Genomic DNA, 487,350 nt, shown 5'->3' with positions numbered 1-487,350 from the left:
CCTGGGTGTACAGAACCCCTCATCAGCGTTGCACCTCATTTCTGCTATAACATCCTGAGGGAACCACTGGACTTTGTATCTGTAGGAGAAGGGGAAGAGAACAGTGATGGCATTTCCTGTCCCTTTCCAGAAAAAGATGCCATGCCAGAGCAACATTCCAGCAGACTTCTAAGGTCAGTATCACCCCATGTTACAGATGAAGCTCAGAGAGCCTCAGCAGCTCATGCGCCCCAAGTCTCAGAGAGATGGGGCAGAGCAAGGATTGAAACCCAAGCCACTCTGGCCAGAGGACCCACATGCTTTCTTCAACTCAGCATGCCACCTCGCCATGACTGCTGGGTCACCACCAATCATCACGACCACTGTGTTTCCACCACTTACCCACACTGCCGGGTCACCACCACTCACCATGTCAGCCGGTCATCACTCCCCACTACTGCCTACCGGTCACTACTGCTTTATAATCACGTTGACAGCCGCTGGTAGATTTCGGTCATCAGTATTTTCTAGGTAATTGATACATTAGGTGTTCAGTTGCAAGACATATGCAATTTCCACTGGATATTTTCTGGAGGATCTGACAGATCTAGACTCAACTCTAGAACCTTCCAAGATATGACATAACCATATAGAAGGCTGAGCCTCCTGGATGTTGGGAATGCTGTGTCCTTATCCTCCAGGTTTCCCTACAGATAAATCCATTTGTCTACAAAGTCGAGGAGGCAGGCAGGGGACCTTCACACAGAACCTTTCAGGTTGGGGTAAGGAGCCTGGACGTCAGTCTAAGACAGAGTTTTGCACAGGAGGGGTGATATGATCCAGACTTCCAAGAAAGGAAGCTTAGCGACAGCAGCCCAGAGTCCACCGCAGTGGCTCTGGCAAGAGAGGGTGGGCGCCTTGGACTTGGGTGGTGCTGGTAAGAAGGAAAGAAACGGATACACTCAGAAATCATTTCAGAGGCACAGGCAAACCAGACTTAATGAAGAGCTGGATGTGAGGCGTGAGGGTGAAGAGAAGAACCAAAGCCGACTCACAGGATTTTGTCTGGAAAAACTTGAAAAGCCAAGACAAGACAGGAAAGAGTGAGATAAAATCAGATTTGGGGAAATCTTGTGCTTTGCTTGAGATAAATCTGAATTAGAGATGCCTGTTAAAATCAAAGTAGAGAAGGCCATGCATATATGTGTGTATGGGCTCTGAACGGATACAGAAATTCAGGAGTCAGGAGCTCAGAGATAGCACTTAAAATAGCGCGAGTGGATGAGATCACCAAAGAGGCAGTGCGCAAAGAGAAGAAAAGTGAGGTGGGAAATGAACTCTGGACGCCACGGGACTTAGAGAAGAGGCAACAGCTGTGGCCATGAAGGCTGAGAAGGAGCAGGACGAAAGCAAAGAGTGTGTGGTGTTCTGGAAGCAGAGAGAAAAAAGGGCATCTGGAAGGAGGACTGTCAGTTGTGTCAAATAAGATGAAGGCAGACCTGCCCACTGAATTTGGTAGCAATAAACCACAGCACATCGCCATATAAATGGTTACATCTAAGCTACCGAACAGAATATTATTTATTCTCCATATTATGTAATAAGTACATACTATGTGCCAGATAGTCTTTCAGGGCAGTGGGGTATAGAGATTCATAAGACCTGCTCTCTGCTCTCAAGGAGTTAACAGTAATGAGGAAGAAAGAGGCAATAACCAGTATTTTCATTGCTTTGTTATCCCAGTGATCTTGCAACAGTCTGGTACATCGGTTTGTGCCATTTTGCCATTTTACCAATAAGGAAAGCGAAGCAGAGGGAGGTCAAGATATGCCTCAGATATTCGATGACAAAGCCAAGGCTTGACTCTAACATCAGACTTCCAAACGGGAATTCCCAAACATGATTGGGAAATGGCCAAGGACCAGGCATCTCAGCACTAGGAGGACCACTCATCTGAAATACAGATGCACTTAGGGTAAGCCTGATGCTTTCTTGTCCAGGTAGCGCAGACTCAGATCAAGTGCCCACAGCCACCCACCCAAGACTCTCAGATAAAAAGGTCTATACCTACATGATAAAAGTACCAAAATAATTCAGTGGGGGACAGAAAGTTCTTTTCTTTTTTTTTTTTCTTTTCAATAAATATTTCTGTGGCGCCTCGGTGGCTCAGTTGATTAAGTGTCTGCTCAGGTCATGATCCCCAGGGTCCTGGGATGGAGCACAGTCAGCTCCCTGCTCAGCGGGGAGTCTGTGTCTCCCTCTCCCTCTCCCTCTGCCCCTCCCCCACCTCATGCTCTCTCTCTCTCTCTCTCTCTCTGTCACTTGCACTCTCTCTCAAGTAAATAAGTAAAATCTTTTAAAAAATGTTTCTGAAGCAACTAGATATCATATGGGAAAAAAATTCCTGACGACTACCTCACACCACACACTAAAATTAATTCAAGTTGGATCATAAACCTAAGTGTAAAAACTAAAACTTTATAGTTCAGTTTCTAGAAGAAAACGTGAGAATGTCTTTGTGATGTTGGGGGTGGGCAAAGAATTCTCAGGTCACAAAAAAGGCAGAGTAACCATGAAATTTAAAAAGAGGTAAATGTGAGGGGGCACCTGGCTGGCTCAGTCGGTACAGCATATGACACTTGATCTCAGGGTCTTGAGTTCAAGCCCCACAATTGGGTATAGAGATTACTTATAAAAAATATTTTAAAACCAAGAAAATATACAAAATATTTTGGGGCGCCTGGGTGGCTAAGTTGGTTAGGCATCTGCCTTCAGCTCAGGTCATAGTCCCAGGGTCCTGGGACCCCTGGGCACTGGGCTCCCTGTTCGGCGGGGGGTCTGCTTCTCCCTCTCCAGATCCCTGTGCTTGTTTCCCTCTCTCTCTGTCAGATAAATAAAATCTTAAAAAAATAAATAAAAAAGAGGTAAATGCGACTTCTGTTTATTAAAAGGCATCATTACAGAAGAGCAAAGGCCCATTAAAAACTGGGAGAACCTCTTCACTATACATTTAGCTGACTGACAACTCAAATCCAGAATGTATAAATTTCTTCACTTAACCACCAGTGGTCTTGATTGTATGCCCCTATATCACGCTCTTCCAGCTTTGGGAAAGGCCCTTCTGCTTGAGGAGGGTGCCCCTGACTGGTGGAGAGATGATGTTCCCTCAGCCATGTTGATCCCAAGAAGATGAGGACTTTGGGAACAAAGATTTTTGAAAAATTCAAGCCAGTTCATAGGTTCGCTTTTCTTTGCAAGTGGCAGCCAGGAGAAGAACCAGAGGTTCTGTGGTTCAGGACTCCAGACTTGCCCTGACATTTTTTTGCCAGGATTCTCCAGAGACACAGGACCAATAATTGTGTGTGTGTGTGTGTGTGTGTGTGTGTGTGTGTGTGTGCAGGTGCGTGCGTGCATGTGCGCATGTGAAGAGACTTATTTTGAGGAATTGGCTCACGTGCTTACGGAGGCTGGTAGGGTGGGTTGGCATCTCCTGGCTGGAGATCCAGGAAGAAGGCAAGCAGTCCACTGGCAGAATTCCTTCTTGTTCCAGGCAGATGTGTCTTTTGTTCTATTCAGACCTTTAACTGATGGGATAAGGGCCACCTACATTATGGAGGGCAATCTGCAATACTCAAATTCCACCCACGAAAATGTAAATATTATCTAAAAATGCCCTTACAGAAACATCCAGAATAAGGTTGGAGCAGATATTAGGTACTGTGGCCCAACCAAGTTGACACAAAACTAACCATTGCCCCAAGTGTGCTACTGAACTCTACCTACCTAGGGGAGACATGATCAGAGACTGACGGATTCTCACAGAGTTTGGATGCAGCTATGACAAGCCCACAACATTACTCCCAGGCAGCAAATGGGTCGGAAGTTGAGGCAGGAAATAGGAAAGCTGGTTTTCAGCTTTATGAGATGTGCTCCTGTTGGTGGAAGGTTGTGTGCCTCCGGTGGACTGAGGGAAAGACTGATTGATTCAGGGACATAAAATCAAGACAACTGGATAGCCTCGTGAGGCTCTCAGAAGAAAGAATCTAAAAGCATAAGGGAGACAAAATTAGGTTTACCTGATGGCCACTGTGTCTGAGTAGAAACTGGTGGATGAATGAAGACAGTGTAACAAAGGCAGCCCACACAGGAGGAACCCAAAGATATGATTAAGTGCTGTTCAGGCACAGATTGACCAAAACCAGGGGCTACTGGAGAAAAACAAAAAATTAGCATGACATAAGATTAAAAATGTCAAAAAATCCCACAGTGGTCTGCCTTTCCTCGTGGGATTATAAAGAATTGTAGCAGAACACCAGCCAAAAATGGCAAAAGAAAGACAGGCTGCAAAGAAAACTCAGGAAGCCCAGCCCACTGAAGAGGGAACTTTGGGGTCCAATGCATACTTGGTGATGTGCCAGTCTATGGACCCTCTTGTGGACCCCTAACCTTCCCTATCTGCACATATGCATGTAATATAGATTAGGTAAGTGAGGGTAGGAGATCTTTGCCCAAATTCCGTTATCTTACACTGTATCCCAGAATTCCTGTTGGTTTTGTAGGAAATATAACTACTGTAATGGATCTAAAAAATGCACAAATGGAATTCCGTATCTGAAAATTGTTCTAATTAACTTTTGATTTTTTGCCCAGTTAAAGACTTAATTTTTTGTAATGTCAGGTCTTGTTTAAACTTGTTTAAACAAGTTTCTTCTCATAATAGAAATTTGTCTTCAGTTTTGATACCTAATTGCTTTGAGGATTTTAATACCGAATTTTGTTTCTTTGTTTCTTTCTTTTTTTTAAGGCGGGGGGGGGGGCAGTGGGAGAGAGAGAATCTTAAGCAGGCTCCATCCCCAGCATGGAGCCAGATGTGGGACTCCATGCAGGGCTCGATCTTACAACCCTGAGATCACGACCCTGAGAGCACAACCTGAGCCTAAGCCAAGAGTTGGACGCTTAACTAACTAGTGACTCAGGTGCCCTGGAATTTTGTTTCTTATCTTTTGTCTGATATAATTTGAAAAATTATGGTTTTAATGCAGATAATCTGGAAGGGACAAAAGTATAATTCCTAGCAATTTTCATATTGATGCCAGTAGAAAAGTAATAAACCATGCCAACTTATTTTGGCAAAAACATTTTTTTAATGGACAGGTACCTCACAAAAGAGGATAACTAAATGGCCAATAAGCCCACAGAAATGTTCTCGAACCATTATTCATTAGGGAAATGTAAGTTAAAACCACAAAAGAAGTAACACCCATGCAAATGGCTAAAGACAGACCATACCAAGTGTTGACAGAGATGTAGACCAAGGGGAATTCTCACTCCTGGTAGTAATGCAAAATGGTACAGTAACACTGGAAACGTTTTTGGCATTTTCTTGTAAAATTAAACATTCACCTCCTGAGTCATGCAGCAACTCCACTCCTAGGTGTTTATCAAAGATGAGTGACTGCAAATGTCCACCAAAATGTTCCTAGGTCTTGTTTGCGATAGCTAAAAACAATACACAACCCACCTATCTATCCAAAGTCTACTGAGTTGTGCTAAAGCTGTTGTGCTAAAGCTGTTCAGTGGAAAACTACTCAGCACTGAAAAACAACAAACTAGTGATCATGCAAACTTGGATAATCTCAAAAACATGACACTGGGTGAAAAAAAACTGGACACAGAAAGTCTGAACACTGTATGCTTCCATTTTTATAAACCTCGAGAACTAGGATGATAGAAATCAGATAGTGGTCCCTTCTGGTGGTGGGTGATGGACATGCTCCAGATCTTGATCTTGACGCTGGTGGTCGTGGAAAGCGGGTAAAACATAAGTAAGCATGTACATTTTACTGCATGTAATTTACATCTCAAGTTTAGTAAATGCTGAAGGAAATAAGTGGGGGGCGGGGAGCTATGCTTGTTTCCACATTCGAACATATGTCAGAAGGGATCTCTGCTGGAGGATGGATTGAGGCTCTAGCAGCCTGGGGGGTCTAGAGCTGGCTTAGAGCCAAAGTTTGGCTGGTCTTTTCTTTAGCCAAGGAATCAGGGCCTCTCTCCACTTGACAGAGCAGCCTAGCCCCAGCAAGTGATGACGGGTTCTCTGTACAAAGTGCTGGAAGCCTGCCCCTCCCTTTGGTGTGGCCACCTCCTTGGCTAGCCTCCACAAGTCTCAGAAATCATTGACAGCACCTAACCAAAGCCCACAGGACTCTCCATGCCTGGCCACAATTAGATGACACCGGTGTGACCTCTCAAGGGGGAGGTAGGCTTGCTTTGAGGTTCTGTGCGTGGAACCAGAACCACCTGCCCCTGCAGGTCTCCCCAGGCAGAACCAGAGCCAGGGGTTAGCGGCAATGGGACAATTCTTACTTATTGGGCTACTCTGGGCTGGGCCTCAAATCTAGTTTTCTTTCTCATGTGTTGGTGCTTCTCACCCCAGGGCAAGTCAGGATTCTTACTCCAAGGGGCAGATATCTGAGCCAGACAGGCGATGAATGACTCTAGGCTCTGCTACAACCCCTGGGCTCAGGGTTTCTGGACAGAACGTGTGCGACACTCAGTCCAGACATGAAGGTAAAAGAGCTGTAGCGGAAATCCCAAAGAAGGCAATTAAAATGTGTTAACCAAAACAGGAAACACTGGTGAGGTAAATGAGAGTGTATTTATCTTCAGCTGTGTGATTTTATCAATACTTTTATTGTTTGAAAAGTCATATTTTATTTTACTTTATTATTTTTTACATAATGTAAACACTGTTAGTTTAAATTTTAAGAATCAACCTCTGGGCAATGCTCAGAAGTCCCTTCTTTTACTGAGATATAATTGACATATAACACTATATTAGTTTCAGGTGTACAACATAATGATTCGATATTTGTACACATTATGAAATGATCACAAGAAAAAAATTTTGTAACTATGGTGTCACAAATTTTATTATTAATTTATTTTGAGAGGCAGGGAGGAGCAGAGAGAGCGGGAGAGAGAGAATCTTAAAGCAGGTTCCACGTCCATCAGAGGACCCCAAACACCAGGCTCTATCTCAGGACCCTGAGATCATGACTTGAGCGGAAGTCAAGAGCTGGATGCTCAACAGACTGAGCCACCCAGGAGCCCCTATGTTTTTTAAGATTTTATTTATTTATTTATTTGCTTGTTTGAGAGAGAGAGAGCGGGAAGGGGTAGAGGGGAAGGGAGGTAGAATCTGAAGCGGACCCTCCGCTGAACAGGAAGCCCACTTCTTCCCCTGCCTGCCACTCCCCCTGTTTGTGCTCGCTCTCTCTCTGACAAATAAATAAGTCTTAAAAAAAAAAAAAAAGTTATTTTCAAAACACCCAGACTTCACTTCTCACTTTTTCTAAATTCTTGTGTTCCTTCTCTATGGGCCTTTGGGGCAAGATTGAAACAAAACACAAACAAGATCAAAATAAAGCACACACACTTTGTAGCAATGTTGGAGCATCAGGTTCTTTGCTAGAGGCAAAAAAGGGATTTTTTACTTATAAGAGATGCTGTTTCCTGAAGGAGGGAGATCATCAGGCCCTGGCACCGGTTTACTCAAAAAGAATTAGGAAGGAATATCCTTTGTCTGTGGTGACAAAATATCTCCCACCACGAGCAAACTCGCAGCAGCAGTACCCAGTGGGACAGGCTGTCACAGCGGGCCACTTCTCCGGATCCAAGAGGATTCTTGGGCACATACTTGGTGCTTCCATGGTGAACTGATGGAATGTGAGAATTAGGAACTTGCAAAGAACAAGTATAGTAGCCAGTAATCATCATCATCGTGACCACTTTTTTTTTTTTTTGGTCCCAAGAAATGTGGGGACAAAATTAAAGGATTTTGATTTCATTCATCCAGTCTCTTGTGGATAAAGCTTCCATGTGTCCTTATATCAGGAAGGCTCTGTGGAGGGGCCTGGTTAATATGCTGTAGTTTCCCATTCTGTGGAGTAACACGCAGCCATGACAAATAACGCTGTAGAAGAACACTTAAGGACATGGAAACTTGTTCACAATAGAATGCTGAGTGGAAAAGAAGGCCATTTTCTAGCGTGCACACTGCAATGATCCCATTTTCCACATCTACCTATCCAACTTCTTTATCTCCATAGGTGCATACACACATACCTACCTTTAAAGGATGTGCACCAAAATGTCAACAGTGGCTATCTGAGTGTTTTAGTTCCTCCTCCTTGTTTATATTATTTGCTAGGGTCTTTTTTTTTAAAGATTTTATTTATTTATTTGAGATAGAGTCGGGGGGGAGGGAAAGGAGAGAGCCCAAGCAGGGGGAGTGGCAGGCAGAGGGAGAAGCAGGCTCCCCGCTACGGAGGGAGCCAGATGCGGGGCCCACATGATCCACAGGGATCATGACCTGAGCCGAAAGCAAACGCTTTACCGACTGAGCCACCCAGGTGCACCTATTTTCTAGGTTTTGTATAAGATGTGTGTGAATTCTTATAAGATTAAAAAAAAAAAAAAGCTAGCAAGACACTGAAGGAGCTGAGAACCCCAGGGGAGTAAACTGGTGGGTACGTCTATACCACTATGATTTGAAGTCCCAGCTTTGGGCAGGTAGCCCACAAGCAGAACCACTTGCTTGCTCCCCTGACTATCCCAAGTACAGACATGAGAGCGAGACCCTTCCTACTGGCTCTAATGATTCACCTCAGTTACTGAGAATATTCTTGATATTTTCACATCCGTATTTTCTCATTTCACTTTCTGGAAAGAAAGCATGGCCGAGTATTCAGAACCAGACACCAGCATGAGCAGTCCACTCAGGCTAGGAGATGAAGGAAACCCCAGCTTGCATCCAGGCAAGATCGACCCTGAACAGGCTACTCCTTTGGTGGCCCTGCAAACAGACATCTTTCCCATCATTTGCAGGGGTTGCGACTTGCCGTTGTTTTGGGGGTGGCCCAGATAGTGGCCTTCCAGCGACTGGGCACTGGACCACGGGTAGGGCTGATATGGCACCCTTCATATCATATAGCCCTGGGGCAGAGGCCAGCCCACCTTTCCCCTCAGCTCTGCCGGCCTTCCATTTACCCAGGAAGGGCGGCCAGTACCAGAGAGAGAGAAGGGCCTGGAGATCCAGGGGACTGGGTGGGGTGGAGGGGGCGGGAGGGATGTCGCGCAAGCAAGCCTTCACCTTATCACCTGCACAGGGGGCTTTCGGAGAAGCCTCTGCTGTGCAAGCCTGCACCAATTAAAGGTGTGCATGGAACCTGCCCAAATGTCCAGCCCCTACTGTTAAGTGAGTCACACAGTTGCCAGAGTACAGACAAACAGGAAAAAGCTCACTAGAAGACGACTTCCTCAGGGTGGGGATTGGGGTTTGTTTTGTTCGCCGCTGTCTCTCCAGGGCCTAGAACACTGCCTGGCACAGAATGGGCATCCAATACATAAAACCATCACTGCGTGCATGAATGAATGGAACTTGCTAGTAATCAAAGAAATGTCCACTACAGTAGTAACATGGCATTATTTTGTATATTAAGCTGCCCAAAAAATAACGCATGAAAAATACACAATCCTGGTGAAATTTTATGAGATCTGCCATGTATCTGGTATTAATGGCAATATGTAGTAATATAACTCTTGTGGAAAACAATTTGGTAATAGAGTCATTTAAAAGTTCCTACTCAGTAATTCTAGTCCTATACATTCATGTGAAACAAATAAAGGAAAGGAAAACACTGCCTGTGTACAATATTCCTTAAAATGTAGCTTATAATAGCAAAGAGATGGAGGTAATCGAGTAGCGAGCAATAGGGATGGTCAAATAACTTGTGGTTATTGAGGTTTGGATCGTAGTGTAGCAAAGTGATAATTAAAAAAAGCAGGATGTGAAAGTGTCCACATACAATGAGTGCAATCATAAAATATATTTTGGGGAAAAGCCTGGAAGGATGGAAAGTTTATGGATCTTTATTCCCCCCTCTCAATTTTGTCCTGAAAACCTTTTTAACCAAAAAGAGCTTAACCAGGGGCGCCTGGGTGGCTCAGCCGGTTAAACGGCTCAGGTCAAGATCACAGGGTCCTAGGATCGAGCCCCGCATCAGGCTCCCTGCTCAGCGAGAGCCTGCTTCTCCCTTTCCCTCTGCCTGCCTCTCTGCCTACGTGTGCTCTCTATCTCTCTGTCAAATAAATAAATAAAAAATCTTAAAAAAAAAAAAAAAGGAGCTTTACCAAGTAAGACCTGTTTCCATGACACCATTCACCAGTAAGCGTGTATATGGCAGCTGGCCCAAGGCACTCACCCACTTAGACTGTTCCCAAGGGAGTGGGATTGGTCCCTCATCACCACGCCCTCCCCGCTCAGGTGGGTCCCCATCCCAGTCTCTGGGTAGTACGCCACTGGACAGCAGAGCCATGCAAGTTTTAAGGCACAGTTTGCCATGGGGTCATTCATCCTTGAGTATCAAACAAGTGTAGCTGTGGGAACATTATTTAGTATCGTCTGATCACAGATTGGAAAATGTTTACCAGAAATAACTCTTTGGGTGGTGGGAAAGTGGGCATTGAGTTACACTTTCTCATGGTGGTTAAATAAGCATTCTGGTTGCTTTTTTATGGTAAAACCATGCATGCATCAAGGCACATTTCTCTTCCTACGGCAGGAGGGCAGTATCCAGTTCATTTGCAAGGGGTATTAGGTGATTAAAATCTAAGAAGGGGGTCCATCCTGTGAAGAACCCTCGGATTCTTGCTGATTCAGCACTAGGTGGTAGCCCTTACTCTCACTGCACCCAGGAATCACTCGGAGAGCTTTAAAAATCATCGATCCCTGGCTCCCTCTTCCAGAGAATCTTTTTTTTTTTAAAGATTTTATTTATCTATTTGAGAGAGAGAGAACGAGAGATAGAGAGCATGAGAGGGAAGAGGGTCAGAGGGAGAAGCAGACTCCCTGCTGAGCGGGGAGCCCGATGTGGGACTCGATTCCGGGACTCCAGGATCATGACCTGAGCCGAAGGCAGTCGCTTAACCAACTGAGCCACCCAGGCGCCCCCTCTTCCAGAGAATCTGATTACAGCGGTTTGGTGAACAGTCCAGGGCACTAGAAATTTTAAAAGCTGACAAGCCTAGACACAGCCAGGGTTGACGTCCACTGTTTTGCGGTCTCAGCGGCCGAGATCTATGCTGAACATATTCGGATTGGGTCCACGATGGGGCACGTTCTCCGTGCAAAGATGAGCAAGAATCCGCGTGACGCTTTGCAAGGTTCCGCTGTTCTGCTCTTAGCTGTCACAGGAAGCAGGGCACAGGGTCAGGAGGCCCAAGGGGTTATGGCTTACTGAGCCAACAGGCGGGGTGCAAAGTGTCACCCTACCACCTACTAGCTCTGCAAACTTGGGCAAGTCGCTCGCCCCACCGGGCCTCCATTTCCCCATCTGAGAATGGGATGCTGTCGTCATGCCAGCCTCACAGAGTTCTTTAGGATGTGATGAGTCAGTGCGGGCAGACGCAGACAACTCAGGAAACGGGAATGCAGTTGTTCTCCGAGGTCGTCTGGCCATGTGGAAGAGTACTGTTACCGTTTGCATTCCCGCAGAGCTGGGCCTCCCTTCTGACCACCCTTCCTGGACTGGAGAGAGACCTGCATAACTGCCCCTTATCTATTAAGTGAATTAGAAGCCTGGTGAATTAGTGGGTCTGTAATTTGCAGAATATAGGAAATGGAAAAAACAGGCAGGGGGAGACGTTGATGTGAAACTCTCCCGAGATCTCCACCTTCAGAGTTAACACAAATGTATTTAGCAAGACTCGCAGCCCATGCTCAGAAGAGAACCCGACCGGTTCAAGAGCAAACAGAGCTCATTCCCGGTGCGGAGGGGCAGAGTCGGTACGATTTCCTGGGACCGGTCCAAGGAGAGAGCTCCAGACTCCACACAATGTAGGGAAATTGTCAGGGGGCCAGGAAGCTGGCCTCAAGTATATTCCTGCATGTCTTAATGACGATTTAGATGTTCTTAAATCCTGACATTGGAAAAAACTCATGAAGATCTGACAGCAGGGAGTGAGGAGCCAGAACTGCAGCGAGCTTCTTGCTGTCCCTCGGGGTCCTGACATTCACCTCTCCAGTGAGTCATTCCAGGGAAAAGGAATCACTTTTCCTTTGGTCATTTAAACTGAAGAGCAAAGAAGTAAACATGTTACATTTTAGGAAACGCATGATGGTCGCTGGCCACATGGAGGCTAATTTCTTCCTTTGTTCCTGGAGCTGGGCTGACGCTTCTTAGCTGACAAAATTAACCAGAGAATCACATCCCTCTCTCTGGTTTGGCCTAGAAGGGGTCTGGCCTCTGCCATGGTAAGTGTGGCTGACAAGCACTGGATGAGGCTTCTCGCTTCCTGGTTCAGCCATGGAAGTGGCTATAGGTCAAGGCCACACCAAGGGGACTGCAGTGGGCAGCCCACCCTGCCTTGGCATCCAGCCTCCCTGCCTTTGCTGTGGCCAGGATACTGCAAGCAATCGCTAGGTTGTGTTGGGTTCTGACTTGTGTTTTAAAATGAAACAAAACAAAACAAAACAAAACAAAATCTGCTTTTTTTTTTTTTTTAAGTGTGTGTGTAGTAACCATAGAAACCTTCTTTTGCATTCACTAGTGTTTTGGAAAAAAATCCCTCCTGTGTGTCTATCTGGCTTATGTTGTCTCCATAGAATTGTGGGCTCCCAGGGGAAGGGATCTGTGTCTTAGGGAGAGAGGGAGAGAGGCCCCAGACTTGCCTCTGCAGGCAAGGCCAAGGCTCTGGCTTCATGATCCCGGGGAACCCACAGGAGGTAGCCAAAAATAAAGACACCCCATCCCCCCACCTTGCTTTGGAGGATGTTTTGAAAGCTGAGGTTCTGGTGTAGTAACTCATTTCATCCTTGTCACAACACTCTGGTCTCACTACCGTCATTAGCTCCATTTTACAGATGAAGAAATGATGCACAGGGCAGCTGACGACATGCCGAGGTGCCGCAGCTACTAAGAGGGCCGGAATCGGGATGTAAATCTAGCTGTGGGGCATCGGAGCCACAGGGGCAGCCACTCTGCCAGGCCGTGCAGGGGGGTCCCCGGGCGTTCCCAAGCCTGGCTGGCCCAGCAGTCCCCCGGAGATTAGACACGTAGATGTCCATCCCTTTCTCTCCCCCTACACACACGTGCCTGCTGAATCAGGTTCGTGGGGGAATTTGAGTTCCAGAAGTCTGCATTTTCATTCTCTAGGTGATTTAGTGTGGTAGGACCACAGAAAAACCAGATGACGGTTTCTGTGTGGACCTGCCTGGTCTCCCTTCTGGACACAGACAAGTTCCTGAAAAGACATGGGGATAAAGCATTTGTGGCCTGAGACACAAAGCCTAAAGATGACCATCTTCACTGGCTCTGTGGAGCTCGCTCCAGCAGCTGCGTCCAAGGCCAGAGCTCTCCAACCAGACATCTTGGTCTCGAAGGACTTTGCTCTTCCTTTCAACACCCTTGTATCGAGCCTCTCCTCCGGGACAGGCCGGCCAGCCTGGTCCCTGCTCCACCTGGGGAGGAGGCCGCTCTTTGGCTGAGTGAGGAGCTCCTGGCACGGCGCCCAGCACGTGGGACCGGGGGCGAAGCAGCCCCACTGCGGACGCGGAGAACACCCGGGACCAGTCCGTGACCCAGCTGAGCCAGGCTCCACTCCTGCGCAAAGGGCAGATGATGGTCATAGTAATGCCTGCCTACTTTACAAGGTGGTAGGGAGACTGGCACGTTTGTCATCAACGTTAGACACTCTCCATGTGCTGTTTTGCCAACATGCTTTCATTTCGGCCATTCAGTGGTCCCGGAGGCTAGAGATGATCATGCCCACTTTATGGAGAAGGAGGCTAAGGAGCAAATGCAGACCTGAGATCACACCTGAGTCTGCAGACCGCAGAGCATTTTCACTGTGCTGTTCCAGATGGAAGGGTAAAGATGAGGAACACGATGGTGACAGTACGGGGGCCACCCGTGGGACCCAAGGCAGGGGACACAGGCCTTGTGGACTCTGGGTTGAACACCCTGAGGCCTGGTGGGAGGGGGAAGTCAGTGCAGGGTGTGCACAGTCTTTACTTTGAGCCGTCAGTGCCTTCAATGAATGAGGAAGAGAGGAGACAAGGTTAAAAGGACTCTCCCCACTTGCCACACGCACACACGCTTTGTTAGGATGTGATTTGTGTGTGTGATCTGATAATGGGGTCAAGAAGCTGCCCTGGCCACAGACTCTGCCTACCTACCCTCTGCCCGGCTCCCCCCGCCTCCAAGGCTGGGCATGGGGCTGCTTACTTGGAGCCCCAGAGCCGCCTTGAACCCTTCCCCTCCTCTGCTCATAAGCTAAGGCTTCATCTCATCTGCCCCAACAGCAAAGCCTGTCTGGGAATGTTCTGGTGGCTCCGGCAAGCCTGCTTTCTCCCTTTCCTGGTCTGTTCCTGTCTCGGTCTCTCCCTTTTCTGCCTTCCTTCCTTCTTTGCCCCGTCTCTCCTTGTCTCTGTTTTGGAAGGCGTTCTCAGAGGACACACGCACATCCTCGAGGTCTTGATTTCTTGTCCCCTGTCCCTTTCCCTGCATGCTTTTTGTTAGGTTCTTGACTCCTGGGGTTTTCTTTTTCTTTTTTTTTTAAGATTTTATTTATTTATTGACAGAGAGAGAGAGAGAGAGCGAGAAACAGAGCACAAGCAGGGGGAGCTGCAGGCAGAGGGAGAGGGAGAAGCAGGCTTCCCGCCGAGCAGGGAGCCCGACGCGGGGCTCGATCCCAGGACCCAGGAATCACGACCTGAGCCGAAGGCAGACGCTTACCCACGGAGCCCCCCCGCCCCCCGGCGCCCACTCCTGGTGTTTTCATCCTGTGTGTGTGGCATGGGGAGGAGAAGAGCACAGGGCATAGTAGAAAGACGAGGCCGTGGGTGACCACTTTGCTAAATGGAGGTGACAATGATGACCAACATGGGAGAAAAGAGGTCTCAGTCTGACTGTCTGCAGGTCCCTTCCTGCAAAGCTCGTCTGGCTGTGTGGGGCAAGGGAGGGGATCTAAGGCTGGACTGCTACCCCGGCTATACAGTCAGTGGGGAGGGAGCACCCCGTGGCTACAGGGAAGGTCAAGACCAATGTCCTTCTGCCGCTTCTGCTCAAGAAATTCTGGAGTTGGGGACTTGTGTGTGTTTGTGTATTCAGGGGAGCCGGAGTTGCTGAATTTTTTTCTGGATTTATCTGAAGACTTGTACAAAAAATACCAGTCTGGCTAATCCCTTTTCAGCCCCCAAGAGCCTGAGGCCATTTAGAACCTCCTCCTAGAGGTCAGCGCTAGGGCGTTATGGCCAAAGGGCCCTGACTGCTCGTTCTAGGCCTCTGCGTGGACCCCTACCCCTGACACACAACACGCGCAGTGCTGGGTGGTGTCTAGCTGCATAGGCCCCCTGTGCTCGTCTCATCTGATATCCTAATGAGGGAGGTCAACGCTTTCAGGGACAAGGGTAGGCCCTGAGGGTGACCCAAGAGCTACCAGGACAAGGGCAGAACTCTCAAGGTGGGCTCTCCCCTTTACAAACTCTGCAGGGACAAATCAGGATGAGCAAGGAGGTTCTGCTCACCATGACAGAGCTCCAGTATTCCCTTGCTACAACAGGCCTGGCTCATTCTTTCCCCCATTCTGGAAAGGACATCCAGGAAGACCTATGTCAGGTGCAATGGTTCAGCGGTCCGGGGAAGGAGCCAGCTTTTGCCGGGCCTTCGCCTTGAACCTAATCCAGGCCTCAGTGCCATTGAAGTCACGAGAAGCCCAGCCCGGAGCCGGCAGAAACTTCCTGTGGCCAGGACTGACTGCTGAATTTGCATGCCCCCCTTTAAGAGCCACAGAAGCAGAGGAGATGTGAGGGGGTCTGCGAGGGAAGGAAACATCACTGACAGAAGGTGCCTAGAGGGAGGGGCTGGTGGTCACAGCAAGCCATGAGCCACGGTCTCACACAGTGTCACTGACGATCCGCGTTCTACAGATGTGAAAACTGAAGCCTGGGGAGGCGACTCACCCAATCACCCAGTTAAGAAAGGACAGGATGGAACCTGTGTCTGACCCCTCGTGCTCATCCTCCACACCACACATGCCTGGCGTGTGGCAGGTGCTTAATGCACACGGTCGGCAAATATGAATGCATGAACAGACGGACGGGTGAAAGAACTGACCAACTGCCCGTTCTCGAAGTGGGCCTTGAGGGATGCCTGGGCTACAGGGGCAGAGAGGACCAATAAGTGCATTCCAGGCTGGGCAGATGAGATGAGCACGTGGGGCTGTGCCAGGCTGGGGGAAGAGAGCTGGCTGGAGCCAGCAGGTGGGTGATGCCTCAGTGGGGTCTCGGGAGGGGCCCTCCCCCAGCCAACCTCCCAGGTCGTGGCTTCACTGTGCTCGCTGGGGAGGAAATGGGTCCGTTCAGGGTGGGGGGGGGGGATGCTCATGCTCACCTAGTACCTTTCCCCTGAAATTAAACCCTTGGCCAAGTGGCCAAGGGAGGCTCACACTTATGGAAGAAGCTAAGAACGGGGACGACTACCTAGCCAAAAGTTTGGGGGCACTGGCTGTCAGCACCGTCCCCACCATCAGCACCTCCTTCATCACTGCCATTGTCTCTGGCGTCATGGTCATCACCATGCCACCACGAAATTCAGTGGTGAAGACTTTGGCCCGGGAAGCTTACTGGGTCTCTAGCCCAGTGCCATCACGCACTAACCGGATGAGCTTGGGCACATTTTACAATCTGTCTACGCCTCACGTTCCTCATATATAAAATGGGATAATTTTAAAAGGTCATACCTATGAAGTTCTTAGCATCCTGTTTGGCGCATGGTGTCAGGATAAGTTAGCTATTGTTATCACTGTTACTATTTTTATCATAATGAGCCTACCAAGTGGAGATGTTGTGGGTCATTACCATAGCACCTGATTTACAGAGTGGGAATGAGACTGACTCCTCCCCACTTTTCAGGCGAAGAAAAGGTTAAGACCTAAGAAGCAAACACGCTTGTCCAGCCAGCCCAGCTCTGGAGCCTGGGCAGCCAGCGGGTGGGAAGCAATGTTCTGCCCCTCCCTGTGTGCCTGTCTCTTTCATTCCTCCCCTCGGGCAGAGACCCCCAGCCTTTCCCTCTGGGTGCAGGCTCAGCTGAAATGTACTCCAAACTGTCCATTAAAACACACGGCCACTTTATGGTTTGTTCGTTTGCTCCTAAAGACGTAAAACGCAAGCTTATCAAACAAAAGTCACACTTCGCCATGCCACCTTGAGTGGTAACATTATTTGTGCCCTCCGGCCCCCACAAAGAACACTGAGTTCCCACTGGAGCTGGTGACGTGCTCCAAAGATAGACCTTTGGCACCCCTCACCCCTTCAGCCATGGGCCCAGTCACAAGGCAGGCGAGGTGGGGGCCAGACAGGTGGGGAAGAGCCCAGAGATCCTGTCTACCAGCGGGGCACCTTGGGTAAGTTTTTAAACTTCTCTGAGTGTTAATATCCTCATTTGTACAATGAACTTAATGACAGGAGCGTCCTCACTGGCTTGTGACAAGAAGTAATCAAATGATATGTCCAAGCACTTAACCCCATGCCTGGCCTCTGAGAAGGGCTCAGCATACTGTAGCCAATAGAGAGAAGTTGTTGTATTGTCTTCTGGGCGTTCAAACCGCACCTTGGATATGGCACAAGCTGGAACTGGCCCAGGTTCTAGGCAGACCAGGCTGGAGTCCCGGGATGGGGTCAGGGTGGAGCAGAGGCAGGGCTGTGGGCACTCGTCGCTAAGAGGGCTTCTGGTGCCGGAGGCAATCTGGCTGAAGCTCTCAACCGAGCCTCTGGCAGAGTTTTGGATAGAAAAGTGTGAGAGCTGACCTCCCTTAGAGCTATGCTTTTTGTCACAGACTGCACCAGAAGCCCTCTTAGCGGGGAGGGAGATTCTTTGCTGGGTCTGGAGGTGGGGCACGGGCCCACGCAGCAGCTCTGCCCCAGGCTTAGGCTGGGCACTTCGGGGAAGAGAAAGTGTAAGGTAAGATACAGCCCCTGACCTTTTGGAACTTCTGATGGGGGGTGGTGGCCATGAGGTTCGTTCCCCATGTTTCCCTTACTCCTGCTTCTGAGCACACCACAGGGTCACTTTCTTCTCTCTGCACCTCTCCTCGCCCCCGGGTCGGTGTGGCCATGTGATCGCGTCAGCCTATCAAATGGGAGGAGTGACAGGCGGCACCTCCAGACGGATGCTCGGAAGAGCTGATGCCACACTCCCTTCCTCCCACCGTAACGACGGCAGGTGGTCGAGGCTCCAACAGCCCGTGTCTTCGAATGAAGAAGCTGGGGAGCACAGCCTCCCACACCCCACGGTGGGCTTGCTGGTGTGAAATCTCAACCCTCTGCAGGTGCATGCCCACCACTCAGTGTGAGGTCGCTGAGTGCTGGGGTTGACTTGTTACGGCAGTACAAGCAAACTCATCCCGAGAAGCTAGTGAGACAAAGCCAGTGCGTGGGAGCAAAGCAGAATCCTGAGCAACAGGTGGGAGGCCCAGGCTTGAGCAACTAAGGGTGCTCAGAAAGGGCTGGACAAGGGCCCCTGGAGGGGGCTTGGGGCTGGACCTTAAAGGCTTAGCGGGATCTGAAGGATGCTAAGGAATGACCCAGACATGGAAGGCGCCTGGGAGGTGGCTGCAGGTGGGAGTGGGGAGAGGACTAATAGAACAGGGGGATTACCAGGCAGCATACGGGGCTGACGTGCAGACTGAGACCATGAATTTAAAGCAAGGCAGCCAGCCCCACTGTGTGCTTGCCTCTAACACCAGTCAACTGCTCTGGGGCAGGCACGGAGAAGAGAGATGGGAGGGCTCCTCCCAGGCTGGGATTTGGCCAAGGGGCTGTGACAAAAGAGAGAAAGGTAGAGTTGCTGAGGGAATTTACACTGGGGCATGGAGGATGAGCCAAGGAGCAGAGCCTGGACAAGGAGGAGAGGCAAGCCGGGAGGAGGCCTGGGGTAGCCCATGGGGGCTCAGTGCAAATTCCCAATGAAGCCGAGGAATGGGCAGCGGGGGGAGCTTGAGTTGCAGGGCTGGGAGGATGGGGAGAGGTGCTGGGAATCCAGATTTGAGGGCGAGAGGAACGAGGGTTCCAGGTGTGACTGCAGGAATGGGCCTCCGCGGAGACCCGCACTGGCCACCAGGGGAGGGAGGGGCATAGTCCATCTGACTGGATGTGGATGTCAGCGAGGATGATGACAGAAGGGGGGTAAAGTGAAGGCTCTGGCTAGGAGGGGGTGCAGCCATGTGTGAGCTCTGAGAGCCAGGCAGGGCCACCTGGGCTTCTCATCACTGCCCAGATTCTGGCCCTTTCTAGATGAGTGATCCGAAGACTTATTTCCCCTCTCAATGCTTTGGTATCACTTGGAAAAATGGGAACAATAATTTGTACCTGCCTCTTGGGGCTACTACGAAGACTGAAGATCAGACAAAGCACCTAAAACAGTGCCGGGGCACATTAATTGCCAATAAGTGTCAAATATTACCCCTCATAGTAGGTTGAACTGTAGCCCCCCTCCCCACGATAAGACTCTAACCACACCCCCTACCCCCCCCGCCCCAGGCCAAGCCCGTAAATGTGATCTTATTTGGGAAGAGGGGTTTTGCAGATATAGTTAAGTCAAGGATCTTGACATGAGACAATCCTGGATTATTCAGGAGGGCCCTAAATCCAAAGACAAGTGCCCTGTAGGAGACAGCCCTGGTAGGAGACAGACAAGGAGAGAGACTCCCGGAGGAGGAGGCCGCATGAAGACAGAGGCAGGGAGGCCGCCACAAGCCAAGGGGCGCCTGGAACGCCCGAGGCTGGAAGAGGCAAGCAAGCATTCTCCCCCGGAGCATTCTGAGGGAGCACGGCCTTGCGGACACCTTGATTTTGGATTTCTGGCCTCTAAAACTGTGAATGAGTAAATTTCTGTTGTTTTATGCCACCGAGTTTTTTAGTAAGTTGTTATGGCGGCCCTAGAAAACTAATACATTCCTGATGTATCTGGGCCTCAATAATCCTTACCTTTGGAGACTGACATGGGCATTGAAGAAGAAAGTGCATGAAAATTTCAGGGACAGTGAAGATGACCAATAAATACTGGGTTGTCCCTCCAGAGCAGCCCCCAACCTCATAGGTAGCAGTGTTAGGGAAGGAGAGGGTGGTGCGTCACCAGACACTTGTGAGGACAATGTGACTTGACTGAGGAGGCTTCCCGACATCTGCTGACCACAGGCTGGGCTCGGGGCCACGCAGGTCCGAAGAAGCCGGGCACCGACCACAGTGAGGACAGAGGCCAGCCCATAGGGGCAAGACTAGGTGGCTCCGTGCTGTCTGATTAATCAACACAGGTCAGTGTCCCGTCAGTTTCAAATACTGACACCCCCCCACCCCCGAGAACTTGAGTCTATGCTGAGCAGATTTGGGGTCACATTTTCTTCCCTCTCTGAGTCATAGGCAATGGGACTCCTCCTTTAACCTCACATTGGGCAAGGCTTGCTTCCATTTTGGATATTTTCAATTGGAGATCACGCAGGCTTATGGAAAATAACTTTTAGTTACAGAAAACATGAAAAAGAAGGTTCTTGGCATTTGGGAACTCTGGTAAAGCATTCTGTCTCTCCGAAACTGGAGTTTTATTTGATGTTTCTTGGAAAGAAAGCATTTGACTTACTTTATAGTCTTTCAGTTCTTCAAAGGGTTCAGAATCAGACACACAAAAAAGCATAAATAATCCAAAAAAATGTTGTACTCTATCTTGTGAATGCTATTTCCTTCCTTTTCATAAGGTGTATTTATGAACTCTGAAAAGTGATTTCAGGGAAAAAAACTGCAATCTTAGTCCAGTTTTATGACAATGGAAGTGTTTTGTTCCTGCCTTGTGGATGGTTTTTAAGGCAGTGTGGTATTATTTACACAAGTGACATGCTCGACTCCCTGAGGCCAAAGTCCTTCAGATTTTACATCTGCCTCCTTGGGTGTTGATGATGCTTTCAGAAAAGGAGATTTGCAGTCCGGGAATGTGTTCAGTTAATCCAAACAGGGCTCTTTCCCTGTTTCAGACTCCAGCTGTTAAGACTTTACCTGTGGCCCGCCCACCCTCCTTCCTCCCCTCCTCCCCCTTCCCCCCTCCTCCCTTCCTCCTGTTTCCCTCCTCCCTGGGTCCATGTGTAATCAATTGGTCACACTGGCCACACACTGGATTTCAGCCAGGGGGAGAGGCAGGGGGGCAAGCGTGTCTTTTCCATCTCAGCCTGTCTGTCTGTCCGTCTGCCTGTCTGTCTAAACTTTCATGGCCCCGCTAGGCAGGTCAGTCCCATGGGTTGGACCCCAGTAGAGGCAACAGTCCTGTGACCCACGAGGGCGGCCAACAGCCCAGTCCCTTTGATGCTCTGAGAACAGCTCCCAGAGGCCTCTTTGCAGACGGCCATCAGATAAAAGAGGCAGTGCCCCAGGGCTGCCCCGGCCATCTGGTGGGCAAGTATTTTAAGCCTGATTTCTTCTGGAAGGAAGTTCTGGGAAACCTCTGCCCTGGTACTCCACATCTGTGCACAGTCGAAGTCCACACGTGACTGGGTCCCACAAAGGGAAGCTCTCAGGGGTCTGGAGGGAGATGGGGGAACCTCTCCCATTCCCCCTCCAATTTTGTACTCCCTGAACTTGTCCAAGGTGCTAGGGTAGCCATGTGCTTTCCCTGAAAAAAGACCAACATCATCCACAGATGTTCCTTGAGCACCTACTACGTGCCAATGCTGGCATGTAAGGAACGGGGCCCACACAGTCCTTGCTCTCACGGAGCACAGAGCCCAGACCCTGCCCATCACTGGACCACCAGAGATTAGGGCCTGAGTCCCACTCTGCTGTCCTACAGCACCCCAAGTTCTAACACACACCAGAGTGCCGGCTCCAGGAGTGTGTGCAAAGCTTCACTGCCCAGAGACTAGAATGGAAGGTGAGACTGAATGGGGCCACTGGGGAGGGCCACAGCGGGAAGGGGACATGTGAGCAGAGACCTGCAGCTGCTGAAGATGCCAACCAGCCCTGAGCCAGCCCTGTGGCTCTCGGGGAGGAGCACGGGGGAAAGAGGCACAGCAAGACCGTGATGTGGGAGTGAGTACTCCCGGGGGGATTCTGGGAAATGGCCCATATTGTTGGGATTGATTTCCTCAAATGTCATTTTCTTCTGATTACTGAAGAGTTGAGACAGCAACCTAAGCGCCCATGCCGACAGCATTGTGAGAGGCTGACTTCTAGGTGTCATCAGGCCTTTGTCCTCCAGGGGACTTTTTTCTTTTTTTTTTTTTTTTTAAAGATTTTATTTATTTATTTGACAGAGAGACACAGCGAGAGAGGGAACACAAGCAGGGGGAGTGGGAGAGGGAGAAGCAGGCTTCCCGCGGAGCAGGGAGCCTGATGCGGGGCTCGATCCCAGGACCCTGGGATCATGACCTGAGCCGAAGACAGACGCTTAACGACTGAGCCACCCAGGCGCCCCTCCAGGGGACTTTATCTATCAGCATCCTGCCAGCACCAGGGCTCTGGGCAGCAGCTTTTAAAGGAAAGAGTTTGGAGGAAGCTTAGTGGCCCTGGGCCCCGAGCAGGCGCCGTGTGGAGGGAGGAAGGGGCCACCACAAAGTAAAAGGGCACCTCCCCCCATCCCACTCTGCCAAGAACCATTTTGCCAAAGTTTGGACCTGCCTCTTAGGAAAGAAGTGTGTAATCTGAATAGGCCACTGTTCCCACGACTGTTTTTTAAAAGGCAAAAAGCACAAATCGTGGTCTAGTAGCCAAGAACAGACTCGGGCTTTCATGAAAGATGATGTAGCACAGAACCCTAATTGGACATTTCACTGTCCACCCATGCGCCCCTGGGTCGTGCGGCGAGCCCCTACTGGGTGCCGGGCACTATGTTAGATCCTGCTGAACCTAATGGATGCTGCCTTGACCCTTACAATCTGGAAAGCAGAGAGATGCACTTTCAAATGGAATTATTAAAATCCCTGAGCAGGGACGAGAGAGCATCTACCTGGGAGCCAACGGAAGTCCAGCCCCAGAGCTCGGTGACTGGGTGCCTGAGTCAGGCTGAGTCACCTGGGAGCTTTGCTAGCCTGAACCCTCCCCAGACCAGGTGGGTGGCAGGAGTCCTGCTCTGGGAAGGACTGGGAGGAGTCAAGGCTGGGTCCATCGGGGCTCACACAGAGGCAGTTTGTGAGTGGGCTGACCCAGCATCCTCGCATAGGACTGAGCAAGTGCAAGGTGACCTTCCCCCTGAAGAGCTTGTTTTCCAACTGGGGGCCATGTGGGTTGTGATCTCTTCCCCAACACAAGTGACTGTGTGCCCCATCTAAGTATCCATGCCTGAATGCTTGCTCTCAGGGCCTGCTGTGTGTCCTTGCTTTTCAGGGGACCAGGAGCTTTTCCCCTGATTCTGGGATCCCTCAGATGCCATGCCCAGCGGAGCTGTGAAGGCCAGGATCAAGCACAATACAATACCATTCGTTACCTGTTCTACATGCTGATTCCGATCCACCTCTTACCCCATCCTCCACACACACACACACACACACACACACACACACACACAGCCCAGCCAGCCACCCCTTCTCCTGTCTCTGACCTTGCTGAGCCCTTTGGATTTGCCCTACCTGATCAACTGCACTCTCCCCAGGCCCAGAGCCCCAGCAAAACCTTGCAGTGGCCTTGGCCCTGGGTCCTCCACAGCCCATGCTGTCTGTCCTCCCACTCACCCCGAATTTGGCAGGAAGCACGAATACCAGTGCCAGCGAAATCTGACAGGGGGAACCAGAAATGAGGATTGAACATTTGGCAGCTACAACAAAAATTTAAACAAACAGAAGGTACCTTACTGAGTGTTGTCCTTCAGAACATTCTTCCGGGGGGTGATGCGCTTGATCCCGAGACGCTGTCCTGGGCCACACGGTTTCTGGAGTCATCCGTGGGAGCCCTGAGTCAACTGATTCAGTAGCAACCAAGCCCTGCCACACACTGGAGGGAAAAATACAACACTCGAATCCCACTGCAGTTTGGGAGACGTGGACCCTGGATGTGGGTTATTTTGTAAGAGCCTCACGTCAGCCGGGGTTGAGCCTCGGCACCCCCACTTCTGCTGCAGGGTCTGGCCCATACTCAAGAGGCGTTTCCTATAGGTCTCGAGGATGGCATTGACCATCCTGCATTCCTCCTGATTAAAGACCCCATTTCCTCAGATTGTGTTTTGCAAGTTTTAAAAATGTTTCATTAAAGCAAATGCTTAAATACCGACGCTGCCGCCTTTCTTCAGTCAGCAGTGGTTATAGTCCAAGTGGCTGGGATTCCTTTCTAAAGCCCCAACATTTTCCCTTTAAAATGAATCGATAACACTTTGTTTCTGGATCAGCCCCGACTTGAGTTGGCGGCTCAACAAAACAGAACTCTTCATTAGCCCTTCTTCCACCCCAGCTCCCCGCACACCTACTCCTCCTCCCAGACTCCATTTCCCGTCCCTGGAAGTGCCCCCCCCCCCCCCCCCCCCCCCCCCCCCGTCCCCCAAGTCCTGGCCCAAGCCCTCCCTCAGGACGCTTGAGTCTCTTTGTTCTGTCTCCCTCCACACCGGGAGGCCCCGGCTCCCCTCCCTCCCAAGCGCCTTTCCCTCAGTCCAGGTCCCCGGCCTCCTGGGAGGCCTTCTGTCCCCTGGGTCTAACACTTCTGCTCACTGCCCACCACCCAGGCACCGCAGAGGGGTCTTACATCTTTAACTTCTTTCTTTGACATAAACTCGGACTTATAAAGAGGTTGCAAAATAGTATAAACAATTTCCTTACAGCCCTCACCCGGACTCCCTGGATGCTAACGTTTTGCCACATTTGCCTTCTCCTTCCCCTTTGGCCCCAAGATATAATGCACATATGCACATTATAGGTTTTTCTGAATGTCTGAGAGTAAACTGCAGACATGCAGTGCCCCTCACCCCTAATTACTTCAGTGTGTCTCCTAAGAACAAGGCCATCCTCTTAAACCACCCTAGTTCAATGATCAAAATCAGGAAATTAGCCTTGATGCAATATTGTTATCTAATCTACATATTTTATTCAGATTTTACTACTTGTCACAATCATGTCCTTAAGATTTTTTTTTAAGAGAGAGAGAAAGAGCGAGTGGCAGGGAGGGGTAGAGGGAGAGAAAGAGAGAGAGTGTGCACGTGGGGGTGGGGGAGGGGCAGAGGAGATTCTCTCCCTCTCCAGCAGACTCCCTGCTGAGCGAGGACCCTGACACAGGGTTCGACGCCAGGACCCTGAGCTCATGACCTGAGCCAAAATCAAGAGTCAGACACTTAACCGATGGAGCCAGGCCCCACCCCCAAATCATGTCCTTTATAGTAAACGGAAATCCCAGATCACATATGACAGTCTGTCCTCACGTTCTCTTCAGTCTCCCTTAGTCTAGAGTTCAGAGGAATCTTCCCCAAATTATTTATATCAGCTTATGTTGGTTCTGCAACAAAAGACCTCCACTGCCCTGTGGAATGAGATGGAGCCCAGTCTCTTGGGCCCGGCCCACCTGGCCCTGCGGCCCAGCCCATCGTCCCCAGTGCCTCCCTACGACACTAGTTCCTGGTAGCAGCCTCACCGGCCTCTGTACCATGCCGGCCTTTCTGTCTCTGGTCTCTCAGTCTGCAACCGCTCTGAGCTTGTGGATGGCTGCTTCTTGCTCTAGCCACACCACCAGACCTGCCCCACCACACTTGGCCCTGTGATCTTCACCTTTCATTGTCTGTTCCTTTGTTCATCCGCTTATCTTTTGTCCCTCACCCCCACTGAGGATAAGCCCATGGGGGCAGGGGGCTCAGCAGTCTGCTTCTGGCTGAGTCCTGAGCACTTGGAAAAAACTGGGCCTGGTACATAACGGATGTTCAATAAACATTTGGTGGATGAGGGATTTGGATTAAAGACAAGAAAATCTTTTCACCTATACTCACACGGGTTAGAGATTTTATAGAAAATGAATGAAGAAGAAAGAAATGTTTTTTTCTCAGACAGCTTTTGGAAATGTCAGCCAATGACCTAGGAAGCTTTGGTGACACGGCCCTCTTCTTCCAACGGTCCAGACATCAAGATAACAGAATGGATTTACTTTTTAAAAGAATGTGCCAGATTGTCTACATCCAGGGCTTTCTGTGACAGGCTTCTCAGCAGAAATAAGTGACACATATCGACATGAAGGTCATGGCTGAGTAACATGGGGAAGAGTTTCTGACCAACCCACAGGCTGCCTGGAACCCACTCAAATAGCAAAGGGGGCTCCCTTTCCTGTTGGAAGGGCCTTGAGAGGCCCCAAACGACCTTGGAGGACCCCAGCCAGATCTCCCACCTCTCCTCAGGCCTCTACGGAAAAAGCCCCCAGCCTGGGGCCCGCAGAGTGAGCGGACAGGTCAGGGGCGAGCCTGGGCCTCGGGCAGGCAGGACCGGACTGCTCGCACTTACAACTGGACACTTCTGCACCTTCACCAGGGAGTGGACTCCTCAGCTCTAGACACGTGTCCGTCAAGGGATCTGTACACGTCACTGTATGTACTTGTCCCCCCATAAAATTTTTTTCCAAAAGAGAAAAGAAAATTGGGGCAGCTTTGGCTCTCTGAAAGAGCAGCAGCTTTTGGAGATGGCCTGCCTGAGTCCCCAGGGAGCCCAGTCCTGACTGCTACAATGCAGTTTTCATTGGAGAAAGGGGTAGACGACCTGAACCCCAAACTCTGCCCTGGCCTGGAGCCCAGGGGTGTGCACCAGGATGAGACAAGCAAAAGGAACATTTGTATCCAGCCGGGGCTCTGGGCTCAGACACAGTGCAGAGTCCCAGGGCTGCCTGGTAGATGAGGCAGCATATGGAAGGCTGGGGAGGCTCTGGGTTCAGAGCACCCTCCTAGCTCAGGTCTGGGAAGAAACGTTCAAGGGCTAGATGAGAATGGAAGTGAGCACATTCTGTTCCTAACGGATGCACAACAGGCCCTCCCTGACTGACCTCACTCTACATTCCTAGGCGGGAGACCACATTCACAGGGTCCATGACCCCTCTGCTCCATCACCCCAGACTGGGATGCCACCACTAACATGACCTGACCTGGGGACAAATGCCTGGAGGCTGCTGTGCTGGAGTGAGTGGGGGCTGCAGGTGGACAGAAGGGACCACAGCTTCTGTCAGACTGAGGTCACACCTTATAGAGCCACGGGCAGCAGTCAGGAGGCTCAGAAAATACCCAGAACTCTTGGGACAACCCACATGTCCACAGGAGGCCATCAGGCGAGGTCACGGAGAGCTGCAGGACAGGGGCCTCTATGGGGTGCGCCGTTGGTAAAGCTGAAATGCCCTGGGGCCAGAGATGCAAGTGAGCCCTGGGGCCCACAGCACCCACCCCCTCCTGTCCCTACAAGGTGGCTTGGACCAGGCCACAGAGCGTCACAAGTTCCCAGAATGCCTGGAACTGTTTTCTGAGGCAAGGCAGCCAGCCTCACCGGCATCCCATCTGAGGCAGACCCCGCCTGGTCTCAGCCTCCTGCTGAGACCCTCCTAGGACCTGAAAGGAGGAAGGGGAGTAGTCCTACGTGGTCGGGCAGAGTCCCTGCTGTGACGATGAGCTCGGTGACCCTGGGCAAGTAGCTTAAATGCTTTGTGACTCAGTTTCCCTATCTGGACACTTGGGGTAATACGGACAGTTTCTTCAAAGGGCTATTTGAGATGATGAGATACTCTGAACAGGACCTCATACATATGTGCCCAGTGGTTGGCTGTCACCATGGGTGTCATTACGGGGGGCTCTGGGGCCAGGTGGGAGGTGGGGGAGACACGGGTGGAGCCGCACATCCCCCCACATCACCTCTCCAAGCTCCTGAAACAGCTCGCTCCCTGGGATTTCAGCACAGAATTTCATCGGAGTCTTTCTGCTTCCTGCCCGTGAGACCTGGAGCAACACAGCTCCCTAGCATGTCCTAGTCTTAAGCAATTTTTAAAAAAAAAAATATTTTATTTATTTATTTGGCAGAGAGAGACACAGCGAGAGAGGGAACACAAGCAGGGGGAGTGGGAGAGGGAGAAGCAGGCTTCCTGCTGAGCAGGGAGCCCGATGCGGGGCTCGATCCCAGGACCCTGGGATCATGACCTGAGCCGAAGGCAGATGCTTAACAAGACTGAGCCACCCAGGCGCCCCTAGTCTTAAGCATTTTTATAGTTTCATTTGCACTATTTGCACACTTGCATTTGGTAGGGTCTTATTACATACTTGGATTGAATGAATGTTTTAGGAAAACCATTACTTAAATTACTAAGAGAGAAATGAGGTTGTATAAACTCTCTGATGTCCTTCTGGGCCAGAAAGCCAACAACGGAACATGACATCTTTAGGGTGTATCTTAAGAGTGGCCGTCCAAGTTCGATCTTGTTTCGTTAGCAGATAGGGGCTTATTGTAGAGCTGATTCTCCCCAAATCTGCTTTAAGGAGACAAAGGGGAGCGGTTGTGATGATTTTCCCTTGCTGAGTCCCTTTTGGTAACACAGTTATATGGCAGAACATTCTAGAAACAAGGGCTTTCAACATTCTAATGTATCTTCTTGGTAATGACTTCTTCTAAGGACTCAGGGCTTGTCTCAGAAAACAAGAGTGTTCAGGAAAGGAGACCCCCATGGTAGAAATGAGGAAAGTTGGAGAATTCTTGCCTTGTCATTTTCCATCTTCTCACACATCCTATTTGGTCTTGCCCTAGTGGAGAATTTTAACAAGCAGCTTGTCACCTCTCACTTTCTGAATTTGTTTTCTTCAGAGAGAACTCCTTACCACCTTTTTATTCAGCCCCTTCCTGACAGGTAGGAACGAGTCAGCGCTCATGGCTGCTGCCAGCAACGCAAAGCAACTCTGGTTAACTCAGCACACAGCGAACTTAGTGGAGGGGTGGGCGCCAGGCTCACAGAACACACAGGAAGCTGGAAGACCGGGCACTGGCATGCTGGTGGCCGGGCAGCAGAGCACCACGGCCAGGGAACGCGAACACAGCCCCCCTCAGCCTCAAGGATGCTGCCCTCCCAACAACCCCTCTTTTTGCCTCGCTTGCTCCAGATTCAAAGCGTGTTGCATTGGCCAAGCTTAGGACACGGGTCTGCCCTCAGTGGTGCCAGGGGCAGGGAGAGAAAGGGAAATTGCGGTGGAGGTGAAGAAAGCGAGGATAAGTGGGTTGGACGCTGGATAATCCCTGTCTCTCCCATAACGAAAAGCTACCAAGAAATGTGCAGGATACATGGAAGAAAAATCAAGTGTACTGAAAGCGTCAAACAGCAAGCCTCGTAGAGGGATACAGATAGTACCCACCTTGAAAAACATCTTGGAAAAATGACAGTGCTCCCCTAAATGAATATGTGGTCCCCATCATCCCAAACAAGATCCCCACAGAACTTTTCAAGCTTAAACAGATTCTAAAATGCACATTTAAGACAACATGCCAAGGGGCGCCTGAGTGGCTCAGTCGTGAAGTGTCTGCCTTCGGCTCAGGTCGTGATCCCAGGCTCCTGGGTTCGAGCCCCGCATCGGGCTCCCTGCTCGGCGGGAAGCCCGCTTCTCCCTCTCCCACTCCCCCTGCTTGTGTTCTCTCTCTCGCTGTCTCTCTGTCAAATACATAAATAAAATCTTTAAAAAAAAAAAAAAAGACAACATGCTGAGTGTCCGGACAATATTGAAAAGTAAGGATAAGAAATTTAAAACATAAAACTGGAGTACACAAACTGGTGAAGGGGATGAAGAGGCTCAAGCTTCCAGCTGTGAACTAGACAAAGCCATACAGATGAACAGCACAGCAAAGGGAATATACTCGTGCTGTGGTGACTTTGTACGGTGACAGACGGTGGCCGCACTTCCTGTAGTGAGCATCTTGTAACGTTGATAATTTCAAATCACTCTCGTTGCACACTTAAACTAGTATTGTGTCAACTATACCTCAATTAAGAAAAACTATAGTAATCGGGATAATGTAGATTAAACAAGATCATCAATGGAAAAGAAAAGAACTGAGAAACAGAACCACCTATATGAGAATTGGTGGATGTCAAATAGCCATTTCAGGCTGGTGGAGAAAAGAGGAGTCTTAGCTGTCTGGGAGGAGGGTCGGGGTGGGGGAATAAAGGTAGATTCATACAGCATATCATTAAAAAAAATAAATCCAGAAGATTAAAAATAAAAAAAACCTGTAGAGTTATATGAATAAAATGTAGTATTTTTGAAACTTTAGCAGAGGGAAGGTCTTTCAAGATACAAACTACAGAGGCCTAGAAGTAGGGTGAAATCTAACTTCTAAAGTGGTAACAACTACATCAAGTGCATCTCAGGCAGTAAAAAAACACGCGCTGGAATAGAACATACGTTCACAAAAAGATGTGAAGAAGGATATTCACAGCAGCTTCATTCCTCCTGGCCCCAAACCTGGTAAGAGCTCAGGTGTTCACGAACAAGGCAACGGACCACGTGTCATCTGGTCATACAGTAGAATAATACCTGACTTCATAAAAAGGAAGTTACTGATTATAACCTGGGTCTCAAAAACATTAAGCTGAGCAAAAAAGAAACCAGACACACACACAAAAAACCACGTTATCTGCCTGATTCTATTCAAACTATCCACAAGAACTAATTTACAGTGGGAAAAAAATGAGAACCGAGGTCACCCCTGGGGGTGGGATGGAAGGGATTGCCTGGGAAGCAGCATGAGAGAACTTTCTAGGATGATGGCGATGTTCCTCATCTTGATAGCAGTTTGAGTGACAGCTTTATCCTTGGTCAAAATATAGCAAATGCACACTTAACATTTGTGTTTTATTGTGTGTACATTTTATCTCAAAAGAGAAAATTTATTTAAAAAAAACCAACTCTAAATAATCTGTGTGCTGAAGTATTTAGGGATGAGTACCAAGGACTATGGTTTACTCTGGAATGCACTGAAAAGTAAGATGGATTAGTGGATGTATGTGTGACGTTAAAAAAAGAATAGCAAATTGCACGACGTAGAATCTAGGGGGTGGGTGTATTGATTCTCTGTACAATTCTTTCAACTTATCTGTGTGTTTAAAAATCTTGATACTACAATGTTAGGGGAAAATAGCAACAGACTAAAGGAAAGATATTTCAGATACATTAAGAGATGTTTTACTCGTGCTTTATAGAGCTCATCATCAGCAGAAAAAAATGAAAAACCCCATTGACTGTAAGTAAAGCCCTTGATAAAAAAGGCACATGCCAACAGTATCTGAAAAGATCATGCTATTTGTCAATAGAAAAATCTGAATTCGACTAACAATACTACTCCTCCCCCCTCCAGGCTGATACCAACGTGGGAACACTTGGCGGAGAGCGTTCTCACCTGCTGCCAGGTGAGTGCAGCCAGGTTGGCGACATCTCCCAACTCTGCTGAAGGGGATACCCCACCTCCTGGTACCACCACCACCACCACCACCACCACCACGCAACCCTCCCTCTTGCTGGCGAGGAGCGGCCAGGCAGCCCTGAAGACCCAGAAATGCCAGAAGCGGGACGCCAGGCAGCAAGCAGCCTATCTGTGTGCACTTGATGCAGAGGTCAGAATGAAGTGGTCACAATGGTAAGATCTAAGACCTGCTGCTAAGTCAGAATCACATGCGAATTACGGCATTTGTAGAAAAAGCAAAACCAACGTAATGTAAATAAACACACAGAGCAACGGAAAGGATCTGGAAAAATTTGAACTCTTGTGTTGGTGTGGACGTAGGACCGGGGACGGGAGCCGAACAAGCTGGGTTTGAAATAAATGAGATCTGAAATAAATGTAGACACACACATATCTATAGTGATGAGACCGTATCTGTGTAACGCTCGCCTCATTAAAATGAAAAACACGAACACATCACCAGCTTAAAACAAAGCTCGGCCCGTCTCACGTTCCCAGCATTTATTTCAGAGAACTGATTATAGAATGGCTTGCTCTGGATTTTATAGCCTAGACCCCGCAAACCAAGTTTTCATTTCTCTGTCAACCCTTAGACCAGTTCCCCGCCGCCCCCCCCCCACCCCCGCCAGGCAGCACAGCATCCCCAACACTCAGGGAGCCCTTACCAGGCAGCTGGATCTGTTCACACACAGGGCTCCAGACACTTGGCGATCCACTTGGCCCTGCGGATAAGTCCTTTCTACCACAGTCAAACCAGACTCCCCATCTTTTGTTTTTCCTTCCTTCCAACTAGGAGACAGGATGGGATGGCAGGGACTCTGCCCCATCATGAATCAATACAGAGCTGGCTCCATTACCCCCCGCCCCCCAACCTCCCCAAGTGCTGAGTCATATCGGATTATGTGGGCAGAAAACTGTGCAGAAGGTCCTGTCAGCCACTTCAAAACTTTTAAGAGTGGTTTGCTTTTAAGTATGCTACACAGAGTCGTCTTCAAGCGAGAACTCCTAAAATCTACACGTAGGTAATGCGTCCTGTGACTGATAAAGGGCAGAGGTGTGGGTGTGTATATGTTCATATCTAACCAGCTGTTTCTCCACCACCGCTCTGTGAAACAAATCAAACAGCTCACCAAAACTAGTTGAAAGTTTTATTTATATAAACTTCATTAAGAACATAAAAGATTAAGTTTCTTAAAAAAAAAAATCTGCAGTTATTTACAGCAGTATTGCACAAGTAAAGTGGCAATTACCCTGTCAAAATTCATCAGTGCAAAACACAAGTAAGCCAGGGAAATCGCAATACAAATGCTACATACGCTGGGTCCTAGGAAACAAGTTAGTGACGGTCCGTATACAGACAGATCAGTGCTATTTATAAATGTGTACCTGATGAGTTCTGATACAGTAACTAGTGGTCACAGAACCTGCACATACAACTTCGGAGAGCTTCTAAAGTCTGATTCCCAAATAAAAGTAGTCAAGTTACCTAGCTGGGAGCTTGAGGATGCTTCTTGAATACAATGCCATTGGGAGCAGGAGTCCCCTCTGCTGGTTTAGCGTCACGTGTGGACCCATCCCTGCACCCACGTGAGCGGGAAGTGGACCACACAGGCACCAGGCTAAATCAGCAGGGATGCCAGAACCACCACCTGACATGGGGCCACTAGGAGGTCTCTAAAGCTTCTGCGAGCTTTCACATCTTAACATCCAGTCGAGTGGGACCCCCAACCTCTCTCGAAGCCAACAGAGAAGCAGAAGGAAGACAACCTGAAGCAGGCTGATCAAAGGTAGGGACCAAAGGGCTCAGGGCTGGGGGTGGGGGTCTGTACAATTAGCTCCTGAAGACCATTAAGTCCACACCTCAAAGCACAGGACACAGCGGGTGGGGGATAATTCAACTACTCACCAGTTGCCAAAAAGTGGCATGAGGTGGTGTTCCTGACGTCCCTCTCAAGGCAGGAGCAACCTGGCTTACCTGTCCCTTCCTCTTGCCCTGAACAACTCCTGGCAGCACCCCCAAAAAGGGGCCCATTTTTATTTCTCTCAACACTGAATTGTCAGGGATACATTTTCAATGGAAAAATCTGTCCCAACTGCCAATAATACATTAAAATAAAATAAAATTTAAAAAGATATGGCCTGGCCTTCATAGAATTTGCTTCCACGAGAAGCTGGCTATTTCTTGTAGAATTTTGTGGCCGGCCACATTTATGGTCTCTCACTGATGGCTCAACACAGACTTCGTCATCAGGATAGCGAACCCCAAGAACTTAAACCCACGTGACCAGAACTACCAGGAACCAAAGCTGGAGGGCCAGCCTAGGGAAGAGCGTGGGGCTCACAGTCACCACCTCAGACTTAAAGCAATGAATGGTACAGCATGGGGCGGGGAGCACGGAGGTCAACACTTTTCAGAACATAAGACATTAAATAAGCAGGAAATAAATATACAATATTTCTACAAGTTACAGCATTATGAAACAGTAGGACACATTACACAGAAAAAGAATCTACAATATGTACAATCCTCAATTCTGAAAAAGTTTAGTAAAAACAGTGATCTTTACTCATTTATGCTGTACAAAATTTTACAAGAAAGGTAAAGGAAACACAATTGCACACAGACATTTGGCTCAGTTGGTAAGTAAAATGTGACCTCCTAATCTAATAAATAGTCAAAATATATACAATATCAAGACAGGGAAACAGGAGAAAGTTATTCTCTACGGTGTACACTCTTTTTAATCAGAGGGGAGTTTTGCCTGGTTCCTCCACAACCCCGAGAGCAGTTCTTGGCAAACTCACTTCTGGGCAGGAGTACAGGTAACTGGAAGAATTGCTCATGGGATTCTTTTGCATGTGTTTATTGCATTTCTATGATAAGTCACAGGACACTTTCTACAAACCTCATGGGAGAAGAGGTGGTCAAGGCACAAAACCCGCATTCAGTTTCCAAAAAGGGATCTAGTCTTTTTTTTTTTTTTCCTACAAAAAGTAAAAGAAATACACACTAAAAAGTCAAGGTCTACCACAGTAGGCATACCTTCCGCAGGGAGGCATCGTGATAAACAGATACATACAGTACAGAGACATCCAGTCATCTCTCTTCAGTCCTGGTGCAACATCCTGCTCCTTAATACTACAAATTCATAGAATCTCTAATTTCCTCACAAGCTGCTTCCGCGGCCAGCCTGGACACCAGGCAGCCACTGAGCCAGAGGTACGCCAGCACAGAGCCCTCGGGCACCGCTCCCAGGGAGCCGCAGTATTGAAGAAACAGAGTAAAGTGCTCCAGTCAGAGAGACTGGCACTGAGTACGGAGATCCTGGGAGGGGAGGGGGGAGGCGCCCAGAACCAAATACGTCTTTGGTGTGTGTGTGTGTGTGTGTCCAGCAGGTCCACCACTGCCTTACAACCGTGTGGACTTCATGACCCTACAGAGGGGTTCGAGACACGTCAGGAACACAAGCTGACAACATAGCTTTAAAAATATTCAAGACCCCAACAAGATTTTGGGGTAAAAGAAAATCCTAAGAAAGGAAGAATATTTGGAATCAAATATCTCTACCTAAAGGAAAATGCGTATATGCTGTAGATATATATATATATATATATATATTTATATAGAATTATCAAGATACAAATGAATGGATTTCCCCACTTGATTTAATCACGTGAAAACACTGGTCCTCTGTGGGCCCAAAGCAAAACAAGAGTTGTTGGCACTGCTGACTCGTTTGAAAAGTCACGTTTATCTTTTAAAAAGCTATTTAATAATCTGAGGTTTCAAAATCTGTAAGAGTTATAAGGTTCACGAAATGATCTCTACTTCTCTTCTTTCACTGCTTCCTGATCTCTCTTGGGTCTCTCCAAACTGTTTAACTCCCTTTGAAATGTCAGACCAACTCATGGGCCCTCCATTTGCTGCACCCCTCCCAGGCAGGTGTGGAGAAAGAAAAGAGCGCGCCCAACAGAGGTGGATGCACCAAGGGTGGTCCAACAACACCCACGTGTCCCGAGAGTAAGGGAACAAGACAGACCTTTGTCCGAAGGCTGAGAGGCCACTTCAGATTCGGGCTCCAATGCAGTATTTTTACGGCACGGCTGAAGGCAGATTATCCTTCCTTTCAAAGTGGATTTGGGGGGGGGGTGGGAACCAAGTGTCAGGCATCAAAGGCCAGGTGAACCTGGAGTTGGACGAAAAGCCTCGATGCCCAGGAAACCCCTGCCTAAAGCCCCGCCCACGGCTCGTGCCAATTCCCACGAGGACTGGAGCTCCGACACCTGCAGCCCAACGGGCTCAGCTGCGAGGGGACATGTTCCCCACCTGCGGCCCCTGCTGACAGTGTACCTGTGACCGTGGGAGAGTCTGCAACCAGAGAAGCCCACAGCACCGAGGGGCACAGTACCTGTCTGTGCTGTGACTGGTAGTCCTTCTTCAGAACACTTGTAAATGACAAGCCCATCAAAACCAGTGAAAACCAACATCATGCACATCCCAGTGAGGAAGCTACTGACAGACAAGACCAACTGGGCCACGGATGCCACAGGCAGATCCTGACTCATGTTCTGACCCAATTCCCTTTCATCATGAGAATACATGGACCAAATCTGTGCATCGGCCTCCAGACAGACCAGAGGAGCATCACAAAAGGAGACAAGGAAAAATACACAAAAAGAGTTTTAAAATTTTGCCACAGATGCAACTGAATTTAAGGAGGTAAGTATTTACAAAACGGGAGTGGCATATCAATACAGGCTGATGACAGACCTTCTGCCCCTTTAATCAGTTTCGTTTCATAAAACTTTTTTGGTATTAATAATAATGATTAAAAAAAAAGCATGTCAAAGAGCCAATGGCAGGGAAGGGAGGGGGCTATCTCATACCTCTCCCGTTTAAAAATTCTGTACAGTAATCTAAAAATAAACTAAGGCAGCTTTATCAATTAGCTGGCTCAGTTTCCACTGCAGAGTTTACACATAATCCTCTGAGAGTAGACAATAGGTTCTTAAAATTTTAGTACAAAAATCATTCACGAGTTGGTTAAAAAGTTTCCATTTCCTTTTTGAAAAACCTGTTCTTATTAAAGAAGGTGGAAAAAAACCCACACCACGTGTAAACACCATTCTTGCATAAAATCCTGCTCCAAAGAACCATGATTTGTACATTTTTTTTTTTTTAAAGAATCCTCCCTCATTTACATTCACAACAAACTTCCATTGGAAATTCTGCCATGTGGTGAACAGAAAGGTCAAGTCCACGTGCAGTGCGGCGTCCTCAGGAACGCGTCAGCCAGCCTCCCCGCACGCCCTCTCGGGGAAAGAACCGCGGGCTGCATAGCAATGGCACCTCTTACACCGTGGTGCTGGGGCCTGTTGGTTTTAACAAGCGAAATGTCTGCACCCATCTGGCTCCGCAAGGAACCCGTCGTCACTGCAATCTCCACACCAGGCGGACGATGTAACGTAACAGTCGTAAGATAATCATTTGGGGGTGGGCTTCGGCTGCTTGGTAATTATTCAAAAAGACCTGAAACAACAATAGGAAAGCTTCTTAGTTTCTCAGCCCTCGTGTTATTTTTGGGTGGGGGATGCCTATATTTAAGGGAACCACTAATCCCATTTTCACAGCTACAAAGGGCACCCCTTTACGAGGGCTGCACCTTCCGAGCATGGGTCCGTCCCCTGAGACTGTGAGGCTGAAGTCCTTCCTACCTCCCCCACAGAGGGAGACGTCGCCACATAAGGAGCAGCATGCCAAATGATCCGCGTCTTTACAGAAACCAAAAGGATGCTTGGAACCGCAAAGACAATCCCTGAATCTCAGTTTGCCCCTCTAAAAAACACATGTATTCTCTCTACGGGCCATGTCATTATTGGCCAGAACTGCCTCGATCAGGGGATGCTTCAGCCTGTGTGCAGGTGTGGAGGAAAGCCAACCCCCAGGTCACTGGAGTTGGCGTCCCGTGGGAAGAGGTAAGGGTAGAGGGGACACAAGAAAGATGTGAAGGAACTGTCTCACTACCCAGGTTATTAACATTCAAATACATGGACTCCCCCGAGGGTGAATTTCTGGTAGCTGTAGTTTACTTGAGAAACCAGTGATTTGGGGTAATTTGTCCTAAGAAGCTAAATCCAGGGGTGCACAGATGCACCACCGCGCCTCTGGCTGCTGGTGGGCAGCTCCGCTATATAAACATGGGTGGCTCAGCACCGACTCTATGGTCACACACACAGGCGGAGTCAACCCCCATCCTCCCACCCCACGTGGGGAGTATAGAGCAGTGAAAAATTTTTAAAAAGGCCTCTTTGCTAGTGACCACCATGTTCGTGACAAGCGGAGAAACTGTTCACAAGGCAATTGCTACATTAAAGGTCTCAGAGGTCCTCAGGTCTTCCGGAGGGCCCACCTGTGAGTTCTCATCCATTCTGCAGGTAAGTGCGGGGTATAAATTCAGAGCAGCCAAAGGCGGCAAAGGAACACACCTGCCTCTACGCCAGGAGCTACAACCCATCTCACAGTTCAGGTCTGCAACCTACCCTCATTAAGGTTGTTTCCTTAATGAGTCATCTATGCCCGAGACCAGCTCTGCTGTTCGGGGCTCTCCACGAACCCCCTTCTCAATCGGGCAGGTGAGACTTCCAACACAGCATGGTGGAACCACGGGCCACGAGTGGGGCTGGGAACTGGCGTCCCCCGTCACACACAAACACTGCCCGCAGACACCAGCTGGGAGCGGAGCCCCTGCTTGTGACTGTTTACACGAGCTCGCAAGCACTTGTCTGACAGGACGGGATTGTGATAAGGCCCGGGCATTTCCCGTTCTCCTTCCATAACCAGACTGGAGGAAATCGGCTTTCTGTAAGCGATTCCTGTACAGGCGCTCCGTAACCACAGTCTGTGATTTTTATCTGTTTTACACACAAGATTGCTTTGTTTTGATTTAACTTTCAAAATTACTTTGCTTTTTCTGTGTGAGAATAATTTAGGGGAAGGTTAATTTTAGTTGAGACTAATATTAATAGGTTGAAAGAGGCTTATTCAAAATAAAACCACGACTTACTAAAATGAAGAAAGCGCACGCAGGGCTAAGAAATCACTTCAAGGTGGGAAATCTCATGTCAGCCAGGTGTCACTACCAGCCTCAGTACGACCAGAGAATGTGGTCAAAGTGACACCAGTAAGGGGACAGGTCCCAACTGCTTCCAGACCTGGCAGCATCTGAGAGGAGACATCTCTGCCCAACCCTTTGAGGACATTGGGTGGACGGCGGTAGCTGTGACACTGAAGAGTCTCATCATGAGACGAATCTTTCCAAGTTTTTTAGGGTTCTGCCTGCATCTCAAACGTAAAGGATGTGGGGGTGTTCGAAGGAAGCCGGGGAGGGGGTGGGGGCCATGCAGGAAATTTTGGCAAAAGGAACACACCCGATCCCTGACAAATGAGAAGACGCTACTACTCAAGAAGGACAATGGGATCCCTGCCCTCTCAGGCAGCGCGCATGACAACATGGCACACGCTTTTAAGCCAGCGAGAAACTGCTTTTGGACAACATTCAATGGAGGAAGCCATTACGACTGAACTCCAAGGCCACGCCAGTCCCGAAAACCCTTGACCACTGGCACAGCTCAGCAGGTGCGGCCCATGGCTCAGAAAGAGCTGGAGGATGGGCAGACTCGCTGCCCTCTAGCACCTGCAGCCGTACCCGTCAGCTCGCTCATGGGAGCATGCGGTAGGTGCCCGATGACGCCAGTGTGGGGCAGGTGGTACAAGGGTGCTGGTCGGTGAGGACTGCCGGCTGGCCTCCAGCCATCAGTGCTGAGCACACATCAGCACAGCCAGCCGCAGATCTCAGTCTGCCCTCTGGCACTGTGAACACACACAGTTCTGCTGTTTAACCCCCCGTCTAATGTACTCTGTCACTGCAGCCCTAGCAAACGAATATACCAGTTCACGCTTAAATGAACATTCTTGGTCCTTCCCTTTTTAAAGAAACAACACTTCTTAGATCAGACTTGTGTAATGCTGTTTTAATCTAACTCATAAAAGTACTTTAGGAAAATACATTAATGGGATGCACTTGGGTAAAGGAGTTTTTAAAAAGAAAAACTGAATATGCTACTAAGTACAAACAATTCATGCATTAAGGTGATCTCTTTTGCTCTCTCTCACACACACACAATCACAAGTGCTTGAAGTGTAGGACCCCATCCTGTTGGGTCTTTTTATCTCCATGGTCTAGCAGGAACAATATTCTTTGGGGTTACTGACTTTTATGGCCATCCCATGTGTCCAGAAGATGACTCCTTCAACATTCAGCTTTGTGTCTCCCTCCAGGAACCAACTCTGACAGTCCATGCTCCTGTCTGGGTCAGGGGCTCCTGCAGCCCCCAGGCCTGCTTGCACGGGACAGGGGGTGTGCTGGGGCCTGACTCTGAAGGCCGTGTCTGCACCCACTAGGCCCAGTGGGCAATACCTGTGTCTTCAGCAGCAAGTGCAGAACAGTGACGCATGGCCCAGCCCAAGGGCTACCCGTGGGTGCTACCAACAGTGAGAGCGGTCTGGAAGAAAGCCACTGCCACTGCCCTGCCTCTGGAATCAGGAGTCAAGTTCCCACTTTGCAGGTAAAGAACACCTACATGTTCCAATAAAACGGGAGGCCTGTGCCAAAGTGGAGTCAAGATGCGGAGGGGGCCTTCCTGTCGAAAGAAAAGTGCAACAGCATCTCTATGAACCTTACACTCTGGTGACGAAGAGCCATACAAACGAACAGGGTAAGAGGACAACAGCAATGCACAGGTAAATAAAATGGCAGGGAGGGCAGCGCTTGCCAGAGAGGCAGTGGGGCCCCGGGAGAGCCAGGGCAGGAAGGCGCAGAGCTGGGACAGGCTTCCCTGGTGGAGACTCAGGTACTCTTCCTGAAGATCTGAAAAATGTCCCTGGAGACTGTGTCAAGCGCATTCCGCAGGGAATCCCCAAATAGAGGACATGGGCTCAAGCTGGGTGGCAGCTAGGGATGGGGCTGTGCCAAAGGAACGCCCTTGAGCAGGGTCCGGGCAGACTTACCAGGAGCTGGGCCACTCTGAGCCACCATGGCCCTGAAACACAGGACTCGGGCTGGGGCTGGGGCTACCTCCGTCCGCAGCAGCCAAGAGGAGGGAGGATGACTGGATACAACACCATCCACCACAGTGGCGTCTGCACAAGCACCACCTTCAACTTACACTTGAGATGACCAACCAAGTATCGGAACTTAATTACTATTTTCATGCAAAAATAATCAGAGCAAGACATCCTCTCTTGCCCAAACCAGGGAAGCGGGTATGCAGATACAAGAAAGACCCCGACCCAAGGCTGCCCGGAGAAATGGTCAGAGTAACCACTGCACGCAGCTCTGGATCCAGCTCCACTCTCCTGTGGGCAGAGACGAGCCCAGCCCACCCAAGATACACCAGGCCTTTGGACTTTGTGCGCCCTAGCCCGGGGTCCGCAAGAGTCCCTCACCGCCACCACTCAACAAAATGACGTGCCAGACTCCTTTCCAGTCTTCACAACAATGCTGTGGGCCAGTATTGCTCTCTTCCACATTTCACAGATGAGGGGACAGACCAAGCTCATGGACTCAAAATCAAGTCAACTCAGACTTCAGCACAGGGTAGAACACACAAGCTCACCAATCCACGCTCCAAAGGCTGGGCTGAACCCCACTGGGCCGAAGGACTCAGAAAGTACAACACATATACATTCCCATTACTCAAGGGAGCTTAACCATAGAAACACACAGATGGGCACAGTGCAAAAAACACAAAAGTTAAGAGAGATCAGAAATGACATCAAGAAAGAGAGACTTACCCTGGGAACCTGAGATCTAATGCCAAAGAGCCAGAGTTTAGCTAAGAGTTTTCTGGCAGTCAAAGTAACACGGGAAACATGGCCCGATCTTCACCATTATATCCGAGAGCTCAACAGCAAATTCTAAGAGACAAACGAAAAAGCAAGGAATACCGATAGAACTCTGAGACACACAGCAATTTTTAAGCTAATTTCAACACTGAATATCTAAGAGGTCTTAAATTTTTTTTCTCCCTTTTTAAAGGGATGTATCTTTGACTGGTAACATGTTAAAAGAAATGGAATTCTGGACTGTGAGACTCAGACAGGGAACGTCTGCTCCAGATCGGCATGGTGCCTGCTTCCCTAGGGGCTGTCGCGGCATCTTCCGGGAACAGGGCTGGGTGTTGTTGCCATAATCCAAGGTGACCAGGGTGGGGGGCAGGGAGCAGAGAGTGGCCCCAGCGATCCTGATGGAAGACCACCTCTACCCATTCATAACCCCCGTCAATCTAAATAGTATTTTTCATGACAAGTGACAGAGATCAGAGAGGAAAAGGGCCTGCCTGTGTGGAGCATCTTTGGGAAGATGTGGGGGTCTCTCCACCTTGGCCCAGATTTTAGAGCACCTGCCTTCAGGTGCCAGGCCGCTGCTGCAGTGCCGCCCAACTTCACTTTCTGCTCATCACCACGGCCGTGGGGGCATTTGCATAGCTTGTGCCTAACTCGCTAGGATGTCAACACAGCTGTGGAAAGGGTGCCAGGAGCCCCTCCCCCGGATGTGGTGCTCCTGCTCGCGGGGCAGGGGTGAGCTTCCCCGGCACCGGCCGAGCCACCGGGGCTGTGGCTGACCTGCCCAGGCCGTGCAGTCACAGGAAAATCCCATTTGCACGAATCCAACTCTCCTTCGTTTTTGATGCATCATTTCAAATAAAACTATTATAGTGCAGGCTTTCTGTAGAGCAAACAACCTCTTCCTTGGTTGACTTCCAGTCAGGCCTGGTGTGCCTGGGTTTTCTTCCTGCAGGGTGGGACACCCCTCTACCGGGCAGATCTCTAACTCACTCGTCAGCCCTCAGACCCCGACCGTCGCCTGGGAAGTGTGGCGCTGCACGGTGACCACCCACAGAGAAGCCAGAGATGGTTCTTACAGCTCCCGGGTGGGTTGGGGCGCGGGGCCTCCGTCAGACAAAATATAAGCCTCAGAGCAAGAACACGCCGTTCTGAAATGCCCCAGCCTCAGAGAAATGCTGATGAGATGTAATGCACTGTAACCACAACCCGAACCTCTCTGCTCTGGTTCAGCTGGGAGAAGTTTAGCGAAGGATGGTGAGAGACGCCTGCAGACTCGCCTCATGCGCATCTTCATTTCCTCCTCCAGAGATTAAAAAACCCCAGTCAGACCTCTCTGAAGTCCCCCTCCGGGCACCTGCACCTCTGAATGGTTCTATGTGAGTGGCCCGGGTCCCCCCGCTGTGAGGCAGGCGTGCAGGTGTACCCACCTGCCACAGACGGATGGAGCATCGGCCCCAGGCAGCGTGCACGAACACCATCCAGGCCGATGCCCACCCAGCCATTTAAACACACCCCAGCGCCCCAGCCTCCTGTTTGTGTACACCCAGACACAGCACGCATCAGTAGGGCCCAACACAAGCAGGGTACTGAAAGACAAGTGAACCAAGTTAGCAGCATCTCTCTAAACTCCAAAGACCAACTGAGAAATGTTTCAATTATAGTTCAGAGACACCAGAACGATGGGCAAGCGATGACAGCAATTTCTAGCCCTGTTCCTGAATGTTTCCCTGTGACCTTCGCCACATCCCTAGGAGACGGAGAGAAAATGGGGCTCCTAGAGGACATAATGGATGGACTCAGGATTCAAGGCCTCACCCCAAAGTTTTCACACCTGTCCACAAGCCCTGCTTTCCTGTAAGATCATACTTTATCCCCAAGTCATGGAAAACCCTCGTTCAGAAAACCTGCCGTCCACAGTTGCCATTGGGATAAGCTGAACCATGTGCTGTCTCGAAGGTCTCAGGGAAAAACACAAAGGGCTGAAGCCACAGGAAGGATGACTCTTGGATCACACAGGCTCCAGGGACTCCGTGATGGGGGGTGTCGGAAGGCTCTTAAAACCACAACACTGAACTACCTCCCTTCAGCTCCAAGGAAAGCACTCACTGAATCTTCAAACTGGATCACAGATCAATGACGGGCACTAATTCATTTAAGCTACTCACAAATGTTTTTGCTATGAAAACTGTCATTCTATCAAGTCATGGGCAACTCACCATCTCATGAGCTAGGTCTAGTTTTAATGTGATATTTCCTATGCATATTTTCCACTATTCTTTGCTCAGACTGTAAAACAAAGTGGCTCACTTATTAAGCTTCTATGTTCATTTAATGAGGGCCTCAAAAGAATGTTGTCGGAGAACATGTATCTCTGGGTTTATGTTCAGGTTATGCTATTTCCAAACAAGCTACCTACCGATTAGATCTCTCCCTTGTACATTCTCTACAGAAGAATATCATTTATAAAACCAGGAATCAAACAGCACAGGGAATTCACGTCGTAGGAAGGACAGCAGAGGGAGACTTCAAGTTCATTATGAAAATGCAAATGGGTGACACTTCCACTAAACTTTTGTTTCCATCTAAACCGGTCTGTGAGCCACCTACCTCTCCCTCTCTACTTTGTCTGGTTTGGTGCTAAACTTCCCTTGGCCCGCAGTTCAGTCTACTCATGCCTACACATGCCTGGGACAGAAGAAGTAGGGAGCAGGCAGTGTAAACAAAAGATACACTGTTTCTTGGGATCAAAACAATGAAAAGGTTTTCATTCACTTCTTGGCCCATCTAGAGGGTCTGACGTAGCTTCACGTGCTACTGTTCATCCAGGCCACAGCCAGGACATCCCTAAGTCACTGTCAACCAAGAGCAGTCTAGCTGTGCACAGAGCAAACTGTGTAACCTGACTACAAGGCCCAGGGGAGGCCACCAAAGGTAAACGATCGCAGCCTTGGTAATGGGGTGGGGGTGGGGGGAGCAGATGTGGGGTAGAGGATGGGTCTAATTACCCTAAGAGCACATGTTCTGATGTTCTGAAGGGCCCAGCACATGCTCCACAGACGTGGTCTGCACCCTTGGCCCATGGCTAAGAATCCTATCCAAGTGGACACCACCCCCTGAGAACAGGCGGTTAAGCACACAGTGCTCCAGGCCCCACCATTCAGCTACACGCAAGCCACTCAACCTCTTCATAAAACAGAGATCTAACTTCTCTGAGAAATCTTCTTCCCTACAAGCCCACTGACCTCCATGCTCCCCAGCCTTCCCCGAGAGCCCAGGCATAGGGGGCTGGAAGGGTCAGGGCTGCGTGTGGGTGTAGGCCATTCAGCAACGGATGCCTTCCAGGGGCTCCAGCACCCCCACGGGCCCTTGGGTTTTTTCTTGTGCCACGTTCTAGATGTGCCTGCACGACCGAGGCCCTTTAATGCTTAATGACAGGTGAAAATGGCACCAGGGGGCTGCCACTGGCCAGATCTGTGACAATCTGAGGATCAAAATAAGTACTCAGAGTAATGCAGAGTAAACCTGTTGAAATTAAACAGGGACCCATGAATTTAGGCTGATGAATGGGATAAACATATATAATGGGAAAAGGAAGTTCTTCATCCTCTACACACACTTCTTTTCCATTTCAGATGGAAACATGCTGACTTTATAGAGTGGAAGGAGCCACCTTTGACCAGAGTCAACATCACCAACAACAGGACAAATGGCCTCCACGTGCCTCCCGAAGCAATGGATGGGAGAGGATACAATGTTGCCCCTGTCATATTCCTGCCCAGAACACAAAACTGTAATCACATCCCGAGGAGACATCAGACAAATCCAATTCAGGGAGAGGGAGACTCTATTAAGTGTCCTGAACCTTCAAAAATGTCAGGGTCACAAAGACGGAGGAATGGTTCCAAATTAATGGCATCAAAGCAATAAGACAACTAAATTTAACGCATGACTCTAAACTGGATCCTGGGCCAGAAAAAAACTTCTGTTTTGTGTTTTTTTTTTTTGGCTACTATAAAGGACATTTTTGGCACAACTGGTAAAGTTTGGATGAAGTCCACAGATTACAAAACAGTACTGTCACACTGCTAATTTCCTGATTTTGAGAATTACACTGCGGTTACATAAGTGAATATTCTTATTCTTAGGAAATACACATTGATGTATTTGAGGGTGAAAGAATATCACACCTGTCATTTATTCCCACAGAGCTCAGAAAACAGTATGTGCACAGATACAAAAGAGGGAGAACATTAAAGCGAATGTGGCGACACGCGAACAGTGGGGAACTCGGGTGGCAGACAGAAGAGGGTTTTCTGTACCATTCTTGCAACTCTTAGATGGAAGTCTGACATTATTTCAAAACAAAAAGTTACAAAAATACGCCAGAGACTTGGAGCGGTCAGACTTACCAGACAGAGGGGGACACGGGTCACTCTGCCCTGGCGGGGTCGTTTGGGGGGCAAGTACACGGAGTCACAAAAGAAAAAGGGGGAACATGCACTGGGACTTTGCGCTCACCTGTGCCTCTCTCACCTCCTCCTTCAAGGGCTCAGACTCCACAGCTCCGTTTCATATGCTTCCCCACTGCCCTTAAGTGGACTGAACACATGACAACTATACGACACCTTCCTCTATTGCTCTAACTGAAAAAATGGGAAAATATCCTGTCAGGCTTCGCAAGGCTCATGGCAGTAAAAGACCAACACTTTAGAAAAGCTACTGTAATAGTATTAAGCAAATAAAGACACTCAATATTTACAATGCTGAAATCCATTATAAAGCAACCATTATAAAGCAAGGCGGGGGCTGTACACTGCTCAACAAGAAGTAACCCCCCCCCCCCCCCCACCGTGAAGACAGCAGGTGATCTGAATGCCTGACTTTCTGCTACGGCCTCCCATTTCCTCCCCAGATTTCTACCCCCAATAAATGGACCACCAGTGACACTGCAGACTCGGGATTATTTTTAACCAACAATATCAAGACAGGTGTCTGTAGCTTTAGGGGTCACTGTGTCACTATCCAGAGTCTGGTGTTTTGAACGGGTTATTTGCATAAAATCTGGAGAATGTATTTGCCTTCATTATAGAAAAATCAGGTTATAACCTAGAGCCTGGCCCTACACCTCCCCCAATATCCCCTGCCTACTTAGGAAGCTAGAGTCCCTTAAATAATTAGTGACTGCATTTTCACATTGGTTCATTTTTTTTTAAAGAGATGCAAAATAAGATTTACAACCAGAAAATAGTGTGATCCTGCGATGAAATTAACTTACATTTATTTTACCAAAAGCACTGTGAACAAACAGGTTGCATCTCATTTGAACAGACAGATATGGCCATCTCCAATATCCTCTTAAACACTGAACTGTGAAATAACACTGGGAGAAGAGGAGGAGAGGAAGGATATAATCTACTAGACACTGTTCTCTCACCTCCCACGGACAGGCAAGGCAATGGAAACAACCCCACACCTCCCACGGACAGGCAAGGCAATGGAAACAACCCCACACCTCCCATGGACAGGCAAGGCAATGGAAACAACCCCACAGCTTGTGTCCCATCTGCACGTGACCAGAACTGCCCACCTCTTCAGCCTATGCTATGCACCAACCCCCACGACACACCTGGCCCATGTCTTATCGCTGATCACACAGGCCACCATGGAGGTGCATCAACCAGGTCCATCTGGGCAGACCCAGGGCGGAACCTTATAGAGTCACCGATAGCCTGTGTAAGTTTAAAGAGAAGCTCATACATAATATCCTTACAAGACATCTAGCTCTGTGGCCAAAGTCTTAGTCCCTCAGAGTGGAGCTGTGTGGGCTCTTGGTGTCCAGAGCTTCTGGACTCTGAAGGCACCAGGGCCCAACAGCCTCCTCTCTTGGGCGGCCCCATCCACGTCAGATCTGGCCCAAGGACATCTAGGAGCCCCTTCAAGATGGAGAAAGAGGCAGGCCCCGCACGCTGGTCAGTTCGCTGCTTAGGCTCATTGTGAGAGGCCACTCTGCCATCTTTTCCTGCTGAATTATGGACATGTCCCCCAGAATCAGCCTACCCTCCTCAGTCAGAATCAGCCTCCCTACCCCAGCATGAGGTCGTCATGAATGCACTGGGGCCCTGCTTCTGACCAGTGCCTCCTGGTCCACCAAGAGGGGTCAAAGTCCAGTCACACACAGGAACACCAAAATCCCTTCAGGGAAACCAAGGCAAAGCAGCTGGGGGGGGTAGGGGGAGAGTAACTGTAGTGGCAAATTATGAAACAATCAACCTTGCAAAAACAATTACCATTTCAGAGCTAGGTTGGAAACGAATTTATACACCGTAAACGGCAGATGTAGGATGCTGGATATTCTTGGCAGCTAAAGACGGCCACATAAGAAATTCCTAAACCCATTCATCAATGTGACAGTTCTCATTTAATAACAGAATCATACTACAGCACATTTCCCATCAAACACACACACCCCCATAGGAAGGTATGAAGAGGATCCAATGTGAGTTTTCAGAGCATCCCTGGCTCCCTTACAGAGACCCTATACTGAAGGAATAAATGAAAGACCCTCTGCAAATGGGAGGATGTCTCCATGTGTGTCTAAAAAAAGCCTGAAAGGCATTGCATGGACAGGAAAACAAGAAGGACTCAAAGCAATAACAGGTAACATCCACTTACTGAGCAAGAGCTAGCTAAAAAAGAGACCAACATTTAAAGCAGGACACAAACACTGGGGTATTCTAAGCATGACCTCTCCTTTCAGAAGGAAAAAAAAAAGGTTCCAAAAAAAAAAATCTTGAAGGGATATTTAGACGAAGCTGTAACGTTCAGAAAAAAAGGAGCCAGAAGACCAGTAACATAGTAAGAAAGAATGACAGTAACAATTACAGCTTTTTCTACAAAATAAGATGTGTCTTCTTTTTGGATAAATCAACAGAAATTGCCTCATACTTGGTTGTTCGGAAAAATGTAAACAAGCCAAAAGTACGTTCTATCACATCTTTGTTAGTGTACCCTTTACAGGAAGTACTCACATACGCTCATACCAGCCCTAATTCCCAGAGTTAAAGCCTACACGTTTTGGAAGTCTTCCGTGGGCAAAAGGTGTCCAAATGGTAATGGCTATTGCCAATGGGCAAAACCAACAAAATACACCGTGTCTACAGAAGACATAGGGTTGGTTTGTTTTTTTTTTAAATCAACAGCACACCTTAAAATGTAAGTGGCAATCAATTCAGGGTATAAAATTTTTATGCCCCAGATCCCAGACTCCTGGTTAATGGCCTCCTGACAGCATTCAAGGACAGCACCACGGACAGAAGGGGGTGGCTCCCCTGCTCTGCCCGTCAAACATTACAGGACTACTGCCGGCATTGCGCCCCTTGGCTGAGTGAGGATGGAAATTTTAATAGGTCTTTACCTTTGACCCCAACTGCCCAAAAGGAATGCAGAAACCCTCTACATGGATTGAAAATTACGTTACTATTTATGTGGGAATATGTCAAAGCAGGTCCATAACCCCTTTCTTAGCATGGATGTCCCTTTGCCACCTTGTACGATATTCTATGTAATTACCGTGACTTAAATTCATCCATAAAACATTTTTAAATGGAAAATGGGAAAGGAGAAACAATGGTGGGTTCACACATAGGTAATACCTCGCATTTCCATTATTACTAGTCACCTTAAAAAAAAAAAATTGTGGGGAGGGGGAGGGTGTGAGGAGAAGGGGTAAATAAAACATCATTACCCTCCTTGGGTAATATGCATTAAATTCGTCTCCAATACGCCGCAACTCTTGCGCAATCCATATCTCCGGGCGTATATCTGCAGGTACAGCCTGAGACTGCCTCATGGAAGCTGCATCAGAACAAACAGAACAAAAATCACATTGTTTTCCATAGATCATTTAGCACGTTCTAGAAGCAAGCCCATCTCACACACTCTGTTTTGTTCTTGGAATCTCCCTAACTTCAGGACTGTCCTACCTCAATTTGGTTAAAGAGTGACGGATAAAGAACTGAGTTTTTCAAAACTGGAGACTCAGAATTGCAAAACTTAAAAACGTCCTGGCCAATTAATTACATGCTCCCATTTCAAAATAAATTAACACAAAAGTGGTACAATAAAGATGACCAAAAGAAAAAAAATTTCATACTTGAAACACAGAACATAAAAATTCAAGTTGTCAGTAAAGTAACTACTCTGATCTTAACACAAGGTAGAATTCCTAGGGAAATTTCAAACGTCACACAGGAATTGGAGATGAAGTGGTTGTCCTATCTAATGCTACCGAATAAGGGAAAACCTGAGAATCAGCAGGCGACCTGAATGAGCTCGTTTCTATGGGAGCAGGTGCAGTGACACCGTCATTTACAAGTGCTACCCGGTGGCCAAGTTAAGGCATACCTGTGTGTTTTGTCTCCGTATTAACGCGGCCCATAAAGGTGGATTGGATTCAAGTCTGCAAACCCCACATGGGGAGAGAAAATGTTTTGGGTGAAGGAACAAAGGCATTTTTGAAAGAAGAAAGAAGAGGGAGGTGTGCCTTTCCATTAAGCTGTCACTAACATTCACACCCAGTCCACTCATCTGTTTGTTGCTGAAACCATTTAAAAGCCTTGTGAAGGGGAGCAAAACTGGGAGTTGTCAACAAAAGATCCCAAAAGGCACCAGGAAGGTGGCATTCTCCACACTCAGGAGAAAATGGTTTGGCATTGTGGGCACGGGAAAAGAGAGGAGCTTCTTGGGCTTGTGACTTGTTAACCTACTGTTAAGCATGGGGACACTGTACTCACAATTAGACACATGTGCTATGTTCTGACCACAGCAAAATATTTTAAAAACCGGTAACGATCAGATTTCGCAATACTATGCATATGGCTTTCTGTTTTGTATTTCTGCAAAAATATTTTGTATGTGGGGTTTCTGAATTTTATCGTTGTAAGTTGATTCGCAGCTCTATAAAAGCACTTAAAAGCGCACTCTGAAAAAAAAATAAACTGAGTTTTTACCAAGTCTTCTCAAAACTCTTGTCCCATCTTCTTTGCCCCCCAACCCCCACCCACAGGAATGCAACAATGATCCCACACAAGGAGGGAGTGCCCAAGAGAGGGTGGGCACTGAGTGTGTGTGTGTACATGCGTGCACATGTATGTGCAAAGAATGCACATGGATGCTCTCCAGAATTATCTGTGCTCTGGGAGTAAGCCAAGGGAGGATTCCTAAAGGAAGCCCTAGGGGAGAACGTGAAGGCTGACCACAGAGAAACTTCTAGGATAAGCCAGGCACGTCCCCTGAATAAACCCCCAAACACATAGAAATTACTTTGGCTGTATCTTTGCCACACAAATAGTTTTTATCATTACTCTGTAAAAGCCTATTAAAATTAAATTTTAAATGGCTAAAACCGGCAGGAAACAAAATTTCAGGGTAGATGTGATGCCAGGTGGTGATATAATAGTTCACTTCCTTCTTTTGGGTTTGCAGCGCTTTAAAGATTTAGTCTGTCAGAGGTACCCAATCATTACTATTCTTTTTATACTATCAGCAATCAAGTGGTTTTTTATCCCCCTAACTTCAGAAGCTGTTAAAAAAGTCAACTCATCCCTGAGAGAAAGGAAAGCTCTTTTCTTAGAATGCCTACTACACCTCAGAGCTTGAAGGTTTGGTGCGAGTCATTTCTTACCATCCTGCTAACCGGCCCCGCAGGGACACAGCTGCCCCATCCACAGGTGACCAGACTAGCAAGCAGGACACTGTGTGGCCACCTCAGAGCTGCCACACACCCTTTCTGGGCTTCATTCAGAGCCCCCACTTGTTTCTCACTCTACAAGGCTCTCTTGAAGAGTAATCTGCTCTCAGGGGCACCTGGCTGGCTCAGTGGGGGGAGCATGCGACTCTTGATCTTGGGGTTGTGAGTTCAAGCCCCAGGTTGTGCATACAATTTACTTAAAAATAAAATTTAAATTAAAAAAAGGGTAATCAGGGGCACCTGGGTTGTTCAGTCGGTTAAGCGTCTGCCTTCGGCTCGAGCCCCGCATCGGGCTCCCTGCTCCTCAGGAAGCCTGCTTTTCCCTCTCCTACTCCCCCTGCTTGGGTTCCCTCTCCCACTGTGTCTTTCTCTGTCAAATAAATAAATAAAATCTTTAAAAAAAGGGTAATCTGCTTTCAATCCTAGAGTCAGAAATGAAAAAAATACCAATTATCCAAAAAAAAATGTGTGAAATATAGACTGTGTGTCTTAAAAAGACGGCAGACAGGTTAAAAACAACCGGCAAGTTACCCAGTGTTTAATCAATCAAGACATTCACTAATATACCCAACGAATACGAATGCCCATGTGCCAGGCACTGTTCTAGGAGGTGCTCTGGGTACAGCAACCAAACAGGCCAAGCCCTGCTCCTGTGGAGTTTCCATCCTTGTGGGTTAAATTTCAACATTTAAATGTTAAGTTTTTCTGGACACGACACTACCTGTTTACACAGGTAAACTTTTTACCTGTTATAACACGAAACAAAAATAACTCCCCCAGTTAATTTCCCCCAACTTGGAGATGAAGCCTACTGCATTCTACTTAACACACTTACTTTACTTACTATGCGTGTGGTTTAGAGGTTTCTGCCTGGCTTATGCTTGGGCTGGTAACCATCAAAGGAGTCAGTCTGTGTCAGAAGTTGGCTTATCATCCAACTAGCACCTAGTGAACATGTCAACCTAGCCAGCAGCTAAGAAGGAAATATGGACCCTTGGTGGCCAAACCCAACCTGTTCTTCTTAGAGATAAATGCTCTGCTGTAATTTAGTGAAGGAGGCAAAGGAGGTAAGTAAAGATTTCTTTTCTAGGCAAGAACAGCTCGGTAGCTTAAATAAACATACAGACACAGACATATTCCCAGAGTATGTGGCAGTAAGACACAGGTGGGAGGAGTGTCTGTGGGAGGCCCGGGAGGCCGCCTGCTCACAGGTTTCCCAGGCAGTTCTGGTGCAGATGCTCCACAGACCAGACCCCGAGAACACCGAGCAACAGGCGAGAAACCTTTGGGGATGTCCTGGAGTTTTAAGTAACCAAAGATAACAGATGAGACCCGGCTAAGCAGACACTGACCGGTCAGAACAACAGTTTAGAGCTCTCTAAATGTACTGAGGTGTATTTTTGTTTAAGTTGACTCAGAGAGTAACAACACAATATAATCCAGTAATAACAATAGAAATTAACTTTCGCCAAGGAGACTGATCTGCCTGGACTACTCTTATATAGCATGTGTCACCATTTGGCTTCTGAAGAAACTGGGGCTTTTTGTTCTTGTTCCTTAAATCTGTAAAGCTAAAATGAATGACCATCATTCATCCTACAGTAACACCTACCTAACATGTCCACAGAATAGACAATTATAAAGTAAGCTTATTTAAGACAAAAGTTCTTTTTTGAATATTTTAAAAGGCATCCTATTCCTGTATTTTAAAAGGGTACTACTCTTAATCTCAGTACAGTGAGTTTTTCAACATAAATTTCAAAGATTACTTCTGAAGTGACAAAAATATCTTCTCGCTTGGGGGTGGGGGAAGCTTTTCTTAACTTCATCACTAATTTAATCTTAGTGACTGCCCTATTTGGCTTCATGTCCCATGAGAACCCACCAAAACAATGGGGTCTGGCTGACCCTAGAGAATGAGTCTGTCAGCCCCATGGCAGTGCTGGTCAAAGCTCAGATTCATATGCTTAATTCTGTGCCACTGTTACCCAGAGCGTGAACCACCACAACGGTGAAGGGTTCCACAGACTGGTCTCTAATGCTGCACCTGAAGCAGGTGGGGCTCAGGAACAGGGAATACTCAACACACTGGTCTACCCTCACTCTCATAATTCTACCCATATACTGACCCGACTACACCCATTATGATAACATAGTCCACCTATCGAAAATATAATTTACATTTACATTTCTAGTAAGTATCAAGCACAAATATTTTACTTTCCATCTGCAATATGCTTCACAACCGTAAATGTGGAGACCTGATCAATAAAATGGGTCTCTATTTGAAACAAAAACTCTTATTACTAGTCAAAAAGATAAAAATTTTAACTTATAAGGCAATTTTACATGCACATAAAAAATTCCTGCAAGGGAAAATTCTGGGGAGGTGTCTTTTTTCCCATAAAAAAATGTAGTTTCCGCATTTAAGAAAATCATGTCACTCCATAAGCCTGACGCTAACACTTAGGGGAAAAAAAGCAGAATAAAATATACACTGATCTAAATGTAAAGCCACCCCACAGCAGTAACCTAAAGCCCACGGAAGGCCAGCTCCACTCCTGCAAGCACCAGACTGGGTTGGGGGAACCTGCTAGGTCCAGACTGTCTAACCAAAGCCACTAATCAAAAATAATACAACTGTGTCAGACACAGGCAATTCTGTCAAAAGTGTGAAATGTTAGCTGAATTTTCACCAAAGCTCGTAGAAACAATCTTTTGAGATCCAGAATTTCCTGGTGCCAATATCTCCTACAGAAAAAATACTTAGGTCTAATTAATTCATTTTTCCATACCAGGGTGGGGGAGGGGGAGGGATGGAAAGGAGGACATTTTTTAACGTCAAAGAACTTTGAGTTACGCAAAGACGTGTGGTATTTAATTAACAGACTGTTCTGGTTCCGCTACAGAACATTTTCCAACCCATATGGTAATTTCAAATCTCAGAAGCTTAGCAATTGAAAAAATTAATGTCGTGGTTGTGGCTGATAGTGAAATCAGGCTGGGGCTTTCAGAAAGGGCTTTCTGTAGCACCGTCAGCTAGGGTGGGAAAATGGAAAAAAAAAAAAGCAAAAACAACAACAAAAAAAACCCCTCGAGATTGTCAATTCACAGCTCAACATCAGCCTAACCAAACCTTCTGATTTCTCCTGAACGCCCACCTGCCCTCACCCCACTGTTACCAACAGCAGGTGTTAAAGGAATGGAGGTCCCATCACAACACCACTGCCACTGTTTCTACACCCAGCTGTCCTGCTCTGGGAGGGCGTGTATGTGCGCCGGGGGCACCGTGTCCTACACGCGGGCTCACACGACTGTGGTCTCATGCCAAACGACAGGACTGGGGCAGCTCTCACTTGTGAGGGGCGGCCACTCTTTTAGTTCCCTGCACGTACATCCCCACTGGCATTTCAAGTGCGGAACCAGACACCAAATTAAAATTCATGGAAATACGTCACACTACTCTGTTTTCAGATGTTCAGTAATCCACAAATACTTAGGCAGAATCAAGATGAGATTTTAAAGTAGTCGGCATGAATTAAGCTCTGAGTATGTATTCAACTCAGAGCTGAGAAAGGATTTTTCAGTCTCCGAACAGCTATGGAATGTATGACTTTGAAGACATGATCGTTTTTATTTTCAACACACAACGGATCATACTTAGACAAGCGCACATTTTGCCTGACACTTACCAGGGACTGTGGGGGCCCTTCCTCTCAACATCTCAGGGTCGTCCATCTTTATTCTCCGAGAAGAGTCTAATTTAACCAAAAACCATAAGGACCCTCTAAAGGACCATTTCCCTGTCGGCTCTGAAACCAGTGCCAAACCACTTCCAAAAGAGTATTCCAAAAATGTTCAGATGAAGCACTGCCTTTAAAAGTGACCACTCTTAAGCGCAACATTCATTTGGGAAAATAAAAATTCTGGGCTGTCTATTCAACCCAATAGTCTCCTTATTTAAGAGAGTATCTTCAGAAATATCTTTTATCAAGTCACAGCTATATACAAGCTTACAAGAGGAAAAAGGACACAGCCAGCCGGCCTGCTATGGGTTCCTTAGCAAATCCACCTGAGTGATCAGGCCCACGTGCCCCAGGATTCCCAGTTAGCCATGGGGGAAAGAGCAACTGCCACTCTCGTAAGTTTCACCGCAGAAAATGCCATCAGAATCACCTTCAGAAACTCCAATGATTCTCGGAAATAAAGTGAGCCAGACCCAATTTCGCCACGTGCACACCCCACCCCAGTCTGTTTCTCCCTTGCATCATTTTATTTGTTAATCAATCTTTTATCAATTGCACTGAGCCCCTGTAGGATCATGAGAGCAATTAGAAATAAAACACCTTGATCGCAGTACTGGTACTCAGAAAGTTCCTCCATCTGTTTTCCCCTGGTACACGGCGGTGTCAAGCCTGGGCGGCTACGCGAATTCAAGACTGTACTTTATAAACAGCTGCTAGGAGACAGCACCACCACAAATAATGAAGTTCAGGAGAGGAAGCCAGTGTTTTATACTTACTCCTTTCAGTGCGTGTTGTCCATGCTTTTATGTGGCCTTGAGTAAGAAAGTCAAAACAAGCTGCTTTGATCCACTTCCAGGCTGACCATTTGGAAACTGCCAGTAAACCATGGCTGTGAAGCTGGACAGAAATCTGGAAACCAGCATGCATCATCTTTCCCCTTCCACCATTACGCTTCTCACAATGAAATTTGAATCTAAGGCATTAAGACAAATGTGCTATGATGCCTCTTCACTCACTGACTGTTCAACACCAGAAGACCTAGTTCCCCATTTCACCTGAGCTGTCCCCCACACACATGTTCACATCTTTACTAGAAGCCAGTGACAGGCCGGCAGCAAACCCAGACCGAGTTTCTAGGTCTCTGTCCAAGGACATACCTGCTAGCGCCCACTCACAGCAGAAGTCCAGCATCTTAGGCAGGTGGCCTGCTTTTTCCTGAGGCAGGGTGGTCCTCACTGAAGGGCATTAGATGCTACAAAGTGCTTCCTCATAGGAAATGGAAATGTCCCCCCTTCCAAGCCCCACCTCAATCCTGCTTCTGTCCCCTGGGCCTATAAAGACAATCTACAGTCCCTCGCCATCATTACCCCTCTTTTAATTTTTCTTTTTCTTTTGTTAAGTAGGCTCCACGTTCGGCATGGAACCCAACGTGGGACCCAAATGCACAACCCTGATATCAAGACTTTGAGCTGAGGTCAAGAGTCGGATGCTTAACCAACTGAGCCACCCAGGCTCCCCTCACCACTCCTTTCAATTAAGGAAGCTGCCACCACCACACACCCCAAACCTGGTCCTGACCCAGCTCCTTCCATGTGCCTTTTCTGGTGAGCAGTGGGAAGACCCACCATCACCACCCTGGTCCCCCTTGGTGTGCTCCTGGAGTGTGTTGCTCTGAAGAGTGCGTGGTGGTCTGTACTAGGTCTGACAGGGGCACGACACGGGATGCTACTTCTGCTCTTTGCTCTCCCACTGACCCTAGCCACACCAAGTCACTGAGACAGCTGCAGCTCTATTTCTATAGTCTTAAATTCCTTTCACAGGATCACAGGGGATTTGGCTGTGCCATCTTATTTCAAAAAACAAATAAAAATAACCCCAGAACTAAGTACAGTCAAGCGAAGAGCAACTCTGAGCTTGCTTTAAGACAGGGACATATACCCTAAACCCCTTCCGCTGACAACTTGCTATGCAGTTTATTCCACCATTTACCCCATCACAACTATAAAGAAAAAAAGTGCTTTTTAGAGGTCTTCTAAAAGTAAATATACAACTCCATACATTAATTCACTTAAGGCCATTCCTTAAGAATAAAGTGTTAAAAAATCTGAAGTTACTACCTTTCAGTAACTTATATGTTATACCTAGCTAGAAATCTGATCTTGGGGAGGAAGTGAAAATTTAAACCACAAATATAAAAGTGGTGGACTGCGCTCACGCTTTCCCCTGGAAAAAAAAAAAAAAGGAAAGAAAAATTCCTGACTACAGAGTAAGTGTGGCTTCCTTTATGAAATGGAACACCAGCAGCAGGAAACAGGTGACAAAAATCTCTTCTAATTCCCATTAAGACCTTAAGATTACTGTATTTCATCTCAGTGATAGTGAAGACCAAGACTTGGGGCAAAAACAGTCTTGAGAAGCTACATCTTAAGCAGTTTTTCTTTCCTTTTTTATTATTTTTATAAAGACTTTTATTTATTTGACAGAGAGAAAGAGCCCAAGCAGGGGGAGCGGCAGGCAGAGGGAGAAGGAGAAGCAGGCTCCCCCCAGAGCAAGGAGCCCTGGGATCATGACCTGAACAGAAGGCAGATGCTTAACTAACTGAGCCACCCAGGTGCCCCTTAAGCAGTTTCTAAAACATGCAAAAGTCTATCAATTTTATTTCCACAGTTGGAATTTATAATGGCCATCCACCATATGAAGCACTAACCTGTTAACACAGATGTATGGGCAGTGGTAACTCACGAGAAGTCTGAGGCGCACTGAAAGCTTCTCCCTTACAACGAATTCATGAAAGGCAGCTGCCTCTTTTTAAAGCACATCATAGGAGAAGACGGACAAACTTGACACCTCAATTCTAGACACTCTTTGGTGTAATCACAAAGAGGTAATCGTTGTGCTTGCACATTTAATGGTTTACATATCTGTCCTTAAAACATCTGTCTGTCACAGTCGGGTTGCGTGACTCCTCCCTAGAAATCTCGCAAAGCTTGTGCGACTTGACTGAGGACAAGCACATTAAGGCTGCAAGCGGGTGTCCCACCTCTAAGGGACACAGGCAAACACATGCCCCACAGCCTTTTGCAGGAAACAGTGATAAATAGAAATGTAAGAATTAAATGTTGCATATACAATAAGGATACTGGAAAGCTCAATCTAGTGGCACACTGGAGTAGTATGGTATGTGGTCAATGAGAAACATGGGTTGAGCCTCAAATTCCTTCATCCACTGACCAGCCTGTACTAACGTTCAAGACACTACATAACCTTTGCATGACTCAGCAATTGCAGGGGAGAAGGCCCAGGCATTGCCTGTTAACCACACAAATATTAGGTAGGTAACTGTGCCACATTCTTCCACACGGAAGCTAGAGTCACCGCTGCTACAAGTCCAAGCGTAAGTTGTGTGGAATTCTGTCCTTAAAGACCATCAGGTCTGGTGCTTTTGAAGGTCATTTATCTGTTCTGGTTCACACATGCTTCTTCCTCCCCCACAGTACATATCACCCCTCCAGGGTAGACAGACATGGCTGCTGGCCCAGCTCTGATGCCTCATGGGTTCATAAACTGGGCAAAATGGTTTGGCTACCCCTGTACTTAGAAAGCCTCTGTGCAATACAGATTCAACTGGGGCTGCTGTAATTCGGCACAAGCCCCACCCCCACCCCACCCCCACCCCGGCCCCTCCAGTCCTCTGACCACTGCTGATGGCTACAACACCCTTCTGTATCAGGAGAGGACATTCGTGCCTCACCAGGTTGAGAGACAAGCCCCAGGGGCTGTAATGGGTCAGTGGAGGGATCAAGACTGGACTGGGTTACTTTCTGTAACTTTCCACGCCCATATTTCATGACATACTATCAGTAAAAAGGACTACAGAGAAAACACAGTTCTAAGCTTCAAATAAGCACAGTGGGAAAATTCAAGTGAAAAAAGGAGTTGTGGGTATTCATAAGCTGCATTAAATATTACTTGAATTCTCATTAAATCTACAAATATTTGGGCTCCTGCCATTATGCACTAAACTGTTTTCTTAAGTTGGTAAGTTGTTTTGACCACTGTAGTAGAAGTTATGCTCAGGTATTAGTCAATATTGGGATCTAGATGTAAATATATACTAACATAGCATATATCCAGAATTCATTTCTAGACTACTTTGTGTTAAAAAATTTCTCAAGAGGGGCGCCTGGTGACTCAGTCGGTTGAGCGTCTGACCCTTGGTTTTGGCTCAGGTCACAGTCTCGGGTCTCCCACTCAGTGGGGAGTCGGCTTCAGATTGTCTCTCTCGCTCCCCACCTGCCGCTCTCCCCGCTCGCTCTCTTTCAAATAAAATCTTAAAAAAACCCGAAAAAACCCTTCTCAAGAGATGAAAAAAACGGAAAAAAACCCACAAGAAATCTATCAGTCTTCCAACACACTATTCCATAGAAAAGTAACTCTCTCAATAAACTAAGGTTGAGCAGCTCACCTCACCTCATACACCTTCACAGACACACATTTGTAAGTAACAAGTAGGTCCTTTTTGCTTAAGCCATTTTCTTTTACAAAGTCTCAAATTACTCACTGAATCTATAAACTGGTTATATCAAAACATGTCAGTAAATGGAATAGGAAGAACGCTCTGGTTCAGGATTTAGGAATGTGACATATTTTAGGGGGAGGAAAGTTCCCAGAGCAACTCATATAGTTAAGAATCATCATGTTGAATCTGTTTGAATCTGAACACATACCCTTCTTAGACTGAAATGACTGATTCTTTTTTTATTTTTTTTTACAAAATTTTAGCTTTAAAACCATTTTCACTCCTAAAGAAGGTCATGAAATGATTGATTCTATTTTTTTTTTTAAACAAAATTTTAGCTTTAAAACCACCTTCACTCCTAAAGAAGGTCAGCAAAGCCCAAATTAAAGCATCAGTGCCAAAGGCCTGAGTTCCCACTTCCAACACCAGATGTACCCTCAACCCGTTTCCAAATCCCGGAGTTCTGCTTCTCAAGGGGACATAACACCCCAGCTCTCAGGGCTGCCGGCACAATCCATGCAGTCAGCTGGCCTGCGTCCTCTTTGAGCGCAGATGCTGGAGAAGGGGAGACACACTCAGGCTGTAACTCAAGCACAGACCCCCATCTTCACTCAGGCCCGTGGGTACACACAGCCTAGGCAGACAGGATACGAGCCGAGAATGGCCCGTCAGCAGGACCGTCAGGGGCTGCTTCTCTCCATCACTGGCTGAGCCGTAACTACTCACAAACCACAGGGATCTTCTCCAGGGCAGAGAACAGAGGAAATACAAAGGGAATTTGGGTTTCTCAGAGCACACTGCGGATACCAACTCATTCTAATAAATACTGAAAACCACAAAGGGATGGGCTCTTACAAATGGGGCTTAACCTTGTCCACCAGGGAAATGCTGTTTGTTCTATTGGCATCGGTGACCTCATAGCACGTGAAGAAAAAGTTCCCAAGCATTCATGATTCACTCGTTCAGAAATAAAATCCCAAATTTAACAGATGGCTAAAGGAGCATAAATTCCTTCAAAGGGAAAAAAAAAGCCATTTTAAAATTCTTCATTCTATTCAGGCAAGGAATATTTCTTTTTTTTTTAAGATTTATTTATTTATTTGAGAGAGAGAATGAGATAGAGAGAGAAAACATGAGAGGGGGGAGGGTCAGAGGGAGAAGCAGACTCCCTGCTGAACAGGGAGCCCGATGGCGGGACTCGATCCTGGGACTCCAGCATCATGACCTGAGCCGAAGGCAGTCGCTCAACCAACGGAGCCACTCAGGTGCGGAATATTTCTAATGTTAAACCAAAAAAGCGAAATACCTCATTTCAAAAAGGGCTGCTTAATATTTGACCACAGGAAAAAGTAGTTTAGCCTGTGACTGATGTCTCAAGACCATTCTTTCTCCAAATACACACGCTGAACTATAGTCAAGTTTCTGCCAAATGCAATGGGCCATCTCTCACAGGTGTCCCCGACACAGACCCAGCTCAGACACAGTGTGGTTTCCAGATGTCTCTCCATGGTCTAAAGACTTGCCAATGAAGCCAAGGTTCTTTTTAGGGTGATGTTGATGTGCAGGTTCACGGGCAGGTGAAGGGTGATTCAGACCTCCCCTCCCCACCCCCACCAGGCCAATTTCTAGAAAAGATCTCTTTTGCTTGTTTGTTCTGGGCCCTGGGGGAGTTAGAATTATAGGAGCATTTCCAGATGAATTCACTTCCCTGTGAGTTTCCTATACTCCTGAAACAGCTCCTTTATACTTACTGACATGTCATGGCTATAACAGGTTGTTGAGGAGCAAGGAGAGATTAGCCACTGAGTTCCCACCAGATGCTTTTTTTTTTTTTTAATTTTATTTATTTATTTGAAAGAGAGAGCATCAGCAGAGAGAGAGGGGGGCAGAGGGAGAGGGAGAAGCAGACTCCCCGCTGAGCAAGGAGACTGATGCAGGGTTTGATCCCAGGACCCTGACATCATGACCTGAACTGAAGGCAGACGCTTAACTGACTGAGCCACCCAGGTGCCCCTCACCAGCTGCTTTCTTACGTGGAAGCTCCCACAACCCAGAGGTGGGCACTTCTGTCTTCATTTGACAGATGAGAAAACAAACTCAGACAGACTAGCAGGTCTGCTCAGGCCACTCGGTGGGTCTGCAGCACAGCTGGGATTCCACGTAGATCCTGTCCCAGACCTACGCACAGTCCTGCAGGGAACACAGCAGCAGTCCACCGGTGCCAAAACAATCTGTAACCCCACTGGATGGAGACGTTTCACAATAAAACACTCACTTCGCTAAATAAAAATCAAACCCCAGAAGAATATATTAGGGGGCTAATGTCTATCTGGAAATACTTCTGGTGGTGGGTTGTGAGCTTGATCTTCCGGATGAAATCTTTTTTTTTTTTTGAAGATTTTTTTTTATTTATTTGAGAGAAAGAGCACGAGTGCGGGGGAGGAGGACGAGCAGGAGAGAGAGAAGCAGACGCCCCGCTGAGCGGGGAGCCCAACACGGGGCTCCATCCCAGGACCCCGGGATCATGACCTGAGCCGAAGGCAGACGCTTAACGACTGAGCCACCCAGGTGCCCCTTCTGGATGAACTCTTTACCAACATAAGGGGCATGACACTTCATACTGAATCATACAAATAAGATGTACATGTCACAGTGACAAGCTGCTGGGCATGCCAAAAATGATTAAAATTAAAAGAAAATTTGACATATGTACTATATATTAGATTTAGTCTATTATAAATGCTAGTTATGATTTTGCAAACACAAAAAGGCACATGGATAAGACTACTTGAAACTTGAATGCAAAATTTTGCTTTTAACGTTTTGATATAAATTCCTTCTAATCTTTCTGTTACACTTAAACTTTTTGTAAACTTCTTGAACACCAATGTTTTTGCCTCCCATAAACTCATACGCTGAGCCTACTCTCCAGTGTGATGGTATCAGGAGATGGGGCCCTTAGGAGGCGATTAGAGCACCAGCGTGGAGCCTTCATGAACGGGATCAGTGCCTTTGTTAAGAGGTCTCTCTCCATCACGTGAGGACACAGTGAGAAGACAGTGGTGTGTAAGTTTAGGAAGAGGGTCCTTCCCAGAACCTGGACATGCTCAGGACCCTAATCTCAGACTTCCAGCTTCCAGAAGTATGAGGTCGATGTTTCTTGGTTAAGTCACCCAGTCTGTGGTATTTCTGTTATAGCAGCAAAAACAGACTAAGACAGTAAGATGTCATCAACAATTTTATAAACTTTTCTAACATAACTGTATGCCAGCAGCATCTTCCATGCCATTATTCTTCCTAACGTCATTAAGAAGACCGCACCACAGTCTGTCAAAAGGACGTGTAACAATTTAAGAGATTTTTCCCATACCATTAGGACAGTCAACAGTTTTTTTTGGCTGGGATAATGCCAGGATGACCCCCCCACCGCCCCCCCCCACGTTTCTCCCAGCATTTCCTGCAGAAGAAAGGAATGGCAGGCCCTCTGCTCTGTGCTTGCAGAGCAGGGTCTGAGGGTTAGTGGGTGGTGTGGTGCTTAGAGCCTGGAACATGGCATAGGGCCGAGTCCACAAGGTCTTATAGGACAGGCATTTGGTTTGTGTCAACAGGACCTCCACAGAGAAGGAAAGCAATCTTGGATCACATGCCACAGCACAGGTCCCAGCCACTGACCAAGCAGAACCACCAGAGGACACTGACCAGATGAGAAAGAAGCTAGACGTTCTATCACATGAGGAGTATGTTGAGAGACTGAGGCTGCCCCCACAAAGGAGGAATGAAGACCAGTGAAATTGTGGTGTGGGAGGTGGCGGCTGGGGCAGGGAGAGGGGGTGGTCCATGGGGAGTCCCCCCACCCCCAACACAGGCGGGACAACTACAGACCAGGGGCATGAGGAGATCTGGGCACTGAGCAAGTGCTCCAATTCCTTGGTGTAAAAGGAGGTCAGGAGGGAAGGTATCAGACTGCCTTGCATTCAGTTCTATGCACATCTTCAAATCTAACACCACAAATACCCTGACATATAAAATGCCACAAACCAATGCACGATGAATCTCTTTTTCTGCCTCAGTCCAATCATGCAGGACTACGGGGCTTATTTTCTCTAATAAGTTCCCCTATGGCATGTGGAATCTGATTCGAGTCACCCCTATGGTTTTCAGGCAGGACATGGGAGAGAAGCAGGGTGGACATCCCACGGGCTCACCACCAGGGTCACACACAAGGCAGTTTCGACAAGAGACACTGCAGTTATCATCTGAAAACAGTGGCTAGGAGTACTGCTAAATCTCTTCCCAATGTTAAAAGTCTATTATTCCACAGAGTAAAAACAGCGGGTGAAAGAGGTGGTGGCTAAAATTCTAAGCAGTACTTTGTAGTCAGAGCCAATCAACACCCACCATAAATATTTAGTTAAAAGAAGACACAGACTTCTAATCCCACCAAGGTGAGGTCAACCCCAACCCCACCCAGGTCCAGCCCTGTGCTACTAAAAACCCCAGAGAGAGCACAACAAACAAGAAAATGCTGACAGGGGAAAGAAGAGGTGCGCTGCTTGGGGACCCCGGGACTTGAGGAATGACATGGCCGAGAGGTGCCCTGCTTCCTCATTACTTTGCACACCTCCTGGACAGGGCCCTGCGGAGTTTTCCAACTGTGTGGGTCTCCACCACCCATGGAGAGAAAGCACTCCCAGGAAAGCCTGTTCTCCCAGCGAAAGCACTGGGGAAAGGTGGCCTCACAACAGATTCCCTTTTTGGCAGTACCTGCCCTGACCCAGGTGAACACCACACGCTGCAGTTTCAGTGTGGCCGGGCCAGAAGTTGGTTTTCCACCCATCCCCAGCTCGGCGGGTGGTGCTGGTGCTGGGGTTCCACCACGGGGCTGTGGCAGCAGGATAAGGGGGAGCTCATCTGCCAGCTTGTCCCTGGCAGAAGCAGGCAGAGCCAATCCCACTGCCCTGCCAGAACAGTGCTAGAGGAATCACGTGTGTCTCATCCCCTGCCCAGTGGAAGCAGATGATGCTGATCCCCCTCTCCCTTCCAGGGTAGCATTAGTGGGGCCCAAGCAGCAAGCTGACCATTCAACCTCACTCAGCAGCAAGAAGGTGGTACAAAGCGGGGCTTGCTGCCACTTCATACACACGTATGCCCATACCCTCTATCAGCAGGCCCAGCAACAGGCTGGGCCCCCGCCCCCCACCAAGCATCGGGGAGCAATGAGACAGAACAAGTCAAAGCCAGTTAGCACACCACTTCCCCCACCCCTGGTTGGGGGAAGGCCCAGTGGGGAGCTGAGCCTGCACACCCACCTGGCAGCAATAAGACTGAGCAAGGTGGCAGGAGACAGGGCTAGTGGTCTGTAGGTTTTCCCCACCCCAGCCTCCTGTGTCTGCAGGACCCAGGGGGTCACTGAGCCTCCACCCCCACCTGGCATCAAGGAGAATGATTAGGAACTCATACCCAGCATCATGAGGGTAACAGGGTGGTGGGAGGCAGGGCTGGTATTCCACCTCTCACCCGCACGCTGGTGTAAATGCAAGGAGCCAAGAGGAGCTGAGCTTTAGCTTCCAGCTTGCAGAAGCAAGGCTGTGAGTCAGCCCTCCACCACTTCCCCCTTCCAGGTGTCAGCAGGGGCTGGGGGGAACCAAGCATGCACCCCCCAAATGAACTCAATGAAGCCATGCAATTTGGTGCCTCATTTTTGCTGGAAAGTATCAGCAAGGCCAAGGAGGGATCTGAACTTCTGACTCACTGAGAAGAAGCAAACAAAAATTTGAGAATTGAAAAGTTGTGAGTTATACCTCATAAGGGGGGAAAAAGAAAACCTCACTGGCTGGGCTCAATAATCAGAGTGGGAATGACAGACGACAGAATCCGTGGACATATGGCTAGATCCACAGAATTTACTCAGTCCAAACAGAATATAGGATGAAAACTGAACAGAGTCTTAGGGATCTGTGAGACCACAACAAAAAGACATTCTAGTCATCAGAGTCCCAGAAGAGAGGAGGGACTGAGAAAATAGTCAAAGACATAATGGCTGAAAACTTCCCAAACCTGGCACAAAACATAAAACCACAGATTTAAGAAGCTGAGTGAACCTCACAAAGGAGAAACCCAAAGAAATCCAAGACTCATCATATAAAAAACAAAGAAAAAAACCTTGGAAGGCACCAGGCAGAAATGACACAACACTCATAGGGGAACAACACTTGAAAGATGACAAACTTCTCATCTGGAGGAATGAAGGCCAGAAGGACGTGACAGGTCTTTTGAGTCCAGGAAAAAAACAAAACAAACAAATAACTATCAGCTGTGAATTCTATATCCACTGAAAATATCCTTTTGGAACGAAGGGAAAACAAAGACATTCTCAAACACAGGAACTAAGGCTTGTTGCTAGCAGGCCTATCATTTAGAAATGACTAAAGGAAGTCCTCTGAACACAAAGGAAATAATAACAGAAGGCTTAGAACCACAACAGAAAGGAAAGAATATTGAAATGGGGAAAAGAGAGGAGGAAATATAATAAACTCACCTATTTCTCATAAGCTTCTTAAATTATATTTGATGCATGAAGCAAAAAATATGACACCATCAGATATGGTGCTCAATGTATATAGAGGAAATGTTTAAGACAATTATATTTGAAAAGTGGGGCAGGTAAAGGGACCTAAAGGGATGTAAGGTGTCTACACTGCGGCTGAAATAAAAAAATCTTGATACCATCAATGCCAATAGATCATAACAAGTTATGTCTGTATATTGTAATACTTAGGCAACCACTAAGGAAATTGTTCTAAACAATGTATATTTAAAAACACCACAGGGGCACCTGGCTGTCTGTGGAGCATAGGACTCTACTCTTGATTTTGGGGTTGTGAGTTCGAGCCCCAAGATGCGTGCAGAGTTTCCTTAAAAAAAAAAAAAAAATTAAAATCTTAAAAAAAAAAATGCTACAAATAAATCAAGATGGAATCCTAAAAAATGTTCAAATAACCCACAGTAAGGTTTAAACAAAGAAACCCAGAAACAGGGGAAACAGAGACAATATAAGAGCAGACTTAAGCCTTAACACAGTAACAATTATCTTAAATATAAATGATCTAAATATACCATTTAGAAGACCGATTTGATGGAGTGGATAAAACAGTATTATTTGAAGATATGCTATATACCAAAACTTACCTCAAATACAACATTATTAGGTTTGAAGTAAATGAGTGGAAAAAGATATACCATGTAAAGACATACATTATTATTTTTTTACAAAAAGCAGGAGTGGCTATATTGACATCACATAAAGTAGACTCTAGAGCAATGATAAAAGGATCAACCCAACAGGAAGACATTAACAATTCAAAATGTATAAACACCAAACAACTGTGCCTCAAAAATACATGAAGTAAAATCTGACAGATTTGAAAGAGGAGAAATAGACTGAGCCATCATTATAGTTGGGGACTTCAACACCATTTGTCTAAGCAATTGACAGAACTACCAGAGAGAAAATCAGCAAGGATATAGGAGAACTAGATAACATAATCAACCAATAAGATCTAATCGACACATATACAACGACCACTCCACCCAACAGCGGAATACAGATATTTTTCAACACTTGTGGATCATTTACCAAAACAGACCTCAACAAATTTCAAAGGAAATAAAAACACATGAAAGGCAATGAAAATGAAAACAAAATATACCTAGACATATAGGATGTAGTTAAAGCAGTCACTAGGGAAGGGAAATTTATGGCACTAAATGCTTAAAGTAGGAGAGAGGAAAGGTCTCAAAACATTACTCCAAGTTCCTACCTCAATAAAGTAGAAAAGACAAAATAAACACAAAGCAAACTAAAGAAAAGAAATAATAAACAATAAAACTGAAAACAGGAAAATAGAGAAAAATGAATGAAACAAAATGCTGATTTTAAAAAATGAAACCAATAAACCTCCAGAAAGGCTGATAAGGATAAAAAATAAGAAAAATCATCAATATCTAGAATGAAATGGGCTATCATAACAGATCCTGCACCCACTTAAAAAGACAAAAAGGAAACAATATAAATACTTTATACACTCATTATTCAACAATTTAGAAGCAATGGACCAACTGCTTGTGGTTGAAAATCACAAACTACTAAAATTCAACCAAGATGAAAGAGACAACCTGAATAGTCCTACAAAAACTGTATTTGTAATTTAAACTTCCCCCACCCCCTCCAAAGAAAGAAATCGGTCTACATGGTCTCATTAGAGAATTCTACCAAGCATTTAAAGAATTAATACCAATTTTACACAATCTCTTCTGGAAAAGGAAGGAGGCTAGACCATCTCCCAACTCCCTGTTAAGGCCCTGATCAAAACCAGAACTGTCTAAAAAGAAAACAGATAAATAGCTCTCATGAACTTAGGCACAAATACCCTCAATAAAATATTAGCAAATTCAATCCAGGAATGTATGAAATGAACTACACCCTGACCAAGTAGGACTTATCCCAGGCATGCAAGACAGATTAACACTGAAAAATCAATGTAACTCACCATATCAACATATTAAAATAAGTAAATCGTACATTTACATATATAAAGTGACACAGAATAAACATTTTATTTATTTATTTTTAAAGATTTTATTTCTTTATTTGAGAGAGAAAATGAGAGAGAGAGAAAGCACATGGGGGGGAGGGTCAGAGGGAGAAGGAGACTCCCTGCTGAGCAGGGAGCCTGATGCGGGACTCGATCCAGGGACTCCGGGATCATGACCTGAGCCGAAGGCAGTCGCTTAACCAACTGAGCCACCCAGGCACCCAGAATAAACATTTTATAAAATCCAACACCTATTCCATTCATGATAAAAACTGTCAGCAAGGATGTCTGCTCTCACCACTCTCATTCAACCTAACACTAGAAATTCTAGCCAGTGTAACAGGGCAAGAAAAAGAAAATGCACAGAGATCAGAAAGGAAGAAATAAAACTTCCTATATGCAGATAACATGTCTTTATAGAACTCCCAAGACATTTACAAAAAACTTCGTTAACTACTGAGTTCAGCAAGGCTCCAGGATACAAGAACACACACACATGAACTGCATGTCTATATACTAAAAATGAATGTGTGGAAAATAAATTTAAAAATATAGCATTAATAATTGCTCCCAAGTGAATTAAGTCTAACAAAACACATACAAGATCTGTACACTGAAAATTACAAAAAAATACTTGAAGAGACATATCTGTTTATGGACTGGAAGACTCAACTTAGTAAAGGTGCAAATTCTCCCCGAAATTGATCTAAAAGTTTAACACAATTCCTCTGGAAACCCCAGCAGGGTTTTTGTAGGCACAGACAAGCTTCTTCTAAAATATAGATGAAAAGGCACGGGACCCAGGTTAAAACAATTTTGGAAAAAAAATTAAGAAATAAAGTCTGAGGAATCACTGTATCCATTTCTATGGCCCAGTATGCAACTACAGTAATGAAGGCAGTGTGGTTTTGGCAGAGGGACAGATACATAGTTCAACAGAACACAAACGAGAATGCAGAAATAGATCCACAAAAACATGCTGATTTTTAACAAAGGTGCAAACACAATTATAGTTGACCCTTGGATAATAAGGTCCACTTATAGGTGGTTTTTTTTCAATAAATACAGTAGAACGCTGTAAATGTATTTCCTCTGCCTTAAGATTTTCTCAACAACCTTTTCTTTCCTCCAGTTTATTATAAAAATCCAGTATACAATCCATATAACACACAAAATATGCGTTCATCAACAGTTTGTATTATTTGTTAAGGCTTCCAGTCAACAGCAGGCCATCAGTAGCCTAACAGTAGCTAAGCTTTGGGGGAGTCAAAAGTTATGCATGGATTTTCCACACACAGCGCCCCTCACCTCATGTTGTTCGAGAGCTAAAAGTAGGTGGAAAAGAATAACAATTTCCATAAATGGTGCAGGAGCAATTGGGTACCTATACTCAAAAAGAACAGACTTTGAGCTATACCTCACACCTTACACACAAATTAACTCAACATGAATCACAGATCCAAATGTAAAATGTGAAACTATAAAACTTTTAGCAAAAAAAAAAAAAAAAAAGCAAAAATCTTGGGACTTAAGGCTTGGTAAAGAGTTCTTAGATGACACCAAAAACATGATCCATAAAAGGAAAAGCTGATTAACTGGCCTTCACTAAAATTTAAAACTTTTGCTCTATGAAAAGGATGAAAAGACAAGCTACAGAGTGGGAGAAAATATTTGCAAATCACCTATCTGACTTGAGTCTAGAATGTGTGAAAGCTCTCAAAAAGAGTGAAAGAGTCAAAAACCCAATCAATCAATTGGAAAATGAGCAAAAGACAGAAAACAGCCACTTCACGGAGAAGGGTATACACATGCAAATGAACACATGAAAATATATTCACCACCATTAGCCGGGAGGGAAATGCAGATGAAAACTACAATGAGGCGTGTGTCAGAACAACTAAAAACAAATAGTGATGACACCAAATGCTGGCTAAGACTTAGAAAAACCGGGCCCCCTCATACATTGTAGATGAGAACATAAAATGGTACAGCCATTCTGGCAAACAGCACTTAAAAAACTAAACTACCGTATGATCCAACAACTGCGCTTCTGGGAATGAAATCTCACATAAACACAAAAACCTGCACGGGACTGTTCACGGCAGCAGTTTGTTGCCGTGGTGTGGCCTCATGGCCCGTCACTGGGTGAGGAGGCTTGGACCAGGAGGCCTGTACCCTCGTTCTTCAACTGGCAGCTGCCAGAAGACGTGCCAGGGGATGCCGTATGACAAGCCATGTGTGCTAGCTAGCCCTCCCCAAGTGTCTGCGGTGCCAGGCCCCCACCAGAGGTTGCCAACAACCCCAATGTCCTTCGACGGGTCAATCCACTGTGGTACATCATACTGTGGAAGGCTACTCAGCAATAAAAACCAAGCAATAACTGACATACACAACACCATGGGTGGATCTCCATGGAATTATGCTGGGCAAAAAAGCCAAACAACCTCTAGGGTCACATATGATGGAAGTGCAGATATGCACTACAGATGAGTGGTTGTCAGGGGGTGGGGGCAGAAGGGAGGGAGCTGTGGCTACAAAAAGGTAGCATGCAGGATCCCTGGGATGGAACTGTTCGGTATCTTGACTGTAATGGTGATCACACACATCTCCACATGTGATAAACAGCATAGTAGTAAATTACACTCATGCAAACACCACGTGGAGTACATGTGGGACTGGTGAAATGTGAATAAGGTAGCTGGATTTTATCACTGTCACTTCCAGGTTGTGATATTGTACTATTACACAAGATGCTGCCATTGGGGGAAACTGTGTAAAGGGCATATAGGATCTCTGTATCTTTCTTTTTTTTTTTAAGATTTTATTCTTAAATAATCTCTACACCCAATGTGGGCCTCGAACTCACAACCCCAAGACCAAGAGCTGTAAGTTCTTCCAACTGATGTGGGCCTCGAACTCACAACCCCAAGACCAAGAGCTGTAAGTTCTTCCAACTGATGTGGGCCTCGAACTCACAACCCCAAGACCAAGAGCTGTAAGTTCTTCCAACTGAGCCAGCCAGGCACCCCAGGATCTCTGCATTATTTCTTTCAACTGCATGTGAATCTATAATTATCTCAAAATAAAAACATATAAAATTTAAAACGGTCTACACAGCTATCAGTTACTAAATTTTGTTTGGAACCAGTAAAAAAGAAAAAAAAAACTTTCACTTTTCTCACTTTCTATCCCCACTCAGGACCTATAAAGTGGATTTGCTTCTCTTGGTGTCCAAACTAGTGAGCCTGTGGCTAGAAGCCAGAACTGGGTCTTAGTAAAGACTACCATCAGGTTCCCAGGCAGCCTTGAGATGCCTGAAGAACCAAACCACTCCACCTTCAACTTTTTCAAAGCCCACACGTACCATGGAGTTTTAAAAAAGTAAACCAAAACTGATATTTATATTTGCCTAAAGAACGTAGCTATCAACAAAGCTCATTTAAGACCTTAAACTTACAAGATTAAGACCTAAACTTAAGACCTAAACTTACAAGATTAGGTTAATTATCTTCACTGTAAAGTCAACAGAAGCAATCAAAGGAGGAAGTTCCATGGAAATGGTGTGCTTTGAGTGGGAAGAATAAGGTCTGGCTCGCTAAAACGCCACTGTATGTTCTAGCTCCCCCATCTGCAAAGCAGCCCCTCCATATAGAAACAATGTCAGCCACAGATCTGATCTGACCTTTTTCTAGAAGGAACACTTTAAAAAAAGTAAAGCGGTGCCTGGGTGGCTCAGTCATTAAGCATCCGCCTTCGGCTCAGGTCATGATCCCGGGGTCCTGGGATCAAGCCCCACATCGGGCTCCCTGCTCAGCGGGAAGCCTGCTTCTCCCTCTCCCGCTCCCCCTGCTTGTGTTCCCTCTCTCGCTGTGTCTCTCTCTGTCAAATAAATAAATAAAATCTTTAAAAAAATAAAAAAGGAAAAAAAAACAGGTAACATGAATATAAAAAATGTTTTATTTAATAGCCAATAAGCATATGAAAAGATACTCAACATCACTCATCATCAGGGAAACAAAAATCAAAACTACAATGAGAGATTAATTCACACGGATGATTACTATCAAAGGAGAAGAAAATGTTGGTAAGGATGTGGAGAAATTGGAACCCTTGTACACTGTTAGTGGGAATATAAATTGGTGCAACCACTAGGGAAAACAGTATGGAGGTTCCTCAGAAAATTAAAAATAGAACTACCCTATGATCCCGTCATTCCCCGACTACATATATATTCAAAAGAAATACATGAAAAAATAATGAAAGTGTGATTTTGAGGAAATGTTTGCACATATCTGAAAGAAATGAAAGTATAATCTATGAGATGTTTGCACACTCATAGCTAAGAGATGGAAGAACCCAAGTGTCCACTGACGGATGAATGAATTAAAAAAGTGTGTTACATAAATACGGCGGAATATTATTCAACTCTAAGAAGGAAGGAAAGGCTAATAATGAGAAGGATGAACCCTGACATTATGCTAAGTGAAAAAAACAGTCACGAAAAGATAAATACTGTCTAATTCCACTTATATGAGATATCTAGAACTGTCAAAATCATAGACTCAGATAAAATGAAGGTTGCCAGGAGCTGGGAGGAGGGGAAATGGGGAGCTGACATTTAATGGGTATAATGTTTCCGTTCTGGAAGACGAAAAGTTCTGGGAGTGGGGTGCACAACTCTGTGAATATGCTTTAACACTACCGAAGCGTACACTTAGAAATGGTTAAGATGGTTAAATTTTAGGAATTTTTTTTTACGGCAATAAAAAAAATGTTTTTTATTTAACCCAATATATTCAAAATATCTCCACATATCATTAATATGAAAACGATACATTTTACATTCTTTTTTATGTACTAAGTCTTCAAACTTCCGTGTGAGCAGACACTAAAAAGCACACCTCCATCTGGACTGGTTGCATCTTCAGTGCTCAGCACTTACCTGTGGCATCCCTACTGGGCTCGTGCTGAGCTAGACCTCACCTGTCACTCCCATGTGACAAACCTTAGAGTTAGATCCAAATAACTAAAAATATTTGGGGGGGTGGGGTAGCACAGAGGGTCTTTCTCTTGCCACCAGACCTTTTTTGAAATCTTATTTGTCCTCGGTTGGCTCTATGAAAGACTGATGGGCAAGACGCGAAACTCTGACCTTCTGAGCGTCTCCTCTTTGTCAGACCCTCATTAGGAGGGTCTAAGACACCGTGCCTCTCCTCAGAGGGCTCACAATCTAACAGGTGGGTCAGACAATTACCAGCCCCAAGAGGCGTACGCCAAGATGTGGGGAAATACAAAGAACACAACTCCTACCTAGGAACTCTTACGTTCCAGGGGACAAATACAGTTTAAGTCATTTGACATGTGGAAGTTGTTAATTAACTAGCTTTCACCCTGTTCACAACACTCACCAGCACATTCTGACCTTTCTCAACTTATTTCCAACTGCAATAACTACACCTTCAAAGTATGAGTTTGTGCAGAATTCAGTACAATTTGTATTAAAAACACATATGGCATAAGCACACTCACCAGAAAAGGCACTCAGAAACCTACACCTCTGTCAGTGATTTTTGACCAGAAGAATCGGTTATTCACTAAGAGAGCAAAGGTCAAGTTAATCCACCCAGGGTACAAGGAGACTAAAATGTGGTTCGTAAAAGTGAAAAAAACAAAAAACAAAACCGATGTTTCTCATGGAAAAATATAATATTGTTTGGACATATCCAGAAAAATAAGGGATATGGAGGAAAATATGAAGGCATTTCTAGTATAAACATCTACTTAACATACATCCCAAACAAGAATTTACTTTCTCGTTAAACAAAGATGCAAGAACAGAACTGCAAGATCCACTGCTTTCTATCCCAACTCACTGAGCAGAAACTATTTTGTGAGTGAAGGAGCAGAAGCCCCAGGCGAAGGAGCACCTCTTTATAACCTCCCATTTGTGTTGCCCTGGCTAAAACCAATCAGACTTCTTTGTGAAAAATATATTTTGCAATAAATTATCAAAAGTCTCACTGAAGATCTTAATGGATATGGTTGAGTAAGGAACACTGAACAGGACTAGAAAGAGAAAAGAACCAAAATTTATCAACTCAGCATATTTCAGTGGTCTTTAGGCATGGAACTATTAGAAGAATAACCAGGAAAAAAAGTTACAAACTACAAAGGTTGTCAATTTTATTCTACAGTTTAATAAAACTCATATCTGACTAAGTCTTCTCCAGTCCCCCATTCATCCCCCACCCCAATAAGCAAATCTCCCCAGAACTTAATAGTGAAAACTTACCTTGGTGCACTAATTTCAGATAAACTCCTTACACCTTATCATTTAATCCTATGCATTAAAGTCTCAGTTATCATGCCCATCTACTATAAAGTTACACCTCGGGATCCATGACTTGACTTCACAGGTATAAACATAACTTTGCTTAATAATTTAGATTGTGATCTCTAAAGCTTTACATCTGTCATCTTGAGTAACGGTGCTTACCTTATAATAAGCTCGCTAAACAGTATGTCACCATACATACCAAAACACACACACACACACACACACACACAAACTAGGTCACCCACTATTCTTGAGTAACAAGAAAAGAGAAACTGTTTCTGTGCATTAAGCCACCACCTGTAGAGGTAGATTCATAGGTCTGCAGGAAAAAACTATAAGGCTTCCAAAGGATCCTTAAAATACATAGGTTTTTAAAAATAAACACCATAAAGCCCTATTCCCTCACTGAGTAAGCAAGAATGCTATAGGTTCATATACTCAGAGTACTTACAATGGGCAGAAAAACATCTGCAAGCACCAACTTCTAAGGTTTAAATGAATTCAGGAGGGTAGTAATAGCTAAAGTAATAGTAGCAATAAAACCTCAAGCTCCTTTCCCTAAGGAGGGATCCCAATAAAGTCTATCTCAGTTTTTAGGAGAAGACACCTTGCCAACATGCATAGCAACTGGTGTTTCTGCCATCCCTCCTTGCTATTTCCCAGGTTTGCCCAACCTGACAAGTGACCAATCCTCTGAGGTCCTAACTCTGTAACATGGGGACAGACCCACAACTCTATGAAGGTTGAGACAGAGCCCCACGGTACCTGCAAATACAAGATTTGTCATTGTGTTCCAACAGTCAAGTGTCTAGTCTGAGGACTCCGTTTTAGTTAGCCTTTGGCAAAAGTGTGATCTACATTGTAAGGGAATCTATACTGGATCCTTAAGGAATAATGCTGCCAACTTATTTATACCTCATTAATGCAGGAAGGAAGGGCTTATCTGTCCAAATGGTAAGATTCTGGTGAATCCTGACCAATACTTTCCAATGGGGGGCAAGAGTGATCTGAATGAACACAACAACACAGACGTATTCCCTTACCAAGGACACCAGAACTGAACATGCTCAAAGTCACATGCTAGGGGCTCAAGGGTCAAATCTTAGCAAGCAGATGTTTTTATATGGCTTGCACAGTGCTTTCAAAGTTCTAAATTAATTGTCAGTGTCAAAACATCTTTGATGCCGGGATCTTTGGCACCAAAATCTGCACTCTTGGGTTATCTTGCACTGTACCATAGGAAAACCTACCACTCTGAGACCACACAGCCACAGATGGGGGGGGGGGGGCAGTCCTAATGCAGAAAGTGCAAATGCTCCCGAATCTGCCACAGTCCCCACCAGGTCAGCTCCCTCACTTTCCTGCCAGATTTTCCTGGTTCAGACCCTAAAACGGTCTTTGATCCCTGAAACAGATACCCACAATCTAATCTTATTAGTACCATATCCAAAACCTCTGAGCAAACAAAAAATCAGCCCAAAGAGGAATCTGAGTAGAAAACAACCCATTTTTCTGGTTCTCCATTGGTACTGCCTTGATGAACCAGATCACTTTCTAAAAATATCATTTTTGAAAACGATTAACTTGTCTCATCTTTCTTCACACATCTGGTTATGTTTTTAAGCTATCTGCTGTATTTGACTAAGTCCCCTTCAAGCACAGTATCATTGATAAGTAAGTCTTAGTGGTTAGAACAACACATACACTTTAATGAAGGCAGGCAGCAAGGATTCCAGCTTCACTGCTCAACAGGCCTATACTAGGTACATTTTATTGCTGCCACTAAACTTGGTAATGTAAAAAAAAATAATGTTGGTTTGATGTCTCATGTGACACATCCTCCATTCCCATGAAAATATGGACTACATCAGTAAAAGGATTCTAAAAGGGAGTTTAGTTTAAACGCTACACACAGCCTTTAAACAGATATTCAAACAACCACACATTAACTACCTCTTACCCAGGCATTGCTTACCCATTGCACTGAGGTAATGGTTGAAGGCCTGGCAAGGAGGACTTGGGGTTTGTGTTGATTTGTCACAACTCATGGGTGCCGGGCTCCTGTCTGTGTCAAAAGAGAAATACCCACTGGAGGATCGAGACAGCAGGGAGGATCTTCTCACAAAGATGAAAAGCGGGGATCTGGTAGCAAAAGGGCCGGGGCTGGCTGGTGGGGCCAGCGGGCCCTGAGGGCTGCCTTGGGGGCAGCGGTCCCCTTCGCCTTCAGGATTACCTTGCTGCTCTGTCTGTAGAGAGGTAGGGGCCCCAGGCCTGAGCTGAGGAGGCCTCTCAGCAGGCTGCAATTGTCCACCTTCTCTGTCACACTCAGAACTTACATCTGAAGGTTGCTTTGCCATTTGGTCTTTTTTTCTGCAAGTAAAATAAAAACTAAGATTATCTTCAGCAAAATAACAATTACAACAAATAACTAAATTTTGCCAACTTTCGCTGATTTCTTCACGATTTTTAGACTACCAAATACTTTAACATTAAGTCGTTAGTTCATATATTTCTCTATCTTTCAAATAAGAATAAAAACACACCTCAAATAACAAAGGCACCTCTATCTTTGCGTGGAGGGGAGGAGGTGAAGGGGTGGGACTAAACTTCCTGCCACCAAACAAAACACAATCACAACGTCAATGTGAGACCGGCGCTGTAACACACACACACACACAAAGTTTTTAGGAGCAGCGTCTTGTGTTAAGTCTATTCCCATGTGCTCTTTGCTCAGAGCCGACTTGAAGAAGTCGGAAACTCCCAGCGGGCTCTGATTTCCCGGGATCAGATACGGCGCTGGAGCACAGGAGCGGGCGCAGATGCAGCGATTGCAGGCGGCTGGCCGCGTTCCCCACTCCGGCCCCATTGTTCTGCCGAAAGTGCTGAGGGCAGCAAGTCTGGGGAAGGTTTGGCAAGGGCCGTCGGTCGTAGTAAGTGCGTCACAATAGAGTTTGTAACTTGGAGCGCGGCTCGGCCGGGCTCGGGCGCTCCCCGCCCGCGGTCCCTCCCGCTCCCAGCCCGCGCGCCCCTCCTTCCGCAGGGGTTAGCGCGCCGCACCGAACCCGGCAGAACTTCGGAATGCACCCACACTGTGAGGTGCACACCTCCAAATGGGGGGTCTCCCCAAAGCCGTCCCCAGGCGCCCCCTGCAAAGTCCCCAAGTAACTCCACACGCTAGGCGAAACCGGGGCGCGCGGCTCCTTCACCCCACTGACCCTCCCCTGTGAAGGCAATCAGGCCGAAACTCACGTCCGCCCCTTCCCTTCCGATCGTCGCGTCCCGGCCCGGGCCCCGCGGCGTCCCGCGCGCGTCCTTCGCCGACCTGGAGACCCCTGACCGTCAGCACCAAGGAAGCGCGGGAGACAAAGCCCAGGACTCCCGTTCAGAGACCCGGGGGCAGCGCAGAGCCGGCCTCTGGCCGCCCGCCCGCCGCCGCGCTCCGCCGGGCAGCCGAGGGCTCCGCGCGCCGCGCCTCTGGCCCGCGCTGCCCCGGCCGCCGCCGCCGGGAACATCCTCCGCCTCCTCCCGCTCCTCCCCTCGCGCACTGCGCCCGCCGCCGCCGCCGGCACCGCCGACCTCCCCGCGCCGCTGGCGCCGGGTGCCCGCGCTCCCAATTGGCCCTCGCGCGGTCGCTCCGCGCCACAGCCAATAGCCGCCGCCGGCGGGGGCGGCGCCTACGGGTCAGGCAGCCAAAGGCGAGGCGATTGTTGACAAACTCGCCTCCGAAGGCGGCCCCGGCCGCGACCGCGGCGGGAGTCTCGCGGACCCGAGCTGCCCCGGCTCCCCCAGCCCGCCCCGCCTCTGTGTCCGCCGGACGCCGCGCGAGCCTCGGCGGCTCCCACCGCCCCAAGTGGCTGGTCACCTCGAGACAAAGCAGGAGTCTCGCTGTCTCTGCACCCGCAGGGCCGTCCTCCGACCCCAGTCCGGGTGGGCTGAAGACCCAAAGGCCGTCCCTTCCCTTAGCTGTAGCACCCACCTTCCTCCACAAATTCCTCCTTTTTTCTCCCCGTACGCAGCGGACACGCTCCAAATCTAAGCGGCCACCCCTGGCCACGGGCACGCACAACTGCGCGCACCCGTGACCACCGCAGACAACCAACACATCTACACGCCTGTCCCCCGCGGCCGACGGGTCTTCCATTACTAGCACGAACACCGAGTAACAGGTCCCCGAGGGCACCGCACCGCCCGCCAGCACCGAGAGGGAGTCGGGGTGCCCAAGTCTCTACGACAGCCCGGCCCCACGGATGGTGCATGTTCTCCTTCCCGAGGCTCGTCCACCGCGTGTCCCCGGCAGTCGGAGGAGGCCCTCGGACTCTGGCTGTCTATGGATCGTGCTGCTGGTATCGTCTGCAGCGTACCCGCAGCTCGGGCAGGCACCCGCAGCCCGAGAGAGCGAACGCAGCAGCTGCCCTAAAACCTCGGCCTGAATGGGTACAAGGAAAACGAGTCTCGTCAAATAACCACCGCAGTTCCGCAAATCCTCCGCAACGGGCCCGAGCACCCGAGAAAAGCCAAGCCGCCAGACTAGCTTGTACCGCGCGGCCGCTACTTGGGGGTCTCCGGGACAGGGCGCCGAGACCTGCCGGCCGGCCGCGCAGCCCAGTATCGTGAAGCCGGGCCGCAGCTCCCGGGACAGCGCGGAGAGCACGCGTTGCCTTTCCCAGCTGACCCTGAGAAGCTTCTCCACTCCTTCGCGCGGAATCCCGGGCCGAACCGCACGTCGCCAAGTGCCGTTAGCCTTTGCACGGACGACCCCTCACCAAACTGGACTTGCGCGAGGGAGGGAACCCGACCCGCCTGATCGCTGCCTCCCGCCCAGCGACAAGTGGGACGGGTACGTGCATCTCTTGCCTGCACGTGCTCGGGAAGGGAACAGGAGGTGGAGCCGAGATTGCTCCGGCGCTTGTCTTCCGTCGGCACCCGGCCCGCTCCCGGGGATTCGGAGGTATTTACCTTGCGTTTCTCAGTCCGAGAGTCAGAGTCAGACATTGGGGGGACCAGGGCCAGGGAAAGGGCGCCGAGGGGGTGGCGGCGGGAGCGGGGCGAAGCGAGCAGCCCGCGGCGATGCTGGCCGCAGTTGGGCTGGGGCGCGCAGGGTGACTGTGAGAGTCCGGTGGCAGTGGTGGCGGCGGCGACGCAAGACGGAGCGGTTTCACAAGACCACGACCTGGAGGCTGCGCGGAGCGAAGTGAAACCTGCACAGCCCTGCAGCTCAACTCAGACTGGCGGCCCAGGGCCCTCACCCAATCACCGCGAGCTCCGCCCCCTCTAAGTCCCGCCCCGGCGCGCGGGCAAGCACGCCCCGCCCTGCCGCGGCGTAGCCGCAGCCGCTGGCGCTCTCAGGCTCGAACAGGTAAAGGCGGGGGTGGCCCGGCCGGGTTCCCCCGCGCGCGCCGCGGGCCCTGCCCCAGCTGAGCGTGTTGACTGGAGTGACTAGTGCTGCTGGTGGCTTGTGCGCACCCACTCCTCTCCCCCCGCCCCAAAGTGTACCCTTGCCTCTCCCCCATCCAGCAGGGGCCACTGCATGCGCTTGGAACAGAGGGGGCGCTCCGGGCACACTGAACCAGGCCGAGCGGCCGCCGCCTGCGGAAAGCCTCAGGAGGCGCCCCTGAGCCCTTGATCGGCTTCGGGAATTTCTCAGCCGCTCTGGGACAGGCGTGGGGACTGGGTTGATCCTCAAGAACGCCTGGGTCCAAGGTTGGGCAGCGAGTGTCGGAGCTCTCCTCTCTCCCAGATTCTGGGGTACTGGGTGAGCCCCCGATGTGCAGGGCTGCTCATCCTCTTCCTCCGCCCTCGCCTCACGCGGTAGTTTTAGGCGCCCTCCTCATGCCACCTGGCAGGGGCACCTAGCTTTTCTGCCGCGCCGAGCCTCCGGTAGGAGGCAGAGCCCTTAGTGGGGAGAGTGGAGAAAAAGGCAAGAAGTGGATCCCCGGAGGCGTCTGTTCCGCAGCCCCGGTACGAGGCAGGAAGGGATTGCGTGCGGAGCAGGTAAAATAAGGAAATGAAAAAAGAACTCGAAAAAAAAAAAAAAGACCCAAAGGAATCTCGGCCTTCAGGTGGGAGAGAAGATGATACCTCCGCTGGGTCGGGATCCTAGATATTGGTTAGGCTTTCAGAGAACCATCCGCGAGGCGCTCTGAGGCCAGTGAAGGCGCGCGCGCGCAGGGGAGTGGTGTGGGGAGCGAAGTACGCCCCCCACTCCTCCCTGCGCGCCCCCACCCCCTTTCTCCTTGGTGCCCGCGGCCTCACTCCCACTCCTGCTCCGGGGACTGGTACTCCTCTGGGTCCGCATCCTCATGTGTTCTAATGTGGGTCCTAAGTCCCCACCCTTACCCCCTTCTGCGCTCCCCTGGCTAGGAGACAGCCGGGGCCAGGGAGTGGGGGCAAGGTCGGTCGGGAGATGGAACATCCTGTCACGGGGGAGAGCTGGTTAGATGGAATAAAGAAACCCAAGTTAAGGATCCCCTAAAGTCCCTCCCTCCCAGGAACCAAGAAGGAAGGGTCCTCAGTTGCAGAGGAGCAAATCAGCGAGGCGTTGTTCCGCTCTTGGCCACCTCGGTCAGTGTTTTATGCTGCATAAGCAGGTATGGAACGTCGGGAAGACAGCACAGCCCCTGGTTAAACAATTCTCAGCGCATCCTCTGGCGAGTCCTGAGCGAAGTGTAGGAGGCCAGGGGTTCCTGGGGCGACTCAAGGACGGACGCCGGGTTCTGCCCCGGGATTTCGTTGCAGGAGGGAAAGGACAAGGGCGTGGACGCGGCGAAGTGCACGCTGAGACTGGATGTCTACCCTGACGGTGTCTCGGAGCGGTTGCCCTCGACCTTAGGTGGGCACGGGCGAACTCTAAGCTTTAGCTGCCCGGCCTAGCACCCGGCGGGAAAACAACAGAACGGCACCGGCTGGGAGCCCCAAACCCGCCCAAGTGCTCCGAGCTCTCCGTGGGGTTGGGCGATGCAGACAGGGACAGGAAAAGAACCACGCAGAAGAAAACCCTAGTGGTTGTCATCTGGTCTTGTACAGCTCCGCCGCCCCCGCGTCGTCTGCTTTAGCGACCCTGTGAACACTTTAAAAAACAAAGGCGTCAGGGAGAGCAACCGGTTAAGCACTCTTATTTTGGGGCACAAGGAGGAGGTCGGCTCGGAGTCAGGCAACCCAAGCGGTGCTGGGGAGCTTTCGCAGAGCTCTCCGCGGCGGGTGACCTCTAGCCCTTCCCGCCCTCTCCCGCAGGGTCCGGAGGTCCTCTGGGCCCCATACTGGGCCACAGCCCAGAAAAGGGACAGTGTGAAAAGGGCGGTTGGGCGTTAGGTCTCCGGTCCTGGATGTCGCCCTCACGGACTCGAGAACTGTGCTCACTCCTGCCTCTGCCACGAGATGTGGAGCGGGAGTAAGGAGGATGGCTGGGGCTGAGAGAAAGGTGCAAAACTGAAGTGGGGCAATCGGGATCTGAGAAATGGGATGGGAAATCTACGGCCCTCGCCTGGGACCACAGGCGTTGCCTGCGTGGTCTCTCCGAGTTCCGAAATCAACTTACTGCAGTGTGCTGCCCTAGCCCGCCTTCCCATCAATTAATGTCTTTATTAAACTTTGTTATCTATGCTCTTCTAAAGAACAGATTACAATTTCATATGGTAAAAGTATTTTCCGCACCTTGTCTTACGGTCCGGAAGCCGCCTGCCTGGGAGGACAACCCGGAGTTCGCGCTCTGCCGAGAGCAAAACTCCAGGCGCACACTCCCCTTTCCCAGTCTGTGCGTTTCCTCTAACACCCCAAGGGGTTCTGATTCACTGGAGAAGCATCGCTTGAACTGAAACTTTGCCCGCGAGTGTTTGATTTTTATGCTTTGATTTTTTTTTTTTTTCCACGCAGCACCAATGCTTTTTCCAAAATCACTGTAAATCTGAGTCATCGCTGACCGCGGGAGACCTTTGGTGGCACCCGTGTGTGGGGCGCGTTCGCAGGGGAGTCCAGTGTCTAGGGAGATCCAGCGCGGAAGCTGGGAAAGGTTGCTGCCGGCAGGCGGGGTTACATAATAAAGCCCCGTGTTCCGGGCTGCCGCCTGGCTCCCTTTCCCAACAGCCCATCCCGCGTCTCGCCAGCCTCAGTGAGAACCCTGCCTGCTCTGCGACCCAAATCCCCGAGGGCCGAGGCCCAGCGCATGCCAGGCCGGCCTTGGCCCCAGTTCCAGGCGTCAGAGAAGCTGGTGTCGTGGCAGCTGCGAGCGAGCCACCACCCTTCGCACCACGCCCGCTATAACTTGGCTTCCAGCTTGGGCGGCTGAAAGCGCGCCCCTTCTCGGGGCTCGGGTTGCAGCGGTTCTGGGTAGAAGGCCCAGGCGGCCTGCGCGTTGGTGATTCCTGCGATTGGTGCGTGGAGGGAGGTGTGTGGAATGTTAAAGGCAGAGATCACCTTCAGGGCATCATCCTTCACCGAGTCGCACAAATCCAGCAACTGCAAAACAACACAAAGTGACAGGTCAGATGCTGGCTCACTTACAGCGTGGGGCGTCATTGGCTTTGCGCCAACTCCCAAGCACCCCACAGGTAGCCACTGGGGAAACTAGTTTCCCTTTGGATTTCCTGGGACCCAGGTGGGTGGAGGCCGTTGGTCTTGAATAACCTTCACATACCTTATCATCTTAGAAATGCCTAAACCTGTGACACCTGTCTGGCAGAAGCCCGTTTCTTCCAAACAGGGTTGGGTCCGGCTCCAAATTAGATGGAAATCTCAAGACCGAGGACTGTGAGAATTTATCAACATTCCCCTTACCGGCCCTGCCCTCCCCTCTCCAGTCCCCATCATTTTCCGCCTCTTCACCTCTGGAGTGCCTGGGGTGCCACCCTCTGGCGTGCAGAGGTAACTGAACAGGAAGAGCATCAGACAGGTGAACCAGTGGAGACATGCCCCAGTTCTCCCCAGACTAGCGCCTTCCCACCTCTGGCAGCAGGCCATGGTTCCTGAAATGCACGCACAGTGGGACTGGGGATACTGAGACCAAGCACTGGCATCTCTGTGCACCTTTCACTTACAGGGAATCAACCTGCAGTTAAAGAGAACACCAAGGAACCCGGCAGATACCCTCCTGTGTTTTGATAACCATTGGAGGGCACAGATAAGACATCTCAGCAGAAGGGTGGGGGAGACATAAGCTAGTGATTTTGGAGAAGGTGCGTTGGGTGTATTTGAATTTCATTTTCCGTGGTTTAGATGCCCATGCATTTTTTTTTACTCCCAGAGGAAAAAAAAAAAGCTACCAAAAATAATAGATTGTTTTTTCTAAAACTCAACAAGGACAAGACAGAGGGACTGCTTTCCTTTCCCATAACCAGCTGCACACTATTTTTCAAGTTTTCAGCCAGCCATAAATTTCTTTCACTCACTAAATCACAGCCCCCAGGTTTTCATGGTTTATTTTTATGGTCTTAAAAACATCACTTAACAACAGCCCCACCTTTGCTGCCCTCACGGTGGTGGTCATTACTGAGCTACACTAAAGCTGTAAAGAGCACAGTTCCTTTAAAGTAGACCAAAATGCCATTTCAGGTATTCAGAGACGATGGGGGGTCCCCAAAACAGGGGCTGGTGTAGGGTAGGGGAAGAGCATGATTTTTAATAGTCTAACAACACATCTTCCTTTAAATGTGCTCTATTACATCAGTAATTTCTAATGAAAACCTTCATTCTTTACACACTGTGGTTAAGCGTCATAAAATCAGTAGTGAAAAGACTTTGATCATATTTGCAAGGTGCACTATGATGAACTTTCACTGACCAAGATTTCAAAGTTTGTAATTAATACTCGACAAGTCCCTGACTAATCTGTCAACTCTCAAGGTCTTTAACTACACACTTCAAAACCATGAGATGGTGTACAAGTCCTTAAAGCTTCTACATATTGTCATTTCATTATTCAAGATAACTTTCCCTTTAGGTTTGCATCATGAAACTCAACCAATTTTTGTCATATATTCAACAATGGCGGAGATTCAGTTATTTGAATAAGCGTTATGTGGAAGAGAATGTGGGTTTGGTCTGTCCAAACACAGAACAAGCACCCAGAGATAGAAATTGCAGGAGGCAGAGTTCTGTTCAATATTTTTACAACTTGACAAATAAGCATAAAGTAGATTTTTAAAAAAGGATCCAATGGCAGAAGAAGAAGAGGATTTCCTTTCTCGTAAGTGTTCAGGGAGTGACCCTTTCCCATGACACTCTAAAGAGGAATGCTGCATGGAAGGGGAAAGCCATGCGTTGACTGCGAAGATTTGTAATCTTAAAATTCTGACGCTGTCTCAAATACTCTGTGCTTACTCCATTTGTGACAGGCTGCAGCAGGCCGATTAGTGTCCAGGTCCAAGGATCATGCATCACTCCTTATATGTAACAAGTTTGACTCTGATTCCAGGTGTTCTCTCACCTCTGCCTGTGAGGATGATCATTATTATTACTGTCTTTCACTTACAAAGTGCAGTACATACTGGATTCCTATCCTATGGTACAGATTGTGCTGGGCATGGGAGATTTAGTGATGCACACTGTGGACATAGGCCTCCTGTATCAAGGAGATGATGTTAAGAATTTTAAAGACTTTACAAACAGGATCCTCTTAATACAAAATAAACTTAGGTAGCTATCATAGAATTTATTATCATGTATACAGTAATTTTTCTTTTTTAACCAGGGAGCCCCATAGGATGAAGCAAAGCACAGGCAGACCTCAGAGATATTGCAGGTTCAGTTCCAGACCATGACTATGAAGCAAATATCGCAATAAAATGAGTCAAAGGAACTTTTTGGTTTCCCAATGCCTCCAAAAGTTATGTTTACACTACAGTGTAGTCTGTTGAGTGTGTGTTGGCATTATGTCTCAAAAGCAATGTACATACATTAATTAAAAAATAGTTTGTTGATAAAAAATGTTAACCATCATCTGAGCTTTCAGCTAGTCATACTCACTGATCACAGATCACCATAACAAATATAATAATGAAAAAGTTTGAAATATTACGAGAATTACCAAAATGTGACACAAAGTGAGAAAATGCTGTTGGAAAAATGGCATCGATAGATTTGCTTAACACTGGGTTGTCACAAACCTTCAATTTGTAAAAAATGCATTATCTAGGAAGCACAATAAAACAACGTATGGCTGTACTATTAAATTTTAGTTTTATTACCAAACATATACCCACATAATATAAGCACAAAAACGGTGCATATTGTAGCCTCCCCCTCACCCCCCACCCCCGCCCCATTTTGCCAGTATGTGACCCAACTGTGCTGGACAAAGCATCCCAAGCCCACCCATCTCAACAAAGAAAACTCATCAGCTTTGGAGGATACACCAATGAATAGGTGCCCTTTAAAAATAAAAGAGCATGAACAAAGTTACACATTCTTACAGAAAAATTTTATTATAGAAAAATTTTAAAGGACAGACGCAAAGCATTGGCAGTATTGCTCTAAAAATAATAAGGACATAAGATCCACTAGAACTATCCAGGGAGTGGGATTTGAGAATGTCTACTTGGAAGAAAGTGGACGCACTCAACACTCAAGGGACAGTGGGTGGACAGGTTAGTATGTGGATTTTCCGGGGTAAATTTATAACATCAATTTGGCTTCCCCGCCCCCACCTAGTTACAGCAGGTTCTCTCTCTCTTTTTTTCTCTCTTTATCATCCCAGCATTATCCTTATTTCAGTGGGGAGACTAGGATGGTCTAGAATGGGCAGTACCTAAGCTTTACAGCCTTCTAAACAAAACCTGCTTTTCCTTGTGTTGGTGTTAAGTATTCAATAGATGCCCCAGGTGTGAGGTGTCCAGTGAACTTGCAGCCACACCCCAGTATTCCTAAGACCCTGTGCAGAAGGTTTTCCTGACTCTTCCCATGTTCCCCACCTCTGTTCCCAGCACCAGGGGACCTCCTGCTGTTCTCTGGGTCAAATCCCTTACCCCAACTTGACATGTCTCTCAATTAGCCCCTTTCTTGCTTGGGCATTGCGATGAGTCTTTTTCTCCATCCCTTGAATCTGGGCTGCCTTGTGACTTGTCTTGACCAATACAATGTGGAGAAGGTGACACTGTGTAAATTCCAGAGCTTAGGTCTCAAGAAGCCTTGCCATGCCGGTTCTTGCTTCCTGGAACCTTGGGACCACTTGCTGTGTGGGTCTGGCCTGCTGGAGGATGCCCAAGGCCATGTAGAGAAGGACCACATGGTCAGCAGCCAGGCTCACTCTCAGATATGTGAGTAAGGCCATGTAGGACCCCCGAGTCCTTTTGAACTCGAATGGCTGCAACCACAGGAGTGATCCTACCAAGGACTAGCCAGCGAATGGCCCAGATTGCCTACCCACAGAATTGCAAGATATACACAATTGCTTTTTTATGCCACTAAGTTTTAGGGTGATATGTTACATGGCAATAGGTAACTAAAACAGTTTAATTTAAAATTGAATTTAAAATTCAAATTGCGGTTCACGAGGTCATCTTCAGCTATACTTCTACCCTCTTAATTATCTGAGGACAATTCTACAATTACACAATTAAAGCGGTTAACAGGTGTGGCTCACTGATAGGCTTTACTGAAGGAATTTCAGTTGTAGAAGAGTAGTTTATTATAAAGCCAATGACTGTCCAGTTGGTGGGGTATCTGGGAGAGAATTTCAATGGCAGGCTGGAAGTCTCACTGCAATCCACCACCCACCCCACTTTCCTAATCTGGTTTAGAAGGCAAATCACCAGGACTTGCCTTATAACTACCTGCCCTGCCTTCATCATCTCTACAGGGGGCTTTAGCTTCCAATAAAAATACTCAGTAACATCAAAGTGTCAAGGATGGGGGGGAAAGGCAGAAAATATTTGCAACTGGGGATTCCAAGTCTTGTAAATGTTTAGGTTCTCCTGCACCATTAGAAGAGAGAAACAGGGGCGCCTGGGTGGCTCAGATGGTTACATGTCTGCCTTCGGCTCAGGTCATGATCCCAGGGTCCTGGGATCAAGTCCCGCATCGGGCTCCTTGCTCAGCAGGGAGTCTGCTTCTCCCTCTCCCTCTGCCTCTCCCCCTGCTTGTGCTCTCTCTGTCTCTCTCGCAAATGAATAAATAAAATCTTAAAAAAAAAAAAAAAGAGAAACAGATGGGTCCTGGTCAGACCTAACCAGAGTCAGCTGGTGCGATGGAATGGACTGGCACATATCTATCACTTTACTTCGTGGGACTGTAGTGTTTCCCTGCTCCCAGAGATTTCTCAAATAAGGAAGTCCGACAGGGGTTCATCTCCAAGGCATGGAGTCTGTCTACTATAAAGTGTGGGTTAGAGGTCTGACCTCAAAATAGTTGGGAGGATGCAGTGAGGTAATTATGTGAAGGCCACACTGTAAACTGCAAAAGGCAGCAAAATAGAGTTGTTGGCTCTTGATCCCCCAAATACCATCATTAGGGCCTTTAAAGGCTTCCAAGAAATTCATATCCAGTAAGTTTCAACGTAAATCTGTCCCTTTACACAGAAACTTGGAGACTGAGTGTAATGGTATATGGAATCCAGCCATGTACACAGACACATGACTTACCACATCTATCCAAATGGATTTCTCTCTCTCTCTTTTTTAAAAGATTTTATTTATTTATTTGACAGAGAGAGACACAGTGAGAGAAGGAACACAAGTGGGGAGAGTGGGAGAGGGAGAAGCAGGCCTCCTGCTGAGCAGGGAGCCCAATGCTGTGGGGCTTGATCCCAGGACCCAGGGACCATGACCTGAGCCTAAGGCAGACGCCCAATGACTGAGCCACCCAGGTGCCCCATGGATTTCTCTTTTTATTCTAGGATGCCTACAGTGTTTCTTCTTTAAAACATATGTAAAGAGTTTCCTTCTTAAAGAAGGTATACATCAACACATATGCCTTTCCTCAGTTAGTGGGTGGGCTCCACTTGTGATGTGATGGCAGCCTAGAAATGACAAGCTAGGGAATAGGTACAAAGATGTTTCTTATTGTATGATTTGGCCCCTTTTATAGATCTGAAACCTTTTATAATGATTGTATATGTGTGTGCGCATGTGCATGTGAATGAAATCATATCACAACATGTTGCTGCATTTCAGTTGAATACCACCTTCTCTAGAAGGTTATTGAAAGTGTGAAATAAAATAAGTATCGGCGTCCATCCCTCAGGCATATGCTAACATTTCTCATCAAGGGGAAGGCTGATTTATCTTTGTTGTCTGTCTTTATCCTCCATGGAAAACTCATGCACAATCCTCTACTCTGTTTTTATACTAAAAATCTGGTGTGAGAACCCTTTTCAGTCTTGTTCTGTAGCCCCCAGATTCAGACCCTCACCAGGTTCTTTAAATTTTTGCCTCACATGATTACCTTCCTCGAGTATTGTTTTGATCTGATTATTTTTCTTCTGAAAGGCCCAGAATCACTTCCACTTGCTTCTCAGGTTAAAGTAAAATTATTGATTATGAACTTGAGTCTTTTAACAGTTTTTGATTTACTGTGTTCCCCCAACTAGTTTCATCACCTACAACCCAAGCAATCTGCCCCTTCTACTTGGGCCAACCAAATTTATCTTGCTTTCCACTTGACACTCTTCATGACCTTTAACTGAATCACCACATTTGCCATTCTCCGTTACTTGACACACGATAACTTAATTAGGCCTCTTTCAAGCTTTCTGTTCTTGGATACAGATTGACTTCCTGAGTACAGCCATCATGAAATAGTTGCTGTGTTAGCTGAAGGAACATGAACATGCCATTTAACTTTGCCCCAAGTCACATATCTCATAACTGATACAACCAGGGTTTTAATCCAGAGCTTTCTGCTTCCACAGCCCCATCTACCCATTTTGTCTCCATCTCCTCCCCTCCCCCCGCCACATTTCCCCACAGTTTCCATCCCTGGAGGGTACAGGGTGTTGCAATGAGGAAATGCCTCTGCTCCGGTCCAAACGTGTGACCCCTGATGTTCTTCCTAAGTCACAATTGATATTCCATATGTGCCGAGTGTGGGGAACATGGGTCTGGCCAGCCACACTAGCTCACATTCCCCAAGAGGACTAGGGCTGCCATGGGCAGCCCAGGGGGCCTCTAAGATCTTGCCACTAGAGGGAGTTCCTGAGGACGTTGGCTTTGGAGCCAGCTGCCATCATGCAAAAGGGCCAGTCTGATGATCTGGATGCTCTTCCTGACAAGCATAAGCCTCCAAGTCTCCAGAAACTATGCCTGGGCCAGTGAGGCTCAGATATAGGGGTATTCGAGAAACAACAGATTCTCTTCCTGTGGAGGGAGGGTCACTTGCTCTACAGATTCTTCTTCAGGAAGTTGGATGAACTCTGCTGAGCTAGGTCTTCAGGCCCTCCCTGCTCCCCTGGTCCATACCTCAAGTCACCAAACACAATTCAAATCCCTTCAGAAGAGCAACATGTTGACTGTCAAATAATGGTCAATGAAAACCACCACAATCAAGAAATTTAATCTTCAGCTACTACAGACTTCCAACCTCACCAGATTCAGAGGCCATAGTTTTACTTCTCTCCTATCCATTCACCTTTCCTAAAGAATCGCCAACCTCTGTAGACAAAGGGTCAGAGTGGTAGGTCTGTATCAGCTAATCTGCCACCTTAGCCCCAAATGCCTGGCTCGGGGTAAATGTAAAGAAAAACATACCTGAAACACTCACATGGGGGCATAATTGTACACTATGTGCTATGATTCGAGCTGTCTCGATTTACACAACCACCACTGGAAAGGGAAGCTCTGCCCTTGTACTGACCACTCACATCTCAAGGCAGTCAGACCTTAGTTTATTGGGCCTCCTGGTTTAAAATGGTTTTCTCATGGTTTTCTCCACAGCCAAGTTCCATTAGCAAGAAATGAAATTCTGTGGGTCTATTAAATAATCAGGACTCCAGCTTCCTCTTTTCTCTGAATAAATATAAATCATATTTTATTTGATTAGTTCTTCATTTTATGCTAAAATATTTAGCATAATCTGAAATGTTAGAATAGAGAAATTGCCATCCTTACCAAACAAAAACAAAACACTTCATTTTGCCTAACCAAAGAGTTCATTTTGAGGAGAGACAAATTAACCTCCAAAATGTTCTTCCTATTACAATGTTTTTCAACCAAAGAGTGCACAATCCTGTTATTTCCTAAATATTACTGACAATGCCCATTTCGGTAAAGGAGTAGGACTTTGAACCCTAATGTCATGACTTCCAAACCATGATACCTTTCTTATTTTTAAAATGTAAGGGTTAAGTGAGTTTGGCACAAAGCGAGTATTTACAAATATTATTATCATTAACAAAGAAATCTGTTCTTTAGTTAGTAAGAAAAACAATTTCTTTACAACTCTGGCATTTTCCATTATGAAGTCTGCTTAATCATCATTACCTAAAAGAAGAATGCTGAGACAGAGACATCAACTTTAACCACTTAATAAGAACTTCTGACATTTATTCATAGTGGTACTGATTCATAAGAGGAAAAGTTTTAAAAGAAGAAAAGTGCATATAGCTTTCCCTTTAGAATACAGGAAACCATATAAAAGTATTGGCAATGGAATTAAAGTAACCACAGTGCCGCTCTTGGTAGCATTTTCTACAAAGACATTTACATGAAACTAGAAAGAATATTAAATTAGGTGGTTATAATAAACCTTCACTATTAGCTTCACACCTTTTCATACAAAAGAATACGGTATTTTGATCAACTGATAGTTCAACCTTGTAAATACAGATCGAAAGAAATGTGAGCATACCCAAAAAGGAATCATTTTCAGTCCAAAATTTTTTTCAAGAAGCAGAAGCCCGACAAACTGCCACAACTAAATGTACAGTAAGAATCCAAGTTATTATGGAGAAATTCTGTGGCAGTCAGTTCTGGAATAATTTTGAATTTGATGGACCCAAACAATTTCAAAATACTTTGGAAGGACTTCTAGTTAGGATGGAGAAAGATTTAAGAGAACTTTGCTCCCACAGTAACAATCAGAAGTTGAACCCAATGGAGAATCAAAGACATCTGTAGTCTAACATCCTCCCAGCTCAACTGCTGACAGGACAAAGAAGGCACTATAGGGGTGGGGGGTTGGGCTAGGCACAATGACCTTGGTCTAATTAAAGCAGCCCCTGTTCAACTTGACTCTTTGTGGAATCTTAATAAAAGATATAGGTTGAAAAGAAAGAAGTAAAGCTTTTTATTCTTAGATGTCATGATTGACTACTTAGAAAATCTCAGGGAAACTACAAATAAAATACTTGAACTATTAGGTGAGTTAGTGAGCTTACATACACAAGACAGTGTACAAAAATTGTGTCTGTACTAAACATGGAACATACATATAGAAATTAAATTTAAAATGTTTCCTTTGCAATAGCTTTAAAAAATTAAAAAACACTTTGTGATAAATTTAATGAAATCTGTTTAAGAACTCTATTACTGAAAATTACAAAACACTGCTGGAAGGAATTAAATAAATGAAGAGATATACCATGTTCATGGATTATTAAAATGTCAATTCTCCCCAAACTGATATATAGATTTAATGCAATGATAATTAAAATCCTAGCTGCCCCTTTTTTAATCCCATGAAATTCACAAGCAAATTCTAAAATATGTATGGAAATACACAGCTTTCAGAATAATAAAAACAGTTTCGCAAAGGGATAAAAAATCTGGAGGCCTTACATTTTCTGGTATAAAATTTACTATAATAATCATGACAGAATTAGCAAAATAGGAGACAGGTACATTAGTGTAATAGAACAGAGAGCCCAGAAACAGACCCACACTTATATGGTCAATTTTTTCTTAATAAAGAAGCCAAAATATTTCCATGGATAAAGGATGATCTTTTTAACAAATGTTGCTTGAACACCTGGATAACTATATAAAAAGAAATGAACCTCAACCCCTACCTCTTACTATACTCAGAAATTTATTTGAGATAGGACAGACTGAAATGTAAAGGTAAAAATCATATATCTTCTAGAAGAAAGCATGAGAGAATATCTTTGCAACCTTGGGTTAGGCAAAGTTTCTTAGACAAGGCCCAAGGACACTAACAAAAAATTTTAAGTTGATAATTTTTTTTCATCAAACTTAAAACCTTCAGCTTCTTAAAAGATACTATTAAGAAAATGAAGGGGCGGCTGGGTTGCTCGGTTGATTAAGCATCTGCCTTTGGCTCAGGTCATGATCCTGGGGTCCTGGGATTGCCTGCATCAGTCTCCCTGCTCAGTGGGGAGTCTGCTACTCCCTCCCCCTCTGCCCCCCAACTCATGCTCTCTCGCTCTCTTTCAAATAAATAAAATCTTTTTAAAAAAAGAAAATGAATAGGCACAGACTGGGGAAAATCCAAGCACCTATATGCAGAATGTGCAAGTCTTATAACTCAATATTTAAAGCAACAATAATAGCACACAGTTGAAAAGTGGGCAAAAGACTAAGATATAGGAATAACCAATAAGCAACTTAAAAGGGTGCCCAACACCATTAAATACCAGGGAAATGAAAATTAATACACAATGAGATACTACTATGCATCCACTAGAAGAGATAAAATTTAAAAGGCTGACAACACCAAATGTTGGTGAGGATATGGAACAATGCGATCCTTTTATGTTGCTGGCAGGGATATAAAATGCTACAACTGGGGCACCTGGGTGGCTCAGTCAGTTAAACCTCTGACTCTTGATTTCAGCTCAGGTCATGATCTCAGGGTTGTGAGATGAGCCCCACATCGGGGGCTCCATGCTCAGCAGGGAGTCTGCTTGAGATTTTCTCTCTCTCTCCCTCACCCCTCACCCCGACATGCATGCACTCTCTCTGAAATGAATAAATAAATCTTTACAAAAATGATATGACCACTTTTAGGGGCGCCTGAGTGGCTCGGTCGTTAAGCGTTTGCCCTCGGCTCAAGTCATGATCCCAGGGTCCTGGGATCGAGCCCCACATCGGGCTCCCTGCTCCGTGGGAAGCCTGCTTCTCCCTCTCCCATTACCCCCCTGCTTGTGTTCCTTCTCTCGCTGTGTCTCTCTCTGTCAAATAAATAAATGAAATCTTAAAAAAAAAAAAAAGTTTAAAAAAATGATATGACCACTTTTAGAGAAGTTTATGGTAGTTTCTTAGTTAAATAAATGTCTTCCATACCACTCATTAATTGTACTTCTAAGTATTTACCAAAAGAAATGAAAAATATGTCAAAAAAAACTTGTACAAAAATGATCCTGACAGTTTTATTTACAATAACACTGATCCATGATATTATAAATGTCTATAAACAGGAGAATAAACAATTTTTTAGCACAAGTTTTTCTAATGAAAGAAAAAAAACTAAAAGTAAGTCTTAAAGTCTTCAGTTATTTTTTTCTTCCCACAGTGCATATAAATAAGACATCATACCTTAATACCCATGGAATGATGCAGCTGAGGTCAACTGGAAGTAACAAGGTCAATTCCTTGAGATTGACATAGCAGAGGCCTAGAGAGATCAATATTTGGGAAGGAGAAGGGGTTGGGAGAGTTGTCTACAGTGAAATACCACTCAGAAAAAAAAAAGGAAAGAATGAACTACTGAACATCTCACAAACATCATACTGAACAAAAGGAGAGTCTATCTGTTTCCATTCCTATGAAGCTCTAGAGCAGGCAAACTGAGCTGTAGTGACAAAGTCAGAACCCTGGGGGGCAAAGGAAAGAGATCGATGGAAACAGGGCTGAGGGAAGTTTCTTGGGTGATGGGGTATACATTGTGCGATCTACCATTTGATTTGTCAAAACTCACTGAACTAAGTGAACTAAGTACCACTAAGATTTGTGTACTTCAGTATATGTAAAGTAGACCTCAATTTTTTTAAATTAAGAGAAAAGGAAAGGGAACAATATGGGGAGAACCAACATATAATTGCCCACATTTGTGTGTGTGTGTCAAGTAAGTAGTAGTGTGTATCACACTATTTTATTTAAATGGTAATATTCAGCACCTAAAGAGTAGGATGAACCTAACATTTTTAATGAAAAATTATTTTTCATTAGAAAAACTCAATATATTTTATTTTCCTCATTTTGCCATAAATAGGTTAACTCTTTTCCTGGGAAAATTCCTTGCTTGGGCTTATAGGAATCAGGATTGTATGGTTCTCAGTCCAGCAAAGACTGGAAAGGATCCTCCAGATAAGTCAAGTATTGTCACTGGATGAAACAGTTGCGGGCAGACTCTTCAGCATGAGAACAGAGGGACTGGGGATGGTTCAAGTGAAAAAAGACTCAACAAATTGAAGATCCAGGGAGGCCACCAATCTGAGTTCAAATGAACTTGGGAAGCTCTCCAGAAAGCATTCTATCAGATACCATTTTTTCCTTCTCAAAAATCAGTCAAAGCTCACTTCCAGGAGGATGGATACACCTTTCCCTATTCTCTCACTAAACACAACTGAAAACCCTGGACATTATATATATAACAAGCCTAAGAAGACTGTGAAAGGTGAGGAGAAGACAGACTGTTTAGGGACACTGGGAGTTGAGGAATGACAGTGGTGAATTCTCTGTGTTTCCTTTTTACCTCATGTATCCCACACTCAGAGCTAAAGAAGCTAGCAACCCAAGAACATCAACAGATGCAGACAAGAATCCCAACAAAAGCATGCGCTCTCCAGGCAAAAAAGGGGCAGCCGAGCAAGACAGAAAATTTTGAGACAATGACCACCCTTCTCTAGCCAAAGACCACCTTTCTCTACACAGAAAACCTGTAGCTCCACCACCCATGTCTCTCAAGGCTGACTGTCTGAGTTTAGTCCTCCAGTCTTCTTGCCAGGCTAATGAGGTATCTGCCATCATGTCAGTGGACACCACATGGGGAACCTGGACCTGGCAGTAGAGATGCACTCCTTCCTCTTCCAGATGGAGCACTGTAGAGGAGGTCTAGTGAGAGGAAGGACTTAACCATCACATGGTGATAGCAAAGACACTACCAGTGTTAATGGAGGCCATGTGGGGAGCAGCAATGAGGCTCTCCCACTCCTCACCACCAGCAAGGAGTCAGTGGAGGCCTAGTTGGCAACTGAAACTTCTGTCCTCACCCAGCAGGAACAAGGAGCTCCCCTTGGATCAGCAGAGGTTGAATGGAGAATTGACTTCTGACCCTGCAGAGCAGTATTGAGGTGGTGTACTCCTTTTCTTCCACTGGAGCACTGGATTGAAAACAGAAGGCTTAAATAAAATCCAAAGTTTCATAATTTAATACCTCAAATATTTAGGTTTCAATAAGAAATCAACTGAAGAAAAAGACAATCAATAGGTGCCAGCACTGAGATAAGAGAAATGCCAGAATTATCCAACAAAGATTTTAAAGCAAACATCATAAAAATGCTTCAACAAGCAGTTATGACCATACTTGAAACAAATGAAAAAAAAAATAGAAAATCTCAGCAAAGAAATAGGAAATATAAAAAACCAAATAGAAATGTGAGGACTGAAAAATACAATGACCAACATAAAAGCCCAGTGGATAGTCTCAACAACAGAATGTAAGAAACAGAGGAAAGAATTGGTAAATTGGAAAACAGAACAATAGAAATTACTGACTCTGAACAATGGAGAGAAAATAGACTGAAGGGAAAAAAACAACAAAAAACAGAGGCTCAGGGACCTGTGTGATTAGAACAAAAGATCGAACTTAAGTGTCATTAGAGTTCTAGAAGGAGAAGAGAAAGAGGGCAGAACTAAAAAGCACTTGATGAAATGACCAAAAAACCCTATTTTGGCCAAAGGACACAAACCAACCAATTCAAAAAGCTGAGCAAACCTCACCCAGGATAAACTCAAAGGAATCCACACATGGCACATCATAGATGAACTTTTGAAAACTAAAGACCCACCCCTCCAAAAAATCTTGAAAGCAGAGAGAAATAACACACTTTACTTATAAGGGAAAAAAACAACTTGAATAACAATGGATTTTCATTATAAACCATGGAAGCCAAAAATGCTTTCGGGTGCTGAAAGAAAATAACCCTCATCCCAGAATCCTATATCCAGTGAAATACTGTCCCTACTTTCGGATAACATGTTTGTCTATGTCGAAAATTCCAAGGGGGAGCACCTTTCGGTTAAGTGTCCAACGACTCTTTGTTTCAGCTCAGGTCATGAGATCGAACCCCATGTCAGGCTCTGTGCTCTGCACAGAGTCTGCTTGAGATTCTCTCTCCCTCTCCTGTCCCTCCCATTCGCGCGCTCTCTCTCTAAAATAAATGAATAAATCTTTTAAAAAAAGAGAAATTTCCAGGGAATTTGCAAGAACTCCTAGAATTAATAAGTAAGTTCAGCAGGATTGTAGGATATAAGATCAATGGATAAAAATCAATCATTTTTCCACATACTAGTGATGGACATGTAGATACTTAAAATCAAAAATGCAGTACCATTTACAAATATGCCCAACTGATTCTAGTTAAAGGTTTTAAAGCAAGTCAGTGGAGGAAATATAACCTTTCAACAAACTGTTCCTGGAGCAATTGGACATTTTGGCCAAAAAAGTGAATCTCAACCTAAAAGTCTTCTACCTTATACATAAATTAACTCAAAATGGATCATGGACTGATATGTAAAATTTAGAAGTAAAAAACATTTAGAAAAAACCTATAGTATAAGGTCTTCAGGACCTAGGGATGGGTGAAAAGTTCTGAGACGTGGCATCAAAAGTACAAAAGGAAAACTGATAAACTGGATTTCATCAAAATTAAGAACTTTTACTCTGGAAAAAGGCCATGTTAAGAAGATGGAAGGACAAGCCAGGCGGAAATATTTACAAGCTATGTATCTGACAAAGGACTAGTATCTAGAATATATAAAGAACTTTAAAAACTCAACAGTTAAAAAAAAACCCAAACAATCCAATTAGAACATGGGCAAAAGATGCCACAGCAGACATTTCAACAAGGAGGATATACAAATGGCACATATGTACATGAAATAGTGCTCAACATCATTATCCATGAGGGAAATGTAATTTAAAACCACAGTTAAATGTTACTGCATACCTATCAGAGCAGCTAAAATAGAAAATAGTGACACCACCAAATGCCGGTGAGGACATGAAGAAACGCCTACATTGCTGGTGGGAATGTTAAATGTTACAGCCTCTTTGAAAAAAACAGTTTTGGCAATTTCTTTAAAAAAAAAAATCAAGATGTACCCACCATTTGACCCAGCAAACGCATTCTTGGATATTTACGCTAGAGAAATTAAAATATATATTCATACCAAAACCTATACACGAATGTTTATAACAGCTTTATTCCTAATAGTCAAAACTGGAAGAAGACCAGATATCTTTCAATGAGTGAATGCTTTAACAACCTGTGCTACATTCACTCCATGGAGTACTACTTTGCAATAAAAAGAAACAGACCACTGACACATGCAACAACTTGGATGGATTTCTAGGAAATGATGCTGGGTGGAAAAAGCCAGTCCCGAAAGGTTGCGTATTATGTGATCCCACTTACACAACATCTTGGATGACAAAATTATAGAAATGGAGAACAGATTCATGTTTGCTAAGGATTATAAGGGAGGCAAGGGAAGGAAGAGGGCGTGGCTATAAAATAGCCACCGGAGGAACTTCTGTGGTGATGAAAAAGCTTGGTATATTTACTTTATCTATGTCAAAATCCTGGTGTGATATTGTAATATGGTTCTGCGGCTGATACCATTGGAGGAAACTAGGTAAAAGGATAGGAAATCTCTCTGTATTATTTCCTACAAGTGCATGTGGATCTGATTCTCTCAAAATAAAAAGCTTAGTTACCCTCCCCGACCATAGCATAAATTTCAGATTAAGTTTTTTTTTTTTTTTTAGATTTTATTTTTTTATTTGACAGAGAGAGACAAAGGAACACAAGCAGGGGGAGTGGGAGACGGAGAAGCAGGCTTCCCGCGGAGCAGGGACCCTGATGGGGGCTGGATCCCAGGACCCTGGGATCACGACCTGAGCAGAAGGCAGACGCTTAACGACTGAGCCACCCAGGTGCCCTCAGATTAGGTTTTAACAAAAGGTTTTATATAAGCACAACAGAAGATTCTTTTTATTCTTTTTGGTTGGAGCATAATGTACACACTGAGATACAAATAATAAGTGTGTTCTAGCTTGCTAAATTATCACAAAATGAACATACTCATGTAACCATCATCCAGATCAAGAAATAGATCACCTGTATCCCAAAAGACCCTGCAAAAAGTCACACACTTGAGCTGGATATTTTTCTTACATTGTCTCAGCAATAGCCAATTTGGTTATAGAATTAATGCCTGGTAGTTCTGTGATGTAAATGCCCAGCTATCCAGGGAAGGAGCGTACAGAAGAATATTGGTTTTTATAGACCCACAGGTTCTCACAAGTGAGTCCTATCCATTGTCTGTGCTTTAAAATGGGGGCCACCCCATTACTGTCTTTGTATAGTTACTAAGTACCAAGTGCTCTGAGTCCCCCAGAAGACAGAATAAGTAGAGAAGGCCACAGCAGTATCTAGCCTCTAAAATCAAAGGAAAAAGTAACTTAGCATCAGAAAAAAGAAAAGCAACTAAAAACACATTTTATTTTGTAAAAAATATTCATTTCTAGCTGGAATATTAATTTCTACCAAAATGGATATAGTAGGGATCATTCCTGTTTTAAGTTCAGTAATTCATTTAAATTTTATTATTATGGAATCATAATAAAACCCACCTTGTGCTTAGCTGCGATGGGGTCTACCCTAATCTGTTTAGACACAGCTGAATTCCATCTCCTGAAAGGTCTTTTTGGTGTAACACAGGTACTCTTAGGAACAAATTTCACCAGCGGGAAATTCTTGCTGTGCATCCTGGGGTTAGGGGATGAACCCAGAGACTTTCATGGAGGATGCCCCAGTTACCCAGCATTTCAAGAATCACCCCAAGGAGCCCAGGATAATGCAGCTGCCAGAAGAACTCAGAGGCTGGAGCTCAGGAAAACAAGTTGCTCTCTCCTGTGGTTCTAACAAGTTATCCTTGAATGAAGGAAATGGAATTATCCCGGTGCATTCTCCAGGTACACAAAGCTGTACTGGGGCAAAGCATGGGGGTTGACCAGGTGGTTGCCATGCGGAAACCAGGATGGCAGGAGTGGTGACCTCAGGGTCCCTGGCCAAACAGAAGAAATCAAATCCCTCTTATATTTTCTTAATCTCAGTTGAGTGGCCTACATTTATAGGTTCAACAACATATTTTATGCTGCTGAAGAACAGGTTTGGCCGGGGTTAAAGGGGAGGGGGAAGGGAAAAGAGGTTTCCCACTTTCTTAGTGGCGCTCTGTTGGTATTGCTATTTTTCTTCTCTCTCTGAGTCTCTCCTTCTTGGGTTTGGAAAGAGAAGGTGGACCAGGATGCATTCATATTCTAGTTGGTCCCTGCTGTCTTCTGGAGGTGAACCAGGGGGTCCTACAGAAGTGAAAGGAAGTTAAAAACAGTTCTGGGGATACTTTCAAATCTCTGAAGACTTTAAAATTGGACTCAGTTGCATTCCCTGAATGACCACTCCATTGTGCTATCATTTCATAATACCCCAGCTTCTTGACCGAAGCCACCAAACAGAAGATGTCCCTCCCCACCCTGATGGAATGGGCGCTTAGGGTTACACTCCACACTAGCTTCTCCACTCAGCCTAAAGGACACAAGCAAGTGTCATAACTTCATCATTTGCTTGTAGCCAAGTCAGATGGGCCTTGCTGGGTGGGTGGGACAGGGATGAGGGAAACAGATTCCTTCTCAAATTCCTTAAAAAGAAAAGCAAGAGTCTGTGGGTAGTAAATGAGGCCAAGGAACTGAGAAACCCAACCTCTCTTTCCTGGTCCAAGTGTGTTTTTAACATCCTGGGCCTAAAACCCCAGTTCACATGGCATTTGACTCTGGTATCCGAGCATCTCTTAAGTTGCCTTGATGCAGGTGGTTTGGCAAAAGGGAAACAGAAGAATGGGGTATCTGAGTGTCCGTTAAAAAGAAACCTTTACCAGAAGCAGCATGGAAAGCAGCCCTGCTGCATCGGTAGGAGGTGAAGGGCAAGGGGACTCTTTCTAAGCCTCACAGGTACAGGTATGATGTACGTGTCCTTGAAGTTGAGATCTGAGGAGGAAGGCTAACATCCCAACACCAACTTTCCATCTTGGAACTCCTCCCTAAATTTTCTTCCTGTTTTGTGTCTTCTACCCCAAGCCTTTTGGCCATAAGGCAATGACTGAATTTATATTCTACAGTTAGTTCAAAATGGCAAATAAGCATGATCCATCTTCTAAATTCAAAGGAGCCAAGTAGTGTCTTCGCTTTTGGGGTCCGGTGTCTGCCACACTTCTGCACATTCTTACTCCAAGCCACATTTCCTAAGAATAAGTTAATGTGTATGTGTAGGTGGTACATCTGCAGTACTTGAATGACCCATCGATCCATGGACTTGAACGTTCTTCCCCCTTGATGATTCAACCACTTGATTGGCTAAACTGAAACTAAAACCCAAACCTTAGTGGTCGTTATAGACTTGAGCAGATACAGCCTAAGAGGTCACTTGGCATCAACAGTCTCTCCATGGCTTCCTTGCTGCCACTGGGTCCCTGAGCAGCTCTCCCTCAGGGAGAGAAAGGAGAGTTCCTTTCAGTGGAGCACACAAAGGCTCCTAGGGGCTGGGATCTTAGTCCTTCTCCTCTGTTCCTGTGTTCGCTTGCTGGCAAGGGTATAGGAGAGGACTGAGACTTGTCCTGGTGAGCCTGGCCTTCACCCTAGCACATCAGTGGGCACATCACAATGAAAACAGTCTTAAAGGCATGGGGCAATTACTCAGAGGGAACAAGGTGCCAGGCATCTGTTGCTCCAGCAGAAACTGTGCGCTTAGGAAGAAACTGACAGGTCATGACTCAAATAGGACATTAAGGCAACGTTTGGGTGTAATATGATCAAATCCTGGCGGGGGAGGGGTGTCAAGATTGCTTTGACATGGTCATGATTAGTATTTATTTTCTCTCTTCCCGAATGAATTTTTGGTTTTTAACATTGTTACTCTTACAGGCAATCTCCCACAGCCTCTGGAAGGTGCAAAGTGTGGCCCTCCTTACCTCTGAGTTGGGTTATGCAGTCCTCCCTGACCTCCCTGCAGATCCTTTATAATATGCTTTCTCACGTGGTTCCATTATTTGGGTTTGGGGCAGGAAATAGAACCTGATTCAACATTTTGCTAAGTATTATTTTCACCACACTGAATAGGGTCTTTTTTGATCTGCAACCCACAGCTGGGCTGTGGTTCTCTCAACACACATAAAGTTCAAAGCTTCCCCCTATGTTCATTTCTTGGCATGAGCTGACCACGTCTACATGTAGTTGCTTCTCCTTTGTATGTCGCCGAGAGTCACTGTTCCAGTGCTGGTGGGCATTAACAGAGCAGTTCAGCTGTGCCCAGGAGTTCAGGGAGCAAACACTTCAATGAAAAAAATGAGGCTACTCTATCTAAAACTGAAATTTACTTTAAGGGCTGACATAAGAAGTAGAAGACTCAAAGCCATTTGCAAAAGAATGTATTATTTTAAGAAGCTGAAATTTTTGTTTTGTCTTGTCTTCTTTTTTAAGCAAAATATGGTTGGTTTTAAGGAAGATATACAATTATTGACTTAGATTATTTTGAAAGGCTTGCCTTCTTAAAATGAGCCTTGGCTGATTGTTACTCCTTAATGCTGATAATTATTTGAAGCAAAATAAACACAAACATCTAGGTTAATGAAGAATGAAACAAGATAATGCCTGGACACTAAATTTTCCAAGAACAAAGCACACAATTACGCAATTGTTCTATACATACCCCCGGCAAAAGTACCTAATGAAAAGGGAACAGAAATCTTTTACTCAGGGGCCTTGTTACAATGGAGCCCTGGGGGCACTGCCATGAGACTGCCTTTGAGCCAAGGCCCTACCTACTTTGAGGGCCTAAAGGTGGAGCCGACTCATCTGACAATTCAGGCCTGGGAACCTGAGAACAGCAGTGTCCTAGAATCCAAAAGTCTCACCTTTACCACTCCTTAAACCAGCAGCAAATCGGCCTTAGACTCCCAATCCATAAAGTGGATTAACAGCTATTCACACTAAGGGGTGCTAGTGGGGATTACACAGGATAATGAATGTGGATGAGCTCTGTCAACAATCAAGTTCCAGACAAAAGAGAGGAGCTAGTTATCATAGCTAGGAAGGGCTGTAGGGGAGAGATTTGAGTTTAAAAAGAAAACAAACCCCAACCCAACCCCCTCTCCTGTGGGCTTCAGTTGGACAATGGGGAAATTGTGCTGCCTTTACAATATGTGGATGGATTTTACTCCGTCTGGGACACCAGGCAGGCCTCTGTGAAGCTTTTGAACTCAGGTCTTGTACTGTTCCATGCAGACAAGCAGGATGATGCTTCATCCACCTCCATTTGGAGTTGGGAGTTCCGGTTTCTACGCTCAGCTAGAATCTTGGGCAGTCGTTTAGCTTTTCGGTTTCTTAGTTTTACTCATTTGTTGAGTGGGGACTGTACCAGCCTTACTTACCTGGAAGATCTTTATGAGAATGAAATTAAATTTTGTTCTCTTTTAGCATAAATATATGCATTGCTAATTATAATTAGCCTAGAGTTTTAGCGTAACTCCTGGTGTTCTGAAGTTTTATTATTTACAATCAAGCCCAGGCTGATTGCTACTCCCTGATGTGTTTTTTTCTTAATAAACTTTTTATTTTGGAATACTTCTAGATTTAAGGAAAAGTTCCAAAGATGACACACAGAGTTCCCATACGTCCTTCACCCAGTTTCTTCTAATTCTTCTCTTAACACCTAATATAACTATGGTCCATTGTAAAAACTAAGAAGTCAATATTGGTACATTAATATTAACATACTATAGATTTATTCGGATTTCACCAGTTTTTCTAGCAATGTCCTTTTTCTCTTCCAGGACTCAATCCCGGACACCACACTGCTTTTAGTCATCATGTCTCCTTAATCTCCTCTGGTCTGTGTTGGTTTCTTAGTTTTTCCCTGTCTTTCATGTACTGGCAGTTTGAGGAGGACATCGCAGGTCTTATATAGACCGTCCCTCCATCTGGTTCAGTCTGACTTTTTTTTCCCCTGATGATTGGATTGGGGTTATGGATTTGGGGAAGAGTGAACTGCTCTTCTCACCATACAATATTACAAGTGCATGTCGTCAGCACAACTTATTACTGGTGATATTCTCCCTATGCACTTGGTTAAGGTGGGATCTACCAGACTGTTCCACTGTAAAGTGACTGTTTTCCCTTTCAATGCTCTGTTCTTTAAAATAAAAGAAAATCACCGAGTCCAACCCACACGGGAAGGGAAGGGGGAAGGGGCAAGAATCTACATACATTAGTAAGAAAGATTGGTCTCTTTTGCCCCATTTATGGATCTGTTTAATCATTTATTTATATCATTATGGACCTCTGTTTAATTATTTTACACTTGAGGTTATAATCCAATGCCATGTTATTTATTTTGTTGCTCAAATTGTTCCAGCTTTGGCCATTAGGAGCTCTTTCAGTTAGCTCCTTCCAGTGTCCCTTTGGCATAACCCCACAATCGTGGGGTATTTCGTTTTTGTTTTTGTTTGGAGCACTTTCTCACTTCCTAGCACTGAAAGATGCTCCAGGCTCGTCTTATATATTCATTGCCCCGGTCCTAGAATCAACCATTTCTCCAAGGACTCTGCTTCCTTTTAATGGAAAATGGTATTAGAAACCAAGAACTGGACACTGGGTGTACTTGTTGTTACTAGCTAATGCTGATTTTTATCCAAATAAAATAAATGAAAATGTTTAGAGTCAGAGAAATATGGGTTTTCACTAGCTGTGTTACTTTGGGCAAGTTACTTTGCCATGTTGGGTTTCCATTTCCTCATCTATGTGTAAGGATAATGAAAATGACATACAAGGCTGTTGTGGAGTCAAGTGGTATAACACTGAAGGAACTTCCTGTTTCTGATACTCAAGAGCTAGATTTTGCCCCCTAACCGTTCTGCTGAAAACAACCAAAATTCTTAGAGAAAATATAGGAATCCTCTTCAAAGTATAAATGATCTGGCAAAATAATAATGGCAAAAATTATGGGAAAGTAGGAACCAAAGAAACTAAACAAGTAAGAAAGTTGCATTTACCCTGAAGGCATTTGCTATTTCCAGCAATTTTGAATTTTCACTTGATAGCCTCATGGTGGCTGGGGTGGCAGTAGGGGTGATGATAGTCAAAACCAGGGCCAGCACTAGGCAAGAAACTTAATAGAGACCCTTGCTATAATAAGCTGGGTACCAAACAGTTATAACCTTGGGGGAGGGTGAAGGAATTACTGTTCTTATTTGAACTCTCTGAGTCTTACAGGAAACCTCAAGTCTTGAGTTTGGTTTAAGTTGGGTCTTAAACTGAGAGCACCTTCAGATGCTTTATAAGGGGAAGAAGGTGCCTTCAATTTGGCCTTCATGTAAATCTCACAAAACATTTTTTTCAAAAACAATGACCAGCACATATTAAAAGATAACTATACACAAAGCAGAAAGAATAGACAAAAGGAAATAGAATGCTAAAGTCTTAAGATACTGGGATTATTAGCTATAGACTATAAAATAACTATGCTTCAATGCATAAAGAAATCAAAGACAAAATTGAATATATCTTTAGGGGATAAGAAACTAAAAAGTTATACAGATGATATAAAACAGAAACCAAAAAAATATTTTTTAAGATAAAAATCCTAACAAACAGGATCAAAAATTTAGGGGATGAATTAACCAGCCCATTAGATGCACCTAAAGAAAGAAAGAATCAGTAAACTTGAAGTTATCATGTGAAAGCATCTAGATCAGTTTCAGTAATATCAATCATTCCCTGTCCCCTTTTCACCCTTACACAAGCCCACTCCTGTTAAGCACCTCTAAATGGCCAAGGGTCCCAGACATTTTAGTGAAAAGAAGCTGCTAATAACATTTCTGAAACCTTGAAATCCCTGCAAGGCGTGCGGCAGAAGCATTTGTACCAGCTGCACCACACTCTTCCCTCTGGGAATACTGGGAAAGCCCAGAGGAGGCGTGAGTGCTCACGGTCGGCAGCACTGAGATCTGCACAAGAAGGCCTTGAGATGTCCTATAGGTCCCAGCAACCCACCTCTAGCCCCACAGATAGTTTGTTCCAAAATGTCTGGCTGCTCCCTGCTTTTCTCCCAGGCTGCTAGGAGTGTCTAGGAAATGAAAAGTGCAAAGTGTGTTGCACTAATAGAATACAAAAGCACTTCAATGTTATATGTGAAAGTTGGTGTCTTTTACTCAACATTCTTTTGATGGATTTTTTATCTCATCTACGTCACTGAAATACTTAATCACGTGGATTTAAAATCTTCCTTCATGTAGCTCTTTTTTTTTAATTAAAAGTATTCTTTTTTCCTCTCCCCAAAGTGGGCATTTTCTTTGTGGAACGTAGACAGTGTCCAAAGATAGCTGCCATCAATTTTTCCTTCCCTATATGTGCATGTTGCTTCTCATAAGGAGAGGTGAAGTCTCTTCTCTTGCCCAAATCTATCCTGGCTTTGGGGCTCCCTTGGGCCAACAGAATGCGGCTGAAGTAACACTGTGTTAACAGTGGGCTGAGCCTTGAGATGACTGACATCTTCCACTTCCCCTCTGGAAGCCGGTCATGATATAAAACAGTCAGCCCTCCTGACACTACTGTGTTTTGAGGAAGCCCACATCCGGCCAATCCAAAGGAGACAATTGCCCAGCAGCCCCCAGATGATCCTGCCACCCCAGCTGAGGTTACCACCATGAGAGTGAAGAACCCAGCAGACACCTCAGGCAGCAGGAAAACCATCCAGCTGAGCCCCATTCAGATTCAGAATTGTGAGAAATAATAACTAGATGTTCTAAGCCACTAAGTTTTGGGGTCACTTGTTACATGGCAACAGATGACTGAAACATCTTTGCATATGCTTTTCTTCATAATAATTGTTCTCCTGAAAAGGAAAAAGACTCTTCAAGGTTCTTCAGTGTCCACCTCAGTCTGGCTCCTGCAGATTTCTCCAGGCTTTCACTTGAGATGTCAGCCAAACTGGTCTTCTTGCTGTTTCTTAACATGTCTGTCCCAAGTACTCCCATTTGTATGATTTTACTCACTTCACCAACCCTGTCTGAAGCCTCACCTGCATTACCCCCTCTTCAGTCATACCACCACTTGGTTGGAATTTTCCACTCCTGAAGGTCTAGTACAAGAATGACATTTGCTCCTAAGTGATTTCTGTCCTCTGAACTCTGGAATTATTCCTTGGAAAGTCTCTGTTCCCTTGTGTTTTTATTTGCATTTTAAAGTCAGTTTTGTGTCCTCATGTATAATAAGCTCCTTTGAATGCAGAGACTGAGCATATACCTGTTTATGTTTTAGCATCTAATGGAGGCCCTAGAAGACAGGCCCCTCAGAAAACACTCAGAAAGCGTGTTTTATAGATGATTATGCTGTTTTATACATTTTTTTTTCTTTCGAGCAGCATTTTGGTGGCGATTCATTGGCTCTATCTTCATTTTCAGGTGTTCTGCCGCTTTCACATTGAATTTCCATCGCTACTTCTGACATAAAAATACCACAGGTCTTTTTTTCTGAATATGAAGAATGAGTTAATAGATTTTGGTAAGAAGTAGAAAAATGAAAATCACTTAATACATTTCTTTTTTGCCAAGACAAAGAAAATGCTTTTGATTCCCTCTGCTTTTCATGTCAGAAAGTTCATACACAGTGAATCACTTCCTTGTCACTTAAACTCAAGTGTAATATGATCATGGTAGGCAATGAAAACATGTATATGAAGTCCCAAAGGCATAAAAATCCATGAGTGGAAACCGATAAAAGATTGACAGCTGTTTTCTAAGAAAGCAAAGAGCTGACAGCTGATGTACAAAGGGTTTCTTCTGCACACCAGGGACCCTTACCTGACTCCTAATCCTCGTGCTGGCCATGGGAGTCAAAAATTTATGTTCTAGATACCAGGCTCGCTCCTGGAACACCAGCTTGGTTCCATATAACAGACAAAACTAAGGCATGGGGGAAGAGGAGAGAAATGAACAAACAGTAATATATTAGAAAAGGCAAAGTCTAAGGAGGAGGAAGAGAAATAGCGTAATATTACATTTCATTAAATCATAAAAGTTAATACTGTCTCAATGTAAATGGTCACATTTTGGATGTGCAGTATGTTTTATTTTTAAAAACTATTCTATAGAACATGTAAAGCATATATAAAAGTAGAAAGAATAGCATCGCGAACTGCCATGTGACCATTCCCCCAATTAAACAAATATTAACTCATGGTCAATCTTGCTTCATCTGCAACCTCACCCAGTTCCCCCTCATCCCAGGTTATTTAGAAGCAAAGTCCATATAAAGTATATTTTAAAACATGAATGTAGTATTTTTGTTTGCTTTCCTTCTCAATTCATGAAAGAATATTCTAAATGTACATTCTGAACATCATCTTGGTATTTTCCATTGAGCCCGATTTCATTAAACTTTCATAAAAATAGCATTCCTCATTTACATTTATTTCAACATGTTTTTCCTGTTATACCCCTGAAACCTACCCACAGAACTTCTTCATGACATCAGTGGCATCAAGCAATAATAAATGAGTTTTCCTGTATCAAGCAGCACTTTTTAATTAACTATTTATTTACTTTTTAATATCCAATCATTTTTAAATCATACAAAAGCAGAGAGAAGAGTAGAATGTACTTCCACGTCTCCATCACCCAGCTGGAGCAGCTATCACTTCATGGCCGATCTTGCTTTATCTCTCCCCCCACCCCTTTCTGGATTATTGTGAAGCAGAGTTCAGTTATACCATCTCATAAGGTTTCACTGTTTATTTCTAAAAGATAATGACTCTTCGGAAGTAAGATTACATAAAGTCCACCCAAGTGACAACAACAAAACCCTCAATTCAGAGTCAAATGGAAATGGTCTGCATTGTCAGAAGACAATATGTTTTCTATGGCTCATGAGACTCAGAAATCACACAGTTTGAAGTCATGTAGACTATATAGGCTCTTCCTTCTTTTCCTGAGGTTCTGGGACATCCTTGAATTAGCATCATTATGGACAGCCTCAACTATTCAGTCTTCCCAGAAAGGGTCACATGCTTTGTAGCTTGTCTATGAGAGATATTTAAGATTAATTATGGCTCTTTTATGACCTCGCTAATGTTCTGCTGGCTAGTGAAAGCTTCCTTTGGCCCTTTTATATAACGGCAGTAAAGATGTTAGCTGACCCTGCAGACATAGTGAGAGCAACTGAAAAATACTGTCAGACATCCTGATAACATGAATTCTTACAAAAATAATAAATTGTATTGCTTACATGGCTAAACCGCCTCACAAGTCTCTAGGTGAACTTCCTATCAACTACAAAAGTACCTATTGTGGATTCCTAGGTATAGGAAGTTAATTTGCATCACTTCTGGGTCTACAAACCTATAAGGTCAGTGATAAGAAATCCAGAACCACAGAATGTAAGTATTTTTTGAAATAATTTAACTCATCTTCTCACTCAATCCAGAATCCTGTGTCAGCCAAGGTACAACCAAGAAACAGATGACATATTCACATTAGGATGATTCAACAAGAGCTTAATAAACTATTTTCATAAAGGGGTGGGCAAGTTGTAGGAGAGCCACAAGGGATAGTGCAGTATCCTAGAGCTAGTATATCTGGAACTGCTACCAGCTCTAGGTTTCAAGGGAGGAGGGCAGGGAGTGGCTACCAGATCCTAGAAGAGAGAGCTGTATACATAGAGACATCTTAAGAGGAGCTGCAACCTTCAGCCTAGGAACACAGAAATCCCAAGGTGACCCCACAGGGAGGCAGGCAGGGGGCACCTTATCCACACCTTATTCTCCTCGCCTCTCCAATCTCTAACTGAGGCTTCCAGTTTTCAGAAGCTAACCAGATCCAGAGGTCAAGGATCCCACTGATGCAAGTTATGCAAGTCCACTTCCTGGACCTAGAGCAGGTTGGAGAAGGGTGGAGTGAAGAGCGGGAGAGGCAAGTAGAGGATATCTGGCACAAATCCCTTCTCTAACACCCCTGACAGATGGTGGTCCAGCCTCTAGACTACTCCTGTCCGACTCCGGCCCAAGCCCACTTGGTCCCACAGAGATCCTAACCAGCCCCTGACTGCTGACACCATTGCCAAGCTCTGTTCCAGACTGCTGGCTTTAACCAGTCTCACACCATGTTTCCTGATTATGTCTGCTCCTCCCTTTTGTTGACTCCTGAGTTGTCCTCCTGTTGTCAGTTTGTGGCTCTTGTGATCTGATGCTCAGGGACACTTTCCTGACTTTGAACTTCTGCTTTTCTCCTTCAACACAGTTCAGACTCTCCTTAAACAACTTTCTTTACCTGTCCTGGTAAACACGGTCTTGGTTCTCAGTGGCTACCGGAACACCACATCTAGGTCCAGATACCATTAGCCCAGCCTCAGACCCTCAAACAGAACCTGAATGTCTTTCCTTTGTCTTTGTGTTCCAGAGACAGGAGCTCAAGGCATTAAGGGGCATCTGGCTCTCAAAGAAGTCTCATTGTTGGAAGAGCCATGGCATATCGAGCCACTTCTCTCTGTAGAGTAATGAATTTATGGATTGTTCAGTCTGTAGGAAAATGATCTGGTCCTGCTCATCTCCGTATGCTTAAGGTCTGGTAAAGGAGCTGACATGCTGCAAGAAACTAGCTGAAACACAATTTCCTATAACGCATAGCTATTAACCCCGTAACTTTGGCTGCCTAAGGAACAAAACAGGAGTCTATGAAAACATCCAGATAACAGCCCTTAACAAATTTAAAGATCAGTTTCACATCTCTGCTTAGTCTTTCTTCAAAATGACCAACCTTCACAGATCCTCATCTCCCAGTTACCACACGGTCTCCAGCCCTCGTGCCCTGGGGGCCTCTTCTGGATGCTAATTCTGTCTCTCAAGGTGTCTCTCAGAAAACTGAGCAGAGTACCCAAATGTTCTCTCATTACTGTAGCGTCGGCAGCACCACCACTATCCTGGACTGGGATTCTACACTTTTAAATGCAAGTTAAGATGGAATTTACTTTCATGACAGCCACATAACATTTTTTGAATAAATGAAAGCATATCATACATATTTGGTTTAACATCAAATGTTTGTTCACTTGACACTCCCAACTAAGTCTTTTTGCCCATGAGCTATTTTCAACCAACACACACATTCATATAAACATCCCTAAAGAGATGATTTAAAATTCGTTCTTTTTTTTAAAGATTTTATTTATTTATGAGAGAAAGAGTGCACTAGCTGGGGGGAAGGGGAGAGGGGGAGGAAGAAGGAGGCTCCCTGCTGTACGGAGCCTCACAACAGGGCTCCATCCCAGCACCCTGGGATCATGACCTGAGCCGAAGGCAGATACTTAACCTACTGAGCCACCCAGGCACCCAAAATTTGTTCTTTTAAAAAATAAAGTTCTTTGCTTCCCTATTATTATTATTTTTTAAGATTTTATTTATTTATTTGACATAGAGAGACACAACGAGAGAGGGAACACAAGCAGGGGGAGTGGGAGAGGGAGAAGCAGGCTTCCCACGGATCAGGGAGCCCGACGCGGGGCTTGATCCCAGGACCCTGGGATCATGACCTGAGCTGAAGGCAGACGCTTAACGACTGAGCCACCCAGGCACGCCGATTCCTTATTATTTTAAAGTACCATCTTGTTGATATGACCTGTCTCGCATCCCCAAAGTCTCTATGAATCTTGACTCAATCACCTGATATGCTTGTGTCATTTACAAATTTGTAAAATCCCATCTATATCTTTATGCAATAGAAGCCAGCTGATAGGTCTAAGTCTTCTGATTCAAGTGTCTGAGAATCTATTTAATGCCATGTCCTCTAACTCATATTTCTTTCTTTTTTTTTTTTCTAACTCATATTTCTCTGGCTTGTCCATAAGGATATCCTGAGACTCTGGCAAAGTGTTGGCCAAAATCAAGATACACCAATTTCCCCAGATTTTCTCTTCTAGTAACCTGATTAAGAAAGGAAATGAGATTTGTTTAGCAAGGCTTAACCATAGTGAACAGAGAGTCTCCTAGTGACTGTCTCTTTTCCAATTGCTCATAAGCTATTCTGAATACTCTTTTCTAGAATTTTAACTTAGATTTATATCAATATTAAATTCTATAGTTTCCCAAATCTATTTTCCCCCCATTTTTAAAAAATGTGCACATTTGCTCATTTCTGATTTTTTGACATCTCTCTTTTGACCTTCTTGGTTTTCAAAAGGACAACTACATGTCCTTCACAATTCAGGCAGAAAATGGGAACATTATAGGGCATGAGTTTTGCTTTCTTTTTGCCATCTCTTAGCACCAAAGCTTTCTTCCCCAACCAGAAGCCTATTTCTTCAAACTCTGAATGTAGCTAAAAATGGCCTTTTAAATCTTCATCAGATTATTTGTCAAACCTCATGTTATGCTGGGTTTCGGCCATCCTGACATTTATTAAATGCTATCCTTTTGTATTTATCCTCGGACAAGCCTCTCTTTCCCATTACCCCTCTCCTCATTGCTTATATGTAGCTACCTTAGACCTGTGCACAAGGAGCACATCCATGCTCTTAGCCTGGTTTCTTAAAATGTGTCCCAAATCACAATCTTTTGTCTGTACCCACTGTATTGTCAGAATAATAGTCTGCTGCAGGCTAACAAAAACCCTGGACACCAAAGCTTGGGTACCATGGTTGGCAATGCTTTGCACGTGATGTCACATTGCCACATTGTTACATTGTGGGGGAGAATTAAGTGTTGTTTATAGGGACTCCAGAAAAAGAAAACAACTAGAAGCCTTGTTGGGTTTTTCCTGGACTACACCCCCTGTACCTTTTCCCTCTGCTGATTTTAATCTGTATCCTTTTGTGATGTATATACAGACTTTATATATTTGGGTCCTATGAATCCTTCTAGCAAATCATCAAACCTGAAGGTGGTCTTGGGGAGCCCTGACATAGGCCCCATTTTACATATGAAGACACAGAGGCTCAAGAAAGTTGAATTATAGAGCTAGGGTTGGAATTAAGTTTTTCAGGATTCAAAGATATTTTTCGATCAACCATAGCACCTCTACTTTCCATTAAAAAGCCAAAACAGACAACTCTTTTAAAAAAATAGAGGCCGTAGATTCTATTTTGGGCAAGATGAAGTAAAAGACTCACCCAGTCTCTCCCACTGAATGTAACCATTACTCCGGGACAGAGTAAATGCAAAAGCTATTTGAGAAATCTAAAAAATAAACAGTAGCACAAAGATTGGGGAAGACGACCAGAATTCAAAGTACCACCAAACGGGTGGTTATTTTCATTTTTTCCCCCTGGTCCTCAAGCTGCTTATTCCTGGAGGCATATGTAGCAGACTAGGACAATTAAGTCCCAGATTTCTGGCTGGAGGATGAAAAAAAGGTAGCTCCAGGGAACCAGAAAGTATCAAGGAGATTATGGAGAAAAAGGGCTTGGGAAAGTAACCTCATAAAGTTGCTTCTAAACTGGGTCCAGCCCCCAGTGTGCATATGTGAATCTAATGCCAGTTACCTTACATAATAGGTTGAGAATTGAACCAGTATGTAGATGAGAATGTGGGTGCCAGGCCGGCACTGCCAGTGCCTGTGTGGGACAGAACAGAAGAGGACTGCAAAGGCTATGGAGACTCTGTCGACACCGGCACCGGAGTGACCCGCAGTGAACAACCAGGTACACAGGCTGCTAATGCAAACATATTAACGTCCTTCACAGCGAATGGCAAATTATACACAAAATCTAGATAAGAAATAACAGCAATTCTACACAGTCTTTCCCAGAAAATAGGAGAGAAGAAAACCCTCCCCGACTCATTTTATGAGGCCAGCATGACTATGATATCAACACCAAACAAAGACAGTACAGGAAAGAAAGAACTAGAGACAAATATTTCTCGCGGACATAGGTGTAAAAATCCCCCACAAAATGTTAATGAATTGAAATCCAGCAATATATACAAAGAATAATGTACCACGACCAAGTGGGCTTTATCCTGGGAATGCAAGGCTGGATCTAAAATGAATCATCATGGCGATGACCCTTTTGAATCTGACACCAAGAGCAAAGGAAACAAAAGCAAAAGTAAATAAGTGAGACTACATCAAACCAAAAAGCTTCTGCACAGCAAAGGAAACATCAACAAAATGAAAAGGCAACCTACCAAATGGGAAAAAATATTTGCAAATCATATATCTGGTAAGGGGTTAAGATCCAATATATATAAAGAACTCATACAGCTCAATAACAAGCCCCCCAAGCCAAAAACCAAAAACAAACCCAAATGATCAAATTAAAGGATCTAAATACACATTTTTTTCCAAAGAAGACATATAGATGGCCAACAGGCACAGGAAAAGATATTTAACATCACCAATCATCAGGGAAATGCAAATCAAAAATACAATGAAATTTCGCCTTGTACCTAGTACAATGGCTATTATCAAAGAGACAAGAGATAACAAATGCTGGTGAGAACATGGAGAAAGAAAATCCTTGTGCACTGTTGGTGGGAATGTAAATTGGCACAGCCACTCTAAAAAACACTGTGGAGGGTCCTCAAAAAAATTAAAAATAGAATTACCATAGGATCCAGCGATTCCTCTTCTGAGTATTTGTCATAAAACTTGAAAACATTAACTTGAAAAGATATTTTTACCCTATAAATGTTCCCTGCAGTGTTACTCACAATAGCTTAAGATATGGAAACAACCTAAGTGTCCACCAACCAATGAATGCATAAAGAAAATGTGGAATATACAGTCAACCTTGAACAATGTAGGGGGTCAGAGGCACTAACCTGCTGTGGAGCCCAAAATCCACATATAAGTTTTTTTCAATTTTTTAATTTAAATTCAATTTAATCAGCATGTAGTGTAATATTAGTTTCAGAGGTAAAATTTAGTGATTCATCAGTTGCATATAACACCCAGTGCTCATTACATCACCTGCCCTCCTTAATGCCCGTCACCCAGTTACCCCACCCTCCCACCTCCCTCCCCTCCAGCAACCCTCAGTTTGTTTCCTAGAGTTAGGAGTCTCTTATGGTTTGTCTCCTTCTCTGATTTCATTTTACTTTTCCTTCCCTTTCCCTATATTCATCTGTTTTGTTTCTAAATTCCACATATGAGTGAAATCATATGGTGTTCGTCTTTTTCTGACTGACTTATTTTGCTTAACATAATACCCTCTAGTTCTATCCACATCATTGCAAATGACAAGATTTCATATTTTTTGATGGCTGAGTAATATTCCATTATAAATATATATATGCATGTGTAATATATATATTATATATATATATAATATATACCACATCTTCTTTATCCATTCATCTACTGATGGACATCTGGGCTCTTTCCATAGTTTGGCTACTGTGGAAATTGCTGCCATAAACAGTGGGGTTCAGGTGTCCCTTCGGATCACTACATTTGTATCTTTGGGGTAAATACCTAGTTAGTGCAATTGTTGGGTCATAGGGGAGCTCTATTTTCAACTTTTTGAGGAACCTCCATACTGTTTTCCAGAGTGGCTGCACCAGCTTGCATTCCCACCAATAGTGTAAGAGGGTTCCCCTTTCTCCACATCCTCACCAACATCTGTCCTTTCCTGACTTGTTAATTTTAGCCATTCTGACTGGTGTGAGGTGGTATCTCATTGAGGTTTTGATTTGGATTTCCCTGATGCCGAGTGATGTTGAGCACTTTTTCATGTGTCTGTTGGCCACTTGGATGTCTTTGCAGAAATGTCTGTTCATGTCTTCTGCCCATTTCTTGAGTGGATTATTTGTTCTTTGGGTGTTGAGTTGGTAAGTTCTTTATAGATTTTGAATATTAGCCCTTTATCTGATGCATCATTTGCAAATATCTTCTCCCATTCTATCTTCCCAAATATCACCTCGGATTCACTTCTCTGCACGTCCTACCTTCCAGTAAGTGGTCTTTTTTCTGTTCAGAGAGTTGCTGCTATTCTTTTCTTCGATCTCCTTTGAGTTAGTAGGTGTTCAGAATGGTTTGATACCTATCTAGCTGAATTCCTGGGACCAGACGAAATTTAGGTCTCCTACTCCTCTGCCATCTTGCTACTCCCCCTCATTGGGGTTTTAATTTATATTTCCCTGATGCTGAATGATATTGAATATTTTTTCATGTGTCTGTTGGCCATTTGATGGCTTCTTTGGATAAATGTCTGTTCATGTCTTCTGCCCAATTCTTGACTGGATTATTTGTTCTTTGGGTGTTGAGTTGGATAAGTTCTTTACAGATTTTGGATACTAGCCCTTTCTCTGATATGTCATTTGCAAATATCTTCTCCCATTCTGTAGGTTGCTGTGCAAAAGCTTTTTATCTTGATGAAGTCCCAGTAGTTCATTTTCCGAGTAGTTCATTTTTGCCTTTGTTTCCCTTGCCTTTGGACACATGTCTAGCAAAAAGTTGCTGTGGCCGAGGTCAAAGAGGTTGCTGCCTGTGTTCTCCTCAAGGAAAAAATCCACATATAACTTTTGACTCCCCCAAAACTTAACTACTAATAGTCTACTGTTTACTGGAAGCCTTACTAATAACCTAAGGAGTCCATGAACACTTTTTGTGTGTATTATAGGTATCATATACTGTATTACAATAAAATAAGCTAGAGGAAGGAGAATTCTATTAAGAAAATCAGAAGGAAGAAAAGACATATTCACGGTACTGTACTGTAGAAAAAATCTGTGTATAAGTGCACCCACACAGTTCAAACGCATGTTGTTCAAGGGTCAACTGTATATACAATGGGATATTATTCAACCATAAAAAAAAGGAGAATGAAATTTTGTCATTTGCAACAGCATGGATGGACCTTGAGGGCATCATGCTAAGTGAAATAAGTCAGACAGATAAAGACAAATACAATATAATCTCATTTATATATGTGGAATCTAAAAACAAAAAACAAACCAAGCTCATAGACAAAGAGAACAGATTGGTGGTTGCTAGAGGTTGGGGATAAGGGGTGGTTAAAATGGGTGAACTGAGTCAAAAGGTACAAAGTTCCAGTTATAAAATGAATAAGTCATGGGAATGTAATGTACAGCTTGACAACTGCAGTTAATAATACTATAGAGTATATCTGAAAGGTGTTAAGGGAATAGATCTTAAAATTTCTCATCACAGGAAAAAAATTCTATAACTATGAATTTTGACAGATATTAAGTAAACTTAATGTGGCGATCATTTTGCAATATATACAAATATCAAATCATTATATGTCCACCTGAAGCTAATATAATGTTGCGTGTCCATTATGCCTTAATAAAAAGATTAAATTAAAAGTAAAAGGGGCAGGGCGCCTGGGTGGCTCAGTTGTTAAGCGTCTGCCTTCGGCTCAGGTCATGATCCCAGAGTCCTGGGATGGAGCCCCACATCGGGCTCCCTGCTCCGCGGGAAGCCTGCTTCTCCCTCTCCCACTCCACCTGCTTGTGTTCCCTCTCTCACCGTGTCTCTCTCTGTCAAATAAATAAATAAAATCTTGAAAAAAAAAAGTAAAAGGGGCAAAGAACCAAAAATGTGATAGAAAAATGAGAAAAAGATGTGAACAGAAAATTCAAAAAAATAAAATATTGTCTTCAAATATATAAAGAGTATTCAAACCACTTATAATTAGAGAAATAACAATGCTGAGATACTATCATTTATCTGATGTGCAAAAGTTATATATATATTATATATAAATATTAAATTCTCTCAGTGAGACTATGGGGAAACAAAACTCTCATATATAGCTAATGGGAATGTATATTGGTAGAACTCATCTGCAGGAAAATTTGGTAATACTTAACAAAACTATATATGTACTTACTGTTCAGTCCAGAAATCCCTAGAAATATACACTAAAGATATACCTTCAACAGTAAGAATACATATAAGATTATTCATTGTAATTGTAGCATTATTTCTAATTGAAAAATATTGGAAACAATTAAATACTTGTATATATTGTAGAATATACTGTAGAATACTTGTAGAAAAGTGATTGGGTAAAACATGGCACATCCAAACAATGGAGTACTACGTAACTGGAAAAAAGAATAAGGAAGATCTGTATGGACCAATATGGAGTGATTTGTAGGGCATATTTTTAAATAAAACAAATTTACAAAAGAAACTTTAATGTACTATCTTTCATATAATAAATAAATCACTGTAATTCATCATATTAGCAACCTAAAAACATAAAAAAATCCACTTGATCATGTTGGTTGAAGCAGAAAAAGAATTTGACAAAATTCAACATCCACTCAAGATAAAAAAAATCATTTAAAAAGATTTTATTAATTTATTTGAGAGAGAGAGAGAAAGAGTGCACGCAAGCAGGGGGGAGGGGCAGAGGGAGAAGCAGATTTCCCGCCGAGCAGGGAGCCCGATATGGGACTCCATCCCAGGCCCCGGGATCATGACCCAAGCTGAAGGCAGACGCCCAGGGGACTGAGCCACCCAGGCACCCTCAAGATTAAAATTCTTACGAAACTAGGAATAGAAGTGAAATTTCTTAACTTGATTAAGAACAGCTATGCCACACACACACACAGACACACACATGCCAAAAAAACAAAACAACAACAACAAAAAACTCTACAGTTAATATCCTACTTAATGGCAAAAAACTAAATTCTTTTTGCTTAAGATCCACAAGGCACAGATGTCTGTTTTCATCACTCTTATTCACCGGTACACTGAAAGTTTTAGTCCACGTAGTAAGGCAAAACAAAAAAACCCCCCAAACAACAACAAACAAACCAAAAGGCATACAAATTAGAAAGGAAAATATGCAAATTGGAAAGGAAAAAATAAAACTTTCCCTGTTTGCTTGCAAACATAGAAAACCTATAAGAAATCTACAAAAAAAAAAAATCCAAAATCTCTAGAATTAATAGTGAGCTTGCAAGATCACAGGATATAAGGTCAATACAAAAAATATCAATTGTACTCCTAGATATTAGAAATGTACTGTTAGAAACTGAAATTTAAAACAATATTTCTTTGGGGTGCCTGGGTGGCTCAGTCGGTTAAGCATCCGACTCTTGATTTTGGCTCAGGTCATGATCTCAGGGTCGTGGGATGGAGCCCTGTGTCAGGCTCCATGTTCAGTGGGGAGTCTGCTAGAGGATCTTCTCCCTCTCCCTCTGTCCTCTCTCTGTCTCCCACTCAAATAAATAAATCTTTTTTAAAAAAACAATATATCCCTTGTAATAGCTCACCCCAAAATTAAATACTTAGGCATAAATCTACAAAAACATGTACATTATCTTTATGCTGAAAACTATAAATGCCGATGGAAGAGCTAATAAAATAGATTAGAAGAGTTAAATAGTACATTTGTCAATTCTCCCCGTATTAATTCATAGATTTAATGTAACTCTAATCAAATTCAGAGAATTTTTTTGTAGATATAGACAAACTAATTCTAAAAATTTATATGGAAAGGGAAAGAAACTAGAATGACTAAAACAATTTGAAAAGGAAGAATTAAGTTGGAGGAACCACCCTATTTGACTTTAAGACTTATTATAAAGTTACGGTATTCAAGATAGTATGGTATTGTCAAGGGATAGACACATAGATCAATGGAACAAAATAGAGAACCCTGAAATAGACCTATGCAAATATGCCTGAATGATTCTTGATAAAGATACAAAAATAATTAATGGAAGAAAAATTAGTCTCTCAACCAATGGTGAAGAAACAATCGGATATCAATGGTCAAAAGATAAACAAACCTGACCTAAGCCTCACACCTGTTCACAAATTAGTTCAAAGTGAATCATCGATCTAAATGTAAAGTATAAAAATCTAAAACTTTTAGGAAAAAATATAGGAGAAACCTTCCATGACCTGGGGTTAAACATTCTTAGTTCTTAGATAGAACAATAAAAGCACAATCTATCAAAGACTATTTGAGGGCGCCTGGGTGGCTCAGATGGTTAAGCGTCTGCCTTCAGCTCGGGTCATGATCCCGGGGTCCTGGGATCGAGTCCCGCATCGGGCTCCCTGCTCCTTGGGAGCCTGCTTCTCCCTCTGCCTCTCTCTCTCTCTGTCTCTCATTAATAAATAAATAAAATCTTAAAAAAAAAAAAAGACTATTTGATAAAATTGGATTTCATCAAAACCAAAAACTTGCTTTGCAAAGGGCACTGTTATGGGGATGAAAATGCATGCTACAGACTTGGAGAAAATATTTGCAAATCACACATCTAAGAAAGAATTTGTATCCATAATTTATAAAGAACTCTCAAAACTCAACAGCAGGAAAACAAATCATCCAGTTTAAAAATGGGCAAAAGATTTGAACAGACTTTACTAAAGAGGATATACAGATGGCAAAAAAAAGGCATGTGAAAAATTTCAATATCATTAGCTATTAGAGAGACAGAAATTAAAACCATGATGAGTTATTCCTACATTCCTATTGGAATGGCAAAAACAAAAAAAAAATACTGATAATATCACATGTTGGTGAAGATACTGAGCAACCAAATCTCTCATACACTGGGGATGTGAAGTTTCTTATAAAGTTAAACAGACATTTACTACATGACCCAATACACTAATTCCTAGGTATTTACCCTAGAGCAGTGGTTCTCAACTGTGGATGATTTTTGTCCCCCCAAGGGACATCTGGCAATGTGTGCAGACATTCTGGTTGTCATAACCTGGGGATATCTACTGACATCTAGTGAGTAGAGGCCAGAGATCTTGCTAAACATCCTACAATGCGCAGGGCAGCCCCCTACAACAAAGAAGTATCTGGCCCAAAATGTTAATAGTGCCAAATTTGAGAAACTGCCCTAGAGAAAGAAAACTTATGTTTATATAATATAATAACCTGTATGTGAACATTTATAGCAACCCTACTCAGAGTCATCAAAACTGGAAACAGCCCAGATGTCCTTCACTGGGTAAAGGGATAAACAAACGGTGGTACATCCATTCAATGGAAACTACTCAGCAATGAAAAGGTATAACTGTTGATGTATGCAACAACTTGGCTGAATCTCAAAGATGACATGCTCAGTAAAGGAAGTCAATATCAAAAGATTACATATTGTATGATCCTATTTATATAACATTCTCCAGAGACAAAACTACAGCGATGGACAATGGCACGTTGGTTGCTAGGAGTTATCAGAAGAAGGAAAGGATGATTATAAAGCCAGTCTATTAGGGATTGTAGGATGGGCAAATTGTTCTGTATCCTGATTGTGGCAGCACTTCCTTAATTCTATATGTGTGTTAAAATGCACAGAACTACACACCTCTAAGCAAGGCCATTTTGCTGTATTGAAATATATCAACTTCCTATGTCCAGGCTCCTCCCTCTTCATTGTGGCAAACTCCAAACTGAAATAGCTATATTTTCTAAGGGTTCCCTGTCCTGAAACCTTGTCCAAGGATCCCTCCTTGATTTCCTCCACTGAAAGTTACCTCTTCCCTTCTTGGGTTCTCACAGAGGTATGTGTTCCCCTCTGTTACACATTCTGCTTATTGGTGTAAGTATTTGCCCATGTGATTTTCTCCCTGCCCACAAGGTGATCAGGAAGGCAGGAGCTGTGGTTCATGGCATATTGAAATTTCTGCAGCACCTAGCGCAGCATCAGGGCTCAGTATGCATTTGTGGAACTGAAGAGTTCAGAGTGCCTTCGTTCCCAGGAGCATAAGCCCACTGGGACCAAGAGCAGCAAGAAGGGTGGTTGCCTGCGATTTATGACAAGTAGGCAGCCTATATCCATGGCCTGAGCTGCATAATAAGCAAGAAGATGAAGCAAAAGGACTAACTTGGACCTGTAGTGTCAGAGAAGATAAACAAAGCTTATTAATTCATGGTAATACCAGCATGATATCAGAACAGTTTCCCCCAGCAACAACCCAGTTCTCTCACTGTGATGAAGTGCTCTGCCTTCTGCCTCAGACTTTAGCCACTTGGGATCTGCATTATGGCCTTGTAGAATTGATGGGCAGTGGCACCATCTCTTGGTTTAAGGAATTTCTGCCAGCATTAGCAAAAAGCATTGGCTTTGCAATTCCTAAGGGCATTCCCTGCAATAGGAAAGTGATTAAAAATTGGACCAGTCTGGAACAATGCCTATCTCTAATCCTTATGATGCACCAGCCCAGCCTCCTCCAAGCCATCAGCTCCAGGCATGAGCTCATCAGCTTCCAAAGGAGAGGAAGTCTTATTTATATTTAACTGGAAAACAAGAAGCAACTTTAGTGTCTTTTTCTTTGATCACCCATGGAAGTTGTTCAAGATCAAAGTTTCTTTTCCTTCTAAACTGCCTGGAGATGTTAATTAAAAAAAATTTTTTTTAATCCAATCTGCTCAATATTTCTTGTGTCTTAAATGCTCCTCTTCTTAAGAAAGTTGGCAGGCAGTAGCAGCTGAATCATTCTGGTAGCTCAGAATGCTCTGGAAGAAAGAGGGTTGAGGATGAAGGTGATCTTTTCTTTCTGAATTTTTGGATCTTTGGACACAGAGGAGCCTGGGATGGCCTGTTCTTCACCACTACATTCTGTGGCAGGGGAACAAGTTTCTTTCCATGAGAGATGAGAATCACAGTAAAGTGATGGTGGGCCATAGGCTGGTGTCATGGTGGATCAAACACAGAGGGTGTGGTAGAAGGGAGGGACAAGCCAGAGACAGCCAGACCCAAGACACATCCTATTTTATGCCTCATTAGAAAAGTCTAGACATAGCTATGTCCTGGCGTCCTCAAACACTGGGAAACAGAAGAGTGCAGAAAATCATCTGCAGGAAGCAAGAACTTGACAAGCCAAAAAGGAGACAGAGGGAAAGCTCTGGAGAAGGTAACCTTGAGATATCTTTTCAGCAGCATGCTGAATACCACCGTTGGAAACAGGGGAGACCAGAGCTCTGGCGCTTCTGTACCTGGGGGTAGACTGATAAAATACTTTTTCTTCTACTGGGGGTCTTACAGCTGGCTGCAGAATTCAAGCTATCCTGTGATTGCCATACTCTGGCAAACCTACTCCCTCTCCCCTGTGATGTTGTGATGTACTGGCCTTACCATGTTCAGTGGGAGTGGGAAAATTCAGAAAGCAAAGCTTTGCAGGCAGAGATGAGGCTATTCCCTCTGGGGCTCCTTACACAATCCACTATTTAAACTGGCTCAGAACCATACCAAACCCCTACTTTATGCAGACAGGTTAAGCAACTTGTAGAAAAGCCTTCAGCCAGGCTCTTCTCTTCTGACTTGTTTTAACCCGTAATTGATCCTAACTTCTTGCTACTCCCAATTCCCTGTCTGTCCTTGGCTTTGCAACTGTCACCACCATCCATCTTCAAATTTTTTTTCATCTTATGAAACTAGAACTCTGTACCCAATAAGTAACTGCTCATTCCTGTGCCCCCATGGTCCCTGGCAACAACCCTTCTACTTCCTCTAAGGTCTCTATGAATTTGACTGCTCTGGTTACCTCATGTAAGTGGACTCATGCAATATATGCCCTTTGTGACTGGCTTATTTCACTTAGCATAATGTCTTCAAGGTTCATCCACACTGCACCATGTGTCAGAATTTCCTTCCCTTTCTAGGCTGAATAATATTCCATTGTACGTGTGTGCCACATTTTGTTTATCCATCCATATGCTGATGGACACTTGGGTTGCTTCCACCTGGCTCCTGTGAATAGTGCTGCTCTGAACATGAGTGTACAGATAACTGTTCGAGTCACCCCTTTCCATTCTTTTGGGTGTATGCCCAGAAGTGGAATCACTGGATCACACAGTAATTCTATTTTTAATTTTTTTAAAAAGGTTTTATTTATTTGAGAGAGTGAGCGAGAGAGGACAAGCAGGGGGAGCAGCAGGCAGAGGGAGAAGCAGGGTCCCTGCTGAGCAGGGAGCCCGATGTGGGGCTGGATTCCAGGACCCTGGGATCATGACCTGAGCTGAAGGGAGATGCTTAACTGACTGAGCCACACAGGTACCCTATTTTTAATTTTTTAAGGAATTGCCACACTGTTTACCATAATGATTATATCATTTTACATTCCCACCAACAGTGTACCAGTATTCCAGTTTCTCCACATCCTGGCTAACACGTGTTATTTCAATTTTTTTATAACAGCCATCCTAATGAGTGTGAAGTGGTATCCCATTGTAATTTTGATTTATATTTCCCTAATGATTAGTGATGTTGAGCATCTTTTCAGGTACTTTTTGGCCATTGGGAGATCTTCTTTGGAGAGATGTTTATTCGAGTTCTTTGAACATTTTTGAACCAGGTTTTTTTTGTTGTTTATTTTTTTAATGATTTATTTATTTGAGAGAGAGAGGGAGAGAGGGAGAGAGCATGAGCAAGAGGAGGGGCAGAGAGAGAGAGAAGCAGACTCCTCACTGAGCATGGAGCCTGATGCGGGGCTCAATGTGGGGCTTGATCGCATGACAGCTGAGATCACGACCTGAGCCAAAATCAAGAGTCAGATGCTTAACCAACTGAGCCATCCAGGTTCCCCAAATGTAGTTTAAATGCAACAATTAAAGACAGAGATCAGCAGAGTGGATTAAAAACATGAACCAACTTTATGCTATCTATGGAATCATACGGATTGATAGAAAGTAAAAGGTTGGAAATACACACACACACACACACACACACACACACACACACACACACACAGAGAGAGAGAGAGAGAGATCACAGTTTCATAGTCTAGTGGTACAAGGTTTAAGTGTTTATTTCTCTTTATCCTCCTCTGTTTACAATATAATTGTTGTAGATATTTTTTTCTGTATGCATTTAGAATCACATGAGAGAGTGTTACTATCTTTGCCTCAATTGTTAAACATAATTTAGAAAACTCAAAAGAAGGAAAGTAGTTTGAATTTACCATTTTTGATTACTGTATTGTTCCTTCCTTCCTGATGTTCCATGATTCTTTCTTTTATTGCTTCTTTTCTGTTTATAGAACCTCTTTTTTAAAAAAGTTTTATTTATCTGGGGTGCCTGGGTGGCTCAGTCATTAAGCGTCTGCCTTCAGCTCAGGTCATGATCCCAGGTCCTGATCTCCTCCTTCCTCATGATCGAGCCCCACATCAGGCTCCCTGTTTGGTGGAAAGCCTGCTTCTCTCTCTCCCACTCCCCCTGCTTGTGTTCCATCTCTTGCTGTCTCTCTCTCTGTCAGATAAATAAATAAATAAATAAATAAATAAATAAATAAATAAATAAATAATCTTTTTAAAAAAGTTTTATTTATTTAAGTAATCTCTACACCCAACGTGGGGCTTGAACTTATGACCTCGAGATCAAGAGTTACATGCTCTTCCAACTGAGCCAGCCAGGCACCCCCTACAGAACTTCTTTTAACCATTCCTTGAGTGTAGGTGTCCTGGTGACAAATCCTGTGGTTTTTCTTGATCTAAGAATATCTTGATCTTCCCTTAATTTCTGAAGAATATTTTCACCGGATATAGGGCTTTTGGGTTGAGGGGTTTTCCCCCCCAAACACCTGAAAATGTGTTACTTCTTTCGGGCACCATGGTTTCTGATGAGAAATCTGCTGTCATTTGAATTGATTTTCCCCTGTAGAAAAGGTGTTATTTCCTTCTCATTGCTTTCAAATTTTTTTGTCTTTAGTTTCAAAATTTTTTTGTCTTTAGTTTTCAGAATTTTAATTATGATGTGTCTTGGTGTGGATTTCTTTTGGTTATGCTGTTTGTCATTCAGTTTCTTGACTGTGTAGGTTTTGTCTTTTGCCAAATTTGGGAAATTTTCAGCTATTTTTCCTTTGACTACTTCTCCAGCCTTGCCATCTTTCTCCTCTCCTTCTGAGACTCCAATGACACAAATGTTAAATCTTTTGTTATAGTCCCAAAGGCCCCTGATGCTCTCTTCCCCCCTCTTCCTCCACCTCTTCCTCCTCCTCCTTCTTCTTCTATGTCCACTTTGTTGTTTAGATTCAGTTAGTTTCTCTCTCTCTCTCTCTTTTTTTTAATTTTATTATGTTATGTTAGTCACCATACAAATACATCATTAGTTTTTGATGTGGTGATCCACGTTCCATTGTTTTCATATAACACCCAGTGCTCCATGCAGTACGTGACCTCCTTAATACCCATCACCGGGCTAACCCATCCCCCCTCCCCCCTCCCCTCTAAAACTCTGTTTCTCAGAGTCCAGATGAACCTCATGGTTCATCTCCCCCTCCGATTTCCCTCCCTTCATTTTTCCCTTCCTTCTCCTAATGTCCTCCACGCTATTCCTTATGTTCCACAAATAACTGAAACCATATGATAATTGACTTTCTCTGCTGGACTTATTTCACTTAGCGTAATCTCCTCCAGTCCCATCCATGTTGATGTAAAAGTTGGGTATTCATCCTTTCTGATGGCTGAGTGATATTCCATTGTATATATGGACCACATCTGCTTTATCCATTCATCTACTGAAGGGCATCTCGGCTCTTTCCACAGTTTGGCTATTGCAGACATTGCTGCTATGAACACTGGGGTGCATATGGCCCTTCTTTTCACTACATCTGTGTCTTTGGGGTAAATACCCAGGAGTGCAATTGCTGGGTCATAGGGTAGCTCTATTTTCAACTTTTTGAGGAAACTCCATACCATTTTCCAGAGTGGCTGCAGCAGCTTGCATTCCCACCAACAGTGTAAGAGGGTTCCCCTTTCTCCACAACCTCTCCAACATTTGCTGTTTCTTTCCCTGTCCAATTTTGCCATTCTAACTGGCATAAGGTGGTATCTCAATGTGGTTTTGATTTGAATTTCCCTGATGGCTAATGATGATGAACATTTTTTCATGTGTCTGTTAGTCATTTGTATGTCGTCTTTGGAGAAGTGTCTGTTTATGTCTTCTGCCCCATTTTTTTGACTTGATTATTTGTTTTTTTGGGGTGTTGAGTTTGAGAAGTTCTTTATAGATCTTGGATACCAGCCCTTTATCTGTAGTATCATTTGCAAATATCTTCTCCCATTCTGTGGGTTGCCTCTTTGTTTTGTTAACTGTTTCCTTTGCTATGCAGAAGCTTTTTATCTTGATGAAATCCCAAACGTTCATTTTTGCTTTTGTTTCACTAGCTTTTGGAGATGTATCTTGAAAGAAGTTGTTGTCGCCGATGTCAAAGAGGTTACTGCCTATGTTCTCCTCCAGGATTTTGATGGATTCCTGTCTCACATTGAGGTCTTTCATCCATTTTGGGTTTATCTTTGTGTATGGTGTTAGAGAATGGTCGAGTTTCATTCTTCTGCATGTGGCTGTCCAATTTCCCCATTTACAATAGCACCAAAAACCATAAGACACCTCGGAATAAACCTAACCAAAGAGGTAAAGGATCTATACTCTAGGAACTACAGAACACTCATGAAAGAAATTGAAGAAGACACAAAAAGATGGAAAAATATTCCATGCTCATGGGTCGGAAGAATAAACATTGTTAAAATGTCTATGCTACCCAGAGCAATCTATACCTTCAATGCCATCCTGATCAAAATTCCAAAGACATTTTTCAAAGTGCTGGAACAAACAATCCTAAAATTTGTATGGAATCAGAAAAGACCCTGAATCGCCAAGGAAATGTTGAAAAAGAAAAACAAAGCTGGGGGCATCACGTTGCCCGATTTCAAGCTATATTACAAAGCTGTGATCACCAAGACAGCATGGTACTGGCACAAAAACAGACATATAGACCAATGGAACAGAATAGAGAACCCAGATATGGACCCTCAACTCTACAGTCAAATAATCTTTGACAAAGCAGGAAAAAACATGTAATGGAAAAAAGTCTCTTCAATAAATGGTGCTGGGAAAATTGGACAGCCACATACAGAAGTTTCTCTCTTTTTAAAAGATTTTATTGCAAGTAATCTCTACAACCAATGTGGGGCTCGAACCCATAACCCCAAGATCAAGGGTCACATGCTCCACTGACTGAGCCAGCCAGGTGCCCCTAGATTCAGTTAATTTCTATTGTTCTAGAATAATGTCTTTACTCTGTTCCCTCCATCCTACTGTTGAGACCATCTATTGAGATATTTGTTTCAGTTATTGTATTTTCCAGTTCTAATATTTCCATTTGGTTGTTTATATTTTCTATTTCTTTGCTGAGATTATTTGATGAGACTTTCTATTGTTTTATTTATTTAAGCATGTTTGTAATTACTTTGAAACATTTGTATAATGTCGGTTTTAAAATCTTTTTCAGATCATTTAAACATTACTCTCTTATCAGTGATTGCCTTTTTTTCATTCAGTTTGAGATCCTCCTGGTTCTTGGTATTATGAGTGATTTTTTACTGAAACCTGACCATTTGGGGTATTATGTTATGAGACTCTGGATCTTATTTAAACCTCATTTTAGTGAACTTTCTGTGATATTGCCCCCTCAGTGGAAGGGAGGCATGTACTGCAGCCACTGTTAACAGCCAAGTGGGGGAAGTGTCCCTTGTTACTGCTGGGTAGAGGTGGGTAGCTCCCCTCTAGGCCTCCTTGGATAACCACCTTGGCTGGGAGGATAGGAGTCCCTCATTTCTACTCTCTACATGACCTCCACTGATACCACTGGTATCATTACCACTGGGTGGTGGTGAAAAGTCCTGAATTTCCACTTGGCCTTCTCTGACACCACCATACCAGGAAGGGGGAGGGGTGATCTGTTACTACACGATGAGGAAGTCCAGGCTCCCTGTGTGTTTCCCAAAGACGCTGCAGTGGGGTAGGGGTGCGATCTCCTTATTGCCAAGTGGAGATGAAACTCCTAGTTCCCTACTAGGTCTCCTCTGACACAATCCCAGTGGTGAGGTCACATTTCCTCTTTATGGTCTAGTGAGCAGGGAAATCTACATTTCCCATAAGGCTTTTCCCAGCATGGATGAAGGTGGTCCCATTGATTTTTCTGTAGGTATGGCTGGATTAGAGCAATTATTGTCTACAAGTTTTCTGTCTTGCCAGGCTGGCCCTTTTCTGGTCCTTTAGCTTTTGGCTAGGGTAAGCTTTTTTTTGGGGGGGGTCTGTTCTTGTTAGCCCTTTCCAGGTTTCTAGCTTCTTCAGCTCCAAATATAGGATATATGAGGCCTAGAGAAAATCCATGGGACTCGCACCACATCATTCCTGAGGTCCCTAGCTGGTCTGCTTTCAGTTTTCTCATGCTAGTTTTATAACTAATATCCAGTGTTTTTAGTTGAAATTATCAGAAAGAATAGGGATGAGTCTGTCTGCTTCGTCTTCCTGGAAGCAGAAGTCTGCATGTCTGCACATGTCACACAGCTGAGACTCTCATCCAAACTGAGAGTCCTTCACTTTTAACAATAGGTTTGTTCACCTCATTTATATAATTGGTCCTAATCCTGACATTCAGGGTTATGTTTTCTGTGAAAGCACTTTCACAAATAACATATCCATCAAGCTATCATCAATAGGCTATTCCTAGTTGTCCTTCCCATCAGGCAAGGCTTTCAAGAACACATCAAGTTGCTTCATCCCCTCCTTTTCTTTTTACACTCCTGGAAGAGACGAAGGTGGAAAGATATTCTTAAAGGCGAACACATTCCATATGGAGAACTTGAGAAGAAGCAGCAATTGGCTGACGGGTGCCTTCATGCTGGCTATTTTCCTGGCATTTTTTTCCAAAACTAAGTTCCTTTTTCCTTCCGCCCTTTCTCCTTCGGGAGTTGATCTAACCAAATTTTTCTTTCCTCCCCATCTCAAAGTTGATATCCACAGTGTGTGTGTGTGTGTGTGTGTGTGTGTGTGAGAGAGAGAGAGAGAGAGAGAGAGAGAGAGTAGACTTAAGAACATTGTAAAATTAACCAAAACCAGAGTGGCTAACATTTAGAAAGGGTAAGAGGGAGAGTTGAGAAGGTGCAGGGAGCAGAAATCTTTAAGTCTCCAAACATTTCCGTTTTTAGTCAGGCTGCACACATGGTCGGCCGCAAGCAGGGGAGCTGGCTGAGTGGGAGAGCTGAGCTTTGCCACCTTCAACAGAGCTGTCCGGCGTGACGCCCACATAACTTTAGTGCTAATGTCTCCTTCACTGTAGGCTGGGAAATCTGTCATCCCCCGCAGCCGCTCCGTAATTCTGTTAACGTATGTAGCCAGCATTCCTATCACTGAAAACCCCGATGGAATTTCTCCATATTCTGGGTAAGTCACTCAAGAAAAGTCTCCTGGGCACTTCAGCGTCTTGACCTCTTTATTCAAACAGTAAAATAACAAGTTTGGGCTGGGCCCTGTTCTCTCCTCTCACTTTAGGCCCCTGGGGCCAAATTTTGCTCTCATTTTCCCACAGACAGCTTTTACCAAATCCTTCCATTTCTCTTATTTGTCTCAAGTGATTTCCTCTTCTGCCCTCCACCCTGTCGTCTAGAACAGCCTGGAATGAAATCTGCCCCCCAGAGCTGTGCAGGGAAGAAATGGAGGGGAGAGTGTTTGGGGAGGGACCCACCTCCACACGTCCTGGGCCAGACTCACAGGGCCAGAAATTCCCAGAGGGTTGTGTTCTCCATTCTCAGGAAAGTCACTGCTTTTCTGAACGCTGGGATGTCTGCTCTCCAGCTGGTTCCTCACTTAGATATTTATTTAGATGCTTGACAAAGAAGTATCAAGGGGGCAGAGCAGGTGTAATGTTCTCACAAACTGCTGCCATCCATCCGTGTGATCGTATGATCCTCTTAGGTGATCAGGCACATGTAATGCTTGCACCTGATGACATTAGCCTAGAAAAGCACCGGTCCATTTAGCCCAATAGGAGAGCTTTGTATGAGTGTGAGTGCTGAGCTTTGCCACATTCCTCAGACTCTCAGATAGCAGAGCAGGTTCTTTTACTGTACGACAGGGAATCCCTCTGCCTTTTTCCTCCTAATTTCCCAACACCCATCTCATGCTCATAGAGCGATTATTAACTGAGGATGGCTTCTGCTGCATTCCCTCTCAGAGACGCCTCACTCTGACATTAGCCTTTGGAAGTGAGGGAAGTCTTCCAAGCCAAAATAAGGAATATTGAATGGTGTAATTCCAAGATAGCTATGGCATAATGAGGAAACACGCACAGCACAGAAAGAATGGAAGCTTCTGGCTACCCCTCCCCTGGAGAAGCAGCTCTCTGGGCCCCCTACTTTGGCAGCCAGCTCTCAAGGCACGCATCAGTGCACCTGAAACACTCTATAAATGGAAAGCTCAGAACACAACTCACATTGACCCCACCAGTAAGCACAGTGGAACCCACACAGTTGGTTAAATTTAATTTCCTGCAGAGCCACAGAGACTTAGCTCAAATGCTACCTCCTCTGAAGTCTTCTTGAAGCCCATGTTGAGTTGGGCACCCCAGCTGAGTGCTCCATTAGCAACCTAAATTTCCTCCATCTCAGTGCTTAGACCACCCCGACATGCTTGCTTTTTGGGGTGTAAGAACTACCTGTCACACCCTACTAGTCAAGCAGCTACCTGAGGATGAGGGCCAGATCTTACTGATACGAGCATCCCCAGTGCCTAGTATGGCGACTGGCACAAAACAGGCTGTCATAAATGTTTACGAAGAAGGATTGTGACAGGCATCTGCAGAGAATCACCAAAATAACCCTTCTGTTGACTTACGGTAAAGCCTGAGATGCTCTCATTAGGTATTTGTTCCTTTGAGTTAAAAAATTAGTCCTGTGCACCGAAGATCCCTTTCCACAATTTCATGGGGTGGGATAACCGTCCCTGAGATTGTGGGGGGTGGGTTTGAGAGGAGCACTGCAGTACCTTAGCACAGACTTGGAACTCGTGGTGAGAGGACCGAGACCGAAGGTGGGGCGAGGCATTCCAGGACATCAGTTGTATTAGAGGTATGCGCATGAGAGAAAACCAGTTACTGCCAGAAGCCTGGGTCTGGAACTTGATTTCTACGGCACTAGTGGTTCTGTTATCCTTATTAAATATAAAAAAAAAATAGAAATATATTTTTTCAAGTGAGCCAGGTACCAGAAAAACATAACCTGGCACATAATAGGCTCTTGTGGAACACCTTATCTTAGAAACATCATCAGCCACATGCTCACGTCTGCCCATGAGGCGCTGTCTCGCAAGGAACAGAGAGGGGGCAGGAAATGAACAGGGGATATGGACCGAATTTCGACACCGGAGACCACTGCCACCCGTCACAGTCTGTGCTCAAGGAATTCCAACAGGGCTTGACTCGATTCACCCTGGACTGGGTTCAAAAATGCAGTCAAGCCCCAGATGAGAGCCCTTTTCCTTCTGTGTGGGAGGCCTGCTCCCATGACCAGGCCCAGATGACTGAGCAGTGGCTGTGGGCATGTGTGGTGCACACACAGGATGTTTGCTCCCGCTCGTTGCTCAGGGGCCCAGGCCACTCTCAAAGGCAAGGTCCTGTGAGAAGGTCCATGGGTATTAAAAAGGCCCCCTGCAGCAAGGAGGACATCAGAGTCCTCCTTGCACTTGATGGGAGGTGCTTATAATTAACTCTTGGCTGCTAGGTCTGCTGCTTAAACTAGCTACCACCTACACATGTTGAGAAAAGGAAGAAAGAGCAGTTAGAATGCAGGAAAAAGGGAAAAACCCCACCTCGCCCACTTGACAGGCTCAAACTGCCGCTGCCAGCCGCCTGTGAGGCAGGGACAGTCCCCTGCAAAGCCCTGCTTAGATACTGGGGTTGCCGTGGCAAGCACCCCATCAGGGCTGGAGGTGCAGAACACTTCCCTACCGTGCAGAAGCGCACCCAGAGCCCCTGCAAGGATGTGTTGGCCATTCCTGAAACTGAATGGCTCAGTGTCTGCCCCTTGGGCCGAGCAACATGGAGGGCAGTGGGTAGAGTAAGGAGGGGACTATAGGAGAAGTGAAGCAGAAAGAATCTTTGTGACAATGACAACTTCAGAACTCTAGATAACCAGCCTGCTGGGTGTTTCTAAACCTTCTGAGGGGAGGTGAGTCAGTGGAGCGGTCATGTGGAAAATCCCCTTTCTCCTCAATGCACGGCCATTCCCATGCTAAGGTAAGCCCTCATCCCACCAGGCCGGGATCCCAGCAGGCTAGGAGAAAACACCCATTTCTGAGAAGGAGCTGTATTTGTGTAAACTGGGAGGACTGACGGGTTGGGTCATGTCGTTCACTTGACAACTTATGGTTTCAAGAAGGACTCAAGTGTGTCCAATTTGCTAGCACCTCATTAGACAGAGAAAGGGCCCGATCCGGCCAGACCACAGTGCTGTGGGGACATGAGGGAGGGAGGGAGGCTCGGCATCCCTCCGTCCACATCTGCCCAGTCTCCCCTGTGCGCTTTGGGGCAGCATTCATACTTGGAAGCTTCCGGCAGCATTCCCGCCAGCCCAGCACACCTCGGGCCCGTGGAGCCTTCCTGGGGCACCGTTCTCGGCAGGTTTTCTTGACCTCGGCCTCAGCACCTGGCAACTGTGCCCACCAACTCCGATGGGCCCGTGCACGTACCAGCCGGGCAGCCAGCAGCTACGACAACTGCTCTGCTTGTGTCCTCAGACCAAGGGATCGCCCGCCGTGCCACGGGCAGTCTGCCCCCTCGGCCAGCACTCCACCGAGGATGGGCTGGGGCACTCATGGCTGCTGGCGCAGGAGTCCTACCGAAGGTCTGCAATTTGGGGAGCCAAGATTCAAGATGTGCTTTTTATTTTCACGCAGGCAGCTCAGTTCTTGTGACTGTTTTCTGCAGTAGATGTGGTCTGATATCGGACCACACCTACAGAAAGGGCCACCTTGAACTTCACATGGTACCTCCTAGCTAGAGCGCTGAGGCAGAGAGGCTGAGCCAGGCTGCAGTGTGAGGAATGTTTCAGGCACTCGCTCAGCATCACCGGAGTGGGGAAGGCTGATTCTACTGCCTTGCTCCAGTTATAACAGCCAAAGCTCCTTCAATGAGCTCTTGTCTCCTGATCTGGGGGAGGAGCATTTCCCGGGAAATGGCCACTTTCCCCTGAACATCCTTCCTGCTTTTCCAAGGGAAGCAGGGGAGGCACAGCAGGTGATCACCTCAGGAAGTTTTTGTCCCAGTGAGGATCTTCGCTAGGGCTGTTGTCTCCTACCAAAATTGGAAATGACTGCTGCCAGGTGTGTAAGAAACTCCCTGGAGGACAGAATGAGGAAGTGTGATCATTTATGTTTGATTTAGAAAACGAAGGTCCAAGTGCAGATTGGCAGCAAGAGGTCTGTCTTCTTGCCAATTTCCATCACTGAAAGGAGAGCACGATTTTTAAGATGTGACAGTTGTGGGGGGAGTGGGGACAAGGAGCATCTGGACCAACTCTGAGAGCGAAGCCTTATGAGGCAAGCTTAAGCCCTTTGACTGAGGGAGTGATTTTTGGATTTGATCCAAAAACAGGCTAACCAAATGCCCTGGTTTGCCTGGGATAGTCATGGTCTCTGCCAGCCACCCAAGTTGAATTTTCAGTGGTGCCCCCTTTCACTTTAAAAAAAGTCCAGATTTGGCTGGTAAGTTCTATGATCACCCTATGCCAAAGGAGAGAGAGAGAGAGAGAGAGAGAGAGAGAGCGAGCGAGCTATGGCTGGAAATGAATCCAGAAGAGTGACAAGTAGGATGGGGGATTCTAAGAAAGTTGATTTTGCTGAGCCTGAAGGAAAGAGGCAGGCAGTTGAGGCCAGTCCATTCTCAAGTGTGTTCAGAGACATAGGCTTGTTGGCCATGTCCAGGCATAGATTTGAAGAGTGGATGCTGGAAGGGTCTCTGGCAGGTCATCGAATTCATTTCCTCTTTCACCACAAGAGGACACTGGGCTAAAAGAGATAGAAGTGACCTGCCCAAGATCACACCTGGGTCCCAGTAGCGTGGGGACCAGCCTCGCGCCCGGAGGGTCAGGCCTAGGTGCTCTGTTCTGGAAGAGAGGGAAAGGGATGGCTCTGAAAGATGCCGTGGGGGATTAATCCCGTACTGCGTGTAACATGGCCGCCTCAGAGCCGGGGGAATCGCAGGCTGTGCCTCAGAGCTGAGGCTGAGGAGGGAGGACGAAGATGCGAGAGGTTCAGACCTGCTGGGTGTGGGGCTAGAGTTGAGGGGTAACTGGGCTCTCCAGGGCAGTGACTGCAGGGGACCGAAGAGACTAATTGGCCAGCAGAATTAAGAATGAATGAAGAAACAGGTATGTATGGACACGAATGGGGTCACATAAGTACTTTATAGAATTGAAATCTTTTCTTTGGTTCAAATTTTAGCAAAATCGTACAAAAAGGCAAACCCTAGTGACCGCTGTCTTATCCCTTGGCCCCTCTTTCCTAGCCCCTCGACAGGGCTGCAGTGGTGGGAAAAGTCTAAGTCAGGAACAGTCTTGACCTCTACTTGGTAGGTGAGGAAACTGAGTCATGAAGAAGCCAGCTCCCTTCCATCTCATGGTGCTCTTAACAAACGGGGTGTGATTAGGGACAAGCCACAAGAGCGATTCTACCAGACAAGCCACAAGAGCGATTTTGTGGTTTCACTGCAGTTTGACCTCCCATGCAGCTCTGGTGTGGTGGAGGGGGTGAGGTGGTAGACTTTTCTGTGAATCTACTCATCTGGATGGAGGTCCCAGGAAGAAGCCCAGCTTGAGGCTCCAGAGACCTGGCTTTCTGGTCCCAGTTCTGCTGTCTGCTAACTAGCGGTGTGAGGGTGGGGAGTCACTTCTCCTCTCTCCCCTACTCTTCCTGGTTGTCAGATGAAGACTCTCACTTCTGCCACCTCCAAAGTCTCAAACCCTGGCTCTGTTTTTCCAGAGATATCTGACCTTGGCTCAACCAGTATCTGACCTTGGTTTAGCTACATGTTCAACTCTTGCATCTTCTTGTGGTCTATGTAGAGAGCACACTTGCTGATCTGGATGGAATAACTGTCCCTAGGTCTCAGTTATCTCTGACAGGTACAGGCACAACATCACTGCATGCAAATATCATTCACAAAAACCCCAGCATATTTGGTTCGGAGCTATAGGTTTTGCCTCCAACAACTTGTCACCCAACGAAGTTGAATTAAATATTGAAGTTTGTTGCAGATCATCTTCAAAGTGAATAGCTGAGCCCAGTAAACATATAGTAGACTGTAAGCTGGTTGTAATCAAAATGATCTCCTGTCACCCTGAGCAAGTTCTCCCACATAACATCTACAAAAATCCTGCACACCATTGTCACACCCACGTAGTGCTCTCTGATATGTGACATTAGAAACCTCAATCCCCTGAAAAAAAAATCATAAAATAGTTTCAGTATATATGAACTGAGCACACATTTTGTTCAGTGAAACTTCTTTGATGATGCCTGTTCAAAAACCTGCAAATATTGAGAAAACACCCACAGACTCGTCCTCGGCCGCCCTGGTACATTTTGCAGAAACCAACAGGGAAGACAGAAAAGACTGGATGTCCCTGGAGATCATGCACATTCCAGGACACCTCAGGCTATCTTAACCTTCCTCTGCCACCAGCACCTGCTAGTTTCTGAGCCAATGTCCCAGAGAAGCCAGGCTGGGGCAGTAGGGGGGTGAGCAGGACATGCACATTCCAGGACACCTCAGGCTATCTTAACCTTCCTCTGCCACCAGCACCTGAGCCAATGTTCCAGAGAAGCCAGGCTGGGGCAGTAGGAGGGTGAGCAGGAAGGTGAGAAACTGAGAGGAGGAGCACGATTTTGGTGGCGACTCTTTCCACCCGCCAATTGCTAGAGACGTATAGAAGCTCAGAGTCACTGAGGCATCCCACGTCCCCAGCAGTACCAAGCAGCACACAGGAGTGTGTTCGGCACACAGAAGCAACACTAGACGGAATAGGAAGGAAGGGCTGAGAGGCTCTGTGCTCTTGTCACCTTAGTGACCGGGGGTCAAGAGGTGAGTGTCTGGGACCCAAGAGCCGCTTCAAGGCCACGGAAATACAGCCTGTACCTGGGAGGAAAGGTCCCTGGGGAATAGATGTCAGGTCAGGAGACCGAGGACTAACTGTGAAAAACCTCAAAATACCGAGAAAAGCTTGTGTGCATGACTTGATGGCGTTCAAAGTCGTTGTAGCATACCCAGGACTCTGGTGGAGCACGTCTCCCAGACAAATCCATCATTTGGTATCAGCACTTCTTTATTATAAAATTAACATCACTGAAAGCTTCGAAAAAAATAAGACAAACCAAAAATATCACACCTTAGGCAAATGAGTTGGAAATCCCTTATAGTGACGCCCTATTTTTTCCACCCATCTCTAAAGTTGGAGGACACCTGGTATGGTGTTTAGGTAAGAGGTGCAGCTCCTGGACCACACGGTTTCCTGACGGTACAGAATTGAAATGACGTCATGGAAATGCATACATCTCAAGGTCACTCTAAGTATGGTTTCTAGGTGAAAACATGAGTCTTAGTCATTGGTGGAAAGGTGGTTGTGTGCCTTTGTGACCTGCTGGTCTCCATCGCTCTCTGCCTTCAAAGGCAAAGTTTTCATTAAATTCATTCAGGCTCCCGGCCAAGTTTTCCCACACTTTGGGCTCACCTGGAGGTACAACCTAAATGTAGGTTATACCACACTTGTGCTCCTTTGTCATTCGCAAGGAAATAAAACAACTGCTACCCAGAAAGAGCGAAGTTTGTCTTCCGCTCAAGGGCAAGGAATCTATGACATAAGATGCCTACTCCAGCGGTTAATCTGAACAGTCTCATTTGTGTAGCGTTCCCCACGGTGACGAAAGCGAGGATGTGGCAGACACAGAACGTATGGAATCCTTTGTCTTAATTAAAAAGTACAGTGAGAGTCATGGAATTTGGCCAAGCCTCATAAATCTGCTCAAAGAATCAAGATTCTGTCAGATAAGCTTAAATAGAACCAACGGGGCCCTCTGGAGAATTAAATAGATTCCCTGCTAGTAGCTGACACCCACTCTCCTGTCACTTTGCTGCACCCCACGGACGGCGGCTGTGCTCATTAACCAGCAACCCTCCTACCCGCCGATGACAAGTATATCCCCGCGGAGCACAGAACTCAGGGATGATAAATTTACTCCTGCTTGTAAAAATGAAACTCTCCTCAGGGCAATAAAAGTGCTGCGAGCCTTTAAGGAAATCAGTACTTTGTCTGATAACCTACCTTCATGAACAAAGACTGGTCCTCTTGGCCAGGACAGCTCCTCACTGCCAGGCAGAACTGCTCTAACGTAACTGGAAGGGAAGAAACAGGAAAGGTGAATGAGCTCCCTTCCGCCCCCGAGCTCCTCTGGGATGGAGAGGAACACGGTAGTTATAACAGAAACAGGGGGCATGCTACTCCCCGTCTTTCTCTGGTGATGGGATAGATAGAGCTCCCCCTGCCCCCGGAGTGGGTGACTTCTGCCCCACCGTGAGCTGGGATGACAACCTCAGAGCACAGGGTCATGCCCATTAACAGAACTCCATTTTAAACCTCCGGGAGGTCCTGCGTTCTGCCACCAATGACCAGCTGGTCCCCCAAAGACCACACCAATCCCTGTTTCATGTGATCTCCATTTAGAGAACCACCTGCCTTTGTAAATTTGGCTGTGGTAGATTTTCTGTCTCAGTCTTCTGTCGTGATGCCCATGGATTTAAGGCCTCTCTTGGTGTGAACATGATAATGGCCCCCAGTGTTGACTCAAGCAGATCCCCCAAACTCCCCTACGTATTTCAAGTCATGTTTCCCCAACCATCCTTCTCCAACAGAATGGCAGAGACAAACTCAGGAAAGCTTACAAAAACAAAAAACAAAAACCTTTGAACGATCCATTTAAGTAGGCCATGAAAGCTCTAGGAATATTAAGTTAGACAATTTACAGAAACCACATTCCCTTTCTCTGTCATGGTGGCCTGGCTCCCATCAAAAGCCCACTTGTGTGGGCACCCCCTTTTTATTTTGGTCAAACAAAATACCAAACCACACACTGCCTTCCCTGCACACTGTTTTGACTATATTATTTCACTTTTAAAAATGCTCCCATGAGTCCCCACCACCCTCAGATTTAAATCTACTCGTTCTGACAGGCATTAAGGGTTTAATTTAGTCAACCGTCTAGATGACCCTATTATTTCTAGACTCAAAGCAGTGTTCACTCTCTACCTGCCATAACCTTTCACCACCATCTGCTGGGCACAGTCCCACCGCTTGCCTTGAAGCAGAGCAAAGCCCACCCCTCCACCGGAACCTTGCAGGCCTGCCATCCAACCATTCAAAGTCACTGACCACCTCTGGGGTCCAGCCCAACCTCCACAGAGTCCACAAAAGTGGGCAGAGCTACACCCAGCCTCATGACTGAGGGAAGGCCTCATTCCATTGTTCTGACCCCAAGGATGTCTGGATGTCATGTTTACAAAGACAGATATTTTGAAGAGAATTATATCACCAAGAACACATGTTCATCAAGCGTTGTCTGGGTAAGTTTTGTGTGTTGTGTTCAATGTTACCTAATTACCTAACCTAATGTTAGGTAATTACCTAACCTAATGTTACCTAAACACAAATCTTTAGACAGTTTCTATCTATGACTAAATTACTCTATGCAGTTTTAATGGTTATCAATTGCATCTTGTGCTGATGATTTTTTCCACATCTAAATGTTTGCTCTGATCCAGTCAAAATGTGCTCAGAAACAAGAGAGGGATCAGTGTTGCCTGCTTTACATATATATGCCCGCCCAGTCATCAACGGGCTAAAACGAATAGTAATTTACATAGAATCATAAATTATTTTAAACAATCAAAAAATTTTAAAAGAGTGAAGAGTTGAAATACAATACTTTCCCCATAAAAGGAGCTCAACAGAAACTCAGCTCGAGATAAGAACCCGGGCTAGGCTGAGTTCATACGAATGTTTTTGCTCTCACCGATTCAAAACACACCCCCTCCATGGAAGACTCTGGAAACAACAACCTCTCTCCCTGAACATTGTCATCGTAAAACACATGTTTCAGTGTGACAAAATATTGAACTCTATTGTCTGAGGATGAATCAAGAATAATCTACAAATTCAGGTGCTAGGTTTTCTTTAGACAACCTTTTTTGAAGGTGGCTATTTCATTGGTAAAGGTTTATGCTGTGACTTGGAATCTTCCTGAGTACAGGCCATTGGAATCTAAACACTTGCTACTTGCTGCCTTGGGGGGCTCCTGGATTCTCGCCCTCACCTCTCCTCCTCTGTGGTGACCCCAGAGCCATACCTCCAACTGTCTATGGCTGGACTCCACTGTGACACTCACTTGTTCACAAGACGTGGCAACCAGCCAGGACAGCTGTTTCTTTGAACCAGTGGACTTCCATGCCCCGCCAACCCTTCCCTGAATTTTCCCATTTCTGTGGTACTGTCATCCAGCAGCCAGTAGACCCAGATCTCTGATTCTTCCTTCCCGTCACTGAGCCTCCTGACGCTTCTTGCACAATGTCTACATGATGCACCCCTTTCCCACGGCCCAGCTGCCACTTTGACACTGCATAATGCTTCTGCCTCGTTCCCCAACCTGGATGCCCCGCCCTCCCTCTCCTGGCCCTGTGCCCACTGCTGCCCCCACAGGAACACTCGCACTGCCAGGGCTCTGCCTGCACCTCCTCCCCTCTGCGTCTCAGGCCCTCTTCCCCGGTGCAACCCCCTCCCCTTGCCAGCTCCTCACTATCACTAATCCACAGCTGGGTTCCTGGCCACACGATCCGCTCTGTCTTCTTCCTATCTGCTCAAACCCTACCCTTCTGGGCCCAGCCAGTCAAGGCAGAGTCAGACAGACCTCACTCATGGTCTTTACCACCACTCCCAGCCACGTGTCCTTGGATGAACCACATGCTCTCCCTGAGCCTCAGTTTCCTAAAGTCACCTCTGGAGGTGTTGTGAAGGCGAATGGAGAGGCCGGAGGCCAAGGCACAGTGTCCGGCACGGCATTGGCCCCCCCACTCTGCACGCTGGAGAAGCCTTCTCTTTCCCCATCACACGGACTTCTTCCCGGCTTCATACCTTGATGGGACACATTACACACTGGCTTCTTCTCTTTAAATTGTTTTTTGGCTGATAGGTGCACACGCTGCCTTGTCTGAGGAATAAGCCTCCAGAGACAGCCTTGTGACTTTTCCCGAACTCTGGTCTATCCCTGTCTTGTCCAACATGCCCAAAGTCACCACCCAGTTTTGTGGAACTGGACTGAAGGGCCCTGTGGGAACACAGGGCCCCACAGACGGAGCTTCCCCCTAACTGGCTGGCTCGAGTTCATGAGGCCAGCACCTGTCGCCCCATCTACACAAGCAACAAAAGCCAACCTTGACAACAGGGCACCAACAGAAGCAGAGCACACGGATTGCTCAGTTGTTTTCCCCTCGCCTTAGATGTCAGTGTGACATAGCTCTCGTGCCAACAGCGAGCTTACCACTCACCTCATCCCACTCTGATTTCTACCAAATCCCCAAAGAGAGAGGGTAGAGACACGACCAGCTCCTCTCCGCCAGGTCTGTGTGGCCACTGCACCTGGGCTACCTAACTCACTGACAAGGCCTGCTGAGAAGCATCTCAACAAGGTTCACATTTCATTCTCCTCCCGCTCCCCTCCCCGACTTTTAAGTAAGAAAAAAAAAAAAAAACCCTCTAAAAATGAAAGCATCTGTGGTATCTACCTTCCTCTACCCCTGCTGCTGATTCAACGGGGGCTGACTGCCTGATGAGAATAAGGCCGGCAGCCAAACTCAAGGCTCATGGCCGCGGTGCGAGTCTCCTTCAAAGACTCTGGGTGAAATGTTTTGGATTCCACGTCGATTGTTTTAACTGCTCTTCAGTGTCCCCAGTGCAGTTCCAGCAGGGGGATGCAAAGGCTCCCACAGTCAAGTCAAGTCACACTGTCCCATAGGACAGTCAAGTTCCCTTGGTTCAACCCTTCCACTCAGTGTGACCGAGAGATCGGCCTGACAATAGCGGGAGAACAACAGATTTTGAGATAACAAGTCACTTTGAGGTGGGGGCGGGGAGAGCCGAGAAAAAGTGACCCGGTTGAAGTAAGAAAATGAAGTAAGTTAGAAATTGAAGTAAGGAAATGAAGTAAGAAAATGGTAGTTTGGGAGACAAAACTTACAGGCTAGCATGAAATACTTCTGTCTCCCCTTGTGAATATGGGCTGCCATGGGTTCGTAGGTGAGGTCCAACAGCCTCACCCATGCAGCCATTTCTGGAAAGGTAGACAGGACTTTGCAACACGGGAGATCCCTAAAACAAGGAAATGGTTGTACCTAGAATATCTTTCATTATGACATGTTGATGCAAATAAGGGGGGAAAGTAAGACAAACCAAATGTACAATAGCATTAAACTTATGTTTCTTTTTGAACTATGGCTGTAAGATTGAGGAACTCCTGCTAAGTTAACAGACACAAGTGACCTTAAAGATAACATCAGGGGCTGTATTGCTCAGAAATCCTGTCTCGGAATATTCTTTCAGCTTCTCTCTCAATCCCCATGACAGGGTCCTGGAGAACTGGGATCCTGCCCCAGGTGCCAAGCTTTAAGGAGCCTTGCTCGGCCATCCCTCTGGCTGCAGCCTTCCCCATGGGGCAATGGGGGAGTAACTGCCTGGAGTCCACACCCCACTTCTCCAGGTACCCAGGATCCTGGGTTTATAGCTTGAGTCTCTTCCTTGGGACTGTGTGTGTGTGTGTATCCCTAGACTCATGCGGTGGCCAAGGGGCAGCTGTTGGCAGGGTTGGACAAAGACCTTGTGCTTCTAGACTGGAGGATCCACAGAGTGTGGGATGGATCTGGGGGTGGGAATAGTCAGGGATCTGCAGGGCGGATGCTTCTCCCCATGCTGCTGAGTTCACAGAACTTCCCAGAGTGTGAGAATTGTAAATAGGAGCCTGGCCTTCTGGATGAATGAAGCTACATTTGTTCAGGCAGGAGGACAGAGTATATTTTCTTCAACACTTTGTCAGCTTGTTTTATACACTTCCCCTGGGCCCCACACAGAGCAGGGCAGGCCTGGAGAACAAAGACCTGATACTAAAACACAGGCTCACCCAAACCTCTTCAAAGCCAGGTGCTTCCATCTATCTCTGGAAAGAGGACACCGGTCCCAGCTGCATCTCTCATCTGGCAGGAGAAGGTTTCACAATGAAGAGAAGGAAACCAGTCTCTTCTTAGGGGCCGCAGAAATGTGGAGGCTGACATCTACCCCTAAACAGAAGGTTCCGCCTGGAGGAGTGTGACAGTGGAGGACCCTGGGGCCTGGGCATGGTGCTCTGGGAGCAGTGTCCTCCCTTGCTGAAGCTTCCCAGGCCCCAGGGGCAGCGGGTCCCACATCTCCAGCTCAGGTCTGCCTCTCCCTGGGAGCCTTGAGGGTCAGGCACCCACCCCCAAGGCTCCCGGTCAGGGGTGCTGCCCTTGCTCTGTGGCACAATGTGGAGCACGCTGGTGGCTGTCCCTCAGCCCTCTCCTCTCACGTATGTGTGACAGTCTGCTCTCAGCTCACTTTGTAGAACTATCACTCCAGACCTCTGAAGTCCCCCACCCACCTATTCATCACAACATAACAGGGAAATGTTGAAAGAGAGAGAGAGAAAAAAGAGCTTCATCTTTGCAGAAAGAACTCTACCTTTGTTTTCAGAATCAACACGGAGAGTGAGCAGGGGCTTTTAACTTCTTGGCAACTAGCAGTTGGGGCAGATCTGGCCTCTTGCCCATTGAGATGTGGTGAAGGGGCGTGGAGCTGGCCCGCAGGGGACTTCCATGCCAGGCAAGGTGCCACGGCTCACTGCCTGGTCCCCTAGCCTGTTCCAGTTCACATGATCCATTCCAGAGAGTAGGTAGAACATGGCCCGTGCCCCCCGCCCCTGGCTCCATGCCCATGTCTGGGAACACGACAGGAGCTCAAAGGGCCCAAGCTCTTCTCCAGGCAGACCAGTTCTGCTTCTCTGTAACTGAGTCTCTGCCTGAGTACTGGGACCGCAGCACCTCCAAAGGGACAACCTTTGGATAGAGAGGGGGACCTCTGCTTCTCCAGTGCAAAGTCTCCTTTCAACCCCCTCGGCCACCCCCTCACTGAAGGTCTTGGTCCTCTCGCTTGCTGGCCACACTCCCATATTTTGTTCTTCATCCTCTGCTCATGCCCACCCTGGGTCTCTTTCCCCAGTGTATCCCAGCCAGAGAAGTTTTCCTCAAGGGAGCTTGGGTGTGAGGGTCACTCTCCAGCTCAGTCCCTTAATTGGCCTCCTACTGTCTACCCAGCAAAGGCCAAGCGCTGTCACGCAGCATTCAGCACACCCCACGACCCTCTTCAGCCCACTTTTGCAGTATTCAATTGCAATATTCAATTTTGTTTCCTGGCCTCTCCCCCGAACACTTCCCTTCTGGCAGAATAGGGGCCTTGCCATTCCCTGAACAAGACCTTCACTTTGTCACCTTCATGTTTGTCCACACTGTAGCCTCCTCCCGGAATGCACTGCCACACTTCCAACATGGGGATCCCGTTCACCCTTCAAGACCCAGTACTGAGGGAACTTCTGGAAGCCATCTCAGAGTGCTGTGATGTCTGCAAGCTCCCTGTACCTCTCATGGGCTCGCCACATTCCACACGGCAGGGCACACGTACTCATACCTTATTCCTCCCCTACACTGAGAAGGGTCATAGATCATCCCAGCCCAAAGTCTTGCAAATAGGAGGTCCTGAAAACTTTGTAAGCAAATAAACTGCCAAGTGTTTCCCCTGCCCCTACTCCTTTGAAATCGGTAGGAGTTGTGCCCACAGGCAACATGTTCGTCTGGCCGGGCCCTGGATGGGGACAGCAGCGGGTCCTCCCTGCCCTCTTGGAATCCTTGACCGTAGTCTGAGCCGTGGGAGTGACATGTGGATAACTGGCTGCCAAGTGCTAGATGTGGGCACTTCTTGCGGGGAGCAGGGGCGGGCTGTGGGGTGGCGGCGGGGGGGGGGGGGGCAGACCCTGTCTGCAGCATGTGGGCCTCGGGAAGAAAGTGCTCCGCTCTCTCCATGCCGGTGACATCACACACCCAACTGATCTTCCTTCTCGGGGCTCTTCTCTGTGAAGCTGGTTTCAAAGGAGAGCCAGCTGTGGCCTCTGGCTCAGGTCAGGCCCACAGTCACCAGAGGGAGCAAGCACACTGGTCACTAACTTCCCAGATAGAGTCCTTTCACCCTGAGTGGGGCGGCAAGTGTGGCCATTCGACCAGCAAGACATGAAGGCTCAGCTTGTCTGGACTCCCCTCTCTGGAACCTGCAGTCTTCCTATGTGTGGGGAGGCCACTCACCCTCAGGTGGGTGGGGCACTCTCTTGCTCATTCAGTGTCGCCCTCAGCTCACCATGGGCACCAGTGGTGACCACCATGGCCATATCTCCTCCCTGGCAGAGAGCCTTCCCCATGGGACTGCGCCTCCCACCTGCAGACCCCTGGTTGGAAAGACAACTCCGACAGTGACACTCAGCAGGAAGGTCACCCCACCCCCCCCACAGCACTGATCCATGAAGAGAGGAGGAGTTGACAAGTTTTGGAAAACGAAGAGCTGTGGACTCCAGATATAGCATTTAAATCAGGAAGATAATGGACATGACAGCCGTGAGCAATCGCCTAGGGTGCGGGGTCAACCCGGATGTTCTATTTTGAAGGGTTTGCCTCTCAATTTAACATAATGCTATGCTCAGGACTTGGGTATCTCTATGTCCTCAGGCCTCTCTGCCATTCCCCATCATGGTGGCTTACTCACAGGCCCCAGGTGCCCCCATGCTGCACACGTCCAGGCTGGATTTGGTCCTGCTCTCTCTACCTTGGTGCCAGAACCAGCCCAGCCCACCCCATATCACCCTTAGCGCTTCCTCCCACCTCAGCCTTCACCTCCCATGATTCTCAAGGTCCCATAGATTCCTGTAATGTCTCCAGAATGGCCTCCCCCCACCCCCAGTCCTGCCACCACCGCTTCCCAGCTTGTATCCTCACAGATGCGTGCCGGACAGCCTGGCCTGGCCTCCCCGGATCACAATTCACCTCCACATCACAGCCGCACACGCTTCCTACACCCCCAATCTGGTCATGCCTTCCCCTGTTCCAGATCTTTCCCAGAGCCTTGCTGACTGTGGAGGTGGACAGTGAAAGCTCCCAGACAAGGCCCACAAAGGCCTGTGGGATCCTGACGCCTGTTCCCTACGAGAGCCCTGCCCTTCAGACACACCATACCACAAGTGCTTTCTCAAATCATCCATGAATTTCACGCTACCCATTCTGCTCTTCCTTCTGCTTATAATGCCCTTTCCACCTTTGTAATATAGGTAAATCTTACCCAACCTTGCTGGCTGCCTCGCCGGGCACTTAATGGGGAGCCGCGTGAACCCCATCCTTAAGCCTCTCCCAAGTTCTCCCAGAGCATCTGGTCTATGGAAACTGTCATGCAGCTTTGACTAATGCTCCTTGAGAGCAGGGGCTATTCCTTACTGGATCTTTCATCCCCAGAACTTAACACAGTTCCCAGCCCACTTCAACACATGCTTGTTGGATGAGGTTGGGTGAATAAGGGAGTGAAGGAAGAGTGTTCTACAACCGAACTGTTTCTGAAAGACAACTGAGTAGATGCTGGACTCAGGTGGGGCAGGACCAGATTTTAAACGCTTGTTCTCCATGAGGCGATCAGAGTTTGAGAGAGGGAGCAAGCTTCAGCTTCCATGGGACATCCCACCATTTTCTCCCACAATCCGATGCAATACCTCGATCCTATCCCTTAGGACTGACACAGTCTTCGTGTTTCTTGCAAGAACGACCAAAGCAAACTGAAGTCAAGTGCTCACAGCTGTAATTGGTCCTGCACAGCTGGGACTTGAGGCACCTCTGGTGCAGAGATCAGAACCCGAGTGTCTCCTTAATCAATTGCTGACAAAAGCTTTTTGTGGCAATTATCAGAAAAACTCAACCACCCGTCCATGGCCCAGAATGGGTTTGCATAAAATTTAATTTGTCTTAAACTTCTCAGGAATGAAGAACTATCAAATGTGCACAAGAGCAGGAACTCTAATGTTCACTGCATCCAGAACCTGCATTACTTATTAAGAAATGGCTATTTCTAACACTATAAAAAGTCATTTTTTTTCTGCCATGTTATGTTTTTGTGACTAGCTTACTTTCTGGTTCATGTACTTGGACCCCGAGATCACAGCAATAGGAGGTTAGACACCATCTCTACCACACGAGCTTTTTGCTACATTCTCGGGCACAGAATACTTTTCCCCTATAATTATAGAAATCTGTGGGAATTTCTTTATTTTCCAGGCTTCGATTAAGAGAGAATTTCCAAGGGCTTTTTCAGTGGAAAAAAAAAAATCACAGTAAACAGCTTCCTCCATCTCTACTTACCCTGATGTTAAATAAATTTCCCCTGTTTTCAATACCCATTTTGGTACAGCAAATCAGGGGAACTACATGTTAGTAAAGGAAGGGGATGAAAACCTTCTTGTGAGTTATCTTGTGGTCACTTTCCTATCTAACACTCTAGACCACTTTAAGTGCATATTAAAACTTGTTATTTGATTATATCTCAGAGGATCGAATGATGCTTTTTTTTTTTTTTCTTTTCGGTTCTCACATTACTGAGTAAAAGCCATCATTTTCAAGTCCGTAGAGCATTATGTTTTCTCTGCAAATAAAATCCCATAACTCTCAAGCAAAGAGAGAGGTATATTCATAAAGAGGAGACACGGCCCTATTTTTCCTCCTGACATTTGGGATCTAAGATAGGTTAAAAATGATGCTTTTATCTCTGGTGATTTATCAAACTCCAGATTTCATAAAAGATAAACAGATGCCCTAAAGAAAGGATACATCATCTTAATGTTTCATTGTGACACTTTCGGTATCTGAAAAGCATGTATATTAAAGATCTCCCCTCCAAAAACTCAATAGTTCCTATGATTTACAGAGTCATTTCTTGTTTTTAAAACACACTGAAGTGAGAACAGGCCAGGAGACACCTTAAAAAAAATGGTCACATTTGAAACATACAGATTATTTATAGACAAAAAAACTGAGAGCTGAAAGAAAATCTGGTTATCAACAGACAGTTGCTTTTTCTATGTTTTTTCTGAGTTCATTTTGGTTTTTGTGTGGGTGGCTCATGTGAACTCAAAGGTTATTTGCTAAATGTTTTGTGAGATTAGAACATGTTGTCCTTTAAAATCTTGTTGCAAATATGTTTAGCTTTAGAATATGGGATATGGGATCATGTTTTTAAAATAGAAAATCATACCTAGACTTGTTATGACAAGACAAGAGTTTCTATGCTCCTATTTTTAATTCACAATTTAGAAGGTATTATTCTTAATCATATTCCTAGCGGGAAAACTCACAGTACAGAGTTCAGCAGTAAAAAAAAAAAAAAAAAAAAAAAATTGTTTCTTTTTTACTTTTGTGTTGCTTTCACCTGCCAGCTTGGGTACTGATTAATCTCATTTTGAAACTACTTAGGTGCCAGGAGCTGTAAAATCAGTGTGGACTGCAGATCAGATCTTTGTAGTACAAATATAAGGTACGTTTTTCAATCACACAATGGGGAATAAAGGAGAACCCCCCAAGTTTGTGGGGGCTTCTTTTTTCTGCCTCTTTAGCAATACTGAGCAACCAGGTTCAGATCCAACCAGCACTTATGGGCCCCACAAGGTGGGCAGATGGCAGCAGTCAGCTGGGATTTGAATCCTCCTTCTGCTGTGTGACACTGGGCAACTTACTTAATCTCTGTGCTTAGCTTCCTCAGGTGGAAATTGGATAGACAGTGGCCCCTTCCTCACTGCCTTGGTGGGGATTAAAGGATGCTCCCTCCCCCACTTTTTGCACAGGGCTTGATACACTGAGTCTTCCCTAGGTGTTAGCTGCCCTCATGATTATAGGGCCCTAGTGCTTCCTCACGTCATTTTTCATTTCATCCTCACAGAACACCTGTGAGATGGAAAACATAAGACGCACTATTCGGAGACAAACGCGGTGAAGAGTAGTGAAAACCAGTACAGGCCGACTTTAATGTAGGAAAGTGTGTGTTCAATAAATACACAAAGACAAATCTCCAAAAGTTCAAGAAGGCTGTAACTCCCAGCCTCTGGTGTTTATCTGTAGGAAGGAAAGCCCTTGGAACATTGGTAGTGGGAGGGTTTCCCTCAAAATCTGATGCCTAGAAAGCTTTTCTGAGCAAAGCTTTAGGGTTAGCCAGCCTGAGGGTGAAGCCCTTGGTTGGATGCGATCCTAGGCAATTGGTTCCTCCGCTGAGCCTGTTTCTCAACGGGCTTTGTGAGCTTGTGGAGACTGAAGACATGACAAGGGTCTGGCCCAAGGGAAACCCTCCACAGATGGAGGCTGCAGTGATCATTACAGTCGGCCGAGATACTGGGGCTCTAGGGATAAGTGACATTTTCTTAGCATCTGGGTCAAGGACCACAGCTAAATTTTGTTCTTAACGGTCTCCACAGAGCAGATATCATGCAGGAGTTAGACTTTGCTTTTTCCACTTGTCCCCTTCTTCCCAGCGCAACAGAACACTCGGGTCATTTGTCACAAAACTTTCATACACTGCCACCTCCTTCAAAGAGTGAGTTGGCAGAGTCCTCTCAAGACAGTTTTCTTAGTGACACACTCCCAGTGGGGTGATTGGGGCCTCAGGGGCCCAGAGGCCAATGTGATGGCATTTCTTGGGGAACAGTACTTGGGGTCTTTGGGTTGGGCTGACCCAATCTGCAAGTTTACCCATGTGGCCACAGGGAGAAGGCGAGGCTCTGGGGCAGAAACCCCAGCATTATGATGACAGGAGCAACCTTCCTGATGCTGGAGAAGGGCTCTTCTGTAGACTCACGCCTGGAAAGCCTGGGAGCCACACTCTGTCTCACCCACTTGCCCAGAAGGGGAAAGGCTAGGAAGGTGGTACAACGTTGGGCGTTCTGCACTGTAGAACTTTCTCTTCCTGTGTCCATTTGCTCATGAAGCGATGCTGCATGCTCTGCCAAGGGTTGGCATGCAACAATGCTTCAAGGTCAGTCAAATTTCTTCTTCTTTTCTTTTTTTAAGAGCCACCATCTGCATTAGCCCAAGGTACCCCTATGCTCCTACTTAAAATGGTCTCCATTTCTTCAGGTGTCTCCCTCAGCAGGAGCCTCCACTCTCATCTCTGTCCCTTGGAACAATCTTGTGTTGCCACAGGGAAGGCGAGTCCACCTCTTGGCATTCCAGACGGCCCCTCGCTGCTATCCCAGACTTCAGGCTTTAGGGACCCAGCAACTCCTGCAGAGGACTGGAACAGTCGCATGGGCTCTCCCAGGTGTCTTGCACTCTGAAATGGGGACCCTCAACTCCCCGCTGCACATTTTGCTCTCAGGAACAAATGGGTCTGAGGTTCAGCCATGTGACCAGGACAGAGGTAACAAAGCTGGAAATGGTCTCTCTTCCCCCTTGGGAAATCCAAGATGCTGCTGCAAATCATGCCTGTCCATTCTTGGCTCTCTAGACCCCCTGCCCTGCTTCTACCACCCACATAGTTAACGGGTGCTAGACAGAGAGGGAGGTCAGCATCAGGGGCAGCAGTACCCAGAGCTCCTCCCTCCCACCCCAGACCACCTGTCAGGGCATGCTGGGACTGCTTCTAAATATCGTCTCACCCAGCAGAGGGTTCCCATGGGAAAAGAAGGCACACAGGTTGTCCCAGCCAACACAATATCTGTGGTACCTATCCTCCTTCCCCGCTTGCCAGACCTCCACCTCCAGCAACGACAGCAAAACACACTGAAGAAATCTGTATTCAAATAAGGTGTGTTGACTTTCGACTTCACTTCCACCCCAGAGGGCAGGCTTGCTCTTCAAGTGCAGAGGATTTAGAGTCTTGGGGCACTTCTGTAGTGGAGTGTAAGGGGGTGGTGATGAGAACCTAAATTCACACGAGACTCCTGGATGAAGTTATGGCATTTTATTTTTCTGAGTTTGAATAGCGAAATGCACATTCATCGAAGTGGTAAGTATATTCCCAAAGTTCCCTGGAAGATGAATGCTAAAGCTAAAACAAAATCGAGGTGAATGTAGTTTGTTTAAAGAATAGCCCCATTAACAATGGGGGCGAAAAACGCTGATCCCATGAAGGATACTGGAGCAAGTACTCACGGATAAAATACGGAAAGAGTGCTGTAATAACACGTATGATCACATTTTTATTAACAAAGAAAGTCTTGTTTGGAAACAAATCGTCCCTGAGAGGAGTCCGAAATTAATCCTCTGATAGGCAGAAAACCACACTACTTATATATTCTAATCATAATTACAATGTGCTCTTAAAGCGAACATTCTAGATTATTAGTCACTTTATTAAGAACCAGAGAAGGGACTTCTGCTGCATAATGAGAGCACCTTACAAGCTCAGAGGAGGGAAAAACCAAGAGACAGTTCTGCATGGAGCTGGAGAATGGTGGATGTAATTTATTTAATAAAAGTGCTTAGTTTCTCTTTTTTATTTAGGAATTGGCACACCCTTAGGGGTTCAGACAGCACTGTGCTTCTGAGCTGCTCTTTCTAGGGCAAGATAAAAATGTGGATCACAGAAAAATAACAATTTATCATTGTAATGGTTACATCCCACTTCAGAAACCACTAGAGACTGCTTAACATTTTTATTTCAAACATGGTTTTCCCGAGTCTTCAGGTGACAACGGATACTGATGCCAAAAAGCTTTTTGTCCATTTTTTCCTAATAAAAATGGCTAGATTCTGAGTTCATTTTCATCTGGGGTGACATTAAGGTCTGCGCTTTTGCAGACTGAGCCTTCCCTTCCCTCCTTTGTGCTCTTTGAAAGTCTCCAAAGGCAACATCTGGGCCCAGTCACCGAAGACAGATGGGCTCCTTCTACTTCTTCTCCCATCCCCTGGGGACCTCTGGTAGCGGCACAGCATGCTATTTAAATGTAATGATACGCTGACGGGATTGTCCCTGCGCAGTGCGTGCTTGGCGCACTCCTACCATGAGAACCCATTTTGTATCTGTTCAAACCTCCTCATTATGGACGGCTTTCTCTATCTCAAAACATTCCTGGGATTTCTAGGTGCTGTCATTGAACTAATTCTTCTTATTTTTTCTTCTGTGACTTTCTACAGCCAAATTGTCTTCCTCTGACCCTGAAGGGGGCCAATTTCCTGAAAATAATCACTTTTGCTGCTGTGGTTATTAACGGGTAAAAGGTAGGGAATCCGTTCGGATTTCTTCTGTGCTGTGGCAATATTAAATCTTTGATGTTTCCTGCCCATGTTAAGACTTCCTACACTGGAACCTAACTTGCTTAATCGTTCTCTTGTTCTTATGCTTTAAGAAACAAGGATCTAAATGTTCCACTGGGTAGTGGGAACTAAGGACTTTGTAGAGTAGTAATTAACAGTAATAAAAAAAAATTTTTTTTTTTTAGTAATAAAAAATTTTTATTGAACCCTAACTATGGATCAGATGCTAAGGTAAGGGCTTTCAAGTATATTCTCAATAGCCCCATGAGGTAAATATCACATTATCTCCATTTTATAAACAAAGATGAGATGAAAGCTTAGAGAGCTTAATTCACTCACAGTCACATAGCAGATAGAGGTAAACAAAGCCTCTGCATTCAGTTAACAAGACTCTGGAGCCGGAGTTCTCACCCCTCACACTAAACTTAATTATGCTCTCGACAGATGGGACGAGTGGTTCAAGGCGTAATAGTCAGTGTTTCCAAGGCAAAGGCGTGTGAGTTCAGGGATTCTTGGATGCCCCCCTTCAAATTTACTCCCATCTCCTAACGTTTAGAAATGTTTCACCTGGAGTCCACATGGTTCCTGCTCGTATCCTGGGAAGGGTAGTATCTGGGGTCAGTACACAGACGAGCAAGGGGAGGAGCCCAGGTGCTGGGGCCACAGACAGCCCTAAGAGTAGAGCCATAGATGTCTACACACAGTGAAGAAGAAGGCCTGGGACGTAACTGCCTTCAGTACAGGTGCCTCGTGTGCTGCTTTATATCCCAGGTAAGTTTTAGCCTGATCAACAAACCTGAAAAAAATACCCTACCAACAGAAGAGGGGTAGGGGTGGTTTGCAAAAATTTCTCAGGGGATGAGGTTGGTGCTGAGCACATCAAGAGAGTCCAGGAAGCAGAGAGCCTTTGGGCTCCAGGACCCAGCCTCTGTGGCAGGCAGGCCAGCATGGATGCTCCTCCAAGAGCTGTCCAAACAGTCCAACCTTTTGCAACGTTCTGACTATCCCTGAATTCCACGTGGAGAGTTCCCCACAGGATGGAGCGTGTACGAATGATTCAGCAGTTGGGTTTTCATTCGTGATGAATAAACTGGCATTTTGGTTTATATAGCTGTCACCTTTGAGTTTGATTAAGGTGAGTCAGTTCCCCTGAGCCTCATATACTGTGGGTGTGCAGGCAAATTAAAATTTCTGGATCCACAGATGAGGGAACTCAATCCTGTGCCTTAATGACCTGTGGGGAGAGAATCTTTTGCCCTCCCTCAGCCCCTCTCAGCCCCACGCTGTGCTCCTGCATTCCCTCCCCAGGGACAAGGGGGAAATCAATCCAAATCTAGGGTGCTAATGAGGCCGTGGTTATGACGGAATGTGGTCACTGTGTAAAAAGGCTGCTCCCTGGGTGTGGTGTCCTCAGGCCCCATGAGGAACCCATGCTCTGGGCATATTCACTTGTGCATTCTCATTCCTCTCCATACTCTTGAGCCCTGTGTCATGGAGCTCACCAAGGTCCCAAGCGCTGGATTGCGCCTTAGGGGAGAGGAGAGGCCAGACCAGTCTATTCACCCCAATCTGGCTCTTGTCAGCCTGCAGGGAGGGGCCTGGGCAGCCCCACCGTGACTAATAACGTGGCGCTCTGCTCTTCTGGTACTGCCTGGTTGGGGAGGGAGGGTGGTGGCCATGCTGTGAGGCCGGGTGGGATGCAGGCACTCCTGGGTTGCTGGCTTGACTCTTAACAGAACCCATCCAGGAATTCCACCTCACGAGATGGTGCCTGAGGACACACCAGGACTGGGAGCCGGGCCCCGGAGCTGTGGTGGTGACCAAACCTGACCCTGCCTTCCCAGGGCCAGCCTTGAACTTGGCGGGACGGAAAACCCCACGCGACAAACAAACACAGTGAGAGCCTTTTTAAGACTCCCCCTCCCCCCCGGGGTAAGAGTATATGATGAATGAACGAATGATTCTTGAGGCTACACAAAATTCTCAAGAATCAACTGCCGTATCTTGATGGATCGCACTCTGTTTTCAAAGTTTCATTTTATTTTCTGTGATTGGGGTTTGTTGGGATCAAAATGGACACTCAACAGTTTCTCAGTGCCGGCGCTCCTGACATCGAGGCAGGGTAACTCTCTGCTGGGGGTGTTGTCCACGGCCTGTGGGGTGTTTAGCAGTGTTCCTGGCCTATACCCACTAGCAACCCCTGCTCGGTTGTGGCAACAAAAAATGTCTCCAGACGTCGCTAAATGTTCCCAGGAGGGCACAATCGCCTCTGGTTGAGAGGCACCACTTTAAAAGGCTGAACTGGGTTCTCGCTAATTCGAGGATTAGGTGGAAGTACTGAGTTGCGGTACTTGAAATTCTGCAGGCAGTGATCCTATTAAAGCACCCTCCCTTTAGCTGTGCGTGCACCCTCCGGTTTGTTTACGTGGGAATGGCAGTCCCTGTTGGGCAGAGGGCCACAGCTGAGGGGCCCGCCATTTGCCAGCTGGCTTCTCTCGAGCCAGTGCTGTTGGCAACTGTCAGGTTGTGTTGGATGCACTGTTCCCAGAGTTTAGCGTTGGGTTTTGTGGGTGTCATTTGGTCAGTGTTCCTGATAAGTTGGAGGTTAAGTTATTTGGGGGCCTTACATTCAACACGAGGGCTGGTGTGGGGACTGTCCTTTGCAGTCTTATTCCCAGGTACCTTGCAGCCCCCCAGAGCAGCCCAGTTATAAAAATATTCAACAAGAGCCAACTCACCTCTGTGGATGTGTGCCAGAGACAGGGAGGCAACATGATGAAGACACGAGTTCCAGGCACTGAAAAAGTCCTCTTTCTTGGTCATCACCTGTCAAATGGACAGAATAGAAATAACCACCGATGATCTTCTCAGAGAACAGAGCTTAGAAACAAGGTAGATGGCAAATGTGCACATTTTTAGTACCACCTTAAGCCTGGGTAACTTGCAAGGCTGGCCTCCATGATGCACGGGAGTTATTTGTTGATGAAGAAATGCCATCAGTGTACTGTGAGTCCAGTTTCTGTGTTTGTAGGCACTCCTCACACAGAGCAAACGTGGGCACTGCTGGCCACCGACTCTGGAGATGGAACAGGTGTCCAGGACACAATGTGAAGGGGAGAGCGCAAGCATTGATAAAGCGACACTGTGCTAATTGGGTCGCTCGCTGCCTGAGGAATTGTGAATAACAGAACGAACTGCGTAAGTCTAATCTGCAGCAAAACGAACCTGCCTTGCCTCCCACCTTCCTTTTGTTGTAGGCAGGTACTTCCATTCATTCTCAAGTTGTTTCTGGAATGCCCGTTAGATCTCCAGAATTGGCATTTGGCCGTGGCCAGGTGTGATGTGTGTGAGGGGATCCCAGGAGCGTGGAAACTGCGTACACAGCACCTCCACATCATCCATCTACGTGACGGTCCCTTTAGCCGGTATCCCCTACGGAAGGTGGTCTTACAATCACTCCAACCAAGGGAGTTGTTTTGCTTTGTTTCTTTGCTTTTTTTGTTTGTTTGTTTGTTTTGTTTGTTGTTGTTGTTTTTTAGTTGGCGAGGAGTGAGGAAATAGAACTAGAAGAAGATAAGAATGAAGAAAATACACAAAGAGAAAGATGCCGCATCACGAAGCTGGCAGTTAGTCATTTACGTGGAGCTAAGAGCAGATTCTTATCTGACCAGAGAAGAGTGTTAAATTTGTCACTTCTGACTTTTCTTTGTTTCTTCTTGCCTTTTCTTTTTTTTTTGTCTCGAAAACCTAACAGTTTGATATTTAAATTTTTAGCCTTTGTCTTTGCTCAAAGAAACGACACTCAAATAGAAAGTCAGACTCTATGCATCTGCTTCCCATTTGTTTTAAACTCACACGCCGAGCCCTGTGGTTGGAAGGTAACCTGCCCCCTGCAGCTCCACAGTTCCTGTAGGGCCTGGAGGACTTGCTTTGTCAAAACCCTCCTATAACAGAATGCTTTGTGCTCCAGTGGAAAACCAGCACTGCAGAAAGCCTCTACCCATGTATAATTTAGCATGATTACCTGGGGCAGCAGGCAGAGTTTGGAGGATCATGTCACGCGAGACTTGGAGTCCCCACCTAATGGGGGCGTCTTATGACAGTCAAGGGAGAGGATAATGTTTGTCTCGCTCCCTGAATCAGTATCTCTTGGTACTGTTGTCAAAATGACAGCTGAAAAGGTGTGAGAGAGAATGCAACTCTCAAGGAACGGGCTAGAGCACATCTCTGGCAGAGGTGAGGACAAGAGCTGGCCAAATACTCCTGTCCCCAGACACTACCCATCACACTGCAGACGAAAACGCCGGGCAGTCCGTGCTGGGGCCTGGTGGACAGGCTCTCCTAAACATGTGTTGGCCGTCCCTTCCCTACCCACCCCTGGCTGTATGGGAAGGAGAGAGGAAGGGTAAAATAGTGTGCAGATGTGTCCAAACAGAGCTGAGGGCATGCACATTTTTTAAAAAAACTAAACATACACACTTAAGTCTTCACTGGCCTGATTTAGAGAAAACCAGAAACAAAAAATTGGCTGGACAATGTAGACCCTGTGTGAAGAAGGGACTTCAGATGAGAAAACACTGCAGAAGGCCCTTTACAAAACTTGCTATGACTGTACCCTCAAAAAGTACAAGGCAAAAAATAAAAAAAGCAAGTTCAAGTTAAGGGGAAAGGCCCCTTGAAGGCCTGCCAGCCTGCTCCTAAGTGCTTTTCCTTATATGTCAACATCACAGTGCTGCAGCAGGACCCACTTGAGCAGGTTCAGAGTGACCTCGTTCCTGCTGGCAAGTGTCCCCTCACACCCCACATCAGACAGGAAGGCTGGCATGACTTACCCCCGACTGAAGGATGGCACCCAGGACTTGGAACATGTCGATAGAAAGGCAGATGCCCAGGAAAGTGACAGACTGACTGAGATGCCTCTGTCCCCTTGAATTAGAGTTTACTGGCAAGAAATAATAGGCTGAAGCCAATTGGGGGCTGCACAGTGGTCCACACGTCCAGGTGGGGCAGCCCAGGAACAGTGTGTGGGGTCCATTCCAGCCCACTGTCAAGTGGTCAAAACAAGCAGATCAGAAGGTCAAACCCTGATTCAGCCTTTAAGTGTGGACTCAGTGTGAACTCTAGGGTGTCACTGCCCACAGCTGTAATCCAGCTGATAGTTGCCTATGCAATGCACAAGATTTTTAAATGTATTTATTTATTGCACCAATAACATGCAAAACAACAAAAATCAAGTATCTAACCCTCTCTCCTTACAAAACCTTAATAGGAGGTTTCTGGAGAGTGGATTTTTTCTTTTTTTTTAATGAATGTCTGTTCTTTACCTCAAGCAGTAAACCTGCTACTGAAAACTTGTATGTAACTTAGCCTTATGTAAACTAAAGCCTTCTTAAAATGCACCAGACAACAGATGCTGTTTTAAGCTCTTAATTGCATTTGCTCATTGAGTCTTCAGAAGCCCCGGAGGTAGGAATTACTGACATCTTTTGATACCTTCATTTTGCAGGTGGAAAACTGACACAGGTTGAGGAATTTGCCCAGGGTTGCAGAGCTGGATTGGGACTAGGCACCCAGGCTTCTGAGCCCATGTTTCTAACCACAGGCTACACTGCCTCCCAATGGACTAATGGGGAGTTGGTTCCCTGGCAACACCTGTCCCTCCCAAATACAGTTCATAAAGATGCACTGTCACACATGGTCATGTGTAATGTGAACCATATTCCACATTTAAAACCTCTAATGGAAATAAATGCTTACTTCCTAATAAATCATCACACAGTTAAGACAGGGCTGAACTCGTAAAGAAACCCCTGCTGGCCTCCCTTTTGATGGATGCCTATGTCCATTCTCCCTTCTTCTTTTCTAGAAAAACCCCTAAAAGATTTGGGCAGCAATATATCCAGTTAAAAATACTTATCTCCCTACAGAGGATTTACCAAAAAACCTCAGCTAACATCACACTTAATAGTAAAGACTGAGCGCTTTCCCCGTAGGATTGGGAAGACAAGAATGTCTGTCATCACTTCTACTCAATGTTGTATTGCAGATTCCAGCCAGGATAATAAGGCAAGAAAAAGAAATTAAAGGTTTAGAGATTGGAAAGGAATAAGTAAAACTGTCTTCATCCAGAAAGACCCGATTTTCTATGTAAAAAAATCCTAAGAAATGTATCATAAAGCTACTAAAACTAATTAGCAAATTAAGCAGCAAAGTCACAAGATGCAAGATTTTGAAAAAAAAAAACCAACTGAATTTCTATATTCTAGCAATGAACAATTGGTACTTGAAATAAAAAAATCATTGCAACAGCATCAAACATATGAAATGCTCACAGATACATTTTACACAGCACATGAGCTATCTGTACACGGAAAGGAAAAAACATTGCAGAAAGAAATTGAAAAGGAACACACAAATGGAGAGCTATACTGTGCTCAGGGGCCAGAAAACTCTACATTGCTAAGATGTCACTTCTCAGTGATCTATGGAACCAGCACAATGCCAAGCAAAATCCCAGCAGACTTTTCTGTGCATAGAATTTGACAAGCTGATTGTAAACCTTATATGGAAATACAGAGGACCTAGGATAATCAAAACCATTTTGAGAAAAAAAACAAGTTGGAGGATTACACGAACTGATTTCAAGACTTAGTATAAAGCTAGAGTAAATGCAACAGTATGGTATTGGAATAAGAATAGAAATATAGATGAATGGAGAAAAAAGAGTCCAGAAAGCCATACAGGCATGGTCAACTGATTTTCGACCAAGGTACCAAGGTAATTGAATGGGGATAAAAAGTCTTTTCAACAGCGCCAGAACAACTAAACATCCTCCTACAAAAGCAAACAAACAAATAAATGAACCTCAACCCTTACTTCACACCACATTAAAAAGTTAACTTGAGGGCGCCTGGGTGGCTCAGTTGGTTAAGAGACTGCCTTCGGCTCAGGTCATGATCCTGGAGTCCCGGGATCGAGTCCCACATCGGGCTTCCTGCTCAGCAGGGAGTCTGCTTCTCCCTCTGACCCTCTTCCCTCTCGTGCTCTCTATCTCTCATTCTCTCTCTCTCTCAGATAAATAAATAAAATCTAAGAAAAAAAAAGTTAACTTGAATTCGAGCACAAACCTAAATGGAAGACTTAAATCTAAAATAAAATTCAAAGGAAACCATGGGAGAACATCTTAGTGACACTGGCACAGGCAAAGATTTTGTGAGATAAGACACAAAAAGGTTGAATTTCATCAAAATTAAAATTCCACTCTTTAAAGAACTTAAGGAAATGAAAAGACAACTAATGGATTAGGAGAAAATATTTGAAAAATCATGTATGTAATAAGGATGTCTATACAGAATTTACAAAGACAGCTTACAACTCAATAGTAAGAAAACAAAACATACTTTCACAAATGGGCAAAAATTTTGAACAGACACTTCACCGAAGCAGATAAATGAATGGCAAATAAACACGTGAAATAGATTTGAGAAATGCTAATTAACACCACAATGAGAAACCACAACACATCCACCAGCATGGCCAACAGGAGTAAGACTGGCAATACTAAGTATTGGTGAGGATGCGGGGACTCATTGCGGGGACTCAACTAGAACTCATTGCCGGTGGGAATGGCAAAATGGCAAAACGATACAGCCACTTTGGAAGACAATCTGGTGGTTTCTTATAAATAAACATATACGTACCATAGAATGCAGCCATTCCACTCCTAGATATTTACACAAGATAAATAAAAATACATGCCCATGCAAAGATTTGTATGAGAATGTTCATAGAAGCTTCATTTATAACAGCCCAACTGGAATCAATCCATATGTCCACCAATTGGTTAATGGATAAACAAATTATAGTATAGCCATACACAGTAATACTCTTGCACAATAAAAAGGAACAAATTATTCATACACCCAACAATTTAGACAGATCTCAAATGCAAAAGACTATATACTGTGCTATTCCATTTATATTAAATCATAAAAAAAGGCAATCTTATTTGAGAAGAAAAATCTGTGTTTTCCAGGAGTCAGAGCAAGGGGGGGGTTGATTACAAAGGAGCAGGAAGGAACTTTTTGGGTGATGGAAATGTTCTATGTCTAGACTATATGCACTTTCCAAAACTCATTAACTGTACACTTAAAATTGCTCAATTTTAACATATGTTAATTATATATATAAAATAAAAGTTGATTTTTTAAAAATGCTCACCTCCCTAGGCTCCCTTATAGCTAAAGTTAGATGTGTAGCCCCCATGGCCAAGGTGAGTGGGCAGAAGTCTACTGGGCGGTGCTTCTGTAAGAGCTACTGTTTTCCTAATAAAAAAAAATACAGCCTGAGCTAGCACGTGCCTTTTTTTCTTTGTCCTCTTCCCATTTCTTTGCTTGGAACTTACTTATCTTGTGAGCATAGGAACAGGTAATGTCACACTAAGGAGTTATATTAAGGTTGCTGTAGCACATGACCACAGTCCTGGTGAGGTCACACAACAGAAGTGTATACTCTCATATTTCTAGAGGCTGGAAGTCAGAATCAAGGTGTTGGCAGGGCCACACTCCTTCCAAAGGCTGCTTTGCCTCTTCAGGGGCATCCTCACAGAGCTAAAGCCAGACCAGGAAGGGCTGCTCCTCATCTGCTCAGCCCACATCTCTGCCTTGTTGCTCCTCTTACTTGACATTCTGTCTTGCCTTTCATGAGTGGGATAGGAAGGTGGGGGGTTCTTTATATATTTTTTGCCTTCTTATATTTATGTCTTCCTTTTCTTTCTTTCTTCCTTTCTTTTTCTTTCCTTTTTTTTTGAGAGAGAGAGTGGGGGTGGGGAGGAGCAGACAGAAAGAGAGTCTCAAGCAGTCTCCACACCCAGCACGGAGCCCAACATGGGGCTTAATCTCACAACCCTGAGATCATGACCTGAGCTGAAACCAAGAGTTGATGCTTAACCAACTGAGCCACCCAGGTGCCCCTTTATGTCTTTCTTTTTAAAAAACCTTTGTACAGTTCCCTCTCTCTCAAGTTCTTTCTGCCTCTGTTTTGAGACTTACTCAACCACTTTTTCACCCTTTTCTATTTTTAATTTTTCTGTATTTTTCTGCTGTTCTATATTTTTTCTATTTTTCTACATTTTTTTTTCTAGGTTTTCCCTGCCCTTTTGTATTTTTCCCTTCTGTGTTTCGGTCTCCCCCCGCTCCCCCCCGCCGGCCCCCATACTGTTCTGTCTTTTCTTCTGGGCGAAATCCACTGCTTCCCCTTTCACTCCTGTCTTGGGTGTTCCGCACACCAAATTAATTCTACCTTTTCTCTTTAGACTTTCCTCCTGATTTACCTTGGTTTCCTCTGACTGGCTTTGGGAAGGGGACCCCTCTCCTCCCCACCACAGCCATTCTTCCTGAATTCTGTCTTCTCCAAAAGGCCCCAGCCTCGTCCTGCGTCGATGGCCGGGGGTTGACCAGTTCTGTACTAGTGCCTCACAGAAAGTCTGGGTCCAACGGCTGGCAGCTCATTGGTGGCTTTGTGAACTGGGAGTATGAGATTCTCTGCACCTCGGCCCTTTGAACCTGCACTGCAATTCCAGGACAGCCAGAGAAACACATCTAGTTCAATGTCCTCCTACATCCCGGGAGAAAGGACACAGCAGGATACCTTTATATCTACTGTTCCAGCTTGTTTCCTATGAGAAGGAAAGGTAAATATGCTCAAAATGCCCCAGAGAGGGTTGTGTCCTGGGAGCCGAAGGGGAAGGGCCAGCTGTGGGGTTCATGTCTGGTCTCAGAGCCTGGGTCAGTGGCCATCTATCTACCACCCCCATCCCCAGACACTTGCCCATCCCAACTGTGGACCAGGCTCCACTGCATGAGAATCTCCCCTTCTCTTAGAAGGTGGCAGGTGGCAGGACTACAGGGGTGGGGATGGATGGAACAGCCCTTGTTTGGGGAGATAAGCCCTTGGGGTGAAAGGCTGGGATTCACATGTTTTCCTAGAGAAACACAACATAAGAATGATGAATGGCATGATAGAAGAAAGGGGTCCAACAACTAAGGCTTCCTGATCACATCCACATGTCCCACAGCGCTTGTCTCTGTACTAAGAAAGACATTCTTTTTTTTTTTTTAAGATTTTATTTATTTATTTGACAGAGAGACACAGCGAGAGAGGGAACACAAGCAGGGGGAGTGGGAGAGGGAGAAGCAGGCTTCCCGCGGAGCAGGGAGCCCAATGTGGGACTTGATCCCAGGACCCTGGGATCATGACCTGAGCCGAAGGCAGCCGCCTAACGACTGAGCCACCCAGGTGCCCCAAGAAGGACATTCTGATTATATAGTAAGTCCCAGAAAAGTCCAGTAACGGTCCCTAGATCACCCACCGGAACACAGATGGATGAGGTTCCAAAGAGTACAACCTGTCAAAGGAACTCCTGCTGGACCTTGTCGTCCCCAGTCCCCAACAGAGCTTGTTCAGCACAGCTGTATTAGCAAAGACATCACCCCACGTGGCCCTCGTTGTTTACACAGGGGCTTCCCCTATAGACAGCCTGCTCTCCTTCCCCAGTGGTGCCGGGCGCGGGTTCTCAATCAACATGCATTCCAAGACATATGTGCATGCATGTGTAGGCATGCGCGCATCTGCGCACATGTGCACACGCACACACACCCCACGGCTCCTCTCTACCTTGAACTACGTCCAGTCCCAGGACACACTCCCTCTCTTGTTTCAGATATTTTCACGTGCAGTTCTCTGCACCTGACCTCTGCCCTACCAGACTGCCTCCTCCTGGTTCAAGAAGCCTCCCGACAGCTCCCCCTCTCGCGTGTGGTCGGGGGCCCCACCAGGCAACACAACCATCCGTGGAAGCCTTCCCACACTGCAGTGTATGCGCTGCGCTGACCAGGGCAGGACTGTGACCAGCCCAACATCCAGCACAGCGGTCAGGGCCAATGACCACAAAAAGGAGCCCCTTCACACAGATGGGTGGTCGGGGTAGACATGTACACGAGGGGAGGGACTGGAGAAAAACTGGCTTCAGAGGGCAGAGAAATCGCAAGAGGGAATTCAGTAGAGCGGGATCTATGCAAAAACAGGACACGAGGCTCCTGGTCTGCCTCTCCCTGCACCACAGTTATGGTGTCTGTCAGATCTTTTGGGGGCTCCCCTCCTCTCACCTGCAAAGTCCTCCAAGCTCTGGTGTTGGGCCTGGCAATATGAACAGACCCCAAAGATGGAGCCCATTCCTAGCAAAGACCTGACTGTTTTTGTTACACACGCACGAGTTTCAGGAGTGGGGGGCCACACATGTTTGATCTGACCGGTTGCTAAATCTTTTCCCCGCTAAGGCTTAACTGAAATTGTCAGAACATGAAATCAATAGGATCTTGGCAAAGGGCTCCTATAATTGAATATATTACTTCCTAATTTCTCCTCCTTTTTCCTTTTTGTGTTAAATTAAGAGTCTGCTTCTCATTACTTAGACTTTCAGAATAGAAAATGATTGTTGGATGGTACATTCTCTTTGGTCATTTAGCATACATTTGAACTCTATGCTCCTGAAATCGATCTTGATAATTTCTAACAACAGATACGTACATAAACAAATGTTTGATACCTTCTCCCTTTCTTAACCACTTCCTCATTTTAAAAGTCTCTTCCTAACAATTCTGGTGGATGGAGGAATAGAAGGGGAGAATCAGGAGGCCTTAAATAGATTTTACAGGCACCAAAGCATGCATTTGGAGTACGATCAGCTGGAAAGATCTTGTTTCAATAATACGATCTTCACGTTTAGCCAAAGACTGTGTTATAGAACCTGACTGCCCTTAGTGACTGCTTAAAGCTGACAGAAGGCAGAACAATGTACATTTAATATGTGAAAGACATTAGGCCTCAAGATCTTTGTTTCCTGAATCTCTGTAGCAGCTCAGCTAGTGCTTCACCAGGAGACAGCTAGAGGAGGCATTCTTGGGGCTGCGAGTAAAACGCCAAGGGTACAGCACACAGAAAGCCCACCCTATGGGGGATTTGGAGAGCACAGAACCCACTGCAGCTTGGAACTCCTTAGAGCTCCATGTTTCCTTCTCCAGGAATGGCAGCCAATCCTCCCGGTGCATAAGCTGGAGCCCTGGGACCACCCTCGACCCCAACTTTGGCTTTCTCCCCCATCCAACTATCCCAAGTTTCACTGACCACCCTTCATGCTCACTGTCACCATCCCATAGCTCAGGCTGTGTCTTAACTCCTCTGGGATGATGGTTACTGTGGCCTTCTAAAGGGTCACCCTCATAATACTGACTCTAGAATGATCTTCCTGACACCAATATGCTCAGGCCACAGTCCTGTCACTTGTAGGGAGGGTAGAGGGTTCTCAGGCCTGCAAGTGGGGACATAAGGCTCACTGCAGTGAGGGCCTACCAGCCATCACAGTCACTCTCTCGCTAGCTTCTCTAGCCCAGGACCCGGGATGTGGACTGGCTTTAGGCTCAGCCTGAATATGCCAGTTGCTCACTCACATCCCACGCCTTGCCTGGAAGGTTCTACCCACCTCTGCCTGGGGATGGTGTGAAATGGCATGCTCTGCTATTTACCAGGCAAGACTCAGCGCACGGATGCTCAGTTCTGTGGGCCACCCTTCCCCACAGAATGGGGTAGCCCCCCCTCTGCTCCAGACCCCTCTTGATGCACTTCCCCTTGACCCATGTTCCTGCCACCTCCCTTCACAGGCTGAGTCCATGGAGGACAGCCATTGTGCCTTGGTCGTCTCTACAGTCCCAGACTCGCAGAGTGATTGGTGTACTAGGTCACTGGGGAGCAACATCTTTTAAACAAGGAAATAATCAGTAAAAATAAACATCTTTACAGGTCTTCTCTCTTTTCTTTTTCCTAATTGTTTATTTAAATATATATCTGAAGTTCCAACGAAGCATTTTTATTTCACTGTCAGTAAGAGGCTTTTATTTTTGGCTAACCTTTTAGGAATCTTGAAATAGCACACTTTCCCGAATGTGGAGACCACCTCTGTGTGAGCCTCTGTGGTTTGGGAGGGATAGGGATTTGAGGTACTTGTGAGAAAGAGGGGAATTAACACTGGAAATTAACAAAAAATAACAATAACAACAAAACAGCCTATTCCAACAGCCTGGGGTGCTGGCAAGCAGGGAAGAAAGGGCAACAGGTCACCAAGAGCTGCCACATGAAATTATAGGTCAATACCTGACTGTACATTCCCACCACCAAGCCACTAAGCTGGCAGGTGGATGGGCTGGACTTAGCACTCTCAGTGGAAAGGCCAGACTGGGAGATGTTAAGTCCTTTATAGGACGTATCTGACTCTTTCCTTTAATTATTAGAATACCACATGAAATGGTGTCCTAATGTCATACACCACCTCTGTGCTTTATCCCTAGTGCCTCAGCTTGATGGAGGCCCCTGTGGTCTGACAACTTTACCATTTCCCCTTTCTGGCAATCAGGTTGTTGGCTGTATGGCAAAGCACTAGGCTTTAGGCTACCATTCATTACAGTAGGAACTTAAAGAATGTCCTTGATCCCAGATTACCATGGGGGTCTGCCTACTGGCCTTGTGGAAAGGCAGAATGAAATAGAATAATAGGTTCATTCTTCTTGACCACAATACTACAGTCTCCAGCAGCACTGAGCCTCTGGATAAGTCTACCCCCTAATCACAGAGAACCACAAGAAACTTGTTCAAGCCCAAAGCTAACATCATACTCAACAGTGGAAGGTTGAAAGCTTTTCTTCTAAGGTCAGGAACAAGGCAAGGTACCAACTCTTACCACTCCTACTGAACATAATACTAGCAGTCCTAGCCAGAACAATTAGTCAAGAAAAAGAAATGAAAGGCATCTAAATTAGAAAAGAAGAAGCAAAATTACCTCTATTTGCAGATGATATGATCTCATATACAGAAAATCCTAAAGATCCCACCAAAAAAACATTAGAATAAATGAATTCAGTAAAGTTGCAGGTTACAAAATCAAACTGATACAGAAATCAGTCATGTCTCTATACTAACAACAAAATATCTGAAAAATAAATACACACAATCCCATTTACGATAGCATCAAAAAACAATAAAATACTTAGGAATAAATTTAACCAAGGAGGTGAAGGATCTGTACACCTAAAACTAAAAGACACTGATGGAAGAAATTGAAGACACAAATAAATGGAGAGAAGGATAGCTCATATGTCCATGGATCAGAAGAATTAATATTGTTTACATGCCCCAAAACCCAGAGCCATTTAGATTCAATGCAATGCCTATCAAAATTCTAATGGCATTTGCCCCAGAAAATAGAAAAAAAAAAATCCTAAAATTCATGTGGAACCACAAAGACCCTAAATAGTCAAAGCAATCCTGAGAAAGAATGAATCTAAAGATAATCACACTTCCTGATTTCAAACAAAGCCATAGTAATCCAAACAGCATGGTATTGGCATAAAAAAGGATGTGTAGACCAATGGAACAGAATTAAGAGACTGGAAAACACCGCCCCCCCGCATATACAGTCAACTAATATTTGACCAGAGAACCAAAAATATTCAGTTGGGAAAGGATACTTTCTTCAATAACTGGTGCTGGAAAAACTGGATAACCACATGCAGAAGAATGAAGTTGGACCCCTATCTTACACAAGTCACAAAATTAACTCAAAATGGATTAAAGACTCAAATATAAGACATGAAAACATAAAACTCCTAGAAGAAGACATAAGGAAAATCTCCTTGACATTGGTCTTGGTAATGATTTTTTGGATATGACATAAAAGCACAGGCAACAAAAACAAAAATAAACAAGTGAAACTACATTAAATTAAGAAGTCTCCGCACAGAAAAAAAAAAAAAAACCCAACAATATGAACAGGCGATCTATGGAATGGGAAAAAATATTTGCAAAACTTAATAGTAAAAAAAAAAATCCTGCCTGTTTAAAAAACAGGCAGAGAACCTGAATAGACATTTTCCCAAAGAAGACAGACCAATGGGCAACAGACACATGAAAAGATGTTCAGCATCACTAAGCATCAGGGAAAATGCAAATCAAAACCACAATGAGAATTGCCTTGCACCTGTCAGAATGGCTAGAATCAAAAAGACAAGAGATAATAAGTGTTGGCAAGCAAAAGGAATCATTGTGCACTATTGGTGGGAATGTAAATTGGTGCAGCCACTATGGAAAACAGTATGGAGGGTCTTCAAAAACTTAAAAATGGAACTACCATATCATCCAGCAATCCCACTTCTGGGATGTATCTGAAAGTAATGAAATCACTATCTGTACTCCTATGCTCACTGCAGTATTATTCACACTAGCCAAGACATGGAAGCAACATAAGTGTGTGTCTATGGAGGAATGGATAAAGTTGTGTATATATAAACAACGGAAAATTATTCAGCCATGGAAAAGAAGGAAATCCGGCCATTTGTAACAACATGGTTGGACCTTGTGGGCTAAGTAAAATAAGTCAGACATAGAAAGACAAATACTATACAAACTTATTTTTATGTGGAATATAAAAAAGCTGAACTCAGAGAAATAGAGTAGATGGTGGCTGCCAGGCGTTGGAGTGGAGGAAATGGGGGAAGATGGTCACAGCGTACCAACTTGCAATTATAAGATGAATAAGTTCTGGAGATCTAATGTACAGCATGGTGACAACAATTAACAATACTATATGACATGTTTAAAAGCTGCTAAAGGACTGGATCTTAAATGTCTCATATTCCCCGCCCCCTGAAAAAATCTACTCGTATAAGGCAGTATGTGTGTTAATTAACACTATTATAGTAATCATTTCACAATATTTATGTGTATCAAATCATCACATTGTGCACCTTAAATTTACACGATGTTTACAAAGCTAGGAAAAAAACCAGTATAGACAAAATTGAAGAAATTGCTGTTCAGTATTCAACCACTTACACCAAGTTCAATTCACTAGTAATCAGTGTGCCATAAACGAGAAAAATGTCATTTCCACGCTATGTTCTTCAAACATGAGCCCAGAGTTTGGCACATGTCCCCATAGACGTGACTTTCTCTGAACCTAAGTTCCGTCTTGTCTCTTTGTCCTGTCTGGATGACTTGCCTCCCTGTTCATGACTGGGCCTTCCATCTTAGCCAGGGCCCTGTTTCCTGTGGTCCAGCTTCCCAGACATCAAGATCCCTAAATAGAAGGTTCAGAACCTCTGAGGTGTATCTGCCTGCCCTCAGAGCCAGCTCTCAACAGCTCACCTCTTGTCAGACTCCTGTGATCCTGGCCACTGGCCTAGATCAAAACCCATCATCTGTCACAATGCTCTCCAGATTCCATGCTGCTAGTTGGCCTGGGCACCTACCCTTGTGTTTTGGCATGATACTGAAAGGTGTCTAGCACAAAACTGACACTTGGTAATTGTTATTGTAATTAGCCGTTTCTTCTTTCCCTCAATTAGTATACCAAGATTCAGCGGCTGAGGCCTCCTGTTGGAAGCTGCTAAGTTTCCAGCTTCATATATGAAAAGATGATGAAGTGCCTGTAACATAAACAGCCTGTCTAAATGCTGGGAGGCACTGTTTAAGTTCTATCTCTAAAAGTTTTAATTGAGGTATAAAATGCATAGAGTCAGATGTATCACATGCATAAATCTTAAGTGTATGGCTTGATGATTTCTAACATGTGTATACACCCATAAAACCACCTGGACAAAAATATAGAAATTTCCCCCTTTATACTCCCTCCCAGTCAATACCATACTCTCCCAGTCTGTGATCCTCATAACACCATCAACTAATTTTGCCCCTTCTTAAATGAATGTCATATGTATACAGTCGTATTATTAACTCCTTCGTGTCAGGCTTCTTTCACTAAACATAACATCTATAAATTCACTTATGTTGTCGCATGTTAATGGTGGTTTTTCCATTTTTTTGCTGAGTATAATTTCATTGTATGACTATATCATAACTGGTTTATCCAATTCTCATGTTGATGAACATCTGGGTTGTTTCCAGTTTGAGGTTGTTATTGATAAAGCTGCTGTAAACACTGTTGTACAAATATTTTTGTGAGCATTTTTTCATCTCTTTTGGGTATATACCTAGGGAAGGAATTGCTGGTCATTGGCTAGGTGTGTATTTTAACCTTATAAGGGAATGCCAAACTTTCTGTCACTGCCCTTTTATACTACCAACAGCAATGCACTTTCTCTTCGCTCCACACTGTCACCAGGATCGAATGTCATCATTCGGCTCTAGTTCAATCCATTTCAGTGGGTGCACCGTGGTATTTCACTGTGGTTTTAATTTCTGTTTCCCTGATGACTAATATGGTTAAGCAAGGTTTCATGGGCTCATTACCATTCTTTTATCTTCTTTTGTGAAGTGTCTTTTCAAGTCTTCTGTGCAAATTTTTTTCGGATTGTGTCTTTTTATTATTGAGTTGTAGTTCTTTATGCATTCTGCATAAAAGTCTTTTTTTTTTAAGATTTTATTTATTCATTTGAGATTGAGAGAGAGAGAGAGAGAGAGAAATCACGAGCAGAGGGAGAGGCTGGAGATCATGACCTGAGCTGAAGGCAGACGCTTAACCGACTGAACCACCTAGGCGCCCCTGGGTAAAAGTCTTCTGTCAGATACATGTATTGCAAATACAAAATTGCAAATAATTTCTCCAAGGTTATTAAGGTTTGCCTTTTTGTTTTCTTACAAATTTTTAATTAAAAAAATCCAATCAATTAATATTTAATTTTATTAATTAATTAATATTTAACTAATAGTCAGTGCTTCTTACCTCCTTACCTCCTTTCTAAGAAATCTTGGTTTACTCTAATTCCACAGAAATATCCTCTTATGTTTTTCCCTTTTGCAAGTTTTATAGTTTGCACTTCCACTTGGAGTCTATTATCAATCTCTAATTAATTTTTGTGCATTACACAGGGAGTAAGTCAAGGCTCATTTCTCCCCCACTCAGATATCTAGTTTCCATTCAGAAATATAGTTTTCTGTACAATTTGTTGAAGATTATGTTTTCATCATTTAATTTCCTTTGTACCCTTGTCAAAAATCAAATGAACATATATGTGTGGGTCGATTTCTGGACTCTCCAGTGTTCCATTGATCTGTTTGTTCATCCTAACACCAATCTCATCCTGTCTGGATTACTGGAGCACTACCAGAAGCTTTGAAATCAGGTCATGCAAGGCCTCCACATTTCTTCAACTTTCTCATAGTCGTTTTGGTTATTTTAGGCCATTTGTATTTTCATACAAATTGTCACATCAGCTTGTGAGTTTCTACAAAAGTTCCTGCTGAGATGTTTGACTGAGGTGATGTTAAATCTACAGACCAATTTCAGGAGAATGCACATCATTGCAATATTGAGTTTTTCCATGAACAAACATGATATACTTCTGGATTTATTTAGGCTTTCTTTAATTACCTTCTGCTGCAATGTTTCTAGTTTTCAAGATACAGATCTTGCATTGCTTGAATTTTACTTGTTAAATGTAGTCCTAAGAATTCATGTTTTTTTTTTTTAAAGATTTTTTATTTATTCGAGACCCAGAGATACAGAGAGAGAGAGAGAGAGCATGAGCAGGGAGAGAGGCAGAGGAAGAGGGAGAAGCAGGCTCCCCGCCGAGCCAGGAGCCCAATGTGGGGCTTGATCCCAGGACCCCAGGATCACGACCTGAGCCGAAGGCAGACGCCTAACCATCTGAGCCACCCAGACGCCCCAGAATTCATGTTTTTTAAATGATATTGTATATTCCATTTTTACCTTTTGTTTTACAATTGTTTATTGATGGTATATAAAAATGATATTTATTTTGCATATTGAGTTATATCCTGTAACCGCATATCGATTTATTAGTTCTGGTAGGATTTTGGGTTTTTCTCTTTTTTTGTAAATTCTCTCATATTTTCTATGTAAACAATTATTTCATCTGCAAATTAAGATAGACTTACTTCTTCCTTTATAATCTTTATGTCATTTATTTATTTTCCCTGCCTTGTTGCACAGCTAGAATATCCAGTGTAATGTCAAACAGAAGTGGTAAAAGTGAACATTCTTGCCTTGTTCTCTATCTTAAGGAGGAAAATGTGCAATATTTCTCCATTAGATATGATGGCAACTATAGGCTTACTACAAATATGCTCTTTCAAAAGAAGAAACCACCTTCTATTCCTAGTTTGCTAAGACTTTTTAAGCATGAACTCATGTTGAATATTGCCAAAATTCTTTTCTGTGCTATATAATCATGCAATATTTCTCCTTCATTTTGTCAATATTGCAATTTTCACTGACAAACATATTTGAATGTTAAATCAACCTTGCATTCCTGGAATAAATACCACTTAGTGATGTATTTTCCTTTTTTATATATTTCTGGATTTCATCATTAATATTTTATTATACATTTCTACCTATATTCATGAAGTATATTGATTTGTAAAGTTTTTTGTAATGTATTCATTAGTTCTTGGTATCATCAGTCACATGGTTTTTGGGAAGAGTTTTGTGTAAGACTGGTATTTTTTTATCTTAAACTCTGACAGGATTCAACAGAAGAACCATCTGGACCTGTAGCTCTCTTTGTGGAATGTTTCCATTACAAATTAAATTCATTTAATAGATATTTTTAGATCTTCCATTTTTTGCTTGCTTTTGAAAGTTGTATTTTTCCAGGAATTTGTTTTAAGTTCTTGAATTTATTTGCATAAAATTGTTCATAATATTCCCTTTTTTGTATTTTTAACATCTGGCTTGTATGTTGCAACGTCTCTTCTTTCATTCTTAATATTGTTAGTGCTTTATCTCTTTTTCTCTTGATCAATCTTGCTAGGGATTAATCAATTTTATCAATCATTTTAAAGAAGACGCTTTCAGACTTCTTGATTTTCTCTATAGTTTGTTTTCTACTATGTTAATGTCTTCCTAATCTTTATTGTTACCTTTATTCCACTTATTTTGCTCTTCTTTTTCTAACTTCTTAAGGTAGAAGTTTACTTCATTTACTTAAAATCTTTTTTACTTTCTAAGATAAGCAATTCAAGTTATAAATTTCCCTGTAAGGAAATTTCACTATATCCTACAAAATTTGATATGTTGTGTTTTCATTATAATTTGTTTGAAATATTTTCCACTTCCCATAGTGATTCTTTCTTTGATTCACAGATTATTTAGAAATGTGTTCCTTAATATTCATATATTTGGGAGATTTTCCAGATATCTTTTTGTTATTGATCTCTAATTTAATGCCATTGTTGATAGAAAAAACATTCTGTATTATTTCAATCTTTTAAAAAACTTATTGACCAAGGGGCGCCTGGGTGGCTCAGTAGGTTAAGCAACCGACTCTTGGTTTTGGCTTAGGTCATGATCTCATGGTCGTGGGACTGGGCACCATTGGGCTCCTCACTCAGCAAGGAGTCTGCTTCCCCTTTCCCTCTCCCTCTGCCTCCCTCCCCCATGCATGCACTCCCTCTCTCTCTCAAATAAATAAATAAATAAATATATTGAAGAAATTATTAACTGATTTTATTGAGAACTGTCTTATGAATAGCACTGTAGTCTCTGGGTCTAGTTTTCATTAAATGTCTATAAATGCTAAATAGTTCAGATTGGATGATAGTGTTGTTCATATTTTTGTAGCCATACTGAATTTCTGTCTACTTGTCTCATCAATTACTGGATTTGTCTGCTCCTCCTTTGAGTTGTCAATTTCTGCTTCAAGTATTTTAAATGTTTGTTATGGTGCATATCTATTTCAGGCTATTCTCTCACTCTCTCTTTTTTTTTTTTTTAGAGAGAGAGAGAGCGAGAGCAGGGTGGCAGGGCACAGGGAGAGGAAGAGAGAGAGAGGGAGAGAGACAGTCTTAAGCAGGCTCTACACCCAGCATGGAGCCCAATGCAGCTCAATCTCACAACCCTGAGATCATGAGCTGAGCTGAAACCAAGAACTGGACATGTAACCAGCTGAGCCACCCAAGTGCCCTGTTCTCTCTTCTTGATGAAGTGACCTTTAAAACGTCATGAAATAACCTTCTTTATCCTTAGTAATATTGTCATAAGTTTGCTTTATCTGATATTAATATAGGCTCTCTTATGTTCTAACTGCATTCTCTATCTTTTCTTATCTGTCTTTACCTTTAAAGTGTATAAATGGAACTTGCTTATTTTTAACCCTCTGTGACAATGTTTGCCTTTTAATTGGAATGTTCAGTCCATTTACATGTAATGTAATTATTGATAGTGTTGGGCAAAAGTCTATTTACAGACTATCTCCTTAGGTCTTTAATTTTTGTTCCTCCTTCTATGACTTCTGGATTAACTAAAGAGTTTTCTTTTTGTCTCAGTCTATCTTCTCTATTACAATATACATTATTTACTTATAATAGTCTGCCTTTAATAACACTTCATGTATAATATAAGAACCTTATAATAATATAATTCCATGTACACTACTTCTCATCTTTTGTGTTATTGTGGCCATAAAAAAATATATGGCATATACTTTTATATACTTTATAAACTCTAAATAATTATAATTATTTTTGCTTTAAACAGCCAATTGAATTATAAAAAGTTTAAGAAAAGAAGGAAAAGTGTCATTAATACTTACCTATACTTTTGTTAAAAAAAGATTTATTCGAGGAGAGATAGAGCATGGGCTGGGGGAGGGACAGAGGGAGAGGGAGAGAGAATCTCAAGCAGGCTCCATGCTGAGTGTGGAGCCTGATATGGGACTCCATCTCATGACCCAGAGATCATGACCTGAGCCGAAATCAAGAATCAGATGCTTAACTGACTGAGCCACCCAGGCACCCCTATTCTGTTCACTCTTTAATACATTCATTATGTTTTCAAAAACGCTTTTCTTCTAATTTCAACATCTAGGTCATTTTAAGAGCCTTTTTCTATTGACTGGCTTTTCTCTTGATTATGCATTACATGTTCCTATTTCTTCACATGCCTGATAACATTTTATTGTATATTGGACACTGCGAAGAATACTCACTCTGGATCCTGTTATCTTCCTCTAAAGAGTGTTGAGTTTTTTTCCCAGTTAAATCACAAGCAGATAAACTTGAATTTGTGGAGGCTGTTTCATGCTTTGTCAGGAAGAATCTTCTTGGTTTTGCCTTTAGTTTGTTTTAATTTTACCTTTAGTCCTTGCGCAAATCCCTTTTCCTGGGACATAGTCTTATACATAAGGGATGGCTCTGTTCGGGCTTCAGTGGAAAGCCATTGACTTTACCCTTCTAACTTGGCAGGATTCAAACTACAAATTCTGCTTCCTATGTAGTAGGCAATAGTTGAATTTTCTGCTCGGCTCTTTAAGCCTTCCAGATTAAAAATCCCTGGACCTCTTTGGGGTCTTGTCCATCCATGCATATTTCATATATGAGTTATTGATTTGAGTAATGTTCATACACATATTGTGAAGTCTCTCTCTCTGTTGTTCCCTCTTCTTTTTTTTTTTTAATTTTTCTCTTTGACTTTCAGTCTTTCTGACAGTCCCAAACTCCATCTGCTGGACTCCTCATGACATTAAGATTGAGGTTTCCATGTGATCACTTCCCTTTTAGCCTAAATGCAGGGAATGACTTTCTAACTGTCAGTTAAAATCCAGAGGCAATAACAGCAAATATTACTACATTTAACTATACAAAAGTTAAAAAAAAAAATTTTGCATAGCAAAAATCACCATGAGCAAAGTCAAAAGAACAGGTGACAAACTGAGAAAAAAGTTTTGCAATATGACAAAGAGCTAAGATCCTTAATATAGAAAGTGTTCTTAAAAATGGAAGGACAAAATACCAAAAGCCCTATGGATAAATGGAAAAATGATATGAATAGACAATACATGAGAAATATGTTAAAATGTCCCCAGACTCATGAAAAACTGTTCAAAGTCACTTACAGTTAGAGAAAAGTTAGACCAACACAGAGATACCATTTCTCATCTATCAAATTGGAAAAAAAAAGTATGAGAATGTGTTCTGTTGATGAGGCTGTGCATAAACAAACATTGCTGGTGGGGTGGGGATGCAAACTGGTACAACTCTTCTGAAGCAGAATTTGACAATGCCCAACCACACTACATATGCATTTACTTTGGACCCAGCAGTCAAATTTCAAGAAATCAGCCCTGAAGATACACATTAAGCAATACTAAAATTTATATGCATAAGTTTATTCACGTAGCATTATTTCTAGTTGAAAATTATTGAGAGGAAGATAAATGCCCATGTATTAGAGAGGGGTTAAGTAGGCTATGGCACATCCACAGTGCATTATTCTGTTGCTATTTAAAAATATGTTATACACAACTAATGAATCATTGAACACTACAACAAAAACTTATGATGTACTATATGTTGGCTAACTGAACATAAGAAAAATTTTTAAAAATGAGATAGATCTCTATGAAGTCATATAGAGTAATTCCAAAAACATACTACTGTTAAGTGGGGAAAAAAGTGCAGAGGAGTGTCTATGGCATGCTATCCTTCATGTAACAGAGAAAGCAATATAAGAAAATACACATGTTCTTGCTTATTTGGATGAGAGAAATAAAGGAAAGATAAGCCAAAAACTAAATTTAAAAAAAGGACACCTATAGGAGGTGTATAGAGGGGAAAAAAGGAAGAAAAAGAAATGGGGATGAATATACCTTTCTAAAAGCTTTAAGTCCTAGAAACTTAGTAGTGTTTTACATAGCCAAACCACGAATGGACAAAAATCAACCAGTATGTAGGGAGATCTCAAAGTAGAAACAAATAGGAAGAAATAAACTTATGTTACTAATAAATAACATAATCTCACTAAAGTTTGTAGAAAAGGAACCAAAATAAAAGTAACTTTAGAAATACTATTTTGATTAAATATTATAAGCTAAAAGAAGAATATTCTAGTTAGTAAATGTGTTTTTCACAGAGGTATGGGTTAGCAATTCTGAAACTACTTACTATGTATACCAGGGAAGATCAAATAAGTAAACACATACTAAACAATGGAAGCCATGTTTCTCACTTTCTCAGAGAAAGAAGTTACAAATAGGAAAGAGGGAAGGCTAGAATGAAACTTGTGGTCTCGGATTGGAATCAGGGCTAATAGTATAACCTCGTGGTTTCTAATATACACACATACAGGTCTGTGTGAGAATGTGGGAGTTAGTAAACATACATTTATTTCCTAGCTTAGAACAGCTAGAGGTAGTGACACCCCAGCAATAATTAGCACACCCAGCAACCCGATATTGGTTTTTAAACACCATTTTCCCATAAACGGAAGCAGGACTTCTTGGGAAAATGATTGTAGGTCTGGCAGGGAAAATACAAGATATGATATATTTTGTGGTACCAGAAAATAAGGAAGTGCTTACCCAAAAAAAAAAAAAGAATAGAGACATATCAAAGGGACATAGAGGGTAACCTGAAGGAGCTCTCAATGGGCCAAAACTGGAACAATTTGAGCAAGAAAATAAATAATGATAGTATTGGATTGTAGCCCAAACATAGACTAAATATCTGTGAGTCCACACTGATACAAATAATAATTAATTGAATAAATAAGTAGTTGCAGGAGAAGAGACAGCTCTTGGTTCTAATTAACTAATGTAATTGAGATGAGGGAAATCCCCACTTAGGCAAACACCGTAGTTTTAATTGTTTCCAGGAAGATTCATAAATGGATACTAAAAATAGTGGGTAAAAGCTTGAGGAAAAACAGGATATTTGCATCATCAAATATCAGTCTAATCTTTGGTCTTGGTGACTGTGTTACCATGAAGAAAGCACTAACCTTCTTCATCCTCAGACTGCCTCTCTGTAAACGAGTGGGTTTGACTTGTTCACCCTGAGGAACCCTCCCGGCTTTCACATTCCAAAGGAAATGGCTGCACCCCCCATGTAGTACTCAGGAATACTATTTCCTTTTCCTTTCTTTTCTCTTCACTTCCCCTTCCTGCTTTCTTTTCCATTCCCTCCCTATAATAGGTTTCCATAGGAAGAGAATTTCTTTCTATGAGAGAAAGGTGGAGAAAGTCAGAAGAGAGGGGAAAAGAGAAAATGCAGCTGGGTTGCTACAGGGTGGAGAAGAAAGTAAGAGAGGAAAACATCACAGAACATAAACATTTCCTATGACCAGCAACAACAGAGGGAAGCACCAAGCTAAGGATTGGGAGCATTGTACACCTGGGAAGCAGGAACAGTCAGCCTCAGATCTTCCTGCCTGTCCACTCTGGTGTCTCTCCAGACCAACATCCAGCCCTGCCTCAGCCACCATGTATAGCTTACTGTGAAGCAGCAGTTACCATTTCCCTTTCTCTGGAGTTGCAGGACTTTAAGCCTTATCTCTCACTGAGAAATGGGAACATGTTCCCCACAAGAGGAATTTCAGGCACCAGTCAGCAGAAAGAGAGCCACACTTTTGCAAAGGTGGCCTTTGCATAGGCAGCACCCATATTCCAAAAATACAAAGGCCCCTCCATCAGATTGTCCTGGTCTTTTGATCATTTTCCCCAACCCAACTTGACCACAGGAGTAAGAAGATGCATCAATATCGATGCAAAGTATGGACTCAGGAAATTTGGTTTCTAATCCTGTTTCCTATCTTTGATGCTCTGTCTCTGGAACAAAGCTCTTGGCATTTGTGTGCCATGAGATCTTTAGTAAAACATCTGCTATTCAGGCCACTGTGTTGGCTTGTAGAAATGTAACAAACACAACCCAGCTGCTGTTACTCTCTGTTCCTGTCTCCACCCTCAACCTCTCAGAGAAGTACAAGCAAAGCAGCACCAGAGTTTTTCCTCTCTCTAGATTTGTGGACAATGGCATTTCCAAGACCCTCTCTGGATCTACCAGCTATCCAATGACCAAAGCTCTTGAAGATCCTGGCTGATGGAGATTATGACAGCCTCATCTCCAGCATGTGGCATGTGTGGGCCATCCAATAACCAACTCAGCTCTCATTTTTCACAGACAAGGACTCAGAGAAGCTTTCAAAACCCAACCTGGTGACCTGAGCAAAGATGCTATCAGTCTAAAATTATAACAAACAAAAGAGCTGGCATCATCTGTTAGAAAGTACTAACAGAAGTACTCTGTTACAGAAGTACTCTGGCTTTATGATGTTTTAAAGATCTAAATTCAGAGCTTTAAAGCCACACACACACACACACACACACACACACAGAGTCAGGTGGAACCCTGACCACAACAATAAAAACCGTAGACAGCTTTCTAGACAGAAAGTTCTAGAAAGTTACATCTCTGATAACCTTATTTCCAGCCTCCACCAATTCTTCTCCATCCAAATCTCAAATTCTGAATAAGAAAAAATAACTTTGTGTAGTTGTTTCCAAGTTAGTTTACTGCCCCTAGATTTTGAGGATGATTCATAATGTTCATTTGCAAACCACTTCCCTTTTCCTTTCGACTCAGCCTTGCAGTGCGGTATAGGGCACCATGAATCAGATTTTTAAAATTACTCTTCCCCAGGTGATTCTTATATACCCCGAAGTGGGGGATCCACTAGCATGGTGAAAGAAGGTTACGGGTGCTAAGAGATAGGACATGAATCAGCCCCCAGTTAACTAGGACTATCATCCCATCTGGATTCTCATCCTTTTACCCGCCCAATTTTTCTTATGCACATTTGGAAATAAACAATCATTTGTTAAACATATTGACTACTGAGGGTTTATATTTCCTCCATAGATTTTTCTCTATACAATGACAGAAGTCCTTAATGGGATATTCTCAAAAAAAGCCATGGTTTATTGGTTTATTTTTTCTTCCTACTAATGGGAAAATGATGCAGCAATCCTGATGAGCAAGATTTGCAGCATGATTTTGGAAAATTAGAGAAGTGGGCCTTCAAGGGAAGCTGTGGGGTTGGTCTCCCTCCATGGTCACCAACACACTGAAGGATATTTCCTTGTAGTATTGGATTGTAGCCCATTTCCAGTTTAATTCTGGGTACACGAAAGAGGGAAAAGCATTATCAGACAATAGTGCAGGCTTACTCTTTCGTGAGGACTAGTGGTCTTGACCCTCCAGCTCTGAATGTGAACTACTAGTCCTGTAACACTTGTGCTCCAGGGTAGGAGGCAGATGGGCTTTCTAATGTGAGGAGAAGGGTTGGCCAAGTAACTCTAAAATAAAGTGTGCATTTCAAGAAAATTAAAGAGCATTACTGAAAAATTAAGAAGAAAAGCAGATTTCTGAAGCTCACTCATGTTTTTACCCCTTTAAAAGATTCTGAACTGAATCACATGGTTATTTTTACAAGATCCTGGCATCCTAGATGAAATCACTCACCTTTGGACATGTCCAAAGACTACTGTCCAGGCTCCATGTGGATCAGATGTTCAAATTGCTGAACAGATCGTTCAATATAGGTAGGCATAAACCAACATACAGCTATCTGAATAAACAGCTGAGTCAAAAATACAAACCAAGATTTATAAGTCAATATTCTTTCCTCTAAACTTGTAGGTTTTCTCATAACTTAGCACTTAACTTATTTTATTTTGCCTTGGACTAAAACTAGTGGACTTATCCCAAGGCAGACACATATCTTAATAATCTTTTTGGTCTTTACATGCCTAAGCCCTAGAAAACAGTTCTGCTCAATGAATATTTAAATTGGCCATTAAAATGATTACATTAATGATAGTAACTAAGAAAATTAACATGAGTGCAAGGTTTATCATTTTTCAAAAATTCTTCTTCTTTTATTTTTTTTTTTACATATTCTACCTTATTCCATCCTTGCAACAAGTTTGTATTATGCCACTCTTATCTCAAATATATAGATACAGAAGCAGAGGCCTCAGAAGCAGTAAAATATATTTGTCTGATTCTAAAACCTTTGTAGTTCTTCACCACACCACACGCCTAATTTTTTTGTGTGTTCAGAAAACACACGTATGTGTGCAAAGGTTTTCTTTTCTCAAAATTAGAAAATCAATACTAGTGAGCAATTTGTTCCCTTGTAGAGAACAATTATAAGCAAAAAAAAAAAAGTTCTGAAAATTTAGTAAGTACCAGAAAGCATTTAATATCATGCCAATAATGGAATAGAAAGTAGGTATTTTACAGTGGACCCCTATTTTTCTAATGTCAGTAAAATAAAAAAAAATAATAAATAAAAAGAAGATGCCAGACTCCCAAATCCTGAAGATAAAAAAGTTAGAAAGTTGGAGAAATAAAGTGTTATAAAAATGAGTGTAGAGAAATGTGGGCCTGGGAAAATACAATCTGGTTCAACATTTGTAGAGAACAATGTGGCAGTATGTAAAGTCTAAAAACTGCACGCTGTCAAGAATGTTCCTTGTGGCACTGTCTATAATAACTGAAAAACAAGAAGCATCAGAATATTGCACAATCATGCTCTTATTGACACAGAAAGAATGTTTTGTATTATTAAATGGAAATATTGATTAAAGACATTAAAATTTCCCTTTGTATCTTGTTCCAAAAAATGTGTCTATCAATACCAAAACTATTCAACAACTTTTGCTTTCAGATGCTATATTAGTTATCTATTGCTGTGCAACAAATTATCTCCAAATTTAGCATCTTAAAACAAATAACTTTTGTTATCTGACATGGTTTCTGAGGGTTGGGAATCTGGGCATGTCTTGATTGGGTGTTTCTGGCTCAGGATCTCAAGTCAAGTTGTTGACTGCCCTAGTCTCTGGTATCTCTGAAGACTAGAATAGGGCTGGAGGAGACGCTTCCATGCTCATTTACATAGCTTTTGGCAAGACGGTTCGGTTCTTTGCCACATGGGCCGCTCATGACATGGCTTCCCGCAGAGTGAGGGAGAGACAGAGAGACAGAAATTAAGATAGAAGCCACAGTGTCTTCAAAATGCAATCCCAGAAAAGACATACCATTACTTCTGCTGTAACCTATTCGTTACACCAACCAGCCCTGGCACAATGTGTAAGGATGTGACTAGCAGGAGGCAGGGATCCTTGAAGGCGAGCTTGGATTCTATCACAGCCTATCCTTACCCCTTTCCAAGGTCCACAGAAATCTCATCCCATTACTGCAGTGATTCCAATTCCAGAATCCCATCATCTAAGTCTAGGCTGGGTGCAGATTAGGTTCCCCAGATGTCATTCCTTAAGTATAGTTCCTTTTGATTTGAAGGCTTTTAAGGGGACAAATTATCTGTCCCCTACATGACCAACATACAATAGTGGGATAAGACTGGATAACCATTATACATATTCTTGCTCAAAAGGGAAGAAAATGGGAGTAATAAAGGGGTCAGTGATCCATAGAAATTCTGAAATCCAGCAAAGCAAGTGTCAAAAGAAAATTTTTTTTTATTAAGATGCAGTCCTACCCATGTCCAGGAGTTTTTATTCTCCATGGCCCTTGGCTCCACCCTCTGGGCTTGTGGTTCTTCCCTCTGAGGCATCTTTCCATTATCATGAAAGGTCCATATGTTTGTGACTAAGTCATTTTCTCAGCCTGCTCCCAGTTTGTAGAAGCTTGGTGGTTCAAGGTTCTATTCATTGTATGCTGTCTCTGTGCCTTTCAGCATAAGCTAAAAAATGTGGCTCATATAATTCTCTTAGAAACTTTATACATCTTCTGTGAATCTTTTGGTGGGTTCAGCCCATTAGACAAAAAAGTCCACATCCACAAATCTCTTTGAGATGGGCCTTTGGGGTATAGAGAAGGCTAGAGGTGCCCTTAAGCATCCTAGAAGCCCCACAGTTTGATTGAAAAGATCTGTGAGGCATACCCTTAATCTCTTCAGAGGGTCTTTTGCCTGACTGAAGCCTCATCTTTGATCTTTCTCAGCTCTTAAAGGATTTTACTCACATCTTTAGACCATGCATTCTTGACAGTGCTCTGGTATCTTTGCTCTGAAGTCATTTTCTATGGTTCTTTTGGGTAGGATTATGTCTTCCAAAAAGATATATTGCAGCTCTAATCCCCAGTATCTGTGAATGCCACCTTATTTGGAAACAGGGTCTTTGCATGTGTAATCAAGTTAAGACGAGGTCATACTGGAGTAGGGTGAGCCTTAGTCCAGTATGATTGGTTTCCTCATAGGAAGAAGAGAAGACAGAGACACACAGACTGAAGAATGCCTTGTGGTGACAGAAGCAGAGATTGGAGTGATGGGGAGACAAGCCAAGGGACGCCAGTTGCCAAGAGCCACCACTGTGGTACTTTGTTACAGCAGCCGCAAGCAATGGATACAGTTACCATACGGAGAACTTGGGAATCTTCAAAACCACAGCAAGTCTCAGTTCCTCCATGCTAAACACTGTTTCCTTCAGCTTCTCTCTGTCTTTTGGCATTTTACTGTAAGCAGCCATAAGCAAGCAGGCACTTTCAACACTTTCAGTTGATGAGGTACATTTTCTACTTTCCATGTAACTGCAGGCAAGAGTGTTGCTAAAGTTCTGCCCCTACATAGCTAGAATCTCCCTCCAGTTTCCAATAATTACTCAAGTCCTGCAAGTCCTCACCCACAGCTTTAGCAAAGCTCCGAAGTCTTCTATGAACAATTTCTTCAAGGCATTTCAGGCTTCCGCTAAAATTCTTCTCAAAGCTCACCACCTATTTCCAAGGCCACACCCACATTTTGAGTTTTTGTTACATCATCACCTAGCTTGAGGTGCCCAGATCTGTGTTAGGTATCTATTACTGTGTAAACACGTTGCCCCCAGATTTAACAGATTAAAGCCAAACACTCATTTTTCACACAGTTTCTGACAGTCAGGAACGCAGAAGCTGCTTAGCAGGGTAGTTGGGGTTCAGCGTAGCTCCAGGCTGCAAGTCGGCAAGCGACCCACTGCCCGGGCTTTGCAATCTCGGAGGCTCTGACCCCAGATGATGGGTACACTTTGAAGCTCACTCATGTGGTTGTTTGTAGGAGGCTTCAGTTCCTTACTTCAGGGGCCTCTCCATAGGGCATGCTTATGACAAGGTTTCCCACACGATGGGTAATCCAAGAGAGAGCGAAAGAGTGAGCAACATGGAAGTCACCATGTTTTTTTAATCATCTCATCTCAGAGAGGACATGTTATCACTTCCGCTGTATGTCGCACAGACCAATTCTGGTACAATATGGGAAAGGACTTCACAATAGCAGGAGGTAAAGATTCCTGAGGGCTATGTTGGAAGCTGGCTACCACGGATATCTGTTATTTGGCACACGGAAGTTCACAGTTATGGTGTCATCAATTTGGCTGTGTACTGTTTCATACTTTTGAATTTTTTTTTAAAGATCAATATCACTAACTGTTATGAGGTGAATTGTGTGTACTCCAAGATTCATACTTGAAAGTCCCAATCTCCTGCAACTCAGATTGTAATCATATTCGGAGATAAAGTCTTTAAAGAGGAGACTAAATTAACACGAGGCCATTAGGGTGGGGCCCTAATCCAGTCTGAATGGTATCCTTAGAAGAGGAAGAGACACCAGGCAGGGCATGCACAGAGGGAGAACCATGTGAAAAGACATCAAGAGGGCAGACATTTGCAAGCCATGGAGAAAACCTCAGAGGAGACCAACCCTGTTGACACCTTGGTCTCGGACTTGTAGCCTCTAGAACTATGAGGAAATAAATTCTTATCATTTAAGCCCACCAATCTGTGGTATTTTGTTATGGCAGCCCAAGCAGACTAATACACCAATCCTCTGAAAGATATCTGAAAATATCTTACTATTGCCCAATCCGTGTTTTTTTAAAAAATCATTTTTGTTCTTTTCTTTTTTTAAGATTTTTTAATTTATTTATTTGACAGATAGAGAGAGGGAACACAAGCAGGGGGAGTGGGGGAGGGAGAAGCAGGCTTCCCGCAGAGCAAGGGAGCCCGATGCGGAGCTCGAACCCACAACCCTGGGATCATGACCTGAGCCAAAGGCAGACGCTTAACGACTGAGCCACCCAAGCACCCCTAAAAAAGTCATTTTTGTTCTGATGTATATAACTATATATCAATATATACACAATTAGATTTTTTCTATATAAAACGCATACGACTAGATTTGTTTCTAAACTAAGAGTCTATGATTTCATTAGGAGAACTGAAACTTTACTTTATAGCCCATTTTAAATCTAATGCTCTACATTTTAGAGGTGGAAGCTGGAGGGATTTCTGTCTCTCTAAGATGGAAATGTAGCAGAAGACACCTCTCCATGGTTTATTGTGGATTGAAGTTAGGGATCATATTGTAATGGAAAAGTTGTTTCCAAGGAATTACCAGATTAGTGCAGTTGAAGACCAAATTGTTAATCTCTTAGGGCCGGGGGAGGGGACTTGTACTTAGCCAGATTCGACAAGAGTCCAAGGGGATGTCATAATGGGCAGGACACAGATTTTGGGTAGCAATCCTAAAGAAATTCTCAAACCAAGAAGCCCTCTTAAAACAGCCCCCCAGCCATGAGGTAGGCATATCTAAAGAAGCAGCACTGGAGAATCTTTGAGGCCTCTGAGAACATGCTTTCTGATTTGTTCCTCGCTCTGCCCCTGATTACACAAACTTCTGGTAACTTATTTATCTCTGCTGTGTCTTCTCCAGCGATTTGGATAACAGGCATCCTGTGTTTGGTAATCTTGTTAACTTTTAGTGTAATGAAATGCATTTTAACCTAACTTTCTTTAATGATCAGTCAGGACAAAACAATGTCTTTTGCCCACCCTGCAATTAAAGTAAGAAACTGAGCATGTTTTTACTCTAGCTTCTATCTTACCTTAAAATATATTATAAACCCAATCTATTATAAAACCAATGAGTCAAGTTTTTTTAATTCATCTTTTTCCCAAAAAGCATTTATAATATTTTTTTTTTATTTTTTAAAGATTTATTTATTTATCTGAGAGAGAGAGAATGAGTGGGGGGAAGGACAGAGGCAGAGGGAGAGAGAATCTCAAGCAGACTCTCCATTGAGCTCAGAGTCTGACACTGGACTAGATCTCACGGTCCTGAGATCATGACCTGAGTCGAAATCAAGAGTCAGATGCTTAACCCAATGAGCCACGCAGGTGCCCCTGAACTTTGTAACCATTTTTTAAAAACACATACTTACTGGTTGGATTTAGGGGGACCACAGATCCTTTTATACCTTGACTTCCTTATGTTTGAGTTAATAATTTTGATTTTTTTAAAATGTCTTATATTTTTAAATTTTGAATAATTTTTAAGAAAGGCCAAATGAGTAAAATTGATCCTGATTCTTAGGTATCTGAAAATATCATTCCACCACCTACACTCATGAATTAAATTTGGCTTGGAATAGTATGCTTAGATCATGAAATTTCCCCTTTAGAGAAGGAGATATTACTCCATTTGGAGTTGGTGAATAAAGACAGGTTAGCCTTATTTTTTCCCCTTTATTGGTAAACTATTCTTTTGTGTCTGGGTGCTTATATGATAATCTCTTTATGCTAGATTTGCAGGCTATATCCAAGTATGGATATTTTTTTCTATCAACATTTTGATTTTTTTATACTAAGGAAAATATTTTTCTATTATGTCTGCGATTTTTATTTCTGCTCCTCTTGTTCCAGCATTTTCAGGAATATTTATTACACATAGGTTGGATTTCTGCTATTTTCACTCTGTGTCTATAATCATCTCTTGCCATTTCATCTTTATCCTTTTCTTCCACAGTCTAGGAAAGCTAGTTCACAGACTACATTTTATCCATTGTTAATTCTGCTCACTAGTGCATCTCTAGCATCTTTGCCTGTGATTACACCCTTCTCTTATTTTGACTGGCTCCATGTTTGACAAGGGCAGGTAGCTCAGAGTGACTAAACCCACTAGGATGTGCCCCCGGTGTCTGGCAGGTCCTCACCTCACATCTATACCTGGAGGATGGACTGATTGGTACAACCCTGGCCCAGCCTCCAGGTACTCATCAGTCTGGCCTCTGTCCCACCAGCATGGACCTTGACCACTTTCTGCTCCCAGAGCATTTCCTAAGAGAATACCCATCCTCATGTGCTATATCCATCCTCTCCCCTTCTACTCGCTCTGTGGTTGTACTAGGAGGAGTAATCTTAGAGTCAGTATAACAGAGATGAATTAAAGGAGGGGAGTTGCATGGGGCCCAATTCTGGCCCCCTTGGAACCTAATTCCCATCCAGAAGGGGAGCAGTGGTCTGCTTTCATGTTACAATAGCCCTGAACCCCTGAGCCTGGACAGAGAGTGGGCTAAGTAAAACCTTCTCTCAGAGTCTTTTTGTCTATTCATTCTGGGATTAGAAAATGAAACACTGCCGAGGTGGGGGATGTTTCCCCACACCAGCCCCACTGGCACTTGGTAAACTTCCTTCTAGATTTCTATCAATGTTAATATAAGGTTTTATGTTTTTGCAGAGTGTCATGGGTGTTTTAATAGGAAAGAGAGTACATCTCAGGCTAATCGAATGGTTATTTTTTGTATATGCCTGATGTACCTTTTCCCCCCAAAGAACAATGTATTCATTATACACATAGACAATGATTTTTCAGTTCCAATAAGGGCTAAAAATTACTCCACTCATCAACTCCCATGGCAGCCCAATGATGGCTTGCGGGCAGAATTCTAAACGACAATACAAAGGGTTAAACAGTAGCATCAGGCCTGCAAAGCAACCAGGACTGTCTTGTCATACAAATGCCCTGTAGGAACTCTAACCATTTCCAGAAGCTTGTAATTACCCTGACTCATCCTCTACTACATTTAGCAGATCGTTCACCTGCAAGAATATGCCTTAAACACATGTCAAAAAGAAAAAACACAATGTATCTTTACCTTATAATAAATTCTGGCCACCAAACTCCGCTGAAGAACCCTTTCACGAAAATTCACTGCTTTCAACAGAAAGGCAAGATTATCGACTGTGTCCACATTAAACGCCAGGAAGCTGGAGGAAAAACACAGTGACCATTATTATTATTTTGTCTTCACCAAAGAATTCCATGTGAAAAAAACAGACAGGGCCTGTTCTGTCAAAAAGAATTTTCTTCCAATAGAAAAGCAGTGTAAGTACAATTCAGCCCTTCACATCTCTCACTCGCTATATTCATGCTTCTTTCAGGATTTTTCTGATGAATGCTTGGCTTGAATTGATCCTATGTGGTTGTCCTTGTGGTATAAAGATAACTTGGGTTTCCTGCTTTTTTCATTTCCTATTGTATTATAGGTAGTTATTCAATATTTCATAGTTTTTCTTCATTAAGATCTATATAATTTCCATCCACTGGGTTTGTAATAATTTTCTCAACCATTGTTCGGCATTTGTTATAATAATGATTACAAATGAATATTAGTAACTAAATACATCCATCACAAAGTATTTGTCAATGAATATTATTTCTTAAATACATAATGTATCAGGACCTGTGCTTATTACTGCTGTGCATTATTCAACAATCTCAGTAATTCTATGATGCAGATACCGTAATTATTCAATGTATAGTTTGGGAAACTGGGGCTCAGCAAGTTTCAGCAACCTGCTCAAGGTCACATGGGCAGAACACGCTCAGGCTCAGGTTTTGTCTTAGGGGACACCTGTATTTAAGGGAAAAGGAGCCCCAGAGGGCAATGAGAGGGCTGTGGGCAAGCGCAGGGTAGAGTGTTCTGCAGAGAAAATGACTCTCTTCAGCAGGCAGTACATTCCATCTTCCCCATCTGGCAATGAGGAAACTGAGGCATAGGGAAGTTAAGAGACTTAGGCACAAAGAGACTCAAAACACCTGAGTCTCCCTTAAAACCCTATGGGTTTTTCAATATATGGCTCTGTCTTTTGTGCTAATTTTGCACGCCTCCCACCTACCCTGCCCCATGAAACTTCCATTTAGATAGACAGCAAAGGGGTTAATTTACACTTTGGGTTTCCCATAGCTTAGCCACCCCTTTGCCCTCCCCTTGCCCCATATCCTTGGGAAGTAAGTTATCATAAGACCCAAATAACTTAGATGCTCATTAATTAAAATTAAACCCACAAGTAGCAGTTGTTGCTCAATCAGAAGCCACAAGAGAAACATTAAGAAGCAATTGACACCACGCTTTTGAAAATGCCAAGCACTGAATTAATAATTGCCCTCCATGTACAGGAAAGATAGGAGGTCATTTACATACTAAGTACCAGGAAATTTAAATTATATCTGTATTTATTCTGAACCTTTAGAAGGTTGAATTTCTGTCCTAGTCTATTTAACACAAAGTGTAAAGAACTGTCATATTTTATTGAAAAGTATGTTTCAGTCATTCCAGAGACTGTTACTAGGAAGCCTGGAGACTGTGAATTTTTTTATTAGAAACTATCTTTTTTGGAATGTTTACTGTAGAATACTGTCCACCTGAGGTTGTGAACTTCGTGTGCTACACGAATTGGATCTCATCCACCCACCCTATCATGAGTCACATGCCAAGCATGGCCACATCACGTAGTTTTAGTAACTCACCCAGCATAGAAGACTGTGCAGATTCTGTTAAAAGTAGGAATATCGCTAAAGGCAACCTCTTTGTATGTTACAAGAAGGTCAAAATGACTCTAAATTTAAATTCAAATGCACATCATTAGTCATCAAAGAAATGTGAATGAAAACCACAGTGAGGCAGTATTATATACCCACCAAAATGACTAAAATTAAATATACTGACATCATCAAATGTTGAAAGGATACAGAGCAACCAGAATTCTCGTACTTGTGGATGAGGTGTAGAATGGCAAAACCACTTTGGAAAAAGTTCTCATAGTTTCTCATAAAGCTAAAAAAAAACCAAATACCCTATGACCCAACAATTCTACTCCAACTATTCACCTTAGGGAAATAAAAACATATATTCACAAAAAGGCTTGCATATGAATATTCACAGTAGATCTACTTGGAAGAGTGAAACATTGAAAACATTCCAAGTGTCTCTCCATCAATAAGAAAATGGAAAGCAAATCCTAGTATATCCATAAAATAGACTACTACTCAGCAATAAAAAGGAACACGCTAACTACACACGACAACATGAATGAATCTCAGAAAGCATTATGCCATGTTAATAAGCCAGCTACAAAACAGTACATACGTACAGTTCCACTTATATAACATTCTAAAACAGGAAAGACTAATCTGTGGTAGAAAAGTATCAGATTAGTGACTGCATCTGGGGTGGTGGTCACAGGAACTGACTGAAAAGGGACATAATAGAACTTTCTGGAGTGATGCTGATGACCTATAAATTAACAAGAGTTTCGGTTATACATGTGCACACACTTGTTAAAATTCAGTGAATGCACACTTAAGAGTTATGCATCTCATTGTATGTAAATTCTACATAAGAAGAAAAAACATATAGCCAAATTTTGAACTCTAGTTAATGATGTTCGTGCTGAATTATTTAGAAAGTATGCTGATGTCCGCTGTTTACTTTGAAATGCATCAGAGAAAAAAAGATGAATTGATGGGTGTGTTAAGGAATTGATGCATGAATATATATGGGATGTAACAAGCACAGTAACAGGTTAATAGTAGAATCTAGATGGTGGGTGTTTAAATATTCACTAAAATTCCTTTAATTTTGCTCAATACTGGAAAATGTTCGTAATATACTATGGCAAAACATTCAAGTATAATGCAGAATCTTCACTTTCCTCAACTCCCACAGTCTCCTAAGGATCCGTGGAGTGATGAGAGCAGCCAGAGCTCCAGTGGCAGCCCCGTGGTTGAGGGGGAGAGCAGCACTCATCAGGGCAAGAAAGGACAAGATAGATGGAGCTGTTTGCAGAACCAGGCACAGCCCCGCTCAGAGCCAAGCCCTGCCTCCCTCCCCTAGTCTCTTGAAGACTTCTCAGTACCATCACCAATTCCTCCCATAGTCCACATGAAGGGGTAGTTTCTGGGTGTCTACACAAATGACAGCCTACTTGGAGGCATTTCAGGGCACCAGGAAGTTCTCAGCCCATCTTTCTTCATGCCCCCACTTGCTCATGGGACCTTCTCTCATGAGTGGTCGGTATGACTGCCATCCGACAGCTCTACTTGACTATAAGCTCCATAGGCCTGTGAGCCCACAGTCACTACTGTGTCGCCAGTGCCTAGAGAAGTGCCCCATACACTGGAAACACGTTGGATGAAAAGGTTTTTCTCAATATACATAAAAATCACAGCAAGGTTTTGGGACTTAAGTAGATAAACACAGACAGACTGAATCAGTAAAACCTGGATGTGTGGGGGAGAGATGTGTACTGTTTCGGAGTTTAATAACAGACAAAAAAAAAAATGGACTGGAACTTTCCAAATATTTACAATTGGAATACTGCCTTTGGCACATCTCAAGTCTACCCTGGAAAATTTGCTAGGAATATAGATTTGCATATGGGTGAGGGGTTTTGCTTTCAAAATGATGGAAGCAAGCCCTGCTCTGCTATCTGGAAAAGAAATGAAAGGGCAGATGATTTGCTGCCAATTTGGGAACAAGTTTCCTGAATGGATGGAACTGATTCTGATGGGAATTGTACTGTTCTTTCAACTCCTTATATGTTGGAAATTTTTCAAACTAATAAATTGGGGGAAAGCTAACAGTACTACACAATGCGCGTTCAGAGCTAGACAGATTGAAAAGATGTACTGACTTTGTAGAGCATGCAAGGACAAATTGAGACATCACAACTAATAGAGACCTAATTGAAACAGTCCTAGAAGATGGGAGTTGATGTTTTCGAGCTTTAAGATAGATGGTGGTTGGGGGCGCTTGGTGGCTCAGTCAGGTAAGCGTCTGACTCTTGATTTTGGCTCAGGTCCTGATCTCAGGGTTGTGAGATCGAGCCCCACATCAGGCTACATGCTGGGCATGGAGCCTGCTAAGATTCTCTCTCTCTCCCTCTGCCCCTCCCTGCCACTAAAAAAAAAAAAAAAAAAAAAAGATAGACTACAGTCTGAATAAACAGGAACCTGGGCAGTAGTAAAAAAAGAAAAAAAAGAAAAAAGGACTACAGATTTCCTAATTTTATTTTATGCCAACAGATATGAAAAGTCCCACACACTATTATTTATTGTGTTTCCCATGTTTTTAATCAAGATTGTAAGATGACATTGTCTAATATTTCCTTGGAAATTAGTTCAACACATTTTGCTTATGGAGACAAATAATCCGCCTCCAAATAAAAATAACAATTTAAAAAATACACAAAAGTTTAAAAGCCACAATAAACCCCTTAAAAATAGAATAAAGGAAACAACATATTTATGATCATAAATCAATGAAGTAAAAAACAAAGAGAAGATCAACAAAGAGGAAAGCTGCTTGTTTAAAAAAACAAACAAAAAAACAGACAAATATCCAGTAAGATTAAGCAATAATAAAGAAGAGAAAAAGTGTAAGAAATAAATTTAGGAATGACAAACGGGACATAACTACAGATCTAGCAGCAGTTTAAAAGATAATCAGAGCATAGTATGAAAAACCTTATACCAATAAATTCAAATCCAAATAATCAATTCCTAGAAAATATTATTCATGAAAACTGACACAAGAAGAGAAAGCCTAAATGGTCTTAGAACAATTAAACTACAGTTGACTCCTGAACATTGCGGGGGGGGCTGACTCCTGTGCAAGAAAAAATCTGCATATAACTTTTGACTTCCCCAAAATTCAACTACAAATAGCCTACTCTTGACTGGAAGCTTTATCAATAACAAAAACAGTCAACACATATTTTGTATGTTGTATGTATTATATATTGTATTCTTATAGTAGCGTAAACTACAGAAAAGAACGTGTTATTAAGAAAATCATAAGGGAGAGAAAATACATTTACAGTATTGTACTGGGTTTACTGAAGGGAGTCCATATGTAAGTGGCCCTGTGCTGTTTAAACCCGTGTTGTTCAAGGGTCAAGTGCAATTGAATCAGTAGTTTAAATATTCCCCCAGGCCCAGATAGTTTTCAGATAACTTATCAAATTCTCCCACAAAATAAGAAACTACTCCCAAAATATCTTTGTGAAACCAGTAAAACTTGATATAAATTGAAATCAGGGAACTACAAGAAAGGAAAACAGTAGGCCAATAAGTAAACAAAAACCCTAAAAACAACACTAGCAAGCCAAACTCAGGAAAACAGAAAAATGACAACACAGCATAGCAAAATTGAATGCTTCCCAAGCATGCAAGAGTAGTTTAACATTAAGAGATTTACGAGGGTTATTTATCACATGAACAAACTACAGAAGAAATATAACATTTCAATAGAAGCAAAAAATCATTTGCAGGAAAATTCATCACCTAGTAATGACAAAAATATGTTTAAAATAACAAGTGGAGCTTCTTTAGGAAGTTAACATGTGTCTATCAAAAACTTCAACAAACATCATTCTTTCTTTCTTTTTGCAAACATCATTCTTAGTAGTGAAATGTTAAGCTAATTCTTTTTAAAACCAGGAATAAGACCAAAGAATACCTTCTACATGAAAAAGAATAAAAGGGAATAGCAAGTGGAAAGAAAGAAATAAAAAGTCATCATTTGCAGATGGTATGATTGTGTATGGAAAAAAGAATCTATACACACAGAAGAAATTATTTTTTATGGTGAGGTTTATATACAAAAGTGAACGATATAATAAATGGGCAACAACAAAAACATAATTTTTTAAAAGTATTCCTTTTACAACAACAAAATCATAAAGTACCTAGAAATAAATCTATCAAAGGATATATTATGTATAGACAAAATTCTAGATTTCTAGAAAACATTTAGATTAAAATCCTTGACACAAGCATCAGTTTTATATATATGTATATATGTCAATTTTTCTGCAAATCTATAGATTTGATACACTTTCAAAGAAAATTACAATTTTTAAATATTGTGGTAAAATATATATAACATAAAATCTACCATTTTAACCATTTTTAAGAGTACAGTTCAATGGCATTAAGCACATTCATACTGTTGTACCACCATCACCACCATCCATCTCCAGAACGTTTTCATCTTCCCAACCTGAAATGCTGTCCCCACTAAATAATAACACTCCCTTCTCTCCTCCTCCCACCCCCGGGTAACCATTTTCTACTTCCTGTCTCTTTGAATTTGACTACCCTACATACCTCAATAAAACCACAGTCATAGAATATTTTCCTTTTGTGTCGGCAGGGTTTTTTTTTTTTAAGAAACTTAACAAACTGATTCCAAAACTTATATGGAAGTGCAAAGGACCCAGAATAGCCAACACAACTCTGAATTACATTTTAGATATAATATAATATAATAATTATAAACCTAGTGTAATTGCAACAGTGTATTGTTGGATTAGGATACACAAACTGGGTAGGAACAAAGTAACCCCGAAATAGAAATTAATGTGAGTGCCAGGGCAGGCACTGCAGATCACTAGTAAAGGACAGTCTATTCAGTAAATGGTGCTGGAACAGCTGACAATCCCTAGGGAGAAAAAAAAATGAAATTTGATCCCTTCCTCACACTACAGACAAAAATTTCTAATGGATTCAAGAACTAAATGTGAGAGGTGAAACTCTCAAACTTCAAAAAAAATATTTTTATATATAAAGTATATATATATAATACATATATTTTATATATTTATCTTGTAGACAAGATAGAGTAAGTGTGGAGTATAAAAGATTGTAAATTCCACTATAATTTAAGAATTTATGTTAAAAGGCACCATAAAGAAAATATAAGACAAGGCACAGACTTGTAGAAGGTAGGTTGTAACATCTGTAACAACAAAGGATAGGAAAAAAAAAAAGATCAGTACTAATAAAAAAAAAGAAAAAGAAAAATTGGCACAACCCATGGACAGGCATTTCAAATGAGAGGAAATATAAGTGGCAAATAAACTTGTGAAAGCATTTTCAACTTTAACAGTAATAAGGCAAATGCAATTTAAAGTCACAGTGAGAGATCTTTATACATACGTATATACACATACAGTACTGAAAAAATTAAGACTGATAAAACCACGTGTTGGTGAGGATGCCGGTTCCACAGGACACACGCTGCTGGTGAAGGTATAAATTTGTACAGTGACTTCGAAAGATAATTTGTTACTATCTAGTGAAGTTGAACGTTGGCGTACCCCACGACACAGCAATCTCACTCCTAGGTAATATATACAACAGCAACACACTGCAAATCACTAATGGGTCATAAAATCAGTTTAAAGGATTGAGATCAGTGTTTTTGAAAAAAACAACAATTGAAAATTATCACAGACCATCACGAGTAATAGGCTAAGCATTGTTTCGTGAGATGTTTGCTCCAGTGGTGTCTGCTAGGTGTGTGTGGAGGCGGGGGCTCTATGGATGTGTGGGCGTCAGTGGTTGATGTAAAATTTATTTCTTATTCTGAGTCACAGCAACTAAATTTGAAGGCCCTGTAGAAACTCTTAGACATATTCCCCAGAGAATGTCCAAGATTTTCCATAAGAGATTTGTGCCAAATATCAAAAACACAACCCAAATGTCCACTGATATTGGAGATTAGAATGGGTAAGTAAATTGGGGCATATACACACGATGAAATATTATAAACAAAGAGAACTGTTCTTCATCTACACATACCACAACTCAGATGAATCTTAGAAACAAAATAGAGTGACAACAGGAAGCATACCACATACATTACCCCTTATTTATCAAGCCTAAAGACAATACTAAAAAATCAATAAAAACAAGCACAAGCATGGATCCTGAAGCCAAACCACCTGGGATCAAATCCTAGCTCTGTGGCTCACTAGTGCATAACCTTGGGCAAAATACTTAACCTTTATGCCTCAGTCTCATCTGTGAAATGGAAATAATAACCTACCTCATGGGGCTTTGGGAATGAAAATCTCTAGTGTTTGGAATATGAACACACAATAAAGAAGGAACAGGAGTAGAATAAGAACAGAATTAGCAATGTTCTGGTTCTCCAGTTGGGGGGGTGGGGGCATGATCGCCGATGCTACATAATTCATGTACTTTTTGTGTATATGGAATATTTAAAATTTCAACAAGAGTGAGTTGTGCCATGACAAGGCTCCATGCGCTCAGGCCCAGTAGTAAGACACTGAGGGCCAAGGGTGGTGCCAGCCTAAGCAATGACGTACCTGGTTCTCAGCTTGTCACTCCCAGACTCAGCACAGTTTCGGAGCCAGCTGAAAAGTGGCTTCTCTTTATGCTCTTTGGTGTATTGAGCCAGCAGTTCCCGCACCACAACCTGTGCAGACAGTTTATCATTTGTCATTCCTTTGTCAAGAATGTAAAAAAGTGTTAGAGTGTCTTGAAATGCTGTAGCCAGATAAGGTCCAGTTGCTTCTAGCAAAGTCCTTGGAAGGAATCAAATATCCTTCCGGAGGCCTCTGCCATGGCAAATGTGTGGTGCTTCCACTACCACTGTCAATCCCTCCCCCATGGCCAACTTGACTAACCAGCTAACTACTTACTGCTTGCTCTCTCCCACCTGAGACATCAGCCTCTAAGGCCAGTCCTGGGACCCAGTATTCTAGCTGACACTTCAAATAAAACCTATTTGCCTTCCCTGAACCAGATAGATGGATGGTCTGTTTTCTTTTTTGCTTCTAATATTCTATGGTTGATAACGCCTTTGGGGAACAGTATTAAATTGTATACATACAACAAGCTCCATCAATCCTCTCGTCGGCAGCTTTAAAGTTATAATTTGGTCCTAAATCTGCATGCTTTTCTGGTTTGGTTTAAAGAAGATGTGCATGTCTAGCCTGCTACACACAGAGGCCCAGTTGACAGTTGGCAGGAAGTGCTAGCCATGTCTGTGAGACCACCTTGGACCAACCTGCCTCCCAAGCCTCTAGCTGACCGCCATGGTGCGAGTGGGCCCAGGCTTGGGTGGCAGAGGGATGACCCCCTATGAGCTCAGCCCAAACTGCTGACCCGCACAACCATGAGCTAACAATTGTGTGTTGTTTTAAGTTACTCCATTTTGGGGTGGTTTGTTACATAGTAATAAATAGTTGATTCAGTCACATACAAAACTAACTTTAGAATATTTCCTTCTTTGTTTCAGATACATTGATGTTTTTATAGAGATTATATAAAATGTTATATATACTTTCAATCAACAGTATATCATAAATGACATTTTTGGCTCACATTGCTGTCTCTCATTCTAGTTATCTGTTTAATGGCTGTATAATATTTTTGTTTAGAACCATCATAGCTAATGAGACATTCCCATTCACTTAGATATTTAGCTTGTTTCCAATTTTATACTGTCATTAATTACTTTGATATCAATATATTCAAACAGCATTCATTGTCCCCCCCCTTTTTTTTTTGGTTATTACCTAAGAATAAATCTCATGAACCCAACTGATGCAAAGATCCTTATAAAGGGCCACCCTGCCTCTAAGAGGGATCCTGGAAACTTGTCAAGGCATATTTGCCTAGGGGGACTTTATTGGCAGTGCTGGGAAGAGCCAGTCACACAATGCATGGGACAGTCTCAATCTGCAGAGGACTGTGCCACATCCAGTTTCCTGCCCAAATCCACGTACTCAAACCCATATAGCCAACTGATAGCCCAGAGCCTAACTCAGTTACACCAAAGTTTTAAGGTTCTTCCCATCCAAGCCTATGGAAGGCTTAAGCTCCCCTGCCCCCTAAAGTTAGAGAAGGCCATAGGACTTGCTTTAGACCAGTGACATGCAAGCTGGTGTGATGTTCCCAGTTATGACAGGTTCCTAACCAGGGGCTGCAGTCTGCTGGAGGTTGCCATGGTAATCCCACGCAGGCATTGTCCTCTATATTGTTATGTTTATTATAAATTCCTTTTGTTTCTTTGAAGTATTGTCTTGAATTCTTGAAATTATTAAGTTATATTATCCATGATTTCATTTCAGGATAGTAAAGGTGGTATTACAAAATATTTTTTATAAAAAAGAGGGCATTAGGTCTAATATGTTTAAGAATCACAGTACAGGGGCGCCTTGGTGGCTCAGTCGGTTAAGCATCTGACTCTCGATTTCTGCTCAGGTCATGATCTCGGGGCTGTGGGATCGAGCCCCGCATTGGTCTCTGCGCTCAGCATGGAGCCTGCTTCTCCCTCTCCTTCTGCCTCTCCCCTCCTCGGTTCTCTCTCTCTCAAATAAATAAATAAAATCTTAAAAAAAAAAGAATGACAGTACAGTATCATGGGTCAAAGGATGTGAATATTTTTAAGCCTGCTGCTATATGAAATAAGTGTAAAAATCAAAACACTCCCAGCAATGGGGGGAGATTAACTAATTTTAACTAGAATTAAAATTAAAATTATATAGCATCAAGTTTCACTGACACATCACTAGGATTAAGATTTACACTGTTTTTGCGAATCCATTACATTTATGATGGTTTTAACTCCATCTCCCTCTTGTTACAAGAGCAACATCATTCCAAGCATTAAAAATTCCTTTCTCTGATTTCCACCCTTCCATATCTTTACCTTTCTCTATATTTCTCCATAGCATTTATTGCTGCCTGATGATCTAGAGCAAAGCAACTTGTCTCCTGGTTTGTCTTTCTACTGTCCAGAAGGTAAGCTCCCAGAGGTCACAGTTTGCTCATCCTTACACCATCACACAATGGACAACACAGAGTTGAGAGCGGAGGAGTCTTTCTTGAATGAATGAACGAATAAATAAATAAATCCCCTTCCTGTTTTCAATTTTTTATCCAATCTCTTCAATTCCTTGATAATTCCTTTAGCTTTTGTCACTACTTCCACCTTTCTGATTTAAGCGACTTAAATCAGAAAAAAAAATTCACTCTAACTAGAATTAAAATTAGAATGATGTAATAATCCAGTTCAGGCATTAAACTTAAGAGAAAAGACAGACAAATGGGGCTCTGGCAGATTAGTCATTTTGGATCTTTGCTCCCTTTTCTTTCCTTTTTGTTCCTTGCTCTTGGCATCTTTCCTCCTTTTCTAGGTCATAAGACAAGAAAATATCATTTTAAAAGTGAGTTTATTTCCTGCTGTTGACACTCCCTTGGTAAAAGATTAAATGATTGAAGCTATCAGCTGCCATGGGGTTTGGGCATTACAATCTCTAAACCCAATACGTTATTTGATAAATGACCAGAGAGAGGCAAAGAGATCAGTCACAATCTTGACTGGGCATGCGACAAAAATGTGCTTGTTTTCACTCACAGATGTGCTCCTAAATACATTCTAATATGCTATTGTGTGTGTGTGTGTGTGTGTGTGTGTACATATACATATATCAATTTTTTAACTTGCTATTTTAAAATAATTATAGACTCACAAAAAGTTGAAAACCTAAAATAGTACAGAGAGGTTTTATCTAGTCATCACCCAGCTTCCCCCCAGAGTGATATCTTACACAGCAATAGTGATTACCCAAATCAGGAAATTCAATACAATTTTACTTGTAGTAGAGGTTTCATTATTTGAAAATGAACCCAGTAGTAGATCATTTTGTAAAGTGAAAGAAATATTATCTTTTTGCAATGCAAGTGATTACATTCTTATTTAAGTCTGGTGTTTTGAATACTCACACAAGATTTTCTTAAGACAACTTGTGATCTTATTTCTCTCTAAGTGACTGTTTTTGTGGTCGTGTTGTTTCTGTGGTTATTTACAGAGTTCTCTGGTTCTAAATAAGAATACTCTTTATTTTCTTCTATATACTTGATTAATCCCCAGTGCACCTGCTCAGGAGCCCCTTTCTTAAGGGAACTCTAGGGGCTGGGTAGTCAGAACAGCCATGTGCTTGCCTTTTAAAAAAGATCCCATCTGTAGGAGGAATCACGCTAATCTGCAGCCAACATTTGGAAACTATGAGCCTAAGCAATTGTGCAGAATGACATCATAAACATGCATTTATAATGAATATCATATGCATCAGGCAACACTGATTATATAACATCAATGAAAGTTACTTTTTTTTTTAGGTCAAATGGCTTTTTTTTTTTAAGATTTTATTTATTCATTTGAGACACAGAGATACAGAGAGAGAAAGTATGAGCAGGGAGAGAGGCAGAGGGAGAAGCAGGCTCCTCGCTGAGCCAGGAGCCCGATATAGGGCTCGATCCCATGACCCTGGGATCATGACCTGAGCCGAAGGCAGACGTTTAACCATCTGAGCCACCCAGGCGCCCCCAAATGGCTTTTTAAGGCACCTATGAAGCAACTAGCATTTCTACATACTAAGTATTTCACTGATTTATGCCAGGTACAGTGAAACTTGGATGAAAAAGTCTAACAAGTAGTATCTGCTGCCAAGACAGAAATATTGAGAGCCAATTAGAATAGAAAACACGGTGTCTACGGAAAAGCCACCAGACATCATCCATTATGTAATAAGGATGAGCCAGGAAGTGGGGCTGCACTCAGGCTTGCACCACGTAGGGTAATGGGGCCACTCAAAGTGGCAGTACTTATGGCACTGGGGCCCAAATCATGCCCTAGGCATGACCGGCTATGCCATTTGGAGACCAGTGCTAAGTGAAAATGCAGGGCCCCTTGCTCAAAAATTAGGAAGAATTTCAAGATGCTGAGAGCAGAGTGTTAAACCCCAGCACAGGCCCTTCTGAGTGTGAGGTCCCATATGACTGTCCGGGTTTCCCCCCATGAGGCTGGACCTAGCCCTCGGGGTCTCAGTAGGACTGCCGACACAAACGTCACCGCATGTCCCATGTTTCTATTACATCGACATCTGGCAACCCTAGGCTCCTGATGGCAGCTCAGGTGTCACTCAGGGTATGAGACTGAAGAAAAAGCCAAGCGGACGTGATTCTCTAAGCCCTTAATTATTTTCCTCTGTTAGGTGCTGGACATCCCATCAAGGTGAGATTTCTTTGAGGGGAACCTTTAAAAATTCCCTGGATAGAAGAAAAAGAAGAAAGGTAGGAAGGGAGGGAGGGAGGGAGGGAAGGACAGGAGAGGTGAGGAGAAGCGAGGAAGAGCTCTTTTAACACAGAAACCCACGTGTACAATGCTCTGAGCAACTGTTGGGCCTTAAACATGGATTTGAACTTCATACTTTAGGAGGATGGACGGATCCAAAGCAGTGATGTAAGCCCAGCAAAAATTCATGCATTGCTCAGTAGAACTTAGGAGTGGTCAGTTTTTCGGTTTGATTTTTTGTTGTTGTTAAATCTGGATCAAATTTAACTTATTTTCCCCATGTCTCCTCCCAGTAGGAAATAAAATACAACCCTGTGGTTTCCTTCCTTCATGCCACCCACATTTATGGAGCGCGCACCGTGTGCAAGGCACCTACTGCCTATATTGAGTATAGCGGGGATTACAGAGATGACTAAGAATTATCTGTCCCTCAAGTGGCACAGATAAGCTTCATCCACTCGTTCACTCATGTGTTCAATACCTAATAGTAACAACCGCTATTTTTTTTTGAGCACCTACTAAGGCTAACGGTCTGTTCCAAACTCTACGTGGAATGACTAATTGAATCCTCCTGACAACTTTGGGTTGTTAGCAGAATCATCCCGTTGCCCAGAAAAGGCAACTAAGGCCTAGAGAGGTTAGGCAAGTTGCCAGGCTCACAACTGCTAGGAAGTGGTGGAGCTAGGACTTAAGCCCAGAGCCCATGCTGTTAATAATTGCACACCTGCACTGCACCCCCTGTGTGCCAGGCTCTGTGCTGGGCACTGGGGGTACCGAGAGAATGCAAGAAGCCAGTGTGCTGGGGAGACAGTCAGCAGGACGGAATAATGGGATGAGGGTGACAGAGGGTAAATGCAGAGTTCACTGTGTGCAGCGTGCGGCAGCGCAGGGAGGGGCACCGGCAGCCAAGCCCCTCACACTTGAGGACAGTTCTGCCGCTGAGAAGGAACTAGGGAGGGGAGACAAGGGCTTTCACCCTGCAGGCACAAGCATGGAGAAGCATGGGCGCCTGGAGTGTGCAGCTGGCAGGGGCTGGCTGCGGAGAGCCTCGGCTGCCAGCCCTAGGAGCTGACTCCGTGCCCAGGGGCGTGGGGAACCTAGTGGCAGGCCAGAGCCGCAGACCTGGAGGCTGAAGTGAAGTAGCAGGAGGCTGCCTGATGAGCCATCCCTGCTGTCGGAATTCCTGACCCACAGAACCCATGAGCGCCTTGAAGTGCTTGTGGTTTTATGCCACTGAGTTTGGAAGCCCGGCTAGTGTGTTAAGCAGCAACAGACAGCAGGACAGGAAATTCTTCCGGTCGCCACTGACCCTTTATCCACTTCTTCCATTCTCTACCTCTCTTTTTTATCCCCTCCCCTGCCTGTCTTCCTCCTTCTCCCACCCCGCCCCTTCTCTCCTTCCATATCTGCTCACTGATTTGCCTTTAGAAGTATCTTTAAGCCACGAGGCCAGACGGCATTCCATGCACCTGGACCCCATTAAATCAGGCAGCTCTTGCCATGTACTGGCTCTCACCCTGAGCTGCCGGGGCCCTGGGCCGCACCCGGGCTCTCCCACCTGGGCCTTGCTCTCCTTCCATAGATTCAACTCAATCTTCTGCTCTGGCGCTGGACAGAGCCTTCCCGCTTTCTGCTTCCACCCTGATCTAGACTCTGCTTGTGGAAGCACTGCCCATAGCTACAAGGAAAGCCCTTTGCCTGGCCCAGCCCAAACCAGGCCCCTTGCATCACAGGCACCCCACAAAGCCTTTACTGAGCATCTATTATGTGCCCTGCACTGTCCTAGCAACAAGTTAACATTACTGAGTTTTTCATCATATGTGCCAATAACCACAGTTAACGCTTTGCCTGTGTTCTCTCATTTAATCCTTATAACATCCCTATAGCGTCTGGGTTATCACCCCCACTTTTAAAATGTGGAAAGGGGGACTCCAAGAGACAAGGAACTTGTCTCTATTTCATGCTATATAAATAAGCTCTATATAAATATGGACTCTATTAAAGAAACCCTGTAAATAAAATGATGGACACATTGACCATGGAATTTGTAACCAAATGGAGAATAAGCAACAACAGGACACAGCCTTGAGTGAGCCCCTCCTGTGCGCCGAGCGCTTGATGGGAGTAATTACAAGAGTCTTACAAGGTGCGGATGATGCCTGGGGTGCAGGTGGGGGCTCAGAGAGGCTAGACCAAGTGTTTTACAATCAGTGTGGGCAAACCTGGCCTCTGTGGCCTCTACCCGGGCCTCCAAGGAGGCCTTCTTCCAGAGCCCCCTCCTTTGCAGGTTCTGTAGTGACAGATCAGATGGGGGGACTTCCTGCAGCTAGAGGTCAGCCTCAAACCTTGAAGCCTGGCAGGCAAACTCTCAGGAATGCGCTGGACTGCAGGAAGGGAACTCTTAAAGCTTTCCCGCTCTCCTCATTCCTCCCCGGGGATGGGTACAACCTCATCCATCGGCTTCTGGGGCCATGTTTGCTAGAGCAGAAGCTTTCAAAGGAGGTAAGCAGGCGAGGGCTAGGAAGTCTGCACCTCCCAAGTGCCAGGCTCTGTGGCTCAGCGTACCCCACAGACATGCTTTCTTTGACCTCCCCTTGCCCGCCCTTTCACATTAAGAACAAATGATGTGTTTCCTCTTCTCTTGAAAAATTGGAATTTCTGGAAAGCCTGAACCCATGTTCCCTTGAGGCAACAGTCAGTGGGAAGTAAGCAGCAGCAGCCCCCTAGAAAGGGCCGGGGCCCACGTCTGCCCCAGTGCTCTGAGATTTCAGGGGCCTGCTGCAGTTACATGGGTCTCTTCCTGGCCCTGAAGACCCTTGATCTCGTAACCCGCACTGTGGGCCTCATCAAGGGTGCTAAGGATCACCATGCAGCTGCTGTAAGGAGCCTGGGAGTGGGCCCCTGACCGCCCCCCTGCCCTTTCCCATTTCCTGACCTCATCAATCAGCCCCCTGTGGCCAGCCCAGTTCTCCTTGAGTGGTGGAGCCCAGCTCAGGAGCATACCTACCTTGCAGGACAGGTGCTACTGGTCAGCTCTCTGCAACTTGCTGCCATTGGCCCCCACACAGTCTTTGCTTTCTGGCCCACACCTTCTCTCACTAAAGAGGTGGAAAATGCCCAGTGCTCACCCCCAGCTCCCATGCAGCTAGGGCACTGGCAAACTGCACGGTCTTGGCCAATGGGATCTCAGAGGAATTCAGCTGAGGGCTTCTGGGCAAGGTTTCTGGAATGCCCTCTAAGACGCAGATGAGACCACCCCAGAACCATTCCAATGTCAGTGGAGTTGAATGCTGGAAAGAGGCTTGGGCCTTAAGGGCAGACAGGCCACGGAGCCAGCTCTGGGGTTACCACGGAGGATGACACAAGTTCTTATGGTTTAGGCCATATTGGTGGATATTGTGTTACATGCAGCCAACTGTGTCCTGACTGCTAACCCCATTGGCAGCTGGGTCCAAGTTGAACTCCCCGACTCTAGCTTGTCCACCTTCCCCAGTGCAGAGCTGCTGCTATTGTCCCAGGTCTTCTCAGCCCCATCCCCCAACCCTTGCCTTCCAACAGCTCTCCCTCCCCCTCTCCACGTGCTCCTCCCTGCCCCTTACAGCAAGTTTCCCTGCACACGCACACGCACACGCACACGCACACGCACACATGTCCAGCCTCTCCTGAAGCCCACCCCCTAACAACAACAAAATGTCCAGTGGAGTTGGTCGGAATAGATATTACTGGTATACTTATTTTCTTTTATTCAAAAGGGAAAGTAACTGAAGTTTTACCTCTGCGACTAAATAAATAAATACTAATGAGGAGAATGTTAAGAAAGGAAATCCTATGGTGTTTTCTATCTTGAGTAAGGCACAAACCCTTTCGGAAGGAAAACAAAAATTCTCCTTAACCCTCAATGTTGACTTAAGTTGTTTCAAATCATGTTACTTGAACATGTTCAAACATTTAACTAGATACAAACACCTTATGTTTGTGGCTCTCGTTCAATTATAAATTATGAAATTAAATACAAGCAAAACTATAAAACTAATGAGAATCACATCAACAGTCCTAAGAACATGTGGCAGACTGTTCTGCAGCATGAACTTGGCCCTCCCCGGCCATGTGGGCTCCTCTGGATGGGTTATGCCCATGCCTCTGAGACCCTTCCCCTTCCAATCTCTGCCTATGAAATCCTCCTTCAGCAGCACATCATAGTGCCCCTTGGCCTTCACTTGGCACAACACATTGTTTTAGTCATAGAAAACCTACATTTGTTCTTTTTCATGGGTTCCTGGTGACCAAGGTGGTATTATTTGGTGCCAAAGGGCTTGTAAATTTAAAGACAAAGGCTGGAATCCCACGGCAGTCTCTGGTTTTATGGTTGTTATTCAGACACTCTACATAACTCACTTAGACTATTTCTGTTTAGATTATCATCAAAATTAAAACAAATAATTAACACATTCTTGTAAAGAACTCATAGATCCCAACTTGAAAAACAATGCCAAAACCAGTCTCGCTGTAGAGAGAATGAAGTCATTTTGGGGAGCAGAGAAATAAAGATAAACAAGTGGGCCAGCTTCAGAAAGCTCCCTCTCTCCAAAATCTCACACATGGGGTCCTTGCGGAGAGCTTTCAATATTTAGATGCTAAAACATCTGGTTTTGAAAAACATCTGGTGCCAGCTTCGTGTATTGGTCATTGGATTTAGAAATAGAAAAATAGAATGCCTGTTCGAATTACTTTGCTTAGCTTTTCTAAGAGTGCATCACCCGAAAGTCCCTCCAAGTTTCCCCAAATGATCACATTTTGTAAATGCTTCATGTCAGTTCTATTCCCTAAGCAGAACTACAAGCTGTCCTCCTCACTCCATTTCAATGCCACCACCCTGGCCTGGACACCACCACCTTCCTTGAGGGTGAGACTGGGTCCCAAGCCCACTCTTGGCTGCTCTACCCATGGCCTTCACAGCCTTCACTAGGCCAGCCTCTGCATGCCTCTCTGGTCTCATTTCGCACACCTCCCCTTAGTTCTTGTTGCCATCATTGGAGGTGATTCTGGGTGTAACTCCCCATCTGTAGGTCTTAGGGAAGATTCCTTGAACCATTTGCCCCTGATTCTGCTGGGTAAAGCAAGCCCTCAGCTTATCCCTTTGTTCTCTCTCTCTCTAAAAGCCCTCAGATTAGGAAGGCAGCTGCTCCTTCAGGTAAACAGACGTATCATCCACAGCCCCATCACCTCTGTACCAGCTGTTCCTCTTGCCATCCAGATCTCAGGCACTTTAGAACTGATGTTCCATGGCCCTGAGATTGGGTTTGACCCAAACTTCACCTTTGATTTTAGGGATATCTGTACTTTTCTCCTTCTGCCATATCAACATCTTCATCTGCTGCTCAACTATAGCCAGAAGTCTGGGGCCCCAGAATGTTCTTTCTGGTTTACTGTGTGGGTCCTTCCAGGAGCAGGGGGAGTCCAGGTTTAGCAGCCTGAGGTCCTGTCCTCACCTAACATCGTACTGGTCCCAAGGCCCCATTCTAGCCCTTGAGGTTCTGCTCATCTGGGAGAAGAATGTGGAATTCTCCTCAGTGGTAGGAGTGGGGAGAACGCTAAGGCTGGAGGGTGAGGGGTGTGTTTGTGTGCGCACGTGCGCGCGCGCGTGTGCGTGTGTGTGTGTGAGAGAGAGATACACTGGTCTTTGTTCTCTCTTTCAGAGAGGACTTCCTTTCTTTGTTACTCTTCCTTCCTTCTCTTTCTTCACTTTCATATTTAAAGGAGGAATTTTTAAGAAAATTGTTTTTAAATATACCTGATTTTTAAAATTCAAGCCATACTAAATGGTCTTAAATAAAAAGTAAAAGTCTCTTGCCCAATGCCTTTCTTCTAAGACCTCACTCCATAAATAACCATTTTTAAGTGGGTTTTGTTCTGCTAGAAGAAGAGGCTTCCAAGCGTCAAGTTGAAACAGATTCTCCTGTCGTGTTTTGGTTTGCTTCATATCTGGAGCATGCTTTTCTTGAGTGGTTTTGTTTTTCCTAAAGTCTTAATGGACATCCCCCCCCCTTGTTTCAAGAAGAAACATATGCCTTTTCCATCACATCACTAAGATCTTCCTGCTTTTTAATCATTCTATTTGTTGAACCCAAACCATTTCCTTCTGAAGCCATTCTTTTAATCCCTCCGACTTCCTGTTCTAACTGGGACTAATTGTGTTCCAGGCTCGCCACACCACTATTATCCAGGTATTTCTTTATACATACTCCCTCCCTCCTGGATTAGCTCCAGAAAGCATACATGTCTTTCTAATTCTTAATTCTCTTTATGCTTTTCTGCAGTTCATCTACAAGTAATGTTTTTCAGAAAGTGCATGGCAGGTAAATTTATTGAGCAATTCAATATCTGTAGGTCTTTATTTTGCCTCATATTTCATCAATAATTTGGCTAGCTATGAAATTTTACATTCAGGATAACTTTATTCTGAATTCTAAAGGCATTGTTCCATTTTATTCTAGACGCTTGCCACTCAAAATGTGGTGTACAGACCAGAAGCCTCAGTATCACCTAGGCGCTTGCTGGAAATGCAGAACCCCAGAGCCACCCAGAATCTGAATATGAACAGGATCTCCAGGGATGTGTGGGTGTGTCAAACTTGAGAAGTGTTGTTCTAGCCTTCGGCACTCCTGCTTAAAGGGCTGAGTCAATCTTATCTCTTTTCTTGGCAAGTAATCTGATTTTTCAGTCTAAGGTTTGGGGACCCTCTTTTGGTCCTTACCCAGCGATATAAAATTCTCCAGGCTGTTTTTAGGCTGTGACCCTTTCCAGTGGGTCCTGCCAATTTCAAAACCTGTTCCTCTCTTCAGATCTGGGAAATTTTCTTCTTTTCTTTCTCTATTTTGTCTGCCTATCTGTATTTTCTGTTTTCTTTTTCAGGAATGTCATTGATTTCCTCGATTGCTCATCCATATCTTTTATTTCCTCTTTATTTCCCTTCACTTGGTTTTCCTGATCTTCATTCTGAAAAAGTTTTCTCAAATTTATCCTTCAGCAAAATTTTAAAATTTTGCAAACGTTTGATTTTAATTTACTATGTTTCTCTGCACTATAGTTTACTATGGTTTAATGCTCATTTTCATAGCAGGCTGTTCTTGTTTTATAGATGCGAATGTTGTCACAATCTCGAAGGATACTAATTAGTTTTCATTTCTCTGTTTTGTTTCTTTAGGTGCCAGCAGTTGTTTGTTCATCTTGCTCCTTCATTTTCATGTTGTTGATTTTCCTTAAATGTCTGATCATCCTCCTTAGAAAATATTATGGAATTATTGTTCATTTGCTTAGGTATGATGACGGTATTGTGCTCAGTAAGAAACTGTCTTTATTTTAGAAAATGAATGCTGAAGTTTTTACAGATGTCTGCAATTTACTTTCACATGGTTACACATGCATGTGTGTGTGCACGTGCACACACACACACACACACACACACACACACACACACTAAGAAAGAGGACATTTAGGGACACCTGGGTGGCTCAGTCAGTTAAGCAGCTGACTCTTGATTTCTACTCAGGATGTGATCTCAGCATTAAGATTCTCTTAATTCGCTTAAGATTCTCTCTCTCTCTCTCCCCCACTCTGCCTCCTGCCCCCCACCCCCACTGTCCCCCTGGCATGCGTGCTCTCTCTCTCTCTCTAAAAAAGAAGAAAAAGAAAGAAAGAAAGAAAGAAAGAAAGAAAGAAAGAAAGAAAGAAAGAAAGAAAGAGAGAGAAAGAAAGAAAGAAAGAAAGAGAGAGAGAAAGAAAGAAAGAAAGAAAGAAAGAGAAGAAAGAAAGAAAGAAAGAAAGAAGAAAGAAAGAAAGAAAAAGAAAGAAAGAAAGAAAGAAAGAAAGAAAGAAAGAAAGAAAGAAAGAAAGAAAGAAAGAAAGAAAGAAAGAAAGAAAGAAAGAAAGAAAGAAAGAAAGAAAGAAAGAAAGAGTGGACATTTAAATATAGCAAAGTATTAACACTTGGAAGTGGAGGATCTACCCAAGTGGAGAATATAATCCAAGTGTTATTGTACTAGTCTTCCCATTTTTCTCTTGAAATATCTACTTGAAATTTTTCTAAGTAAAAGTTGGAAATAATAAGAAAAACAAAATAAAAATATCTGAATATCCTTGGGAAAATACCCCTGGGGGCCTAAAATCTCTAAGGAATCGGCTTTCTTCTAGGAAACCAGATACTTACATGGTCTTTAAGCAAGTTAGACCACAGGTCATTTGCATTTTTGCATATTTGCTTTGCTTGCAGAATAATGAACAATATATGCAAAGCCTCTGACTGTAACCTTTAGGAAATGTGCCAGAGTAAATTAGGAAGGCACCTGTCCTGCTGTATCTCTAACGAAGCAAAGAAAGTTATAATGGGATTTCATGGGTGTGGGTCATAATTGGATTTGGTGGAGGATGTAATTAAATTTCACCAAGGGCCCACAACCTCTGCCCCAGGAAAATAATGAAAGGGTCAGAGGACCTTTCATCTTGCTTGAAGGGAAATATATAAAGCCTGCAGAAACTCTATAGTGCATGCCTACTCTTTCCCCATCTCCTCAATCATGGGACAGCAGCCCCACCACTTTCAAGATCCCTAGAGTCTCACCTTGGGGCAGTGGGTTGAAAGCACTGTAGATAACACTGGAATACTATGAAACTCACTGACCAGTTTCTGCTGTCCCCTAGACGCCTACATTTTCTATCTCTACCTCAAGAAATAGAATCAAAGCAAAATCCAGCCCAGAGAAAGGTAGCCTCCCCAGTATGGGCAGATTTCAATGCTCAAGTGGAAGGCCAGGTTGACCAGTGCAGGCAGCCAGAGCCATCTTTCCCATCATTGTGTGATGCCAGGTAGCCTGAAAGCTCTGGGTACAAAATAGGATGTGTCAACTGATAGGTTACCTGTAGGATGTGTCAGCTGGTGGCAAGCAGGCTGGCTGACCCCCTCCCCAGCACAAAGCTAATGTGCTTAGAGGTCTTGGTCTCTTGCCCAAGAAGACCAAGCCCTCCCTCGGCAGGCTATCAAGTGTCCTTTTCCAGAGCAGTTTCCAGGGTTGTGGCAGATGCTACTAGTGCAGGCAAGGGTTCTGATGTGGGAGCCCAGCCATCCTGCTGCTAGGCAGGGCTTTACAGAAATGCCTGGCTCTCTGCCCCAATCCCTCTCCTGCTCTCAATCCCACTGTGACTCAGCGTCTTTTCAGAGATACCCCAAAGTAACAACTCTCACCTCCAGCCCTCTCCACTTGGGTTGACCCATCTGCTTTCCATTCTCCAGAAAGAGGTCAAGTTCCTTGGTCCTCTGATGGCCCCTCTCCCACTGCAGGTGCCCCTGCAGATCTGTTCCCTTGTATTCTTTCTTCCAGGTATTTCAGTGGGATTTGAAGAGGGAGGAGCAGTAATGTGGGTGTTCATGTCATCACCCTCCTGAACCAGAAGTCCTTCCTTTGGTTTCCAGTCCTCCAATTTATGCTGTAGTGTCTAAATATCTTCTTCTTTCTTCCTAATTCTGGATGCTTTTGGATCACTTCCCCACCCACCACACCTTTAATCTTCCCTCTTCCAAGCAATGAAATCAGGAAGGGCATCTGCCTAATCTTATGGCACCACTGCAGAAAAGAGTTAGCAACAGCAGGCCAGAGGTTGCTATTCTTGGAAAAGCCTGCTTGCAAAGATGGCCCTTGGCTGGCATCTGGGAACGTGGATTTGGGGAGAGTTCCCACCATTTCCTGACTGATAAGTATGGCTCACTGTGCCTAAACTGTTTGTGCAAATGATATGGTTTATGCTGACCACCTGTTTTCCTTCTGAAAGTCTGGAATTTTGAGGTACACTAAGTAGAGGGTATCTACATGACCAGCCCCCAATGAAAACTTACATAGAGTGTCCAGTGAACTTCCCTGCTAAACAATATTTCATGTAAACTGTCAATTATTGCTGGAAGAGTTAAGTATGTCCTTTGTAACTCCAGTGGGAGAGGAGTCTTAGAAACTCATGTCTGGTTTCCTTCAGACTTTGCCCCATGTGCCTTTTACCTTTGCTGATTTTGCGTTTTATCCTTTTTCTACAATAAATCCTAACCATGAGTATGACTACATGCTGGGTCTTGTGAGTCCTTCTAGAGAACTGTCAAACCTGAGGGTCATCTGGGGACTCCTGACAACTTACAAAATAAGTGTTTCCACCTGAGAATAAACTTCAATCATGGCTTGAGGCAGTATTTTTCTGGTACATGTCTGAAAGATGTCTTTCTGGAAAATTGGCCAAAGAAGGTCATTACCATCTGGTTTTAAGGTCGTTGGTTATCTCCTTTCTAGCAGACTTAGCCATTCCTGGCTTCCTTCCTCAGCCTGGGCCTTGAAGTCCTTCCATGGGTTCTTACTGCAAGGATGCTCTGCCTCTTTGTGCTGGTACACATCCTCCTGAGCAGGCAGCTCAGCCTCCCACTTGCCCAGCATCCCTGCCTTACTGCCCCACCATGGTCCACAGTCCCTCCCTCTCATTGCCCATGCTCCCATTTATATGCAAACAGCAAGTAGTCCCTATCTCTCCCTATGCTTCCATTTTCATTCATAGTTAGAAACTGTGACCATCCCCTAAGTAAATCAAACAATTTCTCCATGGTTCCCACAAGCTAGAGCTTGCAATTAAAGCACTGAATCATAATTTCAGACTCAGATGATGCCAAACCACATGCTAAGGTTTAAAACATACTCCCAGAAGAGAAAGGTGTTGAAAAATCTCACACTCTTGGATCACCAGCTGAGATAGAGAATGTGAATTAGTGCAATGTCTGATTACTGAATATTCTTTTTTTAAATAAAAGATTTATTTATTAGAGAGAGAGGGCAGGAGCAGGAGGGGCAGAGGAAGAAGGAGAGAGAATCTCAAGCAGACTCCACACCAAGTGTGGAGCCCAACGTGGGGCTCAGTCTCGGGACCCCAAGATCATGACCTGAGCTGAAACCAAGAGTCAGATGCTTAACCAACTGTGCCATCAGGTGCCCCTCTGATTACTGAATATTCTTAAGGAGAGGTTTTTTTAAAGCAACATTTAGGTAGGAGGGAGACAAAAGAGTAGGCAACTGTTGATCTAGCCCAAATTAAACGGCTATTCTTAAATAATTCCCCCTAAATTATTTACTTAACTATAGATATCTCTAAAAGCTAAGATAATAAGGGGGCAGGGGAGAGCTTCCATTAAGTACCATCTAACAATTTAGTTTTCAGTGGACTAAACTTGTAACTGAATAGCATTCCAAAAATGTCTGCATTACTCTTTAAGTTAGCCAATTTTTCATGATAAAATTTTTTTCATTATAAAAATTCATTTCAATATGAAATCTTTTCAAACATCCAGAGCCTTTACAACATAAAGATAACTATCTCCAATATTTTGATATATTTCTTTTTTAAAATATTTCTTTTTAAACTTATTCAAGCAAAGGTTTCTGGGTTGTTGTTTTTTTTACTTTTTATTTTTATGTAATTGTAAGAATCCAGATGTAAGAAATGATTCAGAGAGACCCCATGTACCCTCTACCATAACATTTTCCCAAACACTGCACTGTTTACAGTTCAATATCACAACCAGAAAAAATGATGCTGGTACAATCCACAGAGCTCACGCAGTTTTTGCTAGTTTTACATGCAGGTGTGTGTGTGTGTGTGTGTGTGTGTGTGTGTGTGCGTGCGCACGCACATGTGTGTAGTTCCATGCAGTTTTATCACATGTGTACATCTATGTGACCACCACCACAAGCAAGACATAGAACAGTTCCATCCGAAGAATCCCTCATGCTACCTTTGTATAATCACAGCCAGTTCTCTCTTTTCCCACCCTCACTCCTGGTGACGCTGACCTCATCTCCAGTGCCATGATTTTGTCATTTCTAGAATGTTATATAAATGCGATCATACAGTATGGGACCTTTTAAGATTGGTTTCCCTCACTCAGCATCCAAGTTGTTGAGAGTCTCAACAGGTGTTTTTGTTTTACTACTGAATATGGTATGGACATATCAGTCAGGCCATCCAGTCACCCAGGGAAGGACATTTGGGTTGTTTCCAGTTTGGGGTTGTGACAAATACACTGACTCTGAACATCCACGTGCAGGTTTTTGTGTAAACAAACGTTTCCATTTCTCTGAGAGTAAATGTCCAAGAGTATAATTGCTGGGTTTTGTGGTAAGCACGCATTTAGTTTGTTAAAGAAACTGCATACTTTTTTCTAGAGTGGCTGTAACATTTTATATAGCCACTAGTAATGTATGAGTGATCCAGTTTCTCTGCTTTCTTTGGCATAATAAAAAATATTATTACTATTTTTTTAATTTTAGCATTTTGGTAGGTTTACAGTGGTATTTCAATGTGGTTTAAATTTGCAGTTCCCAAACGGCTAAGGATGTTGCATATCTTTTCATGTTCACATTTGCCATTGGCATATCCTCTTCAGTAAAATGTCTGTTCGGCCTGTCTTTTGCCTATTTCATAATTGGATTGTTTTTTACTGTTGAGTTTTGAGGATTCTTTATATCTTCTGAACCCAAGGATTTTGTCAGATACGTGGTTTGCAATTATTTTCTCCCAGTCTTTAGCTTGCCTTTTCATCTCCCTCCAGAGTCTTTCACAAAGAAGAAGGTTTTAATTTTGATAAAGTCTAGTTTTCAATTTTTCCTTTTATGAATTGTGCTTTTGAAGTCAAATCTAAGAATTTTTTCTGGTCTGAGCTCTCAAAGACTTTCTCTTAAAGTTTTTTGTAAAAGTTTTTATAATTTTATGTTCTATGTTTAAGTAGTTAATTTTGAGTTAGAACTTCTATGAGGTATGAAACTTAGGTCGGGGTTCATTTTTTGAAGACCCCCTCATGCTATTTTCTATATTGGCTGTACCAATTTACAATCCCACCAACAGTGCACAAGGGTTCCCTTTTCTCTGTATCCTTGCTAATACTTTTTATCTTTTGGTTTTGTTTTGTTTTTATAAAAGCCATCCTAACAGGTGTGAGGTGATATCTCATTGTGGTTTTCATCTGCATTTCCCTGGTGATTAGTAACATTAAGCACCTTTTCATATACCTGTTGACCGTTTTCAGGCCTTCTTTAGAAAACTATCTATTCAGGTCTTTTGTTCATTTTTAAATTGGGCTTTCTCTTTTGCCACTGAGTTGTATAATTTCCTTATATATTTTGTATATTAACCCATTATCAGATAAATGGTTTGCAAATATTCCCTCCCGTCCCATACATTGCCTTTTCATTTTGTTTATTGTTTCTTTTTGAGAAGAAGCCTTTTAGTTTAATGTAGTTCTACTTCTTTACTTTCAGTTTTGTTGCTTGTGTTTGGGTATCATATCCAAAAAAAAACTGTTGCCAAGACCAATGTCTAGGAACTTTTTCCCTGTTTTCTTCTGGAAGTTTTACAGTTTCAGGTCTTATGTTTAAGTATTTAATCCATTTCAAGGTAATTTCTGTGAGTGGCATAAGATAGGGGTCCAATTTCATTCTTTTGCATGTCAACATCCAGTTTTTCCAGCACCACGGATAGAAGAGATTATCCTTTCCCCACTGAGTATTCTTAACTCCTTTGCCAAATATTACTTGACTGCACATGCATGGATTTATTTCTGGGCTCTTGATTCTGTTCCATTGGTCCATATGTCCTTCTTTATGCCAGTACCACCAATACCACACTGTTTGGATTATTATAACTTTGTAATATAGTCTGAAACCAGAAAGTGTGATGCCTCCAGCTTTGTTCTTCCTCAGGATTTCTTTGGTTATTCAGGGTCCTTTGTGGTTCCATACAAATTTTAGGACTCTTTTTTCTCTCTGTGATAAATGCCATTGGAATTTTGATAGGAATTACATTGAATCTATAGATGGCTTTGGGTAGTATGAACATTTTAACAATATTAATTCTTCCAATCTATGAACATAGATTTTTTTTATTTGTTGTGCTTTCTTCAATTTCTTTCATCAAAATCATACAGTTATCAGTGTTCAGATCTTTCACCTCCTTGGTTATATTTATTTCTAGGTATTTTATTGTCTTTGGTGCTGTTATAAATGAGATTGCTTTATTTCCTTTTCAGATATTTTGTTGTTAGTATACAGAAATGCAACTGGATTTTGTATGTTGACTTTGTATCTTGTAACTTTACTAAATTTATTTATTGGTTCTAGCAATTTTTGGTGGGATTCTTTAGAATTTCTTTTTTCTTTTTTAAATATTTTATTTATTTATTTGAGAGAGAGAGAGCACATGAGAGGAGGGAGGGTCAGAGGGAGAAGCAGACTCCCTGCTGAGCAGGGAGCCCGATGCGGACTCGATCCTGGAACTCCAGGATCATGACCTGAGCCGAAGGCAGTCCCTTAACCAACTGAGCCACCCAGGCGCCCTAGAATTTCTATATACAAGATCACATCATCTGCAAACAGAAACAATGTTATTTCTTCCTATCCAATCTAGATGCCAAATTTCTCTGGCAAGGACTTCTAGCACTATGTAGAGTAAGAGTAGTGACAGTGGGCACCCTGTCTTGTTCCTGATCTTAGAGGAAAAGCTTTCAACCTTTCACTATTGGGTATGTTATTGGTTTCTAGCTTCATACAATTGTGGTTGGAAAAGATAAATGGTAGGATTTCGATCTTCTGAACTGTGCAAAGATTTTTTTGTGTGACTTAACACAATCTATCCTGGAGAATGTTCCATGTGCATATGAAAAGAATGCGCATTCTGCTATTATTGGATGGAACGTTCTGTATGTCTGTTACGTCCGTCTGGTCCAAAGTATAGGTCAAGTCTAAAGTTTCCCTATTGCTTTTCTGTCTGGATGATCTATCCGTTATTGAAAGTGAGATATTAAAGTCGCCTACAGTTATTGCACTATTTCTCCCTTCAGATCTATTAGTATTTGCTTAATATACTTAGGTACTCCAATGTTGGGTACATTATATTTACAATTGTTATAACCTTTTAATGAATTGACCCATTTATCATTATATAATGACCTTCTTTGTCTCTTGTTAGATTTTCTGACTTAAATTCTATTTTGTCTGATGGAAGTGTAGCTACCCCTGCTCCCTTGTGGTTTCCATTTGCACGGAGTATCTTTTCCATCCCTTCATTGTGAGCCTGTATGTGTCCTTAAAGTTGAAGTCAGTCTCTTACATACAGCATATAGTTGGGTATTGTTTTTTATTTATTTCATTCAGCCACTTTTTACCTTTTGACTGGAGAATTTAATCCATTTACATTTAAATAATTATTTACTTACATGTAAGGACTTATTCACACCATTGTACTGTTTTCTGGCTGTTTTGTGGTTCCCTTGTTCCTTTTTTTCCTCTCTTGCCATCTTCCTTTGTGATTTGATGATTTTCTATAGAGATACACTTTGATTCTCTTCTCCTTACCTTTTGTGTCTACTATCGTTTTTTGCTTTGTAATTATCCTGAGGCTTACATAGAATATTGTATAGACATAAGTCTATTTTGAGCTTATAACAACTTCCATCACATAGAAAAATCCTACCTTTTTACTCCTCCCTATTTTGTTTTTGATGTCATAATTTACACCTTTTTACATCGTATATCCCTTAACAAATTATTATAGTTATAGTAATTTTTAAAAATTTGTCCTTTAACCTTTATACTAGGGTTGAATGTTAAACATATCACCATATTCCAGTATTAGAATATTCTGAATCTGGCTATACGCTGACTTTTACTATTGTGTTTTATGTTTTCATGTTACTAATTGGTGTCCTTTCATTTCAGCTTGAAGAACTCCTTTCATCACTTCTTGCAAAGCAGGTCTAGTGGTGATGAACTCCCTCAGCTTTTGTTGCTTGAGAAAGTCTATAACTCTCCATTTTTGGAGAACAACTTTTCCAGGTTAAATATTTTTGTTTAGCAGTTTTTAGAAATTCCTTCAGCATTTGAATGTATCATCTCATTCTCTCCTGGCCTGTACAGTTTCTGCTGAGAAATCCACTGATAGCCTTATGGAGGTTCTCCTGTACTTGAGGAATTTTTTTCTCTTGCTGTTTTTAAAATTCTTTGTCTTTTATTTTAGACTGTTTTGTTATAATGTACATTGAAGAAGATCTTTTTGAGTTGAAAAGAAAGCCTTGGAGGACTTACGAGCTTCATGAATTTGGATATCCAAATCTCTCCCCAGAGTCAGGACATTCTCAACCATTATTTCTTTAATAAACTTTCCAACCCTTTCTCCCTCTCTTCTCCTTCTGAGATTCCAATATGCATAGATTGCTTTTCTTAATGGTGTTCCATAGTTCATGAAGGCTTTCTTCACTCTTTTTCCTTCTTTTTTTTTTCTTTGTTGTCCTCTGACTGGATAATTCCAAATGACCTTCACAAATTCATTTTCTGCTCGATCAGGTCTGCTATTGATGTTCTCTATTGCATCTTTCATTTCACTCAATGTACTCCTCAACTTCATAATTCCTATTTGATTCTTTTTTTTAAGATTTTATTTATTTGAGAGAGAGAGAAATAGCAAGAGAGAGAGCACGAACAGTGGGGAGAGGGAGAAGCAGGCTCCCCACTGAGCAGGGAGTCCGATGTGGGGCTTGATCCCAGGACCCTGGGATCATGACTGGAGCCAAAGGCAAACGCCCAACTGACTGAGTCACCCAGGCACCCTTATTTGATTCTTTTTAATGATTTCTATTTCTTTGTGAAAGTTCTCATTCTTTTCATGTATTGCTTTCCTGCTTTTATTGGATTATCTTTCTGTGTTTCTTGTAGCTCCCTGAGCTTCCTTAAAACAACTATTTTGAATTGTTTATTGGGAAAATTGCAGATCTCCATTTCTTTGGGATCAGTTACTAGAAAATCATTATTTCCCTTTGGTGGTGTCATGTCCCCTTCATTTCTCATGTTCTGTGAAGTCTGGCATTGCTGTCTTCACATTTGAAGAAGCAGTCACCTCCTCTAGTCTTTACTGACTGGCTTCGGGAGAGAAATGCCTTCCATCAGCCCTGTATGAATTCTGAGGCTTTCTCAGACCTTCAGTGGATACACATGTTCCACAATTCTTATTCCCTCTTAGGGAATAGTTCTTAAGATTGTATAACTTCTTTTGATCCTGCAAAACCAGGATCAGTGCTTGCAGCTTCTTGTTTACTTCCCCTAGGGTGGTACTGAATGCTCAAGTTTGTACGCTTTCTTCCAATCCCACAGAGGCGGGTTGGCTTTCTTTATGTGCTCATGAGCTGTCTGCGAAGGCTAGCTCTCGCTGCCCTTGGGAGTGTATACTGATAACCGCTCATGGAGTAGTGACGTGTGTGACTGAGGCATAGAGAGTATTGTGGGTGCCTGTGGACCAACATGGAGGATGTGTAGGTGAGGTGTCCCCAGGCGCTCATAAGTGGGTTTCCTGAAGGAGTCTGCAAAGCAGGTAGCAGGATCCATGTCCAATCACTGTCTTCTGAGAGCCCTGGCTGCTATTCTCCCAGCTGCTCTGTACACTTCATGTCATGCAACACACCTCAGAAATCTGAGTGAGAGGAGAAAGAAATGGGCCTCTTGGGCAGTGTCCCACACAGCTGGGGAAGCTGGGTGCTCACTCACATGCTCTCACTTTCTCCTGTGGGAGAAATCACATGCCAAAAGATCTCTCTTGTCACTGAGCTGTGCTGTCTTGAGGGAGGGCTGACATGCGTAAAGTGAAACTGTTCCTTTTACCCTCTTCAATGCATCCAATCTCATTATTTTTTGCTCCAACAGTGTGCTGGAACTTCACGGGACTCCTGGACCTACATAAAGGCACTGTCATCCTTGGGTGATTATCAGAATTGGCATTCTTTGGGCATAAGATGGCAGAAAACTCCTATTTCACCATTTTGATGATGTCTTAGAAGAAGCTTGTCTGTGTCTACAGAAAACTTTGTTGTGATTTTGATGGAAATTTTATTAAATCTATAGAACAGTTTGGGCAGAATTGACATTTTCCTACACAGAGTCATCCAATTGATGAATATAGTATGTCTCTCCATTTATCTAGGATTTTTTTGATTTCTTTCAAGCATTTTGTAATTTTCAGCAAATAGATCCTATGCATGTCTATTGGATTTACACTTAAGTATGTCATTTTCTTTGGAACAATTGTAATTGATATTGTGTATTTAATTTCGGTTTTCACATTTGTTATTAGTATACAGAAATGAGATCAATTTTTGTGTGTTGATCTTATATCCTGCAGTCTTATTGAACTCAGTTCTAGGAGTTTTGGGGTAGACTCCATGGATTTTTCTATGTAGATAACCACATAATGTGCAAACAAAGAAAATTTTTATTTCTTCCCTTATAATATCTATGTCTTTTATTTCTTTTTCTTGCCTTATTGCACTGATATAACTTCCAGCTCTATGTTGAATAACAGTAGTGCCAGTGGACATCCTTGACTTGATCCTGCTTTTAGGAGGAAAGCATTCCGCATTTTACCAGTAAGCATGATGTTAGTTATATTTTTTGTAGGTACTTTTTACCAAGTTGAAGATTTTACATCAACATTTTGTCAAAAGCTTTAACTGTGTAAACCAATATGATTATATGATTTTTTTTCTCCTGTAGTCTGATGATATGATGGACTATATCAACTGATTTTTGAATGCTGAAGCAGTTTTGCATATCAGGAATAAATACCATTTGGCTATGGTGTATAATTCATTTTATACACTGTCAGATTCCATTTGTTAGTATGTTGTTGAAGATTCTTATGTCTAAATTTACGAGAGTTATTGATATGTAGTTTTCCCTTTTTTGTAGTGTCTACTTTTGGTATCAGAGCAATACAAACTATATAAAATGAATTAGGGGCATCTGGGTGGCTCAGTTGGTTAAACATTCAACTCTTGATTTCAGCTCAAGTCATGATCTCAGGATCATGAGATCAAGTCCCACATCGGGCTCCATGCTGGGCATGGAGCCTGCTTAAGATTCTCTCTCTCCCTCTGTCCCTCCACCCACTCATGCACTCTCTCTCTCTAAAAAAAATTAAAATTAAAATAAAAAAATGAGTTGGGAAGTGTTCCCTTCTCTCCTATTTTCTGGAAGAGATTGCATAAAGTTCTTCCTTAAGTGTCTGACAGAATTCTCCAATGAAACCTTTGCCTGGAGATTTCTTTGGGGGAAGCATTTTATTATTATTAAAAATTCAATTTCTGTGAGATGATAGGACTATTCAGGTTGACTATTCAAGTTGGTTAGATTTGAGTATTTGTGGTTTTGAGGAATTGGTCAATTTGACTAAGTCATCAAATTTATTAATGTAAAGTTATTTTCCAGTGTTCCTTCATCGTTCCTACAAGATAACTAGTGATATACCCATTTTCATTCCTAATATTGGTTATTTGAGTCTTCTTGTTTTTTTATCATACCTCCTGGATTAGTCTAGTTGATGACCCCCATTCCAATTGTGGAGGTAGGGGTTCAACTCTTCACTGGATCCTGCTGACACTGGGGTGAAAAGATTTAAGCATACTGGTGATTTGTTGTACCTTATATCACTTCAAAGGGTCTTGTTGCTGCTGAGGACAGGTATAGGCTTAGCTTACCAATGGGCCCTGCTGACATTACCCTGATGTAAAAATCTAAGCTCCACTTGCTGCCACTAGGCAGGGGATAGAATATCAGTTCCCCGCTTGGCCCCACCAATAGCACCAGGTTGAGTAATGGGAATGTTACCACCTGCTACCTGCTTCTGACTACTTCCATGGATCAGAAGTCAGGTGAAAGATCAGTTCCTGCCAGGTCCTGCTGAAACTGGTGTGTGTGTGTGTGTGTGTGTGTGTGTGTGTGTGTGTGTGTGTGCGTGTGTTCAGTTTTTCCATTTTGTTTGATTGATGGAGAGAGAGAGTATTGCTAGAAAGGTTTTTATGTTATTAGGCCACCATTTTCCCTGTGTTTTGGCTAGGGAGAACAGGCTTTTCTTGGAGTTTGTCTGTACCTATTAGAGAATCAGGGCATACATATATGCCCTTTTCCAGGATTTATGGAAGGCAATAAGGAAACCCAGACAGCTTACTGCCTTTTCCTTCCTCCAGTTCCAAGGTCCCTAGACAGCCTGACTTCTTTTTCTCCCTTTCAGAGTCTTCCTATGCTCGTTTGTTGTGTTACGTCCAGAGTGTTCAGTTATTAAGAGGGAGGACCTGGGAGGAATAGGGTCGTTCCATCTTAGCAGAACCACAAGTCCCTGTTTTTCTTCTGTAAAAACACCAAATTGTGACCCCATTGTATATACAATTTTATTTCATTTTTACTTACCATATCATAAGTTTTTAATTTCTGTAATGAACTCTTTGTAAGTACAATTTAAAAAGCTATACAATTCCCCACTGAGTGGCCAGAACATGATTTACATAATCATTTTCCTATTGTTGAAAATTTAGATTCCAACATTATTGCTATCATAAATAATGTACTAATGAAAACGTTTGTGCCCTAAAGTTTTTCCATATTTAGGATTATTACCTTAGATAGTCCCAGAAGTGGAATCACACAGCCTAATAGCAACATGGAAGACTGCCTCTTTTGTTCTCACCAACACTGGGACTTCAATATGCTCTTAAACTTGAGCCAATTTGATGGAGAAAACAGTAGTGTAGTATGCCCTCACGTGCATGTCTCTGATCACCAGGGAGGTTGATCAATTGCCCTCCTATTATAACCTGCCTTTTCATGTCTTTTGCCTGTTCATCTTCTGGGTCCTCAAGTATTCTTTTGGAATGGCCTTCCCAATAGAAGAATCTGATTAAATAGATATAAGAAGACGTTTTCTTCAACCAAAAAAGATATAGGTCAATGTCAAAGATCGGCTAGGAGAGAAAGAATTTAATCCCCTGTTCCACTACTGCAAAAATCAAGTGCTTAACAGGAAAACACCTGTCAATGAAATGAAGACATCAGATGAAGATAAAATATATGAAACACTTCAGATTTCTGGATAACTCTTGATCTTGAAAAGTATGCCATTTAAGAAGAATAAACATTTCCTGAATTTTACCTGCAGCATAACAACATTGTCACCTTCAAAAGTCACAAACACATCTGTGTCGCATTTTAGGCCTGAGATTCGGTTTTCCATCATGTAACCCTATTGCAGAAAAAAGAAAAAAAAAATATTTCAAATTTGCAATTCTACCATTATAGAGGACTGATATTTTCTTTGAAATTAAACAAAACTACAGAAAATGGAAAAGAATAAAATAACTATAGTTTTCCTGCCCAGAATAACCATTCTAAGAATTTTGAACCATCACACTTGCTTTTGATCCATAAATATTATTGTGGTTTTGCCTTCATTATTAGTAAAAACATTTAAAACAGTCATGTCACACTTTTCCCAAAATATTTCAACAAATTGTGCTGATTTTTTTTCTCCCAAATCTTATGAATTCTAACAAATGTCAAGAAATTAGTGATTATGCCCTAAAATATGCAGGAGAATGATGCCTCCCCCACCCCAGCTCTTTCAAAATTAGCAAATATACCTGGTTCTTGGGACACAACATAAAATCCTAAATTGCCACTCTGCATGTTAATATCATTATATACTTTGTATCATAAATCCACACTCCAGTTTCCAGCTAGTTTTTTTGTTTCTTTTTTTTTCACTTCCTGAAATCCTTATTTAAATGGCAGTAGCCTGCTGCTCATTTTCAAAGTGTTGACAGTATTTCTGCACACAAACTGGGAGAAGCAGCTGCTCAAGAGAAAGTCGATCAGCCCCAGGCAAAATGTGGAGCAGCAAAGTTTGCTTTTGTTTGGCCTCGGGCCCTTCCCCTTCTGAAGGCCCCAGCGCTGTATTTCTTCCAGTTCGTTGCTCTCCCCATTAAATTCCCAGAATCTTTCCCACTCTCAGAATCTGCTTCCACAAATCACTCCTGCCTAAGTAAGTTATATCAGAGGTGACTGTCATGCTCATTCCCCCAGGAGTATTTGCAGTTAGCACCACAGCTCTGAAGAGGGAATGACAAGATTTAACCGCCCCCCCGCCCCCCACCCCGCTCAGATTTTCAAGCCACACAGAGCCTCACAGAAGGGTGCTCCCATGCGCAGCCAGACACTCCAATTTCAAGGTACCTTAATGCCTTAGGGGACTGCCTTTATTTCTGAAAATGGCCACTTGAGTCAGAGAAGCCAGCACTTCCGGGGACCTGAGCATCAGTGCTTCCTGGCCCAAGAGCCTTCCTCTGATGCCCCTACCTTCCCTCCCCGCCACCCAGATCAGCATGGCGGCAGTCTGGGCAGCCAAACTGCCCAGTGTTCTCATCTTCAGGAATGCTTCATTACTTTTGTAAATGTAAATAGGTTGTATGTATGGAAAAATAAATCAGTAACATTTCCAACCTCCCCCAACCCTGCCCCATAACCACAGGGTTAAACCCGCCCCACAGGCAGACCACGTGAAATTAGGTTCTGACTGAATGTGACCAGGCCCTAGAGCGTTTCCCCACCGCAAGGCCATAGCTGACTCATTTTCATCATCATTGTGCTACCACTGATCGAGTACCCACAAGCCAGACTCTGGACTGGGTGCTTTACCCAAACCTCACTTGTTAATCCACGTAATCCTCTTCATTCTTACAACTGCCATGTGAGGTAGGCATCACCCCATCTTACAGATGAGGAAAGGGAGGCTTGAGAGCTATGTTGGAATGTTCCTGAATCATCAAGTTCTGGTGTGGAAAAGATTAACACTCCAGATACCACCTCAGTGTTGGGAAGAAGCATTCATACTCAAGGGGCATAGCTGCTCAAAATAAGGATTTTGAAGAAACAAAATACTTTTTCTTTCAGCATTTTGCTCTGGTCTCCCCCAGTTGGGGTAGGAGTGTCAGGTTCTTTGTTGTTCTCTGAGGCTTCTGAATTTGTTCACACTCTGCCCCGGGGGGAAACCAGGCCGCCAGGGCTTTAAAATGACCTGGGAGATAATCTACTCAAAACACTGCAAAATCAGCAAATGAATAACAACAGTCTCTCAAAAAATGGGCAAGAAAGTTCTGTGAACATAAAGATTCTCTATCTTATGTTAGCTCTTCCAATGCAATGTAATTTATTTCTCTTCTAGACGGCGAAACTCAACTTTGAACCCTCCTTCATGTTTGAAAATCGAGTAAAACCACATAATTGCTTTCCCGATGATTCCAGACTCTTCAGGGCCCAGACCCAGCTGAGGTACAAGGCTCACAGCCCTTGCAGAGCTTGCAGACAGCTGAAAACGAAACAGCCAAGAGAAAACCCAAAGCCAACCACGTGCAAGGCACGGCTGTGGCCAGCCCGTTGCTTCCAATCTCCTGAAACTACCAAGGGCATAGTTATGATCTAATTTCCTTAGAATAGGCCAGAGAGGCCCATCTTCATAAAAATCTAAATCTTTGAAATATCTGGGGTGACCCGTTGAGAAACTAACAAGGTTCAACAAGTCCTAGGTATCTGTGTTCTGTGTGAATGTGCTCACAAGTTTAGAGAAAGACACACAACATAGAGAGTTACTGAATGCAGACCTGCAGCCATCTTCTTGAGGGACTTAAATTATAAATTCAGATCCCTGAATTCTTTGGTGGACGAATGATTATAAACACTGTGTGTGTGTGTGTGTGTGTGTGTGTGTGTGTGTGTGTGTGTGTGAGAGAGAGAGAGAGAGAGAGAGAGAGATTTTCTAATTAAAAATGAACTTGGATTTTTTAATTAATTACTAAAAGCAATACATAAGCAAAGCATTATTTTTAAAAAATGAGAACACCGAGAAAAACCAACAGAAAAAAAATAAAGTCATCTGTAATCTCATGATGTGGGAGATAAAAGGGTGCCTGGGAAAGAAAGATGCCAAGAAAAAGGCTTGGAATAGGAGCTGAGATTGGGAGGACAGAGGTAAGTGTTTGGAGGAGGAAAGTGGGGAGGGACTGGGAAACCAGAAGGGCAGATCTGGGGAAAGGGAGCCATGGAGTGTTCTGGAGGGAGGAGGGACATGTCTGAACATGTTGCTGTTAGAGAAGACTGAGGAGTGAGTCAGGTGTGAGGAAAGCCAGAACCAGGTGAGCAAGACAGGAAAGTAAGAGTGCTGGATTTGGGGAAAGAGGAAATACGTTAACCTCATAGGCACCCACAGCACCCGTGGGTGGCAAGCTGAGGGGCAGTCCTGAGCTCTGCAGCCCGAGACACTTTCCATATCAGGTCACAACCCAGCATTTGTTACCTTCCCAAGGCTTTATAAACCAGCACTACAGGATGTGCCAAGAAAAGAGACAGTCATGGTCATTACTGAGGACCAATTCTATGTTATGTGTTACATCCGATATTTCATTTCCACCCTTCACAACATCTCAGCACCCCTGTTTGGGGATGAGAAAGTTGAGGGTCACTGAGGTTTCCTTACTCTGCTCCTTGCCCACTCGCCTGGGGTTTTGCAATGCTCTTCCCCCTGTCTGGAGCAATGCCCCCCCTCATTTCTGTCTCTGGTCCGAAGTTCCCACTGCAGGGAGGCCATCCTTGGTCCTTATGTCTAAAATAGCTGCCCCACCTGCCACCCTCTCTCTCCATCTCTTTACCTCAGTTTATTTTTTTATAGCATTTCCAGGTATCTTTCTAAGCAGAGGACACTGGTGCGCAGACACACAAAGAAGGAAGACCACGTAAAGACACAGGGAGGAGAAGACGATCATCCACAAACCAAACAGAGAAGCCTCAGAAGAAACCGACCCTGCCAACACCCTGATGTTGGACTTTTGGCCTCCAGAACTGTGAGAAAATAAATTTCTGGTTTTTAAGGCCCTCAGTCGGAGGTACTTTGTTATGGCAGTCTGAGCAGACTAATACAGGGCACGGGTGTGCGGGTGCACACATACACGGAGATAAATCAATGTGAACTGCTTCTCTAACATGAGTAACTCCTCTGGGGTCTAGGGAAATCCTTCTCTAAGCCATTATTACAAAGTGCTCAACAGCACCTTGGGAAATGAAATGGTAGTCCCATAAGTTTTCTTTTTTCCACATTGGACTCCTAAGGATGGACATTTGCTTATACATTTTTGGTTGGGGTAGGGGAGCAGATGAGAAAAAAGAGGGACGTGAGGGAAGAAGCAGGTTTCATCCCCCCAAAAGTGAATAATATTTTCCATTAGCTTATTTCACTCTAAATTAAAAAAAGAAATGTAGAATAGACAGAGGGAACTCTAAACTCCACGCTCCCAAAGCCAACCAAATCCTCAGGGGGTGATGCAGCCCAGAGTCTGGTCTCCGTGAAGAAAGAGCACACTGGGTAGATGTGTTACTCTATCTCTGCCTTCTGGGTTACATCGAGTCTCTTAGCAAGTAATTGTGAATGTCATTAAGGTTGTGTCCCATTTCAGTAAGAGCCCCATGAAACATATTTTATGATTCAAGCTTTGTACACTGAAAGTTTAATATTTTCCTGCTGTTTTTAACATCTCTGAATTTTTTTTTACTATATGATTACATTTAATAAATGGATCAGAACAAATTAGAAACAGGCTTTCTTCCCTCCTTTTAAGCAAATTGAGGGTAAATTTTGTTAATTTGAAGAAGAAGAAACAGACAAAATCAATCTTATCTTAAATTTGTCAGGGGAGGGTCAATGGGAAATACAGACACTGACCCACCAAACAGGAGGGACTGTGTCTTAGAATCGTGTTAATTTATACCTATGTATCTCCACCACCCCAAATGGGGCAGAGCCTGACATGTGTGAGATTCACTGCACCCTTTCCTGAGACAGCCATGGTCTGAGTGGAATCTTCTGACAGCCAGAGTTCAAGGCCCAGCAGATGATGGATGTTCCTATGGAAGTGATGACAAGTTGTCCTGCCTTGCCCTGTTTGTTTTGAGGTGACCCTGCATTGTCAGGGCTTATGAACTGGGGAGAGTGGGTGGGAGGAAATTCATTTGTGGGTCCTGTCACCAAATGTATAATGAGAGTCTCATGCCACAGGCGCTATGCTATGCACAGCAACCATAGACACAGTCCTGTCCTCAGGAGAGAGATAGGTGTTGGTCAGGTAAACAAATAAAATAGGTAATTAAAAAATCTGTGGTAAGTGCCAGAAAGGAGAAGATCTGGGTTCCATGGGAAAAAAATAAAAGAAAGACCTCTTCTAACCTAGATGCCAACGAATGTTTACAGAGGGCTTGTTTAACTTGGAACCTTAAAGAAGAGAAGTCAGCCAAGCCAGCAATGGGAGAAAGCTTGCTCCTGGTGAGAGAACAGCATGTGCAAACACCCTGAGGCCATGAAGGAGCACAGAATGTTCGTGGAGTGGGAAGAAGGCTCTGCTGGATGGAAGTGGTAAGTTGGGGGAGAGTGGCCCAAAGATAAGGTGGAAGAGGTAGACAGGGTTCCAGTGACTCAGGAGCCATTTGGGGATTCATTTTAGGTTAGTTTAGGTGCAAACTCATAAAATAATTTTGAGCTTTGGAGTAAGATGTGATTTTAAAAGATGACTATAGTGTTGAGTGAGCACAGCCCAGAGCAGGCAAGAGAGAATTTGGACAACTTGGTGGTGGAGGCATGGCAGCATGGAGGTAGAGGGAGAAGGGTTCAGAGGGTTGAGTATGTGCATGAGAAGGAGGAAGCCTGGGCCACATGAACGGTATGTGTGGTGTGGTGGCTACTGAGTTGGAGAATCCTGGAGCAGGAGGATGTTTGAGGGAAAGATCAAACATTCATATCTGTCAATGTCAGGTGTGAGAGAGTCTGTGAGCTATCCAAGAATACTGGTCAAAATGAAAGTTAGACATGAGATTCTGGACATGTGAAAAGATGTCTGGGATGAAGATGTAAATTAGAAAGCCCTCACCATACAGGTGGTATTTAAAACCTCAGGAAAAGACAGAATCATCAAGAGTGTGAATACACAGAGAAGAGAAGACTTAGGCTCACATTCTGGAAAATGCCAACATTCAGAGGCACATAGAGGCATACAGGCAGAGGAGACTAAGAAGACAAAGAAGCAGGAGAGTATGGTGTCCTGAAAGCTGAGAGAGAGTGTGTCCAGGAGGAAGAGATCTGCTGTGAAAAATGCTGCTGAGTGCTCAGGCAGGTGAGGACTGAGGAGTCCTTTGGACTGAGCCACAGGGAATCAACAGCAACTGGACTAAAACTGTTTAGGTAGCATGGAGCCAGGGGAAGCCAGATTTGTCTCTGGCAATATGGCAGACTAGAGATTCTTTTTAAAAACTCTCCAGTAAGGGGAACCTGGGTGGCTAAATCGGTTAAAAGTCTGACTCTTAGTTTTGGCTCAGGTCATGATCTCAGGGTCTTGAGATTGAGCCCCATGTGGGGCTCCGTGCTTAGCACAGAGTCTGCTTGTCCCTCTCCCTCTGCCCCTTCCCCTGCTCTCTCTTTCTCTCTCTCTCTCTCTCAAATAAATAAATAAATAAAATCTTCTTCTAAAAAAAAAACCTCTCCAGTAGAAATCAAAAAAATATGTTCATAAAATATTTTTTTAAAAATCATTTTGAATACGTAGTTAAGCTAATAAAGAGAAGTACCCACGGGCTGAACACAATGAGAGAGCATGGACTCCAAAAGGGTAGCTGGTGTTGAAGCCAGAGAAGAGGTTATATAAAGATGCCTAACAAACATGGTATCCTAGAAAACAACGCCTACCAGGGGTCAAGTAAGAAAACACCACCCCTCACCCAAGAACATAACGAGGAAGTTGGCTAGTCTCAGCTCTGGCTGTGGGTGGAGGGGGGAAACACCTTTCCTTAGAGTTTTCAACTATGCCTGCATTTAGGTGGCTCTGGGGCCAGAATCCATATTTCCTATGAGGCTCTCAGAGCCCCAAACAGAGGAGCCAGTATAAAGTGGATTGTTTAAAGCTGGGATCTTCAGGCAGCTGGCAGAGGTAAATGCAGATCCTTGCTGGCGTGGAAGAACTACCAAGATAAAAGTTCCAAATATCATGGGCTCGATTTATTTTTTTAAATATTTTATTTATTTATTTGACAGAGAGAGACATAGCGAGAGAGGGAACACAAGCAGGGGGAGTGGGAGAGGGAGAAGCAGGCTTCCCGCGGAGCAGGGAGCCCGATGCGGGGCTCGATCCCAGAATCCCGGGATCATGACCTGAGCCGAAGGCAGACGCTTAACGATTGAGCCACCCAGGCGCCCTTCATGGGCTCAATTTAAAAAAACCCACAAATCACAAGGAAAAATAAAGAGCAATCAGAAGAGATAGACAACAACAGAATCAGACCTGCAAAGGTAGCACATACTCATATTACCCTAAAATACCTACAAGTAGATAAAATCAAGAACATGGAGAAACAGTATACAAAATAACAACGGCCTAAAATTTTCCAAAATGATCAAGTGATACAAACCCACATATTGGGCAAACTCAAATAACCCCAAATAGGAAAAACATAAAAACAAATTAATACTTAGGCACATTATAGTAAAACCATAGATTACCAAAAAATAAAATATCTTAAAAGAAGCAGAGACTCCCCCCCCAATAGATTACCATGAAAAATTACAATTAGACAGACAGTTGATTCCTCAGCAACAACGGAATCCAGAATAATAATAACTTCAAAGTACTGAGAAAAATAGCTGTCAATCATGAATTCTATACTTAACGGTACTTCATCTTTTAAGACTGAGAATAAAATAAAGACATATTCAGACAAATAAAACTTAGGTTTCCCACCATAGACCCACAGTAAGTGGCATTCTGACAAAGGTACTCCAGGAATAAACAACGGCTAAAGAGATGCCCGAAGGAATTGTAAGCAAAGATACTGGTAGAAGGAGTTCTAAAGAAAGAGTAGAAGTAGAACTTTAGAACTTTAGAACTTTCTAAAGAAAGTTTGGAAGTAGTTCTAAAGAAACCCTGGTTCCATATAATAATAAATACAATGGCTAATTGGTAGAGTTAAAGAAGACAGTACTGAAGTAATGGACACAATAGCACAGAGGGTGGGAGCTGGTGGTCAGGGAATGCAATCTAAACCCTGTGTTGTTTGAAGAAAGGAAAGATGATAATTAACTTTAGACTTCGTATGGTTAAATGTGCATATTAAAACTGCTAGAGTGGGGACACCTGAGTGGCTCAGTCGGTTAAGCAACTGACTCTTGATTTCAGCTCAGGTCATGATCTCAGGGTCGTGGGATTGAACCTACCATCAACAAAGGGAGATTTTAGCCCACTCAGTAATTGAGAGATCAGACACACCAAAACCTCAGTAAGAAGAGGGAATATTTGAATAATGCCATTAATAAAGCTTGCTCTATTGGTTACATTTAAAACCCTGAGTTACTGAACGCACATTCCCTTGAAGCACACATGGAAACTGTCTGTGTTTCCATGTGTGCTTCAAGGGAAGTAGGCCGTAACCAATTTCAAAGAATCTGTATCCCACTGGCCATTTTCTCTGACTACAATGGAATTAAGTGGAAAAATCAATATAATAATAATTATTATTATAACAACAAAACAATGAGAACAGTTACTAAAAAGAAGGCAGTATTAATGCACAGTGGTTATACCATGTAGCCAAACCAGCTGGGTTTAAATCTTGGCTCTGCCAATTCAGGAGCTGTGTAATTTGGGGCAAATTGCTTAAATTCTTAGTCCCTCATTCTTCACATACATAATATTGAGGTTATAATAGTCCTACTTTGTGGGGTTGTTGTGAGGATTATATAAGTTAATCAATTTAAATGTGAAGTCTCGGGCTTGACATATAGAAAGAATTCATCAAAGGTTAGATTGTTGTTGTTGTTGTTTTTTATAAACACTTGACATTAGGAAATCTAAAAACATAATTCAATTCATGGGTCAAATAATTCACGACGGAAATTAAAATATACTTTGAATTGATAAATAGAAAATCTTATTTATCAAATTATGGTTGATACAGCCAAAACAGTATTTATTTTTTTAACATTTACTTTTTTTTTAAAGATTTTTATTTATTTATTTGACAGACAGAGACACAGCAAGAGAGGGAATACAAGTAGGGGGAGTGGGAGAGGGAGAAGCAGGCTCCCTGCTCAGCAGGGAGCCCAATGACGCGGGGCTCGATACCAGGTCCCTGGGATCATGACCTGAGCCGAAGGCAGATGCTTAGTGACTGAGCCACCCAGATGCCCCTAAAGCAGTATTTAAAAAGAAATGTTACAACTTAAATATTTATAATAGAAAAGGAGAAACTGTAAAAATTAATGAGATAATATCCAAGCTAAGGTATTAGAAGAACAGCAGGAAAATAAACCCAAGAAAAGTAGAATAAAATGAATAATAAAGATAAAAATCAATTAAATAGAAAATCCAGATACAATCTGGACAGGATCAACAGAACCAAAATTTATTATTTGAAAAAAATACAAAAATAGAGGACAAGATAAGGAGATGGAAAAAAGAAAGAATATTAGGAATGGCAAAGGAAGCATAACTATAGATACAGCAGGGATTGAAAAGATAAAAATTATGAACTTATGCCAATAAATTTTAAAACTAAGAATAAATGGAAAAATTGCTGGAAAAATATAAATGATGAAAACAGACTCAAGAGGAAGAGAAAACCCGAGTAACTGTAACCACTAAAGAAAGAGAATCAATCATTTAAAATGTTCCCAGAAATAAACCATGGACCCTATACAGCTTTACAGGTATTTGTACCAAATATTCAAGGAACAGATAATTTAATTTTACACAAACTCTTTGAGAAAATAGAAAACATGGAGCACCCCCTCCCAAAACCATGTAATGAAACTAGTATAACTTTGATATCCAAATTGGACAGGGGCAGTGCTAGAAAGGAAAAATACAGGCCAACCTCACTTGTTATTATAGATGGAAAAGTCCTAAATGAATCTTAGCAGACAGAACCGACAGTGTATTAAACACACACACACACACACACACACACACACACACACACACACACACACACCATGACTAAGTTTATATCCCCAAACTCAAGATTTGTTAAACATTAGAAAATCTATTAATGTAAATCCACTACATTAACAGGTTAAAAGGAGGAAAGGGTACAATTATCTCAATAAAATAAATACACATAATTCCCTAAAAGTCAAATCTATTCATAATGTTAAAACCAATAAAAAAATAAACATACACACACAAAAGTCTCTTTAGGAACTAAGAGTAAAAGAAACCTTCTTTGACATGACAAAGAATATCTGCAACTATAAACAACTCTATGCCAACAAACTGGACATAGAAAAGAAATGGAAAAATTCTTAGAAACATACAAGTTACTAAGACTGAATCAGGAAGAAATAGAAAATCTGAATAGATCAATTACTAGTAAGGAGATTGAGTCAGTAATCAAAAATCTCCCAATGAAAAAAAACCCAGGAACAGATGGTTTCACTGGTGAATTTTACCAAACATTTGGAGAATTAACAACAACCCTTCTTAAATTCTTCCAAACATATCAAAGAGAAGGGAACACTCCTAAATTCATTTTATGAAGCTAGTATTATTGATACCAAAACCAGAAAAAGGACATTACTAGAAAAGAAAACTGCAGGCCAACAGCCTAATGAATATGAATCCAAAATTTCTCAATAAAATACTAGCAAACTGAATTCAGCAGCACATTAAAAGGATCATTCACCATGATCAAGTGGGATTTATTCCTGGGATGCAAGGATGGTTCAACATATGCAAATCAATCAGTATAATATATCACATTAATAGAATAAAAGAATCATATGATCATTTCATTAGATGCAGAAAAATCATTTGACAAAATTCAACATTCATTCACGATAAAACTCAACAAATTAACCATAAAAGGAACATATCTTAACATAATAAAGGCCATATATGACAAGCCAATAACTAACATCATACTCAGTGTATGATAAAAGGATAAAAGCTTTTTCTCTAAGACTAGGAACAAGACAGTGTGCCCACCCTCATCACTCCTATTCAACATAGTACTAGAAGTCCTAGATAGAGCAATCAGGCAAGAAAAAGAAATAAAAAGTATCAGAATTGGAACGGGAGAAGTAAAATTATCTCTATTTGCAGACAACAACATTTATATATAGAAAATCCTAAATATTCAACCAAAAAAAAAAAACAACTGTTAGATCTAATCAATGAATTCAGTAAAGTTGTAGGATACAAAATTAACATACAAAAATCAGTAACGTTTCTATATACCAACAACCAAATTTCTAAACAAAGAAGTAAAATAAGACCCAGCAATTGCACTACTGGGTATTTACCCTAAAGATACAGATGTAGTGAAAAGAAGGGGCAGCTGCACCCCAATGTTCATAGCAGCAATATCCATAATAGTCAAACTGTGGCAGGAGCCAAGATGTCCTTCAATAGATGAATGGATAAAGAAGATGTGGTTCATATATACAATGGAATATTACTCGGCCATCAGAAAGGATGAATATTTCCACTCACATTGACATGGATGGAATTGGAGGGTATTATGCTAAATGAAATAAGTCAATAAGAGAAAGATAATTATCATATGGTCTCACTCATATGTGGAACATAGGAAATAATGCAGAGGATCATAGGGGAAGGGGGGGAAACGGGGAAGAAATCAGAGAGGGAGACAAACAATGAGAGACTTTTTTTAAATTTCATTTTATTATGTTATGTTAATCACCATACATTACATCATTAGTTTTTCATGTAGTGTTCTATGATTCATTGTTTGCGTATAACACCGAGTGCTCCATTCAATATGTGCCCTCTTTAATACCCATCACCAGGCTAACCCATCCCCCCACCCCCTCCCCTCTAGAACCCTCAGTTTGTTTCTCAGAGTCCATAGTCTCACCATGAGAGACTCTTGACTCTGGGAAACAAACTGAGAGTTTTGGAAAGGGAGGAGGGTGAGGGGATGGGGTAACTGGGTGATGGGCATTAAGGAGGGTATGTGATGTGATGAGCACTGGATGTTATATGCAACTAATGAATCACTGAATACTACATCAAAAACTAATGATGTACTATATGTTGGCTAATTGAATTTAAATAAAAATAAATAAAATCAATCACATTTACAACAGCACCAGAAATAATATAATACTTAGGAATAAATTTAACTAAGGCAGTAAAGGTTCTCCATACTGAAACTGTAAGATACTGATGAAAGAAATCAAAGAAGACACAAATAGGAGTAAAAAATAAGCCTTTCTTGAACTCTCTGAGTTGTGACTTGGGTTCTGTGGAAATAGTCTTATTCTGCCCTGAAACCTGAAAAGTTTCCTGGTAGTTAATTTCTAATATGTTTGAACCACAAACTTCCTTATTGGTGGACCTCTGATTTTTAATAAAAGTCTATAATTCAAGTAAAAAAAAGAAAGAAAGAAAACACAAATAAATAAAATGGTATCCCATGTTCATGGATTGGAAGAATTAATATTGTTAAAAAATGTCAATACTACCAAAATCCATCTATAGATTCAACACAATCTCTACCAAGCTTCCAATGGTATTTTTTACAAAAGTAGGAAAAGAACTCCTTTTATTTTATTTTATTTTTTTTAAGATTTTATTTATTTATTTGACAGAGAGAGACACAGCGAGAGAGGGAACAGAAGCAGGGGGAGTGGGAGAGGGAGAAGCAGGCTTCCCACGGATCAGGGAGCCCGATGTGGGACTCGATCCCAGGACCCTAGGATCATGACCTGAGCCGAAGGCAGACGCTTAACGACTGAGCCACCCAGGTGCCCCAAGAACTCCTTTTATATAGAACAACAAAAGACCCCAAATAACCAAAGAAACCATGAGGAAGAAGAACAAAGCAAGAGGTATCACACATCCTGATTTCAAGCTGTACTATAAAGTTATAGTCATCAAAACAGTATGGTACTGGTATAAAAACATATAAATAGACCAATAGAACAGACATAAACTCAAATATATACAGTCAACTAATAACTGACAAGAGAGCAAAGAATACTCAATGGAGAAAACATAGTCTTTTCCATAAATGGTACTGGGATAATTGGATATTCATATGTAAGGAATGAAACTGGACCTACCACTCGTACACCACTCACAAAAATTCACTCAAAGTGAATTAAAGACTTAAATGTAAGACCACAGACCATGATGTTTCTAGAAGAAAACACAGAACAAAGCTCCATGACATGGGTCTTGGTAAGGATTTTTTGGATATGACACCAAAGCACAAGCAACAAAATAAAAAATAAAGGGAGACTACATCAAACTAAAAAGATTCTGTGCCATAAAAGAAATCACCAACAAAATGAAAAGACAACTTATGGAATGGGAAAAGAATATTTGCAAACCATTTATCTGATAAGAGGCTAATATCTGACATATAAAAGATAAAAGAACTTATATAACTCAACAGCAAACAAACAACAAATAACCCAATTAAAAATGGGCAAAAGACTTGAATAGGCATTTCACCAAAGAAGATATACAAAAGACCAACAAGTAAATGAAAAGTGCTCAACATCACTAGTCATTAGAGAAATGTGAGTTAAAATCACAATGAGATATCATCACCTCATGCCAGTTAGGATGGCCATCACCAAAAAGACAAGAGATAACAAATGCCAGTGTGGATGGAGAGAAAAGAGCTGTGCACTCTTGGTGGTATTATAAACTGGTACTGCCACTATGGAAAACAGTATGGAGGAGGCTCAAAAAATTAAAAATAAAACTACCACATGATCCAGCAATTCCACTTCTGGGAATATATCCAAAGGTAATGATAACACTAACTTGAAAAGATATCTGCACCCCCATGTTCATAGCAGCATTATTTACAATAGCCAAGCTATGAAAACAGTCAATGAATGGATGAATGGGTAAAGAAGTTGTATACACACACGCACACACATACCCATACACAGAGGAATATTATTCGGCCATAAAAAACAAGGAAGTTCTACCATTTGCAGCAACATGAATGGACCTTGAAGGCATTATGCTAAGTGAAATAAGTCAGACAGAGAAAGACAAATACTGTATGATCTCAATTATACATGGAATCTTAAAACAAAAACAAAAACAAAAACAAAAACCTCACAGAAAAAGAGGTGAGACTTGGCCTTAGCAGAGGCAGGGAGGGAGGGAGAATTGAAGGAAAGTTGTCAAAAGGTACAAACTTCCAGGTATAAAATAAATTAGTACTGAGGATGTGATATAAAACATGACAACTACAGGTAACACTGTTATATGATATACAGGAAAGAAGTTAAGAGTATAAAATCCTAAGAATTCTCATTACAAGGAGAAATTTCTTTCCTTTACTATTTTCTTCTTTCTTTTCTTTTCATTGTATCTACATGAGAAGATGGACATTAGCTGAACCTATTGTGGTACTCATTTCACAATATATGTAAATCAAACCATCGGGCTATATGCCTTAAATGTATACAGTGATGTATGTCAATTATTCCTCAGTAAAACTGGGGAAAAAAGAATATCTGCAACATACCCATACCAAATAACATCCTTAATGGTGAAACAGTAAGCACATGCCCTTTAAAGTCAAGGATAGAATTTAGGTGCTTGTTATCAATCACTTCTTTCAACCACAGCACTGGAGGTACTTGCTACTTCAATAATATGACAATGAAATAAATATAAATAATTGTAAAAGAAGAAACAAGCCATCACTTGTCACCAGCGATATGACTGTCTACACTGAAAATGCAAAAGAACTACAAACAGATTATTAGAATTATTATGGCAGTTCAACAAGTTTGCTGGATATAAGATCAACATAAAAAGTTGAGCTCCATATCTATGCACCAGCCTGAAAGGATTAGTTATAAAATATTTTAAAAGCTATCATATATACTATAATAGATATCTGCTCCATGTCTGTCTCACCACCAATACTAGTGAAGCATCGGGAGGCATGTTCATGATATGCAACACCATTCCTGAACCAAAAATGACTGAGTTGGGAAGTACTACAACTCAGACTGAGCCAGGGATTTAGCGCTAGATTTATGAGAGACCATCTCAGAGTAGAGCTGGAATGGAGATGCTATGAACTTGATAGCCAAAGGGCAGCTACAATTAGTGCAGAGGAACAAGGAGAATGAGCAGACACTCAGCAAAGGCTGAGACTATGGGACCCAAGAGAAGTTCCTGCCCCCACTCCAGACCCCTTCCCAGTTCCTGGTCCTCAGATTCCAGAGCACATCTCATCTCTCAGCTCTCTCTCTCTCTCTTTCTCTAAGTCTGTATTCTCCTTTCTCGATTGAGCAACTCTGAAATGAGTCTCTCTAACTGGAATCCAAAAGGATTTTAATTAAAATGATCACAACATCAGAAAGTCAACCGTGAAGCTTCATTTTTCCCCCTCATTTTCTTGATGTGATGGGCAAATATCCTTCTGGAGTGTTCTGAACCATCTCAAGGGAGGGTAAAGTAACAATACAGTACATTCAAAAATTGGCACATTGGCCTAGGATCGATGCCAGCTTTATCCATTATCCTCTCATATGTCTGAATGTTATCCATTTCATATAAAATTTGTAATCACCTTCTTTATGACCTTAAGAAATTTGGGCTGAGATCTTCAAAGGAATGTTGCCAATAAAATGGATTGTCCTTGGGTCATTTTAGTAATCTCTCTTTTCTTTATCAGTGATGAGGGTCAGTTTTACTGCCTGCTACTCTCCCATTCTAATTTACCTGACAAGATAAGACCTACTAACATAAGACACTCACAAATATGACATGTGGATTTTCTCACGGGGAGATGATTTTTTCCAGTGACCACAGGTTGACAGCAAAACACAGAGGTTTGTTTTAAAATCATGGATTATGTTAAATGAAGGGGGTAAGCATAGAACATTGATTAACGTGGAACCCAGGGGCCAGAAACAAAGTTATCATCTCCCACCCCCAGAAAAGTAAGGTCCTGAATTAGCGGTAAGGGCCTTGGATTTGGGAGACTTGAATCAGAACCTGCCTCCACCTTCTACTAGCTCTGGAGAAACAGCATCTCATCTCTGGCCTTAGTTCTTCAATCCATGGGTAAACCGTAAGGATAATAATTCTTGCTTATAGGACTGTTGGAGGATTACAGGTGTTAACACCTATATAGGCCCTGGCATTCTACCTAGCAGGGACTCAGAATGTCAGGGAGTCAAAAACAGAAAAAAGAGAGCTGATTTCTCTAATCTTGAGCAAGGTTCTTTCAAAGTTGAGAAATAATTTATCATCATAAAGTATTTTTACTATGCTGTTTTTCTAAATCCCTACAATCAAACTGGTTGTTGTCTGCATAATGACCAGAAAGTGACAGCAGAAATGAGGAGAAACCTAGGATTTAATCCAGAGTTCCAAAATGCTGAGATTCTTCTTGAAGGCCCTAACTCTGTCCAGAGAAAGGGTCCTCTGATCAATGAAATGGAAATGGAAGAAGTTGATCAGAAACCCACTGATGTTCTAGAAAAATCAGGTCATGGCTGAGCAAAGAGTCTGGCTGAAGAAGGTGTCATAGCAGCCACAGAGAGTTTCCTTCTACTGGGGTCAGCACTTGGATCCCAGCTAGTCCCCTCCTAGGAGGTCTGTCAGATCCTGGGACCCCTTCTGAGTATGGGCCATACCTGAACCTCTTCCAGGTACTTGGCATTACCCAGCAATGTTACCCAGTTACCTGGCATTAGGGTGAAGCTCAACTCACCCCTACCCTGCCCACACGTGCAACACTAGCCAGCTGGATCCATGACCTCCATACCTAGAACCCTCCACCAGAATTGCTAGCTCCACATAACCCAGGCACCAGCCGGGATTTTTCTTGGCTCTGTCTCTTCTTAAGAAATTGGATGGGGAGTAAAATGGTCTCTGCCATATTAGATCCAAGTCAGGCTGACCTACTTATCTGTTTTGAGAGATATACATCCAGGGGATTGCTGTGAAAAGCCGGGCAGTTAAAGAAATACTATCTATCTTATTCCAGGGAATAGTAAATCTGCAGCATCCAGGACAGAGGGGTAACCCTCAAATGACTATCCTCCTTGCACCAGCCTGCCTGCCTGCACAGAGCCCACTTTTCTGAGAGGACTTCATGTTCCACCAGAGTTTTGATTCTTCCTTGGGCCTGGAGCGGGGCCCACTGCGCTCTTGGATTTTTCAGTCAGGTTTTTCTAGTTCTTCTGCCTCTCCTTCGGTCACCAGCACTCTTAGCTGCTTGCATGCGGAGTCCCGCTATCCTTACTATTCTGCAGCAGCACCTCAGGACACCGGGAACCATGTGTGAGAGTCAACAAGCATGACCAGGCTCCAGAGGAAGCTGGCCAGGCTCCTTCAGGAATGAGTAAGGGCTTGAGCTTCAGCACGCGGACCTCACGTCATCTCTTTGGGATTCCCAGAGCTCTGTTTTGCTTATTTCAGGCCTTGGCTCTGTTCCAAGAAATGGTCAATGCCAGATAAATGAGGTCGTGTTGAATCTCCCTGAGGAGTTAGTCTTGGGATTAAGTCTACTAAATAACCGAGGGGCTCCACAACACACCACTTTTTTTTTTTTAAATTTACAAACACTTGTAATTGTTTTAGTGCTCTCTTATGCAATCTTTAAAATATAATGACTCAGTCATGGCCCAGCTGGATGACATCTCCAAACAGCAAACAGCAGCTCTGTGTCTAACATGAAAGGAATGGTCAGTGTGTGTTGGCTGATAACCTTATCATCAGGCTGGGTCGTAGATCTCTTCTGAGACTTTCGCTTGCTCCAATTTTGTACGGAAATTTCTTTATTCTGCTTCAGCCAGTTCTGCTCTTCCATGCAGGATTCTGAAACAGAATGGAGCTGCCACGGGCTGAGATGAGCAGGCTCTTACAGAGGGGCCCTGATGGAGGAGAGCCTAAAATCCTGCTGTGGAGACCAACCCTCAGGGCCCTGTAAGCCCAGGAGTGGTATCTCCCAGTGTTGGTATCAAGGGGGACAACATAAAGAACACAGCTCCTGGCCATGGGCATCCAGGTACAGGGAATGCGCAAGGGCCAAAGGATACTCTAACAGGTCCCTGTGAAGAATGTGGTTGTACAGGGTCAACAGCTAGGGCTCCTGTTAAGTTCTACTCCAGTGGCAGGATCAGCAGGAACCATGCAGCCTGTCTAGGCCCCAAGCCTGTTTTTGCAGACCCTGATGATTTGGAGTCAGATCTGCTGAGAATGTGACTTGCTTCTACTCTTCAAGGCTGTACACTGAGGAGCTCTAACCAGGGAGCTCCCACATGAGTCTAATGGGTCATGGGGGTTGAGGTGAAAGAGTTGGATCTTTCAATGTAATCACATCCAGGAAAAAAGAACAGGACATTCTAGTATTTACTGAGTGCCTCTCATGGCGAGGCTTTAAAAGATAAGAAAATTGAGGCTCCCGGTGGTAAGATCCAGGGTCACAGAGCCCTGACCAGGAGGTCTCACCCCTTCGGTGATGAATGCTCTCCCCCCACCTCTCATACTGCCCCTTTTCATGACACAGCCCCATAAGATGATTCTGTGATCCGGGGTTCTGCTTCCCTCTTCCTCTCTCAGACAACTGTAGGAAATTCAATCTCAGTCTGCTTGGATATGGAGAAAATAGACAACGTAGAAGTACAGTTAAATGGCAACAGTCCTAAGAACTTGGTTGGCTCCATCAATTTTTAAAGAAAGAAGATGGAAGCAAAGAGAAGCAGCCGAGGCCCGAGTCATGTGACTACCCAGAGCCCGCAGAATTCAGCTCCCAGCATTCCCACATGGGCAGGTGAAGGGTTTTCATCATGTCCAAATGAGGCCAGTTGGATTCTCCACTTACATACTGAGATTAAAAGCCAAAATGCAGAACATGTGTGAGCATGAAGCCCTCGCCGTTGGGAACGGTGCCCGGCTGCACGCCAAGAATGGGCTTTGCTTTCCCAGCTCCTGTCCCAGCTCCTCCCTGACTTACCAAAGAAGCTCAGGGTTAGAAATGTAACTACATCCCACCTTACTTCCCTCAGCCCTACAATAAAGGGCAAGAGCCAGGAATCACGTCAGAGGGGTCTGAGAGGAAAAGGGTCTGGTCCTGCCTGTCAACCTCCCCCATTATGGGAGGATCCAGTTTAATACTAACTTCTGAGCACCTCAGCAAGACTCGTCTACACGCTCAGGAACAGGAGAGACCCGGCCAAGGTCACACAGCTGCAAAGTGGCATGTTGGATTCAGACTGTGCTCATCCCATCAACATGAACCCTGCTATTTTCTGGAGCATAGGGAACACTTGGTTTGCATATGGCACAGTGGTTTGGTGCATGGCCTCTGGAGACAGATTCTCTGCGTTTAAAGCCTGGCTCTGCCACTTTTTAGCCCCTTAACCTTGGGCCAGCTATTTAATCTCTTTCTGGCCTCAGTTTCCTCCTTTGAAAAGGAAGTCTGATAACAGTACTCATCTAACTTGGAGTTAGCTAAGTTACTATATGTAAAGCACTTAAAAAGGTGCCTACATTTATAGAAAATCCTTTATGACTGTTAACTAAAACAAATAAAAAGCAAAGAGACCCCGCAGCCCCTGGATCCTGGGCCCCTGCATATGCTATGTCGGACATGGGAAGAGACTGCCTTTCTTAGGCATGAAGAATCCGTTGGAAAGGCAGGTCTGAAGTCCCAGAGGCACTAAGCCCCCCCGGAGTTCAGACCTCATCTTTGGTTAAGTGTGGGCCTCGTAACATCAGGAGGCTTGTTAAACTGAAGTAGGACCTGTGTGCGAATGCAGGGTGCACTGGGGTCCCACTCACCCAGTGCTCTCTGTTCATTCCACACAGTGAAGGTGAGCTTCATCTCCTTGGAGAGCCTCCCAGACACCTCAGTGTGATTTCCCACTCCTCCTCGGGGCATAGCTTCACCATGTCAGCATGGACTCTGGGGTCAGATGACCAACTGCTCTGAACCCCCGTTTCCTCATCTGCAAAGTGGGGATAACCAAAGTAGCTAAAGTTGTTATTAACCTGCTTACCGTTAATCTGCTAAGGTTGTTATTAGGCTGAGGATTATTATATCCTCTCGAATTGGCCCCCTTGTCATTATGAGATGGACTTATTTATCCCGGGCAATATTCTTGGCTCTGAAATCTGCTTTGTCTGATAGTAATAGTCACTCCAGCTTTCTTCTGATTAGTGTGAGCATGGCATATCTCTTTCCATCCTTTTACTTTTAGCCTCTTTGAGTCTTTATATTCGAAGTGTGTTTCTTGTATGCATGTAGTTGGGTCTTGCTTTTTTTCCAACCTGGCAATCTCTGATTTTAATTGGGGTATTTGCATTTAAAGCATTTATGAACATGGTTTGGTTTATATCTACCATATGGCTATTTGTTTTTTATTTGAACAATCTCTTCATTCTCCGCTACTTCTTCTTCTCCTGCTTTCTTTCGGATTAACTTAGTATTGCTGAATTCCATGTTACCTCCTACGCTGGCTTATAACTCCTTGTTGTATTATTTTAGTGGTAGCTTTAGGGTTTATAGTATAAATCTTCAACTTCCCACAGTCTACTTTCAGGTGATATTATACCACGTCAGGTGTAGCATAAGAACCTTACAAAAGTACACTTCCTTTTCTCCCCTTCTGGTCTTTATGTGATTATTGTCATACATTTTATTTTTATACATGTTATAAAACTCACTCTACATTGCTATTATTTTTGTTGAGAGTCAATTACGTATTTTTTTAAAGATTTATTTATTTATTTGAGAGAGAGAGAGTGTGTGTGCATGAGCAGGAGTGGGGGGAGGGCCAGAGGGACAGGGAGAGACTCTCAAGTAGACACCCCTCTAAGCACAGAGCTCAACTTGGGGCTCCATTTCACAACACTGAGATCATGACCTGAGCAGAAATCGAGAGTTGGACACTAACTGACCGAGTGGCCCAGGCACACCTCAGTTAACTTTTAAAGAAATTTAAATACTAAGAAAAATCTTATATATTGAGAAAGTTATGGAGCACCTGGGTGGCTCAGTTGGTTAAGCAACTGACTCTTGATTTGGGCTCAGGTCATGATCTCAGGATCATGAGATCGAGCCCCAAGTCAGGCTCCCCACTCAGTGTGGGGTCTGCTTGAAATTCTCTCTCTCCCTCTGTCCCGCCCCCCTGCTGTGCTCTCCCTCTCTCTCTAAAATAAATAAATAAAATCTTTAAAAAAAAAAACTATTTTTGGTGCTTTTCATTGTTTTGTGCAGATCCATATTTCTATCTGATATCATTTTCCCTCTGTGTGAAGAGTTTCCTTTAATATTTCTTACAGTGAAAGTCTGCTGGTGATGAAACCTTTCAACTTTGGCAAGTCCAAACACGTCTTTGTTATCACCTTTTTTTTTTTGAAACATAATTTTTCAGAGTATAGAATTTTCTCTTGATTTTTTTCCTTTAATACTTTTTAAAATGTTGCTCCACTTCTCGTTTTAATTTTTTTTTTTCCCAAAGAGAAATGTGCTGTCATCCTTAACTTTGTTCTTTCATACATAACGTTTCTTTTATCCTCAGGCTGAGTCTTAAAGTATTCCAGACTGGCTTGTGGGAAAAGGCACTCTTCCCAGGCCCATGTGAGGACCACATACTGTTCCCTCCACTCCTTCCAGGGGATTCTCTCCCTCACACACATGCAACAGTCAGTGCTCAGCTGGATGTTTGAAGGGGGCCACTGCAGATGCCTGAGCTCTCTCTCTGACCAACCAGTTCTCTTCTGTCTCCTACGCTACCCTGTGGATTCCAGGTGCGTTGGTCTCCCTCGACTCTCAGCGTCATGTCTTCAAATCAGGGAGTTCACCGGGCTCTGCCTCAGTTGCCCCTCCTAAGGCATGGTGTGGAAACTCTCGAGGTAGTAAACTGGGACAAATGTAAGGCTCATTTAATTAATTTAATTAATTTAATTAATTTCCTCACTCTCACTGCCTGATGTCCAGTGTCTTGCTATTTTAGTCAGGAGGGTAAATTCATGTAACTTCAACCTGGTCAGAGTGGGAGTCCCCGAATGTTCATTTCACTGAACTCTTAGGGCCACCCCATTCCATGCACAATGTATGGTGTCCGCCCTCGCATTATCCGGCCCTCAGGTCAGGGAGCATGTACCTTGCACACTGCTCCACACACAGACAGAACTTAGAAACACTGAACAATGACCCTTCATCAGCAGTCACTAAGGCAATGATGTGCTTGCACAAACATGAATTATGTTAAGTTCCAACCAGTATTGTTCACTTGATGATCTAATTTTGGAAAAAAAAGTTTGTATGAGATCTCATTTACCCCAGGCTTTATGCACAAAAAGTGACAGACCATGCTTCTTTTAGCACTATGTTCTTTTAGCAACCAAATGTCACTCTTGCGACATTCAACCCATCACCCAAAGAAAGCAACAATCGAGGAAGCTTCTGTAGCAAGAGCCAACCTAGGACTTTCTCATGGTTTCCTGACACACAGTGATAATATTATTAAAATAGACAACCAACTGCTATGGAAACATTCAATGTGGAGAGAAAGAACCTCAGAATCCAAAGGTTTGCCCAGAACAGTTTAAGAGCAACAACGCTGGGATGCTGAATTCTTGCCTAGACCAAACGCTGGAGGCTGCTGTGTCTTGAATCTTCCTCTCCGGCCCGAGATAAGCTAAGCAGACAGGAAGAACTGATCACTTTTGTTAAGTGTCAATGCCTGCAAGACATTTAGCAGCCTTTCTCCCTTTCCCATTTTCAAATACACAGTCTTAAATCCCAAAGAGCCAAATTAGTAACATTCCAGTGAAACTAAATTATCAGAGATAATGAATGCACAGGGCAACAATTCAATCAACCAATCTGTCTATCCACCATCCTATTTGCCATCAGTCCATCTGTCCACCATCCCGTCTGCCCATCAGGTCATCTGGGAGGGTATGAAAGCCCAGGGGCAGGAGACCACTGGCCATGTCAGCCCATGAAATGAATCAAAGGGCATGAGCCAAGGGAGGAAGATGAGAGGACCACAGGTGGTTTTGAGCACACCCTCGGGTTGAGTCATCTGTCAGAAGCCACAATATCTGCATCGGCTCAGCACCCCCAACAGAACCCCAACCCTCCCCTATGTGGGCTACCTCTGCCTGAGGGGTCACTTCCGGTCTTACCTCCCACCAGCTAACCTAAACTTTCTTGTTCGACCCCAGAATCCCTGAGTTCTGTTCCTAACTGCTGCCAGCAAACTCCTGTTCCAAGAGATAACCGCCTTCCTGGAGCTACAGGTGGAAACCAGCCACGTGGCAGGAGCCTCCCACCTTGCCAGTGCACTAAGGAAAGTCATGATGAGCCACAGCACCTGGCTGCCTCAGAGGAGCTCAGCTCCTGGCCCAGCTGTACCCCAGTGCTAGCTGTTACTTTGTTCTGCATTCTCTTTCCTTCCATGTGGACTCCCACACAACATCCACAGGAGCAAAGCAGGCATGTCCACCACTATCACCCCCACCATCGTCACGGACACAGAGTGCACACCTTACTAGGCCTCCCTGTATCATGGGTACATCTTTACTTAGCCACCTACTTTCAGGTGATATTATACCTGAGAAATGATCACAGGTGAGAAATGATCACACTGGCTTTCACAGGAGGCCCTCGTGCATATTGTTCACGTTGGAGAAACTCTAGGGCTGTGCCTATTGTGAAGGCCCAGCCCTTCCTCATTCTTTGCCCTTCATCCCTCACTCCTCACCCCTCCATAGGCCCTAGCTCTGATACAGAGAGGCAGGGCAGACTTTCTGGAAACTTCCCCTTCCCCTTTTATTTTCTACCACTGCCCTAACTTGCCCTTGACCCCTTCGCACTGAGGCTAAAACTTGTCATCCTCCCCTGCAGGTTCAGGGCTGCTGTTTATAGGACAATATTCAGCCAAGTTCAGGATCAAACTCAGGCCAAAACCCCAACAGGGGCTCCTTCTTCCCTCCTTCCTCCAGGAAACGTCTTTTGGAGGCTCCAGCAGTGCCTGCATCCAGCCCACATGCCAATGAAGCAGTGTAGTCCCGGGGGGTCACCAATGCAGGGCTGTCATCTGGGGATGAACCCCAGTTGCCACCACAGCTGATCCCCATAGCCCTGCCATGCTATTGCATCACAGATCCACAACCCCACACCCCACCCGCTATGCTGTCACAGACCCCACGTGGGTTCCCCTTCTAACCAGCTCCGAGCCCCCGTAAGGATGCAGAGACTCTCCAAATCCTGTTTTCTGTATCTTGCAGGGGCCTCTGCTCTCAGGTTGTGGGGGAATTGGGCACAGATTCCAGCTCTTCTCAGAGTCCCCCTCAACTCTCCAGTGACTCAAAGTCAGATTTCTCACACCTTGTGCCCCTCACTGCACAATCCAGTCTGAGGTCCAGTGCTGGGGACACACTGAGCAGTCTCCAAATGCTTGGCACATCCCTGTCTGCCTTCTTCCTGGGGCTGGACACCCCTGGGGTCATTTCCTGCATTCTTCCCAAGGGATTCAAACATTGGAGAAGTGCTTTCATCATCTGACCCTCATACTGTCCTTACCCATACTGTCAACAACAGCCACCACCAAGTTTAATGACATTTACTGCAGGTCTCCACGGGCCAGGCCATGGGGGCTAGCATTTTACAAACATAGTGGTCCCCATCAGTCCTCGCAGCATGGTAGGAGGCAGACGCACGGATCGCAAGGCTAGGTGATGCACCCAGGGTTATGAAGACAACGGGTTTCTGCCTGAAGCTGATGCCCTGCTCGCGGGCACAGAGTGCTGGCCTCGCACTAGCTACAGCAGGGGGACCTGGGGGGCTGGCGCCTCTGGGGCCTGTGGGGCTCACCATGCCTCCTGTGCACTCGCGGCAGTCCTGCAGGCAGCTGACGTTCTCCCAGGTACTGTAGGCCTTCAGCCCCGCCACCAGCGCCTGCAGCGGGCGACTGTCCACAAGCTCCTTCCCACGGAAGATGTCCTCATCCAGAAGGACCCCGGCATACCTGCGAGAGGAGCGCAGACGTGTGAGGGATGCAGCAGTGCCCCCACCCCCACCCCCAGGAACCATGGCGCAGGCGCGTCTGAGACAAGCCCAGGGTGACACCTGCTCCTTCCTCAGATGCTACCAAAGTCTCCATGTGCCCTTCAGAACTGTCACCCTGCACCCTGCCGCCGTGAGGCTCCACCACGCCATCTGCCCCTTAGAAAACTTCTCCCTTGCTTTCCGTCCAGGCTTACTTTTCTGCCAGCCCCTCAGAGGCCCTATTGCTCACGTTGGCATCTGTCTTCAAACAGCCCTTGACCCGACAAAAAATGGGCACTCAGTGTAACTCCCTCCCTGCTGTCGTCTACCATATAAGATCATATTCCAAACTATTTCCCTCTTCCCTTTGCACAAAAATGTTTTACATGTCTCTTATATATCTTTTTAATTTTTCGGATTCTACTTCCGTTGAAAGTGTGCTAGGCAGAATAGTGGCCCCCAAAGATGACCAGGTCCTCATCCCTGAAACCTGAGAATATGTTACCCCACATGACAGAGGGGATTTTTTTCAGATGTGATTAAATCTAGGATCTTGCAATTGAGAGATTACCCTGGATCATCCGGGAGCCCAAATGTAATCACAAGGGTCCCTGTAAGTGTGAGGGAGTCAGGAGAAGGAGATGGGACAATAAAGTAGTCAGGGAGATGCAGCATGAGACTCAACCAGCCATTGCTGGCTTTGAAATGGATGAAGGAGCCACAAGCCAAGTAATGAGGGAGCCTCCAGAAGCTAGAAAATGCAAGGAGTCAATTCTCCCCTAGAGCTTCCAAAAGGAATGCAGCCCTGCTGACACTGATTTTTCATCATTGAGACCTATTTTGGACTTCTGATCTCCAGAACTGTAAGATAACAAATTTGTGTTATTTTAAGCCACCAAGTTTGTGGCAATTACTTATAGCACCAATAGAAATGTATACAGATAGGAATTAACTTCTTCCTTCAAAGTGGTAAGATTCACCATTTTCCTTCATCTCTCAGCCACCTATGACCACGACTACTATGCAGCACAATGTCTATGGGCCTCCCTCCATCTGCATGCACACCCCCTCAGTTCTGGTTTTCTTCTTTGCCATGTTTCAAAATACTATAATGGAAGGTACAGGTTTCCCTCTCTCTGCCTTCTGAACAATTTCTTATAGAGCTTGTTTTTAAAGTCTCTTAAAATGAGTTATCATTTATAACAACTGCTGGGGATAAAAGCTTTAGTGAACTCTTTCTCACTATGCTCTACCAAATTCCAGGACTGGCCTCTGATCAAGGGTGGTAAACACACTGAGCTGGGTACTTTCCTCTAAGCACCTCAAACTCATGGAAAGTACCATGAAGTATGGCCTTTCTGGTCTTCTCAACTGAAGCTTCAGACTCTGGAGATTGATAAGAGTAGTGGCAGTTAGAGGTGTTGATTCATTGACTGTTCTCTATCAATTGAGTGCCATCTATTGAGATGATTATATGATGTTTCTCCTTTATAATGTTAATATGACAAATCATATAGATTGATTTTCAAACATTACACAAGCCTAACATTCCTGGGATAAACACCACTTGATCACTGTATAGAGTAAAATACACTGTATGTGATCTACTAACATTTTGTTCACAAGGGATAGTGGTCTCATAATGTCTTTCCCTGGTTTTTGGTGTCAAGGTAATGCTCCTAAAATGAATTAGGAAGTTTTCCCTTCTTCATTTATGAGAAAGTTTGTGTAAGGTTAGTATGTTTTCTTTTCTTAAGTATTTGGTATATTTCACCAGCAATGTCATTAGATTTTCCAGTTCTTTTTCAGTCACTTTTGGTAACATGTCTTTCATGAAATTTTCTATTTCATATATATTGTAAAATATATTGGCATTACGTTGACATTATATCAATAATAATAACCATAGTATTTAATTTTATCCTTTCAATCCATTTGAAAGGATACTGTAGGATCCTGCTGTAGGATCTGTAGTGATGTCCTCTCATTTATTCCAGATGCTGATCATTTGTGTGTCTTTTTTCTTAATTAATCTAGCTGAAGGTTTATCAATTTTATCTATTTTTTGAAGGAAAAAATAATTTTTGGCTTAATTATGTTTATTTTTTGGCTATTTCTTATTTCAGTGATTTCTGCTTTCATTTTTATTATTCTTTCTTCTTGATTTGAATTTGATTTGTTCCTTGTTCCACCTGAGACTAATGTAACACTGTATGTTAATTATACTTAAATAAAATAAATAAAATAAGAAAAGAAAATAATGTGCATTCTGCTGTTGTTGGATAGAATATTCTATAAATTTTTTAAGTCAAGTTCATTAGTAATGTTCATATCTTTTATATCATTATTGTTTATTATATCAATTACTACTTATTAAAATGGAAATTTACACCGTTGATTTTCTACTTTTCTCCTTTTCTAATGTAAGTATTTTATTTTTTCCTCTAAGAACTGGTTTAGCTGTACACCACAAATTCTGATATGTTGTTTCATTTTCATTTTGTTCAATGTTCATATCTTTTATATCATTACTGTTTATTATATCAATTCTTATATCCATTACTAGCTTCTTAAAATGGAAATTTACACCATTGATTTTCTACTTTTCTCCTTTTCTAATATAAGTATTTTAATTTTTCCTCTAAGAACTGGTTTAGCTGTACACCACAAATTCTGATATGTTGTTTCATTTTCATTTTGTTCAAAATATTTTCTAATTTCCCTTGAGACTTCCCCTTTGACCTACAAATTATGTGTGTTGTCTAGTTTCCTAATATATGGTATTATCCCAGATGTTTTTGTTATTAATTTCTAATTTCATTCTAATCAGAAAACATACTTTGTATGATTTCAATCCTTTAAATTTACATGGTCTGTCTTGATAAATGTTCTATGTGCACTTGAAAGGAACAGGTATTTTTCCAAAAAAGGCATACAGAAGGCTAACAAACAGATGAGAGGACACTCAGCATCAAAAATCATCAGGAAAATGCAAATCACAACCACAATGAGATATCACTATACACCTGTCATTATGGCTAAAATAAAAAAACATAAGAAATAGCAAGTGTTGGCAAGGACGGGGAGAAAAAGGAACTCTTGTGCAATGTTTGTGAGAATGCAAATTCGTGCAACCACTGTGGAAAACAGTATGGCAGCCCCTCAAAAAATAAAAATAGGAATACCATATGATGCAATAATTCCACTACTGGGCATTTATCCAAAGAAAATGAAAACACTAATTCAAAAAGATATATGCACCCCTGAGTTTACTGCAGCATTATTTACAATAGCCAAGATATGGAAGCAACAAAGGCATCCATCAATAGATGAATGGATAAAGAAGATGTAGTGTATATATATAAAATGGAATATTATTCAGCCGTAAAAAGAATGAAATCTCACCATTTGCAAGAAGATGGATGGACCCAGAGGGTTTAATGCTTAGTAAACTGTTGTCAGAGAAAGATATATCCCATATGATTTCATTCATATGTAGAATTTAAGAAGTAAAACAAGTGAACAAAGAAAAAAAAGACAAAAAAAAAAAAAAAACAGACTCTTAACTATAGAAAACAATCTGGTGGTTACCAAAGGGGAGATGGCTGGGGGGATGAATAAAATAGGTAAAGGGGATTAAGAGTATGCTTATCTTGATGAGCACTGAGAAATGTATAGAATTGTTGAATCATACATATATTGTACACCTGAGACTAATATAACACTGTATGTTAATTATACTTAAATAAAATAAGAAAAGAATGTGCATTCTGCTGTTGTTGGGATATTCTATAAATTTCTTTTTTTCCTTTTTTCTTTAATTTTTTATTGTTATGTTAATCACGATACATTACATCATTAGTTTTCGATGTAGTGTTCCATGATTCGTTGTTTGTGTACAACACCCAGTGCTCCATGTGGAACGTGCCCTCTTTAATACCCATCACCAGGCTAACCCATCCCCCCACTCCCCTCCCCTATAAATTTCTTTTAAGTCAAGTTCATTAGTAATGTTCATATCTTTTATATCATTACTGTTTATTATATCAATTACTACTTATTATATCAATTACTCAAAGAGAATGACTGATGTTCGCAACTATAATTTTGGATTTGTTAATTTCTCCTTTCAATACTTTCCATTTTTGCTTCATGTATTTTGAGGCCATTTTGTGAGACCATGAACATTTAGATTGTTATGTCTTTCTGATGAGTAGACTGCTTTGTCGTTATGAAATGTTCCTCTTTATCTCTGTTGATATTCTTTTTTCTGAAGTCTACTTTATCTAATATTAACATATCCACTCAAGCTCTCTTATGGTTAGTGTTCGCAGGTGTAAAGGTTTTATTCTCACACTTTTAATCTATTTGTCTTTATATTTTAGGTGGGTTTCTTATAGCAAGCATCTAGTTCAGTCTTGATTTTTTTATCATGTCTGACAATCAGCTAATTAAATAGGAGTGTTTAAAGCATTTACACCTAATGTAATTATCAACATGATTGAGTTTGAAACTATTATCTTGCAGTTTTCCTCTCTATTTATCCCATATGTTCTTTGTTCTCTTTTCCTTCTGCTCCTGTCTTCTTTTGATCAATTGCTTAGGTTTTAGTATTCCACTGTTAGAGTTTTAGCTATGTTACTTTTATGTTTTCTAGTGATTTTTATGGTCTAAAATATGCATCTTTAACCTAACATGTTCTTCCTTCAAATAATGTTATACCACTTCTCAGATAATCAAAGAACCTTACAATAATACAACAATACACTTCCATTTCATTCTCCCATCCACGGTGCTACTGTTGAAATTATTTAATATCTATCTACCTATCTATCTATATCTTCTACATATGTTATAAAATTCATTGTTATTTTTGCTTTAAATAAACAATTTATCTTTTTACCTTATCAACATTATTGAAGATAATTTATTTTACAACAGACTGCATTCATTCAAAGCATGCCATTTAACGAATTTTGACAACTGTACATACCCATGAGAATAATATTAGAATCCAGCTACAGAACCTTTCCAATACCTTCCAAAAAATGTCTCATGCCTTTTTACAGTCGATCCCTTCCTTGATTGATCCTCATCTCCAGTCAACCACTAACCCACTGTTTGTTACTAGAGATTAGTTTACATTTTATGTAAATAAGATTATACAGTATGTTATGTCTTGCTTCTCTCCATCAGCACATTGTTTTGAAGATTCATCCATACTGTAGCATGTATTAGTAGCAGTTCCTTTTTACTGCTGACTAGAATTCCATTCTATGCAACGCATATATTACACTTCATTTTTGCATTCACTGTTGATGAACATTTTGCTTGTTTCCAGTTTAGGGCTATTACAAAGAAAACACTATGGAAATTCATGTAAAAATCTTAGAGGAGACATATGTCTTTATTTTCCTTCAGTAAATATGTAGGAGGGAAGTGACTGGGTCATACGGTAGATATATTTTTAACTTTTTAAGAAACTGCCAGTTTTCCGAAGTGGTTATGCAATTTTACATTCCTACCCGCAGTGTAGGAGAGTTCTAGTTGTTCCCACGTCTGCCAATAATTGGTCTTTTTAACATTAGTCAATCTATTGGATATGTAATCGTGTCTCTTCATGGTTTGAATTTGCATTTCCCTGATAACTAGCATCTTTTCATGTATGCCTTGGCTGATCATTCATATATTTTCTTTTGTCAAGTGTCCACCCGAATCTTTTGTGCATATTCTATTGGCTTGCTCAGCTAATTTTTAGTTGAATTGTATTTTCAGTGTTACTGCATATTCTAGATAATATCCCAGTGTCAGATATATGTATTGCAAACGTTTCCTCCCATTCTGTGGCTTGCCTTTTCATTTCCTTAATGACAAAATCAATTTTGGCTCAAGGTATTTATTTACCTGTTTCCATCCATAGGATAATCTTGCAATGTCTGAATATCCTTGTTTCCTTAATGAAACCCAAACATGCAAAAGTTGTTGCACTGGGCCTCATTCTATAGCAAATAGGCAAGTCTGCTATCAAACCTCATAAATGAAACCATTGAGTTGGGACAAATGGAAAAACAGGGAAACCATCATTTGTTTAACTGGCACTTAGATGAAGAAAAACTGAATTGTATTGAGCAACTACTACAAGCAAAGAGCTTCTGCATTTATCATCTAATTTCATCCTTATGACAACCCCATGAAATAGGAAATCATATCCCCACTTTACAGGTGGGGAAACAGAGGTCCAGGTGAGATTACACACCTAAGTCAAGGTCTCCCAGAGCAGGACAGAGCTAGGATTCAAACCCAGGACTCTCTAGTCCTAAACATCATGTCCTTTTCATGACAAATAATGTGCCAGTGCCCTGAGAAAGTTTATAGCATTCTCAATCTATGCTATGGTACCATTACCCATGTCCTGGACTGCGACTGCCATACAATGATTCTCAGAGAATCTCAGAGCTGACCATTTAAAAAAATGTATATATGACTCCCTGCTGACACACAGCCCTAGACCTTGTCTAGGGTAGAAATGGGTGAGAAATAAGAAATAAATTGGCTTTAAGAAAAGAAAGACTCATGAGACTTTCTCCTAGCAGAGGTCTGGTGAGATTTCTTTGCAATGCTGGCCTGTGATTTTACTTAAAACTCACAGGACATGGGCCCTGCTGAGGGAGAGCCTCCCTCTGCCAGACAGAGAGGGGTCCCCAGTGACTCTTATTCTTTATCATACCCCACGTCTCCTTGCAAAGAGGAACTGAGAAGCCTTCTGTATGCAGGGTATGTTAAAGTCCAGAAGGTACATATCTTAGGAAAATCTGATATAAGAAACTCAAAGTGACCCAGAAGATAAATTAAGATTTCAGGATTCTGTGGAAAAATTATTCATTTCTAAATATGTTTATTTTATAGGCAATGCCTCTAGAAATGTGAGGTATTTGTTTACAGGTTGCATCCACTTGAATTATTAGAACCCACCCTCAGGGTAAGATTCAGGAGAAATGCAGATAGAGTATCTCTAAAACTGTTAAGTCAGTGAGAGGGCAGGATTCAATTTACAAAATTCTGCTTTACATAAAAACAGCAAGTAAGACTTTTGGGCAATAAGATTTCAGGATTATATTAAAAACACAGTTCAATGCACAAATGCTGGTGTTCATTTGCTAAGGAACATCTTAATTCCTTACCCATCCTGAACTCCATTCTTTGACAGGGACAGGACTTTGGTGAGTTTTTGAAGCCATGAAGTGTCATTCTGTCCATTCATTTATTCCATAAATATCAATGAAATCTTACTTTGTGCCAGGCGCAGTTCTAGGTGCTATGGAAACATCACTTAAAAAACAAAGAGAAGGGCGCCTGGGTGGCTCAGTTGTTTAAGCGACTGCCTTCGGCTCGGGTCATGATCCTGGAGTCCCGGGATCGAGTCCCACATCGGGCTCCCTGCTCAGCGGGGAGTCTGCTTCTCCCTCTGACCCTCTTCCCTTTCGTGCTCTCTATCTCTCATTCTCTCTCTCTCAAATAAATAAATAAAATCTTTAAAAAAAACAAAACAAAACAAAAAAAAACTTGGTGAGTTGTCTTGCAGTGTTAAAGAAGTTACTAAAGACACTCCTACCAAAGACACAGATGTAGTGAAAAGAAGGGCCATATGCACCCCAGTGTTCATAGCAGCAATGTCCGCAATAGCCAAACTGTGCAAAGAGCTGAGATGCCCTTCAACAGATGAATGGATAAAGCAGATGTGGTCCATAGATACAATGGAATATTACTCAGCCATCAGAGAGGATGAATACCCAACTTTTACATCAACATGGGTGGGAGTGGAGGAGATGATGCTAAGTGAAATTGGCTTTCTTAAAGCCAATTTATTTCTCTGCACGCAGAGAAAGTCAATTACCATATGGTTTCACTTATTCGTGGAACATAAGGAACAGCATGGAGGACATTAGGAGAAGGAAGGGAGAAATGGGGGGGAAATCGGAGGGAGAGATGAACCATGAGAGACTGTGGACTCGGAGAAACAAACAGGGTTTTAGAGGGGAAGGGAGAGGGGGGACTGGTTAGCCCGGTGATGGGTATTAAGGAGGGCACGTACTGCATGGAGCACTGGGTATTATATGAAAACAATGAAGCATGGATCACCAAACTAATGATGTATTGCATGGTGATTAACATAACATAATAAAATAAAATTAAAAAAAAGAAGTTATTAAGGACAGTGTGTGATACATGATAAGCAATTGGATATGTGTTAGTTATTGTTGAAATTTCATTCTTAAAGATGTTGGGTAAAAAGAGATTGCCAGAGACAATGACTAAATCCAACTGAAAGCTAACAGTGACGGTGCTATGGCCCCTCCTGGCCCAGAACCCAGCCTGGGCTGCCTCAGCTACCCATTTGACCTGGAATAAATAAGAGGCAAGGCAGACCCAAAATATTCCTTTTGGCTGGTACACTTAAAATACTGACATTAAAAAGCTAGGAAGTTCATTTTTGTAGCAAATTCCACTAAATGATTCCCACGAGAGGTATCAGCTACCAACTACCCTGACCAGCTAGCTCTTGGACGAACTCCTTCACATCATGGAACTTCTGCTTCAGGGACCAACAGAAAGTTTGGAAGCAAAGCTCCAAGCAACGTCATGGCCAAGTGCGATGTAATGACACAAGACAATTTCATTCGGGTCAGTTGAAGCAACCCGTGCAGAGAGCCAGGCACTCTTAGATGTGGAGATGCCAAATTAAGGATCCACAATTTCTATGCACAAAGAATTCACAACCATAATCCAAGGGTAACAGTACAATGATAAGAGGGGCCTGGCTGCAGCAAGAAGCTTATCAGGGAGCTCCTTATTCTAGGAGAGACTCAGAGAAGGTATCTTGGAGGAGATGACATCCTGAACTAGATCTCAAAAGATGACTAGGAGCTGTCAGGGGAAGGAAGACAAAGATGTGAGAGATGCATGTGGAGACAAGGTGGGGAGGCTGCTTGTGAGGAAAGCCGAAGTAGGGCAGGGGCTGAGTACAGAGCTCAACATGGAGACGAGAAGACACAGAGGTGGAGTGGAGGTTGTCAGGGGCCAGGCAGAAGAAGGTGATCCAAGGCCGCGGAGGGAGCTTAAGTTTACCCAGTACAGAAGACGCTGGGAGGCCCTGGGAGGGTCCCAGCAGTCAAGTGGGAGTTCAGATTCTATTTAAGTGTGGTTGCTTGTGGAGGATGGGTTTGATGAGGACCTGCCCCTGTGAGGGGCCGGGCGCATGAAGGGGAGCTGGGTAGGGCCCAGGTGAGGCACGAAGGAGGGAGGGCCTTGAGTAATCTCCACGCAGGAGACAAACTTTCCAGAATGTAGTAATTGGTGGGGTGGGGGTAGGACAATTGAGTCCCCGGGGTGATGGCAAGCAACAACAACCAACACTTACTGAGCACTAATGGCCACAACAGGAGGCGTTCTACCATCACAGTCAATGGATAAGAACATAGAGGGCATGACCCGGGCAGTGCAGGATACACGTCCAGCAAGACCCACATGCCAAGTGCCCACCGGGATGCCCCTGAGCCAGGAAGTATGCAGGGCACCATCGGCACTCAGCAGTGGGAAGCAGGTCTTGGATATCCCGGGCCCCAGGGGAAGAGGTTAACAAGAAACCGAAGGGTGGCACCCATGGCCAAAGGCAGAAAACAGGAATCCTACCCAGTCACAGGCGCCACTCAGGCAGGACTGTTGGCTGCTGAGCCCTCAGGGCCTGGAAGGTGCTTGACACAATGGTCATGTAATAAAGGGAGGAGGAGACGTGTCTGCCAACTCTGGGGGGGGGGGGGTGGGCAGGGAGAAAAGTCCTGGTAGGCTCCTCAGGAGCCCATCATTTTTCTCAGAGGCTTTCACCACGCCAGCCCTTACTTCATCAGTCAGTCCCACTGCCCAGGAGCTGAGCCGCCGGTGGGGAGAAGGGTCCCATCCCTTCCTGGACTGAACAAGCCCCAAAAGACATCAAGTTTCCTTCCCTCCTTGTTAAAGGCAAGACAATGTGAGTGATGCAGAGTGGGGTTGGTTGGGCTCACTATAGGGGCTAGCAGGTCCTCCCTGTCTCCAGGCCTACGGAGGCAATTGGGAAGAAAGGGGATAAAGACGAGGGTGAGTAGCCTGCCGACCTGCTACTGCCAAGCCCCAGAGAAGGCACTGCATGCCCCATGTGGTAGGGACCATGTCTGACTCCAGCACTAGCCTAGTGAGCAGGGCCACCAGATTTGACAAACAGAAACAGAGGATACCCGTTTAAATATGAATTTCAGATAAACAGTGCATAATTTCTAGTTTAAGTATTGGGATATACTTAGACTAAAAAATTGTCCATTGGGCATCTAAAATTCAAACTTGAGCGACTGTATTTTACCTGGTAAACCTACTAGCAAGGTACCCTGTAGTTACTGAATACATAAACACATGTGCCCTGGAAGAAGCCATCCCACCTCATTTCTATTACCTGCTTTTAACCATGAAGCAAAGTCTAACTATTCATGTTTTATCACATTAGAAGGGAGGAAAGGCAGGGCCAGCCGACCTAGCTGGTGGTCTGTTTTTCTTGCTCACCTAACTCCAGACCCATACACTTAAAGTCTAGACTACTCTTATGAGTATTTCTCTGTGCTTGAGGAGGACCCAGCACATTGAATAAACATCTACTTCATCAAAGTTGAGGTTACCCAGACCCTGACCCTTGAAGCCAGTTGATTGGCAGCACTATGCCCTTGGGAATTTGGAGGTGGGGCCTAGAAGCAAGGTCTGATAACCTTTTTAAAAAAATGGGTGTGAAGTGGGGAGAGGTATACTTAGTATAAGATTTTGCCACATTACAACCAGGTTCATTGAACTATTTCCTCACAAGTCAGCGAAGGGGCAACTGGGGCTATAAACTAGAGAGAAACAGGGAAGCCAGAATATGTCACAGAAAACACCGGCTTCTCTCTGGGCTTGTTTTAAGACACAGAAAACCTCTTCCCCCCGATGAAGTGTTTCTTCCAGAAGATTCCAGTAACCAGGTTTTCAGTGGGTCAACCCCCTGCTGCAATGGGGGATAGAGAAAGAAACAAAGAGGGAGGAGCAACAGAACCACAATGGGGACCCTGAGCAAGGCCAGAAACCACGGAGGGTGCAAAGGCAGTGAAGGTCAGGAAAATCTGGAAGGTCCTAGGGTCAATTAGATTGACAGCTTGATGAGGCGCGGACCTGACCCTGTCCTGTTCAGTACTGTGTTACCCCTGCATGGCACATGGTAAGGATTCTGTGATTTTTTTTTTTTTTTTAGGATTCCGTGACTGTTTATTAATTAATTTCCATTAATCACCTTTCATTTCTCCCCTTGAAACCTTAGGCTAGAATTGTGACTTCTCTATTTCTCTGATGTTGGCATTTGGAGGGTATCTCCCTAAAATCAAGAGAAACTTTAATGTTTACTAATAGTAGCAATATTGCACTTATAAAATCAAGGTAAATTAAGCTTAAATCAAACTAAAAACTAAAGAGAGCTGAAGAAAAAGGAAACATGCTGTATATATCACACTTCTGTCATACATAAAGATGCATTGTGTATATATATAAACTTATAAATGTAGAAAATAGGGTAACTCTTTGTTATGTGGTCTATTAACTTCCTGTGTCATGGATTGTGAATAGTGGACAAAGAAGTCAATGTGTAGATACTCTTGCCTCTTTGTAATAGTTACAAATAAACCATTGGGCAAAAAATTCAAAGAAGAGTTTTATTTTCCTTTGCCATGCAAGTGAAAAATTATCAGGTTTTGTATCAGGTTATTTTGATCCACTTTAAGTCTTCGTAATAATATAATATTACTGCCTTTTACCTGTTAGTGAAGTTTACTTCCAGGTCACACTAAGAAGCTTCCCAAAAAGCTCCTGTGATTCTCAGCTCTGTTCAGTAGAATCACCTAAGTAGCTTAAATACACATACTCCAGATTCTTGGGAAAAAGAAACACAGGTAAAAGCTGACAAGAGATAAAATGAAATACTAAAAAAATACTCAATAACCCCCCTCAAAAGAAAGAATTATAGTCTTACAAGTTCACATTATCTATAAAGTGGTATAATGCCAATTCAAGGTGGGTACTGGCAAGATAATGATGCATATTACAATACTTACAGTATTCACTAGGAAAAAGAAAGAGGAAATGAAAAACCGAGAAAAGACAGAACAGAGCAAGTAACAAAATGGTAGACTTATTAGGAATTACAGTAAATAAAAATGAGCTTAACATTCCAAATTAAAAGATTATCAAATTGGATAAAAAGCAGGACCTCACCATATGTTATTTATAAACATCTCACAATGGCACATGTAGGTTGATATAATGACAGATCGGTTAAAATAAAAGGGTGGGAAAAGATAGACCATGAAAACACTAGGCATTAGAAAACTGGTAGGGTTATAACAATATAGCAAAGAAAGTAGACTTCAAGACAAAAAAAATTACCAGAAACAAAGAGAAACATTTAATGAATATAACAGGCTAAATTCCTCTAGAAGACATAATAACCCAAAATCTGAAGGTGTTAAATAACAAAGCTTAAAAATACACAAAACAAAGTTAGCAGAAATTTTTTAATACTACATTTTTATTTTATAAAGAAAGGTTTTAGACCAATGAGCTAGAAGCTAGAAAAAGAAAGCAAATTAATCCCCAACTAGACAGAACTGAGAAAATAATAAAGACAAGAAATTAAATCAATAACAGAAAATGGACAAAAATGTAAGAAAAGCATTCAAGACAAAAGTATATTATTTGAAAAGATTAACAAAACTGATAAACGTCTAGAAAAATTGACCCCTAAAAAAAGCCAAAAACTATATTAGGAATAAAAAGGGTCATCACTACAGCTCCTACAGATACTAATATTATAATAAGGAAATATTATTAACAACTTAGATACATTTTTACAAATTAGAGGAAAAGGACAAATTCCTGGAAAAACACAAATTAGCAAAACTGACAGAGAAGAACTTGGTAATCTTAAGATTCATATTTGTTAAGGAAGTTAACAGAGTAATCAAAAATCTTCCTATTAAAAAAAAAAGGTCCAGATGGCTTCTTAGTAAATACTACCAAATCTAAGAAATAATACCAATCTTGTAAAAACTCCTTGAGAAAACATAGGAGAAGGGACCACTTTCCTAGTCACATTATGAAGACAGTTATAACCTTTATACCAAAACCTAATAAGGACATCTCAAAGGAAAGAAAATTATATTCTTCACAAGTACAAACACAAAAATCCTTATACAAACATTACGAATTTGTATCCAATAATATAAAAATATTATAATACATTATGACCAAGGATTTAAAAGAATGCAAATCAGCCTCAGCATTTGAAAAGTAATCAATGTAACTCATTTCATTAATAGAATGAAGAAATCTCACATGATCAGCTAAATAGAGGGAAAAATTAAGTCAAAATCCAACATCCATGATAAAAATATTCAGCCAACTAGGAGTAGAAGGGAACTTCCTTGGCCTAGTAAAAGGCACCCACAGGGCACCTGGGTGGCTCAATCGTTAAGCGTCTGCCTTCGGCTCAGGTCATGATCCCAGAGTCCTGGGATCGAGCCCCGCGTCAGGTTCCCTGGACCACAGGGAGCCTGCTTCTCCCTCTCCCACTCCCCCTGCTTGTGTTCCCTCTCTCGCTGTGTCTCTCTCTGTCAAAAAATAAATAAAAAAATCTTTAAAAAAAAGGCACCCACAAAAATCCTACAGTGAATTTTCACACTTAATGGGGATATACTGAATGCTTATCCTCTAAAATCTGGAACAAAATAAGGATGTTCACTCTCACCATCGCTATTCAATATTGTAACGGAGGTCTTAGTCCAACAAGACAAAAAAAAGAATTTTTAAAAAGCATAAATATTGGCAAGGAAGAAGTAAAACTCTCTTCATGTACATGTGATGTGATTATATATAGAGAAAATATACTAGATCTAATAAGTGAATTTATGAGACTATAGGAGGTCAATATAAAAGATTCGATTACATTTTTATATGACGTTAAGAAACAATTGGTAATTAAATTTTAAAAAGCAATTCCATTTGAATAAATTTAGTAAAAAATGTGAAAGATCCCTACACTGTAAACTATAAAATATGTGAAGAAAAATTAAATTCCTGTATAAATAGAGAGATAAACCATCTTCCTGGATTTGAAAGACCCAGCACTGCCAAATTGCTTAATAGATTCCATGCAATCACAAATACAATCAGGCTTTTTGTTTAAAAAAAACAAACAAACCTGATAAGCAGGTCCAAAATTTTATATGGAAATGCAAAGTGCCCAGACAAGTTAAAACAGCCAAGACAATTTTGAATAAGAGCAGACTTGATGACTCATACAACCTGATTTTTTGGTAACAGTTTTGAGATACTTAAAATATCTCAGTTTATCGAGTAACCAGAACTCTCATGCATTGCTCAAATGAGTATAAAATGGTACTACCTCTCTGAAAAATGGCAGTTTCTATAAAGTTAGACATACACACACACCCAGTTACCCAGCAAGTCCTCTCTAGGTATTTACCCTAAGAAAAATGACAGACTTGTACAAGAATATTCACTGTGTCTTTTTCACTGCAGCCAAAAGACCAGACACAACCCAAATGTTCAGCCCTGGGAGAATGGATTAAAAAATTGTGGTTAATTCAATGTTACTACTCAGCACTAAAAATTAACAAAGTATCAACAACATTGAGGAACAGTAAGACATTATGTTGAATGAAATGAAGTGGACAAAAAATACATACTGTGTGTTCCCATTTACATGAATTTTAAGAATTGACCAAAGTAAGCTATGGGGCTAGAACTCACAAAGGTAGTTGTCCCTGCTGTGGCGGTGAGGTGAAGGCCAACTGCAAAGATGGAAATGTTTTATATTTGGTTTGAGTGTTCGTTACACAAGGGTATATGCTTGTCATTGAACTATACCCTAAAATCTGTACATTTTACCATATGCTAATTCAATCTCAAAAAGCATTCAAAAATATTTTAAGTAAGAGGTTGGATATGAGTGATTCACATTTTCTTCTGGGTGGCTTAGATAGATTGATCTTTGTGTTACCTGAAGCTCAGTCTGCAGGATTTGCTGTTTGAGAACCCTGGAATCCCAGGCTTGAGTGCAGAGGTGCGCCCAACCAAGCCCCTCCCAGCCAGGCCAGCGTAGCCAGGCAGCCCCACAAGCCAGCAGCACACCAGACTGGCAGGGCCTCCCTGATTACCTTCCTTATATCAACCCTGACACCAGCTTAGCCATCGGTGCAGTAAATTTCAGACATATGCCAATTCTAAATTACTCAGAAATTAATACCCTATGAAGCAGGATTGCATAGGGAGGAAAGAACACAGGATAAGCGTCCAAAGTTTGGAGTTATATTCCCAATGCATCTATTCCCAGGCCCTGTGATCTTAGGCAAATCCCCAATTTTCTGATCGTTAGAAGATGGGATGACACACAACTGCCCAGGCAACTTCCCCAGGCTTTGAGGAAGAATAGCTGAGAGGCATAGATGGAAGCCTGCTATAAAATGCAAAGCTCCATGTGAATTTATAGTACTATTGCCGCTATTTTATTCAATAGCCTGACTCCTACCTCCCTCCCTACACATGTATACACCGTGACCTATTTTTGAAAACTTTAAATTAAAACCTTTGTCAGGGATGCCTGGGTGGCTCAGTCGTTAAGCGTCTGCCTTCGGCTCAGGTCATGATCTCAGTGTCCTGGGATCGAGCCCCGCATCGGGCTCCCTGCTCAGCGGGAAGCCTGCTTCTCCCTCTCCCACTCCCCCTGCTTATGTTCCCTCTCTCGCTGTGTCTCTCTCTGTCAAATAAATAAATAAAATCTTTAAAACCTTTGTCAGAGGTAGAGAAATTTTAACAGCCAAGTCTGTTTCTTTCAGAAACTGTGGAGAAATCCTGGTTCAAGGCTTCTCAAATTCTCTGTGGGTCCCATCTACCTGGATATAGATTCGGACATCACTTTTAACCTGAGCATCAGATTTTTTTTAAATTTTATTTATTTATTTATTTGAGAGAAAGAGAGCACATGAAAGGGGGGAGGGTCAGAGGGAGAAACAGACTCCCTGCTGAGGAGGGAGCCCGCTGTGCGGGACTTGATCCCGGGACTCCAGGATCATGACCTGAGCCGAAGGCAGTCGCTTAACCAACTGAGCCACCCAGGCACCCCATGAGCATCAGATTTTAACTACAGACCCTTTCCTGCTCCCAGTTCGAAGACAAAGCCCCTGCCTGCTTCTCTCCTCGCTCCTTATTAATGCCAAGCAGGACCTCACATTCCTCTTTAGAAAGCAAACCCTGAGAGCCAACTCACCTGCTGGCGAAGGTCAAGGCCAAAGCTGTGGCCAGGTGAGGCATCAGCCGAAGGGTCTGTGTTTGGTGCTCAATGATCTTGACTTCTTCCTTGGCTTTAGGCCCAAACTGCCTCCGGCTAGAGAGAATTAAGCAGACACAATTTTTACCAAAATTCAATAGGCAACTTTGTTTCCTGAGTTAAACATGTCAAGCAGCCATTTGCCTTTCAAATGCTTCAGGATACAGAATGCCTGAGTCTCCTAAAATGTGGTTAAGATAATTAGATATCAAAAGTTTCTTAGGACAGTCCAACAAAAAGCTTTTCAGCTCTTCTGGAAATTAATCTTCCCACCATGGAATATTTTTAAAGCAGCCTATCTATTTAATTAACACACAGAGTAATTTTTACTCCTTAACATTTACATGGCATTTTATGTTCCAAGTGCCCCATGATCATTAATTATTCAGCTTTTAAGTTTGTGACATAATTAATAGGACAGGAGCAATATCCTAGGACATATTTCAAAAGGACATTCTCAACAAGGAGGCAACGCTAACCCCGGTGCTCCTGTCAGATTCACAGGCAGGTCATTACTTTCAGCCCACCTAAATCCCCCCTGCAGTTCCGCACAGAAAGGTGTTCACATCCTGCCTTAAATCCTGTGCTTTAGGAACAGCGGCTGCATTTCGCTCTGAGGCAATGGTACCGGGGCGAATGGAGGCCTTCCTCAGAGCGGTTCATGAAGTGGCTGGGATTATCCCCACAGGCAACACCCATGGACTAATCTCCCGGAGTCCCTTGGCAGCAGACTGCAAAGGGCTGGGCCTGTCGAAAGTCACCCCCTCCCCAACCCTGTGAGGCTCCACAGTGCTGGGCTTGGCAGCCTCCTATCTTTGAACGTCTCTGACCTTCATACTGATTTTTGAAAGAAGGTCTCACACACACATGCCTGTAAACACACACACACACAGGTGCATGCACATACGGGTACACACGGTACTGTTATCCAACAGGCAGAGCAGGCTCGTGCTCCAGGCACCAGTGAAGTGAGGACATCTATCTATCCCTCACAAGGAGAGATGGGAAACAGCAATGCTTAAGAATGTTTATATTTGATAGACTTTCTTAAACATAACTTGATGCCTTAATATTGTCTTTATTTGTTCTTAAAAGAAGGACACCGTGATCTTCTTAGTGCATACAATGTCTAGAATTCATAGTCCCTGTTGTGTGGGTGGGAGGGGGTGAAGACACGCATGACCAGAGGCACACCCACGGGCGGCTGCTTTCGAGCTTTGTGAGCGCAGGCTTGTCGTCTATGCGCACAGACTTCCCCAGGCACAGTCTAACCACCCCGCAGTTGGTTGTTCCAAGTGCCCCGTGATCATTAATTATTCAGCTTTTAAGTCTGTGACATAATTAATAGGACGGGAGCAATATCCCAGGACATATTTCAAAAGGACATTCTCAACAAGGAGGCAACGCTAACCCTGGTGCTCCTGTCGGATTCACAGGCAGGTCATTGCTTTCAGCCCACCTAAATCCCCCCTGCAGTTCCGCACAGAAAGGTGTCCACATCCTGCCTGAGGATCGCTCCCCAGCTTGGCCCTCGGTCCGTCCCAGCGTTCTCCAACGCCAGTGGGGCACGGCGCCCAATGAGGCCCGACAGCCTGTAGGGAAACCTCTCAGCTTCTGCTGCAGCACTGCGAAACCAGTGAGAAAACACAGATCCAACAATGGCATCATCCCGACGTCAGGTCATTTAAAATTCCATTTGTCAGCACTCTCTTAACTTCTATTTGTGAATGTTATGATTATCCTGTAGCTTTCTCTATGCTCGCTGTGGCTAAAATTTTGTGTACTGAAGGGGTTCACTGCCACACGAGACTCACTCCTCTGGAAGACATATACACACCTGCTCTGTGTCAGCACCCGTTTAGCCTCTGGGTGCCCACCAGGGTCAAGGAGGCCAAGGCCCAGCTATTGAGCTCACAACCCTGGACAGAGAGAGAACTAGACCAGGTGACATGGCAGGAAAGCCCTGCATGTACCGCCCCCACTCACCCCACTCTGTCAATCACCAGTATTTCCTAATGTGCTCCTAGAAGGAACTTCACCCACACAGCACCAGGTATGGCCTCACCATACCTGATCACAACACCTTTTAGTTTTGGTTTTGCTATAAAGTAATTACAATAGCAATACTGCTTTAGACAGCATCCCATCAAATTTTCTGTTTTTATGTGTGAAGTGTTTTGCCTTGGCCCCATACACAGCATGAATGAATGAATGAATGAATTTTCCCAATGAGGAAATGTAGATGAAGCACAACAGAGTGGCTCACTTAAGACCTCAGGGAAAGTCTTCGGACGCCAGATCTGACCCCTGACCTGGTGTGCCTCAGTTTCCCAATCAGGCACACCTTCTAACTGTCCCATTTCCTTTTTGACCCTCACGGTTCAATTAGGATGACAGGTGCAGAGCAGAAAGAGGCCACCAGGAGTCCATGTGGCAGGGCTCAGGCCTTTTCTTGTGCTGTTAGGGAGGAAGGAGTTTTGCTAGTGAGTTGCTGCAGACTTATCAGGCAATTTCACAAAACTCGGGAGATTACACAAGACTCTGAATTTCCAGCTTTTCTTGAAAACTAGGAAGATCAGGGTGCCTGGGTGGCTCAGTTGGTTAAGCGACTGCCTTCGGCTCAGGTCATGATCCTGGAGTCCCGGGATCGAGTCCCACATTGTGCTCCCTGCTCGGCGGGGAGTCTGCTTCTCCCTCTGACCCTCTTCCCTCTCGTGCTCTCTATCTCTCATTCTCTCTCTCTCGAATAAATAAATAAAATCTTAAAAAAAAAAAGAAAACTAGGAAGATCTGACAATTCTGGACCCCATTCCCACGATCTGATCCGCTGGAGCTCAGAAGCTGCTGACTCTTCCGTTTGGGGCACGGCTGTTCCCCAGGGTCCCCAGAGCCCTTTCTGCTTGCTGACATTACCTGCAGGCCTGGGAGGCACTCAGTCTTCAACCCCTGCCACAGGGGATTTCTTTTTTTCATCCACAATAAATTTACATCAGCATCCTAACCTGTTAATTAAGTTCTGGGATTATGATATACGGCCAGGTACAGGCATTCTCTATGAGTCTATGAATTCATCAACAGAACTAGAGAGCAAAAACAGAACAGCTCTGGCCAGCTCATACAGCATGAAATCCAAATGCTTCAGCTTGGCATTCAAGAGCCTACTTTGGCCTTACTTGAGTGCCCCAACTGTTTTTCCTGCTAAGCCCCTTCAGACATTTCCCGTCCCGGGCCTCTGTCCAGGCAAGGCACTCAGCCAACCTCACTTGGCTGCCACACATCATATGTTTGGTGGCTTAGCCAAATGTCCTCTCCTCCCATTGACACTTTCTCCCATTCGTGCCATGCCCCTTCAAAAACCAAACCAAACCAATCAAAGCAGGAAGCAACTTCTCAGAATGCCCTGAGCATTCCACCTGTTATTCCTCCCCCATGGGAGTACTTCTACCTTTCATGCTGGTGTCATGTGCAACCTGTATTGACCATGTTTTGATGCGTTGCTTCTGGGGCCTTCTTTACTGACCCTTGAGGGACTGGCCCTCCCAAGGCTAGCCAATGCCTACAGAGAGCAAAGGACTACTCTGCCCATCCATCTTTCACATGCAAACTCACCAATCCAGAGCCCACATCCCCAACCACCTTTTACCTTTTACTCTGGGCCATTATCCCCCAGGACTAGGTACCAGACAACAAGGGACAGCCCTTATGCTTCAGAACCTTCTGAAATTATTCAAACTAGCCAATCCTAAACCTGCTTAGCCTGCTTGCCCTTCCTTTCCTATCCTTTCTCACAGAAACCACAATAAAGGCTCTTGTCCATGTTTCCCCCTTGCTCCTGGCTCTTAACCATCCCTGGTGCTTCCCCCTATGGCCTTGCATGGCATGGCACAGCCCCTCCTCTTGGGAACTGTAACAAGCTATCTTTTCAATGGTGGTCATCCCCTGATCTGTTGGCCTCACCATACCTGAACAATATTAAAACCTACTAGGCCAGCCTATTCTGTCTTGATGTGCCCCAGCTTGGCCGGGTGTGTGTACTCAGGAAAGAGAAGGCAAGATGACAGATGGAATGTCCCGCTATCTCCCAGCAGTTCCAACCCAACTTCTCCACCCACCCACCCTTCCATGTCTCCTTTGAATGTTTACTTAGAGATGTCCCAATAAAAGGCCAATGGTCAGACACTGGAGTGCTGAGTGGGAGCAAGCAGGCAGTTAGGACAGGGATGGAAGAAGCAAAAAAGATGAGGGATCCACCTCGCCCTTATGCCCACCAGCCCACCCCACTGCTGGTTTGTTTTGTTTTGTTGTTTTTTGTTTTTGTTTTTGTTTTTGTGCCAGGAACTAGAAGAAATGAGTGCACAGAAGGCACACAGCACCAGCCACCTTACCTCCCTCTCTCTGGCCCAAGACAGTGACAGTCCCCAAAGCTTTGAGCTGAGGTTTCCCTCTGGCTCCTCACCCATCAGATGTGTTCTTTGGCTTCCCTAGGGCAAAAGTGATACTAAAGTCTAGTGACCCTTCTCTTGCCCAGAGATGCAGCCAGAGGTCATCCCTGTGACTGCCACTATCAGCCTCCAAACAGGCAGCCTGGCTCCAACAGAGACAGCAGAGAGAGGGGGCCTCAAGTCCCTGTGCTCTGAGAGGGCATGGCCAGTGCAGGTACCCTGCCCTGCCGCTGTGTGGTCACCCTCCTGTTTACGCTCTCAGACGCAGCAATGGCACTGAGGGTTGTGATGGTCCAGGCCCGACTTCCGGTTGCCAGCGTCCTGGCAGACTGCCCTGAACACAGCTCACAGGGCTATAATCCCTGCAGCTGGCCAGCAATTACTGCCTGCCAGACCTTTTTACTGCTCCAGTTTATGATCTGTATGGGCACAATATTCTTCCTGTCCTTTTCCACCGCTAGGTTACTATTTTTCTTTAAAAGCACACGTAAAGGCTGTATTTTTCTCTGTAATCATAATTTTTATTTCAGTGCCGAAAAAGCCTCAAAGTCACTGAGCTCAAATTTTTCATGCTCTTTAAAAAACAAAAAGTGATGCATGTGCACACAGCAACATCCATGTGAAAATAAAGCCGCAGCTCAGGGAATGCTGTGAATGATGCCATTTAAAATTATAGATTTGAAAAGCTATTTCTGGATTCCAGCAACTCATAAGGAATAGAGGAAACATCTATTTTGGGTTGTTTTATTTCATTCCCACTCAATTTTGAACACGGCTGCTTAAAGCAACATTCATGGAAAGTGACACGGCTATTAATCACCAATGCAGCTACTGCGCACGCAGCCTCTGGGGGAGGCCATGCTGCCTGCCTTCCCATCTCCCTCTGGTCTCTTCTCCCAAAGGAGGCCAGTGACCTACTAAAAAGATAATTGCTTCACATGTTTCCTGCTCTGCAGCATCATTGCCTCAGTCCACTCTGAATGACATCCAGTCAAATTGGAAGAAGGAGGGGAGATCTGTGGCTGGGCCTCGCCCTTGACCCTGAGACTTCTTGGTAGAAGCTGGTTCACAGGCATCCCTGCTGCCAGAAGGAGGAAGGACAAAACCTTCCTCCTTCACTGTCAAAGTGCTGACCTCTGCAGACAAAAGCTGAGCAAATTCCTGGGCCCAGGCCACACTCCCTGTGGCCACCTTTCCTCATTAATCTCGGCCCCAGACAGGCTTCAAGGGAGCCTGTGAATGCCCCACAGATGGACCACTGCACCCCATTCCCACTGGTCCCCAACAGAGACCCTCCAACCACTCAGAGAGCCCACAGCCCATCGATCCCTGTTTTTCCCCTTCTCTGAGATGCTCCTGGACATAGAAACCCACAGGGAAACTATGTTACAAAGCAGGATTTTTTTTAAATTTTATTGTTTTGTTAATCACCATACATTACATCATTAGTTCTTGATGTAGTGTTCCATGATTCATTGTTTGTGCATAACACGCAGTGCTCCACGCAGAATGTGCCCTCTTTGATACCCATCACCAGGCTAACCCATCCCCCCACCCTCCTCCCCTCTAGAACCCTCAGTTTGTTTTTCAGAGTCCATTGTCTCTAATGGTTCGTCTCCCCCTCCGACTTACTCCCCTTCATTCTTCCCCTCCTGCTATCTTCTTCTTTTTTTTTTCTTAACATATATTGCATTATTTGCTTCAGAAGTACAGATCTGTGATTCAACAGTCTTGTTCAATTCACAGCGCTCGCCATAGCACATACCCTCCCCGATGTCTATCACCCAGCCACCCCATCCCTCCCACCCCCCACCACTCCACCAACCCTCAGTTTGTTTCCTGAGATTAAGAATTCCTCATATCAGTGAGGTCATATGATACATGTCTTTCTCTGATTGACTTATTTCACTCAGCATAACACCCTCCAGTTCCATCCACGTCGTTGCAAATGGCAAGATCTCATTCCTTTTGATGGCCGCATAATATTCCATTGTGTATATATACCACCTCTTCTTTATCCATTCATCTGTCGATGGACATCTTGGCTCTTTCCACAGTTTGGCTATTGTGGACATTGCAAAGCAGGATATTTTAATGCCACAGGTTAGACCCAGCAGATTTGGTTCAGCTGTCCAGCCAACATGTAAAAACCTGGTTTCTTATTATCAAGTAATGTCAACAAACACCCTGACACCAAGCCTCCCCACACCCAATCCCAACCAACCCCACCCTGGGGTCAAGCTTGGGATTATGAAAGGGGCCTGGCTGCACATAACTCTTGTTATTTTTTTTTTTTAAACTGAGCATTTAGTTTGTCCTTGGGTTCTGACAAAGCAATCCTGCATTAAAACATCAGGCTCCTTTTTTTTTCTTTCTCGAAGGTTAACCAAATCAAAACTCCAGGAATATAAAGTCCTTCCCCAACAGAAAACCTGTGGGTCTAAAGTCATGGCCTGTGCCAAGCAGGGACTAACATTCGGCTACCCAGACTGCAAATACTGTCCACCTTGTAAATTAGCACTGGAAGAGTAGTGCCAAATGGAGCAGGCTGCAGAACCATAAGGGATTAGGATCAGGCCATTCCTCCCACCAGTGGATGGATGACCCCAGTGGAGACACCAGAAACCTTTCAGATAAGAGACAACACAAGGCAGAGTAAACCTGCAGTGTGGTCCCCATTATTTCCATTGAGTGGGCCACTTCTGGCCAACATTATAATCTTGGATTATAACCATTATACCCTGACCATGAAGGTCCAATAGACAGCCAGGCCTGGGTCACTCTGAATCTGAAGATTGGCCCATTCCAGGTTCTTCCATGAGGGTTCAATGACACAGACAAGAGTGGCTCTGACCGAACACACAGAAGTTCAAACTCCTTCATAATAAACACCAATGAACCTGGCTGCCTCTCACTGAACTTGTTCTTAACCTCTTCTGGTGCCTCATGCTTGCCATCCTGGGACCAAGTCAACATCACATCACCCCAGGCATCACAGGAGGGGAGGCAGGAGATAGTGGTTAAAACCCAGGCTTTGGATCAGACAAACTTGGTTTGCATACAGACTCTGACACCAGCTATGTTAACCTGAGCAAGTTACACAAACTCGTTGAGCCCATAAAATGAGGCTGACAATGATGGTAAGGACTAAGTGAGATATTGCCCACATGTGTTTAGTACCATGCCTGACACATAGGAGGTCTTCAAGGCTTAGCAGGTGTCATCATCACAGTCACTACCATTATCCCAAGAAGGTAATTACCTTCTCCTCTGCTCATCCTTGTTCTAGAAAAGTCATTTTAATATTTCCCCCAAAAAGCATTCTGTTTCCTTTAACCCAAACAAAGCAACAATGTATTCTGCATCCTTAAAACTGTTGTTAAAAAAAAAAAAAAAGTTATGGGGTGAAAAGTCTCTTCCACCCAACCTTAAAGATAATGAAATTGCTGACAGTAGAGAAAATAAGCTGCTTACTGATGTGTTAGAAAAATTGTGTGTGTATGTATATTTGTGTGTGTGTGTGCTTTGGAAAGCATATGAAGCTTTCTAAAAGCACCTGCCACTTTTATGTACCCAAGAACACCAGCCAATTTTCTTCTTCCTGAATTCCAGGGAAGGAAAACAAGGTGGACAAAATAAAACCAGAGAAGCTGGGGTGGGCAGAGCCTTCCAGCACATCAGGTTGCCATAGAAGCAGCAGGTTCTTTCCAGAGTCAATCAGCCTACCCTACAGAGGAATGTGAATGTTATTCAGATGGTTCCCACACAAGGGAAATTAGTTTACTTTTCAGAATAACAGCCTCAGTAATATCTATGAGTGACATGGTGGTTAATGTTAGTCATCAGAACTGTGATTCCTTGAGATTGTTCTTTAAAAAAAAAATCATATCCTAATGAATGCAAAACAAAATTACAATGGTGGGAGATGTGGAGCCATAAATTATAGCTGAGACTGCCTGGGGTGGGCTAATAATTTCACTGTTGAATTATTTTCATATTTTAAAAAATTATATATAGAGAAAGTTTTCCAACATCAGCACCACTGCAGAGATACTGCAGAAGCCTCCAGAACTTCAGCTATTAGATTGAGGAAGCAAAAGGGCCAACCACTTTGGGAGCCAGCCTCCTCTCCACTATATGGCAGGTGCAGGGTTATGTACACCCTGCCTGCCCCAACAGCCATCCAGAGCCTGCTGTCATCCTGCAGAGAGCAAACCAGGCCACCACGTATGTGCAGTGAAAGCTAAGGATTCTTGTATCTATATTCTGAGGAATATTGTTCTATAGTTTCCTTTTATTATATTGTCTTAGTTTGGTTTTAGGATTGGGATATGACTGATTTCATAAAATGAATTGGAAAGCGTTTCTTCCTCTTCCATTTTCTAGAAGAGTTGTATAGAATTATTATTCATTCTTCTTTAGATGTTTGGTAGGATTCAATAAAATCATCTGGCTCGGAGATTTTTTTAGGAGCTTTAAAATTACTAATTCAGTTTCCTAAATAATTATAGGGTTATTCAATTTGTCTTAAATATTGGGTAAAATGTGGCATTTCATGTTTTTTTGAAGCATTGATCCCTTTTATCGAAGTTTCCACATTTATGTTTACAAAGCTGTTCCTAGTATTCCCTTATTACCCTTTTGATGTTTTCAATGTCTATAGTAATATCCCATTTCATTCCTAATATTAGTAATTTGTGCTTTCTATCTTATTTTTTTGACAGTCTTGCTAGAGGTTTGTTAATTTTATTGATCTTTTCAAAGAACCAGCTCTTTGCTTCATTGATATTCTCTATTTTTCCATCTTCAATTTCATTGATTTCTGCTCTTAACTTTATTATTTCATTCCTTCTTCCTTTCAGTTTATTTTGTTCTTTCTAGGTTAAAAGGAGTGCTTACATATTAATTTGAGGTGGAGCTGAGATATTCTTTGAGACTTTTCTAATGTATGCATTTAGTGCTATAGCTTTCCCTCCCAGAACTGCTTTAGCTGTGTCACACAAATTTTGATATATTGCATTTTCATTTCTATCTGGTTCAGTGTATTTTTAAAAATTGTGCTTGAGAGTTCCTCTTTTTACTACAGTTATTTAGAAGTGTGCTGTTTCGTTTGCAAGTTTTAGACGTCTTTCCTGTTATCTTTCTGTTACAGATTTCTATTTTGAATACACTGTGGTCAGAAAACACACTCTGTATGACTTCAATGTTGAAAAATTTGTTGCAGTTTCTTTTATGGTACATCTTATATGATCTATCTTGGTAATGTTAGGCACTTGAAATGAATATGTACTCTGCTTTTGTTTGGTGAAGTGTTTTATAATGTTGATGTTTATATGTTTATAAATGTCCTATTGGTTGATAGCATTGTTGAGTTTTTCTATATCTTTGCTGATGTTCTGTCTAGTTGTCACATGAATTGTTGAAAGAAGGATGTTGAAATCTCCCACTATAATTGTGGATTGGTCTACTTCTCCTTCCAGTTCTATCAGTTTTTACTTCTTGTATTTTTCAGCCTGTTGTGTTTTACATGCACATTTAGGATTGCTATATCTTTTTGATGAATTGACTCTTTTTATCATTATTAAATGTCCTTCCTTGTCTTTGACAATATTAAATGTCCTTTTATCTTTGATAACTTTCTTTGATCTGAAGTCTACTTTATATGAAATTAATAAAGCCACTCCTGCTTTTCTTTGGTTAATCTTTGCATAATGTATCTTTTTTCATTCTTTCACATTCAATGTGCATATATGATTGTATTTGAAGTGAGTTTCTTACAGATGACATAGAGTTTATTCATATTTTAAAATCTACTTTGCCAAGTTCTGTTTTTTAGACTTACTTAAACCATTTACATTTAATGTAATTATTAATGTATTAAGGCTTAAGTCTGACTTTTTGTTGTTTTGTTCCCTCTGTTTTTCATTTCTGTTTTATTTTTCTTTCTTTTCTTTAGATTACTTAAACATTTTTTATTTTTTTTAAGATTTTATTTATTTATTCATGAGAGACAGACAGAGAGAGAGTGAGAGAGAGAGGCTGAGGGAGAAGCAGTCTCCCAAGGAGCAGGGAGCCTGATGCAGTACTCAATCCCAGGACCCTGGGATCATGACCTGAGCCGAAGGCAGACACTTAACCATCTGAGCCACCCAGGCGCCCTACTTAAACATTTTTTAAAAATCATTCTTGAGTTATCTATCTGTACAGTTGTTGTTTTTGTTTCCTGATCGGGTAATTTCCATTGCTTTATCTTCCAGTTCACCAATTCTTTGCCCTTCCCTTCTGCTGTTAAGACCAACAGCTGGGTTTTTTACTTAGGTTATTATATTTTTCTGTTCTAAAATTTCCACTTGGTTCTTCTTTATATCTTTTATTTCTTTGCTTAGACTCTCTATTTCTTTGTCAAGACTTTCTTTTTTTCCATATTTCAAGTGTGCTTGTAATTGCTGTTTGAAGCATTTTTATGATGGCTTCTTTAAAACATTTTTCAGGTTATTCTAACACCTTTGTCTTCTCAGTGTTGTCATCTATTTATTACCTTTTGTCATTCAGTTTGAGATCTTCATGATTCTTGGTATGACAAGCAATTTTTTAATGGAAGGTACATTACACTTTCATGTTATATTGCAAGACTCTGGGTCTTATTTAAACCTTCCGAATTTCTCTGACACTACTGTGGCAGGAAAGACTCATTATTTACAAGTGGAGGTAGAAGTCTAGATTCCCCAGATGGCCTCCACTGACACCCAAGTGATGGGGTGAGCTCTTCTTGTTGTATAGGGGTGGGAGTTCTAGCTTCCCATGTAGTCTCCACTGACATGGCTATGGGTGGGGTGCCATTATTGGTAAGTAGTAGTGAAAGTTCTAACTTTCTACTCAGGCTCCTCTAACATCACTACAGCAAGAGGTGGAAAGAGGGTAAAGGTAGATGTCCAGGCTCTCCACATGGTCTCTATTGACAACACAGGGATGGCACCTGTTTCCTTCCTTTGAAATTCCCAGCTCCCTGCTGGCCTTCTCTGATACACCATGGTGGCAGAGTTGGTGCAACTCTAGGCCCCCCACTTAGCCCTTTTGGCATGTGTGGGGTGGGACCACAGTTCTTTCAGCGATGTTTGACAAGTAGAACAGTATTGTCTAAAAGTTTTAGCTTGTTAAATGTCCTTTTTTGGTCCTTTGGCTAAAGAACACAGACTTAGCTGGGCCTTTTATTTTTCTTTTGTTTGTTTGTTCTCATTGGTGTTACTGGGTTTTCAGCTTTCTCAGCATGCAGTCTGGGATATATGAGGCAAAAAAGAACAAGGGAACTCCCCACTGTGTCATTTCTCAGGTCTCAAGATCCTAGTTGGTCTGCTTTCTTGTCTCCACCTTTCCAGGTCTTTGTATGTTTGTTTTATATATAATGTCCAGGCTTTTCAGTTGTCCTTAGTGGGAAGATTAGAGAAAAGTACATCTACTCTATCTACCAAGAAATGTAAAGTCCTATTGTAAGTTTCTAAACATGACATATTTAGATTTGAAATTCAGTTAAAAGTATAGTAATTGACTGGTAACACTAGATTTATTTAGCTTCCATATACATAAAAAAGACAGAAACAGAGAGTGAAAGAAGATCATCATAGATGTTAATATATAAATGTCATGTTTCCTCCAATAAAAAATCTCTCAAAGATGTACTGCTAATTTGATAATAATCTATCTATAAATAAGGAAATACTACATGGTTAATGTGTGTTAAAGTGTAGATATATTAATGTCATAAAAAAAAATACAATGGACACTGACAGCAGAGGAATGTGGCTCCTGCTCGGGGACAGTCTACGCACTGAAAGAAGAGGAGGCTAGCAAGCCCTGGCAGGAATTAGGAGAAGACGTGTGGGAGTGATCGCAGGAGTGCTGAAATGGGTGTGCAAAATATAAGGCTGGACAAGGAGAGCATTTGTTGGCGTAGGAGGCCCCTCCTGTGACTCAGCATCAACACCTGCAGCCACCCTACTATGTCACTGGGATAGCTCCTTGCAGCTTGCGTATGATGATGGCCTACAATAAACCAGACGGGGACGCCGAAGCTGCTTGGCATAATATTAAGGAGGACATGAGAAGATTCACGGAGGTTCAAAGTTGTACAGAGGTCGGCAGCAAGGCTGATCCATTGGGGCACCTAGAAGTGAAAGCAGGAGAGAAGAACACAGAAAGACAAGGGGTATTTAACTCACGTATCTACTACCTGCTTAACCTGCCTGGCCTGCCATCCCCCTTGCTTCTTCCCTCACTCCTCTTTCCTGCCGAAGCTTCCTCTTGTGGCTAGTCCCCAGTCCGCTGCATGGCATCTGCCCTTCACCAGTCTTCAGAAGTTTTCTCAGATTCCTGGAAGTTGCTGGATGCTGCTTCCATTTCCAGTATGAAAAATGGCCTCATCTATGCTTGTGACACATGCAACACTGTCCACCAAGGTTTGGCCCTCCTGACAATGTCCAGAGATGGGAGACCCAGTGACTTAAGGAGTTTTAATGAGTTTTAGGTTAAAGAACATGGCCAGAATCCTTTCCATGCTAGCATTTTAAAATCTCTGTACTTGTGAAAGCGTCAAGTCCATTACATGGACAATGCTTGGCAACGTCAGAATAACAGTGCAGTTCTAATCTTTTAAAGGTAAAAACTCCAGCCTCTGGAAAACTGCTGTAATGTGATGAAAACAAAACAACATAACACACTGGGTTCAAGTTCATACTCTGAGTGACCTTGTACAAGGCACTTCCCTTTCAGTTTCCTTGTCTAGCATTAGAACTAACAGAACTTACTCCACACTACTTTTGTGGCTATTTAGTGAGATTATGTAAAAATTATATAACTTACTCTTGGTAAATTGTTGCATATATATAAGGATGAGTACATGGGAGTTTTGGCATACAAAAAATAACATACTATGCCTTGAGTAAAATAATGAAGAATAGAATCATATCTTAAAAGTGATCTATTTTAAATGACCATCCATATTTAATATAGCATGCCTCCACATGGGCACGTAAACTCAAAACACATGCATACAGCTCCGTGTCACCTAGATGACTTTAAAGGGAAACAATGTCAACTCCTTTTTTACTTTAAGAAAGCAAAAAATGAACAAGTCTCCAAAAGAAGAGTGAAATACGTGGTTGGTTTCTGAATAGGGAGAAGCAAACTCATCACAACTTACATGACTTGTCCTCGCAGCCAGCCAACTTCTAAGAGCCACTGTCCCGTATACCCCGCCCTGGGGGCTCCAAGCAGTGAGACGAACACAAAGGGCAGAGAGCACCAACTGTCACCACAGACCTCACTTTTTTCCTTCATGGTCTCCAGAGAGCACCTCATAAAACATTTCCTACTACAGAATGTCAAGCCCTGGGCTCCAGGGAAAAGAGGAGACACTGCATTTCTTGGAAGTCCGTGTCCCGTGTAAGATAGTTTCCACTTCTTCACCCAAGCAAATTGTTACGGCTGAAAATGTTTCAAGCACAGGCTTTTACCTAATCTGTGTATTGGGGGTGGAGAGCAATGGTGCCAACTAAAAGAACCTATTATTGGGTATACATCAATATTCCTGATAGAAAATAAATTTCAGCTTTTACTATACTAAAAGAAAAAAAATAAAAAATAAAATGAACAGGTATGTGTGCTGCAATCAAGGGATATCTCCAACACATATTAATATATTTGATTAGTAATATATGGAGAGTTCTATATCCTGATTTCCTGTTTACTTAATATTTCACTGTATGCCACTTTTCATCTTATTAAATATCCTTGAAGTCACAATCTTTTTTTAAATTTTTTAAAAAGATTTTATTTATTTATTTAACACAGAGAGAGCGAGAGAGCAAGCACAAGCAGGGGGAATGGCAGGCAGGGAAGAAGCAGGCTCCCTGCTGAGCAAGGAGCCCGATGTGGGACTTGATCCCAGGACCCTGGGATCATGACCTGAGCCGAAGGCAGCCGCTTAACCAACTGAGTCACCCAGGCACCCCTTGAAGTCACTATCTTAATGATTATTTCCTTAGGTCAACCTTTTAAAAAAAATAGTACTGGATTGAAAAATGTGAACCTTTTTTAAAGTTCCTGTAACATATCACCAACTCATTTTCCAGAAGGCTTGTACGAATTATTATTCCTTCTCCCAGTGTATAAACTTGCCCATCTTATACATTTCTTCCAGATCTGGGTATTGTCCTTTCAAAGTCTTTGCTAATTTAACAAAGTAAAAAAAAATTATCTCATTTTAATTGCCTTTCTTCTTTTTTTTAAATTTTTTATTGTTATGTTAATCACCATACATTACATCATTAGTTCTTGATGTAACTTGCCTTTCTTTGATTACTAATGATTTAATTAGTTTGTTTACATATTTATTGGCTGTAGTTAGGTCTTCTTCAAATAGTTATAGATGATGTACCCATTTATATACTTTGATATTAGTATTTTTCTTATTTATTTATAGAGGCTTTTTATATATTAAAGAAATTAAACCACTGTCCATCGTATTTATTTAGCTATTTTTCTACTGTGTCATGTTTTTAACTCTGCTTCTGAAACATGTACATCTCTAAATTTTTATATAATCAACTTAGCACTTTTGCTTTGTTTTTTGTTGTTGTTGTTTTTGTATTTGGAAGGTTTTTTTAAACTACACAAATGAATGAGTCACCTTTTCCCTTCATCTATGCTATTTTGTGGTTTATTTCAACATTAGAAATAATCAGAGGTGAGAGATGTAGGTCTACCCCAGTGGGATACAGGAATAAATCTACCAACATAGTTAACTGTAGCAAGTGCCACTAGGTTGACCCAAGAAGGATCTATGAAGGTGAACTAACTCTTGTTCATATATGCTTAAAATAGCCATTTCCTGGTCCCAGACAATTCCCTTGATCTTCCTTCTTCCAACTGACTTGGCAGACAAGTCCTTGCTTTAACCTCTCTCCCACTTCATTCTCTAATCTGCCAGGAAATTAATGTGAGGCCTGAGCCTCTCTAAACACAATGTTTTCTAGGCATCCTTTTTCATCTTTGATTCTAAAATTGAAATAATAAGTAAAAACAAACTTTGCTTTTCTGTTGGCAACAAAATATGTGCCTTCAAGGAATAGTTATTTAAGAGCAAAAAATCTCTTTGAGTGGGTCTATATTGTAATAACCACCACCATCACCCCCAGCAAAACCTAAATAGTTCATCCTCCATCTAACAATTTCTATCTGCCCAGTTCCTGGGCCTCATTTATGTCCAGAATCTAGATGTTAGGTGTAGGATGAACACATGGGTCATCAAGGCCTAGAACATAGCAATGAAAAGTCCTCTCAGCTGGTGTTTTCCAAAGAACCTACCATTGGTTTGCTGCCTTTAGCCACAGATAGATCTGTGTGACACCAATTACATCTGCAGGTTCCCAAGACTTCATTTCAGGACACTCTTTCTTTACCACCCAGGTTTCTCTACCACACTTTGCCCAGAAATGTCTGTCTAATCTGTTACTTGGCTCCAATCCTCTCCTGGACATTCCCAAAGGGCAGTGCCGTCATCCAGGTCATGACAAGCTTATCTCATTTCTTTGTACTGATATATCCTTGCACATAATTGAAATTAAAAAGAAGATAACCTGACAGTTGTTTTCTTTACAAAAAACATTTCCAAAATTAACAATTTATTATGGCTGTGACAAAAATAATTCATCTGCTTTGCAGGGAAACTGCCTGGAAATAAGCTTTCACAAGGTCATTTGAGTTTTTATGTATGATCTTAAGATACTGGAAATTATCCAAATCATGGGATGCCAAAGAATGCAATACAAGGTGATGGCTGGGGTGAATGTGTTTCAAAGAGGTTCAGGGAGGCTAGTGGAGGCTGGACAACAGAGATCCTGCCAGAAGTCAAGAGGTCAGGGTTCTTGTACCACTTCTTTCAGGACTGAACCTGAGATAACAGCAGACTTCTAAACTTTGCTCAAAAAGGAAACCCAGTTTTCATCCCTAGCTGGACTCCACTACTTTTGCTGACCTGCATATAATGGTACTGATATACAAACGCTTTTCGTTTAGTTCATAAAAATCATTTTTTTATTCATTTTAAAGATTTTATTTATTTATTTATTTGACAGAGAGATAGAGCCAGAGAGCACAAGTGGGGGGAATGGCAGAGGGAGAGGGAGAAACAGACTCCCTGCTGAGTAGGGAGCCCCTTGTGGGGCTCCATCCCAGGACCCTGGGATCATGACCTGAGCCGAAGGCAGACACTTAACCATCTGAGCCACCCAGGCATCCCTGTAAAAATCATTTCCAAAACAACATTTAAAGTCTCTGGAAATTATCCGAAGGGTATTAAGCATATGGAGAAACATCTATTCAAGAATATCTAAACTTAAATCTCTTGTGAGCCACAACCCACTCACATCCACCTCATCCCCCACCCCCTAATAGCTCAATGTGATGGAAGCTGTACTCTGGGCAGGAGCAGCCAAGAAGATGGGAAACTCTCTCCCCCTAGCTTGCAGTACAGTTATGACTTCATGCAGACCAGTGGCATCTCTTATTCCCTTCACCCCTCTACCTCCAGCTTCATATTACAGAAGCTCTACTCCAGACAGGTACAGCCAAGAAGACTGGGGTTCCCTTCACCCACTCAGCCCCCATTCACAGGGCAGAAGCTCTACTCCAGACACAGCTGGTCAAGAATACTGGATCCTAAACACCCTTGTCCCAGCTACTTCTAGAGTGGAGGTCTCATGCCAAGAAGGATAAACTGAGAAAATGAGGGGCTACCACCTTTGTCCAGAGTCCAGAGTCCTGCTTGCAGGGGTGTCACTTTGGGGAAAGCAAGTCATTGTCCCACCCTGAGCTCTGATGCAGTGGTACAGAGCTTCTGACCAGAAAGAGAAGCAGGTCATAAGAACAGAGAACTCTGCAGCTCTGCCTGAGGAGTCTAACTTTATTTGGAACAAAGCATGGAGAAGATCATGCCTATGAGTGTTATTTAAAATAATGGAGATCTTGGAGGTGAGAAATTAAGAGTTGCTATTAGTTCTATAATTCTTTTAGCAACAAACTAAAAGATGATAAGCTCGGCAAGACGGTAGATCAGCCAGAAAGTTAACAGAAAGAATCAGGGAAAAGGATAGCTAAGAAGGATCCTCTGTGGTTAGTGCAGCCTCAAAGACTGGTAACACTCTGTCTCAGTTTATCCTTCTGTGATATAAAATATGTCCCAGGGCATTCTTGAAAGCGATATAGCAATCAGCTAGTGGTTAACTGGGGCTAATAATTGGTATAATATCTATAAAGACAGATCATCCAAAATCTTATGGGGGAGATGATGAAAGGAAACAGTTAAACAGAGCTCAGCTAAAGCCCCAGTCATCCAAGGCATTCAGGGAGACGGTCACATGCTCAAGGCTGCACCCTCTCGGAAGTGACATCAGAGACCACACACTGCAGGAGAATAGATTTCACTAAAATAGTCCAGCCAAGTCACTAAACAAATGAATAAACAAACAACAACAAACCCTAGGAGGGGGGATCAATATTCAGAGTTGCTACAATATTTATGTAATATATCAGTTTTCAAAAAAAATTACAAAACATGCAAAGAAACAAGTAAGTGTGATTCATACACAGGAAAGAAGCAGGCAATAAAAATTGCCTTTGAGGCAACCAGATATTGAATTTAGTAAACAAAGAATTCAAAGCAGTTGTTATAAGTATGTTAAAAAAAAAAACTAAGGGAAATAATGTTTAAAAAGTCAAAGAGAAGTATGATGAGAATGTTTAATCAAACAGAGAATATCAGTAAAAAAGAAACAAATGGAAATTCTGTAGTTGAAAAATAAATAATTGAAATGAAAGTGTTCACCAGAGAAGCTCAACAGTGGAAGAAAGAATCAGTAAGTTTGAATATAAATCAGTAGAGATTATGCAATCAGAAAAACAGAGAAAAGAATGAAGAAAAGTAAACAGAGCACGGAATAATGAGAGAAGCCATTAAGTATACCAGCATACACATAATAGGAGTACCAAAAGGAAAGGAAGGAGGAAGGAGCAGAAAAAATATTTGAAGAAATAATGGCAAAAAACTTAACCAAATCTGATAAAAAAGATAATCTGTACATCCAAGAAGCTCAATGAATTTAGGTAGGATAGATCAAAGAGATCCACACCCAGACACATAGTAAACATTTTGAAACCAAAGATGAAGAAAAATCTTAACAAAGCAGGAGAAAAAATGCCTCATCACATACAAGGGACTACCACTGAGATTAACAGCTGACCTTTCATCAGAAACAGGGGAGGCCCAGAGGCAGTTTATAGTGCTAGGAAAAAAAAAAATCAAAATAGACTCTTATATCCCGCAAAACTATCTTTCAGAAATTAAAGTGAAATACAGACATTCCCAAATAAGCAAAAGCTTAGAATCAATTGTTAGCAGACTCACCTTACAAAAAATACTAAAGGAAGTTCTCCAGTGTGAAAGCAAGTTCCACCAGAAAGTAATTTAAATCCACATACCAAAAAACAAGGAGGTCCAGTAAAGGTAATTATGTAGGCAACTATATATTCAATTGAATATTTCTTCTCCTTTCATCATTGAACTGATTTTGAAAATCATTTGAATATAAACAAACAAACAAAAAACAGAAATCAGACCTGTAAATACAGAGGACAAACCAATAGTTGCCAGAAGGAAGGTGAGTTAAGGGGAGATAGGCAAAATGGGTTAAGGGGAGTAGGAAATAGAGGTTTCCAGTTATGGAATGAATAAGTCATAGGAATAAAGGCTATAGCATAGGGAATATAGTCGATAATATCGTAATAGCGTTGTGTGGTGACAGATCGTAGATACACTTGTGGTGAGCATAGCAAAATGTTATAATAGAGATGTTGAATCACAGTGTTGTACACCTGAAACTAATGTCACATTATATATCAATTATACTCAAATAAAAAATAAATTTTAAAAATCGAAATATGAATAAAAAAATAAAGCCTGAACCCTGAACAAAAACTAAGTACAAAAAAAAAATTTTTAATAGAACATTAAGAATATAATTGTAATATGAGGCCTATAACATATAGAAATGTAATATGTTTGACAATAACTGCACAAAAATGTAGGTGGGAACAAAGTTGTATCGGAGTAAAGAAATGACACCAACAAGGACTTAAAATCCACATTAATGGTAATTAAGAAGGTTAATATAACAAACTCTACAAATGTATACTTGCTCTCATTCCTTCCCTTACTTCAATAAAAGAAATAAAATAATATAAAATAACTGTAACAATGTATTGTTGAGTTTGTAACATCTATAGATGTAACATATATAAGAATAGAACAAAAAGGGAAGAAAGAAATAGAGCTATATAGAATAAAGTTTCTATATCTCACTGGAAGTAAGTTAGTATAAGTCAAAAGTAGATTCCAGGAAGTTAACATGTACATCATAAGCTCTAGAACAACCACTAAGAAAATAACACAAAAAATATACTATTAAAAATAATTGAAGGCTTCAAAGTGTTACACTAAAATATGTCCACTTAATGCAAAAGAAGGCAGTAAGAGAGGAACAGAATAAAACATAGAAAACAAAAAGCAAATGGCAAATGTAAATCCAACTTCATCAATAACATTAAATTTAAATGGATTAGGCATCCAATAGAAAGGCAGAAATTATCATACTAGATTTTAAAAAAACAAGAGTTAACAAATATACTCTCTATAAGAGACACTTTAGATTCAAAGACAAAGTTGTTTTTTTGCTTTTTGGGTTTTTTTGTTTGTTGGTTTTGTTTTTTGTTTTTTGCAAATGACATATCAGATAAAGGGCTAGTATCCAAGATCTATAAAGAACTTATCCAACTCAACAACCAAAAAAAAAATAAGCCAGTCAAGAAATGGGAAGAAGACATGAACAGACATTTCTCCAAAGAAGACATACAAATGTCCAACAGAAACAGGAAAAAATGCTCAACATTACTCAGCATCAGGGAGATACAAATCAAAACCACAATGATATTACTCAGCCATCAGAAAGGATGAATACCCACCATTTGCATCAACATGGATGGAACTGGAGGGGATTATGCTAAGTGAGTCAAGCAGAGAAAGATAATTATCATATAGTTTCACTCATATGTGGAACATAAGGAATAGTGCAGAGGACAACAGGGGAAGGGAGGGAAAACTGAACAGGAAGAGATCAGAGAGGGAGACAAACCATGAGAGACTCTGGACTCCAGGAAACAAACTGAGGGTTACAGAGGGGAGTGGGGTTGGAGGATGCGGTAACCAGGTGATGGGTATTAAGGAGGGCACGTGTTGTGATGAGCACTGGGTGTTATATGCAACTGATGAATCGTTGAACACTACATCAAAAACTAATGATGTACTATATGCTGGCTAACTGAACATAATAAAAAAATAAATTAATAAAAAAAAAACACAGTGAGATACCACCTCACACCAGTCAGAAGGGCTAAAATTAACAAGTCAGTAAACAACAAATGTTGGCAAGGATGTGGAGATAGGGGAACCCTCTTACGCTCTTGGTGGGAATGCAAGCTGGTACAGCCACTCTGAAAAACAGTATGGAGGTTCCTCAAGAAGTTAAAAACAGAGCTACCCTTTGACCCAGCAATTGCACTACTAGGTATTTACCCCAAAGATACAAATGTAATGATACAAAGGGGCACCTGCACCCCAATGTTTATAGCAGCAATGTCCACAATAGCCAAACTATGGAAAGAGCCCAGATGTCCACTGACAGATGAATGGATAAAGAAGATGTGGTATATATATATACAGTGGAATATTACTCAGCCATCAGAAAGAATGAATACTTAAACATTTACATTGACATGGATGGAACTGGAGAGTATTATGCTGAGTGAAATAAGTCGATCAGAGAAAGACAATTATCATATGGTTTCACTCATATGTGGAATATAAGAAACAGTGCAGAGGATCATAGGGGAAGGGATGGGAAACTGAATGGGAAGAAATCAGAGGGAAACAAACCATGAGAGACTCTTTAACTCTAGGAAACAAACAGAGGGTTGCTGGAGGGGAGGTGGGTGGGGGATGAGGTAATTGGCTGATAGGCATTAAAGAGGGCACGTGATGTGATGAGCCCTGGGTGTTATATGCAACTGATGAATTACTGAACTCTACATCTGAAACTAATGATATACTAATATGTCAGCTAATTGAATTTAAATAAAAAAAAACAAAGACAAACAAGTTTGAAGTAAAAAAAACAGAAAAAGATATACCATGCAAGCAGCAACCATAAGAGCTGAAGTGCATATACTAATATCAGAAAATAGACTTAAAAACAAAAATGTTACTAGGGACAAAGAGGAACATTTTATAATTGTCCTTTAGGTATCCAGATTGGAAAGGAAGATGTCAAACGACCTCTGTTTGCAGATGTTATTATTTTCTATCTAGAAAATCCTAAGGAATCTAATAAACTCAGCAATGTTGCAGGATACAAGATTAATATACAAAAATTAATTCTATTTCTATACACTAACAATGAATAATCCAAAATGAAATTTAAAAAACAACTGCACTTATAGTAGCATCAAAGAGAATAAAATACTTAGGAAAAAATTTAACAAAAGAAGTGTAAGACTCATACAGTGAAAACTATAAAATATTATGGAAAGAAATTAAAGAACCAAATAAATGAAAAGACATTCCATGTTCATGGGTTGGAATATTTAATATCATTAAGGTAGCAATACTCCTCAAACTGATCTACATATTCAGTGAAATGCCCATCAGAATCCAAGCTACCTTCCCGCCCACCCCCCCAGAAATTGACATTATGCTTCTAAAATTCACATGGAAATAGAAGGGACCCATAGGAGCCAAAACAATGCTGAAAAAGAAGAATAATGTTGTGGGACTCACATTTCCCATATGAAAACTACTGCATAGTTACAGTAATCGAGACAGTAGGGTACTGGCAAAGGATAGACATATAGATCAATTGAATAGAATTGAGAGTCAATAAAAACTTGTTTAAAGTTAAAAAAAGAATTGAGAGCCAAAAAATAAATCCTTACATTTGTGTCCATTGAGTTTTTGACAAGCATGCCAAGACAAATCAGCAGTAAAAGAATGGTCTTTCAACAAATAGTATTGGGACAACTGGATACCCACATGCAAAAGAATGGAGTTGGAGTCCTACTGGACACCATACACAAAAATCAATTCAAAATGAATCATAGACTTAAACCTAAAAGCTAGAATGATAACACTCTTAGAAGAAAGCACAGAAGTGACTCTTTATGATCTTGGTTAAGACAACAGTCTCTTAGATATGATACTAAAAGCAAAAGCAACAAAAGAAAATACAGATAAGCTGGACTTCATCAAAAAACTTTGTGCTTCAAAGGATAGCATCAAGAAAGTGAAAAGACAACCTACAGAATGGGAGAAAATATTTTCAAATCATATATCTGATACAGGAATTTATCCGGCATCCATAAAGAACTCTTGAAACTCACTAGTAAAAATATCAGTAATGCTATTTTTAAAATCAGTAAAGGATCTGTATAGACATTTCTCCAAATAAGATACACACATGGCCAATAATCACTTAGAAAACAGATTAATATCATTAGTCATTAGAGAAACAAATCAAAAACCCTGATCAGATATCACTTCGTACCCACTAATGGCTATAATGAAAAAGACAGATGATAACAAGTGTTAGCGAGGATGTGGAGAAGTGGGAACTCTCATACGCTGCTGATAAGAATGTACAATTGTGTAGTCACTTTGGGAAATAGTCTGATAGTCCCTCAAAATGTTAAACCTATAGTTACCATATGATCCAGTTATTCCACTCCTGGGTAGAGAAATGAAAACATAAATCCACACAAAAATTTGTGTGTGACTGTTGATAGAAGCATTATTCACAATAGCCAAGAAGCAGAAGCAGCTCAATGTCCATCAGAATTGATAAATGGATAAATAAAATATTGTATATCCACACAAGGGAATATTATTTGGAATATAAAAAGGAATGAAGTTCTGATATGTACTGTGACACATATAAATCTGAAAAACATTATGCCAGGGAAATGACATCATTCACAAAAAAACATATATTGTATTATTTCATTAGTATGAATGGCCAGAATAGGCAAATATGTAAGAGACAGAAAGTAGACTAGTTCTCGCCTAAGGTTGAGAGTAAGAGTAACTGGAAATGACTGCTAATGGGCACAGGGTTTCTTTTGACAAAAATTTTGTAAAATTAGATTGCAGTGATAGATGCACAACTCTGTGAATTGAATTGTATACTTTAAATGGGCAACCCCATTTAAGATTTTATTTTTTTATTGGTCAGAGAGAGAGAGAGAACACAAGCAGAAGGAGTGGCAGGCAGAGGGAGAAGCAGGCTCCCCGCTGAGCAAGGAACCCAATGTGGAACTCGATCCCAGAACCCTGGGATCATGACCTGGGCCAAAGGCAGACTTAACTGACTGAGCCCCCCAGGTGTCCCGAGGGCAACCCCATTTAAAAATGACTGAATTCTATACTTTAAATGGGCAAATTTTATATGTGAATTGTATCTCAATAAAGCTGTTTTATGGGGTGCTGCACTGGCTCAGTTGCAAGAGCATATTCTCTGGATCTTGGGGTCATGAGTTCAGGCCCCATGTTGGGTGTAGAGATTACTAAAAAGATAATAATAATTAATAAAAATATAAAATAAAATAAAGCTGTTTAAAAAAAATAACAGGGGGTCCTGGGTGGTGCAGTGGGTTAAGTGTCCGACTCTTGGTTCTGGCTCAGGTCGTGATCTCGGGGTCATGAGATTGAGTCCCGCAACGGACTCCATGCTCAGCACAGAGTCTGCTTGAGATTCTTTCTCCCTCTCCCGGCTCACTTGTGCTCTCTCTCTCTCTCTCTAAAATAAATAAATACATCTTAAAAAAAAAAAAAGCAGTTGGAGCAGTTATTTTTACTTCATCATGAGCTCTTAATTTCCAATCCTACACAATCAGAAGCTTGCTGCTACTGACAAGGCACCGTCTGCATCTCATCAGACACATAAAGACGCCCGTGAGGCAGTTTACACAGCCATGTGGTAATGCACAAAGTACTTGGAGATCCTATAGAATTGAGCGCAAAAGAGCCTTTCAAATGTTCCCAGGTGCTCATTTTGATGATAAAATAGAAGGCTTCTGAAAGGTAAGACAAAACCCACTCCAGGAACACTCCACGCAGAAGGTACTCTAAATTTAGCTGTCATATTAAGCTAATTTGTTGAACAAAAGCTACTGGGCTGGCGTCTTTGGCTTTTACTGCAATTCTCTTTAGACAGACAGGTTTGGTCTCCTAACTATGAATTTCCTTTTGCTCGTACATTATTCATAAGTTTTAAATGGCACCTTCTGTCACAGTTTTCCCCCAGACACTGAAAACTTCCTTCAAGTTCTATTATAATTTGAATCTGCAATTTCCTTCTCATAAGCAAACCACTAAAATAACTGAAGTTGCAATGAGATCGTTCCTCTTCCTCCCTGTCCTGCTGATGCAGACATGTCTTTGGCTAATCAGCAGCCCAGGTAATGGGGATGTAGAAGGATGTAAGGCAGGCACAAGGACCACTTCTAGCACTGTGGTCAGGAGTGAGGATCTTGACCCCGTTAGTCTGTGGTCTCCTGAATTTCTCTTGGGGGCTAGGAAGGGAGGCAGTGGAGAAGATTCTGGTTATTATTGGATTGTTACGTGTAAGCACACTGGGGATAAAGGAAGGAAATGAGAATTTACAGAGCAAGGGCTCTTAACTGCTGCATGTGCATTCACATGGGTTACAGCAGTTAATCCAGGGAGGTATTCGTAAACCCAAATTTCTAGAACCAAATCCCAGCAAAGCTGGGAAGTAAATGTCTGAGACTTTATTGACTAAATAAAGACAGAGACAAAACAGATGCAGCCTAATTATTATAAGTACACTCGATATTTATCAGCAGGTAAAGTCTTTGGGGAATAATTTTAAGTATTCATTCAGATTATTCAAATAGTTGTCTTTCTCTTCAAATGAATGTTGGGAATTTTGTGTGCCTACAAGGAGAGTATTACAGACAGATGCAAGTGAGCAAAACTTCCAATTATGAAAAAGAGAAAAAGAGGAACCTTGGATATCATCCAACAGGAGAATGGTGAACTTTTTGCCCAAACTAGAATGGCAACACATACTTTTAAAGTAGCAATAAATTAACTCCCCATGTTGGAATACCAAAAACTGCCCCTGGTAATTGGCCAACACCGAGCAGCCATGTGTCATGGCACCCACTCAGAGGATCTGCGGGAGGTGGCTACAAGGCTGGGGGCCAGGGCTGGGTTTTTGCTCTCCATTCTCATTGAAAGGTGGGGAAATGATCAAAGGATGCAGAGCAACTGAGTCAGTGCCTTGCCTTTTCTATCAGCGGTCTGGTCCTGTACAAAAGCATTTTGATGTATTTTGTACAAGAGGCCAAATTTCCAGTCCTCACCACAAGATATGAAAATTCAGAACATGCTAACATATTCAACAATTTCACTTTCAGATCAAGGTTCACCTTTTCCAGATCATCTTTAATATGGGGAGGCAAGCCATCTCCCTGGAGAAGCATACACAGTAGGACCTGTTCACCCCATGCCAGCATTTCCTAAACTGCATGCTGCAGACCTCTCGCAAAACAGCAATATTCTCAGGACCGTGGTCAGGAAACACTGAAAAAAGTTTTGCGGTAGTGCAATGGCAAGCCTGAATGAATATATCCTGGGAAAAGCCAGCACAGTGACTGGCAGATTTCGTGAGCGAGTAAAAGAAATGTTAACCAAAAACCAGTTTTCAGGAAACAGGCCTGGCCTGCAGTAGGGGCTCAATAAAAAACAGCTGAACGCCAAAGAGCAGTTCTGAGAGCTGAGTCTGGGCCCAGAAAAAATGCTTTCTGGGACAGAAATCTGAAATAACAATGCATTCGGTTCTTCTGCATGCAAGGATAAATCCAGTTGAGTGCCGAAACGTGGTGTGCAGAAGCATCTTGGGGGGACGTTCAGGCTGGTGGAGGAAGAACACTGTGATACACAGGTAATGGCCACACCTGCTCAATACTGCCAACCAATTGTTAAAAATACTAAACTAGAGTTTAATATTAAAGTAATATATGCACACGGCTTAAAAATTGGTATAAAAAAGGCTTCCTCCTTCTCCATCCCTGCCCATACCTTATAAATAACTCCTAGTGACAACCTCTGATATATCTGATCAGATTGTGTGTGTGTGTGTGTGTGTGTGTGTGTGTGTGTGTGTGTCCATCCTTTTCTTTTCACAAATAGGCTCATATAGTACCTCCTATTCTGTACCTTGCTTTCTTCACTTAATAATGTATCTGTGAGTTCTGTTCGTATCGGTGCCTATTACCATGCCACCTCATCCTTCATTCTTTGTAACAATCACATGGTATTTCATTACATGGATTAACACTTTTTATTTATCAATCTCCCCTGATAGATATTTAGGTGTTTACAGTATGTTTCTAAGATAAGCAATGTTAACCCTTAATATATATTTTTGCTCTTCTACAAAGGATATGGAACCTTTAAGTACATTTCTAGAGGAGAAATTTCTGCTACAGAGATTAACATTCAACTCCCCAAGAGAGTCCTAGTGCATATTTAACAGCACATTACGCTCTAAGAATGGCTCTGAGAAGTACTGCAGTAAGGAAACCTGCTTACCTGAGAATTTTCTTAAGTTACTTGAGCATCGAAACCAATTCTGCAGAGCACATTTTTAGCATTATGGGACACACCTTTTGGAAATGCCAGGTTGAATGGTGCCTAAGGCCACTTTTATCTCAATCACATATGTACAGCCAGTGGGACTCAAAGGGTTGCCTTGAACAAGGCCTTGCATTTTTGGCAGGTGCAGACATAGATTGTCAAGCTGCTTAAAAGTGGTCCCAGACCGTGAGTGATCTACATCATTCCCTCAGAAGAACCAACATTGTGCAATTCTCCCACCCTTTCTTGAATGCAGGGGAGGATACAGAGCAGAAGGCTTCAGTGGGTGAGGTAGCATCTGAGAGTTTGGACACTAAATGAATATTACTGAAGTTGAAAGTTTTTATAGCAAGATTCATGGGTATCTTGACCTGTTCAAGACCACATCAGGATGCTGATAAGGATAAGGCAGGCCAGAGTTGGTGTGTGACCTCCTTCCTCTATCTGAAAGAACACCACCAAGCTCCAACTATAAAAAGTGAGGACAGAGGAGGGGTCCTGCAGAGGTGGGAAGTGCTCTTCCTAAAGAAATAAAAATGCAGAGGTCCATGGGCAGAGAAACTTTTTGACTGAACTGAGATGCAAAACTTTTATGCACATCTTTCCATCTTTTGCCTCATTGGAGAAAAGAAGTACATTTACCATTTCATTATTTCATTTACTCCACCAGTAAGTTTTTATTGAGAAGCTTCTGCCAGTTACTTCCTGGAGCTGAGGATAAAGCACTAAGCAACCGTCTCTGCCCTCAAGAAGCTTACTGTCCATGGGGAGGGAGAAAGAATATGCATGGAACAAACAAAGAATAAGTAATGGGGGTATTCTTCTGGCTTGAATTGTTGCTAAAAAGGCTCTTTGAATCCATTTGGAAAGTCCATCACCTCTCTGGCAGCCTATTCTCCAGCTCAATACAGTAGGATTTTGGATGCAGATTTCTCTTTATTCATTCTCTTTGGGTTTGGTTGGGCTTCTGACTCAGAATTTGTGTCTTTCGCCAATTCTGGCACATTCTTAGTATTTCTTTTAATATTTCCTCCCCTCACTTCTCTATATTTACTGTTTCTGGAATATCAATGAAATATGTGTGAAAACTTCTCACTCTTTCCTACATGTCTCCTAACCCCTCCTGTATATTTTCCATTTCTTTGTCTACCTGTAATGTATGATGCATAATTTCTTCAGATAAACTTCTCATTTACTAATTTTCTCTTTGGTTGTATCTAATTTATTTAACCAATCTTTTGAGTTTCCATTTTCAATTATTATCTTTTTCATTTCTAACAATTCTATTTGTGTATTTTTAATGTTCTTAGTCATTTCTGATAGCTTCTTATTCCTTGATCATTGTTTTGATACCTTCTTTTGTTCATTTACATATATTAAACATACTTCATTTTCTACATCTGGTAATATCTGCAGTCTTTGCAGATCTGATACTTTTATTTATTATTTCTGCTGACCTGTTCATTGTAGCTCATTTCCTCATGTGCTATGTGAGTTTAGATTGTGAGCCCATGTGCCTTTGAACATTATCTCCGGAAATCTAGGTTTAATGTGTTTTCTCCACAGAAGATTTTAGATTGGTTTCCAGGGCCTGGGGGGGTATTCTCAAACCAGGACGACCTTAAACTAAATCAGGAGTACAGATATCTAACCCCAGATTCCTTTTGGATTTTCTGGCTCCTCCATCAGATCCAAGGTCAAGAGAGGAAATTTCCCTATCATTCTCATCTTTTATTCTGGTTCTACTTTTCATTGACAACATCATCCTGCCAGGTCTCAGCTTTATGCACAATTGTCAACCTGCCTCCTAATCTTGTGTCGGCCCTTGGTTTTGTATCCCATTCCCCAAGCATGCTCCTGGTAAAACTGGGATTAGTAGATAAGCCCAGGGCATCATCAGCTTCAGTTTATAGCTCCTTACCTGGAGTGATGTTTCCTTACCATTTCACCTCACTTTATCTGGCACCTTAGTAAAGCATTAAAAAATGCTTTTTACATTTTATCCAGCATTTTTAGGTGTCCACTACTTTCTGGGAGGGCTGTTTGAAGTTATCTTGTCTGAATGAAATTTGTTTTCAAAGGTCAACACACAATCTATAAAGAGAGTATTTAGGGGGCACCTGGGTGGCTCAGTCGTTAAGCGTCTGCCTTTGGCTCAGGTCATGATCCCAGGGTCCTGGGATCGAGCCCCGCATTAGGCTCCCTGCTCAGCGGGGAGTCTGCTTCTCCCTCTCCCTCTCCCTGCTGCTCTGCCTACTTGTGCTCTCTATCTCTCTCTGTCAAATAAATAAATAAAACTTTTTTAAAAAAGAGAATATTTAGCTCTGGGCATATATAGAGTCTGATATTAGTTCTTTTTTGGCCATCAACTAGGGTAGAACTGGCAAGTCAGTTACCTGTTTTTATAAATATTATTTTATTGAAGTCAGCCATGCTCATTTATTGATGGCTGTGGCTAATCTCGAGCTATAACAGGTTTGAGTAGTTGTGACAGAGACCACATAGCCTTCAAAACCTAAAATATTTACCATTTGGCCCTTTACAGAAAAAGTCTACCAACTCTTGGACTAAAAAATGCCTGGAGGCCTCATAAAATGAGTTTGGAAGTTTAAGGATTATTCACCATGACCAAGTGGGATTTATCCCTGGGCTGCAAGGCTGGTTCAACATCCGCAAATCAATCAACGTGATACAATACATTAACAAAAGAAGGAACAAGAATCATATGATCCTCTCAATAGATGCAGAAAAAGCATGTGACAAAGTACAGCATCCTTTCTTGATCAAAACTCTTCAGAGTATAGGGATAGAGGCTACATACCTCAATATCATAAAAGCCATCTATGAAAAACCTACAGCGAATATCATTTTCAATGGGGAAAAGCTGAGAGCTTTTCCCCTAAGGTCAGGAACGCGGCAGGGATGTCCACTCTCACCACTGCTATTCAACATAGTATTAGAAGTCCTAGCCACAGCAATCAGACAACAAAAAGAAATCAAAGGCATCCAAATCGGCAAAGAGGAAGTCAAACTCTCACTCTTTGCAGATGATATGATACTGTATGTGGAAAACCCAAAAGACTCCACCCCAAAACTGCTAGAACTCATACAGGAATTCAGTAAAGTAGCAGGATATAAAATCAATGCACAGAAATCAGTGGCATTCCTATACACCAACAACAAGACAGAAGAGAGAGAAATCAAGGAGTCGATCCCATTTACAATTGCACCCAAAACCATAAGATACCTAGGAATAAATTTAACCAAAGAGGCAAAGGATCTGTACTCAGGAAACTATAAAATACTCAGGAAAGAAATTGAAGAAGACACAAAGAAATGGAAAAACATTCCATGCTCATGGATTGGAAGAACAAACATTGTCAAGATGTCAATGCTACCTAGAGCAATCTACACATTCAATGCAATCCCCATCAAAATACCATCCACCTTTTTCAAAGAAATGGAACAAATAATCCTAAAATTTGTATGGAACCAGAAGAGACCCCGAATAGCCAGAGGAATATTGAAAAAGAAAAGCAAAGCTGGCGGCATCACAATTCCAGACTTCCAGCTCTATTACAAAGAGCTGGAAGTCTGGAAGTCTGTCTGTCATCATCAAGACAGTATGGTACTGGCACAAAAACAGACACATAGATCAATGGAACAGAATTGAGAGCCCAGAAATGGACCCTCAACTCTATGGTCAACTCATCTTTGACAAAGCAGGAAAGAATGTCCAATGGCAAAAAGACAGTCTCTTCAACAAACGGTGTTGGGAAAATTGGACAGCCACATGCAGAAGAATGAAACTGGACCATTTCCTTACACCACACACAAAAATAGACTCCAAATGGTTGAAAGACCTAAACGTGAGACAGGAGTCCATCAAAATCCTAAAGGAGAACACAGGTAGCGACCTCTTCGACCTCAGCCACAGCAACTTCTTCCTAGAAACATCGCCAAAGGCAAGGGAAGCAAGGGCAAAAATGAACTATTGGGATTTCATCAAGATAAAAAGCTTTTGCACAGCAAAAGAAACAGTCCACAAAAACCAAAAGACAACCGACAGAATGGGAGAAAATATTTGCAAATGACATATCAGATAAAGGGCTAGTATCCAAAATCTATAAAGAACTTATCAAACTCAACACCCAAAGAACAAATAATCCAATCAAGAAATGGGCAGAAGACATGAACAGACATTTTTCCAAAGAAGACATCCAAATGGCCAACAGACACATGAAAAAGTGCTCAACATCGCTCGGCACCCGGGAAATCCAAATCAAAACCTCCATGAGATACCACCTCACACCAGTCAGAATGGCTAAAATTAACAAGTCAGGAAAGGACAGATGTTGGCGGGGATGTGGAGAAAGGGGAACCCTCCTACACTGTTGGTGGGAATGCAAGCTGGTGCAGCCACTCTGGAAAACAGTATGGAGGTTCCTCAAACAGTTGAAAATAGAGCTACCCTACGATCCAGCAATTGCACTACTGGGTATTTACCACAAAGATACAAATGTAGGGATCCGAAGGGGTATGTGCACCCCAATGTTTATAGCAGCAATGTCCACAATAGCCAAACTGTGGAAAGAGCCAAGATGTCCATCAACAGATGAATGGATAAAGAAGAGGTGGTATATATACACAATGGAATATTATGCAGCCATCAAAAGGAATGAGATCTTGCCATTTGCAACGACATGGATGGAACTGGAGGGTGTTATGCTGAGTGAAATAAGTCAATCAGAGAAAGACATGTATCATATGACCTCACTGATATGAGGAATTCTTAATCTCAGGAAACAAACTGAGTTGCTAGAGTGGTAGGGGGGTGGGAGGGATGGGGTGGCTGGGTGACAGACATTGGGGAGGGTATGTGCTATGGTGAGTGCTGTGAATTGTGCAAGACTCTTGAATCACAGATCTGTACTTCTGAAACAAATAATGCAACATATGTTAAGAAAAAAAAAAGAAGAAGAAGATAGCAGGAGGGCAAGAATGAAGGGGAGTAAGTCGGAGGGGGGATAAACCATGAGAGACGATGGACTCTGAGAAACAAACTGAGGGTTCTAGAGGGGAGGGGGTGGGGGGATGGGTTAGCCTGGTGATGGGTATCAAAGAGGGCACATTCTGCGTGGAGCACTGGGTGTTATGCACAAACGATGAATCATGGAACACTACATCAAGAACTAATGATGTAATGTATGGTGATTAACATAACAATTAAAAAATCTGCTCCAAAAAAAAAATGCCTGGAAAGAAAACACTTCCTCTGTTGTATATTTATTTTCCCAGTCTTTGAAATGGATATGTCAATCCTTACTGCAGCTCTTCTCTCTCTTAGCCGTGAAGGATAATCATGAAGAAGGCATTGGTAAAAGTTTTTTTTTTTTCAATACAAGCTGAAACTATGTAAAAACTAGGATTTTAAACCTTTGTTTAAAGCAGAAACTCAGAAAAAACTCATGATTTTCAGAAAGCAGGAAGACTTTTAAATTTTGACGTAAGAGATTGATGACCTATACGAAATGAGCTTTTGTTTAACACTTTGAGAAATAATCCAAATAACCCAAAAAGTTATCCTGCCTGGCTGGCTTCCTGGGTTTCCCAACATCCAACCTTTTAGTACCTGGAGGAGAGCTTGGAATATGTGCCCCTCAGATCAAGAGCATGGAGCACATGCTCTAAAAGAAGGATCATTTCAGGCTTCTCCCCAGAAGGGCATCTCCACGCACAGGCCCAACGACGATCATCACCAATGGGTCAGACACCAGCCAGCACCCCTCCCATCCTGTCCTCACCAACTCAGTGGCCCATCTTGTGCCAGGGGGACTTTCTGGCCTCCAGTGTTTTATCAAAAGAATGTGTAGCATCAGTGTCAGTAGAGGGCCTGACCTTTGCAAAGACAAGATAACCTGGTAACATTTACTCTCTGTGGTGACCCAAGTGGTGTGGGAGTGTGCAAGTAGGAAAAGGAAATCCTGTGTGCTTGTGAGCTGTAGCTACTTAGTGGTTATGTTCAAAGGGTTAAGTTCTGTTTTCAGCTAGATATACAGTGTTTGAAAAAACAACAATCAAACAAAAACCCATTTGTGCAGATCCTACAGAAGTGTGATTTCTTATTAGACCAACATAAAAATGGACAGAAGTTACAGATCTTTCTACAAATGTCTAGAAAGCCAGCATGTGGACCCCAGCAGAAGTCTGAGCTGAAACTAGTGATCCCAGAGTTGCTGAAGAGTCAAGAGCAGCTTGCATCAAGATGATCCAGTAATCACACTACCAGGTATTTACCCAAAGAATACGAGAACCTTAATTAAAAGGAATACATGCACCCCAGTGTTGATGGCAGCATTATCTACAATAGCTAAATTATGGAAGCAGCCCAAGGGTCCATCTATAAATAAAGAAGATGTGTGTATATATATAATGGGATATTACTCAGCCATAAAAAAGGAATGAAATCTTGCCATTTGCAATGACATGGATGGAGCTAGAAAGTATCATGCTAAGCACAGTCAGTCAGTCAGAGAAAGACAAATACCACACGATCTCATTTATATGTGGAATTTAAGAAACAAAACAAGCAAGCAAAGGAAAAAATGAGAGAGAGAAAGACAAACCAAGAAACAGACTCTTAACTATAGAGAACAAATTGATGGTTACCAGAGGGGAGGAGTGTGGGGAGATGGATTAAATAGGTGATGGGGATGAAGGAAGGCACTTGTGATGAGCCCCTGGTGATGTATGGAAGTCTGAATCACTATGTTGCACACCTGAAATTAATATAACATTGTATGTTAACTAACTGGAATTAAAATAAAATCTTTAAAAAATTTCTTTAATTTGAAAAAAAAAAAAAAAGATGGAGAGATGCCCTGCTCCCTGCAAAGCAGAGGGCAGGCAAAAGCCAGCTCTGGACTGGCCATGAAACGGAGGCCTGGAAGAAGCCCCTATGCAGCCAGCTTCATCCTCCGCGTGCTTGACCACTATATCGCCTTGCAGAGAGAGGCAGGACCAGCGGGGCAGACACAGCTGTGGCTGCTGGCCCCCCGGAAGGCAGGAGGGTCCCTCTGCAGTAAACACCCAAACTCACCTGATCATTCCCCCTTTAATTCACTTAACTGTCACCTGCAGAGTCCCTATCAAGGTCCTGTGATGTGGGAGACCACAGAGTCACTGGCAGGCACAGCCTGAGGTGGTCACTGCTGTTGGAAGGAGTGCGAGCCAGGTGTCATACAAGCAATGAGAAGGGAGCAGTGGAGAGAACGAAGCTGAGTCTCCAAATTGCTCCTGCCACCCACTGGCAGTTTATTTATTTATTTTTTTAAGTTTTATTTTTATTTATTTGACAGAGAGAGCACAAGTAGGCAGAGCAGTAGATAGAGGAAGAGAGAGAGGCAGTCTTCTCACAGAGCAGGGAGCCCGATGTGAGACTTAATCCCAGGACCCTGGGATCATGACCTGAGCCAAAGGCAGACGCTTAACGACTGAACCACCCAGGCGCCCCTCCCAGTGGCAGTTTAAATATCACTACATACAATTCATATTTTACTTATCTCATTTTGTGTTTGCTCTGCTAGCATACCAGCTCCAGCAGGCGGGCATTTTCATCTGTGTTTATTCACCACTGAAGCCCCAATGCCTAGAATAAGGCCTGGCACACAGGCCCTTGACACAAATTGCTGAGAGAATAAATGAATGGACCGGAAAATACTTTTGGAGCCTTGTCCTCCACTCTGACTTGCAGTGCCACTATATTAAATGTGTCAGCATGCTGTCACAGTGAGGCCAGACATCCAACCACCAGGACTGAGGGCCCCATCATGCTCAGCCTGAACACCTAGGTGCAGAGGCTCCCACGGTCTGCTGGAAAGCCCCCAGCAGCCCACAAAAAACAGAGTGCAGGGGATCCACACAGTGCAGCCTCCCTTGAATCTTACAGAGGCCAGCTCTTGGCTCGAGCCTGACCGCTGCTGCCCAGCCTGCTCTCTCCCTCCCAGAGGATCCTCTGCCTTGGCAGGAAGCAGCCCAGTCCTTTCTGCCCCAACCTGCAGGCCCACTACCTCAGCTTCACACAATGCTCCCCTCGGAGGTGGCCTCTCTCCACCCCAGAGGATGTGTCCAGCCCTGAGGACTACGTGAGGGGCATTTTTTAAAGCACGCTGACGTCCAAGGGAAGAAGCCCGGGCACGACTAAGATGCCAGTACCCTTGAAAGCAGAGGCAGTTCTGGTGCGCCTACTTCTTCTCAAGGACGTGAGCTGACTCTTTACAAAATGCAGCAGAGTGGGTTCATGCAGTCCTCTGGGGCCGGAAGGCCCAGAAACGGTTCTGCCATTTCTTCCCTGTGTGTCCTCAAGCCAGCAACTTACCTGCTCTGTGCCCTAACCTCCTCAGCGTTTGTAGAGAATAAGAATGCCTTTTACAGGCCTTATTTAGGTACAAAGTAGGTGGAGTTTACTACCCACATCTCACAAACAAGGAACCCGAGGTTCAGAGAGGCTAAACAACCTGTCCTAAATCACACAGCACTAGGATCATGGGGAACCCTGCCTACCCCATGCCCAGGCTGACTGTGGCCATGAGGGCTGACAGAGGTGGGCCCATGCAGGATGCAGTTCTCCCTGGGCTGTTAGCAGGCTTCCCCTTGGAAGGAAAAGGGTGAGGTGGGAGGGAAGGGGGTCCCAGAGGAGAGACGCTAGAAAACGCCGCCAGAAACCACACTCAGACACACATGCTCTGGGACCACACACACATACATGCACACACATGCACACGCACACACACTCACACACACACGCACGCGCGCACACGCACCCTACATCCACACCACCTGCCAGGTCAGTGACTCCAAGCCCCAAGCCCCTCCCCTCTCCAGCATCTCTAAGTGTCTCGCGTGTCAGAGGTGTAAAGAGGAGGATTGCCATAATCTTGTGGCTTGTGGTGACCCGGTTTTCAAAGTTACATTCTTCTCTCCCCAAAACTATATTTAATTAAAAAAAAAAAAAAAAAAAAGCAGAGCGTGTCCTGACTCACAGAAACCTGAAATCATGCACACCTTAGGCCTCCCCATGTAGAGAGCCGAGGAAAATACTCTAAAGGTTGACATTGTCTTCTCGCTCACTTCTGCACAGATGGCCACCCTCTGTCCCTACAGAGCCGAGCTTACATCCCAGCCTAAGTGCCCATGTGGGAAGCAGGCCTGGCTTTCTAACTCCCGAGCCTCGTCATCCTGGGTGCAGACATGATCCAACTCGGGCCATTCTGCCGGCCGGTAGCTGAACTTGAGTTGAGAGCCATGATTACATTGTGTATGAAATAATGAGGGGCGTGTTCTTCCCAGGAAAGGGCAAACGGCAGGACAAGGGAGGGAAGCCTGCGAGAGAACACAGAAGAGACCTCAGCCATTTTCCAGCTCAGGGCTCTGGGGACTGGAAGCACCTGTTTCATAAAAGGCAGATTCCCAGGTCCCACCCCCAGGGAGGCTGATTCGGGGGGTCCACTGATGCAAATTACAAAACCAACAATTCTATAATAACAGCACCTGTGGCCTTCACCATGCGCTGAGCCCTGCTCACAACATCCCTGGGACGTGGGAATCATAATTTATTAGCACGTGCCTTCTCATTATTTTAACGACCACTCCCTACCCCATGTGGCCCCAGGTGATCCACAGAGACTCTCAGAAATGCCCATCAAGTCCACCCCTTCACTTTGTAACGAGGACAATGATGGATCTGCCAAAGGTCACAGACTCTCAGTGGCAGAGATGGGCTCTTGAGGCCTCCTCACTCCCAACTTATTCGTTCAATCAGCCTCTCAGAGACATCATCCTCCCTGTCTTGCTACCTGGTTGCGCCCTCCAGCGTCTGAGCCCAGCCCCGCCTGTGGGGAAACCAGGGGCTGGGGCTGGGCTGCAGGCGGCTGGGGTGGAAGAGATGCATTTTGCAGCAAGCATGAAACCAACCACAGAACAAAACGATCTCTTGTCTTGCGGATGCCTACCAACGTGCAGCATGCAAATGTCATGCCCATGTCCCCTGCCCCCTCGCCCCCTCAGAGCTTTCTTCTGCTGCTTCCACTGTCTCCTACTGGCCTTCAGTCTGGCAGCTGGTCTTGAGGGAGGCTCCCCCTGGCAACCCTCTTTCCCAAGGCAAGCAGTGCCCACCTGCTCACATAGGCATCCCCTAACCCTCCTGCTCTGGGGTGGGTCTTGGTGTTTTCCTCCCAGCCTCAGAGCCTCTCTCCCACCCAAAAGCACAGTACTTTGGGCATCAGGCTGCCCACCCAGTGCGATGAGGGCACAGATAGGGCTCTGGGGATGACGGGTGCCCACATGGTGGATGCCAAGACCACAGAACTACCTTATGTTCAGTCCTCAGCTTCAAACACTGGTGAGGGAAGCATTGCATGATCTTTCCAGGGACATTCCAGAAACTGGAGGGAGGGTCTGTCTCCTGTATATAAATCTGACCTCTTGGATGGATGCAGACTATACTGTGTTCCTCCCCTCCTTCCCCACCCCCACAGAGGCCCCCTCACTCCCTCCCACTTGAGGGCTGAGCAGAGAAGCTCAGAGCCTCCTCTGGCCCTGCTGGCCTGCTCTGGAAAGAGGCAGTGGGATCCGTGGTTGAGGCAGCACCTGGGTCAAATCCTGTCCTCCCTCACCCACCACGGGCCTTAAACAGAGACGGGGATAACTCCAGGACTTCTGTCATAGGGTTGTTGAGATGTATAAATAAGATAATACTTGGCGAAGCTTGTAAGACCAGGTTCAGTAAATGCTCTGCTACATGGGATTTGTGGTATCCTGTAGACCCCCACCTACAACACTGTTATCCCAGAGCCAGGTTTGAGCCCATGCTCAGGCCCCCAGCTGTGGCCAGACCTGGTACCCGCTGCTACAGGGCCTGCCCCTGGACTCCCTGGAACAAACCTGGGTGCCTGCAACCCCCTTGCCATCCGAGGGATGTCCTACAAGCCAGGAACTGGGCCCTGGGCGAATGCCACCTCCAGTGGGTCTGATGTGAACAAAACAGTTTCACGACAAGGGCTTCCAGAGCTTTGTCATTCTTCATGGAGACGCGAGGCCCCAGTGGGGTGGGAGGGGCAGTGACCGAGAAACAGCACCTCCTCTTAGAGTACCAATGTGACTCAGTGGCAAGCAATTTATTTATTTATTTATTTTTATTTTGGATATGTACTTGTTTATTATTAACATATAATGTGTTTGTTTCCGGGGTACACGTCTGTGATTCATCAGTCTTACACAATTCACAGCGCTCACCATAGCATATACCCTCCCCCGTGTCCATCACCCAGCCCCCCATCCCTCCCACCCCCCACCACTCCAGCAACCCTCAGTTTGTTTCCTGAGATTACGAGTCTCTTATGGTTTGTCTCCCTCTCTGGTTTCGTCTTGTTTCACTTTTCCCCTCCCCTCCCCTATGATCCTCTGTCTTGTTTCTGAAATTCCTCCTATCAGTGAGATCATATGATACTTGTTTTTCTCTGGATTGACTTATTTCCCCTAGCGTAATACCCTCTAGTTCCATCCAAGTCGTTGCAAATGGCAAGATTTCATTTTTTGATGGCTGCATAATATTACATTGTATATATATACCACATCTTCTTTATCCATTCATCTGTTGATGGACATCTAGGCTCTTTCCATAGTTTGGCTACTGTGGACATTGCTGCTATAAACATTGGGGTGCAGGTATCAGTGTCAAGCAATTTAAAACATTTGTTTTATGTTCTACCAAATGCAGACAGAAAAAGCAAAACAAAAATGCTACATGAATGTTTACTATGAAAGTAAAATACATTTTGACTGTGATTTGGGCAACCTAGTGCTATCCCCCCAAAATCCGCGGAGCATCCCTCCATCCTCTCCTTGGAAACGGGTCCTGGAACTGAGCAAGGAACATGGTCTCGCTGTCCAGAAGCTTAGAGGTTCACCAAAAAGCTCTCCCCTCCTTCCATTCCCCTCTACAGCATCCACATGCCAAGGGATTCCAAAAGCCAGGATAACAGAAATGCTGCAACCTGACTCGTTCTGAAGAACTCAAACTCGGGCCTCTGACTCCGTCTTAAGGCAGACAGAGCTAGGGCAGCCCTCAGCCTCCGGGACCCCAGGGCAGGTGGCTGATGACACTCAGCTCTCCTAGAGGCCTGCCCATCTGCGGGGGCCACCCTCCCTTCATGCACGCATGTGCATGAGACCAGGAGCTAGGCACCGCTCTCCTAGCCATTCTAACCTGGGGCAGGCCCAAACTGCACCTAGGCAGAAAATTAAAGATAGCCACACATTCCTGGCTCTCCACTCTTCAAGAGATGGCCTCTATTTCCCCTCCTCTTGATCGGAGCAGGCCTCAGGTTTGCTTTGACCAAAAGAACGCAGAGGATGTGATGCAGTACCCATTCCAAGTTAGATGGTTGTTATCTGCAAACCCAGGGAGGTGAGGTTCCTTCAGGGAGTCACTGGGTGGATCCAGAAGAGCATTCATGTCAAAGGAAACCAATCCCTGACTTTTACTGCTGATGGTTGGCTTCTTTTCCCCAGAAGAAGGAGGGGCATCGACCAACTTTGAACTGGGATTCGGAGGCCCCAGTTCCAGAGAAAAAGCTCCAGGGCCATAGATGGCAGGCGCCGGAGGAATTAGGGAAAATGACAAAGCCAGATAAAGCAACCAAAAAAATTCACGCTTTTAAAATAAGTTTAATTTAGAAACTATCCTTATCATGTTGCTGTCACTTTATGTTTAAAACAATTCTGCAGCTTAACTACCTTTTCCCCATTGCCTACATGAAATCCTTTACAAACACAATTAGTTAAGAGAAAATCTATACAAGTGTAAATAAATCACTTCCATGGCATTTATATGGGGACTAGAACTTCTTAGTTACTTTTTTATATTGGCTTTTTCTACATACTAAACAGTACTTGTTAGTTCTCCTCCAGTTTCTAAATCACAAAGATTCTTTTGACCCTGGAATCCAAAAGAAATCCTTATCTGTCTCCCACCCCCTACCCAAAACTCCTCCCCTTCCCATTTCCTGTCTATTCCTCATGGTAAGGCAGTTCCTCCCTGCCTCTCTCCCGCCCTCCCTCCCTCCCTCCTCTCCCTCTTAGTTACAAATTCTGCCAGTCTTCCTCCCGCTGTGGCCCTGCTGTCTGTCCTTTTTTACCTGCCACAGTTTAGAGCCTCATTTCCTTTCAGACCACTGACTCATCACTCATCAAAGATGAATGGGTATGTCTTTGGGGAAGATGCCATCACAGCGTATAGATCCCTACCGATCGGGGGCCACATTTTATTAGTCACTGACTTCCCACACTCTGGGACAGAGCGAGTCCTCTGGGAATGCTAAGGATGAACATACAGACATACAGAAAGATGCACAGAGAAGCACGTCCCAATTCGTCTCCCAGCCTCCACCTCTCCGGGTCCATCCTGCCCACTTCCGAGCATGCCCCAGCACCTCTTCCTTCAGGAGCAAATCAGGTTCTGGCGCTCCCCCTGTCACTGACATCTGCTGAAGGCCGAATCTCAGCTCTGTGTTCCTAAGGCCCTTCCTGTTCTGCCTCCTGCCCACTTCCCTTGCTTCCGTCATCTGGACCTGAGGGGCCTTCTTTTTCTCCAACCACACTAGCTTCCCCCATCCCAGGACACGATGGCCATGTCAGCACAGCAGTACTGTTCCTTCCCTTCTCCACTCGGCAAAGCCATGTCCGTCCTTCAGGGCCACACAGATGTTGTGGGGCCTTCCTCCCCTGAAACCTTAGGCAGCCATTCATGTACCACATCTGCACACACCTTTCTCCTGGACCAGATGGGAGGCCGTGAAGGATAGAATTCTAATCTCTGGTGCCACAGGTTCCCCAGCACCTTGCATGGTGACATAAACTTGGGACAGTTAATGTTGAGTGAGTGAGTGAGTGAATTAAGAGACCGGCAAACGGACAATTGCCACCTCTGTTTGAGCCACCCTGGCAACCCCCAAGTCTGCCTCCCGATGCTGAACTGATCCTCCTTGCTGTCCCTCCGTGCGTGGCTCGGCCCTCCACCACTGTGCTGACCCTGGTGCAGGGGGCCCCATGCCCTGCTGACCACAACTCAGGTACCACACCTCAGCCCTGGACCCTCTCAGACAAGGGACAAGCCTGGCTGCTTCTCTCCTGGTGAATCAATCTTTCTTTAAAAAAAAAAAAAAAAAAATAGTGCCTACCACTCTGGAGAGGAAAAAAGAAAGTGGATTTTATTTTGTCATTGAAACAGAGCTTCACTTAGATACACTGAGAAATATAATCATTTTCTATCTATCAAGAGGGGATGGGTTAAATAAATCTACCGTAGAATATGTGTCAGCAGGTAAAAATAAGGCCAATCTTTTTTTAATGATATGGAATGCTGTCTAAGATAGATTGTTCTGTGGAAAAAACAAGTTACAGAACAATGTATAGATTACACTATCACTTATGTGCAAAAATAGCACACACATAAATAGAACTATATATTTCTCTCCACGCACAAATATATAAATGCATACAAATCATCTAGAAAGATACACATTAAAATGTTAATATGGTGACCTCAGGGAAAGGGTCCAGAACAGGGGTGGGGGGATGCAAGGAAGACTGTGAATTTTATAGTAGGAATGTGCTCCAAGAATTACAATAAAACCAAAATTTAAAAATAGATGTAATCATCTTGAAATATAACAAATGCTCCTTTTGTTAATGCCTCTCGGAATGGATTCTTCTCAATGGGCTCAAAATAAAAGGTGAGTCATCCCTCCTCTAAACAGCCTTTGCTTCACAGAACTGAGACACATGCTTGGTTTCAGAATGTGAAATCAGGCCATAATGCAACAATCTAGAAATGCAAAGTTAAGGTAAAGTAAAAACGAAAAGGTTTGGGGCAGATCTGAAAAGGCAGCCCCACCCTGCACACACCGCTGTCCTGCTCTGACCCCACACTAGCCGAAGGTGCCCCTTCCTTCCTTCACCATTTACAACTGGAAACATACAATTACATTTTTCAACAGAGAAATTTCGTTTTGGGGTATTGATTCCCATAGTTCTACATTGTATTAATTTCTCCAGCAACCCGAAACTCTCCTGAAGGCCCTGATTTTAGAAGTCCTTTCAGAAGTATGGACAAACAGAAATCATCCGCCATGCAGGGACAGGTAAGAAATAGAACCATCGGTCAGCTGAGCAGGAAGGCCTGCCTCAACACCTCGCGTGACCGACTGCTCCTGGGTCCCCATCTGCACGTCCACCCATTTGCTAGAAAACCTGACCAGCAGGTGCCTGATCAGAGCAAGATTTGTTGACCACAAGGCCACAGTGAGACACCAGCCCTGACAACCTGGGTACAAAGCTGCTTAGGATGAAACTGGCAATTTCTACCCAACCCTGGAACTCTAATCAGATGGGCCAGCTTGTTCGCCAGGCGTAGGGCTAAGAATGACACTGTATTATAATCAGTGAAAGCCTGATTCACTCTACAGAGATGCACTGCAGGGAAAGATAGGCCGGAAAACACAGCAAATGCTGAATCATAGAGGCAATGGGCAGTGCTCTTTCTCCTTGGGAGAGACAGTCACCACTAAGGAGAGCAAGCATTTGTTCTTCTTGAAAAGACCATTCCCACGTGGGTAGAAGAGCTTGGTATGCCCTTGACAGAGAGGCACTTCTGAAGATCCCGTAATTCAGCCATCCTGAAAGAGAATTTGACCTCCCAAGGACATGTCTACAGGGATGGAACGTTCTGGTGGGTCTGCCTTGGCTTTCTGGATCACCAGACTACTCAATTTCTTGCTGACAAGAATGAAAAGCTTTGGGTCCCTGTGAGCTTGGTTAAACAGGATTCCACCCTTGAGAGGTGGAGATCCTCTTGTGTTCAATTCTGAGGACTCCTCCTTAGGAAACATGAAAACCTTTACTGAGTGTCCCATCAGACATTTCCCCCACACCTTAGAGAAAGTTGTTCAACAGAAAATATTCTCCTTCCCATCTTACTTTGTGGGAGATGCTCTGAGAAAGGACAGATTTGCCCAGGCTCACCAAAGCAGTTAGTGACAGGAGTCAGGAAGGGGACTCAGGTCTTTGGATCTCAAGGTGCTTGCTGAAACTGCTACCATTTTGGTGCAAAGTCAATGGGTATACTCAGGTGCTTTTCACAGCATCACTTCCCTGCCTCAATGAAGGGGTCTGAGTTGCTTTAACTTGTCCTCCCTAATGGAAAAGAAGCAGACAAAGAGGGAGGAAGAACAGAAATTGGAGAAGATCTAGCCTAGGTGCATCCCCAAGGAAATTCACCCACAGGTCACACAGTTGTGAAGCTTGCTCAGTGTGGAGTTACATTTAATGAGGTCTGGTATCTACTGAGGGGACACAGCTATCTGGTTCTGAAAGATTGTTCATTACGGTGAAATCGAAGGCAAAACAAAGGACCTACAATTATACATGCTCCCCATACAGACAAGCACATCCAAATAAAGTGCATGGGTCCTGGGTGAGATCTCTGGGGCCCTAAATCTCAGGTGCACAGCCACAGGCAGCCTGACCCTTGGGAGCGGGGCAAGGCCCTACCCATATCAGAATCGGGAAACGGGTTCGGGTCCTGCCTTTGCACCTCCCCAGCTGGAGACTCAGGGAAAAATTCCCTAATCTTCTAGGTTTCTGTTTTTTCTTTATTTGTTAATGTTTTTTTTCTGAATATAGAAGCTATGCACATTCACTGTAGAAAATGTGGAAAGCCTAGAATAGAATAAAGAGGAAATAATCATTGATAATTTCATTGCTAAGAAGCAACTGCTGTTAATATTTTGACAAATTTCCTTGTGGTCTTAGTTTATGCATATTGATAACTTCTATCATATTTTGGGAGATACATGGAGTGTGTACTACAAAAACAACTTGATGTTGGCTTTTTTTTTTTAACCCAACATTATATCATGAGCATCCTCCCATGTTATTAAGAACTCTAAGTATCACTTTCACAGCCATATAATATTCCACTATGGGAATGCATCATAATTTGGTTCACAGCTCCCATTGTTATGTTGCTTCCTATTTTGTATATCATGAGAAACGGAGAGAAGACATCTTTGTAGCATGAAATGTTCTCTGCATCTTGGATTGTTTTATTAGGATGGTTTCTAAAGGATCTTGTTATATATTTACATTTCAGTTTCTCTGAAAAGATTGTAACAGATGAAAGGTTTGCAAACTCAAATGCCTCCTGGGGTTAGTTGGGGAAATGAGTTCAGTTGGCTGGATGTAAGAAGAAGAAACAAAAAGCTAGTGAGTGTGAGCCATCAGAGGTAGTAGCTACCACGGGGCTCCAGAGGGTGGCTGCCATGTGGGATGGGGCCAGGGTGCTGCTGGGCTGCCCAGTGTTCCAAAGAAGCCAGAAACCCTGAATTTCTGCTAATGTGTTAATATTGGCAACAGAGGTCTACTTGCCCCTTCAGGCTGGCCAGAAGCCGGCCACAGCCTCTCCACAGTGGGCGACTCTTTTCTGAGAGCTGTAGGGTTTCCCTGGACCATGAGGGGCATCTTGTCCCCATCAGGGTTCTGGCGTGAGGTGCCAACACAGGCCAGGGGTGATCCACTAGGACCACACGCAGGGTTTTGTAGTTTGCACCAATTTTAAAACTCCATTGTTCCTTCCTTTTATACCCATCTGGGCTTCTCCCTACACATGGAAACTTCCTAGCACTAACCTCTAAGTCTCAGCCAGAGCCTGGAAAGCAGCCCGTTTCATAAGCAGAATCACAGAGGCCCCCTTTCCACTCTCCTTCTTGATAACTCTGGCCCTCTAATCTCCAGAAAGCAGGTGAAATTCCTATCAAAAGAAACCCCCAGAGCTCCAGGGTGCTAAGCTTTCCGGGAAGAACCTGCTTTTCCAACTGGGTAAATGGCTGAGACCTTCGGATTTGCCGAGGCTTGCTTGCGAGGGACACATGTGTCCGGGAGCAGGTGTGTGTGGACACGCGAGGGTTCTTGGTCTCCAGGGCCTCGTGATTCTAAATGGGCCACATCACAGCTCTGACAGCCATCACAGTGGTGCCTCCAGAACTGAGAGAGAAAAAAAGATTCTGAGAACCCAAATCCGCTTTCACAAAGCCCATGGAGGTGCCTTTTATGCCTCTGCCATCTGTCATCACAAAATTCACAACAGCTCCCGAGTCTCACGATACGGACATTTCTGCAGGGGTCATCCGGAGCAGTGCAGACGCCCTGACAGCAAAACAATGTGCAGCCAGGTGAAGACCGGTGAGAAAATCCTGCTAAACAAACAAGAGGGGTCAACGGCTCAGAGAGCAAGATCCACTTAAACCCACTAATTGGAAATAATTCCAAGTTTTTCAGACATTACGTAGTGACAATAAGGTGCAAACACCGGATTAGTGACCTCCAAAAGACAGAGAGCTTTTGTTCTGTCTTTGTAAGAGCAGAATTTCACCCTGTGTTTTGAAATTCCCATCAACTACCCTGTGTGAATTTAAAAGTTTACAATTTAATAACATGGCCAGGGCTACATTTTGAGTTTCCCGTTCCAGGTCAAGGAGCAGAACGTATGCGAGGAAGGATGTGGGGGGAAGGGAATCAGTGAAGCACCGAAAGGAGCCGGGGAGCCATTTTCATTCTGGTCGTTCTCAGAGGTCAGCTAACCAAATGGACACCTTAAACTGCCATCCCAACGGGAAAAGCCATGTGTATTTTCAGGGTTTGGGTTTTGGTCGTTCTTATTTTTTAAGTCAGTCTTGTCAAACCGTATTTGTCAAGGACCTTAGTTCTCGACCAAAGTTTTTGTTTTGTTTTGTTTTGTTGTTTTAATATGCTGTAAAATTTCATTGAGCTTTATAAGCAACCGAAAAGAAAAGAAGAGAAATGAAAAGGTTTCTGAAAATGCCTTATGAGTCTGGAGCCTAGTTTCACTTGGGAATCACGAACATTTTGCAAAAATCAATACTGAAACAAAGCCATTAAAAAGGAAACATCTTGTTACTCATAGGAGCCCTTGTAGAATTTACTGTGGGCTCTCATTCCATAGAGTTACACTCACTCCCAGCGTCACCCCCACCTCAGAGAACACGGGACCCATTGGGTAAAGGAGGGACGTTTTAATCAACCAGCTCCATGTGTGGTCCCCAAGATGGAGACAGGGCCAGCTGCCACTTCCTGGGTGCTCTTTGCCAGGTCTCTGTGAAGCACTGGACTTGCACGGAATCACCCAGCTACACAGTGGAGAAGCTACTGTCTGTCTGTGTCTCTCCAAAGCTCCTGGTCTCTGCAGTTGCAGACCTGTGTGGAGTTCTGGCCCAACAGGGATGGCTTAGGTACCCCCAGCATTCTATCTTTGCACCAAGATCCATGATCTTGAGTTAATGACACAGCGATGCTCTCCAAAGACCTGTGAGCAAGCCAGGGACAGCAAGCCATGTCTCAGCCTGGGCCAGGCTCCGAGTGGCCCCCCTGAAAAGGCCCGAGTAACTAAGGTGATACATAGACATGTCGGCTGCTAAGAGGACGCACCTGAGGTGGTGAGGGACCTTCCCCTAGGAAAGCCTTTAGACAAAAATACAAAGTGTCTGTTCTGGTGACCGCAGAAAGGAAAGCTGGCTGCACTGGAGAAAAGAGCAAAGTGTGAAACCAATGCTGCAGAATCACAAATAAGAAGAAAGAAGGGGAGGATGGGGTTGGGGGCCAGGTGGGTTGTATGAACTGGGGTTGAGGTTACTGAAACATCCCGTAGGTAAAAGCAAGGCTTCCCCAGGATTCCAGAAGCTGCCTCCTCTCTTCCTTCCTTGGGGAGACCGAGGGGCGCCTGGGGAGACCTAACACGGACAGGTCAGGAACCTTGGATGCCACCCTCAGACGCAAGGTGGCCTTCACACATGCCTTTGCCTGGGTTGCCACTGAGCACCAAGCGCAGGGTGAACGGTATTACCCATTGACGAATAAGACCTCAGTCCAGCCATGAAACTCTCCTGTTTGCGGAGCACCCTAAAATTAGATTCCACAAGCTGGAAATGGAATCAGGTTTCACCTTCGGCCAAGCCCCCGGCCATGTGCAGCATCAGAGGTCAACGGCAGCTGTGTTTCCTCCTCCCTGCTCCCTGGGCGCCCAGTTGGTTTTCCTCCTTCTCCTTCCTCCAGGTGCGTTCCTGCCACAGCCTGCCCAGAAAGTCTTCCTTTCACAGCCTTCTGATGAATAGATTGTCTGTGTTTTCTTTTGCATTCTTTTTAATGGCCTGGACTATGCTCCAGCGACCCAGCTGTGCATGTCAAATAAAATGTATTGGGGTCGGATAGATTCTCACATAGCACCGAAATGCACAGCCCGTGAAACAAAGGGCACCCAACCACAACATGCACATTCTAGAAAGCTCTGCTAAGAACTGTAACTGCTACAAAAGCCACCCGAACTACACAAGTACCAAGTCAAACGGCATCATTTCATGTCATTACTCCATTCTCTTTCTCTTTTTTTTTAAGATTTTTTTTCAAATATAGTTATGCAAAAGACTTCTGTTTTTAATCACTGTGCAAATACTAACATTTTACAAAACCCAGGCAGATAAAATCAGCTCAGGTTGAGTATCTACTGCACACGAAGCTATAACTGATTCAGCTTTGCAATCTGACCTTTAGTTGTCGGGTAGAAATGGAGAAGCGTATTTAGAGAAATGGTGAATTTATTTTTATGTTATATACAAAGGTACCGCCACTCGTGAAGCATGTGAACTCTCGTCAATGGAGCAAATGTTTAAAAACTGAAGGAAAATAAGAAGGCAGGCTTCCTGTTTCATACACATGGAGGAAGAAGGGTCTTTTAAACCTGCCATAAAACAGGTGGGCTCAAGAAATTCAGAAAGGGTGCATGGAAATATACTCTTACTGCCACCGTGATATTTTAAGGAAATACCATTTGTATTTTGTTCCATAACTAAATGAAATCAGCTGAAGCCATAGGGAAAGTACATGTGTTTACACCCCAGCCCAGAGTCAGCTTGTTGCATCTGACTTTCTGTTCTGGTTAAAAACATCTCTTTCTTCAGCCTGCTGTTGAATATACCCTCATAGTTGAGGACAGATGTGGCTAGCAATGCCTTCTGAAACAAATGCCAAGCAGCAGACCGCTACCACAGGCTCACGCACCTGCAGGTGACATCACCAGGCTCTATCTTAACCCAGAAATCTATTAACATGCAGAAACAGGTGTCATCAAACCAAAACCCACTCTTAGAAAGCATTCACCTCATCCGCCTGAGAGTGGAAATGACAAACGAGATGCCAAACTTCCACTCACCTTCCATGTGTGACTAAGAGGGCAGGGAGCACCCCCCCACCCCCCACCCGAACCTCGCAGGACACCTGTTCCCTGACATCCCAAGGATTCCAGATGCGGCCAGAACAAAAGCGCTGGAGCAAACCCTACTCTGCATTTTCCCTTGTTTCAGGGAGTTTAGTCTTTTCTCATTAGCAAGATGTAGTTAATACCAGGTCAGGTCTTTACCAATATCTTATCCCTGAAATGGCGTTTCTCTTGGGATCTGTAACCAGGCATAGAGAAGGTACTCAATCTATGTACGGAGACGTTAAAAAATGATATATCTGGAATTTATTTTAAAATACTTCAACAGGAGCTGAACGGCAGTATAAAAATAAACTAAAATTGTCAAAATGTTGATAACTATAGAAACCAGGAGATGAGTAATTGGGAATCCACTATGCTATTTCTCCTTGTGCTTGAAATTTTCCATAATCAATATAATTTTTAAATATGTAGCAGCATTTCCAGTTGTTGGGCCAACTCCTCCTCCCCTCTCCTTAGTAACAGAACCCAATTTTGTTCATGTAATTCACCTCCTCTCTGGAGCCACTGTGCCTCACTGAGCCAGTCACAGTCATCCCCATCCTCCTTGCTAGTGTTAGCATTAGGGATGGACAGATGGTTCATGTGGCCAATGAAAGAAGAGGGGAAGTCTCTCGAAGGGTTTCTGGGGAAAAGATGTGCCCATGTTGCTACAAAGTGGCATACAGGAAGAGATGGGTCTTCTTCTTTTGCTAAAATTTGTTACATCTGCATGTGACAGCAAGAACCTCAGCAGCCATTTTGTGACCACGAGGGAGTCAGCCAAAGACAAAACCAGTTTGCTGAGGGTTGCAGAGAAGAAAGATCAAAGCAACCCTGGTCTTTGAGGATGTCACTAAGTTACTGAAATAACCACTCTGAAACTGCCTCACTTCAGGAATCATTAAGTGAGAAAACAACCCACTTACTGTTTAAAACAGTTGAGCCATGGTTTCCTGTTACTCATAGCTAAAGGCATCCTACTTGATACAAAATAACTGTTCAGTGAATGAAGGAAAGAATGGATGAAGGCGGACATACGGAGAGAATTACCAGTCTTAGTTGCATCATTTGAGTCTAAGTCAGTGTTGTTAAAATCCCAAATAAGAGTAGAGATTTACATTCCATTTCGCCTTACTACATAGGATCTCCTCTCTCTTTTTTTTTTAAAGATTTTATTTATTTTATTTGAGAGAGAGAATGAGAGAGAGAGAGCACATGAGAGGGGGGAGGGTCAGAGGGCGAAGCAGACTCCCTGCTGAGCAGGGAGCCCGATGCGGGACTCGATCCCGGAACTCCAGGATCATGACCTGAGCCGAAGGCAGTCGCTTAACCAACTGAGCCACCCAGGCGCCCGAGGATCTTCTCTCTTATTTCACAGCACACACTGTGTATTTTATTTCTTTGGCAACCAATCAGATACTTCCTGGTATCTTCTCCTGTAAGGTTGCTCTTTGATTTGTTTGGAGCATTTCCTCAAATGGCACCTCATATTCATAACTCTGCCCAGGTCAGTGGGGGTCCCAGTAAGAAAGAACATGGTCTTCATTAAGCGGCTCTGTGGTCTTGGACAAATCCCTCAACCTCCTGAGCATTAATGTCCTTATCTACAAGACAGAATTAGTAATGCCCATCTTAGGGGCTGAGAGAGTTAAATGGGGAAGCATGCAGCGAATCATCTAAAGCATGGCAAAATGCAATTTCATTCACATCAAGACTGGTTTTAAGGTCAAGGGTAACTGTTGGTAACTGGCAGAATCACTGTTTTATTCTTCTACCCTTGCTTTCACATATACAAAAAAAAAAGTAACAATTTCCCTCTTTATGAGCAGTTTCATTTCTAACATCTAACATGTCTTTTTTCCCTATCTATTTTCATCACAGAGGACATGTAATTAAAAAAGAAGATCAAGAGACACCTGGGTGGCTCAGTCAGTTGAGCGTCCAACTCTAGATTTCGGCTCAGGTCATGATCTCAGGGTCCTGGGATCAAGCTCTGAGTCGGGCTCTGCACTCAGCAGGGAGTCTGCTTGAGATTCTCTCTCTCTCCCTCCCTCTGCCCCTCCCCCACTAAATATGAATAAATAAATCTTAAAAATATATAAATAAAAAGATTGAACCACTATGATGTATACCTGAAATTAACAGATTATTGTATGTCAATTATACCTCAATAAAAAAATATTCTGGAAATAGATAGTGGTGATGGTGGGACATTGTGAATGTACTAAACGACCCTGACTTGTACGCTTTAAAATAGTTAAAATAGTAAATTTTATGTGCTTTTTACCACAAGAAAAAATGATTTAAAATTTTTATTAAGAAAAAGAAGACACCCAGTGGCTTCCTTTCAAACAATACAGGCCCCTTGGGGTCAGTCAACTATCTCAAATGGGAGAGAATTTCTTGGAACACAGGTTAGTAGCTCCCCTCCCCGCCCCCCCACTGATGCCTGGCCATCAGGTATGAAGGACTGGGGGCGGGGGCAGGCTGAGCAGAGAGCCGTGGTCTCTGAATCCTTCACCCTACACCAGTGGGACAGGGACCTCTGCCTCCCTCCCCTTTCTCAAGCAAAGATATGAAAACTCGGAAAATTCTGGTCCCTCCTGGATCATCACTTGAGGTAGGCCACCTCTCCCCTGGGGTTGAGTGGGCACTTTCCAGACCACTGCCATGTGGATGGCCCTTGGTGGTTTCTGTCACATCATCACAGCATGTACTCAGCTTTTACTTAAGTAAATGTATTTTAAACAGAAATTTTCCATCAACATTAACTGTCCCTTCTAGCCCAAATGTCATTTAATTGCTCTCCACCAGGCCATAGCCCCTGTGAGTGACCAGAAAACAAGCACTCCTCTCTGGGGCTGAGTCCATATCAGAGCTCCAAGCCACCTGAAATCATCCTCGGGACTCCCAGTGGGGTTGGTGACACATTTTAGGAAACACGTCTTCTGTTGGGTGTCAGAGGTGTGAGTTCAAATCCCCACATCCACTTGGTGTAAAACCATCACATCCCGCCTCCTTGGTGAGGATACAAACACTTCCTTTATCACCATTACCATCCAGGATTCCCGCCCGAGTCACCAGAGGCAGACATGGTGGGCTTTCACCTTTAATCTACTCATGGTAGATAATAAATACTAGTTGAATGAACCAAACAAATGAATTTACATTCAACTGGATTTTTTTTTTTTAATGTCCTGGATCTTATTTCTTTTTCATTTTAAGATTTTATAGAGAGGAAGAGATGAGAAGAGGACTGGAACTAGGCAGTCAAGGCAAAATAATAAATTGCCTTCCAATTACCTGTCACACCTTGTGGCTCATCAGGGCAGAGCCCTCCCATGTGTCTCCAGTGACAATGACAACCAAACTAGGGTGGAGGAGGGCTGGCTCCAGAAAGTGTCAAATGAGGCTAATTGTTGATTTGTACTTCTCGACTGTTGCAAGGACAACCCTAAGTGCATTCTGGGTGATACACCACTTAGGAGAGGCCACCATTCTCCCCTGCCCATTAGCATGATTAATTGAAAGCTGATTTGATTTCTATGCTTAAGCAAACAGGCCAACAAAAGAGGACAAAGAGGTTTTCAGGAGAGTATTTTGTCAACACAAAAGCCAACATAGCATGTGAGCCTCGTAATAACGGATTTGAGTCAATCTCTGCTGACTGAACACATGATAACTGCCAGGCCCTGAAGATCGAAAGAGGAATAAACACTGCACTGACCTTGAGAAGCTCTCAGTTAGGGCAGGGTTGCTCCACCTTGGGATTATTCACATTTGGGGCAGGATCATTCCTGTGGTGGTGAAGGGCTATCCTATGTGCAGTAGAGGATGGTTCGCAGCATCCCTGGCCTCCACCTGCTGAGTGCCAGTAGTACCCTCCCACAAGTTGGGACAACCAAAAATATCACCAGAGGTCCCTGGGGGATAAAATCCCCCAGTTCAGAACTCCTGGTCTAGGAGGAGTATAAATCAATAGCTGCAAGATGTACCACCAGGTAAGAGGCCAACACGGTTGGAAATGTGGACAAAGGAGCAATTTTTCTCTGGAGGAGGAATGCTGTGGACATCTGCAGATGCCTACACGTGAGGATATAAATGTGGCTCGGTCTGTGCCGCTAACACCCCCACCATCTCTACCCACCACAAACTCTAAGGAGGAGGAAGCTGTCTTGAGGACCAGAACAAGCCGCTGTGATAAGCAGTCACATCTACATTATAAAAGACTCAAGAGTGTAAATTTACATATTTCCTTCTCTACTTGGCACTTGAGGCTCTACCAACCTCAGCAGGAAGCAAAATCTAAGTGATAAGATACCTCAGGAAAAAGAAAAAAGAGCTACTTTGCACAATTCCTTTCCCATTGGGCCCACAGCAGATGGCATACATGCAACCCCCTTCAGGAGACCCCTCAGGTCCTCCACAGGCCCAGTCCTCTGTGTACAGAATGTTCCTGATGCATAGATAGTTTGAGCCACAGAAGAGGCCAAAATATCTTTCGTACAGGAAAAAATTATCTATAAATGAGGCACCCTGGTGACTGGAAGGAAGTAAATCTAGAATTTTCTGTGGCTAGTTTAACAGAGCCTCAGGATTACATCTTGCCAACTTAACTGTACATTAAAACTTGGAAAACATTCTTCAGGAAGAGGGGGTGTAGTACCTTAAGCCAAGCTTGCAGGTAAAGCCATAGAAAATCAGCCTGTGAAGCAGGCCCCCCAACACATCAGGCTGAGCAGAGAATCCCTCTGTCCTCTCCCACTTAACAGAAACATGACCAGGGCCTTAGCAAACTCTCCTCCAAAATGGGTGATGGCCAATTGCTTGTTCACTATAGGTGACCTGTTGGACAAGGACATTACGGTACCAGTCAAGGGAATACAGAGAAGGACCCTGCACTTCCCCCACCCAGCTTGGCTGTCATAAACACTAGCCTAGACAGTGGTCCACGAGCTGCCTCCCCTGGCCCTGGCAGAATGGCAGCTCCTCTCAGCACAGTGAGGAGTGTGCTGGTGATCTTCATCCAGGCTGGCTTCCCTGTCTGCCCTTAGCCCTGGTGCAAGGCGCTGCAGCCCATTCACTGGTCCCTGGGGCCCTGCCCCCTGCCCAGTACTCAACAGCAATCAACCAAGTGGGAGTTGGGGTGACACCTGCCACATTCACCTCAGCAGCCGGGGGGTTGTGGAACGCAGAGCTGCTTTCTCACTACTCTCTCACTGGTGAGATCTGGAAACAGCTGCACCCCATTCCCCGGGTCTCCAGGGAGAGACCAGCCAGCCGATGAGTTTTCCAGATGGATGAGATGAGCAGTGCCTCCTGGAACGTGACCTCAGGCACCTGCACTGGGGACCTCAGCTCCACGGAGGGGAGCAAGCCAAGCCCAACATGTCATCCCAGCACCCCCTGCGGGCTCAGTGAACCAGAGACTGGAGGGCCAGCTCTGGCAGCCCCCTGCAGCCCCTCCAATGCCCCCCTCCCTGGCAGCAACCTAGTGAGTGAAGAATAAGGTCAAACCCAACTGCCTTAGGCTGACCTGCCCCCGCTAAGAGGGCCTCGCTTGAGCACCTTTCAATCTGAGAAGTCCACGGTTGACAAAAGTTCTGACTGCACCTGTGAACTGGTTCACATGGAAAGCCTTAGAAAGATCAGTGAATTAACCTGCATGTGGTTACACACCTAACAGCTCACGTTCACTGAAAACAATCAAGTGAGCAAAACTATGAAACCAACGCCTCACCCTGGGCATACCAAACATAACATAATTCCATACTCAGAAGCACTTGGACACAGGACTATTAATGTGGCCTCCAACAAGGTGGTCTCACACAGGAGTGGCCCAGGCTCTCGCCTACCTCTCTTTCATTCATGTTCACTGAGGTTTAATTCCCTCAGTGAATTCACATGTTTCAGATGTTATAGTTCTATAGAAAAATATATACAGTCATGGAATCCTCACTACCAAGATTTAGAATATGTCTATCACCAACCCCCCGCCCCGCCAAATTCCTCATACCACTTTCTAGTTAACCCCTACCCCTACCCACTTTTCTTCCCATAGTTTTCCCTTTTCCAGAATGTCATGAAAAAAGAATCATACAGCATGTGCACTTTGGAGTCTGGCTTCCTCCACTCAACATGATGCCTTTTTATTGCCGAGTAATATTTCACTGTGCAGATGGGCCACAGTCTGTTTATCCAATTCAGGTGAAGGGCATTTGAGATCGTTTTCACTTTCGGGCTATTGTGAACAGAGCTGCTATAGACATTTGCATAAAGTCTTTGTATGGGCACATGTTTTCATTTCTCTTGTGTCAGTGCTACCTGGGAATACAGTCACTGGGTCACAGGGTTAGGTGATGTTTAACATTATAAGAAACTCAAAGGATCTTCCAAAGTGGCCACACCATTTTGCTTTCCCACCAACAGTATAGAAGAGCTGTAATTACTCCGTATCTTCATCAGCACCTTCATACTGTATTGCCAGGATTTTGTGGTTTTGTGTTTTATTGTTTTGGGGTCTGTTGTTGTTGTTGTTGTTGTTGTTGTTTTGGTGTGTGTTTAAGCCACTCTGATATATGTGTAATAGTATCTCATCGTGGTCTTAATTTGCATTTCCTTAATGACTAACGATGCTGAGCGTCCCTTCCTGTGCTTATTTGCCATCTCTTGTACCTTTTTTGCCATCTCATATGTGTCTCTTCTTTGGTAAAGTATCAGCTCAAGAGTTTTTTGGCCCACTTATTTAAATTGCTATCTTGTTAAAGGTCTGTAAGAGTTCTACTCATATTCTCGATACAAGTCCTTTATCAGATATGTGTTTTGAAAATATTTTCTCCTGGTTTGTGGCTTGTAGTTTCTAGGCAGTGGTTTTCACAGAGCAGATGTCTTTAATTTTGATAAAAATCCATTTTACCAACTTTTTCTTTCATAGTTTATGCTCTTTGTGTCCAAAGCAATCTTTGCCTTGCCCAAGGTCACAAGGATCTGCAGCTATGTTTTCTTCCATAAAGTTTTCAGTTTTAGGTTTTATTTTGTGCACGTGACCCATTTGTGTTCATAACTGTGCATGTTGTAAGGTAAGGGTTGAGGGTTTGGGGTTTTTTTCTTTAAAGGGTGTTCAATTGTTCCAGTACCATTTATATCCATTCTCCATTGAATTATCTTGGTGCTTCTGTTGAAAATCAATTGATCAGGTATGTGTGGGTCTGCTTCCAGACTCTTCATTCTGTCTGACTGGCCTATCTGTCCTTTGACCACACTGCTTTGATTCCTATGTAAGTCTTGAAGTCAGGTAGTATAAGTCTTTCAACTCTTTCAAAATTGCTTTGGCTAACCCAGGTTTTTTGCCTTTACATATAAATTTTTTAATTAGCTTGTCACTCTTTGAAGTTAGCTTATCATTATGCAAAATATTTATTTACGTTTCTATGTTTGAACTGGGGTTTTGTCAAATCTCTGGATCAATTTAAGTTAGGTGATGCCTTACCCTTTTGAAAGTAAGGGAATGGTCATTCTTCAGAGATACCATAAAAGAAAGACTGACCAGTTCCTTCCAAACTCACCCACCCAGGATGGCTTTGCCAAATGGCCTTGGCTCTAAGTGCTGGGTTGTAGAGTCCACAGGTTCTGATGTGTGAGGAGGACAAGAATGCAGTCTGCCTCTCCAACCTGCTCCCTGGTATAGAAAGGAAAAGACACAAAGTTGAGGTCAGCCCTGAGCCCTAACAACAGAAAAGAGCATGGTTCCTTGACAAATTTTTGAAAATGAGGTCACATCTTTTCCATCCAAGGGGCCACTGGAGGAGAGGGAGATCACTAATGCCGAAGAGAAGAGGGAAGTTAATTCTTCAAAGGAAATAGCAAGAGCAAGGGGTGGAGCAGGCAGGGAGCTCAGGGCTGCAAAATTTGAGGAGACAGGGTTGGAGAGGAAGTCTGGGATCAGAATTCTGTTCCCTGAGCTCGGAGGCAGGTGGAAGCTTTTGAGTGGGAGGGGCATAATCAGATCTGTATTTGAGAAAGATCCTCTTACTGGCAGGCAAAATATCCTCCCAGAGATCATCCTGTAGGTGTGGCATCAGACACGTGATAAGCAGGTTTGACTGGGGAAATGGCCGAGAGCCTGGACCAGAATGTCTTTGGAGAATAAGGCCATCAAATTAAAATCAGACAAGGGATTAAAGGGGATGGGAGAGGCACAGGAAGGCACATTCACATACCCCTTACCCCCTGGACCCTGAAAAGCATCTCCCACTCTCTAGGCACATCCACAGCCTTAAGCAGAGCTCTGCTGTAAGAGGCCAACAATATATCTGCAGCATCGGAGGTCCTCACTGAGTCAGATCATATAATTCAGACACCCTGAGAGTATTCATATTCTGCTCTTCAGGGGCAATATTTTGTGTTAAGGTTATCTTAAAAATGTAACCTTCCAAAAGATGGCTTTGCTTTTAAGATTATGCCATTGGGGTTGAATAAATTTCTTGGCAACCTGTGTATAAATCTGGTCAGGGCCTCACTGTGAAGTCTGAAAAAGAGACAGATGGAACAGTCGGCCAAAAAAGCCCCAGTGACAGAAACAACTATTCCCTGGAAGGGGGGGTGGGAAGGGCAGAAAGACATCTTTGTTTATTTTTACAAAATTTGGAGAACAACAGTGTCCCCCAGCTGTCTCCACAAGATCAAACCAGCTCCAAATGGGAGTTGCTAGGTATTTGCCAACACTTGAAATCAAAGCCCAATAGGCCTGATGGCCCTGTTTCTTGTCTTTCCCTCCCTCTGTATTTCAAGATGACAATTTCATTTGTTCATTGATGCAGGCTGTCCATTCAATAAGCATTCTGATTCATCTATGAACTTCAAACTCCACTTCTAATCTAAATCAGAACACAAAAGTACATGACCCCTTCACTTCTTGCTAGGCCCTCTGGCTCATTCAAAGCAAACACCCGAAGGCAGTCTCAGAACGACATTTAATCAAGGGGTCTGCGTTTTCGGCCTAAGGCCATGCCCTCCAAAGTCCAACTCAGGGATCATCAAACTGTCAACTCGCCCACTTCTCTGGGACTGATCACACACAAGCTCCCCAATCCTGCTTTCCCCTCGCCAGCCCTCAGGGAACACCAAAGCCTGTTAGGGGGTTGGTACCTGTAACTCCAAAATTAGGGTTAGGGCACAGGCCTGGGACAGGGTACCAAATTTGGCCTTTGTTAGGGCCTCTGAGAAATGGATAGAAAACGTCAGTTGTGGGAAAGAAGCTTCATCTAAAAGTCAAACCTCTATGAACTTCCATTTAACTGTAACAGAGCCAAGTGGAAAAGTTGCTTCCCTCCTTATTTATTAAAGAAAGACAATGAACAGGAACAAGAAAGGAAATAATTCTGTTGGGAGTTAGTTCACCGCTCTCCCACCCTGCGTCCATGGGCGATTCTTGGAAACACGGACACAGGGGCCATGTGCAAAAATGGCATGCTGTTGGCTCGCATGGCCTCTCCGTTGTATCAGAGAAGCAAGAGCCAAAGTGAGAGGGTCACTTCTGAGCCACTTGGTCTCTGCCCAGGAGCTCCCACCAGAAGGGAGCAGGCTTCTCCAGGCTGCTGCACAGGGACAGACAGGAAGAACATCTAAACTCTCTTTCAGACTTATAGAAAAAGAAAAAACAAAACACCCACACAGTGGGGAACAATTTCCCCACTGTGTGGGTGGTGGGGCCCCGAGAGCTGTTATCTGCAAAGGGCACTTCTGGGGGTTACCCAGCTGTTACCGCGGTGTGGATTCCACTCGAAAACCTCAAGCCAAGCCGTGGGGGAATGAACACCAAGAGACAATTTTTCCACTCTGTGAAAATGACTTGACTTTACAAAAATAAATTAAAACACCATCATAATAAATGAATTGTGTGCAGGACCTGTTGTCAAATGCACAGTCGGTCACAGCCGATGCTCTTCCTTGCTTGGCACATCTATGTCATCAGAATATGACTATGTCGTTCTCCACTTCCTGACCCCTCGGCACCTGACCCCGCGTGACGTCTCACACACAGACGCACACTCGCATACCACACAACCAAGTCTGGCATTACTGGTCTAGCAGGAGTTAGAGGCTGAACCAGCATGTCTGAGGGCAGGGGTGGGAGTTGTTGGGGTGGACAAGTGTTAGTACAGGAATCAGGGGAAAGGATGCTCTAGCTTTCTTCATCATAACAAGGGAGATTTGATGGCTGGAGCAAAAATGCAGATGTATAAAAACAAAACCAGGATCCTTTGAGCCTTAAGTCCCTCTTTTGCCACGCAAGGGCTCCCCTGTTCCGGGCTGCTCGGCTCCATGTGTCTATGGCAGCCTGAGAGGCACTGCCTGCCTGCCAAGTTCATAGGGTTTAGTGATTCCTCTCCTCCTCTGCATACTCACGTCCTTGAAGTCCATCCCACCCACTCCTCAGTGAACCCATCCTCCCAGTGCTGCCATCTGGGGCCACGTTCCCCTCCTCCCTTCCCTTCGTCCCACCTCCATCTACTACAGGATTCTCGCACCATTGCTCTTGGCCCTGGACCTCCTGTTAGATTTTGGGAAACGGACCTGGTTATTAAAACCTCAAGTCCCAAACCTTGCTTCCAAAATTATCCTTACCCACACGAAGAGGACCTAGGAAGCCCTTAATTCCAGCATCTGGGTTCTGGGTAGACATGACAATAGAAATGGAAACCATTTCTCAATAGCAACTGTGAGCCTTTGAAGGGGACCCAGAACTATATACACATAGGATACAACGCCATTTTAAAAAGTAATCAACAGAAGAACAGTATGGCGATTCCTCAAAAAACTAAAAATAGAATTATCATATGATCCAGCAATTCCACTTCTGGGTATATACCCAAAAGAACTGAAAGCAAGGTTTCAAAGAGATTTTTAAATGCTCATGTATATAGCAGCATCATTAACAATAGCCAAAGGCAGAAGCAACCCAAATGTCTATTGACAGATGAAAGGATTAGCAAAAAGTGATATATATATTTATTTATCTATATAGATATACAGACACACACACACACACACACACACACACACACACACACACACACACATGCAATGGAGTATTATTCAACCTTAAAAAGGAAGGAAATCTGACACATGCTACAACACGGATGAATCCTGAGGACATTATGCTAAGTGAAAGAAGCCAGACACAAAAAGACAAATACTGTGTGATTCCACTTACATGAGGATCCTATAGTAGTCAAATTCAGAGACAGAAAGAACGGTGGTTACCAAGGGCTGGAGGCAGGGCGGGTGGGGAGTTAGTTACTGCTCAATGAGTATTGAGTTTCACTTTGGGAAGACAAAAAAGTTCTAGCGATGGATGTGGTGATATAGTTGCACAAGAATGTGAATGTACTTACTATCACTGAACTGTATACTTTTTAACCTTTTTTAAGGGTTAAAATAACAAATTTTATGTTAGGTGTATTTTACCAAAAAAAAAAAAAAAAAGGTAATCAACAGAAAGACTGAAGCTTCAATTAATCTAAATAAACTAGCAGAGACATAACCAGATACCCACACCCTTCATCTTCTTCCTTCTCTCTAAGGACAGAGGTGGGTGACAGGGCCAGGCAGCAGGAGGGACAGAAGAGTCTCCACCAACCCAGTGAGGTGTTGGTAACCATATGGAAAGATGCCAGGTGCCTGCCCTGGCCGAGGGCAGGGCGAGCAGGAATATTCTCCACAACACAGGCCTGACGCCATATAAGCACGGGGGCAAAGGCACCATCCAGCCTTCCATCAGGTCTACCCTGCTTTGTTATCTCACCTGATTTCCTGATTTGAAAAGGCTGAGAGTTGGCAAAAGTCCCTCAGCCTCACCAAGTATTAAAAAGAAGATAGTAGGAAGGGAAAAATGAAGGGGAGGAAATCGGAGGGGAAGACGAACCATGAGAGACTATGGACTCTGAGAAACAAACTGAGGGTTCTAGAGGGGAGGGGGAGATGGGTTAGCCTGGTGATGGGTATTAAAGAGGGCACATATTAAATGGAGCACTGGGTGTTATACGCAAACCAATGAATCATGGAACACTACATCAAAAAAAAAAAAAAAGGGCGCCTGGGTGGCTCAGTTAGTTAAGCGACTGCCTTCGGCTCAGGTCATGATCCTGGAGTCCCGGGATCGAGTCCCGCATCGGGCTCCCTGCTCAGCGGGGAGTCTGCTTCTCCCTCTGACCCTCTTGGATCTCGTGCTCTCTCTCTCTCTATCTCATTCTCTCTCTCAACTAAATAAATAAATAAAATCTTTAAAAAAAAAAAAACCTTAAAAAAAAAATAAAGAATGCTTTCTTCTCAAGCTCCATATAGACTCTGAGTTTCTGCACCAGTTAGAACTCTCCACAGAGCCACAGAGTAACCTTCCCCATTGCAGGAACAAGCACATGTTTGTTCTCCGAACCAGAGCAAGGCCTTAGCTTTCTTAGGGAAGAGGCACCTTCAGCTGTCCTGCAGAAACAGGCAGCTACTTTTCTTGAAGAGAGGGACTCAGATAGGAGGAAAGTTCCACCTAAAGGAAAAGAGTGGAAAGGGCAAAATCTGCCCCCTCCACATACACCCCCACCAAGTATCCAGCCCACATGAGAGTCCAGGAGCCGCTGTCCACACCAGGCTTCCCAGGTGCAGAGCGGTTGTACATCCTGTCAGTCCAGCAGCCTGGCCATGCTGACAAGGGAACAGGTGCTTCTGCAGAACGCCCCACCTGGCCGTGCGCAAGCATCATGCACACCTACGATCCAGAAAGTAATCTGAGTTGCTCTGGAGCAGCATTCTTCCAAGAGTATCCAGAAATGTCCAGCCTGAACACTTTTCTTCCCACACAGTCATTCCCAGTTCCGAGTGATTCTCACCCCGTCCTGCCTTCTTCCTGCTACCCGACAAGTGGCTTTTCGAGGCCTCTCTGCCCACTTTGTGGCTCAAGTCACAGCTGAATGTAAACGAGTACATACAACCTGTTACAAGCATTTTTAGAAGGCAATCTTTGAGGTAACTACTGAGGTTTGTTTGTGGAGAGCTGGCCAGATGCCCCAAGCTGACTGGCGGTGGCACTCTGGGGAGGCTGTGAGCAGTTTGTGTAAAGATGGGGGGACACTGCTTGGTGCCCCTCCATGGAGACTGGATCTTTAACTAATTCAACATCGTAATACATTTTGATGAATATTAGTACAAGAAACCAACGTTTTTCATAAACATGATACACCCGAGAAAAAGGCAGAAATCATGAAGCAAGACAAAAAATGGAGCTTTTAGCCATTCTCAGATGACTGTAAGACAAGAGGGGGGCCCCATGGAGGGGCAAGGGGCTTCACTAACAAGCCTTCACCCAGCTTTCTGTTTGTCTGGCCTCCGCCTCTCATGCTGGACATCCCTGATTTCTGTTCTTATCCTTAGATGGAATATATTACCCAGAAATCACTTCTGTCCCTGCCCTACGGCAGTACGTTTTTTCTTTTAAAAGAAATGTACTACCTCCCACCACTTTTACGTAGAAACCCTATTCCTCCAAATAGCCAGTAACCTCCACCAGTCAAGCAACTAGAACAAGTCTAATTGCTGTGAACTGATACCATGGGTAGAGCAGCCACCAAAATTAAGCTCAAAAACCCATAGACTTAAGCAAACCAAAAGCTATAAACCAGTAAGGTTATCTCTTTAGAGGAAAAAAAAATTAACTTTACCTGTGGCTGTAGCGAATGGCTATTGTCAACCCAAGCTGTAATTAAAAAGAGGGAAAAATACATATTAAATAATATTAAGAGCATGCTGAGTTCACAAGAAAATTAACTTATTATGGTCCATTATTTTTTAAACATTTCCTAAAATCTCCTACTGCTTATGCTTCATAAATAACACCTTTTAATGACAGATCTTTAGTTTCAACATAGTTCTTAAAGGATAGCTATATTTTGAAAGGGTCTTAGAGACACCTAAAATATTTCATGTGTCTCTCAAGTTAGATGGGTGTCTTTCATCTGGAAGACCTTCCATAACAGAGCTTTTTTTTTTTTTTTTTGCATTTTTGCTTTTTTCCTAAAATTTTTTTAAATTTAATTTTTTATTTTTATTGGGGTATAATTAACAAATAAATTGTATATATTTAATGTATACAATGTGATGATTTGATATACATATACAGTGTGAAATTATTACCATAAGTTATCACATTGATTAACACATCCATCACTTCACATAGTTACCTTTTTTTTCTTTTTTTGGTGAGACCACTTAAGATCTACTCTCTTAGCAAATTTTAAGTATACAACACAGTATCGTTAACTATATCCACCACGCTGTGCATTAAACCTCCAAAGCTTATTCCTCTTACAACTCAAAGTTTATACCCTCTGACCAACACCTCCTCATTTCCCCCACCCCCAGCCTCTGGCAACCAGCATTCTACTCTCTGTTTGTAGGAGCAAAACAGGGCTCTTTCAGCTCTAAGACACAGCCGTGAAAGGATGGATTCCGTGTACGGCTGATTCTGAGGTTTGTCGTACCCGGGTCCCGGGAGGAGTTCTTTCCCTACCTCCCTGCCCCAGGAGAGCCGAGTGGAGACCAGGCCATGGGGGACTGACCACCTGGGCCAGTCTTGCCAGGGGGATCTGCACAATCTTCACACTGATTCCATAAGCTCAAGGCCAGCAAATTACGTCTCTGAGGACAGCAAAGAGATTGAGCCTACAGTACATGTGTGACATCAAGAGAACGTGTATACCAGTGCTGGACACAGCGACAAGTGGAGGCCAAGGGGACACCGTGATTTCCTTTTTACTCTGTGGGAGTGTCATGGAAACCTCTCAAGCATAAGTGGGGGTGGAGTCATACGGCATGGACCTCAGCTAGTTCGTGCAAGGTCAGTAGCAAATTCCAGAAGAGTCAGGCCACACAAGTTCAACAGCTAACTATATGGGCATCAAGTTATTTAAACTCTCAGAGCCACAGTGTTTACAACTATATAATGGGCAAATAATTATTTTCTCATGTAAGGATTAAGCAATTTTTCTATTTTTGTGTTTATACCTGTGTGTGCATGCACACGTGTGCATACTGCCTATGGAAAGGAAAAACTATAAATAGTAACTACCACCATGCATACCCCAAATGCAGAACCTCATTTATGAAAATGTTTTCATTCCCCCAAAATTTTTTTAAAGATTTTATTTATTTACTTCTTTTAAGAGAGAGAGACAGAGAGAGAGCGAGAGTCAGCAGGGGAGGGGGGGCGAGGAACAGAGGGAGAGGGAGAGAGAATCCCAAGCAGACTCCCCATTGAGCACAGAGTCCAACACAGGGCTTGATCCCATGACCCTGAGATCATGACCTGAGTGGAAATCAAGAGTTGGATGCTTAACTCACTGAGCCACCCAGGCAGCCCTTCATTTTCCAAAATTTAATTTTTTAAGTTAGTTCTTGGAACTTAGAAATTATTTCATCATGTAAAAATGATGATCAGCCTCAACCATGCCTATGAAAGTCTCATCAACCCACTTGTGGCTGAACCATGGCACTACTAGTTTAAGGAACTCACAGCAGTTAAAAATCCAAGCATCATCTGGGCCCAAGTCCACCTAAGTTGAACCTTCACATCCCCAAACACATCACTGGCAGTTCCCCTGATGTTGGCCCCAGTGGTGGTGGGGGTGGGGGCAGTCTCCCTGGGCAGTGGGAGGGTGGAGGGGGTGACAAAGAGGCAAGGGGAGGGAGGGTTAGGAGAAGTAAAATCATTGGGATGAATATAATGTTACATGTCAACTATATTTCAATTACACTTTTTTTTTTTAAAAGAAAGCAAGCCCAACACTTCGGTCCAGCTTAACACACTGCAGAATCTCCCAGCTACTGTTCGAACAGCTCAGCTCCAGAATAATTTGGCTGTGTGTTACCACCATGCATACCCCAAATGCAGAACTGACATCAGTGAGCCGGGACTCAGGGAGGATAGGCTTAATTTTACAAAAAGATTATCTAGAAGTGAAGGCATGAAATTCATAACATCAAGGTGATTTCATATCACACTCACCTGAATGTATTCAATTATCTGTCAGCTAAACCAGGAGTACATCTTTTTGAGACTTAAGCAAATGGAAAAGGAAGATGCCTCAGGGACAATCAAGAATTTAAAGAACAAGGAGGAAATTATTTAGGGAAGGAAATAAAAACAGAATCTGCAGCCAAAAGGTCAGGATGAGCAATTTACGATTTCACATGCCATGTAACTTTACATTTCCTGGAGTTAAACAGTTCTGGCTTCCAGTGAGGCTAATTATAAGATAATTTTACCAACCGAATATTTTGATAAGCTTTAGAGTACTGCTTAATTGGTGGCTTTTCCACAGTTGAAAGATACGCCTTTGCTGGAGTAGGGAGAGAAAATGGGCGTGGGAGGGACAAAAATAAGAAAAAAACAGAGGAAGTTTTTCAGTGGTAGCTGTGCCGGTTGAAAGGGGCGGGGTGATAAATCCTTTACAGAGATGGATTTCAATTAAGCACTTGTATTTGTCTTTTCCTGGCTTCTGAATCCAATATGTTTTATTGTCATTTTATAAAGGACATCTTTGTGAAGGAAGAAAGTGCGAATCAGGGAATCCACAGACCCGCCGCAGCATCTCGCAAGCCTCTGTGTGAACAAGCCAGGTAACGACATGCCAGGGAACAAGATGATCCGAACCCATGCAAAGGGCCCAGAGCTACGTGGGAACCGACTCATGTGGTGGACGGGAACAGGGCACTGTGCAGTCATTCTGGAAACAGGGCTTAAACTCCACACGGAATGCACTGGATCCAATTAGGCAGCCCTGACAAGATGCTGGAACAGTGTAGAAAAGGGTTCGTGGGCCTTGCTGTGAAGGCCCAGGTTGGAACATGAGCAAGGAGACTCTTTATGTCTCTTCCTCCTCTTCCTGCATACTGTCCAACCCCAGAGGAGCCAGGGGAGGTAGAAAACTCTCTGAGGCTTCTGTGCCATAGCAGATACAAGACAAAGGCAACTGTGTCATCTGCTGAGAGATGGGCCAGAGATAATCTTCTGGCCTGGCATTAGGAACCTAGCTAGTCAGGCCTCTCTGAGCCCTCGCCCTTGCTAAGAAGCATCAGCAACTTTAAACAAGTCTCACTCCTGCCTGTGTCTGCACAGACATGCATGCAACCATGCACCTGCGCACACTTCATAACCAATTTACACATGCACGTGCACACAGATGTATACACATGTGTGTACTGAGACGCAGCTCACCCACGTGTGCACTCATACTTTTGCATGCATGCATATCCGCACTTACACATGCATGCACATGCTCACACAGTACTCAGATGCAGACATCTGCATGCACCGGCACACATGCCCATGCACACATTCATACAGACATGCACACATGCGCTGACCCACGTGCACAGAGATGCTTTGGCATTCAGAGAGGCCCACAGAGCCCCCTGAGACAAAGGGAGGCCTCAGACAATTGACCCTTTTGTTGCTGGTCTCAGCAGGAACCCAGAGGAGAGAGAGGAGGGAGGCCTAGGGGTTGGCCCCCTGACCCCAGCCCAGCCAGGGCTGAGGCCCGGGGACATGGAGGTCAGCTGGAGTTTTGGGCTGCTGCCCTCCCTGGAGAACAACCCCCCAGGACATACTGTAAGTATTGCCAGAATGCACTTCACAAACCCCATTCAGAGTCCTTCTTTTCAGATTTACACAATTTGTTAATAACAAAATTAAATCACATTTTAATGGCAAGGAAAGAGTAATTTAACATTTTTCAAAATCTCCACCAGCTACAAAAACCTTTTTCCTGCTGCTTCGGCCTAAATATGCTCCTTTTCTGAAACAGCTGACTAAGGCAGCTGTTTTGTATCAAGTCTGAGGGTTTTCCGTATGACCCAGGGAGCTCAGACAACAGGCAGACCTTGCTGCATTAAAGAGTAATCTGAGAATAATTTGCCATAAAACCCCCCAAAGTGCACCAGCTGTAGCCGGATACGCCTTATAAAGCACCACGTAGACTGCATGGATCTTGTAAAATAATCATAATAATTTTAGAAAACACAGTTTTAAAACACCTTTAAAAAAAATTTTTTTTAAGGAAAGAAATGGGTGACACTGTCTTAGGGCACTTCCCTTACACGGGTTCCCTTCCCTGTCCACAGGCTGCCACTAAGCGTCTCTTCCTAATGCCCACTTGACTAAGGGTGCCTGCATTGTTGGGAACCACCCCCTCCTTACAGGTCCACTGTGCTGCGTGTTTATGATGTGCTGTCACACTCATGAGGCAGCCGGGGGCAGGTGAGGAGGAAGAGTCCATTAAATGCCGGCCCCAGTGTGGCCCAGTTGGTGAGTGGTGGTGCTCCAAGTCTGGATCCAGAACCTTCTAGACTGGGGTGATATGCTGGCAGGGGCTACGACCAAGAGCCATGTCCTTTCACAGGGTCAGCTACCAACCAGCCACAGCTCTGATGCTAGCACTCCCTATTCCTCTAGAAAATCTGGAAACCAAGGGCTTTAGTATGAAAACTCCCACGTTTTAAACGGATTTGAGTATTTTTTCAAATAATGTGAGCCAAACAAAATATATCAGTGGAATTTGGCCAGGGGGCCCCCAGTCTGCAACCTCACTTTACACCTTTCCATACTGCCAACCCTCTCCTTGCATTCTCCAATCTTCAAACCTGAATTAGTTTGTGACAAATCTAGAAAAAGCTTTCATGTTTTTCATGACTCTTCTTTCCTTTCTCTATAATTATGTGAAGTTTTTTCTTTAGTTTGCTTCTTTTTAAGTTTCATGGGTCCAAAAGGTCCATCACAAAATAAACTCAAAAAGAAAAGTTTGTTGTTTCTTTTCCTCCTTCAGTTTTCAACTATTCCTTCCCCTTTTATGGGAAATATGGAAAAGGAGCCTGAAGGGGAGAAGAAGAGGCATGGTGTGGACAGAATCCCACACAAACAGAGCCATGGTGTGCTGACACCAGGAAGCCAGCACAGGGAGAAAGTAATCCACCAAATGGTTCCTTAACCCCTTCCCTGGCTGTCTTTCCAGACTGTTCTCTCCCGATAATAACCAGGACCCCCTTGTTCCCTACACAAGCACCCTCCAGGACTGCTCTTTCCGCAGGCATCACCCTGGATCTTCCTGGTCTTCCATGCCTGACTCTCAAACCCCTGCCACAACTCACTAGTCCTTAGCCTTGGCATCTATCTAGGGCTTTCTTAGGCACTTGCTACTTCCTCTGAAAAATAAACTGTGCTGAACAGATGCTTATGGTCAGTAGCAATGAGCTTTGTGGTCAAGTTCCCTGATTTTTCTTGCCTTTTCCTCAATGTAAAATGGGGTTGTTTTGGACAGACTGACTTAGACATCAGAGATGAGGACCAGCAAAGATCCTCGTTTCCCAGAAACTTGTGAGAAATGCAAATTCTTCAGTCCTAATTCTACTGAATCAGAAACTCTGGGGTGTTTCAGCCATTCCTCCAGGGGTAGGTTTAGAAGCACTGAATGAGAGGATGTGTGGAAAGAACATAGCAATATGCTTGGCATAGATGACTCTTATTACCTGCTGTGATGGTGATGATGATGTTATAGCCCATAGTAAAGCTAATTTCACTTTACACGCTCTTAATGTCCTTTCAGTGTCCTACACTCAACCTCAGGGATTGTCATCACTGCGAGTTCAGGCAGGCTCATGCGCAGGCCTGAGGTTATGTTTTGGGAAATGAGGCCTCCTGATAGTCCTGGGTGATCACCCACTCACCAGGGAGGGGTGTGTGCACCCTGCTGAGACCCACTGTTTGCTGTCGACCTGTAAGGACATGGCCAGCTTCTTGGAGACCAAGGGTGAGCCTCAACAGGCTGCAGCCCTCCCCTCGCTTTTGCCGTTCCTCTCGAAAGAGGGAAAGAACAGCGAGAAAGGCAGGAGGAAGAAAAACAGCAACATATTTTTCATTACTGAGTTTATTTTGTGATGTTATTCTTCCTTGGTCCCTTAAAATTAAAAAAAAACTCAAAAAAGTCAAGAAAAAGACATACTAACGTTTAGGGAAAAAAAAGGGATACGCATAATGTGTAGAATCTTTTCAGATTTGTCAGAAACCTAGCAATTCAGATCTGAAATTTTCAAAACCTGATGTAAAAGATAAGTTGCTAAGTCAATGGAAATTAACATTGAACGAACATTGAAATGTAGGCAGCAGTTGTTTAACCAACCTAAGAAAACAGGTTGTTTTTAAGACTCTTAAGCCCCAAGTGACTAAAAAGGTAAGACCAATGATGGTGCTGTTCCTCACTGCTGTCCCCAAGAACCTGAGCCAGACACTATCTTTCTGGACTAAACATCTTGCTTAAAAAACAAGTAGATGGGTTTTCACAAGGACTTGCGTTGGCCCCCAATTCACCTGAAATGAAAACATATGTTAACCTTGAGTTGCCGCCCCACAGTTATAGCACCGTGGACCCATTCCACTAGGCATTTTCCAGGGACTGAGCCCCGTGAGCTGTGGGGCTCTGGCAGGTGGAGAAGCCCCCTTCTCTCTACCCTCAGTGCCCTCTTCTGCAGAGGTGACAGTAACTGTAGCCCCCAGGAGACACAGGGGAGGAAGCTCTCAGGGCCTGACAATGGTAAGGGCTTCAGGAGGCTGGCTGTTGTCTTTGTCATTGTCATTAGTGGCCATGTCTATGTCACAGCATTGTGAGTGTGCAGCAGGGCCTTGTTCCTCTTTGTGTGCCTGGTACCCAGAGCTAGACAAACAGGGCTGCCAAATAGCTTCATGAACTACTGAATTCACTCCACGTAGTTCCTCTGATGCTTACAGTTTGCTCATGAATGCATTTTATTAGGTTTTAGGTTTCAAACAAAATAATTGTGGATTTGGGTTTCTTTGCTTCTCTTGATAGGAACGGTTGGGTATTCGATAACATCATAAACCACACCCTGTTGTCCTAGAAAGCCTAACTTCAGTGTGAAAGAAATCAGCATGACAATGGACTTGGATTCTGGGTGCAGCCTATATCACTTTCAGTGGCAAATACTTTGGAACTTTCAGTGGCAAATACTATTTAAGTGAAAACTTGATTACTAAGTCAAAGAGTCAGCCAGGAGAGGAGGACGGGGCTGAAGAGAAGAAAAGGAAATGTACAAGAGGGAAAAAAATAGGTGATGCCCTCAAATGCAGACAATAACAAAAACATTTGACGGCATTTCTAAGGTGGATTTGGGGCTGTTAAATACAAGAAAATGAAAGGCTGTTCATAGCCTGTCACAGCAGCTTAGAGACCCCACCACAGCTTGCAGACCCACTCTGACCCACCCAAGCCCCCATCAGGGTCAACAGTAAAACTCCCAGGAAAGGATATCTCTTTTTAATGTAAAATACAAAAATAGTTTTAAGAAGCTTGTTTCAAAGAAAGAAAAGCACTTTCCTCCTTCCAGTTTTTACCTTTCTCCTCTAATCTTTACCAAAAAAAAAAAAAAAAAAATTACACAAAACACATAAACAGACAAACAAAAATCCCTCTGCCCAGGCTTACAGGATATAGGCTAAAACAAGGCATTCCACAAAATATGTCAGCAGCTATTAAAAACAGTATGATAGGTGCATTATTGAAGAAACAATATATTTTTAAATTAAACTTTTTAGTATGAGATAATTGTAGAGTCACATACAAGTATTAGAAATTATATAAAGAAATAGTATAGGGGCGCCTGGGTGGCTCAGTGGTTAAGCATCTGCCTTCAGCTCAGGTCATGATCCCCAGGTCCTGGGATTAAGCCCCGCATCGGGCTCCCTGCTCGGCAGAGAGTCTGCTTCTCCCTCTCCCACTCCCCCTGCTTGTGTTCCCTCTCTTGCTGTGTCTCTCTCTCTCTGTCAAATAAATAAATAAATAAAATCTTAAAAAAAAATAAAGAAATAGTATAGAGAGTTCCCAAGTATCCTTTGCCCAGTTTTCTCCAATGGTAACATCTCACATAACTGCACTACAATATCACAATGAGTATATTGACATCAATACAGTCCAGTTACAGAACACTGCTGTCACCATAAGGCTCTCTTGTATTGCCTTTATAAATGTACCCACTTCGCTCCCACAATCACTCACTGTTTAGCCCCTGGCAATCATCAATCTGTTCTCCATTCCTGAAATTTTTCATTTCAAGAATGGAATCACACAGTATGTAACCCTTTGGGATTAGATCTTTTCATTCAGCATAATTCTGTGAAAATTCATCCAAGTGGTTACATGCACCAATAGCTCATTCCTTTTGATTACTAAGTAGTATTCCATGGTATGGATATACCACAGTCTATGAATCTGTTGAAGGACATATGGGTTATTTGCATTTGGGGGCTATTATAAATAAAGCTGCTATAGAAACTTGTGTACAGTAATTTGCATGAATATAAGTTTTGATTTCTGTAAGATAAATGCCATATGATTCCTATATATATTTTGTTAGATTTACTCCTAAGCATTTCTTTTTTTAAAGCAATTGTAAATGGTATTTTTTTTCAGTGTTCACATATTTACTGTTAATATATAGAAATGCAACTGATCTTTGAATGTTTATCTTGTATCCTGCAACATTGTTAAATTCATTTATTAGTTGCAGGAGTTGTTTTTTTATAGGCTCCATGGGCTTTCTATATGGACAATCATGTCTTCTACAAATAGAGTCACTTTTACTTCTTCCATTCTTATCTATACACCTTTTTCTCCCTTTGTAGTGAGAGCAGACATCCTTGCCTTGTTCCCAAGTTTATGGGGAAAGCATTTAGTTTTGGACATTAAGTATAACAGTAGCAACAGTTTTTCTTTTTTAGATGCTTTTTATCAAGTTGAAGGAGTTCCTTTCTATTCTTATTTTTCTGAGTTTTTTTTTATCATGAATGGGTATTGAATTTTGCCAAACACTCATTTAAAAACACTTCTCTTCCTTCTAACTACCCCATACCTTCTCCTCTGTCTAGTTTTTACCAAAAAAAAAAAAAAATTACACAAAACAAATTAAAAAAAAAAAAAGCAGGTCCTCTGTCCAGGTATACAGAACATAGGCTAGCATGAGGCTTTCCATAAAACATGAGCACAGCTGTTAAAAAGAGTTGCAGTAGATTCACTGCAAAAAGAGACACAACAAATTTTTAAGCAAAAAACAAAACAAAAACAAGTCAACTATAGATATAATGTAGATGTTTACAATATGTGTTGAGGTGATATTTGATATTAGATGATTATTTATATAATTATAAGGAAAGAAGTCTGGAAGACTACCAAATTACTGGGTGGGAAGTGGTGGGGTAGAAAAGGACCTTCACTCTTTTATACTCTTGTTTAGTGTGTAATTTGAATGTTTTAAAATAAGCTGGTAGTGAATGGTGAGTTTTAAAAAATATCTAAAAAAGAAAAAACATGGGGAAAAATCACATCGCAAAATGCTATGAACCACATACATTTTTGCAACACCGAATGGAATTTTTATCTTAAGATGCTGTCTTTGTCAGTCTAAAACATGAATGCCTTGACAGAGAGATATTATGAAACTATGTTCCATTTCCACTCATATTCACACTGGATAAAGAGGACAAAAATTCAAAACAAAAACTCAAAAAATGAGGTAAAAGAGGGATGCCTGGGTGGCTCATTCTGTTAAGCATCCAACTCCTGATTTTGGCTCAGGTCATGATCTTAGGGTTGTGAGATTGACAAGGTTGTGAGGGCAAATGACTCAATCTCTCCATGCCTCAGTTTCCTTGCTCTAACTGGAGGATATCAATTTTACTCCCTCCCAGCCTTATTGAGAAGGCTGTATCAGAAGATGCACTCAAAGCACTCCATAGTGTTAGCACAAAATGAGCATTCAGTATCTGTTAGTCATTGTTGATAGTTACAGGAATTAGATCTAGAAAAAAACTGGGCATGGAGTCTGCTTGAGATTTTCTCTCTGCCCTTCTCCCTTTCCCCTTCTTGAAAGAAAGAAAGAAAAAGAAAGAAAGAAAGAAAGAAAGAAAGAAAGAAAGAAAGAAAGAAAGAAAAGAAGGAAGGAAGGAAGGAAAGAAAGGAAGGAAGGAAGGAAGGAAGGAAGGAAGGAAGGAAGGAAGGAAGGAAGGAAGGAAGGAAGGAAGGAAGAAAGAAAGAAAGAAAGAAAGAAAGAAAGAAAGAAAGAAAGAAAGAAAGAAAGAAAGAAAGAAAGAAAAAGAAAGAAAAAGAAAAGGGAAGAAGGAAGAAAGGAAGGAAGCAAGGAAGGAAAAGAACAAAGTTAGAACCTCTTGGAAATAAGCCCATCGCTCCCAACCCAAACAAATTCTCATACAGGTTCCATGTCATGATTTGAATTTTTAAGTCAGTTTAATCTAAAAGTGGTAACTTCAGAGAAGTGAATTTGTCTAAAATGATGGATGTGAGAGAAGCAGTGACTAATGTGCCTGCACACACACACCTAGCAGAGTGGGATAAAGACATCTTTCTTCTTCTTCCCCTGCCTCAGACCAGGTTCACGGAAGGACACAACCAGACAAAGAGAGCCCTGCTGAAGTGTGATCATGTGGTCATAGAGAAGAAATGGAGCAGAAGACACAAGAGCAAAACACCTTCACTGGTTTATAGACATTGCTATAACCCATCATTGCCTCATCAGGAAACAGAAGAAACATTCTGAGTTTTCTCAGTATGTCCAGGACAATTCTCCAGGGTGTCCTCTCTTCCTCTGAAGAGAAAGAACAAACTTCCCCCTTGGGAAGTCCAAATGACACAGCTAAGGGGAGACCAGCACATCCCATGGCTCTCAGTGAAGTGTGAGACCAGTGCTGTCACCTTGACCCAACAAAGACCCAAAAACATAAACCCACCACTTGAAGTGGGTGCTACTTAGACTGTAACGCACTGGCACTCCAAATTGGGATGGAGGTGGAGTATGAAGAGCTTAGTAAGTAAAAAACTCTGATGGACATAAAAGGGGAAGGCACTAAATAATATAACAAATATGAAACATATGGAAAAATATTCAACCTCATCAGGAACCCCCAAAATGGAAATTTAAACAGTGAGACAAGTTGCTGATTACCCATGGTAAGGTCTCCCCAAAGACCCTACCTGAATTCCGACCACAGCTCCAGCATTTCTGAACCATATGACCTTGGGCAAATGACTCAATCTCTCCATGCCTCAGTTTCCTTGCTCCAACCGGAGGACATCAATCTTACTCCCTCCCAGCCTTATTGAGAAGGCTGTATCAGAAGATGCACTCAAAGCACTCCATAGTGTTTAGCACAAATGAGCATTCAGTATCTGTTAGTCATTGTTGATAGTTATAGGAATTAGATCTAGAAAACACAGTTCTGGTAATAACAAATGCCAGAGTGAAAGGAGCACATTCACACCTGTCGGCATAGCCCATTTGGAAAACACCTTGACAAAATGTATCAAGGAGTCATGACACTATTAATACCTTCAGATTGTCCCTAAGGAAATAATAGAAAAGAGAAAATCCAAGGATGAACACTATAGTCCTATATACAAAAGCAAAAAAAAAAAAAAATTGAAGTAATGTAAATATTATTAATAATTACAAGAATGATTAAGTCAATACAACATTTAAACTCAATATTTTGCTGCTACTAAAACTTACAGTTAAGAAAAACACATAGCAACAAGGAACATAAGCTCAGGATATAATAGAAAAAAGGCAGAACATAAGCAATAAGCATTTCAACACTGAGGCCACAACCACATAAAAAAGTAAGACGTGTGACTCCCTCTCATCTTCAGTTCACTCACCCAACCACACTTTGGCCCCAGTCAATATCTCCAGATGGAAAAAAAACAAAAACCAAACTCTCCGGATGAGTTGCTCTAAGCCCTGCCCCTTCCCAGTAGCCCCATTGCCACCTCCTTGAGAATGGCACTTTTCCTCACAGGAAAATACAGCAGGAGTTTTTCATGGGGTTGCCTTTCTTCAGATGAAAAACCAGAGCCGATCACACCACTGTATCCTGTGGAAGACCCACGTGGGACTCCCAGTGGCCGTGTGATAAAGCCAAGACCCGAGGTTTACCTCTCCTGCCGCTTTGCCCCCCTTCCAACCATCCCATCTCTTTCCTTCCTACGCAGGACATCAAACCGTGCTAGACTCTCAAACACAGCGTACTGATTCACTTCCTTTCATATCGCATCCCATCTCCCTCAACACTCTTCTCTCCTCATTCACCTTTGAAAACTCCCATCCATCCTATATATTCCCTCAGATATCGTGATGCCTGCATGGCTTCTATGCCCCACTCTGGCTTTTTATCAGTTCCTCTTCTGGCTACTTCTACATGGCACATGCAAGTACTACTGTCTGTATGCAGATCTCCCCACCACCCTGCAAGCTCTTGGAGAGTGGGTATTTATCTTCCAACCCATTCCTACTCCAGTACCAGATGCACAGCAGGAGCTCAAGGAGCGTTTGCTGAAAGTATGGGTTTTGTATTTATTTCCTCTCTTAGAAAGGAGTTTATGCAGTTGTCTGCGTTTCTAACTCCCATCAAGTCTGTATTTTCCCCCCTGACTTGGACAGTCAACAGAACTGCCAATCCAGTGGCCTCCATGTTCTGCTACAGCCACCCAGCAGCCAAGCACATTCTGCACCTTCACCATGGTAAGGGACACATGTCTGTATAAGGCACCCAACTGGGTTATTTTTCTGAGAACCTAAGAAAAGATTAGAGGATGAACTGTACACCAAAGATCCTAATTGCTGTTTTAAAAAAGTCAAGAGAAAAAACAGCAAAACAACAACTCCAAAACTCAGAAGACTGTTTGGATGTCTTCAAACTTTAATCTGACATGTTTGTAACACCAGCATGACCACTGCATTGTTTTGGTTCAATGGCCATCAATGACAAAGTTGTATTATGTTTCTTTATGTGTGGAAACTGCCCATTTAATGCATGTGAAATACAGGGTTCCAAACCCATCATCAATGTTTGTAAAAAGCCCGTTGTGTACAAGACACTGAGGAGGGCATAAAGAGGTACATGGCATTGTCCCTGAGCTCAGTAGCACAACATAAACCAAGAAAATAGCTACACTACCCACTGTGTGAAGTGCCAGACTCCAGGAGTTCATAGGGGGGTGATCTCGCTGTGAGAGAGATTGATCAAGAAACTTTTACAAAGGAGCTGGGACTTGAGCACGGTCTCAAGGGATTGGCAGGATTCCGATAGCTATGGAGAACAGGGGAGGGCATCATGGGGGGACCTCAGCACCAGCAATAGCTTAGCTGAGGTCAGGTAAGGAATTTGTGTCAGACTGGAAGTTTGGGCAATACTACTACACCTCTGAGTGGCATCCACTGAGCACTTTCCACAAGTCAAATATGCGGCCAAGTGCTGCAGAAAGCTAAGCCTATCAACAACTCTGAGAAGAAAGCATGACTGCTCCCATTTTGGGATGGGGAGAGGAAGATTCAGAGAGTATGTTCTTTGCCTAAGGTCACACAGCTACAAGGTGATTGCCTGGGGGCATTTGGGACTGGAGTATGGGGGGTCCTGTGTACAATGCTAGACATTGAGAACGTGATCCTGGAGACAATCAAGAGATGTTGAACGAGGTAGGGACAGATTCCGTGATGCTTCTAAAAGATTCATCTTGGCCTTTGCCTAAGAGCAATTGGAAGAGAAAGAGTCAAAGAGAGAAAACTTGCTTTAATGTGCAATATTTTTTCCAAAGACGTATTTGTTAATAAATAACCGATTCAGAAATGGTCAATTAAATAAAACACCCAGTTTTGTGGGGATGGGCTAGGGCTGTCGCTGTCCTTTCCCACCAGACTTCCCTAACTCTTCTCAACTGAGTGCTGTAGAGCAATCTCTAAGACTTCTGGAATACTTGGTATTCCTCATCATCTCTCCTCTCCTCCACATCTTCCTGACACTGGATATGCTCAGAAATATGACTCAGGCTTCAGTCAACCATAGAAGGAAACAGAAATCATGCTGCTACCAAGGAAATGAAGTTTTTCAAGATTCCAAGAAAAACCTTAGCTGAGGGCCGAAGACATTTCTCCACCAGGACCTCAGAGCAATGTATAGGAGTACAAGGACATTTGATACAGCATTATCTCTAAAAGCGAAACTTTGGAAATAACATAAATGTCCACCAGGAGGGGTCTGGTTATAGTGGACTACTAAGCACTATTAAAAAGATTGAGGAAGTTGTCTCTATGCTCACTTGGAAAGATCTCCAAGAAATAATGTTAGGTGAAAAAAAGCAGGCAGAAGTTCACTTCTAATATGGCAGAGTAAGCCCTCTCCAGATCGACCCTCCCACAGATCACAGCTATAAACTTTAGGCAAAATACAAAAAAACAACTACTGAAAATTCTGGAGAGTAAAAACAGACAGACTATAGAGTAACAACTGGCACAGGGTGAATTTCCCAAATTTTTTTTCCTGTTTTTTTCCCTGAACACAGGCTATGCGTGAGGAGTAGTGAAGCATGGGTGGCTAAAACTGAGAGAAAATCTGTTGTCTTTCTGGCTAGAAAACCTAGGCAAATAAGTAAATGCAACTGTTGTCACAAGAGTATGAGGAGGAATCCTAGAGGCAGGAGTAGAAGAAGGTGATCCCCTGATTCTGTGCATGAACTCTGGATGAATCTCAGGCTGACCACTAAACGAGCATGCATTGGAGGGACAAAGCAGTGTAGCAAAGGCTTAAAGAATTAAACTGAGACAAACCCACTGAAGAGAAGACAAAGCCCAAGGTTAGGCCTTGAGTCTAACCAGGTTAATTGCTAAAATAAACCACCAACTTTCTTCAGAAGAAAATAACTTTCTTCAGAAAAAACTCAAGAGTCCCCGGAACATAATATGCACAATGTCCAGGATATAATCCAAAGGAATGAGGAAAATGTGACTATCGGTAAATGCCTACCCTAAAACGATACAGATATTGAAATTATCAGATGAGGGCTTTCAAGAAAATATTATAGTTGATCCTTGAATAATGCAGGGGTTAGGGACACCAGCCCCCTGCGCAGTTGAAAATCCACATATAACTTTTGACTCCCCAAAGACTTAACTGGTAACAGATTACTGTTGACTGAAAGCTTTACCAGTAACATAAATAGTCAATTAACACATATTTTGTATGCCATATGTATTATATATTGTATTCTTACAATAAAGTAAGCTAGAGGGCGCCTGGGTGGTTCAGTCAGTTAAACGTCTGCCTTCAGCTCAGGTCAAGATCCCAGGGTCCTGGGATGGAGCCCCTCATCGGGCTTCCTGCTCAGCGGGGAGCCTGCTTCTCCCTCTCCCTCTGCCTGATGCTCCCCCTGCTTGTTCTCGTGCTCTCTCTCTCTCATAAATAAATAAAATCTTAAAAAAAAAACAAAGTAAGCTAGAGAAAAGAAAATGTTAAGAAAATCATAAGGAAGAGAAAATACATTTATAGTACTATACTGCATTTTTTTAAAATCCATGTGTAAGTAAATCTGTACCATTCAAACCCATGTTGTTCAAGGGTCAACTCTATAACCATACCCTATGAGGTCAAGAAAAATATGCTGTAATTAATGAAAATATAGGAAATCTCAGCAGAGAAACAGAAGACAAAAACAAGAAACAAATGAAAATTTTGATATGGAATAACACAATATCTGAAAATAAAACAGGCTTATGAATAGGTTTAATGGCAGAAAGGAAATGCCCAAAGAGTCAGTGAGCTTGACAATAGATCAATATAAATTATCCAAAAGAAAAGGAAGAAAGATTTTAAAAAATGAACATCAAAGAAGATATAAACAAATGGAGAGATATTCTATGTTCATATACCAGAAGACGCACTCTTGTTAACATGCCAGTTCTTAAGATCCCAACACAATCACAATCAAGTTCCCAAGAAGTTATTTTATAGATGTGGACAAATTTATTCTAAAAATTATATAAAAAGGCACAGGACCTATAAGAGCCAAAAAGCAATGAAGAACAACGAAACTGAAGAACTCATACTATCCAAACTCAAGACTACAATAATTAAGACGGCATAGTACTGGAGAAGAAGTAGACACATAGGTCAATGAAACCGAATAGAGCCCATAAATAGTCCCACACAAATACAGTCAACTGAATTTTGATAAAGCTGCAAAGACAATTCAACTGAGAAAGGATCATCTTTTTGACAAATGGGGCTGGGACACTTAGACATCCATATACAAAAATGAAACAAAGCAAATAAAAAAAAAAAGACCTTACATATTAAACAAAATTAACTTAAAGTGGGTCACAAACCTAAATATAAAATGCAAAGCCATGAAATTATTGGAAGAAAACAAAGGAGAAAATCTACATGACCTTGGGTTTGTGATGAGTTTTACACACACCAACAAAAACACAATCCATAAAAGAAAAATAAATCAATTGAACTTTATTAAAATTTAAAACTTCTGCTCTGCCAAAGATACTTTGTTAAGAGAACAAACACCATAAAGTTGCATAAAATCTTTGCAAAACACATATCTGATAATAGACTGATATCCAAAATATCCAAAGAACTCTAAAACTCAATAATAAAACAAATAACTCCATTTAAAAATGGGCAAAATACCTGAAGAGACACTTCACCAGAAAAACTATTCAGAGAGCAAATAAGCATATGAAAAGATGCTCAACATCATATGTCACCAGGGAAATGCAAATTAAAACAATTAGATACAACTACACACCTATTAGAATGGCTAAAATCCAAAACACTGATGATAACTGGCAAAAATCCAGAGCAATGGGAACTTTCTCAGGCAATGCTGGTGGGAATACAAATTGATAGAGCCACTTTGGAAGACCGTTTGGCAGTTTCTTACAAAGCTGAACATAGTTTTACTATATAATTCAGCAATAGCACTCCTAGGTATTTACCCAAGTTATTTGAAATTTCATGTCCACACAAAAATCTGCATGTAAATGTTCATAGCAGCTTCATTTATGATTACCAAAAACTGGAGGCAACTAAGATGTCCTTCAGTTGGTGAATGGATAAACAAACTGTGGTACATTTACAGAGTAGAATAGTATTCAGCAATAAAACCATGCAAAAACACGGATGACTCTTAAATGCATATTGCCGAGGGAGAGAAGCCAGTCTGAAAAGGCTATACGCTATGTGATTATATTTACATGACATTCTGGAAAAGGTAAAACTATAGTTGGTAGTCAGATTAGTGGTTGCCAGATTTGGGGAGGGAAGGAAACCAATAGGTGAAGCATGGGGTATTATTTGGGGGTAGTGAAACTATTCTGTATGATACTATAATGGCAGGTACACGAAACTATACATTTGTCAAAACCCACAGAACTTCACAGCACAAAGGGTGAAACTTAATGTACGCAATTTTTTTAATCGTGTAAAAGTTAAGGGGATTACAGAATGGAATTCAGACTGACCAAAGAATCTATCACAAATGTATAAAACGACCTCACTGAAGGGGATGGGAGATAAAGGTATTGAAATAAGTAACTTTGGAGTTGAGTGTAGACTGTAAAACCAAAAGCAAAATAAACTGAACTTAAGCACTGTACTCTGGATGATAACATTGTTTCCCAGAGGGGCATGAGTTAGCAATTCTGAAACCACTATATATGTATACTGGAACTGAAGAATTAAGTAAATGGATGGCAAATGGCTGGAGTTAGGTTTCTCACTATTGGAGCAGGAGATTACAGAAAAGGTAGGGGAAAAGTTTAGAATGATCTATGTGGTAATGGATTGGAACTGAGACATCAGTATGAACTCAATTTTAGCTTAATATAGATACAAATGGGTACATATTGAGATACCTGTACACACACAGGTTAGTATAAAACCATATATTTCCATCATGCAACTGATGAATTACTGAACTCTACAACTGAAACTAATGACACACTATATGTTAAATAACTGAATTGAAATAAAATAAGATATTTTTTAAAAAGGAAAAAAACTCCACCTATATTTCCTTGCTGTATCAACTGAGAAGACCTAGAAATAACAACACTCTATTAGCAATGAAAACACTTGGCACCCAAACCTTGGTATTTCAAACCATTCTCCAACAAAAAGAACTTAGGGATCCTTGAAAAAAATGACTGATCCTCGGACTAGGCTACGTGACCATGAGACCAAGGGTTTTGAGAGCCCAGCTTTAGTGGATTGCACTTGAGATAACAATCTGAGTAAAATCTGGCTTAGGAGCTATGCAATTCTTGCCATAAAATTTTGTATACAGATGCCTTACATTTTTTGGAATATGAGATCTGAAAGTTAGTCATATATATTATTCTTCAGAAGTTCCTAATCATACTCTGGGTATTCAGCAACAGTGGAAGGAGGAAATTTTTCCCACAGACCCCAGTGTCCCTTTGTCCCATTCCCACTCACCCTCAACTCCTGGGCTCCCTCGATTCACACCTTCCCAGCAGCTACCATCTCACTCTGACACACTGTCCTTCTGCAAGCCAACTTCCAAATCTGAGCCAACCCAACCATCCCGTTTCCCTATCACTGCCCCAAGTACTAACTGTATCACCACACTGCCTAGCCACAACTGTACATTACACCACAGCAAGCCACTCAAGACCGGGTCTTCCATGATCTCCACAAGCCCTCTTCCTCCTTGCCTCTCCTCTCCCCACCCTACCACTGTCTATGGCTGTAAACACAGAGCATCCTCTTCCAAAGTTTCCACCCCACCCCTGCTCCCTTTCCTCATTCCTTGATCTAACTCTGCATTACTGAGGGAATAGATATCATCCATTAGAGTGTTCCCAATTTTCTTGCCCCTCCTTGAAAATTCTTTGTTTCCTCCTTTCTTCAGACCTTCTGTCCCTCCCATCGCTGAAGGAGAAACATCTGCTTTGTTTTTAGGGTCATTCCTCCATCTGTGCTTTAAAGGCTTGTCATGAGTCTCCCCTTGACCTTCCTACCAGGCAACCCCCCCTCTCTCTGGCAACATTAATCTCTCCCTTCCTTTACTTCCTCTTTCCCTTCTAGGCTTAGACACACTCAAGTTACTCCTACCTCTTAAACACCATTCCTCCACCCCATGGGCATTTAACGTCTGGGCCCACATCATCTCCCTTGGTTGAAGGCATGGCACAGGATGTGGTCCCACACAGACCGGGGTTCAAATTCAGCTCCATACTTACCATGTAGGTAACACTGGGGAATAACCAGGACCATGCTAAAGTCTATGGAGGGACCCTTGCATGTTGTGCACATGTGAGGGGCTTCACTTAAAATAAGACAATAGCTCACAGAATCCCTTCAACATCCTCAGAAAACTGGGCCAGTATATTTCATTTAGAGGAGAAAAACCAAGTAATCTGTACAAGTACGCACAGCTAATAAAGGCAGAGGCGGAACTCTAACTCAGCTTGTCTCACACTAAAGTCCACATGCTGTCTTCCAAGAAGCCTAACATCCTGGTCCTCAGTCCCTTACCTACAGAATATCAACATTAGTGTCACCCTTGTGGAACTCCTGTAAGAATTAAAGGAAATGGTGTATGGAGAGCAGTTAGCAAAATGCCTGGCACTTGACAAATGAGCATCATTCAACAAATGGTGATGGTTACTCTGGGATCACTAACTACACATTGCTTCTTGAAATTCTCTCCTCTTGGCTTCTATGAAGCTTTAATCTTCTGGTTCTCCTCCCACTTCCCTGGCCTATCCCTTGCATTCCCCCATCATGCCCTTTCGCTTATCCTTTAAATGTAGGCTTTGCCCAGAGTTCCTCATAGTTACTTCTTCCTGCACGATGTCACCTACTCCCCCCAGCTTCAGCCAATGCATCCCAGAGCCTCCACACTCCTGCTTGAAGCTTCTGCAAACTCATGCTTTCCTCCCTAAACCTGTTCCTCCTCTGTGTTCTCTATTCCAAGCCAAGGTGTTCCCTGAACCACAAGCTAATTCTCATTGCTTCCTTCCTTACAAACCATCAGCAGAGCCCCATTGCCAAGAAAATAAAATGCAAAATCTTTAACAAGGCAAGAAAAGCCCTCCATCATCTAAGCCAAACCAGGTTCCCAGCTGCCTCCAATATCCCCAGTTTATTACATGGTTGCTATCATGCTTCCCTACCCCAAGATCTTCTCTCTTCCCAGCATCCCCAGATGTTCCAGTGGTTCCTAGCATGGCACTGTGTTACACCCCTTTACTATCCTGGGTATCATCTCCAGACTGGCTCCATTTATCTGGGTCTCTATTTACAAATGAAGCCCAGAAATCAACAATACTCCCGGCACTGAGTGGAACTATCCCCTCCAGTGTTCTGAAAATTATACTTCTTATAATACAGTGTGTCCTCTCCATGCCTGCAGGCCAAGTCAGTCTGGCTTCCAACTGCCGCATGGAAGTCAAGTCAGCCTGTGCTTGTTACAGCTTCATCATGCTCCCAGGACGTCAATGTTGATGTAGGATCCTTTCAGGTCTACATTCTGCTTTTCCAACAGGATTGAAAACCCCTTAAGTGCAGGGACTTAATATCTATGTTCTATCCTCTAAAACTTACAATACTGCCATGCCTTTAGTCCATGTAGTGGACTAAAGTGAATAAGCCAGAGGATTTGTAAGATCATATATAAAAGTGGGGTTATATCAGAGGAAAGGCCATAGTTAAACCAACTTCTCCACTTTTAAAATTCCACTTACTTTAAAAACAGAGTATAGGCATAGAGTATACTTTTGTACTAAGCATCTCCTGTGATCTGATTCTCAGAGTCACGCTGCAACAATGACAAAGTGTCCTCTAAATTTAGGAAATATCTCATGGCAGTAGAAGGTATTATTTGGCTGACAAGATTAGTTCTTTTAAAAGAAATGTCTGGAGTGTGCATTGAAACAAAGCTTAGATGAGATGCCAAACACGAGAAAGGGAAAGCACTGCAGTGAACCAGCCCCTTAGCGCCTTACACCATGACAGTTATTTATTCAAGCATGAAAACTGGGACATTTGTTCTTACAATGCTAATTAAACAAAGAAATGAGATATGCAAATATTTTTAAAAAGTCTACTCACTACAACATTCTCATCAGATGAAAATTAATAAAGAAAACACGGCCCAAGAGAGTCACTCTGGTGCTAATGCCCATCACCCTAACCACCTGACCCATGATATCCCAGCGAACAAAAATCAAGTTGAGTCTAAAGTCGCCCCCACAAACCCAGAGACAGATAGGATCTAACCCTCAGAATATAACATGGGCCAAGTGGGCTCAAAGGTCAGAGTTTACCCAAGCAAGAGGCATGGAAGTTTCCAGAAATCTAAGATGCTGCACTTTGGGGCCCCACATCCAACACTCCTCCTCCAGTGCAGCCTCCAAATAGAGAGCCTTTCAAGTAGTGACTAAATGGATAGAAAAACAAGACCCATCTATATATGCTGCACACTTCAGGCCTAAAGACACATACAGATTGAAGGTAAAGGGATGGAAAAAGATATTCCATGCAAATGCAAGCAAAAAAAATAAAAAGCTGGGGTAGCCACACATATTAGACAAAACAGACTTTAAAACAAAGATTATAAAAAGAGGTGAAGAAGGGCACTACTAATGATAAAGGGATCACCCCTACAAAAGGATATAACAGTTGTAAATATCTATGTACCCAAACAGGAGGCCCTAAATATATAAAGCGAATATTAACTGACATCAAGGGAAAAATTGACAGTAATACAATAATAGTAAGGATTTTAACACCCTACTTAAATCAATGGATATATCATCCAGACAGAAAAATCAGTAAGAAAACAGTGGCTTTGAGCAACACATTAGATTGGATGGCCTTAACAGTACACACAGAACATTCCATCCAAAAACAGCAGAATACACATGTTTTCAAATGCACATGTAACATTCTCAGGATAGATCACATGTTAGGCCACAAAACAAGTCCCAGTAAATTTAAGAAGATTGAAATCATATCAAGCATCTTTTCTGACCGCAATAGTGTACAACTAGAAAGAAATCACAAGAAATAAACTGGAAAAGACACAAACATACGCAGATGAAACAACATGCTAAACAACGAACGGGTCAATGAAGAAATCAAAGAGGAAATTTAAAAAAATTCTGAGACAAATGAAAATGAAAACACAGTGGTTCAAAATCTTTGGGACACAATAAAGCAGCTCCAAGAGGAAAGTTTATAGCAATACAGACCTATGTCAAGAGATAAGAAAAATCAAATAAACCATCTAAGCTTACACCTAAGAAACTAGAAAAAGAAGAACAAAGCTCACAGTAAAAGGAAGGAAATAATAAGGATTAGAGTGGAAATAAATGAAATAGAGGCTGAAAAAAAAAACACTAGAAACAATCAGTGAAACTAAGAGCTGGTTCTTTGAAAGGATAAGCAAAATTGATAATCCATTAACCAGATTCATCAATTTAAAAAAGAGAGGATGCAAATAAATAAAATCAGAAATAAAGGAAGAGAAATTACAACTGACACCACAGAAATACAAAGGATTTTAAGAGAAAACTACAAAAAAATTTCACACCAACAAACTGGACAACCTAGAAGAAATGGATAAATTCCTAAAAAACATAAATCCTCCAAGGTGGAATAAGGAAGAGATAAAAAAACTGAATAGACCAATTACTAATAATGAAATTGAATCAGTAATTTAAAGAATTCCAACAAACAAAAGTCCAGGACCAGATGACTTCACAAGTAAATTCTACCGAATATTTAAAGAAGATTTAATAAATTGAAGAGAAAGGGAGAGGCTGGGTGGCTCAGTCGGTTAAGAGCCTGCCTTTGCTTCAGGTCATGATCCCAGGATCCCGGGATCAAGCCCTGCATAGGGCTCACTGCTTGGTGGGGAACCAGCTTCTCCCTCTCCCTCTGCTGCTCCCCCTGCATGTGCTTGCACTCTCTCTCTCTCTGTCAAATAAATAAATAAAATCTTTAAAAATAACTAAATGAATAAATAAATTGAAGAGGAAGGATGGGGCACCTGGGTGACTCAGTTAAGCATCTTACTCTTGATTTTAGCTCAGATCATGATCTCAGGGTCATAAGATCAAGTCCTGCATTGGGCTCCATGCTGGGTATGAAGTCAGCTTAAGATTCTCTCTCCCTCGCTTGCTGCCCCTCCCCCCACCATGCTCATGATCTTTTTCTCCCTCAAAAAAAAAAAGAGAGAGAAAGGAATGCTTCCAAATTCATTCTACAAAACCAGCATTACATGATACCAAAATCAGACAGAGACACTACAAAAAAAAGAAAGAAAAAGAAAAATCATAGCCTAATATCCCTGATAAGCATAGCCTAATATTATAGCCTAATATCCCGGATGAACACAGATGCAAGAATCATCAATAAAATATTAGCGAACTTAATTCAACAATACATTCAAAGGAGTATTTTCCACGATCAAGTAGGATTTATTCAGGGGAGGGAAGGATGATTCAATGTCCACAAATCAATCAATGTGATACACCACATTAACAAAATGAATAAAAATCATATCATCTCGATAGACACAGAAAAAACAAACAAACATTTGACAAGATTGAACATCCATTCGTGATTAAAAAAAATAACTCCCAATAAAGTGGGCATAGGGGCAGCTGGCTGGTTCAGTCGGTGGAGTGTGAGACTCTTGATCTCAGGGTCATGGGTTCAAGCACCACATTGGGTGTAGAGGTTACTTTAAAAAAATAAAAATCTTTAAAAAAACAAAGTGGCATAGAAGAAACATACCTCAACATACTAAAGGCCATATATGACAAACCCACAGCTAACATCATACTCAATGGTAAAAAGCTGAAAGCTTTTCCTCTAAGACCAGGAACAAGACAAAGTTGTCCACTCTCATTACTCTTATTCAACGTAGTACTGGAAGTCCTAGACCCAGCAATAAGACAAGAAAAAATAAATTAAAAGGCATCCATATTGGTAAGGAAGAAGTAAAACTGTCACTATTTGCGGATAACATGATACCACATAGAGAAAACCCTAGGAACTCCACAAAAGACTTCATGTCTTAGGACTAATACATGAATTCAGTAAAGTTAAAGGATACAAAATTAATATACAGAAGTTTCTGCATATTAATTGTGTTTCTCTACACTAATAACAAACTAGCAGAAAGAGAAATTGAGAAAATAATCCCATTCACAATTGTATCAAAAAGAATAAAATATCTAGGAATAAACTTAATTTAAAAAATAAATTTAAGGAGGCGAGTGACCTATGCTCTGAAAACTATAAGACATTGATTTAAGAAATTGAAGATGACACAAGTAAATGGAACATTATACCAAGCTCATTGATTGAAAGAATGGACATTGTTAAATTGTCCATACTATTCAAAGCAATCTACAGATTCAACATAATCCCTATCAAAATAGCAATAGTATTTTTTACAGAACTAGAACCAATAATCCTAAAATTCATATGGAACCATGAAAGACCCCAGATAGCCAAAGCAATCTTGAAAAAGAAGAACAAAGCTGGAGATATCACAATCCCAGATTTTAAACAATACTACAAAGCTATAGTAATCAAAATAATATGGCACTGGCACAAACATAAAATAGATACATTGATAATACAGCAGAATAGAAAGCCCAGAAATAAACCCACAGTTTGATGGTCAATTGATCTACAACAAAGGAGGCAAGAATATACAATGGGGAAAAGACAGTCTCCTCAATAAATGATGTTGGGAAAACTGGATAGCTACATACAAAAGAATGAAACTGGACCCCTTTCATATACCATACACAAAAACAAACTCAAAATGGATTAGAGGCCTACATGTGAGACCTAAACTATAAATTTCCCAAAAGGAAACATAGGCAGTAAACTGTTGGACATTGGTCTTAGCAATATTTTTTTGGATCTGTCTCCTCAGACAAGGGCAACAAAAGCAAAAATAAACAACTGGGACTACATCAAACTAAAAGGCTTTTGCACAGCAAAGGAAACCATCAATGAAACAAAAAGACAACCTAATGGAATGGGACTAGACATTTACAAACAATGTTTCCGATGAGGGGTTAATATCCAGAATACCTAAAGAACTCATAAAACTCAACACCAAAGAAAACAAACAATCTGACTTAAAAATGGGCAGAAGACCTAAATAGACATTTCTCCAAAGAAGACATACAGATGGCCCACAGACACATGAACAGAAGCTCAACACCACTCATCATCAGGGAAATGCAAATCAAAACCACGATGAGCTATCACCTCACACCAGTCAGAATGGCTAATATCAAAAAAACCAAGAAATAACAAGTGTTGGCGAGGATGTGGAGAAAAGGGAACCCTTGTGCACTCTTGGTGGGGATGCAAATTGGTGCAGCCACTATGGAAAATGGTATGGAAATACCTCAAAAAAACTGAAAATAGAAATATGTACAACCCAGTAATTCCACTTCTGAGTATTTACTGGAAGAAAACACAAATACTAATTCAAAAAGATATAAACTATTATTACAGCATTATTTACAATAGACATGGAAGCAGCCTAAGATATGGAAGCAACGTAAGTGTCCATTGATAGATGAATGGATAAAGAAGATTTGGTATACATACATCTATATCACAATGAACTATTATTCAGCCATAAAAAGAATGAAATCTTGCCATCCATGATGGTGGGCCTAGATGGCATTATGCTAAGTGAAATAAGTCAGACAGAGAAAGACAAATACCATGTTATTTTACTTACATGTGGAATCTAAAAAACAAAACAAATGAACAAACAACAAACAAAAAGACTCATAAATACAGAGAACAAACTGGTGGTTGCCAGAGGGGAGGAGTGCGGGGGGATGGGTGAAACAGGTGAAAGGGATTGAGAGGTACAAAATTCCAGTTATAAAATAAGTAAGTCTCGTGGATGATAAGTACAGCATAGGGAATATAGTCAATGATATTGTAATAACTTCGTATAGTAACAGATAGTAGCCACACTTATCATGGTGAGCATTGAGTATATAAATATCAAATCACTATGTTGTACACCTGAAACTAATATAATAATGTATATCAACTATATTTCAGTTACAAAGAAAAAGATGAAAAAGGGGTCTTTGACAAGAGTTATTCAGCGCAGACCCTCAAGTCATCCTGGGGCAAGGTGGGCAAAACACTGCATTGCCCGCACATGAGCTGTTTGTCCTTGCCAAGCTACCTTACGTCACGCAGCCTCTGTCTTCTCATCTATAAAATGGGGATTATGGTAGAGCTGTTGTGAGCCCTGGGTGAGCAAATACATAGAAAGCATCGCACATCTGGCCTGTCAGGGAGTGGTCAGCACATAGCAGCTGCCTTTCCCTTCTCCTGAACTTCCTCAGAACAAAGATGCTGGCAATGGGATGGGGAGTCTCCAGGCTGAATCAGTCCACAGATATTCACCTGGAGCTGTGCGACGCCCCTGTCCTCTGCTAGCTGCCAGTCTAACAGCTGGCCCGAGAAGCAGACCACAGCTAACACCTGGGGCCGGACCAGTCAGGTGCCATGAGAGCTCCATGCAGGAAAGGCAGCCGCAAGAGTGGGGACGCTTCCTGAGGAAAGAACAGCTACCCTTAGGCAGAATGGGTAAATGGGAAAGAAGAGAGGGAGGTCATGGGCAGAGCCCAGAAGGGACAAGGTGTGGCCTGTTTGAGGAACTGCAATCGGATCTATATGCTAAGTATGAGATCATTTCTGTTGCCCAGAAAGAATCCCCTTTCACCCAGCTCCTCCACAGTCTGGGACAGGGGCTGCTCACTGAAGCTTTAATCCTGTTACACGGCCATCTCTAGAGAATGAGAGACCGTCCCCAGACCTGTGCGTCATCCGCCCAGAATAGCACTCCAGTCACACTGACAATGTCGTCAGACCCATGAGGCTCACCCATGAGCAATCTGCAAGGGTGAGCCAGGAAGCAAGTGAGCTCTGCAGGAAATAAAACACAAAATAGTCTCTGCCTGTATAGACCCCTGCATGGACTAAAAATACCCTGATGTGGGCAAGCTCCAAAGTTATAAAATGAAGGTCTGGATATACACAGAAGAAATGGAGAATGCTTCTTTTAATTGTTTAAAGATTCAGATCACAGTTCACTGCCCTTAATTCATTTAAAATGCCACCAAATGACATACATCTGATCTCCATGGAGCTGTGATGTGGACTGACTTATTCTCCACCAAAGAAGCCTTCCCTTCATCACTATAGCCATCCATCTATTCATCTATCCATTCACCCACTAAGTGCCTACTAGGTGTCAGGCCCTGTTCTAAGTCCAGAGGGGACAACAGTGACCAAGAAGACACAGATCCTGCTCACTTGAAGCTAACATTTCCAATGATTGGCCTCACACAGCAGGCACCCCAGGCAAGACCTACTTGCTTCAGAGTCTTCTGAGCAGCAAATAAAGGTGGTTCCACAGGGGCACCTGGGTGGCTCAGTTGGTTAAGCGACTGCCTTCGGCTCAGGTCATGATCCTGGAGTCCCGGGATCGAGTCCTGCATTGGGTTCCCCGCTCAGTGGGGAGTCTGCTTCTCCCTCTGACCCTTGCCCCTCTCATGCTCTCTCTCTCTAATTCTCTCTCTCAAATAAATAAATAAAATCTTAAAAAAAAAAAAAAAAGGTGGTTCCACAGAAGCCCTCAGGCACTCCGCCCAGGGCCAACCTTGCAGGCAGGGAATGCCCATCCCTCAGTTTAACATCTTCCTGCTCCAGCTACAACCTCTCCAAACTCTGGTCAAGTCTGATCCAGAGGGGATTCCCTACAATGTAGGCGGGACCCCCCCCAAACTGTATAATAAATGTAGTAAGGCCACATATCCTCACGGGAGCAGGGCACTGTGATTCTCATCAGGGACATACATTTTAAATATGAACATCTTCTATTTTTATGGTCCCTACATTGGGGATGACAAGGGACCCCCACCTGGCTTTTATACGAATTGAGAAATAAGCCAAGGAACTGTAGACACGGGCCAAAATGTCACCTTTCTTATTGATGCAAGCCAGGCTAGAGTAAGCGGCTGACGGAAGTAGGGGAAGGACTTGCTAAAACCATAGTCCAGCCTTTGGCATGCTCACCCATGCCGTCCTGGCAGTGCCGGACAGGGAGGCCTCCCCATGAGAAGGAGCCTCTCCTAGGGCTAGCCCTCAACACCTGCTCCTTAAAAAGGGGGGAAGCAGGAGAGCAGGTTTCCAAAAGCTCCAGCGTCTTGATCTCCAGCTTCCCCATGAGGTAGATCAGCCCACAGTCCCTGCAGTAGTGTAAGTTAGGGGTAGAGTCTAAACCAGTTGTATATTTAAAGGAAAATTTCTATTGGTGACAGCATAGGAAGCAACCCCTTCTTAACTCCCTGAATGAGTTCAAGGTCACAGTCACCAAAGCCAGACCTGCTGTCATCCTTTGTCTCTCACATCCAACCAGCCCCAATATCCTCTCCATTCTGTCCTTTGCATTTACACCATATTCTTTCCCCACCCCTTCCACACATCATGTCTTACTTGGACCATTATAGTCCCAATTGCCAACCCTACACCTCCCTCTATCTTCCACCCATCTGCCATGACACTCTATCTAAAATGCAGTTCCAGTCATGTCCTTATCCTGCATGTAATCCTTCCTTTGCAGCTTCTCTGTGGCTCCTAAGTCCTTTCCCACTGTGGCCCTCACTCACCTGCCAGCTTGGTCAGTGTGTTAGATAAACCACCACAACGTCTCAAGCAGGCCATGGAAGCTCTGGCCACAGTAAGCCTTCTGTTCATCCACCATGGACTTCATTGGTTTATACCCCCTCTATGTCTTCATGCATGGTCTCCCCTCTGCCTGGAATGTTCTTCCCCCCCTTTGTTTCCCAAGCAATTTCTACATATCTTCAAGAGTCAGTGTAAAGTCTTTTTTTTTTAAGATTTTATTTATGTATTTGACAGAGAGAGACACAGCGAGAGAGGAAACACAAGCAGGGGGAGTGGGAGAGGGAGAAGCAGGCTTCCCGCTGAGCAGAGAGCCCGATGTGGGACTTGATCCCAGGACGCTGGGATCAGGACCTGAGCCGAAGGCAGACACTTAACGACTGAGCTACCCAGGTGCCCCGAGTCAGTGTAAAGTCTTTGGGGGAACTCTCCCCCAATGGCTTGAGCTAATCCTAATGACCCTTGTCTTGGTCCTGCTCATAACTCCATTATAGCACTAACATCACACTGATTGTAATAGATGGTTTCCAATCTCTCTGTCCCCCAACCCTCTCTTTCTCTAATTGACCCCAACTGACCCTATAGGGAAAAAAAAATTTAGAGACTAGAACTCTGAAAAAAATCTCCAGTTGATCTAGATTACAGAAGCAACTGCATCTAAAAAACAAAAACATATCCCTACAGAAAAGGAATAGATAAGAGAAAGAGCTCTTGAAAATTAAAATTGTACAAATAAAAATGTATAATAAGAAAAATTCCAGAACATAGAGCAAATCCTATTGAGAACTCTGAGGGGAAAAGTAAGAGAGAGGCAATCAAGACAAAAACTCCAACCTTCAAACCGAGCTCTGAGAAAACAGAGAAAAAAAGGGGAAAAGAATTACCAGAGAACTAGAAGAAGAAAGTTCCCCAAAATGAAAAGAGTTTTCAAATTGAAAGAGCTTACCAAGTGCCATGCAGGGTAAAATGAAAGACCAGATCTAGACACATTACTGAAAAATTTCCACATACCTAAGCCAAACCGCTTCCAGAGCTAACAAAGAAGTCTCATACAGGGGAATATACAACCTTTCTTTCTTTCTTTTTTTTTTTTTTAAGATTTTATTTATTTATTTGACAGAGAGAGACACAGCAAGAGAGGGAACACAGCAGGGGGAGTGGGAGAGGGAGAAGCAGGCTTCCCGCGGAGCAGGGAGCCCGATGCGGGGCTCGATCCCAGCACCCTGGGACCATGACCCAAGCCGAAGGCAGATGCTTAACGACTGAGCCACCTGGGCGCCCCTATACAACCTTTCACCAGCAAACCTGATGCGAGTAAGCAGAGGTATTCAAAAATCATCCCATTGGACTGAGCTCAGAGTTGTACACACGCAACACATGTTCATTATATATGGACCTTTTCCCCATAAAAGGGCATTCTACGTAAAGGTCGGATCCGCCTGTCTCCCCTCGCCCCTCATGCTCCCTGCACACCGATGCTCAGGACCACGGTGACACACAGCGATCACGCGAAGTCCGTGGTGCTGCTAAAAAACAAATCAGGTCCCAGGCCACAGTGGAGAAGGAAGCCGGGATTCTGGCCCAGCCGCTAACCAATTGGCATCTGCCAAATCCCAGTTTGGGTGGAATCACATTTTTAAATGTAGACAAAAAATTATTTTTAATTTTTGGTTCGGTTTGGTTAACCAAAGCAAATACAACCATGTGTCAAAGCGGTCCAGGAATGCCAGTGAGAAGGGTCTGTGATGGACTCACAGAACTCCTTGCTTGAGGATTACAAAAGCCATCCCAGTGTGGGTAAGGCAAAGCCCCAGCACCAGGCTGCCACATTGTGAGGCCTGGGGAACTCGGGGCAAGCTGTTACATTTTTCTATATCTCAGTTTTCTCATCTGGAAAATGGGGATTGTGACAGCACCCACCTCATAGGGCCACTGTGATGACTAAAGGAGTGATTATCTATAAAATGCTCAGGGAAGCACTCAAACAAGGAGTTATTATTTGGTGATGGCCTGAACTACTGTCACCTTTCTCTGAGAAACTACCAACAGAGGGATTCGTGGCAGAGGAAGAAGAATGGAGTCCGTGAAATGTGGAGTGAGGAAAAGGTACAGGGACCTGTACAAGCACTTGTGCTACATGGAATATCAAGTTTCAGGTGGAAAAGCTCCTAAGGACAGCAAGCCTGGACCATTAATCATCCATACTTGACCTTTCGGGTGGTGCAGATGGTGCTCCCCAGAGGCAGGCAACAGGGCAGATGAAGCTCCTCACAGCTGCAGCCTGGGCACCATTCCTCCACGTCCTGGGTGAGCAGGCTGCTAGAGGCAAGCCCCCTTCCAGGCAGGACCCAGGCTCAGAGCAACTTGGAAGCCGTCTATACTGACAAGAGCAACACTATCGCTCTCATAGCTACCACGGCCACACTGCAGGGTTTGAGGAGACTGGGGTTTCCTACAAGGCTTGCTCAGCCTCTGATGACTTAGTTCAAGGGAGCTCTGTTCCTTGAAACGTTATCATCGTCACAAACCTCTCCCATTCCTGGGCCACATCAAAGAGGGAGGGATGCCCAAGACTTTCCTCTCCTCCAGCACAGAAAGACTCCATATGCCGCCATGTTCTCTTGGGTTGTTTTCCATCTACAGGCGTGACCTGGAGACTTTGCTCAGGGTGGGAGGGCTGGAGGTCAACTTCTAAGGTCTTTGTGCCTGAGAGACGCGGAGCCTCATTTAGAAGTGTCTCCAAAAAACGTATACACTGGACTCTTATCTCTGAGGTCTCTTCCAACCACAAAAATCTCCAGACTCTCTTTATGAAGTGTTATTCTCAATACCACCACCACCACCTTCCCCTTCCTGCCAACGTAATCCCTGGAGGCTGCCTCACAGTGGAGCCCCTCACAGCGCTATAGTATCTCAGTTACCTGGATACACCAGGAGCTCCTGGAGGGCGCACACCTGTTCCAGGTTATCTCTGCTCACGGTCCACAGCGACTCATCCCACATGTGTTCACAGAATTGAAGTAAATTCAAAATGGCAATTCTTTAAAATAACCATTTCAAAAATTCATGTCATGTGCTACCTATCTACAGTTGTACTGGATCTTTAGCTCTTTGCTCTTTGAGGAAAAAGGCAGCAGATGTACCTTTTAAAAAATAAATGTTTAAATTTCAGTTGTTAAAAATGTAAACTGCCATGGAAACACCACAAAAAAAAATTAACCATTTTCACACCCACCCAAAATGCTGCAAACTTATTTCTTAGGACATTTGTGAGCCAAATTATATCCTGAAGAGTCATCCAAATAACTCTGCATCCTATGTACAGTCTTGGTCTTTGGCCAGACAATTAATTACTCAGCTGATGCACCCCCCCAACTCTCCTTATACTAACCATTTTGTAGCAATCAACACTGATAGCTGACAAGATGCTAAACTGATGATAACAACAAAATTCCAGGCTTTTCTTACATACATCCCCAAATAAATATAAAGGAAAAAGAATCTGCAAGTCATTATTGGTATTTGCTACCCTCTGGTGGTCAACCTTGGGAAGTTTCTAAACCAGAAAACGAAACAGTACAGATTTCACAGATGGCCCCTCTGAGGATCATCCAGACAAACCCCTTATCCCATGGGACTTCCCCAGCATCTGAGCAAGTCCCCTGCTCCTTACACCTGTGTATGCATGTGTGAGGATGCTAGAGTAAGAATAATGTTAACCTGAGTAGAACAAGATGAGCAACGTGAACCTGCTTCCTCAAAGCATACACAATGCATCTAAAATGACAAGCATACAACTGACACAGGATGAGCCCCATTTTCAACTCTCCAACTCCCTGTGATAACGGGTGACTGGCCACATTACAAAATGTCAAAAGAATAAACATCAATCAACTTTGTCTCGTCAATTTCAATGATATACACACTTGCGAGTACCATACATTTTCAAGACATTGCTCTAGGGACCCCATATCCTACCTCACTCTGCCCTCCCATTACACCACACTATTTGATGGAGCAGAGGTCTCACTGTGCTCATTGTCAGAGTACTTCCATTTCTATCTAATCCTATTCATTTCAGACCCCCCCCGCCAAGCCCTCAGGCATACAAGGTCCTATAGAGATGCTTCTTATTCAGTCCTTAATGCTGGCTGAGGGCCAGGCTCTGGAGGATGGAATATGCCTCTGACCTCTCCTTATACACTCTTGCCTAAGGAGATTTTCTAAAATATGGTGTCCATCAGAAAGGTGACTGCTTTTCTTTAGAACATTACATAGCTCCCCATTAACTAGTAAATCGTGCATGAATGGATCACCCTTGTGTTCACAGTCTTTGTAGTGGCATGGGTGGAAAGGTGGGTGGGTGGAAGAATGGATGGATGAATGGATAGGTGAGTGGATTGGTGGATGAATGGATGGATGAATGGATAGGTGAGTGGATTGGTGGATTAAGTGGATGGATGAATGGATAGGTGAGTGGACTGGTGGATAAGTGGATGGATGAATGGATAGGTGAGTGGACTGGTGGATAAGTGGATGGATGAATGGATAGGTGAGTAGACTGGTGGATAAGTGGATGGATGAATGGATAGGTGAGTGGACTGGTGGATAAGTGGATGGATGAATGGATAGGTGAGTGGATTGGTGGATAAGTGGATGGATGAATGGATAGGTGAGTGGATTGGTGGATAAGTGGATGGATGAATGGATAGGTGAGTGGACTGGTGGATAAGTGGATGGATGAATGAGAGGAGGGGATGGGTATATAGATGGATGAATGGACAGGTGGGTATATGAGTGTACAGATTGCTGGAAGATGGCTGAGTGGATGGAAGGAAGGAAGAAAGGAAAAGAAAGGGAAGGAAAAGGAAAGGAAGGGAAGGCAGAGCAAAAAGACTTCATGGCATTTAGTGTTCTACTAGGCCCTACACCGAGACTAAATAAAAAGGCATGATCTCTGCCCACTACATGTTCTATTAATAATGATGAAAATGATAAAACACTAAGTGACAAGAAGGAGAGATAAACATAAAATGATTCCAAAAGAAAACCAAAACGAGGTGACCTCCTAGCAAGAATTAAACAGACAAAAACCTGATAGTTTTATAGTGGTAGCTACAGGAATTGAGGTTTTAAATTAAGGGGCCTGGTTCATGGTTATCAGGCACCCAGACTGTCACACTCTGACGGCAGCTGCCCAGGTCCGGTCCCTGCTGGTGACTCAAGTACTCAGGCCTGGCATTGCAGAGCCAGATGCAGGAGCCAGACACCAGGGTGAGGAACACACATCTGGGACATCTCTGGGGATGTATCAAAGCCTGGGTGAAGGGGAAGCCCCAGGGCAAGACCAGAGAGCAGGAACACGCAGCCAGCTCTGCTCTGTGTTCACCCAACACAGTGCAGGCCCAAGTTATGTTGCACCATCGTGCCCCCTGTGGTTTGAAGAGCCGTCTTTGACTCAGAAGACTCAGATACCCCTTACCTCTCTTCTTTGTTATTCTAATTCTCCATGAAGCCTTACAGTCAGAAGGTCTTGAAAAGGTTATTCAAGGCCACAATATCCCCAAAGCCCCATCAATAGGGGAGAGAGACCCTCTTGAAAAAGTGGACTCTACCACCTTCCTCAGGCCCTTTCTTCATATCCAAAAAGGCTCCCTATCAGAAAAGGTCATGCTCCCATCACAAGTTACGAGTGTCCCATGTGAAACCAATTTCTTCCCTTTGCTCTCCCTTCAGCCCCAGGAAATGGGAAAAGTTATCCACCATCATACACACCGCAACCTTTTATGACTCAAAGATGGTCATTCACTCTCTCCACTCTTCTCTCAGGACCATGTGTCCTTTACTGAACCCCGGGAAGAAAGTCAGATGGCACGGACCTCTCTTCTCCCCATCCCATATCCACAGCCAACCGTGACCACAGACATCTTTCAGCCACATCCAGGCTCAGCCTCTTAAGTCCCTACTGTTAGTTCAAGCACCACTACCACCGAGGGCCGAGCATGTGTTACCAATCGAGTGTGGTATCCTCATAGCCTCCGATGTCGTTTTCATGATCAATAGTACCGAACCTGAATATATAGCTCCCACATCCCTTATAATACTATGATACCAGCCTCCAGGTATGGACGATGTAGTGTATGCGGGCACTGTAGAAGCCCCCTCCAGGTACGGACCCACCCAGGCTTTACAACAGTTCTAGGAGGGAGTGCTATCATTACATTTAGAGGTGTGGAGAGGCTCGGCAACTTGCCGAGGTCACACAGAAGCAGGCTGCAAATCCAAGAAGCCAACTCCAGAGTACATGCTGTTAATGGCCTTGCTGCGGTCTACAGTAAGCACAACACTCCAGCTGTTTCCATGCATGTCAATCCTACACATCTCACCCGAACAACTTCATGTGGGGCATCTTCCCTTTGCCTGCTTCAGCACTGGCACTAGGATAAGGTGAGGAGGAGGAGCATGGCTCCCACCAGACGCAGTCCTGGTTAAGGGCTGTGGTGAGAGTCTTCCTAACCCAACGATTCACAGGCCAGCTCGTGACCTTCTATGACCCAAAGTTGTAACTCAGCTACTTCAGCAGCTCATGAACACGCCCGAGCACCTCCAACTTCTTAGTCTTCATGTACTGCATTGGCCTGCCCTTGTTCCCACTGAATCCAACCATATCTCTCAATAATATCTACATGTCAATCTTATCTACACAACATGCTATGACCATCCTTCCAAATATGTGGCCATCTCCCTTAACGAGGACCAGCAGAGTCAACCTGTGTATATTCGGTGCCCACCTTGGACAAATTCTTTAACCTCCTCATGCCTTAGTTTCCCCACATACCAATGGAACCCCCTCAGAGCTGTTATGAGGAGAAATAAGTTAACAACTGTAAAGTACGTATTACGTGTAGAGTCAGAAGGAAGAGTTAGCAATATCTTTCTTTCCTGCCACTCTGGAATGAGCTGAGGGGTTGGGGTGTGGGCCACAGGATAAACATGTATTGAACACTTACCTCTCCCAAGAACTATGTCAGGTGTTCAGTTTGTGAATTCTGATTCATTCCTTTTTTTAAGATTTTATTTATTTATTTGATAGAGAGAGAGAGAGAGAACAAGCAGCGGGAAGGACAGAGGGAGAAGCAGGCTCCCCATCGAGCAGGGAGCCCAAATGTGGGGCTCGATCCCAGGACCCTGAGATCATGACCTGAGCCGAAGGCAGACACTTAACTGACTGAGCCACGCGGGTACCCCTGATTCATTCTTCATTCATTCTACCAACTCTTATTTACTGTGTTCCTACTTCGTGCCATGCCACGTGGGAAGCTGAAGACCCAGCAGGGAAGGCGACCAGCAGGGTCCTGGATGCATGGAGCTTTTAGGCTGGCAAGGACACAGAAACAGCCAATCACACCATTAGCTGGTCAAAACCATAATAAATGCTGCAAGGGGGAGTAGAGGGCCTTGAAAACATGACAGAGGGACCACATGTAGGCTGTGACCTTTCTGAAGAAGGGACACTCGCCTGAGCACTGACTTGTACATGAACACTAATCATGTGAAAAGTGGGGGTGGGCGCGCTAGGCAGCACAGGCATGTGAGAGGGAGGCCGGGTGAGAAGTCATGCAAGGGGCTAGAGATGGGCAGAGAACTGGGCCATGATCTTGGAGGCACTGGGTGCCCAGGACGGGGACAAGGTGGCTGGGATGGGGCCAGGAACCTATGACTGTATCCATCTGCTCTGGGCAGGGGTTCTCCAAATGTGGTGCCCAACCAGTAATGTCCGTATCACTGGGGAACTTGCTGGAAATGCAGACTCACCGGCCCCGGCCCCACCCTCACCCAGAACTGCTCAGAACTCTGGGGAAGGGCCCCCACTGTACTGTGTAGCACCTACTTTAAAAGACTAGGGAGACTCTTCGGAGAGTGAGGAACAAGATTGTCTTACGCTGAAATACTTACTTCCATGCAAAAATCAACCCAAACCTTGCACTAGACCTCCTTCTCATTTCACGCTCCCTCTACTTCCGCCTCCGAACTCACGGTGACTTTCCCCAGCTTCCTTCCTCCCTCTGAAGAGGCTTCCCAGTCTCCCCACTTCAGCTGCAGAGCCCCCCCGAGCCCCCACCTCCCACCCAGGCCAAATGTCTTGGTTTCCCTTCCTTTTGTTCCTGCCAATCATTTCATCGGGCTCAATGCTTGGGACACAAATTGGAGGAAGGCTATTCAGGCAAGCCTTTAAGAGAAAGTCTGAAAGTACTGAGAAACTATGGAAATGAGAGAGAACCATGAAAAATAAGACATCTGGGCAAAGTTTAAAAGAGCCAGGCATGCTCAGCCTTGAGCAAATGTCACCATGGGGAGCCGCGGTGACAGTTTTCTAATACCTAAGGAATGCACGTAGGAGAAAAGGATCCATTTTTCCACCCATCAGCGGGAACAGAACAAGCAGGCCTGTCTTAGGTTTCAGCCGAGAAAACATCTGTCATGTGTTTGAGCCATAGGAGAGGAGGAGATGCCAAGAGGGCTGGTGAGATCATCCCCGCCCGAGACACTCGCAATGAGATCACAATGGCCAGGGTCGCTGACCATCAGGGCTGACCACATCAGTGGTGCCTGCACCACGCAGCGCCCGGGGCTCGCAGGCTCCACGAGGGGATCTCCCTGTCACTGGGCAAATCTGCCTCCTGGGCAGGGCAGGTGCTGACTCACAGCCTCTCTGTTTTGCTTCAGAGGCACGGGAATCCAAAGGAAACTGCGCGCTTCTGCAAAACCTTCCGGACTGCCTCGTTACCTGGAGGCCAGCGTGGCATGTGTTTCAACAAAAGCCCACTTATTCCTGTCTTACAGCTAACACAGTAACAGCAGCAGTGACCCAGGCATCACATCAGTAACAGCTCTGAGCTACCGAACATTCGCTCTGGGCCGGCGCCGCACACACCTCTACTCACTCCTGCCTCACCATTATCGCAGGTCCATTGTACAGATGAAGAAGCTGAGGCTTAACGAGGCCTCCTGATTCACCCACGACCCCACTGCTGGTCAAGTCCTGGCTGAGATTTGAGCCCTCGGTTCTCTGTTCTATGATCAAGATAAGGCCTCTACGTTGCCAATGTTTGGTAGAATGGAGAACGAGGACCTTTTAAAAATCAGCCACGGTCTCCTCTCCCCCACCCTCCCGGCTCCAGCTCTGGCGATGCTGAGAAACAAAGTCTCTTCCAGAAGGCCCTGCTTCTTCCCTGTCTCTGCTACCCTGTGCCTGCCCCTCAGGACTCCACCAGGAGCCTGGAAGAGCTGATGGGCCTCCTGACAGCGTGGGCGTCCTCCACACACCACCGCCCCCTCGGAGACATCAGGCGCAGGCTTTCTGCACCGCCTGCCTAGGCCACAGCAGCCAGCAGGGGCTTTCGTGTTCACCGAGCTCCCCAAGGCCACTGCCAGCAGAGGGGCTATTGTGCAGACTGCCATCAAGGTACCAGATAATCCTGGATCTGATTTTTGTCCCGGCTTCTCTACAGTGTAATTCTCAGCTCACTGACTTCTCTCCTTTTGCCTCTTTCTGGAGTCCCCAAATGGCTGAAATGGTTTCTATTACAGACTTGAAGAAGAAGTCTTCCTTAGCACTCTGATCCTGTGCATAGTCTTGGCCCCACCTCTGTGCCTTCATCATAAGGCTTCCCTGGGGCCTTATTCATTTGTCAGGCAATTCAGCCAAGGGGACCAACCGGCTGAGCCGTTCCTGATGCGGGACTTCAGAACTCAACACCCTTTAAGAACCACAGGAACACAAGTGCAGGAAGCAGTGCCCATGGGCATGAGGTCACTGGCTTAGTAATGAGCGTCGGTCTTTACAGCATCACAGTTGTACCAACTGGCAGGAAACACAAAACACAGGGCAGCTCCTGTCAGGCAGGCTTCCTGGGAAGCAGGGCCAACCTGGTGGAAAAGAGTAAAGAAGAATTTTCCTGCTCATCAGACAACTGTGTGCTGACATGAGGCCTGGAGTCAGGTGAATGAAATTTATTCCTTCTTGATGGAAAAGTTGGATTCGAGCCACAGTGTATATTCATGGGTTTCTTAATTTTTCTTCCAGCTTCACCAAGCTCAGTGGAGCTTAAAGCAGGTTTTTCCCTCATGCAAAGAGATGGAAAGGGCCCAGCGAACAGACAATGCTGAGCCTTGAGGAGGAAGGGGAGGAGGAACAGGAGGAAGAGGAGGAAGAGAAGGCCCTTCCAGAACTTTCCTCTCCTGGCTGCTCTTTCCAAATCAGTATTTGGGAAGGTGTGAGAGGAGGGGAGGTAGAGATGCCTTCTAGGGATCTGGCTTCATGGACTCCAACTTGTGATGCTGAATGCCATACTCCAAACAGCCATGTGACCATCAAAGCTCCCCAATGAACTCAGCTGAGACACGGTGGCCTTCCCTCACGTGCCAGCTCTTAGCTGCTTTTCTAGCAGAGGCATTTGATCTGAACGACCCAGTCCCCCCAAGTTCATCCTTTGTGGCTCTTTCACCACAATGCCTATGTTCCACCCACCGTAATCAGCAGCACATCTGAGATGTAGATGGATAGGATCCCATGATAAGAAGGGTGCAGAAATGTTCTCTGTGTGTGGCCAACTGGCACTTATTAGCATCTAACCATTAACCCTAGCCACATTATACCAACTGTGGCTCAGGAAGCTCAGCTCCTGAAATTGTTACCCACCCCTGGAACATGCAGAGAATAAACCGTGATGTAAATTAAAATCAGAGTCAACTACCTTCATGGCACCCATAGCTTGGAAAGTCACAGCCAATCTCGAAGGGGTCAGCGCTGCCAGCATCACATTGAATCTTGCACTCTTGTTCTTAATAGGGGAATGGTACTGCCCATCTGGAGCCACAGAACCAAACCTATGGTAGGGAAGAGGCAGGTGGAAAAGAGGAGTAGGGTTAACAAAAAAGAAGAACATGGCACCACTAGAAATGATGCTATATGCACACACAGGGTTTCCAGATCCAGGAAATACCCTTATGAGACATCAGAGTCGGGGATGGGGGAAAAGTCTCCCCAGAAGATCCTGACCAAAGCTTGACTCACGGACAGCAAAAGCAGGTTTTGTGCCACCACCAACCTGTGACTCAGCAGGGGCCCCTGGCAAAAAGAAGCATGGGGACCACCATCATTAAACCAACACCGGAGCCTGAATGTGAAGACTACACATCAATCCACTCTTTTGTTGTTGATATATAATTCACATGCCATAAAATCCCCCCTCTTAAAATGTGCAATTCAGTGGTTTTTAGGACATTCACAAACTTGTACAACCATTACCACTGTCCAATTCCAAAACATTTTATCACCCCCAAAAGAAACCGCCTACTATTAGCAGTCACTCCCCATACTCATCACACTCCAGGCCCTGGCACCCATTAATCTACTTTCTATCTCTATGGATTTGTCTATTCTGGATGTTTCCCATCAGTGGAATCGTACAATATGTGGCTTTTGTGTGTGCCTTCTTTTACTCAGCTCACTGTTCTCAAGGTTCATGCATGTTGTGGCATGTCCATACTTCATTCCTGTTTATGGCCCAGTGATAAGTCATTGTACTGATACACATATTTTGTTTATCCATTCATCAGTTGATAGATATTTGGGTTGTTTCCCCTTTTATGGCTATTATGAATAATTATGCTATGAACAACTGTGTACACATTTTAGTGCAGACATGTTTTCAATTCTCTTGTGAACAATGTTTTCACACATACCTAGGAGCAGAATTGGCTCATATGAAAAATTTAAACTTTTGAAGAAGTGCCAAACTCTTTTCCAAATCAGCAACACTATTTTCATCCCCACCAACAATGTATGAGGGTTTAAATTTCTCCACATCCTCGCCAACCGTTATTATGGTCTGTCTCTTTTATTACAGCCATCTGAGCAGGTGCAAAGTGATATCTCATTGTGGTTTTGGTTGGCATTTCCCTAATGACAAGGATGTTGAGCATCTTTTCATGTGCCCACTAGCCATTTGCATATCTTCTTCAAAGAAATGTCTATTCAGATTTTTGCCCATTTTTCAACTGGGTCATTTGTCTTTTAATTGTTCCTTTTGTATTCTGGATGCTATATATATATATGATATATATATACACATATGATTTGCAAATGATATAGATGATATATATGTATCATATATATTACAATATATGTGATTTCCAAATATTTTCTTCCTTTCTGTGCATTGTCTTCTCACTTTCTTCATAGTGTCCTTTGAGGTGCAAAAGTTTTTTAATTTTGATGAAGTCCAATTTATCTCTTTTTTTCTTTGGTTGCTTATGCTTTTGGTGCTTAATCAAGGCCACAAAGATTCACACCTATGCTTTCTTCTAAGAGCTTTACAGTTTTGGCCCTTACGATTATATCTGTGATCCATTTTGAGTTCATTTTTGTATACGGGACGAGATAAGAGTCCAATTTTATGCTTTTGCATGTGGATGTCCAGTTGTCCCAGTACCATTTGTTGAAAAGACTACTCTTTCCCCCATTAAATAGTCTTATTATCCTTGTTGAATATTAATTTACCACAAATGTAAGAATTTATTCCTAGACTCTCCATTCCATTTCATTGCCTACCTATTTATCCTTATGCCAATACCACAGTGGGTTTTTTCTTTTTTTTTTCCTTTTTTACTTCCCACCTGCTTTCAGGGGGATCCACTATACTGCCACACCACCTCAATTACTGTAAATTTGTAGTAAATTTTCAGATCAGAAGTGTAAGTCTCCTACTTTGTTCTTTAGCAAGATTGTTTTGGCTCTTCTGACTCTCTTGTGTTGCCATATAAATTTTAAGATCAGTTTCTCAATTTCTGCAAAAAAAGCGGGGGCAACTGGGATTTTGACAAGGATTGCAATGAATCTGAACATCTATTTACTGATCCACTTTTTATCAACACCCCCAAAATGGGGCTCCGCCTTCAAAATGCCTGTGTTTCCACTGCTGTTCTCTGGCATATTGGGGGCAGTTTAAGTGCCAATAGAATGGCTTAAAATAAAACCCTGCTCATCAAAAAAATCCATATATTCTCCTATCTTCTACAGATCATGTAGCTCACTATCACTTTTTTTTTTCCGGCTGGATCTAACTTTCTAATCTCTAATGCATTGGATGAAGGATGAGCCAATGGATCCAGCTTCTGGCAGACTGGCCAGGCCACTGAGATCTCATGAAGGTGGGACACATGGGGAGCTCTACATCTATAGCTTTCCTTCCCTCTTCCCCATCTCCCAGAGTATAGTGCTGCAGCTAAGTGACTGGAAAATGTGCAGGCACCTCTGGGGAAGGCTGATGGTGTTCAGACCTGCTGTCATGGACACTGGTGGCTCCTGAGGGGACCCAAAGGCTTCGCCACACACCAGGATAACTGCAAAGATGCTTTCATCATTTCCATTTTATTTCCTACCCATTCCCCGGGGAGCAGGGGGGTGGTTAACAGAATTTGTTTCCCACATATTTTTCTTAAACTTTTGGCATCTATGACATTTATCTGCTGGCAAGAGTGTGCAGGCAAAGAAAACGAATGAAGTGTTAAGGGAAAATCTATAGTAAACCTGATTATGCAGAGCTTGATTGCTAGCTTTTTCACAGATTTCAATATGTATATAGGTCAGGAATTTTATTGGATACATGAAATGCTGTTGAGAAAAGTCACAGTAATTGGTGTTTCTTGGCCTCTGCAAAGTGTAATGTGAACCCCTAGAGCTCCACCCCTAAAATGCCCCTGAAGAAGCAGCCTTCTCCTCATCATTTAACCCAACCTGTCGTCAGTGGGATGCTGGGAAATGACACTGAGCACCTCTGACATTATCCATCCATCCAAGCAGCACTGGTTACAAGAGCCTCCTAAGCTGAAAGGTGGTACCTTACCTCCTGCCACCCGCAAAGGAGGCAAGAACACTGCCTGGTGTGTAATAGCAACAACAACCAAAAAATTTAAGGAAACAATCTAAATTGCCCAACAATCAGGATAGATTACATAAATTATAGATCATTTATTTGTCTATTATGGCCACATTGAAAGTGAAAATGTATATATGTATTTCCTGTTGCATAAAAACATCTGACATAATGTTAAATAGAAATTGCGAGTTGTAAAAAATAGAATTTATAAGTGGATCTCATTCAGTAAAAATCAAACACACCTCTCTCTGTTGATATACCAGCATGGAAAAAAAGTCTAGAGAGTTGTACATTCAAGTGTGCATAACAATCATTATATCTGGGTAATAGCGTTTTGGATAATTTTAATTTTTTTCTGTTTTCTTATCTACATTTTCCAATGGATGGTCAATGAACTTGTAGGAGGGGCTGGCAGACAGCCTGGACGTGCAGCCCACGAGACCCAGGCACCAGGCCTAGCTTGGGAGAGCAATGAGATCATACGCACAGCCAATCTGAGTTAAAGTGAAAAGTACTCACTTATCCAGCAGGTTCTCCCTTGGTATCCGAACCTTGTGAAATATTAAGATCCCATTATCCACACCGTGCAGACCTAGAGAGAGCAGAAAACAGCTGCAGGGGACAAATCTGTGCTAGCATCAGTTTCCTGCTACTTCTCCACTAAAATCCCAAACCCTTCCCTTTACTCCCAGAATGGCTGATGCTTCTCTAGATGGGGTGGGGGCGGGGACGCTCTCTGTTGGTCTTCTCGAAGAGCTGAGCTTTCTGTGCTCCTGGGCTCAGGTGGAGGATCTGGGTGCTGCGACTTGGAAAGGAGGAGCTCTAGGCATCAGAAGGAATGCCAGGGCAAACGCAGAGAAGGCAAGAAAGCCACCTACTCCCCCAATAATACAGAAGTCAAGTTTCTCCTCCCTCCCAGGGCTTCCTTCCGAGAACAAGGGGTAGTGAAGTCAAATGCCTAAAAAGACAAGGACAGCTGTGACTGACTGGGGTCAGTGACCTGACTCCCCAGAAGGTTCCTGAAAACTGCCGGACCTGTTTCCTAATGATGCCTGTCAGAGTCTGGGGTCTACTTTTTGTTTATCTCACACTTGGGAAGATTTGAGCTGAGGGGAAAAAAAAAAATCTTTAGTAAACGTCTTTATTTGGAACATCACACCTTGACAAGGATACAGTTGCATTTAGGAGCTTCCAAGGAAACCAAAGCAGACTTTCTGAAGTTGCCAGTGCTTTAAATGTCTGGCACCCCTTCACAAGAGCTGGGCCCTCTGCTCTCCTCAACACTTGACTCGATGGGTGCCTTCAAGGGACAAGGGCAGCGAGGGCCTCAGTCACCCCTGAGAGATACAGTTAGAGCACTCACAATCCCACTTGCAGCCCATTCCCGCAGCTGTGGCAGTGGTCGTGAACAGCGAGGGCCGAGGTGAGACTATCCCCTCCACCAAAGAATCATCTCCTTTCCCCTTTTCCCTTTTTGTTTCTTTTTCCTTCTTCTCCCACCTGTTTCTTTGGCTTGGTTTGGCCTTGGCTGGGGACAACCAGTGGGGCCCACAGGTATGGCCTGCTCTCACCAATTGTCATAGGTCGCATTGCAGCCCTCTCCCACCCCTCAAAAATTCACACGTTTGAGTTCTAAACCCAAGTACTTATGGATATGACCTTATCTGTAGATAGGGTCTTTACAGAGATAATCAAATTAAAAGAGGTCAGTCCTAATCCAAAGGACTGGTGTTCTTACAAAAGGGGAAATTTAGAAACAGACACGCACACAAGGAGGAAGAACACCACGCAAGCATGAAGACACCATCTACAAGCTAAGGAGAGAGGCTTGGAACAGACTCTCCCTCACAACCCTCAGAAGGAACCAACCCTGGCATCACCTTGATCTTGGGCTTATAGCCTCCAGAACCATGAGCCAATACATTCTGCCGTTTAAGCCACTCAGCCTGGGTTACAACAGCAAACTCGTCCCCCGAGTCAGTCCTCGGGATTCATCAAGGGCCTCCTAGGCACCAACACCAGGCTGTGGCTCAGGGGCAGGAAAAAGAGAGCCTCAACCTGCTGTCTGAGAGCCCACAAGTCCAAGAAGAAGAGAGGAGGCGAAATTACTGAAGGCAAAAGCTGCCTCACAACTGGAAAATATGAGAGGCTGGGAGAAAATAAGACCAATGCATATTCATAAATGGCAATCTTCAACATTCCCCAACAGTTGTGACATAAAAGACTTCCATCAGGCTTCAAAATCAAAGAATCTCTGCCTTCACTGTCTTGGTGAGTCAGGTTAGACCCTTCTTGGATGGGGCAGGGAGCAGGCAGGAAGTGCAAATGAGGGTAGAAATGGTGTCACCTGAGGACTCACCTTCCTTGTACATCATATCAATAGCTGTCACTCCCGGGTACAAGCTTCCATTTTCATCGCGGACAGGAACAATGAAACAGTGGGGCCCTGAGGAAGGCAGAGGGACAGTTGCTAAACTCTCTTTTCTAAAGCTACAGTTAAAGCTTTATTCATTTCCTGGAACGGTCTACAAATTGTGTTGATCCTGAAATTCAGTCAGTTCTAAGACTGTGCACTGCATATAATAGTGTATACCATAGTCCTCCCGTGTCCACAGGGGATACATTCCAAGACCGGGGTGAATGCCTGAAACCACAGAAAGTACTGAACCCTATATATGCCATGTGTTTTCCTTCCTACGTAATGAGACGAGGAGCAGGAATGATGTAGGTGCTGCGACAGAGTGTGACACTAGTACCAACCCTTTGACCATCATCTGCTTCCAGACTGCAGTGGACAGCAGGTAACTGAAACCGTGGAAAGCAAAACTGCACGTAAGGGGGGAAGGGGACGACTGTAATGCCAAAATGTCATAATAAATTCAGTCACCGTGTATACTGAAGAAATAAAGTTGGCACTGAGTTTATACAAGACAAAACCAGTGCTGTGAAGTGCACTTTTCAAGGTAAAGTGCTTGCTGGAAAGTAGTAAGAGTAAAGAGAATTATTCTAGCTCTCTGCACCAGCACAAACCTTGCGATCTTCCGTTTATGATGAGCTGAGCGAAGACGGCGGCATAATTCCCATACATCGCATTTCCAATGTACATCTTCTCAGCATTTTCACATGGTGTGTTGATCACAAACTCCTACACAGAAAAAGAGTGACAGAGTTTTCCTTTCCTATGGCTCATCTCGACTCCTTGGCTCAGTACAATGATTACTGTGAAACAGATCCACGTCCTCTAGCAGGACGCAATCAGGTGATTTCACGGCAGAAGAGAAGACAAAACCCCCAAGCCCCTGGGGATAATATACTCAGCTCTCACTCCCAAACACCCCATCGGCAAGGTTCACACAAGAAAGGATGACACGTCTAAGGATCTGGGGCCCCTAGGTGGATGAGTCCACGTCTGTGTGTTTTATCTTGTCTGCTGGGCATTGCACCTTCTGGACAAATCACTTGGTTCCTCATGCCCTCCACTCTTGCCCAGGCCTTGAAAATCTCTGCCTCAATGATATGGCTCTGTTGTTTAAATGGCAAGTAACTGAAGGCCCAAACTGTATGCTGGAAATGCAAGCAAGATTAGTAGGCGCCCATGACCTATTCCCACCACTGCTTAGAATCTCAGCCCACACAATCGTGATTTTTATAAAAGGAAAAAAAAAAACCTCACTTGAGCCTTTGGATGATTGGTTCAGATCCTACCACTCCATTTTCTTGATCAATGAATAGAATAATTAAAAGTTCCCCCCAGATGCGTAAGCCCTTAAATTGAAGCATTTGTAAATAATTCTCTATCTTATAGGGGAAAGAATCTTAGAATATGCCACCCAGTTTGTCTCCATCATATGACCAAGGATTTCAGCTCCAAACAGTCTGAAATTAACATTGGTCAAGAAGAAGATGCAGGGTTTTTGTTTTCAGGCTCTGCTTAACCTGGGTCTTCTTTCTCCTCCTCTTGGGAAGCCAGTGCAGAATCACAATAGAAATGCTCCCTTCTTCGCTTCTGATTCAGCTCGCCACCCGGCTTACCCTGAAACCTCTTGTCAAGGAGGTACTCACAGTAACTGCCAGCTCTGAATACAGGGTCCCTGGGGCAGGTCAGGGAATCCAGGGGAAATGGCAAAAGAGCAGAACTGCACATCTAATTGGAGCTGACAATATCGAAGAGGTCACTGAACTAAACCAGCAAGCGATTGATCATGTAAAGATTATCTCAGAGTTCAGATTTTAAAGTCTATGGACTATACTTTCCCACTGGCCAAGAAATACATTCCTGAAGCCTAAGAAAACATTCTCTGACATGTGTTTGCACAAGGAAACTTTTAACATGTGCAAGCGCTTTTCAGAAACATAAATGGACAAGCTGAATCTTTTTAAGAGAAGTCCCTGGAGACTGCCCTTGTCTTATCAGGCCAGCCAGGATTGCTCAAAGAAAGGAATTATTTGAGGCTGGGTGCAGTAACAACCACAACAAAAACACCACACAAAAAAAAAACCCGTGTGGTAAAGGGACGCTTACCCCTCGAGGCTAGGAAGGGAAGTAGCAGAGTAACATTGACCTGGCAGCAAAGATCTGGTGGGATAGGGAAGAGACAGGAGGCCATCCATTCCCATAAACATCTGAGACACTCTGGGAAAGAAGGCTTGTCACTTCTGGCAAAAACCTTGATTTGGGAAAGTCTGCACAAGCCAAAATGCTGGCATTAAAGTGTGATCTAAATAATGCACACCACGTGTGTCAGTTCCTACCATAATTAGTTGTTGAAGGCCAACAAAATGGTCAGTACTGTAAGCACTAAAAAAAAAAAAAAAGAAAGAAAAAAAAAAGGCTTTGCCCAAAGAGCCTGTAGCCTCATTTTTGCTATTTAGCATAAACTGTAAAACTAAAATTCTCTGTTACCTCTTAATTATCCCTACCACTACCTGAGCCACTGTCCAAAAATAAAAATAAAACAGCCAACCCACCGAAATGAATAACCAAAACATGTAAGAGATTGAAACAGTCCTTGAGGGAGAGAGGGCTCATTTGATATGCTCTCCCATTTTAAAAGGGAAATGAAGGGGGAAACACTGAAAGCAATGAAGGAGAAATCCATTCCCCGTTATGTCAATCCTCAATGGCCTGAGTTTATGATGGGCTTATTCTCCCTCTCACTCCCACCGGAGAAAGAGCGTTCACCGGAGTCTCCTCACCATCATGACTGCAGCTTTGTAACTCCCCTGCAGAAGGCAACAGCTGCCGAAGCACGCCAGGTAGCTAAATCATCTATGCTGTTTAGGGAAAATGGGACCCGCCCAGGGAAATGATTTTTGTGGGGAAAAAATAATAACTGTCAGAAGAAACAAATAAATAAAAATTCTGGGTGGGGTTTCTTTTTTCCCCTTTAATGAGAGCAGGGTGACCTCACTACCGTGGTTTAGGGAAAGAAAAAACTGACCAACCAAACACTCAAAAGATGTTTGGTTGGCACGTCACCATTGGCAGGAAAGCTAAGCTCTTAGGGGCAGTCTCACTTGAAGCAGACTCGCTCATTAACTGCAGATGCAGAGTCAGTTTCCTAACCTATCAGAGCCTCAGTTTCTCCACCTAACAATTAGGGACAATAGTATCTTCCTAGAAAACCATAGGATATTTAACACAATGTTACACGTAGAGTGCTTAGCCTGATGTCTAGCAACATGGGCTAAATTACCAGAAGTGGCTTACCGTCATGTTATGGGATGGTTATTGCGAGGGAATAAGGTAAAGTATACAGAAGGTGTTCGATACAGAGCCTGGCACATAGTGAGCATTCAGTTCAGTCCTTATTCTTGCTATGTATGACCTTGGACATCACTGACTATTGTAGAGAACTAGCACCTGGGCAGGAGGACAGGAAGAACATATTCCAACACAACCCTCGCTTGAATCTGTCATTCTAAACCCTGATCACCTCTAACTAGCACTTGTGGGGCAGGAAAACCTGCTAACCAAAGTTCAGATTCTAAAGGACAAACTCAGCAAAAATGAAGAATAGACTGAGTAGCCACACCTACACTCCTGCCCCGAGCTTGCACATATATTTACCCAAACCCACGTCTAGAAAGAACTTCAAAATTTATGTATTCCTTTGTCATTCTTAGGAAAACCCAGTATCAAACAAGGAACTACGAAGGACAGTGAAAGAAGTAAATAGTTTCTTTATTCGGAGGGAGTAGGAACTAAAGAAATAGAGACTTCTTTAGATTTATAGAGCAGTGATTTCGCCCTGCGGGCTGTGACACATTCATGGAGAGGGATCAATTTAGAGCGTCCTGACGAACTGTTTTTTATTAATGAGAATGGAAGGGAAACTAATGAAGTTCACCACATATACTAATGATAGTAAAAGCAAGATTGTTTTGTGAGATTCTGTTTGGGTTGCCATGTGAATTTTCCTGTCAGTCACGGTTAAAAACACTGCTTCCTGCCAGTAATGAGGGCTTGGCTCCTGGTAAGGAAACACCAGCGCACACCGTGCCCTCCTGCAACACGGTGCAAAGGGGAATACAAACAAAAGCATCTCTTCCAGTCATTTACTCGTTGCGGGTGGGAAGGATGACAAAATGGCGCTGGTACTGTTCTCACAGAGTTGTCACAAGGCGTCCAATTAACAAGAGCAGGTAAAGTGCGCAAAGCAGTGTCTGCACATGGTAGGTGCTGAGAAAGTGTTGTCTGACATTAGACACATGAAGGCTTAGCATATGTCTCCCTCCACTAAAGCGCTTGGGCAACTGTTCTAAATCTGAGTGCCTCAGGCCAGAGAGCACACACAGAGGATGTGAGGTTGACCTCAGGAAGAAGGAGAGTCTGGTCCTCAACAGGTTTCCTGCCACTCTGAACTGCGAAACGATGGGCAGAATCCTCACCTGTGCAGAGAGGTCAAAGGTGGCTTCAGTCTGGATCCCTCTCACGTTGCTCCCATGGCCCCTCTCGGTCATTGCAAACATCCCAGTGTATTTCTGCTCCTGGAGTTTGCCAAATATTAGAAGGGAATTAGCTTGTCAGATGCTTGCTCTAACTGCAGACCTCTGATCATCAAGGATGTGGGTGAGAGAGGGAGCGGTGAGTTGGAGATAATTCTAAGAGTTCAGCCTGGTAACAGCTAATGTGATAACAACATGACAATTCTTTTAAAAAATAGTCTTGAAATTCTCATTCTGAACAAGATTCTCACTGACACTAATTCTCTTGTTTATTTTCTATCTCTGCAAACATGCACACACGTACACATCTAGTTAGTACGAATTAAGGCTCTCCATAGAAGAAGACATCTATTGAGGTACCTGCCATACCTGGAGTGGCTGAAGCCACTTAGTGACATGTTCTGGACTTCCAAGGTTCCTGACGGCACCACCAAATAGCCAATAAATTATTCCACACTGAAAACAAGGACAATATAGACCATTGTTAGTGAGAGTCAACAATTTAATGACAACTAAACCCCTGGCCAAACTCCATTCAAGGAGAATTTGTTCCGCTCATCAAGCTTTACATAAGCCCCACAAGTGGCAAAGCATGCATGCCCTTCCCCTTTATTGCCTGGAATGCTCCAGTTCCTTTCTGCAGGCATAGCTCATGGTTGTCTCTCTTGGACAGGCCACCCCAACACCACAAAGCATCAGTCCTTCATCCAGTTCAGCCCACCAAATTACTTTTTTTTTCATTTTATTTCATCATGATAAGTGCACTCTTTAATCCCCATCCCGTTTCTTTTTTTTTTTTTTTTTAAGATTTTATTTATTTGACAGAGAGAGACACAGCGAGAGAGGGAACACAAGCAGGGGGAGTGGGAGAGGGAGAAGCAGGCCTCCCGCAGAGCAGGGAGCCCGATGCGGGGCTCGATCCCAGGACCCTGGGACCGTGACCTGAGCCGAAGGCAGACACTTAACGACTGAGCCGCCCAGGCGCCCGTTTCCCCTAACCCCTCACCCACCTCTCAGTAACCATCAGTTTGTTCTCTATAGTTAAGAGTCTGTTTCTTAGTTTGTCTCTCTCTTTTTTTTCCCTTTTCTCACTTGTTTTGTTTCTTAAATTCCACATATGAGTGAAATCATATGGTATTTGTCTTTCTCTGACTTATTTTGCTCAGCATTGTACTCTTTAGCTCCATCTATGTTGTTGCAAATGGCAAGATTTCATTCTTTTTTATGGCTGAGTAATATTCCATTGCATATATACACCACATCGTCTTCATCCATTCATCAGTCGATGGACACTTGGGCTGCTTCCATAATTTGGCTATTGTAGATAATGCTGCTATAAACATAGAGGTGTAAGTATCCCTTCGAATTAGTGTTTTTGTATTTTGGTTGTAAATACCCAGTAGTGCAATTACTAGATTGTAGGGTAGTTTCTATTTTTAACTTTTTGAGAAAACCATACCATTTCTTACAGTGACTGCACCAGTTCACATTCCCACCAGCAGTGCACGAGGGTTCCTTTTTCTCCACATCCTCGCCGACACCTGTTTCTTGTGTTTTTGATTTTAGCCATTCTGACAGGTGTGAGGTGATAGCTCATTGTAGTTTTGATTTGCATTTCCCTAACGATAAGTGATATTGAGCACCTTTTCATGTGCTTGCTGGCCATCTGTGTGTCTTCTTTGAAGAAATGTCTGTTCATGCCTTCTGCCCATTTTTGAATTGAATTATTTGTTTTGGGGGTATTGAGTTGTATTAGTTCTTTATATATTTTGAATATTAATCCTTTATTGAATATGTCATTTACAAATATATTTTCCCATTCAGTAGGTTGACTAGTTTTGTTGATTGTTTCTTTCACTGTGCAGAAACATTTTGTTTTGATGTAGTCACAAATAATTTATTTTTGCTTTTATGTGCCTTGCCTCAGGAGACATATCTAGAAAAATGTTGCCACAGCCAAGGTCAGAAAGATTACTGCCTGTTTTGTCTTCTCGTATTTTTATGGTTTCATGTCTCACATTTATGTTCTTCAATCCATTTTGAGTTTATTTTTGTGTATGGTGAAAGTGGTCCAGTTTCATTTTTCTGCATGTGGCTGTCTAGTTTTCCCAACACCATTTGTTGAAGAGACTGTCTTTTTCCCATTGTATAGTCATTCCTCCTTTGTCAAAGATTAATTGACCATATAATTGTGGGTTTATTTCTGGGTTTTCTGTTCTATTCCATTGATGTACATCTCTATTTTTATGCCAGTAACACATACAGTTTTAATTACTACAACTTTGTAATATAACTTGAAATCTGGAATTGTGATACCTCCAGTTTTGTTTTTCTCGCAAATAATACTTCTGAACGTTCAGTCTGCCGCATCTGCTCAGGGGCTAGCTTAGTGCCTGGTATGTAGAAGATGTGTAACAAAGTATTTGTGCACTGATCCCAGGCACTGGCCCAGTCTGCAGAGGTGAGCCCTACCATGAGAAACAGTCAGCAAACAGGAAAGCGGATGAAAAATGCAATGCTGCATAATGAGCAGGCATTCAGCCAGGGATGAGACAGCCTGGGCTCAAAGCACCCCTCAGCTACCCACTGGCTGAGGAACCTTCGACAAATGGCAATCCTCAGTTTCCACATCTGACAAATGTGCGTGATGAGTGCTCCCACTTACTGAACAGTCACCCTTCTAAGCATTGAGCTTCATACACACAAGCCCACTGGGATTCTCACAATCACACTGGGAAAAACATCTCATCACCCCCACTTGACAGACAAGGACACAGGTTCAGAGAGAGGAGTGACGTGTCCAAGGCTGTACCCTGAGATGGTGAGCAGGGCTGGGGTCCAAACCCAAGCTGCCTAATGCCTAATAGCACTGCATAAGGTTGCTGCGAGAATTCAGTGACGGTCAACTGCCAAGTACTTTGGTCTCTTATAAACCCTGGAAAAGTATTGCTGGCAAGGAGGAAGTGGAGGAGGAGGAAGATGAGGAGGAAGATGAGAAGGAAGATGAGAAGGAAGGGTAGCTGGAGTGGGGCCATTTGAGGGGAGTAGGGGACTGATGACAAAGACAGAAGAGCTCAAGTGTATAGACACTGGCTGTGTCTGCAGATTAGCATGCCTTCCTCTGCCCGGCCACCCAACCCCAGCTTTCCTCTGGGGAGCCCTCCTCTCCCACAGTCAGTCCAAGTGGTTTGTGGCTGATGTTGACCTCCACCCCCAACTCTAGGATGAGCCTAGGACCAGGACTGGCCAACCTGCATAATATCTATAATATCCTGGCCACAGGGGATGGCTTCAGCATAGACCTGTGCTCTGGGTGGGTCCAACCATAGCATCCTCCGGGACACATGGGTGAGCTAGTAGGCAAAAGAAGCTCTCTCTTTTTCATTGCAATGGAATCTGGAAGTATGGAGGCCTAGTGCTGCTGGCTGCTCTTGCCATCATGAGAGCTGGTGTATGAAACCAACAGATGAAGTCACAGTAGGGAGAAGGAGACAAAGCAGAGACATGAGAGAGACCAGGTCCCACATATCCACACCTGCTGCACTCTGGACTCTTCTGTTACAACAGCCAATAGGTATACCCTTTCTCCCTGGGGTCATTACAGTTGAATGAGCTTTAGTGGACACAGTAACCCTAAGGAAGACCCTGCAGGAAGGGAAATGGCAGGAATGGAATCTTCAGATACTCCCACCCAAGAACTGTCACCAGCCTCGGGCAAGAACCAGTCCCCACACTCCACATGTGTGATTGGCCTGGTACTAACTGTCTGAAAGGGCACTTTACCAACTTTAACAGCTCTGACATCATGACAGACGGATTTCATTAATCACATCTGACATATGAAGTGCTTTCATTTGGAGAATCATTAAGCATCCTCGGAATCATCATGACACTGAAAATCACATTACTAATTCCAACCTCAGGAAGATGCAATCAATCCAAATAGTGATTTTTCCCCCCATTAATCATCTTGGAAATCAAGTTTAAAAAAGCATTTTTCTAAAACTAAAACAGGTTGAATTTTCCACCCCTAAATCTCTCTAGTTGGTGGCTAATGCATTATTTACAAATATATTCCTTCTCTGGATTTTAAATCCTTCCTCCTCTTTAGAAAGGGGGGTTGGGGAGAATATTTTATCCACATTTTTGAAAACTTCCATCCATTAAATGTCATTAGGAGGAGCACTGGGCTGGTGAAGGAAATTTGTAGGTTTGCAGAAACTGCAGTAGTTAACAGGTGGTATCTGCGTGACCCCAGTCCACACAGTCACTTAAAATGTGAGGATTTTCCCCTAAGTGCTGGTCAGTGTGTTGCCAAAGCCACGTTCTCTGAAAGCAGATAATCTGACCCAATGGGGCCGATGCAGGGGAAGCACCTGAGGGTTCCAAGCAAATGACTCTCTCGCCTGACCCAAGCTTTCAGCAGGGGCCTCCTCTGAGGAGCATGGAGCCCAGCCCAGCCAGCAGAAAGGAGGTGCCCACCAAACAACCACTGAGGTAAGCCAGTGAGCAGTGGCCAGACTGCGTTGGTGAGAAGTAAGGGTATTCAAGGTAGATTCTGGAGAGAGAGCTGATGGGTTGGATTTGGGAGAAGAAGGCAAGAGAGGACTCTAGGTGACCCCTGAGTTTTTAGCCTGAGACTCCAGATGGATGAAAGCCCGTTAACTGCTTGGTGGGGGCCGGGTGAGGGGTTGCTTGCAAGAGGAGGCAGGGAGGAGGGGACCGATTCACTAAGACAGGGATGCAGGAACTGAATGAAGTAGGGCACTAACCTATCACAAGGGAGCAGGGCCAAGTGTCCTCTCGCTGCCTTCACTGCCCAGTGGGCACCCTGGCCTCCAGCCCACCTCAGCAGACAGGACCCAGAGAAGTCTATTTGTTCTGAGAAAGACCAAAGAAAACAGTGGCAAGGAAATAAAACAAAGGGGAGGACACCTAACAAAATCTCTAAATCTATACCCACCTTGCACTGTTTGTTTGGGAAAGCTCCCTCTCTCCTTTCTCACTCTTCTGGAGGAGAAGGACAGCTACATCAGGTACATGAGGTCATGAGCACAACATGCCCAATGACGGCTGGCAGTAGCCTCTGGAGGCCATGGTCAGAGCTACCTGAGGGCTGGGAACTGCGGTCAGGGCAGGTTGAGGGGGTTCAAGGATGGGGCCTCTTCACTGCCAAGTGATGACCAACATGTCCCACCATGGCAGGGAAAGCAAGTGGGCTGGAGCTGGAACACAGGTTGATTTCACCTCAATCCACTGACTGAGCCACTACCTAGAAGACTGCTAGGAAGGGTTCTGGGCCACATCTTGGGGGAGTGCCATCCTGGCCACTTATCAAGCTCCTGCTACATGTCAGCCATAGCATGCAGCTCCTCATAGGCATCATCAATTTAAATCTGAACACAGCCCGTGAATGGGCATTAGCAGAAGAGAAAACAAAGGTCGCCCATCATGAACTTAGATTAAAAGAAATGTTTGTGAACTTTCACTGTGAAGTCCTAGAGACAGGAAGTAAACCCACGTCATTCTGACTGTCTCCCTGCCACGATGGACCAGGCAGGTCTGTCATGCACGCCAGGAAGTCTGCCAGTGTAATGGCTATGATAGGCCGGGCCCTTCCTACACCATAGTCCAACAGTGGGTCCCCTAAAGAACGTTCAACTACATTCAGACTCTTTTCATTCCAAGAGCAAATGGAACACACTGAGGCACTGCAAGTGGTTTTTGACACAATGGTGACCCCAGAAAGGATAGTGCTGTGGACTGCATTGGCTTTCCCCCAAAATGCATATGCTGAAGCCTTAACCCTCAATGTGATGGTATTAGGATATGGGATATGGGGTCTTTGGGAACTAATTAAATTTAAATGAGGTCATTAGTGGAACCTTCATGATGGGATTAGTGCCCTTATAAGAGATACCAGAGAGTGCTCTCTCTGTCTGTCTCTCTCTGCCCAAACCCAATGTGAGGACACAGTAAGAAGGCAGCCATCTACAGGAATTGAATCAGCTGGACCTTGATCTTGGCAGCCTCTAGAATTGTGAGAAAATTCATTTCTGATATTTAAGCCACATGAACTGTAGTATTTTATCATGGCAGCCCAAACAAACTAAGACAGACAGTAGGGTGGTTCAGATAAAGAAAAAGGGGAATAGTCATAGGGAAGAAGAAAAGGAAGGATGTCATATTTCTTTGGGCCCTAGAGTCCCTCCGGACTACATCAGTGTGTCTGGTAGAAGATCTTGGGGGCTGGCTCCCAAGCTAAAGCAGGGATTCAAAGCCCTCAGTAAAGGAAGTCTTTTCTTGGCACCTCTCACTTTCCCACCCAACCTCCCTGTGAGTCATTCTCAGAGCCAGCCCCTGGCCCTGCCACCACTTGGCTGTGTTAGTCCAACTATGTTTGTCTAAAACGCTCAGGGACACCCAGAGCCTTTGGATAACACAGACGTGGAGGGAGAGAGAAAAGGGGCCCAGGCCTGTGGGGCACAGATGACTTAGATGAACTGCTGCGGACACTCCCTCATCAGGCTGACAGCCAGCCCATGCGCAGGTGTAAAAGGAAAGCAGGTAGAGGCTACCAGCTGCTCGTGGGCTGGCAGCGAGGTCTGGGGATACCCTGACCAACCCAGGGCTCACAGGAACTGTTCTGAGCACACCACATCTCCCTCCATTGCCCAAAGGAAAGACAGACAACGGCCCTCCGGGCTGGACTCCGGAGCACCATCTACACATTCTTCTAACTGTCTGGGATATCCAAGCACAAGAAAAACAAGTCCTCTGCAATGAATGATGTGTGGGAAAGCAAACAGCATTCATGATAACTTTTGTTAAATTTTTAAAGTTTTTTTTTATTGTGGCACAATGCATTTAACATAGTTTGCGTTTAAGCCATTATTAAGTATACAATTCAATGGTATGAATTAGATTCACACTGTTGTGCGACCATCACCACTATCTCCAAAACTTTTTCATCACCCCAAACACGAACTCTGTGCCCTGCCACCACTCCCCATTCTTTTGCTCCTCCAGCCTCTTGTAACCCATAATCTGCTTTCTGTCTCTACGAATTTGCCTATTCAAGAAATTTCACGTAAGTGGAATCATACAATATTTGTCCTGTTGTGTCCGGCTTATTTCACTTAGAGTCATGTTTTCAAAGTTCATCCATGTTGTAACATGTGCCAGAAGTTCATTCCATCATATGTATGTACATTTTGTCTATCCGTTCTTCTGTTGACAGACATTTGGTTTGTTTCCACCCTTTAGCTATTGTGAATAATGCTGAAATGAACATTGGCATACAAGTATCTGTTTGAGTCCCTGTTTTCAATTTTGGGGGGTATATACCTAGGAATGGATTTCCTGAGTCACATGGTAATTCTACATTTAACTTTGCTAGTAAGCCCATTTCGATTCTATATATTCATTTGATTCTCCTGTATTGACACTATATAACACGAATGTAGGGGATGATAGTCTTCAAGAAATTTGCTTTCTAGTGGTGCTAAGAGACATACAGCAATTAGACACATGACTAAATTCAAAAGATCAAAGCAGGCACATACTGTGGCAGACAACTGAAAGGTACAAAGACAGATGACAAGTAGATAGGATTTAAACTGCAGGCTTGAGGGAGGCTTCCCTGAGGGGAGGACACTTGGTCTGGGACTTGAAGAATGACCAGGTGTCAGGCAGGTGAAGGAGGGGAAAAATTCCATTCTAGGGTGAGGGCAAGAGTGGCCCAAAAGTGGATGAGAAGAATGAAAGAAGGCCAATATGTCAGGTCTCCTAGGGAGGAGGACAAAGTGAGACAGAAGGTATCTGGAGAAGCGAGTAGGGCCAAACCACACAAGAATCCATGGGCCATATCAAAACTAGGAGGGCTTCTCTAAAGCATAAGGAGAAGAAGTTTTAAGCAGAGGAGTGACACGATCAGGGAAGCATTTTTAAAGACCTATTTCTTTCTTTTTTTAAAAGATTTATTTATTTGAGAGAGAGAGAGAGAGAGCATGGGGGGGTGGGGAAGAGGGAGAGGGAGAGAGAGAGAATCTCCAGCAGACTCCCCGCTGAGCCCAGAGCCTGATGCAGGCTCGATCCCATGACCCTGAGATCACGACCTGAACCAAAATCAAGAGTCAGACGCTTGACTGAACCACCAGGTGCCTCAAGACCTATCTTTAAATCTATTCATATTTTCCTCTAGGATACTCAGGAGCAAAACTTTTTTAAAAGCTTTTTATTTTGGAAAATTTCAACCAAAATCCAAGAGTATAATGAACTCAGCTATGACCAGCTCATGGTCCATTTTGCTTTATCCCCCAATCCACTTTCCCACTCTACATCCCAGGTAATCTTAAAGTTTATCCCAGACATCCTGTCATTTCATCCCTAAATATCTCCTATACATCTGTAAATGATAGTCTTTCTAAAAATGTAACTCTAAAAAACCATTACCCCACCTAAAAATATAATTCTTTAATATGACCAAATATCCAATGTTTACATTTCCCCCACTGACACATAGTTTTTCTTTAAGGTTTGTTGGAACCAGAATCTAAATAAGGTCCACACATTGCAAGTGGTTGAAATGTGTCTTAAGTCTGCTTTAAACTGCAGGCTGCTCCTCCCTTATTCATTCAAACATTCCCTGTGTAATTCTAGGCACTAGGGTCAGTGCAAGACCCTAAAGATGCCGAGGAGACGGTTCCCCACCTAGAATGCTGGAACACCCAGCGGGGATTTCTGCATGGTCATATCCCACCACACGCTTGCTGAAAAGAAGAAGGTAGAGAGCAATATGGAAAAAACACAAACTGAGGATCATGAATCTAGATCAGGATCAGGGAACTCTAGTATTTCTGAGAGAGGAATCTATTTGTTGCATCTCAGCTGAATTTCTTCTGTCTGTAAGCCACAGCCAACCCAACTAGGAGGGAAGAGACCCGGCTGAAATCACAGGGAAGCCAGTCTCCCACAAAGGATCTAATGGTGGGTGCCTTCACCACCGATGAACTCACAATTTTCTTTGTTTTTAATTCCTACTCATTTTTAAATGTCTACAAGGCAAAAACAAAAATAACTGCCATTTTGGATTCACCAATGATTGACCTGTCTTTCCTGTCTGATCATTCTCTTCATGTTCTAGTAATTTCTCCCCTTTGGGGACATCAGGACTGAATGTTTGGATGCAGGCACAGTGGTGTCCAGGGAGAGAAAGGAGAGCATATGCAGGCCTACACAAATGGCCCTCCACTGGGGACTTAGGGTACCATGAGGAGCCATGGCCATCACACCCACTGGACTATTCTGTTCACCATTCCTGATGAGCTGGGATACACAAAGCAAGTCCATGGTGCAATGCCATTTTATACCCATATGAACAGCAAAAATGAAGAAGGCTAAGAATTCCAAGCATTGTAGCATATTCACACAAAGGAATATGAGAAATGAATGAACTTCCATCCATATATCATTCTCAAAATGGTGAAACTATAGAGAATAGATTAGTGGTAGCCTAAGAACAAGAATGAGGTGGGAACTGGGTACAACTGCAAATGGGTAGCACTGTAAGTTTCTTTGTGGTGATGAAACAGCATGAATCCATATATAGAACCAAACTGCATAGAACTGCGCGCACACACACACACACACACACACACACACACACACACACACACACTGGGGTGTATGTAAAAGCTAGTGAAATCTGAAGAAGGTCTATAGTCTAGTACTGTACTAGAACAGTACTGTAGCAGTGGTGATTTACTACTTTTACATTGCATTACAGCTGTATAAGATGTCACTACAGAGGGAAACTGGGTAAAGAGTTCATATGACTCTACGTATTATTCTTGTAACTTCCTGTGAGCATTATTATTTCAAAATAAAAATATTTAAAAAAACAAGTACGAAGGCGTGGCATGCCACAATACAGATTGATCTTAGTGATCATATTTAAGTGAAGAAAGTAAATCATGAGACTTTTTCTAAAAATTAAAACAAATGAAAATAATTGTTTGACAGTGCAGTACAACTAAACAAAAAGAAAAGCCAAGAACAAACAAGCACGAGGTTGAATATAATGGTTAAAGAGGAAATCAAGGGGATGGGTCATAAGGTGTACCATTTTACAAACATCTATTCCAGTAAACAGACTGATACCTGTGGGGTTCTACTTTGTGCTCCTTGCCGTTCAAAACTAAGTAGCAGCTAATGAAGGGCGGGGTGCCCAGAGCCTCTCACCTTTACTCCTGTGGCCATGTCCGCTATGGAGAGGACTTCTCCTATGACCAGGCTTCGACTGACAAAATTCTTTGTTTTCTCTGCCTGAAAACATGACAGACCCAATGTCAAGGTTTCCTTATGATTTTAAAATTAAATTAACATTTTAATTTAACTTAACATCTTCATAATAAACGTATGTTACTTTATTAATAAAACTCCACCGCAATAAAAGCAATTTTTGAATTTTAAATACGCCCACGACCCTACTGAAATAAACGTTTTCATCCAGGTTTTTAACGTGGCCTTCCAGTCTCTGACCACCTATGAGGAGAGTCGACTTCATCCCCACGGAGGGCAGGCTGCTGACAGACTCCCCCGGGGGCCTTGTGCTTCCTTAACCGAGTTTGTCCCTCGCGGCTCCCCGAGTCCGACACCCTCCATGCTTCTGCCTAGCAACGGCGGGATCTCCCTAGCAACGACGGTTCTGCCTAGCAACATGGGCCCGCCGCGTCTCCACGTGGGGTGGACCAATGCTCCCACCAACAGGGGACGCCTGGCTCCAGTCCCCGCGACAACCTTGGTGGGAAGACAGAGGATCCGGAAGGTTTGGGAACATTGTGTACACAGGAAAAGCAATATTCTTCACTTTCCTTTCTAGCCGTAGACCAACCCAGGGCTTGGATATATTAAACACCATGAGGTCCCAGTCCCCCTTCACTGCCCTCCTCTCTGTCGCTGTATACAACAGCCACAAATCCCAAAGCTAGGCGAGTATACTCTTCACCAGTGAGAAATGAGACAGGGCAAAAACCCTGAGGCTATTTCATTTTTAAAAGTCAGAGGCAGGCGGCATTTCCTTAGAAGGCGGTGGGCCCCTGAGTGCGCAGGTTGCAATTATCCACTGTTGGAATTAATGTTAGTCTTCCTTATTCTCCAGTCTCTTCTGAGACCCAGCCAACAAAGCTGGTGCTTGTTACCCTTGTGTACATGCGTGTGTACATGTGTGGTTTGTGCACACGTGTGTGTGTGTGTGCGCCTGTATGGACCTGTGCCTGAAAACTGCCCCACTGGCATCAGGATGGTAACCAACCTTCCTAGGGTGACTCTCAGTTTCCACAATGGCTTAAGTTCTTTCCCCAAAACGCACTAGGTTTTCTCCTCCTGTAGGTTTTTACAATGTTTCTTTCAAGCATTATTAATTTTATCAAACAGCAGACTGTCAAGATTTATGACTCTTATGGCGGCTCCAACCCAATGCATCTTGTATCGATTATTTCTTAAAATAACTCCAGCTTGAGCATGAACCATTGTATGGCTCCAGCTTCAAAATCCTAACTGGAGAGGTAGTTATCAGCAAATAATTTAAAAAAAAAAAAAAAAAACTGTAGCGGATATTTGCAGACTTTTTCAGAGGGCCCATGTGTCCTCTATCCTGTGGCTCCTCACAACCCTCCATGAGAGGCTAAGCAAGAAAGGAAGTACAGACCCCAAGTAACCAGATAGAAAAGTCTAGCAGGAGGTCAGACGACTTGTACAACCAGGATCACCTAGTAAGTGGAAAAGCAAGGCCAGAAACAAGATCTTCAGATTCCTTGGGTGCCTGGGTGGCTCAGTTGGTTAAGCGACTGCCTTCAACTCAGGTCATGGTCCTGGAGTCCCAGGATCAAGTCCCGCATCGGGCTCCCTGCTCGGCAGGGAGTCTGCTTCTCCCTCTGACCCTCTTCCCTCTCGTGCTCTCTATCTCTCATTCTCTCTCTCTCAAATAAATAAATAAAATCTTTAAAAAAAAAAAAAGATCTTCAGATTCCTCATATGGACATCTTGCCCCCACCCCTCACTCTGAAGCTTATAGAAGTCCCAGGACCCTAGGTGGCCCAGACTTTATTGTCAGTGCACCCTTATTTTGTACCACCAGCCTTGTCCCCAGGGGACACCTGACATCAACACATCCCAGTGCCCAAGTGATCTTCCTGAGAGTCACCCCATCCTACATCATTACAACAAACCTTTCCTTACCTTAAACCACCTGCTCTGTTGTGGCCAAACCTAAACCATCAGGAGTAAGTAAATCCCTCAGAATCCCCAACTGGTCATAGTTTTCTTCATATTTCATTCCCTCCATTTATACTGTTGATGCAAGAGCATGCCTTTGTCATTAATGCTGTCCAACTGTGGTCATTTTTACTCACCAGTTTGAAATAAATTCAATCACATTTGCTAAAGAATCAACCCCAAACTTAGCCATCTTAGTGCATTATGAATTATTTATGATGATTATTTTCCTTCCCCAGTCTCTGCACAAGTCAGCAATCTTTGCTATTAGATCTGATGGGCAACGCCAATATGAGTTTGCCATTAATCCTCTGATGGTGATTTAAGGATTCATTTGGACTGGTTTATTTTAAGAAGTCAAGCAAAAACTAAACGAGAAAAATATGCAGCCAAGAATACTATATCCAGCTAGGCTCTCATTGAAAATTGAAGGAGAGATAAAAAGCTTCCAGGACAAACAAAAACTAAAGGAATTTGCAAACACGAAACCAGCCCTCCAAGAAATATTGAAACGGGTCCTCTAAGCAAAGAGAGAGACTAAAAGCAGCACAGATGAGAAAGGAACAGAGACAATATACAGTCACAGTCACCTTACAGGCAATACAATGGCACTAAATTCATACCTTTCAATAGTTACCCTGAATGTAAATGGGCTAAATGTCCCAGTCAAAAGACACAGGCTATCAGATTGGATTAAAAAACAAGACCCATCAATATGCTGTCTGCAAGAGACTCATTTTAGACCCAAAGACACCCCCACATTGAAAGTCAGGGGATGGAAAACCATTTACCATGCTAATGGACACCAAAAGAAAGCTGGGGTGGAAATCCTTATATCGGATAAATTAGATTTTAAACCAAAGACTGTAATAAGAGATGAGGAAGGACACTATATCCTACTTAAAGGGTCTATCCAACAAGAAGATCTAACATTTGTAAATATCTATGCCCCGAACATGGGAGCAGCCAATTATATAAGGCAATTAATAACAAAAGCGAAGAAACACATTGACAGCAATACAATAATAGTGGGGGACTTTAACACCCCCCTGACTGAAATGGACAGATCATCAAAGCAAAAGATCAACAAGGAATAAAGACTTTAAATGACACACTGGACCAAATGGACTTCACAGACATATTCAGAACATTCCATCCCAAAGCAACGGAATACACATTCTTCTCTAGTGCCCATGGAACATTCTCCAGAATTGATCACATCCTAGGTCACAAATCAGGTCTCAACCGGTACCAAAAGATTGGGATCATTCCCTGCATATTTTCAGACCACAATGCTTTGAAACTAGAACTCAATCACAAGAGGAAAGTTGGAAAGAACTCAAATACATGGAGGCTAAAGAGCATCCTACTAAGGAACGAATGGGTCAACCAGGAAATTAAAGAAGAATTAAAAAAATTCATGGAAACCAATGAAAATGAAAACACAACTGTTCAAAATCTTTGGGATATAGCAAAGGCAGTCCTGAGAGGAAAGTATATAGCAATACAAGCCTTTCTCAAGAAACAAGAAAGGCCTCAAATACACAACCTAACCCTACACCTAAAGGAGCTGGAGAAAGAACAGCAAATAAAGCCTAAACCCAGCAGGAGAAGAGAAATAATAAAGATCAGAGCAGAAATCAATGAACTAGAAACCAAAAGAACAGTAGAACAGATCAACGAAACTAGCATCTGGTTCTTTGAAAGAATTAACAAGATTGATAAACCCCTGGCCAGACTTATCAAAAAGAAAAGAGAAATGACCCAAATCAACAAAATCATGAATGAAAGAGGAGAGATCACAACCAACACCAAAGAAATACAAACAATTATAAGAACATATTATGAGCAACTCTATGCCAGCAAATTAGATAACCTGGAAGAAATGGGTGCATTCCTAGAGATGTATCAACGACCAAAATTGAACCAGGAAGAAATAGAAAACCTGAACAGACCTATAACTACTAAGGAAATTGAAGCAGTCATCAAAAATCTCCCAACAAACAAAAGCCCAGGGCCAGATGACTTCCCAGGGGAATTCTATCAGACATTTAAAGGAGAATTAATACCTATTCTCCTGAAACTGTTCCAAAAAATAGAAATGGAAGGAAAACTTCCAAACTCATTTTATGAGGCCACCATTACCTTGATCCCAAAACCAGACAAAGACCCCATCAAAAAGGAGAACTACAGACCAATATCCTTGATGAACATGGATGCAAAAATTCTCACCAAAATACTAGCCAATAGGGTCCAACAGTACATTAAAAGGATTATTCACCATGACCAAGTGGGATTTATCCCTGGGCTGCAAGGCTGGTTCAACATCCGCAAATCAATCAACGTGATACAATACATTAACAAAAGAAAGAACAAGAATCATATGATCCTCTCAATAGATGCAGAAAAAGCATGTGACAAAGTACAGCATCCTTTCTTGATCAAAACTCTTCAGAGTATAGGGATAGAGGCTACATACCTCAATATCATAAAAGCCATCTATGAAAAACCTACAGCCAATAACATTCTCAATGGGGAAAAGCTGAGAGCTTTTCCCCTAAGGTCAGGAACGCGGCAGGGATGTCCACTACCACCACTGCTATTCAACATAGTATTAGAAGTCCTAGCCACAGCAATCAGACAACAAAAAGAAATCAAAGGCATCCAAATCGGCAAAGAGGAAGTCAAACTCCCACTCTTTGCAGATGATATGATACTGTATGTGGAAAACCCAAAAGACTCCACCCCAAAACTGCTAGAATTCATACAGGAATTCAGTAAAGTAGCAGGATACAAAATCAATGCGCAGAAATCAGTGGCATTCCTATACACCAACAACAAGACAGAAGAGAGACAAATCAAGGAGTCGATCCCATTTACAATTGCACCCAAAACCATAAGATACCTAGGAATAAATTTAACCAAAGAGGCAAAGGATCTGTACTCAGAAAACTATAAAATACTCAGGAAAGAAATTGAAGAAGACACAAAGAAATGGAAAAACGTTCCATGCTCATGGATTGGAAGAACAAACATTGTCAAGATGTCAATGCTACCTAGAGCAATCTACACATTCAATGCAATCCCCATCAAAATACCATCCACTTTTTTCAAAGAAATGGAACAAATATCCTAAAATTTGTATGGAACCAGAAGAGACCCCGAATAGCCAGAGGAATATTGAAAAAGAAAAGCAAAGCTGGCAGCATCACAATTCCAGACTTCCAGCTCTATTACAAAGCTGTCATCATCAAGACAGTATGGTACTGGCACAAAAACAGACAGATAGATCAATGGAACAGAATCGAGAGCCCAGAAATGGACCCTCAACTCTATGGTCAACTCATCTTTGACAAAGCAGGAAAGAATGTCCAATGGCAAAAAGACAGTCTCTTCAACAAACGGTGTTGGGAAAATTGGACAGCCACATGCAGAAGAATGAAACTGGACCATTTCCTTACACCACACACAAAAATAGACTCCAAATGGTTGAAAGACCTAAACGTGAGACAGGAGTCCATCAAAATCCTAAAGGAGAACACAGGTAGCGACCTCTTCGACCTCAGCCGCAGCAACTTCTTCCTAGAAACATCGCCAAAGGCAAGGGAAGCAAGGGCAAAAATGAACTATTGGGATTTCATCAAGATAAAACGGTTTTGCACAGCAAAAGAAACAGTCCACAAAAACCAAAAGACAACCGACAGAATGGGAGAAAATATTTGCAAATGACATATCAGATAAAGGGCTAGTATCCAAAATCTATAAAGAACTTATCAAACTCAACACCCAAAGAACAAATAATCCAATCAAGAAATGGGCAGAAGACATGAACAGACATTTTTCCAAAGAAGACATCCAAATGGCCAACAGACACATGAAAAAGTGCTCAACATCGCTCGGCACCCGGGAAATCCAAATCAAAACCTCCATGAGATACCACCTCACACCAGTCAGAATGGCTAAAATTAACAATTCAGGAAAGGACAGATGTTGGCGGGGATGTGGAGAAAGGGGAACCCTCCTACACTGTTGGTGGGAATGCAAGCTGGTGCAGCCACTCTGGAAAACAGTATGGAGGTTCCTCAAACAGTTGAAAATAGAGCTACCCTACGATCCAGCAATTGCACTACTGGGTATTTACCACAAAGATACAAATGTAGGGATCCGAAGGGGTATGTGCACCCCAATGTTTATAGCAGCAATGTCCACAATAGCCAAACTGTGGAAAGAGCCAAGATGTCCATCGACAGATGAATGGATAAAGAAGAGGTGGTATATATACACAATGGAATATTATGCAGCCATCAAAAGGAAGGAGATCTTGCCATTTGCAACGACGTGGATGGAACTGGAGGGTGTTATGCTGAGTGAAATAAGTCAATCAGAGAAAGACATGTATCATATGACCTCACTGATATGAGAAATTCTTAATCTCAGGAAACAAACTGAGGGTTACTGGAGTGGTGGGTGGTGGGAGGGAGGGGGTGGCTGGGTGATAGACATTGGGGAGGGCATGTGCCATGGTGAGCACTGTGAATTGTGCAAGACTGTTGAATCACAGATCTGTACTTCTGAAACAAATAATGCAATATATGTTAAGAAAAAAAAAGAAGATAGCAGGAGGGGAAGAATGAAGGGGGGGAAATCGGAGGGGGAGACGAACCATGAGAGATGATGGACTCTGAAAAACAAACTGAGGGTTCTAGAGGGGAGGGGGGTGGGGGGATGGGTTAGCCTGGTGATGGGTATTAAGGAGGGCACGTTCTGCGTGGAGCGCTGGGTGTTATGCACAAACAATGAATCATGGAACACTACATCAAGAACTAATGATGTAATGTATGGTGATTAACATAACAATAAAAAATTAAAAAAAAAAAAAAGAAGTCAAGCAAAATTTCCAGAACTAAGACTAGGCTTAATTTGACTGACTGCCTTACCGGCATATATTTTTATTATCTTCTCCACACAAATTCTCTTTTTTTCAATTCTTTCATTTTTGATTCATTAAATGTTCTTAATTAAAGAATGTCTAATATTGACAAGTTTCCCCTCTCATTCAACTGACAACATAATAAATTGTCTGTACTGAAAATGATCATTTAAATAATCAACATGTGTTTTTTGACATACATTTTTGCAGTATTTCTACATATCAATAGCTGCCTTCATTTAGACTTGATATATTCAAACCAAACTCAATTCCCATGTCAGAATATTAGTTTGTATTAATTTTAAATGATGATTCCATAAATGCATGGAGAATATGCTTAGGCTTATATTTTATCCTAAATTACACCCCAAGCTATTTACATTTCTGCATAATAGATTGTCTCAAACAGAAGAAAGGTAGTTTTCCCTAAATAGCCCCCATTTCTTTAGAGAGCACTCCATGTATCAGACCTTTGTGATGCAATATTCTGTGATAAATCAAGTTCTACAAAAATGTGCGTTTTGGTTTTATAAGCCCAGAGAGTCTCCACAAGTCATATATTCTTCTTCAACTAAAATCATCTTGACTCAGCACAGCTTGAGCCATCTTTTCTCTGATATTAAAAGACCCCCACCACCTCCTTCGCAACCCATCTGCAGCCCCAGCCAAGGGTACTGGACAGAAAGAGATTCCTGCTCTTAGTTTTCTATTATCAGTTCCCAAACTGGCATATTTCCTGCTTCTACCTCCTGGTTTCAATTTTCTATTTTGGTTATGTTTTCTCAGTCTTAATTGAATACATGTCCTTTGTTATAATTAACCTTGAAATGTTTTAGAAAAAGAAGGGACAGAGTAAAATATATAAATAAAATAAATAAATTGGTTTCAGGGGCCAGTCATCTGGGGCCAGCCTGAATGAGACTCTTGCCTACTACGCTAACCAGTCCTTGACCCTCCCTTGAAAAGAGATCCCAAGTCAAGCCACTTCATACATCTCCCACCACCACCTTGTGCCTGGACTATCGTAACAGCCTCCCAGCTGGCCTCCCTGCCTCTACTCTGCCCCAAACATCAGACACTATGATCTTTTTTATTATTATTAAGGTAAAACATATAGTGAAATGCACAGAGCTTAAGCACATGAGTTCTGATCAGTTATCTACCTGTGTAACCATCACACTAATTAAGATTATAGAATGTTCCCATCTCCTCCAGAAAGTGCCCTCAAGCCCCTTTTCAGAGTCCCCACCCCTACAGGCAACCACTGTTCCCATATTATCATCATCCATTAACTTTGCCTGTTCTTTAATTTACATAAAATGAATCACACAGAATGTACCTTTTTGTGTCTGCCTTCTTTTGTGTAAATAAGGCATCCCTGTTGATTTGTGTGTCAGTAGTTCTTTCTCATGACTCAGTGGTTTTCCATGAATATTCCACAGTTTGTCCAATCTCTTACTGATGAGCATTTGTGTTCTTTCCAGCCTGGGGTTATTATGAGTAAAGCTGATATACACATTCATGTAAGTTTTTTTGTGACATATGTTTCCATTTCTCTTTTGTAAATTCCCAGGGGTGCAATTGCTGGGTTAAAGGGTAGGTTTGTGTTTAATATTGTAAGGAACCACTAAACAGTTTTTCAAATGGCTAGACCATTTTACACTGCTATCAACAATACAGAAGACTTCTGGTTTCTCCGCATCCCTGTCAGTCCTGTGCATCTACTCCATTTTTAGCTATTCTAGAGGGAGTGTTATGGTTTAAATATGCATCTCTCAGATGACTAAAGGTACTGAGCACATCTGTCTATGCTTATTGGCCATATATACTTCTATGAAGTGTCTGTTCAGGTCCTTTGCCCATTTTTTAGATTGGGTTGTTTGTCCTTTTATCATTGAGCTCTAGGAATTCTTTATATATTCTGGGTACAAATTCTTCATACCTCGACACAATTTTTTTCAGATAAATGCACTGCAGATACTTTTTCCTAGTTTGTGGATTGCCCTTTTAATCTCTTAATGATGTCTTTTGATGAAAAACAGTTTTTGATTTTGATAAAGACAAATTTATCAGTTTTTTCTTTGACATGTTTAGCATTTGGGGGGGGTCCTCTCTAAGAAACCTCTGCCCATCCTAGAGTCAGAAGGACATTCCCCTTTGTTCTTCTACAAACTTTATAATTTTAGAACTTATGTTTAGGTATATAATACCTCTCAAATTATTTTTGTGTGTAGTATGAGATAGGGATCAAGGTTAACTTTTTTCTATATATTTATCTACTTGTTCCAGAACCATTCATTGAAAAGACTTTTCTTTTCCCATTGAGTTGCCTTGGCAACATTGTTAAAAAATCAATTGATCATATATGTATGGGTTTATTTCAGGACTCTCCGCAATGTCCCATTCATCTATTTGTCTGTCGTTATGCCAATACCACATAATCCTGAGTAGCTTTATAATAAGTCTTGAAATCAAGTAGTGAAAGTCCTCCAAATACGTCCTTTTTCAGAATTGCTTTAACAATTCCAGGTCTTCTGCATTTCCATATATGTGTTTTTGAATCAACTTGTAAATTTTGATCAAGGCACGATGATATTTTAAAAATAAACATCATGCTGTGCTTCCCCTTCTCCTCCCCCTCCCCACTACTACTGTGAAAACTCCCCAGTGACTACAGTTACTTTTGCAAGAAAATCCAAACTTCTAACCATGGCCTCCACACCTATCTTTTCTTACTCTCTGCCGGTTCCTTATTCTCTGCTGATCCTCTGCTGGGGCCACATAGTAGGGCACCTGAGCAGAGTGCTGGGAGAAGTCTGTAACAAAGGCTAGAATGTAGCCATTGTACTTCTGGTCTCCCCAGGAGCCTTGACCATGCCAGGAAAGCCCAATATCAGGAACAATGAAAGGTGACATTCTCAAGGCTCTGTCTAAGGATATTTTTCTCCCTTTACAACAACATCAGTGTAGTATTCTGACAGTTTGGGATTTTCCAAATTCTTGCCTTAAATTTAATACCTTTTCTCTTGGCAGCTCATGCTTCCTACCAAATTCCTAGGTACTTTGGAAATTTTTTTGATTACTAGTGTAATCACATAACTTATCAATATTGACAGCATGTAATGATGAATGTATCATATTGATGAACAGTTTATTGCATGAGCTTACTTTTAGGTTAATGGAAAGTGCATTATTTTACATTAATTTTACTGTAAAAGGGTTTTCTACATATAAGATCATGTTATCTGTGAAGAGAGACGGTTTTACTTCTTCTCCAATTTACCATGTTTGATTATTTAAGTGTTTCCAATCATTTTATTATTCACCATGTTTGATTTTTATCGGCAGCATCGACAACCATCTGATGTACCATAAATTTACTTGTTCATTATTTTATTGTCTGCCCCCTCCCAGACTAGAAGTTCCATAAAAACAGGTTATGTTTTGCCCCCTTTGTTCACTGCCTCTTGAACAATGCCTGGCTTATCATAGATGTTCAGTAAATGGTTGTAAAATGAATGAATCGCCTCACCTGGCACATAGAAGGGACTTAGCAAATTATAGCAAGTAATAATTATTGTTATTTTTAACCTAATATTTCACTGTAAGAATAATAACTAAGCCTCAAAATAAGAAGTCTTCATTAAACCAAATTGTTCACAGTGCAGTAAATAAAGAACACCAGGATTCCGGCTACCCTAGAGTCCGTCCCTGCGTGGATCCCAACTCACTCCCTGGCACGCTCTTTCAAGTATTTCCTGTGGCCATTAGCTGCCAATCTACATAGAGGAACTTCTGTAAACAGGCCACTCTGTCCTGTCATCTCCGCTCAAATCCTCCACGGCATCCCTTGTGGCCAGGGCTGGCCAAGTGGCCAGGGTCCAAGTCCATAGAGCTGGAGCCGGGACAGGGACTCCTGCCAAAGGCAGCACACAAGACTGAGAGCCAGGGGCAGCCTGTCACAACCCACTAGGAAAAGCCTGGGTTCCAGTACAAACAGAAGCCAGAGGGCCAAGGGCAGAGCCAAGGCTAGGGTTTTAGAGCCAAGAGCTCAAAGTAGGTCAGGAGCCAGTACTGAGATGGGGCGGGGGAGGTGTACTTGGTCATGGTCTGCAGGACCAATCAGGGCTGGCACTGGTTTGTGTGGGCAGCAGAGCAGGCCTGGGCGGGATGGGCTGGTGTAAAGGGCTAGTGGCAGAGGAGACATCCTCACCTTCTTGGCATATTCTCTACTGAGCTCCTTCTCCACAACACACCCGTGGCCTCCATGTAACTTCCTGGGAAAGGCTGCTCCTTTTTTTAGGGGTTAATTAGGAATGCAACCATTCTCCGCATTCCCAAATGCCTTCTAAGGTGAGCTGACCTCAGAATCTTATTCCATTTTAGATATGATCATCCACCTGGTATTTCTTTAAATACAAAAACAAAAACCATCCCAAACTGAGACTAAAATTCTGATTGAAATAATAATTATATTATAATAAATATAATATAAATGGAAAGCCATAGTATAATAAATATAAGTCTCCTGCCAGTTCCCTTTCAAGCTGATCTGAGAGTGGACTTTCTGAGAAAAAACAGTGGATGATTTAGATCAGTGGTTCTCAAATTTTATGGTCTCTGGACCTGCTTACATTCTTAAAAATTGTCAAAGATTCCAAAGAGCTTTTGTTTATGCAGGCTATGTCCATAATTTACCACACTAGAGGGGCGCCTGGGTGGTTCAGTCATTAAGCGTCTGCCTTCAGCTCAGGTCATGATCCCAGGGTCCTGGGATCAAGCCCCATATCGGGCTCCCTGCTCCACGGGAAGCCGCTTCTCCCTCTCCCACTCCCCCTGCTTGTGTTCCCTCTCTCACTGTGTCTCTCTCTGTCAAATAAATAAACAAAATCTTAAAAAAAAAAAAATTTACCACACTAGAAATTAAAACTGAGAATTTTTTAAATTTTATGTTAAAAATAACAATACTATACTGATTACATGTAAATAACATAATTCTTATGAAAAATAACCATAATTTCCAAACCTCCAAAAAAATAAGTGAGAAGAATGACATTGTTTTATATTTTACAAGTTATTGTAGCATCTGGCTTAATGAAAGACAGCTAGACTCTCACATCCGCTTCCACACTCCATCTGTTACCATATGTTGTTTTGGTTGAAGTTCATGATGAAAATCTGGTGTCATGCACACATAGTTGGACACCTACTTTTCAGGTAGTACCTGAATGGGTCTTGGGTACCCCCAGGGGTCCTCAGACCATACCTTGAGAACCACTGGTTTAGATAATAATGATGCTGCCATGCCCAGCACTGCTGTGGATCATGGGGATGGGAACAAGCAGAGTTCAGAGTGAGAGATAAGATGATGGGGAGGGGGTGGGTGAGCATCAGTTATACAATGGGTGCTTCATTATTCAAATATCTGCCCCCACTCCTCAGTCCTGTTGGCCAGGAACATCCTGATCCCAACTGTCTTCCTCCTGGGGAAAGCAAATGTTGGGATGGAGCATTCCTATAAGTCAGCCCAGAACCATGATTGCCAGAGACCAAATGCTGAATGGGAACAATTCAGGGTAGACAGTACAGAATACCAGGAAAGAGGGATAATGGAGAGCAGTATTCAAGCCAAGAAAGGACACACACTGAATCACCTGGAAAATTTAAATGCTGATTTGATTGGCCTGAGCCAAAGCCCAGACAGCAGGAGTTTGGAAAATTCCCTAGGGAATTCCAGTGTGCAGCCAGGGGCAAGAACCACCAGACTGAAGTGGACTCAGCAGGACCAGCTGGGTTTTAATCTGTGTTCCACTAGTTATATATACAATTTACTAGCTGTATAGCCCCAGGCCAATTACCGGTCTTCAATTTACCCATCTGTAAATGGGAATACCATTCTGGATGTTGTGGATATTAAATGAGATCATCCATTAGCGCTGTGACTGGCCTAAGATAGGTACTCCGTAAGTCTGAGCTGTTATCATTGGTTATGGTGATTTGGGTGCAGGGGGTCAGCCTCTGTCAGCTCCAGTCTCAGCGCTGCCATAGAGTAGATCTCCCACCTGGGTCCTCTGTCTCCCCATCTCTGGAAATACGGTGACTTACCCCACCCCCCTGCAGGATTTCCGCAAGGGAAGAAGGGACAGTTGCCTGAAGGGCACAAATGTGGTATCACTGGAAACAGGTGCAGAAAAAGTCTGTGAGATGCAATGATGTTATTCACCCTGTGTGTGTGCGTGCACACACATGTGTGTATACTCTGTAATCAGACTCAGATATTGTTTTTTTCCTTTTGAAATTGTTAGAACATCTCAAATCTATTGCAGATGGCAGAGGGGAAAATGCAGAGTGGAAATATTTTAATGGCTTATTCTTGGCCCGTGGACTGTCCATAGAGACCTGGAACGAATGAGGCTCACTCCTCATTTGTCCTCGAGAACATCACCATTACACATTACACAGAGCGTTCTGCCTTGGAGTTCATTGGATCATCCACAAAAGCTAACAGCAACACGAAATGGGGGCCAGGGAAAGATGGAAAGACCTGGAACGCTCTCTGAGCAGGCAGTACAGCCATGACTCAATATTTTTATTAAGAGGCAGAATGAATCATGTAACACTTCTTCTAGAATTACTGGATGTGGACAGCCTCTCCAGCTGTTTACAGGGTGGAATTTGAGAGCCTTCAAACACAGATGTGCTGCTGAGTTTCACGACATCCACCCGAAGAGATGAGCCGGCCACACTGACGACCGACTCGTTTAATTTCCTTCAGGTTCATTGGCTTTTGTGAACTCACACAGAGAGAAGCGCCAGATAGGCTGAAGTAACTCACAGAAATGAACTGGAGGGATTGTCTAGGGCCAATCCTGTGACTGCTGCAGGAACTATACCTAATCACCCAGGACGGGGTCGTCCGGGCTGCCGAAGACTGCGAAGGGAGCCACAAATACAGGAAGATAATTGGATCCAGGGACCAACAGCTTCATCAGGAGCAAGATTACACAGGCTAATCCTTTAGACTCAGGGGGATAAGCAGCAATTAGTAAACTTCACTAAAGGATCAACCCTCATCCGGGTCTTGAATATTGACACTAAGTTAAGCCACAGGACATACTGGACTGATTAAGAGACCAGGAGACTGACCACATGTCAAGATTTCACCTTCCAACAAGCCCCATGCCAGATGTACTGGAGGCCAGACTCTCATAAAGTGGCTGAAACCAAAGAGGGTTGGGGTCTTTTGAGGGTTTTTTTTTTTCTTTATTGGTTGTATTCACAGCTCAAAATGTTTGTTCCATTGAGAGGCAGTTTACTGGCTTGAAATCCACTTTGCCAAACTGCTTGGTATGAAATGATTCTTCGGGCTTGGTAAGTACCCTTCCCTACATGATGTGGGTATTTTCCTTCCTTCCTCTCCATCTAAGTGTGCCCTTGTCACCTTGGAGGTGGCTGCAGTACTTCAACAGGAGGGACCAGAGCTCTGCCTTTTGACAAGAAGATGCTGAGGTCCCTCCTTGCCTCTTTGGGACAGCCAACCAAAGGAGGGGTGACAGGGTAAGGATCTATTCTTGAACATGGACCTCAGGCCCCCCACTGGCTCTGATCTACATTCCACAGAGAACTAAGCCTTCAGTGGCCCCCTGAATGGGGAAGACCCCCACCACCTCAGTCCTCAGACTCCTCCTCCACAGACTGTGCTGGGCAAGAAGAGGGCCAAGCTCCACTCCTCAGCCATCTACAAGCTGAAGCTTCTCCCCAGTTCAAGCCCCTCTCCTAGGGCTCTCACCAGGAATTGTTTTGTTTCATTGTGTTTAATGTAAAGTGTTCAGTTTAAGGAAGCCATTAAGCTGAATGAAATGGAAATCGATTTAAATGTGGCTAAAATATATAGCTCCTAATGTTCGCATCATGAAGGAGTTCCCTAATCACATATTCTTTCTTTCCTTCTTTCTTTTTAATGAGGCTAAACTGACTAAAATAATTTAACTGAGTTTAGAATGGCAGTGTTCAAACAAGACTCCTACATTTTTTAAAAGCCTATAAAATTAGTTCATTACATTTCTCAGATATTTGAATTTTATGCCCCAAATTATATTTGTTTTGTGAACATGTATAGCATTACTTCTGCTGATTCCCCTACCCCCTTGCCTGTGATCTTGGGAGATGTGAATGTGTGGGCCAAGGGAAGAAGATCAATTAGGTTATCAGGGAGTGGGGCAGAAAAAAGGGGCTGAAGAAGGCATTCCCCCATAATGATGACAGTTTTCCCTGGGACAAAATAAACGTGCTCCCACAAGTCACAAAAACAAACAAAACAAAAATAAAATCTTTTTCTTTCTCTCTCTCTCTCTCTCACTCATACACACATCACAGCAAAATAACATTTAAACTTACCTGTTCCTGAATTGCACGTTTTAACAGAGGTAGCCCCATGATAAACTTCACTCTCTGAAAGGTCAAAGCTCTCATTTCATCCAGACTTAAATCATACCTGCGAAGAACAAACATAAAATGGGTGTTAAAACCTTGATTTGGTGACTCTGAGTAGAGCCTTTGGACCAAGGTATCTGATAGAACAGACAGCTTTGTTACATCTCTTTACAGCTCTTGTTTGATACTGTGTGTCAAAGAAGGCTTACTGTGTGTGTAACGCAGACCCTGTGTTCAATACAGCGGGGTCAAAATAGAAGGAAAGAAGGAAGGGATTTCCTAACAGGGTGACCTTAAAACAGAACTCCAATATCCTCTCTGCGGGGACAAAAGATTTTCATGTTTCTGAGATGACTCAAGAATAGCATTTGGGAAGATGGGAGAGAAGGACTGATCTATGTGGTACAAGGGGTGGACTGTAGTGGCCACGAGGAGTGTCACTTAGAGTTTCCCTCAAGAGAACCCACCAACAACCTCCAGCTGCCATACCTTGGAATTAATTGTGGCACTCACCCCAGGCGACTTTCCTCTAGGGCTGCTCCCAGCTGGTGATTGAGTAGGACAAGCTTCTTGATTAGGGCCATTACTGCCCAGTAGGCAACTTATGCCAGGAGACCCAGCCCCCCCCTCAACTGGCCCACTGAGGCTTTCTTAATACCCCACTGTGCCCTTTCTGCTCTCTCATTTCACAGAGTCAGACCTGCCTACACACATTCCGAAGCTTTTCCCCCCTCCCCCAGCTCCTTCCCATCATCCTTCACAGATTCAAGTGCTCCGCTCCTCCCCACCCCATAAGCCATTTGCTCATTTAGTCCCATCTTGGTGTCTGTTTCTCAGTGAACTTTAAACTGACACAGGAGGGGAGTTTACACTCGCCACTGAAAATGCTTAAATGCAAAGCATAGCCTGAGCCTGGAAGAAACCTCACCCAGGTTTGATACCTGGCTCTGTCACTAACTGTGTGACCAACAACAAGTGACCTGGCCTCCCAGTACCTCTGTCCTCTAGATGGGACTGATAATTGCACATAACTCAGAGGACTGTCACCTCAAGTGCTTATCCCAGTGCTTGCATATATATAGTAAGTGCTCAATATTATTAATCTGCCTTCATTTGCTTCTTCATCCCTCCTCCTCCTCCTCCTCCTCCTCCTCCTCTTCAAGGGCAGGAATGGTGTTAGATCCATATTTACAGTCTCAGCACCAACCCAAGGCCTGGCCACAGTACACCACATTAAATGATGGTTGAGCTTAAATTTCTTTGTTTCCTATAGTTTCATGACTAGATCCTGGAGACTGTGTTCTCAGGTATATCCGAAAAAGCTCCCCAACCACATACACTATCCCTATGTAAAGTTCATTCCCAATAAGAAATACAAACTGCATGGGTGTAGGGTCCAAGTCTTGAACTGTGTAGCCCCTCAGGACCAGCAGTGTCTCACATTTAAACATTTTTCCTAAATAACCTGCTGGCCAATTGCCCCAGACCAAACAAGAACCAATTAGACCATCTTGGGTTTCTCTCATCCATTCAGTTGGCAGGTAACAAAAAATCCAAGGGGACCCACCATTCATCATAGAATGTAAAAAAAAAAAAAAAAAACAACCCACCCCCACCCCCCAAAAAAGAAAGGACACAGAAACCCCCTAACAGAAGAATCTTGCTTTTTTTGGTTTTTTTTGAGTCAGCTTGTAGACCTGATCTCAGAGCAACTAGTAGAGATTTCAGTATAAGCATTACTGCATAAAATCAACATTTTTCCTAAGGAGAACAGAAAATAAACATTCTGGAGTGCCTGGGTGGCTCAGTCATTAAGCGTCTGCCTTTGGCTCAGGTCATGATCCCAGGGTCCTGGGATCAAACCCTGCATTGGGCTCCCTGCTCAGCGGAGGGTCTGCTTCTCCCTCTCCCTCTGTGTGCTCTCTCTCTTTCTCTCTCAAATAAATAAATAAGTCTTAAAAAAAAAAAAAGAAAGAACATAAACATTCTATTGTCAATGAAACTAGGAGTCCGGAAAACTCTCCAGATACTAACATAGAAGTAAAACGTGTCTGAGTTGATGCAGGATTTGGGCAGGAGGAAGTAGCAAGTAACACAACGCAAGTAACCACAGAAAGAGATCTCACACAGCACAAGGGCCAAACGGTGGCAACTCTGAAAAAATGCAGGTAAAAATTCACTTTCTAAATAAATGTAAGCTGTACACATTGAGAGGTAAAACTTGTAGCTCTGATCTAGAACAGCAAGACAGGAAAGGCAACAAGCAAGCAGATAAGAAGGTTCGCTGGCCCCTGAGCTAAGTTCAGGGTCAGGGCAACATGCAGTCACATGGACAGGCCATGTTTGAAAGAAGCAGTCTATCTCTGCCACAGCAGGGAAGGGAAAAGTTCTTATGTTGTGAAAAGGGACTATCCTGGACCCCTATCTCAGCTTCTCCTGCTCCCCAACCCTGAAACCTCTTAGAAAAGCCAGACCAGAAATCATTCAATTATATCCAAATCATCCAATTATAAGTAATAAAAAGATACTAGCATAGAATTGATACAGTGATCATATAAGAAAAATGGAGAAAAAGAGCAAGCCACTGGCAACTGGCAATGTGGGTATGCAGTAGGGTTCTGGGCATCAGTGAGTGCAGGAGGTCTTCAGAGCACACAGGGTGCTGGGGAGCTTGCAAAATGTGGGCTCAGCTGAAGTCTAGCCTTAGCCTGATTCAGTGGGACACCCTGGAGTATAAATGGCACCGTGGAGTGGTCCCATCCTGTCCTTCAGTCATGGGCAGAAAGCATAACCTCAGCCATTTCCTGGGAAGGTAACTCGCATACATCAAGGACAATTCCAAGGAAGTTCAGTTGTGAGTTGGTACCAGTCAACACTGACAGCAGCTAGGAGATGAGTGTACAGGTTTGGTAGAGGAATCAGGGTAGGGTATTAACATTAACTGCTAAGCAGCTGACTAAAGCTAGAAAAAAAAAGAAAGGAGAAAAAAATAAATTATCACAAGAAAAGTAGAAAATCAAAACAGAAAAAGTATAAGTAATAAATCTAAAATCTGGCTCTGAAAAAAATCACAAGAGGTGGTTGTTCAACATTGCTCTGGTGGTATTAGCCAATGCAATTCGACAAGGGAAAGCAATTAGAGAAACTGAAATTAGAAAGAAACAGGGAGAACTACATACAGATGTTCCATGTGTTTCATTGATTGTATTAATGGCCCCTATGCTAGACCTCCCCTGATCCCTGCCCTTTGACCCTGCAATTCTCATAAAGAGGCAGAGTATACCTCCCCACTGCTTGAATCTGGGTTTGGCAACATGATTTGCTTTGGTCATTAAGATACTGGTAGATTTGAGGAAAGCAAAGGCTTAGAAAAGTACTTATACATTTCCCGTCCTCTCTTACTCCTCTGCAATCCCACAGACATATGCTTGAGCTAATCTAAGAACATGCCTAGGCTAGTTTGCCATGTGGACAGAAGGTATAAAGTAAGAGACATGTGAGGAGAGCCCAGTTGTCTCAGCCAAGGCCATCCTAGATCAGCCTACCTCCAGGCAAGGCCCACACTGGAAGAGCCTGGTCAAGATCAAAACTGTCTATCACAGCTGACTTCGTGAATGAGCCAAGGTCAGAAGAACCTCTCAGCCCCCACAAACTCATGATCAATAATAAATGTGTATTGTTTTTGAACCACTATGTTTTGCATCAGAGCTAATTGATACAATATGACTATGTACCTGGAACCCTCAAGACCACCAACTAAAATTACTGCAAACAAGAATAGCTTGGCAAGGGCACCTGGGTGGCTCAGTTGTTAAGTGTCTGCCTTTGGCTCAGGTCATGACCCCAGGGTCCTGGGATCGAGCCCCACATCGGGCTCCCTGCTCGGCGGGAAGCCTGCTTCTCCCTCTCCCACTCCCCCTGCTCATATTCCCTCTCTTGCTGTGTCTCTCTCTGTCAAATAAATAAATTAAAAAAAAAAAAAAAGAATAGCTTGGCAAGAAATACAGGTAATCAAAGTCAGTAGCTTTCATATGGTTATATAAAGAGTTTGAAAATACATGGAAAAAAAGATTCCACTTGCCAAAGTTATAAAACAAAAGAAAAATATACTTAAGAATAAATTTTTAGCTGTACTTATATGAATAAAACTGTAAAACACTCCTGAAGAACACACGAAAAGACTTGAACAAACAGAAATATGTACTGTGTGGGGTTTTTTTTTAAAGATTTTATTTATTTGAGAGAGAAGGGGAGAAAGAGAGAGAGAGCATGGGGGAGAGGGGCAGCAGGAGAGAGAGAAGCAGACTCCCCACTGAGCAGGGGAATCAAGAGACATTTCACCCTACAAAACCAGACAGTAAAGCCTATGGGAATGCCATGAAGTATGTTATACAGACAAGATTCTAAAACATAAGTTATTAGCTATTTCCTTCACATTTCCATTCCAGTAACTTTTTGATAGAATGGTTGTTATTCATCTACTTTAAAATTTTAATTCACATCTATTCTCATATTAAATTAAGCTTCCTGCTCATACTGATACCAAGCACCTCATAGGAGTCAAGTTTGAGTAATGATTTTATGTTAATCTGCGCAGAAAAAAGAAGACAGACTGCAAGATCAGGCAAGGACAGTGAATGCACAAATAATACACACATTGGCCAAAGGAACTGAGAAATTATTTAAAAACTATAACATAAACAGAACTCAAGAAAACTGGGTTACTAATAAATAGTTCTCAACTATTAATACCCAAGTTAAAGAAATTCTGTATTCAAAATAGAAAAATGTGGATCAAGAGACATTAAAAAACATTTTCCAACAGAGACAAGTTAAGACATTTTAATTAGAGGTCTATCCCATTCCCCAGCCCACCCTCACTCCCAAAATGCACTACCAGAGATGAGTTTAATGTTACATGGGCAGAAATAGCACAACACTGCAAACATCTAAAAGATGAGTGATTGAGTGAAGTACGGTCTAGCCTAACAGTGAGATTATTACATAAAAAGGAAAATCTGTCTATACGCCTATGTAAGGAAATTGCCAAGATGTTTAAATGAAAAGAAGCAAGGTGCAAACAAGTAAATATATTACTTTTACTGCTGTACTAGATGTTAAAAAGGGGGGTGGGGAAGAAGACTACATAGTTGCTTGCCTATATGTTGTTGCTATTTTTTTATTCTCTTAAGGGAAACACCAGAAACTACTAACAGTGTTTACCTTTTGTGTATGTGGGGCGGAAGAGGGAGAAACTTGGCAAATGGGAAATAGTACTCTACCTTTTTATGTGTTCCAACTTTTAGATCATATTAAAAGACCTTTTAAAAAAAGACGTTTAAAAAATTTTTTTTAGATATTTTCAATTGTACACTTAAAATGACCACTAGATGGCAATTGTTCTTCACTTGAATGGCCGCCACCAAGTACTCCTGGAACAAATAAAGCTGGGTGAAGTCTTAGAACCTGCCTGAAAGCTTGAGCACCTGATTATCTTAATAAGAATGTGTAAATTCTTAACACCTTTCAATAAAAAAGTAACGATCTCTGCAATGGAAAAAGATCAGGATTTTAGGAACATCCCCCCCGGCCAAGCTCTCCAAACCCCTACACAACATGAATATCTGCGTGTTTTCTGTCTTCAAATATCAACCTCCACGTTTAACAATTTTAATAGGCCACCTCAGACGTCATTTATTTAACAATGGGGTATAAATCATGAGCAATAATGACTTTTTGTATTTTAACGTATATAATTTCTCTGTCTTCTTGAATCTGTAAGATATGAAGATATGGCAAATATTCTCTATACCTCAGATTGCAGACAGAGGCCCTATGGAATTAAGAGCCTTGGCCAGATCCTGGGTGGATGGTGTTAATGTGAAGATTAGGAGCTAGGGGACACCTTGAGGACAGCTGTGAGGGCCCAATTCTTCCCCTAGCAGCTCTGCCATCATCTGACTTATCTTTTAGTGTTACGTGGAGAATTTAGCTTGAAAACAAAAACAAAAACAAAATGGTGCCATGACTAAGAACAAGCTTGAAAACCTCTGAGCTAGGATATGCCACAAGCAAGAACTGAAACAAAAGATACTAATTTCATCTTCCCTGAGAGAGGTGTGGGGTGTAGACATCCAGCATGAGTAAGACACCTATCTGGGAAGACTCACATGTGGAATTAAAACCAAACTACAAGGTACTAACTTAAAAAAAAAATCTAATGGTAAACACCTACTAGAATGGCTAAAAGAAATAATACTGACAATATCACGTGTTAAGGAGGATGCCGAGCAGCAGCTGGATCCCTCCTTTGCTGGTGGTGGGAATAAAAAATAGTACAGCCACTTGGGAAGAGTTGGACAGTGTCTTTTAAAATGAAACATACACTTACATAACTCAGCAATCCCACTCCCAGGTATTTACCCAAGAGAAATGAAATCCTTTGTTTACACCAACAGTGATACATGAGTGTTTACAGCAACTTTATTTGCAATCGCCAAAAACTAGAAACAATCCAAATGTCCCTCAACTGGGGACAGAAGTGTGTGACATCTACACCATGGGCTGCTGAGCAATAAAATGGAGGGAACTCCTGCTACACACGACTTGAACAAAGACTCTGTGTTGAGGAGAAAAAAAGCAAATCTCAAAAAGCCACATATGTTTCCAATTTTATGACATTCTCAAAATGACAAATTATAGCGATGAGGAATACATTGGTGGCCGCCAGTGAGTAGAGTGATGGGGAGAATCTGACTCTAAAGGAGAAACAGGAAGCTTCTATGGTGACGGAACAGTTCCATGTCCTGATTGTGTTGGTGGTTACACAAAATGATGCGTGTGAATGACACACACACACACACACACACACACACACACACACACACACAAATAGATGCCCTCCAAAAGATGGGAACAGACACTTCACGAAAGAAGATACACAAATGGCCAATAAGCACACCAGAAAGTGCTCAGTGACACTGGTCACCATGGAAATGGAAATTAAAACCACAATGAGATACCACCATCCACCCACCTGAATGGCTAAAAAAAAAATAATATGTTAACAAGGATATAGAACAACTGAAACTCCCATACTTTGTTGTGAAAATATATAATGATACAGTCATTTTGGGAAAAGGCCTATTAGTCAATTTCTCATAAAATTAAACATATACCTAACTCTATGACTTAACAATTATACTCCTAGATATTTACCCAAGAGAAACAAAATGCTCACAAAATTCTTCTAGAAGAAGGTTCGTATCAACTTATTCATAATAGCCCCAAACTGGAAACAGCCCAAGTACCCATCACTAGGAGAACAGAGAAATAAACTGGTTTAGTCATGAAATGGAATACTGCTTAGTGATAAAAAGGAACCTATGAGTGATACACATACTTGACGTGTATGAACCTAGAAAACATTATGCTGAGCTCTCTTGAATCACTTGCTCTTCAAGAAGCCAGCTGCCATGATACGAGGACAGCTTTGTGGAGAGGTCCCCACGGGCAGAAACTGACATGTGGGTGGACCATTTTGAGAGAGTGGATCTTCCAGCCCCAGACAAGCCTTTATATGACTTCAGACCTGGCCAAAATCCTACCTGCAACCTCATGACAGACCCAGAGCCACCCAGCTAAGATGCTCTGAAATTCCTGACCCACAGAAACCGTTGAGATAATACACATTAGTGTTTATGATGCTAAGTTTTGAGGTAATTTGTTACATATCAATAGATAACTAATACACATGGTATTGTCATACACACATACACACACACACAAAACTGATGGGCATGAACTAGTCTCTTATTTTTAAACACTTTAATAACATGTAATACACCAAGAACAAGGCATGAGTCATAAAATTATAGCCTAATGAATTCTCACAAAGAAAATACACCCGTACAATCCCTACCCGAGTCAAGGAGAATCACATTATATCACCAGCACACAGATTCTCCCCCCTGTCTCCTTGTCAGTTATTACTCCCTCTCTCCCTGCCCACTAGGTGCTCTCCTGACTTGGGACTCCATAAATTATTTTTGACTGCTTTTGAATATTAAAGAACGGGGATTAGACCTTTTGTATTCTTTTGTGTCTCATTTCTTTTGCTCAACATGGCTAATAAGATTCATCTTTGCTGTCTACTCTAGCTGTAGATCATTCATTTTCACCGCTATAGAGGATTAAATTGAATTAACATACCACCAAATATATGCTGAGTGAACATATTGTGCTATTCCACTTACTTTAAATTCTAAAACAGACAAAATTAAAACATAGTAGAAAAAAAAACAGAACAGTGGTTACTTCTGGGAGAATAAGAGCAGGGATTGAGTGGAAAGGACATGAGGGAAATTTCTGGGGTGATGGTAATGTTCTATATTTTTATAGGGGCTTGAGTTACATAGGTGTGTACATTTAAGATTTTTGCATTGCATTGCATTTTACAGCAAAAAACAAAACAAAACAAAAGCCTGAACACATATTGAAGTCTTGTTAATGATTTGCACACTGAATTATTTCAGGGAAAGGAGTGTACTTATTTATTTATTTCGGCGACTTTGAAATGCATCCAAAAAATGAAATACGGTGGATAAAGGGATAAGTAAATGAGCAAATATGTGATATAGCAAATACAGTAACACATTAATGGTAGAATCTAAGTGGTACATTTAAGGAACTCAATGTTAAAGTCTTTCAATTCCACTGCATGTTTAAAATCTTTAAAAATAAAATACTGGAAGGAAGTAGACGACCAAAAGGGGAATTGTGGTAAGGCATCATTTCCTTATGTAAAAATGAGACCTTCAAGCACACATCTTTGTTTCTAGAAACTATTCTCAAATAAAAGGAACATGGGCTCATTGGAGAAATGGCTGATTCTAGGACAGGGCAGAGAAAATAGATGAGCCTGGAGCATCTTGTGGTATCAGAAAGTAAAGAAGTCCTTCAAAAAAAATCCCAAAATGGTGGGGCATGTCAAAGGGATAGAGGAGCCAACTATAAGAGCCCCCTATGGCCAAAGCTGGAACAATCTGAACAACAAAATAAATAATGGACTACGCAAAGCATAAAATAAATATACATGAGTCCATACTGATACAAATAAGCGGTTTAAATAAGTAAATACATTAGGGGAAAGAGACAAACTGCCTGTAAAAAATAATTTGTGTAGCCGCTGTCCCCTCTAGCAGGCTGAGCTTACCAGTCTCCGCACCACCACTACCACCCCGAGTGTCAGCTGCACTTAGGGACCTGCTTGCAGAGGGAAGAGGTGATTTTACAAGGAAGAAATGTGATAAACGCTACCCTGCCCAGCTGATCAGGCTTAATAGCGCCACTGACAAGCCATGTTAATAGTATGCACACCTTGCTAAGATTGACAAGGGCACTTGCCCTCATGGTCTTCCCCAAAACCCATAACCTTGGCCTAGACATCAGAAAAACACCAGACGAACCAAACTGAAGGATATTCAACAAAATACATGACCAATATTTTTCAAGAATAGCGAGGTGATGAAAAACGTGGAAAGACTGAGGAACTGCCACAAGTAGGAGGACACTAAACAAACAAACAAACATGGTAACAAAACACAGTGTGGCATCTTGGGTGGGATCCTGGAATGGAAATAGAATACTGGTGGAAAGAGTAAGAAAGTTCTAATCAAGTCTAGAGTTTAGGTAATAGTAATGGACCAATGCTGCTTTCTTAGTTTTGATAAATGTGCTGTGGTTATATTAGCCGTGAGCAATAGGGGGAGACTGGCTGAGGGGCATACGGGAGCGCTCTGTGTTATTTTCACAATTTTTCTAGAAATTGAAAATTATTCCAAAATTCAAAGTCCATTTTGAAAAGAGACAAGAAAGAAGGCAACAGTAACAACAACAAAAAAGATCTTTGTGCATTTTTTGGAAACCTTTTAAAAACCCAACAAATAAAAAACAACTTTAAAAAAAGAAGTGGTTGTGTGTATTTTTTTCTCAGAATCTCAATCAAAAATCAGTTTTGGTGTCATGGAAAGCACATCTTTAGACACTAAATTTGAATGCCCTCATGAAGAGAAATATCCTTGGTGCCCAGCCTTTGACCACCACATGATTCTAGGCAGCACCCACGATTCTGGAATGAAGACTGACGAGAACTTGAAAATCAACTCTGGTTTCCCAGCATGGCTCTGCTTCAGTGACCTCCTCCTCCATCCTGGTCTTTTTTATAATTTTGCTTCAGGAGACAGCTCCAGCTTGGCTCAGGATCAACTCCCCCCTATCAATTTCTTCTGGTTGGAAATGGCAGAAAATCAAAATGCTCTGTCTCCATCAAGAAGTGAGGTGCAACCCACTGCCAAGAATTCACACCAACAAAAGGCGGTGGTGAAGAATGGATCCCCAGAGGCAGTGAGCTGAGAAACCCTCCGTCTTCTAGTAACTACCACAGCTCCATCACCAACCTGACCGCCCACTTCCAAAGGCTCCGCCCACTCCCCTGAAACCACACTACCCACCCCACCTCCCCGCCCCCCGGCCCCCGCACAGCCTGGAGGACCTAACCCTGAGTGGAAACAGAAACATTGAATCATCCTGTGGTAACTGCCAAAGACTACAGGCCCTGAACCAACAAGAGTGACAGAAAAATGCTAAGGGAGGGTTTTCTAAGCACTGCGGTCTAATTGTCGCTGTGAAGTTCACTCAACCACAGAGAAGTACACTTGCTGATTGGTAAAGTCTAGGAAAGTAGCTTGAAGAACGCATGAAGATAGAAAGGAAGGAAGGGGAAGAAAAGAGACTCCTAGCCAGAGACAAAAACCTGACGGGAATCCCTGACAGGAGGCACTTGCAATCCAGAGCCCTGCGTCGTGAGCTTGCCAGGCGGTGCCTGTGGGCCAAGAGATGTCCCCTCTCCATTCTTCCTTTCTGCCTTCCTTCCCCAGCTTCTGCTAAGCACCTGCCCCACGCTAAACACGAGGAATTCAAAACAAGGCAGGCCTGTTCCTACCCTCCAGGAGCTCAGACGCTAGCCTGGAAGACACAGGGGCCGAAGGAGGGTCCCCAAACAGTGTGACACAAGAAAGTTTCACCTGTTACCATTAGACCTCAGGTGGCCAGAGCTGTTGTTGCCTCCCAGGGGATGGCATGGTTGTTTTCTGGAACAGAAAGCTTTTGGTTTAGCATTCACCTTAACTTGGGTCTGTCGGAAGGAGTTGCAGGGGTGGTGAGAAGGCAGAGGAGCAAGAACCTGGTCTCTCTGCACAATCCACTGAGAAGTGGGGTGTCTGTGGGCAGAGAGAGGAAGTCCCCAGGAGGGAGGGAGCAGGGAGGGGATGCAAGGAGGAAAGGGTGGAAGAGAGCAGGAAGGAAGTAAAGGGAGAAATGTGGCCAAATGAGCAGAGGACAGGAACAGATACGCTCTCCCAAAATGAAAATACAAACTTTCAACAAACTCAGACAGGCTTCCTCACTAGGGAGAGGTACGCATGGCAGATGAGGCTGCTAGCTCTTCCTTCCCCACCAGGATTCTGAAGGCACTGCATCTGCTCTGCCCAAGGGGCAACTCCTGATAGGTCCAGGCTACCATGGTGATCCCAAGCTCCAGGACAGCATCTGGCTTAGAAATGAGACTTGATACCTCAAATAGAGAGGGTTATTTTTTAGGGTGCATGAGGCTGGAGTAGCACAAGAGAGGTTAGCTGAGAAAACAGAAACAGATGTACAGTACCACTTAACTAAGTGTATTGCAGAGCCTAGAATTGTGGTCTACAGGTATAACCAGGCCTTGACTCCCTCCTAAGGCCATGCTCTGCCCAAGGAAGGGTGGAGTCTGCTAGCTTGTCTGGCTAATGTGTTTCCTGCTGATCACCCAAAGGATGTTTTTGGTGGAACATTAGTACACACATTCTGCAGGGATCTAGAGTGGAAATCCCTCATCTCAACAATAACCTATTCAACAACTATGGAGGAAGCACCCTCAGTGGGTCAAGCAACATGCACAGGAGCCAGGGTCCCCTGCTGGACCCTGAAAGCCCCCTGCCCACCTACCTGTCCATTTACAAGTAAATGGGAACTGGGAAGATGGACATGGAGATTCCCTCAGGGGCTAATTACAACCTGGACATCAAGGCTTGAGATTCCTGAAGGGTCAAGAAGAGATTGAGTCAATACTCTCCACAGCAGCCAGGGGGAGATGGGGAGAGCACTCAGGGGGCCTGGGAGTCTGCAGCCCTCAGTGAGCCCACAGAGAGTGTCAAAACAAACAGAGGTTTGCCCATGGTCCATACAGTCATCATTATGAACAGGAAGACAGGTAATCAGAGCCCACTGCTTGGCTCAGATGTTGTCACTTGTCTACAGTCATAATCATGTAAGACCTATTCTCAGGTTCTAGAATCAACCCAAGGACCAAGCATTCGTTATGGAGGGAGAACAGAGTATAAATGTTGTCAACTTTGATGTTGTAAGTTAGTAGATGGAGAGACGTCAACTTAAAAAGACCAGAGATACTATTGAAACTCAGTGCAACACAAGGCAAATAAAAATAAAAACATATACACACTAATAGGAGGTTGCAGGAGCATCTCAACAGCTTTGCAGACAGAGCAGGGGGCAGGGGCTGGACAGACCAAAGTGGTGGGCAGCCATGGTCTGCTAACCCCTCAGTCTCGGGGTCATTGCCGGGATTGAGCTATTCCCCCGACTGCGGGAAGGTACTCTAACAGCAGCTCGTATTTCAGAGATCTCACAATACGGTAAGAACGGCTTCAACCAGAAAATGGGCCCAGGCTTTCTCCAAAATTTCCACAGCACCTCCTGAACCGCTGAGGAATGAGTGCTTATGACCTCTAATCTCTTTACACAGACATTGGTCCCATGCATGTATAACATTTGTTTTTGCAATCAGTCAGCAAGTCCCTACCCAGAAAAGCCAAGATACTGCCCATCTTCAGATCAAAATCATGGTAACAAAGAAGACAGAAGCCCAACTTCCCATTGAAGGCAGACCCGTGGCTTCCCAAGGGCTCTTCCATAACATGCTTCAATCCCTACAACCATCCAGAGACTCAGGGAAAAGCCGACAATGGGTGACCTAGCACTTTTGTCTGTCTGGCAACCATTTCCCCTTTTCTGGGCCCCATCACCCCAGTTTTTCTCTAGCAGTCTCCCATTCCCTCCCCCAGCCACGTGGGTCTCATGGATGACCCCACCTCTGTGGCCCCTTCAAGGAAGGGCACTGGCAACAACCAGCTGGCCAGTGAGGGTGGCCTGGGCCAGGCTGGAAGCCAAGAAGAGCCCCTCTCTTCCAGCCTGGCTGCTGAGCCAAAGCTCTGAAGGCCACAAGGGGGACAGGGCCTGTCTGGACATGAGGAGAGCAGAGTCTGGGACTCCTGGCAGCATCACTCCTGAGCCTGAATTCCAACCTCCACACTGAAGCCTGTGTGGGCTGCATATTCATCCAAGTGACTACCCATGTGAGCCACCCAAGAACTGGAGAGTAACTGACAGCAGACAAGGGATAGCAGTAATATACTGGCAGCCTGAAAGTGAACAGGCAAGTGCACAGTTGGATGACTTGGCAGACCAGAGAATGGTAAGTTTATAGGGCTGAGGGGCCAACCAGCTTGTGCAACTGAACTCCACTAAGGCTTGGGAATTAGAGGCTCCAGTCACCTCTGACAGCTCCAAGTCCCCTCCCAAAGCCCATCAAAGCCTGGGGGTTCACTGTCAGGAGAAGGAGATGTGAAAGGGCCACAAAGAGGCCCCATGATGAGAACTGGGGGGCCAGGGGGAGACACCCCAGCCACAGGCCCCACTTACCAACATGCAGGACATAACCAAACACCAGGGATGACCTGTACATTACGGGCAGCTTTGACAACTCCCAGCAGATGGCCATAAAGTGACTTGTTTTAACAAAATCAGTTAACAAGCATTTTCCAGCAAATGGAAGTCAAATGTCTTGGGAGAGGAGCATTTTCTAATCAGCCTAAAGTCACATAGGGAGGAGCCCTGCTCACGATCACTTCAGGCAGCCAGGATTATGACTTGCCTGTCCTTCATTCTCTACCCACCATTTCTCAGGAAACTAAAGGAGTCATCTCTGGAGAAATTAATTCTGTCCAAAACAAAACAGTAATACTGATCTGCCACTGGAAAGGCTACTCTATGATCAGGAAAGCCTGTGGCCATCAACCCTGCCTTTTTACAATCAGCATTTTACTTATTCATTTTGCTCCTATTATGAGCAAATACGCAAGGTTGATTAGACATTTAAGGAAAGCCTTAAACACAAAAGACAGAGGTTAAAAGTACGAATTGAAAAAAGGAATCCAAAGGAAACAGAGACAAGGCAGAGAACAGAAAGGAATATCTCAAAAAAATAAGAGATTTTGCAACCAGAAAACAACAGGTGCTATTAAAAAAAAAAAAAAAAAAGGAAAAAAGAACTTAAAGAACTTTTTAAAAAAAATATGACAGTAGATATTTTTAACTCAGGAAGAATTGGAGGATAAAGTAGAGAAAATCACCCAGGAAGTAGAACAACAACAAGAACAACAACAACAACAACAAAAATAGAGATGGAAAATATGGAAGAAAGGATAAGAAAATCAGAGGACAAGGCCAGGAAGTCCAACATTTGAATAAAGGAAGTTCCAGATAATAGTGCAAATAACTGAAGAACATGAGTTTCCAGATTACAGAGCCCATTACCTGAAAGAAAAAGAGACCCACATCAAGTCACAGTGTGAATAATGTAACACCAGTGCTAAACAAGAATGCTCGTGATGGTATGGCTTCCAAAAGGAAGAAAAATAAGCCATTTATAAAGGACTGGGGTGCAGAACGAATAAGATCTGTTAATAGCAATGCTGGGTACTAGAGAGCAATGGCATGATGCCTTTAAAAATCTGGCAGAAATTTTATTTTCAGCCTAGAATTCTATACCCAGAAAAACATTCAGCCGATTGAATAGTGAACATTTTCAGACATAAAAATCTCAAAAAGATAATTCTCTTCTATCCTTTCTCAGGAAGATATTAGATGAAAGACTGTTCTGGTTTATCTGTAGCTGTGTAACAATGTACCCCAAAACTTAGTGGCTTAAAACAGCAATGCATTAATATTCTGTCTATGCTTTCTATCAGGAATTTGGACACACAGGAACAAGTAGGGACGGCTTGTCTCTCCTTCACAATGTCTGGGGTCCCATCTCAGATGACTTCATAGCCGGGAGCTAGAGCAGTTGGGAATGGGTTAGCATTCTTTGGTAAAGCACTCTTTACCTCTCTCTCTCTGTAGCCTCTCTCCATGGACCAGTTTAGGCTTCTTCACAACATGGCAGCTACAGGCTAGGAGACCTTTTTACGTGGCTGCTCAGGACCTCAAGAGACAGGAAATGAAAGGTACCAGTCTCTTCAGAGCTGAGCCCTGAAACTGGCATGCTGTCACTTCAGCCATATTCTGTTGGCTGAAGCAGTCACAAAACCACCCAGATTCAAGGGGAGGGGACACAACCACACCTCTCAGCAGGAGTAGCATTGGGGAATTTGTGACCATCTCTATTCCCCCACAAAGGGTAACCAAGAAAGAGAAAGCCTGGGAAAACAGTGACTTGACTACAGAGGAGATGCAAAGGAAATTTCCAACATAACACTGAAGAGTCATGTAGAAAGCCAGTCCAGACAGAAGCCCCAAAAGGAGGTCTCCAGGATGGTTGTGCTCATGGGGGGGCGGGGCAGGAAGAGAATGGCCAATTATCTGACAGGTTTGACCAAGTTGAGAGGAGTGTAACCTTTCTATCCCAAAGTGTGGGGGTCAGTGAGTGATGAGTTTATAGAAAACTAAGCAAATGAATAAAGAGGGAAACTGATATCTCCAAAGAAAATAAAAAGTTGTAAAAGAAAGGAAATGAAATATGGTGTGTCATGGGGGCATGGCTGGGAATAATATTTATAGAGTCATAACAATGTGAACACTGGGTACTGATTTAAATAAACAAGGTGACACGCTGATTTTCATAGAATCAGGAAAGAAAGTGGTGCAGTAGTGAGAATCTTCATTTTCTATAATAGTGAGTCATGATATAGTCAAGAAGTGGCTGTTTGAGCATGTTATTTAGGAATACGGAGGTCAATAACATAAGAATCTGGTGAAAGATGTGAGAGGGGTTGTCAATGAAGAAGGGAAGGAAGGACAGAGGCAGAAGGTAGGGACAGCCGCTTTTCATTACAAACCTCGTTGTACTATTTGCATTAAGAATGTTCATACATGGCAAGAGACAGAGTGGCCAAAGGTCTGCAGATCAGCAAACCTAAGGTTTATTGTGATTTGTGTGACACATACCTCACCCATGACTCTCCATCTGTGAGAAAGACGCACTGCAGTGGTAGGAAACACAAAGAGAATATGCAAGACTACTCTCAGAAATGGATGGAAGAGGGGCACCTGGGAGGCTCAGTAAGTTAAGCATCTGTCTTTGGCTCAATTCATGATCCCAGGGTCCTGGGATCCAGCCCCACATTGGGCTCCCTGCTCAGCAGGGAGTCGCTCCCTCTCCCTCTGCCATTCCCCGTGCTTTTGCTCTCTCTTTTTCTTTCAAATAAACAAAATCCTAAAAAAGAAAGAAAGAAAGAAAGAAAGAAAGAAAGAAAGAAAGAAAGAAAGAAAGAAAGAAGAAAGAAAGAAAGAAAGAAAGAAAGAAAGAAAGAAAGAAAGAAAGAAAGAAAGGAAAGAAAGAGAAAGAAAGAAAGAAACGGATGGAAGAACAGGCTTAGAGCCTGACCAACAAAACAACCACTGTATTTCAACAAAGAAAGATACCTCCTACTCCATTGTCTGCTCCTCCTCCTGCAGAGGCAATGATCCCCCCACCCCAGGTCTCCGGGTCCTCCTCACCCTGTATGATGCCAGCACCCCCTATGGGGCCCCGCCATGATGCCAAGGATGGGCCCTCCTCCTCCTGGGATGATGCCAGTGATGGGAACCTCTCCCAGAATGAGGCCACCTGTGGGAGGCTACATACCAATGATGCCTGGGCCTCCAATGATGAGACTTCCTGCCTGCCCCATGATGGTGCCCACTTGGCCAGGAATGATTCGACCAGACAGATAAGGAGATGGGAACCTCTTTATACCCATTTTATATTACTTGTTCTACTTCCCCAGGGAGATCATGATGTTGTGATTGGGTGTTTTCTAACAGGAGGACAAGGAAGACTTGCTCCCCCTTCTTATCAAAGAGAGAATAATTTTGGCAGGGGAGTAGTGGGACCAAAAAAAAACAAAAAGCAATTTTCATTTGTATTGTGAAATGTGAAAATTGTCAACTGTTTTAGTTAAAAAAAAAAAAGGAATGTTCATACATCACACCAATGAAAATAAGAATTAAATTTTAAAAGAACAAGCTGTAGAATAAAAATACATGATTCTATTTATAGAAAAACGTAATGTTCATGTCTATATAAACTCATAGAAAAACAGAAAAATAAGGAGAAAAAAACCCTACAACATACTAAAGTATGAAAAGTGGTTGGGGGATCAAATGTCCATCTATGGATTAATGGAAAAACAAAACGTAGTATATCCAAGCAATGGAGCATTATTCAGCCTTAAAAACGAAGGAGATTCTGACACGTACTATGACATGGAGGAACCTTGAGAATATTACCCTAAGTGAAATAAGCCAAACGCAAAAGGACAAGTATTGTATGATTCCACTTATATGAGTTTCCCAGAACAGTCAAGAGACAGAAAATAGAATCGATGGTGGCCAGGGGCTGGCAGGGAGGGAGGGGATGGGGAGTTATTGTTTAATGGGTACAGAATTTCTATTTGGGAGGATGAAGACATTCTGGAGATGGTGTAGTAGTTGTACGGCAACACGAATATATTTAATGCCACAGAGCTGTACACTTAATAATTATTAAAGTGGAAAATGTGATTCTATGTGTATTTTACCACAGTGAAAAAAGTAGTGAGGGGAGGGGATGACTTAGGAAACTTTGAAGTTTTCTGTATTATTTGGCTTTTTACAATGAGAACATCTTCATGAATACTTGCATGTGTGAATAAGACTTAGGGGGAAAATGAGAAATGTGCATTGTTCTAGGGAAGGGAATCCAAGGGAGTAGAGAGAAAGAAGGGGTGAAGAGAGCCAGGACAGCAAGACCAGGGAGGAGAGCCTTGCAGAAGAGCGGGGAGAAGATCTTAGGAGACCAGCCTCATGGGACTTTGTAGGTTGTCTTCCTGAGAATGTGTGTCCTACCTACACACGTGCACACCCACTCACCAGCCTGGCCCTCAGGAAAGAGCTCCAATTTGCCAAGAAACAAACTTAAAAACATTTTCAAAGCATATCTCATTTCAGATGTTGCTTTTCAACATTCCCTGCAAACCCCAGTGAGGAACCCCGAGTCTCCCCAAATCCTCCTGCTATCACCACAAACAGCATGCTGTCCCATGGTCCTCAGCAACCAGGGCAATCCCAGGGCCTGGGGGACTCTCTAATGGAGTGGAACAGGGGAGTCAGCCTGGCAAGCCAGACTTGGGAAAGAGGGCAAGCCATTCCCTTGGAGGGGAACCTGGGCTGTGCTCACACCATGCCTGGGAGCGGAACATACACGGTGAACCTCTCTGCTGAGGAGGGTAGTCATTATGTGCATAGGAAATTACACAACCTCTGTTCCTTTGGAAGAAAACTGTTTTGTGGCCTCTTATGTCCTGGGAGTGCCTGACCCTGTACAAACTTCCCATTGTACACACACAGCACTCACCGAACCTTGTGGTCACAAACGCCACGCCCCCCAACACCCACTTAAACTTCAAAGGCCTGGGGCGGGGAACTAGCCACAGGAGACGCAACATGGCCTTGGTGAATCAGTGTTTGGAGAAAGTTTATTTCTGGTCTCCTATGGAGCGTTCTATTCTGGCAGAATGTTGAAACATGAAGAAATCAGAATCACTGTCTTCTAACACATGATAAGATCAAATCTGATAGTACAATGTGACCTTTCAAATAGGTATCAGAATCTTGAATCACTTGGGAAAAACAATATGAAATTTAGCCAATGATCTTATTATAACTCCAAAATTATGAAGTCAGTAAACAGGAACTGGAAAGAATGGAAAAGTGTTTAAGATAGTGGGGAGTTTTATCTTTTTCTTCTTTGGTGTTTTTTTTTTTTCACTGAATACCTATTCATCAGTTTCTCATCTCAGCAGCATAACGACCTAGCAGCACAGATATTATCCCCATTCTGTGGATGAGCAAATGTCAGCTCAGTAAGGTAGAATCACTTGATGATGATCATATGGCTAATAAGCTGCCTGCTGACTTTCCAACCTGCTGGTCTGCCTTTCCCTCAATCCCTAAGCAGGTTGTGCAATTTACAAGGAACTCCCTTCTACTTGGCCCAAGTCAGCAGCTAGAATATTAGAATTCTGTTCCATATTTTAAACTGCAGTTCCCTAAATTGAAAGAGGCAAAGAGATGACAGCCCACGAATACACTACGAAGACCAAGGAATACAGGAACAGGTAAGTGTCGAGATATGCAGACAGGGCTGTAGCAGAACTAAGTATGACTGAAAGGACCTCTTTGGAAGTCTTAAGAACTGCTAAGGCCTCCACACAAAAACCTGCACACAGACGTTTCTAGTAGCTTTATTCATAACTGCCAAAACTCGGAAGCAGCCAAGATGCCCTTCAGTAAGTGAACATATAAATAAACTGTGGCTCATCCAGACAATGAGCTGTTATTCAGCACTAAAAAGAAATGAGCTATCAAGCCATGAAAAGGCATGGAGGAAGGTTCAATGCATATTATTAAGTGAAAGCAGCTAATCTGAAAAGGCTATATAATGTATGACTCCAGCCATATGACATTCTGGAAAAGGCAAAACTATGGAGTAAAAAGTTCAGTGGTTGCCAGGGGTGGATTGTGGGGAGAGATGAATAGGCAAGGCACAGAGGATCTTTAAGGGCAGTGAAAATGCTCTGTATGATACATCATAATGATGTATGCATGTCACTATGTATTTGTCCAAACCCACAGAATGTATAATCCTAAGAGTGAGCCCTAACTATTGACTTGGAGTGATCATGATATCCTAACTTGGTAAAAAAAAAAAAATGTATCATTCTGGTGGGTGATGTTGATGATGGGGGAGACTATGCATGTGTCGGGGGCAGGCAGTAGATGGAAAATCTCTGTACCTCTTTTTCAATTTTGTTGTAAACCTTAAACTGCTCTAGAAAAAAAATAAACTCAACAAATTATTGAGACCCCCAAATATTGATTGATATTTACCATATTAGAAATTATGACAGAAAAATATTTGAATATATATTAAAACATTTGAAAGTAACTAATAAACTCATTAAGTTTTTAATGAAAAAGTTTTATTTTTCCAACCCCTCCCCCAAATTTAGTAATAAGAGTTGCATTGTTCTGCATTTTTACAAATCCCTTTAGTGGGAGGGATTAATGGAAGATAGCTGGATTCTCACATCTGCTTCTGGACCTAATCTGCTGGGATATTAGACTTCATGGAGTCTCTGGAAACCACCACTTTACTTTGTGAGCAAATGGGAATGAAAAGGCCAATAACATCTTAGTATTATCACAAAATTGGTTTTAACTTTGAATCTCCTTAAACAGTCTTGGGTGCCCCGGGACCATACTTTGAGAACCATGACATAAAGAACTATGTATGAGAGAGAGGAAAAGAGAAGCTGAGAAGACACTCCAGGACACTCCAACCATCTTACACATCTAACTTTTCACCTTCCCTAAATCCACCCCTTTCAGTGCAGGAACCCCGACTTCTTCTGCAAGGACAAAGCATCTCCTTCTGCCTCAGCCCAGCTCATTCTTAAGACATAAGCTAAAGATGGGCTGACTGGGCACGGGCTAACTAGTTAATCCTCCTTCGGAACATACTGGCGTTTTATTAAGGGCTTCCTTAAGCTAAACCTCCAGAGCTTGGTCCTAAGAGTGGGTGAAGGGGTCAGCTGCCCAGGAGAGAACAGGAGAAAGAACCCACAGTGGGACACACGCGCTGAGTTCTGGTCCCGACAGCTGGTCACTGAGTCCTTCTCTCCATGTGTTAAACTTGAGAAGCACCAGCCCCTCTGCCCACTTCTCAGGGCTGTCAGGGCATCAAATGACCTCTTGGACTTGACCCCCCCTTACAACCAAAGTGCCTCTGTTGCCGTTCAGCTGCCCACTCTGCACACCGGTGCTCTTCGGGGGCCCCTGGGAGTCTGCCCCACCCCAGACGCCCACATATGCCCTGTGCAGGGCCAGTCCATCCCTGTGCCAGGAAAATGCCTGCGGCCGACGCTGTCCTGCCGGTTCCCGCCCACCTGGCCCGGCGCACCTGTTGCGGACACCGCGGCAAGATGGCCCTGGGCGCCGTCCACACCCATCGCATCCTGGTTTCTCTGCCCCTTCTCCCACCACCCGGGATGGAACATGGGGGGCGGGCAGTCAAGCAACCGAGATCTAGAAGCAGAGCCCAACCTTCCAGCCACGAGTCTCAGCGGAGCACCAAGCCTGCCGCTGCGGGCCCACCCCTTCACCCCGACTCTTCATAGGAGGGAGCTGGGCAGGCGGAGGCCACCCTCCCTGCGGGCCCGTGAAGTCGGCGGCCGTGTGCGCCGCGCGCACCACTGGCGAGGAGAGTCCATTATCTGCACAGGGTAGGGGGATGCCGCCTGGCCCTGGGCCGGAGCGCCCCGGGCAGTGCCCCGAGGGGCCCGCGGTGACCGAGGGGACGCGGCCAGTCGGCCGGCGGCGGCGGCGGCACGGTACCTGTGGCGGAAGAGCGGGCAGCCACCCAGGAGCCTGCGGAGCTCGTTCTTAAGGCTCCAGAACTCGCCGTCCAGGTAGCGGTGCAGGGACGAGTCCCCGAGCCCCAGAGCCGGAGCCGGCTCCATCGCACCTTCCAGGACTCTGGCTTTGCCACCCGACCCCGGGGACCAGCTTCCCAGCTTCCCTCCGCCCCTCCTCCCAGCAGCCTGCACGTGGGGCCCGGGAGCGCACGCCGTCTTATCCGCGCAGCACCGGGCCTGTCTCCTCCCTCCCCATCTTCTTGTCCCCTCCCCCATCCCCACTCAATCCCAGCCGGCCTTTCCCTGACACTGCTCCCTGGGCCCAGGGAACAAGCTGTCCAGGAAGTCGGGGCTCCTACCGTGGTCTCCTCTCTCCCTCCCCAGAAAGCTCAAAGTCTACTGCCTTGCCCTGGGACTTTAGTTTCTACCACTGTGTCCTGTACTCAATTGTCCCTCCAGTCTGCCGGCGCCCAAGAAGCAAGTATCAGAACTGTAGAGAGGGAGTTGGTCAGGTGGATGTGGGCACGGGAAGTCCTGGCCGCTCAGAGCGGAGACATTTGACTCAGTGGATCTTGCATGGCAGCCTCTTAGCCTGGCACCCCTGATCCAAGAGGGTCTGGTCCAGCTCTGGCCCCAACACAGCTGCAGCTCAACTCAAATCCCTGCTGCCCCCAAACGGTGCATTACAGCGGACTTTAATATGACTGTAATCTGGGGTAGCCCAGGCCTACAAACACTGCAGGGCAGAGTAGCTGGGAGATGCAGACAGAGCAAGACAATGAACACGAACACTAAACTCATCTCCCGGACCCTCCTTTTGTTGTTGTGGGCAGTAGGAAATGAGTTCCGGCTTAAGTGGTGATTGTTCATCCCTTGCCTCTGGGTAACTCCCACATATTTTATTGATTCTCCTTTTAAATACAAAGGAAATGTTAGCTCTTCCCTTGCAAAGACCAGTCTGCCAGCGAGGTGAGGTGACCTAGGTGACCGCTGGGGGTGTGGTGAAGCACTTGGGATCGATTCTGTACGCTGTCATTAGGTGAGTGGAAGTCACGTCTATCAGTTTCCTGCGGCTGTGTGACAAATTACCACAAACTGAGTGGCTGAAGACAACACAAATGTGTTCTCTTACTGTTCTGGAGGTCAGAAGTCAAACGTGGATCGTACAGGACTGAAATCAAGGTGTTAGCAGAGAAGGACTCCTGGAGGCTCCAGGGGGGAAAAAATCTCTGTTCTTATCTTTTCCAACTTCTAGAAGCTACCTGCATTTGTTGGTTCCTGGCCCCTTCCGTCTCCCATCTTCAAAGTGCATCACAACAACCTCTGCTTCTATTGCTCATTCCCTTCTGATCTTGACCTTCTTGCCTCCCTCTCATAAGGACTCTCGTGATGACATTGCGCCCGCCCAGATAATCCAGGATAATCTCTATCTCAAAATCAGTAATTCAATCACACCAGCAACATCCCTTTTCCCATGTGAGACAGCACACAGGTTCTGGGGATTAAGACATGAACATCTTTGGCAGGCCTTTATTCTGTCTACCCCGCCACCTGGGCAGCCACAAGCAACAATGTGATGAATAAGGACATTGTTGGTTCCTATAACGGGAAGCCTGGAGGTAGGAGAGTGCCCAGGGCTGGTTTAGTACCTCTACCCCGGGACCATTTTTTCTTTCCATCCTTCTGTTCTATCCTTTCTCAGTGCGTTATCTTTATCTTTTTTTTTTTAACTTGTCTCCTCTCAATCATAAGATACATACTGCAGCTCTAAGCAACACATGGTGCCAAGCAGAAGGATAGTCAGGATAACATAGTAGTAAGAAACAACCGCAAAGCTATTCCAGGCATGCTGTGGTCACAGACCACCCCCCAAACCTTAGGGTTTATAAAGATAAGAGTTTATTTCTCACCTGTGCCACATGAGGGTTCTGTTCCATGTTCCCCCACTCTGATCCCAACAGACAGAAGAGCCACCATCATGTGGCCGCACAGGCTCTTAAAGCTGTCAGCTGGGAAGGACACATGTAACTTCCAATCACGATCCCTTGACCAATGCAGTTCACTCCTGACTCTACGGGAGAAGGAAAGTACCTTTCTGGACATGGCCAGAAAGCCAACACCCGAAATGAGCACAAGCGAGCAACACCAGTGAGCAACACTAGTGACTACTAATTCTGCCCCCTTTGCCCACTAGTGGCTACTAAATCTAGCCAAATATTTGTCTCGCTCTGCCTTCCACAGGCGAAATACACTCTCCACTCCTCAAAGGAGGCAACCAAATTCCCATACTGTCACAAAATCAGGTCCACAGCCAGTGGGGGATGCATAGTGGTCTATCGAGTCAGGGTGTGGTTCCTCTGGATTCAGACTTATAAGCTAAAAACATGTTACTAAGTGCATGCAGCTTGAGTGAGGAAAAAAAATCTTTGTTGTTATAAGCCACCAAGATTTTTTGGAGTGTTGTTTGTTCTAGAAGCTATTGGAAGAATGTTGCTGCTGAAATTAAAAAAAAAAAAGTGTGCACTGGCTTAAGAATTGGCAGGGGCAGTGAGGATGCTGTTAACCAAAACCAAACAGAAGGGAGTCCATGTTAGGAAGTGGCAAACAGGGACACTTGGGTGGCTCAGGGTCCTGGGATCAAGCCCCAAGTCGGGCTCCCTGCTCAGCGGGGAGTCTGCTTCTCCCTCTGCCCCTCCCCCTGCTTGAGTGTGTGTTCTCTCTCTCTCTCTCTCTCTCAAATAAATAAATAAAACCTTAAAAAAAAAAAAAAGGAAGTGGCAAACATTTGATAAAACTGTACCCAGCAGACAACATAGCTAATGAACTCATTGCTCCAGGAGAAGATGCTGGAAAGAATGTCAGCATTGTCTGTCCTGGCTGCTGGCTGCTACTGGCTGTGTTTGACAAACTATAATAAGAAAGAGATGGACTTAGAAAGAACTGAACAGTTTGCAGGCAGGGATGAAAGGGAATAGAGAGCCCACAAATCCAGGGACTTTCAGAGTTGGAAGAGGCAACTGCTCCCCAAGTCCTATCAGTAAAAGATAAAACAGAAGTGTTTTGAGCAACAAAGGCCAATTAAAACTCAGGAAACTCTAGCTCTACCCTTTTGCCCCTCTGGCAAGAGTCTGATCCACATCCTTGTTAAGACCTCTGGATGGATTTTTGGGGTTCCCAGCAAGTCAACTCTCACTCTGGGGCCCGTCAGACCAAGCAACTCCCCATCGGAAGCATCATAGGCACGGCATCAGAGCATGAGAGTCGGCTTGAAAAGGTACCCCAGAAGTGACAGGCACCACTCTGTTCACATGACACACCTACTCCAAGGAACAGAAAAGTGTTACCCTCCCAGGTGCCCAGAGTGGAGAGAATCAACAGTACTTGCCAACCGTCCCTAAGGAATCTTTCAAGGAACCTGTGAATCTTTGAAGGAATTTTTCAGGGAAAGTTCAGGGAAATCAACAACCTGATAGAATTGCCCTTAGATCTCCTGACCTTAACTAGGCCCTATGCCCACTGAATAAAGTCTTCCAGGGCTGCCTGAACGAATTACCACAAACTGGGTGGCTTAAAATAGCAGATATCTATTCTTTCATGGTCCTGGAAGCCAGAAGTGCTCAGAAATCAATGTGTCAGCAAAGTGCCCCGTTCCTTCTGAAGACTCTGAGAAAGAATCCTTCCTTGCCTCTTGCTAGATTCTGCTGGCTCACTTGGTGTGCCTTGGCTTGTAGCTATTGCACTTCCTGGCTCCCTTCTCACATGACCTTCTTCTCTGTGTATCTCTGTGTTTTCTAATCTCCCTCTCCTTATGAGGACACCAGTTACTGTGGTTAGGGCCCACCCTAATCCAACATGACCTCATCTTAACTTGATTACATCTGCAAAGACGTTATTTCTAAATAAGGTCACATTCTGACATTCCAGGTAGACATGAACTTTTGAGGAACACTATTCAACCCAGCATACCCATCCAAAACCAATCACTAAAAACATGAGAAAGGAATGGAAGACGATGACCACTATTGGCTTAAATAACTGGTTTTCACATTGGCTGCACATGTAGAGTAATCTTGGGTTTTTTTTAAATGCTCAGTAGTGGACACACACACTAAATAAATAAATCTAATTTCTAGAGATAGAGCCCAGGCATTTGTACTTTTTAACCCCTGCCCCAAAGGTGATTCTAATGTGCAGCCATTGGCTTAGACTGGTGGTTCACAGCCTTGCAGCACAGCAGACTGTTACATGACTAGGACAATTGAGAAAATTTAAACAAGGTGAATTAAATAATATTATTGTATCACTGTTAACGTCCTGATTATGCTAATTGTATTGTGGATATATAAGTGAATGTTCTTGTTTTTAAGAATGCAAATTAAAGTATTTAGTGGTAATGGGGCAACTTCCTTCAAATAAGTGAGGAAAAAAAATGTGTGTATACATATATAAACACATATATGTGTAGATGGAGGTAAAGCATATGTATGTGCATATATGTACACACACACAAACACACACACACATACACACACACAAAAAAAAAAAGAGGGGAGAGGAGGGAGAAGACACAAAATGTGCCCCCCCCAGGTTGTAATGCTAAGCGAAGTCAGAGAAAGACAAATACCATGACTTCGCTCATACGTGGAATTTAAGAAACAAAACAGAGGAACAAAGGAAAAAAGAGAGAGAGACAAACCAAGAAGCAGACTCTTTAACTATGGAGAACAAACTGATGGTACCAGAGAGCAGGTGGGTGGGGGAATGTGGGAAATAGGTGATGGGAATTAAAGAGTACACCATGATGAGAAAAAAAACAGGCCCCCCCGGACTGTCTGGGTAAGCCAGGACTTTCTCAGTTATAAGTAATAAGAACCTACTTGAACTCTCTTTAGCGAAATGGAAATGTATTGATTCACAAAATCTAAGGAAGTTTCATCCTAACTGGGGAAGGGCAGGCGTGTGGCTGGTATCAGAAACTGGGACCAGCTCTCTCCTCCTCCTCCCCTGCCCTCCCGATCTTTCCCCCTCCACCCCCCCCGCACCCCAGCAGCCCACTCCTCAGGGCAGCTCTAAGTCCTTTGTCAGGCAGAAAAAGGCTGGGGCAAGAACCAGGGTCCCCACAGCTGGACATCAGAGGGAAATGGAAGGAACCCAGTGATCACAGGCCTCTGAGAAAGAAGTACTGATCCACTGTGGACTGGGGATGGCATCTGGGTTTGTGCCCCGAAGCTACTCTATAGCCCTAGACCCTCCATACAGGAGGCTGCTGCTGGCTTTACTTTGCGCTGCTCCTAGACCCTTGGCCCATTTTTGAGAGGTGGGTCCTCAGCTAGAACATTTAAAGAGCATTCCCACATGTGGTGGCTTTTTGGATCTTGACACAGCCACATTTCCTTTAGCTCTTTCTACAGTGATTATAGTGTTAACTGACTTGCCCAAGGGCACACTGCTCTCTGTGGCAGAGGACCCAGGGCTCATATGACTCTAAGTCACACACTACATCCCACTACCCAGACAGGACTGACCCGTGGGCATCGGTGACCTTTATGGATGCTTCTCTTACGGAGGCCTGGGGCAAGAACATTACAGTCCAGGGCTCAGTGTTCTGAGTGAGGCACAGACTCTTCTCAGGGGACTTCAGTTTGTTTTGTAGATATTGTGGGACCATAAAATCTCAGTGCCAGGAGCCCCCTGAAGCTGGTCCAGACAGTCCTTTCTTTTTAGATGAGGACACTGTAGGGCATGGCCTCTAATGGAGTAGTGTGGCCACCCTGCTAAGGTTGGAGGAGGGCAATGGGGCAGTCTGGGAGGCTGGTTTATAGTGCCCCACATGCTGCCCAGTACTCCCCACTCTGAGTACTTCAGAAGACCCAGTAACGGCACTAGCTCAGATTTACCTGACCCTTGCCTCACCTGCTGATGCAGAACCTTGACTCCCTGATAAGCCCCTCCTTCCTATCTTGCTAAGGTTTGTGGGAGCCCTGAGGAGTGTCTGCCATGGGACCATGAGCAGCTCTGCTGCCACCCGTACCAGACAGTCTGACCCTGGCTGGTGTGTGGAGAAGGGGGTCAGGAGACCCAGCTTCCCTTTAGGTTGCTACTTTGTGAACCAGGCCCTTGAGCACAGCTTACAATGGGGAAACTGGCAGCTTTTACTTACTGCCTCTCTGACCTCGGAGCTTGAGATGTGTCCAGGGTAAGGGAAGGGACAGATTCTAGAAACAGCCACCCCACTGTCCTCAGGAGTGCCCTCCCCTCCAAACACCCATGACTTCATTACAGGGTCACCTCTGATGGACCTGCCTCCTTTTTCCCCCAGGATAAAGTCTGCAAAGAGACTCAGCGGGTTTACTGCAGCCTTCACCACCGCACGGAGCACAGTGGCACAGGCTGGGAATGCCCACAGTCTGACATCAACCCTTATTAAATTATATTATTATTGTTTATTAGTTACTGATACTGATATTATTATTTGTTATTATGTATGAAATCCAAGCTCTGAAACTCTTGTTAGTGTCTTTCAGTCAAAGACAGCTAGGAACAAAGTTAGGTTTACTGGCTCACTGCCACAAGAGTGACAGCATACTATGGGGAATTGGGAGGCATCTCCCCAAGAAATGTTAGAAAGAACTTATTACAGGATTTGGGCTTGTGTTAGGGGATCGGGAGGAGGATCAAGGAAGCTGGCATCTGCTCTGGATTGGGCGCTATCAGGAAGCAGATGTAATTCCACGGGCAGCTTTGTTTGATACGAACATTCTTTAAAGTTGTTTATAGAACAGCACAGCTTGGCTGTTAGTGCCAGGCCAAATCTTGGCTATCATGAGCTGCGTTTTTCTCTCTCCCACTGAAGAAACTAAGTTCACAAGGGAGAGATGATGTGACTAGTTGATCTGCATTCTACCAAAGGCTGAGTAACTTTCCTCAGGTGTCCTGGCCTGTCAGACCCTCATTTACCTACCTTGAAAAACGGGTGTCAGGAAAACAAAGAGCATTCAGAAGCTAATACTTGGGGTAAGAGAAATGTGGCCAAACAGGGGAGTTTTTTGGAATCTGTGTTAGTTTTCTAGAACTGACATAATAAAGTATCCTAGCCTGGGTGGCTGAAGCAACAGAAATGTTATTTTATCACAGTTTCTGGAGGTGTCATCTGATTGGTTCCTTCTGAAAGCCATGAAGGACCTGTCCCAGGTCTCTCTCCTTGGCTTATAGATGGCCATCTTCCCATTGCCTCCTCACACTGTTTTCCCTCTGTACATTTCCATGTCCAAATTTCTTCTTCTAAAGACACCAGTCATATTGGCCTGAGGCCCACTCCAATCACCTCATTTTAACTCAACTACTTCCTTAAAGACCCTATCTCTAGTATGGTCAGACTCTAAAGTACTTGGGGTTAGGACTTCAACATCTGAATTGGCAAGGGGTAGGGCACAATTCAGCCCAGGACAGTCTATTTGACTTCTGTGAAGATGGAGGCTTCTCTTTCAACAGGAGCTAATCTACCAGAAAAGCTAACACAAAGAGAATAGGTCATTTTTTTTTTTTCAGTTTCCAAATGCTATGAAGGCACAATGACCACACAAGAGGCATGGTGGTATCCATGACTGGAACATCTCATAGCCATTCCAGCCTCTTTTCTATTGGGCTTATGGACAAGCCTGTTCTTTTCATCATTCCTCTAAGAATGAGTCACAAGGAGGATATCTTCAGAAGATGCTAAAGAGAATCACCATTTCGTGATTGGGTCACTAGTTTGCAGCTGCAGGTCAGCAGTTTGCAGTGTACAGCTCAAGTGACCTCATTCACTTTCAGTGGTTTTCCACTTTCCTTTTCAAAGTGACAGAGAGCTCTGCTTGCTAGGAACTGACTGTCCAGACATCTGTTGGTTATGTTCCCAGCCATGCTCCACATTTAACTTCCCAAGCCCCTGACTTTCTTTGGGTATATGTCCATGTGATTCAGAGGAGGCTTCAGGGGAAGGCACAGGACCTAACTGGTGCAGAGTGACACAGGACATTTGCTAGATTATTTGGCACTATGGAGTAAGCACACTGAGACCAGGAACTGCTGCAATAGTTTTGCTACCATGAAGGAACTAAGCTCGAGGCAAAGTAAAGAAAGAGGTGGCAGGGCTGAGAGAATAGCAAAGGAAAACTGGAAGAATCCTGATCAAATTACACCTGAAACCCACATACCTTTGGATTTTTCAGTTACATGAGCCAATAAATTCTCTCTGTTGTTAAGCAAGCTTGATTTGGGTTTTCTGGGTTTTTTTTTTTTTAAGATTTTATTTGTTTATTTGAGGGAGAGAGAGCATGGGGGAGGCAAAGGGAGAAGGGAGAGAACTTCAAGCAGATTCTGCACTGAACATGGCGCCTGACGAGGGGCTCGATCTCACGACCCTGAGATCATGACCTGAGCTGCAACCAAGAGTTGGATACTTAACCGACTGAGCCACCCAGGTGCCCCTGGGTTTTTCTCTTAATTGTGACTCAAAGTATCTGGACAGACTTACAAGCCTCTCTGTAAAGTCACTGGTGTTTGTTGTTGTCACTGGCAAGTACGCATCAATTACTGTACCATGACAAATTAATTAATGTCCAAGAGAAGGGATACTATTGAAGATGCAATTTCAGAAAAATCAAAGCGGCTATCAAGTGGGAATAAAGGAAGAAAAATAGATTTCTGTGGGGTTTGAATAGATCTCAAATTTTCAATGTTATTAAAAGCTTTGCCAAGCCAACTGGATCTAAGCAGAATATGCATATGGCATATATCCAGTGATGTGGAAGCAGCTAAAGAATGAGAAAATACCAAGAAGGCTGAAACCATGAGAGTGCAAGTCTGGCTGCGAACTTTTAAGTGGCTACTACAGGAAATATTTAATATGAATATAGGAAATGATCATAAGAGGGTTCATTGTTTTCTGTTGGGGTTAATTTTACTTCAGCTATTCTCCTTTTTCAACTCCCAAGTATGTGAACCAAATAAAATATACTCCCAGAATGCTGGTGCAAAGCCCAGGAGGACACTGAGATCCAAAGGTCAGAAATAATCAGGAAAATGGACTGAGAAGTTAATGGTTCAAGGTGGTCCGGAAGTCAAAATGGGCAATAAGTTAGGAAAAAAAAAAAAAAAGACAGTGGGAGGGACGCCTGGGTGGCTCAGTCAGTTAAGCACCTGCCTTCTTTCGGGTCAGGTTATGATCCCAGGTTCCCAGAATCGAGTCCCGCATTGGGCTCCTTACTCAGCGGGGAGCCTGCTTCTCTCTCTGCCTGTGCTCCCCCTGCTTGTGCTCTCTCTCTCTCCCTCTCTCTCTTTGACAAATAAATAACTAAAATCTTAAAAAAACAAAACAAAACAATGGGGTCATCATCTGGGTGTCCCCTTAGACAACCAGAAGGCCCAAGACCTCTGCAAGAGAGAAGCAGAAACAAAGCTCAGTGCCCAGTGATTCGTTTAGGCTAGGAAAAGGGGCTAGGCATTCTAAAACAGCACAGAAATTGCAAAGTGCAACAGATGGAAAGGCAAATCAGTTGTATTAACTAAATGAAACAAGCGTCTCATAGTCAAAAGTGTAGTGTAGTACATCAGCATGCAAAAGCAAAGGGACAGCAAAGATGTAAGGATACAAGATGACAATAGAAGAGTGACAGTAGGAACAGTGACTGCAACAGTAGCAGGCAAGGCAGAGAGCCTTATAAGTCAGAAATACAACTTAGGTAAATGCTGACAGAGGGTGAGCAGCCACTTTAAGTTAATGTGTGTCTAATCACATTACTTCCCTCGGTAGAGCAGGCATTATCAATTCAGGGAGATTAGATCCACAAACCCAAATCTAACATTCAAAATTTCAAGTGCTTATAAGGATTCCATCTGCCCAGAAGCCGCACCGTCCAGGAGACCTATCCCTGATCACCAAGTAACTCCAATGTTTTCCTTGTCCCTTTTAAAAAATTTTTCTCTTCCTTGTTCATTTTGCATAAAAACTTGCCACTTCTTCACATGCCTCCCAGTTCTCTGGACTCTTGAGAATGGAGACTACCTGCTTCGTAAATTGTTAAAGTCTGGCTCACCTAAATTGTCTTCATCATTTTAACATCATATGTGTGGGGAAATTAAGCATCTGGTAAACCAGGCTATCGGTTATTCATGGTATCACTTCAGTTTCCTCGTGCCATTCCTTTGTCTCCAGAAGGACAAGCTAAAGGACCTAATTCAGACTTTGATGCACAGACAAGAATTATATCAGTGCTCAGCTATGTAAACATCTGTCAGGACTGTCTCTAAAACTGATGTTTCCAAGTCGCCAAGTCTGAGCCTTGATTTAGCTCTTTTCTCTAGTTTGGGAAGTGTCCAGCTCTTTGAAGGGATGGAAGCAAATCCAATCTGAGCAAGAATACCAACCGGTTGCCAATTTCATAAGAGGACAGAATTGCTGTCCTGAAAGTACAGATGTTATAAAGTACAGAAGCTATTAATGCTAATGAAATTCTGAGCTGATGCTCAAAGATGCACATCACCCCATGGTATACTAAAAAAATTATCTGGTCTTTGACCTAGGTTCCTGGCAGATCTTCAAAAACCCTTGGAAGTCTTTCTAAGTGATAGGAGTTTTTGTTATGCTAATGAGGTGATTCCTGGTGGTTCTCCAGATAGCTTCAGGATGAGGGCTGCTCAGCAGAAAGATGAACCAATTGATTAGAAGTTTGGGGCTTGGGGCCACCTGATGGCTCAGTCGTTAAGCGTCTGCCTTCAGCTCAGGTCATGATCCCAGGGTCCTGGGATCGAGCCCCACATGGGGCTCCCTGCTCCGCAGGAAGCCTGCTTCTCCCTTTCCCACTCCCCCACTTGTGTTCCCTCTCTCGCTGTGTCTCTCTCTGTCAAATAAAATAAATCTTAAAAAAAAAAAGAAGTTTGGGGCTTGGAGTCACAGGATATCAGCCAGTCTTCCCAACCTCAAGAGAGAGGAGGGTGGGTTGGAAATCGAGTTCACTCACACACACCGGCCAATGATTTAATCAATCATTCTTACATAATGAAACTCTAGTAAAAACTCAGGACACTGAAGCTCAGTGGAGATTCCTGGTTGGTTAACACATTGATGTGCCAGGAAAATAATGTACCTTGACTCCATGGAGGGAGGGCATGGAAAGGCCAAACCCAGGACTCTCCCTGACTTCACCCTATGTGTATCTTTTATAATAAAACTGTAATCGTAAGTTTCCTGAGTTCTATGAGTCATTCTTGTGAATTATCAAACCTGGAGAAGGTTGTGGGAACCCCTGAATTCGTAGCCAATCAGTCATAAGTGTGGATGGCTGAGAACCCCTGAAACTTGTGGCTGGCATCTGAAGTAAAGAGATAGTCTTATGGGGGATTTTTAAGGCTTCTGGATCCAATTCCAACATGGCAAAGGGAGATACCACCCCCTCCCTTACTTCCACCACAACACCAAGCAAGTCCCAGACATCAGCAGGGTGTCCAGCAGGGCATCCAAAAATTCAACTTAATTCTGACACTATCTACCCAGACATGGCATCAGATTCCACAAGTTAAAGGTTCAGTCCCACAAAACTGTCCCCCACCCCAACTTCAGACACCAGTCCCAAGCCCCAGGCTGTTACCTGTGCTTCTAACCAACTAGCTACAGAATGGAGGTTCCAACCACCTCCTCCTTGGATTTGATTAATTTGCTAGAGTAGCTCACAGAACTCAGGGAAACACTGACTTACATTTACCAGTTTACTAAAGGATATGATAAAGGATATGAATCAACAGCCAGATGAAGAGATACAAAGGGCAAGATCCCAAACAAAGGAGCTTCTGTCCTCATGGAGTTTGGTGGTGTTTGGTGACACATGGAAGCACTCTGGTTCCCCAAGTGTGGAAGCTTTTTGGACAAAAAAAGGACCAATAAGCTGCCCTCTTGGCTTTATATGGCGGCTTCATTACATAGTCATGATTGACTGTCTTTAGCCATTGGCCATGTCAACCTTCAGCTCCTCTCCTCTCCTGAGGTTGGGGGGGTGGTTGGGGGGAGTGGACTGAAAGTTCCAACCTTCTAATCACATAGGTGGTTCTCCTGGCAACCAGCCCCATCCTCAGGCGCTTTCCAAAAGTCACCTCATTAACATAACAAAAGATACCTTTACCATTCTTCTCATTTTCTCAAGGAAATTCCAAAGGTTTTTCGAACTGTAAGATGGAATTTGAAGAGGAAGACCAAATATATTTGAGAAATATACTTTGGTTCATCCAAAAGACAAAATATATGTATAGTTCTTATCCACAAGAATGGATCTGGGTTTTGACCATAGAGGCATCTTCTGAAGTCACAACCCTCAGAACAAAAACATTTTCTAAGATAAGGTTCTAATATCTCCCTTCCTACATATCAACTTTATTCTTAATATTCCATAGTCCCTTAAAATACTCATCGGCTTTCCGTAACTATTCTAATTATAAATCTCCAATCTTACATGATGTTTCAGCAATACATCTAATACTGCTACCATAAATTGCTCTAAATTCCCAGGGGAAGGAAGATATATGTGTATCTGTTATTACTTGCATTTGTCAAATAGGCAGAACCTAGAGAAAAATAATCATTTTTCTTTTCTGAACAGAGCAAGCACTAACTTTGATATCATGTGACAACCCAAGAGAGTTCAGGAATTCAGTGGAGAACCTTAGGAGGTTATAGGATAGTGGAAGTCAGAGAAACACAAAGACAAGGAAGCAGATTTCTTTTTTCATTTTACAGGAAACTGATAGCCAGATTAGGAGTTTGAGTCATGGGGCACCTGAGTTGGTTAAGCATCCGACTGTTGATTTCGTCTCAGATCATGATCTCAGGGTTGTGAGATGGGGCCCTGCATTGGGCTCCATGCCTGCTTAAGATTCTCTCTGTCCGTCTCCCTCTTTCACCCCACCCCCTCTTAAAAAAAAAAAAAAAAGAGTTTGAATCATTTGCCCACTTGCTGCTCCTTGGGAAAGTTGAAGTTGGAGCTCCTCCCCTGATGTGGCCTGCCGTCCCTCCTCCAGTAACTTTGGAGATTATGATACTGAAATAACAAGTCACTGAAAACCCAAAGAAAAAGACTTTATCTATTGGCCTTCCTAAAAATTTAGAGAATCTGTTAGTCAATTTACATAGTGATTTAATATTGAAATTAGCAGATAAATTAGAGTTTTAAAGAAAGAGAAAGTTGTAACTGCACATTCCTGCCCCTGAAGCAGAAAAGGTGTACTTTACACATAACTAGACCTGCTGTTCCCCAAAGACCCAATTACTATCATGATGAAGTACAAACTCCTTAATTTAGCACTCAAGATTTGACATCAAACTATCAAACCAGTCTTTCAAAAAGAACCTCCACTACTCATTAACAGGAGTTCTCCAGGGTGATCCTTCAGTTTACACCAAGAATGACCTCCTCCATGCTCTCCCCCAGTCCTGTCTCCTTTGGCCCCTTCTGCTCCTTCCCTTGGCTTTGGAGTTTGTCCCCATCTCACCCCACCCCCAGCTAGGCTGTGAGCCACTCCTGAGTGGAAGAAAGGATCCCAGGCCGTGTAGCTGGCACTCTTCCCTGACACCCTGGCCTCCTCCACTGGGCTATGGCTAATGTGGTAATTCCCCAGAGCTCTTCTTTATTCTTTGTAATAGATTCTGCCCTGGGCAGATCACCACTACAGAAGAAAAAAGTCTAACCCAACAAAAAACCTAAACCTTGTGCGCAGGTGTCATGAGAAACTTTCAAAGCCACTTATTTAAAAAATGCTAAGATAGTAAGGGAGAGATCCAACCCCCTTCAAGGCCCAATTCAAGCTCCACCATCCTCATGAAGTTTTATGTGACAGACAGGCCCCATTTCCCCTCCATCCTCTGGATCTCCTAACAGATAATCTGAACATTAATACGGCATGTAATACATGTGTATACCACCTTTAAATAGTTTTCTATGACTGCATCTTCATCTCCCAGACAAAGCCACTAGCTTCTTAAGGAAGGATCTGTTTGAGTTAGACAAGGCTGTAATTAGATATAAATCCAGTGACATCTGGCATATGATGGATGCCCAATCAACATTTCTTAATTGATGACAGAGCCACTATCAGACACAGGCTGAAAACCTCAATGAGTGCAACAATCTGTCAATTTCTGTGATGGTTAGCAAAACCTAACATTTGTCTAAAGACCTCAGAGTGAGCACCCTCTCTGGTTTAAGTACTACAAATCAGATTCTTGTGTATATTCAAATTGGTCAACACTCTGGAAGGAATCCTGGACTGAGAGCATCAGGATTTCCAAAAGCTGCTATTTTTTAAGGGCCTTAAGAGATCAAACACCCACACAGTTTCTGCAAAAGGAAGGTAATCGCATTAATAACTCTTTGTATTTTACTGCATTGTTATGTGACTTTTGGAACAGCCTGGAGAGGTAGAATGGGAAGTCATTAAAGTCGAAGGGGCAGAGAACACTAGGTTGATTCTTTTCCAACTCACTTTTAGGCAGGAAGCATCAGCATATTACATATTTCTTCTCAGACATCTGGACTCCTTCACAAAGAGGTCTCTTCATTTATAACTCCTGAGAACTTGGGTCTCCAGAGCTCCTAGTTCCACGGAAGATGTTGAAAGTTTCCTTGTTGGCATTCTACAATCTATCAAACTCTTCCATTCTTATTTTAATTGCCATTTGGATGTAGGAACAGCCCCCAGGACCTTGAGCCCTCCTCCGCTCTGGGGCACCCACACAGCTTTTCAGATGAGTTAAATCAAGCCCAGAAGTCTGCGAGAGTATTAACCCATCATCTTCATATGCCATATATCATCTACATAACCAGCCCTGAAGTGTCTACCGACGTGCCTTCACATTGTAGTCACTAAGCCAAAATTCTAGGGCTCCCTCTCCGCGCGGTACTTCAAAATCCAGCCGGCACTTAGCGGGCGGGGAGCTTACGGTTTGACTGAAGACTGCGGGGCAAGTGGGAGGAACTAGCGGTGAGCCGGGGAAGGCGGGACAAATGTCTCCCGGCAACGGCCCCGGCGATTGGCCAGCCGGTCTATAGCCGAGGCCAATGGCCAGGCGCCCGTTGCACCGAGTGCGGCTGCGCGGGAGATTCAAATCGGTAGCGGCTTCTCGCCGGCGGCGCGGCTGGGTTGCTGTTGGCCCGCGTCTTCTCGCCATGGATAACCCGGAAAATGTCTTTCAGTAAGTGTCGGTCTGGTGGGGTGGGGGCGAGGCGGGGGCGCAGGCTCCGGCTGTGGACCGAGGAGGGGGCTGGGGTACCTAGGATTCGGGGTCTGCAGGTCCCCGCCCGGGCCGGCCGCAGTCCTGCCTCCTTTTGCCTCTCCCGCCCCTTTCCGTGGCTTTGGTGTGTTTCCTCCCCGCCCTCACTCCTACCCAGCCAGGCTGTGGGCCACTCGTGGGTCGTGGAAAGGACACCCGACCGTGTAGCTGGCGCTGTCCGCTGCGACCACGGTGGCAGTTTAGGGGTATTTGGCCAATCGTGAGGCCCTCGGAGCTCTCGGTTCATCTCTGTAAGGAATCCGCTCTGGGCAGATCGTCGCCGTGGGAGAAAAAAGTCTAACCTAACAAAAACCCTAAGCCTTGCGTGTAGGATTCATGAGAAACTTTCAAAGCCACTTAATTAAAAAAAAAAAAAATCTACAGTAGGGAGAGAACTTAAAATAGCTCTTACCCATAATCCCACAGTCGATTTGAAAAAAGTCTTTGAATAACCTGAACTTTATTTTTTTGGAATAACGTGAACTTAACAAAAAAGATACGCTTATTGTCATTTAGGTTGACCTGCTAACGATTTCTTACATTCCCACACCTTTGCTTTATGACTTTAGGTGATTTATCTAGATTGTTTCAAAAGCATTTTAAAAGTTCAGTCATATGTGACAGGAAGTAAAACTGGTTAGTTTTATCAGCACCAGGGTAATTTAGTCTCTTGGGGATCAGAAGACCAAGATCATTAAGTACAGCCAAAGCAAAAACCTGTTTGCTTTAAGGCTTCTCTAGCCAGCAAACTATTTCACTTTTAGAAGCCTGTTTTCCCCCATTTTAAAAGGGAAATCAGGTATTTCTGACCTTATTTTGACTTTGTAAAGACTAATTTGCTCCAGTGGACTGGATGTTTTTAGTATTCATTTACAAAGTGTATTCAGGCCATTTTACTAGGAAATGTGGTTGTTATTGGAATGTGAAATGTTTATTTGGGGCAGCCTAGTTACATATATTTTGGGGGAGCACCTATGAGGCATGAGAAGGAAATTAAAATTTAAAAGTAATTACTTTTTCATTTTAAAAAATAAGTAATCATTTATTTGGTTTTTAAAAAAGTATTCACTGAGATTTATTGTGCCTGTCTACTCTCCCAATCCCTGATAGGGAACCATTTTTCTAATTTATTTTTCAAATGTTTATTTTTGCAGATATATTTCTATTGTAATATTACATTAGTATGTCTATATAGGCATGCATATATGTGTGTATATCAATGGATGTATACGTATATGGATGTACAATTCCTGCCTTTATGTCTTGTAAAGTGTAGCTTTTTTTGTTTAACAGTATCCGTGGAGATCTTTATCAGTGTATAGAGCTCTTTCTCAATCTATTTTACAACTGCATATTTCATGTACCATAATCTAAAGAGTCTCCTATTTATGGATCTTTGGGTTATTGACAGTCTTTCACAAATAGAGCTGCAGTGAAAAATCTTGTATGTGTGGCATTTGGCACGTAGACAAATATATGTTTTCTAGATTCCCAGAAGTGGATTTGCTAGATCAAAAGTAGATCCATCTAAAACAGCATGGAGTTTCCTCAGAAAGTTGAAAATAGAGCTACCCTACCACCCAGCCATTGCACTACTGGATATTTACGCCAAAGATACAAATGTCGTGATCTGAAGGGTCACGTGCCTCCCGATGTTTATAGCCGCAATGTCCACAATAGCCAAACTATGGAAAGAGACTAGATGTCCATCAACAGATGAATGGATGTATACACACACACACTGGAATATTATGCAGCCATCGAAAAAATTAAATCTTGCCATTTGCAATGACATGGATGAAACTAGAGGGCATTATGCTAAGCGAAATAACTCAATCAGAGAAAGACAATTATCATAAGATCTCACTGATATGAGGAATTTCAGAAACAAGACAGGATCATAGGAGAAGGGAGGAAAAAATGAAACAAGACAAAACCAGAGAGGGAAAGAGACCATAAGAGACTCTCAATCTCAGGAAACAAACTGAGGGTTGCTGGAGTGGAGAGGGGAGGGAGGGATGGGGTGGCTGGGTGAGGGACATTGGGGAGGGTATGTGCTATGGTGAGCGCTGTGAATTGTGTAAGATTGATGAATCACAGACCTGTACCTCTCAAACAAATAATACATTGTATGTTAATTTAAAAAAAAAGTAGATCCATCTGTAATTTTGGCAGATATTACCAGTTCCCTTAGGGATCCAGAGCACTCTCACCTGCAAGCAAGATGTGAGAGTGCCTGTTTCCCACTGCTTCATCTATACACCGTTGCCACATTTTCTTAGTTTTGCCAATCTGGTAGGTGAGAAATTGTATCTGAATGAGTGAATTTCTCTTATAAGAGGTTGAGTATTTTCCTTTGGAATGCCTTTTACTTTTTTTTTATTGTTTCCCCCCCAATTTCTAAAAGCTCTGCTTTTTTATACCAATTTATCATTTCTCTTTTGACTCTGCTTGATGTGTTTATTTGATATGTAGAAGCTTTTTATTTATAAATAGTTTACTTTATTGAGCTTTTGTGGCTTCTAGATTTTGAGTCATAAGAAACATTGATTTCATTGGTATACAGATAGATAGCCAGGAGAAAGTATTGCTTTCAAATCCTGTAATCTGTGTAACCTCTCTGATAGAAAACCTGAAGTCTTTCTTAGCTTGACTCTCTCATACCCATAAGCAATCCCATAGGCAAGTCCCATTGTTTCTTTCTCCAAAACACCCCAAATTCCTTGCTTGCACTGTTCCCACCCTGGTCCAGCTCACCACCCCCTGGGACTGTTGTAGCTCCCTAACTGGTTTCCCACTTCTGTTCCCATTCCCCATCCCCTTTGCTTGAAGGGCCAGAATGGATGTTTTAAATACACATTACATGTTGTCACCCCACCCTTCTAGCTCAGCACACCTAAATAGCTTCATGGCTCTCTGGCACTGATCAAGTGTCACCCCCTCAGGGAGAATGGCCTTCCCTGACCACTCTATCTAAAAATTGTAACTCTTGTCACACTCTTACCTCATTTCCCATTTTGTTTTGTTTTGCTTTTTTTCCCTAAGTGCTGAATGTCACCTGACTTTATTTCACATGTTTCTGTTTGTTTATTTGTTCGTTTGCTCCCCTAGCACCTCAGCGCCCTTAAAGAACTTTTCTTCACTTGGCTGATTTTTTTTTTTTTTTTTTTTTTTTAAGCTGTGCTTGGGAATGCGGAAGTAGCAGCAAGCAGAGGGAGCCATAGTGGCTGATTTATGAACATTGCCATTATGTGTTCTTTGTCAGGGACGCAGTGTTGCATTGAGGCCCAGAAAGCAAACTATGTGGAGACCTGACTGGTGGTATCCTACTCTCCCACGCCCACTCACAAGCCCCCTTCAGGTCTCCCAGCCAAGTCTCAGCCAAGCTTCTGAGCAGCAAGGGGAGGGGTCCCACCATTTGAGGAATAACAACTGGTGGACATTGCCCCTCAGGATGGTAGTGACATTGGGCATCAGTGACAGGAGAAGGAGATTCTTAGGGATAGAGCCTGGGACCCTCTTCCAGCTGCCTCTTACATAAGGGCTAACTTCAGGGGCTTGGGTCTTGCTTTCTTCTGGAAAAATAACTGCGTCTGAGTTTTCTGACCACTTCTAAGTGAATAATCTTTCCATTTTTAATATAGCCTTTGAGCTGGTATTTGAGATTTCCATTTTAAGGTGTGTAAATGAGAATCATAAAATAAAATATATCTTTTGCTTTTAGGAATCATCCCTAATAAGTCATGTGCATATTTTTCTCTGTTCTAGAATGTTTGAAGCCCATATGCAGAGCTACAAGGGTGATGACCCACTTGGTGAATGGGAAAGGTTAGCATTTAGTTTATTTTTTTCCTTTAAACAAACTATATGCTGCCATGAAAATTAATATTATCCATACTTTTCTAGTTACATGCAGTGGGTAGAAGAGAACTTTCCTGAGAATAAGGAATACTTGACAACATTATTAGAACATTTAATGAAGGAATTTTTGGATAAGAAGAAATACCACAATGACCCAAGATTCATCAATTATTGTTTAAAATTTGTAAGTATACTTTCAGATGTATAATCAAATCTGTAATCCTATTGTACTTCTGCTTGTTTCCCCAGATTTTAAGATCATTTTAGACTGCCTTATTTAATTTTAATTTTATGTATTTATTTTTAAGATTTTATTTATTTATTTGACAGAGACACAGTGAGAGAGGGAACACAAACAGAGGGAGTGGGAGAGGGAGAAGCAGGCTTCCCACGGAGCAGGGAGCCCGATGCGGGGCTCGATCCCAGGACCCTGGGATCATGACCTGAGCTGAAGGCAGATGCTTAACGACTGAGCCACCCAGGCGCCCCTAGACTGTCTTATTTTAATTCCTGTTTCCAGTCATAAATTTTTTAAAAGTTGTATGGCCAGAGATGTGTATTTTGGAAGCTTTTGGCTTCTGTATTGCAGTCAGTAATTTAATTTTAAAACCCTCCTCCTCTATCAAGTCTATAAGTGTTAGGACATGAGATAGAAACCATTAAATTAAAAGGTTTGTTGAATGAGAGGGGTGTGGAGATGGAAGGATAAGCAGGGACTGCCAGGTATTCAGAGGGTTCCTGGGAGTAAAGTAAATTCATTGTGAATAATTAAAATATTAACCCTCGGGAACTAAATTTAACGCTAAAAGGAAAAGGCTGCCTCAGGTTAGGCATTCAAAGGTTGGGGCTCTTCAGTCTTGAAATGAAGGCTTTGGGGGCAGGAGTTCTAGTAATCATGAGTGTATCAGGTTAAGACGGATTTGTTCACTAAATTACAGGATACTATGATTTGAGGCACCCTATGGCACTTGAGCAGGCTCCGATTAAGACAACCGTAATACTTACATCATGAGTCATTTATGGAAGTCACTATCCTGGGAATTAGTGTGGGCAATTTCGGGGACATTGAATGTCAAGGAAAGAAATAAGCTTAATTTTTAGGTTTGCTGTCAGAGAGCCGCACAAGCCTTCCCCTGACAGTATAGCCTGAAGCCTCCATGAAGACTGAACATGGAAGGTGGCTGGGCTCTGGGCCATACCTAGACCAGCAATTCCTTTGTTCTTATATCTGTTTGCCTTGGGCTTCTGTAGGCTCAGTACAACAGCGACCTTCATCAGTTCTTTGAGTTCCTGTACAACCACGGGATCGGGACCACGTCATCTCCTCTGTATGTCGCCTGGGCGGGGCATCTGGAAGGCCGGGGAGAGCTGCAGCATGCCAGTGCCGTTTTTCGGAGAGGGCTTCAAAACCAGGCGGAACCGCGAGAGCTGCTGCAGCAACACTACAGGTAGTCTGAAAACAAAACTCTGGGCGCCGGGGTGACGCGGTCGGTTGAGCGGCTGCCTTTGGCTCCGGTCGTGATCCCTGGATCGTGGGATCGAGCCCTGCGTCCGTGCTCGGCGGGGAGTCTGCTTCTCCCTCTGTGCCTCCCCCTGCTCGTGCTCACCCTCGATCTCTCTCAAATAAATAAATAAAATCTTAAAAAAACAACTCTACATGGTATTCCGTACTTGGAAATGTCGTGTTTGCTCTTAAAAATCTTCTATTATTAATCTGTATGGAAAATCCTTCTCATTGTGAAAATGTGGATAATACAGAATAGTATAAAGAAAAGAAAATTGCCCAGAAATATTACGGTCAACATTTTGGTGCATTGCCTTCCAGTGTCTTTTCCTACGCCTGTGTGTGTGTGTCCTTGTATTTGTGTGTTTTAAGAGTAAATCATACTGTAGGTCTGTTATGTATACTGAGCTTTATACTGCCCCTAAGAAATTAGGAACTTTTCTACTACTTATAAAGCAAGGTGTGAAATCTGTCCCAGAGTTATGTCATAATTGAAGTGTTCTCTAAATCAACATTTAAGATATTTTCAGCATTTTGATTTTTATAGAGAACAACATAGTGAATATCTTCATGAATAACTCTTTCACAACTTTTGTTTTTTTTCTGTGATTAAATATACCTCATTTAGGAAATTTTGAAAATACAGAAAACTAAAGAAGCAGAAGAAACCTGGCATTGTAGTTTGGCATATTTTTCTCTGCTTGTTATATAGGATTTACAGGCATGCTTTCATATACCTGCAGCTTTGTGTCACGGTCTTTTTCCTTTATCATAGAGTTATCTCCCAATTTTTTCCTATTTTATCTTGTTCCTTCTCGTAGATTCTCAGAATTGAAACTATCTAGTCAAAGGGTGTGTGAAGAGTTTTTAAGTTTTGTGGTACATGGAACCACATTCCCTGCTCAAAAGTTTATACCAGTTTTTTGCTGGCCCGCTCTCTAGCAGCATATGAAATAACTTATCTCACTGTTTCCCTTGCCAGCATTTAATATGCTCATTGTTTTCCACTTTGCTACAGTGCTCATTTTTTTTTTTAAACTTTATTATGAGAATTTTTAAGCATGGGTTAAAAAAAAGAAAAATTAGTATAATGAACCTCCCATTTACCTATCACCTACTTTTAATAATTATTAACATTTGACCATGTTTTTTTCTATGCTGAAGAATTTAAGGCAAATCCAAGACAACAAAATATTTTAACCCAAACACATAAACATCTCTAACAAGTGATTTTTTTTTACAGAACCTTAATGCCATTTTCACACCTAACAAATTTTAACTATAATTCCTTAATATCCTCTAATTTTCAGTCATTCCTCATCATGTAAAGCATTGTGTTTTTGTTTGTTTTTTAAACTGGTGGTTTGTTTGAATTAAGAGTCACAAGATTTGGCATTTGGTTGTACGTTTTTAGTCTTTTTATACTATACACTCTTGCTCACATCACCCAAAAATGTCAGATTTGGAAGTTGCATATTACTTGGCAGGTGAGTTGGTGTGTAAAGGTGTCATGAAATGACATATTTAAAAAGTTCTCACAGCATAAACAATAATATATCTGCCTTTTGGATTGGTGGTCTAAGTTTTGGACTTCTTTCTTCTAAATACTATGCTCATTACATTCCAGATGTGTAGAATGCCTAAGATAGGGAGCTCAAGCACCCCATGTTGTAACATTTGCAGACTTGATACACAGAGGAAGAGGGTACGTTTGTTATGTGAGTTTGAGAAATATGACATAAACCAGGCAAAGGGGGGAGTTTTTCTAATGTAGTATATTGGGTATGAAGAAAATCCCAGAATTTTTTTTTTTTTAATCTTGAAGCAATTCTAAAATTCAACTTGACATTCTCTCTTGATCTCAGTCTTCTCTAGCTTGTGATAAGTTGCCTTGATTGGTTGAGATCGATCTAGATAGATAGATTTGGTTTTCGCTTTAATACGAATACGTATTAAACTAAGTTTGTAATCTATTATTGATGCTTTCACTCCTGTCATTCAGGTTATTCCAGGCACGCCTTACTGAAACGCATTTGCCAACTCAAGGTAAAATAATGCTTTCTAAAATGTCTAAGTTGTTAATAATGTAGTCTCTGATTTACACTGCCTTTTTCTCCCCTGGAAAAAAAAAAAAGATTCATCCAGTATTTATTGACTGTATTGTCTTAGGTAATGGGGAAGGCACCCTGGTAATAATGCCTAGCAAAAATCCCACCGCAGAGTTGTGTCATAGCAATTTAAAAAAGCAAACCCACAAGAAAACTTGATTTCATTATATTTTTGGGACTTAAAAAAATCAAAATTGCCCAAAATAGAGAACAAGACTTACTCTCAAGTCCATCTATTCTGAATTGAATCAAATGTGTTTAATGCAACTTTTGAAGAAATGTTGTCATTTTTTTTTTAGAAATAAAGATTACATTTCAGCAATAAGCATCAACTATTCCATCCTGTTGTTTAAATTATCTCTATAATATTTCTCTTATCTAAAAGGAGTTTTAGTTACATTTTCTGAGACAGTAGTCAATGAGTTGATTTATTTCTTATGCTACTTACTGAAAGACCTGGGGAATGTATTTGTAATAATTTTATTTAATATGGTTTTACCCTTGTTTCTCTTTATTTCATCCTTTTTCCCCCCATAGCTAGAACCCCAGAACCTCTCCATAATGCTCAGATTTTAAACCAAATGACGACGTCAAAATCAAATCCAGGAAATAACTCAGCCTGCATTTCTAAGAATCAGGTAATAATAACATTCGTGGGTTATATGGAAACCGGGAATGACTTTGAACGGTCATCCAGCTGCCTTTCATATCCACTTCGACGTCTCATTTGTTTGACCTTGTTCCTATGACTCTAACCTCTCTGTCAGCTACCTGTCGTCATCTACCACTGCTCACCTCAGACATTAAATTTAAGTAAGTTACTGTCTGGTCTTCACTTCCTGTGTTTATCTGACTTAGGGCCTCCCACTATAATATAACCTTCTGTCTTCACTTCCTCCCCAGCAGTTTCTCCCCTCCTTTGTCCACCAGCCTCCCTCACACAGGCCAGGAATCCTTCCTACACTGGATAATATCCACCTGGAGGCTCCTGAGCCCTGCTTAAAACTCAGGAGCTTGGATTGATGGTGCCTATCACCTCAGCCAGGGCTTTCCTCCTCCTCAGAAATTATGTTTCCAGTTTCCTGGTTCACTCTATATTTTATGTATTTCTTATGTGTCCCATTTCACTCTCTAATGCCACATGATAGTGATTTTAAGCTTCTCTTTACTTTCCTCAAACTTGGGACCTGGAAGTCATTAACCTCTTCTTCAGGAGCTGGCAAAAATAGTATTTTCATGAGACAACAAAAGCCCTTAGATGACATCTGTCAGTTTTCTGCCACTGACCAGTAAATGGAACTGCACCCTCCCTGCCATCACAGTTGGGAAAAATGGTCTTCCGCTTTGCTTGTCCTTCATCCTCCTTGAGAGTTTTGCCCTGTTGAGATTTCTTCTGCTCAAGTCTTTGCTTCCCTCAGCTTTGTTTTCCAACATCTATCCTCTTCATGGTACAGTTTGCTCTTTCAGTTTGCTAAGGACCTCCTTTCAGCTCAATCCAATGGAAATGCCTCTGTTCTTAGTGCATGTGTGCAAGTTTTATTAATGTCACACATTCCTAGACGTGGAATATGCATTTCTCACCTTGATAGAAACTCAGACTATCTCATTTTACATTCTACACGTTTGCCAGTCTGATTGCTTCCTATTGACCCAACTATGTAAATTTTTAAACAGCAGAGATGGATCTTATTTATGGTCACATTTCCAGGACCTAGCTCAAGACACGACATGTATGAGATATTCAGTAAATATTTGTGTAGGAACTCCTGAGGATAGAATGGTACCAGAAGAAAATTTTTGATTTTTTTTATTAATGTAGAATTTTAGAATATTAATCCCATAAACATAGGCACTCTGACCCAGCTCCTAGTCTATCGTTGGAGGGAAATAATGCTCTTCTCTACTGCCAAGTAGAAATTTTTCCAGGAGGGGGAAGGAGCAGAGGCAGAGGGAGAGAAAATCTAAAGTAGGTTCCATGCCCAGTGTGGAACCCGACACAGGGCTGCTCTCACAACATTGAGATCATAACCTGAGCCAAAATCAAGAGTCGGATGCTTAACAGACTGAGCCCTCCAGGTACCCCCTAAGTAGATATTTTTTTAAATCACTTTCTTATTGGACTCTTTAGTTACAAAAGTTATAAGGTTAATCAATAATTAATATAATTAATTGGTTATAATTAAATTAATCATAACTTTAACGAACACCTATAAATCTAGGTGATGATTGGGGCACCTGAGTGGCTCAGTCAGTTGAGTGCCTGACTCTCGGTTCTAGTGCAGGTCATGATCTCAGTGTTGTGAAAAGTCGGGCTCCAGGCTCGGCACAGAGTCTCCTTGGGATCCTCTCCCTTCATCGCTCTCCCTGTGCTTGCTCGCTGGAGCTCTCTTTCTCTCTCTCAAATGAATAGGTAAATAAAATCTTTTAAAAATAAAAAATGAATAAATCTAGGTGATGATTAAGAAACCCCTCCAATGCTTTCATATGTTTTGTGAAATACTTTGGGTGACAGTTTCTTTTCAGTTAAGTGAGTATTTATGTTCCTTTTCTTTCTTTTTAGGGCTCAGAAGTTTCTGGGGTGGTATCTTCAGCTTGTGATAAAGAGTCAAAAAAGCAAGTATAACCTGTGCAATAATCTATTACTTAGTTTCCTTCGAGAGCTGTTTTATTACACTGTGGTAAATAATACATTTTCCCCCATTATAGGGAACAAAGGGTGATCATGATTTCTAAATCAGAATATTCTGCACAAGCATCTTCAGCAGCCAGAGCTGATGTTCAGCAGGTTATTATGTATTGTAAGGAGAAGCTTATTCGTGGAGAATCAGAATTTTCCTTTGAAGAGCTGAGAGCCCAGAAATACAATCAACGGAGAAAGCATGAACAGTGGGGTACTTGCACTCTTATGATTTGAGATGCTCTTATGTCACTGAAAATAATAACCTTTGAGTAAACTACCTTTTTAAAGATGGTGATTGACTAAGCTGAAAGAATCTGTAAAAACGTCTCTAGCTCATCTATGAAAAGACTAGAAATCTTTGTTAAATCAAGTGTAGCAGCCACATGTGTCCAGGGACTCAACTGATGTCCTGACACCAAAGCTCAGAGTTGAAACAGTGCTGACATAGATAAAGTAGATAGGCCAATGTTGCCTTCGCTTTTAGTGATGTTTTAAGCTTTTAAATATTACCTGTATGGGTTTGAACTTCTGTATATAGTACTTTTAAACCGGTAAGTCAGTTATTTGTGCTGTGAAAGGGTTAAGTCAGAGTTGAGAAGAGATTTTCTAAAATCTGCAAGTACAACAAAGGAGACATTGAGATGGAGCCCTCTGATGAAAATGCCCTGTCATTTACGGCTATCTAGCAGGTCATGTTTCGTTCCTCACAGGAAAACCATGCATGTTAACACCAATATATGTGCATATCTCCATGGTAACAAGGCGGACGTGAGCGAGGAAAGTGAACCTTTGTTCACTCAGGGCGTTCACACCATTTAAGCTGTTTGGACGATAGCGCTCTGTTGGCCTTTTTTTGGTTTATCATTTCTCATTTGTTCAACAACTGAGAAAATAGGCAGTTAACACTCCCATTTTGTGTCATGCACAGACGCATTTTTCTCTCACACACTGTGACCTAAGGTCTTAGCCAGAGGATTCAATTTGCATGTGATGTGGTCACGTTAAGCGTCACTGCAGGTGGCACTAACTGCCATGCACGTGATGCACTGAAATTTCAGTGCATTCGACTCCTAGTTCTTCTTAGAAAGCACCTGGAGATTTAGATCTTTTAAAGTGTTCCATTTTCTTTTTTTTTTTTTTAATATTTTATTTATTTATTTGACAGAGAGAAAGATAGCGAGAGCAGGAACACAAGCAGGGGGAGTGGGAGAGGGAGAAGCAGGCTTCCCGCCGAGTAGGGAGCCCGATGTGGGGCTCGATCCCAGGACCTTGGGATCATGACCTGAGCCAAAGGCAGACACTTAACGACTGAGCCACCCAGGCGCCCTAAAGTGTTCCAATTTCAAATGATTTGCAGGATCACGACTGTTTTAGAAGTGATTGATATCATACTGTGCTATTACCAAATATTTTTCTTGATCAATATGTAGGTTTTTATAACCTACATGCCCTGAACCTACAAGTAATCATTCTGAAGGCAGGTAAAAATTATAATTAAGAGGTAATACACCTTTCAGTTCTAATAACCTAAAATACATGGAAAAGACTAGTAAAAAATTGCCATCCTAAAGGTAAACTTTCACTCATTTTTTGTGTATTCCCCTGATGACCTGAATTTAAACTTTGCATGGAAACCATGTTCTCTTTCCTAAAGTAAATGAAGATAAACATTATATGAAAAGAAAAGAAGCAAATGCTTTCGAAGAACAACTATTAAAACAGAAAATGGATGAACTTCATAAGAAGTTGCACCAGGTGGTGGAGACGTCACAGGAGAACTTGCCTGTTTTCCAGGAAAGGTCTGAGGTATGTGTGTGCTCTTCGCTGAGTGCTTCCCATGCCCAGTGACACTGATTTTTGTTTGCACTTGCTCCTTTCTGGGCCATATTTTTAGACTTAATTCTGATGCTAATGTAGCTACTAGCATTCCAGATTTTTGCAATTGCAAACAGATATTCAAAGTGTAAAATGAGAAAAGGAAATTACAGATTGTGTATGTTTTTTATATGTGTGTATATGTACATATTTTTACGTATTCATATATATGGTCTTTGAAAATTTTTTTTGGACAGTAACTATTTTATAATGAGAATTTGAATATAATTATTTCATTAATTCATCATCTAGATATGTTTTGTTTGCTATTGTTTCATGTTGGAAGAGGGTGAGAGGTGATGAAATTGTTAGACCCATGTATTTTCTTAAAATTATTAATGAATGGGATAGATTGAGAATAAATTTAAGCTACATAATGGTTGCTTAAACTTTCACATAGTATATGTCTATCTGTGATACAGGATACAATGAAGATAAACACCTTAATTTCTTCTTTTTCAGATTTTTTTTTCTTTTTATTTATGAGCTTTATAGAAGTATACGTGAAATATAATAAATTACTTGGATCAAAATTATAAAATTGGCTAAGTTTTGACACGCATATACACTCATAAAACTACCTTCACAATCAAGATTGTGAACATATACATCACCCCAAAAGTTTTCTCACCCCTTTATTCTTTTAGTAAAACTTGCTGCATCTGTCTTCCTTCCTGATGCATTCCAGGCGTATATCCTTTCTTTTTCTTTCTCTTTCCTTTTTTTTTTTTTTAATTTGAGTATAGTTGACACACAACGTTACATTAGTTTTGGGTGTGCAACATAGTGAATCAGTTTATCTACATGTTATGCTGTGTTCCCCACAAGTGTAGCTACCATCTGTCACCATAGCAACCATAAGTCAGTTTTCTGTATTTATAGCTCTGATTCTGCTTTTTGTTTGTTTATTCATTTGTTTTGGTTTTTAAATTCCACATATGAGTGAAATTATATGGTATTTGTCTTTCTCAATCTGATTTATTTCACTTAACGCAGAATCCTCTAGGTCCATACGTGTTGCAAATGACATGATCTGATCCTTTTTTATGCCTGCATAACGTTCCATTACATATATACATATGTATACATATATATCTCTCTCAAATTAGTGTTTTTGTTTTCTTTGAATAAATACCCAGTAGTGGGATTACTGGTCCATATGTTATTTCTATTTTTAATCTTTTGAGGAACCTCCATACTGTTTTCCCCAGTGGCTATACCAATTTGCATTCCCACCAGCAGTGCATGAGGGTCCCTTTCTCCACATCCTGGCCAACACTTATATTTCCTCTCTTTTTGATACTAGCCAATCTGACAGGTATGAAGTGATATCTCATTATAGTTTTGATTTACATTTCCCTGATGATGAGTGATGTTGAACATCTTTTCATGTGTCTGTTGGGCATCTGTAAGTTTTCTTTGGAAAAATGACTACTCAGGTCTTTTACCCATTTTTTAATCCAATTGTTTGGTTTTTCTGGTGTTGAGTTGTAGAAGTTCTTTATTTTGGCTATTAACCCCTTATTGGATATATCATTTGCAAATACCTTCTCCCAGTAGGTTGCCTTTTTGTTTTGTTATGGTTTCCTTTGCTGTGTAAAACTTTTTATTATGATGTAGTCCCAACAGTTTATTTTTGCTTCATGTTTCCCTTGCCTCGGGAGACATCTAGAAAAATGTTGCTGTGACCAATGTCAGAGAAATTACTGCCTATGTTCCATTCTAGGACTTTTATGGTTTTAGGTATCACATTTAGGTCTTTAATCCGTTTTGAGTCTATTTTTGTTTATGGTGTTGGAAAGTGGTCCAGTTTCATTCTTCTTGTACATGTAACTGTCTAATAACACCTTAATTTCTTACATATTTTGAAAATTATAAAAATGCATGACCATATGATTTTATAAAAGCAGTGGAAAGATGTATATATATCTATATATGCATGTGTGTGTATAGTTATATGAATGTAAATGAATGCCCTCTTTCATTGCTAACTATTGTAGTTTGCATTTTCCAGAACTTTACTGTGCATAAACACATAAATATGTATACAATTGATGTTTCTGTATAAATAAGACTTACTTTCTGCTTTTGCTACCTAACCCATCTTACAGACCTTTCCTTGTTATTACATAGAGGTCTAACTCACTTTATTTATTTTTATTTATTTATTTATTTGAGAGAGAGAGAACATGAGAGGGAGGGGGGAGGGTCAGAGGGAGAAGCAGACTCCCTGCTGAACAGGGAGCCCAATGCGGGACTCGATCCCGGGACTCCAGGATCATGACCTGAGCCGAAGGCAGTCGCTGAACCAACTGAGCCACCCAGGCGCCCTCTAACTCACTTTAATAACAGCATAGTCTTCTCTCCTACCTTTTAGGAAGGGCGTCTATCATGTGAAAACTGTTACAAACCATGCTGCAGTGAACATTCTTGTACATTTGACATTATTTCTCTAAGAAAGATACACAAAAGTAGAATTGCTGCTGAAGTTTGTGCACTTAAAATTCTGCCCATCTTGGGGCACCTGGGTGGCTCAGTTGTTAAGCGTCTGCCTTCAGCTCAGGTCATGATCCCAGGGTCCTGGGATCGAGCCCCGCATCGGGCTCCCTGCTCTGCGGGAAGCCTGCTTCTCCCTCTCCCACTCCCCCTGCTTGTGTTCCCTCTCTCGCTGTGTCTCTCTCTCTGTCAAATAAATAAATAAAATCTTAAAAAAAAAAAATTCTGCCCATCTGCCCTCCAAAAATTTACCATTTTACACTCACATAATAGTGAATAAAAGTATGTGTTTCTTTTATACACTTGGCTAACATTAGCTATCCTAAATATTTGCAACCATCTGATGCATTTTTTCTAATCACAGGTGATTTTGGACTTTTAACAATACATTCAGTGGCTGTATGTCTTTTTTTAATTGACTGATGGACTTTGTTCATTTTTCTACTGGATCATTACATACTTTTTCTTTTTAAGATTTTATTTATTTATTTGAGACAGAGAGAGGACAAGCAGGGAAGAGGATCAGAGGGAGAGGGAGCCTGACGCCGGGCTCGATCCCAGGACCCGGGATCATGACCTGAGCTGAAGGCAGATGCTTAACCGACTGAGCCACCCAGGCGTCCCCCTATTTTCCTTATGTAGTTGGATTTCCTTTCTTATATAACTTATGTTTTCCCTAGATCCAAGAAATTGTTAAAATAATTTTCATTATATTCTTTTACTATATTTGTGTGGTACATACTTATCAGTTATTTCTCTATAAACACTTGAAGAATCTAGAAATAATGTTTTCATTATGTTCAAGTGCATCAGATGTGCTCTTGTTTCACTTCTCTTGGCCACGTGACTCCCAGAGCTGCCTTTCTGCCTCCAGGCTGGCCTCCAAGGAAGCTGTCCTCCCCTTACTCCTCTCCAGTAGTGTGTCCCTGCTGATTTTCTAGTTCCCATGGCATTGTTTCCTTTTAACATCCCCATTTTGGTGGCACACAGCCTCAAAGAGATTTTTTTTTTCCAAAGCTTTTATTTATTTATTTGACAGAGAGAGAGCATGGGCAGGGAGAGAAGCAGGCTCCCTGCTGAGCAAGGAGCCCGATGCAGAGCTCGATCCCAGGACCCCGGGATCATGACCTGAGCCGAAGGCACATGCTTCACCTACTGAACCACCTAGGCGCCCCTAAAGACCTTTTTCTTTTTTTTTTTTTTAAAGCACATATGAGGGATTAATTTTTTGAGATCTTTTGCATGTTTAAAAGCATCTTTCTTCTACCCTCACACTTAGGTGATAATTTGGCGCCCAATGTTCTAGAGGGAAATCCCGTTCCCCCAGAATTTTTTTTGGTGTTCCTGCTTTCAGCTCCACTTTCACTTCCATTCTGAGATGTATCTAAATGTCTGAACTTTTCCACACATCAGTCTTCACCTGCTGTTTTAGGTGTTAGAATTTCTTTCTTGTCCTTTTGGTGAGGTTTTGGAGGGAGTAGATGATAAAGCACATGTTTAAGCCACTGTCTAACCAAAAGCCTCCTTGTATGGGACTTACTTTTGTGTGTTGTGATAGCATAAGGATGTATTCCCCAAATGCACTGCCAGTTGCCCCTAAATCATTTATTAACAACTCAGCCTTTCCCCATTGATGAAAAATATCTTTATTGCATACTAATTTTTAATATACAAGATCAGTTTCTAAAATGTCTGTACCTTTGTTTTGGTTAATAGGTTTCTTCTTGATCAGTCCATATTGTATATTTACCATAGCTTTGTTGTAAGTTTTGATATCTGTTTTAGGAAGTCTGATTGTTCTTTTTCAAAACATTTCTTCAGAATTGAATATTATGATTCTTTTTAATCTTTGGTAGTGAGAAAGTGGTATAGGTCATTTCTAATTACTTTTTTTGATAGCTAGTGAAGATGAACTTTCTTTATTTTGTCTTTTGTGAAATAACTACTCTTGCCCTAGGTATTTGGTGCTTTTCTTAACAATTTGTGAAAATACTTTTTTATGGTGAGGAATTAACTTTTGTGTCCTTTAACTTTTTAACATAAGAGTGTATAGTTAGTCTAAGTCCATGGGAATAGAAAAACAAAGGTTTCAGGTTAAGAGCTTGTTAACCTTCCCATTGTGAGCTGTGCTTTTGTGGCAGCTATTATTGCAATTTATATTCACATTTCCTGTTCATTCGAGAGAAAATGGCAACCAGGTATATTTTAATGGAAGGAATACCATTATGAGCATTTGATGCCATTGATTTGTTGGTCCTCTCTCAAAATTAAGAGAAATAAGATCTTAAATACTGATAAAACTGTAGGGGCTGGTTATTGCAGTGGTTAGGAGTATGAGCTGCCAGTTCTATCTGTGGTTAAGAAGCTACAAAAGCATCCATCAGGTAAAGTGGTCTTCTGTTGTTGTTGGCTGTTTATTTCAGAATACCTGAAGGGGGGTGGGGATGCCTCAAGGGGAAAGGAGGCTACTGAAGAAGATAGATGCCATTCTTTGAAAAGCTGTAGTACCTAATTAGTAATATTCTGGACTTAATTGGCTGTGGTATGTTATTTGGTTTGTTTGTTTGTTTGCTTAACATGAAAGGTTAATCCAGAATGTATGGGGCCAAGTGTAGGCTCCCAGCAGGAACTGAGAACTCCGTCTCTTCCGGCCATCAATCATCAGACCTTAAAGAACATGGGAGAGAAACCCAGAGAGACAACTCCTGTTGTTCCTCCTGTGGCAGATGTTGTCACTGCCGCTTTGGTGTCCCCGGCCATCAACCAGAGTATACCTCCTCCTCTTCCTTTGGCAGCCCAGCCAGGGACAGACTCCATGTTTACAGTGGTCAGAAAAGATGACAGGTAAGACAAAAGTTGTCCTAGAGACGATAGTGACCTGAATGGCATCATGAGCTCCTTTACATGTTCTGCATTGTCGAGAACCGTATGTAAAAGATAAAGGATTCCTCTTTTTAAAATAATTTTTAGATGGGCATGTTGTTGAAAAACCAAGTTACCAAAATAGCCCCAAATCTTTCAGACTTATTACTCTATTTTTCTTTTAGGGGATTTGTTTCATTTCATATTTCTCCCTTGAGTTAAAAATTTCCAGTATACTGAAATGCAACACTTTTTTTGTAACTGGAAAATACACAGCTATTGAACTGAAATTGCCTTTCTTGCTGGCTTTGACTGAATACACGGAGTGATTATTACCATCCAGACAGTTTCTTGGCACGTGTTCTCATAATCCTTCTGTCTTCATCAGGAGCAATTTGGGATTCAATATCCATTACACAATATGCCAAGATCTTATCTGTATGCTGCTGTGGAGGGTTTTTTTTCCCCAATTTTGAGGGATTTTCCTGGATTTCAGAAATGAAAATTAATGCCACAGTAACTTGCTTTGTTTAAATTTTTATCTTCGGTGACTTTGGCACGCTGTCTTTGCATAGAGCAATTTTATTAATCCGTTAGAAAAAATGAGAGCTCCGGTGTAACTTGCACCCTCCCCTTGGGCTAAACTCCTTAGCATAGATTATGGTTCATGAGTACTGGTTCTTCTCAATATCCAAGATTAACTTTTACCAGTGATTTCTCCTGAAAATAAGATTGAAAATGCTTTTTCACTCAGGTTAGGATAATAATTCAGACCTGTGTCCTGTGTTGTCCTGTATATATGTAAAAAAAGAACTTTTGTGTCACTGGGGGCTATGACTTCATTCTTCACTGCTAATGCAATTATAAAATGATAAAAACAAGAGAGCGGTGACAGTCCCAAAGAGATGCTGAGTTTCCAATCGCCCCCAGAGATGGAGTCATGAGGGTGGAGGAGCCAGACACAGCTGTCCCTATAAAACTCTGAAACTCGTTAATCCAATGAACATTTAGATCTCAGTCCGAAGCACCTCAGAGGGACCCTGACCCTGGCCCAGGCAAGGGACCAAATGGACCCCCTTGGTACTCTCACTAGCTGGGGAAGCTTACCATGGCAGAGAAAAGGTGCCTTTGTCTGGAATCTCAAAGAAAAACTCATGTTTTTAAGACAGTTGGGTGGGGATTTGTAAAATTAAGTGTATTGTACTTTTTACTTTACATCCTAACGTGGTCCCTGCTGAGGGAATTCTAGCACTGTTAAATCGACAGATGAGGTCCATTATCATGACTGGACTTAAAAAAAAAAACAACTATGATATAAATATCTTATGTGCCATTTTTAAAATTTCTTGATAACCTTTCACGTCTGAAGAACCATGCTCTGTGGCTCTTGACTCATCAAACGAGAAGTGGCCCATGCAGCTAAAATACACCAGTGCTTCCCACAGCATGACTGGCTAGCTGCATTGGGCACCCAGGCCTGGACCCAGGTGTGAGTCCTTGAGCCTATGTAATAAATGGGATCATCTGACTTAAAGGCCATTATCCTGCCCTACCGTGCATAGGAATGATCATCATGATGTTAAAATACAGGCCCGCTGTGTCAAGCCAACATGTAGTAGCTGGCCTTTACCTCAAAAGGAAATGAAAGAAAAAATAAAACATTGTATTTACTTACACTATAGACCTAAGCACTTCCATCTGTATTTTAAGAATAAGCTTGTAATTGCTGACTGATTTACTGTTCTTTTTGGAGAGTTAGTGTGTCTCAAGAGATTTCTCTTTCAGATGTGTGACTAAAAGTACTCATGAATTCAAGCCACAGAGTGGAGCCGAGATAAAAGAAGGTGATGTTTAATTATAATTAATTTGTCTCTGACCTGCTTGCCCAGACTCCTGCAGGTCACTGAGAGATCTGTTTGGTGGCCGAGGCTCATGAAGCCTTGGGTGAACTTGGGTGTTTGCTTTCCTATTCTTAGAATTTAGGGGTTAGATAAGCCCCAGACCATCTCAAGTAAAGGTAGAAATCCACTTCCCGGTCACATCTTAGTAATTAGAATCCTTTGGAAACTTGATTTTTGAAACCTTTTTTATTAAATTTCTCAGCAGCTTTATCAAAAACAAGAGTCGTCTTTAGTGCATTATGAGGTAGGAAAGGGAATTAAAAGTTGAACTAGGAGTATTGTACTTCTCTTAGGTACTACTTTGTTAGAGGCATTTGTGTTGAAGGTAAGTTTTATGAACAAAATAAGATACATTGAATATTCATTCGCTCCCCCCATGTGACTTTGGCACTCTCTCCAGTGACAGTTTAGTGGGGAGCCAAACTGCTTGAATCAGCCAGCAACCCCTGCATTTAACCAACACTTCCTGCGCACTTGCTAGACGCCAGGCACCATTCTAGGCAGTTAGGGATGCAGTCAGGAACAGAAAGGACAAAACCCCCACACGAGCAGAGAGGGAATGAAAGTGTTGGGTGGAAGGGGATTGAAGTTTCAGGGGTGATGGGGAAAGGTGCTCCCAAGGAAAGTGATATTTTGGATAAAGTCTCAAAGGCGGGAGGTACCCATACAGCTAGCTTGGACAGCCTGTTGCAGGTGAAGGGAAGAGCAGGTACAGAGCCCCGAGGGGACTATCCCTGATGGCTTCTAAGCACAGCAAAGAGGCCCAGGTGGCTAGAGTGAATTGGAGAAGGAGGAAGATGAGGTCTGGGTGAAAATGGCCCAGGTTTTGTGGGGCCTTGGATGCCATTGTCTGGATTCCAGCTGAGTAAGATGGAAAGCCAGTCTTAAGATTCACGGTGTGACTATTAACATGTGTTTTTTGGGATATAGTGGAGTGAAGGGTGCTATTTATGACAACCTGCTAATTTGATAGTGATCTTAGACCAAGCCACTTGATCTCTTTGAACTTTGATTTCCTTTTCCGTAAGAGGATAATTCTACCTTAGCTACCTCGTGGGACTGTTATAAAAATAAGAATGAAAATGATGCAAGCACTGTAATAACAGAAGTCCTTAGTGATAATTATCAGCAATAATAAAGTGTTCTAATTGTAATTTTCTTAATTTGTGTGCCTTTTAAATTATTCTGATTCCTCTACTGGTAATGCATTTTGCCCCATTTCTTCTATAGGGTCTGAAACACATAAGGTTGTTAACACAGGTTCTTTTCACACAACTCCAAACACGTCGCTGGGAATGGTTCAGGCGACTCCATCCAGGGTGCAGCCATCACCCACTGTGCACACAAAGGAAGCCCTAGGTAAAGCCTTTGGTTTGAATGTGTAGCATCTGGCAACAAATTAATGAAAGCACTTTTGCAATCATGTTTACAGTGACTCTTTTTATTCTTCTAAGGTTTCATCATGAATATGTTTCAGGCTCCTACACTTCCTGATATTTCTGATGACAAAGATGAATGGACATCTCTAGATCAAAATGAAGATGCGTTTGAGGCCCAGTTTCAAAGTAATCATTTATTTAAACACTACTAAGTGCAGGCATTGTGGGTGGTTGCTATAGGAAATATCAAGGATTATACAAGAAGTTGCCCTTCCCTTGGTTAGCTTGCCCCAGAAAGGTAGTGAAATAAAAAGTACAACAGTGTTTGAAAAGGTACTCAGTTTATGTCATAGATTTGTTTCTTTTTTTTTTTTTTTGGTGTGTGAGAGTAAGCTTTATTTGTTCTCTCAAACTCTTACAACTTTGCATAAAGTCCTACCTCAGAGATGGCAGAAACTATAATAAACGATCCACCCCCCTACACAACACAGCGAATTTTAATGTCCCACCCCTTTGGGGGAAGGGAGGTTACACTACACACTTTTGGAGATGCCCCAAAGGTTATCTGGCACTTTGGTACAGAAAGGATTTGGTCCGATTTCTTATTGGCTTAGGATACTAAAAGGCACATAAAGTTGGTTGCTCAACCCCTCTGGGCTGGGGTGGGGCAGAAGGTGGACAGGGAGGTGGTCTGGGACAGAAGGGAGGACCGTGGGTGTGGGCTCAAGTTCTGGACGACAGAGGTAGTTGATCCTGGGGGGCTGCTGGGGTAGCTGAAGGCAGCCTGAGTGCTCAGGGTGGGTAGATGCTTCTCTGGTGGCCTTCGTCTGCCCAGTCCACCAGCTCACTGCTCTGAAACCATAGCTGGATCTCCCTCTGGGCCCCCTCCACGGAGTCGCTGGCATGGATGATGTTCCTGCTGATGTGGATGCTGAAGTCCCCCCTGATGGTGCCAGGGGCAGCCTCAGCTGAGTTGGTGTGTCCTACCATGGCCCTTGAGGAGCAGACCACGTTGGGGCCTTCCCAGACCATGGCCACCACGGGGCCGGAGGTCATGTAGCTGATGAGGGCTGGGTAGAAGGGCTTCCTCTGCAGGTCATGGTAGTGCTCAGCAAGGACTCTCTCTGGCGCCTGCAGCATCTTCATCCCCACCACCTTGAAGCCCCTCCTCTCAAAGCGCTGGATCACATCCCCAGCAAGCCGCCGCTGCACCCCATCTGGCTTCACTACAACCAGGGTCCGCTCCCGGGTCCAGGAGGACCCTCCCGAGCTGGGGCGTGCGAGCAGGCTCGGGCTTGGGGCCCGTGGGCCGCTCAGCAGCCCCGGCAGCGCCACGCGCCCCAAGAGGCCACCCATGACCCTCGGCCCGAGGGCCGCTGGCTGAGCACAGAAAGAGCACGAGCCCATAGATTTGTTTCTTAAAAATAAGTGCTACAGAAGGACAAAGTCCTGGTGAGTAAGGGATGGCCAGGAAAACCTGAACACTTGAGGTGTGACTTGAGCCTTGCCCCGTTGAGGAATGGCATGGGTGGAGTGTTAAAGCCCACATTTGTTTACAGTCCTGGGTTTTATGCTGGAAGCCAGAGAGATCGTGAAAAGCCCACATTTGTTTACAGTCCTGGGTTTTATGCTGGAAGCCAGAGAGATCGTGATAAAGATAAATAGGATCATTAGACTCAGGAGGCCTTGGAATATAAAGTTAACAGGTTAATTTTTTCTTATAGGAAATGGGAAACAAGGCCACAGAGAGCTTTTTTCAGTGAGGTGACAAGATCAGTGTTTTAGGAGAATGATGAACACTGCGCTTTGCATGTGGCAGGAACTCAAGACCTGGAGGCCTAAATGTTAAACCCTGTGACCATGGTTAGGTCACTTCATCACACTACAAAGTGACTTACTTGTGTGCCTTTTAAATTATTCTGATTCCTCTACTGATAATGCATTTTGCATTTGAAAAATGTGTCCGTTCTTTTCTGTAAGCTGTTACTTCATTTTCTTATTTGTAGGTGAAGTTTAGCATCAAGTATAATGTTTTTTCCTAATACACTAATAAAATGCTACTTTTTACTCCAATGCAGAAAATGCAAGGTCTTCTGGGGCTTGGGGAGTCAATAAGATCATCTCTTCTTTGTCATCTGCTTTTCCTGTGTTCGAAGATGGAAACAAAGAAAATTACGGGTAAAGAAACATTGAGTTATTGCTTTATCCCATGTCCACCCGAAGAAACAGCCAGCCAGTTTTTCCTCCAGTGTTGGAGGAAAAGAGGTATGGTGGGTCAGGGGAGATATTTGTTCTCCCAGTGACATGAAATGCTGCAGAGCTTCCTCTGGGACTCAAGGTGGGGAGAAAATGTGGCCTGCTGACTAAAATGGTCTGGGTCCCTGCACGAGCTCTGCTGCTGGGGAGCATTTTAACCACGTGACAGGAAGATTGTTGCTCAAGTTCTCTAGACCTGCATTATTACACACAAGTTACAGGAAAGCGGACCTCCCATAGCAAAAGCATGTGTTGCCAGGAAAACAGTGTGGTTACAAATGATAGAAATGAGGGATTCTATAAATTTGAAATTGTATTAGGTGTGAATGAGTTTACCAGTACAGGTGTCCATACAGGCTCTGTTTATATTTGCAGGATTGCTACAGAAAAGGAAGTGACTTATATCGGGTCATGTTGCAGAGAGATGTTTTAAGCTGAAAGACATTACATTAGGGAGCCAGATGTGGGAGTAGAGTGGGTATCCCCAGGAATTATCAGTTTACAGTTTAAACCATGGAAAGAGAGGTATCAGTATGAATTAAAGAGTATCGTAGTGTAGAAGAGATTCATATTGAAGTAGAAAGGAAACAGTCTGATCAGCTCTCAGGGAAATTCCATAGCTAAACCTAGTCCTAGAGATAAGAAATAAAATGTATGCCATCCATGATATTCTATTGGCCATGGCCCTTCATCTTTTTTTATTCCTAAAATTTATAACTCAGTGTAGTAGAGATTTTATATTTTTTCACCCTCTCTTAAGTTACTATAAATTTATTTTTATATACATAGTCAAGTTAATTCCATTTGCACTCAGTTTTCCTACAACTACTGTAAAAGTAAGGAATGTTTATGTAAATGTTAATTAAATAGGATAAGTGAAGAATATTTTTTTTTTTAAGATTTTATTTATTTATTTGACAGACAGAGACACAGCGAGAGAGGGAACACAAGCAGGGGAGTGGGAGAGGGAGAAGCAAGCTTCCCACCAAGCAGGGAGCCTTATGCGGGGCTCCATCCCAGGACCCTGGGACAATGACCTGAGCCGAAGGCAGACGCTTAACAACTGAGCCACCCAGGCGCCCCAAGTGAAGAATATTTCTAACAGTCTCACTTAAGTGGTAGTATTTCCTTTAGCATATTTTACAATTTATAATTTTACAAATCTTTCCTTAGATTACCACAGCCTAAAAATAAACCTGCAGGAGCCAGGACCTTTGGAGAACGCTCTATAAGCAAATTTCCTTCAAAACCCAATGTAAGTAAATCATTGCTTCATCCATGAAATGGGTCTTGCAGCTCGTTCCTCTTCATTTTACCAAGTGATATACCAGTCAGATGAGATAATATATATAAAACTGTGCTGAAAAATACAACGTTATATGGAGAGTGGGTTTTGGGGAACATTATTCTACAGTTATTCAAGTATCTATTATGTATCGCGCACTGTGATAGATGCAGAAGCTAAACAGTGATAGGATCCTGGCCCTCAAAGAGCCTTTCCTTGTGGCGGGAGGAACGAGTGGGGGATATATTTTCCTAGACCCAAGAAGCGAGGCCTACAATGGAATATCAGAAAACCCACCAAGTCTGAGTTAAAGTGGACTGGTCCGTTGTCAGTATAACTCAGCAGTTGGCGGACTCACAGCATTCTCTGTCATAGCAGCCGTTGTGTCCAGCCCACATGCATCTTCTACTCTAGCCCTGAGTGTTACCGTGTGGTGTGCTTTCTCTCCACTCACCCCGGCCTGGCCCTATGGCTGGGTTGGGTCAGAGAGTAGTGCTGAAGAGCTGAGCTAAAGCCTGGCACATTGCTTTAGTTCCATGGTGGATTCTTCTGAATAAATTATCATTTAGCTCTCTAATCCTTCTGATGAACTTCGTGACCTTCTCAAAAACTTCCAAATAATGGACTCGATTTCAGATACAGTGCATCAATTAATAGATGCATTTCACTGAACACGTTTTGAACAAAAAAGCCATGATGAATTTTTTGCATCCTGTCCCTATGCACAAGCCAATTGCTTTCTCCTGCATCCACCCGAAGAAACAACCAGCCAGTTTTTCCTCCAGTGTTGGAAGAGATAGGGTGGATATGTAAAAACTGTGCACTATATATAAAAACCATGGGTGGCATTTTATTGGCAACTGAAGGGTTTTGCCAGGCGTAATTCTGACTCAGTAGTTTCTGTCTTTGTGTATAGACTCTAAAACTTGACCATTGCATTTTTGGAGAAATAGCTAATTCTGGGGCTAAAGAAAGAAAATATAAGATGAGCCTAGAGCATCTTGTGGTGCCAGAAAGTAAGGAAGTGCTTTAAAAAAAAAAAAAGATGGCATAACCAAAGAACTCAGGAGCCAAGCTAAATAAGCCCATGGCCAAACCTGGCACAATTCGAACAAGAAAATAAATCGAATAAGGTAGTATTGGATCATAACCCAAGAAATAAAATAAATATCCTTATCGATATAAACAAATGGGAGAGAGGACAAAATAAACCTTCCTTACAGAAGAATTGCAGGTAATAAATGTGGAAGGAATGAGTGATAACAGAAAATCGCCATTGGAACACCACAGTAATCATTGTTCTAGGCAAGCTCCACAGGGAACACTAAAATTAGCAAGTGAAACTGTAAGAAGAAACAGGATATTTGTATAGCCTTGCAGTATCTCCCCAAATGATTGTGGTTATTTTAACATATGTCCACAAATTCTTTGATATCCCTCCCTCCAGGAGGTAGATCTTAGTTTACCTTTGAGTGTAGGCTAGACCATGATCTGCTTCTGACAAATTAAGGTCAGGAAAAGGAAAAATAGTTCCTTACAGAGGAGAAACCTGGCAGACACCACCTTCACCAAGTGATTGCTTAACCTCACCAGTAATAAGTTGTCTTGATATCATGTATCCCCTAATGGCGCTTTACCCCTGATATTCTTCCCTGAAAACTGTAACGCCAGTCTATACATGAGAAAAAAGCAAATTTAAACCCAAATGGGAGAGACATTCCACACAGCTCCTGACCAGTATTAAAAAATGTCCGTGTAAGAAAGACTGGGACAGACCAATCAACTGGCACAGGTCAGAGGAGACCCATCGAGATGTGACAACTAAATCACATGGCATCCTGGACTGGAGCCTGAAACAGAGAAGGGACATGAATGGGGAAAGGATGAAATCCAAGTAGTGTCTAGAGTTAGTAGGATTGTTTAGTTTTTATAAGTGCACCAGGATTCTATAACATGTTAACATCAGAGGGAGTTTGATGACATGCACATGGGAACTCTGTACAATCTTCGTAACTCATCTATAAATCTAGACTTTTCAAATTAGAAAAAAAATAAAAATTGGAAAATAAAACGCGACCCTTGGATACAGTGTGACTGCACTGGGGTGTGTTAAAGATGAAGTGTCCCGCTTCTGGGGAGAGGAACAGAGAACCCAGGGGTGTTAGCCAGGGGTGACATCCATTTCCTCTTTAATTCCTCATTTTTTTGAATCTTAAGTAGTATCAATGAGTTAAATGACAAAACGGGGAGATTGTTGCTTTCTTTTTTTCAGTGCAGCTTTTGTTGTAGGAAGTACCTCACGCCGAAGAGTTTTTGGATGACTCAACCATCTGGGGTATCCGTTGCAACAGAACCCTGGCGCCCAGTCCAAAGAGCCCAGGACACTTCACGGCTGCCGCACAGCTAGCGTCCACACCTTTCCAAGGACCACCCGCGGATGCAGGTCCTGCTCTGGAGGATAAAGGTGTGTGTCACACCACTCGAGTGTCTTGTCTTCTGCCAACTCAGTTCTTTCAGGATTACAGTTTTCTTGGAAATTCTAAATGGAAGTTTAAAGATCATCCAGGGGAAACTTAAAATCCATTCACTGTATTGTTACCTATATGATTTCTTCTTTTGGCATACTGTTTTCTGAAAGTCTGTGCATTTTAGAAACTTAGAACGTAGATTATAGGTAGAACGGGAGAAAAACCTTAGAAGCACTTAAAGGCAGATATGCCAAGTCCAACCCATTTGTACAGGATATAGGTTGATGTTATGTTTACTACAAACAAAATGGCCAGGACAGACAGGTTAAGTTGCTTGAATGATAAATATATAAATTTTATTACTTTAGAGTTGTAACCAAGTACTACACTCAGGAAAATCATATTTTCTTATTTTTTTTAATGACTGACTTCAAGAGAGTAATGGTAAAATGCGCAGATAGTTCTTATTTCCCCTAAACTTAACACTCCTATATCAAAGATCTTTATCTGAATTAAACCTTAACATATGACATTGTCATTAAGCCTAAATAATTGATTATTCCCTATTAAGTACCAACCTACAAAATATATTGACAATAAAGGACCACTTTACCATTTTGATGAGTTTTTTACTAGCCAAACTCTTATCACTGCTGACACTTTTAATAAAAATAGTAATTGCTCCCCAAAGCAATACAATGAAAGGACTGTCAAAGAATTTCACTCCCCTACGTGGAAGCATATTTTAATATGATGTCTGAGCCCATAGACTTAAAAACTTTTAACTAAGGAGTAAAAAAATTTTTTTAGAGTACTAACCCAGTATATTACCTTTCTCTTCTGGATTTTTAAGGAGAGTTCAGGTGAAATTTGGACAATTGCCAGGTGCCATCACAAGCTTGCTACTTTAACAAAAAAATGTTAAAGTGTTTCCATTTGGGAAAATGAGTTTATTCAGTCGCTGTCTTTCAGAGTCAATATCGGCTGTTTTTGGAGTATTTGCACTTTGGTTGGATAAATAGAAGCTAATGTTCTAGTTCTAAAAAGAATTAGCACCTGTTTGGTGATGCGATATCTGATAAAATTTAGTCCAGTGAAATACTTGGGTATGTATAGTATTTATATATATACTCCACATCTGCCTATCTAGTTTGTCTTTCTGTAGATAGTTTTTATTTGTTTGTTTTTAGTTAAAGGGAGTGATGATAAGTATTGCCAGGTATCTTCCTGATGTAAACACTCTAAATCAGTTGAATCAACTGAACACTAACTGACTAAATAAAGCAGTCAGACGGAAAGACACCCAAATCTCTGCCGTCTAGACGTGTTGCTGTGTTTTACTCTCCATGCCCTTGTCCTCAGGTTCTCCTAAAGCAGGGTGTGCCCTCTGCCTGTACCAGGACCTCCATGGGCCACTCAGACCTGCCACCCTTTGGACCTTTTTCTCTGGAATGATTGGATTTGTAAAGTTGAAATGCTCGCAAATAATAGTAGTAAAAAAAATTTTTAGTGATGTTTTTTCCTATTTTAAAAATAATATGGAACATTTTACCATGGAACACCATTTTGAAATTATAATGAAAGTCAGTGTAAAAAGGAATTATGGACTTCATAACCATATGAAATCATATGCATGCATAATGTCTGTTTCTAATTTTCTACGTATTTCAGAAAATGTGGTTGCAAAAGAGTGCACCCATGTGACTCTGGATTCTTGTGAAGAAAACATGGCAGAACCCTCAAAAGACAGAAAGTTCAGGTATTATGAGATTTTATTGACTTGCAGGTATAAGCCAGAAGTTACCCTCTACAGAGACACATACAGTGATAAACCTAAACATTGGATCCGTCAGGGCAGTGAGAGAAGCAGCTGGGGTAGCAGAGAGTCTCTGTGGGAGTAGTTCCTGTGACTGACTTCTACTCATTTTGAGAGAACTGCACTTTTACCAGCCAAAGACCCTGACCTAGTGTAAAGACTATTGTAGAACTGAGCAAACACATATTTGTTTCCATATACCCATTCTTTTTTTTTTTTTTAAGATTTTATTTATTTTTTTGACAGAGAGAGAGCACAAGTAGGCAGGCAGTCAGGCAGAGGCAGAGGGAGAAGCGATGTGGGGCTCGATCCCAGGACCCTGGGATCATGACCTGAGCCGAAGGCAGACGCCCAACCGACTGAGCCACCCGGGCGCCCCTCCATATACCCATTCTAATTGAGAAAAGCAATCACTTTCTTTTAAGAGGAGGACAATAGAATGTTTAAGCCTCCTAGGTATTGGTACAAAATGCATATATATAGCATACATGTCTGCTTTGCAGAAGTAAAATTCCACCCTATTTGAATAGTCTGGTAAATGTAACAGACACTGAAAGTAGCTGTAATCTTTTGAGTATTTATTATATTCCATTGTAATGCTGACACTTTTTATGTACTATGTCCTGTAATTAATCCTCACGGTAAATTTAGTTGTAGGAACTATTCTTTTCCACCATTAACAGATGAGGAAACCAGATCTAGAGAGTTAAAGAAATGACCTAAAGTCATACAACTTCTAATTTGTAGCATTGTAATTTCAACCCATATTTCAGAAGCCTTGCTCTCACCACTATGTTATACTGCCTCTTGTCATTAAAACCCCTTCTTTAAATTAAGACCCCAGTAAATAAATTGGATGAAAGACGAGCAGAATTTACAAAAGAAAAAAAATGAATAAACATCGAGAAAATACTTAACTCCCTAATAATAAAATCAATGCAGATGAGCAGATCTTGCCTTTTAATTTAAAATTCTGCCCAATAAGCACAATCTATTACTGCCCACAAGGAATCTTCGACATGCAACTAAACCTTTGACTCACAAGACTGGCATAAGCCACACTTGGCATAAGATTAACATAGAAATATATAGGACAAAAATCATTGCCAAGGAAAGAATATCCAAGACACTATCATCTTGGACCTGCATAAGACAAGTTACAAGGAAACACTTAGGACCAAGGTACAGAAGCTTCCCTAGCTTAGAAGCCTTATTTCCGTGGATGTCAGTGGTCCTTGCAACACTATAGATTTAGATTCCAGAGTCCCCACAAGGAATAGCCCATCACGAGAATCCTCGTACCTGAAGCCTGACCTGTGGATTCCCAGCATATATTTCCAACTCTCTCAGTCTAGAATACAGTTCCAGGCATGGCTATTGTTTACCGTAAGCAGTGGTGACAGTGATACTCTGACCTTTTCAGTTTTCAGGGGAGAGGAGCTGGAAAGTTAACCAAAACTCAAATTCTCATAGAGAAGGGAAAGCGTTTTATTTATAATGTGTGTACGCACAGTAATTTGGGTACTCAGGTTGCTAGTAACAATTTATGTAGGTTTGAAAGCAGTTTTTTCTGTGTGCATGGATACCCCTAATATCTGCTTTGTTGTAATATCAAATATTGAAAATACTCCCATTTGACTACCACATTTTCTCCCAATAATAGATTTTGGTGGCTATGCTTGTGGGATAAATTAAAATTGCCATGATCTGAAGAGGGAGGACCCTTTTGTGTTCTCCTCCTATATGAAATGGCTGAACAGAAAATTAATTAAAATATTGGAAGTATTTTTAATATCTAAGAACCAGGGAATTGTTCTATTCCAGCATACATCCACTGAATTAAATGGTAGGTAGTGATTAAAATCCATGATAGGGCCATGGCAGATACCACCTTCACCAAATGACAGGGTTAATTTCACAAGTGACAGCTTATGGTAGTCATGCATTGAGAAGGGCACTTGACCTCTGGAACATTCTTCACAGTGTAATCATAAGGAAAATATCAAAGGAACCCAAACTGAGGAACACTCTACAAAATACCTGGCCGGTAGTCCCCAAAACTGACAAGGTCTTGGGGAGGTAGGAAACACTAAGGGACAGTCACAGATGAGAAGGGGGTAAGGAGACATGACAGTTGAATACAACATGGTATCCACGATTAGATCTGGGAGCAAATAAAGGGCCCTTTGGGAAAACGGGTGAAATCCAAACGAAGTTTGGACGTCAGCATAGCAAATGTTGACGTATTGGTTTTGACAGGAGCCACTGTCCCATGAGATGGTAACGTTCGAGGAAATTGGGTGAGGAGTGTGTGGGAATTTGCTATGATCTTTGTAACATTTCTTTAAATTCCAAATCTAGTTTCTTTTCAAAAAACTTCCTACTAGGAAAAATGCCTATCAAGAAGTAAGAATGCAGCCTGAAGTTGCATGTACAGATTTATTTTTGTAACGATGCATACTTATACATGAGTTTGTGTATATGTGGGCGTAAAGGTGGAGGAGAGTTTATGTGTGTGGAGATACCTACACAGTCAGGTCTTACTATTTGCCCTCGTCCTTTTGTATAAAGTCACTGCAGTCTCTGAATTACCCAACACTGAACCATCGTTCCTAGTTAGGCCCCCGTGAGCCTCTGTTCACAACATTTTGTTTGAAGACACCTTATTTAATAAATAATTGTTGATTCATTGGTATTGAACTCAGGGCCAACAGCACTATAACTCATACCTGAACATGGCTTATCTAACACATATTTTCCCTCTAAGACACATCATAGCCTTCTTGCACTTAGGAACACTAGACAACACTTTAGCACTGCACTTGGGGGAACATTTTAAACAGCAAAATCACAAAAACACAGAAAAACATGTTACTAAAAGTACTGCGAAAGGACACTGGTTTAGTGTGAGAGCTGACATGAGAACACAGAGCATTGCCGTATTCCACTTCTGCGAATGTGTATGTTGGGTGACTAAGTGTTTTCACCATTCTGCACGTCTGCAAAAGTACCATGAAAATTGATTCGGGGATTATGAATGAGTTTAGCACGTAGGAGAATTCACAAATATGGGATCCGTGAATGATACAGATCAACCATATGTGTGTACAGAAAGATCCCGGTGTTAGGTTTTGGATTATGACATTCTCTGTTTGTTTCAGTGCTATAAAAGAACCCGTTTTGGGATAGAGTTCAATATTCAGTCTCGATCCCCAGCTTGACGGCATCTTGGGGAAATAAGCCCACCCCTCCCCATGTTCCCACTGGAGAACACCCACTGTGCCCCTCACCTATTTGTTGACTCTATTTCCATGTCTTTGATTTTATTTCTATGCATACAGCATGTACTGGCTGTCTATTTGCATATATTTGTTTGTCTGAAGAAAATGTTTTAATCAACTCTTTGTTAAGGAGTTTTGGAAATGTCTTTCGTAGAATGAAAAGGAAACTGTTTTGTGGTACTTTCATGTGATCAAATCCAATGGACTTGTAATCGTGTGTTTTGTTTACTCTTGTCTATTCCTTTAACGCATCCAGTCCAATTCAAGAGAAAAACCCAGAGCTGGCGTTCCCAGCAGACGTATCTTCGGCATCCTTGCTCCGTGGGAGCCAACCTGCTGCAGGTGGCCTCCTGACCAGTGAGGTAGCGCAGAGCCTCGAGGCTTGCAAACTCACAGACACTAACTTCACCGTTGCGGACGATCCACCAGATGCCAGTGCTGGGCGCCGAGCAGAATGGATGCAGACTGGTTCACTTGAGAATGTCAATGCTTCAAGTATGAACAGATGTTCAGTCTTAGTTGTGTCCCTGAATAAGGACAATAGCCTGGTAAAAGCTGTTCCGTGAAAGCTCAAAGAGCAGGGACTTGAATGTCTTTGAGTAGAACACAAGTTCAGACAAAACTTGCAAACTGGATCACAGTGTGGTATAACAGCACACTTGAAGGACAAATTAATTCGTTTTAATTTTAGAAGGTATCAAAATCACTACTGTTGGAGGAGGGAGTTAGAACTGGAGGGCCTACTATGGCAGGCGTTGAATTTAAGACTGGTATCCCCATTTTACAGCCAAATAAACAGGCTCAGAGCTTACCTCCTTTCTCCCTGTTACACAGAAACAGTCTTGGATAGTGTTGCATCGTGGTTAAGAATACAGACTGTAAAGACTGACTAGGTTCTAATCCTAGCTCCGCTCTTAGGCAGTTACATGATCTTGGCCAAGATCTCTTTCCTGTGGCTCTCTTTCCTTCTCTATAAAGTGGGGGTGGTGGTCCTACTGCAGAGTCTTCTTATAAGGTCCAAGTGAATTACTAAACATAAAGTACTCAGAACAGGGTCCTACATACACTTAGCACTAAGTAAATGTTAATCATGCTGGATTAGTCTTTGGTAACTACCACTAAAAGAATTTTTATAGCATGCTAAATTGAACAGAAACTTTATTCTTCCCTTTAGAAATAATTTCTTTTTTGTGAACCCAAAGTACATCTCACGCATGCAAACTGCTCATAGATAATATAAGTATTGAAAGTCATTGTATTTTGTGGGAAATGTTAGAAGTAACTGATATCCACGTCGGCCTTTAAGACATAATTATGTTAAAGGCAGAATCTAGCAGTTCCGGGCAAGTGAAACAGGCGCTTTTGGTGTTCATTTTCTTTGTCACAACTAAATATTGATCTAAATTTGTTGATCTAAAATAACAATGAGCTGTGCAGAACTAGCCATTTTGATTTTTCCAAATGGTTATTATTTGAATCATTGCTCTTTTAAAGATAAGGCTTTTGACAGCTTATTTAATGAATGTCTCCACTTGTTTTATCTGTAGTTTCTTTGGGAAAATTCTTGGGTACTGAATTCATTTCCTTTATTTGTTCCCATTCCTTTTAAGACTTGACTATTGAGAATCCATGGGATGAAACGCTGATTCTCACACTTTTATCTGGGCTTTCTAAACCAGTGAGATCCTATCCACATACTTATGAATGGCAGTGTAAACTTCCAGCCATCAAGCCCAAGACTGAGTTTCAACTGGGTAAGGACTATATGGGTAATAAAACTTTAAACTCTTGCTTCTATATGGGAAGTCAATGGTAACTCATGTGTGTGTGATTCTCCTTCCGGTACCACCCCTGTGCCCCACCCCCACCTCAAGTAAAGAGTCATGGATTATCTATAGTACTAAGCTGAGAACATTTGGTTAAGCCATGACTGTCGGATTTTGATTGCTGTTGAGACTGTCACTTACAGAGAGTAATTTGGTAATACCTGTCAAAGTAAAAAATGCATATACTTTTAGACATCCACTTTTAAGAATTTCCTGCAGATATGCTTGCATCCATTCAAAATGACATATGTGCATGTAAAAACAGTAGATTGGAAACAATATAGGTGGCTATGGGGACTGCTTAAATAAATTATGGGACATCTCTACAGAAAATATAGCTTGCTCTGTACTGATAGATAATGATGCCCAAAACATGCTGTTAAGGGCAGACTAATGTTATATGCTGCCTTTTCTCAAAAAGGGGGAAGATAACATATGTTCATATTCATTCTATTTCTAGAGAACCCTTGAAGCATACTCAAAACTAATAAAAATGGTTAACAGGGTGGATGTGAATAACAGTAGGAGCAAGACTTTTCACGAGATACTTTACACGCACACGCACACGCACACACACACAGAGCTTCCCCTATTGACATCTTGCTTTAGTGTGGTACATTTGTAGAAGTTGATGAGCCAATATTAATACATTATTATTAACCAAAGTCCATAGTTTACATTCAGTTTCGTTCTTCGTGTTGTACGGTCTGTGGGGTTTGATAAATGTATAATGACCTGTATCCATCATTACAGTATCATAAAGAATAGTCTCACTGCCCCCAAAATCCCCCGTGTTCCATCTGTTCATCACGTCTACCCTCTACCTAAAATCCTGACAAGCACTAATCTTTTTACTACTGTCTGCATAGTTTTGCCTTTTCCAGAATGTCATATAGTTGTAACCATACTGCATGCAAGCTTTTTCAGATTGGCTTCTTTCACTTAGTAATTTGCATTTAAGATTCCTCCATGTCCTTTCATGACTTGAAAGCTCTGTCTTTACAATCGCTGAGTAATAGTCCATTGTGCAAATGTGCCACAGTTTATTTATCTGTTCACCTATTGAAGGACATCTTGGTCACTTCCAGGTTTTGGCAAATTATGAATAAAGCTGCTGTAAAACTCCTGTGCCGTTTTTGTGTGGACAGAAGTTTTCAGTTCATTTGGATAAATACCAAGGCCTTGTGATTGCTGGAACATGTGAGCGTATGTTTACTTCTGTAAGAAACCGCCAAACTGCCTTCAGAGTTCGTACCATTTTGTATTCCCACCAGCAGTGATGACAGCTCTGTTACTCCATAGCCTCACCATCATTTGGCGTTGTCAGCAGTTTGGGTTTTGGCTGCTCTAATAGATGTGTAATGGTATTTCATTATGGTTTTTCATTTGTAATTCCCTAATTACATATGATGTACATTTTTTCATATGTTTATTTGCCATCTGTGTATCTTTTAGGGTGAGGTATATATCCAGATCTTTTACCCATTTTTTTAAAAATCACGTTGATCGTTTTCTTAGTTCGTTCTTTCTGAGTTTCCCCCCCCATTTTCTTAATTGAGTTTCAAGAGTTTGTTATGTATTTTGGATAACTTTTATCAGTTAAGTGTTTCGCAAAGATATTCACTCAATCTTTGGCTTGTCTTTTCATTCTGTCAACTGTGTCTTTTGCAGAGAAGTTTTTAAATTTTGTCCAGTTTATCAGTTTATTTCTTTCATGGATCATGCTTTTGGTGTTGTGTCTAAGAGGTCATCGGCATACCCAAGGTCACCCAGCTATTCTCCTGTTAGTTACCTTCTAGGGATTTTATAGTTTTACGTTTTACATTGATGTGTATGATCCATTTTGAGTTAACTTTTATGAAAGGTGTAAGTTTGGTGTTTAGATTCATTTTTGCATGTTGATGTCCAGTTCCATCAGCATTTATTGAAAAGTCTATCCTTTCTATATTGAATTGTCTTTGCTCCTTTGTCAATGATCAGTTAACAGTATATTTGCTTGGCTCCATTTCTGGGCTCTCTCCTCCGTTCCATTGACCTCTTTATCTATATCACACTGTTCTGATTACAGTAGCTTTTATAGTAGGTCTTGATGTTGTGTAATGCCAATCCTCCAACTTGTTCTTCAATATTTTGTTGGCTGTCTGGGCCTTTTGCCGTTCCACATAAACTTTAAAATCGGTTTGTCAGTGGCCACAAAATAACTTGCAGGGATTTTGATTAGAATTTCTTTGAATCTATAGATCAAGTTGGGAAGAAACAACATCTTGACAGTATCGTGTCTTGCTGTCCATGTACATGGAATATCTCTATTTAGATCTTCTTTGATTTTTTTATATCAAAGTTTTGTAATTTTCCTTATATAGATCTTCTACATATCTTGTTAGATTTATGCCTAAGTTATTTCATTTTGGAGGATGCTAATGTAAGTGGTATTGTGTTTTTTTAATTTCAAATTCCACTTACAAATTTCTGGTACATAGGAAATCAGTTGACATATATTGACCTTGTATATCCTGCAACCTTGCTATAATCATGTATTAGTTACAGGAGGGTTTTTTGTTGTTGATTTTTTTGGCATTTTCTGACTAGACAATGCTGTCATCTATGTACAAGGACCGTTTCATTTCTTCCTTCCCAAGCTGTATACATTTTGTTTCATTTTCTTGTTTTATCACATTAGCTAGGACTTCTAGTGCAATGTTGAGTAGGAGTGGTGACAGGAGAAATTCTTGCCTTGTTCCTGATCTTAGTGAGAAAAAAATTTATCTGGTTTCTCACCATTAAGTATAATGTTAGCTGTAGGTTTTTTGTAGATGTCTTTTGTCAAGTTGAGAAAGTTTCCCTCTATTCCTAGTTTGCAGAAAGTTGCTATTATGAATGGGTGTTGGATTTTATTAAATACTTTTTCTATTTTTATGATAAGATCATGTGATTTTTTTTTACTTTTAGTCTGTTCATGTGATAGATTCATTAATTGATTTTTGAATGTTGAACCAGCCTTGCATACCTGGGTTAAATCCCACTTGGTCACGGTAAATGATTCTTTTTATACTTGTTTTTTTTTTGGATTTGATTTGGTAGTATTTTGTTGAGGATTTTTACATCTATGTTAATAAGAGATACTGCTCTATAGTTTCTTGTAGTGTATCTCTCTGGTTTTGATATTCAGCTAATGCTGGCCTCATAGAAGGGGTTAGGAAGTATTCATTCTGCTTCTTTCCTCTGAAAGAGTTTGTGGAGAATTGGTGTAATTTCTTCCTTAAATATTTGGTATAATTCACCAGTGGAAATCATCTGGTCCTGGTGCTTTCTGTTTAGGAAAGCTATTAATTATTGATTCAATTTCTTATCTCATACTCCTTGTGAGTTTTGGTAGAGTATGTCTTTCAAGGAATTGGTCCATTTCATCTAGGTTATCAAATTTGTGGGCACAGAGTTGTTCATAGTATTCCCTATTATCCCTTTAATTCATGGGATCTATACTGATGTTCTCTCTTTCATTTCTGATATTAGTATTTTGTGTCCTTTCCCTTTTTTTCTTAGGTAGCCTGGTAGGGGCTTACGGGTTTTTATTGACCTTTTCAAAGAATCAGCTTTTTGTTTCATTGATGTTCTATTTTCAATTTCATTGATATCTGCTCTAATATTATTTTTTATCTTAATTAGGCAATTTTTTTCTTTTTTTGTCTTAATGAGGCAGGCAATTTTTTCTTGTTTTGTTTTGCCTGCTCTGATTATTTTTTTCTTCTGCTTACTTTGGATTTAATTTGTTCTTTTTCTAGTTTTCTAAGGTGGAAACTAAAATTCTTGATTTTAGATCTTCTTTTCTAACATATGCATTTAATCCTATAAATTTCCCTCTAAGCACTGCTTTTGCTGTACCCCACAATTTTGATAAATTGTGTTTTCATTTTCTTTTAGTTCAAAATATTTTTAAATTTCTTTTAAGGTTTCTTCTTTGATTAATGTGTTATTTTAATATGTGTTGTTTAATCTCCAAGCATTTGGAGGCTTTCCAGCTATCTTTCTGTTATTGATTACTAGTTTAATTCCATTGTGGTTGGAGTACATACTTTGTATGATTTCTTTGTTTGGTTGGTTTTTTTTTTTAATTTGATAAAGGTGTGTTTTATGGCCCAGAATAGTCTGTCTTGGTGAATGTTCTATGTGAGCTTGAAAAGAATGTATTGTCTGCTGTTGTTAGATGAAGTATTCCATAAATGTTAATTAGATCCAGTTGATTCATGCTGTTGTTCAAGTCAATCATGCCCTTACTGATTTTTTGCCTGTTGGGTCTGTCAGTTACTGATAGAGAGGTGTAGCAATCTCCACCTAGAAGGGTGAATTCATCTGTTCTCCTTGCAGTTCTATCAATTTTTGCCTCACTATTTTGATGCTCTGTTGTTAGGCCACATATGCATTACAGATTGTTACGTCTTTTTGGAAAATTGATCTTTTATCATTATCTAATGCCCGTTTTTATGCCTGATAATTTTCATTGCTCTGACATCTGCTCTCTCTGAAATTAGTATAGCTACTCCAGCTTTCTGTTTATTGTTAGCATGCATGGTGTATCTTTCTCTATCCCTTTACTTGTAATCTGTGTCTTTATATTTAAGGTGTTTTCCTCAAAGACAACATATAGCTGGGTCTTGTATTTTATCTACTGCGATTGTTTCTGTTTTCGTTGGCATATTTTTTTTTTAAGTTTTTTTTTAAGATTTTATTTAAGAGAGTGCACACGAGCAAGCCAGGGAAGACACAGAGGGAGGGGAAGCAGACTCCCCGCTGAGCAGGGAGCCCGATGTGCGGCTTGATCCCAGGACCCTGGGATCATGACCTGAGCCAAAGGCAGATGCTTAACCAACTGAGCCACCCAGGTGCCCCTTCATTGGTATATTTAGTCTACTGATATCTAGAAAGATTACTGATATAGCTGGATTAATATCCACTGTATTTGTTACTGTTTTCTATTCATTGCCTTTGTTCTTTGTTTCCTTTTTTGTCTTCTCTGTCTTCTCTGGTGTTAATTGGGTATTTCTGTGATTTTATTTTCTCTATTAGCATATCAGTTATACTTCATTTTTTACTGTTCTTAGTAGTTGCCCTAGAGTTTGCAGTATGCATTTAGAAGTAATCCAAGTCCACCTTCAAAGAACACTATAACACTTCACAGGTAATGCCAGGTACCTTATAAGAGAATGTTACTAATTAATTCTTCCCTTCTATCCCTTATAACAGCACTGTCACTTATTTCACTTATCCTAAACTGTACTTACTGAATACATTGTAGCAATTATTATTTTGAATAGTTATCTGTTAGATCATCTAAGAATAAGAAAAATAAAAGATTTTATTTTATCTTCATTTATTCCTTTTTCTTGCAATCTTCTGATATGAGTTTCTGGACTATCTCCTCATCCTTCTCTCTGAAGGACTTCTTTTAACATTTCTTGCAAGTCGGGCTTACTGGTGACAGATTCCCTTAATCTTTGTGTAAGCAAGTTTTTATTTCTTCACTTTTGAAGGGATAATTTCACTGCATACCAGATTTTTGATTGGAGGTTTTTCCTTTTAACACTTACTCCACTCTCTTCTTGTTTGTGTGGTTTCCAGAGAAGTCAATATAATTCTTCTCCTTGCTTCTCTGTAGGTAAGGTAGTTTTATTCCACTGGCTTCTTTGAATATTTTTTTCTGGTCTGATTTTCTGCAGTTTGTATACAACTTGCCCTGGTGTAGACTTTTGGCTATTTTTTCTGCCTTGTGTTCTCTGAGATTCCTAGATCCTTGATTTAGCGTCTGTCATTAGTTTTAGAAATTTCTCAACTATTATTGCTCTAAATATTTTTTCTGTTCATTTCTCGTTTTCTTCTGCCTTCTAATATTCCCATTACACATGTGTCACACCTACTGTAATTGTCCCACAACTCTTGAATGTTCTTTTCTATCTTTTCAATTTTTTTTTTCTTTGCAAATCAGTTTTGGAAGTTTCTATTGACATTCTTACAAGCTGACAGTTCTTTCCCAGCCACGTACAGCCTATTGAAGAGCTCATCAAAAAGAGTCTTCGTTTCTGTTATAGTGGTCTTTTTTTCCCTAGCACTTCCTTTTGATTCTTCCTCAGGGTTTCTATTTGTCTGCTTACATTCCCATCTGTTCTTACATTTTTTTCCTTTTCTCATTACAGCCCTTAGCATATTAATCATAATTTTAAAAAATCCCTGGCCTTATAATTCCAAAATCTTTGCTATATCTGTCTAGCTCTGCTACTTGGTCTGTGTCTTCAAGCTGTGTTTTTGTCTTTTAGTACGCCTTGTCATTTTTGTTAGACGCCAGACCCGATCCACTGGGTAAAAGGAACTAAGATAAAATAGGCCTCTAGTGTAAGATTTATCTGGCTTGAGATTAGGCTGTGTTTACTGTTTGTTGCCAATGTAGAGGCTAAACTTTCCATTTGTGTCCTTATTTCTGTCTCCCCTGTTGGCTTTGAGTTTCCCTTAAGACTTGTTCTTAAATAAGATCTGAGGTGTTAGTTGTGTTGTCATCCCCCTCATACTGGCCCCAGTGGTGGTTTCTCTGGCAAGCTCTTATTCTCTGTCTTCACCAATCTGTCTCCCCAATTTCAGAGGTAGCAGTTTGCCCTATGACTTCAGTTCTTTAATGGATCTTTGAAGACTTGTTGATTTTCAGTTTGTTTTCGCTTTCGTTTTTGTTTTACTGTGGGGGTGGAGTGATGACTTCCAAGCTCCTTAACGTGCCAGATTAGAAACCAGAAGTCTACTTTTTTATACTTGATTTTGAACATGTGGATTTTTTTTTAGTTACTTAAAATCTGTTATAACTTTATGTCAGTGGTCTTTCTCCCCAAACCAATAACCCCACTGTTATTAAAAATAGCAAGACAAATCCAGTTTGAAGGACATTCTACAATTTATCTGACTAATACTCCTTGGAACCGTCATGGTCACCTAAAACAAAAAGTTTGAAACTGTTACAGCTTAGTGGAGGAGACCAAGGAGACTTGATGGATTTGTCCTGAAACATTAAGGAAAAACTAGCGAAATCCAGATAAAGAGTGGGTTTAGGAACCTACCAGTATGAGTTCTGTCTTTGGGACAAAGGCACTGTGGTTATTAAATGCTAACAGTAGGGGAAACTGGGTGCAGAGCAAACAGAAACTCTACTGTCTTTGCGTAACTTTTTTGTAAATTGAAAACTATCCCAAAATAAAATTTTTACATCAATAAAAAATTATAATTATTCTATTAGAAATATTGGTACAATTATACTTTGCCCTTTTTGTCCAGGTGTAAAACACTTGTGTTTTTCAAAGGCATGTGGTAGAGCTTTGTTCAGCACTTTACCGAGGATCTTTGTGTGTACTTTCTAACATCACAACAGTCTTGCCAAGTAGACAACACAAGTGTTACCCCTCTGATATGAGAACATTGGTGAAGAGAGGATGTCTGCCCCGTTCCTGCCCTTCAGGGGCAGGCCTGGTGCCCAGCAGTGCTGCTTCTCTTCCCCCGGCCCAGCATTTACAAAGGGGAGCTGTTTTGTGGCAGGTGTTTTAACTCGTTGAAGAAGAAAAACATTTCCTGAGGGAGCTATATCCATTTGTATTTATTAAAGCAAGCAAGCCAGCACCAAGAAAATTCTACAAATACAAAATTTACCAGAAATAATGTATTGAGCCTTTTTTTTTTTCATTTTGACTCATGTGTCTTCAAGGTTCCATGCTGGTCTATGTCGATCACCTTCTTGGAGAAGGGGCCTTTGCCCAGGTCTATGAAGTTACCCATGGAGAGGTGAATGATACCAAAAATAAACAGAAGTTTGTTTTAAAGGTAAATAATTTGAGCAGTTCAGTGTGTAGTATAGAAATGAATTTTAGAACTTGAGTTTGTCGGCCTCTTTTTTTCTTTTTCAAGGCAATGGTGATTTCATTTAGGTCTATAGTCCATGGTAAAGAAACAAAACCATGTAGCAGGGATTTAGAATGCCCTTGCCACAGAAATGATCTCACAGCAAGTCCCATACTTGAGCAGTAGTCCATAGCTTGTCATCACTTTCTACCCCACATCCTTTCCTGGGGTAGAAGTTGCTTTCTGGCTATCGTTTTCCAGAACGTGAGGCTGGATGTGAATGTCACGCACCTGATTTGCAGGTCCAGAAGCCCGCCAACCCCTGGGAGTTCTACATCGGGACCCAGCTGATGGAGAGACTAAAGCCAAGCATGCGACACATGTTCATCAAATTCTATTCTGCCCACTTCTTCCAGAATGGCAGTGTATTAGTAGGAGATCTCTACAGCTATGGCACGCTGCTAGTAAGTGTATTCATTATTATGATGAGAACGTGAGTCTGAAGTCCATTGTTGGCTGGTGGTTGGCTCCAACATTGTAATTGGAGCATCTGTTGGAGTGGTAGGTGGGAGCAAAGCTCTTGACTTGCGATCTCATCCATCCTGAGGAACCAATTCAGGATTCCACTCTGTGTTGTTTCTAGAATGCTATTAACCTCTATAAAAACACCCCAGAAAAAGTGATGCCGCAAGCTCTAGTCCTGTCCTTTGCGATCAGGATGCTCTGCATGATTGAGCAAGTGCACGACTGTGAAATAATTCATGGAGACATTAAGCCAGACAATTTCATACTTGGAAACAGGCAAGTGTTGCACTTTGAACGCAGTTCTTACTGTGTCCCCAGCAGCCTTTTATTATTTGTGCTCAGGCCGCCTGGCCCTTGTTTGTGTTTAATACAGATTTTTGGAACAGGACGGTGAAGATGATGATGTATCTGCTGGCCTGGCACTGATTGACCTGGGTCAGAGTATAGACATGAAACTTTTTCCAAAAGGAACTACATTTACAGCAAAGTGTGAGACATCTGGTTTTCAGTGTATTGAGATGCTCAGCAACAAACCATGGAACTACCAGGTATGGAACCGAAGGGAGAGATTTGAAAATCGTTTCCTTTGTTACACTTGCTATATTTTAAAAATGAACTTGGGGATCTCGTTAGTTTGAGCCGGTCTCGTCATCTTCTGTCCTTGGATTTAAGACCATGCTTGAGTATTGTTTTCAGTGATGGACACACCCCACGGCTAGAGGCTTCGGAGCGCAGAGGGAGGCCAACCACCAGAGTCCCAGGGGAGGCAGTGGGGAGGACGTCTAAGCTGACCGTGTGCAAGAGGGGCTGAAGTGCTGTGCTTGCCCCCGGATAGCAAAACGGACCTGAGCAGGACACAGTAGCTCCGGAAGAACACCTTTCCAAGGGGCCGCCTCCAGAGGCCATGGCTGGCTGCCTCCAGCAAAGCCCGGACAGGCATTCAGCAGGGCGTATCAGTGGGACACTGAACAAATGGCTTCCCAAAATTATTTAAAAGTAAAATCCTGTGATTATTTACCTAGCTGCAGAAGTTAGACCTCTTCCTATACTCACGTGTAAGTAACTATCCTAATCACGGATACCGAGTTTTCCTTTATAGATTGATTACTTTGGAGTTGCTGCAACAGTGTACTGCATGCTCTTTGGCACTTACATGAAAGTGAAAAATGAAGGAGGAGTCTGGAAGCCGGAAGGTCTTTTTAGGAGGTGAGTATTTGCGTTGGTGCTGCAGCAAAAGAGCATAAACAGCAGAATGTTGGGTTCTGTCTGGTAGAAAACGGCTCTCTGTCACTGCCCGGAAAAGCCCCGTCTTGGGGTGAACACCGCGCACAGTGAGCGAGTTCCACAGCTCCGCAGCTGCTGGTGCAGCCGGTGCCCGCCCGGACCTGCTGAGAGCGGGCGGAGGGGCGGGCATCCCATCCACGCTCAGATGTTTCTCTTCATCCTTCACAGAAATCGCCTGGTGCCCCAGAGCCTTAGATTTTTACTTGTTTCCTTGCCTTTATAAATACATGGGAATAATGCTGAGCACACTGTCCTAAGGAGTTTCTTATAAGAAGCAGAGGCAAATCATGTATGTGAAAGTGCTTTGTCAGTTATAAAGTAACGTGACGAGGCAGCTGGCTGTCCCGGGGCAGGGTTTTAAGTCCCATCCCTGGGTGACTTTAGTTTTTGCAAGACTGTTTTCTCATCTGTAAAATGGTAGTGAAAATTAGCGACTAGACTAGAGCTCTTCCTATCGACATAGATGGCTCTCTTAACACAGTGTCACGTGAATAAGCTATTGTGATGTTTGGGTATTTGGTACATGCATGTTCATTATATCCACTTATACTTTTGTTAATCTTTTTTTTTTTTGAGGTATAAAAACATACGTAGAAAAGTACACTCACCTTTAGTGTCCAAAAAGCCTAATGGAGTTTTACATGTTTGTATCTTGAAGAAATTTAAGCTGGGACTCCCTCCAGCCCCTCATGTACACACCACCCACCGCAACAACAAAAAAAAGCAGTTGGCGTTAATTTTATAAAATGTAGCATCAGTATATAAGTAAGATTAGATTCAGGCCCTGAAGGAAAACTTAGAACAGCTATGATTTATTCTGCATAATGAGTTGTCAAATTTAGCAAATACTTTATTGCTTCTCTTGCTCATAATCAAAGGACCAGAGAGTTATTCACAAGGCTTCTGTCTCTGACCACCAGAGCCGAGAAAAGTCTTACCCCTCAGCAGGCCTGATAGTAATGGGCTGAATTTAGTTGTGGTCTGCTTTTTCCCCTGTGCCTTATCTCCATGCTGTGGGGGGTTTGCAGTTCATTTTAAGGCTTCCAGGAGTTGTCAACCTGGTCCCAGCACATACGCAGCTAGGCTCGTCAGAACCATTCAGTCAGCTTATCAGATGCTGGCAGTATGGGATAGAAAGCTAGTCAAAAGCAGACTGATTTTCTTAAAAATAAATAAAAGAAAGTTCTTCCACTGAAGACCTATTACTACACTAAGACTACTTAAGTCATTTTTTGGAGTAAAGTGTGTATAAGACATTCAGTTGGATCTTTAATTCCTCTTACTTAGATTGAACATTCCGATTCCTGGAGTGCCTGGGTGGCTCAGTCGGTTAAGCATCTGCCTTCGGCTCAGGTCATGATCCCAGGGTCCTGGGATCGAGCCCTGCATCAGGCTCCCTGCTCAGGAGGGAGCCTGCTTCTCACTCTGCCCCTCACCTAGCTCATGCTTGTTCTCTCTCTCTCTCTCTCTCTGTCTCTCAAATAAATAAAATCTTTAAAAAAAAAAAAAAACCATTCCAATTCCTGATGCATTAAGCTGAGTTTAGGTGAAGTTCTGTTCAGCTGTCCGGGCATGTAGAAGGCAGAGGCTGGAGTGAGGTTGCCCGGTGTGTTGAACACTACACTTTACCTTGTCTTTATGCATTGTCTCTCCAGGCTTCCTCATCTGGATATGTGGAGTGAATTCTTTCACATCATGTTGAATATTCCAGACTGTCATCATCTTCCATCTTTGGATTTGTTAAGGCAAAAGCTGAAGAAAATATTTCAACAACACTATACAAACAAGATTAAGACCCTACGTAATAGGCTAATTGTACTGCTCTTAGAATATAAGCGTTCTCGAAAATAAAATATGGACATTCCCTAACAATCACTTTGTAAATGCTGGCCTGTTCACTTTGACCCTTGATGTTTTCCTCATTTATTGTTTATATAAATGTTTCTTAAAAATAAAGTCCACAAAATGTATCCATGTGACTTGGTTGTTACAAATATTTCAGCAAAGTATACAACCTGGTAAGGTACCCCCGCATAGGAGGCTGATGGGGCTCCTTTTGGCAGGCGAGAATTCTACCACTGAACCACCCATGCACCGATATGGGGCTCCTTTTGGGATGCTGGCATTCGTGAGAATAATTTGGATCCAAATATTCTCTAAAATCACTTTTAACACTGACCTGTTCACTTTAAGCCAAAAACTTTGTCTAAGTTGAGGGTTTGTATTTGTATACAATGAACAAAAATTCTCCAAAGATAGTCAAAGGATTTCAAGTTTTTATGGATAAAATTTGCCTGTTCTTTTTTTTTTTAAGATTATTTATTTGAGAGATAGAATGGGGGAGGGGCAGAGGGAAAGAGAATCCTCAAGCAGACTCCCCGCTGAGCGAGGCTCTATTCCAGGACCCTGAGATCATGACCTGAACCGAAATCAAGAGTCGAAATCCTGAACCCAGGGCCCAGAGATCATGACCTGAACTAAAATCAAGAGTCGGACGCTTAACCAAATTAGCCACCCAGGCGCCCCAAAATTTGCCTGTTCTTTATTGTACCATTCTTCAGTGCTGTCCCTGGGAAATATTACAGGTATAAATCTTAAGCTCATTTTTTAAAAGTACCATTCAAAGAAATATCTCCCATCTTGAAAATAGTTTTATAAGCTATAAATCATTAATTACCTCTAAAATTATAGCAGCCAACTTAGCATTTATCGACTTTTAAAGCTGGAAGGGTCCTGTAACCTGAACTGAACTTCGTTTCTCCATCCCTCCCTCCTTTCCTTAGCTTATGATGAAATCTGAGGTGACACCCAATTTAAGAGCACAGAGTGAACTGTTCCATCCTACCCTTAACTCCCAGCCTGTTCTAGGAGCAACCATGACTCACTTTTTTGTAATCTTTCAAGAATGATTCTATGCATATTTCTGTATATCTTTCATACAACTGGCATAATTGTGGTTTTTTAAATTTAATGTGTAGACTATTTACATATAGGATGGTCTCATTTTTTGTTAATGACTGTGTAATATTTCATTATATGATGTATCTGTTAATTCCTAGAAACAAATTTCTGGGTCAAAGGTGAGTGCATTTGAAATTTTATGTTAGTGGGCGCCTGGGTGGCTCAGTTGGTTAAGCATCTGCTTTCCACTCAGGTCATGATCCCGGGGTCCTGGGATTGAGCCCTGCATCGGGCTCCCTGCTCCCTGCTCCCTTCCCCTCTGCTTCCTGCTCCCCCTGCTTGTGCCCATGCTCTCTCTCTGACAAATAAATAAAATCTTAAAAAAAAAAAAAAAAAAAGGTCCTCTAATTTTTTGATACTAGTACTAATTTAAACACTTAGGACTAAACTTTTGGTTGCTTAAATCAGATCTAATTTTTTCCTATTTTTCCTAGCTGGTAGTTTGAATATATGAAGCCTGTTGGTTTCTGGTGGGGGGGGAGCTTTTCAGATGATTCTTTTGAAGTTTCCCAGTAAATAGTCTTCACTATGAAAATCCTTTGTATGTCTTTCCCAGGTTTTCACTGGTGATTTTTCTCTTGCGGGCTGTTGAGAAGAGAGCTGAGCACTGCCCACCCACCCCCCACCTTCGGCTCCAGGGGGAGCTCTTCTCAAGCTGACCCAGTAAGCTCACGGCGCTGGCCTGAGGGAGATGGGTTTAATTATGTTGAAGGTGTACCCATCCATTTCTTACAAATGTGAATTATGATACTTTTCTAGTTTTCTTGCCCAACTTTCCATATTTACTCAAAGTGTCAAAATAACCGAGTACTGATAAAGCCAAGTTTGTGGAGTCTTTTTTTTTCTTTTGAAAATGACTGTTTTGAGAGGAAAGCAAGACAAAAGAAGATACGGGTGCTGTTTACTAAACTAAGAGCAAAGCGTGTCTGTCCGTGAAAGGCCGCTGTGGGTGCCTTCAATCTTGGGCTGGGAGGACACTTGGTGTCTGGCCCTTGTTCCCACCAGCCCATTCGCTATTACTGGATCTTCAGCTTCCATCACACTCCAAATATCCTCCGTGTTATTCACACCAACAGCCTCAGCCTGACCACGGTGTCATCCCAGCACTGCTGTTGCCCATCTGGTGTCTGATCTATGCCAAGGGCTTTACTTAAATAAACTTCACAGCCTCATTTCCTAGCAACAACCTTGTCTCCAGGGAGAAAGGCTCCATCTGAACAAAGTAAGTTAGTTGAAGCATTTCAGCCAAAGTTTGTTGTTTTTTTTTTTGTCCGTTACCTGGTACAAATTATAGCAATCATCTTTAATTATAAATTAGCTGTCTGCATTGCACACACACACACACACACACACACACAATGTTTATCTGCACAAGGAAAAGGCTCTATCTAAAGGACAGCTGAAATGGATGAATGAGAAGTCAGCACTGGGAGGGAGAAACGCAGCTCACTCCAGTAACAAGACTGACCTTTCCTTGAGAACGGAGCTGGGTCTTACCCATCTATGTCTCCTGCAAAGCTGAGCAGGGGTGCAGGTCATGCTAAGTGCTCCAACATTGGCTAGACTCAGTGTAGGTTCAGATTTAATATCTATCTTGGGTCAAGCCATCTCCTATTCATTCTTGGCCCCGGACTCCACATTCTAAGTTCTAGCTAAGAATCAATCTGGTCCCTTAGGAGCCTCAGAGACTCCTCTTATCAGGGCCTTTTCCCTCTGGATCATATCTGTGGTCTAAGGCAATGATTCTAAAATTTATTTTTCCAAAGACGATGGAACTATAAGTGGCAAGAGCTCCTAAATGGCTGGGCATTTGGCACAGTCTCTAAGGACACCTGCAAGCTATTATTACTCCACAACTTTCTGTGCCACTGATTCTAGGAGTCCTCTTGGTCTTCCATTTCCCCTGTCACTGGAGCCATCCATCTGTCCATCGGTTCCATTCTGGAATGTTTCAGACAAACCCACTTCTGGACTGGCTAGGTTATAAGCAGGCTAAGGTGCTATAAGAGAGAAGCCCCCCCCACACACAGACACAGTAGCTTAGAAAAGACACGTGATTTCAGTCTCCTGTTACAGTCTGGGGGGACGTGATGGCGTGCTGGCACTGACTCTGCCGCCTTTCACAGGCTTCCAGGACGTTCTGATGGTTGCCATTCTCAGTCAGGAAGTGGACAAGACGGAGAGCCTGCTCCTGAGGGCAGGACCTGTGAGGTGCAGACCCAGGTTGGGCTCAGAGCCCCAGGGGCTGACACAAGCATATTGCCCCAACCCCCTGCCGGGGAGACAGGAATGAAGTGTCCAGCTGGGAGACCATGTGCCAAAACGTGGGGGTGACAAGTTCACTGAAAGGCGGAAGCAAGACCCAGAGAAAGGGGCCAACGGCCACCACAACTGTTGCTTCCCCTTCCTCTGAGACGGTTCCCGTGAAGGGGGCGGTGGGGCCCCCTGGTGGCCACGGGGGCTGCTGCAAGTCCGGAGTAATTGGCCCCAGGCTCTCCCACCCAAGGGCTCAGCCATGAAGAAAATTACACAACAAGGTTTACTCTGTTACTGTTTAATGTGGAACAGGTGGAACAACGCATAGGTCCGTGAATAGGTCAAGTTTTCAATAAATCAGGAAACACCGGTGGTACGGAACACTTGGCAGCATTTTGTGTGTGTATGTACACACACACATATCTCAAGATGAAAAATACTGCTAAGCGAAAAAAGGTTCTTGAACTATATATATAAAAATGTCATGACATCCCACTTTAGGATAAAGAAAATGCAATTACAGTTAACCCTTGAGCATGAGTTTGTAATCATAAGCAGGTCCACATATATGGATTTTAAAAAAAATTACAGTACGGTAAGTGTATTTTCTCTTCCTTATGACTTAATTAACATTTTATTTTCTCTAGCTTACTTTATTGTAAGAATATAGTATATACTACACATTACATGTAAATTATGTGTTAATCAGCTGTTTATGTTACTGGCAAGGCTTTTCTGGCCAACAGCAGGCTGTTAGTAAAGTTTTGGGGGAAGTCAAAAGTCATGCAGATTTGCAACTGTGCTGGGGTCAGCGACCCTACCCCCCCGCCCCGTGTTGGTCAAGGGTCTGCTGCACATCATATATTCATATGCATGACAGACATGACTGTAAATGGGTAGGTGTGTTTCCAGAAGGACAAACAACAAACTCAGCATCACCACTGGGAAGGGGGCCTCAGATCGTGAGTGGAAGAATGAAGGGGAGGTGGGCGTCAGGAGAAGCAAGAATACAGAGCAACTTCTGACTTTTTACTATATTTCTGTGTTTTTGTGGGTTTTTTGTTTTTGTTTTTTATAATGACTGCATAGTTCCTCATTTAAAAATGCCCAGCACATGGTCAAGTTAAAAAATTTAAGTTGCCACTCAGTACACGGGGTGTATAATATTTAGTATAACGACACGTGTTCGCCATACAAAGAAGAGCAGTCTGGAGGCCGGCAGGACTCCATAAATCCCACCAGATGGGTCAGCGACGCCCCACCTTCCGGGGGTCATCATGGTAACGAAATTCTAAAGCAGCAATGCTGAATACCAGGTGTGGCTTTGAACCAGGAACAGCACTCTGTGAGAGCAAGCTCGCCCGCCCTCCTCCTCCTTCAGCCCCACAGTCTTGGGAGGGAGGTACCATCTATCCCAACTGCAGGGGAGAAAAGGGGGCACACAGAGATTATGGGGCATGGTCAGTGGGGAGGCAGGGTATGATACCAGACGATCAGGCCCCAGAGTCCGTGCCCCAAATCTTGGCTTTGCTCCTACACCAGAGGTCACCTTCAGAACCGAGGAAAAGGCAGCCCCCCCCCCGATCTAACTTCCGTTGTCACTCTGACAGGACACATGACTCAGGCCTCACTGCACTCAGAGACCTCAGGTCAGGGACCCCTGCCTTATAGCGGGGCCCGGGACGAGGTACAGAAGAATGAGGAGCTATATCCTGACAACGTGCTCAAAATGCAATTGTGAGGTACAGTAGTCTGATTCCTAGAGACGGAAGGTAGAATGGTGCTTGCCAGGGCCTGGGGGACGAGGGGGTAGCCAGTGTGAAGATCAAAAGTTCTGGAGATCTCGCTGATACGAGGAATTCTTAACCTCAGGAAACAAACTGAGGGTTGCTGGAGTGGTAGGGGGTGGGGGGGATGGGG

General features: G+C 43.2%; 3 protein-coding genes, 1 non-coding gene and 1 pseudogene across 7 annotated transcripts; 2 read left to right on the top strand and 3 right to left on the bottom strand.

Moving 5' to 3' along the window:
* Window positions 1-32,583: 32,583 nt before the first annotated feature.
* On the bottom strand, window positions 32,584-79,332 carry BCL2L11 (BCL2 like 11). 2 transcript variants are annotated; one of them, XM_028117169.2, is made up of 4 exons: window positions 79,257-79,332; window positions 76,276-76,670; window positions 49,101-49,210; window positions 32,584-36,979 (listed from the first exon to the last, which is right to left on the bottom strand). In XM_028117169.2, exons 2-4 carry the CDS (start codon window positions 76,655-76,657, stop codon window positions 36,881-36,883), a joined length of 591 nt encoding a protein of 196 aa, XP_027972970.1. In that variant the 5' UTR covers window positions 76,658-76,670; window positions 79,257-79,332; the 3' UTR covers window positions 32,584-36,880. The 2 variants fall into 2 exon arrangements, with proteins under 2 accessions (XP_027972970.1, XP_087882545.1); XM_088026419.1 differs by lacking the exon at window positions 79,257-79,332 and adding an exon at window positions 77,550-77,812.
* A 2,516-nt stretch (window positions 79,333-81,848) lies between these two features.
* On the bottom strand, window positions 81,849-436,593 carry ACOXL (acyl-CoA oxidase like). 3 transcript variants are annotated; one of them, XM_028117110.2, is made up of 19 exons: window positions 436,154-436,593; window positions 399,780-399,876; window positions 384,419-384,502; window positions 374,546-374,632; window positions 374,120-374,218; window positions 370,259-370,373; window positions 369,588-369,674; window positions 367,748-367,820; window positions 364,043-364,175; window positions 324,307-324,341; window positions 261,889-262,005; window positions 245,328-245,481; window positions 220,555-220,644; window positions 194,738-194,847; window positions 186,436-186,547; window positions 154,387-154,474; window positions 137,541-137,611; window positions 107,315-107,416; window positions 81,849-82,751 (listed from the first exon to the last, which is right to left on the bottom strand). In XM_028117110.2, exons 2-19 carry the CDS (start codon window positions 399,852-399,854, stop codon window positions 82,551-82,553), a joined length of 1,833 nt encoding a protein of 610 aa, XP_027972911.1. In that variant the 5' UTR covers window positions 399,855-399,876; window positions 436,154-436,593; the 3' UTR covers window positions 81,849-82,550. The 3 variants fall into 3 exon arrangements, with proteins under 3 accessions (XP_027972911.1, XP_027972912.1, XP_027972913.1); XM_028117112.1 differs by lacking the exon at window positions 81,849-82,751 and adding an exon at window positions 99,503-99,767; XM_028117111.2 differs by lacking the exon at window positions 384,419-384,502.
* Window positions 436,594-436,789: 196 nt separating this feature from the next.
* Window positions 436,790-482,183, top strand: BUB1 (BUB1 mitotic checkpoint serine/threonine kinase). Its single transcript, XM_028117228.2, has 25 exons — window positions 436,790-436,862; window positions 440,709-440,768; window positions 440,847-440,985; window positions 442,053-442,249; window positions 444,308-444,351; window positions 444,951-445,051; window positions 446,974-447,026; window positions 447,120-447,304; window positions 448,748-448,899; window positions 454,049-454,308; window positions 456,112-456,170; window positions 457,458-457,586; window positions 457,682-457,792; window positions 459,685-459,784; window positions 461,036-461,117; window positions 463,437-463,611; window positions 465,287-465,374; window positions 468,969-469,207; window positions 470,323-470,466; window positions 478,271-478,386; window positions 478,707-478,868; window positions 479,048-479,205; window positions 479,303-479,477; window positions 480,029-480,135; window positions 481,869-482,183. Exons 1-25 carry the CDS (start codon window positions 436,837-436,839, stop codon window positions 482,062-482,064), a joined length of 3,258 nt encoding a protein of 1,085 aa, XP_027973029.1. The 5' UTR covers window positions 436,790-436,836; the 3' UTR covers window positions 482,065-482,183.
* LOC114219670 (nucleoside diphosphate kinase D, mitochondrial pseudogene) lies at window positions 458,195-458,979 on the bottom strand (annotated as a pseudogene).
* LOC114219717 (small nucleolar RNA SNORA29) lies at window positions 467,058-467,197 on the top strand. Its single transcript, XR_003611446.1, has one exon. It is a non-coding gene; the product is annotated as a small nucleolar RNA SNORA29 (small nucleolar RNA).
* Window positions 482,184-487,350: the final 5,167 nt, after the last annotated feature.

The sequence above is a fragment of the Eumetopias jubatus genome, unplaced genomic scaffold, assembly GCF_037043125.1.
Source record: "Eumetopias jubatus isolate StellerSeaLion01/CBP00866 unplaced genomic scaffold, mEumJub1_p1.0 scaffold_9, whole genome shotgun sequence".
Classification (NCBI taxonomy): Eukaryota; Metazoa; Chordata; class Mammalia; order Carnivora; family Otariidae; genus Eumetopias; species Eumetopias jubatus.
The sequence above is the reverse complement of the archived record's forward strand: the minus strand, read 5'-3'. Positions and strand labels throughout refer to the sequence as shown.

Coding starts and splice junctions, on each gene's coding strand:
- BCL2L11 (XM_088026419.1), bottom strand. CDS start 77,812: ATGTTCCCGGCGGCGGCGGCCGGGGCAGCGCGGGCCAGAGGCGCGGCG. Junction 49,211..76,275: donor CCATTACCTCAGTGCAATGG/GTAAGCAATGCC, acceptor GTTCTGATGCAG/CTTCCATGAGGCAGTCTCAG. Junction 36,980..49,100: donor ATGCATATTACCCAAGGAGG/GTAATGATGTTT, acceptor TTGTTGTTTCAG/GTCTTTTTGAATAATTACCA.
- BUB1 (XM_028117228.2), top strand. CDS start 436,837: ATGGATAACCCGGAAAATGTCTTTCA. Junction 470,467..478,270: donor CAAGACTGAGTTTCAACTGG/GTAAGGACTATA, acceptor TGTGTCTTCAAG/GTTCCATGCTGGTCTATGTC. Junction 480,136..481,868: donor CCGGAAGGTCTTTTTAGGAG/GTGAGTATTTGC, acceptor TTGTCTCTCCAG/GCTTCCTCATCTGGATATGT.
- ACOXL (XM_028117110.2), bottom strand. CDS start 399,854: ATGAGAGCTTTGACCTTTCAGAGAGTGAAGTTTATCATGGGGCTACCT. Junction 374,633..384,418: donor ACATGGCCACAGGAGTAAAG/GTGAGAGGCTCT, acceptor CCTTGTTTTCAG/TGTGGAATAATTTATTGGCT. Junction 370,374..374,119: donor CCTTTGACCTCTCTGCACAG/GTGAGGATTCTG, acceptor TTTTCTGTGTAG/GAGTTTGTGATCAACACACC.